Source organism: Lepidochelys kempii, chromosome 2, assembly GCF_965140285.1.
Source record: "Lepidochelys kempii isolate rLepKem1 chromosome 2, rLepKem1.hap1, whole genome shotgun sequence".
Classification (NCBI taxonomy): domain Eukaryota; kingdom Metazoa; phylum Chordata; order Testudines; family Cheloniidae; genus Lepidochelys; species Lepidochelys kempii.
Window position 1 is genome coordinate 96,912,743 of NC_136381.1, and position 510,260 is coordinate 97,423,002.

The 510,260-nt window shown below is 41.3% G+C and overlaps 2 protein-coding genes across 4 annotated transcripts; one reads left to right on the forward strand and one right to left on the reverse strand.

Annotated features, from left to right (window-relative positions):
- Positions 1–1,629: 1,629 nt before the first annotated feature.
- DOK6 (docking protein 6) lies at positions 1,630–440,588 on the forward strand. Of its 3 annotated transcripts, XM_073331712.2 has the most exons (9): positions 1,633–2,405; positions 193,912–194,019; positions 223,607–223,721; positions 271,560–271,679; positions 286,069–286,258; positions 324,468–324,606; positions 353,527–353,644; positions 375,057–375,130; positions 428,975–440,588. In XM_073331712.2, exons 1-9 carry the CDS (start codon positions 2,340–2,342, stop codon positions 429,224–429,226), a joined length of 1,182 nt encoding a protein of 393 aa, XP_073187813.1. In that variant the 5' UTR covers positions 1,633–2,339; the 3' UTR covers positions 429,227–440,588. The 3 variants fall into 3 exon arrangements, with proteins under 3 accessions (XP_073187814.1, XP_073187813.1, XP_073187815.1); XM_073331713.2 differs by lacking the exon at positions 193,912–194,019 and having other exon boundaries at positions 1,630–2,405; XM_073331714.2 differs by lacking the exon at positions 375,057–375,130 and having other exon boundaries at positions 1,661–2,405; positions 428,975–429,203.
- A 2,197-nt stretch (positions 440,589–442,785) lies between these two features.
- On the reverse strand, positions 442,786–481,469 carry CD226 (CD226 molecule). The gene is made up of 6 exons (XM_073331718.1): positions 481,377–481,469; positions 480,762–481,091; positions 461,727–462,059; positions 448,149–448,260; positions 447,076–447,136; positions 442,786–443,156 (listed from the first exon to the last, which is right to left on the reverse strand). Exons 1-6 carry the CDS (start codon positions 481,420–481,422, stop codon positions 443,019–443,021), a joined length of 1,020 nt encoding a protein of 339 aa, XP_073187819.1. The 5' UTR covers positions 481,423–481,469; the 3' UTR covers positions 442,786–443,018.
- Between the last annotated feature and the right edge of the window lie 28,791 nt (positions 481,470–510,260).

Consider the following 510,260-nt stretch of genomic DNA (forward strand, 5'->3'; position numbering starts at 1 on the left):
AAATCTGGAGTTCCAGACACATCAAGCCTTATATTTTAATCCACTTATTATTCCTATATATTAATATAAAATATATATTGAAGTCACATAGCCTTTACTCATAACTCCATCTCCAAAGCTTTGAAATCTATTTTCCAGATTCTGATCTTTCTCCATCTTTTCCCTTTGTGCTTAAAGTGTATTTCTAGATGTAACTCTAGAGAGTTTTACTGGAAAGTACAACTTGCCCAAAGGTTGGCCAATCTTAATATTATTATTTCAGAGAAGAAATTCACTTCATGGGAAAACAATATAATAAATATAATATAATATAATTTTAATGTCCTGCACATTAACATTTTTTACTGAGACAGATATGAAAACCATTTAAAATAGAAAAGGGAAATTATGGAAAAGTGTACTTTTGATCTCACCTCAAAAGCACACTTCAAATCTGTAATATATATGTACAGTATAATGCAAAATTCTTCATAAATAACACTTCAGGGGTCAATTGTGCAATTTTACTGAGAACAGCAATTTTTTAGTAAAAAAAAAAAGTCATTAAACTTTAATTAAGCCTATTATAAACCTCTAACTTTCACATAAAATATTCTAAAAAAAATATTTTAGATACCAGGAAAATCTAATGTGTGTGCCTCTTACATCGATAGCTTGGCTTTGTGCAGCAGGCTAAATCACCTGTTTGTTTTAGGTATGTGCAAACCCAAGGTAGACAAGTAAATCAATCAGAGTTGTTTTTCCTGGTGTCTTCAAAACATAATCTAGCTTTAGTGCAGAATCGTTCTTTGCTAGATCTGCCTCAAGGAGCATTATAATTAAAGACATACTTATCACTGCTGAGAGTATAGTAGGTATGTGTGTGGCACAGTGTGGAGTTCCATTTCTCAAGCTCAAAGGGACTTCTACTTTATTTTTTTGTTGGCTGTTCAAAATGTTTATTATATTGATGCAATGCTGCAGAGTGTTTGGCAATGGGATGTAGTGTGCATTCCTGAATGCCTTAAAAAAGAAAAAAAGAAAAAAAGAAAAAAGCCCAGCCTTTCTTTATGCCTATGTGTAGACCACTCATGCCTATACTTTTAGCACAATATAGACATGATCCTCAAACAAATACACACCTGAGTCACTTTAAACTAAATGTCTGAGCTTTTCAAATCATTTTAGCCATACAGGTTATATAGTTGTTTAATTTCAGTGGGTGTTCTTGGGTCTAAATGCCCTGCCTGGGTTGGAAAATCTCAACCAAAGAGGGTGGTCGCTGAGTAAAGTTTCCCTTGCCTGTCAGTGTTTGCAGGATCTGGTCCTCTCACAAGTGTACCCAACACTTTTTGGTGCATGTCAATTCTGACATGACTTTGTCCACATGAAAATATGCCGGGACTGTGCCTACCAGGATGCACGTGTGCCCTGATCAAGTGTAAAAATCCTTAAGCAGCTGCCCTAGTCTCAAAATGGACCATTATAGTTATTTATTGAAATGACAGTTGCACTTATTGTGCTAGGCACAGTACAAACATAGGAAGGATGATCTCTGCCTTCAACAGTCCGGCCGAGCCCGAGGGAAGGGCAAGGATTATTTCCCTTAAGACGTTTTTAAGAGGCAAAATTAGCCCCCTGCTCGCTTCTTCCCTCCGCTACCTGAGCCAGGAAATCCGTGCTGTTCCCCTGGGTCACCAAAGGGGCTGGGTGAGCCGAGGGCATCAACTCCCCGAGCATCTTCTCCCGGGGGCGTAGGCAGCCGCGGAGGTGGAGCGTGCCCGGCTGAGGTGCGGGGAAGAGAGCCTGGAGGTGGGACCGGCAGATGGTGCCTTCCCCTCCTCCCCCGGCTGCTGAGGTGTGAGGAGGCGGCCCGGAGCCGGTGCCCACCCTCCCCCTCGCAGCGCCGGCGGATGGTGCGGTCCGGACAGCGGTGGCGCGGCCGCCGAGTGATGCGGGGGGGCGGCTTCTGTGCCTGTGCCGGCGGCGGCGGCGGCGGGGGGAGCAGCAGGGGCGCGGGGGGGAGCCAACCGCTGGCGGAGGAGCGAGGAGCGGGTCTCGGCTCCGGGCAGTAGCGCCGGCGGCGGCCGTCGATCCCCCCCCCCCCCTTCTCCTCGTCTCCCCGCTGCGGCTGCTGGAGCGGAGCCGCTCGCGCTCCCCCCTCGCCGCCGCCGCCGCTCCAGGGGCTCCGGGGCTGAGCGCGGCGCCCTGCGGGGGGAGCGGGCTGCAGCCGGGCAGCGCGAGCCAGGCGGGAGCCGGGAGCAGCCCGGAGGCTGCTGCTGCCCGCATGCCAGAGGCTCCCCGGGAGGAGGACGAGGCCCCCGGGCTGTGAGCGGCGGAAGCAGGCGGCACCGCTGGCCATGGCCTCCAACTTTAACGATATCGTCAAGCAGGGCTACGTGAAAATCCGCAGCAGGAAGCTGGGGGTGAGCCGGTTGCTTTCTTTCCGCCGGTCCTTCTCGCGCGCCTTTCCCTGGCACTTTCGGGGGGTCGGGAGGCAGGAGTGGGCACCTACCCACACCTCCTTGCCGTGGCTGGCAGGCAGCAGGCTGCCTGGGTGGGTGAGCAGGGCTTGCTCCCAGCTCCGCAGAGAAAGTGGCGGTGCTGGGGACAGCGGGGGGAAGCAGGGACCTGCTGCTGCTGCCTGGACTTTGCTTTCCCTTTACTTAGGTTGGAGGAGGGCTTTGCGTTGGCTGTGTACCTTACAGACAGTCTCTTCCCCCCAGTGAAGGCACCGTTTTTTCCTGTTTTCCTTGATGATTGACTTGTTTGGCTAATAGAGGTGATTGAGTTTTGTAATTTGATGGGAGCCTCTTTTTCCCTGTCGCGGTGTCTCAAGCTGGTGAGGAAATTTCCCTTTGGGTGTTTCTTCCCCCATCCACTCCCCGTTTAAAGCTTCCACTTGAACCGGGGTGGGGGGGGGGCAGTCTCTGCAAACTTTTGCCAGAGATCCCCTTTCTCCGTTAGAGGAGGGATGGCTCCAACAGAAGGAAATGATGGAAAAACCCGAGACTTTTGAACGGCTCCATAGCAGCCTGGCAAACCAACTGAGGAAGCAGCGAAGATTGGTGCAGGAAGAATTATGGCTCTGGGCTGGAGGAGAGGAGCAAAGTAGCTGGACTGGGGGGCTGAGAGGAGTGTAGGAAAATTGGGGGCGAGGGGAGTTACATCTGAATGGGCAGACCGCTTGGAAGGGGAATTGAAAGACTGACAGACACACTGGTTGACAACCGCCAGTGTGTGTAAATATATATGCCAGTGGATAGGAAAAAGCGGCCGAAACGGTGTAACCCAAAGCGGTAGTCAGAGTCACTTTCAAGAGTGTACACTAGACAGGTAATGCTTACTCTGCTAGTCCATAAAAGCTTGCTCTGAAGGGCAGCGATACAGCGACCCAGACAGACAGAAACATCAACAGAACGGACAGAACTTTCCAAACTTCAGACGCTTCAGAACTTTCCCTTTTCTCTGTGTGTGTGTCTTGCGGGTGCTGGAGCAATACGAATTGAAAGGCCCTAATGAACCCCAGCCGAAATCATGATGAGTTTGCTTTTGTTTGAATGCATGAGCCAGAAGAGCTTTTATGATTTTATTAGGAAGTTCAGGGAGAACATTGCCAGTTTACGGGAAGCAGTGTGATTAGTCCCCAATCCAGGAGTTCCTTCAATTCCTACACGTGTTTGTAGACGGGCAGGTGTTTGGAGTAAAGGGAAAGGGGTTCAGTTGGTAGCACCGGTGCTTGTTTGCTGCTAAGAAAGGCTCCTCCTGAGAACAAGGTGCAGACAACGTGCTGAGAAGGGGCAGTAACAATTCTGGTCTCCGCTCCCTAGGGCAATGAAGAATTAAATTCTCCATTGACTTCAGTGGCGTGAGTTCGAATTCACACCCGAGTGACTCAGAGCAGAATCCTACTAGGTGCTCAGAAGAGACACTATGGTGGAGCCTCCCGCGTAATGGGCTGCTTAGCCAGGAAGGCGAAGGGAATTTAAACCAAGCCGGCGGTGTGTCGGCTGCGGAGCCGGGTTTGAATCAGGCAGGCAGTCACAGCAGAGGGCAGGGAGGAAGGTGCAGTCTCAGGCTCCAGCTCTCATGTCAAGGGCTTTTTCTCGAAAGCATGAGCCGTGTTTCTGCATCATATTTCCCTCTTCTCGACCCCAAAGCCAGATAAGGGAGAGGCCGTATGAAACCTGCAGTTCTACAAGTAGCTAGGAGCTTATCGCAGAGCTAATCTCTCTCGCTCTCCCGGATGCGATGCTTAGCTTGCAGACGCGGTGTACAGGGCAATGGAAATAATCACAAATTGAGGGGGTGAGGGGCAGCTCAGTGGTTTGAGCATTGGCCTGCTAAACCCACGGTTGTGAGTTCAATCCTTGAGGGGGCCGTTTAGGGATCCGAGGCAAATGTTGGGGGTTGGTCCTGCTTTGAACAGGGGTTTGGACTAGATGACCTCCCGAGGTCCCTTCCAACCCTGATATTCTATGACCTTTGGGACACTTTTCTGTCCTGACAGGGATGTTCCTTCGCAAAGGACACAGCAGAGTTTGGTTGGAATCCCACCTACAGCCGACTCCCCTAGCCTTCAGATGGGAAATGTTAGGGAAATTATCTTAAGTACAGCGAGCAATCACGCCTCCCTCCCCCACCCACCCCCCTTCCAAAAATCATGATTTGTAGGGTCAAGCGTTAGTTGGTGTCAGAAAGCTATCTCTGAACCTTAGTGGCGTGTGTTAACCCTTAGCTTCTGAGTCAGTAGTGGTATTATGGGGGACTGATCCAAAGCAATGAAAAGATTGAATCCGGGCAGTATCACAGCACGTTAGGGCTCTTAATTGGAGGCAGAATTGTCTTGTTGACTTACCTCCGAAAATAATTGGCCATACCTCTAAATATGTACAAATTAAAGGAAGAGTATATGCAGTAAACATATAATGGCTGCATATTAGCAGGCATCACACAAGGTTAATGTAAACATCCACAAGTGACACATATGAAGACAGGAATTTCATCATGGCATAGCTTATATGGTTGAAGTACTTTTAGAGCTGTAAATCTGAGGTGTGGCTGATAACAATGGAGTGTTCTTCAGAACTACACCTTATTCATGGTAGCTGGGCTGGTGTGCTGGAGAAGGTAGACTAGACCATCTCTGTAGTCTTTCTGGAAAATTGTCTCCTGTTGAAAAGATGTAGGGCGTGAGAGTTCAGATTTCACACCTCAGGTAGATGTTAGTTTAAGCTTATATGTGGAAAGTAGAGATGCAGATGTGAGTAAACTAAATATATCACATATAATGTACAAATGCATATTATTGTGTAAAAAAATAGCATCAAAAATCGTGAGATGCTGTGGTTGAAATGTATGAATGTGTGTGTATTGTCTATAGCTAATCAGATCCTATCCTGCCTGAATTTTCTAAATGAATGCAAATTTTATTCAGAAAATGAAACATTAAAGATTCAGGTTCCTTTCCTTATATAAAAGTATATTTCCAAATGAATGAGAGAGTCTGACTGTAGTATTTTACAGTTAAGCCTTAAAAAAGTGTACTAAAGCCTGTCTTCCTGTAGGTGAATAAATCCTCTTTAGGGGATGTAATAACATGAATTTTCTCATCATCCAAGAAAATAAATAATGAAATAGAGGGTCTGTATGTTGGAACTTGTTGCGTAGATAATTCTGAAATATGTAAAGAGCATTTTATCTCATTAGGGTATTTCTTAAATTATTTAATTTCCCTAAAATTTACATACATTCATTTTCTATTATAATGATCTAAATTCTAAGAATGTTTTCCTGTAGCCTGTAAAAGTAGATCAGAACTGGGAGAGCCTAGATGGCTAATGCCACTTTAATGCCAAACCTGGGCTATAAAGCTTCTTCTACCCTCTAGGCAGGTGGCCAACCCATTACAAAGGTTCTTCCAGTGCTTTTGCTATATTCAGTCTTGTTTTATGACTGAGTGAGCCCTGGATGGGAACCAAACTAAAGATATTGTGTTCTAATGCAACTTGTGGAGTGACAGTCTGATGTTCAGGTGGGTGAAACAGTGCTATAGTACAAACAGAGGAAGTGTAATTCGTTTTTGAAAAACAAATTAATCTTAGGTTTGGAGTGAAATTTTGGTAGAATATATAGTTTCTGGAAACTAAAGCCATCTTATCACAACTTATGAATTTCACAGTTCTTAGAAGAAAAATGTCTCTTTATGAGTGCTTTCATATAAAATATGATACATGAATCACTATTTTATTAAAGGTATATTTTGGTTTAATTCTTAATGCCATGTAGTCCATTGGTTAATCCCTCTCTACACAGGGATATAGTTGAATTTAGATTTCAGTATAGGAAGTTCTCTCTTTGTTTAACATTCTCAATAGCAGCATCCATTTTTAAGTTGTGATTATTATACAAGTATATTCTACTCTTTTTCAGGGAAAGTAGGAGAATTATTATTCCTTGCAATCAACACTGTAGCCATGAGTTAATGATTTCATACCAAAATGATTATTTCGGATTAAAGAAAGGGCCCAAGTCCTGATGGAAATAAATGACAAAACATCTTACCAGGCTTGATAATGACTTGTTTCACAGTGGATCTACGTGATGTACCGATTATCTTTATTTTGTTGTCTCTTCGCCTCCCCCCACCCCCATTAACCAAGCACCAGTCTAACACTAGGCTTACATCTTAATGGGTTTGTGTGTACTTTTTTTGCCATCCAGCAATTTTCAAACTGACCCCATTGTGTACACTATTTCTTTACGCAGCTGGTAAAAATAGCTCCTTCTGATCCAGAATCAGAGACAATAATATCACAGAGAGAAACCTTACTTGCAGTTCTGTTTTTGTCAAAGTCTGTCAACTGCCACCATTGGGAATATAATTTAAGCTGCTGCAGAAGCAGCAGGATGTGGAAGAAATTTACCCAACTAGTTTAACTAGGGTGACCAGACAGCAAGTGTGAAAAATCGGGACTGGGGTGAAGGATAATAGGAGCCTATATTAGAAAAAGACCCAAAAATCAGTACTGTCCCTATTAAATGAGGACTTCTGGTCAGCCTAAATTTAACCCACCAAGACTCGAGTTACTTTCATTAATTTAAACATTTTAAAAAGGTACACAAAGTATTTTAGAATGCCCAGCAACTTGAAATGCGGTCTATTAAAGTCTGTGCACGAAAATATCCTAAATATATGCACATCAATTACAGTCTTTTATAAATATCTGAACTCCCACAAATTTGGAATCTATAGTCAGTAAGGATAATACTTGTAATTAAAGCATTTTTTTAAAGATCTGGATTCCCAGTGGCCTAAATATGAGTGTCTTTTCAACTTTCTAACATTACCACAGTGTTTGATATTTTGCATTTCTCTAATATTACATAAAGGAAATACCTCATTCTGCAGCCATTACATTTGAACTGTGTGACCCTCTTTTGAAATAACTTTAATTGTAATGTGGTGTGCTGTTCAGATCATAATAGGTCATTTGTGTAGTGTGGAATAGTACTATGCTGCCTTTGTTCTTTTTGAATCTTTCATATCTGTGTTGCATTAAAATTCGTCTGACACAATTTTACACCATACTAGTTGTGCTCACAGGCTGCAACTTCCTTGTAAGAGACAGGAATCCTTTTATTGTCTTCTAATATCCTGAGCTGCAAAGATTTCATGCATTGTTGAAGTGCTGTTTCTAAGAGGGAAAACAATTTGATGTCACGTTAAATAGTCTAATTAAAAGGAGTATTGTATCATTTCTACAGTTTTGTTTTGATCCATTTCAACCTCTTTGGTCACAACATTTATTTTATTTATTGTGCACTTTGACTACAGTACAAAAGAATTCTGTATAATAGAAATTTTCATTGTTTGTGAATATATCCTGTTGTTTATGTGTTTCCACACTGTGAGCAGAATTATTTGCTGAGTGGTTCATTTTGTGCTCTAATGCTGTTATCCAAAGAGAAAATTGTATCTGCCAGTCAGCCTTGATTGAGTAATAAATAACAGGTTGCTGTTAGCCAGTAAATGAAAAGTTTTATCATATAGCAAACTATTTTTAACCATGCTAGTAAATCATTACAGGTAGCTTTTCTGAAGACGAGCACAGTGCTTTTCCTGTTGATTGATTGAGGACAGAGTTAGCATTATTGTGAACGTGAACTAAGCTGCAGTCTGGGGGTTCTCTTGAAACATTGCAGTAAATACCTTGCAGCATGTTGATATTTAAATTACAGTCTGGCTAAGAATAAGTCAAGAAAATGTGCAATGCTTTAGCTTATATTGATTGAGAACAAAAGCTCTGTTTAACTGGAGGGGTTATAATGGATGTAGTGGGCATAATGGATGGTCTTTCACCTGGTTAGATTGTGGTAACTTATTATGAACAAAAGCAGCAACTTGATATTATGTGGAATGCGCTGACTTGAATATTTTCTTTCTGTAGTTTACCCTATATTTTCTGTTACATTTGCTCAAGGTCTTTGAAGGAATTCACGATGGGCCTATGATGTCATCGTCATCCTTTGTGAAATAAACTGACTTATTTCAGTGCATAAAAACAATTAATATGAGTGCTTTTAACATAATTTCTGTTTATAATGTGCTTTATTTAATATTAATGAATCTTCTGACCCTCAGCATTCATAAGTCTAATTCTGTGTGAAGGAACTTCTATTATTGTCACACCACTTCAAGACAGTCGGAGATGTGGCATTAAAAGGATTTACACACTATTTACATTCATATTAAATATTTTGTGCTTGGCCTTAAGTGGCAGTTTCTCTCCTTAAGATTATGAGCATTGCCTCTATGTTACTGTAGGTTATGGGAACTACAATATTTTCTCCCATTGGTTTCAAAGGGATTACTCCTCATCTGTGTACTGATTACTCATGGGAATAAGGGTTTGTGGAATTGAGCCCTTCATCATGCCAGTGATTAGGCAATAAATTTTTATCTGATTTTTAGCAGTTAGTATGCCTTCACTCTAAATTAATGGCCCTACTAAGCCACTAGTTAATGGTCTGTTGTTTTTGTCCTATTGTGAGCATTAAGGGCCTGATTCACAGTCCACTGAATTCAGTTTAAATAATCCCATTGACTTCAGTGGTCTTTGCGCCAGGTCCTTAGAGGAAAATTAGTAAACTGCATACAATCTGAATTTTCTTGTTGTAAAAAAAAAAACAACCCTACAACCTATACTCCTCTGAATAGTCCTTCTCATGAATAACTGTGGCAGGATCATGACCTACTTGTTTATGATTGAAATGTATAATAATAAGTAATTGTGCTCGTCAGGAGTTCAAATAGTGAGTTGCATTTGACCTTTTACAAAATGATTCTTCTGTTTTAATTCATTCATAGATTGTCACCTGTGCCTTCACAATGTGTTCTATGGGTTGCCTAGCAACAACAAATTTTTGCTCACATTAGTTACACTTTAGTTTTTATATATAAAACCTAGAAAATTCTAAGAAGCACAGAATAAGATGCTTTCATTTTTTTTAAAAGATGAGCAATGTTTCTGTGAATTTCATACATTGTAAAGTTTGTGTACTATTCTGAATTTGACAAAACAAGCTATTAATTCAAACACTTTCCACAAATGTCAGGATTTAGCTGACATTTGTAAGTAGATGTACCAAGCTTTGTAAAATATTTTAGATATTTGAAGTAAATAACAATAACAAGTAAATAACAAACACTCCAGTTTGTGGCAATTTACTGATATTGATTTAGATTGCTGGGCGCTTTCTGAATTGAAACATGTTTCTGAAACAAAATTATGGTATTTTCCTTTACACTGTAATCTTTTAAACATTTTTAAATACACCATGTCAGTCTCTGCAGCATATCATGCAGCTCTAATATCCAGAGCTATGTCTGACTTAAGTTAACATTTAATCTGTTGCAAACCTGTACTTCCAGATAAAATATATAGTTTGACTGTGTTTGCTCTGGTCTTTGAAGATTCAGCAGTATTTAAAGGGTACTTTATTAAAGTGTTGTGTGGGAAGTTTGTATGTAATGGGCGAATAGTGCACCTTCTACTCACCTGAGTAAAGCCTGTTTGCATGAGTAAAGGTTACTAGAATCTGGCTGTTGATGCTTATCTGCCCTATAAAATTTCTCACAGGTACTAATTTGAAATGTTTTAGGAATGTCATGTTAAAGTAAAGACAGTGACACAGTTCAGACATCTGTTCTCTTTATTTATTTTGCTGCTAACAGATAATGAATGTTAAATAGATGTCCCTTTCAATGATTCATCATTAATTAAAATGTATAAGCATATGTCACCGTGCCTCAGTGGGTCACAGCTGAGAATACCAGATTCCGGACAAACTGCTGAGAAATGGGGCAGACCCACCCTAAACTAGTGGCTATTCTTCCATAAGATAGACCCAGCCAGTAACAAAAGTAAACTTTTGTCTCACCACTCTTGTTAACAAGAACTCAGAAATGCAGTCTTCTTAGGTATCCTAGCCCTTATTTCATCAGGCAGACACTAGACTAGACTTTATGATGAGAGGTTATTTAAAACCATTTTAATCAAAGAAAGGGTTCTTCTGATCTCAGAAGATCACCCACCTACCCAGGTCAATATATAACTCAGATCTTACTCAATAATCATGCTGTTGCAAATCCTTTATCTGATATTTAAAGGTTTATTTATAAGAGAAAAGAATGAGAGATTTAAAATGGTCAAAGAAATCAATTACAAGAACTCTGCAATGATTGTATGTATCAGGTTTGAAGCAATGATGTTACAGACTGATGGCTTGTAGTTTCTGGTAACTTCCAGAAGATTGGAAGGTCCTCAGTCAATTGGTTAGACTTACATTTAGTGTAAGTCCATAGTCCAGAGATCAGAGCAGGAAAGAGGCAACATGGAGATGCTTCCAGGGTCTTTTATATCTTCGCCCATGTGGTAGGAGTGCTCTCAGTCTTAGGCCTTGTCTACATTGGCAAGTTTCTGCACAGTAAAGCAGCTTTCTGCATCATAACTCATGAGGTGTACACACTGTCAAGTCACTTAGTGCACAGAAACTGCGCAGTTGCAGTGCTCTAAAAAGCCACCCTGACGAGAGGCATACAGCCAGGGCTACAGCACAACGGTGCCAGTGTAGCTGTAAGCAGGGGAATGGTCCTGCTATTGTGGGGAACTTTCCAGGCTTATACACTATCCCGGTGAAGTGGGCTAGCGAAAGGATCTGAGTCCTCACTCCCACTTCCTTTACCCAGAGGCCTGCCTGACCTCGAGGGCTCCCCTTCCACTCTGTGTGGCAGAGTCCTCGTAACCCCAACAAGGATGGGCCCAAAATTGAGCCTCCCAGCTTGTCGCGGTCACTGAGGGCAGGTGCTAAGGTGTTTCCACTCTGGGGTGCTCTCTCTGCACTGGACCCTTCCCTGACCCACTGATCACTACATACAGTTCAATAAATTGTATTTGCTTTGAACAGCAGTCAATTAAAAAAAATAGGAAAGGAGTTAAAGGAAAACATGTCACCCTGCTCTGTGGCATGGGGACATCACAACCAGCATCTTTGGAATGTAAGGTAAGTTCAGTCTGTTCCTCACAAGCCACAGGCCTCCTTCTCAGGCCCTGGCTGTGCTGCAGGGATTCTACAGGTCGGACATTTGCTCTGGCGGTGGCCACAAGCTCTCAGGCTTTAGGTGGCAGGACCCTTCTTCCCAGCATTGCCCCTGCCGCATTGGGATTGTGATCCCCCTCCAAATCTGGCCTGAAAGGGCCCTACGCTGGGCCCGCTGCCCAAGGTCCCCCTCACTCTTCCCAGATGCTCACCACACCCGGCTCTGGACTGTTCCAGCCCCAGCTCCACTCTGCCTCTAGCTCCCTGGGCTGGTTCTCTGGCTCTGGTTGCTGCAGATCTCCTCCCAGCACAGGTCTGCTCTGTGGGCTGCTTCTGTGACTGTGCTCCCAGCACTGACCTGCTTCCTGGGCTGTTTTTCTGGCCCCAGCTCAGCTTGGGCCCCGCTTTCTACTTAGCTCGGCCCCACTCAGTCTGACCCAGGCAATTCCAGCTCATGTGGAGGACAGGGCCCGCCCTGGCCTCCCAACTTCCTGATTAGCCTGCCCGCTCTGTCAGTCAGGCTGACCTTGAGCGCTGGCCTCTCCGCATTGTTCCTGGGGACTGTCAGTCTCAGGGTCCTGATTTCCCATCGTCCCTTCCCCTTTCTTTGGTACTGGGAGCTAGCCAACTAAAACACACCCACTGAGTTTTAGTAAGGGGAAAACAGTCCCTTTACATAGACATCCTGGTTGATTACAGCGCTGCGATTGGCCTCTGGGAGATGTCCCACAATACCTGTTCTTGCCTCTCTGGTCATCGGTTTGAACTCTACTCCCCTTACCTCAGATGACGAACCGTGTGGCCCACCCCTTAAATTCCTTGGAAATTTTGAAAGTTTTGAAAATTTTGAACTCAGCACATCTTTCTAGGTGACCAGGCCTGCTCCATGCACCAGGTGATCCCCCGCTTGGAGCAATGCCAAGCTGCTGGACCTCATTAGCATTTGGGAAGAGGAGGCTCTCCAGTTCCAGCTGCGCTCCAGCCATAGGAATTACGATACCTATGGACAGATTTCATGACGCATGATAGAAAGGGCCCATGATCGGGACACACTGCAGTGCAGGAGCTGCGGAACGCCTACCACAAGGTGCGGGAGGTAAACTGCTGCTCTGGTGCTGCACCCATGAGCCCCTGGTTCTACAAAAAGATGCGATACTCGGCGGTGACCCCACCTCCACTGCAAAGGCCGCTGTGGATACTTCGGTGGCTCGCATGCCAGTCGAGAGGGGACTGAGCCAGGAGGAGGAAATCTTGGATGAGGATGTGGAGGGGGATGGGGACCTAGAGGCAAAGGACGGCTCAGAGGTCAGAGATGCATGGAGCCTGGAGTTTTTGTCTACCCTGGAGGAGGCTAGCCAGTTGCAGCTGTCAGATCTTGGTGAAGCGCAAATGGGAGAGGAGGCCCCTGGTAAGTGGCTTTGATTTTGGGAGTCGTTGAAGTGAGTTGTTGGGGGAGGAGGGTTGCAGAAAGCAGGCTTGACCACATGCCGAGTCTGAGTGGTGGAACAGGGTGTTGATTGACTCCCTAACTTCATGGGAATCTGCTTCAGATCTCCAGAAAACTCTCATGGCGATATTGGGCAATCTGCTGCTGCAGGTTCTTTGGCAGAGCTGCTTTGTTTCTTGCCCCATTAAGGGTAAATTTCCCACAACACTCTGACATCACGGAGGGGAGGAGGGGACCATTGTCACACACAGGTGAGCCGTATAAGGACCAGGGTGGAAACCACCATCTTGGAGAAGACCCTCCCTTGATTCCCTGCTCACCCTCAGCAGCGAGATATCTTGCATAATGAACACATCCTGTGGAAAATGTGGGGACAGTAATGATAAGGCCCCTCCCCCCACATTGCTGGCTCTCCCCAAGAGCCACATGCCCAGTGTACAGTATGGTCCTGGAACACTGATTTCCCCTGCCCCTGTGATTTCTCACCATTTTGGGGGTCTTGTGGCTCATGTGTGCTTGCCTGGGGTCAGCCAGTTAGTGACAGGTATGTGAATAGTGGCTATGTTTTAAATCCGTGGTCTGTGTTGCAAACAATACTGCTTCTGTAAAATGTTGCATTTTGGCTTCACAGATATGATCTTGGGAGCCCAGTCTCCCTCTTTATTGCCGGCTGAACGGCTGCGCAGAATTAGAAAGTGGCCACGAAGAACTAAAGAGGACTTTCTGCGTGATATCATGATGCTCTCTGTGGCTGAAGAACAAGAATTGAAGGAGCGGTGGGACAGCGAGTAGAGGGACTGAAAGAAGAATGCAGCACGCCAGAATGAAGCCAAGGAGCGGCTCTTAAACATTACGGAGCGCCAAACAGACATGCTCCAGGCACTACTAGCACTGCAAACAGAGCAGCTCCGCACCTGCCTTCCTCTGCAGTCACTGTCGCAAAACTCTTTTACATGCGCCCTCCCAGACACCGCCAACACACTCTTATCAACCTCCTGGCTCTAGTCTGTACCCACTGCATTCCACAACTCCCCGTCACAGTCCAGCACTGCAGACTCCAAGTACTCACTGCACTCAACACTCGTCCCTCTGCAGTTGAGCCCTGCTGAACTACAGTACCCGCTGCACTGTACTTCAAAGGAGAAGGTTGTATATTATACCTGGACATACGCAAGTCTTTAACCATCCTGGGGCCCCACCTCCACCTGGGACCTTCCCTTTCCCCGTCCCCTTCAGTGCTGATGTGTTTTTTTTTGTTTATCTCTCTCCTCCGGTTGATGTTTTTTAATAAAATTGCTTTCAAACTAAAACAATATTTATTCTATTAATTGAAAGCAAACAGAGCCCTGCAAGGCAACAGACAATTTTCTTAAACTTTCATAGTGCATCGTCAGCCCCAATCACAGTCATTTCTGAGCATTACAAGCACTGCATGCCCAAGCATGGCAACAAATATTAGTGGCTTTCAGCTTCAAATTGCTGCCTCAAGGCATCCCTGATCCTTATGGCCCCGTGCTGCACCCTTCTAATAGCCCTGGTCTCTGGCTGTTCAAATTCAGCCTCCAGGCACTGAGCCTCAATGGTCCAGCCCTGAGTGAAGCTTTCCCCCTTCCCTTTACAAATATTATGGAGCGTACAGCATGCAACTATAAGCATAGGAATATTGTCATCGGCCAGGTCCAGCCTCCCATTTAGGCAGTGCCAGTGGGCCTTTAAACGGCCAAAAGCACACTGCACAGTGATTCTGCACTTGCACAGCCTGTTGCTGAATTGCTCCTTACTACTGTCAAGGTACCCTGTGTATGGCTTTCTAAGTCACAGCATTAAGGAGTAGGCAGGGTCTCCCACGATCACAATGGGCATTTTGGCTTCCCCTACAGTGATCTTCTGATCCAGGAAGAAACTCCCTGCTTGCAGCTTCCTGAACAGGTCAGTGTTCCAAAAGATGTCTCATGCACCTTTCCAGTGTCATGTGTGCATTATGCACCTTTCCGGACCAGCCTGCGTTAATGTCCGTGAAATGCCCCAGTGATCCAAAAGCGCCTGGAGAACCATAGAGAAATACCCCTTCTGATTAATGTACTCAATGGCTAGGTGGTCTGGTGCCAGAATTGGAATGTGCGTGCCATCTATCACCACTCCGCAGTTAGGGAAGCCCATTTGTGCAAAGCCATCCACAATGTCAGGCATGTTGCCCAGAGTCAACATCTTTCAGAGCAGGATGCGATTTAATGGCTCTGCACACTTCCGTCAACACAACTTCAACGGTCGACTTTCCCACTCCGAACTGGTTAGTGACTGATTGGTAGCAGTCTGTAGTAGCCAGCTTCCACAGTGCAATCACGACATGCTTCTCCAATGGCAGGGCAGCTCTCATTCTCATGGTCTTACGCCTCAGGGCTGGGGTGAGCTCATCACACAGTCCCACAAATGTGGCTTTCCTCATCTAAAAATTCTGCAGCCACTGCTAATCATCGCAGACGTGCATGACGATGTGATCCTACCACTCAGGGCTTGTTTTTCCAAGCCCAAAAGTGGCTTTCCACTGCGATCAGCACCTCTGTGAATGCCACAAGCAATCTTGTGTCATAGCTACTATGCATGGTGAGATCAATGGCAAAGTCCTCTTGCTTTTATAGTTTAAGGAATAACTCCACTGCCACTCATGATGTGTTAGTGAGAGCGAACAGCATATTGATCAACAGTGTGGGATCCATTCCTGCAGATCGAAGAGGCAGCACGTGCCGTACCCAAACCATTGAAAGATAGCTCTAAATGCAGACAGAAGTACAGGGATTGCTGGATGCAAAGCAATTCATCACGGGGCATTGGGACAGGACCCAGGATGTCCCATGCCCCCTCTACCTTCCAACAACTCTTAGCGGCAGAAGAGAAAGAGATGCTTTGTAGGATAGTTGCCCAGAGTGCACTGCTCCAAATACCACTGCAAGTGTGAACACGCTATTGAGCAGGCAGTTGACACTGTGAACACACAACAGCGGTTTCCCTTCAGCACCCTCTAAGTGGCACTGTACCTGCTGGTGTAGACATACCCTTTTAGTTTGTGGAAAATTACAGGCATAAGATGTAGTCCGGGATCACATGAGCTAGTCACATGCTCTTGCATGATTTGATGGGTCACAGGAGCAGCCATTACCCATATTTTTGGATAAAGCATCCACAGGAAGGCTCACCAGGTGGGGACAAGCTTCTTCTATGGCCTATTGTGTTCTTTAATGGGCCATCAACTTGAATAGTTCATCACAATGTGCTGGGCAGACTGGATGTAAACACATTTGAAATAATGGTACCTAGTCAATGTTCGTAACTTTAGATATGTACATACAAACAGGATAATTGTATTTGATTGTAACTTTTTCATTGATACTTTCCATGATATACTTTGTATATGATTTGTTGCAATTGTCTAACAGTTGCAGTACCAATGTTATAAATGGTCATGTTTCAATCATACAGCGTCACCGCATAATAAAAGTTTAGTTAGAATTTACATGTCTTATTGGTAGATTAGGAAGGATTAGATTTTTATCAGTAAAAGTCAGTTTTGTCATACGTACACAAACCAACAACAAAAAATTTCCATTGATGATGATCTAAAATTACAGACAGGCAAAGTTTAAAAAAAAAATCCTGAAAATTTAGCAGAGTCAAAGTCCAGTGATTTAGACTTTTGGATTAGATTTGTTACAAATGGACTAACTGAACAGTAAAAGAGGTATGACTTGTTGACTGTAAGGAAATTTACTCTATATTTTAGCATGTGATGTTGACAATTTGTTTAAATGGTTTATAAAGATTTTTACTTTTTGAATATCAACACTACTGTAATTAATTGTCTGATCACATAATTTCATGCAATTGTGAAAACTTAAATTGATAAATTTAAAAATCTGCTTAGAATAGGTAGACGTTATCATCAATTATATATAAATTCTGCCAAGCTTACTTATAGGCTAACCAGATTTGTATTACTTTAGTGTTGAGAAATAGAAATGAATTTATTTCTATTTAAATGAATAAAAATCATGTTCACCTTACCTAAGCCTGTTAGAACGTCTAATCAAAATGTTTTTAACATACAGGAAATAGTTAGCTCTAAAAAGGACATCTTCTTAATTTAGTACTATACATTAGAAAGTATAAAGTCAAAGAAAACATCTCTTCCAGATAACCAGAGACATTCTTAAAGATATATCTTCACTATTCCTGGGTAAATAAACAGTCTTGTGTCATGTCTGAGAGGCTAATAAATTCGGACGGTCAGTCAAACCGGAAAATGGGTTGTAGAGTTGAAATGTGTAAAAAATGTCCTATCAGCAGCTCAGAGATTTTCTAATCTTTAATTAAGGGCAGTTAGTGACTGTTGTATTATCATAGCTCAGCTACCATTGCAGTGTCTGGAAAACAGAAGACCCTTTTCATGTAGTTAGGGCCAAATATTAGTAGAGCTTGAATTCCACTTTGAACTTACTGGAAAAATTAGTGCAGTCTAGGGACTACTGGTGAAATCTTGTCCAGTGAACTTCCCTAAGAAGTCAGGCTGCCACATTCTGCAGAATCTTTAAGGGCTCAGACATCTTTGTTGGCAGAGATTGTGTAAAATGCATTATGGTAATTCTATCTGGAGGTTAAAAAGACATAAATAACTATTGCATCAAAGAGCGGTTGTATAGACAGATTAAGGTCACTCCAGAAATGTAAAAATACCTTTTGAATTGGAAAACTAATTAGTGAAAGGTGGGGAAAACCTTCTGAAAAAATAAGAATAGGGCCATTCCCATCTTGATTATCACTACAATAGGTCGTCCATACTCCACCCCCCCCTCCCACCCCGTGGTCTCCTGCTGGTAATAGCTCACCTTTCCTGATCACTCTTGTTACAGTCTGGATGGTAACACCCATTGTATCATGTTCTCTGTGTATATAAAATCTCCCCACTATATTTTCCACTGTATGCATCCGATGAAGTGAGCTGTAGCTCACCAAAACTTATGCTCTAATAAATTTGTTAGTCTCTAAGGTGCCACAAGTACTCCTTTTCTTTTTACAGATGCAGACTAACATGGCTGCTACTCTGAAATGTCTTTCTGGGTTTGAGGAAAAGCCAGACTGCCTCCTCCAGCTGCCTCACATACTTATTCTAGAATCAGGGATGTGTGAGGAAAATATAAAATGCTTCACATTGCCCTATTTCCCCAATCTAGAATATGCCTTGGAGAGGTCTGAGGTGCTTCTCTTATACTTTTCTCTCCCTTGCCCACATGCATCTTATAGGTGATGGCTCCTGAGCTGTCCATCCTCAGAACAAATGGTGCATTCTTCTTGCTTGTGATGTCATTAAGTATTTATTTCTAGAAAAAGAAAGAGAAGAATGAGTAGATCACATAAGGTACATTTTTAATTTACAGACAAAAATTTATAATTGGCTTTCATTTATCCTGACCCCCATTTCTAAAATCACATTCTAAATGATGTGAACTCATCCAATCCAAATGTGGTTGGAAATTATTACTATTTTTTTTTAAATAGTGCAAATATACTTGGCACTTGATGGGGAAAAATCCATTCTATTTTTAACTTTAATTGTTGTAGTATGTTATTGGTGATGATTAGATATTGGCAAAGTGCTTTCATATGAGTTGCTTTTACCAGTGAAGGCAACTATTGTTTAGTAAAAAGAGAATAATTATATTTGCCCTTGAAATTGAACTTCTTGAAGTGCTACTGTAACGCCAACAGACTCTGGTCATTGGCGGGTGGGGTCGAACCGGGGACCCCTTGAGCTTAGTGCATGATCTTCTACCGCATGAACTAAAAGCCAACTAGCTGTTAGCTAAGGCTTTAGAGCAGACTCATTCTTCTCTCTCTAAGTGGTTTTGGTGCCACTAGATGGGACAGAGCACCACACCCAGGAGGTGTGTTGGTTACACTACTGCAATGGAAAGTCTGCTTGAGGGAGAGAACTTCCACATCAGAATACTGAAAGACCATTATAGTCTTGTGAGAATTAAAAAAACAAAAACAAAACTAAAGGCACTTAGTGGTCCTGCAAAGTGCTGAGTTCTCTCGACTCTTACGTAATGTGCCCACGATGACCATACTAATTTCTGCTGATTTATATAAGGCCAAATATTATGTTGTCAGTGTTGTATTCTATTGGGATTGTGGCTCCGACTCTTAAATTAACATATTTACTGGCTGTCTAAAGACTTTCTGGCTGAAATGTTTGAAAGTTCAGACATTGAGGACAAGGCTATTTTACTTCTGATGACTTTTATCGTAGACATGCGGTACTGCTAGTTACTGTTACCCTTGAAGTGACTCTTGGGGATCTCCATGTATGTATACTATTGCAGAGAGGTCTACAGAGACTTAAGTAGACAGAAATACAACAAATGGAAAACTAGAGAAAATTCCTAAGTCAGGAATTTTGGTTTCAAACATATCCTTTATAAAATTGTTAGCCTTTGTTAACAGGCACTGCTGCTTCTTGTCTTTAAACAACACCACAGGTTCTCTCTTCAGTAAAGAAACTGATTTCAGCTCATAGCAACTGCAATAACTTTCCACAATTGTGACAAGAGGAAAACCAATATATATGTTTTACTTTTTAAAGTCTTACTGTAGAAATTCTTAACTGCTATAGTTCTTAGGTTTTAAACTGTATTGAGGATTTGAAGGGTTTTATTTATTTATTATTGCTAATAACAAACTAAGACTCTCTCTTGTTCTAAATGCAAGGTGGCTATGGCTTATCTTCACTACTGCGCTAAATTGGTGCCACTGCATCAATGCAGCAGCGCCGACGTAATGTGTCTGCACCAGACATGCTATCGTCGACAGGAGAGCATTTCCCACTGACATAGCATGGTGTAGATACTGCTTTAAGTAAATGTAACTTACATTGCTCAGGGAGATGTTTTTTTTTCACACCCCTGAGAGATGTAACTTACATCGACTTAACCGGTAGTGTTAACAAGCACTATGTGGGTAAAATGTTAGACTGTACTTAAGAGATCTGGGTTCAGTTCCTGGGCTCTGCCACAGGTTTAATCTGTGATCTTGGCAAGTCACTTTCATTTGTCTGTATGCATAAGTTACATTTAGATCCATTTTTAGGCCTCTATACTGCCAAAATAGTTTAAAGTGGCCTTAGTGTGAGTGAGAATCAGGCCTTCTGTGCTTCAGTATCTTGTTTATTTAGATCAATGGTTCTCAAACTTTTTTCATGGACCACTTGAAAATTGCTGAGTGTCTCGGCGGATCACTTAATGTTGTTTGTGCCATTAGCTAACTATTATAAAGCGCTTTGTTAAAAAGTTAATAATTAAGTTATATAATTATTAACTTTTTTTGTTCTACACATAAAAGCACAACTCATATTTTAATATCCGTAGTCTTACCTTTTAATGTGATGTCCCATATGAGGAGAGATTAAAGAGGCTAGGACTTTTCAGCTTGGAAAAGAGGAGACTAAAGGGGGGATATGATAGAGGTATATAAAATCATGAGTGGTGTGGAAACAGTGAATAAGGAAAAGTTATTTACTTGTTCCCATAATATAAGAACTAGGGGCCACCAAATGAAATTAATGGGTAGCAGGTTTCAAACAAATAAAAGGAAGTTCTTCTTCACTCAGCTCACAGTCAACCTGTGGAACTCCTTGCCTGAGGAGGTTGTGAAGGCTCGAACTATAACAGGGTTTAAAAGAGAACTGGATAAATTCATGGAGGTTAAGTCCATTAATGGTTATTAGCCAGGATGGGCAAGGAAATGGTGTCCTTAGCCTCTGTTTGTCAGAGGGTGGAGATGGATGGCAGGAGAGAGATCACTTGATCATTACCTGTTAGGTTCACTCCCTCTGGGGCACTTGGCATTGGCCACTGATGGTAGACAGCATACTGGGTTGGATGGACCTTTGGTCTGACACAGTATGGCCATTCTTATGTTCTTATGATGGATGTGCCTGTTTTTGTGAGCAAAGTTCAGGGAAGTTGGGTGTAATGTTTGTCAGCTTTAGCCTTAGGTCAGGTTCAGCATTCATCCTGCTTCTCTATTTGGACTTGAGGAAAATCCTGTCTTGCACAGGTACGTAGTAGCAAATGGCATCAGAAAATGCACTGCTTTGTCTGCAAGTTCTGGGTACTCTCCAGTTCTTTGAATCCAAAACTCAATTAGGGAATGTCTTTTAAATTCTGACTATAATGTTTTGTCACAAGAAAGCTCCAACAAGCACTCTTGTGCCTTATTGGACAAACCAGAGGGCAGCTCACTGATTTTAAAAGGATTACATACCCAGTTTTTTGGTTCAGCTTCTACTGGAAAGCAATCTTCAAACTGTTGCTTAAGAGCAACAAGATGTTCTTTGATGTCTTTTTTTTTTTTGTCAAGAACCAGTTCATTTTCAGACAGAATCATAGAATCATAGAATATCAGGGTTGGAAGGGACCCCAGAAGGTCATCTAGTCCAACCCCCTGCTCAAAGCAGGACCAATTCCCAGTTAAATCATCCCAGCCAGGGCTTTGTCAAGCCTGACCTTAAAAACCTCTAAGGAAGGAGATTCAACCACCTCCCTGGGTAACGCATTCCAGTGTTTCACCACCCTCTTAGTGAAAAAGTTTTTCCTAATATCCAATCTAAACCTCCCCCACTGCAACTTGAGACCATTACTCCTCGTTCTGTCATCTGCTACCATTGAGAACAGTCTAGAGCCATCCTCTTTGGAACCCCCTTTCAGGTAGTTGAAAGCAGCTATCAAATCCCCCCTCATTCTTCTCTTCTGCAGGCTAAACAATCCCAGCTCCCTCAGCCTCTCCTCATAACTCATGTGTTCCAGTCCCCTAATCATTTTTGTTGCCCTTCGCTGGACTCTCTCCAATTTATCCACATCCTTCTTGAAGTGTGGGGCCCAAAACTGGACACAGTACTCCAGATGAGGCCTCACCAATGTCGAATAGAGGGGAACGATCACGTCCCTCGATCTGCTCGCTATGCCCCTACTTATACATCCCAAAATGCCATTGGCCTTCTTGGCAACAAACCTTCCAATGTTGGGAATTAACTGAAATCATCCTTTTTTACGTGACTAGCAAACAAGTCAAGTTTTTTGATCATTGTATTGATTTTTTTTTTGTCTCGCACATCCAATATAATCACTGAAATGCCCTGCCGTCCAGCGTTCTACTCCTTTAGGCGTGTGACTATATCGGAGAGGTAAGCCAATTGAGAGAGCCAGGATGAATCTTCAAAACATGAATTGGAATGGATGGTCTGTTAGAAATAGCTGTACTTCTGAACGTAGCTCGAACAAACAAGAAAGTACTTTGCCTCTTGACAACCACCGTGCTTCTGTATGAAGAAGAAGTTGTACATGAGAACTATCCATTTCATTGCACAGTACACTAAACATTCAAGAATTCATAGGTCTATCCTTTATGAAATTAACAGTTTTCACAGCAGAGTCCAAAACACTCTTCATTTCCACTGTCATTTTCTTGGCAGCTAGTGCCTCTTGATGAATGCTACAGTGCACCCATGTGGCATTAGGTGCCACTTCGTGGATACGAGCCATTACTCCACTGTCTTCCCGTCATTGCTTGTGCGCTGTCAGTACATACTCCAACGCATTGCCAGTCAATACTGTGTTCCTTCACAAACTCATCTAGTAACTGGAAAAGTTGTCCGAGGTTTTTCTTCTTGGCACTGAATGACAAAACAAAATATCTTGCAGTACTTTCCCTTCCAACTCATACCTAGTCTATGTAAGAAGATTTGCAACGTCAGCGATATCAGTCATCTCATCCAACTGCAATGCAAAATACCTACTGTTGTTCACACGTTTAATGAGAATATCTTTAACATTAGCTGCCATATCTTGAATTCTGTGTGACAGTGTCATTTGAAAGAGGCACACAATCAAACTGCTTTGCTGTCTTCTCTCCGCACATTATAAATGCAATTTCTTTAGCTGCAGGCGGAATAATTTCTTCCCCAATAGTGTGAGTTCTTTCCCCGCTTTGGCGATTCAAAGGCTTGTACAAAATGAAGCTTCCAGGGCCTTTACCTTTACTGTTGCATGAGCAACCATTGTAACTTTCCCTTGTTTCAACTCATTCAGTTTGTGCTGAAAAAATTCAGGAGGTTTATCTTTGAAAGCAACATGATTTGTCTCCAAATGACGCCGGAGATTTGCAGGCTTCAAGCTTTTGTTAGCCAGTACTGCATAGCATAACACACATTGTCGCCTTGGTTTAGCTTGTTCACCAGTCCATGTGAAGCCTATATTAATATAAAAAGAAAAGGAGTACTTGTGGCACCTGAGAGACTAAAAAAATTATTTGAGCATAAGCTTTCGTGAGCTACAGCTCACTTCATCGGATGCATTCAGCTGTAGCTCACGAAAGCTTATGCTCAAATAAATTGGTTAGTCTCTAAGGTGCCACAAGTCCTCCTTTTCTTTTTGCGAATACAGACTAACATGGCTGCTACTCTGAAACCTATATTAATATAGCTTGAGTGGTATTGTCTTACCTGTTTTCAGCATTTCAGTGTATTTTCATTACCGGTACTCATACTTGATGTACTGGTTCCTGGTAAACATTTCCTTTGCAGATGTATCTTCGCTTGCTGTACTCTCTCATGTTCGATTTTGAACTTTTCACTGATCTCACTGTCACTGGTTTGATTATTTGTTGTTGTTTTTCTTTTTCAAATATCCAGTTTTCAACCACAAATCCATGTCTGGGGGTTGACTATTATCCTACTTACTGGTCTGACAACTGTTACATTTTTTGAAAAAGCACTACATTCTGATACAGTCAGTACTTTCCACATGACAAGGATGCTCAATACATACAATAGGTAGGTTAGCTGAATTGCATCAAATACAAATCATGCATACACAGCTGAAAAATGAAACCAATTAAAACTATGTATGTAGTGTAGTAGGTACCAATTTAAAGAAATACACATTTTGTTTCTGGATTAAATGTGAGTTAAAATAAAATAACACAAGGGCCCAATTAAATCTTATCATAGACTACTAAATCTCTCCACCAGGCTGATAAAGAGGTGGGGGTGGGATGTCTCTCTCCCGCCCTGGCAGCCACCGGGCTGGGAAGGCATGCTGCAGCTCAACTTACAGGGAACTGTCAGTGCACCACCTGCAGTGGTACATGTACCATAGTTTGAGAACCTCTGATTTAGATTGTAAGCTCTTCAGGGCAGGAATTGTCTAATATCCTATGTATGTACAGTACATAGCACTGATCATGGTTGGGGTCACTAGGTACTGTTGTAATATAAATAATAGTGAATTGTTCCAAAAACATAAAAACCTGGAATAAATAATTGTGTTTTCTCCACTGCAAGCTAGTGAAGTGCATATTTAAAAGTTATGATGAAATGGTTCCTTTTGGTTGGATCTTTCTGATTTCCTCTCTCCTTGACCCCCCTTTTCAAAGACCTTCATGAAGATAAAAAAATGACTGCCTGACAGGAAAACTAGCATCTGGGGATTCCAGTACTCATCTCTCTCTACTACTTTTTGGAAGTCAGCATAAAGAGTAAAGGCCTGCTCTTAATACATATATAATTGTAGACTTTCGTTGGCATTTTAATGGATTAATTAAAAGTATAACATCACTGAGCCAAGTATATGCCTGGGATTGACCAACAAGGATTAATTTGGCCCATCATTACATAGAATCCTTCAGCATGCATAAGGATTTTCAACCCAAGAGCAAACTGTTGATGGATTTTTGTGTGTGATATGTATAAAACTACTTACAGGTCTGCATTTCCTATAAGTGGTGGTTTACTGGTTTTAGTGGTATGAGCTTGGGATGACAGCATTATTCATGGGTATCAAAACTATGAGCTGTGAAGGTCACCCTAAAAAAGTGTCAAACAAACCTTTATAACCCAATATATAATTTTCTCCTATATTTTATGGAAATGTGATTTTTAGAGGGCTTAAAAGATGTCATTGGTAACTTTATTTTTCTTATTCATCCACTAGTAAATCCAGGCAGCCTTAATTTAATGAGTCCAAATTTACAAATGGAAAAGGAAAATTGAGCTGCAATAAACTTCTAGAGGTTTAAAAATATTTAAATCAGGGTGCTATGGTTGTGAGGGTTGATTGCTATGATTGGAAAAAGCTGGTACTGTGCATGTGTGTTTGTAAAGTCTTCTTTCTCTTGAGATTTTTTTTTTTTTTTGGTATTATGCATTGGACTAACTTGACAAAGAAAGACCAAACTTTAAAAATAGTATATGCTCATTATTTATCCATGAAGTATAAATACACCATTGTTAAAATGATAAAGTGTAAGAGATTATTTTAAATACCCATATCAAATCAGTGGAAAAGTTAGATACATAATTCTCTTACTGAAGGGGTAAGAGTTACATAAATTATAAACTATTAAAGCTCTCAAAACTGCTAACCTGAGAAGATTCATTTTAAACTTAGATATGTCAGGCTTTTAAATGGTACAAGTACTGTAGCTTCATGAAGTCTTTGATGTCTTAGTTTGCTAATTGGATCAGATTTTTCTCTTTTTAACTGTGGCGGGGAGAAGGAAGGGGAGAAAACTTTTACTCTTTCTACAGTTCCAAACTTCTGTTCCCTTTGAAATAGGTGTCTATATTCCTCATCTACTAGCAGAACATCTTTTACCATTATCTGAGAGTTAATCCCTTTTAAACACTCCCTTGTCTCCAGAAGGCGAGACTGCACAGAAAAATGTATCTAGCTTTGGCTTCAAGCCGTAAGTAATTGATTGATGGCAAAATTTTAGAAAATAGCATTACTTAGTTGAAGACAAGTATTAGCCCAATTTCAATAAAGTTTTATTTTGGGAACTCTAGTTATTTAGCCAACTTATTTTAGATCCCCTCCAAAGCATGTGATTTATGATGTTAGTAGCCAAAGTGATACATTGCAGATTTTCTTTAAGTGACAGTGAATTGCCAACACGATTTTAAAAAAGGCAAGTAAATAAACCACAGCACTGAGATTTTTCTCAGTACCTTTCAGTTATGCTTTGCATTGCTGGACAGAGTTGGGTTCAAAGCACTTAGAGGTGTAAAGTCAGTGTGGAATCTTTGGTTTGTGGGAGGTTTGGTTTTTTTATACATATTAAGGATATTTAAAGTTTTAAAAAAACCTTTTGTTCACCCAGATAATTTGGTTTTTTTTAAGTGCTTCTGAATATTTTTAAAATGCAAATTTATGCCATAGCTGTACTTATCCTTCCTTTTAATTTTTTAAGAGTTGCTCATCTCATAATTACATCTTTGGTGAAGAGATGCATTTCCACTGCTTTTTGGAGCCTGTGCCAATGCCACTGCATAGATCAGCTAAATCTATGGTAGAATAGTTTTGTATATTGCCTCACATGTCTGATGAATGAATACATTAGTTGTGTGACTTGTACAGCCGCCATTACTATTAAGCCCACGATTATGCAGTTTGTGTGTTACCCTGGGAGTCCAGACCCCAACTTTATGGTGCTATCCAAACAAAACAGTTCTTCAAGCCCACATACCCACCTCTTGTAACTGAATGGCCATGAGAAAAATCTACTATAGATGATTGTTGAGAGAGCTTTCATGTTGAATTATCATTGGTATTTGTTCAGTGGCTTAGGTATGCATGGTGTTTTATTGAGTAATACAATTGACAGGCCTCTGCATTAAAGAGTTTACAATTTAAGAGTTTGATATGCACTTTCTATGCAAACTTTCATTTAAGCATAACTATTTGCAGGATTTGGGCTCAATGGATTCATTCCCCCCGCACCCTCCAACACTAAGATCTGGTCTACACTATGGGGGGGGCGGGGGATCGATCTAAGGTACGCAACTTTAGCTAAGTTGTAGCTGAAGTTGATGTGCTTAGATCTACTTACCGTGGTGTCTTCATGGCGGTAAGTCGACGGCTGACGCTCCCCTGTCGACTCCGCCTGCGCCTCTCGCCCTGGTGGAATACCAGAGTTGACAGAAGAGCGCTCGGCAGTCGATTTATTGCATCTAGACTAGATGCGATAAATCGACCCCTGCTGGATTGATCGCTGCCCGTCGATCCAGCAGGTAATGTAGACAAACCCTAAGAACGGTAGTAGCAGGTGACTTCTAAGGCAGCAGTATGCTCCCTGCCCGCAGCAGTAGATACTGTCCCTCCCTTGAAGAGCTACATTAGGGTGTATCTGCTGGGGTATTTTGGTCAATCCTGGTACAGACGTCTCCTGTTGCCCCACACAGAGCCATTAGCTCGGGTGGTATTGTTCAGGTCCCCAGAACAGTGGATTCATAAAATTAATATAGCAATAAATTGAATAGGGGAGTTCACAATTTTTCAGTGTGTGGTTTTTTTTTGGTTTGTTTGTTTGGGTTATTTTGTACTCAGCTGACTCAGGTGTTGTCATAAATATAAAGGGAAGGGTAAACACCTTTAAAATTCCTCCTGGCCAGAGGAAAAAGCCTATCACCTGTAAAGGGTTAAGAAGCTAGAATAACCTCGCTGGCACCTGACCACAATGACCAATGAGGAGACAAGATACTTTCAAAGCTGGAGGGGGGGAGAAACAAAGGGTCTGGGTCTGTCTGGATGATACTTTTGCCAGGGACAGAACAGGAATGGAGTCTTAGAACTTAGTAAGTAATCTAGCTAGATATGCGTTAGATTATGATTTCTTTAAATGGCTGAGAAAATAAGCTGTGCTGAATGGAAGGAATATTCCTATTTTTTGTGTCTTTTTGTAACTTAAGGTTTTGCCTAGAGGGATTCTCTATGTTTTGAATCTAATTATCCTGTAAGGTATTTACCATCCTGATTTTACAGAGGTGATTCTTTTTAGCTTTTCTTTAATTAAAATTCTTCTTTTAAGAATCTGATTAATTTTTCATTGTTCTTAAGATCCAAGGGTTTGGGTCTGTGGTCATCTATGCAAATGGGTGAGGATTTTTACCAAACCTTCACCAGGAAGGGGGGTGCAAGGTTTTTGTGAGGATTTTGGGGGGAAAGATGTTTCCAAATGGCTCTTTCCTAATAAAAAAACCTGGTTAGACGTTTGGTGGTGGCAGCAAAAGTCCAAGGGCAAAGGGTAAAATAGTTTATACCTTGGGGAAGTTTTAACTTAAGCTGGTAAAAGTAAGCTTAGGAGGTTTTCATGCAGGTGTTCACATCTGTACCCTAGCGTTCAGACTGGGGAGGGAACCTTGACAGGTGTCATTGCTACATTGGTTATGCTTGGTTTATGTTTTTACACTTTTCTTCATGTAAACCATGGAAGTGAGAGACTTACTACTACTTTAAGTAAAATCTGAGATTCTGGTGTAATATTACCACCCCAGGAGCTGGTGCTCGAGGCACAGGCCTACAAGCCATGTGCCTTAACCTGGCCCGAGTTACAGCAATTAAAGTTAATTAAATATATTAATGTTTTTGCATATGCATATTGTTTTCTTTCTTTAAAATCAGTGTAAAATATTAAGTAACAATGAATTTTAGTATATGAGTTAGACTAATTACAATATTAAAATTATCTTGATAGATGTAATTAATGCCAATTCTTCTAATAATTACTCTAATAATTACTTTCTTCCTTCCTTATTATTTGTATTCTATATAGGTGTAAAATATCATTTCATCACATAATTTGTTATGGGCCTGCAAGAGGCAGAAGACCCACAAGTCCTTTTGAAGTTAGTAGGTGCTGGGTTTGCTCAGCACCTTGGAAGATCAGAGCCTATTATTATTTGTATTGCAGTAGTGCCAATCAGTCAGGACCCAATTCTTCCAGACATTGTACAAATTTATAACACAAATATGATCCTTTCCCCAAAGAGTTTACAATCTAATATCTGATTTGTTACATGTGGCGTTCTGATAATAGTAATATTTTTCAAGTGAACACGCTGTTTCATTTTTTTCTGCCAAATCTATCTAATTGCATTTCTGAGGCTTTATCTAATCCCTACTGAAATTAATGAAAAAACATTTGTTGGTTTCAGTAGGAGGTGAATGAGAACCCTAGTGCTCTCCCCTCCATAGTACTATGTCTGTCTTTCTTTCAAATATTTTAACAACTATTTATCATCTAGGGGTGAAATCCTGGCCCCACTGAACTCAATTTAAAAACTCTCACTTGAATGAGACCAGGATTTTACCCTAAATGTCTATGGGATAACATAGGACGTGATTCTTCACAACTAGATAATCCTTTCAGGTTGCATTTTGCTCCTTTGTTTAAACAGCTCATATGTGTCATTTATCAGACTTTATTCTTATGAACTGTCAGTTTCAGAACAGGGAGAAAAAAGGTAGCAAAAGAAAAGATACTGCAACATCCTCCTACTAGACATATTTTTTTGGAATCGTGTATGTGTATGTGCACAGGTGAAGGGTGGTATAATTGGAGCAAACATGGAATAGTGAAATTATGCTAGATATTCCAAAGCTGAAACCTGCAAAATTCTTTTTATATTAGTTTGGCAAGTACTGCAGATAAATAATTTATTTTTCTCTCATGTAAACGTTGGATTCACTTGGTTATTTACATGAAAGCTCAAATTGAAAAATTCCCAGCCTGAAGACCACTATTATTCCAGGCAAAGGCAGTGTAACTGCAGAACAGTTAGATTGACTTTAATATGGTTGCAGAAGAGGCACTTAATTGTTCTATTGTAAAAAGAATGAGCTAATAAAGTCCAACACACAATCTGTCTCTGCTGTAGCTCTTGGCACAAAAGATCTCTAATTGGGTGAAGTTATCTAGGCTGTAGTTGCTGATTTTGCAGTACTGCCATGTTTACAGATAAGGCTTTAATACAAGTTAAAATTTGTTAACTAGAGAGAAACTATCATTTACACCAAAAGTGTGAGGGCACATAGCAGACATTTCTGTAAAAAATCTGGTGACAACGTAGGTAAAATATTGCAGCGTGCAGTATTGATGAATTCCATGTTTTAGGCTAATGAAATTCCTTTTTCTGAGCAAAAGACCAAGGAAAATGTTTGAGTATCAAGTTATGCAACCACTTCTGAAACAAATCTATATTTGAAATGATAGTTACATCATTGATTTCCATAGCTCTTAATTATCAAAAAGCTTTTAGCCTGGAGAGGGACAAATGCAACTATTAGATCAACATTGTGTCATGAGGTCTAGGATTGATTTGAGTACAAGAGAGAAGAAAGAGTCATCGTGTCCAACTGCCTGAGATTGTTGACATCAGTACTTTTATCTTCCTAATATCTGCTTTTTAGATTATTCATTAAGTCTGTTTTCATTTTCAGGTTTTCTGAAAATGACAGAAGCTAGTGCCAAGTGAAGTTTACTGTTCTATTCAATTTTAAAACAATGCTCTTATGTCTTGTACTGTGCTTTCTCCCCTTGTTAAATTTTTCAAATAGTTTGCTTCTGCCTATTAAGCTACCACTGTAAGCTACTGTTTCAGACTTGAACTGTAATTTGAAAATAGTTGTTGTCAAGGCTGAATCCCCACTCCGGCACCTTGAGTGGAGGAAGTGGGCGCTCACAAGGATTAAAAAAAATACTTGCCACTCTAGGCTTGTATTACACTCCCAAGGTTACAGCTTTTCTCTGACCTTGGCTTGGTAAATGCTGCCACCGCCCAAATGAAAAAATAATCCTTTGAACCCAGGAAGGAGCACTTGGAAATTCCTCCCTATGGGGTACCCTCAAGCCCTTTCACCCCCCCCCCCACTCCCCGCCCGCCTTATGGGGAAGTGCTGAGAAAAAAACAAAGGAAATTATCTGTGGCTACCAGCTAATCAAACAACATGCACACACCTCTTAGAACACCAAATATCCAATTCTATTCTTAAAAAAGGTAAATTTTATTAAAAAGAAAAAAATACATCTAAAACTTAGGCTTTTGCTAGATCTTAAAAGGAACACTTACAAAAATTAAGCACCCAAAATAGCTTTCTTGAGGGTTCATCTTAAAGGTTATAAGCAAACAAAAGCATCAGGGATTAGCACAGAGGAGATCCACAAGCCAAAATAAGAAATAAACCTGATAGCATTTAACTAAACATTCCCTATCCAAATAATATCTTCTAGGTATGGAAGATACTTTTTCATATCTGGTTCAAACCTTACACAGAAGTCCTGCTTATAGCATTGCTGCTCAGTGTTTCTGCAGCCCAGAGAACAACTGACAAAGGGAAAGTTTCTTTCCCCATTTTAAAAAGTTCTACCTTCCCATTGGCTCTTTTGGTCAGGTGCCCACTTTTTTTTTTTTTTTAACCTGGGGGACTTTTTAAGCCTTTTCAGGTAAAGCAAGTAAAGAACAGCTACCAAGAGGGATTTTATAGCTAACTTGCTGGTTGGATGTCCATCAAAGGGAGCTATCCCCCCCCTCCTTCATTTATCATAGTTGTATTAGCATTTGCAACTAAAATATAGTGATATTTTATTATTGCTTTCTATACGTGCTGAAAGCCAAAAGGAAGAATTAATGATATAAGACACAATCTTTTCTTGGGCATATAAGATTTTTGCAAGAATTATTAATAAATGTCAGTCAACTCTGACCCTCTTCTCTCAGTTGCAGAGTTTATTATACAGATTCAACATAGGGAAGAGCCTTAGAGACTAGACTAGTGAAATAAACAGACACTACAATGAATTCCAGCTCAATGTTATTTCAGTATGTTGCCGGAACAAGGCTTGCCTAGGTATTTTGAGTGTTTTTGGTTCAGCTTCTTTTTTTTTTTTCTGAAATATATTGTATAACGTTTTGTAAGCCTCACAGTACCTATTTTCAGACTATTATTGAGATTTATATTAATCTATATAACTGGACATGTATATCAAAGCAAAGAAGCTGAAAGGACTAATTGCAAAAAAACCCTCTGAATCTGTTAGTGCTTAGAAGACAAGGGATCGTGTAAGTTTGTGAAAGTTAAGCTACAAATTATTATTACTCTTTGCTGCAGGGAGACTTAACATAGTAAAGGATGTCATTCTGCATGCAGGATATTTACTCGGAGACTCAGAAACCATGTTAAACATAAAATCCAATACCTACTTTTTTTTTTTACTTTATTTCATTTGAATTAATAGTCTGCAGTGTGTGTCGAGTCTCTCTGTCCCAGACCAACCTTTGATTAGTGTGTTCAAATGAAATGTGTTCTAGTTCCAGTAAAATTCTAAGACGATTCCAATAGTGCATCAGATGGTACCTCACCTTTATAATGGGCTCCAGTAGCCAATGGTGGATTTTGAATTTCTGCTTTACCGATGTACTTTGTAGTACCGCATACATTTAATAGTTTCCAAGGCCAGGAGGGGCCATTGTGATCATGTAGTCTGACCTACTGTATGGCTCAGGCCAGAGAACTGGAGCATCTCTCTTAGAAAACATCCAATTTGTCTTTAAATATTGCCAATGAAGTTGGACAGTCCTAATTTTTGGGAACAGAGTGTTATGGAAAATATAACTTGCTAGTATTTCCAAGCTGTGTTTCACCCTGTGTTATCTTGGGAACCCTGTGGTGGAAAGTCAGCATGGAGGTAAGGTCACAGAAGAGCACAGCTGAAATTGCCCCCCCTCAAACTTTCAGAAAAATAATACTACTAATCTAAGAACAAATGTGTAAAATTTCAGAAGTAAAAGTTTGAGGAAGTTATAAGAATCTGGGATATGACCTTTTAGTCTGAAACATTAGTGCAACCTTTACTCTCCAATGGTGTTACTGTATGTTGCTTATAATATATACCCCAGAAGTATCATAGGACCAGAGCCCTCTGTGACACTGGTGATCAGTGACTGGGGAGGGAGCAGGCTGGGGCATTATGATCACCTTACACCCTACTTTGACACTGAGGCTGAAATGGAGAGCCACATGGAGCATTTTGACTACTCAAAATAAGCAATTCGTCATTGAACCTGCCAAGGAACCACCGGGTTTTGATTTATGTCAGAAAGACTGGTATAGATTGAATTGCATCAGGATATTTCATGGGAGATGTGGACAAACCCTCTTTAAATGGAAAATGAGGAAAACACCAGTATGCAACTGTGATCAACAGCTACAAATGATGGAGCACATCGTATCTGAGTATCCCCTTTGTTTTTTCGCTGGAGGCCTGAAGGACATTCACCATCTCACTGCTGCCGCAATGTGCTGGCTATCAAATCTAGATATAAATTTGTAGTCATTGATACCTATCTAAGCCAGATGAAAGAAGATGAAGCATGAACACTCAATCTTTGTCCATCAGTAGGAGGTCATCATCAACTAATGAAGCCAGTGTAGTCTCCATACCATATCTATTTGGATAAAGAATGAAAGTTTGCAAAAACATCTGAGGGCTTCAGAGGTTGCCAAAGCTGTCCCTTTTAGCATCTTATCTGTATCCCTGACTCGCAAAGCGAGGTTAGAAATAGTGACAGCAGGAACATCCACAACAAGCAGACTACTATGTGGAATACATATTTTATAAAATAAAAATCAGGCAAATGTTAACATGACAGGGCTACAAATACAACTTGTGTTTTCTGGTGACCACATGATCATCTTCAGCAGTGCCATCCTGGCTTATTATAGGAATTTATAATCAGAATTATAGCCCCACAATACGCAAATGTTTGTTTCTATTCCCAGTAGCAATGTTGTCATTGTAGAATAGTAGAATTCTGTAGGTCAAAAATATTATCCTGTGTGAACAAGATTCCTGACTGATAGAACACTTTGTTCTATATATGATTGTGGCAAAGTTCCTCCTCTACCTTGGTGGGTCTTGCGCTTATTGGCGGATTTGCTCACCTAGGCGCTTCACGGCAGCCCTTAGTTCGGCCATTTTCATGAACCCACAGTCAAGGTCAACTCCTCCTGTGTCTGACCAGGAGTTGGGAGGTTTGGGGGGAACCTGGCCCCGTCCTCTATTCCGGGTTCCAGCCCAGGGCCCTGTGGAATGCAGCTGTCTAGAGTGCCTCCTGGAACAGCTGTGCAACAGCTACAACTCCCTGGGCTACTTCCCCATGGCCTCCTCCCAACCCCTTCTTTATCCTCACAATAGGATCTTCCTCCTAGTGTCTGATAATGCTTGTACTCCTCCGTCCTCTAACAGTATGCGTTCTCACTCTCAGGTCCTAGTGCCTCTTGCTCCCAGCTCCTTACATTTGTGCCACAAACTGAAGTGAGCTCCTTTTTAATCCCAGGTGCCCTGATTAGCCTGCCTTAATTGATTCTAGCAGCTTCTTGATTGGCTGCAGGTGTTCTTATCAGCCTGTCTGTCTTAATTGTCTCCAGAATGTTCCTGATTGTTCTGGAACCTTCCCTGTTACCTTACCCAGGGAAAAGGGATCTACTTAACCTGGGGCTAATATATCTGCCTTCTGTTACTCTCCTATAGCCATCTGGCCCGACCCTGTCACAATGATTAATATCAGGTCCAGGTACAAAGGTATTTTTGATAGTGGATGAGCTGCATGGAATACTGGGGGGCAAAGGGGTGGTGGATAGGGATGCAGCAGTTTGTTTTAAACCTTTTGTCCAGCCCGGGCTTCCAGTTTAATTTGTTTTCATCTGGCTTGGCTAATGACTTGTAATTTTTATTGAAAAAGCTAAATTGTGAACCTTTCAAAGACTTGATTTGTTGGGGTTGAAAACACTGCAAGATGAATAATGGCATCATTATTCATTTTTTCAATATTTTTCAAGGAAGATAAATCAAGAGTGTTGCATGCCAGCTCTCTGAATGTTCTGGTATGAGGGCAGACTAGATGTGGATGGTTAAGGGTGAGGGAAATGGGATCATGCTTTACTCTCCATTTTTGGCTTGGGGATTTTGCTGTATACTTTAAGAATTTAACAGTCATATGCTATAAATAATGGAAAATAAGCAACTACATATCACAAGGCTACTGAACATTTTTTATCTTATACATCTACTGTGTCAGTACTGTTGATTCAGCAGTCTGTTTCAATTCAAGCATTCAAATATATGAAAATTACCATTCTGTTGCATTTGCTCCACAAACTTAGCTTCTCTCATTGTGATGTCCCTTAGCTTCTCTACCTCTGCCTCACCCTCTTCTCTGTTGAAATCATTTGCCCAAGTGTCCAGGGATTTAATTTTCAGCATAGGATCACCAGGTTTGTGCATTTACAAGGCATCCCTAGGAGCTACATGATCATTTTACTTAGAGCTCCATGAAAGACCACTCGCTTTCAGCTTTTGGCTAATACCTTCCCCATGGGAGGTCTGAAGAATGGCTTGAGATGCTGCCTCCTTTCTTGGCAGCCATCCTGTTACCTCTTGATGGAGAGGATTACTACTTGATGGATTGGTGGGCCTATAGCTACACTCACACTCTGGTTTTCATTGTTGGTAACAGCCATTGTCATATCCCTTCTAGAGCCTGGTAAAGTGTGGGCTTCCCTTGCCAGTCTGTGGCTCTGCAGGATAGTTTCACTCTTTGTAAAGTGAAGTTTGCTGTGGTACTCCTTTCACCTTAGAACTTCTGTCTTTTAGGTAACAAACATCAACACTAGACGGAGACAGACACCATAGCTTCTAGAAGGGGAGGCAGGGAGTAAATTAGAGCTTGGAGGGAGAGGGCTACACCTGCAGAGGTCAGAGCTACTGGACAGAATTGTTTATCAATGGATCTAGGGGACAAGGTCAAAGTAGGACAAACTAAATGGGTTAAAGGCTGTGTTAAGGGGTTAAAGGCTGTGTTAAGGGGTTAAAGCATGATTTTCAGCAGTGCTAAATGTTCTATTTGAGCCCAGCAGAGAAGGAGATAGTCACAGACACAAGCTGATAAAAACCCAGCTGTCTGCTGTGTTCACTTTGGTGTTCAGGCAGCAAAACTGAAACTAACATGAAAGTGACAATTTGCGCTGGGAATGGGGTAGTGTTCAAACATTTAAATGAACAAAACATCACACAATGAACCCATAGCTCACATAGAAGTGACTGCTTTGAACCTGTTCTAGTTATGCAGTTCAATACCTGTCTATTTTTAAAAACTTTCATATCCACATATATGTAGTAAATATGCAACTGAGATCAGGCTTGCAGGAAATTGTGTACACAGAGAAACCTGTTTTGCAATACTTGTGGAGGTTTTTAAATGTGGATTTAGAAGCCCTACTTTAGGCATGGATTTTTTAAAAAAATCTTGCTGTTTGTATTTGGTGTTAGGTCATGTTGTGTTGTGTGTTAGTCTATAACAAACTACTGTGCATGGATATTCAAACATACCTCAGTTTTCACAAGTGGAATGACTAAAATAAATTTATGATCCCAAAGCATGTAGGGAAGTCGGTGACTGTTTCCCATTAAGAATAATGATTGTTGCATGCCTAATTCACTGTGCATTTTACTAAAAAAATACTGCAATTAGGCCTTATACTTTTGAAATCTGAATGAAATGCAAATTAACATCTATTTACTGAAAGTATTTGATATAATTAAATTTCTAATTAAATATTAAATAATTAATGTAATTTCAAATAATGTCCTGATGCAATTAAAATCAGGTTAAAGCAAAATCACAGTTTATTATAACAGAAGATAAACAGAAAATATGTATGTGGATAATGGAGATTTAGAATTACTTCAGCAGCCACATCCAGGAGATGGTTAATATTTGAGATATATTTCATCCTAAACTGCCAAGATATCTCCTATAATAACTTGACACTCATGAATCCTCAGAGAGAAAGGGAGAGAGATGATATAGAGTAGGTGAGTAAATGACATTCAATGAAAGCACCTTTTTGATGAATTGTCAAATACAGTTTAATCAGTGTGAACATCTCTTTGAGACATATATGTATCTCTGCTTGGAAGGATGTCACAGCCCACCCACTGGGGACTTTATCTTCCTGAGGTATTTTGAAAGTTCTGATCACCGTAGTAACTAGGTGCTGAACCCCTTTGAATTTCTAATGTTAGGTAGTATGAGGGTGGAATAGCATTCTAAAAATCTTAATCACAAAATACTGTAAGTCTTCTGGGTGTAGAACTTCAGTGCGAGTTCTGTACACATAGGGTCTACAGACTAAAACAGACCCTGCTGACCAGGATATACAAGAGAATGAAACAGACTGTGGGATGGAATTTTTAAAGCTTAGGCTTCAACACTATTAAAGGTATCCCTTGAATTATACCAGTAGTACCAATGGACACTTTATTTAAATGTAGGATTTGATACATATAAATTATATTGCGAGTATTAATTTAACATTTTAGCAATATGTCTTTAAAAGTTGGGCTATTACTACTTGGTTACCGTAGCTGGTTACCTCACAAGGGGCGTAGTGGCTACATCTACTGTACAAGTTAGGGGTGTGATTCCCCTGCTTGTGTACACATACTCGCACTAGCTCTCTTCAAGCTAGGGTGAGTATAAATAGTAGTGTAACTGAAGTACCGCGGGTGGTGGTAGTAGTGACAGCAGAGGCACAACTGAACCGTGTTGAGTACATACCCAGCAGTTTCAGGTGGATCTGTACCCACTATGGCTCAGCTGAGCCTCTGCTGCCGTTACCCATGCTACCACGGCTGCAATGCTGTGTGTACTCATGCTAGCTTGATGAGAGTTATCATGAGTATGTGGATATAAACAGGAGAATCGCATCCCTAGCTCATAGTGTAGACACAGCCTTTGTGTGCATGTAGATAAATTGAAACTGAGACCTTGAAGACTGAAGTTTTTAATTTATATTCAAAACATGAATACCATAGACCAGGGGTAACCAATTATTTTTTGTTAAGGTCCAAATTTCTCAGGCAAGATATGGTCAAGATCCACACTCCAGAGAAAATAATACAAAATAATAACAACGAGAAGTAAATAAAAAGATTTTGCGGTCCGTTCAAAAGCATCTGGCGGTCCGGATTTGGTCCGCAGTCTGCATATTGACTACTCCTGCCATAGACCATGGCAATTCAACATTTCTCCCTGCAGTTTACCTCCAAGCTTGTCTAGACAGACCACCTCTATGTCGTGAGAATGTACTGGTAGTTTAGTCTTTATGGTCCATTCAGTCTTTCGTCTTTCTGCACTTGGAATGCCAACAAGTGTTTTTTAATTATGGTGGCTTTTTAAAAATGTGGACATTTGCTCACTGGGAACTGGACTGAAACCACAAAACTCGTTGGCTACCACTCAGCCAAATTATCTAGATTGTAAGCTGTTTTGGACAGAATCTATTTCTCACTGTGTGTTCGTACAGTGCCTAACACAATGAAGCCCTGATCTTAGAGATTCTAGATACTACAGTAATACAAATACTAGTTCTACTAATATAACATCATAGAGTCCCCACGTACAGATGAAAACAACATTTGCTCTCTTTTAACTTGGGCTGCATTAGATTTATCATCTTAAAGATGATCAATCTCTGAACTGTCCAATCCCTCCTTAATGCTCTTCTATATAGTAATGCCATATCATATTACCAATTCAGATAACTGCTGAAGGAATTTTTATTGTTTAAATATGTCTATAATTTGAAACATATTTGCTGGTGCTTTCTTTGAAGCTTATGAATTATGCAGGGTAGTTTGAGATTTAGCAATACTTTTATTTATGATCTCATAGTCCTTTCTACAGCAACACATTGTGATTTAATGCATACTGTAATTACAAGGTGGAGGACCTAGGCTGACTTTAGTGCACACATATCTTAACACATTGTCCTGAAGGTAGTAAAATAATGACAAAATTGTATCTTTATTTTTATGTAAAATGTTAATGTTGAACCTTTTCGTAGAATAACTCAGGTCTTCCTCTGGTGATCCTGCTGAATGCATAGAATAAGGGCATTTTATAGAGCTATGCACAGGAGTAGCGGTTGGTATTACTCCATGTGTAGTAGCATAATGCTGGGAAAGTGACAAGTTCAAGTTGTGAAAAATTTTAGGGGGCATGGGTTTGAGGCTTACTGGAGTTGAGGATGGTCAAATCCCCCCTTTCTGTTAATCTGTCACTGAAAGTGAAGTGGTGATGCATTTACCCCACATGGCTCTGATATTTTACTGTGTACGCAGTGCACAGGCCACCTGCTTAAGGTTACACAACTACTGTAGTTATGTAGCGGGGAGAAAAAAATTAGGCTTTTTTATCTTTGAATAATAGGGGATTGCACAGCAACACAATCATTTTAGGAATGGGTTTCCATCATGTTAACTCGTGTACTGTGTTTGGCAGCCCAAATCTCAGGTCTCTATTATTGTGTCCTTTAGCTATAAGAATGACTGGTTATAACAATTACATCTGCAATATAATTAGGAGGTTTACACTAGATCTTTGATACCTCTCGCTCTGTTTTTCTAGAGACATGCAGGTTTATGGAGGGCAAGAAGAAATAACATAAAGACAAAGCCATATTATCTTATTTTTCTGACCTTTTGGAAAAGACAACCTTATGAATCTATTCAACCACATCAGTTTGTTTGGTTTTGGGTACACACACAAACTGCTTTCATGTACCTAACCTGGCTAGAAAAGTTCTGTTCTGTTAAACTTCCTCCTTAGCACAGAAGAATGAGTGCAGAATAAATATCACCATGATGTTCTTGGAGTGTATGCCTAAAAATTGGTAATTGCCATAAAGATAACTGGGTACATGTCTGGACTTGCATGGACTGTAATATTTTCATTAAGTGGCTTATTCAAATGAGACCAATATTTATTGGTTGTGGTGGGGTAAAACGAATACAAGTGCATATCTAATTGGGCACCTATTTAATTGGGCACCTTAATTTAAATGATGTATTTTCATGTGGTTTAATTCCAGTTTGCTAATTTATTGAAAACCCAAAGGAACAGCACTGTCATGAGAAGGCAGGACTCCATAACACTGAGATGCTATTTACAGAGAATTAGCTGTTCCCAACCACCTCTACAGTGTTAACACTGGCCACAATGGCAACAAAAGGAACTGGAACATTCCCATTTAATTTAAAGTAGGACTGTCAATTAATTGCAGTTAACTGAGCATTTAACTAAAAACAAATTAATCATGATTAATTGCAGTTTTGATTGCACTGTTAGTACTAATTGTTGTTATCTTTTCTTGAATATTCTGTTCTTTCACAACATCCAAGAAATGCTCTACACATGTTTCAACCTAATGTCTCTCTTTGGTATGTGTTACTGTTAAAGTAAAGGACTGCAATGTCCATGAAGCATCGATCAGGTGTGTGCTATGACTCCAAGATAGCTATGATTGCTCAAGGATGTCACCAGTCAAAACAACAGCTAGTGAATTTTTGAGAAGATCCAACTTTGTAGTCTTCTCACTGTGATATAGCTCATGTATTCATGATGATGTAATGATTCCTCAGGAGGGCAAGGTGTATGACTGATTGGAAAGTGCCATGTGAATAACATCTCTTAGCCATTTGTCGTTTACAGTGTTGCGTGGTCTGCTGTCCTTAGCTATCCACTTTGTAATAGCATTGGTTAAGCTGTTGTACTTTGTTTGATCCATGGGCTTGTAGCAATCCTGAAACTCGGTCACGGCTGGTGGGATTAATTTGCTGTCAGTGGGTTATCTGTAGCATAAGAACTGAAGGTGGAAGCATGTTTAGCATGTAGGTGGTACTGCAGACTTGAAGTACTTCGATGGTATTGGAACTTAGCCTTGCAATAGCTACATATAACCATCTTTTTATCCAGTGCGATCAAAACACTGATTAATCGTGATTAATTTTTTAAATCGCTTGACAGTCCTACTTATCAAGCTCAGTCTTGAAACAAATTAGTATTTTTGCCCCCGCTACTCCCCTTAGAAGGCTGTTCCAGAACTTCACTTCTCTTTAGAAACTTTCATCTAACTTCAAGCCTAAACTTGTTGACGGCCAATTCATATCTTGTACTGCCTCTGGCCCTTAACTTAAATAGCACCTCTCTCTTCCTGATGTTTATCCCTCTGACATATTTATAGAGAGTAGGCATACCTCCCTTCAGCCTTCATTTTGTTTGGCTAAACAAGCCAAGGTCCTTAAGTCTCCTCTTGTAAGGCAATTTCTCCATTCCTCTGATCATCCTAGCAGCCCTTCTCTGAACCTGTTCCAGTTTGAAATCATCTTTGTTAAACATGGGAGACCAGAATTGCATCCAGTACTCCAGATGAGATCTCACCAGTGCCTTGTACAATACCTATCTCTACTGGAAATATCTTGCATAATGCATCCTAGGATTGAATTAGCCTATTTCACAGCTGTATCATATTGGCAGCTCATAGTTATCAACCAATACATCCAGTTCTTACTCCTCCTCTGTCGCTTCCAACTGAGAAGTCCCCATGACCTTTCACTTTGCACAAGGGCTGTCAATTAAGGATTAATTCACAGAATAATTAACACATTGCGGCAAGCTGGGGGGCTGGAGCCCCAAAGCTCCGTGAGCAGAACCCTGCACCCCCAGCGGGGTTGGAAGCCCAGAGCCCTGTGCCCTGAGCAGGGCTGAAGCCTGGAGCTGAGTGGAGGTCTGAAGCTCCAGAGGCAGTGGGGGAGCTGATGGCTGGAGACCTGCACCCTGAGGGTGACAAAAGCCCAGATTTTTAAAAATCTTGATAGCCCTAACTTAAAGACAGCACTAGTCAACAGGTAACACTACATGTTTTATCTAATAAACATAGGGAACTGTATCTAATAAACATAGGGGCTGCTCAGGATCTCTGAAAATCACGCCACTGATTTAGGTCCCTGACTTTCTTTGAGTGCACAAATTTTGGCCAATATACTTAACAGAAGCAGCCTTGGCCCCCTTCAATAAACAAGTGTACTACCAATTAATGAAGTATCATATGGGGTGTATTCAATCGTGGAATGCAACCTTTCGTTCCATGGCTTCTGCCAGTCAAACTTTGGGAATGTAGATTTGCTCCCTCAAATCTGCAGAGACCTTTTAACTATAATTAATTGGCCATAAATCTTCAAACTAGGAAAGATGCAATTAAACTTCACTCTCTCAGAAGAAAAATCTTCTTAGGGAATTATACCATTTTTTCTTAGTTATATAAAACATTTTAGTCCTTTTTTCACATTTTATGATGTCCTTGGGGTTGAGGTCATGCATGTAGAGTAGGTGTACTAAAAATAGTCAACATTTTCCTCGTTGCAATATTTCCACATTACTGTAGAAAATTCTTTTATTTAAAAAATCCTGATTCAGGTTCCATTAAAAAACTTCCACAAGCTTAAATGAGAGCAGGACAGCCCCCAAATATAGGCCTCGGTGGAGAAACTTCCCATGCTATACGGTGATAAAAATGTTGACTTTTACAGTGCTGCACTCTAGGAAATGGTTTATTTTATAGATTGCATTCAAGATGTGGCCAAAGTAAAATCCCAGGTTCAAGCCCTAGAACCTTAGGAGCATTCAAAAATTTGGGTTCAAATTTTGCCAGTGGCTCATGTTTCAATAATAGACTGACCCAAAGCCCTAAATCTGAATTTGCTGAACTTTAGGGTATTGAAAATCCAAATGCAGAATTTGAAGCTTGTGCCTATTTCTTGACAATACATGTTACTTAAAACAATTTCTCTGTTTTTCATTCCTGGTTATTACATTTACTAAGAACTATAGTAACAGTATTGATATTTGTTGGGAGAAGGCAAATGGAATGGAAAATAGAATACAGCACACAGCAAGGAAAAACATTTAGTAGAGATATTGACCAAAATGTACAGGCAAGCAGCTTTGAAGTAAAACACCAAAATCCATATTTAGGTAATTGTCAAAATTGCCTGATTTTCAGAGGCGAAGCAACTGAAAATGAAGCCACTTATTTCTTTGAGCATGTAAAGTGCAATATATATATATTAAACAGTATTGATGATTACATTTGAATTTAGGAGCTTATCTTTAAGCACCCAATTTTGAAAACTATGGCATATTGCTCACTTGCTCCCAGGAGATGGATTAAGACTAAATGGGGTTCATATCTGTCATAAATATAAAGGGAAGGGTAACCACCTTCTGAATATAGTGCTATAAAATCCCTCCTGGCCAGAGGAAAAACCATTTCATCTGTAAAGGGTTAAGAAGCTAAGATAACCTCGCTGGCACCTGACCCAAAATGACCAATGAGGGGACAAGATACTTTCAAATCTGGAGCGGGGGCTGGGGGGAGGGGAGCAAAGGGTTTGTCTGTCTGTGTGATGCTTTTGCTGGGAACAGCTCAGGAATGCAGCCTTACAAACTTAACAGGAGTTGTAAATAATCTAGCTAGAAATGCATTAGATTTTCCTTTTGTTTATTGGCAGGTAAAATAAGCTGTGCTAGATGGAATGTATATTCTTGTTTTTGTAACTTAAGGTTTTGCCTAGATGGATTCTCTGTGTTTTGAATCTGATTACCCTGTAAGGTATTTACCATTCTGATTTTACAGAGGTGATTCTTTTAGCTTTTCTTTAATTAAAATTCTTCTTTTAAGAATCTGATTAATTTTTAATTGTTCTTAAGATCCAAGGGTTTGGGTCTGTGTTCACCTGTACAAATTGGTGAGGATTCTTATCAAGCCTTCCCCAGGAAAGGGGGTGTAGGGCTTGGGGGGATATCTTGGGGGAACACATCTCCAAGTGGTCTTTTCCCCTGTTCTTTGTTTAAAACGCTTGGTGGTGGCAGCATAGGGTTCAAGGACAAGGCAAAGTTTGTACCTTGGGGAAGTTTTTTAACCTAAGATGGTAAGAATAAGCTTAGGGGGTCTGTCAGGCAGGTCCCCACATCTGTACCTAGAGTTCAGAGTGGGGAAGGAACCTTGACAATATCCAACAAGGTTTTACCTTCCAAGATATACTCTTCTTCCCAGCCTAGCATCCTCTTGACAAAATTTTTCAGCCTGCTCCCTGTTTCTTCCATATAGTCTCTTGACTGCCTCTGAATCCCGAGTCTTTGATGCTACTCATTCAGCCTTTCTTCAGTCTCATTCTGCAGAGTCTGGGCCTTTTGTGGTAGACAATGTAGAGCTAAGGAACCTGATTTAATCCATCCCTGATTATATTTAGAACTTTTTGTTAACATGTGGGAGTTAGTGAATATACTGCAATGTATCTGATTTTTCCTTTGTAAATGAGAAACCCACTTTTATGTAGGGATAGAGCATATGTATTCATTCCTGTGTGAAAATACAAGTCCAGGGCATTGGGGAAACACACTTTGCAGCCATTGAAACAGAGATTGCATAGTCTGTGCGACAATTTATGCAGACCTGTTTATAAACAGGTTATAATATCACCTTTGTACTTGTCTCCAATTGCAGCAGCAAGTTCAGACATTTAAGACATACTCCAACCGTTAATTCTGTTTATCCCTCTATTTCTCTTTCAAATGTCCATTCTTTACAATGATTTTTAAAATGTTTCTAGATCAAAACTACAAGGAATAAAAGGAAACAACTTTCACAGAAATACCTAGCATTGGTCTTTCTTTTATAGATAGGAGGTTGGTGGAAGTGGAAATTAAAACTAAGGCTATATCTGCAATTGGAGCCGGGGTGTGATTTCCAGCTTGTGTAGACATACTTGTACTAGCCCTCATTGAGCTAGTGCGCTAAAAATAGTAGTGCAGCCACAGTAGCATGGGTGGCGGCTAGTGATTGCACAAATCTGCCTCGACCCCGTGAGTATGTACTGGAGAAGCTACTCATGCCGCTGCTGGTCACTGCCCATGTTACCATGGCTATACTACTATTTTCAGTATGCTAGCTCGATGGGAATTAGTGCAAGTATATTTACACGAGCTGGGAATTGCTCTTCTTGCTTCAAGTGTAGACGTAACCTAAGAACAAAGATATCTGCTTAATGTCTATTCACCCACGTCCTCTGACTCCATCATTTTTACTAACATCTCAAATACTATTATCTCATTTGCTACTGCTCCATATGTTAGTGGAAAGGACTTCAGTCTTATACTTCAGCATAGAATTAAAAAAAAAAAGATCTCTCTCATATTATGCTCTTTGAAAATATCACAAAATCTTTAAAATCACTCATTGTAGAGTTAAACCACATTTTTCTAAAACTTTCATAACATTTACTTAATGACTGATTTCAATGTAATACTGTAATCTGTACTTGAGTTCATATTTCACGTCTCCATGTTTTGTCAGGTTATGCTCATATTCAGCTTGAACAAATTTAAAATGAGACTCGGGTATTGAGTAGAGGGTTGGCAATTAAATACAATTCTAAGTTAAAAACAAAATTAGATTGCCTTTTTCTTACAAATATGTGCTCAGTTTTCCCTTTCAGTGTAGTAGGGGAAGTCATGAAAGGAAGAATTGGCTCAAGATTGGATGTTGTCCAAAATAAATATGCTCTAAGAATTATTTGGGGGACATTCCATGGCCTGTGTTATATAGGAGGCCAGACTAGATGATCACAATGTTTCCTTCTGGCCTTGGAGTCAATGAATCTGAATGAGATTTTTTTTCTTCTTCTGTTGATCTTGGAAAGGAAAGTACTTCAAAATTGGAGATTATCTTAAAACCCTGTTTTTGTAAAATTTCACAGCTCTCCTCCAGCTATTGTGTTTTAAATCTAACTAGTACTATTCTGAATCAAATTATGTAAGCCATAGAACAATAGAAATTAGGGCGGATGGGACCTCAAGAGATTATCTAGTCCATTCTCCCTTCCCCCCAGGTCTGAGACAGGACCTTCTATACCTACACGTTTTCTAGCAAACTATCTCAAGTTCATAAAACAAGAAATAAAATTAGTGGAATATTAAGTTTAGTCGTGAAAGTCAAAGAAGGTATGCTGACAGGTTCATAAATATATGTATATCAGATGCTGCTGGCATTGTAACCTTTTCTTGTGGGCCTTTCAATGTCAATTTTAGATAAGTCAGTCCAAAATTATGGGGAAGAGCCAGTCTTTGCAAATGAAATGAAATTAACTGCAAAATAACTGGAGTCATAAAGAGATCTTGATCCAGTTGGATTCCCTGCTGTGGTCAGTATAACATGTAAAGATCTACTGCCATCAGAACTTAATGTTCTTTTTGATTAGACGGAAACCAATGCTGCTTCAAATGCTTCTTTCATAGAAGAAATGCTAAAGAAATCTGGAAGCGCTCTCAACTGCAAAAATTATTTTCCAATCTCACGGATCACTGGGAAGTGATTAACACCCCAATCTCTCCACGTCAGACCCATAGTATTTCTCTTTCCATCTCACTTTTTCAGAAATGTGTGTTCTAACCAAGTTTCTATGGAATAACAAGCTGGCAGTGATAGTTATTAGAAAACTCCTTTCCAAGGAAATGGGCAAAGGTTGAATTTTATTTTAAAGTAAGATGTATTTTGAATTCTTCATCACATAGATTGTCCCTCTGCCTACTAGTGAAAATCATGCAGGTATTCCTTATTTTCTCAGTGCTGGTTTGTGCATGGCCTTTGGGCCGCTGCATAATGATTGAGAGTGAGAAGTTTTCCATACCTTGTACAGTTGCACTAAGGCCACTAACTATAGCACCCCTTACACTCCCTGGGGATTGCAAAGATTGTTTATTCCTGATCTTGATTAGAGAGCGGGAGTCTGAAATGGGGCACAGAAGAAGCAGGGTTGTGCTCTGCATTATCCTATGGAATGTGGCTAGCAAACTAGGAGGAGCAATTTCCTCCAGACCTTTCCCATAAAACAGGGGTGCCCAACCTACAGCCTTGGGACCATATACGGCCCACCAGAGCATTTCTTAAGGCTCACGGCCTGCTTCAACATAATATACTCATAGTCGATTCATTAGCACGTTGTCGTCATGTATACATCGCTTTAGTTTACACAAGTATGTAAATAGACAATTCTGTACATAGGTTGTTTCTGTCTAAATACATATGAAACAAGCTGAATTTAACATATAAATCGATACAGATGACTTCAAATCTTATTAAAATATGTAAAATCTGTTTGGCCCACACAAGGTTGCGCTTAGATTTATGACGCTCTCCTGTGTAATGAGATTGGGCATCAGTGGAAGGAGACTGCATTATCTGCAGCACAAGTTATCTCAGTGAAGCAGAGTCTTCCAGCGGAGCTCTGCACTTTCATCTGGGCTGTGGTCTAAAAGCTGCAATCCAGTGCTCGCTATTCTGCATGAAAGATTGTTTTGTGTCTTGTCCTGTTTAGTTTGGATTGTAAACTCTTTGGGGTTGAGAGTACGTCTTAATCTACATCACAACATGCTATGTGGATGATGTATGCTGTGCAAGGGTCAGATTATGTCACCATTATTTTAATTAAATAGTTTATTACACAAGTAGTTCAATTTCAGTAGGACTATTTATTTAGTAAGGTACTATTCAGTGTGAGTAAGGGTAGATTCTGGCCCTAGATAGTTTTTTAATTATGATACCTCAAATGACACAAGTAGTACTCTTGAGTTTGATTGTTGGTATGATTTACTCCTTATGTCATTGAATAGCACAGCAAGTGGCATAATAGCGTACATAAATGACTTGCATGCATGTTATACGCTAGTTTGTTTTTGAATGCTATGATGTTACAAATAGCCATTTTGAATACTTCTCTCTCATTACACTTATTTTTGTATACCCCTTTGGGGGTGTAAGAGTGAGTGACATTTACAAATTTAGTCTTTGGAGTATCCGCTTTTCAAGAATGTTTTGATTAAATTATTGCTACACATTGTTGTTTTAGTATTAGCAGTTCCTAATGTCATGGGTATTTCAAGTTGTATTTATTCAGTACATTATTTTATATGATGGAAAACCCCTGCTCCTACCAGACTTGTTCTCCCTCTATTTTGATTAAAACTCTCCATGTATTGCCATGGCTGGATTTTCATATTTTTGCAGAGCATTTTAGGCTCTGTATTAACTGATTAATCCTCCTGCTTCAAGATTATGAAACCCTCAAATCTGTGAACAATTCAACAAATCCAGATTAAAAGATTTTAAGCATTGGGAATCATGGATCTCTTGGGGCCTTGAACAATTATTTGAGCTCTGTGCCAAAGAAACCGAGCCATTAAGAATCATCATGTGTTTTACATTCTTTGAATCAGGAGGGAGGACTGACAGTGCTGCCTGTTTCTCATTTCCTTGATCAGTGATTTCTTTTCAGCTAGCTACTTACAAGTTAGTTTGTAGACAGCTTTCCACCACAACGCACATGTTGTTTAACAGAACTTCATGCTAACGATAAGCAGTTCAGTTCATTGCTGACCTGATTTTTGCTTTCAGGAGTTTTTAAAAGCTACAATAGTAAGGTTTTGTGAGTAAAATGCTTAAAACAATTGTTTTAACCAAGGGTTGACTCTCTTGACTGCATAAACTGAAAAATAACATTCACTGCTAGTATACCTAAATATGTTGGTGTGATTCTCTCTACACACACTAGCAGTATAAAGGGGCCTTAGTGTATATGAGAATCGTGCCCTTTGTTGTTTGGCTGTACATATTGAACTATATTTGCTCTTTTTACTTCTAATAAACATGATATCAAACCTATCATTGCAAGGGTTTAAGCCATCAAAGGATTTGTAAGATGCGGTATGGGGGGAGGCGAGAGGGTTTTTTTTTTAATTTAGGAAGTTTGTTAGCTGTGTACAGATCAGACATTCATGTCTGACTACCAGGAGGCTTAATAGTCCAGCATGAATTTTTGTATTCACATAATAAGGTGTACGCTTGAAGATATTCATATTTTCTCTCTCTCTCTCTCTCAGATATCAGGCCAGTAACTTTTGTGTAAATATTAACATATAAAGAAGCTCCACTTTTGACCGAACAAGCCACAACCAAGAGAGGTTGCTGATTGTAGAATATATTTGATACTACTAGATATGGTTTGACAAGTTTTGGATAACAACTTAACTTGTTTCATGCCAATATGTAGAAATCTAATTTGAGTCCATTAGAAATTGAAGTGACTAATGCAAATGGTCACTAAATATTTTCAACACCTGTTTGTGTTAGAGCTTTCCATTGGGGCCTCCTCTCATTATAAAGACAAAAAACAAGGAAGTTTGTTTGTCCGTTCCAGGATAGTGAATTTCGCTGCTGATAATGTTAATGGACATATAGAGTATATTCATAAGGGCACTTTTTCTTTAAAAGCCACTGTTTCTCCTTGATGTGCCCTCTGCAGTAACAATTTTTCAAAGATCAGAGCAGTGTTAGTCTGGATCTGTAAAAGCGGCAAAGAGTCCTGTGGCACCTTCTAGACTAACAAGCATTTTGGAGCATAAGCTATCGTGGGTTGCATCCGACGAAGTGGGTATTTTACCCACGAAAATGTGTGCTCCAATACGTCTGTTAGTCTATAAGGTGCCACAGGACTCTTTGCCAGTTTTTCAAAGGAAGTTCACGCTTCTTTTTCTTGGGAAAGTTCAGGTGCTGATTCCTGCCTTCATCCCAGTAGACGTAGCACGGTGCATGGTATTTTCTGTTCTCCTCATTCTGAACTAGATTGCCAGGCTAAATAACTATGAAATCCCAAATGAAATGTTGTCAAAAACAGACATCAGATGGACAGAAAAACAGATTCCAGAGTAAAATGGGACTCTTTGAGGTACCTACCCTTTTCAACTCCCTACTGCTATTACTCAGATTATAATGAAACACTTGAACCACCCAGAGTGATCATCTCCCTACTTCACTTCTGCTCTTTTGGATATAATGACATTCAAAGATTATTTGTGGCCACAATAAAATCAACAGAGCGGGAATTTAAGGAGACAAGCTACCATGGACATGATCCTCTGAGGCATTCAAGGAGAAGAGAGCTCTCCCCCCCTTTCACCGCACATGACCCCTCAGTTTGCTAACATGGGACTCAATCCAACTCTCAGTCAAATTGGTGAGCATCTTGTCATTAACTTCTTTGGGAGTTGGATGAGGCCTGTAGCTTAAATCCATGGGCAGCATCAAAGTAGGTCCTTCTCTGGATCAGTAAAAGACAGGACTTCTTACCACTGGGCACATTGTCAGCTCTCAACTGCTGCTTTTAAAAAAGTAAATAATACAATACAGATTAAAATTTACATTAACAAAATAATCATGTGACCAAAGGGATGGCTCCTCATTGAAAGATGATCCTGGAATTTCAGTAGTTTGCTATGATTTACAGTTCCTGCAAATTTTATTGCTTTGGATGAAAACTGAAATTGTCCTTCTGTTTGTGGGATTTCAAACAATAAAATTAAGTTAATCAGAACAATAATACACATAGTATTGGCTTTTCACCAACAAGGTAATGATGCCTGACCCTCTAATCTGTATTATCTGGTCATTTTCTGCTTAGTAAAGAACCAAAATGTATTTGTTTCAATAACAGAAAGAGAGGAAAAACATACTGAAATATAGATTATCCATTTATAAAATGGATAACCATTTTGAAACGAGAAAAGGAGGACTTTCCAATAAAGTGAGCTGTAGCTCATGAAAGCTTATGCTCAAATAAATTTGTTAGTCTCTAAGGTGCCACAAGTCCTCCTTTTCTTTTTGCGGATACAGACTAACACGGCTGCTACTCTGAAACCTGTCATTTTGCAACAATTATTTTCAGCTACTCATGAAAACATATGACACATATAATACTGACTAAGTTTATATTTTTTATTTCATTTCATAATGGTCTGCATTTTGATAACCATATTGAGCTTGATTAAGCCTTTGCCGGGGCTTCATTTTCCTCAAGTAAAAAAGGTGTATCAGCCCAACAGAAGCAGTTGGAGAGATGTCTTTAAAAGTCACAATCTTCTAGGCTCTGTGTATGCATAGCTATACACTGCAGTGAAAAGCAAGCTGCATGCAGGGGGGAAGCAGAGAGAAGGATCTGCAGTGGGAAGCTGCTAAAGCCTTTCTCTGCAGCCGGACTCTTTTATTGCATCAGGGAAAGCTCCCAGCAGTGCCTCACTGCTGGAACCTTTCCCTGATGCTGGAATTGCTGGAGCCTGTCCATGCCTCAGGGGAAGATTCCTATAGCAGGGAACTGCTGGAGTCTTTCCCCTGTACTGGAGCCTTTCCCTGTGGTGAGGAAAATTCCCAGCACTGGGGAGACAGCAGGACACTACACTGATAAAAATAGCAGTGTAGACTAAGGAAGGCACTGGTTGGGTGTGTAGAGAACTGTGTGAGTATATAAATGGGTATATACCCATAGAGTTCAGGAGTGTCTTTATTCTACTTGCCTAAGCAGTGCCTCACTAGCTACATTGCTATTAGTATCCATGTTAGGGGGGCATGTAGTGTATGTGTGGCGGGTTGGACCCCTTGGAAAGCCACCTGATGTGCTGAGCTACCACTGAATCTACCTGTTCTGCCAGCATGGGCCCCCCTTAACCTGTCTTGCTGAGCCAGGCTATTAAAGCCTCCTCTAATATATACATATAGGCAGGGCCACACCCCGCTGCAGATCAGCTCTGGGAAGACTTATATTTAGGGACTTGCTCCAACACGCAGATGTCCATAGAATCATAGAATATCAGGGTTGGAAGGGACCTCAGGAGGTCATCTAGTCCAACCCCCTGCTCAAAGCAGGACCAATCCCCAAATAAATCATCCCAGCCATAGCTTTGTCAAGCCACCTCCCTTGGAGTGCAGACCCAAAGATATATTATGAAATTTGCCCCTTCCCTCAATGTGGAGAGAGGTGTGCACACTTCTTGCCCCCCTCCCATTAGAAATTACAAAAACTGGGTTTAATAATAAACAAAACAGATTTTATTAACTATGAAAGGCAGATTTTAAGTGGTAAAAGGGGTAACAAACAGAGCAAAGCCTATTACTAAGCAAATGAAATCAAACATGCAAACTAAGCTAATTTCATTAAAGAAATTAGTTACAAATAGTATTTCTCACTCTAGATATTGTTGCAGACAGTTTGCAAAGTTTCTGTGGTTCAGAGTTCCAGTTATAGTCCTTTTCAGACTAGACCGCTGTCTGAGTCTGGACTCCCCCATTGCCTTCCCTTCAGGTGGCTTTTACAGACTTTCTTCTTGGGCAGACAGCCATGGACAGGAGGAGTCCTGTCAGCCTTTCTCCCCACCCTTAAATAAGATTTACATAAGGCGGGAATCCTTTGTTTCCCAAACTTGACCCCCCTGCTCTTACAGTGGAAAATAACAAGAAATCCCAGGTAATGTTTTAGTATCAGGTGACAAGACCACCTGACTCTGTAGGATCACAGCATCCATAAGTCAGTGGCAGTATGGAGTGTCCACAGGAAGGCCAAGCTTTTCACAGTCCATTGTCCTCGCTGATGGGCCATCTGGTCTGTCTGGCTTGTCCATTGTTGTACCTGAAGTATTAGCAGTGGGTGTCACTCAAAGTAGCATAGTTGAAATACAGATACATAGTCAATATTCCTAACTTCAGATACAGAAATGATACAGGAATACATATTGGATAATCACATTCAGTAAATCATAACATTTCCAATGATATCTCACATGAGCCATCTTGCTAAAAGTATATCTGTTATGTCATATTTATATCATAAGCATATTTCCATAAAGAATATGGAATGACATGTCACTGAAAGCAGCGTGTGAAGTGTAGATGTAATTAATATGTTACATTTGTATAACAGGTTTAGGTGATGCTCCAGTCTAACACTGCCCTGATAGTATACACAGAGGGCCTATTCATGTCCTATCTATGCATTCCCTCTGAGGTAATTAGCTCTGCTAGCAAGAATAGCTACCCTTCTTTTCCTTTTTGTAGCTACTAGATAATGCCTGCCTGATCATCCATCGATGCATTAGAGGATATGCCTTAAAACCCACCACCCCCATTGTACGCATAGAGGGAGGAATAATTTAATCCAGGGATTGGCAACCTTTGGCATGTGGCCCACCAGGGTAAGCCCCCTGGTGGGTCAGGCCAGTTTGTTTACCTGCCACATCCGCAGGTTCGACCTTTCCCAGCTCCTACTGGCCGCAGTTCACCGCTCCGGGCCAATGGGGGCTGCAGGAAGCGGCACGGGCTGGGGGATGTGCTGGCTGCCACTTGCCACAGTCACCATTGGCCTGGAGCGGTGAACCGTGGCCAGTGGGAGCTGCGATCAGCCGAACCTGTGGACGCAGCAGGTAAACAAACTGGCCCAGCCCACCAGGGGGCTTACCCCGGCTGGTCGCATGCTTATCCCTGCTGATCCCTGATTTAATCCATATAATTTATTTCCTTTCCTCTTTATGTGAAACTCCAATAAGTAAAAGCATAATAGGCAATTTTTATTTTTAATCCAATAAGTAACATTGGGCTGGATGGGAATGGCACCTGTGCTGACCTGACAGAAAATTTTGGTGCATTCTCTTCATTTACCTATCCTTGAATTTTTAGAAAAAGCTCTGCAGATTTTACAAAAATTACAGATTTGTCAGTTTGATTAGGACACACAAGAGAGTGATGACACAGATACAGCTATGGTTTTAAAGCAGAAGACCCCAATTTTATTAATTTTATTATTAATTTGTGGTCTTACATTCCCCCCAACCTCTTTAATTCCAGATTTAATTTGGTCAAGGATGGAGTAGAATCACTTTATGCCAGACAACCAAGGAATGAGGGTTGGCTTCCTCAACCAAACTTCCATGAATGAATTAATCGTTCAGGCCTCCACCTCCCCATTTCAAAGGGGAGTGAGAGTGTAGAGTGGGGTAGCTCAGTCTGTGAAGACTTAAGATCTCCTCTTGTACCATAACAGGGTTCATTAGTCCTGATGTCCTGTGCTCAGGTTTACCCTAAGAATGGCCCCATGAAGCCTCTTGCCTGCACTGGATACAAGCCATAAGTTGCAATACAATTAATTGACATTTACTACCACCCCCTTTTTTTTTTAAAGGTATTCTTTCTTCTCCTTATCCTTCAGGATGCTGTAAGGAAGGTGAACTAACCAGACACCTTGCCAATCTTGCCCAGAGGGAAGAATTCCTTTCTGATCTCAAAGGGTAATCTGGTCAGACCCATAGCAAGCTTGGAAACTCATCTCTGATAAATTTGCTATCTATATGGTAAAGCAGGTGGGCAGGCAGTTTTCAGTGGCAAGAATGGCAGCCAGATGCCCACTAATGTAGGGGATTTACTATAATTGCTAACATTTTCAACCCACCCCTCCTCCATCAAATTGGCCCAGGGCTGGTTAGGAGAGGTGCATCTCTGCTCCATTTTCTCTAGCCCCAGTCTCCACCCACTACACAATCCCCACATGCGTTTTGAGTAGGGAGAGAGGAAAAAGTGCAGGGCCTTGATGGCGGAGGGCATTCTCTTCCAATCAGGAACTGAGGGTATCATGCTATCTGGAGGGGCTCACAACTGTAAGTGTCTACATCAGGGCAGACTTAAAAACAGGGCAGACACCCCAAACTGGTGGTGTGTTCTATAATTAGATTTTGTGAACCCAGTGACAAATGTGAACTCCTGGATCACTGTAACAGTCTTACCATGGAGTCACAGACAGTCCCCTTAGACTCCTCAGTCTATCTTGGCACCTGGGCAAGTTGGTCTTAGTGATAAATGGTCACTGACACCAAAAATGGACACCGACACTTCTGTTAGTTGCCGGAAGAAAGCCTTGTCCACCTCACCCCTCTGATCTGGTGGTCTGTAGCAGACTTCCACCACGACATCACCCTTGTTGCTCACACTTCTAAACAGAATCCAGAGACTCTCAAGTTTTTCTGCAGTTTCATACCAGAGCTCTGAGCAGTCATACTGCTCTCTTACATACAGTGCAACTCCCCCACCTTTTCTGCTCTGCCTGTCCTTCCTGAACAGTTTATATCCATCCATGACAGTACTCCAGTCCTGTGAGTTATCCCATCAAGTCTCTGTTATTCCAATCACATCATAATTCCAGTTTTGGCTGTGCCAGGGCTTCCAGTTCTCCCTGCTTGTTTCCCAGGCTTCTTGCATTTGTGTATAGGCACTTGAGATAACTTGCTGTTTGTCCTGCTTTCTTAGTATGAGGCAGGAGCCCTCCCCTCTCATGTGCTCCTGCTCATGCTTCCTCCTGGTATCCCACTTCCCCACTTACCTCAGGGCTTTGGTCTCCTTCCCCCGGTGAACCTAGTTTAAAGCCCTCCTCACTAGGTTAGCTAGCCTGCTTGCGAAGATGCTCTTCCCTCTCTTCGTTATGTGGAGCCCGTCTCTGCCTAGCACTCCTCCTTCTTGGAACACCATCCCATGGTCAAAGAATCCAAAGCCTTCTCTCCAACACCACCTGCGTAGCCATTCGTTGACTTCCACATGTTTTCTTGTAGCATGGAATACATATATTACAAGTGATATTGATGCATTCAGCAACTTACATGCATTTCATAGAGTCTAAACTCTACATACATTCTTAGAAGACTAGTATTTTGAGCAAAACTAACATACAGGTGGACTGGTCTGGTCTCCAGCTATGAGTTTGTCAGTTCATCACTAATGCCTGTGGTCTTGGCAAAAGCTGGTACCTGGCCTGTCAGCATCACAGGGGGTATGGCCATTCTCTTTCTAATCTGATCAAACATTCCCTCTTCTAACAGTGGGAAGGTGCAATTTAATCATATTAGCATTATTTGTTTACGAAATGCCAGTTTTCTGTAATTACTAAATTGTTTTTTCCCTTTTTTTTTTTTTTTAGTAGTAACTGAATTTTAATACTGGCAAAATGTGTCAGAATGACAACTCTGGAGACTGACTTCCTCTATTATTCACAACATAGGCACAATATACACTGCAGCAATGCAGGTTTCCCACTGTTATGCTAAAGAGTCTTCTTATAAGTCTTTTTTGTCAGAGGATAGTTCAGTCTTCAGGTACATTCAATGTTTGTGATATAGACACTTGTTCCCTGATAAATGGAATGAAACCAGAAAATTCATTTCATACAGGACTGTGAAAATAACTTCAGGTGACTAGCAGTCTAGGACAGACTTGAAAGACAAGATTTGAGTTGACCTAAAATGTTGCATTCCATTTTTGGAGTACTAAGCCTTCCAAGCTAAAAGAGAAGAATATTCACTAAAAAGAAAGAATAAGAAATTTTTTTTTAAAAAAGAAAACACTATATACCCTGAAAAAATAAGTCTGCTCCTTTCTAAGGACTGCATTCTTACTGGGGATATATGGAGTAATATAACTAGATTATCATAAATTGTAAGCAAAAATTAGGTTGGACTAAGAGTACTGAGCAATTGTTACCTAGTTTTGGGGTCAATTATTAAATAAAGACATAGCAGTTCTGCTCTTTTGAAAAGTGATGTACTATGTAATAGATTATAATTCTAAGACTATTTTTTGAAAGAAAAATGAATTTTTTTCTTTTCTCATTACTACTACATGTATTATCCTCTTTAAGTGATTATAGTGACTCATATATCACTCCCTTGGTTTATTTTCTACACAGTTGCCACTGTATAATGGTGGAAATTGATGTTGCTCATAATAGGAATAGCTTTCCTTTCATAGCAGGCATGTACACTTCAGCAAAAGAATGATGACAATTCTTGTCTTCTATGGACATAGTCAGTCTAGGGTTGCCAACTTTCCAATTTTTCAAAACTGGACACTGCAACAAGAGTTCTGGAACCTCCCTCTGCTCCTCCACCATGGGGCCCCACCCCCTGCTTGCTATTTCACCCCCATCACTTGCTGCTCTCCCTCCTACCCCTTCCCTGTCATTTGATCCTCTCCCCCTTCTTTCCTCCCCCCTACACACCAATCTGGGTTCCCTCTGCCTGGAAGGAGACTACTCACCTGCTTCCTGCAAGGCCAGGGCTGGGAACAGCAGCCTGACGTGGAGCCTGCTGTCTGCCTGTCCATGAGATGGGTTCCATCCCTAGCAGGGGCCAGTGTGGATTGATCTGGTGCCTACCCCCTGCCCCAGCCTGCCTGCTCTCGCCCTTAAGGTAGGTAAATAGTGATTCTCCTGCCCTCTCCCCGTCCATTCCAGCACCACTGCTCTACTGTTATGGTTAAAATTGCCTGTGTTACTCAGCTTCTCCCATAGATCCTCCCCCGCCTAGTGGCCGGCAAGGGGCCAGGCCTCTCTTTTTCTCTGACCATGGAGGTGGCTCCTATGGGCCCATGGTAGCAGCCAAGCCAGCCCCCTGGGACAAAATGGAACCAGAAGCACCTCCAGCCAGGAGCAGGCCAGCCCCTTCCCCAGTTCCTGCCCAGCAGGTGCTGCTCTGACCTGGGCTCCAGCTGATGACTCTGGGCTTGATCCTATACCACCCCATTTTTGCACCCCTGCTGGCTCTGTGCCCAGGGCAGTTGTCCCTCTTGCCCTGTCCTAGTTACAGCCCTGGAAAATTGTGGTAACTGGATTTTTGGTTCACGGTCAATACTTATGACTGGAGACTGAACAGATCCCCTTAAAACCGGACGGACATTTCTGTTGAAAACCAGACATGGGGCAACCCTAAGTCAGTTGCCAGATTCTCAACTTGGTTGCAGGTTTAATTTTGACATGTGCATGCTTGAGATAACAGAACTAGAGGTGCAAAAACATTACTTTTGGCAACTGACATGTTCCGAATAGAGGTTTATAGTTTTGTAATGTATGATTACTCTTTATTTCACCTGAGCAGTTAGGTAGAGTTCAGGGCCCAGTTGGTGGTTTTCATTACCAGGAGAAATTGATCATGGAGTCAGCTATCTTTGGCACAAACCTGTCTATTTACAAGGAATGTACAAAGTCTTGTTCTCCTGAACACAGGAGAAAGCAAACAACAAGCACCAGTTTTGGTCCAAGCCATCAGGCAGACAGCACATAGTCCAAAAACACTTTATTAGCTTTCTCTCAGGACCATGTTTCTCAGTGCTTCTATTGTTGTATCTGGTCATTCTTTGCTGCCTTTTCTCGCTGCTTCTCTGGTCTTTCTGCCTTTTTTTCCCTCAGAAAACAATAGCCTGCAAAAGTCTTCTACCCACATGTGACTTGCCAGGTGCCTTTGTTCTGGGCAGTGATATGTGCCTGTGTTTTGGTTGGTGGCCTCTATTGTATCAGCTACCTGGTTCCATAAGGATTGCAATGTTTTCTTACAACTATCTTGAGAGAGGCCCATTTTTGTACCACCCATTTCAATGAGATTTAACTAAACCCATAACAGAATATTACAGCACATTTGTTTTTTGCAATAATTATCTTTTCATGGATTGCCCCTTAAAGTATATCTACTAAAGATACACTTCTTACACAAATAGAGATGTGGTTATCACTCCTGTATTTTGATCTATTAATGGCATCAGAATAATTAAATAAAATACATACATAAAATTTAACAGGGCCTGTTCAGCAGAGTATGGAACCTATCCTAGAAAGTGCTGAGCTCCTTCAGCTCTTTCTTAAAGCAATGGGAGTTGAGGGAGTACACGTCCTTGCATGATTGGACCCTCTGGCAGCTAATTGGGTAGAATTCCACTAACTGGGTAGAATATGGCAGCTGATTCCATCTCTTGAAGCACTGTGTTTTAGGAAAGAAACAGACATATCAGTCCAATTGAATAATGAACTAAAGATCCACATTTGCAACCTTTATTCACATGAATAGCGCATTGAATTTAATGTGATGGGACTATTTGAGTGAGAAGGATTATTTCAGTGTAGTGGAGGGGAGAATCAGAGAATGTCTGAGCTTACGTTCTTTGGTAATTGCACATTGAGACAACCAGTATAATGTAGCTGATTGCATAAACAGTAAGGTGTATTCAGTCTCACAGAACTTTAGAGGTAAAATGAAAAAAACGTAATTTTAAATATCTTATAAATTTATAAATAGCCCAACGCATCTCTGATAGTAATTATTTCAAATTGCTCCCATCCCTCCCCACTCAATGCCACTTTGGGAAGGTGCCACTATGAACTCATCTTGGGGAAAAGCAGATAGTGTTTTTGTGCAGTTTGGCCTCCCTGGCAATTCTACCTAACAAATGGCATCTCTAACCTCTGAAAGGGTCTCCATGGGTATGTCGACACTGCAATTACACACTCGCAGCTGGCCTATGCCAGCTGACTCAGGCTTGGGGGTCTTTAAGGCCTGGTCTATACTTACCAGTAGATTGGTGGGTGTCGATTTAGCGGGTCTAGTGAACCCACTAAATCGATTGCAGAGTGCTCTCCAGTCGACTCCAGTAATTCACCACTCTGAGAAGAGTAAGGTAAGACAACAGGAGAGCGTCTCTGGTCGGTGCAGCATGGGGTAAACACTGCAGTAAGTCAGCCTAAGCTATATCAACTCCAGTTATGTTATTACCATGGTAGTGTAGACAACCCCTAATTGTGGTGTAGACATTTGGGCTCGGGATGGAGCCTGGGCTTTGGGACCCTCCAACATCATAGCGCCCTAGAGCCCAGGTTCCCTGAACATCTGCACTGTAATTAAATAGCCATGCGAGTCTGAGTCATTTGGCATGGGCCAGCTGCGGGTGTCTAATAGCAGCGTAGACATACCCCAAATGATGCTTGCTGATGGAGGCTGCTCAAGAGATGCACTGAATGAGGGGTTTTGGCATGTGGACCTGACTTACCATAGACGCTACTGCCGGCTTCCAGGCCTCAACTAAGTAAGCTGAATTGAAGAGGCATACACGTGATGAACTAAAGATTATTGAGCAATATTTCCCTGCCCACATTAATATATTACACTTTTTAGAAGCCCTGCCTAAGGGCAGCTGCAACAATTTGCTTTAGTTATGGCATGGCTACGTTAATCAATATTATGTGGCTATCCAAGAAAATATTTTTAATTTACTTTTCTACCTATAGAAATTTTAATTTCAAACTGATTTATTAAAAATCCTATTGTCTACAAAGCTGATCCTCATTTTTACATTTCCCTTATGTTCAGTTACAGTAGCTACATAGCATTCACACTCAATACTGAAGGAAATAATTTGAAAATGCTGTAATTGGAATGCACATGGCTATGTTGTTTGTAAACAGCAAATAAGGCGTAGAAGAATGAGGAAACCCTGAAACCTTGAGTTATAAAACAAAAGGCAAAACATAATGAATGTTTTTCTGAAAGATAATCAAATCTATTTCTTCTGTATTTGCTTCATGCTTGTCTTTGGTGGCTGCCCAAAAATATTTTCTGATCTTTCCCTTAATTTCTATAGGGGAAAAAAATAAAGAATTTTATATATTGGAATGAGGGTGAAGGGGAAGAAGTCCATTGACATAATGAAATATTCATATATGCCTCATCTCATGAATACCAGTTTTAATGTCTACACATTATGTTGAAATATTGTCGAGAGAGAAATGAAAAGTACAAAAAGCCCTGTAGAAAAATGGAAAGGAATTTGACTCTTGTTGAATTATTATTTACTCCGCAAATATTTTAATTGATTACTCATGTTCTTAAAATTATACACATGCTTAAGTACCTTTCTAATAAGAGCCTAAATAAATGTCTCTAGAAAACACGGCAAGCTGCCCTCTGTGTATGGGCCCAATCCAATGCATACTGAGCTCAGGGGGAAAATTCCCACTGATTTCAAAGGGCATTGGATTGGTCATTCAGTGGACCCTGTAGTGGCAGCACTGAGTATGTTACTTCCAAAGAGTACTTCTAGTCTCTGATGGCCCAGGCATAAACCTAAGAACTCATGTTAAATCTTCACATTGAGTTGCTAACTGTTTTGTATTATTATTGCTAGGCAGCTAGACAGCTAAGGGTATAGCCCAGGGCTGGCCCACAGCATTTTGGCACCTGAGGCGGAAAGCTCAAATGATGTCCCCGTGCCGCCTCGCTTGGGCCAAAACTTTGAAAGGTCTCAATTCTGCCTTCTTCCTGTTCTACTCCTCTCATGGTACTGCTCTGCTACCCACCCCAATAAAGGAGAACTAACAACTTAAAATGCCTTGTTCAAAAATTTTAAGTAACAGTTAACTTTCAAACGCCTGAACAGCAAATGTAACTTTTCTTGCCTGCATAGTAAACACTGGCATTTTTATCTGTTTGAATAATCAAAGTGGTGCTTTCTGTGCCTTCTTGGCTGCAAAGATTTGAACTGCTTCCTACTGAAGGTCCACAGTCTGGGCCAACTCATGCTCTATTGAGATGGTTGCAAGGCCGACCAGCCTCTCCTGTGTCATTGTGGAGCGTAGATGTGTTTTTATTAACTTCAGCTTGGAGAAGCTGCTTTCTTCACTGGCAACTGTTACAGGAAGCATTAGAAGTATGTGCAGAGCAACAAAAGCATTTGGAAAGAGAGTGGTCATCTTATGTGTGCACATATATTCCAGAACAACCTTTGGAGATGATCCTGCTGAAATGTATCTTGAAAGGGCTTTCAGTTCATCACCTAAATCACTCGCATCAATATCACGCATGTCATCATGTGTCAACGCTGTCTCTAGTGCCCTGAATTGCTGGTGTAGGTCTTCTTCAGGTATAGTGAGGAGTCTTGGAATATCATACAACATCCCAAATATACTGCTGTGTTCCTTGAGCTGCGTGAAACATTCTTCAACTGACTGTATTGCACAATCTAGCACCTGCTTAAAGAATTCAACTTTGAATTGTTGTTTGGGGTCTCTTATGGGATTATCCCGTGCCTTGTAATCAAAATGTCTTCTTCAGTGACTCTTGTATTCTTGAATGGGTGGGAAAATAGCTTCAGTGTGAAGTTCCTCTGCCAACTTCTGTGCACTCTTCAGAGCATTTTGAATCCCTCATCTGACTGGTAAGACTGTAGGTATGACTTTGCTTTGTCCAGTTGTTCCATTGCTCTAGATATATCAGGGTCAACATCTTGGAGTCATTTGCTTACAACATTTGTTTCAAACAGTATGTCATGCCACAACACTAAGCCACACAGAAATTTGACAGGTTTCAGAGGAACAGCCGTGTTAGTCTGTATTCGCAAAAAGAAAAGGAGTACTTGTGGCACCTTAGAGACTAACCAATTTATTTGAGCATGAGCTTTCGTGAGCTACAGCTCACTTCATCAGATGTTTACCGTGGAAACTGCAGCAGACTTTATATACACACAGAAATCATGAAACAATACCTCCTCCCACCCCACTGTCCTGCTGGTAATAGCTTATCTAAAGTGATCAACAGGTGGGCCATTTCCAGCACAAATCCAGGTTTTCTCACCCTCCACCCCCCCACACAAATTCACTCTCCTGCTGGTGCTAGCCCATCCAAAGTGACAACTCTTTACATAATCAAGTCGGGCTATTTCCTGCATAGATCAAGGTTTTCTCAAGAGAAAACCTTGATCTATGCAGGAAATAGCCCGACTTGATTATGTAAAGAGTTGTCACTTTGGATGGGCTAGCACCAGCAGGAGAGTGAATTTGTGTGGGGGGGTGGAGGGTGAGAAAACCTGGATTTGTGCTGGAAATGGCCCACCTGTTGATCACTTTAGATAAGCTATTACCAGCAGGACAGTGGGGTGGGAGGAGGTATTGTTTCATGATTTCTGTGTGTATATAAAGTCTGCTGCAGTTTCCACGGTAAACATCTGATGAAGTGAGCTGTAGCTCACGAAAGCTCATGCTCAAATAAATTGGTTAGTCTCTAAGGTGCTACAGAAATTTGAAGTTATGTATGTTTCTGGTGATTCCATTTCACTCTGCCACTGTTCTCCCACAAACAGTTCCTGTCATAGCATTATCCTCCATAATGGCAACTATGGCATCATCTATCATCCCAATTTGGTGTTTGATAAGCTTTATTGCCTCCACTCGACTTTCCCATCGTGTGACACTCAGTGGTTTCAGTGTCAGAGAGGATGTTCCCAGATGTTGCTTCAAAATTTGCCATCGATGAGTTGGTGCAGAGAAAAAGACATAGATCCTTTAAATTACATTAAAAAATTCAGCAGCCTCACTAGAAGCTGACCACCAAGTTCAGTGAATGAGAACCGAATGGGACAAAAAAAGCTCAAGGGTTTAACTCTCGGATCCGTGTCTGCACTCCTCTGTTCTTTCCTCTCATGTTGGCACCATTATCGTAGCCCTGACCTCTCATGTCAGCTATCGCAATTCCCGTATCTTCCAGCTTTCTAAGAAGCACGTTTATAATACTGTCCTGTAGTGTCATCAATGTCAATAAATTCTAGAAAATGCTCTCTGACCATCACAATTGCAGGGGCATTTTCACTAGGTTCTTTTGTGAACCATTAAAGTTATTTGTTCCGTATGGTTGATGTCAGGTGTGCAGTCCAGAATAACAGAGTAATATCTTGTTGACTTCAGATCTGCCACAATCTTCTGTTTGACTTTTGTTGCCAGTAACTGTATGATCTCATTTTGAATTGCTTTTCCAAGGTAGTGGTGTGTGTACATTTCATGGGTGGTGACTCTTCTTAGATGCTCCTGGAGTACAGCATCAAACTCAGCCATCAGCTCCACAATTTTAAGGAAGTTTCCATTGTTTGGCACATGCAGCCGATCTGAAGTACCACGCAGTGCTAGGTTTTGGGTAGCAAGCATTCTCACAATGGCAGTGAGCCTTTTCAGAACATTTTGCCAGTAAAGAGACTCTGATACAATCTTCTCTTGATGCTGATCATCTCTGGTGGCCTTTAACCTTAGTCTCATCTCAAGCTCTTTCCACCTATGGAATGTTCTCTGGTGATTTTTTGCCTTCTCATGGCATGCCGGATTTCTAGCCAGATTTTTCCAGTCCTTTGTTCCTGTAGAACCCAATGTGGCTGGAACATTAGCCTGGAAGAGTTTTCAACAAAACCAGTATGCAGCATTCTGGGTTTCTGAGTACATAAGCCATGTTTGTCACCATTGGGTAGTTCACGCCAGTAATGTGTTGGATGTGTAAGGGGACTGTTGCCCCCTTACTAACATTCAGTGGGGGTGTTTTAGTTGCTAGCTACCAGTACTAAAAAGGGGTAAGGGTCGATGGGGAATCAGGACCCTGAGACTGATAGTCCCCAGGAAAAATGGGGAGAGGCCAATGCTCCAGGTCAGCCTGCGTGACAGGGCGGGCAGGCTAATCAGAGAGTCAGGAGGCCAGGGAGGTCCCGTCCTCCGTGTGAGCTGGATTTGTCTGGGACAGACAGAGTGGGGCTGAGCTAAGGAGAAAGCAGGGGCCCAAGCTAAGCTGAGGAACAGAGCAGTGTCAGATCCAGAGGGACAAGAAAAGCAGCCCAGAGAGAGCATACCCTGTCCTGGGACCAGAGCTGCAGCTCCAAAGCCAGAAGCACAGCCCAGAGAGAGCAGACTTGTCCTGGGAGGAGAGCTGCAGCAACCAGAGGCAGAGGGGCCAAAGAAGCAGCCCAGGGAGCTGGAGGCAGAGCAGCAGCTGCAGTGCAGAAACAGAGTGGTGCAGCTGGGGCTGGAGCAGTCTGGAGCTGGGTGCGGTGAGCAGCTGGGGAGACTGAGAGGAACCCTGGGCAGTAGGCCCAGCACAGGGAGACGCCTCAGCCAAGAGGCTCTGCAGGTCAAGCTTGGATTGTAACCCCAACAGGGCGAGGGCAACACTGGGCAGAAGGGTCCTACCACTTAGAGCCTGAGGGCCTGTGGCCACCACCAGAGCAAGTGTCCAACCCACAGCATCCCTACAGCACAGCCAGGGCCTGAGAAGAAGGCCTGGGACTTACAAGGAACAGACTGTGAACTGCCCTGACATTCCAGAGACACTGTTTGTGATGTTCCCTGCCACAGAGCGGGTTGATGTGTTTCCTTTAACCTTCCCCATTTTTCCTTATTCTTTTTAAAATTAAATGTTGATTAAATAACTTGCATTTGGTTTAACTTGTATGTAATGCTCAGTGGGTCAGAGAAGTACCCATGGCAGAGAGAGTACCCCGGAGTGAGGACACCCTAGCCTCTGTCCTAGGTGACCACAGCGGAGTTGGGGGTCGAGCCCCCCAGGAATCCTTGGCCCAGCCTTGTTGGGGTTATGAGGACTCTGCCAGACAGGAAAGTGGAAGGGGAGTCCTCAAGGGCAGGGAGGCCACTGGGTAAAGGAAGTGGGAGCGAGGACTCAGATCCTTTTGCTAGCCCACTTCACCGGGGTAGTGCGGAAGCCAGGAAAGTTTCCCACAATGGCGGGACTATTCCCCTGCTTTCAGATGGAAACTTCTATTTTCATTGTCTTTGGGGAACATGAAGTTTTTCACTTGCTGTGGCCTATGCAGTACAAGGAAGTCCCTCAGGCTACTGCTCAAGTGAGTCCACAGTCCCCGATCATCTAGACTTAAGGAACTAAACTCAGCAGCAGCTGTTTCTTGTGCCTCCACCACACTCTTCTCTGATCTACACTTTTCTTCAGGAATGTGCATGGTTACATCCATTTGAGATGGAGATATCGATGCTGCAGTAGTTGCCAGGTCACCTGCACTCTGACTAACTGAAGATCAGGCATCTCCTCACCACTCACATCCTCACTGGGGCCATGAACATTTGTGTCTATGTATCTCAGGAGAGCTCCTTCCTGCTTAGATAGAAAAGCTTCCTTTGCTTTCTTTCTTTTTGTGAATGCCGTCCCAGGGGGCGTTTTCTTCTTTCACTCATGACTGCTGCCTGTGCCAGCTATAGTGGCTCTCAACACTCAGTTGAAGGGGACAAATAAGCAGGCTGGTAGCAGGGCCTGAGTGAGGGAAGATATCAGCGTCTTAAGGGCCGAACTGGCTCTTACTACTTCAGTTGACTGCCTGTTCTCCTCAAGTGGGTTCAGGGAAGCAGCAGGAAACAGGAAGTTCTCTGAGAGGCTGGTGCTAATCAGTCCAGGCTCCTGGGGGTGCTAGAGAGGTACATAAGAGGCTCCTCCTCCTCTCTCTCTCTCTCCCTGCACCTTCTGCCTCAGTTTGCATCATGGTAAGGCCAGCCCTGGTGTAACCAAACACAGAGTTTTGGAATATTTGTTTTTAAAGGCATTATAACGGAGGGGGAAGGATGTAGCTTGGATCTGTAATATTAAAAAGTTGGGCTCTATTCCAAGGTAGGGGTATAACTCCTTGCTTAATGATATGGATTGCAAACTGCAGAAATATTAACCGTGAATGTGAGCCAACAATTCATGTTCTTCTGGCTCACAGACCTGTGTGCCTTCTCTTAGTTTAAAGAGTATTTTGTGGTGCACTTTTTCTGTCTTACTCATCTGATTTTACCTGAGAGGTACATGAGGGCTGCCAAATACTTGAATGTCTCACAAGATGCATGACAGTGATCTGGTCAGATAATGTACTCTTCCAGATTTGAAGAAGAGGGCAGTATAAGGTCTTCAAGCAATCTAGGCTGTTTTTTAAATACGTAACTTTGAACCTTCTGCTGTCTCAGGCTAGGCAACATCAACTGTCTTTCATTTGCAAGCTAATTTTAATTTTGTCTGATTCAGCCAGGTGTATGTGTTTTCCAAAGTAGTTAAATTGTGGTTCTGAAAACTGAAGGTGGTTTTCTTTTTTCTTTTTTTTTCTTTTTTTTTTTTGGAGGGCGGGGTAGGTATGATATGGTACACACACAAAATCAGTCTTTTCACATTCCCACATGAGATTCTATAGCAATGGTAGTGATCATAATACAAGGAAAAGAAATGGATAAAAATGTCCTCATGCTGTTTAATCAGAAAGACCACTGCAACCTTCTCTGAAGACTGCCTGCTTCTTTTCAGGGATATGTGACATTTTTCAGTTTAGGTTAATCCTGTTACAAAACTTATCAGAAATGAGCATGAATAAAATGTCTCCAGCTGATCATAAGACTAAGATAGTTCTTGCGAGGAAGGGGATCAGACTGTATGTTCAATTCTCTAATATGGTATTTTCAAATGAGTACGCTCTACTTAGCTACATTGAGAAAATATATCAATGAACCCATTTCTGTCTTTCAGGCTGCTTCTGTTTTTGACTCTTACTATTTAAAAAATAATCAGGATATATATTTTATTATTATTTGTATTATATGGAACTCGGGGGCCCCAATCAACTCAGAGCCCCACTGTGCTGGGCATATTACGAACACATAGTAAGAGAAAATCCCGCCCTTCAGAGTTTACAATATAAACTCGGACATGGTGAAACAGGTGGACATAAATGGAGAAAATGAAGAAGGGAGGATGATGGTAACAGTTATAGGAACACACATGTATTAGATTAATTATAAATAAAATTTGTAAATTCAAGCCTCTCTTTTTTTTTGGGGATATAAATAGTAATTATGTCGGTAATGCTTGTTGGTGACCTGCCTGAATTTGTAAGATTTTTATTTTACCTTGGTTCAGTATCCTAGCCTGCTGCACAGGCCAACAGAAGAAATTCTTCTGCTGACATAGTAATCCCACTGCCTTCAAAAACATTAGCTAAGCCAACAGAAACCCTCTTCTGTCAGCTTAGTTGCGTGTACACTGGGAGGTTCTGCTGATATAGTTATGTCACCTAGGGGTGTGAATTTTCCACTCTTCTAGCTATGCCAGCAGAATTTTTTAGTGTAGAGCTGGCCACTGGGCAGTGGTAGGTGAACATGATGACAGAAGCCAAAAGATCAAGCAGGAGACAAGGGTTGTCAGTGTTGTTGGTCACAGTTTCCCAGCTCACATCCCACAGGGGACCTCCATCTGTCTCACTCCAGATCCTTGGCTGTTGCTTTTTCCCAGATCTCCTCTTAAGCAGCTTTCAAGTCCTTCTCTTGGTTTCTTCTCAGCAGGGACCCATGCCAGTGCTAGCACAGACCCAGGACTCTGGAGAGCTTAATCTCTAACCGAGCTGCTGCTTTCCTCAAATCTCTCTCCGCAACTAGATTCTTACCAGGTCTTTCCTGTGCCATTCTCTTGATTTAGTCTCAGAAAACATATTTATTACTTACATTATTTGTATTTAAAAATTACCCAGCAAACATCACAGCACCTAGCATTGACTGCAGCGCTCTGTAGTCCAGAGCTCCACTTCCTACAATGGAGAATAACCAGAGAACAGCTCCTACACACAGCCCCCTGATCTCTGCTAGAAGGAACGTTGCCCCTTTTATGGCCAGTCTGCAGTCACATGTCCTCTCTAAGGACTACAGTTCCCAGGATCCCTGGCCTTAAAAGACCAAGACCTAATAAAAAAAAAAAGCATACAAATCTGGGCTGAGCCTTCAAAGTCCCAACATGCTTTGCTACAAGTCTTCTCCAATCCCACCCCAACCTGCACAGCACCTCCCAGGCTCAGGCCCTGAATATGTAAAGCATTACGTTTTAGGGTGAAAAATCCCTTTCTTTTTCATTGTAAAATATGTATTGAGTCTCTAAATGAATGTCAAGCACTTCAGTGTCCTCTCAAAGGAATGCCTCTCTAAAAAGTAGCACAGCAGCTGATTACAGGATAAGAAGAACACTCGTACTGTCAATTTTTAAAAGAAACATAATACGTTGGCTTTCGTGGTCAACACATTGTTAATAATCCCTTAAATTCTGAGGAAGACGTGTGCCCTGCATTATCTTTCTAGCTACAACACTAAGACACAATAGGATGTGTTTTACTAGATCGTTAACACATGCCTCTAGTGCACTGTTAGGTTCAAGGCTCTTGTCCCAAGCAGTGCATTAATCTCTAAGTAAATCAGTCCCCAGAGTCTCTTAATGTTAAAAAATGGATTTTTTGTTTTGATATTTCATTTAATTTTTTGGAAATATTTATTTCCTCTTTTCTTATATATACACTTTTAATATGAAACAGACTTCTCAGTGGGAGAGCAAAAGGCACCTAAAGACACAGGTACTACATATGTTTTTATAATAAAGCTTTAGCACATTTTAATACATCTTTTTTTTAACTTCAAGTTTATTGGACCTGTCCTTTTCCACTTGCTGCAGGAACTCTCCTCTTTTCACAGCCCAGACTGCATTGGGGCTTTTTTTAAAAAAAAATATATTTTAAATTTAATTAAAATAAAAACATCTTCTGGGATTCACAGTGAACTCTTTGCCAAAGTATTTTCAAAGTCAGAGACAAACAAGGGACTTGGGGGCTTTGTACAGGACTCTCAGCTTCATGTTACGTAAGTAAGTTAGATCACACTGGAAGACTTGAATTAACCTGAATGTCACCATATTCTGGTGAGATGCCTGGAGTTGTGAATGAAATTGGACACACTGCTTGTTTTTTTTTGGTTTTGAGCTTTATAATTGTTGTTTTATTATTGCTTATCTACTTGGTAATGGGTACTGAGTTTTTCTTTAACTATTCTTGTGGTTTGCTTACATTAGGCTTATGTTTGAAGGGGCTGAAAATTTAGTAGATGTTAAGTTGATCTGGAAAATGTATGCCAAAGCCAAAGGCAGTTTTCCTCAGTTTTATCAGATAGTTTTATCTAAATATAACATTTAGTTTGCAGCATAACTTAAATATTTTTTCAGAAATGATGGACTATGTTTCATATGGGGAAATAAATGTCAAAGACACAAATAACACTGAAGTAATTTCTGTCAGTGATTTAGACATCACTTTTAAATATTTACATAACAGGTTGAATGAAAGTAAAAATAATATATTTAGTGAGAATATGGTGGAATTTATCCAAGTGGAAATAATCTTTAAGAGCTTATCCTGAAATGGTTACAGATGTTTTAAATAATCCATTATTTAGCAAATTTGATCCATGTTACTGTTACTTTTTATTAGCATTTCCAGTCCCTAACTGCTATTTTTATTCAGCCCCAAAACCTCATAATTTCATGATGTCTGTGTTTAAGATACTATAACTTGTTGCTATGGAAATTATTATAATGTCGTAAATGTAATACCTACTGATGGATGAAGTTTTGTCTCTTTTGCTTCTTTTCACTTGTAAAATTATCCAAATATAGAAGTATTTCAAATCACAAACATTAAAAAAGACTATATTTATGCCAAAAGGGCAAATAACCTACTTTGGACTGTTTAACCAAGAGCCTAGACGAGTCACCAAGAATTTGGTATATTTATATTTATGGCTGTCAAGCGATTAAAAAATTAATTATGATTAATCACACTGTTAAACAATAGAATACCAACTGAAATGTATTAAATATTTTTGGATGTTTTCTACATTTTCCAATATATTGATTTCAATTACAACACAGAATACAAGGTGTACAGTGCTCACTTTATTTTTGATTACAAGTATTTGCACTGTAAAAAACAAAAGAAAGTGTTTTTCAATTAACCTATTACAAGTACTACAGTGCAGTCTCTTTATCATGAAAATTTAACTTACGAATGTAGAATTATGTATAAAATAACTGCATTCAAACATAAAACAATGTAAAATTTCAGAGCCTGCAAGTCCACTCAGTCTGACTTCAGCCAATTGCTCAGACAAACGAGTTTGGTTACAATTTGCAGGAGATGCTTCTGCCCACTTCTTGTTTACAATGTCACCTGAAAGTGAGAACAGGCGTTCGCATGGCACTGTTGTAGCCGGTGCTGCAAGGTATTTATTTGCCAGATGCGCTGAAGATTCAGATGTACCTTCATGCTTCAATAACCATTACAGAGGACATGCTTCCATGCTGATGATGGGTTCTGCTTGAAAACGACGCAAAGCAGTGCGGACTGATGCATGTTCATTTTTGTCATCTGAGTCAGACTATTTCCCCTTGTTTATTTCCCCTCCTATTGTTCTTGTCAACTGCTGGAAATGGCCCACCTTGATTATCACTACAAAGGTTCCCCCCCCCCCCCCCCCCACTCCCGCTCTCCTGTTGGTAATAGCTCACCTTTCCTGATCACTCTTGTTACAGTCTGTATGGTAACACCCATTGTTTCATGTTCTCTGTGTATATAAAATCTCCCCACAACATTTTCCACTGTATGCATCCGATGAAGTCAGCTGTAGCTCACGAAAGCTTATGCTCTAATAAATTTTTTAGTCTCTAAGGTGCCACAAGTACTCCTTTTCTTTTCGCTTTCAGTTGACGTTGTAAATAAGAAGCAGGCAGCATTATCTCCTGCAAATTTTAACCAAACTTGTTTGTCTGAGCGATTTGGCTGAAGTAGGGTTGAGTGGACTTGTTGTCCCTAAAGTTTTACATTGTTTTATTTTGAATGCAGTTATTTTTGTACATAATTCTACATTAAGTTCAACTTTCATGATAAAGAGATTGCATTACAGTACTTGTATTAGGTGATTTGAAAAATACTATTTCTTTTGTTTTTACAGTGTGAATATTTATAATAAATATAACTGTAAAGTGAGCACCATACACTGTGTATTCTGTGTTGTAATTGAAATCAATATATTGGAAAATGTAGAAAACATCCAAAAATATTTAATACATTTCAGTTGGTATTCTATTGTTTAACAGTGTGATTAATCACAGTTAATTTTTTTGAGTTAATCATGTGAGTTAACTGCGATTAATTGACAGTCCTATTTATATTACATGAATCCTGATATTAGAACCAGCTGCTTTAATTCATCTATGCAAATACATTTTGATTGATAGCAATACTACTATTTGGCATTTTTAAGTGCTTTTCATCTGAGGAGCTCTCTGCCCTTTTCAAAAAATATTAATTAGGCCTCACAACAATGCTGATAGATGCATATCATTTCCATTTTACAGATAAGCAAACCATATCAAAAGAGGTTGTTGGCTTAACCAAGGTCACACATCATATTGGTGACAGAGTTGGGTATTCATCACAGTCTTTTGTTCTAACCACTAGAAAACATTTCTATCAGTACATGCATTTGTAACTAGCTTTCACCAACAGGCAGCAAGGAATAGATGTTGAACCCAAGCTTCTACTACTTGAGCTTAGAGAGTCACTCCGTTGGGTGGTGGCATCGGCAGCACTAGAACCTTGTCTTTCGTGTGGACCAGTCATTAGAAGGGGACAAAATTCACACTTATTTTTTTTTAAATAATAATATTTATAAGTCGCCTATTTATCCTGAAGATTCATGTATACCAGGGATCGGCAACCTTTGGAACACAGCCCATCCGGGAAATCTGCGGATGGGACGGTTTGTTTTCCTGCAACGTCCAAAGGTTCAGCTGATCGCAGCTCCCACTGGTCACGGTTCGCTGTTCTAGGCCAATGGGGGCTGCGGGAAGCGGCGTGGGCCGAAGGATGTTGGGGGGGGATAAAGGGCACAGCTGGAGCAACGGTGCCCCAGGACTGACTGACAGAGCCCCGCCACCTGGGCTTGGGTTCTCCTCACCTACCCCCCTCCCCAATCCCTTAACTGGAGGCAGCAGGGTCTGGCTGTCAGCCCCGGCATGGCAGCAGCAGCATGGAAGTAAGTGTGTCAGTGGGGTGCTAACCCTGATGTGAGAAGTTATATTGACAAAGATAACTTTTTACATTGCCTCCCTTACTTCTGTGCTGCTGCTGGCATGGTGCTGTCTTCAGAGCTGGGTGCCAGTATGTGTACTTGTGGAGGCAGCGTAAATGACTACGGACACAAAGAAGGGGAGCCCGATCAGATAAGTTTGATCGCTGCTCTAAAACAATCAAGCAAAAAGGTTATTTTAGTTATATTATTGTAATCAATGCTCCTGGTTTTACAGATGCATGGAGGCGGGAAATAGCACCCGTGCCATTTTAAATATTTTTATAATAATCTCAAAAAGAGTTTTTCTGTAAACTGTGTGTGGCATATACAGAATACATGATGGTATATGAGAAAGGTTGGATTGATAATTAGTTGGGATTACCACTATAAATCTCTCATGGTTTTGGCCCTTGTGAGTAATGCAGACAATCCAATTGCATGGAGTTGAAATCTGTCCCCCACATGGTGGTATCATAAGAACATAAGAATGGCCATACTGGATCAGACCAAAGGTCCATGCAGACCAGTATCCTGTCTGCCAACAGTGGCCAATGCCAGGTGTCCCAGAGGGAGTGAACCTAGCAGGTAATCACAAAAACAACAAGGAGTCCAGTGGCACCTTAAAGACTAACAGACTTATTTGAGCATAAGCCAGCAACTACACACCACACCACAGAAACACTACCCCAGGAACCAATCCCTGTAGCAAACCTCATTGCCTACTCTGTCCCCATATCTACTCCAGTGACACCATCAGAGGACCCAACCACATCAGCCACACCATCAGAGGCTCATTCACCTACATGTCTACTAATGTTATATATGCCATCATGTGCCAGCAATGCCCCTCTGCCATGTACATTGGCCAAACAGGACATTCCCTACGTAAAAGAATAAATGGACACAAATCGGTCATCAGAAATGGTAACACACAAAAGCCAGTGGGAGAACACTTCAATCTTCCTGGGCATTCTATAACAGATTTGAAAGTAGCTATACTTGAACAAAAAAAACTTCAGAAACAGACTTTAAAGAGAAACAGCAGAACTAAAATTCATTTGCAAATTTAACATCATTAATTTGGGCTTGAATAGGGACTGGGAGTGGTGGGCTCATTACAGAAGCAGCTTTGCCTCTCCTAGAATTGACACCTCCTCATCTATTGTTGAGAGTGGACTACATTCACCCTGATTGAATTGGCCCTGTCAACACTAGTTCTCCACTTGTGAGGTAACTCCCTTCCCTTCATGTGTCAGTATATTTATGTCTGCATCTGTAACTTTCACTCCATGCATCTGAAGAAGGGAGGTTTTTACCCACAAAATAAATCTGTTAGTCTATAAGATGCCAAATAAATCTGTTAGTCTATAAAATGCCACCGGACTCCTTATTGTTTTTGTGGATACAGACTAACACGGCTATCCCCTGATACCTAACAGGTAATAATCAAGTGATCTCTCGCCTGCCGTCCATCTCCACCCTCTGACAAACAGAGCCTAGGCACACCATTCCTTACCCATCCTGGCTAATAGCCATTAATGGACTTAACCTCCATGAATTTATCCAATTCTCTTTTAAACCCCATTATAGTCCTAGCCTTCACAACCTCCTCAGGTAAGGAGTTCCACAGGTTAACTGTGCGCTGTGTGAAGAAGAACTTCCTTTTATTTGTTTTAAATCTGCTTCCCATTAATTTCATTTGGTGGCCCCTAGTTCTTATATTATGGGAACAAGTAAATAACTTTTCATTATTCACTTTCTCCACACCAGTCATAATTTTATATCCCTCTATTTTATCCCCCCTTAGTCTCCTCTTTTCCAAACTGAAAAGTCCTAGCCTCTTTAATCTATCCTCATATGGGACCCGTTCCAAACCCCTGATCATTTTAGTTGCTCTTTTCTGAACCTTTTCTAATGCCAGTATATCTTTTTTGTGATGAGGAGACCACATCTGTATGCGCTATTCAAGATGTGGGCGTACCGTGGATTTATACAAGGGCAATAAGATATTCTCTGTCTTATTCTCTATCCCTTTTTTAATGATTCCTAACATCCTGTTTGCTTTTCTGACTGCCGTTGCAGACTGCATGGACGTCTTCAAAGAACTATCCATGATGACTCCAAGATCTTTTTCCTGATTAGTTGTAGCTAAATTAGCCCCCATCACATTGTGTGTGTAGTTGGGGTTATTTTTTCTGATGTGCATTACTTTACATTTTTCCACATTAAATTTCATTTGCCATTTTGTTGCCCAATCGCTTAGTTTTGTGAGATCTTTTTGAAGTTCTTCACAGTCTGCCTTGGTCTTAACTATCTTGAGCAGTTTAGTATTGTCTGCAAACTTTGCCACCTCACTGTCTACCCCTTTCTCCAGATCATTTATGAATAAATTGAATAGGATTGGTCCTAGGACTGACCATTGGGGAACACGACTAGTTACCCCTCTCCATTCTGAAAATGTACCATATAGTTATTTCATGGATTTCTTATGTATCATATATAACTTTAAATACTTTAAATACTTGGAGCTGCTTTCTGTCTCCCCCATGTGGATGCTGAAGGCACGAACGGAAAAGTTCCTAATTCTCTGGATTATATTAATGCAAATTAGGAATCTTTCAGTTCATGCCCACAGCATCCCTATGCGGGATTTACAGCACAGCACTTGGGTGCATTATGCTATTTGCGCTCCTGTCACTGTAGATAAAGCCCAAGATATTTCATGATCAGTGCTGCATCTTGTGGTAGGACTGTATTGTAAGTAGCAGTGCACAGCACCATCCTCTATGATGACATGGTTTTTATACAGTTTATATGTTCACAATTTAAAGGCCATAATTTCTTGTAATTTTAAGGGTATTGCAATGAATTATGCAAATATAATGTAATGTGGTTTAGTAACTACTGATTTTTACGTAAATACTTAAAGTGAGAAAAGTTAGACCCCTTATTTTAAATGCACTCAATAAGATCACTAAAAACTGAGAGACTAGTAAGAGTATGGTCTGAGTAATACAAATGAATTAGGTGAGAAAACAGATGTCATTTACTCAAGTACATTAGTAATAGAGATATACAAAAAAACTGCACCTGTGCTGTTTTTCTGAAGCGATCTTTTCTCTTTCCTGAATCTCCTTTATCTATTATTTCCATTTGACGTATTTGCTGTCATTTGGCCATGACAGTTTACAAATGATGGCTTTTCTTGTTTCTCAATGCTAGTCAGACATTAGATCTTGTTGACGTTCAGCAGTATAACATGCTTGCCAGTGGAGTCTCTGCATGAGCTCCTGTTCAGGAAGGATGAATGGAACTCACTTCAGACATGGTTTCTGAAACAAATTTGTGTTAAACCGCTTTCAAAAAACTCAGATATGCTTCAGCTTTCATAATAGTAGTAGTATTTGGAATAGATACTCTTGCTCTTTAGTTTACAGGCCAGATGAAAATTTAAAGATGAAAGAAGGGAAAAGAGAGTTCATTGTGAGTAATTGGATTTTTTGCATTTTACAACAATTGGAATATAAATTAATTACACTGATAAAGATTTGGGCTGTGTATTGTATTTGCTTCCAATTATGAATACTCCTCAGACTTTCACATTTAATGTTTCCCAGCTCCTCACCCATACATTTGCGGGGGAACAGGATTCGGTCTATTATAATTTATATCCATGTATCATTCAAATCTGAAGGAAAAAGGCAGTTTTAACCCTGGAAAACTGCTTTTCTATTATTCGTTGCCTGCCTACCACTCTGAAATATAAGATTATATGAGAGACAGACCTTAAACCGCCCAAGGTCCACCCACAACAACAATCTTCCATAAATAATATTGGCTGAAGACCTCCACCCTGTATCTAATGGGAAGTGTAATAAACTCACTCCTAAGCAACTACCAGGGCTTACAGATCTAGGACACTGTATGCCTATGTGGATTCTCCTGCATAAATGCAGAGTAGGAACAGTGGAGAATGGGTTGCTTAATGACATCCTGGATTTGTGGAGGAGATACAAAGGCTCACATGGAGCCTGAAAAGCCCCAGGCAGCCTTGGGGTTATGTGGTAATGCCTTCCTGGATGTTTTATTTAAATGTATATTTTCTCCTAGGGGGATTTACTGTACAGTGTTACCTCTCCATCCCCAAAGCTTCATATTTGTGTTTGTTTATGTGACAACTACTCATTTTATGCTGATCTGGCCCGTTCTCAAAATACAAAATGTGTGTGTGAAACTCCATACACAGCCTTTTTAATGAACTGATGCATCAATGATCTTTTAGAGATGGTTTTAAAGCCTTAGATGTGTTATCTTTTAGAATTGATATTTAAAAGTGATTTCATGTGAAAGCTAATGAAGATCACTCAAGGTGGGGCTTGATAAGTTTATGAAAGGGATTGCATGTTGTGGTTGTCTGCAATTGCAGGAGATTGGACTGTATGACCCAGGTAGTCCTATGATCTTATGTTAAGGCAATGTGGAGGGAATCTGCACTATCCTATACAGAGCTATATACTGAGACTAAATTCTGCTGAGATCCCATTGAATTTCTTTAAAAAAAGAAAAGTTTTCTAATTAACTTCTTACTTAGATTAATTTAGTACTTCATAATCCTGTAAACACTCATGTATGTTCTTAACTTTACTGTGTGAGTAGTTCCATTGATGCATATTTTTTTTGTTTACAAGATCAGGGCTTTATTAAACTGTGTTTTATTAGAACATGAATTAAAAGGAATTGTTGACTTCTCCCTTGGATCTTTGTCTCTTCAGCTTCAGTGGGGCTATTCACATGCTTAAGTATCTTGCTGAATCAGTGCCTAAAATGTAACTTTATTTATAAAACTCATTTTTCCTTCGCTATGTAGATTGTTGTAGAATTACATATATCAAATTACATTGCAGTAGTGTCAGAATTCATCAGTTGTGTCATGCCACATCTCAAACGATGACTATCATAATACAGTGTGTAGTATGAGAAAATGATAACTCAAGCATCAGGAAGGGTGAGAAATTAAATTGCTTGAAAAGCATAATTAAGGAAACAACAGTTTTATAGACTAGAGCCATTTTTTAAAATGACTGCTTGTGCACCATTCTTTGAACAGAAAAATGTCTACCAAGTATTTGTGAGGCAACTACATTTTGTGTGTACACAGATATGAATAGGAGAGTGGGAGACAGAGTTTAGGTGTGAATGTAAGGTGGAAGTATAGTGGTGAGTGAGGAATAAGAAATCCTATGCAGAAATGTCTTATGTCCCATTAATCTTTGGGTTTTATATAGTGCCCCCATATACAGTGATGAGCTGCCAAAATCTTAACAACGGGTTCCCTCCTCACCCCACTAGGGGGTCATTGCCCACCCCTACCCCCCGGGACTCCTGCCCCATCCAACCCGCCCGTGTTCCTTGACGCCCCCCCCAGCCCCATCCACCTCCCTCCCCTGTCCCCTGACTGCCCCCAGAACAGGGCAGGAGGGTCTTGTGGGCCACCATAGTGGGTGCCCACCCCACCCCTAAGAGTGAGAGGCACCTGCTGGGAGGCGAGGTGGGGAGTCCCGGCGGTGCTTACCTGGGGCAGCTCCCAGGAAGCATCCAGTAGGTCCCTCTGGCTCCTAGGGGTGGGGGAGCGTAGATCACATCAAAAGTGTCACCTTAGGTGCTGACTCCCTGGGTGCTCCGGGGCTGGAGCACCCACGGGGAGAATTTGGTGGGTGCAGAGCACCCACTGGCAGCTCCCCGCCCAACCCCAGCTCACCTCACCTCCGCTCCGCCTTCTCCCCTGAACGCAGCACCCCGCTCTGCTTCTCCGCCCCCTCTCCTGGCTTCCCGCGAATCAGCTGTTCGGCAGGAAGCCGGGGAGGGCTGAGAAGCAGGTGGCGACTTCACACTCAGGCTGAGGGTGGCGGAGGTGAGCTGGGGCAGGGAGCTGTTCCCCTGCGTGCCCCCCCGGTTACCTGCTGCAGCACGGGGTGGCCCTCCTTGCGCCCCACCCCAGCTCACCTCCGCCTCCCTGGGCCTGAGCGGGAAGCCGCGGCCTGCTTCTCAGCCTGCCCTGGCTTCCCGCATAAACAGCTGATTCGCGGGAAGTCTGGGAGGGTGGAGAGGCAGAGCGGGGTGGCGCGTTCAGGGGCAGAGACGGAGCGGAGGTGAGCTGGGGCCGGGGGTGGGGCGGGGAGCTGCCCTTGGGTGCTCTGCACCCACCAAATTTTCCCCTTGGGTGCTCCAGGGCTGGAGCACCCATGGAGTCGGCGCCTAAGGCGCCACTTTTGGCCGGTTAAATTTAGAAGCCCTTTTAGAACCAGTTGTCCCTCACGGAACAACCGGTTCTAAAAGGGCTTCTAAATTTAACAACCGGTTCTAGCGAACCGGTGGGAACCAGCTCCAGCTCACTACTGCCCTTATACGTAAATTATATAAAATTGGTATTCATCAGAATGGGCTATTTAACCTGTAAGAAACTATTTTACATGATATGGAAGCTTATAAATATTTGGCATGAATATTCTGCATTATGAAGTGTGACTTCACTTAAGAGAATTCAGAAATATTGGCAAGGTAACAGATTTCATATCTTCTATGGAAAAAGTATGCTATTCTTGCACATGCTGTTTCAGCCTTTTAAATTACATTTCGGTCAAGTAGTCACATAATATCCTCAGAATGAGTATACACAATGAGTATATCATAAACAAAATGCTGAATGTAAGAAAGAGATAAACTACTGTTTAGCAGTGGGGAATAGATATTCCTAAAATAATATTTTAATATTTAAAATATTACATTTTGTGCATCTAAATTTATTCAGATGGTCTGTGTTATTTCAGTGTGCAATCTGTAACATTTGATTAATTTAGTTGCTGAAGGATTAAGAGTATTGGAGCACATTAGTAAGTTAACAACTTTTTGATAATGACCTGCTTCATGATGACATACCTCTAAAGCTTGTTTCTCTCACCAACAGAAGTTGGTGCAATAAAAGATATTACCTCATCCACCTTGTCTCTCAATTAAATTTAAATCAGATCACTGTATGCTCCCAAGAGAGTCATGAAATGCAAAAATATGATTTATTATGTTTTTGTCAAACTTCATTTCCAAATACTTTATCTACATTTTTGTTTTTCCTCTGATTGACTATGTTTTTTCTTCCCTGTGCTGTTACACATTTCTTTGATGCTAGTTTTATACTGCTGTGTTTAGATTTGCATTCCAAAGAACCATAGATTGCAGTTTAGCAAAAACAGGTCTTTTTGATGTGAGAGGTTTATAGAGAATATGCTAACCTTGACAAGGGATTATTTGAAGATCAGTTATATAATTAACATTGGTTTCCAAAAGAAGAAAATTTTTTGGCTTTTCTGCTAGTTATGCTTTTGTTTTGGTTGTAGTAAAAAGAAATGTAATTAAATTTGACAAGTTCATGCTTACATATGTGAGGATGAGGCGGGAAAGTATTCTTGCCATGCTCCATCTGAAATCTAGATTGCATTTTAGAACCTACTTTTAAATAAACCTTGGTAGGTGGCCACTCTTAAAAATTTACCAATTGCTTTATGGCCGGTTCATGATACACTTTTTTGTTGGTGAGCACTTACTCACACCAGTAGTTCCATTGAAGTGAATGGGGTTACTCACATGAGTAAATGTTCACCAACACAAGTAAGTGTTAGTTAAATAAGATCTATAGTCTACCATGAATATGCACGAGTAGTCATTTGTTCTGTCCAAGTTCTTATATCATGGTGATGTCTGAGCATCTTCCAGAAATGCATAAAGTGATGTGACTAGCACTTGAGAAAATTGAGGTTTTGTTTCTATAATTTTTTGTTTTTGTCCATTGTGCTTTGTGTTTATATATTATTGAAAGCAAGTGTGAAGAAGCATGCCTTGCAGTGGGAACAGAAAGTGGTGAGATCCTGAAGGAGGTAATTCCCATCTTTAAGACCATCATTTGAAAAAACACTGTTTCAAGCATTTTCTACCCTTATATTAGACAGCTCCATTGCCTCTGTGGGGTGGAACTGTTGACAATGGTCCTCATTCCACAGATTAAGGTGATATTTTAGATATCCTGAGTAACCAGTCATATCCCTGTATTCACCCCTTGTGCACTATTGTAATAATCTTTGTACAAAGTATGCCCTGTGAGATACCATTTTAAAATTCTTAATTTACTGATCATTATTGTCCTGATAAAATACGTATGACAAAGTTGTTTTATGTAAAATATAAGATTCCACTGTATCATGTTACTAAAATGTGTTCCTAGTCTAGAGAGCAGCCAAACCAGTTCTTCACAGTCAAAGAGTAAGCTGATGCCTCAGTCAAGTGTAAACCAGGTCAAATGGGCCATCACCTGCTAAGAGGAAAAGGGACGTGGGCAAAAAACCTACATCTTAGCAAAGAAATACCATGGGGCTCCCATCTACACAGTGTGCTTGTTACCATGTTCCCAGCTGGAGATGCTCCAAAAGGAGGGAGAGGACTATAAAAAAGGAAGGGCAGGCACCCCAAATGATCCCTTGCTTTCTCTCTGCCCATGGCCTTCACCTGAAGAACAAAAGAAGTAGCAATGGACTGGGGAAGGGGTTCTGACTGAAAGAAGTTCAGCCAATAAAACTGTTGAAACATATGCAGAGAAAGAGAGAGAGACTTTGCCTTGAATTTACCCTAGCTGGCTAAGTTAGGCATTAGTTGTGTTTTACTTTTATTTGTCTTGTAACCAGTTCTGACTTTTATGCCTCATTACTTGTAACCACTTAAAATCTATCTCTTTGCAGTTAATAAACTTGTTTTATTGTTTTATCTAATAGTGTGTTTGAATTGAAGTGTTTGGGAGACTCCATTTGGGACAGCAAAAATGTGCATATAATTATTAATTAAATGACAAACTTTATATAAGCTTGTATTGTCCAGAAAAGGGCTGGGTTGTACATGATATACATTTCTGGGGGAAAATCTGAGACTGGGAGTGTATTGGGGTCACCCTGCAACTAAAAAGCCCGTGTGAGACTTAGCTGGGCATGACTTACATGCTGGAGGCTGTCTGTGAGCAGACAAGGAGTGTTGGCTACATGAGGAAATCAGTGAAAAAGGCACCCCAGGTTAGAGGGCAGGGGGACACAACTAATAAGTAGTCTGGATCTTACCCCAGGTACCTCATATCCTTCAACCAAACCACTGAGCACCTTGTAGAAGAGGACAGACATATTGTATTTGACATGGTATTCCACAGGGAGCCAATGTAACTAGTAGAGAACAAATCTGATGTGCTCACTGTTGCCCACATTGCTGAGGCGATGGGCTATTTTCTGTTGTTTTTTCCTGAGGGCTCTGGCTTCCTGCCCAAGTATATTGCATTGCTGTAGATTAGCCATGAGGTGGTAAAGATGTATATTATTGAGGCCAGTTTATTATCTGCCTGGATGAGATGCTATCTCCTAGCCAGCGTTAAATGACCGAACATGTTACTTACAGTCATTGCTATGTGAGAGTTTAACATCAGTGAGGAATTCAGGAGCAGTCCTAAACTGTGGACTGAATTGATCAATTCTGGACATGTATCTCCAGCTAAAGTAAACCACACTTTGGCAGAAGAAAATACTGTGAGGAGTTCTGAACCAGTTACACTAGCTGCCATTGTTCTCTGATAGAGCTTCAACCATCTGTTCTTCATTCATCAGCTGACCTCATCCAAGTATTGATCTAGCTGGTGATAGTGGTGTAGCTGTATGTTGTGTTGGATAAGTAGGGTTTTCCATCATCTGCATTTTGTTGGCACTTAAATCCTTGATTTCTCACCAGTTTTCCTTGTGGTTGCATGTAGACATTGAACAAAATCAGGAAGAGTGTTGATCCTTGTGGTACTTTGCAATTGAAGTGTTCTCTGGCAGAGGTGTGGTTTCCCATCACTACTCTTTGGATATGTCCATCCAGAAATGGCCCCAAATCATTTTAGTACATTACTGTAGATGCTACGACTTCTGTCATATGAGGCCACAGTATCTCATGACTGACTATTAAATGCTGGAAAGCGGTCCAGGAGTGTGAGAATGAATGTCTGCCCTCCATCCATTGAGTGTAGGAGACCATCTATCCATGCCATTAGTACTGTTCCTGTTCCATGATCCTGATTCCAGATTATGCTACATCTAGGGTACTGGCTTCAGTTAGATGTACCTGAAAGCAGCTCTTAGCTAGCTTCTCTGTTACCTTCCTGAAAAATGGAAGTTATCACAATAGTTAGCGAGGTCCAATGTATCCAGGTTGTATTTCTTCATTGTTCTCTGAACCTTTTGAATGTCTGAAAGAGGAAAGAAGATTCCTTCCCTGAATGATGCATTAGATTTTTCCATCAAAAGAGGCATTGGTTGCTTGTGACTCTCTCTTACCAACTAGGAAGGGCAGGAGTCAGTTTCACAAGTCTTCGTTCAAGTCTCCTTCACAGTGTCTGGTGTTTTCTGTTGTGTAAATTAACTGAACTCATGGAATGAAGGTGGGCTATTTGTTGATTGGGTGTAGAGAATAGATCCATGCAGCCTAAGAAATCTTAGGCTGGTTGATCTCTTTCAGAAGTGGGATGATTATTCTCTGCAATGCTTTGAGCTTGGTGTTGCTGTGGATGGAAAGCAGTCAGATTTTGTGAAGTGGCTTATCATTAGGATCAGCCAGAAAACCATTCTATTTCACCAAAAATTCTGAGGTTTCAAATATGTTTTCATTCTGATGCAGAACAAAAAATAGACCTTTTGCTTTATTTTTATTTATAAAACATGAGAAACTCATCCCTGTGTAGCCAATAGCCTAATAGTTAGGCCACCCACCTGGGATGTTGGGAGACCCAATTAAAGTCCCTGTTCTGCCTGATTCAGATCAAGCACTGGGGATGTGGGAGACCCAGGTTCAAGTGAGTACTCAATCAATCATCAGGCTATTGTCTATTCTGTAGTGGGTGTCTCCTGCTCACTTGTCCATTCTGAAATTGAGAATTTTTCATTGAGACTAATAGGTTCCCACACGGTTTTGACAGGGAGAAGTTTTTGTCAGATTTTTCAACCAGCTGTAATTATCACCCTAAATATCTCCTTAAGGCATGATTTGGTGGTTTCAATGCAGACAGAGGAGAAAGTTCTCTTAGCCTTTAATGCCACCTCAACATAAGCTTGGAGAAATTGAAGTCAATGGGACAACTCACAGAATATGGTGCTATTAAATATGAATTAGAATGGTAGGATCTGACTTTCAATTATTTTACCTAAGGATTATCAGTGTAGAGTATATTTCCAATAGTATATATAAGAAGTTTAGGTAATATTGCAAATACTGAAGTTTATCTTGCGCTCTCTCTCTCTCTCTGAAATATTGGCAAGTTTATATGGGTAACCATCATACAATATAAAATAGAACAATAGTTCTATTTTCAACTGTGATATTAGACACTAGCTTGCTTTTTTAATGAAAAGGTTAAAGGATCACTGTCATGGCTATGGGATTATTTTTATATTACACTGTACCCCACGGATAGTAGTGTGTTAGGATTCTTTAATTGTCCCTGGCTCTAGTTTCTTGATGACCACACATTTTAATTCTTCTTCTTTATTAATTCTATGTTACAAGAAAACAATAACTTACAAAATCAGCTTTGTCTTTCCCACTTTTCTTAAGTTACATTAGTAAGGTCAAGAAGTTTGACAGTATTAAATGAGGTTATGATGACGTTGCTCTAGGTTACAACCAAAATAGTTTCAACTCACAAAAGTGTGATTTTTGTTGTTGTTGTTAAATTGGTTTCCCCAAACACATACAGAAAGAAAAGACAGAAGAAGAGCAAAAAAGTAAAAATGTGTTTTGCTATGGTCAGATGTGGACGAATGGTTGCAGTGGTGTATCAGGCTGAAGCTGGTTCTGTTTTTTCTGTTCGGGTCAGGTTGAAGATTGAGGAGACAGAGGTGATGTAGTATGATGAGTGAAACGTTGGCCTCTCTTCCAACAGAAGAATCAATAAAGGCAATATCAAATGAGTAGGACAAGACTATGTGAAGGACTGTTAGGGTACACTGATAATAGTTCAAGAGGCACCAAGGCCATAGGTTTGATAAGAACAAGAAAATAGGAAAGGCAAAAGGAAAGGAACAACAAAGAGAAACCAGCAGAGAACCTCCTTTATAGTACTTTGGGTTGTCTCTGTTTACTATCAGCCATCCTGACAAGCACAGAAAGTTGTGTGTCCTTTCACCAAAAACATCAGAGTCTTGACCGTCTGGAAAGTATAAATTTTCATAATCCTGCTACACTTTATCTGTAAAGAGTCTCTGCATCTATCAGTAGGAATTTAGTTCCCAAAACAAGTTCAAGCAAAGCCTCCAAGTGCTTCATGCTCTTTCTGTGTGACTCTGGGAACAGGGCCTTCCCAGAATTACAAAAGAGACTGTCTGTACTTTATAGCCCTTGTAACTGTACAGTCTCTCTCCTGAAGACTGGTTATGTTTGCAGTTGGTTCTGTTGTCATGACATCACTGTCAACATTACTGTTTTAAAACTGACTGATTTCCTAATATTCCAGTTTCTGGTAGAGCAACCTTAAATGGTTTGTCTTGATTTTTTTCTGTAACTTTTTTTAAAAAAATGCTATAAAAGTTTTTATTCCATATGTTTAATATCAAAGCTGGAAGCCTCAAATGGAAATCTGAGCCACTTCTTCCTTGGGAATGCTGAAAGTAATATGAAGAATGATTTCTGGCTGAAAGTGAGGCTTTAAGCAAATGAATTAGTCCCATTGATATCAGTATCTTTACACCATAAGTAAGACTGCTCACATGCTTACCATTATGCATGTGGTTAAATGCTTTATTGGATCAAGGCTTAAATTAATTACCTCTAACATGGTAAACTATCAACGTTCAGTGGTTAGGTAGCTGATCAGTAAGGACTTCTGATATTTATCTGACTTATTCAAACTATATAAACACTTTTTCTTCTTACTGTTTCCTTGAGACTTACCAGTTGGATCTGGATCATGATTGGGCTGTGTAAGCACTACCCTCATCAAAATAAATAATTGTAATAAATAAATAGAAGACTTTGTGAAACCAGAGTTCAGTTTATAGAAAGCTGTATCTTATGCACATTTTCTGTGACCAATTTCTTTTTAGATGATCTCTCCTCTTAAAGATGAAAAGTAAAACGGAACTGTGAAAAGCCATGCTATGAACGCTGGTCTTTGGAGTATCATTGTAAACATAATGACAATTCTGCTCTTTTTTTTTTATGCCTTATATTAATGTCAAAATGATTCAGTTCCCTTTCTCTGATTTTGAGTTTATCTTTGAGTTATAAGCAGCAAGTAGGGTGGGTATATAACTATGTTTGCTAGGTTAACTAATATTTTATCCAAAGTTGGATGGTATTGTAAAGTTTTCTTGAAATGGTGCAGCTGAATAGCTATAACTTATCTGAGTCATGTCAACTTTTTTATAATCCAAATTAAGTGTAGTTACCTGAAGTGCAAGATAGTTAGTATCTTACATGGTATTATTTGTCTTACAAACATACACAGTATATTCTCTTTATGGCAGACAGTTATAAAAAGTACTTTCCTAAAATATTTACTAAATTTCATTATTACTGTCCTCTTTATAACACAATATTTATTTGAATTTTAAAAATAAAAGATCCCAAGAATAGTGCAGTAGAAATTGAGTGGTATGTCTGCATTTATGTGGGTCTGTATGCATTTTATATCCTTATGTGAAGTGTAAATGCTGTCACATACTTAACAACTTGACTTTTTAATTTTTTCTTTCAGTGACAACTTTATCTCCCATAAAATTGAAACCTGGTCCACATCTTGGAATGTATTCTTCCCTTGACTTCTTTACAGAACTTCCATTGATCCCAACTGGTATTCAGTGTATTTAATTAGGGTAGACAACATGGTGTTGTGTTTATACAGTGGTAGATGTCAGTGTCGTATTAAAGATTTTGCCGCCCCTAGGCCCTGAAATAATTGCCGCCTGCTCAGCTCACCTCTGCTCTGCCTCCTCCCCTGAGCGCACCACCAGGTCCTACTTCTCCCCGCTCCCTGCCAGTGCTTGTGTGCAAAACAGCTTCACGAAGGAGGGGGGAAGAGAGGGGAACGCGGCGTGCTCAGGAGAGGAGGCGGGGCTGGGGCGGGGACTTGAGGAAGGGGACCAATAGGGGCAGGGAGCAGGTGGGGAATGGGGGCGGGGAACGGGTGGAGTTGCAGCGGGGCCAGGGGCAGAGGGTTCAAACCAGTGCCGGGGGAAGCAGCCTCTGGCTGCTATCATAAATTTGCCACCCCTACAAATTTGCCGCCCTAGGCCGAGGCCTTGTTGGCCTAGGCATTAATACGCCACTGGTGTGGGGTGGTGTTAGTAGTTCATCACTGATGATGATGACGATATTGTTGCAGTTCTCATCTATGACTACGCATATGACTCCAAAGTCTGAACCCTGATGCACAGAGTCAGCCACATTACGTGCATGGGAAGTCCATATCTATGATGTCTGATCATGCAGCTCTGTGGCACCTTTCATGTGCAGCCTGGAGAGATTTTGTTGATTCCTCCCAAACCTGTTACATGTTGATCTTGTCTGAGACTGCCAGTGAGTCCTGTTCTGAGCCATTTGCTCAAGTTCTTGGAGATTGATGCCCACCCACCGGAGACTGCTAGTCCAATTGTCTTTGAAGTGCTTATATGGATGACCCTTCTTTCTTTTGCCCTGACTCAGCTCCCCATACAAGATCTGTGTTGTGTTTATAGTGTGGTGGTGGGTATTAGCCTGCCTACAACTAGGTAGGCTGTTTAACCTTTTTCACTGTAAAATGTTTTTAATGACATTGTTGGTTGAAATTATGTTATTTCTAGGTCATTGAATATTGAGATGCACTGAAAATTTGAGGCAAACATCTGAAACTATGAGCAGTTCAGGACTTATTTGTCCAAGAGTCATCTAATTAACAGTCGGGTGAAATGATGATGGTTGCTGCTATAATCCTATGGTGCAATAGTGACATCCAATCGCCAGATAGGAATATTTCCAAATCATTGGCCAGTCCTCCCCTTCCTGCTGAGGCACAAAGAGAGAAGAGATTTACCAAGATCTCCTTGTATTCTCCCCGCCCCCATATTTTTTCATTGGAGAGAAAGAGTTTGTCTTCATCCAAGCCCTGTCACAGAATGAACAGAGATTCTGCCTCCCTGCTGGTTCAGGGGTCCGTAGCCTCTCCATTCTCCAGTTCTGTAACATTGCAGTTCTAACTTTAGCTGCACTGCAAAGTCTTTCCCCAGTTGGCAATGGCCCTGGAATTCTTCTTAAAGAGGGGGAATTGGGTGTGAATAAGTCAGTCCTAGTTATGTTTACTTGTTACCAGCTTTTCCATGGTGTTTGGGGAAAGGAAAGAGTGTGCATTCCCTGTTTTAGTCCCCATGTCTTCCCAATCTGTGTTCTCTCAAGTTGAGGACCCTCAAACACCCTAGGGGTTTTCTACAGAGTCTGGGAAAGGAGGAGGTGGTGCCAGGGAGCCAGAGGACTTCCCCAACCCCAACTTCACATGAGATGGGAGGAAGCTCATGGAGGTACTGTCAGCACAGTAAATACTGGGGGAATGATGGGGCCTCATGTCTCTACAGCCTATTTCTTCTGTTTAAAGTTGGCTATCAGAAGGGATTCAGGTATTAATTACTCTCTGTGTCTCGTTTATCTCTTCATCTGTTTGAAATGTAGCCAGTTAATTCATCTGATGAATGATACACCTGCAGGTATGTGTGATGCCTGTGGGGTCAAGTATCATAAGGTTTGTGAAGATTGATTTGTCATGCTACAGACACTACTGGGAGTGGAATGTAGTTTTATATAGAACTTCTTGTACCCAAAGTATCTTGACTTGCTTTACTATATGATTAAATGGATACAGGTAGTGCAGTGACTACAATATGTGTTTCAGAGTAGCAGCCGTGTTAGTCTGTATTTGCAAAAAGAAAAGGAGTACTTGTGGCACCTTAGAGACTAACAAATTATTTGAGCATAAGCTTTCGTGAGCTACAGCTCACTTCATGCATCCGATGAAGTGAGCTGTAGCTCACGAAAGCTTATGCTCAAATAAATTTGTTAGTCTCTAAGGTGCCACAAGTACTTCTTTTCTTTTTACAATATGTGTGGAAGTGTAACACAGAAAGCGTGCTTAGTAATAATTTAAATACAGATTTGGACAAAGTGCTCTTATTCTGTCTTCTGTTAGAGCCCTTTTAGATCTTGCATAGGATGAGAAATCAGGAACTCTGCAACCTGACATTAATTCATCACCATAATGTATAAGTACAGATGTGTTCATTTCTAAAAGGAAAGGAAGTGGATTTTTTTCATTTAGAGAAGCCAAATAACCCCAGGAAAATGTCACAATTTGTGTTATATCAGAAAGATGGGTGTTGCAAATTCAGAAACTGCTTCACAGTTCATTTATTTTCTCAAACCTTCTGCTCCAAGCTTAGGCTAGATTTACTTGGTGCTGTCAGAAAGCATAGACCGATACCTGCCCATCTACCATGTGCTGTACTTACATATGTTTGTTGTGAGTAACTGAGCCTGGGACATTAACAAAAACATTGACCAAGCAATAAAGAAAATTCAGTATTCTAGGGTTTAAAATAATATAACTAGGGTGTTTTGTCCTCTGCAGAAGAAAAGATTTTTAGCCCATTATGTAGTTTGAGCATTTATACTTATTTCAATTTATTATAATTTCTTGAACATTTCTTTTGTCATGGGATATAAACATAAATTGTTTAGTTTAAACAAAGTCTTACCAAGAAATGCACAAGAGATTGTGTGTGATAGGAATTAAATCTGTATTGTTACAGTTACCCTTTTAAGTATTTATTCCATTTTATTTTTAAATGAGCTGTGCCTGCAGAAAGAGCTTTCTTTAAAGGGAAACAAGCCAATGTAATAAATCCCTTTTGCAGAACGCTACACAGTATCAGAATTTATAGGGGCAGTGATTATGAAATTAAAGAGTTGAAAAGTTGTTATAAGATTTGGTCTGATGGGTTGAAACAACATTGTTTATATAATTTTTTTAGTAAAAGAAATATCCTAGGACAAATTCTCAAGTTTTTACTCAATTTAAAGATGCACAGGAATCTTAATTCTGGCATTTCCTAACTTTTGAGTGTTTGACATTATAATCTTAATAACATTATTTGTGTGTGTGTGTGTTTGTGTGTTAAATTTCCTAGGTTTTAAAAAAGCAAACTGAACACCCCCAGCAAATTCCATTGTATTGAGACCCACTTGCGTCATCCATGGGGAATTTTTAGATCTACTCTACAGACATTTGCCTCTTGAGGTTCTGAAGTAACTGATAGCAACAGTAGATTGTCATCCTCTTTGTGGAGCAGCACTAGAAAGTGTGTGTGAAAGTGTGCTTTGTCAGTGGTTTTCACAGATATTAGGTAACAGCATAGGACTGGTACGACTCAGGAATCTTGTGTTTTTTCCAGGTTCTAGAGAGGAGCAGTGTTTTCCCCAGTATTTGAAATTGGGGGGGTATTCAAATTTACAGGAGGGGGGGCAGGGCTGATGAGGGGTGAGATGATGAGGGTGAAGGTGGGCTGTATGGCACTATAGTAAAAACTGAAAAATGTTTCATGATCATTTTATTAGATTTTAAAATATTCACACAAATTAAAGTTGGCTACTCAAGCCTTCTATGAAGAACTACATCTACATCCTTTTTTGGTTTCTTGTTATAATTTTGCACAACTCTGTTAATGAACTTCTTGAATGCAATGCATTCATCTTTGGTGGCTTCTCTTGTGTCTGGTACTTCCATTCCTTCAACTGATATGCTCATTAGTTCATTCACATGATCAGGCAGAAGGAGACTTCTTTCAAAACACAAAATTCTATTCAGTGATGAAAAATAAGGCTCAACTGTAGCTGTTGTGACTGGGAGTAGCAAGAGATTAATTCCTAATTCTTTCAGCCCAGGAAACATAGCATAAAGATCAGATCGAGCCACTAGTGATGATAAAAAAGAAGTTGAAGTCAAATCTTCATTCATTCATTGTATGATATTCCACTCAGTGTTCAAATTCTCTATTCTGTCCTGAGCACATGGCAGCCCCATTGCTGGTAGTGCCTCATTCCACTCAACTGTCGGTATTTTATAAGACAGGGATCTGTAAAAGCTATGTAGAGGTTGAGTAGAATCTAGAAGGCGCTATTGTAGATTTTTAAGAATCAAGTCTGTGTACTTTTTCAGTTGTTTTAACAAACACTTCTTGTCCTCTTCACTTAAGGATTCAGTATAAATGCCTTCATTAGTCAACTTCTGGACTGAAGTCTTTGCTTCTTCCAGTACTTTTTCAATGGATAGCTTTCTGATTGATCCAAATCTAGCTTCTATTGCTGGACAAAGATCTACTACTGTTGTCGCAGATGCCTGGATGGCATTGTTTAATGACCCAAGTGGTTTCAATGGTAGACTTACAAGAGAGAGAATGGCAATAGTCTTCTCTGAATGTAGTAGCAAAAGTACTTAGTACTTAGATTCTTCCCATCTTGGTAGATACTTTCCAAAGCCAGTAATAACGGCTGGAGTAATTTTAAGACAACAGCCAAGGATCGCTCATGAGAAAGCCAGAGGGTTTTCCCAGGTTGGACTAATTTGAACTTCAGTCCCAATGTATCTTCTATATTTTCCAAGATATTCAGTCTTTTTGGACTCTTGCTGAAAAAAGAATATAATGAAGACATAAAATTTATAGCTTTTTAAATGTCTTTTGAAGAGTCTGCAGCTCATACTAGTGCTAGTTGGAGTAGATGGCCTTTGCAGTGTGTATAGGAGAGACTAGGGTTACACTTTTCTCTGAGCAAAGCTTGTGCTCCACGATGTCTTCCAGAGAAGTTTGCAGCTCCATCAAATGCACAAGCAGCCATCTGTTTGGGGTCCCATTGACAAGGATTTAACTCTTCTAAGATGTGGGTTGTCACAGATGCAGCCAATCTGTCTTCTATAACTTGAATATCTAGAAATGCATGTACTGGCCTACTACTGACATCAAGATAACATATACAATGACTTAATACTTGATGACCATTTGGATTGGTGCACTCATCAGCCATGTATGCAAATTTTTGAATGTGGTGAGAGAGTTCTTCACTTTTTCAACTGTTGAGTCTTTCACTGTTGCACCACATCAACAGCCAGTTAAGTTTCTTGCAGAAAGATAGTGAGCATTTGCTGGTCTTGTTCGGAGCCAGTGTTCAACTTCAGGATGAACAAGTGACAATGCACTTAACATTAGCCTCCAGTTTGTAGTGTGTGGTATCTCTTAAATAGAAAGTATGATGCCACAGCCATGTTTGTTCGTTTGAACTGTGTTGTGTAACAGTCTCATTAACTCACTGGTGTTGTCCTTGGTCAGTGGAGACTCAGAGTTCAGAGGTGCTTTCACATGAGTTCATCTCCCAGATGGGGGGCAAGAAGGCACCTTGCTTGTTCCTCCAGCTGCTCTGGCCACTGTTGTTCGTTGTGCCACCATTCACTCCATTTCTCTGTTGCCAATGGTCCTGCGCCATCACCTTCTGCTGCCACCTGCCACTGTCACCTCTGCAAGTTGGTCTCTTGAGGTTCCACCCAGCTCTCAGTGTGGGAACGTCGCAGACTGGGCCATCTCTTCCACAGAAACACTGTCCCACAGCAGGTCTAAGCACTTAGACCTGATTATCAGTGATTTCAGCTATAGTGGTCACTTAACAGAACAAAAGACTATCTATGGAGCCTAATCAGCTCTGTCTTTAAATAGTGGAGACAGGCAGGTCTAATAGTACTTGTGACTCAGGCAGACCATCAAGCAAAACACCTGTCCCCACCCTCTCTCTCGATGCCCTCAATCAGCACAGGCTAAGTACAGTTCTACTGTCCTTTACTCATACAGTAAGAATAACAACATTTTATTACACCCCCCCCCCCGCATTCCAGTGATTTGTAACCCAACCCCAGCCAAAATCTATCACTTGGGCAACACAGCTCTGTTTGCTGGATACCTAGGTAAATTAGGTGTGAATGTAAATACAATCTGGTCCTGAAGCCTTTCCCCCCCCAGCCCCTAGCTCATCACTAGCGGTCAGGGAGAGCTCATTTAGACTTTGCTTACAAATCATAATTTGAAATTATTAGGTTGGCCAACATCACTGAAATGAATGCACTGACATTGTCATAAACAGCTGTACAAGGAAGCTAGTCTATGTTCATACTTTTCAAATGTATTATACTTTTTCAGGTACACGTATTTTATCAGACACTGTATATGCTTTTAAAGTATGTATGAATGTTTCAATTTCAATTCAAATGTCCAAATAATCACTAAATTGGCAACACCGCATGTAAGTAGTTCACAAAACTGGGGTCGGGGGTTGGGAAAATTCAGGGGGGTAAACACCCCCATAGGGGGAGTGTAGGTAAATCTCTGGGGAGGGTTTTCTAGTGGGCATAGATTTTATTTTTTTTTTCTGTTCATTCCAGCCAAATTTGATTCCTTCTGCCCTGTCCCAGTCATGTCTCTTTCCCATCCCTGGCTCAAAGGTTTCTAACTTGGCTAAATTTGGGCCGATTTTCATGGGGACACCAAAATTCACATCCCTGATAAAGACCGCCACTCTGTCAAATTTCAAGTTCCTACACTTGAGCAGCTCAAAAAGTCACCAGAATTTTTTGTTATGGGAAAAACAACATATTTTTCCCTAGTCTTGTTCTTAGAAATGGCTGAAGCAGTTTTCTGAAACAATTCAGCCTAATGCGGACACCCAAAATGGAAAAGTTCAGCCCAAATACCTAAAGTTTGACGGTTATAAGCAATTGAAAACAGGGTCTTATGATGGGAAGTGTCAGGCAACCTTTATAAAAGGCAGTGTGATCATCCCCACCTATAATATATAATATGTTTACTTGTGTGCACATGTATTTGGCAGCCACTGAATAGAAAATGGAATATTCACTTTAGCAGAGGCAATTTAGACATCTTCTCTCAGTGCTGAGAGATGTTGCAAGGCATTATCACATCTTATAAATCACTTGATATTCCTGTCTTCTTGAAGGCTCATATTTCACAAATTAGTGTGGTCCTTATTGGTATGCCCTTTACCTCCTCTCTGCCTTATTCTTCTCTCTCACTTCCCTATTTTATGTCTTAAGTGGGATTAAAGTATCACATAGACCTTGTGTTAGCCTTCTGCAAAGTGGTAAATATCACTCTGTGAGAACGGGTTTATAAACTGGAAGAGGGACTGCATCATTGTGGCTGTCATGGCATTTGGGATTTATTGATCTAGTATATGTCCAAGTGCTCCCACATCCCAGAATGTGACAATGTATTGGATATTTTTTCATGGCGGCAGGATTTTATGGAATGGAAAAAGGAATTTTAAAATAGTACTAAGGAATAAGTGACATGAGACTCCAAAGTAACCAAATTTCAGGTAAAGACCCAAGACTAATGGCACAGAAAGCTTAATATGATTTGGGATTTCTATGATTAAGAGAAGAATATTTTCTATAAAAGCATTTTTGAATCAACATTTTGGTGTTAAACTAAATTACAATAGTGAAAGTGAAAATGTACTTGTTTTCCAGAATTAGATAAATCTGGGTCTAAATTGAGGGACATCTCTCAAAATGAAGGACAGTTGGGACCTGAGGACTGTTGATTGACCTTACAGCTTATTTTGTAATGGATGAACTGTTACTAAAAAATTTCTCCAATATATTAGATATAAACTGGCTTTTGCTCAACATCAGCCATGGAGGTCAGCGATTTCCACTTTTTTCCTCAACTGCAAATATTTATTAAGTTCTCTGCAAGGAAAATTCCCTTACTTTGTAGTGCAGTAGTTTTCCAGTATTTCCCTTAATGCATCTAAAGGAATAATGTAGGCAGTTGTTACCAGTCTCTGTTTTAGAGTAAGGATCTGTTATCAAGCTTTAATGACATTTTGAAAAATAAATGTCTTTTCATGCAGTCATTTAATTTGGGAAAGAATGGGGGGCTTTTTGTGAATTGGACTGATTATCCTCCCCTTGTGAATACTTTTCCAACAGTTGCTTTTAATGACGATGGGCACATGTTATTTGCAGTGGTATCCAAGTGCTCCTGCTGTTACAAAACACAGCTCTGTATTTCACACCAAATCCTGCTATAATTACCTTTGAAGGAATATCAAATTTGAATGATGTCCCCTAATCCATAACTTTTTTTGTGAATTATAAGTAGTAGAGAACTATGCAAGAAGTAGTGAATTATCATCTGTAAATATATTTTTCCCCTCACCATTCACATACTTTTCTTTTCACACATTTCAAATACAGTATACTTTCATTATAAAGGACTGTGGATATGTGACAAACATTCTTTTATTGGCTGAGCTTTTATCTTTTAGAAGCAATGATAGTTTTGCTAATCTGGCTTTGAGTTAATTTGGTGGACTCACTGACTGGTCTGTCAAGATTAATAAAGTATGAGTAATATAAAATGTGCTTCAAAATTAAATTGGAACTGCCAAAAATTCAAGAAGAGCATTGCTGACGTAGGAAATCCTCAATGTAATTAATTGCATTATATAACTAAGGTAAACTTCTGGAGCAAAGCCTAGTAAAACTTGCTTCTGCAGTTGCATGATGCTACAAATCATGGATTTATAGTTTTTCTACTAAAAAAAAAAAAGTGCTTTGGAACTCTGAAGAGCTTTGGAAATATGATGAGTCTTAAACTATTTGTTATGAAACTCAATAAGTCAAACAGCAGCAACTAATTGAAAATAAATTCTCTGTAGTTTTAGTACTTTTCATCAGAGTATTATTATTATTTAGTTTAGCTGTGAAGGCCAGAGCTTTTGGAGTGGTTATTCATAACTGCATTGTCTGCATAAATGTGTGCCTTGTGTTGCACTGAAAGAACTTTAACAATATCTTATGTGGTACATGCTTAAAATGGATGTTTGTCAGCATTATCAGCAGTTGCTTTACTGAGTATCCATCAAGGCCAGTTTATTTTGTCAGCATGCCTAATGCCAGTATTGTTTGCAGTGTTGTAGCTGTGTTGGTTACAAGATATTAGAGAGAGAAAGTGGGTGAGGTAATATTTTTTATTGGACGGACTTCTGTTGGTGATAAAGATAAGCTTTAGGGCTACGCTGAGCTCTTCTTCAGGTCTGTGTGAGACCTCTGAGCTTGTCTCTCTCACCAACAGAAGATGATACAATGAAAGATATTACCTCACCCACCTTCTCTCTCTAATGTCAGTGTTATTACTTTGTGCACAATGAGAAAGATGAAGAATGCAAGGTTCTAGGACTAGGATCGGCAGCTGTTGGCCCACGGCCTGCCAGGGTAAGCCCCTTGGCGGTCTGGGCTGGTTTGTTTACCTGCCGTGTCTGCAGGTTTGGCAGATTGTGGCTCCCACAGGCTGTGGTTCACCGCTCCAGGTGGACGGAATATGCTGCCCACCACTTTCTGCAGCCCCCATTGGCCTGGAGTGGTGAACCGCAGCCTGTGGGAGCCGCAATCGGCCGAACCTGAAGACGCAGCAGGTAAACAAACTGGCCTGGCCCGGCCCGCAAGGGGGCTTACCCTGGCGGACCACATGCCAAAGTTTGCCAATCCCTGTTCTAGGAAATGTTTGAGATTAAAGGAAATATATGCTGTAGAGTAATGAAGAATACTAGATATTGTAGTTAGTTTAATGTGCATAACATTGTAGTTGTCCTCATGTGATTGAGTGCCATCTGATGTTCTCTTTCATTCCTGACTGAATGAGAATTTAACTTCATGTGTCGGTTGGAGGCTGAAATTTTCAGAACAAAAAGATGCATGCCTGAATTCCCTACACAACTTTGAAAATCTCAATCTGAATGATTAGTGACTTTCCTTCATTTTCAATAGAAAGAAATGTGAATAATTACCTGAGCTAGATTCCACCAGATGGTGAAGAGGTATTGTTTGCACCTGCTGTGCTTACAGAGCCCACTAAACTCAAGTAGTGATTCATCCCTGGAGAAGGGCATAGGTGTGAGGTTTTTGTGCTATTGTCCTCCCTCAATGGCTACACCAAGAAGGGGAAAACCCACTTCCATATTATAACTGGAACAATACTTTCAGGCAGCCCTCATTTTTCAAGTTGATAAGATCCCCTTTAGACCTATGATATTTTGAATCAACTTTGCAGTGTCATGACAAGATAGCTTAAAGATTTAAGGTTATTAAGAATGTCTTTGTTATGACAGTTATTTTGCAGGCATCTCATTCAAGAAGAGCAAGCTAGAAAATATTCATAGTGGGGAGGGAGGAAAGGTAAAGCAATTATCATTGTAGAAGTCAGAGTATAAGGAGCTCTCTAGCCAATCTTACTCCTCCTTTGGATATATAAAAATAGATTGAAAAAGTTTAATAAGAGTTGCCAGGTTCTTAAGGAAGCTTATAATTAAGGCTAAGATTTTGTCATGGTTATTTTTAGTAAAAGTCACGGACAGGTTTCAGGCAATAAACAAAAATTCATGGAGCCCATGACCTGTCCATGACTTTACTAAAAATAATTGGGGGCAGGGCTAAGTAAGGGGGAAGAATGGAGTCCCACAATTGGGTGGGGGAGCAACTGACAGGCCGAGACCCCTGCCATGGCAGGGGACACAGTCCCGGCTCCAGCGGCTGCAGTGGGGGGGATGCACAGCTCTGGGAAGCCAAGAGCGGGGCACATGGCCCCCACTGCAGCTGCCAGGCAGGGGCACACGGCCCCAGTTGCAGCCCTCGGTGGAAGCTGGGGGGCAATGGGAGGCTCACAGTCCCCGCTCTGGAGCTGACTGCAACTGTGGTCCCTGCCAAGCCCTGGTCACAGCCGCAGAAGGCCCTGGGACGTCTCAAGGGGGGCGCATGGCCGCTGCTGCAGCGCACTGTGTGGAAGCCGTGGGACTTGGGCACAGCAGGGGGCTCAGCCACGGAGGGCTTACAGCCCCAGATCTCAGGCTGGCCACAACTGCAGGACAGAGGCACACAGCCCAGCTGCAGCTCCTCATCCCTCAAGCCGCAGAGCAGGGGCTTGCAGAGTCCAGCCATCCATCCCCAGTTGCAGCAGTGCAGGGGCACGTAGTCCCACCTCCAGCCCCACCTCCAGCTGCTGACGGCTGAAGTAGAAGAAGTCACAGATGTCTAGTAAAGTCATGGAATCCGTGATTGCTGTGACCTCCAAGACTAAATCATAGCCTTACTTAAAATTAAATGGCAAAAAAACTTTGTTAATGCAAAATTAAAAGTGCCTGTTGACAGCTTGTGCCCTTCCAGATGGTTGAATTCAGCAAAGCTCAATCTTCTGAAAAACCAGGAAATATGGAGTTCAGGTAAAACACGCTCACAACATTAATTTTTTCCTTCTGGAGATGGCAATAGGCACTGAGAACTACCTGCATGCACTTCAGCGGCAGTCACTGCGTTAGGTGTAGCTGTATTGAATGGTGAAGGAATAAGTTGGAATAGTTTGAAAGAGCTATAATTGTAATATGAGGTGATCTGGGGATTAGTTTGAGGAGCATCACAGATCTATCATTGTGATATGAAGAGATCAGGGTCTGAGTACCTGCACGTGAATGATCAAAGGAACAAGGTGCATGTGTATCATGAGGTTCCACTCTACATCACTTCAACACAGAGTTGTGTTGGTTGTCTCAGTAGCAGGGAATGGAAGTCTTCTTGATGTGTGGACTGCCAGTAGTGAAGCAGGATATGAGAGCAGTCTGTGGATTTAATCTTGGGTAAAGGAATGTATAGGTTGAAGTGATATCCTGCATGCAAGTGTAAAGGGTTTATAAAAGAGTATGAAGTGGTTGTTAGAATACCACACTTCTAGGAGAATAAGCGCAGTGCTTGAGCAGAAGGCAAATGCGGGTAGCATCTGTCCGTGCTGTACAGTGAAGAGGCAGAGCATGAAGACGTATCTTATCAGCATTTTGAGGCCTTGCTCAAAGAGGGACAAGTTAAGAATGTGTATAAGGTTCTTTATTTCCTGGTTTTCAGAAGTTTGAGTGTTTTGCTGAACTCGACTCCCGGAAGGGCACGAGGTGTCACTGGGCAAACTTAACTCTGTGTTAATAACGTTTTTTGACATTTAATTACTTAGTTTTTTTAACCAGGAAGAGAAATGTTTGTTGGTAGGAGTTAGACATCATTTAGACGGTTATTGTTCTCACCTAGATTTGCAGTATATATGCTAAGTAATAATCAAAAGACCTAGGTTTTACACAGTGCTTTTTATCAGTAGATCTCAAAGAACTTTACAACATTATCCCCATTTTACAGATGGGGAAAGTGAGGCACAGAGCAGTGATGTAACTTACCCAAGATCACCCAGAAGGCCAGTGACAGAGCTAGGAATAGTGCTAGTCCCATGGTCTTTCCACTAGGCCACACTGTTGCTATGTGATTCCTTAGTGTTCCTCCCCACTCCTGTATATTTTGTTACAGTGGAATGGGGATAATGCATAGTCGCAAACAGGCCAGTGAGAGAGATCTCATCCATGGATTGTGTCCTTAAATCTTGACAATTTTATTATATGGCTGTTACAATAACTTTAAGCATGTGAGAGAAGACGGGTGTGCATCTCTCCTTCTCCATCCCCATCCCCATCCTCACCATTCTCCACAACATGTAGCTCTCCCCCCTGATCATTTCCAGTTCCCCCTTCCCTTCCCTGCCTATTAAGCCATTAGTTGGCACTGTAGAAGCCGTTAACACACAAGAAGTTGCTCTTTTCTGTCTCCTGCCCCGTGCTTCTGTGTACATATCACAGACCGCAGCTTATTGGAGGGCTGCATGCTACTTTCATTATGTAGCCCGAGCCACACAATGAGCTGGGGCCCTCACTGCTAATTCCCACCTCCATCTGGGACACCTGCCCCTGCTTCAGGCATCAGGCTGGTTTCCCCAGCCGCACCTCGGGTCCACCCAGTCCGCCCCTCCTCCTTACTGGGCCACACCACACACACATTGTGCAGCCCCTTCCACCGCACACAAGGGTGGTCTGTATCTTAACTTTTCATTTGCTGGATTTCAGGGGTTTAAATTTAAATTACCTTCATTCCCTGAACCCCAGATCCCAGCTCACATGGAGGGGCAGGGCGCAGGATTCATACCTCTGCAGAAGGGTATGGCTCCCCCAGATCCCAGCACAAAGGGAGAATTCAGGGTTGACATCTCCCTTCCCCCTAAAGTTCCTCTGCTACCCCTCTCATTCTCCAACCACTCCTTGTCTTCTGTGCTCCCACTCCCACTAGTCTCTAGCCACTGCCTCTTACCTGAGTATCCAACCCCTCTTCCCTACCACCTATCCCCATCTCTTGCTGTAGACCCCAGCCCATGTTATCACCGACTCTTGTACCCCTGGTCACCCCTCCCAGTGAACATTCACACACATTGGCTTCTTTTCTTTTCTTTTTTTTTAATATTTCAGAACCTTCTGGATATTTTGCTGTACTCAAGTTACATTTCACAGTAACACCACAGAACACCCTAACATCACCTTGATGGAGGGAGATTTTTCCCAGATGTTTACAGTACATTCTCAGATTTCTGACCAGGAAGTTAAGTGGCCCATTAATCTCAATGAGGTGGTCTCAGATGAAAGTGAATACCCAGTGGAGATGAATACAGTCTGAAACAATAGCTCTGAGACATGTGAACTCTCCATTCACATGTTCCCATCCTCCCTCTTCCCAATGCTGGAGAGTTTCTGTTATGTGTCAAGGGTACCTGTTCTCAGTTCCTCAGGCAGTCTTGATGGTGTGTCCTGGGTGCATATTCCAACTTGGGTATGCCTGTTTTAAGCTCCCCACCCAGAGGAGCAGGGCTTCCCCAAATCCCAGCTTAAATGTGGGAATAAGAAGAGGAGTTGAGATCCCCACCTAGAAAGGCAAGCCCCATCCAAAATCTGGATCCCATCAGAGGAGACAGAGATGGTGGTCAGACCCCCATAGATGAGCATCCTGGCATGTACATGGGTGGGAAGGGCAGGGAATGAGGCTCAAGCATCCCGGTTCACATTAAGGGGGGGCAGGTAGAAAGGCTCAGACCCATCTTAGAGAAGCACAGAGCCCCCTAATCCTGGCTCACATACAGGTATAGGGAGAGGGGCTCACACCTCCCAGATACAGGTGTATTCACATAGGGGGAGAATTTGGGGCTGACAGCCCCAACCCCCTGCCATGCACCCTGTCACCTTCTCTGCCACCATCCCCATTTATCCCCACCTCTCAGTGTAGCCCCCAGACTCTCTTGCACCTAAAATGCCCCTTCTCTGCCAGCAACCATTTTCATATCTATTTAAAAACACAACCAAAAAACTATATATACCTTCATTACTTCCTGGTCTTCACCTGCCCGCCTGCTCTGCTGACCGAGACAGATATAGCAATATGCTATATAACCTTTTCCAAATTCTTGCCCATGATAGGGCTGGAACAGACCCTGGTTCAGGTGCAAAGGCCTGCTGCTTATCCCCTTGAGCTATCCAGCTGTAGTGAAACTTGGAAGGCTAACCGTCCTCTGCACGTGCATGATCAGTGGAATGTCAGTGCAATCATTTAGTGTGAGAAGCTTCCGATGCACTAAACTAGAGAGACAAAATCTTTTTTCCCTAAAGGGCTGATGTGTGCCATTCACTCTATTGGGGTAACCCTTGAGCATTTGGATACTCTGCACAATGATCTGAGCCCTTGTTCTATCTCTGTCTCTGATGGTAAAAACATGTTGCCAGAATCTCTCAATTTTAAGAAATGCTGTTGGGTTTTCTTTGGCAGCAGTGTCTCTGGAAGCCCTTTTTCAAATTGTCCCAAATTTGGGCCAATGACAGCACACTGTGCCCCCACAAGGAATGCCATAATTTGAAGGCAATTTGAGCAGCTGTACAAACTTTCTAGCACGTAGGAGATTTGAGCTTTTAAACAGAAATCTGGTCTTCACCTCCACCATAGCAAGGCTGTTGCTCTTCTATAATGTGGGGGTAGGAGGGGGAGAGAGAGAGAGTGAGCATGCTCATAAATGCACACTTCAGTATAATTCTGAATTGGAGCCATCTCATTGATCTGGTTTGGCTAGGTGCAGCTGCTAGACCACTGTAAATGCTGAACAACATACTGGTAGACTTTGTTGCCAACTTACCATTGTTTCTGTCATGGAAAAAGCATTTGTGTGAGTCATTGGGGCCTTTAAGATTAAACCACAGATTTTGTCAGGAAATAGATAATGTTCACATACTTTGCAAATGAAAGAAGTTTATATAAAGCAGAAAAATATCAAAACCTTAAACCTTCAATTTTCAAATTTGAGTGCCTAAAATCAGGCAGCTGAGATGACGTGTCTGATAGTTTTTGAAAGAATTTCTTACTTCTTGCCAACAGGAGAAAACATATGTCATTTTACTGTGTTTTTGCTGAGGAAAGACATTTCTTAGCCTTTGCATTTTTCCTGTTCATTTGCATGTCTACTGTTTAAATATTTGCCTAAACAAACAAACAGCTTTGAGTATAGTGGGAAGTTGTGACTATAATACAGCAACTTTTAACTTTTTCTTCAAAGTGTTTCACTTAGTTTGGAATTCTGTGTGTTGCATGTAATGCATTTTTAATTATTCTGTACTTCTGGGTTGAAAGGTTATGATCAATAACTTTGTAGAATTCAGTGCTAATTGATTTGCTGTTCAGTATTGGAGACTGGAAGAAAATGAAAGTTCGATATTGTTCCACCTGATAATGGTAAGTGCTAAAATAGAACAAAGACGACCAGATAGGTCATCCTGAAAATATCTGCTGAACAGTTGTGCATCTCTGCTGATCACTGTGGGGCAAAATCAACATCTGTCTACATGGCTATGGAATTTGTACACCTTTACTGCTTGAAGGAACAGCTGGTTTGGGGGATGGTGGTTTAGGGGGATGGTGGGCAACTTGGGTGAAATTCACCCCTGTGCAATGACCTGGCACAAAGTCTATATACCAAAGGGCTGTTCTGAGGGCTTAAGCGGGACGGGACTTATGTGATGCACAGGTTTTGTTCCACCCATCAAAAAGTCGCCTCCTGCCTCTGTTCAACCCACAATGCTGGCTTCCAATGCCCGCTTGTTATGTTTTTCAAACAAGCATATTTTTGTTTTCTGCTGTGCTGCCCGACATGCTTGGGAGAAGCTCCCCATAAGCATCAGCAAAGTTGCCTCATTATCCTCCTTCAAATCCTTCAACCACAGTTAGGCTGATGGTATGCTGACATGCCTTTCTACTTAGATTTAAATTCTCTGGGACTGTCTTTTGTTCTGTGTTATACAGTAGCTAGCATGATGCAGTTCTGATCCACTAGAACTCCTATGCACTACAAAAATATAAATAAAACAAAATAATAATAGTCTGCACTAGGTAAATGTATCATTCATGTAAAAGTGCATAAACCCTGCATAGCAGTTTATAAAGGTTGGGGAAGGGGCAGTCTTAGGAAGTAGTGGTTGCTGCATGGATCCTACAGTCCCCACCTCCTTTAATAGTGATGTGTTAAGGCTATAGACAGTTACTTCAGCCAGTGGGCTGAAGCAGTCTCAGTGGAGTGGCACTTCACTCTGAGAGGATCCTTCAGTTCCTCTAGCCCCCATGGAGACACCCACTGCACTGGGCTCTGGGTCCCTAGATCTGGTTCAAAAGAACATTTCATCCCCATTTTTTACTTTGTGCACAAAGAAAATGATATGCCAATGCTTCAGCATCATAGAAACTGTGTACATGTAGAGGGAGTTGATTTATAGAAGCTAAATTGGTATTTCAGACAATTTTTTAACTTATAGGCTTTAATTTTTCCCATTTCTAAACAAAATGAAGCATATTTGTTTTCTCCATAAATCTTACTGAAATGTGAAAATTTCTTAAGAAGAGGAGACAGGGTATGTTGCATACTGCCAGCACATCTGGAGGAAATCCATCCTGAGTTTCTAATTATCCAAGAGAGAAGAAAAAGGCTTAATGTGTGTATGTGCCCATAAAGTATGTATGTACACAGACATGCTATATTATGGGGGGGGAGGGGAGTGCGGATTGTGAAACCAAAGTTATCCTTCAAATATCTTCAGAATAAGGCATAAATGACTGTTTATATGTAGTTTTCAGGATCTGCAGTTACTTTTGAATTGTGTGGCACAATACCATATGGTTTACCTGGGCCACATTTACCTGATGAGTCTTTTGTCTTGAGCACTATGGGTAATTATTCAACATCTGTAATTTCCTCTTGAGATACAAGTGTCTCTCCTGTCTACCACCACTAGGAAGGTAGTATCTTATCTCACTCTTATCTTCCCTGTTTGGGTAGACAGTTTCTCCATGCTATAGGAAGCTTTGTTTTCTTGCTGCTTCTAAGCTTGACTGGAAATGAAGCAGAGAACCCCACTTTCAAAACCTGCAGTATTCTCTCCCACAACAACCACAAATTACTTAGCTTTGTCTAGACTTAAAGAAAAAAAGAATCAAGCTCTGTTAATGAATAGTAGTACTGTGTCATAGGGATGGATGAACCAAATAATAAATTTACTGGATGGCGTAAATAACTACCCTCTTTGGCTAGATGTCTGAATACCGATGGGAAAAATGTTTGCTGGATATTCAGGGATGCATGTGCCAATATGCAATTACAGGCTATAGGGATAACTTTATATCTTACAAGACTATTCCACTCAGTCAAACAACATATATGATTTTACAAATTTACAGTCTTTTCTTGCTTGTTTTGGCTGATGGAGTGAGTGGGAACAGTTTGCTGCCCTTTAAGTTGGGGGAAAAATGGCACTATTGAATTTAAATCTCTACACATTCTTATCATTGCATAACGTCTGACTTCACAGGTGAATAAGGATGGGCTGAATTGCTTAGATGATCTTCATTGACACCCACTAACAATTCTGAGTGCAAAAATCAGTAGTTTTTTCTTCTGCTGCTGTTGTGATGTCACTGTCCATTTAGTAGCCATTTTTAGTTGCTGTGTGTGTGTGTTTGTGTGTGTGTCCATGCAAGCGGGGCACTGAGATTCCCCTCACAGTTTTACATGTGAAAAATGTGCGTAGGTACTGATATCTATCTATAGATACAGATATAGTGTTATACACACACCACTTATGTGGAGGTGATAGCATTTGATAATTTTCAGTGTCATGATAAATTGCAGAACCATCTCCCTAGAACTTATTTGAACACTCCAAACACCTGAGCAGCTTCAGAGAGCTAATTTTTTTCCTATAATCTGGCATAGAACTCCTTCTTCCCAAAATGTGGAATTTCCTATCCCAAAACACTCCTTCCAATGCCCAGGATGGACAGAATAGAGTTGTGGGCCAGTGACAGCTTTTCTATATGTTAAGATGCCGTGACTTTGAATTCTGTTATCTTGTGACCCTGCAGAGCAGAAATTAGATGTTTATTCTGTGGGAAAGGGGAGATTCCCAGCTTCCCGGTGAATGGAATAGTGTGGTTCAGTCTTCTATTCATGGAGTAGAGTGGTACAGTACAAGCCACACTCTGCAGCATTTATGATTTTTTTTAATATATATATATATTCTTCAGACAGCAATTATATGTGTTGGCTCTAGTATTATCCTGCTGAGGGGCAAATCTGAAGAGGTAAGAGTCTGACCCAAGGTTCCAGCACTCATGCTACAACAAGGTGTTTCTCTAAAAGAATTTCATTTAATTGCTCCGATATAGAAGTGAACATTTTCTTTTTCATGGTCCTGATGCCACTTCCTTGAAGAGAGCCCTGGCAGCTTGCAGTGTGACAGATAAGCAAGCGCCTCTGGAGCTTCTCACTTGTTAACTCCTCAAAGGATGAGTGAATGTGAATGTCAGCCTCTGCCAGGTTTTGCTATGTCTGAGTCAGCATCTCAACTTTCACCTCCTCAAAGCAGAAAATGATCAGAGCCTGCTTGCTCTCCACCATATAATATGCAACATCTCATCTTGTTACTATTCCCTCGGAGAGTCGGCTCACATGGAGGCCCCTTTTGCTTGTAGCCTGTATAATTTTGGTAGAACACCGAAGAATGATTCAAAATAGCTGACCAACTTCCAGCTAATCATGAACATGTTGGTCTTTGAGGCCTGTTTTAATAAGGCATCAGTACAAAAGTAGCAAGGCATAGACAAAACATCTTAACTACACCATCCTTCACTTTACAATTAGCAAATACTTTGACAGCATTATCTCAGAGAACCACATGGAGGGATAGTTTTTCCAATCTGCCATGTAGCAAGAATGCCTAGAAAGGCATTGAACATGGTGCTATTTGTGTTGTCTGGTTTTGGAAGCTCTCAATGGTGTTCTTTTGAAATCTTTTCTTGGTCTTACAGCCCACTGCATCACAAAATAAGGGGTGCAGTAGTCCGGTTCCACATGCCTGATGTGAATTATGCTTGCTGCTCTTTCACAATAACAAGACGCATTAAAACATTGCAAGCAAACTCTGATATCTCCAGATAGCAGTATTTGAGAGAAGCTTAAGGGGGCAAAGTGGTACCAAGATTCTAATAGTCCCAATGACAATATCATTCACTAATCAGCTAGCTATTGGTGGCATTATTTCCTACAAAACAATCTGAATCTTATAAACCGCTAGAGTTCTGCCTTCTCTGGGCTACATGTTTTAACTGAAATTTTGAATACTCAATGTTTCCTAGTAGCCCTTATCACAGTGCTTAGCTTAAGCATGATTTCTCACATAGTAATCATCTTTTAAAAGCCAACAGTTACCAACAGTTACTTACTACAGTATGGGATAACACTGGCCCAATTGCACCTTCTCATCTTCAGGAGAAAACTCTGTCAGATACTCCTTGAAGAGATTTCTTATTGATTATTCCAATGAAGAGGTGATTTTCCTTCCCATCCTCTGTTGGATCTGGCTGTTGGGCCCACTCATGAGCCCCAGGAATCAGAAATAAGTCAGGGACAACGGTATGTGGAGGCCTTTTTCCTTTGCACCGACACCATGACCCCAGCAACTTCCCACCCCCATCCCTACCAGTGAGGCTCTCAAGGAGGGCTGCCAGAGTTTCTGCAGCCAGAGAGCCCTTGGGAGCTGCATTGAACAGTAACCACACCCTCTCTAGCTTCTCATCCCCCACAGATCGTCAATGGGGGGGCTTCATGGGGAGGGAGAAAGTGAAGGAGGGGGAGAATATTGCTGTAAAGGGACAGCTTTGTGTAAAGCTGACATTTCCCAAGAAAATGCTGCATCTGGCTGCATGACATCAACTATAATGTTTACTGTTAAAAAATGAACACATAGTCACACTTACCATGCTGAGGTTTCTGAGATATTGCATTATTTCCCTCTGCTACAAATGGTGATACAAAACTGGAGGCCAGCTGAAGCAATCTTCCAAAGTATATTTTGCAATTATTTCTTCTCTTTCCCAAAAAAGAAAAGCATGATCCTATACAGCTTTGAAGGCTTCATACCCCACTCCCCTCCTGCCAGTATACATAGTACCATATCCCAGTGCAACAAGACAGGTAGCTATGATCAAGATGGACCCTTCACCTCCTCTGCCTGTGTAGAATAGCTGCTATAGTTATGTAAAGATATGGGAAATACCTGGAGAGTTAAAAGGGTCACACATCAAATTACAATGCAGGGCTGTGATATTATTTTTTTAAAAAAGCTACATGCTGCAGCTAGGAATGTGATATTTCATGAACGCAAGTTAAAGATAAAAGATCCTACAAACTTTTCTTGCATTAGAGTGAATAACATATCAATTCACCCTCACCTTCCAAAACAGAGGGAAACTACTGCAATCTTAGCCCTGGTCTACACTATGAGTTTAGGTCGAATTTAGCAGCGTTAGATCGATTTAACCCTGCACCTGTCCACACGACAAAGCCATTTTTGTTGACTTAATGGGCTCTTAAAATCGATTTCTGTACTCCACCCCAACAAGGGGATTAGCACTGAAATCGACATTGCCGGGTCGAATTTGGGTTAGTGTGGACACACTTCAATGGTATTAGCCTCCAGGAGCAATCCCACAGTGCTCCATTGTGACCGCTCTGGACAGCACTCTCAAACTTTTGAATTTCATTTCCTGTTTGGCCACTGTGGCATGATCACGCAGAGCTCATCAGCAGAGATGACCATGGAGTCCCAGAATCTCAAAAGAGCTCCAACATGGACAGAACGCGAGGTACTGGATCTGATTGCTATATGGGGAGATGAATCTGTGCTATCAGAACTCTGTTCCAAAAGACAAAATGCCAAAATATTTGAAAAAATTTCCAAGGGCATGAAGGACAGAGGCTATCACAGGGACCTGCAGCAGTGCCGGTTGAAACTTAAGGAGCTCAGGCAAGCCTACCAAAAAACCAAAGAGGCAAAGGCCCACTCGGGGTCAGAGCCACAGACATGCCGCTTCTATGATGAGCTGCATGCAATTCTAGGGGGGTGCCCCTACAACTACCCCACACCTTTATGTGGACTCCTGCAAGGAATTCTCACGCAACAGGGATGAGGATTTTGGGGACGAGGAAGACGATGAGGAGGGGGAGGTTGAAGATAGCGCACACCAGGCAAGTGGAAAAACTATTCTCCTTGACAGCCAGGAACTGTTTAGCACCCTGGAGCCAATACCCTCCCAACCAGGGCTTCTGGACCTTGAAGACAGAGAAGGCATCTCTGGTGAGTGTACCTTTGTAAATATAATACACTTTTTAAAAGCAAGCATGTTTAATGATTAATTTGCCCTGAAGACTTGGGATGCATTTGCAGCCAGTACAGCTACTGGAAATGTCTGTTAATGTGTCTGGGGATGGGGCAGAAATCCTCCAGGGACATTTCAATGAAGCTGCCCTGGAGGTACTCCCAAACCCTTTGCAAAAGGTTTCTGGGGAAGGCAGCCTTATTCCGTCCTCCATGGTAGGACGCTTTACCATGGCAGGCCAGCAGCATGTAGTCTGGAATCATTGCATAAGAAAGCATGGCAGCATGTGGTCCCAGTGTTTGCAGGCATTCAAGCAACATCCATTCTTTATCTTTTTGTGTTATCCTCAGGAGAGTGATATCATTCGTGGTCACCTGGTTGAAATAGGGGAATTTTATTAAGGGGACATCAGAAGTGGCCGTTCCTTCTGGGCTGTTTGCCTGTGGCTGAAAAGAAATCATCCCCGCTGTTAGCCATGCTGTGGGGGGAGGGGTGAAGTGATCATCTCAGAGAATTGGCTGTGGGGGGCGGGGTTATTTGGGTTTGTGTGGCACATTAACCTGAAAACTTCAGCCCCTCCTTTTAAATGGCCAATGTGTCTTTTTCAATTTTAATCTCCCTTTCTTTCCTCCTGCAGCTACAAATGTTTCAACACTGCAACTAGCATCTCCATCCCCAAGGCTAGCACAGAAAAGAAGGTGAAAAAAACTGCACTCATGATGAAATGTTCTCTGAGCTTATGCAGTCCACCCAAACTGAAAGAGCCCAGCAGAATTCGTGGAGTCAGACAATGGCAGAGTCCAGGAAAGCACAAAATGAATGTGAGGACAGGAAGTGGGAGCAACAGGAGAGGTGGCGGGATCAAGAGGAAAGGTGGCAGCAGCATGATGAAAGGAGGAAGGATGCAGTGCTGAGGCTACTGGAGGATCAAACTGATATTCTCCGGTGTATGGTTGAGGTGCAGGAAAGGCACAGACCACCACTGCAGCCCCTGTGTAACCAACCTCCCTCCTCCCCAAGTTCCATAGCCTCCTCACCCAGGTGCCCAAGAATGTGGGGGGGAGGGGAAGGGAAGGGGTGGTGCTCTGGGCACCCAACCACTCCACCCCAGAGGACTGCCCAAGCAACAGACAGCTGGCATTCAATAAGTTTTGAAGTGCAGTGTGGTCTTGTCCTTCCCTCCTCCCCTCATCCACCACCCCACCCAGTACTTCCCTGCTCCCCCACTCCTCCCAGGCTACCTTGCCAGTTATCCCTCTGTTTGTGTGACAGATTAATAAAGAATGCATGATTTTGAAACAACAATGACTTTATTGCCTCTGCAAGCGGTGATCAAAGGTGGGAGGGGAGGGGAGGACGGTTGGCTTACAGGGAAATAGAGTGAATCAAGGGGGAGGGTTTCCATCAAGGAGAAACAAACAGAACAGTCACACCGTAGCCTGGCCAGTCATGAAACTGGTTTTCAAAGCTTCTCTGATGCGTACCGCGCCCTCCTGTGCTCTTCTAACCACCCTGGTGTCTGGCTGCGCGTAACCAGCAGCTAGGTGATTTGCCTCAACCTCCCACCCCACCATAAACGTCTCCCCCTTACTCTCACAGATATTGTGGAGCACACAGCAAGCAGTAATAACAGTGGGAGTATTGGTTTCGCTGAGGTCTAAGCGAGTCAGTAAACTGCGCCAGCGCGCCTTTAAACGTCCAAATGCACATTCTACCACCATTCTGCACTTGCTCAGCCTGTAGTTGAACAGCTCCTGACTACTGCCTGTGTACGGCTTCATGAGCCATGGCATTAAGGGGTACGCTGGGTCCCCAAGGATACATATAGGCATTTCAACATCCCCAACAGTTATTTTCTGGTCTGGGAATAAAGTCCCTTCCTGCAGCTTTTGAAACAGACCAGAGTTCCTGAAGATGCGAGAGTCATGTACCTTTCCCGGCCATCCCACGTTGATGTTGATGAAACATCCCTTGTGATCCACCAGTGCTTGCAGCACCATTGAAAAGTACCCCTTTTGGTTTATGTACTGGCTGCCTTGGTTGTCCGGTCCCAAGATAGGGATAAGTGTATTGTCTATCGCCCCACCACAGTTAGGGGATCCCATTGCAGCAAAGCCATCAACTATGACCTGCATATTTCCCAGAGTCACTACCCTTGATAGCAGCAGCTCAGTGATTGCATTGGCTACTTGGATCACAGCAGCCCCCACAGTAGATTTACCCACTCCAAATTGATTCCCGACTGACCGGTAGCTCTCCGGCATTGCAAGCTTCCAGAGGGCTATTGCCACTCACTTCTCAACTGTGAGAGCTGCTCTCATCTTGGTATTCTTGTGCTTCAGGGCAGGGGAAAGCAAGTCACAAAATTCCATGAAGTGGAGATCCAGTGCCCTTACACATGAGAAAGTTTTGCAGCCACTGAGAATCATCCCAGACCCGCAACACTATGCGGTCCCACCAGTCTGTGCTTGTTTCCCAGGCCCAGAATCGGTGTTCCATGGCATGAGCCTGCCCCATTGCCACCAGGATGTCCAAATTGCCGGGGCCTGTACTTTGAGAGAAGTCTGTGTCATTGTCCTCATCGCTCTCATCACCGCACTGCCATTGCCTCCTCGCCTGCTTTTGCAGGTTCTGGTTCTGCATATTCTGCATGACAATGCGCAAGGTGTTTACAATGCTCATAACTGCCGCGGTGATCTGAGCAGGCTCCATGCTTGCCGTGGTATGGCATCTGCAGGAGAGCAGAGTTGCAGGGGAAGTGGTGGTTGGATGACCAGATTTGCAGACCTACTGCACCGTCTGCTGCCAGGACACAACAGCTGAGCAGACTGCATGCTTGCCGTGTTATGGTGAGACAAGAACAGCCAAGCAAAGTTGCAGCGGAAGCGGCCTTGCGAGATCACCAGGAGAGCAGAGTGTCAGTGGAAGCGGTGGATGACGATGATGGTTAGCAGTCCTACTGCACCGTCTGCTGAAAGCACTATGGTGCCCGCATGGAAAAAAGGCGTGAAACAGTTGTCTGCCATTGCTTTCACGGAGGGAGGGGCGACTGACGACATGTACCCAAAACCACCCGCGACAATGTTTTTGCCCCATCAGGGATTTGGAGCTTAACCCAGAATTCCAATGGGTGGTGGAGACTGCGGGAACTGTGGGATAGCTACCCACAGTGCAACACTCCGAAAGTCGACACTAGCCTTGGTACTGTGGACGCCCTCCGCTGACTTAATGCGCTGAATGCATTAGTGTGGGAACACACACAATCGACTGTATAAAATCGCTTTCTAAAAAATCAACTTCTATAAATTCGACCTAATTTTGTAGTGTAGACGTACCCTTAATTTTGCAGGTTGTTGAAAGCTCATGCTCTGGTGGCTCTAAAGCCATGTTTTCTAGCCTTAGTGTTCTCCATAACTTTTCTTTTGAGTGTATAAAACTTAGAAACTGAGAAGAAGTTTCTGTTTTGTCAGGTCTCTAGTGCTTTGTGTCTTTTCCTTTCCTGGAAGAAGTACTTAGGCCCTATTCAATCATTCTGTCAGGCATGCATCTATGGATGAGAGATCTAAAAACAACTGTTAGTTACCCATCAAACTGTCACATAGATAGCATATGAGTGGTATGGACCTGTTAAAGAATACAATAATTCTATTCACAAGACTTCTGACAAATGTCAACAATTTATGGTGGTCACCAGCCACATGAGGACTCTGGAGCATAAGCAAGTAAACATAATTGGCTGAATGACAACATTATTTGTATGCAGAAGGCAGAAACATCCAGTTCCTGGTACAGTAAATACTGCATATTATTAACACCTGCTATGAAGCTAGAGTGAGGATTTTATTAGGTTTTGTAATCTTCCTTCAGCAGTTACAGTATTTTCAAATCTGCCAGGTTTCTATGGAAAAAACCTTACACTTTCATCCTTTTTATGTAAATAGATTGTTTATAGATGATTTATAGCTTGAAAATGTGTGTGCTTAAAGGATGCAGTGCATTTTTCCTCAGCGAGATAGTATGTATCCCTCTGGATTAAAACTAAAATAAATTCCATACAAGGAGTGTTACTGATCAATTAAGTCCATAAGCATCTTTCTATATATTTGATGAAGTGACTGTATGACTGAAATGAAATGCTCATACGTGGTGGAGATGCTGCTCTGTCATTTACTGTCTTTCACCTTGTGGCGAGTCCTGAAGGGAGTAAGGGGCAGATCATGTTTTGCATTTGAAATGGAGCTGAATTTTTACATGCACATTGTTGTTGTGAAATTCATGCCTCATTCGCAATTCATTCTCCATGCTTCTTAATCTGTGAACCCATCCGGTTCTTTTGTCTGATGCTACCATTATGTAAGGGATTGTGACCCCCTTGCTCACACTGATAAGCAGTTATTCACAGGAGTAGCCTCATTCACGTCAATCTGTTTCCTGAGTGTTTCTGAAGTGCACACAAAGATCAGTAAAACAAACTGTATATAGTTTCCCTGCTCATAATATTATATGAGAACAATATCAAATTCTAGACTGAGTCAATGGGGAATGAAGAAGATATTCAAAATTAACAGAGGATGGGAAGTACTGTCATAAAATTGATTAGAGTAAGAATTGGAAGTAACAAACTTGTCAATTTTTTAAATCAATTTTCTTGAAGTTCTTGGAGGTGCTATTGAGCAGCTGCCATCGTAGTGCTGTTATCTATGCTATAGCTGTTCTTTGGATGTGTAACAGTGTCCTGCTAGCTGAAGGGGTGGATTAATGTATGGGGCCCATGCCCAATGGCCCTGGTCAATTTGTGGGCCCCCGCAAGAGTGCCAAAATCTGGGTATAAGTGGGAGGGCCACTGGTGCTGGAACTGTGTCCCTGCCCTCTCCTTCCTCATGGGACCCCGCCTTCTGGCCAGGCTGGAAGCTAGAGCTGGGGAGTGGTAAGTGTTGCCCAGGGAGCCTGGCCACTATGGGGAGCCCCAGATCTTCTGCCTGCCCTGGGAGAGGGGCGGATGCCAGAGATCAGCCCCTGGCCCATGTCTCACCACCCAGGGCATGTTGCCGCCAGTAGAACCCAGGGGCGGGGGCTCTGGTCTGGCCTTCTGCCTCCTCCCCAGGGTCTGCAGACACGCTCTACGGGGAAAGGAGGTCCTGCCCCAGCTGGGAGGTCACAAGCAGTGAGGAGCCAGGCAGGTAGGGCTGTTCCTGCTGCCACCTGGGCTTTGTGCCCAAAGCAGCAACCACCTGTGTCACTGCTTCTCCTGTCACTTCTGGCCCTAGGCTTGCAGTTTAGGTCTTTGCATCCTTGTTCCCCCCCTCCCCCCTTCCTTGGGGCAGGGGGAAGTATTTCAGTTCAATAATCTAGCCACTTCCTCAGTGTCAGTTGTTCAGGAACCGGGCCTGCCCACTATTCATGGTCCTTATCCAGGGATCTTTTAGATAGCAGCCTCCTGCTGTGTCTCCATAACTTTGCTCAATGTTGCTTCAGTTCCCTGGGCCACTTCCCCATGGTGCCAGCATCTTCTTCGCCCTCTTCTCAGGGTATTGAGCCGGCAAGTCCAAGCAGCCAGCCTCTTGCTCCTCTTGTCCTGTCAGCAAATGCTCTGACCAAGGTACTACCCCTCCTGCAGCCCGCTAGGAATACAGTCCTCTCTCCTTGGGCTTCTTGCAGCATCTTTCTCTGGCATTGCAGATCCTTTTAGGTAAGTCTGTCCCTTGCCTCTGCCATGTTACTCAGCTCCACCCACTTCTGCCAGGCTCTAGGAACATGGCTCTAGCACCTGTGCTTTCAGTGCTGCTCCTGCTCGGGCTGCTCCTCAAAAAGAAGGTCCTATAACATGAAATGGAGACAGCACAAATTACTACAGCCCCTAGCTGTGTTATCCTGCTCTAGTGTGTTCCCCAGGGGGGATTACAGGAAGCAAGGAGCTAGGCTGCTTCCCCAGGTCTCCTTCAACCCATTACTTTCAGCTCCATGGAGCTAAAACCATAAAGTCCCCGGAGCTGGGATTTTGCAGAGATAAAGGGAAGTGCAATTCCAGAGACACAAGCTTCCCTCCATATTGGGCACAGGATTGAGCAAAGGGCTTGTAAATAATTGTAGTATATGAATAGTAATGAAATGATACAATACAAAATAAAAGGTGTGTATTTTGTGATCATAATACCTTATAAATAATTGGTATTATATTTTCTTAATTGTTTAGAAAATGCCATTAATTCTTAGAGGAAGCTTGGATAATGAAATACTTTCCCTCTTTATTCTTTCTGTTGTATAACCTATGAAAATCAGTAAGATCAATTAAATAGTGCAAACCAAATAGTCTTGTTCATTGTCACTTATACCTCCTTTTTGGATTTTAAAGACAGTTATATAATTTTTTCTCTGTACTGATCTTTCTCATTACTCGGATTATGTTGACTGCACTGAAGGTTCTCTGTATTCAATCAAGGACAGAATTTGGTCTCATTGGTTCTATAAAAATTGTTAGTATTTTATTCAAAGAAACTATCTCTCTGTGGTTTTTATGTTAAGTAACTCTTTTGAAAGAGTTGGTAAACACTGAGAAATTTTTACCTACTTCATAATTTGTGGGTGTGGAATTTTCATTAATGTTTTTATCTAAGGTTTTGTGGTGTCATTATGGAGTTTTTGCTTTATCTAATAGCTATTAGTGCTGTTTAAATGAAATTAATAGCAAAGTTCACATTGACTCCATTAGAATTCCCTCATGGACCTGTATGTAGGGCAACAAATGGTAAATATTTGGAGGGTTTGGGAGCTCTGAATTTGCACTATTTAAAGTTGTCAGTGTTCAAATTGCATGAACATTCAGAGGTAAAATAAAAAGAGGCTGTGGCAATATGATCTACCATATTCTTTTCAAAGAGGGTGATAAACTAATACATTATTGCCAGCAGTCTCTATTTTAAGTAAAACATTGATACTATTTTCAGCCTTTTTGCTTTGTCCTTCCATAAATCTATTATATTTCATTGGTTTTAGAGGAATGTTCCTCCTGTTTCATACAGGTATACCAATTTTTATTACTTCCAAGTGTTGGCACATATAATAAATAACCCATAGTCCAAATAGTTAACTGTGAATAATTTAACACCTTAAATGGCATGTTTACGCCAGGAGCAATATAAAAAAAAGTTTTTAGTCTTTTTACATTCTGTTATCACCTCAGTTTTAAGCTATGAATGCCTGGTAAATTGGGTGGTGAATGTCTGGTAAATTGACTTGGCTTATAAGGGTCAAATGTTTTCTTTAGCATTAGCCCAAGGCCCAATTACTCACTCCTGTGGGAAAACCTACAGGAGGAGACTAAGCAGAGTACATTTCTGTTAGGTTTTCCTGTAGGATAATTCTCCTGTGTCCTTCTGTTGTGGTATGGTGTTTGCACGCTTTCCCCTTCTCTACCCTTTCACCTGTGAAATGATCTGAAGGACCATCCTCCATGCCTCATAGATCTCCTGACCTTATGCCTCTGTGCTGGCTCTCTATCCCGGACAGTCCATCCCACTCCCTGGTAGTGCAGATTGATTGGAACTGTGCATCCAGGTCCCCCTCATCCAGAAGTTACCCGAGGAACTATAGCAGTGAGGTGGTAGTGGGAACAGATTCTGAATATAGCCTGAGTCTGTATGGCTTTTCCTGGCCCATTTTCATGGGGTCAGTGGGACTGATCTGTGTATCACCACTCCAGCCCCTGCCTGCCCACTTCCTGACCACTCTCCACTTGTGGATGCCCTGTTTTGTGGAGCTCCCCCTATGGGCCTGGCTAAGAGTTGGAAACAGTATTGTCCTGACCTCCCTTTCTGCACAGGTACAGAACCTGTCAGTGTATGGATCATGAGGCCACTATAGCTGCCTTACCAAAAGGTCCTCTGTTTGCTTTTGGCACTGTAATGATTTCTCTCTGTCTCTCTCTCTTTTTTATTATTTTTTTTTTTTGGCACCACACAATACACTGAGCCAAACTGATGCCTGATATCAGTGGGGTGACAAGAAGGATGAATCTGAACCATTTTCATCTAACTTTGCAAAAATTATTGAGGGTCCTTTCTTTGCGCCTTTCTGAGTATGCAGAATGCATTGTTTATCTTTTAGTTAGTATTCTGTAGAATTCCAGGCTGAGATTTTTTCAAAGTCCACTCTCTTTGTTAGGAAAAACAACAGCCAAACTATACTAACAGCTGTAAGTGATGCTTGCTAACAGTAGCTAGTACAAAGTTATCTCAGGAGAGATTTTAGCAACATAATTCTACACATAAAATGCAGAAGAATAACCTAGAAAGGAAGGGAAAGGAAAGATGAGGAAATAAGTCTACCTAGGTATTTATACATACACCAGTATAGAAACATCTAGGAATGGTGGGCTTAAAAACTGAGATACAGTGACCTAGAGACCAATATAGCATTCTTTGTGTATCAACAGTGGGAAAGGAAGACTGGCTGTGAGAGACAACAAACTGAGAAATTGAGGATCAGAGGGATTAACTGACTTTTACTGAGGTCACAGAGCAAGTCAGTGTCAGAATCAGGATTTGATCCCAAGACTGAAATCCCAAAATATATTCAGTGAAAACTATAATGTTTTTTCCCCAATAGTAAAATATTTTGATTTGGAAATGCCACTGCTTTCCCTCATGGGAGTTATAGTATGGGTACCTCAAGCATACGTCTCCTCTATAGGCTGTATCTCCTGTGTATATGTACCATGTCCAGGGATGAATCTCCTCTCCTCTCTATGAGCGGAGACCATGGGCATCATGAGAAATGGAGTCAAAATGGGGGTGTGGGGAGATTTGGAACCAACTCTAGCTCTTTATTATTTTTATATGTGTAAGGACGCTGCAAAAGCCTATTCTACAAAGTGCTGAGCACCCACAACGATCTCACAGGAGATGCTTCCTTGCAGGAGCAGGACTTAACTTCCTTTCATCTATAAAATTGTAAGATCAGCCCTTGGGTTGCTTCAGATAATTGGAATGATCTGCATGTTGTGGGGGTTTAATTATATTAACATTATGTAGAAATGTTGATTTTTATTCTTAGGTACAACAGTAATCAGGAACATCTGTAAATTGGAAGTAATGATGATTATTTCACTGGGGAGGTCTGGCTGAAGAGCTATTCTTTTGCAAGCATAACACAATTAATATAAACAAAACTTACACACTGCAGCACAGAAAGCATTTGCCTTGAAAAACAGCATTCCCCCTAAGTGCATTTATTTTCAGCGTTGCCAGTTGGGAACTTTAAAAAGCAACAGCCTGGCAGGTGGATTTTAATTCCTGTTGCAAATGTTTGCTGTAGATTCTCCCCCTCCTCTGCCCCATAACTTTACTATTGCTGCATAAAAATTCATGTAATTAAAACTTTTAATTAATAATTATATCAAAATAATGCTAATGTTCCACATTTGGAAGAAGGGATATATGAATAGAAAATGTTACTGTTGAGGTTTATAGACAAAAACAAAGAAAAAACTATGACTAGAGAAATCATTAATATAGTAGTTACCAAATTCCAGTGAAAATAATTATATTAACTATAGTACACCAATTTCCTAAGGAGCTCATTATTGATATTGGAAGATGCTTAATCATTCAATGATTCATAAGTAACCAAAATAAATGAATTCTGTCGTTGGAAACATTACTGTAGACCCATATGTGCCAGTGTATCTCCACAATTTGGTTTATTTAGTCATCCAGGTTTAAAACTGCATAATTTGCTAGGAATTCTATTCTGTTCTAGCTAATCTATCTATATTCATCCAACAATGCCAGCATTGTTTCTCCATTCTAGGTGAAATCTCACAATAAATTGTCACTCACCAGTATCTGAAGGTATAAATAAGAGACCACGAGGATAAAGAACGACAAACCTTTTAACTCATTTGTAATACCATGGACTAATAGAGTTTTCTGGAGGGAGAGAGTAGGGAAAATAAATAAGGATATAAATGGGACCAGTGCCATGCCAAGAAAATATACTTATTCAGTATTTCTCTACCTTCCTTTTTGCTGTTGGTGAAGTTGTGTGTGTTCTAATAAGGGTTCTCACCATAATAGCCTAATCCTCCAGTGAGATCATAATTCTGTATTTCACATTATACTCAGTTGCTGTGGAAATTATTGTGCTGTCATAAATACAGCTTGAGAACTGGTTGAGAAGCTTCTGCTGAAGCAACAACATTTTGGTGAGAAAAAAAATAATGAAAAAGTTAATGAAAAATTGTTTTGGTTTCCCAGCCAGCTCTATTTCTTGATCAAATAAGAGAAGAACCTGAGTGTGAAATGTGGAAACACAAGAGTAAAGGTAGTTAAAAAGAAAGGATGAAAAGGATCAGAAAGATGTACAGATTTCAGTTTTGAGTTAGGTATATTTAAAACATTTTTGGTTACACTTTTATATATTGCCTAGCAAAATGGGTCTTAATCTCTGACTGGAGAACCTCGGTGTTCCTGCAATACAAATAATATTTGAAATAAAAATATCCATCATATCAGTACTGAATAGGACTGTTTACATGAGAGAGAATCACTCACGTGGATAAGGATTTCAGGATCAGGCCCCAAAGTCAATGATATTAAAAATATCACACTGAAAAGCTGCCCTTTCCAATGTAACAGCCTTTATAAAATATTTTTATTCAGAAAACTAAATTGCTCAGTTGAATGGTAACAACTTATATGTATAGTGCCATTATGTTTCCATGATACTAAGAAAAGCTTTTGTCTGTGTGTATTATGATAGGGTCAGGCCAGATGTCTATAGGAGAGTAATAGAAGGCAGATATATTAGCCCCAGGCTAAGTAGGACCCTTTTCCCTGGGTAAGGTAACAGGTTCCAGAACAATCAGGAAAGAATTTTCTGTAGTATGTGGCTGGTGAATCTTGCCCATATGCTCAGGCTTTAGCTGATCGCCATATTTGGGGTCGGGAAGGAATTTTCCTCCAGGGCAGATTGGAAGAGGCCCTGGAGGTTTTTCGCTTTCCTCTGTAGCATGGGGCATGGGTCACTTGCTGGAGGATTCTCTGCTCCTTGAAGTCTTTAAACCACGATTTGAGGACTTCAATAGTTCAGACATAGGCGAGAGGTTTTTCGCAGGAGTGGGTGGGTGAGATTCTGTGGCCGGCGTTGTGCAGGAGGTCAGACTATATGATCATAATGGTCCCTTCTGACCTTAGTATCTATGAATCAAGAACCTTCTGGAGACAATTAAGACAAGCTGATTAGAACACCTGCAGCCAATCAAGAAGCTGCTAGAATCAATTAAGGTAGGCTAATCAGGGCACCTGGGTTTTAAAAAGGTGCTCACTTCAGTTTGTGGTGTGCGTGTGAGGAGTTGGGAGCAAGAGTCACTAGGAGCTGAGAGTGAGAATGTGGACTGTTGGAGGACTGAGGTGTACAAGCATTATCAGACACCAGGAGGAAGGTCCTATGGTGAGGATAAAGAAGGTGTTGGGAGGAGGCCATGGGGAAGTAGCCCAGGGAGTTGTAGCTGTCGCACAGCTGTTCCAGGAGGCACTCTAGACAGCTGCATTCCACAGGGCCCTGGGCTGGAACCCGGAGTAGAGGGCAGGCCCGGGTTCCCCTCAAACCTCCCAACTCCTGGTCAGACACAGGAGGAGTCGACCTGGACTGTGAATTCAGAAAAAGGGCCAAGCTGAGGGCTGCCGTGAAGCTCCAAGGCGAGCGAATCCGCCAATAAGCGCAAGACCCACCAAGGTAGAGCAGGAACTTTGTCACGTTATGTAAGACAGCATATTATACTGAAAAGTAGTGAGGATAGTCTCAAAGAACTAGGAAATGCTGAAAGGTGATTCTGAGTCAGATGGTCTTTTATAATAGCATCTTTAATCACATTATGCATCTCCAAGGAGTCACAAAGGAAAATCGCAATATGGAATAAATTTCCATTTCAGATAAGTGATGAAGAAATACTTCACTGGCTGTCAGATTGGGGCACTGTTTAAATAGAAAGGACACCATGTAATTTGAGGTTTGTGAGTAAGAGGAAAGGTGGTGTCACAGGAAAATGCTAGGGTGGGGAGGCGGGGGGAAGGTTATACATTAATTTGCAGATCTCTCATTTCCTCATTCAGGTGGGGATTAGGGCTGTCACAAAATTGATATTCTTGGTCTCTGAGGAAGACTACAAATCACCTCACTACTAGCAGACCCCAGGCAACAGCTACATGGAGTCATTCTAACTGCAGTCCTATGGCTCATGGGAGGACCAGTGCTGGTGGCCACTACAAAATGAATACGATGGGAAGAAATTACATTGATGGCGTTTCAGAAGGAGTGTTAGGAATGCCAGCTTCTGAGTTTTGTACCAGCCACATCGCAAACATTATGGTGGCAGGTCATGTGCTAAGGTATAGTCATATCAATCCATCACCATTATTTGCTTTGCAGTATGACATTTCTCCATGTGTTAAGTTTCTCCATATCTTAAATGAGGATAACAGTCAGACTGCTTAGACAGAGGATGTGCCATCTAGTTAATTAGGACCTGATTTGCGGAAGTGTTGAGCATCCACTGCAACCGCTGGCTTCAGTTTTCCTTTTGGATGCTCAGCATCTCTGAAAATCAGATTCTTAATGTTCATGAAGTAAAGCATGTGGGGGCACACATGCTAGAAGTCACTAGAATGCACAGCAAACTCTAGAGTGGGATCAGACCAAGAAGGGGCAATATTGGGCTAGATGAGGGGGTATTCTGATTCATCTCTCTGAGAGCCTCTGCTGTGAGGCTCATGGCTGGTGGGCCCCTTGGTGGAATTCCAGGAGGTGACGTGGTGGTGATGCTATTGCCTATCTTCCGTAGGGTTGAATAGCTGTCAGCAGAGCTATCTTGCAGCATTATTTTACATATGTGTACAGGTATGATTTTATATATCTCTATATAAAATAAGATAATTTAAAAATCACAGGTGGAAGCAAATCAGAATGGTGGGCCGAATTCTCAACTGGTGTAGATTGGTATAAATCCATTGTGCCAAATTACGTAAGCTGAAAATCTGGCAGAAGCTTTCTTAAAATTTCCAGGAAATGGAGTTTGTTTAGGAATGTATTTTAAAATGAGTTACACAGAAACACACACTTAGCCCACACCACACTGGGACAGGTAACCTCACTGGCACCAAGTGGATGTCAAGACCTGATTTTGGACACATTCAAATCAACACAAGTGTTGCCATTCACCTTCAGTGGGAGCAGAGTAACACCTAAATGTCATAGGATTCTGTTGTATGCTACAGTATTTTTTACAAAAAAGCCAAATTTCTCTGTAAAAATTCAGTAAATATGACATACTTTTCTGAAATAAATGTCAGCTCTCACCTATTGCATTATCTTCTTTATTGCCATTAAGTTTTCTTGGTGAGTCTGTTGATGGAAACTCATGGTTTGTTACTTCACTTCATGCTTTTATTTAACTTTAGTTATTTAATAATGAAAACATCTCAGTCAATTGACAAGACACTACAGTTCTGCTGATGTTATTGATTTTAGTGCTGTGCATATCTGCAATGATATACATTTAAAGTCCTTGTTAACTGATTTAAAGAATCAGGCCCTTTCTGTATTTTACAATTTAAATAAAATTGCACTAATCTTTCACCACCCACAAAACAAAAAAGCTTTTCAGTACATAACTTTAAAAAGTCATTACATAAAACTGAATTTTCTGTAAAATCTAACATGGGGCATGGGATGTTCTGTATGTTTGAAGCAAAAAATAAAATTGTTTTTTTTTTTAAATCTGCATCATTCTGCAATGGTAGAACATAGAAATTGTCATTACACCCACACCCACCCACACCCCTTTGGAGGTAACCAACCCCTGACATTTAGTGGTTGGCCAAGAACCTGAAGCATGAACACTTACATCCTTTAACATTGTTTTAATCCTGTTAATTGTAACCATGGAAGTTCTCATTATCCATATCAATGTGTAATGCTTTTGGAATCCTACTAAGCTCTTTGTCTCAATGATATCGAGGAGTTCCACTGAATATGCACTGTATATTAAATATTTCTTTTTATCAATTTTAAATATACTGCCTTTCAATTTCATTGAATTACTCCTTTTGTATTATGAGAAACGGTAGATAGGACTATCTGATATACCTTCTTCTACCGTTCATTATTTTGTATACCTGTAGCATACCAACTTCTGGGTTTTTCAAACAAAATGTTGTCTGGAGTTTGTACAAGAATAGTAAAACTATAGACAGGCCTGTGATATTGAATTGCCTCTCTGAAATGTATGAGGAAATCTTGGAAGTATGTGACAACTCCTATGTTTAGAAGTGCATTAGGTTTATAAAACCCACCCAGCTGCATATTTTTAAGGAAATGTAAGAATTATTCTCAAGAAGTCAATTTAATCAATTCCTCTTTCCTCCTTATCCACTGAGGCTTGTTCCCAGGCCCACTAAGCTCTTGCTGTTCTCATGCTCACCATCTAGGTTCAGTGCTTAGGGCACTACTTTAGGATTTGGGAGACTGAGGTTCAATTCTCAGCTCCATCACAAACTTCGTATGTGACCTTTGGCAAATCACTTAGTTTCTCTGTGCCTTACTTCCCTATCTGTAAAATGGGGTTAATAGTACATTCCTACTGCACAACAGAATTGTGAGGATAAACACACAAAAGATTGTGAAAAGCTTTGATAGCTACTGATAATACCTGGCTCTTATATGGTACTTTTTATTATTATTCATATCTGAGACTAGAAGAGCCTGATCAAAAGCCCATTGACATTAATGGAAATCTTTCCATTATTTCAATGTGCTTTGGATCAGACCCTCATTCAGCAAAGCAGGTAATCACATGCTTAATTTTATTCCTGTTCAGCAAAGCACTTACACTCAAAATTAAGCATGTGTTTAGGTGCTTTACTGAATAGGAACGGACTGCTGAATCAAGGCCTAAAAGAGGAAAATAATATTTTTGTCATCTTGGCAGCCCTGGTACTTTGATCACTGAGGGAGTCCTATATCTTCACATGACCGTGCAACCACCTTTGTCTCCCAGAACATTTATTACAAGACTCTTAAAGAAAAGACATTGCTAATTTAGCCATTTGTTTGACTTTTTATTTTGTGCAACCACCTTTGTCTCCCAGAACATTTATTACAAGACTCTTAAAGAAAAGACATTGCTAATTTAGCCATTTGTTTGACTTTTTATTTTGTGCAAGTTATCTTGTTTCTTATATATTGCACCTGCAAGGTTTGTTGTTGGCAGATAATTGAGAGTGGATTTGGAAAGTAAGACAATGCCAGATTTGTCAAAAATTACATTTTACTGCTTGAACAATTTACACATAGACAATATTTTACTTACTGGAAAATGTTATTTGATCGTCATTGCTGTTTGCACCATGGCACTAATACACTAGATACCAAATTATAAGCTTTGGCAATTTTACACAGGAAAGTAAGTAATTTTCTAATAAATGTCAACTTCCAAATTGTAATGCCTGGAATAAAACAAGGGCCAAATTCTGCCCTCAAAAATCCTTGGGCTTTGATCTCATCAGATTTCATAAATTAAGCAGGATGAACCCTGGCCACACCCCTCAAAGCAGAAAAAAAAACCCCTCTAAAGTCCTGCAACAAATGATGTTGATAGTTCAGCACCGAGACAAAGCTCAATCATTGTGTTAATGGGCATTGTGCTGCAGGAAGTGCCTCTTTCTTTATTTCTTTTTAACAAAATGTAAAACCTGAAGTTCTGACTGCTTATTGTCCTTAAAGGTTATTTAAACATTTAAGCAAGAACAGGGATGTTAGGGGGCTTATTCCTCCACCCACTTACTTCCCTGGTCCTTCTCGCATGAACAGAGAGCAATAATACCCAAAGTCCAATGGTGCAAACAATTTGAAGTTTATTGGGGTGAACTTCCAGCAAGCATGATTCCAGCTTCCTTCCTTAGTGTCCCCCTTCCCAGCTCTGACACCACAGAGCTTTACCTGTGTCCCTGTTCCCATTCCTGCCCTTAGCTAAACATGATTCCAATTTCCCCACCCTCATTCCCTGTTCCCATTTCCCCCCCCACACACACTTCCTGATTGACTGCAGACTATATAGTAAGACTTGAGTTCTGCTTAGCTATACCTTAACCAATCATTTTACTGAAATTCAATTAACCAATCCTAACATATTGTAACATGATTATTTAACCAATTATATCCCACCACCACCTTAATTAGTTTACACCCAGCAAAATTAATTAAACAACAGACAGGAACAATCACAGAACTAGACAGAGATTATACAGACAAGCAATAGGGAAATGGGGACTGCAGTGATAGAACAAACACAGAAATGAGGATTTTACATCCCAGCTATTGATAAGTGAGTTCTTGCCAGACAGGATGCTATCAAACTAAGTTTCCTTTTACATTTTCTAGGTACTTCCCTTTCTCTGGAGGTGACAGGCATTATCAGGACAGGATTGTATTCCTAACAGCCCAATAGCACCTTATTTCAATGTGACTAGTTTGGAATGTGAGGATGTGACCATTTGCTTCCCAGTTTATGGCTCTCTGCTGCTTAGCCAAAGGCCTTAGCCTAAGAACAGGGCCTCAGACTGTCACAGTAAGAGAAGGCTCTTACACCGGCAGACCATGATTTTGATGCTTTCTTTTATACCTCTATAACTAGCCAAGTGATAAGAATACACCTAAATTCTTAGCGTATAGGCCTTTACAGACAGGCCTGAATATCTATATCCTAACAAGGGATTTTAATCATGAGCTTTGTAACATGCTGATGGGGATACTCAGAAGTGTGAGCCACTGGGTACTCGCTCTTGCTGATGCAGAGAGGTGAGACAGTGACCCAGGGTTACAGGTCAGGTAGTGACCCAAAATGTGACAATGTACTGGCCTAATTCCAATTACGCCTAGCTAATCACCCCCCCACACCCTCCACCCCGCTGTTTTCACTTGGGTACGGTGCTTTCTGAGCTAATTTGTTATGTGATATTTGTAAGCGCTATTTAATAGTCACTGTATTTCATCACAAGTGTGGTTGCATTTTACTGGTAAAATTGTTCTTGACATAGGCATGGTAATGACAGTGCTGTAATAATCTTTGGGATTGCACCTGATTTTTCAATTTCCTCTTAAGTTGCTTAAACCATTAAAAAAAGCAATTTCTTTTTGGGCTGAAATTTTCCATTCTTGTCTCATCCCCAAAATGAATCTCCAAGAAAAATTTGAACACAATTTATTCCCATTTTTGAATAACAATAAAGCTTGATTAGAAAATACATTTCCCCATATGTACTGATAAGTTTTTTGCTTTTATAACCCAAAGATCTGTTGTCTTGTTTTTATGACACACCTATGCAAAACATAAGCATAATTCCAGTGAAGACAACAAAAACAAAACTTCAGTAGCAAATCTGGTTCTGGATGGCTTTAAAGTTTTGACATTATTGTTAAAATCAGAAGCAAATACATTATTTTTCACAGGAAACTGCCCAAGATGACAAGTCTTGAATTTGCACTTGTCTGTAAACATTTTGCTGGAAGACCTGTTACAAATTTCAGCATTGTTTCCAACTGACAACATATTCAATTATTTTTATTATTCAGTTTCTCCTAATACACAGCTTGTTTGATTTCTTCTTTGTAATTTACACAGGCACCCTAGCACTTTTTTTCCCCCTGTGTTACCTTATAGGACACTTTTCAGTCTATGTACGGCAGAAGTTCTTTAAGATGAAGTCCATTTTATTTTAAAGGCAAAACAACACCTTGGAGATTATGTGGGTCTGAGCAATTACCCGCTGGAGTTGGGCCTTTTAGTATATTAAGTTGAGCTAGTTACACACAAATATATATATCTCCTTATGGAAAATTTTGACTTTTCAGTAAAAAATTGAAAGCTGAAAACATTCAGTCAAAGACTTTCAGTTTAAAACTGAAAATTTTGATTCACAAATGTCACTGTGGTGCCTCATGGGAGTTTGAGGTGTCTCACGCTCTATTTTCCTCTATTGGCTGGGTTCCCTAGCTGGACTACATCTCCATTGATTCACCACTGTCTCTCATCTTTCTGAGCCATTGGTGCATATTATAGGAGTCCTTGGACATGGTTCATCATGGGAAATGTATTCCAGTTGAACCCAGCCACAAGGGAGAATGGGGGTCTGTAAGGCACCCAAACTACAGCTCACATGATGTACCATAGTGGTATTTCCAAATCATTGCTGTGTTTTTCAGCTGAAATATTCTGGTTTTTATCTGTAGAAGTAATATTGATTTTTGTAATGTCTATCGCTCTATTTCTTCTTGACTTAAATTTAGGGATAAGCTTTTTATATCAAATGAGAATTATTGACTAGGGGTTTGGCTCTGGAAACAAGTTACTTTTAAGCCAATGGGACTACTCACAGAAATAAGGTTTCCTCTGTGGGAGTGTTACAGGGTAAGCCTTGAAAGAGAGAAAACTGAGAGGCCCACTGTACAACTGGAGAAAACAAAATAAATGTGGAAGAAAGGAGAAGATACGAATAGGATGGAGAAAAGTAGAATGAAATCTCCATCCCTCCATCCATATTGTTCTCTTTTTCTCTCTGTCGTTTTTTCTTTATTAATCTCCCTATTCTTCCTGCAAAAGAAAGAGGGAGATTTTTTTCCAAAAAAAACAAAGTAAGAAATTAGGGAAGGGAAGTTAAATCACTGGAATGTTCCTATTTTGGCAGCTGTTCGGCTTTTTTTTTTTTTTTTAACAAAATAATTTAACAAAATATTTAACAAAATAATGTTCTTTATTTAAGTGTAATTGACAGTTAAATTAAAATGATGATGGCTGGACACTAGAACACATTTTAAGCATAAACAGGGGCATGGTAATAGACATCACTCTAATGTTTGGAGTGCCCCTGTTGGTAGTGTGCAGCTTCTGAAGTATAAGTGTCATCACTATGGTCCTCAAAGAAAATAAAAGATTAAAAAAAGGTGTACCTTTAAATAATTGGCACTGTGTGTGTATGGAGCAGGGCAGGGTGCACAGGAACAGCAGGCAAGGACTTCATCAAAACTTTAATAAAAACAACAAGCCTCATTCATGCAGTCTCACAGGGTGTAAACAACCAGCTTGAAGACTTTGATAGACTGCATCGTTATAATGATGCCTGTGCCATTTAATCACAAAGCAAACTGCAAGCAAGTGGCCTCTTAGAAAGTAGAAGATAATTTTTTTAGTTTGAAACCTGCTTTGCCCAACCCATTCTCAGTTGCTTCAAAAGAAAGCTGAGGCACCTATTCCAACCAATTTGTCTTGGCTCACAAACATTTTCCTTTCAGATCAGGATAGACGTGGCTGGTATTCAGAACTCTCTAAATGTTATCAATGTATTTTTTTATAGGAGAAATATTAGTTTTGATTTTAAAAAGTCTTCATTATTCCTTTTTTCTTTAAAGAATCGTAATTGCCCAGAACAAAAACCTCAGGTCAAATATAGCCATGGTCTATCTCCATTGACTTCAATGGAATTGCATTCAGTCCCTAAATTTGTCCCAAATTATGGGTCTGGCTAGCTGAAAAAATACAGTAGTTTCACTCTGATTTACTTGTGACTTATATCTAAAATTACAAGTTACTTTGCTGTTAAATATTTGTTTGTGGATTTAAATTAAGGGAACTGTGTCACAAAGCATGTGTATTGTCCACATTTTAAAAATGAGTTGTATTTATATGCTGTGTCAAATATATTGCTTAAAGTTGTTACATTAGTTTCAAGTCATTTTTATATATTCCTCCATGTTTTTCTTCTTATCATGCTTAGTTTTCAAGAAGCTTTTCTTGCTAGCATTTGAATGTTTGCCAAGTGGTAAATAATTCATTCCTACTTAATCATGAATGTTCTCAATGTTAATTATAATATCGTAATTTCATATTGGTAGTTACACTGATTAAACTGTAAGAAAATATGTAATTAAACCTCCCTTATGGTATCCAGTTTAAAATAAAATATTTTGCAATTAAATCCCCGCCCACCGGTTACACACAGTTTGTATGTAATGGTAAATACAAATGCCTGTGTAGTTTTATGTTTTGTCTTGTTTAGCTTTTTTTCTTTGGTTATTTTTATTCTAATTTTTACAAATATGCATCTCAATTTGTTCAGAAGAACACAGCTAGTTGGATATAAGTAAGGCTAAGATTTTTGTCATGGATATTTTAAGTAAAAGTCACGGACAGGTCACAGGCAATATAGAAAAATTCACAGAGCCCGTGACCTGTCCCTGACTTTTACTAAAAATATTCATGATGAAATGGGAAGGGACTGGGCAGCTGCGGGGTGGCTGGGGCTCTAGGGCCCCCACCACCTGTGGGGACTCAGAGGTCCAGGGTGCTCCTGCTACCACCACAGTGGGGAGCTGTGGGGGTCCCCCTGCCCTCCCACGGCAGCAGATGGGGAGCAGCTGGGGTACCTCCGCTGCTCATGGCGGCTGAGAGCTTGGGGACCTGCTGCCTCAGGCGCCAGGGGTACCTTACAGCTCTCTGCTGCTGTGGAAGGCGACGGGAGCCTGCAGCTGCCAGCCGCCAGGGCTGAAATCATGGAGGTCTTTGGAAGTCATGAATTCCTTGACTTCCATGACAAAACCATAGTCTTAGATATAAGCAATATTACGCAAATTCATATGGTTCTTCAATCTCTGGGTAATATTCAACCCTATTTAGAAGGGCAGAACAAGACCTATGCAACACTTCTATTGTACTTAATCCCCTCAACATATGGCTTAAATGTGTCTTACTCTGCACAGTGGAATTTCATCCTATAGATAAACCTCACGGTATGTTGAAGCATGATTTAAATTATGAGGGACTTCAGCAATCAACTAAAAAGGAGCAGTTTTGATCCTACAATATTTTTGTGGGTAGGCCTGACTATCACAAATAGTCACACTAAAGTTAATTAAGGCCTGCTCTCACAATTAAGGGTTACAGGACCTGGTCCCTGCACTTTAACTGTCAAGAAATTCTGTGTGTGTGTGTGGGGACGGGAGCTGGCGGGGAGTTATACATGAGAATGGAGAGTTAGTTTTGTGGACACTGACTGATGTGTATGTTGACAGACCTCTGGTTACATTTACACACACACTGTGTTATTGGAAATGAATAGGGAAAAAATACTGATTTTTTAAAAAAAATTGTTATAGAAACTGGCAAGTATTTTCAATTGGGCTGATTTACTTGTATTGAATTAAGCAGGTATTATTTGAAGGGGAAGGAAGAAGACATGCAGAGGCAGCATCATATATGTATACCTATAGAAAGAGCATGGTGTAATTGATGAGATAAGCCTTGTAAAATATGCAGCAGTCATGGTTTTAGAATAAATCAGATTGTCATTTTTACTGTTCTATGTAATGAACTAGATAACCTATGCATCCGATGAAGTGAGCTGTAGCTCACGAAAGCTTATGCTCAAATAAATTGGTTAGTCTCCAAGGTGCCACAAGTACTCCTTTCTTTTTACTGACACGGCTGTTACTCTGAAACCTGTAGATAACCTGAGTTATTCAGCCTATTCTAATCTGGACTGGGCTGGGAATAGTACATTTTTGATGTTGTTCCCATTGGCTTGCATAGGAGCAGAATCAAGCCCCAAGGGCTATATCTTCCTTACAGTACTTCAGTAAATCTGTTTTTGTTTTCATGTTTCATTTTTTAAATAATCAAACTTTACTAAATCACAAAAAGCTTTGGGTGTAGTTTGCTTCAGCTTTTGGAAGACGGTTGAGGCTGTTTTGTTTTGTTCTTTGCTGGATGGGGCTGAAACTGGTTGATTCATTCCTAGTTATATTAACATCACATCCAATGCAACTGTAACTGGCTGGGAATTTTCCAATGTAGTGATTTATTTTTATTTTTTACAGAAAATGGAGTTTCTGCAAAATTGAAATTTTCCATGGTAAAATTTAGATTTTTGCTGATTTTTTTCATTTTTTCCACCAGGAAAACTGAAACAAAATATTTCATTTCACCTGGGATATGTTAGTTTTTGATGTGAACAACCATGTGCTTTGTCGAGTAAGAAAATAAAATCTTTCCAAATAAACGAACAGAATCATTATGGGGAATGATTTATATTTTTTACAGAGCAAAGTGAGGATTTTGAGTCTGGCTTAAGATTAAGGAAAACCAACAGTTATACTTTACAATACAGTGACTGTAATTACTGATAACTAATTTAACAGTAACTTACATAGCTAGAAATTTAATTTATTATTACCCTTTTCTTTCATATTTAATATGAGTATATTTTTAGAATCCAGGTACATTAACTGCATTATATTTACACTGTAATTATTGTATTTTAGTTAATCTGAAAATTGTATGAATTAGTGCTAGTTTCAGGTATCAAAAAGTGTAACTACATTTTAATTACACCACTTTGATAAAGCAAATCCTAAAAGAAAGAGGAGAAATCTAAAATCTGAGAGGGAGGGAAGAATTAGGCTCTCTCTGCCATCTCCTATTGGTTTCTGGGTCCAGTTATAATTCAGGTTAAAGTTATACACATAAAAATGTTTGGACTGTGAATGACTTACATTCACTAATGTAAGGCTATGTCTACACTTCACCATTAGCCCCTGTGATTGGCAGCTAGATTTGAGCACCTGGGTTAGCCTTGTCTAGGTGTGAATATCCCCACTGCAAAGCCCTGCTCACGTTACTGTGTCCCCACTATTTCTGTACTCACCTGTGTGTCTGGGGGAAGAAAATTGGCAGCATATGACCTCCAGAAGAAGCAAGAGGAGAACACATGGACCCACAATGCTGATAGAGGTAAGAAAAAGTTTTCAGGCTCTCTGCACAGGCACTATGGCAGAGAATGGTTTGGAAGAGTAATCTGGGGGAAGGGATTAGAGGGAGACCCCATTGACTGCAAGGCATGGGATTAATTGTCCTAGGGATGGGGGTTCCATGACCACCACTCCCAAAAGGAAGAGGCAGGTGGTGGTGGTCGGGAACTCCCTCCTAAGAAGGATGAAGTCATCCATCTGCTGTCCAGACTGGGAAACTTGGGAAGTGTGCTGCTTGCCTGGAGCTAGAATTCAGGATGTGACGGAGTGTCTGATGACACTGATCAAGCCCTTGGACTGCTCCCCCTTCCTACTTCTCCATGTGGGCACCAATGATACTGCCAAGAATGACCTTGAGTGGGTCACTGGAGACTACGTGGCTCTGGAAAGAAGGATAAAGGCATTTGAGGCACAAGTCATGTTCTCATCCATCCTCCCTATGGAAAGAAAAGGCCTAGAAGGGACCATCGAATTGTGGAGAAAAATGCGTGATTGTGCGGGTGATGTCAGAGAGAGGGCTTTGGATTCTTCAACCATGGGATGCTGTTCCAGGAAGTAGGATTGCTAGGAAGAGATGGGATCCACCTAACGAAGAGAGGGAAGAGCATCTTTGCAGGCAGGCTTGCTAACCTAGTGAGGAGGGCTTTAAACTAGGTTTGCCGGGGGATGGAGACCTAAGCCTTGAGGTAAGTGGGGAAGTGGGATACCGGGAGGAAACACAAGGAGGATGGTGCAACTGGGGAGGCCTCCTGATTCATATTGAGAAAGTAGGACAATCGGCTAGTTATCTTAGGTGCCTGTCCATGTTCCCTCTAATTTTTAACAGGCCGTGTGCCGCCGCCGAAGCAAAAAAAAAAAAAAAAGCCAGAGTGCCGCCGCTGAAACAACAACAAAAAAAAGCCGAAGCCGGAGTGTGTGCGGTGTTTCGCCGTGTGAGTGGGATTTAAGGTCTGTATGCGCACGACACGCGCACAGCTTAGAGGGAACTGTGGTGCCTATACACGAATGCAAGAAGCTTGGGAAACAAATAGGAAGAATTGGAGGTCCTGACACAGTCAAGGAACTCTGATGTGACTGGAATAACAGAGACTTGGTGGGGTAACTCAAATGACTGGAGCACTGTCATGGATGGGTACAAACTGTTCAGGAGGGACAGGACGGGGAGAAAAGGTGGAGGAGTTGCACTGTATGTAAGAGAGCAATATGATTGCCCAGAACTCCAGTATGAAACTGGAGAAAAGCCTGTTTAGAGTCTTTGGGTTAAGTTTAGAGGCGAGAGCAACAAGGGTGATGCTATGGTGGGGATCTGCTATAGACCACCAGACCAGGAGCATAAGTAGACAAGGCTTTCTTCCAGCAACTAACGGAAGTTATTAGATCGCAGGCCCTGGTTCTCATAGGGGACTTCAATCACCCTGACATTTGCTGGGAGAGCAATACAGCAGTGCACAGACAATCCAGGAAGTATTTGGAGAGTGTTAGGGACAACTTCCTGGTGCAAGTGCTGGAAGAACCAACTAGGGGTCATGCTCCTCTTGACCTGCTGCTCACAAACAGGGAAGAATTGGTAAGGGAAGTAGAAGTGGGTGACAACCTGGGCAGCAGTGACCATGAGGTGGTCGAGTTCGGGATCCTGAAAAAAAGGAAGAAAGGAGAGCAGCAGAATACGGACACTGGACTTCAGAAAAGCAGACTTTGATTCCTTCAGGGAACTGATGGGAAGGGTCCCCCAAGAGGCTAATATAAGGGGGAAAGGAATCCAGGAGAGCTGGCTGTATTTTAAAGATGCCTTATTGAGGACGCAGGAACAAACCATCCCGATGTCCAGAAAGAATAGCAAATATGGCAGGCAACCAGCTTGGCTTAACAGAGAAATCTTTGGTGACCTTAAACACAAAAAGGAAGCTTACAAGAAGTGGGAACTTAGACAGGTGACTAGGGAGGAGTATAAAAATATTGCTCAAGCATGCAGGGGTGTAATTAGGAAGGCCAAAGCACAATTGGAGTTGCAGCTAGCAAGGGATGTGAAGGGTAACAGGAAGGGTTTCTACAGGTAGGTTAGCAACAAGAAGGTGGTCAGGGAAAGTGTGGAACCCTTACTGAATGTGGGACGCAACCTAGTAACAGATGATGTGGAAAAAGCTGAAGTACTCAATGCTTTTTTTGCCTCAGTCTTCACAGACAAGGTCAGCTCTCAGACTGCTGCACTGGGCAGCACAGTATGGGGAAGAGGTGAGCAGCCCTAAGTGGTGAAAGAACAGGGTAAGGACTATTTAGAAAAGCTGGACATGCACAAGTCCATGGGGCCAGATCGAATGAATCCGAGGGTACTGAGAGAGTTGGCTGATGTGATTGCAGAGCCATTTTGGCCGTTATCTTTGAAAACTCGTGGTAATCAGGGGAGGTCCCGGACGATTGGAAAAAGACAAATATAGTGCCCATCTTTACAAAAGAAGAAGGAGAATTCTGGGAACTACAGACCAGTCAGTGTCACCTCCGTCCCTGGAAAAATCATGGAGCAGGTCCTCAAGGAATCCATTTTGAAGCACTTGGAAGAAAGAAAGATGATCAGGAACAGTCCACATGGATTCACTAAGGGCAAGAAATGTTTGACGAACCTTATTGCCTTCTATGATGAGATAACTGGCTCTGTGGATATGGGGAAAGCAGTGGATGTGAAATATCTTGACTTTAGCAAAACTTTTGATATGGTCTCCCACAGTATTCTTGCCAGCAAGTTAAAAAAGTATGGATTGGATGAATGGACTATAAGGTAGATAGACAGCTGGTTAGATTGTCGGGCTCAATGGTTAGTGATCAACTGCTCAATTTCTATTTGGCAGACTGTATCAAGTGGAGTTCCCTAGGGGTCAGTTCTGGGGCCGGTTTTGTTTTGCACCATCAGCAAGTTTGCGGATAACACTAAGCTGGGGGAGAGGTAGATATGCTGGAGGGACAAATTGGAGGATTGGGCCAAAATAAATCTGATGCGTTTCAACAAGGACAAGTGCAGAGTCCTGCACTAAGGAAGGAAGAATCCCATGCACCACTACAGGCCATGGACCAACTGTCTAAGCAGCAGTTCTGCAGAAAAGGACCTGGTGATTACGGAGGATGAGAAGCTGGATATGAGTCAACAGTGTGCCCTTGTTGCCAAGAAAGCTAGCAGCATATTGGGCTGCATTAGTAGGAGCATTGCCAGCAGATCAAGGGAAGTGATTATTCCCCTCTATTCGGCACTAGTGAGGCCACATCTGGAGTATTGTGTCCAGTTTTGCCCCCCCCCCCACTACAGAAGGGATGTGGACAAAATGGAGAGAGTCCAGTGGAGGTCAACAAAAATTATTAGAGGGCTGGGGCACATGACTTATGAGGAGAGGTTGAGGGACTGCGCTCATTTAGTCTGCAGAAGAGATGAGTGAGGGTGGATTTGATAGCAGCCTGAAGGGGGATTCCAAAGAGGATGGAGCTAGGCTGTTCTCAGTGGTGGCAGATGACAGAACAAGAAGCAATGGTTTCAAGTTATAGTACAGGAGGTCTAGATTGGATATTAGGAAACACTATTTCACTAGGAGGGTGGTGAAGCACTGGAATGGGTTACCTAGGGAGGTGGTGGAATCTCCATCCTTTGAGGTTTTTAAGGCCCGGCTTGACAAAGCCCTGTCTGGGATAATATGGTTGGGGTTGGTCCTACTTTGAGCAGGGGGTTGGACTAGATCACGTCTTGAGGTCTCTTCCAACCCTAATCTTCTATGATTCTGGGGATATATCCCATCGTTCTTTAAGCTGAGATGCTCTAGGATTGTCTTCCAGTCAATGGTGTCTATTATGGGAGAACTTCTCTGTACTTAAGGGAGAATTGTGAGAGGGGCATTGGAAGACCATTAGCTCACAAATGAGTTAGCTTTCATCCTCACTACAAAGTGAATGGGTTCCCACCTGAGTTAAAACTGCCTGGGCTGTCAGCCACATCCCAAACTGGGTTAGCTAGCCTGGGTTTAAAGCACCCCCACACCCAGTTCAGAGGTTTTGGCATCTGGACTATAGCAGGTTAAGGTTAAATCCTGGGAAAGAGACCATGTTAATAGTGTAATGCAGATATACGCTTAATACAGAGGGGGAAGAAACTGCAGCTTTCCTCATTCTATTTAGCCATCGTGGCCCAGCCCTGGAGGTCACAGGATCACCCCCTTGGTGGCTGTCTCCACACACTTTCAATATTCTGCCTCTTTGCTGAGTCTGCAAAAAGGTGTTCTAATTAAAGCCAGAAATTGGACTGAGACAACCACTTCATTTTATGTAGGACACTGAACGAGCACCAAATGGTAATGAGTTTTGGTCAACACCAAGCTGGGCTGAATTCACACCAGCAAACTAGATGTGGAAAAGTCAATCTCCCATAACTAATCCCCTGAGTCATCAAGTCTCTGTAGTTGTATCTCTTTACAAAGACACATCTTCTACATGTTCCACTCTGAACTGAATGAATAAACATGATTTAATGTACTGACTGTAGGATTTTACTAATCTATTTATTAGTTCCCATTTCGAGGGAAGTTGTAATGTTGTGTTTTCACTTAGAGTAATTAGAATGTATTTTTAACAAGGGAAGTGGTTCAGATTATAATTACAGAGCATTATGCTGTACTTTTAATGATTTTGATCTTTACAATAATGAACAGTGTGAATCATTTTGCATAAAGTTATTATCTTGCTCTCATAATACAATTTAGGCCTTCTTCTCAGGTTCTTGTGCTTTACAGGTCATCACAGCTGCTGAGTATAGGAACCCTACTGTTTAGGCTAGGACAGATATTTTTAAATGGGATTAATAGATATGTAATAAATTGTGCAAATATCTTACTGCATTACACATCTGTATGAGTAGGACTATCTGTTTTTAATTACAGTTCTTGAAACAATATAATTTTGAAGGAAAAATGAAGATGGTATTTTAGATTTAACATTGCATGAAGTTTACTGGTGTTCAGAAATATGGTTTAATTTTCAGTTGCTTCTCTGGAGTAGGTAGTAAGTGCAGGGTCTGCAGTAACAACATGTCTATGAAAGGTAGTCATTAGGCATGGGGTAAATCCCATCCCATCTACTTGGCTGATTCAGAAAGTGCAACAGACAGTGGAACAGGTGCAGTTCTACTGCACACTGTAGGTGTAGGATGCAGGCGACCTAAGAGGAAGAGTCTGCATTTCCTATGCACCACAAAGTTGTGCATGAGGGAGGATCATTCTGTACAGCTATGGAGGGGGACATGGGGAGCAAGGCAGGAGATGAGTGGGAGCATGGCTAGTGGATCAAGAATTAAGCATATCCACCAGCTTGAACTTCCCTATCCCTATCATTAGGGAAGGTGGCAGGAGTGTAGAGGCTGCACTGATGTCCACAAGGAAGCTCTATTCCCTTCCCCATGTGCTGCTAAGCAACCCCACTGGAGCAAGCAAGCCAGAGTACTTTTTTGGAACATTTTTCTTGAAGTATATAAAAGAAGCTAAGAATGCACTTGGAACACAGCCTCCAGGAATCTGTTTGTATACTGATTACTGTAGGTGGGAAAAGGCACATGTTGGCAGGCACTGAAAAAGAAATAGCACTTTTGTATAGCCATTTGTATCAATCCTCTGTGTTGAAATCTAGCTGAGAGGAAGATGAACTATTCTAGGGAAACTCTTGGATCTAATTCCTCTCCCCTCATTTTGTGGTGTCTCACTTAATCAACAATCTTTCCTAAGAGACCTTAGTGTGAGTGGTGTTTATATGAAAGTAAACAAATAAAAGGATGATTTGTACATGTTCTGTTAGCGTGAGATGGAAAAGGAAGAGTTCAGAGACTCTGTATTCCTACTGAAACCAGTTAAAGATGTTCTGTAATGATAATGTGTCGTATGTCCTGCTACCATTATGGAATGCTAGTTCTTGTGTAAATAAATAGACCTTCAATATTTCATTATATTCTTTGTGTGTCTGTGGAAGTGGGTGTTGTGAGACTGGTGGTATATGATGGGAGAGGGTTGTGAGCTGTGGAGGTGTTAGATGGGAGTAGGAGACAACCCTGGATTACTCAAACTGGGGTGATAGTGGAGTATGTGTGTCTGAGCAGGTGAGAATTAGGTTGGAAGTAGCTGAGGAGGGTCTGATATGAGAGGAGGTTGTAATGAGTGATAAGACTGAGTGTCTCGGGAACAGAGTCAATAGTTGAACGAGGGTGTGGGTGAATTGGTGGTGGGGTGTGAAAAGGAAAGAGTGGGGAAAATGTGAGGGCTACATTGGTGGGGCAGAGGTTGGGATTAGGAGAGATCAGTAAAGGGGTCACAGAGGGATAAATACTAATTTTCCCCACCCTGCCCTATCCTATAAAGTGTCCCAATTTTCCATTCTGAAAGGGGCAGGACATGGGAGAGGGAAGAGAGCACTAATCTTTCTTCCCACTTCCCCCATAAACCTCCCTTAACCCACAACCAGGCTTTCCACATCACACTCCTGACCACAGTGTCCCAGTTTCTCCACTTTGAAAAATTGATCAGCATTTAATGGGGAGGGACCAGAGATGGGGAAGGGGCATTTGCTATGTACAGCACCATTAGTGGGAGTTGTGTGTGTGTGTGACAGATGTCATTGGCTTTAATATTAGATGACATAGCTTTTTTACAGATAGATTCACATAGGTGCATCATAATCAATGCTGAGCATGTAGGTTTTGTGCAGAGACTTAAATAAGTAATTTCTGTTGCACATATAGTAATCAAATCACCCCAAACTCATTTCTGAGCTGCCTGGAAACAAAAATTAATGTAGATGTAATAATTATTGCTATGAATACAAATATCCATTGGATAGTCACAAATAATGCGGGTTCTCTGTAAACAAATAGATTTAATATAATTCTACATGTTGACCTTTAAAGAAGTTTATTTTTAGCATATTAGGAGACTGAAAATATCTTGCTTCTAGTATTATTCTTGAGTTACCCATATTGTTGTTAATGTTTGGACAAAGCATTACAATTGCATTATCAAGTGATAGAATCATGCTACTGCTCCCCATGAGATTTAAGTCACTATTTTTACTCACATGCTGTAAGTAAACAAAAGCATAGGTCATCCTGAAAAGAACATACACATTGTTGTTAAAAAGATAAGAAATAAAAATAAGTCTCAGTCTCTTTTATTTTGTGATTGGCACATATTTTAGGAATACCTCCTTTCTACTCTCTTGCTGTATTCAATTTGATTTCTATATAGAAGTTGCTTATTTGAATGAATGATTACAAAAAAAACCTTCAGATAAAGAGAGAGAACTCCATCTTACAAAACAGAATTTGTTTTATGCAAACATTTCTTTAACCAACATAGTATATATGGTAACTGATCTCTTGTCCTGGCCATAGGTATTTCCCTCCACTGCTCTAGGGGCCTGCCAGGGTCTAGTTTGACTCCCAGAACAATTTAGTGCAGTCTCAAGGCTGCTCTAACTTGTGCCATTTCCTAATAGCCCTCGAGGGGCTGGTATGCCAGCCAGGGGTCATAGCTATTATAACTTTTTAGCCACATTCCTTCCCTCGCTACACACTCCTAAAGTGGGAGGGTCGGGGTAGGAGCACATGGGATAGAGTTATTTATACTGGTACTATGGTAGCTGTAGATTCTCAGGGCATCTGATCTGTGGTACTTAATTGAATTTCTCATACTGGTATGTGGTACCACTTCAGTCCTTGTTGGTAGGTCAAACAATAATGGCTTGATCCTAATTCCATTGAAATCAAGGGTAAAACTCTCATTGACTACATTGGGGCACAATTTTTGCTAGTAAAACACTGACTGTCCATTCATAAATTCCTACCTCACAAAATTTAGATTTACTCAGGCAGAGCCATCTCAGTAACTCAAATACAAGTGCCCTCCTTACAAGATGAGAAACACGTGACTCACAGGGTATGGACTTTAAGGGAAATATTTCATTTGGATTTTTGACACATTGTGAAATAGAGTTGCTTTGGTAAGGGAATGACAATATGTCTGATGGTTAACTTCATATCAATTAAATATGGTGAGATGTGAAAGTGTTACAATGCAATTTAAGCACTAATTGATTAATCCTTTACGTTAGCCTGTGCTGAAACTAAAAATATTGTGCTTATCAAACACAGGCTTCTGAAGAGTAGGAAGTAATCCCAACCTCAACCCCCTTTTTCTATTATGATCCATTTGTTAAGAGTGTCGTTTAGGGCCCGATTACAATGCTGTTCATCATGCTGAGCAGTGCCTTTCTTCACAAATAGTCTTCATTGAAATCAGTGGAACTACTCATGGAGTAAGGTACTACATGGAACTACAGCATGGGCAAAGGTTTCAAAATTTGGGTCTTTATGATGCAACTCCACCACCACCTTCTCTTCACTGCTAGGGGCTACTTTCTTTTTCTTTTCTTTTTTAACACTATTATCATGGGTGTTGGCCTATCTTCCCCATCACTGAAGCTGATGGAACAATGCAAAGGATTTTTCTCCTTTCATGAAGATGCACTGTGTCAGAGGGCAGCTGGTCCTTTACAGGGAATCAGGCTTAAGCTCACATGTGGCTAATCAGCTGCAATTCAAAATCACTTGTTTTTCATAAAAGCCAGCAGTAGCTCTGCTGAGCAGGAGAGCTATGGAGAATAGGAGTCCCTGGATCAGGGGAAAGAACCTAATTTACATGAAAAAACAACAAGGAATCTTTGTGGCACCTTAGAGACTAACAAATTTATTTGGGCATAAGCTTTCGTAGGCTAGAATCCACTTCCTCAGATGCACGGAGTGGAAAATGTAGGAGCAGGTATAAATACATGAAAAGATGTGAGTTGCCTTACCAAGTGTGAGGTCAGTCTAACGAGACAATTCAATTGACAGCAGGATACCAAGGGAGGAAAAATAACTTTTGAAGTGGTAATGACAGTGGCCCATTTCAGAGAGTTGACAAGAAGGTGTGAGTAACAGTCGGGAGAAATTAGTACTGGGGAAATTAGGTTTAGGTTTTGTAATGACCCAGCCACTCCCAGTCTTTATTCAGGCCTAATTTGATGGTGTCCAGTTTACAAATTAATTCCAGTTCTGCAGTTTCATGTTGGAGTCTGTTTTTGACGTTTTTTTGTTGAAGAATTGCCACTTTTAGGTCTGTTATTGAGTGACCAGGGAGACTGAAGTGTTCTCCTACTGGTTTTTGAATGTTATGATTCCTGATGTCAGATTTGGGTCCATTTATTCTTTTGCAGGACTCCCAAGTAAGTGCCCTGTGGACTATAATCTTGCAGGGAACAGGCTAGGAAGAAAGGAGCAGAGAAGCTTGGCTGGACTCCCAGAGAGATAGCCTGAGGAATATAATGCTGTAGAGTAGATCACTCTGCAGAAGACCCTGGGTTGAGGGAAGGAACACAATGGATATGTTGAACTTCTGTTAGTTGGAAGAAATAAAGATGAAGAGACAGGGACTGAAAACCTGTGGCTGCAATGTGTTTTGACCCATGATCACTGAGTTAGCCCGCTAGTTTATAGCCTCTCAACCCAGTTAGCTAGAATGAGAGACAGAAAAAAAAAACACTGTTATAATTAAATACGAATATTTCCACATCTGATTATAATCTCCCATGTTTTAGGTGAAGTTATGCCAGATTGGGCAAGTAGCTCAAAAACGTATAAATCTACTGGGTATTTAAAAAGTTTTCTGTTCAGGGACTCAAGTGAATCAGAAAGCAAGGTTATCTGAAATGTATAAATTAATTACTAGTCTAGGTAAAAGTTTCTAGACAGTATAGTTTCTTCAAATCCTACTTTGATACTAACAGATGCAGACATTTGCTATATACATGCTGTGCCAGCCCTCTTGTTATCTACTTTAATGGGAAGATTTATTAAACACTCTGTGCGTTATGCACAGTGCATAGGGAGTAATTTTAGAGGGTTTTTAATCCTCAGTTGAAGACACAGAGAACAAATCTTTTTTTCCGGATTTACTTTATTTATTTTTGCTTGAAGATTGTTGTGTTAAGCTCAGTGGCAACAGAATACTCTTGTATGGGATTTGGGCTTTCAGAAAAAGCAGACCAGTTGCATAAAACAACAGCAGAAGACTATTAAAATGAGTTGTGGGTGACTGACATCCTATTCTGTAGGGTACTCAGTGAGGACAGACTTCTATGTCTGCATGCAGCCACACTGCATTCAAGTCAATAGGGCTCTGCACAGGCACATGGAATAATCTAAAGGATCACAATCTGTGTCCTTGTCAACTCCCCCACAGTTGATCTACCTTATATGTGAAGCTTATGTGAAATGAGTGAAAGAACAAAATAAAAATAGTAATAGCTCTGTTTTCTCATAGAATCAGTAAATGCACATTTTCTGTGAATTGTTCAACCGGCAGTAATTCAAGGATCAAACTTATACGATCCTGTATTTCAATGAAACGCCTCCTATTTGGTGTAAGGTTACTGGTAAAGGGTACACTATTAGTAGAGCTGCTTGGAACATTTTTGGCAAAACGGAATTTAGTCTCATTATCTTGTTTGTTCAAAGTCAAAGTGATTTGCATAATGTGACTAAACTATGTTTTGTCAAAAAACGTTCATCAGACCAAAGTTCTCATCAAGAAGGCACAGGTCACGTCTCATGAGACAGACCACAATCAAGTGGAAAATGGACATTTTGACACAAGTGTTTTTTTGTGGCAGAGTTTGAAAGGTTTTGTTTTGTTTCAGCAAGGAATGAAAACCAACTTTGAAACCTCAGAATTGTTGTGAAGTGGAACTGATTTCTCTGGTCAGCTCTAATAATTGGTCTTCTCATACAGACCATATGCATACTAGGCAATGTTGCTTAGTGGATAAAACGTGGGACTCTGACTCAGGAGACCTGGATTCTATTCCTGTCTTGGCCACTGGCCTACCGGATGGCAAGTCACTTCCTTTCCTTGTGCTTCCATTTCCCCATCTGTAAAATGGGAATAATGATACTGCCCTCCTTTGTAAAGCACTCTGAGCTCTATTCATTTGTAAACAGATTTGAAACATTTTCCATTTTGTACATTTATTTTACAGATGTATTTTTTTCTTACCCCGGGAGAGCAACCACTTGAGTAGTGGAGAAATGATTTGACTAAATGTATACAGTCGGGCTAATCCAGAAAAGGTGCAACCAGGTACAACTCCACAATAAACAGAGTTGTACCTTCTTGCACCGTTTCTTAGTTTGACTCATGCTATCCAAGAATTTCTTTGAAGTAGATATATTTTAATCTTTTCCTGTCTTTCATGTGTACAGAACAGAATTCACATCAGAGATCCTATAAACAAAAGTGATTTGTTTTCCTCCATATTATTTTGGTTCCCCTTGGCTGGAGTGAGCCTTCTGGGTTTTCCTGTTTCTGCTGCAGGGTCACCATTGTACAGACAGAACACCAAGAATTAAAATTCTGTGCTATCAATTGGTGATCAAATGGCTTGGTTGTAGAGATGACATAAGCAATATTTTCCCATTTTAATGGTTTTGCTGTTAGCTTTAAGAGCTCCTTGACAGAAAATTCTGTTCTATTGAGCATGCTCTTTTTCATGTATATTTGCAATCTCATCAGAAGTGGGATTCCTTTGGCAAAGAGCAGAGAGGTTCAAGATTAAAAGCTGAAATTTGTACGTATCACTTCTGTCATAACATTCTTATAATGGATGCCAGCACATTATAACCTAGAGATGCACAGTGAGCAATTTTTCCTAGTTCTTGTACCCACATAAAGTTATTAATCAGTGTAATGATGAGAACAGGAAGCAAATAATTGTGCTCTAAACAATTTTTTTAAAGACAGGAGATGGAAGCAAAGATATTTTTCTGTTATATGACACCAATCTATAAACTAGCCTGAGAATCAGCTGGAATACTTATTTAAACAGTATCACTGTGATCAATGCTATACAAAACAAAGAGGGAGATGCAGACTCTGATCCCAATCTGGGACCCCCAGTCCTCCAAAAATTTAAGAAAAGAATTTAGAATCTAAAATAAGTGGCAGATGGTGGGTGAGGGAAAGGGACACTATTTCAGGTACTTAAATTAAATGTTCATTAACTGGCTGATTTCAAATAGACATTACTGCAGAGAACTTCCATGGTGGAGCACATTTGATGAAACAGCACTTCCATAAAAACAATTTTTTGTGTCTTTTAAATTGTTTTTCCTTATATTTTAATTGATAATCCTTATCCCAATTCCAGTGGTACTGAATCTTGCTCTCTCTTTGTGAAATGTTTGCAAGATGCTTTCTCCCTCCCAGTCTAGCCTCTCTGTTTGCTTGCTCCTCCAGTGGAGTCTTAATCATGCGTAGGAAATTGGTGTGTTGCTATGGAAATGATAGGGATATCAGAAGTTCAACATTGAGACTTCACTGCAGGATTGAGTAGGAAGAATAAACTGTAAACTAGAGCTGGTCAGAACATTTTTGACAAAATGAAATTTAATCAAAATATGTTGTTTCATTGAAAGAAGACACTTTGGTTTTGACAAAATCTGCATCAGGAAGGTTTTTGGAGAGACTGACTGACTGTAGCTAGGTGATTAGGGTACTGCCTGGGATGAGAGACATGCAGGTTTAAGTCTGGGATGGAGAAACTCATCTCTGAATCAGGTGGAGCAGGGACTTGAACCTGGGTCTCCCACATCCCAGGCCAAACCTACCCACTGATAGAGGGTGGGGTGGGGTGTGGGAGACAGGCTTTCACACCTCTCTCTCCATCTGAAATCTTGCAAAAGTTCCTACAAAACAGAATTCTGTTCTAGTCAGATGTACTCTAAACACAAGTGTCTTCAGTAGTAACAGACAAGATGGGGGAAACTATACAAACACCTACAACTTCTTTCAGTCGCTTTAAAATTTTTAGTTTATTGGCAAGTTGTGGATCCAAATGGAGGCAGTTTCCCCATTTAGAGGCATTCCCCATTTAGAGGCAAGTTGTGGATCCAAACAGAGGCAGTTTTCCCATTCAGAGGAATCTTCTGGTGTTATAAGACTGCTATAGGTACTCCTGCATCACCCTTTCTGCAGCCGTAATCTCAAAGGTGTGCTGGGAGTGCCTATGCTTTGGCAGTTTGTAGCAGCTGCTGTACGGTAGATCATCCCTAGGGCAGCTCTTCTGTGGATTGTCTTGGTAGTCAGCCAGCCATTGGTGTCTCCCAGTATTATGGTTACATAGTGGTGTCTTTAAGAACACCTTTGTGCCCTCATGATCCTCCATTTCCCCACATACCTCTAAGCTGCACTGAGTGCAGATGGTATGTAGCTCAGAATTGTAACTTTTATACAAATCAAGCTTGCAAACAAGACAATTGAAACCCCGAATTTCAGAGCACTTAGCTCTAAATTGCTACGTCTGCTGGATTGATTCAAATTTCCATTGTACTCTGGCTTTGACCATCTGGGAGTATTTTTTTTTATTAGAGCATAATGTTAATTAGTTGACATACTTGAATAATAATTCTGTACTGACACCAGATCAGAAATAGAATGCTGCTTTCTTTCTTGGTTCTACCTCAATATCAGTCAAGCAGGTTGTCTTTTTATACCTATCTATTTCTTCAATACGTGTGCTTCTTATGCTCAAAGCAAGGAAACTCGGTCTTCATTTATTTTTGGCTGCTGCCATGTCTCACTTGGAGAACTTCACAGGAGTAATGGAGTATAGGAATGTTTACCACACATCACACTCTTGTCAATTTTCGTGAATCCTACAAGACTGCAATACCTTAGAGCAAGTGTTAGTGTTCATGTATGATCTTCAGCAGTTATTCATAGGAAGTATGAGGGAATTGAGATTGATTGTCCATATCCTGATATGTGCAGATTCAAAGCTTGCATTTTATCCCATCCTTGGTCGCCTGCTGCAGAAAATGAGCAGGAAGTGGATTTTTTGGCAAAACAGGAGGAAAATCCTGTTGAGGCAGGTTAACCATCCATTTCCTTTGAATCATAGCAGTTCAGATGCCATGATAGTATAGATAGATAGGTGAAAACTAATTGAAAATATACCATTTAGAGTAAATGTATGGTGCATTGTTCAATATCTGTACAGTGCTATAGGCATGTGTGACACTTTACATAGGGATTAAAGATGTGGTCCCTGCCCCAAAAGCCATTATTTACACTGTTTTCTTGTGCTGTCAAAACAATGGAAATTCCAGTGACCGACATTTGAATTCTACTTTCATTCAAACCTTACCCACAGCCTGACACCTGTGATTTGCTAGCTTTGTGAATGGATGGGGTGGACAATTCCATGAAGTTGGTGGATGATCATGCCACACGCAATTGGTGAGAAATCCTGCACACATAGAAGACTGAGCAAAGCAGCAGTATGACTCTTAGCTAAAGAAGCAGCACCTTATTATAACAATAATCTTGCAGCTGAACCTCAGTCCACAGATAAGCTATGGTTTAGCTTAATGGTTGTGCAAGAAACCGCAGTGGTAAGTGTGGTATACGAGCCTGGGCAGCTAGAATTAGAGTCTCTGAAAGTTTCTAATTGACAATGTTCATTTCAGCTTGGCTTTCGTCATAGTTTATTTATTTATGTATCTGTATTAGATAAGGAGGAAGCTAGAAGTGGCAGCTCACCTCAGGGGAAGGCATCCTCTTACTTTTTGTCCCTTGCAAGCCATGATACATATGAAGAATCATTGCTGGAAGGAAGGCAGTATTACAAGGAGAAGAGAAGCAGGAGGAGGGGAGTGAAGTTTTGACAGGAAATAGAGAGACAGGACCGTCTGGAGAGCAGCCTGGGCACCTTGCAGCCAGGTGCCCTTGACTGACAGTACTGGTTCAGCCTCCAGGGGCTCACAGGTGTCGATATTACTCTCATATTTTCAACTGCAAACATATGGTAATAGGATAAAAGTCAGTTAACTCCCTCTCCAAAGCAGTTGAAAGAGAAAGATAATGTAGCTTTTAGTAGTTTGTGTTAAATGTTCATGTGCAGCTTGGTTTTCAGGGCTGGGTGATTTCTTTTTATTTCCAGATCTTTTTGGTGTGATACAATGGAATGTCCCTCTTGTGTGCAGATGGTATCATCACCATGCACAGCCATCAAAGCAGACTGTCATATTGCACTAGCTCAAACTCGCTGCTGAGAACTCTGCCAACATTGAATCACATCAGTATGCCTCTAATTCAAGAAATCATCTCCAGCTTCATTGAGGCAGTTCATTTTACACAAAGCCTCAGCGCTGAGTATTACATTTACTAGTTAACATTCATGAATATCTAAATTTAACTCAGCAGGACAAATGTGTGTTTTTCTTTGTGATGTGACTTCAGTGAGATTGCATGTGTCTAAATGAGGAAAAGAACTTGGTGTGCTGTATCTTAAGATGTGATCACCAAGAACCCCAATAATTTTCTGATTTTGGGGGGGGTTGCTTTGTTTTTTGTTTTTGTTTTTTGCTATATGCAATGCACTTAGTGTAGGAAAAGGGCACAGCAAGCAACTAAAATAGATTTTTTTCTTTTTACTTTATAAATACATAAACTACATAGCCCAAAAACTTAATTGCACTAAGGTTTCATTTGGCCCTTAATTTATATTCTTCTGTCATAATGTAACTTGAGGACAGTGCAAGCCTTTACATCAACTTTATTTAATCCTTTCCTGGTCTCACAAATGATAGACATCCTATACAGATGTACGATAGCAGAGGTACTAATAAAATGTATTAGAAAAAACCCAAGAGCTATTTTATGGGGAAAAAAATACTACATTAAAAATGGTTTTGAGCCTGTGACTCAAAATAAAAAAGGAGTTTGCTTTACAGGATAAGCATCGGTAAACTTTGTGCTGTCAAGCACCTTAGAATAACTTCTTGAAGACAACATTTTTATTTATTTATATTTTATATCCACCATGCTAATGAGTTTTAAAGAGGGCTGGTTCATAGATGCTGAATCTACTTCTCATGAAGTTTTTTTGTTGTACATGAGGATACAAGGTAGGGTACTGTAAAATAAAAATATATTTGTCTTAAATACACAAACACCCATTTTACATGATTGACCAGAATATCTCTGAAGGAGCAATTACAGACTGATAATGTGAAGATTAAAGCCCCTGAAGGTGCACTGTCATAATAGACTGTAAAGGCTCCCAAGGAGTTAGATTACACTGTGTTGTGTTAATGAAGAGTGGATAATGGATCACTGGGAGATTTTTGAATCCCACCTCGTTGTTGAAAAAACACTAACAATTCACCAGTCTCGGATACAAATTCAGTTCCTTGTTTTCTCTTTATAAAAAGCAAAAACCATGTTAATGAAGTTCCATCACTTTAAAATCACACTGAACTTACTTTTAATCATACTAATTAAAAATAAGATCAAAGACAGGTTATCAGACTCTGACCCAGTCCACAGGGTATTGCTGTTGCCCGAGGAAGAGCTCTGTGTAAGCTGGAAAGCTTGTCTTTCACCAACAGAAGTCAGTCCAATAAAAGATATTACCTCATCCACCGTCTCTCTAATATCCAGGACCAACACTGCATACAATGATTAGGGCTCTGTGTTTGTCACAAAGGTAGTGGAAGTCATGGATTCTGTGACTTCCTGCGACCACAGTGACTTCTGCAGTGGCCATTGTGGTTGACACAAGGGCCACGCAAGCAGTTGGCTCCAGAGCCAGCTGCTCAGGCAGCCCTGGGGATAGCCACATCAGCTGCCGCTGAAGCAGCTCTGCAACTCGGGTGGCTCCACAGCCAGTAGCACAAGCCACGGCTGGAGTAGCCTCAGGGCCAGCTGCACCGGCTGCTGCTCTGACTGCCCCAGGCAGCTGGCCCCAGGGACCACCAAAGGCGCTACTGATGCAGCTGGCCTTGGGGGACTGCCTGAGCAGTTGTTCTGGGGGCGGCCGGGGCAGCCACAACTTGGCGGCTCCCAGCAGCGGTCTTGGGGTGGTCAGAGCAGTGGCTGGCCCCCCGGGCTCCCTCTCCCCCCAGCAGTGGCCAGAGATGCCACTGGCTCCCTGGGGCTCCCCCCCAGGTGGTGCCTTGGGCCCTCAAAGCTTCCACCACCACCCCTCACAGTGCCCTCCCCCAAGACTCAGTCAGGGGTATTTGTGGTATAAGTCATAGACAGGTCATGGGCTGTGATTTTTTGTTTCTTTCCCGTGACCTGTCCATGACTTTACTAAAAATACCTGTGATTAAATCGTAGCCTTAACAAAAATGGAAGGTATCAAATTTTGACATTTGAAATGTATTATTTTATCAAATTAATTCTGGCAGTCGCTACAAAGAAATTATGGAAGGCGAGGTAATTCATGGGATTACGACTGGAGGAGGAGGTTTGTCCATAAAACAATCTCTATTATTATTCTATTTGTAAATTCTGTGCACTTTATCTAGTCAGTTTTAAGGGTTTCCCTGTAAAATGAGCCCATTTGTCCTGTGCTTAGTGGGAGCCTTCCACACAGCAAGTGGAGACAACATTTCCAAAAGATATCAGAAAATATGGGGTTCGTTTTGTTTAAAGTAGAGCTGGTTGGAACATTTCCAATTAAATGAAATTACATGTCTTGTCAAAGCTGAAACATTTCATGGACACTGATCAATTTCAACCAAGTTTTCATCAGGAAGGATTTTTTTGGTCCAGGACTCTCTGGTCACTACTGACTGCAGGTAGAAGATGAGAACTAGGTTGAATCCATCACCACTCAACTCATGCGTGTGACTCTTATTATTTTGGTGAGCAAAGTTTGTTCCCAGCTCCCTGCCCATTTCTTTGGTTTCTCTTTGAGGAGGATGCCTTGCTCTTTCTTTCCCTCATCTGCAGGCATCCCCCAGGGGCAGAGGTTCCTCTCTCCTGTGTGTCCATTTACTCTCTACCATTACACCAGATCTTTTGGGAGTGGTATTTGATTTAGATATCTCTAGCTCTCATCTGGTTGAAGGGGCCTCTGGTCATTCCCCTCTCCCCCCATCTCAGTTATTTAGCATTCTTGGTTTTTCCTGCTGCTAGGCCAGCCCCTTGCTCCTGTTCTCTTCTCAGGTGATGATGTCATGGTGGCAGGCATAGTGGGGCCTTAAATTTCCTCCATTTTTTTTTTTTTTAATTTTTAAGTTTAGATATACAGTATATTGGACCATTCAAGGTGAGGGTGAAGTTATAGCAATCATTACAGTACATGTGTGTGTATGTATGTATACAGTGGGTGGGTGGGTGTGTATACACACACTGCACAACACAGTTTAACATTCAAAGGCACTTGTAGTATAAAGAGAAAAAAAATTGTTTTGATTAGTGTGCCGTAAGTCAATTTTACCAACTATACTCTGCCTTTGTACTAGCTATTTGTCAGATGTTCAAAATCATGAATAGATTTTATTAGATGTCTGTTAAATATGTACCAATGTCTCACTTAAACTTTGAATCATTCTAAACCAAAAGCCCCTGGCCTCATGCTTAGAAATAAAAATGATTAAATAGTTTGTATTATTTCAAGTTGGAGATTTGAACCTTTTTTTGCCTAAAAAGATAAACCTTTATTCTAAAATATTGTGATGAAACTTCTATCTGAAAATCCCTTTGGGATTATATTTCTCTCTCTCTCTCTTTTGCACCACCCTCTGGGATTTGATTGATAATCCTTTTTTGCAATAAAATACATATATTTTCATGTGGCTGTGCCTGTTGTGAGCCAGTCAACTGTTTCTTTATAAATAAAGAAACTAAAACAGACCAATCAAAAGCTGATGTGATATATTATTACACTATAAAGGCAGTGATAAAGAAGTGAGCTTGTTATGAAATGTAATGATCCCCTGTAGGCCAAAGCCTCTTTCTCTTATCTCTACCTGCCCGTGACAAAGTTCCTGCTCTACCTTGGTGTGTCTTGCGCTTATTGGCGGATTTGCTCGCCGTGGAGCTTCACGGCAGCCCTCAGCTTGGCCGTTTTTCTGAATTCACAGTCCAGGTCGACTCCTCCTGTGTCTGACCAGGAGTTGGGAGGTTTGGGGGGAACCCAGGCCCGCCCTCTACTCTGGGTTCCAGCCCAGGGCCCTGTGGAATGCAGCTGTCTAAGTGCCTCCTGGAACAGCTGTGCGACAGCTACAACTCCCTGGGCTACTTCCTTATGGCCTCCTCCCAACACCTTCTTTATCCTCACCATAGGACCTTCCTCCTGCTGTCTGATAATGCTTGTACACCTCAGTCCTCCAACAGTCCACATTCTCACTCTCAGCTTCTAGTGCCTCTTGCTGGGATTGCTCCCAGCTCCTCACATGCACACCACAAACTAAAGTGAGCTCCTTTTTAAACCCATGTGACCTGATTAGCCTGCCTTAATTGATTCTAGCAGCTTCTTGATTGGCTGCAGGTCACACTGCCCCTGTCAGTAGACTTGACATCAAATGAGACCTGAAATCTAAGATGAATCCCTTTCCAATTATGCATAAGGAATTGTTCATAATAACTCAGTTCCCTTTCTCTGAGTGATTTAATACAAGAACTACAGTAAATTTCTTAATCCACGCTCTGGCAGTGTCTATGGATTTATATCACACTGTGACTTCTGTCAAATTCCTGTCTCATGCCCCTATAATTCATGTTACATTCTTACTCAAAGTAGTTATTGCTAAAGCTACAGTAATTATTTTATTAATCCTACTAGACAGATGTCATGCACAATTTGTACATTTTACTATGTAACTGTAGTATGTTCCTGACCTTTCATATGAAAAGATTGCTTAACAAAAAGAGTTACAATAAGACTATACTGATTGTCACCTCATACATGACAGCATCCTGAAACAAAATCAGTTACAAATGTATTACGATTTTTTTAAAGAAAATTATTCTCATCTTGTGAAATTTCACATTTAGAGTTGTTCCAATATGATCATTAATTAGAAACTTCAGATCCAACTCATGTGCCCAGTGTTGTCAATGGCAGTTTTGCCAATGACTGCAGTAGAGAGCACATTTCCTTCAAGAAACCAAGAGTTGATTATGCTGTGGTCAAGGACAGCTAATCCACAACTGATCCCTTACTTCAGCTCAGCCAACAGCGTTAACTGAGAGTTCTTTAATAAGGGCATCTTTCTCTCTCTCAACAAAATTTGGTTTCCAGTTCCTCCTCTTGGTATATCAGCCATTTCCTCCTTGGCAAGTGACTGACCTATAAGCTGCTGCTGTTCTGGTCACTGGAATAATTGTGCTCTACTAAATGGATGTCCGTATTTGTGTAATCAGTTCGTTTATAGATAACTAGAGGCCAATAGGGAGAACTCAAAAAACAAAAAAAGAAAGAAAAAAAAAGTAGCTTTGTTTGCAGGGGGTTTTTTTTAGAATAAAACTGTTGTTCCTGGCACTGAAAATGGTTTAGGTATGTAGCTCTTTTTGTGGAGCTCTTAATCATTCCTTTCAAAGTTTGTTTGAAAATCTCCCTCATTTGCTGCGCATCTTCATGTGCACAGATATCACATGCCAATAGTCCATGGGGCATGGAGGAGAAGAGGGTGTCCACAAAGCTCTGAGCCATAGGAAAATTTCTGTGGTTTTTGGGCTTTCCAAGCCTTGTTCAACACCTGCCTGTATGCACACACCCCCACACACACACCTTACACCCAAAATCTCTCTAATTACTTTTGACACCACAAAGTAAATTGCCCAAAGCAGACGCTAGCAATGTTTTAGCAACCGACGTGAATGTCATAGGGAGTACTACAGAGAGGTCAGGTTTATTTTGGTTTTTAATATCAATTCACAGGAATGTTCTAGAATATCTAGTGCAGATGAGATTTTCTCTCCTGGTATATAGCCAAACTCATCCCCACCCCCACAGCCAGCCAGAATGAACCAAACCCTTTTGTTGTCATCCCCCCTGCCCTTTTAATACTGGGAGGAAGGCATGGAGGCACGCAACAACAGTACTGCTTAAATAAACAGAAATACTGTGCAAGGGTACAGTCTGTCACTAAGCTGCTTGTTTACCTTAAATCAGTAACTCTAAATTGTGCCTTTTAATATAATATTTTCCAGGGAACATCAGGGCATGACAGAACACCATGTTTGTTTACTACCAATGAGTCAGCATGGCACACAAAATATGGCACCCACTGGGCAACCAGTCATGCTTTCCTCTGCATGGAAGGCTGTTCTTTTTTTTTTTTCTTAGTAGCTTTTCTGCAGCCAGAGACTGGAGAGGATTTTAAAAAATACAACGGAAAAGCTACTGTGTAATTTTAACTGTGCCAGTGGCTTAATCATGAGGCTAGCATCTGTGATCAAAGTCAGTGTTCTTGGAGTGCTTGTTTCCAGAATGAGATGGAGAAGGCGAATCTTTGGGGTGTCACCTCATGGTTCGCTATCTGAGACGATGGCTTATTTATTGCTCTATTTTTCCCTTGTCTTTTTTTTTTTTTGTGAGACAAGATAATTCTTCCTTTATCCAAGGAACTTGCATTTGTTTTAGATTGTCATTATGTCATAGGAATTATTCTTTTTAGGCCCTCACCAAACCACATTCAAGTCACTGGGAGTCTTTCAGCTGAACTACAATAGGCTGAAGCTCTAAAACAGCTCCAGTTCACATGTGTTTGGAGGTTCATCACACATGCTGAACAGGGACTCAAGAGAGTTCTCTGGCACAACTGAACACTCCGGTTTGGCATGTGGCAATCTTTTTTTTTTTTTAAACTCTGCATTACCCACTGGGCCTGTAACAAGATGACTCCCTTTCCCCAACATTCACAGTAATCAAGTAGAAATAAAGAATATGTGCTTTCTTGCTTTTATTAGATGTACAAACTGTCCTTTTCTGCTTCATATTCCTCTTCTGCAAGAGAAACAGAACTGAAGCACTTGGATGAGAGGAAAGTGATCAGGAACAGTCAGCATGGATTCACCAAGGGCAAGTCATACCTGACTAATCTAATTGCCTTCCATGACGAGATAACTGGTTCTGTGGATGAAGGGAAAGCAGTGGACGTGTTGTTCCTTGACTTTAGAAAAGCTTTTGACACTGTCTCCCACAGTATTCTTGCCAGTAAGTTAAAGAAGTATGGGCTGGATGAATGGACTATATAAGGTGGGTAGAAAGTTGGCTAGATTGTCGGGTCAATGGGTAGTGATCAATGGCTCCATGTCTAGTTGGCAGCCGGTATCTAGCGGAATGCCCCAAGGGTCGGTCCTGGGGCCGGTTTTGTTCAATATCTTCATTAATGATCTGGAGGATGGTGTGGATTGCACCCTCAGCAAGTTTGCGGATGACACTAAACTGGGAGGAGTGGTAGATACCCTGGAGGGTAGGGATAGGATACAGAGGGCCCTAGACAAATTAGAGGATTGGGCCAAAAGAAATCTGATGAGGTTCAACAAGGATAAGTGCAGAGTCCTGCACTTAGGACGGAAGAATCCCATGCACCGCTACAGACTAGGGACCAAATGGCTAGGCATCAGTTCTGCAGAAAAGGACCTAGGGGTTACAGTGGACGAGAAGCTGGATATGGGTCAACAGTGTGCCCCTGTTGCCAAGAAGGCCAATGGCATTTTGGGATGTATAAGTAGGGGCATTGCCAGCAGATCGAGGGACGTGATCGTCCCCCTCTATTCCACATTGGTGAGGCCTCATCTGGAGTACTGTGTCCAGTTTTGGGCCCCACACTACAAGAAGATGTGGAAAAATTGTAAAGCGTCCAGCGGAGAGCAACAAAAATGATTAAGGGACCGGAACACATGACTTATGAGGAGAGGCTGAGGGAACTGGGATTGTTTAGTCTACAGAAGAGAAGAATGAGGGGGGATTTGATAGCTGCTTTCAACTACCTGAAAGGTGGTTCCAAAGAGGATGGATCAAGACTATTCTCAGTGGTAGCGGATGACAGGACAAGGAGTAATGGTCTCAAGTTGCAGCGGGGGAGATTTAGGTTGGATATCAGGAAAAACTTTTTTACTAGGAGGGTGGTGAAACACTGGAATGCATTACCTAGGGGGATGGTGGAATCTCCTTCCTTAGAAGTTTTTACGGTCAGGCTTGACAAAGCCCTGGCTGGGATGATTTACTTGGGGATTGGTCCTGCTTTGAGCAGGGGTTTGGACTAGATGACCTCCTGAGGTCCCTTCCAACCCTGATATTCTATGATTCTATGAATCTATACTGTGAGGTGTATACTGCTGGGGACTGCAGGTTTCATTCTCCCCTCACTCCTCCTCAGCCCATTGTTCTAGTCGTTAAATGCTTTTCTCTCACATCTGGAGCTGATGGAGTGCGTGTTCTGTTCAAGATTGACACACATGTCAGGAGAGGTCCAGTTGTGATATCTTGTAATGGGAAGCAGAATAGTGGAAAAAAGAAAACCATTCACAAGAAGCAAGTGAGGAGTTGAAAATGTCATTGTGCGCATTTGTTTTCTGCCTGAATACATGTTCCTTCTGAATACTTAAGACTTGAAGTAAATTTTCAGAGTGGGAGTACTGTGTGTATTTGCCTTTGAAAATTCCCCTTTTGCCTAAGCACTCAAGAGTGGCCCTTTGAAAAATCTGCTTAAATATAGTTCAGCTATGCAGACACATATATAACAGTAAACATTGTGTAAGGAAGATATTAAGCCCAATTAGCCTTCATAGGAAGCAAAAACAATATTAATACTTAGCCCTTGATACAGATTCCCCCCCACCACCATCTTCAAAGCAATGAGTCACTGAAGGACCATGACCAGGCCCTCAATTCTTGTGAATCTCTGGTTGCTCAGTAGGAGATACAGCTCTATCCCACTTTTCCACAACTAGAGGCTGAAGTGATGCAAAAAGCCAGGTGCTATGGGAATAGAAGCAGCTGACACAGGCACATCCTCTGGTCCATTGCTGGTAGTAGGAACCTCCTATTGCTCTACTACTGCTGCAATTAGGGTGACTACATGGCCTGATTTTATAGGGACAGTCCTGATATTTGGGGCTTTGTTTAATAGGTGCCTATTACCCCCCACCCTCTTTCCCGATTTTTCACATTTCCTGTCTGGTCACCCTAGCTCCATTATGACTCCTTTTTCAGAACTTCTTCAAAAGGCAACAGATGATGCAGCAGATTCCAAAGAGGAAAGCTGGTACAGAAGACCTGTAACTCTTTAAACCATAACAAGGGAAATAGGTTTGAGACCGAGGGCATAGTGGCAAGAATAGATGGTGATGGTTATAATGTTGGTGTGTCAATAGAGTCCCCAGCCCATGTCTCAAAGTGTTCCTGATATTTGTATGACCTGACACTAGGGGTTTGATTCAGACACACTGATTCTGGAAGGCGCAATTTGCAAAATGCATATCCTGTTCTAAATATTTAGCCCCCCTATAATATAAAATAGTGATATTTTAGAAAGTGATGTTTTACTATGTATGTACACAAAAAACAAATGTGCATATAGTTGTACAAATTGTACATGAATGTATATGTACATAGGTATGTAACCGTGACCAGTTATTTCATAGTAATGGACCATGGATTATGTGGGTCATTAGTTAACATACACATTTAAGCATCTAGTGCTTCTCCTGCAGAATTTTCTATTTGCAAAATGTTTTGAACCTATAGTATATTAGAAAAAAAGACTCTGACCTCCACTGTTTTACAACTAACTGACTGGGATGATATTAAAAATAAAATAGCCCGTAATCATATAAAAAGGTATGCTAGATTTCATATTGAGTGCACATTTTTATAGTTGTGAAAATGCCCTGAATTTAAAGGGCTGTTGTTAGCCTTACTAAATACCACACTAAACAGACTCCACTTCTATCTGTCTTGTTAGTCAAAGCAACTTCATCCTGAGGATAGTGATGCTGTTTCTTGATAAATAAGTTTGTGTGATACAGCAGATAAAAATAAGGATTGATATGTAAAGAACACAAATGCTACCTCTTGAAAACATAAAGAATAAATGTATTGCTCCCAAAGCTCAATTTAAGTGTGTAACCCTCTAAATTAGGGCTGTAAAAATGATTGAGATTTTGTCCTTTGGTAGTTTAAAACAGGTGGCTATGATTATTATTCCATTCAAATTCTCTGCTTTGCTTTAAGGTATTCAGTTGCATGGGTTTGATTTTGTAATATTTATTTTGACAAATCCCTGTGCTCCCACCATGCAATACTTAGGATTTGAGCAGATAGCTACCATCTTTCAATATAAATGTGGTATTTGAAGCTGTGTGAAGGTCACAATTTTGAATTCTAAAGACACAAGAAAGGAAGCAGTATCTCAGTAATTATCTATCGCTTTTCCTTTATTTATAGTATGAAACTCCTTTTTGTGTGTGTGCATGCGGTAAACAACATTTACCTTGTCAAAGAACATGTATTAAAAATGTATAACAAAGAATGACATTTCCTTGCCTTCAAAAAAGTGTGATAGAGTCAAAGTTTTAACTCAAAGAAGGTGGGACTTCCATTGCTTTAATAAGAAGACAAAATGTATTAAACATTAATGAGAAACTACAATTGTTCTCTTGAAGCATCATTACAGTACATGAAATCACTATTCTTGACAATCAGAAGTTCTTGATAATGTTATAACTTGAATCAAGCTAAAAAGAAAATAAGTAAATGTTAAGTGTATGTACTTTTTATTTTCAATGTTATTCATGTAAAAATAATTTTTACGAGGTAAAATAAGCCTGTACTGTTCAAATTTAGTGCCATATTATGTACCCTTTACTGACATAGAACGGTATCTTATTTTGCTAGTTCCACTGGTTTCATTGGGACTGTCATAAGGTAACACTGGCCTTTTAGAAGGGAAGAGGCCACTGCACCTATAACTGGTCTGTTGACCCCTAATAAGAGAGGATCTGGGCTGTAGAGGGAAGAAGACTAGGTGAATCAGAGACCTGGTAAATTGGAACCTGAGAGAATCAGGAAGGACCAGCAGACATTTGCCGGCGGGAAGGAGCTGAAGGAGAGCAGTAACTGTGAGCTGCGAGTGAGGAGCTATAGGTGAGAACTGACCAAAACGGAGGCCCCCTGATGAGTGGAAGTCTCAGGCAGAGGCTCCTAATAAAATTGGGAAGATCCAGCTTGGTCAGGGGAAGCCAAGCTGGGAAGCAAGAGGGTTGTTGCAGGATAGATCCCTCTGAACAGTGGTGTAAAACTCCCTGACAAGGAGGCCTGAAGGAGTGGAATACTGTGGCGGGGAGGAGTCATAGAATCATAGAATATCGGGGTTGGAAGGGACCTCAGGAGGTCATCTAGTCCAAACCCCTGCTCAAAGCAGGACCAATCCCCAAGTAAATCATCCCAGCCAGGGCTTTGTCAAGCCTGACCTTAAAAACTTCTAAGGAAGGAGATTCCACCACCTCCTTAGGTAATGCATTCCAGTGTTTCACCACCCTCCTAGTGAAAAAGTTTTTCCTGATATCCAACCTAAATCTCCCCCGCTGCAACTTGAGACCATTACTCCTTGTCCTGTCATCCACTACCACTGAGAACAGTCTAGATCCATCGTCTTTGGAACCCCCTTTCAGGTAGTTGAAAGCAGCTATCAAATCCCCCCTCATTCTTCCCTTCTGCAGACTAAATAATCCCAGTTCCCACAGCTCTCCTCATAAGTCATGTGTTCCAGTCCCCTAATCATTTTGTTGCCCTCCGCTGGATGCTTTACAATTTTTCCACATCCTTCTTGTAGTGCGGGGCCCAAAACTGGACACAGTACTCCAGATGAGGCCTCACCAATGTGGAATAGAGGGGGACGATCACGTCCCTCGATCTGCTGGCAATGCCCCTACTTATACATCCCAAAATGCCATTGGCCTTCTTGGCAACAGGGGCACACTGTTGACTCATATCCAGCTTCTCGTCCACTGTAACCCCTAGGTCCTTTTCTGCAGAACTGATGCCTAGCCATTTGGTCCCTAGTCTGTAGCAGTGCATGGGATTCTTCCGTCCTAAGTGCAGGACTCTGCACTTGTCCTTGTTGAACCTCATCAGATTTCTTTTGGCCCAATCCTCCAGTTTGTCCAGGTCCCTCTGTATCCTATCCCTACCCTCCGGCGTATCTACCTCTCCTCCCAGTTTAGTGTTGTCTGCAAACTTGCTGAGGATGCAATCCACACTATCCTCCAGATCATTTATGAAGATATTGAACAAAACCGGCCCCAGGACCGACCCTTGGGACACTCCACTTGATACCGGCTGCCAATTAGACATGGAGCCATTGATCACTACCCATTGAGCCTGACAATCTAGCCAGCTTTCTATCCACCATATAGTCCATTCATCCAGCCCATACTTCTTTAACTTACTGGCAAGAATACTGTGGGAGACAATGTCAAAAGCTTTTCTAAAGTCAAGGAACAACACGTCCACTGCTTTCCCTTCATCCACAGAACCAGTTATCTCGTCATAGAAGGCAATTAGATTAGTCAGGCATGACTTGCCCTTGGTGAATCCATGCTGACTGTTCCTGATCACTTTCCTCTCCTCTAAGTGCTTCAGAATTGATTCCTTGAGGACCTGCTCCATGATTTTTCCAGGGACGGAGGTGAGGCTGACTGGCCTGTAGTTCCCAGGATCCTCCTCCTTCCCTTTTTTAAAGATGGGCACTACATTAGCCTTTTTCCAGTCATCTGGGACCTCCCCCGATTGCCATGAGTTTTCAAAGATAATGGCCAATGGCTCTGCAATCACATCCGCCAACTCCTTTAGCACTCTCGGGTGCAGCGCATCTGGCCCCATGGACTTGTGCTCGTCCAGCTTTTTTAAACAGTCCCAAACCACTTCTTTCTTCAGAGAGGGCTGGTCACCTCCTCCCCATGCTGTGCTGCCCAGTGCAGCAGTCTGGGAGCTGACCTTGTCCGTGAAGACAGAGGCAAAAAAAGCATTGAATACATTAGCTTTTTCCACATCCTCTGTCACTAGGTTGCCTCCCTCATTCAGTAAGGGGCCCACACTTTCCCTGACTTTCTTCTTGTTGCTAACATACCTGAAGAAACCCTTCTTGTTACTCTTAACATCTCTTGCTAGCTGCACCTCTAGGTGTGGTTTGGCCTTCCTGATTTCACTCCTGCATTCCCGAGCAACATTTTTATACTCTTCCCTGGTCATTTGTCCAGTCTTCCACTTCTTGTAAGCTTCTTTTTTGTGTTTAAGATCAGCAAGGATTTCACTGTTAAGCCAAGCTGCCATATTTACTATTCTTTCTACACATCGGGATGGTTTGTCCCTGTAACTTCAATAAGGATTCTTTAAAATACAGCCAGCTCTCCTGGACTCCTTTCCCCCTCATATTATTCTCCCAGGGGATCCTACCCATCAGATCCCTGATGTTGTCAAAGTCTGCTTTTCTGAAGTCCAGGGTCTGTATTCTGCTGCTCTTCTTTATTCGCTGTGTCAGGATCCTGAACTCGACCATCTCATGGTCACTGCCTCCCAGGTTCCCATCCACTTTTGCTTTCCCTACTAATTCTTCCCGGTTTGTGAGCAGCAGGTCAAGAAGAGCTCTGCCCTAATTGGTTCCTCCAGCACTTGCACCAGGAAATTGTCCCCTACACTTACCAAAAACTTCTTGTATTGTCTGTGCCCCGCTGTATTGCTCTCCCAGCAGATATCAGGGTGATTGAAGTCTCTCATGAGAACCAGAGCCTGCGATCTAATAACTTCCGTTAGTTGCTGGAAGAAAAGCCTCGTCCACCTCATCCCCCTGATCCGGTGGTCTGTAGCAGACTCCCACCACGACATCACCCTTGTTGCTCACACTTCTAAACTGAATCCAGAGACTCTCAAGTTTTTCTGCAGTTTCATACTGGAGCTCTGAGCAGTCATACTGCTCTCTTACATACAATGCAACTCCCCCACCTTTTCTGCCCTGTCTGTCCTTCCTGAACGGTTTATATCCATCCATGACAGTACTCCAGTCCTGTGAGTTATCCCACCAAGTCTCTGTTATTCCAATCACATCATAATTCCTTGGCTGTGCCAGGACTTCCAGTTCTCCCTGCTTGTTTTCCAGGCTTCTTGCATTTGTTTATAGGCACTTGAGATAACTTGCTGTTTGTCCGGCTTTCTTAGTATGAGGCAGGAACCCTCCCTTTCACGTTCTCCTGCTCGTGCTTCCTCCCGGTATCCCACATCCCCACTTACCTCAGGGCTTTGGTCTCCTTCCCCTGCTGAACCTAGTTTAAAGCCATCCTCACTAGGTTAGTCAGCCTGCTTGCAAGGATGCTCTTCCCCCTCTTCGTTAGGTGGAGCCCGTCTCTCCCTAGCAGTCCTCCTTCTTGGAACACCATCCCATGGTCAAAGAATCCAAAGCCTTCTCTCCGACACCACCTGCGTAGCCATTCGTTGACTTCCATGATTTGACGGTCTCTACCCAGGCCTTTTCCTTTTATGTGGAGGATGGACTAAAACACCACTTGCGCCTCAAACTCCTTTATCCTTCCTCCCAGTGCCACGTAGTCTGCAGTGATCCGCTCAAGGTCATTCTTGGCAGTATCATCGGTGCCCACGTGGAGAAGCAGGAAGAGGTAGCGATCCAAGGGCTTGATGCGTTTCGGCAGTCTCTCCGTCACATCGTGAATCCTAGCTACTGGCAAGCAGCAGACTTCTCGGTTTTCCCGGTCAGGGCGGCAGATAGATGACTCAGTCCCCCTGAGAAGAGAGTCACCGACCACCACCACCCACCTCCTCCTCTTCGGAGCGGTGGTCGTGGAACCCCCAACCCTAGGACAGTGCATCTCATGCCTTCCAGTCGGCGGAGTCTCCTTCTGTTCCCTTCCCTCAGATGTATCATCTAGTCCACTCTCCGCATTAGTACCTCTGGAGAGAACACAAAAACGGTTGCTTACCTGTATCTGCGCTGCTGGTACATGGACACTCCCCTTTCTTCTTCTGGAGGTCACATGCTGCCAAATTTCTTCACTGTTTTCCTGTCCCCGCTGTGCAGCCTTCTCTGAATCTTCAGAGCATTGTGCCCATAGAAGCATATCCCGACATCTGTCCAGGAAATCTTCAGTTTCTCTTATGCAATACAGGGCTGATACTTGTTTCTCCAGACCTTGAACCTTCTCTTCCAATATGGAGACCAGCTTGCACTTTGTACTGACAAAGTCGCTTCTGTCCTGTGGAAGAGTCCTCTGGGTGAAGACCCAAGTGAAGGGCTGTAGGAAGACTGGCCATTTCAGACAGGGAGGCCTGGGGAGTGGGCCTTGGGACAGGAGCAAAGGGAACTGGAACAAAGTGCTGCTGTTGACTTTCAGGTGGATGCCTCAGAAGGGAATAGAAAAACGTTTACATGTTTATTGTGGAGATTGGAGATTGATTTTCACTACAAGGCTTTTGGGGAATTACTGCACTGGTATATATGAATGAATTAGGCCCAGAAGCAGGCTTCATATCAGTCACTGACGTATATGTTCCTTTTGTGGGTGGAAACTAAGGCAGGCACATCTTTCATGCCACAGTCTGACTCTGGAGGGCATCCCAGCAGGGCTGCTATGTGACAGGGAATACTTGTGGTGCAGATGGTAATAAGCATGAATTAGGTGACTTAGGGTTCAGATTCTGGCCCTTGCTTATCATCTAGTCTACTTGTTGTTAAGAATCAACCTGTGTGTGTAGAATTTAAGCCCTAATGGAATGTCTTACTCACAGGAACCAAACATTTTTGTGGGCATAATGAGAAATGTACTTTTTTAATATTGGAAGCGCTGGCTTTTTCCTCCTCTTGGTTAGTTTGCAGCACATGCTGTACGAAAGTTTGTACTACAGCATGTGTAGGAATTAGTGGCAGAGCTGGGTGGGAAACAATTCTCCCATCCCCTGGAATTTGAGATCTCAAAAAAAAAATGTTCCTGTCCTGAATTGGGATGAAAATTCAAAATTTTGAAATGTTTCATGAACCAAAAATCTGAAAAAAACCTCAGTGCAGGTCAGTCAAAATGTTTTTGTCTCAATGTTGGCAATTTCAAACATGTAGAAATTAGATACTGACAATTTTGGGGGAAAATCTGAGTCAAGAAATGAATAAAAACCAACCCTTTCCCAGGAAAAGTTCATTTTGACAAAATAGCATTTTTTCACATTTGTCACCAGCTTTAGCTAGTGGTGTTGTGAAATGTGAGTGAAATACAGGTGTTTGCATTGTTTGTGAATCTCTTCCTTCAGACAGTCCTATTGACAACTCAAGGCAAAGTAACATGATGTTGAGTTGTGAGCTTAATGTGTCTAGGGATTAATAAAAGTGAATATCTCTTCTCTGAAGAATGCTATGATTTTTTTTTCTAAATTTATGCCTCTAATTATTCATAAATAATTCAGAAAAAATATTGTATATAAAAACACATGAGAGAGAGAGAGAGAGAGAAGATTTAAATATTAACTATGTCAAAAACTGGAGCTAATTCTCTTTGTTTGATCTAAATACTCTTTTTGGATTTTATATTCCGGGGCTATACAGTTCGATAATACGCAGTGGTTCAGGGGTTTGGTTACCATAGGAATAGTTGGAAAATTACTGGTAATGACACACTCTGATTTCTGATAACTCTCTAATAGTAAGTAAATCTTCTTATGAATTACAAATAGAGCCCGCAACTGCAGATCCGTAAATTACAGTACATTATAAACATTCCAGATTCACGTACAACAGCAATTATAGGATAGCTGGCTGAATTGTCCCTAATCGTCTCTTTAACTCCATACTAATTCCCACTGACTGCAATCAAGCCTGTGAGGTCTGATCTAAGCTGAGATGAAACAGTCTGACTGCACCAGATGTTTCTATATTTCTTTCTGTTCCCAGCTGTAAATGCAAGCACATTTGCAGTCTGGAAAATCACTAAACAAAACCAGAGCCACCAGAAGCTTTGGGATTTGAACTGTGACACTGAAAAAGGATCCAGAGTAGCAGCCGTGTTAGTCTGTATCCGCAAAAAGAAAAGGAGTACTTGTGACACCTTAGAGACTAACAAATTTATTTGAGCATAAGCTTTCGTGAGCTACAGCTCACTTCATCGGATGCATTGAATGCATCCGATGAAGTGAGCTGTAGCTCACGAACTCAATGCATCCGATGAAGTGAGCTGTAGCTCACGAAAGCTTATGTTCAAATAAATTTGTTAGTCTCTAAGGTGCCACAAATCCTCCTTTTCTTTTTGAAAAAGGATCATATCTAAGTGGTGTCTCTAAACTTCTTTGTCACTCTGAATTATGGAATTTATTCTCCACTTGGATCGATGAAATTAAGCAAACAGCAACATTAGAAGTAACAGGTTCAAGAACAAAATCTACAAAAGAGAATGTTTTAGAAAATTCCACATCATGAATCAAATATCTCTCTATTCTCTCTATTTGTGTGCATATCAATGCAAGAACATTCATAAATTAAAAACATTTAATGATCTTTTTGGTGTTTCAGTGAGCAGCTGTTCAGCCCTTTTTCTATCAAGCTCATTTCAGAGTTGTCAGTTGTTCTTAAAATTAAAGTTAACAACTTTTTCCCATTATTGATACAGTACCTCAAGGATTTTTTCTCCCTAGCACGTCAAGAAAAGACCTATGGAGATAGGGCCTCGTTTTCCATTACCCTGCTGTGACAAAGTTTCTGCTCTGCCTTGGTGGGTCTTGTGCTTATTGGCGGATTTGCTCGCCTTGGAGCTTCACGGCAGCCCTCAGCTTGGCCCTTTTTCTGAATTCACAGTCCAGGTCGACTCCTCCTGTGTCTGTCCAGGAGTTGGGAGGATTTGGGCGGAACTCGGGCCCGCCCTCTACTCCGGGTTCCAGCCCAGGGCCCTGTGGAATGCAGCTGTCTAGAGTGCCTCCTGGAACAGCTGTATGACAGCTACAACTCCCTGGGCTACTTCCTCATGGCCTCCTCCCAACACCTTCTTTATCCTCACCATAGGACCTTCCTGCTGGTGTCTGATAATGCTTGTACACCTCAGTCCTCCAACACTCTGCATTCTCACTCTCAGCTTCTAGTGCCTCTTGCTCCCAGCTCCTCACATGCACACCACAAACTGAAGTGAGCGCCTTTTTAAAACCCATGTGCCCTGATTAGCCTGCCTTAATTGATTCTAGCAGCTTCTTGTTTGGCTGCAGGTGTTCTAATCAGCCTGTCTTAATTGTCTCCAGAAGGTTCCTGATTGTTCTGGAACCTTCCCTGTTGGGAAACGGGACGTCCCTCGCTTGCTCCTCAGCTATCTGCTTTCTATTCTTTCCTAAAGCCCCCTGGCCTGGATTTTTCTTACTTTTTGAGCCTGCCTTAGTCCCCACCCCGGACCGGGCCAGACGCTTTTTTGTTTCGTTTCATCTTTCTGCCGTTTTTCTCTACTGCCGTTGAGTGCTGGTCAGCGGCCAACTTGCCGCCAGCCCCCCCCACGCCTGTTCCTGGGTGCAGCTATTTGCCTCAGCTGAAACCCCCGAAGGAGGGGGGGAAGATTGCCGACCTGCTATCCGGAGGGGGGAGTGGAAGCCTCCAGACCCAGCTGTTTTGCTGTCAGCTTCTTTCTGCAATTTTTCTCGGCCTGCCGGAAGCCTTGGAACACAGCCAACACAGCTGGAGAAGAAGAAGATAGCAGACAGAAGAAATCACCCAGGGAAGCTACAAATCATCATGGAGGGGGCCGTAAGACTGAGTAACTTTTTGAATTATACTCTCGTGGGGGGGAGTTTGACTGTGGTTTAATTGCGTTTGTGGCGGCACAGGGGGTGTGGCAAGGAGCTGCTCCCCGATCCATCTGTGCCCCCCCCAACATTATTACAGCTGTCACAGCCCCCCGCCGTCCGTCCCTGCTGGCAACCTGCCATCTGCCTTCAGATCCAGCTGTTTGCTTTGAACTTTGCCTTGCGGACCGGACTTAACAGCCGACAAAACGAGACTCTTTGGACAAATGTGCGTGGGTCCACTCCACCACCCCCCCCGGACTGTTTATCCCACAGCTTGCCCCTATCACCGGACCCCGATTCCTGTTTTTCCCCCCCTTCCAGTCCAACCCATTTGGTACCACCGCCTGCAGCCCAGCAGGGAGGAGTGGTTAATCTGCTTCCCCCTCCCCGCACCTCCTTCCGGTGTCTCCCCGTCTCTCCCTGCTCACAATGGCGGGGAATGAGAGGGGCAAGGCCCCTTTACCAATATCAGTTGTTCCTCCCCCACCTCCCCCCCACCCAACCCCCGAGCCCCCCCACCACCACCACCACTGTCAAAATACCTGCCACCGCCCCCACTGGGGCACCAGCAGCAGGAGGCACCGGGGCGATTACTGCCACTGCTACGTCCACCGCCCCCCCCAGATTCTAGGAACCCTCCCCCAGCTGGCCGAAAAGGCCAGGGCGGGAAGAAAGGAAAGGGCCCCACTAAAACCACTAGGCCCTCCATGGCAGGGGCTGCCCCCACCGCTGTGGCCTTGTCATCGACCGTGGTGCCCCCCCCCCCCACTGTTTCTTCCACCGGCTCTGCGAACGTCCCTCCCCCAGCCCCCAGGACGTATGCCCGGGCGGTGGCAGGCTCCCCCCTGCCTTCCGCCTCGTCATCTCGCCCACCCACTGCCTCCGCTACCATCACCAGCGGCCGGGGCCCCTTCCCCACCTTGACCAGGAGGCACGGTGTCTGTTACCTCCTGGTGCCTGCCTCACCCAACGTGGAGACATACGTGCAGGATTTGGCAAAGGTGGTAGGACCCACGGCTATTGTGGCGGCCTCCAAAATATATGGGAAGGTCGTTTTTTTCTTAGCTTCAGAGGCTGCCGCCCAGGAGGTGGTGGAGAAGGGCCTGGCGGTGGCGGGGGTGTTTGTCCCCCTAGAGCTGCTAGGAGACCTGGGCGTTCGCCTTATCCTCACCTCCGTTCCTCCCTTTTTACCCAATGCTGCCCTGTTACCCGCTCTCTCTACCCTGGGGAAACTTGTCTCTGTCATCAGCCCTCTCCTGTTGGGCTGCAAGGACCCCACCCTCCGTCACGTCCTTTCGCTCCGCCAGCAAGTGCAGCTTCTACCGCCGGCGGCGGTGTGTGACGGAGAGGCGCTCGAGGGGTCCTTCCTACTCCCCTACCAACGAGCCCGCTATCAGGTCTTTTACTCCACCGGAGAGGCCCGGTGCTACCTCTGCCGCTCAGCGGTGCATGTCCGCAGAGACTGCCCTTTGGCCCAGGGCGGAGGGGCACCCCGAGACCCGGCAGGACATCGGCCCCGTCGTTGCCGACGCCCTTGGCCGCCCGGCACCTGAAACCATCCCTCCTCCTACTTGATCCACCACTGCTCCTGTCCGGGCCCAAGAAACACCTTCCCTACAATGCCCAGGCGAGCAAGGGAGTCCCACCCTTGCTATTACCAATCTGGTAGAGCCTATGGAGGAGGGTGTGGCAAAGATATTACCGAGTATAGGAGAGGGCCCGCCCCAAGGAGAAACCCCCACCCCTCATGCTGCCTTACCGTTACCCCCCCCCCCGAACCCCTGAACCATCGCCTCCGCCCCGCGACACGACCCCTGCTAACCAACCCCCAGACGACGCTATGGACGGCTGGACCCTAGTCCAGGGGAAGTGAGGCAAGCGGAAGGCTCAAGTTCCGGTGCACCCATCCAATGCGGAAGCCCCCCGGAAGACCAGGAAGGGAGGCACTGATATCGAGCCTTCCGGTACGGCCACGAGTGAGATCCATCTGCTGGTGTCGGGAGGGGAAGACAGACTGGCATTGGAGGGCAGAATCCCCCCTCCACGAGACACCCTCCCCTCCGAGACCCCTGAGGAAGCTCCTTCTGCCCGAACCCCCCGCGAACCCTGAGGCGACCATTGAGGTGGGCCCTAGAGGAGAGGCCCCCGCGGTAGCAGGAGTTGGCCTCTCCTCCGTGTATGCGGAGATTGAGGCCCTAGATTTGACACCGGTCACCCAGGGAGAAGATGATCTACTGCCGGCTGGCCTTGATTTGGGTAGCCTCACCCCAGCCCCCCATGCTCCATCCCACTAATTGCCTTCCCGGGCGAGCGCACCGCAGAAGGTGGTCCAACACCTGATGCCATGGCCGCCAAGACCACCACGGAGCCAGCGCCTAGCGTCACTGGGAGCCCTCTCCCTTACCCCTTAACCCTCGACTCTGCTCAGGAGGCACCTTTTTTTTAGCTGCTCGCCTCATGAAGTCCAGAGCCTTACCTCTGCCCACGCCCCCACCCCTGTCCCTGCCCAATTCCCCTCCTCCTGAAATGCTAATGCCGCCCCTGGGGTTATTTCTTTCCCACCTTTTGCAGATTCTCCCCAGGGAGCAGTCTTTGCACTTTCTAGTCGCGACCCATTAGGAGTTGCAATTTTTTCCCTGCCATCCCCTTCCACCCCAAGGCGTGAAATGGATTTAATAACCCCAGCCTGTCAGACGCCCCGTCGGTGGTCCGCACCCTGTCTACCCACCTTAGCGGACCACGAGGCTGCATTAAGAGCCCCACCAGGGAATACCCCGGAAATCGTAACCCCACCCCCCCATGAGCTGCGGCATGCACTATGGAAGTTCCTAGAACACACCCATGGTGCCCGCAATAGGGTACAGGTGGCTCTTCAGCTATGGGGGGACTTTGACCAAATCTTCCAGGCCCCCACCAACAAGAAACCCCCACCGCCCCAGCCCTCCACGTGACACCTCTTATTATTGCAACCCTGAATACCAGGGGCTGTAGGATGGCTCTCCGCAGGTCCCAGGTGCTCTCTTACCTTCGGGAAGGGGGGTACTCTGTAGTTTTCCTGCAGGAGACCCATATGGACCCGACCGTCGAGGACAGGTGGCGGCTGGAGTGGGGGGATGAGGTATACTTTAGCCACTTCACGACTTGGCAAGTTGGAGTGGCGACCCTGTTCTCCCCCAACCTACGGCCTGAGGTGCTAGGGGTCACTGAGGCCATGCCGGGCCACCTGCTGCACCTTCGAGTCCATATGGAGGGGCTCGTGGTCAACCTTGTTAACATCTGTGCCCCGCAAACGAGCCCAAAGCGGCCACAATTCTATCAGTGGGTGTCTGACTTTCTCGGCACCCTGGATTCGCACAAGTGCCTGGTCCTGGAAGGGGACTTTAACACCACCCTCGAGGAACAGGACCACTCAGGGGCTGAGCCGAGCCCGGCCGCCGCGAACATTCTCCGAGGAATAGTCAAACATCACTCCCTAGTGGACGTCTGGCGTGACCAACACCCAGATGACACTTCCACATTCACTTTTGTCCGGGTGGAGGCCCATCGGTCACACCACTCTCGGTTGGACCGTATTTACTTATCCCATTTCCATCTTTCACAGGCCCACTCCTCCACCATTCGGCCGGCCCCATTCTCCGACCATCATTTAGTCACCATAACGGTCTCCCTCCGTGCAGAGAGACCGGGGCCGGCCTATTGGCACTTTAACAACAGCCTGTTGGAGGACGAGAGCTTCGTGACGTCCTTCCGGGAGTTTTGGCTGGCCTGGCGAGAGCAGTGGCGTGCCTTTCCCTCGGTGCGGCGATGGTGGGATCTCGGGAAGGTGTGCGCCAAGCTCTTCTGCCGTGACTACACTCGGGGCACCAGCCGACGGCGAAATGCGGCAATAGAGCAGTTCGAACGGGAGGTCTTAGAGATGGAGAGGCGCCTGGCCGCCAACCCCGAGGACCCGTCCCTCTACGGAGCGTGCCGGGAGAAGCGGGAGGAGCTCAGGGCCCTCGAGGACCACCAGGCCCGAGGTGCCTTCGTTCGGTCCCGCATCCACCTCCTTCGGGAGATGGACCGCGGCTCCCGCTTCTTCTATGCCCTGGAGAAAATGAGGGGGGCCAAGAAACACATCACCTGCCTTCTAGCGGAAGACGGCACCCCCCTCACGGATCCGGAGAAGATGTGTGGGCGGGCCCGTGACTTCTACACAAGCCTTTTCTCCCCGGATCCGACCGATCCTGGCGCTTGCGGGGTGCTCTGGGAGGAACTCCCCACGGTCAGCGTGGGCGACCGAGACCGACTAGAGCTGCCTCTCACCCTGGCCGAGTTCTCGGAAGCCCTCCGTCGCATGCCCACCAATAAATCTCTGGGCATGGACGGGCTGACCGTGGAGTTTTACCGCGCGTTCTGGGACATCCTTGGCCCAGACCTAGTCATTGTCTGGGCTGAGTACTTGCAGAGCGGGGTCCTTCCTCTGTCGTGCAGGCGAGCGGTGCTCGCCTTGCTGCCGAAGAAGGGGGACCTCCGTGATTTACGAAACTGGCGTCCCGTCTCACTCCTTAGCACGGATTACAAAATCGTAGCGAAAGCAATCTCGCTGCGGCTAGGGTCCGTGATGGCGGACGTGATCCACCCAGACCAGACCTATACTGTCCCGGGTCGCAGCATTTTTGATAACCTATTTCTAGTCCAAGATCTTTTGGAACTCGGGCGGAGAGATGGTCTGTCATTCGCCCTCTTGTCTCTTGATCAGGAGAAGGCGTTCGATAGAGTAGACCATGGGTACGTCCTGAGCACTCTGCAGGCATTTGGATTCGGACCTCAGTTTGTGAGTTTTCTCCGGGTGCTGTACACTTCCGCAGAGTGTCTGGTTAAGCTCAAATGGACCCTGACCGAACCGGTCATCTTCGGGCGAGGAGTACGGCAGGCGTGCCCCCTCTCGGGTCAGCTATATGCTCTGGCAATCGAGCCCTTCCTCTGTCTCCTCCGCAGGAGGTTGACAGGGTTGGTGCTGCGGGAGCCGGAGCTGCAGCTGGTCCTGTCAGCATACGCCGATGACGTACTCCTCGTGGTCCAGGACCCGGGCGACTTGGCGCAAGTGGAGGCATGCCAGGCCATCTATTCGGCAGCCTCCTCCGCCCGAGTTAACTGGGTCAAGAGCTCTGGCTTGGCGGTGGGGAACTGGCGGCAGGTAAGCTCCCTCCCACCCGCGCTTCAGACCATCCGGTGGAGTGCGGGTCCACTGCTCTATCTCGGCATTTACCTTTCTGCCACGCACCCTTCCCCGCCGGAGAACTGGCAAAATTTAGAGGGCAGGGTGATAGAGCGGATCCGGAAATGGACGAGGCTACTCCGATGTCTCTCCCTCCGAGGGAGAGCACTGGTGCTTAACCAACTAGTCCTGTCCACGCTCTGGTACCGGCTCAACCCCCTGGCCTCAGCCCCGGGTTTCCTGACCCACCTCCGGAGATTGATTCTAGAGTTCTTTTGGTCAGGAATGCATTGGGCCCCTGTTGGAGTTCTTCATCTACCCCTGAAGGAAGGAGGGCAGGGCCTGAAGTGTCTGTACACTCAGGTCCGCGTTTTCCGCCTCCAGGCCCTGCAGAGGCTCTTTTATAGTGCAAGTAGTTTGGCGTGGAGCATACTGGCGCACGCCTTCCTGCGCCGCTTCCAAGGGCTCCGATACGACCAGCAGCTCTTTTATCTTTCTCCGAGAGGTTTTCCGCAAGACCTCTCTGGGCTGCCGGTCTCCTACCAGGACCTCCTCCGGACCTGGAAACTGTTTCTAATGACCAGGCCCGTGGCGGCCACCGTGGGAGCAGATCTCCTCACGGAGCCCCTGCTACGCAATCCCCAACTCTGTGTGCAGGTGGCGGAGTCCCATTCGGTGCACCAGAGGTTGGTCCTGGCGGAAGTCATGAGGGTCGGAGACCTCCTGGACTACGACCGGAGAGACTGGCTGGATCCCCTGATGCTCGCTCGGCGCATGGGGCTCTCCAGCCCTCGTACCCCCCGGTGCGTACTTCAGGAGGTGAAGGCCGCCTTGACCCCCGCTGCTCGGGCTTATGTCAACTGAGCCTTGCGCGAGGGCGCACCCCGCCCATCCTCTACCCCAGGCCTGCCAGACCTTTCCATTGGGCCCCTACCGTGCCGATGCCAATAAACCGCTCACCCTTTCACTGCAAGCCGGCTGCATGAACTGCAGCCGGTCAGTTTTCAAATCGCACCACGGAATTATTTATACACACTTACGCTTCACACCCTTCACGCCCACACCCTGGTGTCCCGCCCCGATACAAAGTGGCGGGACCTCCTGCCACCGTTGGAGGGTGAGCAACCTCAATGGGCCAGCCTGTATTCCACCTTGGTTCCGAGGCTCGTCGGGGACATCAGTTGGTGGCTCCTTCACGGAGCTGTGAACACGGGCGTGTTTCTGACACGGTTTACCCTCATCCCAGATACTTGCCCTTTTTGTAATATGAGGGAAACCCTAGCGCACGTATATTTAGAGTGTGCCAGATTGCAGCCCCTTTTCCGGCTCCTCACAAATATTCTATTGCACTTTTGGCTTCATTTTTCCCCTCACCTTTTTATCCATACACTCCCCATCCGTGGCCCCACAAAATCGCGAGACCTCCTGGTTAACCTCCTCCTAGCCTTGGCTAAAACAGCCATTTATAAAACCAGAGAGGGGAGGTTGGCCCATGAAGCGTCCTGCGATTGTAGGGCCTTTTTCCGATCCTCAGTACATTCACGTATCCAGGCGGAGTTCCTCTGGGCGGCGTCCACCGACTCCCTTGACGCCTTCGAGGAGTGGTGGGCGCTGTCCGGGGTCCTCTGCTCGGTGACCCCGTCCGGTTCCTTCCGTCTGACCCTTTGATTGAGGGGAAGAGCGAGAGACGCCAGCCCCAGCCATTGCCGCTGTGGATACCGTCATTACTGTCATCTAGGAGGGGTCCTATAATACATGGGTGTCTACCCCCCCACCCCTAAACCGCCCATCCCGCAGCCATGCCCATCTTGCCGGGCACTCTCAGGAGAGGGATAATCGGTGACACTGGGTGCGGCACTAGGTAACTCAGGAGGGTGGAAGACCACGAGTGTCGAGGAAGCCCCCCCGCTCTGGGCCCAGGCTAACCTGAACGCTTCTCCCTCCTGAAAGCTGCTGTGTTATACCTTCTGTTTGCATTGTTTTGTTGTATAGTTTGTTTTGTTTTCTTTGGTAATTCTTTGTAAGTGTTACAAATAAACTTCTTTTCTGTTTCAAAAGAAAAAAAAAAAAACCTTCCCTGTTATCTTACCCAGGGAAAAGGGACCTAATTAGCCTGCTCTTCTGCTGCTGCCCTCTGGCCTGGGCTTTCCTTGCTTTTTGCCCCTGCTTTCGGCTTCCCCCCATGACCGGGCCAGATGCTCTCCCCCTTTTCTTTTCCTTTTGTTGTTTTTTTTTCCTTTCTCTGCTGTTGCTAGAGTGCTGGCCTGCTGCCAGCTGGCTGTTAGCCTCCCCCGCCTGCCCTCGGACGCTGCTGCTGCTCCAGGTGAATCCCCCCCAAGAGAGGGGGGGCCTGCCGGCCCGCTTCCCCGGAGGGGGGGAGTGGAAGGACCCAGCCACCAGACCCAGCTGCTTCCTGTTTGTCTGCGGACCCGTCTCCGGTTGAGAGGAATCTTATTACTTGCTTCGGCATTTCTGGAATGCAAAAAAGAAAACCCGGAACAGACAAAGAAAAAGCACTCCACCAGAGGAATACCGCCCGGGGAATCTACAAATCGCCATGGAGGGGGCCTAAGACTGAGTAACTTTCGAACTGTGCTCTCATGTGGGGGCAGGCCTTGACTGTGTTGTGACTGTGTTTGTAGGGACACGAGGGTGTCGCACGGAGCTGCCCCCCAATCCATCTGTGTCCTCCCAACCCCCACACTGTTATCCTCATCACTGCTTCCTCCATCGTCATTGCTGGCTGTTTAATATCTGCCTCTGGACTTAGCTGCTTACCCTGATTCCACCGTGTGGGCCAGAAGCACCAGCCAATAAAACAGGACTCTCTGGACAAGTGTACAGTACTTCATGTGCCCCCACCCTGAACTGCCCATCCCACAGCCTGTCCCTTTTTACCTGACCCCAACTCCTGTTAACCACCTGCCACTGCCCCCACTGGGGCATCGGCAATGGAGGGCACCGGGGTAACCTCCACCGCTGCCATGCCCACCGCCTCCCTAGACTCTAGGGGAGCCCCCCCAGCCAGCGGGAAAGGCCAGGGCAAGAAGAAGGGGAAGGGCCCCGCTAAAACCACTGGGCCCTCCATGGCAGGCTCCACCCCCACTGTTGCGGTCCCGCCACCGACCACGGCGTCCCTCCCCGCTGCCCCCTCCACCAGCTCTGTGGATGTCCCTCCCTCAGCCCCCAGGACATATGCCGGGCGGCGGCAGCCCCCCCGCCGGCTGCCTCGTCATCTCTCCCGCCCACCACTTCCACCACCATCAACAGCGGCCGGGGCCCCTTCCCCACCATGACAAGGAAGCACGGTGTCCAATGCCTCCTGGTGCCCGCCTCACCCCAGATGGAGACCTATGTGCGGGCATTGGCGAGGGTGGTGGGGCCCTCGGTCATTGTGGCAGCCTCCAAAATGTATGGGAAGGTGGTCGTCGTCTTAGCATCGGAGGCTGCTGCCCAGGAGGCGGTGGAGAGGGGCCTGGCGGTGGGGGGGGGGTGTTTGTCCCCCTAGAGCTTCTAGAGGACCTACGTGTCCGCCTGGTCCTGACCTCTGTCCCTCCTTTTCTCCCCAACGCTGCCCTGTTACTTGCCCTTTCCACCCTGGGGAAACCTGTTTCTGTCGTCAGCCCTCTCCCGTTGGACTGTAAGGACCCCACCCTCCATCACATCTTTTCTTTCCACTGGCAAGTACAGCTTCTACTGCCGTTGGCAGTGCGTGATGGAGAGACTCTCGAGGGGTCCTTCCTAGTGCCCCACCAGGGGGCCCGTTATCTGGTGTATTTCTCCACAGGGGAGGCTCGGTGCTACCTCTGCCGGGCATCAGGGCATGTCCGGAGGGACTGCCCCTTAGCCCAGCAAGGAGGGGCACCTGGGATCCTCGAGACCCTGCAGGACATCGGCCCCGTCATTGCCGACGCCCCGGCCGCGCGATACCCGAACCTGCCCCCCCTCCTCTTCGGACAACCGCTTCTCCCATTCAGGCTCAAGGGGCACCTCCCCTACAATGCCCAGATGAGCGGAAGAGCCCCGCCCTCGCTGCTGACAATCTGGCGGGGCCTATGGAGGAGGGTGTGGCAGAGATACCACCAGGCATGGGAGAGAGCCTGCCCCAGGGAGAATCCTCCCTCCCTTATGCCACCCCACCGCCCCCCCCCTAAGTCCCTGAGCCATCGCCTTTACCCCCTGACACAACCCCTGCTAACCAACCCCCAGATGATGCCATGGAGGGTTGGGCCCTAGTCCAGGGGAAGTGGGGGGACAGGGTCTACTTTAGCCATTCCACGATTTGGCAGGCTGGAGTGGCGACCCTGTTCTCCCCCGACCTACGGCCCGAGGTGCTAGGGGTCGCCGAGGCCGTACCGGGTTGCCTGCTGCATCTCCGGGTCCGTATAGAGGGGCTTGTGGTTAACCTCGTTAAGGTCTATGCCCCGACATCGGGCCCAGAGCGGCTGCAATTCTATCAGCAGGTGTCCGCTTTCCTCGGCACCTTAGATTCTCACGAGTGCCTAGTCCTGGGAGGGGATTTTAATACCACCCTCGAGGAGCGAGACCGCTCGGGGACTGAGCAGAGCCTGGCTACCCTGGATACCCTCCGGGAGATAGCTGAACATCACTCCCTAGTGGACATGTGGCATGACCACCACCCGGATGACACTTCCACGTTCACCTTTGTCCGGGTGGAAGCTCATCGGTCGAGCCACTCCCAGTTGGACCACATTTATTTATCATGTTTCCATCTCTCACGAGCCCGCTCTCCAGCATTCGGCTGGCCCCATTTTCTGACCATCACCTAGCCACCGTGACAGCCTCCCTCTGTGTGGAGAGGCCGGGGCCGGCCTACTGGCATTTTAACAACAGCCTGTTGGAGGATGAGGGCTTTGTGACGTCCTTCCGGGAATTCTGGCTGGCCTGGTGAGGGCAGCAGCGTGCCTTTCCCTCGGCGCAGCGATGGTGGGACCTGGGGAAGGTGCGTGCCAGGCTTTTCTGCCACGACTACACCTGGGGCACCAGCCTACGGAGAAATACGGCGATAGAGCAGTTGGAACGGGAGGACTTAGAGATGGAGAGTCGTCTGGCCGCCAGCCAGAGGATCATCGGGTCCGGGGCACCTTTGTTCAATCCCGCATCCGCCTCCTTCGGGAGATGGATCGCGGCTCCTGCTTCTTCTATGCCCTGGAGAAAACAAGGGAGGCCAAGAAACACGTCACCTGCCTCCTGGCAGAAGATGGCACCCCCCTCACGGAACCGGCGGAGATGTGCAGGAGGACCTGAGCCTTTTACGCAAATCTTTTTTCCCGGATCCGACCGACCCTAGCATTTGCAGAGTGCTTTGAGAGGAGCTCCCTACGGTCAGCGTGAGAGACTGAGACCGGCTAGAGTTGCCTCTCACTCTGGCCGAGTTCTCTGAAGCCCTCCGTTGTATGTCCACTAGTAAGTCTCCAGGCATGGACGGGCTGACCATGGAGTTCTACCGCGTGTTTTGGGACGTCCTCAGCCCAGACCTAGTCACCGTCTGGGCCGAGTCTCTGCAGAGCGGGGTCCTCCCTCTTTCATGCAGGCGAGCTGTGCTCACCTTATTGCTGAAGAAGGGGGACCTTCGCGATTTACAAAATTGATGTCCCATCTCGCTTCTCAGTACGGACTACAAAATCGTAGCAAAAGCAATCTCGCTGCAGCTAGGGTCTGTGCTGGCAGACGTGATCCACCCAGATGAGACCTACACCATCCTGGAATTGCAGTATCTTTGATAATGTATATATGGCTCGGGACCTTTTGGAACTCGGGCATAGAGATGGTCTGTCATTCGCCCTCCTATCCCTAGATCAGGAGAAGGGGTTCGATAGGGTGGACCATGGGTACCTCCTGAGCACTCTACAGGTGTTTGGCTTTGGACCCCAGTTGGTGGGTTTTCTCCGGGTGCTGTACACTTCCGCAGAGTGTCTGGTTAAGCTCAAATGGACCCTGACCGAACCGGTCAGCTTCGGGCGAGGAGTACAGCAGGGGTGCCCCCTCTAGGGTCAGCTATATGCTCTGGCGATCGAGCCCTTCCTCTGTCTCCTCCGCATACGCTGATGACGTGCACCTCGTGATCCAGGACCCCGGCGACTTGGCGCCGGTAGAGGCTTGCCAGGCCATCTATTCGGCAGCCTCCTCCGCCCGGGTCAACTTGGTCAAGAGCTCTGGCTTGTAGGTAGGAGACTGGTGGCAGGCGAGTTCCCTCCCACCTGCGCTTCAGACCATCCGGTGGAGCGCGGGTCCACTGCTCTTCCTCGGAGTTTACCTTTCTGCCACGCATCCCTCTCTGCTGGAAAACTGGGAAAATTTAGAGGGCGGGATGATAGAGCAGCTCCGGAAATGGACAGGACTACTCTGATGTCTCTCCCTCCGAGGGAGGGTGCTGGTGCTTAATCAACTAGTCCTGTCCACGCTCTGGTACTGGCTCAACACCCTGGTCCCAACCCCGGGCTTCCTGACCAACCTCCAGACATTGATTCTGGGGTTCTTTTGGTCGGGAACGCACTGAGCCCCTCTAGGGATTCTTCATCTACCCCTGAAGGAAGGAGGACAGGGCCTGAAGTGTTTATACACTCAGGTCAGTGTCTTCCGCCTCCAGGCCCTACAGAGGCTCCTCTATGGTGCAGGCAGTTCGGCATGGAGCACACTGGCACACGCCATCCTGCGCTGCATCCGAGGGCTCCGATATGACCGGCAGCTCTTTTATCTCCATTCGGGAGGTCTTCCACAAGACCTCTCGGGGCTGCCTGTCTTCTACCACGACCTCCTCCGGAATTGGAAACTGTTTTTAATGACCAGGTCTGTGGTGGCCACCGAGGGGATAGATCTGGGGGGAGGGATAGCTCAGTGGTTTGAGCATTGGCCTGCTAAACCCAGGGTTGTGAGTTCAATCCTTGAGGGGGGCATTTAGGGATCTGGGGCGAAAATTGGGGATTGGTCTTGCTTCAAGCAGGGGGTTGGACTAGATGACCTCCTGAGGTTCCTTCCAACCCTAACCTTCTATGATTCTATGATCTCCTCTCGGAGCCCCTGCTACACAACCCCCAGCTCCCTGTGCAGGTGGCAGAGTCCCGCTCGGTGCGCCAGAGCTTGATCCTGGCAGAAGTCACAAGAGTCAGAGACCTCCTGGACTACGACTGAGGAGACTGGCTGGATCCCCTGACGCTCGCCCGGCGCATGGGGCTCTCCAGACCTCGCACTCCCCAGCGCGTACTTCAGGAGGCGAAGGCCGCTTTGCTGCCCGCTGCTCGAGCTTACCTCAACTGGGTCCTGCTCGAGGGCACACCCCGCCCACCCTCTACCCCAGGCCCACCGGACCTTTTAATTGGACCCCTGCCCTGCAGACCCAACTGAGCCCCTCACCCCTTCACTGCGAGCCGGTTGCATGAACTGCAGGCGGTACGCTTCCAAACCGCACCAAGGAAACATCTATACACACTCATGCTCCTCACCCTTCACGCCCTCACCCTAGTGTCCCACCCCGACACAAAGTGGCGAGACCTTCTGCCACCTTTGGAGCGTGAGCAGCCCTGGTGGACCAGCCTATATTCCACCTTCGTTCCGAGACTCGTCGGGGACATCAGGTGGCAGCTCCTTCATGGAGCTGTGAACACGGGCACGTACTTGGCACGGTTCACCCCCATCCCAGATACTTGTCCCTTTTGCGGTGTGAGGGAAACCCTGGCGCACATTTATTTGGAGTGCGCCAGGCTGCAGCCCCTGTTCCAGCTTCTCACAAATCTCCTATTATGTTTTTGGTTGCATTTTTCCCCTCACCTTTTTATTTATGCGCTCCCCATCCGTGGCCTCACAAAGTCGCGGGATCTCTTAGTTAACCTCCTCCTGGCCCTGGCTAAAATGGCCATCTATAAAACCAGAGAGAGGAGGTTGGCCGATGGAGTTTCCTGTGACTGTGGGGCCATTTTCCAATCCTCGGTCCGTTCACATATCCGGGCGGAGTTCCTCTGAGCGGCGTCCACCGACTCCCTTGATGCTTTTGAGGAGCAGTGGGTGCTGTCCGGGGTTCTCTGCTCGGTGTCCCCATCTGGGTCCCTTTGTCTGACCCTTTGATTGGGGGAGAGAGTAAGGGACCCCAGCCCCAGCCATTGCTGCTGCGGACACCACCACTTTAGAGGGGTCCTTTCACACATGGGTGCACGTGCCCCTCCCTGGATTATCCACGCCACAGCCTGCCCCTCTTGTTGGGTGCTTTCAGAGGAGGGAATTGTTGGTGATGCTCGGCTGTGGCGCCAGGTAACTCGAAGGGGTGGAAGACCACGAGAGTCGATGAAGCCCCCTTGCTCTGGGCCACCAGGTAACTCGGAAGGGTGGAAGACCACGAGAGTCGAGGAAGCCCCCCGCTCTGGGCCCAGGCAAGCTTGAACACTTCCCTCCCCTGAAGTTAATGAGAAAACAATTGTGATTGGTTGCTGTGTTACACATTGCATATGCTGCTGTTTTCACTTTGTAAGTGTGTTATGCAAATAAAAACACCTTTGCTTCAAAAAAAAAAATTACTCTCCTATAGCCATCTGGCCCAACCCTGTCACACTGCATTATGTACAGTCACTCACACCTGTACAAAATGCTAGAATAATGATTTAGTAGTGTTTAACACCCACTCCGTTTAGGTGTAAAGAACTGCACAAAGCGCAAGGCAGGAAAGAATTGGGCCGTTAACCTTTCTGCTATTATACTAAGCTGTTAGCTGAGAAACAAGCATATCTTCTGGAATGTTCTTGGGTGCACTCTCACATTACAGTCTCTAAACCACTTATTCTCTCCCTCCTTTGGATTGTATTCTGATGCAGTTCTAGTCGTCTGTTTGGCAAGAAATTGTCTAGTGGCACATGAAACTGCAGCTTCCCTAATGGAATAGGGCTTGTGTACTAAATTATCATCACCAGATACAGCTATATTCCCATCCTTGTTACCTCATTCTTACTCCATTAGGTTGGATGCATGACTGCTAATAAAACACTCTTTACAGAAATTGTACTTTTTTGCTTTACAAAAAGTACAGGGGTCACCCAGTGAAATTAATAGGTAGAAGGTGTAAAATGAACAAAAGGAATTACTTCTTCACGCAACATAGAGTGAACCTATGGAACTCATTGCCAGAGGTTGTTGTGAAGGCCAAAGGTATAACTGCTGTCAAAAAAAGAATTAGATACGTTCATGGAGGATAGATCCATCCTGGTTATTAGCCAGGATGATCAGGGATGCAGCCTCATGCTCTGGGGATCTCTAAACCTCTGATGGCTAGAAGCTGGGACTGGATGGATGGATCACTTGATAAATTGTCCTGTTCTGTTGACTCTCTCTGAAGCATCTGGTTCTGGCCACTGTCAGAAGATGGGGTACTGGGCTAGGTAGATCATTGGTCTGACCAAGTATGGCAGTTCTTATGTTCTTACATTGTAACTGTAGAAATGAGATTCAAGAAATAAAACCAAGAGTTAAGACAGAGAAGAATAATCTTCCCAATAGGCAGTTCAAGCAGAAGACCTCATATACTTTGATTTTTTGCTTTTCTTTTTTCTTTCAATGCAATAATACATGTTATTTCAGCAGTTCTGCGGAAAAGGACCTAGGGGTGACAGTGGACGAGAAGCTGGATATGAGTCAGCAGTGTGCCCTTGTTGCCAAGAAGGCCAATGGCATTTTGGGATGTATAAGTAGGGGCATAGCGAGCAGATCGAGGGACGTAATCGTTCCCCTCTATTCGACATTGGTGAGGCCTCATCTGGAGTACTGTGTCCAGTTTTGGGCCCCACACTTCAAGAAGGATGTGGATAAATTGGAGAGAGTCCAGCGAAGGGCAACAAAAATGATTAGGGGACTGGAACACATGAGTTATGAGGAGAGGCTGAGGGAGCTGGGATTGTTTAGCCTGCAGAAGAGAAGAATGAGGGGGGATTTGATAGCTGCTTTCAACTACCTGAAAGGGGGTTCCAAAGAGGATGGCTCTAGACTGTTCTCAATGGTAGCAGATGACAGAACGAGGAGTAATGGTCTCAAGTTGCAGTGGGGGAGGTTTAGATTGGATATTAGGAAAAACTTTTTTACTAGGAGGGTGGTGAAACACTGGAATGCGTTACCTAGGGAGGTGGTAGAATCTCCTTCCTTAGAGGTTTTTAAGGTCAGGCTTGACAAAGCCCTGGCTGGGATGATTTAACTGGGAATTGGTCCTGCTTTGAGCAGGGGGTTGGACTAGATGACCTTCTGGGGTCCCTTCCAACCCTGATATTCTATGATTCTATGTTCCTGGGCCTAAAAAATAAAAATAAAAATAAAAAGGGTGGGAGTGAGGGGGAAGACACACTATGTAAAGGATGACATTTTCTTGAATTTACCTGAAAAGGCAAAGTGAATATGTATAGAAATAAGACTGTCACTCTCAGAGATGGTATTTCATATGGATCACTAGGTATATGCCTTATTGCTAGCACAGAAGAACGTCTGTGTTCATGGGGAAGAATACTTAATAGGGACTGAGATGAGTTTTCTAACTATTTGAGTGTTTTGATGTAGAAGTTTTATTCATTTTTATATTTTAAAAAATTGCCCATTAGGCCAATTTTGATCATCTGTATTCAATTTTAAGTTTAGGATATACTTTTTAGATAATTCTTTTAAAGCCACTATAACAGATTTTAGGGAAAGAAATGGAATATCAATTTTGATGTGTTAATCATATTGTACAGTAACTTTTCTGTGAACACTGGTTTCTTTAAGTAAATGCATACAAGATGCATATTTTTTTAAGTTACCATAAAACATGGCAAAACCACTGGCCAGGCAGCTCTGAGTTTATCAATGGATTTGGACAGCAACTTTTTTTAAAAAATAAATAAATAATAAACCCCCTCAAAACCTAAAACTGGCTCTTTGCTAAAGATCTTGAAAGTGACACTAAATCTAAACATGTGAGGTATCAAAAGGATAGGTTGCCATCTTAATTAAGTCATTTCATATAACTAATCTACCACTGATAATATGGGGCAAATTGTGTCCCCCAGGTGGGTTTTTTTCCCCACCCAGCTACTAGAAATTCCTCAAGAATTCCTCCCTCTCTTAAAGAATTATTTCACAGTTTGGTGGGGGCTTCAACGGAGACCCTAGATTCTTCAGATGATGTCCACTGCTATTCCTCCCCCGACTTCTATCTCTACTCATAGATCCCTTGTTCTGCTGAAAGTCTTCAGCAGAGGCAACTAGCACAGCTCCTTTTCTGCTCCATGTATAGATCCACAGTGCTTAGTGATGGTCACTACAGAAAGGCATCTGCTATACAGATGATCCGACACACACTTAATAGCAGTATTAATTTTTAAAAGTCTAAGAATTGTGCAGTAAAAAAGTTGTGTAAAAAGGAAATAGGCTAATAAGTCAACATATGCAAAAAGTGTAGTGCTGCACAACTCATTACTGCATAATTAACTACAGTGTGTAATTATTAATAAATAACTTAGAGTGACACAGAACTTACAGCAAGTACAAAATACATCTTTTTTTCTTTTCTTTTAGGAGTACAAATAGCCGGTTTAATCTGATTGCTCTGATAGAAATACTGGGCTTCAAAAGGAAAATCTGAAAAAAAGCTTGTGCTTTTAAATGTTAGTGAGAGATTTGTTCTTGCTTTTTTTAATGTGTGCTGCTTCCTTTTTTTCCAGAGTATAACGTTTTAATTCATTCCTGGCAAGCATGAATCTTATTCAGCAGTTTCTAGGTTTAGCAATGTAAATACAACTTTACATTCCTTAAGAATGCAAGTGGGAGATAAAACAGAACATTATATAAACATAATATTGTTTCTTTGGGCTCAGATGCAAGGAGAGAGAGCCAACCTTGACAACTTCCAAATGGGAAAAAAAAAATTAACTAAACCTCAAGCTTTGTAACCTAACAACATATGCAGCATTTCTCATTATTCAGTTCTCATGGTCATTAGTACAACTTCAGTCTGATTACCCACATTGTCTTTTCAGCCCTGAAAGGACATCCTTTCTAGATGTTTGGAGTAAAGCTGTGTTGTTTTCTATGGAAGAAAAGTAGGAGGGAATTTTCTGTCATTTCTCTTCTATCTAGAAATCTTTACAATTTCTTCTCCACAAGCAAGTTTGCTTTTATAAGTAGTGTCTTTCTGGAAATTCTCACCTCAAACTTGCCATAGTAGGTCCAGTATCCTGCTTCTGGCGGTGATCTATGCACAATTTCAAGCTGTGTAGAAAAAGAAAAGAACCCACAGTGCATCTAGTCAATTGTGTAATGATCTAGTACTAGTTATGAAGTATTATGATTGTTCTTAACAAAGAGAGCCAATCTTACTTTGCAAGATAGAAACCATTCCCTGCTGCAGAGAGCTTATTTTCTAACAGATACACAGTAGACAAGATGCCCTGGGAACGCTGTTGTCAAGGTTCCTCCCCCACTCTGAACTCTAGGGTACAGATGTGGGGACCTGCATGAAAAACCTCCTAAGCTTCTCTTTACCAGCTTAGGTCAAAACTTCCCCAAGGTACAAAACATTCCACCCTTTGTCCTTGGATTGGCCGCTACCACCACCAAACAAATACTGGTTACTGGGGAAGAGCTGTTTGGACACGTCTTTCCCCCCAAAATACTTCCCAAAACCTTGCACCCCACTTTCTGGACAAGGTTTGGTAAAAAGCCTCACCAGTTTGCCTACAGGTGACTACAGACCCAAACCCTTGGATCTGAGAACAATGAAAAAGCATTCAGTTTTCATACAAGAAGACTTTTAATAGAAATAGAAGTAAATAGAAATCACCTCTGTAAAATCAGGATGGTAGATACCTTACAGGGTAATTAGATTCAAAACATAGAGAACCCCTCTAGGCAAAACCTTAAGTTACAAAAAAGATACACAGACAGAAATAGTTATTCTATTCAGCACAATTCTTTTCTCAGCCATTTAAAGAAATCATAATCTAACACATACCTAGCTAGATTACTTACTAAAAGTTCTAAGACTCCATTCCTGGTCTATCCCCGGCAGAAAAAACATATAGACAGACACACAGACCCTTTGTTTCTCTCCCTCCTCCCAGCTTTTGAAAGTACCTTGTCTCCTCATTGGTCATTTTGGTCAGGTGCCAGCGAGGTTACCTTTAGCTTCTTAACCCTTTACAGGTGAGAGGAGTTTTTCCTCTGGCCAGGAGGGATTTCAAAGGGGTTTACCCTTCCCTTTATATTTATGACAGCTGTGGATTGTTTTATTCTTTATATTCAGTATTATTGTTAGCTCACTATCAAGAAAGGATGGGAGAAATTGCCTGACTCCTCTTCCTGGCTTCAGTGAACTTGAGGGAAAGACTCCCATTGACTTGAGTGGGAATTACATGGCTCAGGGACTTGGTGATTTGCTTTTCTCCTGAGGCATGGACTGTGCATGACTCCTGCATTTGGGGAGGCTGGGGGCAAGCGCTGGAAGCTCCCTAGAAGTAGGGGGGCACCTGTGCCTGGACTGTGGCCCCATCCCTGCCCTGAGGCCCACCCCCACTTGGCCTCCTCCCCTCCAAGGCCCTGCTCCCTCTTGGAGGAAGGGGTGGAGAGGCTAAAGCGTCAGGTAGGGAGTCTCAGGGGAAGAGGTGGAGCGGGGACGGGAAGAGACAGAGCAAGCGCGGGGCCTCAGAGGAAAAGGCGGAGCAGGGATGAGAAGAGGCAGAGTAGGGCCAGGCAGAGTGGGGACAGGGCCTCAGGGTGGAGTGCAGGTGGGGTCATGGCTCAGATGCCCTTTTAGTGGGCAGTGCTCCAAACGCGGCGGGCTGTCAGACCTCCAAAGGGAGGTGTGCCGCATCCTGTTTGTGGAGACTTAGCCTCCCCTGGCCTCTTATATCCACTGCCCATGCCCTGAGGCATGAGTGAGTCATTTATTTGTTATCCTTAGAATTTTTGTGGTTAAGAGCTGCTTTTAACTCCCCTTAAATAAAACTTTTTAAAGCAAGTGTTAGATCCTCAGCTGGTGTAAATCAGCGTGGTTCTAGTGAAGTCAGTAGAGCAGCACTGATTACTTCAGCTGAGGACCTGACAAAATAATACTTCAGGCAAAGGAAAGGCTATCTCAGCCTGTCTTTCATCTCCTCTCTTTATTTTTGCCTTAATGTATTTTAACATGATGCAGATGAAAGTGGTGATGATGCCAGCATGATAAAACCTGAGTTTAATTTGAGTCAGGATTCTGTTTTTAGTTTACCTTCAGGTTATATGTCACCTCGTAGTCCACCTTTTTTTAAAAGAGTGTAGGCTCCCAACCATTACTGACCTAAATTGTGAACTTCTTCACCGTTAGTGCTTTTAATGGAACCTTGGTAGGTCTTGAATAATCATTTTAATATCTGAACAAAGTTGTGCCCCACTGAACCTGAGGGATGGAAAAGTAATTAACCTTTTCAATAAATGATTAAATGTAAGTCAGAATATTGTTATATTGATGCATTACTGGGATACAGTCAATGGGTTCACTTAGCAAAAATGTCCATAAGTGATGCTTCAGTGGCTGTTTCTGCTCAGCTACAGTTTCTTAAGAAGATAGGAGCTTGAGTCACTACTTCTCTGGAGAGATGGCTGCTGGTGACAGTCAATCAGAGGTTCTCCAAGTTCCCTAAGACTGGTGAGAGTGGCAATCAGCTAGATTTAGGACATGTCTACATGTACAGCACTGCAGTGGTGCAGCTGTACTGATGCAGCTGTGCTGCTGGAGTGCATCTGGTGAAGATACTATATGCCAGTGGTCCCCAACACAGTGCCCGTGGGTGCCATGGCGCCCGCCGGAGCCTTTATATGTGCCCGCCGGAGAACCGCCTACCGAAATGCCCCAAGAAGCATTGCCGTTACTCGGAAGCATTTCGGCGGGGACACTTCTTGCTGCTGCCGCTTCTCCGGCGACCGCATTTCGGTGGCGGGGTGTCCGGCGCCTGCCACAGTCTTCTGGGAATAGCAATATGCTATTCCCACAGAAAGATTGGGGACCACTGCTCTATGCTGATGGGAGAGAGCTATCTAGTTGGCTTAATAAAACCACCTCCGCGAGTGGCAGAAGTTATGTCAGCGGAAGAAGTTCTCCTGCCAACATAGTGCTGTCCACACCGGCGCTTATGTTTGTGTAACTTATGTCGCTCGGGGGTGGGTGGTATTCACACCCTTTAGCGACATAAATTCTGCCAATATAAGCTGTAGTGTAGACATAGCCATAAAAAGATCAGATGATATCTATCAGAGAGATTCTTTTAAGTGTTGTCAAAAAGAATTCTCAATGTGTAAACTTACTAGCAAAGCAGAGAGTTGAAAAACTTCTCAATCATATCCTTGAAATAAAGTGAGGTTATTTTGTAGGAGTATTCTCTCTTACATAGTAGATACTTGCTCAGGGACTTATGTCAATGAATGGATGCCTGTAAAAATGTGTTGGCTGTTTAAAACACTTTCAGAGTTTCATTATTAGTTATCGCTGAGGATATGAACTGACATTCATTCTGATTGTTGCCTAGGCCTCAAGTTATTTCTGGCTCAGTAGCCTTGTAAATGAGTGCAGAAGCACTTAAGAACTTCAAAAAAAAAGTGAAAAGGGAGTATGTCGCTGCAAAATCCACATCGTTCTCATCTATAGCTTGCTATCATCATGTATTATTTTTAGCAGACAAAATATTTTTGCATCTTGTACCTTCCAGAAAATGTATCTAGTGTATGGATTTTAATAGGGGCTAACGTTGTACTGTTGTTTTCCCCTAACATCTCCGTATTTGACTTTATGTATGACCTTGGTATTGATGAAACCACAGAGCTTACATCAACATGAATGAAAGTGGTTCAGTCACTGGCCAAACAAACACTTGCATGTATTATTTAAGTCAACAACCTTCAATGAACATAAAGTAATAATCAAGAAATCAGTAAAACAAGCTGTGAAGTTGCTGTATAGAACAGGGGAGGCAATAGAGCAGTTCCCAATCTTTTCTCTGCTCAATTAATGGTGCTTAATGTCTCTTTCTTATTATGTAAAGAACTTTTAAAGAACAACTGTAGATGATCAGAAAGACAGTTGAGAGGAGTACTATGGAGTGGTGCTTCTTTCTGCAAAGTTTTTTTTAAAAATTGTGTTGGGGAATAAAGTTACTTAAATAATTGGAACAATCAATTTCCTTTGCTATTAGATGAACTATTCTGTGTCCCTCTTCACTAATAGAAGTTCTTGACACCTGATTCTGCCACTCTTACACATACTGAGTAGTATTTTACTCATCCAGAGAAGTACTACACAGTATTAGTGAGGGTTGCAGAAATAATTCTTTGTTTAGCACAAGTGTGCTTTGTATAGCTGCACAGCATAAAGTGATGAGGGAATCTGACTCAGGGATAGTCTGATCAGATTTGACTGTCTGAATGAAAATCAAATGAATTTGAGAAGAAAAGGGCACTATTTAAAAAAAATACACTGCTGTCCCATAGAAAGAACCATGAATATTTCCCTGGTTCAGTGCCAATTGTTTCAGATTTGCATTGGACAACTTATGATGGCCCTTGTAATTATGATACTAAATAGGAGGAGGAAGAGAGTGTCATGTGCTTAAAAAGCATTTTGTGTCACCCTGCTAACCCCTCTGGAATTTCCATAGGGAAAAACTATAATATGCAGTTAGACATAGAGCATGTTAGTGCAGTGTTTTGAGTTTGTCTTCGTTTACCTACAATATAAATACTTAAGGCATTTTCCCTGTGCACTGGGGGCTAGATCCAAAAAAGGGACTTCAAACATCAGTGCTGAATGTTTAGGCACTCTGTCACTAAGTGGAATCCTAAGCCTAGAGTTAGTTGCCCAAGCTCCCTATACAATACATGGAGAGAGTTAAACACTTAAGAAGGGGATCCACACAAGCCAACACACTGAGGACATATGCTAAAAGCAGAGACATAAATTCTTACAGGGAACACTAAATATTATATAGACAAAACTACAGGCAGTTATAATATTTCTCCTACTGTTAAATGTCTGACACTGAAATCTTTCACAATTGCTACCAAAATTAGTTGTGAACTCCCACAGAATTTCAAAAGCTTTGATTCCTAGCCAGTAATATTTATTCATGTTTATTTAACCATATGTCTAATGCTTTTACAAATTTTCGGGCCAAACTCTTCTGGTGCAAATAGAGGAAACTCTACTGAAGAAAATGGAATTGCACCCATTTACTCCAGCTCTGAATGTATTTTCTTAGAACCTGGCCCAGAAAGTATAAAACTTCAAAATATAAAGACATGCTCCATCATGCCTGCTCCTTTCATAAAAATAACCTATGCATTGAGCATCCTCATTCAGCATTTGCATTCTTCAAATCTCTCTTCCCCTTTCTAAACAGTTGCAAAAGAGCAAAGGTAAATGTCAACAAATATTCCTGATGGTTAATATATTCAGGCAATGACAGATCAAGGTGGAATCATTTCTAAGGTCAAGGACCCTCACGTGAAATATCCTTCCACCAGCCATTTCCCTTTTAAATATGAGGACTACTAGTTTCCACTGATCACAGATTTGAAGGTATCACACAAATTGAATTGATTACTCCAGTATCCAGGTTCCAAACCATTTAGAACTTTGTAGGTCAAAATCAGCACCTTAAACTACCCATGAACAAATAGGAAGCCAAAGGAGCATAAGGGCTGGTCCACACTAGAAAATTAGATTGACCCAGCTATGTTGCATAGAGATGTGAAAATCCACACCCCTGAGAGATGATGTTAAGCCAACCTAAGTCCCATGTAGACAGTGCTAGGTTGATGGAAGAATCCTTCCATCCATCTAGCTACTGAATTACTGGGAGGCGGATTTACTACAGTTACAGGAGAATCCTTCTGTATGAAGCATCACTTACTCTGGCTTCTGAAGTCTGCTCCCGTGAATGTATTTAAAGCATCCCGAGGCCTAACCTCATGCAGAGGCCTAATGAGGGTTTCCTTAAAGATAATTGTTTGCCATGTTTTGGGTGAAACCAGACAATCCCTATGCTCTCAAATGAACTCACATAGAAAAATAATAAGACAAAAACACTGTATTACCCGTGGGGTGAACACTTTTCACAAAATGATCACTTCATATCTAACTTCTCAGTCCTCATCCTCAAAGGAAACCTGCACAACACTTTCAAAAGATGAGGCTGGGAGCTTAAATTCATAAGTTTTCTGGACCCTAAAAATCATGGTGTCAATAAAGACACTGGATTTATGGCTTATTACAACAACCTCTAACCCTTGGACCAACCTTTTTTGTCCTCACTGCAGAAATGTTAACTGGTCACTTCACCTTGAATGCTCTCTTACAGTATGGATTAGCTACATGTGCTAAACAATCTGTTCCACCTTGTATTTAGCTTTGACACTGAGTACCTTTCCCAGACTTCAAGAAGACCTCCCTGGAGCTCGAAAGCTTGTCTCTTTCATGAACAGAAATTGGTCCAATACAAGATATTCTCTCATCCACCTTGTCTCTCTTAAGGGTAGTTGGCACTGAGACCTTTGGAATGGAAGTACTGGCAGTCTTCATCAATGGGAGCCCAAAGCCTTTTTGCTGAACTTCACCAATATAGCTCACAAGTTGTAGCGCAAACCTTCTGCAGCATCTACAAAAACTAAGCAAGTGACAGGGTCTGAAATTCAAGCAAAGAAGATGTAATAGTTATTACTGTGAAACTCTGCTTTTTCCCCACAGTGGCAGACAGCTTGAACTAGCTTCTGGTGATTTTTATCTACATAGTAATGCAAATTCCTCACAGTGAGGGAAAATTTGACTCATTTAATTGGAGGCCAGCCAAATTAACCATCTGGAACACTTCTGCTGTGCAGGATCTAGCTGATGCTTTGGATCCTATCCCACATAACCGTGACATAAGACAGGAAAAAATATTTTGTCAGAGTCAGCACAAGGCCGCACAGTCTACTGCTACTGCTCTTGCTGACATCTTTTTTGTTTCATCTGTCTCAGTTTGAGGTCACCTGTAAAGTATCCATGAAGGACAATACTGATTAAGAGTATGTTTAAAGTCCACTGCATTGAAAATATAGAACATACGGTGTGGTATTCTGTAGGTTGAACAGTATTCTCCTTCAGACCCATCTGTCAGAGCACTGATCCCATTAATCTTTAAGGATAGATCATCAAAATGGGAAGTTTCACCCCAAGCCTAAAGTGGAGGAGACAATTGTGCATTTCACCATTACAGGGTGTAAAGAATCTTCGGAGAAAAGACTGACCTCGAAAGAGGTGGGATGGATTGAAAAAGCATATAGGCAGAACCTGAGAAGACTCGCATCCCCGCAAGGCAGCACTGATGAGATTCTCATTACCAAAGGAGCAAGATATAACAGGCAAGTTCTTGCTAAACCAGAAATGTAAACCACTGGAAATCGGGCAGTCATCTGGTGAGCAAACAGAGCAAAAAAGCATCAGAGAGCATAGCACGGTTGCATTTAGTGGTGTGAAGGGGAAAAATACTCTATATCTCTGTGTATTCACTTTAACTTGCATACATGGAGATTTGCCATGTTGTAACATTATTACCAGGAGATTGAACTTGTGGAGGTGATGTTACAGTTTCAGAGAAATAGCAGTTCCACTGCTGACACATCAGTTCAGAAAGTACTGTCTAATGAAGAGGATACATGAAGAAATGACATTACACTAAGGGACACGAAGGGATATGATGGTACGTTGCTTTCCTCACAGGTTAGATAGCATTCCCATTTTCAGAAGCACAGTTGTCACTTTCCAAACCTGAACAGAAGAACCAGCAACCTCTCTTGTCTTGTGATAAGAAACATACTTGGAGACCAATTCTTGAAGAGCCAATAATTTTATCTTTTCCCTTAATGTTTTCTTAAATAAACACAAAGTGACACTGTAATGTAATTAGAGTATTTTAAAGAGAACATTTGATTTATTGCATACCTAGCATTCATTTGAGATATTGATTCCATCTCATTGCCATGGTTTTACTACAGTATATTAATTTAAACTTGATTCCTACACTGAGATCATTATGAATAGCTTCTACAATTGCTTATACAGCAAACTCAACACACTCCTGATAGTGTCTATGTTCAGGGCAATTTACCATTAGATCCACCCGCTGGCAGTTGCACCAGTGCCAAATTCAGAGTTAATATAACCTCCCTACTCCTACTTGATATTCCCCTGCTTATACATCAAAGGATCGTAGTGAATTAACTAAACGAAGGCCACAGGGGTTTAACTAATCCACTTTAAATTCACACCTTTAGTTAATTTGGATCAATTTTCCTGATTGTCCAAGTGGAGATATGCCTGAAAATTGTCAGCTCTTTGGGCCAAGGACTGCCTTTTACTACGTGCATGCTCAGTGTCCAGCACCTTGAGGTCCTGATCTAGGTTGATAATAGAAATAAGTAATCATAATAACAATGGAAATGTTTTGGAATGCTATCAAAATAATTAAATGACAAGTCCATGTCAATATTACTTTTTTATTTTTGCATAATGTGTTTCTCTCTTAACTAGAATAGAAAAAATAACTGATTTGGAGTTTCATTCATAATCCAGTCTAAAGGTTTTTTGAAGTTCAGAAGTTGCATTACTATTCTACGTTTTGTCTGGAAACAGAAATACCAAAATACTGTAACAAAGTTTTTTACTAATACTTATCACCTACATCGTTCTTTTTACCCATAGGTATCAAGGATGTTTATATAAACTTTTAAATACTGGGGAATAAATTTTGGTTATGGTGAAGTTAATGGCAATTTTGCTCTTGACTTCAATGGAGCCAGGATTTCACTTTAGATCTATTTAAAACAGAGATGGAAGTGACCTCCTTGATTCGATGGGTACACTAAACTGCTGAGGAGGTGTTGATCACCCACAGCAGCACCCTCCTCCCTAGCACCGCAGCCCTAATCCTGGTTTATGTGGGAGGGGAGGCCCTGGAGCGTTGAGGGAGTTTGGACAGCTAACCTGACCCACACTCACCCCACAGCAGTGGCTCCTGTCCCTATGCTGTATTTGAATGGATATGTGTACGTGTTTAGCAAAATAGAACTCTCTTGTTTATACTTGTAAATGAGGATACAGGAAGGGTCCAATCCTGCTATATACCAAGGCTCTCTTGAGAGGTAATGAGCATCTTCCACTCTCATTGACTACAATGCTTGGACCCTAACAGGATCTTCTAGTCACGCCAGGGATAAGTGCCTATAGGACTCCATGGATGAGACATTTCTGCACCCCATTTTATTTTCAGTAATATGTCATTCAGTCACGCTTTCAATATCTCGTCCACCTACAGCACTGGGAGAATTTGTCAGGATCCCCAGCAGCACTACAGCTATAACGAAAAAGAAGGAGGTAGACGGAGGTTTGTGTCTGGTGTTCTTGTTGAGGTGTTCAGTAAACCAAGATGTGTATTTTAAAAAATGGGTTCAAAATGACCAAAGTCCATGTTTGAACAATAAGAGGATAGCAGTAGAAATATACTTCCAAACACCTGACCGGGATGGCAGTGGTGATTGTAAAGTGCTCAGGCAGAAAGCTCAACAATAATTTGCAATTTCAGCTATACTCATGCTGACTGGGTATGTGTCACCTCATGAAGGAATGCAGAGAGAAAATTTCCAGATACATTAAATGACTGTTTCTTGGAGCAGCTGGTCCTGGAACCCACCAGGGGACAGGCAATTCTGGATTTAGTCCTAAGTGAAAGGCAGGATCTGGTCCAAGATGTGAATGTAGATGAACCACTCAGTAATAACAACCATAATGTAATTAAATTTAGCATCATCGTATGGGGGAATACCAAAGAAACCCACTGCAATAGCATTTTACTTCAAAAAGGGGAGCTACACACAAATGAGGAAGCTAGTTAAACAGAAAAGGAACAGTCCAAAAGTGAAATGCCTGAAAACTGCATGGAGACTATTTGTAAACACTATACTAGATGCTCAAACTAAATATATACCCCAAATAAAAAACAAAAAAAAAATGAAACCAAGTACCAAAAACATACCACTGTGGCTAAGCAGCAGAGTACAAAGGCTGTTAGTAGCAAAAAGGCATTCTTTAAAATTTGAAAGTCCCAAATCTTGGTGAGAAAAATGGAAAGGAGCATAAACTCTGGCAAGTTAAGTGTAACAGGATAGCAACACAGGCTAAGAAAGTTTCTGTGTCCTTATCTACTTGTTGTTCAAATTCTAACATTTTTTTAAGTACATCAGAAGCAGTAACCCTGCCAAACAGTCAGTTGGGCCGCTGGACAATTGGGGTGCTAAAGGAGCATTCAAGGAAAACAAGGTCATTGCAGGGGAAGCTGAATGAATTCTTTGCATCAGTCTTCATTCCAGAGGGTATTAGAGAGTCCCACAGCTGAGCCACTCTTTTTAGGTGACAAATCTGAATAACTGTCCCAGATTTAAATATTAATAGAGGACAGTTTGGAACAGATTGATAAATTAAATAGCAGTAAGTCACCAGGACTGAACAGTATTCACCCAGAGTTCTGAAGGAACTCAAATATGAAATCGCAGAACTGCTAACTGTGGTTTGTAACCTACTGCTTAAATCAGTCTCTGTTACAGATGACTGGAGGTTAGCGAATGCAACACCAATTTTTATAAAAGGCTCCAAAGGTAATCCTAGCAATTACAGGCCTGTAAGTCTAACTTCAGTACCAGGCAAAATGGTAGAAACTATAGTAAAGATCAGAATGATCAGACACATAGATGAACATGGTATGTTGAGGAAGAGTCAACGTGGTTTTTGTAAAAGGAAATCATGACTCCATATTGGACTTCTTTGTTGGAGTCAACAAGAATGTGGAAAAGGGTGATCCAGTTGATATAGTGTATTGTACTTTCAGAAAGCCTATTGTACCTTCAGAAAGCCATAGGCTCTTAATCAAAGTAAGTAGTCATGGGATAAGAGGGAAGGTCCTCTCCTGGATCAATAACTGGAGAGAGGGGAAAAGGTCAGAATAATCAGTCATTTTTCACAATGCAAAGAGGTAAATAGTGGGGTACCCCCAGAATCTGTACAGGGACCTGTGCTATTCAACATATTCATAAATGATTTGGAAAAGGGAGTGAACGGTGAGATGACAAAAATTTGCAGATGACAGAATATTACTCAAGCTGTTTGGTAGCTTGGGGGGGAGCGGAGAGCAGCAAGCGGTGGGCGGGCAGGCAGGGGCCTCAGAGAAGGGGTGGAGAGGGGGCTGGAAGAGGCGGAGTGAGGGGTGGGGCCTTGGGGGAAGGGGCAGAGTGAGGGCAGGGACTCGGGGTGGAGCAGGGGCCTATGAAGGGACAGGTAATAGAACAGGAAATATCATAGTGCCACAATAGAAATCTGTGGTTTGCCCACACTTTGAATACTGTGTGGAGTTCTGGTCACCTCATTTCAAAAAGATAAATTAGAATTGAAAAGGTATAGAGAAAGGCAAAAAAAAAAATAGAACAGCTTCCATAAGAGGAAAGATTGAAAAGACTGGGACTGTTCATCTTAAGGAAGAGGTGACTAGGGGGAATATGATAGAGGTCTATAAAATCATGAATGGGGTGGAGAAAGAGAATAGGGAAGTGTTATTTACACATTCACATAAACACAAGAACATGGGGTGACCAAATGAAATTAATTGGCAGCAAATTAAAGCAAACAAAAGGAAGCACTTCTTCACAGAACACACAGTCAACCTGTGGTACTCGTTGCCATCGGATGTTGTGAAGGCCAAAAGTATAACTGGGTTAAAAAAATAATTAGATAAGTTCATGGAGAATAGGTCCATCAATGCCTGTTAGCCAAGATGGTCAGGGATGCAATCCCATGCTTTGGGTATCCATAAACTTTCCACTGTCAGAAGCTTGGACTGGACAAGAGAGGATGGATCACTCAAAATTGCCCTGTTCTGTTCATTTCCTCTGAAACATCTGGCACTGGCCAGTGTCAGAAAACAGGATACTGGGCTAGATGGACCAGTTGTCTGACCCTGTAAGGATACTCTTAATATCTTTAAACTGAGGGCTGTTTTATGAGAATTTCTTCCCATGGATCAGCTGAACCGTATAATTTAGGACTCTAATGTTAATGAGCTTACATAAGAAAGCGAGAATAATAGAGTTCCTTCATTTTGCTTGCAGATTTTCAGGCGATGCTGGTTGGTTTTCAAGAAGGCTTCTAGTAAAGGACCCAGAAGGCTAGAAAAATTTCCAGATGAAAAAGCGGCATATTTCAGAAATTTTCATAAGGTAGGTCATGCCCTCCCACAAGTGTACATCTGCTTGGGCATAAGGTGCTTCTGATATGTAAACTCTGGATAAAGATAGCATGACCAAGCTGAAGGGTGTGATCCTGAGATCACTGAAGTTAATGGTAAAATTCCTATTGATGTCAGTGTTGAAGAATCAGGACTTTGTTTCTGTCCAGATAAGCAAAAGAAGTTTATTCTCTTTGATATAAGTATCTGATCCCTACATTAATGTTTGCCTTGAAAATATGAGACTGAATTTACTAAAATTTTGTACAAGGGTGTTTATGTCAAATATTCAACAATTATAAATTAAACATCAAACCAGTTTCAGAAGATGCTAAATGTACTGGTTGTAAGTTCTAGTGAGATCAATACTGCTGGAATATTAAACATAATTTTCATAGAAATCATAATTTTTCATAGAAAACAGCACAGTGGGGATTTTTTTTGAGAGAGAGAAAAAAATCAGCATTATTACTAAATTGGCAGTCTTGATTGAATGAGTTCCTTATTGCTTTCTATTTGTCACAATCAGTTCTGTGGTGGAACCCAAGATATTTGAGAATGGGCTTTCCATTCCTTTTGCTCCAGATTCTTAACTCGCCAAGTGGTGCAGCAGCGATGTAATAATAAAATGACATAATACGTTTCATTTCTATAACTATCTTCTGTCCAGGGATCTCAAAAGGCAGGATAAACATTTGGATTTAACCTCACAACAGCTCTATAAATTAGACATTACCTCACAGTTAGACATTACCTCATTAGCTCAGGGTCAAACTGAAGCACAGAGGTGACTTACCCAAGATTGCACAGTGAGACTGTGAAGGACTCAGGAGTAAAAATCCAGATCTTCTGAGATCCCAGTCTTGTGCTTTCCATCACAGGAGGACAAATTCACATTTCAGTTCTGATGAACTGGGTCCACCTTTTGGCACCTGTCACAAGGGAAACAGATCAGGTGGGTCACTTACTATTTCCTGGTGGATATTTGTTCACCATCCCCTTTTCCCCACCCAACACACAAATATTTGGCATTAGTGGAAGTCACTGTTAATGAGAGGCCCAGTACTCATATAACTATGATGTTGTGGGTTAGGATCAGAGCTCTGTAAGGAATTTTCACATTGCCCAGTGCAAGTCACTGATCTAGTATTCTCATTCTTAGATGTACCAAGTCCCCACCAAGCAAAAATAGTCCTCCTCCTCTTTAAAATGCAAGTGGGACAGTTTGAATTGGAGATGTAGGGCAAACACCTTCCCCTTCTTTCTGGGCTGCTATTATTGTCTATTTAAATTCTCTTTAAGTAACGTTGTAATTTTTGATATCTAAAAATGACTACACTGCTTTATCATTAATCAGAGGCAACTATGTCCACTATTGTTCATTTTACTGCATTAACATGATTCCTCTATATCCCTTTATGTACTTTATATTCCATTTATTTCCATCAAATATCCACAGATGGCTCACAACTGACATCAAGAATGACTTGCATAGAAAACAGCTGTGATGTCACAATAAAATTACATCTCCAGATAGGGAAATAAGGAGTAGGAGTAGACAAACTCTTCGGAAGCAAATATCTCTTTTACTTGAAAATGTCTTTATTGATGAAAAAAGCAGGACAGGATTTAAAAAAAATAGATTAAAATGACTAATATTTAGAAGTATCTTTCATCCAGAAGGCACCAAAGCACTTTTCATGCTGATTTGTCAGCTGTATATTTTATAGAAGAAACAATTATTTAATAGGGCATCAAAATAGTATAGTCCTGTAGGACAGAATGTGAAGAGTAATACCTTGTCCTGTTTCCATGAGTGGTGGAATTTTATTATGCGTGGAATATATGTGGAATATAATTAAGTACAAATTTAATCATGTCACCAGGGTGACATCCCCACTTTGTAAAAATTGTCATTAAATCAGTACACACCACAAGCAAACAAGAGTTAGAGAATTTACTTCTCATCCACAACAACATTTCAGAAAGCTTCCATGAGGCACGAGTAGCTTATTAAGAAGAGCTTAATGGCAAGTAGTCAATGGGGGGAACTTGGTTTCTTTCTTTGTTAGATTTGTTTAAACATCTTCTGTTCATTGTGTCAGATTGACCCTGCGGAATGATTGTGATGTGTGAGCTTGGTGTGACTGGTATAGATATTATTTTTACAGATTACCAGTCATTTTGTGTTGGAGTTTATCGCTCTCTCTGCAGTTGTGATAATTGTTTAGTTAGTATTCTTATTTATTATTTGTATTACCGTAGTGTTCAGAAGTCCTTATTAGACCAGGATCCCATTTGCTAGGTGCTGTGTTCTTGTTTTGGTATTTCTTCAGTTCTAGTTTCTTGACACATAATTCTTTTGTAGCTAGTACAAGATTAATTGTCTTTGGCTCAAGAAATAAGATGTTAACCATAAGGGTTTTTTTCTTTGTCTCTACACTTGAGATTTTAATAAAATATGGTCAGTTGCACTGTAGCATTCTAACAATGCTAAATATGGATCCTTTTAAAATTTTTGCTATTTGGACAAACTTCTGCTAATTCATTTTGATTGTCTAGTAAGGGCTTGAGGTGATGTGATTGAACTGATGTGTATATATATATATATATAAAGGATAAAGCGAATCTCGCAAATTTAATGTCAGTATTTGTTATTAACTCATCTAGAAACCCAGCGGGAACAAATTATGAAATGCAACATGTTGTGCAACTATTCAGTTTCAAGAAAAAATAGAAGTGGTCTGCTATTCAGTGGTAATCTTTCCCATTTAATTCAAATAGATCTGCACCAACTGCAGACTGAAGGCAATTACGAATATCATGAAATTTCAGAGATTATTTTGCATTCTGATTCCTTTACTGAGTGCATATTTCACCCATGGATACCATATCTTTGATGGCAACATTCACAACTGTCCAAAATGAGACATTTCGGACTCTGTTCTTATATTTTTCAGTACCCACAGGTGCATTGTTGATTATGCTTAGCATTTCTTAACTCATGCTGTATTGTATTATGACACAATGTCCTCTGTGTAGAAATTTCATCTCTAGTACCAATATGCTTTTGTGCTTGATAACTGATGGTGGTGGTTGTTTTTCCTGTCTGTCATCTGTCTAGGGTTAATCTCTGAATCTCTTGTAAAATCAGGTCATTTTGTATTTTTTCAGCTAGTCTTATCAAACTTTTTCAAAACAGCACATGAATTATATTTATTTCAGTGTCTTTTTCCCACAGTTCCTTGCTGTCCCTATTTATAGTTGTTCTTTAAAGAATACTGGCATAAAGATCTCCTTACCAAGCCTATGTTTCACAGTTAAGGAAGCTTTTGCAATTTCTTGATCACTTTCTTAATTTTAGGTGGTACTTAGAACAGTGGTTTCTTTAATATGGATTCTAGTGGTTTATGGCATGTCTTCCCTCAGCTGATTTCTTCCTATTAACATACTTATAAAACAGCTCCCAACAATGCACAACATTGTCAGCATTTCTTTTTTAATCTGAGCATACTTCTGTTGCATTTAAATCAGTGCTTAGGAACTATTCACCACTGGACAGTTGTCTTGGAGAACAACAGTCCCCAGTCCAGGTGATCTTGCACTGATTTTAGGCTCTTCGTTAATATCAAAGTATTTCAGAACAAGTGGTTCCCTGACAAATTTAAATTCCCTAAGGCATTTTTCTTGCAATCATCCCTTGACAATCTGTACTGTCCTCAGATGACATAATTTGAACATTTATTTGTGAAAATTGAGTGATTTTTGTTTGTTATAAGATGTGAATTTTAGGCCTCCATATTTAGGCACTTTCTATTTGCATAATTACCTATCCTATGTCCACTGTCCTTTTTAGAACATAAGAATGGCCATACTGGGTCAGACCAAAGGTCCATTCAGCCCAGTATCCTGTGTTCTGACAGTGGCCAATGTCAAGTGCCCCAGAGGGAATGAACAGAACAGGTAATGATTGAGTGATCCATTCCCTGTCGCTCATTCCCAGCTTCTGGGAAACAGAGGCTAGGGACACCATCCCTGCCCATCCTTGCTAATAGCCATTAATGGACCTATCCTCCATGAATTTATCTAGTTGTTTTTTTAACCCTGTTATAGTCTTGGCCTTAACAACATCCTCTGGAAAGAGTTCCACAGGTTAACTGTGCGTTGTGTGAAGAAATACTTCCTTTGTTTGTTTTAAACCTGCTGCCTATTAATTTCATTTGGTGACCCCTAGTTCTTGTGTTATGAGAAGGAGTAAATAACACTGCCTTATTTACTTTCTCCATACCAGTCATGATTTTATAGACCTCAATCATATCCCACCATAGTTTTCTCTTTTCCAAACTGAAAAGTCCCAGTCTAATTAATCACTCCTCATATAGAAGCTGTTCCATACCCCTAATCATTTTTGTTGCCCTTTCCTGAATCTTTTCCAATTCCAGTATATCGTTTTTGAGATGGGGCGACCACATCTGCGCACAGTATTCAAGATGTGGGTGTATCATGGATTTATATAGAGTCAATATGATATTTTCTATCTTATTATCTATCCAGTTCTTAATGAGGCCCAACATTCTGTTCGCTGTTTTGACTGCCACTGTACATTGAGTGGATGTTTTCAAAGAACGATCCATAATGACTCCAAGATCTCTTTCTTGAGTGTCAACAGCTAATTTAGACCCCATCATTTTATATGTATAGCTGGGATTATGTTTTCCAATGTGCATTACCTTGCATTTATCAACATTGAATTTCATCTGCCATTTTGTTGTCCAGTCACCTAGTTTTGAGAGATCCTTTTGTAGCTCTTCGCAGTCTGCCTGGGACTTAACTATCTTCCCTAAACATACTTTCCAAATAACTGATCTCATTCATCCAATCTGGAATGTATTCATATTCAAGTCAAGTTTCTTCTGACTAGCATATTGCAGAATATTTCAATATTTTATTATGTTGTTGCTTATGTTTTATCCCAATCAGCAGTTACGTCTGCCTCATTTAGAACCTCAAAAGTGTATGACATTATTATTATTAACATTGGTTATTATTAATATTAATAGCAATGGTTGACTGCAATTTCAAAGGGAAGTTGTTTAAACATATATCCACCAAAGGAAGGATTGGAAATTCTGGGTTTTGCATTTGCTATATTGAGTTAGTCTTGCCTAAAAACATTGGCTCATATCAAGCCTGAAAATTCTCTTTCATTTTGAAGTCTAGACATGTGTTCCTCAACTGTTTTAATGCATAATGCTCATGGTTTCTTATCTTAAAACCTCTGGATCTATCAAATTCTTAACTTGTTCGGTTTTCTTACAGTTGCCATTCTGTTAGCCCAACTGTTGATATATGAACTTTTATTATACCATCTGGTCAAGTTCATTTTTTACTTTACCTGTCAATGCAAATTCTCAAAGAGAACTAAATAGCTTCCCCCTAAAAATTAAGTCCCTTTAAGTTGTCTCAATTTCTAATCACTAGTCAGTTTTGAAAATCTGGACCAAACTTCATAAAGTTTCATCTCCAAAATAATTATTTTGGACACTATCAAAAGACGGATTTTGTACAGTAATGCTGATCCACCATAAACAATAACATCAGAAATACAGAAAGATAATTGTCTAAATAATATTTTTGAAAACATGTTTGATTGTTTTTGGAAATTCCTAAACAAATGTCTCTAAAGAGCCATTAATATGATGATTACTTTTATAAACCTTTTCATTCTTAGGCTGACAGACTTACTCAGATGCATCTATGGTTTTCAAAATGTCCCTCTTAGGTTTCCTAAGATTGTGGAAACTTCAGTTCTTGAGTAAAGTTTTCAAAAGTGCCTAAGAATATAAGAATGGCCATACTGGATCAGATCAGTGGTCCATCTATCCCAGTATCCTGTCTTCTGACAGTGGCTAGTGCCAGATGCTTCAGAGGGAATTAACAGAACAGGGCAATTTTGAGTGATCCATTCCCTCTCATCCAGTTCCAGCTTCTGACAGTTGCAGGTTTATGGGCTCCCAGAGCATGGGATTGTGTTCCTGACCACCTTGTCTAACAGCCATTGATGGATCTATCTTCCCTGAACTTATCTAATTCTTTTTTGAACTCAGTTATACTTTTTGCCTTCACAATATCCTATGGCAACGAGAACCACAAGTTGACTGCATTATGTGAAGAAGTACTTGGTTAAGTTTGCTTTAATTTTGCTGTCAATTAATTTCATTGGGTGACCCCTAGTTCTTGTGTTTATGTGAAGGGGTAAAGAACATTTCCCTATTCACTTTCTGCATACCATTCATGATTGTATAGACCTCTATCCTATCCTCCCACAATCATCTCTTTTCCAAGCTGAACAGTCCCAGTCTTTGAACCTCTCCTCTAATGGAAGCTATTCATTTTTACCCCACTATTTACCTCTTTCCATTGTGAAAAATGACCATTTATTCTGACCCTTTCCCCTATCTGCAGTTTCCCTCTTATCCTATGACTCCTTGTTTGCTTAAGAGCCTTTGGTGAGAAAGCTCTTAAGCAAACATCAAACAATGAGTTTCAAAAGCTTTCTGAAAGTGCAAGTACACTATATCAACTGGATCAATCTTCTCCACATGCTTATTGACTCCTTCAAAGAATTCCAGTAGATTGGTGAGGCATGATTTCTCTTTACTAACACCATGTCGACTCTTCCCCAATGTACCATGTCCATAATGTGTCTGATCATTCTGATCTTTACTATAGTTTCTACCAATTTCCCTGATACTGAAGTTAGGCTTACCAGCCTCTAGTTGCTAGGGTCATCTTTGGAGTCTCTTTTAAAAATTGCCATTTCATTAACTACCCTTCAGTCCTCTGGAAGGGGTCTGATTTAAGTGATAGGTTACATACCATGGTTAGTAGTTCTGCAACTTCATATTTGAGTTCCGAAGTTCAGAACTCTTGGGTGAAAACCATCTGGTCCTGGTGACTTATTACTGTTTAATTTATCAATTTGTTCCAAATTGTCCTCTATTAATACTTCAATCTAGGACAGCTCTTCAGATTTGTCACCTAAAAAAAAGTGACTCGGGTGTGGGGATCTCCCCCATATCCTCTATAGTAAAGACTAACACAAAGAATTCATTTAGCTTCTCTGCAACAACCTTGTTTTCCTTGAGTGCTCCTTTAGCACCTCCCTTGCCCATGGCTCCACTGACTGTTTGGTAGGGTTCCTGCTTCTGATGTACTTTTGCTGTTAGTTTTTGTGTCCTTAGCTATTTGCTGTTCAAATTCTTTCTTGTACTGTCTTACACTTTTACAGTTGACTTTCCAGAGTTTGCACCCTTTTATTTTTCCTCACTAGGATTTGACTCTTTTCAGTAGTGACTCTGGCCCAGGTTTTTAAAGGTACTAGGTATTGCCATACTAAATGCTGCAACCCCTAACTGATTTAGGAGTTTAAAAGGCAGATTCCCAAATGTATTTAGGCACCAGAATCTTGTTTACAGTGGAGATTTGGCACCTAAAGACCTTTTAAAAATCTGCCCTTAAGTGCCTAATTTATTTTTGGAAATGACACTTAGGTGTTGCAAAGCTGAACATTGCAATGCCTAAATGCTTTTAAAAATCTGGACGTAAGTCGTTATTGAAAATGGGTCTTAAGCACTCTTGAAAATGTCAGCTGCTTCTCCCCCCCCCCACTTTAGTCCTGTGTTTTGAAAATGCTGTGGTTAATCTGTGAGATGAGAAACCATCTTTACTGAGTTTATTTGGAGGTTATGGGAAGATGAAAATATATATTAGTCAGGAGATAGCTGCCCTGGAAGTGATAACTGATTAAAGTGAACCTCATTTAAATGAGTAATCATTTGCAGAATAATTTAATATACTGAGTGTTCTGCACACCAAACCATAAAATTTGCAGTAATTATCAGCCCCCTTTTAAATATACAACTATCTGAATAATGTCATTGTTCAAAACAGGCATTCTGTGTACCAAAAAGCAAATTACAAAATATAATTGGAACTGTGCAGTAATAAAGCTGTTAATAGAGTTTCAGTACATCAAAGGGCAGAATATAAACTAACACAGTGAAATCCCTTCAACTAAGAATGTATTAAAGCAATACAATTGTTTTCTCCCTGTTACAGTGTAATTGAGAAAGCGGCATTCTAACATGCTGGCTGAAGAGAAGGGACCTGAATGAACTCTTACAAATTTGGGCCCAAATATTGCACATGATTACACATGTGTAGTCCCTTTATCTGCTCTTCTGTGGAATTGTTTGAAGTTAGCAGATGACACTAAACTGGGAGGAGAGATAGAATAAGCTGGAGGGTAGGGATAGGATACAGAGGGCCCTAGACAAATTAGAGGATTGGGCCAAAAGAAATCTGATGAGGTTCAACAAGGACAAGTGCAGAGTCCTGCACTTAGGACGGAAGAACCCCATGCACCGCTACAGACTAGGGACTGAATGGCTCGGCAGCAGTTCTGCAGAAAAGGACCTGGGGTTACAGTGGACGAGAAGCTGGATATGAGTCAACAGTGTGCCTTTGTTGCCAAGAAGGCCAATGGCATTTTGGGATGTATAAGTAGGGGCATTTCCAGCAGATCGAGGGAAGTGATCGTTCCCCTCTATTCAACATTGGTGAGGCCTCATCTGGAGTACTGTGTCCAGTTTTGGGCCCCACACTACAAGACGGATGTGGAAAAATTGGAAAATGTCCAGCGGAGGGCAACAAAAATTATTAGGGGGCTGGAACACATGACTTATGAGGAGAGGCTGAGGGAACTGGGATTGTTTAGTCTGAGGAAGAGAAGAATGAGGGGGGATTTGATAGCTGCTTTCAACTATCTGAAAGGTGGTTCCAAAGAGGATGGATCTAGACTGCTCTCAGTGGTAGCTGATGACAGAACAAGGAGTAATGGCCTCAAGTTGCAGTGGGGGAGGTTTAGGTTGGATATTAGGAAAAACTTTTTCACGAGGAGGGTGGTGAAACACTGGAATGTGTTACCTAGGGAGGTGGTGGAATCTCCTTCCTTAAATATTTTTAAGATCAGGCTTGACAAAGCCCTGGCTGGGATGATTTAGTTGGGGATTTGTCCTGCTTTGAGCAGAGGGTTGGACTAGATGACCTCCTGAGGTCCCTTCCAACCCTGATGTTCTATGATTCTATGATAGGGTATTTTGTTTTGAATTAATTGTAAGGTAGACAGGGCAGTTAAGTGAAAAAAAATATATACAGAAAAGGAAAGTTAGCTCACCAAGTGCTTTCATATAAAACAATTAGGTCTCAATAATAACAAGTCAGATGGCCTAGGTGGCCAAACTACTGTATCTGATTTTTATATACTCGGGGGGAGGGGGGGGAGAGCAATACAATCATAGTCGTGATTAGTTTGCTTTCGTACTAAATAGGCTGTTCTCTTGAAGACCCTTTATTCATTTTTTGTAATATTTGAAGGATGTGTAGTGAATGACATGGAATTATTGCATGAAGAGAAAAGATTGTCTCATAGTTAAGGCAGTTGAATACTGCCCTGGAGAATTAGATCCTATCTCTGCCCCTGCCACAAAGTTCCTATCAAGCCATTTTTAACCTAAACTTTTCAGAGGTATCACTAATTATGTGTGACTTGTTTTCTGGGTGCCTGACTTGGTTGGAGTGTGGAGCACTTAGAGCTGCAACTAAAGTCAATGAGATCTTTGCTTTGAACATGTAAAGTAATGTCTAATGGTAAGTATGCTGAAAAGTCAGGTCCTATGTGTCTCATATCAGGCATCCAAGTTAATGGACAAATTTTGACCTCAGTCTCTCTGTGCCAATACTCCTGTAAAATAGGGATATTACCAACCCTTCACCTTACACAGATGTGTTATGAAGATTGACTGTGAAGCATTCAGATACTGTATGGATGAGCAGCATAGAAAATCCTATGGATAAATTAACGATTCTTTCTTTGGGGCAGGGTTTAAATAGTGTGCAGCAAAGGCATGGTCCACACATTCAATATTTATGCTCATTGTTCAATAACTGCTCAGTCACTGAGCCCTATCCATCATGTGCATGGAATAGGGCAGGGGTCCTATGGAAAAAAAATAGAATGCGATCAAGTAATAAAGACTGTATCATAATGCATACACACAAGGGTATGAATAAAGCTTGCAGAGGTAACCTTAATTCTAGTATTTCCTAGCTTTGGGATGCTTAATTTTGCAACCAAAATATTCTTTTACCATAGGGTTTTTTTGTTTTGTTTTGTTTTTAAAGTGTGTAACACATTAAAGGAATTGACTACTTTGTGATTATCCAAGTAGAAGAAGTGAACAGCATAAACAGGAAAAAGTAAATTTGAACTATTTCAAACTTAACCATCTAACATACTATCAGTAACACCAGTAAGGAAATTTTGTTTTTTAAGCATGTATGATTTTTAACTGGAATGACCCCCTTAAAAGCTACATTGCATTTTGCTAGGCGAATCATGGAATGAGTATAGATTTAGGTTTCTCAAACTTAAGGAACAAGAAATTTCCTTAATAGCGAACAGGTACAGACATCACATCCAAACACATTAAGGTTGAATATGATGCTGGGGAAGACATTTAGGTTTATTGTCACTTTCACTCTGTGGTAATAAACAGAGACTAAATATAACAAGCCTTATGTGTATTAAAAGGCCCCTTCATGTATTTGGTATGTTTACTGCAAGAGACCCCTTCTAGAGTAAATAAAAAAAGAACAACTTATTATGAATATTGCTACAGAAATTCTGTCTGTAAATTTTACTACTTCATAGAAGGAAATTTGAAATTCAAATCACTGGCTGATGAAGAATGCTATTAAAAATGCATTAGGGTTGAAAATGTAGCTGTAGATAATTGTCATAACAGATATTCTAAACAAATTTATCCCCAATGACAATTAAGCTAAAAGAATGTTCATATAATCAGCTAATAAATTTCATTTAATTTTGAAACAGATGTAATAGAAACAATAAAAAGAAGTTTTAGAAGAATACAATACTAGAAATGTTATTTTTTTAAAAAAAAATGCAGAAATCCCAGACGAAGGGTTGTACTTTCATTCCAGAGTCTTTTTCACTTTCCTCAAACCACCATGTGCTTCCTTTCTCAGTATCTTTTGGATTTCTAATACAGAATATCCTCCTCTTTTTCAGACAACTTCTAAATGAAATTAGTACAGAATTCTGAAAGGCAAAATATTTTTAACTTCTTTGTGCTGCTTTATATATTGTAATGTAAAATGCTTGGTATAAAAACCTTCTATATCTTTTACCTAATTGATTGTTGTAGCTTTCGGATATACTATAGGAAATTCCACAAATAATATAATATGATTAATTTCTTGTACATGGCAACTATAATGATTGTAAATGCATACATTGGTTGCCTTTGCATTTATAAAAAGAAAAGGAGGACTTGTGGCACCTCAGAGACTAACCAATTTATTTGAGCATACGCTTTCGTGAGCGCTCACGAAAGCTTTTGCTCAAATAAATTGGTTAGTCTCTGAGGTGCCACAAGTCCTGCTTTTCTTTTTGCGGATGCAGACTAACACGGCTGCTCCTCTGAAACTTTGCATTTATAGTTAAAGATTCCGAGGGCTTGTCTTTATGAAGAATGCTACAGTGGCGCAACTGCCCTGGTGCCGCTGCACCGCTGTAGCACTTTAGTGAAGATGCTTCTAAGCCGCCAGGAGAGCTTCCTGGCGGCGTAGCTAGTTCATCTCCCCGAGAGGCAGTAGCTATGTTGAGTAGTGTAGACCTGGTCCGAAGTGCTTACGTCACTTTTAACCATGGGACTTAGGACGTATCTACACTGCGTTGCAGGATGTGAATTGCAGAGCACAGCGGCGTGTGGCACTCTATCCCAGGCCAGGGTGGATACTGTGGCATGAGCTAAAAGGTACGTAGTTCACATTAACACAGTCCACACTATGGCTGGAGTAGATATAGCCAAAATCTCTCATACTGCTCAGGGCTTGTCTACAAGAACACTTACTTTGCGGCAAGCTGGGGTATAAATCTATCCTGCCCTGGCCGATTGTGCACTTAGTGTCCCTGTGCACTCTGCTGCCTCACACTAAATGTTCCACAGTGCACTTTAATCTAATTCCCTTTCAACCATGGTAGATCAAAGTTTGGTAAAAAAAAAACTTTTAGTGTGTGGCAGCAGGGTTCACATAGACACATAATGTGCAGCAGGCTAATGAGGGCTAGATTTACACCCCAGTTTGCCACCAACTAAGTGTTCATGTAGTCAAGCCCTTAAGTGTTTTGAAAATGTTAGCCTTATTGTGGTAACTTTATATTTATTACAATGTATTTTATAAGGTCACCAATCCTGCAAAGATTTATGTGCATGATTGATTTTAAGTGCATAGAACTATTTGTGCTTAAAGTTAAACACATGCTTAAGTGATTTGCTGAATCAGGCCCCAAATCTCTTAATTTACTTGTGTGAGGAGACACATCAGTGCTAGATGCTAGGCCCCGATTCCTCAAGCACTGGAGATTCAGGCTCATCTGAAGTGAAATCTTCAGATGACAGAAACCTGGAAGGAGCTGAAGGGCTGTGACAGCCTATAGTGGAGTCTTGAATCAGTAACAAAGGTGAAGTCTGAGAATGAGGCTGCATCTCAACATCCTTTTGAAGTCAGTGATACTATATGCAGGCTCAGAAGTCTACCCACATGGAGCACCTTGACCCACTCAAAGACTTAAATTGTGGATGCAAATTATGCCGTGAATTTTGTATACCTGAATTTTGCAGGAGTCAGTTAAAGCCATGCCAGTCCAACACAATACACACAGATGTGTCTCATTTTAATTTGTCACATGACTAATTAAACCTTTAAAAATCATTGGGGCAAATTCTCACCTGATTTAAAATGGGGTAAATCAGATTTATGCTCTGAACGTTGCATGATTTCAGAAGTTAATCTGTGCAGAGTTCAACACCTACTCCTACTGAAGGAAACTGTGAGTCTGGATTTACATCATTTTAAAGAGCAGAATTCAGCAGTTCAGTAGTTCCAAAGATGACTATGTTGTTAAACCCTAATGAAAATATTCTGCTATACATACACAAGTTAATTATTAGTCACAATTTGTTCTAAAGTAACTTCAAACTTAATAAATAGCTGTTAGTGACAGATCTGGAGTTCTGAAAATGGTGTCATTTTTAGCAAACTACGGGCAACATTTAAAAGTTGGAAAAGTATATTTACTTTTGATTTTACTCAAACTGAAATTTCACACATCTTTCAGAGGAAAAAAAAATACTTTTGGATTCAGATCAATTATGAAAAGTTTGGACCCAAATGGACTATTGGAGAGCATTATGATGGATAAAAGATGGAAGCTGATTGGCATACTCTACTAGTATTGTCATACTGTAGTAATCTAAATATATTATTAAAAGTGAAATAATTTCACCATTTATGCAGTTCATGTATTACTGTCTGCTTGGATGATTACACTAAACTGATCAGTTCTCCATTTCTGTTTCTCAGACAAAAGCAAAATGCTATTGCGTTTGTGTTCCCATCACATCAGGGGACTGATCAGTTTTAAAAACCATCTTTATTGAAATTTGGAAAGAAGAGAATGAGATGTTTGCTATTCATATTTGGTTTTTTTTAAACTCCCTCTTCCCCACATCCTCAAATCTACTTTATTTTTCAAATCTAAATTTGGATTTTAAATTGCAAGTTTCCTTTAATCAAATTATGGCTTATTTAAAACATTTCCAAACTATCAATTCTCCCTGAGGTTTTTATATTTTAATCACGCACCAAGATGATTGTTCTATGATATTCAATTTGTGAACCAAAATGAATGGTACAGTTTGGAAAATATATAGGGTGGGGGGAGTTGTGGAGGTTGTGTTTTTATATTACAGTTGATTAATCTTTGTCTACAAAGTATTTTTTTGAAGTATAAAGGCAATTCTTTTTCAGTAGCTATAAAAATAATAATTAGTGATTAAAATGAGAGAGATCACAACTAGGCTTTAAACTCCATTTTACAACTGCAGACGATTGGCCAGGAACACTGTAACCCCAGTGGCTGGCTGATTTTACGGATTATGCAGCAGTTGTTCAGTTCTGGAAGCATTACAGCAGTATACTTCAAGAGACATTGCTGTGATGAGGGCTCTGCCTTATTGCCTAATGAATGCCAGTCTACATGAATAATTTGCAGTGATCAAGCAGATTTGGTAGACCTGAGTTGTAGAGACTATGAAGCACTTAATATATGTTGTGAAATATATAGCAAACCCCCCCATCAAATGATGGTTGATTTTTTTTTTTAATTTAGATTTCATGGAAACAAGACAAAAGAATTCTGGAATCAGTTTGTTTGAAGTTTTATGGTAGCTGGACAGGTTTTGCATCATATGGTGGCAGGGTGCGGTAGGGTGAATTTCCTGGGAGTCAGTTTAATGATGATAATAATGATGCTCTGTTAAAGGTGAGGGTCAATCAGTTTTACGGTTCAAATGATAAATACAATTTCCAGGGTTTTTTTAAATTATTTAAATCCTAAGAATAAATGAAAGATTTTTATTTATTTTTCACTCAGTTCAAAATTTACAATAATAAAGATTGCATTCTCAAAAATAACTGAAGAATTTTGATCTTCGGAATGTTTCAGTTGTTTTAAAAGATCAAATCAAAAGGCAACAGGAAATAAGAGAGTGTTCATTTTCTGAGCTGTGCATATTTTCTCCAGTCAAATTTTCATTTTCTTGTAGTGGCCTTTCTTGACTGTACCTTGTCTACGTTTTGTATGTTTATCCTTTCTCACTTATTTTGGGCTAGTCTCTCTCTCCTCAGCTTTTTCCATTCATGAGGCTTGAGTCACCCTCCTGTTATGTGAGCTCGCCAGGATGGAGGCTGTCTATGTTGGGCCTGGAAGCAGGTGCTTGCAACCCTTTCTCTTCAGTCCAAGTGCCTGGAGGCATGCCCTGGGGAGCAAGGGTGGAGGCCACTATGTGTCTCCCTGGCAGAACTCCTGGAAGACGGCATTACTAGTGCTACTGCCTCCCCTGTCCCAGGGGGAGATTCCCCCGCAGGGGTGAAAAGAACTGTGCGCTCAGTCAGTAGGCTCTGGTCTTCATTTACATTTTCTCTCATTCCTCTATTCTGTTCTTCTTCCTTCATAGTTACTTTGTTGATACTCTCTTCAACCTTCCTCATCTAATTCTGTGTGGTCTTATCTGGTCTCTTGTTCTCCATTCAGTTTTGTCACTTTCCTTCTAAAACAGGTTTTGCAGTATCCAGATTTTTTAATATTTTTTGTTCAAGCTTGTTTTTCAGCCTTCCATATCTGCGCTTGGCCACATGCTGTGCCCTTATCCACAAAAAGCTGCACTGGAGCTAGAAAAATGCATCTCATCTTAATTGCTCTGGTTAGCAGGGCAGGATTTGCTGTCCCATATCGGTTGAGTTCAGCTTCCGCAAATATTGTGAGATACTCACAGATCTGGGACACACATCCCACTGTAAACCCAGAATTCTGCATTTCCTCAGGTCTCCTTGCTTCTCAATGACCACATGGCCTCCTTTAGAGCCACAAAGCTATGCAACTCCAGCACAACCTCCCCTTGGTGTCAGTAGGGTTCAGTCATGTAAAGGGAGCTACTGCTGACTCAAGCACTGTGCAGTTTTCTGTTGGATCACTGTACATCTAGCAGTTGCTCCTTCCATTTCTTGCAGTGTTGTCCCTTTTGGAGTGAGGGACTTCTGCAGTTTCTGGGGCCCAAGTAAGAATGCAGCAGAGCTGCTGCCCTTTGTCATTCCATTGGTTTTCCCTTCCTCACGTCATTATATGCTTGGTCTTGTACAGCAGATGGTAGCATATGGGTCATTATTCAGATAGCAAAGGGTGAACACTTACATTTTGCTGTCCTTTTCCTCTACTTCTATTGTTGTTGTTAATAGAAATGTAGTGACAGGAAGCTAGTGGCATGCTAAAAAATAGAAATCCATTCATGTCAATTCAGACCTTTCCTTCCATCCAGGCAATTTCCAGGAATCTGTGCAATGTAAATACTGTGAGGTATATGGACTCTCAAGAACATTCCCTGTCCCACTTCCAGATATCAGGCACATTTTTAGAATGATGCAAACAGGACATGTCTAAGAATAAAATGTTTGGTGTTTTTCAATTTCCTCTGATGATACTAGGGAAAAGTTGAAAGATCATATTCAAAAAGTAGTTATCAGTGAGTCACTGTTAAACTGGGAGGGTGTACCTTGTAGGATCCCACAGGGCTCAGTCCTGGATCCAGTACTATTCAATATTTTCATGAATGACTTGGATAATGGAGTGGAGAGAGTGCTTATAACATCTGCGGGTGACACTAAGCTGGGAGGGATTGCAAGCACCTTGGAGGACAGGATTAGAATTTAAAATGATCTTGGCAAATTGGACAAGATAAAATTCAATAAAGACAAGTGCAAAGAATTTCATTTAGGAATTTTACAAAATGGGGAATTAGTAGCTAGGTGGTACTACTGCTGAAAAGGATCTGGGGGTGATAGTGGATCACAAATTGAAACTTCTTCAAACATGTTAAGAACAGTTATAAAGAGGACTGTGACCAATTGTTCACCATGTCCACTGAAGGTAGGACAGTAAGTAATGGGTTTAAACCACAGCAAGGGAGATATAAGTTAGATATTAGGAAAACCTTTCTAACTATAATCTTTCAAAGGAGGCTGTGGAACCCCCATCACTGGACGCTTTTGAGAGCAGCTCGGACAGAAAACGGTAAGGGAGAGTCTAGGATTACTTGGCTTCAATGAAGGGTGTTGGACTTGATAACTTCCCAAGGTCCCTTCAGTCCTACATTTCTATAATTCTATATATTGTTTTTGCATGTCTTCATTATCTGTTTTTGTTTGTCATAGGGCTTTATTTTCTGACTATGATTTAGGCCTTCACTGTGGAGCAGTGAGATGTTTAAATATATCATTTTAGGATCATGTTCCTGGATTTGAGTAATATACACAGACAAGATTTATTTGCATAAATGAATACTGCAGCTGAACTCTTTTGTAACTTTGCAAGGCATATATTAAGACATTTCTCCACTCCCCTGTAAATCTCAATTCCACAGTATAACCTAGTTGAATAAGAGAGTAATTTTAGTAGAGTATTAAGTAGACAAAATGGAAATGAACTCATTTCAGTGTGATTGGTTCAGCTATTAGTCAGTCATCCCATTTTGTATCTGTGCAATTCACTGCATCTCCTGGTATGTAGGATTTTACATTTATTATAATCAAATCTCTTATTGTTGCCTGTAGACCCCACTGCTCTATTATTATGATTATTAATACAATACAGTATTAACAATATGTTCTGTGCTTCACAGACAGATATGAAGACTATCAGTGCATTGATCCATCTATTTACCTGTATATCCCATCACCATAATAACAAAGCACCTGTCCTGAAAAATTTACAGTTTATGCAGAGATATAAATGAAGTAGGTGTAACCAAAAACAGTGCAACAGAATGGTGAAGTTAAGAATGTATGTTGTTAATTCCCTAGTTTTTGTGTGATTGTTTTTTTTTGCATAATAGATTTTTTTTATAGTAGATTAAAGGGGATGGATGGTGAAGCTCATATCACCAGTTTGGCTCTGTGTTGTGAACATAAGAATGGCCATACTGGCTCAGACCAAAGGTCCATCCAGCCCAGTATCCTGTCTACCGACGGTGGCCAATGTCAGGTGCCCTAGAGGAGTGAACATAACAGGTAATAATCAAGTGATCTCTCTCCTGCCATTCATCTCCGCCCTCTGACAAACAGAGCCTAGGGACACCATTCCTTACCCATCCTGGCTAATAGCCATTAATGGATTTAACCTCCATGAATTTATCCAGTTCTCTTTTAAACCCTGTTATAGTCCTAGCCTTCACAACCTCCTCAGGCAAGGAATTCCACAGGTTGACTGTGTGCTGTGTGAAGAAGAACTTCCTTTTATTTGTTTAAACCTGCTACCCATTAATTTCATTTGGTGGCCCCTAGTTCTTATATTATGGGAACAAGTAAATAACTTTTCCTTATTCACTTTTTCCACACCACTCATGATTTTATATACCTCTATCATATCCCCTCTTAGTCTCCTCTTTTCCAAGCTGAAAAGTCCTAGCCTCTTTAATTTCTCCTCATATTGGACCCGTTCCAAACCCCTAATCATTTTAGTTGCCCTTTTCTGAACCTTTTCTAATGCCAGTATATATTTTATGAGATGAGGGGACCACATCTGTATGCACTATTCAAGATGTGGGCGTACCATGGATTTATATAAGGACAATAAGATATTCTCTGTCTTATTCTCTATCCCTTTTTTAATGATTCCTAACATCCCGTTTGCTTTTTGATTGCTGGCAGCAGACTGCGTGGACGTCTTCAGAGAACTATCCATGATGACTCCAAGATCTTTCTCCTGATTAGGTGTAGCTAAATTAGCCCCCATCATATTGTACGTATAGTTGGGGTTATTTTTTCCGATGTGCATTACTTTACATTTTTCCACATTAAATTTCATTTGCCATTTTGTTGCCCAATCACTTAGTTTTGTGAGATCTTTTTGAGGTTCTTCACAGTCTGCTTTGGTCTTAACTATCTTGAACAGTTTAGTATCATCTGAAAATTTTGCCACCTCACTGTTTACCCCTTTCTCCAGACCATTTATGAATAAGTTGAATAGGATTGGTCCTAGGACTGACCCTTTGGGGCACACCACTAGTTACCCTCTCCATCCTGAAAATTTACTATTTATTCCTACCCTTTGTTCCCTGTCTTTTAACCAGTTCTCAATCCATGAAAGGATCTTCCCTCTTATCCCAAGACAACTTAATTTATGTAAGAGCCTTTGGAGGGACCTTGTCAAAGGCTTTCTAGAAATCTAAGTACACTATGTCCACTGGATCCCCCTCGTCCACATGTTTGTTGACCCCCTCAGAGATCTCTAATAGATTAGTAAGATATGATCTCCCTTTACAGAAACCATGTTGACTTTTGCTTAACAATTTATGTTCTTGTATGTGTCTGACAATTTTATTCTTTACTGTTGTTTCAACTAATTTGTCCAATACTGACGTTAGACTTACCAGTCTGTAATTGCCAGGATCACCTCTAGAGCCCTTCTTAAATATTGGCATTACATTAGCTATCTTCCAGTCATTGGGTACCATAGCTGATTTAAAGGACAGGTTACAAACCACAGTTAATAGTTCCGCAATTTCACATTTGAGTTCTTTCAGATCTCTTGGGTGAATGCCATCTCGTCCTGGTGACTTGTTACAGTTAAGTTTCCCAATTAATTCCAAAACCTCCTCTAGTGACACTTCATCTGTGACAATTCTTCAGATTTGTGGGTTTATTATCTCTCCTATTTCGATGTCATTTTCATATATGATCACAATTGAATTCATACCAAAGACACACCCAGTGAAGACATGGGAGTGGATGTTTAAGGTGCTTGTTCTTGTGTAGTGTCTTTTTGGATGCGGGGGTTAGTTTGTCTAAAAAGGCTTTGGAAACCCTTACAGACAGAGGCAACACCATGTGCTCCCCCAGAGTTCTGCCTTATATTTTTATTTGTATTTCTTTTTTTGCAGGGAGTGGGTTCTAAATATGTGATTGCACAGTAGTTTATTTCAAAACAGGGATGTCAGCAATAGCGAGCTGTCCCCCTTTACCCTTTGTCACCCTGGTGCTGACCTACAGTGACCCTCCAGCCACAACGGGGCTGTGCATGGGAGGCAAATGCCGCACTTGCCAGAGGCTTGCAGGGGCCCGTGAGGCCGGGTGCCTGCCCCGATGTATGTTCGTGTCTTGCACAGAGACCTGGGGGGGATTTAACCAGGGCCACAGGGTGGCTAATGCGCAAGAGTCCCTGGCTGTGGGGGTGGGGGGAGAGAAAGGGGGGCTTGGAAGCCACATCTGGAAACCACCCAGCCTGCAAGGGCTTGGGGCAGGGCTGGGCTGCCCAACTCCTGTGTATGGGTTTCTTGTTGACTCAGAGCCGGCCCTACACAGCAGGTGGTGCCCCTCCCCTCCCCTCCCCACACACACTATCAAGAGTTACACATCATCTCTCCATAAAGAATGCTAGGTTGTGCTATCAAGAATTTCAAGACTTCCATATGTTTAATCCCTGTAACAGAAATAGCTCTATATACCATCTGAAATTGGTCTTTGGACAGCATTGTGAGACATTGCATCAGAGACCTGGCTTGAAAAAGAACAAGATTCTGGATTCAGAAACATCACTAGACATAATAGAGATCAGTCAGTGCTGCAGAAACAAGGGCCATATTACTGTGAAATAGATAATGACTTAATAGAAAAATCAGCAGTCGTGTTAACTCATACACTAATATGTAGCGGAGTACCAATAGATGATCATAGTGACTGATCACTAGAACAAAATTACCCATTCTAAACAAGAACAAAAACATTCTGGGGATACCTAAAGTAGCTTGACTATGCATTAGGCTGACCAGTCGACATTGTTTACACGAGGGATAGAAGTAATAATCTAGTGTGCAAGCTTTCTGAAGTGGGCCAACTCATGGCTTTTGATTTATAATGTAAGGAAAATACTCTTAATATTAAGTTTTTGTCACAGTCATAGGAACACCAGTGTCCTGATGACTGTGAACCTGAGTGTCTGTTGAACAAGAAAGCAAAAACTTTACTTTTTTCCATGTAATTTTTTTCACAGATTCGTAGGCAATGAGGCTAGGAAAGACCATTCAGTTGAACAAATGTGGCAGAGCTACTTTTTGATGAATGTGGTAGTACTTGTTAATATATATTGCTCTATACCCCAAAATGTGTTACAGGATTTCTGAGATGCCCAGGTGGAACGTCAGGAGGAGCATCGTTTCAACACTTCCCCTCCACCCACAATCATAAGACCAGTGATTGCAAGCTGTTAGGGCTGAATTGGTCTAACTTCCAAACAATGGAGCAACTGTCACAAGGGCATTCTCTTAGATGGCCTGGCAGGTAGAGTGGGGAAAAAACAATCTGAGGTAAAAGAAAGACTTCATACCTAGGCCCTGTAATGAAAGTCATTGAGAAATATGAAAGAGACAAGGTGGTTCTGTTATTAAACCAAAATCTGTCGATGGGAGAGACAAGAAGTTGGTCCACTAGAAGATATTACCTCACCCACATCTCTCTATTGTCCTGGAACCAACACAACTACAACAACATTGCATATTTTGAGAAATATAATTGCGCACGGGCACACACAAGGATGAGAAAGAGGAGTTTTCATGAGAGTGGGTGTCAGGGACCACAGCCAGACAGTCACGTCCATAGATGGACTGGAGAAGGAGGTCGAGCCACAGTCAATAACCTGGGTCCAGAGCTGAAGGGGTGGGGTCAAGCCATAGTCTGGAAGCAGGACCTGGGGCCCAGGGTCAAGTCACAGAAAATAGTCAGGAACCAGGGGCAGGCTGAGCAATCTGCTTGTTGATATCCACGTTTCCGTGGCAGGTCCATAGCTGTGCTTGCACAGCCTCTTCTCACCACAGGCCCAAGAGATCCAATATCTCTTGTCTGCTCCAGGCTGTAGCATGTCTGGAGCACATAGCTGGCATGGTCAGCTGGGCAGATGCACACAACAATGGAGAGCTGCTAGAGAGGAAATCAGGAAAAGGAATTTCAAAAAATTGTGGGTCTTTAAAGGAGAGGGGCAGCTTCCAGTCTCCATAACCCCTGGGCAGTAGAGTTCACAATGGTGACCAGAGCAGTCAGTGTTGGGCATTGTGGGACAGCTGCTGGATGACTATTAGGCTTGGCACAGGTAACACAGTGTCTACCTATCAGCTATGTTGATCTCTGTACCTTGACCTTGGCTCAATGCTGCTTGGGGAGGTGATATTACTATATTGGCCTAATAGGTCACTTACAGCAGTGGAAGACAAATTTAAGTGTGGACACAAGCAGAACTAGATACTTAAGATCTTGTACTTAGCACACTTGAGTACAGAGGCATAAGTTGCTTTCTACTGGCTTTCCAGATTTTGATGCTAGGAGCAGTCATGAACTTATCTGGTCCTCAGAACAAGTTGAGCTGCCAGGAGAAGCTGATGAAGAGCTAGCAATACTAGCTTTCTGACAGTGATATAAGGATAATCCCCAGCAGGCTTTTAAAGACAAATTTCTATCCCTTTTTGCATTGCTGAAAGAGGACTGAGGACCTGACCCATTATGAACAGAGGGAGTTACTAAAGTGCCAGAAGCAAAATGATGTGAAAACTGGATTCTTTTCTTTTATAAGATGTAAGGGCTCTGGAACCAGAGGGGCCATGGCCCTCTCACTTTTTGAAAGTAGACAGGCCTGGCCCGTCCACATTTTGCCATGCGCCATCCCACCTCGCCAGCAGCTGGAGCCCAGCCAGGGATTCTGGGCAGCATGGGGCACCACAGACCCTCCATCTGCAGTGGCTGAAGTGCGGGGGCAGAGAGCACCCCATATCCCTGCCCCCAGGGCCCCTCACCCAGTTACCAGGGACAGGCTGTGGCTCCAAGGCCCCATCCCTTGGCTGGAGTCGGGTTGGGGAGAGCTGTGCAGGAGCCACAAACCCTGAGCAGGGGGGCTGCTGGGCATGGACAAGAGCTGGGGGATGCTCTTGTCCTCCCTACCCCAGGCAGGTGGAGGGTCCGTGGTTCCCAGCCTGCTCCAGCTTCCAGCTTGGCTGGGGATGGGACCACGGAGGGGGCAGAGACCCACCCAGGGACCCACACACTTTTGGGAAGGCTCCACCACTATTGCTAAGGTGATTCTTGTTGCATCAGTTAACTGGACAGTTTCGTCTGAGATCGATGTCAGTCAAAGATTAAAGAATGCAGGAAACATCTTGACTCTTTTTTTTTCAGTTTTGTTCATTTTATGCGCTTGGCAGTACTTTGAGTATGGTCACTCTCACTATTTCTCTGTAGTCAGTTTCACTTGTGTAGCCTTTTGGTCAGTTTGCCCCAATATTTGTGTGGGAATCTCATATCCCAATGGGTGAGAAATACTTTTAAAAAATGAAAACATGTGACTTGAAAACCTCAAATGTCATTAGGAGGGGTCAGGAGCAGTTGGGAGTACCTGAAAGTAATTGTAACTCCACTTTCAGAAAATGGCTGGGTTCCAAGTAGGCAATGTCCCTTTAGTGGGAAGAGAAGTAGCTGTTTAAAAAATTCAGTAGTAGAATTCTTTTTATTGACCAAGAAAAATCCTGAGAACAGGCTCTAAACCTTGAAAGGTTTCTAATAACAGAAATCTATACAGGGGAAACATTTGTAATTAAATACAAAACAACTCCAAATATTTTTTACGGTGTTGAAAATAGGCCCATTTCCATAGAAAATTTCATGAATTTTATGGAAAAAATAAGCGCATTTTCTACATGAAATTATGCATTATTCAACAACCAATTAACCCCCTGCCCTGTACAACCAATATGGTGGCAACCAATATGGTGACAACCAATATGAGTGGCAGGAAGCCCACGACATTCTAGGAATCAAAATCCTATGAAACCAAATGTGAATTTCATGCAGCTGTACTTGACCCACCAAACAAGGAACTTTACGAACAGTCTGTTGAAAATCTGGAGAACCATGGTGGCTCAGTGCTGATCATAGCACATTGTAAAGGACAAAAAGAATGTGGCAGAAAATGGTCCCCCATTGCCCTGCTTCTAAGGTGTGTATCTGAGTCCCATGAAAATCAAAGCATTTCTTCCCAGTGAGTCAAACAGAAGGACTCACCCCCTGCTTACTTCCAATTGGCAATGTTGAATGCTACTCTGTGTGTGACTGACACTGTTTTTTCTATTGCTGATGTATTTTAATACAATTATTTGTTGCATGATATAATTTAATATAATGATTAGTGTGAGAGACAAGTAAAATCTTTTGCTTCTGTGTGGATGGCTAAATATATCTTCACAGTTTTGTTGATAGTAGCCTCTGAACAAAATTTGAGTTACTATCAAAATTCTTATATAGTTTCGGTGCCTAGATTGGAGTGTTTTTTTAATCTATTTTTTTTTATCAAAGGCAGCTCAGGAACTATTTACTGCAGGATCATTTTGATAATCTTTAATCCTCAAGTGATAAAGGAAAAAATCACTACCTAGCATAACTTGTATCTCTGGCTGAAGAGTTGTTTAAAGAGTTCTTGATGCAGTTTATGACATCTTGTCACCATTCAAAGCTTTTGAAGATTATTATCTAGTATTTCCTTTCCTCCTGCTCCAGAGAGAGAAATCTTCCATTGTTCATTTAGTGTATATTATACTGGGTTTTTCTGAACGTTGTTCTCATAACCATTTATACAGATACATCTAACACCGTCTACTTCATATGCTTCTCCCCATTTAATTAGGGTCATCTATATTTCTTTCATGTTATAGTGTTACTTATCTATTTAGATTCTGAACCCCTAATCTTAAATCAATGGCAGTTAGGCACCTCTGAAAAACCTCACTAGCCACGTATCTGCATCCTTAGGTGCCAAAACACCTTTAAAATTATAGGCCCAACTTTTCTATCCATAGTGAAAAGTACCTGAGATTTCACACTTCCAAGGCTACAAATCCTCCAAAGCCACATCTGTTTAAACTACATCTTCACTCCCGCACCAATAAATAACCAGATCGCTAGCTTGGCTGGGGTTTAGAAAAGTCTGGGAAGAGAGAAAGCCACTCCTTCTCTCGAATGATCCTCCTACCTGTATTTTGGCCGTAGTCCTGGTGCCAGATTGTGAGGGTTTTCTCCGCATCGCTGGCATCCAAGTGCCCTGTGGTGAAGTTGAGAGGGGCTCAGAGTATGGGTGCAACTTATTTCCCCACCCCTCTGTCCATGGATTGCTGATAATAAATAATTTAATAAATTCAGACCAATAATCACACACTGAGAACTAACCGACACCTCAGTTAGTTAATTTGGACTCTCTCCAGTCAGTCAATCTCATGATTTCTGAGCTCTAAATCCTATTGCTAATTAATGAGCCTGGGAGTTTATCCACCCTCCTATCTTTTAGTGAATTAATTTTGGGTTCCCCTTCATTTATTAAATTCTGGCATCTTCCTGCCGTTCAGTTATTGGATTCTGCGCTTCCTCCTCTCCCACCATTAATTAATGCATTTTCCCCGCTTCGTTCTTTGCGGCGCCTCTCTGGAGGCAACAGGTGTCAGTAATTGAGCACCCCAAATTAGTGGATACTTTTGACCATAATCTCTTATGCTTCAGCTCCCATTTGTAAAATGGGATTGTCATAAATATAAAGGGAAGGGTAAATACCTTTAAATCTCTCCTGGCCAGAGGAAAAACCCTTTCACCTGTAAAGGGTTAAGAAGCTAAGATAACCTCGCTGGCACCTGACCAAAATGACTAATGAGGCGACAAGATACTTTCAAAGCTGGGAGGGGGGGGACAAAGAGTCTCTCTCTGTGTGTGATCCTTTTGCCGGGACCAGAGCAGGAATGCAGGTCAGAACTCCTGTAAAGAGTCAGTAAGCAATCTAGTTAGATATGCGTTAGATTCTGTTTTGTTTAAATGGCTGAGAAAATAAGTTGTGCTGAATGGGATGTATATCCTGTTTTTGAGTCTTTTTGTAACTTAAGGTTTAGCCTAGAGGGATTCTCTATGTTTTGAATTGGATTACCCTGTAAGGTATTTACCATTCTGATTTTACAGAGGTGATCCTTTTATTTTTTCTTTAATTAAAAGTCTTCTTTTAAGAACCTGATTGCTTTTTTTCATTGTTCTTAAGATCCAAGGGTTTGGGTCTGTGTTCATCCATGCAAATTGGTGAGGATTTTTATCAAGCTTTCCCCAGGAAAGGGGGTGTAGTGCTTGGGGAGATATTTTGGGGGGGATACGTTTCCAAGTGGGCACTTCCCCTGTTCTTTGTGTAACACTTTGGTGGTAGCAGCGTTTAAGCAAAGCTGGTAAGAATAAGCTTAGGGGGTCTTTCATGAAGGTCCCCACATCTGTACCCTAGAGTTCAGAGTGGGGAAGGAACCTTGACAGGGATAATACCATCCCCTCACCTCACGGAGGTGGGGGAGTATTGTAAATATTAAATGAACTCTTTATGAAGTACTCAGATATTATGGTGATGAGCGCCATAAAAAAAACCTGAAGAAATGAACAATTATGTCTGCAGAGCAGTGTTCGATTAGTGTGCAGTACATAAGACCTAGGACCACATGTTGAACAATGAAGATAAAACAAAATATTGAATAGCTGTTTGTTCAATGAGCAATGTCCATCCTGTGCCCAGAGGCAGGGGTCTTGTGGAATATATAGTATGTGCTCATGTAGTTAAAAACTGTATCATAATGGATACTCACAAGGGGGCTAATTAAGGTTGCACAAGTAACCTTAATTTTGCATTTCCTAACTTTTGAGTGCTTGACTTTACGACCTTAGTCTAAGTCTACATGAGAAACTTTTGCCGGTATAGTAATGTCAGTTAGGGTTTTGTTTTGTTTTTTAACAGCATTACTAAAGTGGCAAAAATCCTAGTGTAGACACAGCAAAAGCAGAGATTATTTTTTTTTTGTTGGTAGAGCTTATTTTATTTGGGGAACCAGTGTAATCTATAGGTTTCAGAGTAGCAACCGTGTTAGTCTGTATTCGCAAAGAAGAACAGGAGTACTTGTGGCACCTTAGAGACTAACAAATTTATTTGAGCATAAGCTTTCATGAGCTACAGCTCACTTCATCGGATGCATTCAGCAAAGGAACCTTTTTTCCAGTATCAGTGTATATTCACTTGGAGGGGTTGCCAGTGGAGACTAGGTCCCAGTAATGTTCTTTTAACATAGTTCTTCTGTGTACAACTTCCAAGGTTTTTATGAGAACAAACAGGGGGAAAAACCCTGAAATTCCATCATATGGTATTGTGGAAGTATAACATTGTATAAGTATAACATTGTATAAGGGGACATGCTGGATACATTGTATATGAGAGGGCATGCCAAAACATGTTACAAAGTATCTGAGGGAGCACACGTAGGGACAGTTAGCTTTTGAATGGAGAAGCAATTAAGATAGGGCCAGCACGTCTAAGAAGCAGGCATCAGAATGGAAGGTGTGAAGGGCAATTAGTTAAGTTAACTGGAAGCTGTTAAAGGAGATTGTTAAGGGTGGCAGGTAATTGAGGATACGTGACTGGTCTCAGGGATCTCGAAGGGTGGTGACTAAAATCTTTTTCTTCTTCTGTCTGTAACTTCTCTGTAACTTGTTCTCCAAAAAACTGTATAAATTAAGAGACACAAGCCCCACTCGGGGGGCTCACTTCTAAATGTATTAGCAGAGCAGCTTTGCTAATAAAACAGAGTGGTCTGATAAATTGTGAGTCTGAGTCAAACTTTGACAGTATCATATTGACCCCCACATGTTCATCAGCAGGGTTGGAATCTTTAGATCAACCACGCAGACCTCTGCCACTTGACCTAAAGAGTAACTGATAGCAGGAGTAGCTTTCCATTTTGTCTTTGGACCACTGCTAGAGAGAGATGGGACCCTTTGCCAGAGAGTTTGACAGAAATTTGCTGACAGCAAAAATTTGGTGAGACTTAAGGAATCTGGTATTCTGTTCCAGGCAGCGGAAGCGAGTGTGCTCTAGTGGGCACAAACCCTGGTGCACCATCCTCTCCAACCTGTCTTTGTGCCCGTCTTATTTCTTCACTCCCCTTTTTGTCTTGTTCCAATCCCATTCACCTTGCCTATCCAGTCCCAGACCCCACTCCTCAGGCTTCTCATCCCAGGCACAATCTCCCTGCCTCAGTCATGACTTGTCCTGTTCCCCATCCCTATCTCTATGAATTTTTACCTTCCTTATTGCTTCCGAATCTCCCGCCCTGGATTCCTCATCCAATCTTAATGTCCCCCAACTCCTTATCCCAGTCTTCCCAGCCAGTCCTAGTTCTTCCCCTCTATTCTGGTTCCTCATCAGATCTGCCTCTCCACCATCTTCATGTTCTCCCCTCCCCACTCCATGGTTCTTGGTCCCAGTCTCTTTTTCTAGCCATTCCAGTTTCCCTCCAACTCCTCACCAATCTGTCTCCCCTATCACCTACTGAATTCCAATCCAGTCACCTTGCCCAACCAGTCATATTCTTCCCCAACTTCCAACCCAGTTTCCCTCTCTTCCCCTACTACCAGCCTTCAGTACCACTCTCTACCCTCTCTCATCCTGATCATTTTCCTTCTGCAATCTACTGCTCCCAGCTGGTCTAGCTCCGATGACCTCTGCATTCTGGGCATTGAGTGTAGGGGTGTCATTGCTTTCATGAGACAAACTCTTCTCTCAGGTCCGGAGTCCAGACCCTCACAGTCCATAGCAACCCAGACAAGCAAGTATAGGGAAGGTCCTTTGTATTCCTGAGCTGGAACATGCTCAGCGTGAATAGAATTTTTTTAGAGTTTAGCAGCTAAAATCCTTTAAGTCTCTACTGAACATGTGTAAAAGGGAATTTTTTCAAATGCTTATAAATTGGCCAAATTTGGGCAGATTTTCATGTGGACAGTAACAGGCCCATTGCTGACATATAGGCCATCTCCCTGCCAAATTTCTAGTCCTTGAATGTGAGTGCTAGAGCTGTCCATAGAAAAGGGCTCCAGAATTTTGTTGTTATGGGCAAAATCCTTAGCATCTTTTTTTATAAATGGCTGAACTGTTTTGGCTGAAAATTTTCAGAACAATTCAGCATGAGGGAGACACCTGGCCTGGAAAATTTCAGCCTAAATGGTTAAAGTTTCATAAAGTTATGAGGAACTAAAATCAGGGCCTTGTAATGGGAAATGCTACTTAATAGGCAGTACTAGAAGTACTCGTATTTTTCTGGGTATTTTTCTCCCATTTAGTGTTAATTGAAAAAATCCATGAGAATTAAACGATGGGAAAATATATATTGCATTGTTTATGCAATTAATTTATTATATTATGGCTAATTTCTTCTTGCTAAGTTTTTCCTGGACCTTCTCAATTTTTGAATCCATAGTTAAAGTTAGAATTATGACTTTCTAGTTTTGACAAGGACAGCACTGGAGCTGCCAATTCCACTTTAAAGATAAATGACACAGTGTCAGTATGAAGGTGTATGGTGTTAATTGGTACAATGAATTGGCTGCTTCCCTTGGCTAATAAGATACTGCTATTTCTTTAACAGCAACATACTGGCTACAAATTCTGCAACAGATTTGCCAATTTGTATGTTCACAGAAGTTTGTTGTAGTATAGGGAGAGTGCAAAGCCAGTCTAGATGAAAAAGAATATGTTAATACTTTTTCATGCACATTCTCATAAAATGAAAAAAAAATAAGACCATATATTTTTGACAGAAGATAAATTCTGTAGACAATTCTGCAGCTGTTGACTTGACACACTTGTATATTGTTTCTCAGCTACAAGAAAATGAATTCAGATGGCTATCCGACAATGTGGTGATTGTAGTGAAAACTGAACATCTGGGGTGAGTGTTCTGTACTATTTATACACTGGTCTAAAATATGTTTCTCTTCACTTCAAGGTAACTGAGCTTCACAACATCAAAAACATAACCAGACTGCCTAGAGAGACAAAGAAGCATGCAGTGGCAATTATTTTTCATGATGAGACATCAAAGACATTTGCCTGTGAGTCAGGTAAGCAATTACTACCACATCTCCAGCTTCAGGAAATCAAGCTGTATATGAAACAATGACTCAGAAGATGGATTAAGATACAGCAATAAATAGTAAGCCTTATGTTAAAGGAAATGTGTTGCATTTTTTAAAAGTAACCAATACTGGAAGTTTTGATTGTGTTGTTGTTTACAGAGGTTTTGATGATGATTTATTATTTGTCTTTGTCTGGGTTTTGTGCCCAGATGGTCCAGAGACTCTTGAGGTTTTCAGCTAAGCTTGTAGAACAAGTAAACATACCTATGGGACATTATTAAGGCAAGCAGTGACACGGATTCTGTTTTTTGCCAAGTGTTGCTATAAGCATTTGCTAGGGGAGTGATGCTGTCACGCGAAAGAGAGAGGCAAAAAACAATTAAAATCTCAAGACACTTTAAAGCCAAACTTCAAGCAATTTATACATTGAACAGTTAGCTGACATGATGAATGAATAAAGTTCTAAGTGTATTTGGGTATTGTGGTTCATAAAATCACCTATCATTAGTGAGACACCAAATGCTTTGTATTTTCAAAGTACACTAGCTTTCTTGTTTTGAAACCACACAAGTATATGACTATATCCATTGGTGCGTTACACTTAAAAAAATGATTTAAGTCTTTAAAGTTGCACATTTCTTATTAATTGATAACACACATTTGTTTAAGTTGTACTAGATTGTTTAAAGCTATACATTTCCTTAATTATTATTAAACAATATACAGTACCATGAATGCACGTAACAGAGCATTACAGACAAATAAAATGACATTCTGTAAGAGCAGACAGTCTAAATTAGACGTAACACCACAAAGGATAACAATAAATATTGGGAAGGGAGATTGCAAAAAGGCAATATATCATTGGATATGCACATTTAGGCCCCAGTCATGCAAACATTTATCCATGTGCTTAACTCCATTCACATGAGTAGTATCCGTAAAACTACTCAAAATCAGAGGGATAACCTGACAGAGAAGTGAATTTTGAGGTAAAACGGAAAAAAAAATTGCTGTGGCTTTCTAGGATCCAGTTCAGGGGTATCAGCAGCAAAGGTAAATAGGTGGTATGTGTCAGTGAGTCTATTAGTTTTATTTATCTATTTTAGAGTTAAAAAATAATAGACACCTATCCCAGACTCCAGGCCAGTGGTGGGCAACCTGCGGTCCACGGGCCGCATGCAGCCCATCAGGGTAATCTGATTGCTGCCCGACAGATATTTTGCTGACATTGACCATCTACAGGCACAGCCCCTTGCAGCTCCCGGTGGCCATGGTTCTCCGTTCCTGGCCAATGGAATCTGCGGGAAGCGGCAGGCCCCAGGGCCGTGCTGGCTGCCACTTCCTGCAGCTCATGCTGGCCGGGAATGGTGAACCGCAGCCATTGGGAGCTGCGGGGGAGGCCATGCCTGCGGACGGCCAATGTCAGCAAAATGTCTTGCAGCCCACAATTAGTTTACCCTGACGGGCTGCAGGTTGCACACCATGGCTCTAGGCACCCTAACATAATCATACATAGAATTCAATTACATTAAATCTCAGCAACTTTAAAATCAGTTCCACAGGAACTTGGCTCTTTGATTCTCTACTGCAGCTAGGAAGCATACCCTCAGCCTGTGGAGAACTGGGAAACCAGTGGTTTATTTTCATGGGGGAAAAATGTGATTGAGTTTCTGTTCACTTATCTTGTTATTTATGGGGTGTGAATGAGATAATTTGTGTCTTGAAACAGGACAAGCTATGCAGTGACTTGGAAAAAGTAATAAATTGAACTATCAGGGACTGTCAACCTATGACCTGAGTTATAGAATCATGGAATATTCAAAAAGACCATTGTATCAACTTCATAAGTTTTATATGTATCTGCATGGGCTTCGGGGAGAGCTACAGTAGTTTCTTGCAGGAACTAAAATCACTGGGGAGTGATTAAAGCAAATCCAGAGGAGCCTCAACCCCTCTGAGCGAAACTGCATATTCTAATTTGACCTGGTTCAAAAGACTGCCAAACACAAAAAAACTGAAAATGATATAAAATGACCACCTTGATGTGGAAAGAAGGGCACTCTCACTCGTTCCAGATTTACCTGTCTAGCACCCAAACCAAACGTGTTGTCTGAGATTTTTGTGAATGTCTTGGTGACAAATGAAACCAGAGGGAAGATGGGTAGAGCATTCGTGCTAGTCGTCTCATGCTGAGACTGGTTGGTTGCAGTGTAAAGATTTTTAAAATTCTTATGCTATGGTTGTGTGGGAGGCAAAGTGGGAAAATAGTGGCAATTAGGAGTTGTTTTCTAAGCCACCTTATTTAACTACATTGTCAAGTCAATTATTTATCATTTTATAGTCTTATTAATATACATGGTTGAAGAGCAACGCCAACACAAAATGGGTATAAAATCTCCAGGCATGTGGCCAGACAGGAAAATTTGAAATTAGGGGAAAAAAACTTTTTAAAAAATGTTACCAGTATCTCATAATACAGTATTATTATCATATTTAATGCCTGAAGCTACAAAAGATAATTCTATTCTGATGATACAAAGCTCTAAAAGGGCATAAGTGACAGACCTTTATTAAGTCTTTTGAGAAACAGTTACATAATTCTTCCTATGAAAGTCATATAAAAGATAAAAGTGATTGAAGGATCATCTTGGTGCTATTTCTGTGTTCAATAAAATAAAAAAAAATTGTTGGATGAATCAATTCTCAAGACTGCTGTACCAAACTACTCCAAATGGCATAACTTTTATTGTATTTTCAGGGGTCACTAACTGTGGTATTTTAAAACAAGTAGAAAAGCTGTTGTAGGAAATCTTCATAACTATGTTTGTTTTTTAAATGAAAAAAAAACCCTGCATCATGGAATCCTGAATGTAATGTGTAGAAGCACTGGATTTAATGCTCTTTATTATGGGCAGAGCTGATAATATTTTCCCATTATAAAACCCTGTTTAGAGTTACATATGAGTTTGCCAAATTTTAACTATTCAGGCTGAAATTTTCCATGTTGGGTGTCTGCATCAGACTAAAGTCTGTTGGTGAGTTTCACCAGAAATAGTTCAGACCATATTTGGGAGTAGGAAGGAAGATTCTGACAAATGTTTTGTCGAGAAGCTGAACTTTCCTGTGAAAAACCACCCAAAATTGGCCAAGTTATGAGCCTCTGAAAATCTGTTTGAACAATCTCAGTAGAGAATTGTTAGAGTTTGCAGATTCTTTTTTTGACATTTCTGTCTATAATTAGCACACTCAATCCTAGGGTTGCAGGTGCTGAGCAGAACTGTCGCCGTGGTTGCTGCTCCTGGCTGCTGTTGCACTCGCCACAAGAACTGAGAGCAGGAACACTCTCTCTCTCCTTTGCTTTCAGTGCTCCCCCTACTGGGTCCCAGGCAGCATTGCGAGGAAGCTCCCAGACTCGAATGCAGAGTCAAGAGCCAGATTTCAAGCAGCATCTACTATTGTTATCAGTTACTGCATTAACTCAAGATTCAGAGGTCTTAATGAATCTAAATGTTCCAACCATGCTTATGACCCCTTTGGGTGTCAAGGTGATGCCACATGATGGAATATCCATTTGTACAGCTTCATAAAAAAACCCTAGAAAATTACATGCAAGAACATAAGAATGGCCACACTGGATCAGACCAAATGTCCATCTAGCCCAGTATCCTATCTTCTGACAGTGGCCAATGCCAGGTGCTCCAGATGGAGGCACCCATCTGTCAGCCTGATGTTGCATCCCAGGAAGTATGCCGCCTGTCAGGAACCCATGTCCTAGATGTTTAGATTGTCAAGGATTATCCAGCCCTCTGAATACTATCCCATGCTGCTCATTCATGTGGGCTCTAATGATACTGCAAGGTATGATCCTAAAAAGATCAGAAGTGACAACAAGGCTCTGGGAGTAAGGGTGAAGGAATTGGGGGAGCAGGTGGTGTTCTCTTCAATCCTTCCGATCAAAGGTAGGGGCCCAGGCAGAGACAGATGCATCCTGGAGATAAATGCCTGGCTGCAGTGATAGTGCCACCAGGAGGGTTTCAGCTCTCTTAATGGGATGCAGTTCCAGGAAGTAGGACTGCTAAGCAGTGATGGGGTCCACCTATCAAGGAATAGGGAAGAGTATATTTGGATACATACTGGCTAACCTCATGAGGAGGGCTTTAAACTAGGTTCAAAGAGGACAGGTGACCAAAGCTCACAGGTAAGTCAAAAACATGGAGACCTGGGAGAAGGGTTGGAATTTGGTGGGAACATAGGCTGTTATAGCAGGGATAAAGGAGAGATAAGACACAGCTGGAGTGGGGGAATCAAATCAGTATCTTAGATGTTTATATACTAATGCAAGAAGTATGGGGAATAAGCAGGAAGAATTTGAAATGCTAGTTAATAAACACAACTATGACATAGATGGCATCACAGAGACTTGGTGGGATAATATGTATGACTGGAATATTAGAATAGAAGGGTACAGCTTGCTCAGAAAGGACAGGCAGGGGGGAAAAGGGAGAAGGTGTTACCTTATATGTTAAAAATGTGTACACTTGGACTGAGGTTGAGATAAAAATAGGAGACAGACTTGTTAAAAGTATCTGGGTAAGAATAAAAGGGATAAAAAACAAGGATATGTCATGGTAGGGATCTACTACAGACCATCTAACCAGGAAGAAGAGGTGGATGAAGCTTATTTTAAACAACTAACAAAATTATTCAAAGCACAAGACTTGGTGGTGATGGGGGACTTCAACTACCCAGACATCTGTTGGAAAAATAATTCAGCAGGATACAGATTATCCAACAAACTCTTGGAATGTATTGGAGACAATTTTCATTTCAGAAGGTGGGGAAAGATACTAGGGCTGAGACTGTTCTAGATCTGATTTTGACAAATAGGGAGGAACTGGATGAGAATTTGAAATTGGAATGCATCTTAGGTGAAAGTGATCATGAAAGGGAAAACAATACAATAAGACTTCAAGAAGGAAGACTTTAGCAAACTCAGGGAGTTAGGTAAGATCCCATGGGAAGCAAGTCTAAGGGGGAAAACAGTTCAAAAGTGTTGGCAGTTTTTCAGAGAGACATTGTTAAGGACACGAGCAAACTATCCCACTGCATAGGAAAGATAGGAATTATGTCAAGAGATTACCCTGTCTTAACCAGGAAAACTTCAATCATCTGAAACTCAAAAAAGAGTCCTACAAAAAGTGGAAACTAGGTTACATTGCAAAGGATAAATATAAACAAATAACACAAATATGTAGGGACAAAATTAGAAAGGCCAAGGCTCAAAATGAGATTAAACTAGCTAGAGACATAAAGGGTAACAAGAAAACATTCTACAAATACATTAGAAGCAAGAGCAAGACCCAAGGACAGGGTAGGCCCATTACTCATTTAGGTGTGTGTGGGGGTGGGGGGGGACAATAACAGAAAATGTGAAAAGGCAGAGGTGCTTAATCACTTCTTTGTTTCGGTTATCACCAAAAAAGTTTAGTAGTGATTGGATGTCTAACATAGTGAATACCAGTCCAATGAGGTAGGATCAGAGGCTAAAATAGGGAAAGAACAAGTTAAAAATTACTTAGACAAGTTAGATGTCTTCAAGTCACCAGGGCCTGATGAAATGCATCCTAGAATACTCAAGGAGCTGACTGAGGAGATATCTGAGCCATTAACGATTATCTTTGAAAAGTCATGGAAGAAGGGAGAGATTCCAGAAGACTGGAAAAGGACAAATATAGTGCCAATCTAGAAAAAGGGAAATAAGGACAACCCGGGGAATTGCAGACCAGTCAGCTTAACTTCTGTACCTGGAAAGACAATGGAGCAAATAATTAAGCAATCAATTTGCAAACATCTAGAAGATAATAAGATAAGTAACAGTCAGCATGGATTTGTTAAGAACAAATGGTGTCAAACCATCCTGATAGCTTTCTTTGACAGAGTAACAAGCCTTGTGGATAGGGGGAAGCGGTTGATGTGGTATATCTTGACTTTAGTAAAGCTTTTGACACTGTCTTGCATGACCTTCTCATAAACAAACTAGGGAAATACAACCTAGATTAAACTACTATAAGGTGGGTGTGACATTCTGTACCTCGGGGAACACCCAGCACCCCCCATGTTCATCCTTACAATATGATTGTGTAGTATCTAATGCAAAGTTTGTCATGTCAGGAATCTTCAGAAGGCTCATTATGTACTGAGCATTCTTGTTATGGTAATGTCATAGTAATCGTTGTTATACTAATGTTATAGTAACATTCTAGGTTGTAATTTCATGTATATAGTTCTGAGGCTGAAAATATGTCCTCGTAGCTTAAAGCAAGCCCAGACAAAAACTCTCCAGAAGCAGAGGGGCAGTTCGCACCTCATCAGGTCATGTATGGGACAAACTCAGCCCAGCCTCATAGGAACAAAGGACACTGGCCTAGGCAACAACAAAGGATCTATTGAACTCTTGAGTGAGTCTCCCCCGTTCCTTTGGTCAGTTTGGGACTGCGATGAGGTAGTGCTCACCTGACCCTGAAGGGGAGGGGCAAAGCCGAGAGGGAAGAAAGGACATGGTAAAAGGGAGAGTCATTTACCATGCTCTTCCTCTCTCTTCCACCTACATCTACAGACACCACACAAAGCGACTGAAGTGCTGATCAAAGGGCAGAGCCTGGCTGAAGGGCAACCAGCCAGCCTGTGGTGAGACGCAGCTAAATTTGTAAGGGCATGGAAAGTGTTAAGATCAGCTTAGAATGATTTTGCTTTTATTTCATTTGACTAAATTTGACTTGTTATGCTTTGACTTATACTCACTTAAAATCTATCTTTGCAGTTAATAAATCTGTTTGTTTATTTTACCTGAAGCAGTGCGTTTGGTTTGAATTGTGTCAGAGACTCCCCTTGGGATAACAAGCCTGGTGCATATCGATTTCTTTCTTAAATTGATAAACTCATATAAGCTTGCAGCATCCAGTGGGCATAACTGGACAGTGCAAGATGGAGGTTCCTAGGGTTGTGTCTGAGGCCGGAGGTATTGGCTAGTGTCATTTGGTGGCACAATCCAAGGAGCAGTTTACATGCTAGAGGCTGTGCATGAATAGCCCAGGAGTGGGAGTTCTCACATCAGAACAGGGTAAGGCTGGCTCTCAGAGTCAAGGATTGGAGTGACCTAGAAGATCACTGGTCTGGATAACACCAGAGGGGAACATCACAGTGGGTCCATAATTGGTTCAAGAACCATTCCCAGAGAGTAGTTATCAGTGCTTCACAGCCCATCTGTAAGGGCAAATTGAGTGAGGTCCCACAGAGATCAGTTCTGTTCAATATGTTCATCAATGATTTAGACAATGGCATAGAGAGTACACTTAGCAAGTTTGCGGATGATACCAAACTGGGAGGTGTTGCAAGAGGATAGAATTGAAATTTAAAATGATCTAGACAAACTGGAGAATGGTTTGAAGTAAATAGGATGAAATTCAATAAGGACAAATGTGAACTACTCCACTTAGGAAGGAACAATCAGTTGCGCACTACAAAATAGGAAATGACTTCCTAGGAAGGAGTACTGCAGAAAAGGGATCTGAGGGTCATAGTGTATCACAAACTAAATATGAGTCAACAATATAACACTGTTGCAAAAAAAAAAAAGCAAACGTCATTCTGGGATGTATTAGCAGGAGTTTTCTAAGCAAGATACTCTAATCTACTCTACTCTATTCTACTCTACTCTATGTTGATTAGACCTCAAGTGGAGTATTGTGCCCAGTTCTGGCACCACATTTCAGGAAAGATGGGGACAATGGGGACAAAGTCCAGAGAAGAGCAACACAAATGATTAAAAATCTAGAAAATATGACCTCTGGGGGAAGACTGAAAAGATTGACTTTGTTTAGTCTGGAGTAGAGAAGATTGAGAGGGAACATTATAACAGTTTTCAAATGCTTAAAAGGTTGTTACAAGGAGGAGGGAGAAAAATTGTTCTGCTCAACCTCTGAGGATAAAATAAGACGCAATGGGCTAAATTGCAGCAAGGGGGTGTCATAAATATAAAGGGAAGGGTAAACCCCTTTGAAATCCCTCCTGGCCAGGGGAAAGCTCCTCTCACCTGTAAAGGGTTAAGAAGCTAAAGGTAACCTCGCTGGCACCTGACCAAAATGACCAATGAGGAGACAAGATACTTTCAAAAGCTGGGAGGAGGGAGAGAAACAAAGGGCCTGTGTCTGTCTGTAGTCGTCTTGGCCAGGGACAGAACAGGAATGGAGTCTTAGAACTTTTAGTAAGTAATCTAGCTAGGTATGTGTTAGATTATGATTTCTTTAAATGGCTGAGAAAAGAATTGTGCTGAATAGAATAACTATTTCTGTCTGTGTATCTTTTTTGTAACTTAAGGTTTTGCCTAGAGGGGTTCTCTATGTTTTTGAATCTAATTACCCTGTAAGATATCTACCATCCTGATTTTACAGGGGGGATTTCTTTATTTCTATTTACTTCTATTTTTTATTAAAAGTCTTCTTGTAAAACACTGAATGCTTTTTCATTGTTCTCAGATCCAAGGGTTTGGGTCTGTGGTCACCTATGCAAATTGGTGAGGCTTTTTATCCAACATTTCCCAGGAAAGGGGGGGTGCAAGTGTTGGGAGGATTGTTCATTGTTCTTAAGATCCAAGGGTCTGGGTCTGTAGTCACCTAGGCAAATTGGTGAGGCTTTTTACCAAACCTTGTCCAGGAAGTGGGGTGCAAGGTTTTGGGAAGTATTTTGGGGGGAAGGACGCGTCCAAACAGCTCTTCCCCAGTAACCAGTATTAGTTTGGTGGTGGTAGTGGCCAGTCCAAGGATAACGGATGTAATATTTTGTACCTTGGGGAAGTTTTGACCTAAGCTGGTAAAGATAAGCTTAGGAGGTTTTTCATGCAGGTCCCCACATCTGTACCCTAGAGTTCAGAGTGGGGGAGGAACCGTGACATGGTGGCACAGTGGTGGGATTAACCTGAAATCATTTTGAGATCCAGTTGAGATTTTTTGAACTAGAAATACAGATTTTAGGAAGTCCAGAAAGCAGCTTTGAAACTGAAAGCAGCTTGTTTTCTCTCTGCTTTGTGGCCAAGCAGAGACAAAAGGGGATTATCTTGTGAATTGCAGGTTTTCTTTGCCTGGAGGCAGGGTACTTAACTCCTGCAGGGAAATTCACAGTCTTCCAACCCAGAGGTTTTTTTTTTCTTTTCTTCCTAAAAGTAAATAGGGGGTGTGTGCTCTACCCATTTGCCTGGAGACAAAAGTGGCAGGTTTTTTTTTAGGATTTTGATTTTTTTTTGTTTTACAAGGAGCACAGGTTTGAAAAGAAAATTTTTTTTCTTTGGGCTGGGTAAGCAGGTTTCCAAGTAGTTGGAGGTTTTTTGCTTTAATTTGGGCCCAGAGCAGAGACAAGGGAATTGTCTTTTTCTGTAGGCTGACAATCACTATCAGAGAATAGGTATTCTATTCCAGCACAGCAAAATTTTACAGCCAAGTTTTGTTTGTTTATTTCTAAACCTCGGGTGTAAAGTTAGTTAAAAACAGAGAGGTTAGAATGGCCAAATCCTCGGCTCGACTACAGCTGGAATTAGCCAAATTTCAGGCTGAGGAAAAACAAAGGGAACATGAAAGACAGATAGAACTCATGCGGCTGGAGAAGGAGGTACAGGAGGCTGCCCACAAGAGGGAAATGGAGGCAAGGAAGCATGTGGAGGAGATGGAGAGGATAAAGGCCCAGCAGAATATACCAACAAACCCTAGCAATCCTTCTCCAGGTACCACTTCCCATCCCAGAAAGTTCCCCACCTACAAGGCAGGTGATGATACTGAGGCCTTCTTAGAAAACTTCGAAAGGGCCTGCCTTGGGTACAACATCTCTACTGACCAATACATGGTAGAGCTGAGGCCGCAGCTCAGTGGACCCTTAGCTGAGGTGGCAGCTGAAATGCCTAAAGAACATATGAACAAGTATGAACTGTTTAAATCCAAGGCGAGAGTCAGAATGGGGATAACACCCGAGCAGTCTCGTCGGAGGTTCCGAGCCCTAAGGTGGAAACCAGACATGTCATTTACCCGACATGCCTACCACATTGTGAAACATTGGGATGCCTGGATATCAGGAGCAAGTGTTGAATCTCCAGTAAATTTGCCCTTCCTAATGCAAATGGAACAATTCTTAGAGGGTGTTCCTGAGGAAATAGAAAGATACATCCTAGATGGGAAACCCAAAACTGTAATCGAGGCAGGAGAGATTGGAGCCAGATGGGTGGAGGTGGCAGAGAAGAAGAAAACTGGTCGCAGTTGGAGCGGAGACCAGAAGGGACCACCCCAGACCACACCCTATTACCGGGGGCCGCCCAAAGCCCCACCTACCTCCCAAAGAACCCTCCAGACCCCTTATCGTCCCACCACCCCGTTCTCCAGCAACCCACCTCGCCCCGGTGACCCGTCAGCTGGACGATGTTTTAAATGTAACGAGCTGGGGCATGTAAAGGCCAACTGCCCCAAGAACCCCAACAGATTACAGTTCATTGCACCGGAATCACACCAGAGGTCCACAGGCCCAGATACCTCCCAGATACCCTTGGAGCGGAGGGAAACTGTGAGTGTGGGCGGGAAGAAGATCACCGCGTGGAGGGACACCGGAGCACAAGTGTCAGCTATCCATGCTTCCTTAGTGGACCCCAATTTAATCAACCCAGAGATCCAAGTGACGATTCAACCCTTCAAGTCCGACTCTTTCAATTTGCCTACAGCCAAGTTGCCTGTCCAGTACAAGGGCTGGTCAGGAATGTGGACTTTTGCAGTCTATGATGATTATCCCATCCCCATGCTGTTGGGGGAAGACTTGGCCAATCACGTGAAGCAGGCCAAGAGGGTGGGAACGGTCACCCGCAGCCAGGCTAAACAAGCCGTGGGGCCTAGCTCTGTTCCGGAAACTTCTATCAGGGCCCGGTCAGAGGTGATGGACCCGGACCCCAGGCCAATGTCTGCAACAGCAGTAGTGGATCCAGTCCCAGAGACCCAGACGGAACCAGAACCAGAACCAGCCAAACAACCAACACCAGACCCCGTGCCAGCACTGAATCCAGTACTTGCAACCTCAACACCAGAGGGCCTCACCGAACCTGAACTGGCAGCAGCCGATAACCCTACACAAGAGGCTCAGCCGGAGCCTGAATCCCAACATAGTGCACCAGCGGAGAGCGGTTCACAGTCAACAGAAACAGCTCCATCCCCTATATCGCTTCCAGAGGGACCAAGCCTAGGTCCACAATCCCATGAGGAACTGATGTCTCCAGCATCAAGGGAACAGTTCCAGACCGAACAGGAAGCAGATGAAAGCCTCCAGAGAGCTTGGACGGCGGCACGGAGCAACCCACCGCCTCTCAGCTCTTCTAATCGATCCAGGTTTGTTGTAGAAAGAGGACTTTTATACAAGGAAACTCTTTCTGGTGGACACCAGGAAGACTGGCATCCTCAGAGACAGTTGGTAGTTCCAACTAAATACCGGGCCAAGCTCTTGAGCTTAGCCCATGATCACCCTAGTGGCCATGCTGGGGTGAACAGGACCAAAGACCGTTTGGGGGGGTCATTCCACTGGGAGGGAATGGGCAAGGATGTTTCTACCTATGTCCAGTCTTGTGAGGTGTGCCAAAGAGTGGGAAAACCCCAAGACCAGGTCAAAGCCCCTCTACAACCACTCCGCATCATTGAAGTTCCATTTCAGCGAGTAGCTGTGGATATTCTGGGTCCTTTTCCGAAAAAGACACCCAGAGGAAAGCAGTACATACTGACTTTCATGGATTTTGCCACCCGATGGCCGGAAGCAGTAGCTCTAAGCAACACCAGGGCTAAAAGTGTGTGCCAGGCACTAGCAGACATTTTTGCCAGGGTAGGTTGGTCCTCCGACATCCTCACAGATGCAGGGACTAATTTCCTGGCAGGAACTATGAAAAACCTTTGGGAAGCTCATGGGGTAAATCACTTGGTTGCCACTCCTTACCATCATCAAACAAATGGCATGGTGGAGAAGTTTAATGGAACTTTGGGGGCCATGATACGTAAATTCGTAAATGAGCACTCCAATGATTGGGACCTAGTATTGCAGCAGTTGCTCTTTGCCTACAGAGCTGTACCACATCCCAGTTTAGGGTTTTCCCCATTTGAACTTGTATATGGCCGTGAGGTTAAGGGGCCATTGCAGTTGGTGAAGCAGCAATGGGAGGGATTTACACCTTCTCCAGGAACTAACATTCTGGACTTTGTAACCAACCTACAAAACACCCTCCGAACCTCTTTAGCCCTTGCTAGAGAAAACTTACAGGATGCTCAAAAAGAGCAAAAAGCCTGGTATGATAGACATGCCAGAGAGCGTTCCTTCAAAGTAGGAGACCAGGTCATGGTCTTAAAGGCGCTCCAGGCCCATAAAATGGAAGCATCGTGGGAAGGGCCATTCATGGTCCAGGAGCGCCTGGGAGCTGTTAATTATCTCATAGCATTCCCCACCTCCAACCGAAAGCCTAAGGTGTATCATATTAATTCTCTAAAGCCCTTTTATTCCAGAGAATTAAAGGTTTGTCAGTTTACAGCCCAGGGAGGAGACGACGCTGAGTGGCCTAAAGGTGTCTATTACGAAGGGAAATGTGCTGGTAGTGTGGAAGAGGTGAACCTCTCCATGACCCTTGGGCGTATGCAGCGACAGCAGATCCAGGAGCTGTGCACTAGCTACGCGCCAACGTTCTCAGCCACCCCAGGACTGACTGAACGGGCATACCACTCCATTGACACAGGTAATGCTCACCCAATTAGGGTCCACCCTTACCGGGTGTCTCCTCAAGCTAAAACTGCTATAGAACGGGAGATCCAGGATATGTTACAGATGGGTGTAATCCGCCCCTCTGAAAGTGCATGGGCATCCCCAGTGGTTCTAGTTCCCAAACCAGATGGGGAAATACGTTTTTGCGTGGACTACCGTAAGCTAAATGCTGTAACTCGCCCAGACAACTATCCAATGCCACGCACTGATGAACTATTAGAGAAACTGGGACGGGCCCAGTTCATCTCTACCTTGGACTTAACCAAGGGGTACTGGCAGGTACCGCTAGATGAATCTGCCAAGGAAAGGTCAGCCTTCATCACACATCTCGGGCTGTATGAATTTAATGTACTCCCTTTCGGGCTGCGAAATGCACCCGACACTTTCCAAAGACTTGTAGATGGTGTCCTAGCGGGATTAGGAGAATATGCAGTCGCCTACCTTGACGATGTGGCCATATTTTCGGATTCCTGGGCAGACCACCTGGAACATCTACAAAAAGTCCTTGAGCGCATAAGGGAGGCAGGACTAACTGTTAAGGCTAAGAAGTGTCAAATAGGCCTAAACAGAGTGACTTACCTTGGACACCAGGTGGGTCAAGGAACTATCAGCCCCCTACAGGCCAAAGTGGATGCTATCCAAAAGTGGCCTGTCCCAAAGTCAAAGAAACAGGTTCAATCCTTCTTAGGCTTGGCCGGTTATTACAGACGATTTGTACCGCACTACAGCCAAATCGCTGCCCCACTGACAGACCTAACCAAAAAGAAACAGCCAAATGCTGTTCAGTGGACCGGAAAGTGTCAAAAGGCCTTTAACAAGCTTAAAGCGACACTCATGTCTGACCCTGTACTAAGGGCCCCAGACTTTGACAAACCGTTCCTAGTAACCACAGATGCATCCGAGCGTGGTGTGGGAGCAGTTTTAATGCAGAAAGGACCTGATCAAGAATTCCACCCTGTAGTGTTTCTCAGCAAAAAACTGTCTGAGAGGGAAAGCAATTGGTCAGTCACTGAAAAAGAATGTTATGCCATTGTCTACGCTCTGGAAAAGCTATGCCCATATGTTTGGGGACGGCGTTTCCACCTGCAAACCGACCATGCTGCACTAAAGTGGCTTCACACCGTCAAAGAAACTAACAAAAAACTTCTTCGGTGGAGTTTAGCTCTCCAAGATTTTGATTTCGACATCCAACACATCTCAGGAGCTTCTAACAAAGTGGCTGATGCACTCTCCCGTGAAAGTTTCCCAGAATCAACTGGTTAAAATCGTCCTTGAGATGTGGAAAATATTGTTAGTCTTTATGTACTTGGTAGTATATTTAGAGATGCATGTGTCTTATTAACTCTGTTTTCCTAGAGCTCCAGGAAGAAATCCCAGCCAGTGTTTCACCCTAGCTGAGATTTGGGGGGCGTGTCATAAATATAAAGGGAAGGGTAAACCCCTTTGAAATCCCTCCTGGCCAGGGGAAAGCTCCTCTCACCTGTAAAGGGTTAAGAAGCTAAAGGTAACCTCGCTGGCACCTGACCAAAATGACCAATGAGGAGACAAGATACTTTCAAAAGCTGGGAGGAGGGAGAGAAACAAAGGGTCTGTGTCTGTCTGTAGTCGTCTTGGCCAGGGACAGAACAGGAATGGAGTCTTAGAACTTTTAGTAAGTAATCTAGCTAGGTATGTGTTAGATTATGATTTCTTTAAATGGCTGAGAAAAGAATTGTGCTGAATAGAATAACTATTTCTGTCTGTGTATCTTTTTTGTAACTTAAGGTTTTGCCTAGAGGGGTTCTCTATGTTTTTGAATCTAATTACCCTGTAAGATATCTACCATCCTGATTTTACAGGGGGGATTTCTTTATTTCTATTTACTTCTATTTTTTATTAAAAGTCTTCTTGTAAAACACTGAATGCTTTTTCATTGTTCTCAGATCCAAGGGTTTGGGTCTGTGGTCACCTATGCAAATTGGTGAGGCTTTTTATCCAACATTTCCCAGGAAAGGGGGGGTGCAAGTGTTGGGAGGATTGTTCATTGTTCTTAAGATCCAAGGGTCTGGGTCTGTAGTCACCTAGGCAAATTGGTGAGGCTTTTTACCAAACCTTGTCCAGGAAGTGGGGTGCAAGGTTTTGGGAAGTATTTTGGGGGGAAGGACGCGTCCAAACAGCTCTTCCCCAGTAACCAGTATTAGTTTGGTGGTGGTAGCGGCCAGTCCAAGGATAACGGATGTAATATTTTGTACCTTGGGGAAGTTTTGACCTAAGCTGGTAAAGATAAGCTTAGGAGGTTTTTCATGCAGGTCCCCACATCTGTACCCTAGAGTTCAGAGTGGGGGAGGAACCGTGACAGGGGGGTTTAGGTGTGACGTTAGGAAAACCTTCCTGTCAGGGTGGTTAAGCACTGGACTAAATTGCCTAGGGAGGTTATGGAATCTGCATCGTTGGAAATTTTTAAGAACAGGTTAGGCAAACACCTGCCAGGAATGGTTTAGATAATACTTATCCGTGCCCTGAGTGCAGGGGACTGGATTAGATGACCTCTCCAGGTAACTTCCAGTCCTATGGTTCTTTGATTAAGTGTGTGTGCGGGGAAGGTAATTTGGCTGGCTGGCTGAATGAAGGGAACAGTGCTTTATGGCTTGAGGGGGAGGGGAGAGAGAGAAGAGGGCAAACTGCTGCAAAAGGGGACAAGGGGCAGTGTGGCGACATTAACTCATCCCCTGGGAACTGGATGTGCAGAAGGGTTTAAAAGGGGCAGCCCTGTGCGTGAAGCCCCCTCTTACATGGAGCAGGCGGAGGCAGCACTCACCCTCCCTTCCCTTTAGATGGTGAAATACGAGGTGTGGTCAAGATGTGCTGTGGGCATTGCACTAGCTGCCCCCTTTTTAGGGGGCCTGGGACGGATTTTTTCCCTTTCCACCAAATTGGCCTCGGTGGAGTTGGAGGTTTTTTGCCTTCCCCACAGTGGGTTCAGGGTGGGCTTTGTTGACATGTGCCGTGAAAGGAGGTAGGCCATATGTCGCAACTCATTATATAAGTGTAGGGCAAATATCCAGTGCAGGTAATCCATAGGGAAGCCATACAGTGATTGGATAAATAGCTGCATTTTTTTCATTTCAGAGGTGGAACTTCATGGGCATTCCAAACTTACAAACAAATTTTTAGAGGTTGTTTTGTTTGAAAATAGAGAAAAAGACAAAACAAGTATAAATGATTGTCTGATCATATCTTGAGTTACTTTTCCCAAGAGATAATCGGGTAGGCTATCTCAGCTTGAGCTACAGAAAAGAAAAAGCTATGGGCTTATGTGTATCCAGAGAGCACATCCTAATGTCTGACCCCTTTGTCTGACACAGCGGCAGGTCCCACCTTGACAGCATCTTTTTATTTGTTCCTTTTGAAAAGATCCTGCTTCCCAGTGATGGGCAGGTGAGATTCAATTAACACTGACAATAGCCTTTGTATGCTGTGGATTTATCCTGGGGCGACATCCTGCTTCCCCCACTCAACCAGTTCTAACTTTGTGTGCATACCTGCTCTAATATAGGCTTTAGTGAAATCTGGGCTCAGTAATCAAAGGTGAATGGTTCTGATACTGTGTTGGAATTGCTGTATTTATGGTATTTTGCGGCACCATTCAGTGTTCTAAGAAAAGGTATTCATTCACCTATTGTTTTGGCACACATAATGATCAAAAGTCAACTCTTTCCCCATCCCTTTTTCTAGTAGTTATAAAATACAACTGATAACTTTAGAGTACAGGGAAATACTTGGTCAGTTTTATAAAATGTCATTAATAGTTGGTTCCAAACTGTCACCTTAACTTTTCAGTGTAAAAAGGGAGATTCTTTCATATTCTTCATGTGAATTTTTTTTTCCAAGTTGTTCCACCTGGCCTTGTCATTATGAGAGAATATTCCTCTTTTTGTTTGTTTGTTTAAGCTAGCCATCTAGAAAATTATGCAGAATTCTTTTAACAGTGAATACTGTACCTTTGGCCCAAGCCGCTTCCCACAGCCTCCACTGGCCTGGAGCAGCGAACCGCAACCAGTGGGAGCTGCGATCGGCCAAACCTGCAGACGCAGCAAGTAAACATCCGGTGTGCCAGGAGCTTTCCCTGAACAAGCGGCGGACCGGCTTTGAGAACCACCGATCTGGATGACCTTGAAAAGTAATAGAAATGGGATGAAATTTAATAGTGTAAAGTGCAGGGTCATGCACTTATAGACTAACAGCAAGAATGTTCGCTATAAAGTGGGGACTTATCAATTTGAAGCAAAAGAGCAGGAGAAAGATCTGGGTGTATTGGTTGATCACAGGATGACTATGAGCCCTCAGTGTGATGCGGGTGTGAAAGAGGCTAATGCGATTCTAGGATGCATCAAGTGAGGTATTTCCTTTAGAGATAGTGGAGTGTTAGTACTATTATACAAAGCACTGCTGAGACCCCATGTGGAATAGGCTGTGCAGTTCTGGTCTGCCATGTTTAAGAAAGATTAATTCAAATTGGAAAGGTGCAGAGAAGGGCTACTGGGATGATCTGAGGAGTCTCAAAGAGCTTGGTTTATTTAGCCTAATCAAACAAAGGCTGAGGGGAGATATGATTGCCCTCTATAAATACATCAGAGGGATAAATATCAGGGAGGGAGAGGAGTTATTTAAGTTAAGTGCCAATGCTGACAAAAGAACAAATGGATATAAATTGGCCACTCACAAGTTTAGGCTTTAAATTAGATGATGGTTTCTAACCATCAGAGGAGTGAAAGTCTGAAACAGCCTTCCAAGGGAAGCAGTGGAGGCAAAAAAGACTAACTGGCTTCAGGACTAAGCTTGATAGTTTTATGAAGGGGGAGGTATGATGAGTATATAGCTGATCTGCAACTGCTAGTAGCAAATATCCCCAACAGCTTGTAATCAAGATGGGGAGAGCTTTGAGTTGCTACAGAGAATTCTTTCCTGGTATCTGGCTGTTGGGTCTTGCCAAAATGCTCAGGGTCCAACTGACTGCCATATTTGGGGTCGGGAAGGAATTTTCCCCTGGGACAGATTGGCAGAGACCCTGTTTTGTTTTACTGTTGTTCTTCTGGGTTTTTTTGTTGCGTTCCTCTGCAGCATGGGGCATAAATCACTTGCAGGTTTAAACTAGTGTAAATGGTGGATTCTCTGTTACTTGAAGCCTTTAAATCACGATTTGAGGACTTCAGTAACTCAGCCGGAGGTTATGGGTCTATTACAGAGTGGGTGGGTGAGGTTCTGTGGCCTGCAACGTGCAGGAGGTCAGACTAGATGATCATGATGGTCCCTTCTGGCTTTAAAGTCTGAGAGTCTATTAGAGGGACCCAGAATACAGAGGCTGAGGGAGAAAGAGACCCAACATAAAGAGGCTGGGGAGAGGAAGGAAGTTGCAGAGACTTTGTCTTGTGCTCTCTTCATGGCAGTCAAGTAAGATATATAGGATGTTAGAGAACCATCCCCTTTGCTGTAGCCAGGACACTCTTGGGGAGCAGTAGATTAGAAGAACTTCAGTTAGGAAGTTCTAGAAGACAACCAAGAGGCAGAAAATTTCATCTGACTGCCAGCATATGGTGGAGGTTCAACTATATCTGTTACCTGTTAATCAGAGATTAGTATGAAAGATGTGAGTCCCCAGGCAGAGACCAAAGTCACCACCCTAACACAGGAAGCTTAGCACCCTTGCCCTTCCTAGTATGTGTGGGAGAGTGGGGGTCTGAACATCTCATTTGGCCTTTGCCCTGGATCTTACTATTGGGGAAGTGGGAGAGCCATATGTTTCATATCTTCCTCTAGCTAGTAGTGTGATAAATGTTTCAATCTCTGCATTATGCCAACCTCTGTATTCTGTATCTAAGTAAAATCTATACCAGTGACATGATGTAAGCACATACAAAAAAATAAAATCCTGCAATATCGTCTAACATTTGGCAAGCTAGACAGAATAAAGGTTGTTCTTTAGCCTCTGGTTGTTTACGGAAAAATTGAAATCTGAAATTATTCATACATTGTGCATCTCTGTATAATAATACTTCCTTCTGATCCAATTTAGAGTTTCTCAAGAGACTTGCCAAATGTACTCTACCATAAATAATTGTCAGTCCTTTTCAGCACAAATTTTAAGATATTCTCTTCCCTTTGCCATATGCATGATATAAATACGAGTCCCTATGTAAAGCTGAAATAGTTCTAAATAAGATATAATGAATGAACAACTTAAGAGATCAACATTTTATCATGTATGCATTTCTTTAAAAATTGCTAGGATACTAAAGCACTAAAAATTTTAAGGTTTCAGAGTAGCAGCCGTGTTAGTTTGTATTCGCAAAAAGAAAAGGAGTACTTGTGGCGGTTTTATAAACATTGTCTCAAAACATTCTTGTGAGGTACTTGGAGGTATTTCCCCCCCACTTTACAGATGAGGAAATGGAAACACAAATAGTTAAACTGAATTTCCCTGGTCTCACAGAAAGACTGGCAACAGAATCCATATGCCCAAGTACCAATTTCCATGTGTCAGTCATATGACTTCCCTTCACAAAATATAAATCTGGATACCCAGGGGACCAGATGTCCCAATTTTAAAGGGACAGTCCCAATATTTGGGACTTTCTCTTATATAGGTTTCTATTATCCTCCACCCACTTCCCGATTTTTCACACTTGCTGTCTGGTCACCCTAATATACACATGGATATTTGCATATAAGGTGAACATTTGCAGTCACTAGTGCTGGTCAGAAAAATTGAAATACTTCGAAAATTTTATTAAAATGTGTGTGGGGGGGAGGGGGGGATTATGTGTATTTTCCACTCTTGCTTCTCATCCTTTTCTAGATGCTCATATTTTGTGGATGCAACAAAAATAACAGTAAACTATTTTTGTATTCTGACCTTCTATGTGCACGTAGTTATTATTTTGGGGGACGTTCTAACGCCTGTGTTATACAAAATGTCAGACTAGGTGATTGCACTGGTCCCTTCTGGCCTTGGGATCTATGGAGTAGCTGGCTTTCTACACTATGTGAAAATAGACAATCTGTGTTGAAGGTGAGGAACAAATCCATGAATTTCATTTCTCCCCTGCTCCTTCCTAAACAATCTTGAAAATATTCATACTGTTGCTTATTTTATATAACTCATAAGCTGGCATACACATTTTCTGTATTGTATATTTTTTTAATTAACATGCATTGCTACAGGTGGGAATTTGGTGGCAGTTAATCAGGAGAGAAGCAGATTTTTCTGAGGCAAAGCTATTGGGGAAAAGGATGAGGGCTGCACACAAATTGACTTCTTTGGTTTAAAAGTACTTCTGGAACATCTGTGTTAACAGTCGCTAAAGAGCCCTCAGAATTACACAGAACATTTCTACAGCTCATGCTAAATCCTGTCCTCCAACTGGTTATATTAAAATCAACACTTACCAGCTTTCCACTATGAATTAGGAATTCATATTCATACATTCATCTTTATGGATATTATGGTGTTTTTATTCTCCTTATGTCATCTGGTTCCTTGCTATAGTAACTTGATGCTGTTATGCTTGCTATCTTAGTTAATTCCAGCCCACTATTGTATTTGAAATGATGATCAGAATAACTACTGTGCTTGGCAGTTATCAAACATAACCTTGTGTTGTTTTAGCAGAAAATAGAGAATATATAATGTGTGTTATGTAAAGTAAGTCAAGTATATATTATTATTATTAGATCAAAAAATATGTATGAAAAGAGTGTTGAGGGTACAAAGTCAAGCACTCAAGTTAGGAAATTCCTGAATTAAAACTGCCCATTCAACCTTAATTCACACCCTTTCTGTTATTCATTGTTGCAGTCTTTAATTATATAGCCATATGCTATTTTTTTTCTATAAGACTTCTTCCTAATTCAGTGTATGGGAAGAGCTGTGAATGCTGCAGGGCACTGCAGGAGGAGAGAGAATATTCTCTTGTGTTGAAAGCACTGGACTGGGACCCAAGTGAGCTGGATTCTGTTCCTGTCCTTGACATAGATTTCTTGTGTGATGCTGGGCAAAATTATCACAATGTATACATGCAAGGGAGTTCAATGTATTTGGCATTTCCGAACTTTGGAGTCCTTAGTTTTCAGGTTGCAAAGTACTTTTAACATAGTTTTGTTTTTTCTATGTCATAATAATTAGAAATGTTATTTAATTTACAGTATGCAGTTCTCTGGAATGAATTACTTAGGGGTAGATCCTCAACTGATATAAATTGTCTTAGGCCTATTGAAGTCAGTTAGCCTATGGCAATTAACACTAGGTGTTAATTAGAAGCTTGTAGAAAACTTGTGAGATATTAAGACACACTGTTATGAAGAACACTAATTTTTGTGAGCGATGAAGTGAAGGATAGAGTTGACAAGGAAATCGAGAGTATCATCCACATTTATTTTTTGGGAACTGGAACCAAATCCTTCTCACCTTACTCACATGAGTAATACCACTTATATATGTAGTAAAAGGAAATGGAATTTACCGATATATCTGTTTCCCGGAAGCTTCATAAAGCAAGTATTTGTGGCAGGATTTGTTGATACCTGAGTGCAATCTTAGAAAACAATCTATTTTGAGATAATCCTGCTTATATTGCATATCACTTATTTTATGTCTCTTCTCATTTTTTTATTATTCTTGAGGATATTCATATTAAAACAGCATTTTTGTTTTTAAGTTAATCTATTTACTCTGCTTATCACTCATTCAAACTCCTAATTCTTCTACTATGTTGTCATGAACTCGCTATTAGGACTTCAGTTGAGGAATAAGTAGCAGGAGCAGATGGACTCTTAAAAAATGTTGTTTCCATACAAACATGCCTAATAATAGCAGTCTGATAGAAATACATAACTCTGTCTGTGTCTGTCTGAGAACATACCTCATTTCTGGGCTGAAGCACATTTGCAAGTTTTGCTAGATTCAGCGCATTAGAATCTGGTATTATGTAACCAGACAAGACAGCACATGTGGTATGATAGCAATGGAGAGGAACTTGGAAAACCAGACATCAGCTAAGGCATGAGGGTCTCTACTCATCTTCTTGGAGTATGGGTTAGCACTTTCAGAGTTTGTGAAAATGTGCATCATATTGTTAAACCATGTGACTTCCGCAGCTCCTGGCGTCCCTTGAAAATAGTGTACATTTAGAGGCAGCGCAAAAACCCTTGACATTAACTTATAGATGGAATTTGGGTAGATGATACCCAAATGGATGATGTATAACTGGAGAGATTTAAATGAATAACATGGTAATTTACTGCACCTAACCTGAAACACCAGGTCTATTTTTCATTTTCTGTCACTATTCAGTCTCAATTGCATTTGACTACTTACATAGCATGCAGTACATGGTGCTATAAATAGATTAACCATTTAAAGACTTTTCTGAAAGTCTGAACCTGTCATTGAATGAAGGCGTTTTGAACAGACCAGTATGTTTATATGGGCATAGAAAATAATGTATACAAGTTATGTGTACTTACCTGAAGCCTGGGGCATTCCTATATCATGTAATATCTAGTGATATGACTAGAGAGGAGGATACTGGTTTGGAATGAAAACTTGCCAGACAGAAATGTCGTGTGTTCTGTTTTTCAATAAGAAACAGAATGTGGTAAGTAATTTCATTCTGTGGAAAAGTTCATTATGGGAGATAAATATACCAATATGTTCAATATCCATCTAATCCCACCAGGTTTTAGGTAGATTGCCTGAAGTCACTTGTTAATTTGAATATTACTGTCAAAATAAAAGCCCCAGTGGGCTATTGCACAGCAAGATTCATAATAGCAACACCTCTTGGTGTTTACCTGTAAAGCTTTGGAACTTGCTGCTCTTTGTTTGTTAGATTTGAGAACTATAGAAGTTTGGGAAGCTGTCAGTATCATACTGGTGCTTAAGTATCATACTTAGTATCATACTTTGAGAGTGCTGGATGAAGAAGTGCTTTCATTAAAGTCCATTTCTCTCTCTCTCTCTCTCTCTCTCTCTCTCTCTTTTTTTAATTTATCCCTGTTCTGAGATTCTCATGCTTTTTCTCAGATCAAAGGTAAAACTTTTTTGGAAAGATCTGTAAAAATGTGTTAGGCTGTTTTGGCGGTATGACAGTGGGAAAACATGGTGGGCTGTTGTTTAATATTAAGACTACTGTTAGTTAGGACTTGTTTGGCCTGTAATAACTCACAGATGAGTTATTTCTGAAACTTCAATCTTCTCATGAATTGAGGGCCAGATCATCATCAGGTGTAAACTGGCATACCTTCTGTGACGGGTTGGATCAGAGAAACCCCCTTTGGGGCTGCCACCTGATGTGCTTTGACTACCTCTGAGTCTGTTTTCCGTGCCAGCTTAGGACTTCAGTGCCATGCCTAGTTTGAGCCAGACACGCTTGCCTGCTGCAAACCCAGATCCAGGTCTGAAGCACGTCCCCTAAAAGCTGCAAGCTTAACTGAAAACATCTTAAGAAGTGCTCCTGGCTCCAACACTCAGATGCCCAGCTCCCAATGGGGTCCAAACACTAAATAAATCTGTTTTACCCAGTATAAAGCTTATACAGGGTAAACTCATAAAGGTTCACCCTCTATAACACTGATAGAGAGATATGCACAGCTGTCCCCCCCCCCAGGTATTAATACATACTCTGGGTTAATTAATAAGTAAAAAGTGATTTTATTAACCACAAACATTAAGATTTAAGTGGTTCCAAGTAATAACAGACAGAACAAAGTGAATTACCAAGTAAAATAAAATAAAACACGCAAGTCTAAACCTAATACAGTAAGAAAGTGATTACAGATGAAATCTCACCCTCAGAGATGCTCCAGTAAGCCTCTTTTACAGACTAGCCTCCTTCTCGTCTGGGTACAGCAATCACTCATACCCCTGTAGTTACTGTCCTTTGTTCCAGTTTCTTTCAGGTATCCTTTGTGGGTGGAGAGGCTACCTCTTGAGCCAGCTGAAGACAAAATGGAGGGGATTCCAGGGGCTTACATAGACTTTCTCTTGTGGGTGGTCCCCTTCCCTCCCTCTGTGTAGAATTACAGCTACAAGATGGCATTTTGGAGTCACATGGGCAAGTCACATGTCCATGCATGACTGAGAATTTTAGAGGTGGCAGCCATTGTTCACATGCTACCTTGAACATCCTCAGGTAGACTTCTTAGGTGGATTGAAGTCTTCCAAGATCCATTGTCCATTAACTGTTTATTGATTGGGCACTTAACTTGAAAATTCCTTTCTAAAGAAGCTGACCAAATGCCTTACTAAGGCTACTTAAAATAAAACAAGTACACAGCCAATATTCCTAACTTCAAATACAAAAATAATACATGCATACAAATAGGATGAATATTTTCAGTAGATCATAACCTTTGCAGAGATATGTTACATGGCATACGTAGCATAAAACATATTCCAGTTATGTTATATTACATTAATAAGCATATTTCCATGAAGAATTATGGGGTGCAACATCACATCTTCATTTACTTCAGTGCAGCTATGCTGATTTGCACCAGCTGATGATCTGATGCTTAGCCCCTAATAACAGCATTTGAGATAAGATTTGCTTTAGAAATAATGAAATTATAACTTGAAAATTGTGAGTGAAATCCTGGTCCCACTGAACTCAGGCAAAACTCCCATTGACTTCAGTCGGGCCAGGATGTTATCCCATGTGTTGTACATGTAAATTGTGGCTTTTCCAATCAACTTTTGACAATGTACCATATTCTAGGTTTCCAAGCTATTTATAGCTGCATTTATTTCAATGTGTGAGCCTACGGAAAATATCCTAATGAATGCCTGGCTGCATTTAACATCTTTGTCCAAACTGATACCAAGTATTGCTGTTGCCATCTTGAAAGAAAACTGAAATTAGTCAATAGATTGAGTGTCTCTTGGCTGCACAGTTCATATTAGATTGCATGAAGAGTTGTACATGCACCAGTACACTTTAGTCTAAGGAAAACAATGCAAATAACTTTGAATACACAAAAACACACATATCAGTCATAGAAAGACAGTACATTTTGGTCTGAAAATGTAAGTGGTAAACTTACACCTTATATTTAGATATAGATGTGATTGTAAGGGAAAGCTATTTCAAATTCAGTTTTTACTGGTATTCCAAATCTGGAGAGCAGAATCTATGCAATAATAAGTTAGGTTTAATTTGTTAGGGTTTAAATTTTACAAATTCACCAAACTGTGTTTTGCCATTGATCATTACTGTGACAAGTCCACGGTCAGTGAAAGGATGGTCCAGCAGTTCGGAGTTAGCCTGTGACTTGGGAGACTCCAGTTCAATTCACTGCTCTTCTAGAGACTTGCCCATTCTGATTCCTTGAATTCAATGTGGTTGTGGCACTTTTATTTAAAAGAAATGTATTTACACTTTTCTTTGCAGGTGTAATATACTAACGATCCTCAAATGTGAACAAGTCTCCTATCCTTAAGGAACTGTCTTCATGCTGGAGTGCCTGCTAATTAGTGTTAGGGGTAAGGTGGTTTGAGAAATCAGAGGGTTTTGATCTCCACATTCACATGAATCCCAATGAGCGGTTCCACTCTTCTGACCTCTTGGCTAGGTGCAGACCTTTCTTTGGAGTTGAGTCAGCAGAGTACTAAAAAAAACAACCCTGATTTGCAGTTTCATTTTTTGCCAAATTGGCATTTGTTTGACTTGAAAACACTTTGTTGAAAAACTTCCAGACGGCTCTAGTACAAAGACACAGAGATGCATCTGAAAAGAAGACGAGCCCACACCATATGCCCAGCCAGCTCTCCACTGACCACCAAGTGTTCACAAACCACACTTAGGAACCACTAGCCTAGAGCTTTAAAGACCACCCCATACACATCTAAAGAACTTCTTGTCTCAGTTAAGAGATTATTTTTTTGAAATCCAAAGATTTTAATAAAAAAGTAAAATGTTTGTATTCCTAAAGGTAAGATCCAGACGTAGCACTTCTATTTTACTGTCCCATTAAAAGTACTGTAGGGCCTGGGTTTCCTAGGAACAGCTCTTGGTACCTAAAGTACAAAAGAGGTAACTGAAAATAACCTAGGACTGAGGAAAATAATAAGGAAGTCAGCTGTAAATTCATAATTGTAACAGCTAAGACAGGGTGAAACAAACTTGGCTATAAATCCAAAAATCTCAACAATTCCAAGTGGAAGAGAGAACTTTATCCTTTAAGCATATAATTTTAACAGTCCTGACTTTAGGAGGAGCTGAGTGACTTGCAGCTCTTTGACCAAATGAAGGCATGCTCCTCCTAAGGAACCTTCCTATCCTTCTTCACAGTTCTCGGTTGACCTAACCCTTTGACTAGCACAATGTTTATTTTGAGTAAAAATGTATCTTGTAATTAAATTTAAGTTCTATAAATAAAAAGGGAAGCAGAGATCACAAGTGGTTCCTCTACTGTGCTATGGATTGTTTTTGCTGGACTTAGCAATTAGAGTAGCATATTTAGAGAATTTCTATTGAGTGTGTGAGATGGATGTGGCTAATAAATGTAAATTGAGAGACCATTTGAGAATGTTAATGGTAAAGCCTCTAGGTAATTAAAGCTGCATTGGAAACCAAGACATATTAGTGTTAATTGAGCTCCTATGAACATTCATTCACAGACCATCACAGTCAGTATGGCAAACTATCTATGTAGCTTCTATTTTACATTCTAAATATGAAAGTCCTGATAGTGTCCAGCCCTGCATCAATGTGATGGTTAGTGTGCAAGGAGCCTTTCCTTCCACTTACGTCCTCCTGACATAAAAATAAAAGGGATGGGGCAGCATAAAAATACTGGCAGGAAAGGGTCTGTACTGTATCTTCTCAGTGTGGTTCAGCATCCAGGATGTCCCTATGCTTCAAGAGGCTGTACCTTCCTGATATTTCACTGGATATACCCAACTTGCACTGCCCAATCCTACTTTGTAATCCTCCCTTCCCCCGCTGTTGGTACAGGTTAGTACAGGTTAGTTGGTACATCTGACATACAAATAAGTAATATCCACATATTATTTAATAATCTCTTTATAGTACCTTTGTTTATCCTCTGTCTTGAGCAGAAGTAGATTTTATATCTCTATTTTTACTACTTCTTTTTTTTAGTATGCCCATCAAACCAGACTTTGTAATATTGTGCTCAGTGAGTGGTGAGCACAACTAGTTTACTTTCAAGAAAAGTGCTTTACGTTGGGAAAGAAATCTAGCTACCTACAAAAACATAAATTAGGTAATAAACATAGTTAACTATGATTCTACAGGACATACACTGACTAACTTTGAAGATCCTCTAAGAATCCAGTAGTTCCAGGAGTGTGTGTGCTCACACTCCAAACTGTTGCTTAGTACTTGCTCTCTGGAGCTTTCCTCAAGTTTATACAGCTATTGAGAAAATTATGTTCATAGCTGAAACTCATATATATAATTGCAGGATAACAGATGCCCTTATAAAGGTGGGGCATTTTTTAAAACATATTTTTGGTTTCTTTTTTTAACTTGCCAAGACACAATTGAAAATGTATTAGCATTTAGCTCTGAAAAAAACAGCCACTATTAGCAAGAGGTTAAAAACATGGGTGCACGTTTCTCTGTGTGGTCAGGGCAAGCTGCTTCATCAACCAGTATTCCCTGAGTTTCTTTGAATGTTTCATCAAGGGAACAAAGGTAAAGAGCTATACACTTTGGAAGTTTTAGTCATTCTAATTTCACTTGTTTGTTAGATCATCTGCATTTTTGGCCTCCTCATCATCTTAATCTATTTGTTTTCGAGTGTGGAAAAGCAATCAATCAGTTTATAGATGAGTTCCAGTTTTAATATTGGAGAATTAAATACTCTGGTCCAAATGTTTAGAGCACAATTCCTTAGGTAGGACTCTACCAATTTCATGGCCATGAAAAACGTACCATGAAATAAACCCTTCCCCATGAAATCTGATGTCCCCTTGTTGCTAGGAGCACCCCAGCAAAGGGGGCTCCTAGCTTCAGCTGGGCTGGGGACGAACAGGATTTACCCGTCCCCTGCACAGATGCTTTTCGGGGGAGAGGGAGACCAGACCCACCTCAGGGTGCCTTCCTCTGCTGCAGATGCTCTGGGACTGGGCAGCAGCCCCAGAGGTTCCTGTAGCTGGGGGAGGCTTGTGGAGTTGGATCCAATCTTCCCTGTGCTGCTGGAGCACCCCAGCAGGGGACTCCTAGCTGCGAGTCTGGGCAGGGCTGGGGAAGGACAGGACTTGCTCTTTCCCTACAAGGCTGTTCTTGGGTATCTCTAATGACTGCAGACAGCTCCTCACCCCTTCCTCCCCACTTGCTTCCTGTCCCCCTCTGTAGCTGCCTGGAGAGGGGACATTGTACAGGGAACTGCCTCTTGCCCTCCAGGTGCAATCATTAGCTTATTTCAATAAAAATAAAAATAAAGGTGAAGCACTTGACAGATTTTTTTTTATTTTTTTTATTAATACTTTACAGCAGCAGCTGACACTCAGGGTTCAACTCACTGATGGATATTGGGAAGGTTTTGTAGTGTAGTGATCTCAATTGGCAGCCTACCAGAAGACACGTGCAATTACTGTAAAATGAGCGTCCAAAGTAAATCAAAAACCTCAAAAATTATTACTGCAGTGGATCATGTGAAAGAATTTGGAAGCCAAATTCTACATGCCGATGGTGACAAACTATTTTGTACAAGCTGCAGTGTTTCACTGGATCACACACGCCGGGCAATGGTTCAGCGCCACTTAAACTCAGAAACCCATAGAAGCAGAAAGAGGGCTGCAGATAGCGCATTGCTGGTAAACGAAAAGTAAAAAAACCAAAAAATAATTTATTCTCTTTTTAAGAAGATGACAGAGAACTCTGAGATCCATCATTTAGCTAGAATGGAACTTGTGGATGCATTTGCAAGTGCTAATATAACGTTGGAGAAATTTGATCACCCAAAGCTGCGTGAGTTAATTCAATGGAATATACAAAATGCTGGTTGCGTACCAAGTATGAACAAGCTCCGACAGGACTACCTTCCAAAGGTTTTTGCTACACATTTTGAGGATACGAAGTCTCAAATTAACTCATGTAAGTCTTTTGCAGTTATTTCAGCTGAGTCAACAGATGAGCAAGACAACTATGTACTGCATGTTCTTTTTTATTTTACTTCTGACAAGGCCAAAGGTGTACAGACAGGGACGCCAACAACAGTGCTTGCGAACTGCATTTATTTGGATGCTGGTAACTACACTAGAGTTTCTCAAACGATAATTAAAACCATTTCAAAATGAAGTGGAAACTTTGACAAAGTTTGACATTGCAACTTACATGGTGAAAATCTTTCAAATCTTACATGATGAAATCTTTCAAATCAGTTCTCCAAGGTCTAATGCCAAATGCTGTCCATATTACATATTACATAATGTAATATATAATTACATATAATGTAATACATAATTACATATTACATATTCCAAATTACATATGAATTCCTGGTTTCAGGCTATACAATACCGCGCAGTCTCAGAAGAGCTGACAAAGAGACCGAAAAGGCAGGTTTTAACAGAACTGTCAATCCTTCTAAACGATGCTCAGCTGAATGAGGAAGTTCAGTTCATTGCCAAAAATGCCACAGGACTCATGGACTTAATCACTTGATTCGAAGCTCGGCATGTCACAATCTACCAACTGTGCCACAAAGTAATGGATGTAATGTTCTGGACTTGAAGGCAAAATCCCACACCTTGCAAAGCTAGTTCGGTGCTGTCTGACAATTCTAATGAACTCCATGGATGCAGCGAGAGCAGTGTCTAAACACGGACAGGTGTTTTCAGCACAGAGACAGGGAATGAAGAAAGACACCGCACAGTTGCTGGATGCTCCATGCTGACATTCTATTAATGACATTTGAAACCAGAACTTTTTTTTCACTTTTTTTTGTTAACTTAAGGCTGTGGCTCTCAAGTTTTGAGGCTACCAATTGAGATCGCTACCCTAAAAAACTTTCTCAGATGCCCATATGTACCAATCAGGGAGTTGAGCCCTGAGTGTTATTTGCTGCCATAAAGTATCAATCAATAAAGGCTGTCAAGTTCACATGACTTTACTTTATTTTATTGAAACAAGCTACTAATTGCATCTTGAAGGGGGGAGCACCCTGTACAGTGCCACTCCTCCTGTAGCTGTGGAGCGATGGGGCAAGAAGTGAGTGAGTGTGTGTGTGTGTACGTGCGGGCCGGGGAGGTGCAGAGTTCTCTGCAGCTGGGAGAACCAAGAGCAGCTGTGCACAGGAAGAGCAAATCTTGTTCCTCCCAACCAACCAGGACTATCAGCTAGGAGCCCCTGGGTGGGACGCTTCTAGCAGCATAGAGGAGATCAGACCCACTTCCACCTCCAGGAACCTCCTGTGGCTTCAGGAAGCTCTGTGGTTTCTGGCTTCAGAGTCCAGCTCTGAAGGCAGCACAGAAGTGAGGGTGGCAATCTCATGAGCCCCCTACAACAGGTTTGCGATCCCCCATCCCATTTTGGGTCAGGACCCCCATGGCTACAACGCCATAAAATTTCAGATTTAAACATCTGAAAACGTGAAATTTATCAATTTTCAAATCCTATGGCCATGAAATTGACCATAATGGACCATGAATTTGGTAGGGACCTATCCATAGGCCTATGTTTTCGATAGACTTCCATTTAAGGAAAATAAAATCTGTGTTTGTATCAGTTTATGTATGCAAAATTCTATGTTTGCTTAAAGCAATTGAGTTATTGTGCACACACACATTTCCCTCTTTATTAGGGTGACCAGATATCCCGATTTTATAGGGAGAGTCCCGATTTTTGGATCTTTTTCCTATATAGGCTCCTATTACCCTTCACCCCCGTCCCGATTTTTCACACTTTCTGTCTTGTCACCCTACTCTTTATACACTAGTACCTGGTTTATGAATGCAAATCTGGGTGCTCTGTCAGGGACTAAATTAAGGGGGAACGGGAGGGCATGCAGTACCCAATCTCTTCCTGGGCCTAGGTAAGCAGTGCTCCCCCAAAATTCTATTGTCTTTGGTGCAGTGTGAGTTCCCCCTCTCCTGTGTCAATCTACTTTAACAATGGGTTTGTGCATGCAAGATGAGGAGTGCTCAACTTTTACAATTTCATTAATGAACGGTCCCTGAAAACATGGCACTTAGAGTGAGTAGGGCCAATCAGTTAGTCATACAATATGGTTAATGTAAAGATTTTGCTCCAGGTGGCCAAATGGGGGTCACTCTCTCTGTGTACATAGTTTTCTATTTCCATTACATTAAACACAAAATAAGTGTAATACTTATTCTCATGTAGATTACTTTTTATATTATGCTTCTCTTTATTAAATTCATGTTGATGTATTTAATATTCTAATCCACTATCTCCTGTCAAATGAGATTAATAGATTTTTGGTTTTCTAGAGGATAAGAGAACATTCAGTGGTGTTCCATTTTCCCAAATGAGGACATACTGCTCATCCCTGTAAGAGATGTCTTAATCAGGTCAAATCAGAACAGCTGGCTGGCCATCCTGCCAAGAGATCACATCCTATGTTAAAAATTCTTTGTGTATCAAGGAAAGAACTATTGCCACTATCATGCTTATCGTACTCAAGAGGCATGAGATTATTTGCTTGGCAAGTGACAAGAAGGTGTTTTATTTTTAATTGTATCATCAACAGCAGCAGTTAAACTACATTTGATTTCAAAGGCCTCTGCTGCCTGACTGCTCTTCTTCCAATACTCTTTTTAAGTACCACTGGAAATAGTACTATATAAATTATCAACTTAATAAAAAGTTGTTTTCCATTAGGTTATCTGTACACTATTCCCAGCTTTATGCAAACAGTGTGAACGCTTTCAAAATTGTATCTACATATTTAATTTTGTGTGTCATATTGGGCTAACATTTTGTAGTCATGTCCTCTTTCAGAAGCTAAAGACTATGTTCACCTAAGTTTTCTGTCTAGTTCTGGTAACACACAGTAGGAGAAAAAGATTAGAAGAAAAAAAAAATCTTCTCTACAAGGCCCTGGGTATACTGTGGAGAGAACAGGTTGAAACATTTCTGACAGGACAGTTTTTCATCAGAAAATGCAGTTTTGTCAAAATCAAAACATTTAATGGGAATGTGTCTTATTCTGATGAATTTGGACTCGGTAAAAGCTAAAATAAAACACTTCAATTTCCTTCTTATGTTTAAATAATATTAAAGTGCTTTGTTTTGATAAGATATTTCATTTTGACATCATTTCTATTGATTTTGTTTTGATTTTATATTTTAAATATTTATATATGTTAAATAAATGTATTATTTAATATTTTAATATACAAGTAAAAACAAAATATGTTGATGGTTCCATGTAGGATTTCAGCAATGCACTGTGACTGGGGCTGGAAGTGAATGTCACCTGGAAGCTTCAGTTGACTCATTCTACAAATGGCCTAAATGGGCAGAGGCCTAGCTATTGTAGAGTTTGCCTCTCATGTAATCAAGCAACATTCCTTAGCAATGCTGTGACTGGAAGAACTTGGGATGAAGCTTTCAGGAGATGTTTGCAGCTGAAGTGTTGTGTTTAATACAATCAAGAGCCGTCACCTAGCTATGAACTGGCTGGAATATTTCCATTTGTCAGTCATTAATTGCTAAATTATAACCATCAGTGTGGCATTTGTGAAGAGAGAAGGGAGAATGGACAGCAATCTGAGCCTCTTACTGAAGATTAAAGGGGATAGACTGGTTAGCAAGGAGGTAGAAAACTAAGAGCTCATCACTATACCAATCACTTGTGTCAATAGGTCACATAAATCTGTTTATATATTTCTTTTTGGTCAATGTATACTCCACTGCGGGCCCCTTCCCCCTCCCTCCCCCCGTTTTATAATAGGTTCCTTAAGAAACTGTGGAAGAACAAAGATAGATTGTAGGTAGCTCAAAAATAATAGTAAACCTTGGAAAGCTTTTGAATAATTATTGTTGATTAATGGAGTCTACAAAACAAAATCTTTTAAGGGCAGTGGAGCATGGAACAGGTCTTAACTTCTTGTGAAGCAGTAGGTCTGAGAATTTCTGAAATTCATAGTTTTACTAAATAGTATTGGAGCACTTTTGTTCTCAATAAGTTTGGAAGGAAGATTCCTGCAGATGATATTCCAGTTCTTTTGTGCCTCAGAGAAAAGTTCAGATCCTGGTAGGGTCATCTCAGCTCTTCACTCTTCTGCTGTGGTCCAGATAAGCAATACTATATTTCAGTTGGAATATTTATCTGAATACGGTGACCACAGGTGGTCCCATTGTGGGACAGAGAAGGTGAAGGGATATCAGATAAATCTCAAAAATTATGCTATCTAGAACTGGTTGAAAAATGGGTTTCTTTTCTTCAGTAGAACATTTTTCAGTTTTTGTTTTAAAAAAAAAACTTTTTTAGTTTTCATTAAACAAAACCCAACTTTTTTTTTTTTGGCTGATTAACTTTTCTTCCAAAAAATTGAAAATTTTCACGTTAACCAGACACTTTCTGCAAAAAATTTCATTTAGTTGAAAATCTAATTTTCCATAGGAAAAAACTGTAGAGGAAATTATTGACAAGTCCTAGTGTTATCTGTTTTTCATGGTATTGAAGAGCATTTCATAGAAGAGCACAGGCTTGCTTCAATTTTGTTGGCCAAAATTTCTCCTTTCCCAACTTATGTGTAGTATGCTTTCCACTTCTCTTAGCTGTTATCCTCAATTTAGGCATGGTTTTTGAGCAAGGATGGGAGCGTGTGTGTGTGTGTGTGTGTTTACATAGAAAGACACATGTATGTTTATTTTTTGTGGGGGAGTAAATTTGTAAAGATAGGTGAACATGCTTGCGTGCAAATGCACACCAATGTTTATTTTTATCTATTTAAATATTAAATATTTATAAATATGTATATATTTGTCTTTGGGATATGAGACAATATCAAATTATTTATTATTTAACAAAACATTGATTGTATAGGGAATACTTTAAATGAATAAATTATAAAAACTCTGAGCAATATCTTAAGCAAATGTGACTTCCTCCTACCTCCCAGTTAGATAAGTATCAGGGGATAGCTGTGTTAGTCTGTATCTACAAAAACAACAAGGCGTCCGGTGGAAGGACTTTAATCCTCCAGAGAAATTGCATGTGCCAATAATGAAAGTAGTTCACAAATATACATGCATTGTATTACCCAGATATCTTAAATCAATGAAGATTATGATTGGTTAGAGACTAAATATTAGCCATCTTTTAAGATATTACTGTTTTACATCCACATCAAACCCAGAAACAGTGAGCGACATAGGCAAACAGTATGCAAATATATTTTATATACAAATCTTTGAAACAGTTCCTTAGTCAGTTTTGTGGGCACATAATGGCCCTTTCTGCACCTGCAGTAGCTATTTAATGAGATCTTCTTTCAACACATAGAAATTAAACCACTTGGTTTCTCTCTATTCCTAGATTGCAATGATTGTATGCCAAGGCATGTTTCAAGATTAATTCTGAGAATGAGAAGAAAGATTTGTGTGTGCAAGCCCTTATCTGACTCTGAAAAAAGAAGAGAACTCTGCTGCTCACTCACCTTCAGTAATCTAGTAGCTGCTGTTGCTGCAGCTATTTCTAATGCCATGAGCCAAAGAAAACCTAGATGCCCAATATATATCTTATAAATAGGTCAACAAAACCTGAGTTAACCTCACATATTTCAAAATCAAGAAGTGATTTTGTGTTGCAGGGTGTTTTTTTCTTCCTCTTTCTTATTTTTCCCCATGAAGACAGAACTAGGCCATGGTTGACAAGCAGACAGGAGAAAAGCATTGAGAGCCATTTTCCTGTTTAAGAGTATTAATGCAGAGAGCAAACAAAAGCATTACAAACAATGGGTTTATTGTCCTTCCACTCATCTGTCAAGTGTATACTGAGACTCAGTGCAGCCAAATGTCTCTGTGTTTTGTAAATGGCAATGTTCAATTTTCTCACCACTTGTTTTTGTTAAATTAAAACACATTTCAAGATGTTATGTTAGCTGAATATACCATCTTCAGAACATTGTTTTCTGTACTGCAAAGAGTTGGGAGAATATAGACTTGCATTTCACTAACAGAAAATTGTTTTTATTCTAGACTGTCGCCCCTTTTTTCAGGTCTTACGTCTTTAAACAATTCAGCCTGAAATCCAAGTGAGCAACATGAAAGGAGATTATTTAGGGCCAGACTGTGAATCCTTTACTCATATTGGAAAGCAGTTGCTCACATGACTAGCCCCATTGACTTCAGTGGCCTACTTCTGGGCTATATTGTGCGTTACTGTGAGACCTATGGAAGGGACAGTGCACAATTGCATTACTCCAGAAGCAGACTAGGGACACAGTTGGAACTCTCAGTCACAGTTCAGTCCCTGTCTCTCCCTTGCTCCAGGAGAAATAAACTGTGTCATCACCATACCTGGTGCAGCATACAGCCCACTCAGCACCAGCTCAGCTTCATTGGCCAATACTCTGCCCACTTCCCTGCCTGTCCACCTTATGCCAGAAGGGAGCCAGAGGCCCTGTGATGGCTGCTCTCTCCCCCAGGAACAGATCAGCAATGCAGATAACCCAGAAGTGGGAGTAAGGAGGTATTTTACACTCTTCATGTGGGTTCATAAGGCAGTTCACTATTAAGCCCTTCTCACCAATTTAAAGGGTTCACAATGTGGCCCATGGATATTGTCTTTCATTGTAGCCCTCACCACTGACTTCTGCATTTCAATCCAATCCTCTTTTTCTTTGAGTGCCTGTCCCTATGTGTAGTACACTTTAGGAGCACCCACTCCGTCCACACATGCACCCCTCATCTCCTTGTGCTCACCACCAAGCATCTAAAGGGGGCTGCCAAACTGCTGCCAGACTGTGTACACCCTGGGCAGACACAGCCTCGAATTGCTAGCTTTGGTTCCTCAAAGTGTCCTGGAGTCCCTTGGCTTGTGGGAGGAAAAGGGAAAGGTGTGCATCGGGGTCCAGTTCAGTCCCCCACTGCTAATGAGGACTATGACCACACAGACACATCCCTGATAGAGTAGGGAACCCACCTGGAAGGGGTAGGTGGTCCAAGCAATGTGGTCCCCTCAGGATTTAATGCTCCACATCCACATGCTGGAGTGGACAGTAGTCCACCTGGCCTGCAAGTATTTCTTGCCTTGCATTTGCAGCCAGTCAGTCTTGGTGCTACCGGACAATGTGACAGTGATCTGTTACATCAACAAGCAGGGAAGGGCATGTTCCTTGCAATTCTGTGCAGAGATCATCACCCACTGGAACATGTGCATACCTCTGCAAGTTCCTCGGGCTGCCCTCCATCTGCCAGGAGTTCAAAATATCCTCACAGATTCCCTCAGCAGAAATGTCTCCAGAGAGCACAGGTGGGAACTTCACAGCCTGACCCTGTGGGAGTTATTTCATGAGTAGGGTCACCTGAGCACAGGCTTGTTTGCATTCGGAAGTGAACAGAAAGTGCAAGGACTTCAGCTTGTGATGGGTTGTTGATGCTCCTGTCAGCCCAGCTTTCTAACTGCCTTCTCCTGGCATGAGACTGTTACCTGGGGTCCACACGCCTTCCCAGTCTCATGAACCTGTCACTTCATCTGTTCTTATTAGCAACACTGCAGCTGTGCAGCTGTTTCATCTTTCTTAGCAAAGGCCAATGTATTTCTAACTATTTGGTGTTCTCTCTTCCAGTTAATGGTGGATGAATGCACAAAATGGCTGTGGTTATGTCAAGGCCAATTCTCTCGTAACAAGATCTCTTGACATAAGACGAGGGGAGGACTCACCATCCCAGCGGATCCAAAGAGGTCTCCTAAACTCTGTTTTGTTTGTGGAGAGGATGAAGGGAAGAGGCTGTTTCTGCCCAGAGGATGTCAAAGTGGATCTTGGGTCACATAGTACTCTGCTATGAACTGAACAATGGCCCTCTTGGGGGCAGTGTGAGAGCGCGCTCGACAAGAGCCCAGGCAGCTTTAATAGTCTCACTCAAGGATATCCCTAGTACTGACATCTGCAAAGCAGCAGGCTGGGTCTCTGTGCACACTTGCATGAGACATCATTCACTGGTGCAAGCATCTGCCTTAGATGCCTCCCTGGGCAGGGTGGTCCTGCATTCAGTAGTGGCACAGGGCTCCAGGCACTCATCCCCTCAAGAGGGACATGGCTTGTGAATTGCCTGAAGTGTACTACACGTAGGGACAAGCACTTGAAGAAGAAGGAAAGGTTACTCACCTTATAGTAACTGGAGTTCTTCTAGATGTGATGTGTGATGTGTAATGAACTACTCAGCCCCACTGCCCCACTACTACTTCCCCACTGCCTCAGATTCTATCATGGAAACTAGCGGTAAGAAGGAACTGACAGGCCCCTTTGAACTTTCCTCGTGGAGTATGAGGAGAGTGGGGGTGCATGTATGGATTGAGCAGATGCTGCTAGGAAAAATTATTCACACCTGGGGGCATGAAGCTCATGCACAACTTGGAGTGCACTACACATAGTGCCAACACATCTTGAAGAACTCCAGTTATTACAAGGTGAATAATCTTTTTTTTCCTCTTAGTGAACTAAGTTCCCTGCTCCTGCTTTATGCACAGTTTTAAAAATAGGCTTGAAGAACACTCTTACATGTAAATGTTCCTAATATTTTTGGACAGTTCCACAGTCCCCTAAATAAGGGTGAAAGACTTGTAATCAGGCCTGTCTTTTGATAGCAAGTTTCTAATTTAACAAGGCTCTGAGTTGTAATTCAGCAGAATACTATTGAATTTTTAAACCTTTTTACCCTTTGTGATATGTTCCATCAATCTTCAGTCATCCAAACTAATTCTCAAGTTTTGCTTTTCTTGGTGGGAGAATGCTACATAATTGGAATGGGGTTCACCTTTTAGCACTTTATATAGGCATTTAGACTCTGGTTCAGCAAAGTGCATGATTTGCTGAGTCATGGCCTCTGCACGAAATCTTGGCCTTGCTGAAGACAATGACAAAATTTCTATTGACTTGAACAGGTTCAGGATTTCTCCCTCAGTTTTAGAGGTTTACGTTACCTAGGAGTGTCATTATTTTAAAAAAACCAACAACTTCTCAGTACTGATGGAGATGGATGGTCACATGTTTAATGTGACTCACTCTGAAAACCACAAATCTAAAACGATCTGATCTATATACGAAGTACAATTTCATTAAAAAAGAAAAGCAGGGGAGAGGGAAGAATGCTGCATATTATGTTTTGCTTGCTTGAACAAAACGTGTAAATATTTTCATTAAATCCAGAATATTTTTGGCTGAAAAAGATAATTTAGTGTAGAAAATGCAATGATCCATTTCACACTGAGAATAAAAGATACATGATTAATTTAAGATGAGAATAATATATACAATATTATTAATATTATATATTTTATATATATACTAAGAATTGCTAACAAAAGAACCACTTAGGATTTGATCAGTGTATTTGTGCAGTGTAAGCAGACATTTATTCATTAGGTTACATAGTCTACAGTTATTATATTGGGAAACTTAGAAGTTCTGTACTATTTTGCAATAGAAACATATTGAGAACTACAAGGGAAAACATGATAAAACAGTCAAATGGAAGGGTAACAGAAGACATACAAAATTACATGCTCTAGCTAATACTAGACCTACATGAATGCAAAATTTTATGACTAAAATTTAATTTATTCTCAGCAAAAGTGCACGCAGTGTATCATAGTATTAAGATATGATGGCATACTATTGACCCTGGAACAGTACACTGCCAGTATTTTATGCCATTGGAAAATGGGGCCTGAACCGAATCGTTTAATGTCACGAAGCTCCCATTTCTAGCTCTAATGGATAGAAAGAGGTCATACCTTTTGATCACTGGTTCAGCACCAGTCATTGCCCATTCTGAGTCTGATTCCAGCATAATTTTGGGTGAAATGTAATATTTTGGGGATAAAGGAAGCAAAGAGAAAAACATTGGTGTTTATTTTAAAAGACAGTTGTAGCAGAGTGAAAAGGAGGACTTGTGGCACCTTAGAGACTAACCAATTTATTTGAGCATGAGCTTTCGTGAGCTACAGCTCACTTCATCGGAGTGCAATGATGCTTTCCAAAGTCTTTGTACCTAAGAATGACACTTGCAACACTGACACCCCCTTCAACCCAAAAAAACCCTTGTCTGCTAAACCAAAACAAGGGGGAGGAGTTGAGCAGAGATTTAATAAAGTCTAAAAAAAATCACAATAAAAGCCCCGACCTCAGGCAGAATATTTACCCCCCAAAAGTTAGACTTCCTGAAGTCCACTAGGTACTTCATTATTTCTCCTGATTTATATGGATGCATTAGCATTGCTTCTGTGTAGATAGATTGCTACAGCAATTCTCTCCTCCTATCTTGTCTATCAGTATTCTGACCCTCAATAATTAAATTTGTCCATAACTGGAGAATAAGACTTATTTCTTGAAAATATTGAGGATTAAAGAAGTCCCAGACTCTGTGTTTGTATGAATACGAATTCTCATTTGTATGAGACTTGAAGCTCTGATGGCAGAAGAAAGGAAACAGTTAAGACTTGTACAGAAGGTACTTAATTCCCCTATTCATTTAAGAGATGATTGTTCGATCTCTCAAGAGAAACAAAATCCTTGCCGGGGAAAATTGAACCTGAAACAGGTTGAAGACAGTTTTGAGCCAAATAAATTATATGATTGACTGCATATCATAAGTAGCAGCTGTGTAACTTGATGTAATGGCATTCAATACATATGTTATTAGTCAGGGAATTCTGCACCATGCACGCACTCAGAATTCATGACCGGGACAGAATTCTTTGCTTCTCCATAGAAAATGATGGGGAAGCAAAAGGAAGCTGTAAGAGTGGTCACATGTCCCTCTCCAGCAGTGCGGATGCATCACTTCCGGCGCCCAGAGCAGTGGGTGGAGAGGTAAATCACTGTGGAGAGACACCATCCCGCCCAAACAGAGGCAAGGCATAAGGGTCACGCGGGGGCACGTGCCACTGTCTCCATACCACCACCCCTGATTTCTGTGAGTGCAGAACTGCCCAGATGAGGGAGGGTGGTCATTAGCCTCAGCTTCCTGACTCTGCACCTGGCCACCTCTGCACCTCGGAGTGAGGGGAGGGGGATATAGGTGCAGGGGACAGTAGAAAGAGGAAGGGGATGGGGCAGGGGATAGTTGAGAAGGGACGGGGGAAGCCAGCATAGCATGCAGCATCCCCTCAGTAGCTGGGGCTCCCATGCTAAGCAGGCCCATCGAACCCCCACCACAATGAGCCCCACCCCCTCTTCACTGGGATCACCCTGATGAGCCCTCCACACTGAGACCATGACCCCAGCAAGCCCCATTCCACCGGCACCTGGACCCCCACATCTAGACCCACCCCTGCTGAGCCCCAGCCACCTTCACCTGGACCCTCCCTGAAGAGTCCCATTTCCCCTGCATCTGGACCCTCCAACAAGCCCCTGTACATCCAGATCCCCCACTGAGCCACCTGCAGCCAGATTGCCCCCACACCCCACACCTAGATCCCCTCACACTAAGCCCCTCCACACTTGGACCCTGCTGAGCTGAGCCTGCTTGTCCCTGCCTGGTGCACCTTGCACAGAGGGGCAGGGCCCTGGAGTGTTTCTGGGGCAGGCCTGACCCTTGCGCTATGTCAGGATTGGGTGCAGCCTCACTGACGAGTCCCTGTCTGGGCAGAGGAGGGGCTTCAGGGTGATCTCCCACCTCCGTGATCCCCACTGCTATGCTGAAGCCTCCACATTTATATATTGACAAATCTTGCAGAATTTCAAAATAGTGTGCACAGATTTTTTTTTGATTTTTTTTTTTGCCGCAGAATTCCCAAAGGAGTGTGTCATTGCTGAAAGGGCCCTTTTTGGAGATGTGACTGACATTGTTTATATTATTGCCATGAAGCATATTTTATACATGCTGCCTGCAGTTATTTTATTTTTGCACTGTTCTCTTTTCATTTAATTGCAAAATGGGAGATAGATTGATGATACTGGGAAGTTGCCTAATTTCTATGACAAATCCTTGTAGCTGACAATGTTCACTATAAAAATGTGTTTCTGCCTATTTCCAGACAGCTTTTAGTGTTTCCTCTTTTACACTAAAAAGGAAAAGCACCATTCATACCAAACAATTGTTGTATTTCTTTTTGGCTAATAACATTGGAGCCACTGTTACTCATATTGCATAGTACCTACTCTGAAGAAGAGTCCCATTGAAATGAATGGGAACTACTTTCTGAGAAAAGTACTACCCGAGATAAGTAATGGAAAAGGAAATCTACCTTAAAGACACAATTCTTTTGCTCTCACTGAGTAGCATTGTACTCCATGCGTATCACCATTCATTTCAATGGGACTAGTCAATGAGGTAAGTACCATTCAATGTAAGTAAGAATGGTAGAATTTATTCTTTAACTAGAGGAAAATAAAGAGGTGTGTTATGTAGCTAAATTGCACTAATGTCTAATGGGAAAAAAAAACACTTTCTATAAAATGTACAATTTCCTCTCATGTTCCCATACATTCACCGAAGTGTGGGTTTGCTTTTGTTTTGTTTTCTTTTGTTTTTTAACAAGAATTGCCCTGAAACTTAGCCCTTAGCCTATCTTGTCAAGATATGGTTTGGATAAGATACTCTTTCTCCTCACCCACTGTGACCTCAAGGAGACCTACTGAAGTATTTTGCCCCAATTCTGTACAACATTTCTTAAAATTTGATTTAAGTTTTCACATTATTGTCAGTATTTATTCCTTGGTTTTGCCTTATCTACTGTTAATGCAGTTTTAAAAACTGTATTCTGGAAATGGCTGACATTTTATATAGTTGTGAAAATAATGACTAATAGCATACAGCATTCTAGCGAGGACCTTACCAAATTCATGGTCTATTTTGGTCAATTTCACAGTCGTAGGATTTTAAAAATAGAAAATGTCATGATGTCAGCTTTTTAACTCTGACATTTTCAAATGACTACTTAGATACATGACTAGTTATTTTGTAATTGCAATTACTGTGATTTTTTTTCACAAACAGGATGCTTATAGATCTGCCCTTGCCATATCTTTCAGCATCTGTAGAGAAAAAGTGGATGGATGCTTTGTCTAATTTCTCTTTTCTTCCTAAAATATGGTACATTCTTCCTACAGTGGACTCCTATTTATTTTTTGAAGGAAATCATTGCATTTTCATCTTTAATAACTCGTATTAATTGACAATAATGTATTTACTTCATTACTTATTTATTAAGGATCTTTTACCCAGATATGTATTTAAAGCACTGCAGAAAAATGGTCATCAAAAGTCAGAAACAGCATAGTATCTTTAAATCACTTATTCTGACTTAAGCTGCCACACTGCTCTGAGTATATACTGCCTTCTCTAACTAACATGGATGCCATTAATTAATGGAAACATTGTCAGATAACTTATTTAAAAATAATAATTAAATAAAAAAATTCTCAAGTCTTCAGAAGTTATGAGGTCTGGGATAGTTTTATAAAAAGAAGTACTAGTTAAGAAAAAAATGGCTGTTGCAGGCTATACTGCTATCTACTAGTGAAAAATGAGATTACGCTTGTGAATTTATTTTACGTGGCTCAATTCAATTTAAAAAAATAGTTCTGTGCTGATTCTTTGTCCCCCCTCACCCTCCACACAGAGATTTCTTATTATGGCTGAGTGTATTTTTGTAAAAGTTGGCATGTGTGTTTCTTCAGCTCCCATCTTTCTTCTCCAAAAAGATCTTGCAGGTCCAGGTTTGAATAATCCAATTCTGTTTCTAGTTTTATTCTGAATGAGAAAAATCCAAATGGGGTCTTGGAATTCTTACAAACAGTTCTGGGACTGCAATGGTAACAGAAGTAACTTTTTGCGGAAAATATGTAGAAATTGCTTCCAAGTCAAAGATCCAGCCATTTTAGGTCTTCGTAGCTCAGGGGTTCTCAAACTGGTGGTCGGGACCCCTCAGGGGATTGTGAGGTTATTAAATGGTGTGTCACAAGCTGTCAGCCTCCCCCCCACCCATACCCCGCTTTTCCTCCAGCATTTATAATGGTGTTAAATATATAAAAATGTGTTTTTAATTTATAAGGAGGGGTCACACTCAGAGGCTTGCTATGTGAAAGGGGTCATCAGTACGAAAGTTTGAGAACCACTTGTGTAGCTAGACATAGGCAGGCATTGGGGAAAGCACAAAGAAATAAACCAAATTCATATTATGTACAAGGAAAAGGCTCTTTTAGCCCCATAAAACTGACAATTTCATACAAGAGCGGGGAACCAGCTTCCTCATCTTTATTTCAATTCAGTACAAAATCTGCTGAGCCATTTGTGTGTTGTTAGTGGGCTGGACCTGGTCCCACACTTTCAAGTCAGTGGTGGTTGTGTGTGCCCAGCACTTTGGAGGCCCTTTGTGATTCTTTAGTATTGATGCCTATAGGGCTGTACAATATGCATTTTCAATTTAACCTGAAGTACTGAATTCCTGAAACATGGCACTGCGCTCTTGTGAATCAGGATGCAGAGAAACAAAATTCACCTTATGTAATTGCAGCAGGTACTGAACTGTGAGCTAGAGCAGAAATGGCATATTCTTTTAGTCACTGAACTGGAAGCTCAGGGGAAACTGTGGGGAAACCTGCCTAAAAATCTTGCAACTAACAAGATTGTATTTTCAGAAGAACAGACTTCAGGCTGCTGCTAGTTACATTTCTCTTGCAAGAAGCAGTGTCAAATGGGGGCCACCTGTCTCTTTACATTTGATCTCACCTTTTGATGTTCATATAGCAGGGCAAAATATTTGAATATTAGAGGAAATGAAGATGTGAGTATTTATGGCTGCTTAAAATATGCCTTACAACGTATGGCATAAAGGTGTAAAAGCGGGCTAAATTCTGCAGTGCCATACAGTGATTGCCACTAAAAAGTCAACCCTTATCAGTAGTTAATACATAGAATCTGATTCAGATTCCACTGAAGTCAATGAGTACTTTGCCACTGATTTCATGGAAGCAGGATTGGATCTACTGTAATAGGTCAGATACTTCAGAATTTCCCTGTACTTGGAATAAAAAAGAATTGTGGCACTTCAGAGGCTGTGGCATGGCAATTTGTTGATTCTTAAAGATGAGCACTGTTAACAATGTCATATGTAGCAAATTTGGTGTCAGTTACTGAGCAACTCAAAGCATTCTAATTAGAGCTGTCAATTAATCGCAGTTAACTCACGCAATTAACTCAAACAATTAATCGTGATTAATCGCACTGTTCAACAAAGAATACCAATTGAAATGTACTAAGTTTTTTTGGATGTTTTTCTACTTTTTCATACATATTGATTTCTGTTGCAACACAGAATATGAACTGTACAGTGCTCACTTTATATTATTTTTATTACAAATATTTGAATTGTAAACATGTAAAACAAAATAAATAGTATTTTTCAATTCACCTCATACAGGTACTGTAGTGCAATCTCTTTATTGTGAAAGTGTAACTTACAAATGTAGATTTTTTTTTGTTATATAACTGCACTCAAAAACAAAATAATGTAAAACTTTAGAGCCTACAAGTTCAGTCCTACTGACTGCTGACTGACTCAGTCCTACTTCCTGTTCAGCCAATCGCGAAGACAAATAAGTTTGTTTACATTTATGGGAGATACTGCTGCCTGCTTCTTATTTACAATGTCACCTGAAAGTGAGAACAGGCTTTCGCATGGCACTTTTGTAGCTGGTATCACGAGGTATTTACATGCCAGATATGCTAAACATTCATATGCCCCTTCATGCTTCAGCCACCATTCCAGCGGACATGCTTCCATGTTGATGATGCTCGTTAAAAAAAATAATGTGTTAATTAAATTTGTGAGTGAACTCCTTAGGGGAGAATTGTATGTCTTCTGTTCTGTTTTACCCGCAATCTGCCATATATTTCATGTTATAGCAGTCTCGGATGATCACCCAGCACATGTTCGTTTTAAGAACACTTTCACAGCAGATTTGACAAAACACAAAGAATTTACCAGTGTGAGATTTCTAAAAATAGCTAGAGCACTCAACCCAAGGTTTAAGAATCTGAAGTGCCTTCCAAAATCTGAGAGGGATGAGGTGTGGAGCATGCTTTCAGAAGTCTTAAAAGATGCGGAAACTATAGACCCCGAACCACCAAAAAAGAAAATCAACCTTCTGCTGAAGGCATCTGACTGAAATGATGAAAATGAGCATGCGTCAGTCCACTCTGCTTTGGATCATTTTTGAGCAGAACCCATCATCAGCATGGACACATGTCCTCTGGAATAGTGGTTGAAGATGAAGGGACATATGAATCTTTAGCGCATCTGGCACGTAAATATCTTGCAATGCCGGCTACAACAGTGCCATACGAATGCCTGTTCTCACTTTCAGGTGACATTGTAAACAGGACGTGGACAGCATTATCTCCTGCAAATTGTAACCAAAACTTGTTTGTCAGAGCAATTGGCTGAACAAGAAGTAGGACTGAGTGGACTTGTAGGCGCTGAAGTTTTACATTGTTTTATTTTAGAATGTAGGTTTTTTGTACATAATTCTACATTTGTAAGTTCAACTTTCATGAGAAAGAAATTGCACTACAGTACTTGTATTAGGTGAATTGAAAAATACTATTTCTTTAGTTTTTTACAGTGCAAATATTTGTAAACAAAATAAATATAAAGTGAGCACTGTACACTTTGTCTTCTGTGTTGTAATTGAAATCAATATATTTGAAAATATAGAAAGCTTAAATAAATGGTATTCTATTGTTGTTTAGCAGTGTGATTAATCATGTGATTAATCACAATTAATTTTTTAATCACTTGACAGCCCTAATTCTAATCTATTGGTTTGGTATTCTGCAGATATGGAAAAGGAATCTGCTGCAACTCCCCTAGTATATCTGTGTTATAAGGGGGAATGTGGTAGTAGATTCAAAGGGAGTGTAGCCATTTAAAAACAGTTATTTCAGAGTGTGTGTCAACAGGGAAAGCTCCACCTGGGCAATCCTGTGCATCCAAAAAGTACTAGCAATGCATAAGCTGAAACAGCACCGTATAGACAATCCATTTGTGCTTCTGGAAGTGCACATACAGCCCTTCAGTCTTGCAGAAGCTGTTCAGTCCAACAGCAGTGTCATTTCCATAATGGAAAATATATATTTATACGGTATTACATTGTTTTTGTAACAGATAAACATGGGTTATACACTTACAATACGACAAATGTGACTACAGCCTGATGTAATCATAACTTTAGTATTTTCCTTTACTTAGTTGCATAAAAATCTTATCAATTAGTGGTAACAGTTTACCTAAATCAGTACAATTTGTTTTTGCCTGAGATTTATGTAAGTATAATGTATTCTTCAAATATTTGGCTATAAGTTCATGATTCATATATTTCCATATATTTTATACTTTCCAAAAAGTTTCCAAATATAAGCTATTAAAAGTATATTTTCAGCACTGACAATATATGTTCAGAGTTCAGTGACTCCATTTGCTCGCTATTGACTGTGCCTCCCATTATGTTGATTTGATGTACTAAATAGTTTCTCATATGTATTAAAATATATTTCTTCTGAGTGGGATTTTCTACAAGAGTTGCTTTCCCTTGGCTTTGCCTGATTTTGTGGGGTACAGGCGAAGTTAATCACCATGGAGGCATAACAACTTGCAGTAATAGCTACAATCAAGGAATGAACTGAATCTGATTACCACAGTGGGTTGCAGCTAGAGATTGGCCCAAACTAAACCCCCCTATTTGGAAATTTTGGATCCAGATCCCAATCTTCAGAGTCTAGAAATGCCTTGTTGATAAAGAAGATTGACAAGGAGCATTCACAAGAAACCTGCATGTTTCCTTTCAGTGGGGTTGTGTTTTTAGCACGTGTCATGAATTTGGCTTCAGGAGACATGTGGCTTAAAAACTTACTCAGTGCTTTCAAAGTATTTTTCCGTAAAAGTCCTCCTTTAACTATAGTGACCTTAGGCTGGATTCATGAACACAGTATTGATTTGTGCACATTGCTTTTTCTCTCTTAGATGTTTGAATGAGAGACAGAATGGCTTTACATGTATTTACCATCACCTCACAGATCTATATTATTTACTGTTGAATTTATAAGACAAACCCATTGTTGAACCTCTGGGTGCTGGAACAGTTCAGTACTGTAAGAAAACATATATTTTTGACAAAATAAATTACCTCAGGAAAAATGACAGCCCCTGTACGGTGCTATGAAAGTCATTAAACTTGGACTTTATCAGACGAATAAGGATGTGAGTTCTAGAGTTGAGTTTTCTCCATACTCTTAGTTTCCATCATATTGATGTCTAGGGACTGCAAGCAAAAGCAACCCAGTTAATCTTAACAATCAAGATAGATTTAAAACAACAATGTTTCTTTTCAGATAACTTCACATTAAAATCATTTTTAAATAAAATTATTTCCATCAAGCAGGACTTGCTGAAAGATACTTTCTAGACAGCCTTCCCCCACGCACCCACCTATCCAGAGAGAGTTTTGCAACTGGGAAAAGTTGGAGACTGTCCTGGGTGTTTGAGTTGATTTCTAGTTGATTTCTGTCCTGGATGTGTGAGTTGAATGAGCTGTTTTACACTTTTTGCCTATTTCTAATCAAATCAGGAGGCATGACCCATTTCTTTTTTTAGAAAAGGTCCATAAATCAAGGCAAAACAGTGTGTGTGGTATTTTTTGTTGTTGTTGTTGTTTTTTGCTGGTTTTGAAACAGACATTATTAGTCCTAACTCAGTCATAAAAATAGCCTGTTGATCAAACACTTATTTCATGTTGTACCTTCTTTTGAGTAAAAATACTTCATGAATTCCACTGATGTGTTTGTTTATGGTTATTTTCAGAACTGGAGGCAGAGGAGTGGTGCAAACATCTTTGCATGGAGTGTCTAGGAACCAGGCTCAATGATATAAGCCTTGGGGAGCCAGATTTGCTTGCTGCTGGAGTCCAGAGGGAACAAAATGGTAGGTAGCCATCTAATCCAGCCATTCCAAATATTTCTGTATAGTTCTTCCTAAAGGTGAACAACATTGTACATTTGTTGAGGGTTTTTTCTTCATATCTGCTAGAATAGTTGCCTTAAAATTATTAGAATTTTGCTCTATTTTAACAACATCATAGTATGTGTTAGATTAATAAGGAAAAATTAACCAGATGCAAGGAGGGGAGAAAATTCTGACTAACCCTAGTAGCAAGTCCCTGACAAATAAGATGTGTACATATAGAGAGACAGACAGACAGAGAGACAGATGCTGTGGTCACATTTGGGAAATTTAAATCATGACTTCATTGGCTCCAGAAACACCAGCCTCTGCACAATGAGAGAAAACAGCAGACATTCTAAAATAGTCCCTGAAGAAATTGATGAACATTTGAAAAAGTCACCCTTTGGGTTAGAAACCATCTTCTTGTTATATATTCATACAGTGCCTAATACAATGGTCCCAGGGCCTCTAAGTGCTACCACATACAAATAATAAATATAATGTTGGGGCGTGGTCCGCTGAGAAGAATGTCTCTAGCTTTCCAATAAATGGAATAAAACTTTTATCCAGACAAATGCGCAGGTGATTGGATGTTGGTGGTTGAAATCCGCAAGAACTAAACAAAATCTTCTGTTATACAGTCATTTAACACCAAACTCACAGCCCTCTTTTGTCAATAATTCTTATTCCTTGTAACAAAGTCCATGTCTTTTAACAAAGTAATGCAAAGAAGCTTAGATAGCTATAAAATAGTACCAGAACCTGTATCTTTGCTTCACCTTTGCAAACAATATTACATCATTAAATTATGGAAGGACTACCATTTTCTCAATATTATTTTATTTATTAACTTGTGGTAGTGTTGAATTTGAATCCAGTAAATGAAACATGGAGAAATCCATAAGAAATTTGACATCTTGCCAGTTCTAGGAAAGGATGTTGCTTAGATCCATTTCAAATAAGTCTGGGGCCTTTGTGTAGCTGTTTGCTTGTATCACTCACTGCAAGACACAGGGTTTAACATGTAATATGGTTCACCTTCACAACTGCCTCAGACCACTATACTAAGCTCAGGAGGGTGGGTTGACAGCCATGTGGGGAGGTGTGGGTGATCAGGAATATATCCATGGGGGAAAAAAAATCACAAACACACACTTTTTTTCTATCATCTGCCATATATGTATAGGTTTTTATATTGTAAAACAAGTGTGTATGTGTTTGATGAGGGAGTTATGGGAACAGTAGATGGAGGTTTCCTCAGAGAGGAAGAGGAATAAACCCGTGATCTGCTCAAATGGGTTGCAATAAAAGGAGAAACATCTTTATTCCCTACGGTCTCAAGATATCATCACAGAGTTGTGAGTCAGTGTCCTGCAGCTTTGTGTCATAAGCAGTGAATATCACAATGAGATTTCTCAGCTTATGCCTGATACAGTGGGGATCCCGTGACATAGGGTCCTCTGAAGATCCAGGTTGAACAGCTCCGTCTGAATTGGCTTGATGCAGTTGCTGTAGTATAACAGTTAATTGTGTTGCTACTGACTACTAAAAATTGGCACACGTAAAACTAATTAGCATCTTTATTGTCCTGTTGTAAATAAATAGAATGAAACAAATACAATTAGCTTGGGGGCATGGGGCCTTGGTGTGGATCAGATCGATAAGATAGCAAGGGATATGATTAGTGGTACTTCTTCAAGCAAAGCGGGGGGGGGGGGGTGAATGAAATCAAAATGTCAAGAACATTCTGGACTGAGTCATTAGTTACAGTACCTCAGACAATGCAATTTTGATACACATGCCCCAATATATAATTCTGTATTTAAATTAGCATGTTTAAAACTCAGAGTTGCTATCCTAGTTAGTTGCTTAATGCAAAGCAAGTGCTTGTTTTCTTAAAATCCCAGTAGGATGACCAGAAGACCAGATGCAATTATTATTGGTATCAGTCCACCCTTTTGGTTCACATAGCTGCCACTGTAAGAGCTTGCAGGTGCGCTCAGTTGTCTTCAACAGGGTTTTGGGTTTTTTTTTTTTACTAAAATAAATTGAATAGAACTGTGGACTTCAGATTACCTTAGTTACTCTAAACTTGGAGGCTTTATTCCCAACGTGACAGTGTAATGGAAGAAATTAACAATTTCTGAGGAAATAGTTTGGAGATCTGTGATAGAAATGTCAAATTTAAAATTTATTTTTCTTTAATCAGTGGTACAAAATAATAAGTTCTACCAATTTGCAAGATTCTAGCTGATAAGGGCTCACTTTCAAACATTGTAGCTCAAAGGGCCTTGAAATCCATAGAAAGACTGATGAGCTTCTGATGATTTGAAACTGAAAGGTCAGAGTTTAAATTTGCAGCCCATAAAAAGCAACAGTGTGTAACAAATTTCAAGATTCTTGCTCCCTGTGAAAATGGCAATTAATTGTCAGACTCAAGTCTGTTACAAATGACTGCATTATATAGGTGTTATGTAACTGTACTTAACACTTACACATCACCTTTAAACCCAGTATCTTAGAGTGCTTTATAAGCATTAATATCCTCACAATATCCCTCTGAGTTAGGCTAATATTAATGCACAGACTGACATAAAAAGAGGGGAAGACACACCTGAATCTTAGCAGCAGTGCCAGGAATAGAACCCAAAGTCTCTACTCCTAGTTTCCTTTTCTTACTAGTAGCATGTACTGTTTTTTTTTAAATTTTCAGGGCTATTCTCTTAGGAGGGTTGGATGGTGGCTGAACAAGAGGTACCCTATCTGTTGGTTCTTGTTAACAGCTGAGCCTGCGACAGAATTTTCAGTTTAATTAGACTTTGGGTTCTAACTTACTATTGATATTTTGTAGACTAAAATAATTGCAACAAGGTGACATAACATCACAAAGTTAATATCTTTATATCCTGGCAAGACAGTACTGCTAGATGCAACCCTACACTGCTATCATATGCAAATGGCCCGATATCCCTAAACATCTGCAGAACATACTTTGCCACAGTGAGGTGCAGACTTTACTGATAGGTAATTACTGTTACTCAAAGAAGCACTAACTTAGAACAGGTTTCAGAGTAGCAGCCGTGTTAGTCTGTGTTCGCAAAAAGAAAAGGAGGACTTGTGGCACCTTAGAGACTAACAAATTTATTTGAGCATAAGCTTTCATGAGCTACAGCTCACTTCATCAGATGCATGAAATTAAAACAGCTTTCTTTCATAACTAGTCTTGTTTTTCCATGGTAGCATTCTTAATATGCTATGTCCTACATCTCCTCAATATTTCCATGCTACACTCCCTTTCTCTGGAGTTTGTGAATTCTGTGTTGAGATCATTCCATAAATCAGTTAATGTAGATTGAAAGGGGAGGGGAGCACTTTCCACATAAGCCAAGGAGGAGCGGGAGATGTGGAGATAGCAGCCCATCCAAAGTAAGGAAGGAAGAATGGAGTTCTCTGTCCCCATTTCCCCTTGGTTTAGCTCCTAGCTATGGCAGAACAGCAGATGGGAGGGCCTAGCTTTCAAGTTTTGTAGTAAGTTGTTACAGTTCTCATTGTGTAAGCCCTAGGACTACATGACCTCTTGTCAGTGAAACATGCCGGGTGTTATTTTAGTTTTTACACCTAGTGCTTCCAGAGTTTTGAAAACATCTGGCAAGGAAAAATATGTGCAATATGGACAATTTAGCCAGCTTGTCCTCTTTTTTACATGTACATGTCCATTTACCCTCCCCCTTCACACTCCTGTGGTTCCCCTGAGATGAGAAACAGATTTTTGGAGGGAACATACTTGGTGCTTTGTGACATAAACCAAAAAAGACATCCTACACCATGGTTTTTGCCTGGAAATCTGGAAGAATTTATAATTAGGATGTAAGCCTAATTATAAATTATTTGCCTGATTAATTTGGTTTTTTAGCTGAAACAATTTGTTCAATTAACACACATTCACAAAATGTTTTGGTGTTGCAGAGCCTTAATTTTTTACCAAAAAAAAAAAAAAAAATTAAAAAAAAATGGGGGGGTCAAAATATTTCACCCAGCTCTAGTCTTAGGTCTATTAACTAAATTATTAATGTTGCTTGATTGAGGCTAAAGTCTGTGTTAGCCTAGTGGTTTGAAACAGATTGGCTCTTTTATGATTTTGAGTGTTTGATGGCTGATAGCAAGATATAAAACCATTTTCTAATTCTTTTCATTGTTGTACAATCCTTATTTGTAGCACCCAAAACATGTATTTTCTACCTACTGGTTTTATTGGATTTACGGCATGTTGTGAAAAATACATGTTCACATTTTCTCTTTGGCTTTTTTGTTAATGTTTTGAAAAGCAACAGCTTTTGCATGATAAACAGCCAGCATGTAAAGGAGAGTAGAAAAGGTTAAAACTTTTAGATTGTTGTAATGATTGCTTATTCAATATAGGTGGTATTAGAAGGATAGAGGGAGGTTCCCTTCCCTTCATCCCGCACCCCCTCCACTGCCACAATTATTCCCTGGTGATAAGAGTGAAGCAAGGATGTGGCAATGCTTGCTTTAATGGGGACCTCTGCCTGGAAAAGTCCTCCCACTAGGGAGGGAAAAAGAAGAGTTTTAAGCTACTGCTGCGCAAAGCACATCATTAACAGTATGAAGCCACCTGTTTGGATTCTATCTCAGTTATTACTCGTAAGAGATATTATTGCCCATGTAAATTCCTTAATTCCAATGCTTTAAGTGGCTTTTAGATGTTTTCTTTATATATCAGACTCCTAACTCATGGCTGAGTTGAATAAAATTTGTAGGAAACTGAGAGCTGAGATAAAGCCTCCCTTACTCTTCCTCTCCCCTTTTACCTTCTTTCCTCCCCTCAAAGCCTCCTGGATTACTGCAGCTCTCCAACCCCATGAACTTCAGCAACCTTTTCTGGTTAGATTGCACTCCTCTTATTTAAATTATATACATACATCTTTGGTATGTGTTCGTACAGTACTTAGCACAGTGGGGATGGGGCCTCTAGGCACTATCACAAATAATAATTCTAGTAAAGAGAGGCTGGACTCGATTACATCTGGATCCTGATAATTTCCATTGACCCTTAGCCACAGGTGAAGGATTTCTTGAGAGTATGGTACACTGCTCCCTGCCACAACCATTCCTCTTGCTGACACAGGAAATAAGAGTCCTAGTGTACATCGTCAACTCATTTCTATACAACCACACATGATGATGTATTTTGAATCTGTTGACTGAATCTTTATAATAGGAAAAATTGCACTATTTTAATTTGTTTAGCTGACTTGCTGTGGTTTGCCTGAGGAGTTAGGTTCTTCTGACCAGCTAAATCAAAATGCTTTAGTACTTTAGTTTTTAATGCTATGTTCTCAATCTCCTTGATAAAAATAAAGCTGTTTGTCCCTTGAACATTTACTTTAGCACTGGTAAAATACTGGAGTAATATTTGCTGTCTCTTGTCTTTGTTTGTTTTTTTCCAAAAAGACCAATATACACTTCTTTTAGAGGAGGACAAAACAAGTTCTTGTGTAGTGGAATGGGATTTTTGCTCCTGGGAGAAAACTAAGGACAGACTTCAGAACTTTGACATTGTTAGTAAAGTTATACCCAGCACAAAACTACTTTTAGTATGTGAAAGAGACTGGGAAAGAGGTAATAGTGATTGAGAATGGATGATACCGTGGTTGCTGTTAAAAATTCAGACTTTGCCAATAGTTACCCCTGTTGGTAACTGTTGCCCTTATATTTTATATAAGAGAGAATGGTAATACTTCAGATATTGTGCTATTTGTTGCCTTTTTAATGACAATCATTAAAGGGATATATCCATTATATGTAAGGTGGTGGAAAACTCACAGGCAAAGACATCAATTAAATTATAATATTTTTAAAGTGGTACAAATCAAATATGAAATCAGGTAATATGGGATCAGCTCCTGCCAGGTGATGAGTGCCTTTAACCCCCATTTTAGTAAATATTAAAGATGTTCAGAAAATTGCAGGATTGGACCAATAGAATCATAGGATTAGAAGGAACCACAAGGGTCATCTAGTCTAATTCCCTGCCAAGAGTCAGAAAGAAAAAGTGGGCCAGAAAGACATTCTATCTCGAAAAGGTGCAAAATGCCAAATGGGCAAATATGCAACCAAAGGGAAAATCTCAAAATGTACCTGATTATCAGTGGAATAGACATAAAAAAACCCAAAAGTTCTTTATGTGATTTCTTTGGGAATCTATACATAATGAGCTCACTCCTACTTGTCTTACTTCCTTCAGTGGGACCACTGCATGAATTAGGATTTGGACCTATATATCTTATTTGTTTTCTCTAGTTATTGTATTCGTTTCTGGATCCATATGTTTAAGACAGAATGTTGGGCCCAATGTAAAGCCCATTGAAGACTCCCATCAACTTTAGTTGGCTTCTGAAAATCTGGCCCTATGAGTGGGGGAGGTTTAGGTTGGATATTAGGAAAAACTTCTTCACTAGGAGGGTGGTGAGACACTGGAATGCGTTACCTAGGGAGGTGGTAGAATCTCCTTCCTTAGAAGTTTTTAAGGTCAGGCTTGACAAAGCCCTGGCTGGGATGATTTAATTGGGGATTGGTCCTGCTTTGAGCAGGGGGTTGGACTAGATGACCTCCTGAGGTCCCTTCCAACCCTGATATTCTATGATTCTGTGATCAAAAGTACTCTGCTTATGCAGAGGCATCAAAATAAGGGACATGTTTGGGCATCAGTATGCCCAATAGTGGGCCAGATTCTTCACTTGTTATGATGGTTTTATTTAGAGCATCTCCAATGATTTAAATGGAGTTACAGCAATGTAAAATTGGTATACGTGACTGGAGAAATTGGGCAAGTATATCCAGATTTTAATGCAAAAGTTTAATGGGGGGTTTGCTTAGGTTGGGTTGTGGGTGTACGAGAGAGAGAGTGAATTAGTTTTTCATTCCTTTTCAGTCTTTCCATGTTATCATTGACTAATGCCTCATAATTGATTTCTCTAGTAAAGACGTTTTGTTAGCTATTGTGTTGTCTTCCTTTGTATAAGTGCTTTTTATTTGGAAAATACCATAGTATTCAATTGCAGCAAACTCATTAACTGCCCTAGTGTCAAATGTAACTTGTTGAACCAAAGGTCTTGAATCCCCAGAGTAGCCTTTTCCTTTTTATATGCAGTGAAATTACAAACTTAGTCAACGCATACAAAAGATTATATGATTCAATTGCACTCATCGGATTCACTTTTAGAAAATGTTCTTAGATCTATTGAATTACTGTATGTGATTCACTGTGTGACAGAATTTTGCACATATTTTATTCATTTTCTGTCGTCCTTAATCCATTGTTTATAGTTTCAAATTTGAAAAAAGATAAAATACACATGTATGGCTAGTATTATTCAAATAAGACATTTATTTAACCATTAAAAAGCTTATTCAATATATAGCATCTGTAACCAAAGCAAATGATTAGTAAGTCCTAAGCACAACATCTTCGCTACCTTGCTGATTTGTAGGTGAAATTAACTGATTTATAATAGCTTTGATATTTAGGAAATTAAGAAATCTTTCTACAAAATATTTTGTAACTTATGTAAAATAGAATAATTGCTGTTAAAAAGGTAAAATCAATATTTAAGGGCCAGTTCCTCAGTTGGTATACATTGGGGAGCTACACTGATTCATACAAGTGAAGAGCTGGCTAAATTTGCATTTCTTTTTATCAGGCTGTGGTTGTGGTTTTCCATAAAAAGAATCCTGGACTTGGGCTATAACTAACAAGAAATGTTACTACTTGCAGATGACAGATACTATGAGTGAAAGAGCTCTGTTGACCACCTGGAAATGATCCAAGTAAAGTTAGTATCCCAAGGATTGTAGTTTGAGGACCATTACATTCAAGATTAAGACTAAGAGCTAGATTCACAAAGAAACTTAAGCATTGTGACACTGGGTATCACTGCTCCTAACTTTTAGGTGCCTAGAAAATCACTGGGATTCATAAAAGACTGTGTTTGGTGCCTAGGCTCCCTGTATAATGAGTAGGGAAAGAGAGGCTCCTAGAGTGGGAATCACAAAAGCTAGCATTCTAGGTAACTCCTTACCTAAACTAGCCAGTGAGAAGTGCCAAGCTGAGAGATGTGTGCTAAGCCCCACCCATCTTCCAGAGATAGATATTTAAGTCTGGGCTGCAGGGAGGTGCCTCCTCCTGCTTGGGATTCTCTGTTGCAAACCCTCTCTTGGTGTTTGGCACCTATGCCATTTTTGCAAGAATCCAGGGGCGAGTGGCGGGAGTTGAGCCCAGTGGTTAGGGTACTCAACTGGGCCTAGTTCAAGTCCTTCCTCTGCCTGAGGGGGAGAAGGAGTTTGAACGGGGATCTGCCACTTCTCAGGTGAGCTCTCTAACCACTGAGCTATAGGATATTCTGATCGTGATGCTCCCTCAGTCTCTCCTGTTGAAGCCACTAGCCCTCAATTGCCCTGAAAATGGAGAGGATATACAAAAGGCTAAAGAAAAATTTCTATTGGCCCAGTACTCCAAATGAGGTAAAGAAATACTTCAAGACTCATGCCAAATGCCAAAAGTGAAAAAAGACTGTACATCTCCACAAGGCTCCTTTGCATCCTTTACCTGTAATCAAAGGGTTGTCATGGATATCATAGGGCCCCCCTACCCAAGTCAGCCAGGGGAGAAAAATATTTATATTGATCGTGGTGGATTTTGCCATCAGGAATCCAGAAGCATTTCCTCTTTCAAATGTGGAATCTGAAACAATTGCTAAGGCACTGTTTTCTGTATTCAGCAGGATGGGCTATCCAAAAGATAAGTTATTAGATCATGGGTCAGATTTCATGTCCCAGCTGTTTGGTGAGCTACGAGGATGTGTGGGGGGGGGGTAAAAATAACTTAAATCTGCCCCATCCCATCCAGAAACAAATGGAGTAGATGAGAGGTTCAATGGAATCCTAAAATCTATGCTAAAAATCCATGTAAACAAGAAGGCAAGTGACTGGGATGTAATGTTACCCAGTCTATTGTTTGCTTACTGTGCGGTGCCACAAGAGTCCATGGGGTTTGCCCTGTTTGATCTCCTGAAGAAGGAGAAAGGTCAGAGGTCTCCTGGATCTGATTAGAGACCCTAGGAGTGTGACACTGAAGGAGGGTGGGGAACTGGTTACTGCATATGTGCAGAAGTTCGGGGTGGGGGGGAGGGAGTTAAAAATCCATGATGGAAATAATGTAGCAAAACCTCACTAAAAGCCAGGCAGCTCAGAAAGAATGATATAATTGCAATACCTGTAATCAGTCATTTCATGTGGGGGATTTGGTACCAGTATTACTCCCTGTAAAAAGATACAAAATGTAGAACTCATGGGGGGGGGGGCTTTTGAGATGGTAGAAAGGGTTAGCAATGTTACCTACAATGTACAAAGACCCTGTAGCAGGGTTGCACCACGGACTGTGCATGAGTTAAAAACTTATCACAATTGTGAAGCCACTGTAAACATGATATGCTGTGCAGAGGAGGATTGTACGACTCTTAATGATTTAATGGCTGAATGCCATAGTGATACACCACTAGAGAGCATTAATTGATATGAAGGGTTAACCCTAACCAAAATAAACAAAAATTATGGCTGTGGTGTAAAGGCACCAGCAGGTATTTTCCAAAAGGGCTGGGCTGACTCACAAAATGGTCCATCAGATTAACACTGCAGGACCACAGCCTGCACCCAGCAGATCATACTGAACATCTGGTAGAATGGAGGAGTAATTCCCTAAGGAGATAGCTAGCAAGCTAGATGTGGCAATAATTACAAAGTCAAATAGTCCCATGGCTTCTCCAGTTGTTATGGTTCCCCAAAGGGATGGAACCATATGGTTTTGCGTTGATTATAGGAAACATAATGCTGTCATTGTTTCAGATGCATAGCCTATACCCAGAATCAATGACATACTAGACTCTTTGGGCAGGACAAAGTTCCTGCACACCCTGGTTTTGACAAAGGACCATTGGCAAATTACTTTAGACAACCCTACCAATCTCACTACTATTGCTCAGAGAGGTGATGTTCCTACAGTGACAGAAAAACCCTTTCTGTCGCTGTAGGCTGTGTCTTCATTATGGGGCTATACTGGCATAGCTACAGCACAGCAGTTATGCTGGTATAGTCCCTGTAGTGTAGACATGGCCTTAGAGGTTTTTATGGTTGCTGCTAAATTTCTTTCTTAGTCAAAATGCTTCATTTAAGAAATAGTCTTCCCCTTTATTTTACACTCTGAAAATCATTGTTAGTTTATTTATTGACACTGAATTTTTTTCATCAAGATAAAGGACTTCTGTTCTCGAAGGCCTACATCCTGGACTGTATCACATAACCCAAGTACCTTGCTCTGTGCTGTTCTGCTCCATGGAGAGATGGAGTAGGGAATGCCTGGCTGCATGCCCTATGTGGTGGAATGATAGATGCAAATAGCAGCAAATTCTCAGGCCCCTAGCTCCACCAGACCATGCTCTGCCCACAGCTGACCCTAATGTCCACAGGGCAGTTGTGAAGCTAAGCACCATGCCACTCCAGGGATGCACCCTCAAACTGGTCGGAGAACCTCATAAACATTAACAAGTTTATCCTCACAATGTAAGCAAGTATTATCTTCCCAAAATTTACAGAAAAACAGAAACTGAAACACAAAGTAAATAACTTGCCCAGAGTCATTCAGGGAATCTGAGGCAGAACTGGGGATTGAGCCTCAATTTTCTAAACCCTAGCTATGCGATTGGGGCCAAGGATTTGCCTCTGAAACCCAGTTTTTCCCCTTGACTTCACAGGGAGACTGTGCAAACCTTCCCCAGCAGATTTGACCCTAATTTGTAATCCCTTGCATTTTTCCTCAGAATTCATTCCCCCCCGCAGTTTCCTGTTGTCCGCACACTTTCATAAATTTTAGTTACAAAATTCTACTCTTAGTTAAAAAACAAAACTGAAAATCTGTAAAAACAAACAACATTTGCTCCTCCAGTGCACGTATGAATAACTTCTGTTGTTGCCAGCCTGAATAAGTTCCTATGGTTCCACTTAGTTGCCTTGCAGCTGATGTTCAGTTTAATCAGACACATTTCCTTTCAATCCATGACACCTCGCCTTATACACTGACCTTGAATGCAGAGTAGACAAATGTCTCCTGACAATTTGAGTATATCATGTCTCCTGAATGCCCTTATGCAATAATATCCTCAAATAATTCCAAGAAGTTAGGTTTCTTTCTGTGAACATTTTGGTAGCTTTTAAATGATGCTAAGCTTTTCTCTGTGAATTCAAAGTTGTTTTTGTATATTCTAAGTGGAAACTAAACCAATTGGCTTCTATTTTTCATATGTCCTTAGACCCTTCCTTAAATAATAGCATAGTGCATAAAATTATCCCTGAAAATTAAAATCTGCACAAAATGACAAACCTTTCTCCACTGGTGCTGGTGCCATTGTGACAGTGCAAGCAAGGTGAGTCTGCTGCACAAGAAAGGGGCAGAGTTTCAGGGAATGTACATCCCCTGTTCATCATGCGCACAATTCCAGTGGGGCTCCTTGTGAGGACACAGTGAGTCTAAGTCTGGGGTGGGCCAGAGAATCTGCCATTACACAGATTATCCGCACCTTTCATTCTGGTCCAATTCAAAGAGGGGGAGGATGCAAGGGCCTGGAATAGTCAGGCCATTCATCCAGTTTTAAGATGGACAGTTCTCTTTTTCTGTGGTCTGTCCCCTGTCCGCTACAGAGACAAAACTGAATGTGGTTTAATCAGGTATTATGGAGGAGGGATGCCATTTTGAAGATTGTGCTGCTCCACCCGACCGCGTGACTTTGCACAAGCCAGGTGCGATGTCACACTGTGGGGGGAGAGAGCAGTATACTCTTCAAAATGGCATCCTCTGTGCAATGTGACCTCTCACACATTGTGTGTGCAAGGTCACATTGGCGAGAAAAGCCCATACCATTCCTGTAAGTACCAGAATGTCTCGTATGCTGGGAATTCAGCAGTGGCAACCCTCGCCAGGAATGGTAATAACACAACAGTACAAAACTAAAGTCTAGTGTGTAACTAAATCATAACAGTGTCTATTTTGAAGTAGAAGTCATGAGACTGGCTAGAAATCTGTGTCCACAATCATTTTTGTTAGCCCATCTGTCAATCATTTCTATTATCTCACTTTCACACTTTTCCTTCCCTCCTCTATCTTTGGGTTTTGCATAATGCCCATCATTGTAGTATCTAATCACTGAACAGTTTGCCCAAGTAAAATTCTAATACAAAGAGTAAGTAAGCTATCATGATGTTCTCTAGATTCTTCACTCAGTAGTCAGTGTCTAAGGGCTTTTTATCCAAAGCCAACTGAAGTCAGTGGAAGACTTTTCGTTTATTTCAGTGGCATTGGATTAGATCTCTAATGAAGAAATCTCTGTGACCAGTAAGGGAAATTGTTTGCAGTGATTTTAACTGCATCTGCTAAGCTATTTGTGCTATCTGTTAAAGGACTGTTACTAAAGTGGGGGTGGATTTCACACATGGGACTTTAGTCATAGAATACACTTTACAGGGCTAACACCCATTAGTATGATTCATGAGAAATAGAATTTAAGAGAAGAGGTTGAATGGCCAGAAGATTGAGTGAATCAACTGGGAAGGCATTAATGAGTCAAAATTAAATGGACTGAGACAGACTATCGTTGGGAATGACAAGTTTACTTATAGCCACACAGGGTTGCAAATCTTACTGTACATATGATTGTTCACTTTAATTCCTTAACCAACTTGTGTTCATTTCTGCCCCTACACTTTTGCATTTTCCTGGATGCTCATTTACAACTTCTTCCTCCACTGATCTGTCAAAAAGTATATTTAACAAACATTGAAAATACAGTCCGGTCTGTTGGCATACACACATAACTTAGGTCTCTTTTGACTGATATATTTAGTTACTCTCTTTACATACCATCCTTAAATGAGTTTTAATTCCGTTCACATTTGTATGAGGACCCTCCCAATGAATGTCTGCCCAAGATTGGATTTTTTTTTTAAAAAATGTTCTGCACCAAACCCTTGCTCCTTTATTAATTTTTGAAGGCACTTTTCCTAATTGGCCCTTATACATATGTGTATGTTTCCAACCGCTCATTTATAGAGTGAATATTTCTGATGCCCTGTCTTGAATTGTTATTTTATTCATAGGTTTGGTCTTTTTAGCACCCTTAAAAGCAGCAACACAAAAGTGTAAGTGTATGACCTAGTTCCACAAGTGCTAGGAAATTCAGAAACAAATCTACAAACTGAGGCTGACATTCTGCTCTGGATCATGCCATTGTGCCTTGAGAATTAAAATATAACCCAGCATTTCCAATATTTGCACCTTAAATTTTGACTGTTATTCTGTTTGTGTGTGTGCACATATATAATATAGGTGGCAACAAACTACAATTTGATTTAAAATTCCCTGACTAGCATCATGGGCTTTTTCCATCCATGTGAGTAAATGATGCCTTATATAGTCTAATAATTTTTCAAAGCTTGCCTACTCTACTACATTGTTGAGGCACTTTTTAAAAGTGTTGTCTTCTCTTTGACCTTCTACCTAATGTATTAAAAGGTTTGTACTATGAAATGACAGTATATCTAGTAACAACTTCGAAAGTGCCTTCACAATATACTGTATAGAACTACATTTTACTGTGGTTATACAAGAGGTGGGTAGTCAAACATGCATGTCTATGAATTGCCCCTTACTTGGCAAATGGGCATCTGAGCACACAAATTAAAAAAATTGTCCATCTAACCAGACTTTTATGTGCAGTTAACAGGTATGCACAAACAATTGGGGGTCTTCATACAAAAAACAATTTTTTTATGTGTAACAGTTGCACAGATATTTTTGCCAGTACTCCTGTTGTTCTATGCCTTGAAATGTTGATACCCCATATTGTAAAGGATCCTTCAAAGTTGTTAGGTCACTGTGATTCTCCATCTATTAAGAAGTTAGCTAGAGATGCCCTCCAAAATTGGAAGGTCACGGTTTGCACACACATTACTGAGGGAAATGATCTCTCACAAGGTTAAAGTTCTTCAGTATATCTTGGAAAGTCATTTGTAATGCTGTTCAGATCTCAGTGAGCTCTGTTTGTAGTAGTACCATATGTAAAATACCTGGAGCCAGATCCTTCACTTATGTAAATGTTATGGCTTCATTGACTTCATTTAAATCAGGATCTGGCTCATGATATCTAAAATTTCTGTAGCCAGGCAAGTTGGTATTCTGTTAATTTTTCAAATTAACTCTCATTTTCACCAGATTTCCCTCTCATTTTGCTTTTTTCCTTCCTAGAGCGATTCAACGTATATCTTATGCCTACACCAAATTTAGATATCTATGGGGAATGTACAATGCAGATCACACATGAAAACATCTATCTCTGGGATATCCATAATGCCAAGGTCAAGCTGGTCATGTGGCCTCTGAGTTCTTTAAGGAGATATGGGCGTGACTCAACATGGTTCACATTTGAGTCTGGAAGGTAAGAGTTAAGGAACTGTGGCAAGTGGGAAGAAAATGCAAATCACTCCATTGTTCAATTACTGGGAGGAAATATTGTTACCATGGAAATTCTGGCTAATAGTTACTATCAGTTACCTACCTATGCCTTGATTTTGAAGATAGCATTATACTATTGGAGGGAGGATCCACTGACATGTGGGGGGAGAGAGTGATTCTTGAGAGGCAGATGCTCTAAGTTAGGGTATTCCATTTTTTTGAGTGAACAAGAAAGAGTAAATGCTACCTCCCATTTTGTATATTACTTTTCAAACTGCTTCATATTCAAAAGGATTGCATCATGCTAAACATTTAAAAGCACTAAAAAAGTATGAATGCTGCCCTTTTGTTTCTATCCAGCTTATTTCCATTTGTACCATTGCTGGGGCAGTCTTTCAAATAATGGGAACTGTGTTATCAGATTTGAGTATTAGAGATGTGACTATGCTCATGAAAGCTAGCAGGATATGTGTGTGCATGATGCAGAAAAATTAAAATCTGGTGAATGTCAAGGTGTTTTCTTCCTGTTATATGAAAAGAAAAAAACATCACTGGCCAAAAGGTGTAGGGTTTGTCTAATGCACGTTGCCATGCCATGTAGACAAGCCCTAAATCTTTTTTACAATTTATTTTTGATGATAGTCATGTCCTTATAGCTGTGTGCATCAGGATTCATTTTTATAGAGGTTTTTTTAGGGTGCTATTTCCTTTCCTTCACATCTTCACCATTAAGAAACTTAATAGGATTATTCCAACAAAATTGATGGAAACTACAATGGCTGACCTGTGGTTCGGTTATACTTCCAACAGACTAATTAGTGTGAAATGATTCTGATGTAGGTTTATAGAGAAACTGTTCTACTCCAAAGCTAATAGACAGAGTAGCAAGTGCATTCTTGGGTGTGATTGGTTACAGAAACCACTTAACAGATGGCAGATTTTAAAGTAGTTATACTGTAAGATTACCAAAGGCTGAAAGGGTAAGAAAAGTCTGAAAACACAAGGTAAACATCTATAGTTATTTGATGCCTGTAGCACTATAGCATTTTCAGCAGACTTCCTTTTTTGTCCATTCAAATCGTGTTTAATTAACAAACAAAAATGGGGACAAAAAATGTCAATGGGGAGAAGGCTACATTCACTGGGCTCAGGTTAACCATACAGCATAACTTTGTGTATCTGGCATTGCACAATACAGCCCAATGCATGTTTCATGAGTTGCATCACTGAGGACAAGAAATCTCTCTGCTAAAATCTAATATAGCTCTAATTAAAGTCACTAGAAAGAGAATTAAATTGGGCTTTTAAATAAGAGACAAGTCCTGTAACTAGAAATGATCAAAAAAAAGTAATGAAATATTTTTCTATTGAAAATGTTGTTTTGTGGAAACTGAAATGTTTTGCTAAAACATATTGGTTTCAACAAAAATTTTATCAGGAAAGTTATTTGGGTCCAGGATGGAATTAGAGAGAGAGGGAGACCTAGCCCAGAATACATAATTTTCTAGTGTTTGGGGCACTCCCCTCGGATGTAAGAAACCCAGATTCTAATCCCTGCTCTGGCTTATTTGTAGCAGGGACCTGAACCTGGGTCTTCCACATCCCAGGTGGGTGCCCTAGTCACTGGACTATGTGCTACTCTGGGGTTGGTCTGTGCCTGTCTCCGTCTTATTTTTGTTGTGAAAAAATTGAAGAGGTCTTGTTTTCGTTCCACATCAGAATAAAAGTAATCTTAAATCTCAATCTACGCTTCATTTTCTATGATCTGATCCCTCCCTTGGTTCTGTCAGAGTTCCTTATATGTGAATTTGCTCTGGCTCAGAAGATAGGGAGGTAAAATATATGACTACAGAAAAAGTAGTGCCTTTAATGTCATAAGCCTATGAAATGCAACATTGATGCACTTTTTAAAACCTGTCCTTGGCTTTATTCTATGGTTCTCCCTCCAGCGTCTCTCTGAACATTATTATTGCCTGGTTCTTTGATCTGTTCATCTCCTAATGCAGCAAAATACTGATATATGGTCTCTTATTAAAAGTGAAGAGTTGAGCCATGCTGTAAAAGGATGTTCACGGTAGTAGTGTTTTCATCTGAGGCATCAAAATACACATTATAATAATCTCTGTGTGCGCCACAGCACTAAGTATGAAGTACAGTATCGGCATCAGTCTCCCGGTGACTATTGAAAGCAATCCAGGAGATTTTAATAGGCTATTTTAAGAAAATGACATTATGTCAGGTTGGGGGGGGGGGAATCTCCCGGAATAGCTTCAGTCAGAATTAGCAACCCTAAACTGGTAAGACTTACGGAAGATAGCTATAAATGAAGATTGTTACTGTATTAAAAACCTTTTCTTTTATCATCAAATCTGGCCAGTATATGGATTTAATACCCTGTCCGCCTCTCCCTCAATGTGAAGAGAACCATACACACTTGTGGTAACCAAGCTGAAATTTTCCCCAGACATCTTAGTCAAATGCACACCAGTTTGGATTAAAGCATAAAATAAGTTTATTAACTATAAAAAGATAGATTTTAAGTGATTGTAAGTGATAGCAAACAGATCAAAGCAGATTATCTAGTAAATAAACAAAAACACAAAATGAGCTTAACATACTAGATAGGTAGGATATGAATTAGCACATTCTCACCCTGAGTGATAAACAGGCTGGCAGATTCTTAAGGCACAATCTGCCTTTTCTTTCCAGGTTTTCATACACAGGGTAGAAATCCCTTTAGCCTGAGATCATCACTTCCCCCAGTTCAATTTTTATTCCTCAGGTGTTCCAAGGTGTTGTTGTAGGGAGAGTAAGGTACAATCATGATGTCATTTCCCGCTTTCATATCTTCTTCCCACTTGCTGGAAAGCTCTTTTGCTGTGACCTGGGTCAAACAGTTCCCATTGTGTAGTGCTATCTCTGAGAAGTTTCTATTGTATGCAGTTCCTGAGGTAATTCTTGTGCTCGTGTGCATTTCCTCAATAAGCTACTAACATTGTTTGTCCTTTTTACTGTTGTACCTGAATGGCTGCTTGTGGGTGTTTTTAACCTCACAATATGCTTGAGTAACACATACATAGCCCAACTTCATAACTTCACATACGACGATAGCACATACAATCCAATAAGATATTAATGTCGAGCAAATCAAGACTTTTAGAATGAAAGTCACAAGGCATACTTGCTACAAAACATATCCTAATTACATGACAAAGATGAATATGGGGGTGGCAGGTTGTCACAGCTTTGTTCTAGGAAAGCTGTTTGGTCACCTATATTAACCACTGGTCACAAGCTATCGAATGAAACACTTAGAGGTGCCAAACCCAGTTGGACATGCACAGAAATTTTAGCTGGTACACAGGGTTCTGTCGCCCCAAGTTCTGGTCTAAGAGTGGGAGAATCATAGGAGTAAGAGATGCACCCCAGGGAAGAAGAGGCCTAACTCCTGAGCGGGTGCAATTAGAAAGAATCAAGAGGACTCAAGTACCACTAGCTCCATAACCATGACACATGTGCTTCCCTGAAATGCTTTTCTTTCTCCTTGGTAGAGTTTCAGGTGTTGGTATTTGAAGGATACCTAAGTATGTCCAAGTATAGTCAATCTACTCAGACATAAATATAAGAACAGCCATGCTGGGTCAGACCAAAGGTCCATCTAGCCCAGTATCCTGTCTTCCAACCATGACTAATGCCAGGTACTTCAGAGGGAATGAACAAAACAAGCAATCATCAAGTGATCTACCCCCTGTCTCCCATTCCCTGCTTCTGGCAAACAAGCTAGGGACACCATCCCTGCCCATTCTGGCTAATAGTCATTGATGGACCTATCCTCCATGAACTTACCAGTTATTTTTTTAACCCTGTTATAGTGTTGGCCTTCACAACATCCTCTGGCAAGAGTTCCACAGGTTGACTGTGCATTGTGTGAAGAAATACTTCCTTTTGTTTCTTTTAAACCTGCTGCCTATTAATTTTCATTTGATGACTCCTAATTCTTGTGTTATGAGAAGGAGTAAATAACACTTCCTTATTTACTTTCTCCACATGTCATGATTTTATAGACCTTTATCATATCATTATTGACTGTCAGTACACATTGAGTGGATGTTTTCTGAGAACTATCCACAATGACTCCAAGATCTCTCTCTTGAGTGGTAACAGCTGTTTTAGACCCCCATCATTTTATGTGTATAGTCGGGATTTTGTTTTCCAATGTGCATTACTTTGCATTTTTGAACATTGAATTTCATCTGCCATTTTGTTGCCCTTGTGATGTTATTGACATGAACTGTGGCCAGGGCTGGCTCTAGGATTTTTGCCGCCCCAAGCAAAAAAAATTTTGGGTGCCCCCATTTTTTTTTCATGCCCCCCAATCCCCCGGCTCAATTCCGCCCCTTCCCAGCCTCTTCCCCAAATCCCCGGCCCTGCCTCCTCCCCCAGGCATGCCACATTTCCCCCCCTCATTGCTTCCTGCAGCTCCCCCCCCCCCCGCAACCTCCCGCCCTAGCTCACCTCCGCTCCTCCTGTTCCCCTGAACATGCCACTGCTCCGCTTCTCCCCCCTCTCTCTCAGGTGAAGGAGAGGCAGCGTGTTCAGGGGAGCAGGCATAGCGGAGATGAGCAAGGGTGGGGCGGAGCACAGGAAGTAACGGGGGGGTAGCAGAACCGCTCCCCGCCCCAGCTCACCTTCGCTCCATCACCACCGCTTCCCCTGGGTGCGCTGCTGATCGGCTTCTCCTCCCTCCCTCCAAGGCTTGCCATGCCAAACAGCTGTTTCGTGCATGGCAAGCCTCGGAGGGAGGGGGGAAAAGCCGATCAGCAGCACACCCAGGGGAAGGGGTGGTGGTGGAGCGAAGGTGAGCTGGGGCAGAGGGGACACATTTCTAGGGGTGGCATGGCCAGTACCGAAATGCTGCCCCCAGAAATGTGCTGCCCCAAGCATCTGCTTGTTTTGCCTAGAGTCAGCCCTGACTGTGACCGTATAGATCATTGTTGCAACCAAGGTCCTATAGTTTCACCAAATCTTGTACAAAGGAAGTCAAGTAAGGTGTCTATAGAAAGGTTGTAATTTGCTGGATATGATTATGCTGGCTGAATGTGTGTATCATTTTTGTGTTTGAAGTTATGAATATTGGCTTTGTACTTGTATCTCAATGTTTTTGATTCCAAGTAGCCTCAGTGAAGCATTTGGTCAGTTTCTTGAGAAAGGAGTATTCTCAGTAAGTGCCCAATCAAGAAACGCCAATGGACAACGGACTTTGGGAGATGCCAATCCACATCTGAGCTTTCCTGGGAATGTTCAAACTAACATGTAAACAATGGCATTGGCCTGCAAAAAGCTGAATCATTCATGGACACGTGACTTGCCCAGGTGGCTATAAACTCCATCTTGTTGCTGTGACTTTGCACAGAAGAATAAAGGGGTTTCCACCCACAAGAGAGATAATATAAAAAGCCCTGCAAGCCTCTCCATTTTGTCTTCAGCTGGCTCAAGAGATGGCCTCTCCACCCCAAAGAGATGCCTGAAAGAAACTGGAACAAAGGACAGTAACTATGGGGGTGTGAGTGATTGCTGGACCCACACTAGGAAGGAGTCTAGTCTGTGAAAGAAGCATATTGAGACATCTCTGCGGGTGAGATTTATCTGTATTCAGTTTCCTACTGTATTAGGCTTAGACTTGCATGTTTTGTTTTATTTTGCTTGGTAACTTTCTTTGTTCTGTCTGTTATTACTTGGAACCATTTAAATCTTACTTTTTATACTTCATAAAATCACTTTTTGCTTATTACTTAACTCAGAGTAAGTAATTAATACCTGGGGGAGCAAACAGCTGTGCATATCTCTCTATCAGTGTTATAGAGGGAGGACAATTTATGAGTTTACCCTGTATAAGCTTTATACAGAGTAAAACAGATTTATTTGGAGTTTAGATCCCATTGGGCGCTGGCTGTCTGGGTGCTAGAGACAGGAGCACTTGCTAAACTGTTTTCAGTTAAGTCTGCAGCTTTGGGAGCGTGGGTCAGATCCTGTGTTGCAGCAGATTAGCGTATCTGGCTCAACAAGACAGGGTTCTGGAGGCCCAAACTGGCAGAGAAAAAGAGCTTAGTCTCAGCACGTCAGGGCACAGTCCCAAGGGGGTCTCTGTGACTGAACCCGTCACAGCCCTGTCCCCCAGTTTTATGAGATCCCTTTGTAACTCTTTGCAGTCTGCTTTGGACTTAACTATCTTGAGTAGTTTTATATCATCTGCATATTTTGCCACCTCATTGTCTACCCCTTTTTCCAGTTCAGTTATGAATATGTTGAACAGCACTAGTCCCAGTACAGACCTGTGGGGGACACCACCACTCACCATTCTGAAAACTGACCATTTATTCCTTTGTCTCCTATCTTTTAACCAGTTACTGACCCATCAGAGGACTTTCCCTCTCGTCCTATGACAGCTTACTTTGCTTAAAACCCTTTGGTGAGGGATCTTGTCAAAGGCTTTCTGAAAATCTAAGTACACTATATCCGCTGGATCACCCTTGTCCACATGCTTGTTGACCCCCTCAAAGAATTCTAGTAGATTGATGAAGCATGATTCCCCTTTACAAAAACCACATTGACCGTTTCCCAACAAATGGTGTTCATCTATGTGTCTGATAATTCTGTTTGTTACTATAGTTTCAACCCATTTGCCTGGCACTGAAGTTTGGCTTTCTGGCCTGTATTTGTTGGGATCACCTCTGGAGTCTTTTCTAAAAATTGGCATCACATTAGCCTCCAGTCATCTGGTACAGAAGCTGATTTAAATTATACCATAGTTAGTAGTTCTGCAATTTCACGTTTGAGTTCTTTCAGAACTCTTGGGTGAATACCATCTGGTCCTGGTGACTTATTACTGTTTAATTCATCAATTTGTTCCAAAATCTCCTCTAATGATACTTCAATCTGGGACAGTTCCTCAGGTTTGTCACCTAAAAAGAATGTCTCAGGTTAGGGAATCTCCCTCACCTCCTCAACCATGAAGACCACATTCATTTAGTTCCTCTGCAGTGGCCACACAAAACTGTTCTTTCACTTCTCTTTGTCTGAAAAAAAACCTGTAATTAAATGTGTTTTTCTTAAACACTCATCAGGCCTTGAATCCATTTCCACAGCTGAGAAAACTTTAAGTTCAAGGGTTACTGAACCATGAAGAGTGTTAAGTTCAGAATAAGTGTTGAGCCACATTTCTCTGTAATTTCTCTCCTTTTACTTGACCCCAGGTTGATGTATTAATTTTCTCAAGAGAAAATACACAGATGCCAGAGTTATGTGAAGCAGAAAGTTCAGTGTTTGACAGATATCTTTTATTTTTATGTCATTCTTCTACAGGCAAGTTTTGGAGTTTCATTGAGATGTCACAGTCAGGTAACCCGTACAGTAACGGTGGGGGAAACACCACAAATTCTTTTTGCATGTGATGGTGGGGCATTTTTTTTTCCAAATACCTCAAGTGAGAATCATTTTGGCCAAGTGGTTTAAAACCACTAATTGGAACTTTTTTTACAATGTTTCAAATTCAGCTCAGATCTCTTCTCCCACTTTCTTAAAACAGTATTTTCAAGTTTTGACAGTATTCTTTTAAGAGCTTAAAAATAAAAAGTTTGTGGAGGAAATAGTTAATAAGAAATGTTGCATATTTTTCTTCAGGCTTTGTCAGTAAATACAATTATAAAATTTTACAATGATAGTAGGAACAAAAATGGCATTTCTTACAATTGAAAAAAGATGCAGTGTGGCAGCAAAGGAAGAATAATTAGCTCTTAGTCTTTGGTAAAAGTGCCCTGCCTAAGGGTATGTCCAGCCAGTGAGTGTGTTCTGATTGTGTAATGTTTCTCTATTTTAATTCATTGGCTGCCAATGTTGTCACTCAATATTCAATTGCAAGACTTATGTGGTTGAAGTTTCTGCCAACCAATCCAACTTGGAATAAGCTCTATCCTGCTCATGTGTTTGACTTAATCGTGCATAATAAACAGACTTTTAATCCTTTCTCCAAAACAAGATATAAAAACAGCAATCACCTATTAATAACTGCCTTGTGATTGAATTCAGTAGCCTGAATGGGTATAAACTATTCAGGAATACACTTAGGCTGGAATTTACAAGAAGGATTTTAACCATCGGAGGAGTGAGGTTCTGGAACAGTCACCCAATAGGAATTGTGGGAGCAAGCAACCTAACTAGTTTATCTTAAAGCCTGGTGCATTTGCAAGACGGATTGTATGACGGAGTTGCTTGCAGTGGGGTGGGCCTGGGCTGGGCAACCCTAGGAGTACCTTCTGGTTTGTGTCTTATGTTCATAGAATCTCACGCTTCAGGGGGATTCAGCCAGTCACCTGTAGGAGTCAGGAAAGAAGTGTTTCTTCCCCCCCACCCCAGCTATATTCATTCAGTGGGAATAATGTCCCAGCTTGCCCAACAAGGTAAAGTCTCAATCTCCAAAATAAACCCTGGTATCATGCACCTTGCCAGTGCATCCCACATTAGTGTCCAGGAATCTGCCTCTGACGTCAACCAAGGCCTGCATAATGATGGAGTAATAGCCTTTGCAGTTTATATACTTGTGCTCCTGGTGGAAGTCACATGAGTCCATCAGTGGCCAAGGCACAGTTTGGAAAGCCCGTTCTCTCAAACCCAGCAATTATTTCAGGAACATTTGTAATGCTCCCCACCTTTGGATACATCACTGTCCTGATTGACTTACAAGCCACCACAACAACCCCTGTAGTTGACTTACGAACTCCAAACTGATTAGGAAGAGATGTATAGAAGTCTGGAGTAGCCTGCATGGCCTCCCTCATATATGTTTCCTGATGACGAAGGGTCGGAGCAAGCTGATCACAAACCTCCAGGAATGTCTGCTTCTTCATGTGAAAATTCCGGAGCCACTGCTGGTCATCCTTCCTCCACATGATGATGTGATCCCACCAATCTGAACTTGTGGTGCTGCTCCAGAAGTGTCAGTCTATGTATGGGGAATGCACAGCTATGGCAGCAGGCGTGAGCAGCACTGGGGGCTTGCAGCCAATATGCCAATGCTGTTCTGAAGGTGCCTTTGGCAGATCAGAAACCACTGCCAAAATGCCAGAGATGCTCTGCCTGCTTCCCTAAATAGAACTCACAGCATGAGCTGGAGAAGTTGTTCCACCAGGTTGATGGCTCTGGCTGCTGGCAGCATGATGGGAGTGTGCAGATCCTAAGTAGCTTGGCTGGACGAGTTGGTAGGCTCAAACCACTGAAAATGCTTCTGGTCAAGTCCTGAAGAATGGACAGAAAAGTTCTCCCCCAATCCACTATCAGCCAAACCCTATAGTGGCTACAGCTGGTGAGGGCACTAGGATCACTGTGATGCAATGGGATATGCCCCAAGAAGCAGAACATCTGACTCGGGTCTGTGTAGTGCAGTATGGACATGCCAGCACATTTGTGTGGCCCGGGTTTACAATGCAATGGGGACATTGAAGTGCAGGCTTGAAACCCCGAGTCTGCAAGCCTGGATCCCACAGACCCAGACTTACTGTGCAGCGTACACATAGCCAACTATCCACTAAGGGGTTTATTTCATCTTCCCCTGAAGCATCTGCTACTGGTCACTGTTAGAGACAGGATATCAGACTGGATAGTTAGTCTGATCCAATGTGTCAATTTTAGTGGAAGATTAATGTTAATAAATGTTTTATTTATGTATGTTGTGTGGGGTATATTAATTAATGCACAGAACCTTGAGGCATCCAACTGTTCCATATCTTTACTTACATACACACACACAAGCCTCAATGTCCCTCATATTTTTTGGTGTCCTTGACTATCCATGGGATTTTCTACAGTAGCATGTAAAGGGCCAAAACAGAATCTAGGCATTGTTTAAACAAATAATACAAAGACAGTCCCTGCTCCAAGGAACTCACATTTTAGGATTTAGAAAATGTGGACAGATGGGATAGAGGAGTAAGGTAACAGCAGAAATAGGAATGATTGCATAAATCAGTAGTCACTGCCGTCTCCATAGTCACAGTTGGCTACCAGCCTAACCAGTGCCATATGTTAGTGATTTGTAGGCCTCTCCTTTGTTCATTGTTTGTGGTGAACAGTGTGTGCTGAATACTATATGCTGTTAGATGTAAGGAGGAAGAGTTCTAAACAAACAGATTCTGTTCAGAACATGTATTTCCACCTTTCTGTACCCACAACTTAACAATCTTTGACTCTGGTGTCTCCACTTTTCTTCTGTAAATCCATCAAAGCATCATCTTTGTTCCAGATTGTCTCTGATATTTTACTGTGTTAGATGACTTGTAGCACTCACCCTCCACATCAAACTTGCCAAGGGACAATTCAATATAATGTTCTATTTCCACTAAAAGTACAGACATATTTATAAATAAATTATCCCAGAAATGTTTGTTCCAAGCAGGGTACTTAGAAAAACAAAACAAAATTACCTTTTCTAATATTTCAGACTGGTTGGGCATTATAAAATTGTTGTATTAAAGAGTTCTTCTCTTTGGAAGTATGTGACCAGTGGTTTACAGTAATCCTAAACATTCTTCTTAAAATATAAATGTTTATTTAACCATAGGAGCACAGCATAGCATAAAAGTAAAAGAATATTAAAACAATGAAAGGTCCATATCTGTGGCTCTCTGACTTAGAGTCTAAACAGTGTCCTGATGGGACCCCAGGAGGTCTAACTTTCCCCAGATTCCTCGTATGGTAGGCTCTGGGTTCTCAGACGTAAAAGCCTGTCTCTGTTAGTTGCTCCTCTCTTGAGGGCATGTGTGTCTTTAAACCCTCCTGAGTCTCTTTGCCCTGGTTTTCATTACAAACGTATGTCAGTATAACTACATTACTCAAGCATGTAGAAAATCCACACCCCCCAGTGACACAGTCATACTGTTCTAATTCCATGACAGGTGTGAGCAGTGCTATGTCAATGCGAGAGCTTCTCCCACTAACATAGCTACCACCTCTTCAGAGAAGCTCTCCTCTTGGTGTAGGTAGCGTCTTCGCTAAGGGCTGCAGCGAAGCAGCTGTAAGTTTTGATAAACGCATTGATTCTCTCCGTCCCATAGGGACTGAGTCCCTAATGGCAAAACATGTCTGGCAGGCTCATAAGGGGCCTGAGCCAGAGCATCGAAGTTAATGGTTCTTCCATTGCCATTCAAGTTTTTTCTGACAGCCTTCCTCTTCCTGGGGGCTTTTCGTGACAATCCTGCTATTGAATTAATTCAATATGTGCATCCAGTAACTGTCAACACGTAATATTCATAAATTATCACAGGCAGCTTCAAATGCATCACACTATTTGTTTTGGTTATTTGCCAGCCTGATTACCCCAAAACTCTGAGGTGACTAAAGGCTGAAACATTAATCATTATTCAGAATGTATACTGACCTAAAACTTTAAGACTGCTTTTTCAATGCATATCAGTGCCAACAGCCAGACACTACACCACATTATTTTCAACTCAGTGTTCAAATAGAGAGAGAAGCCACAGCTGGGGCATCTGGTGACGGAATCGCCACAGCACAGTCATGTAAATGTAACCTAACTCACTTTTATCAATGACATGGCCCACACTTTCAGATGAACCTCTAAACTTGGGCCCACCAGCTTGTGTGCTTGCAAACAGCCATTTGTGCTCCATATGGTGATTCAAAACCTGCATTAAAAGGTGCAAACTGAGTAGTGAGTCATGCACAGGAAACTGTCCTTATTCAGAGGTGAATCATTGAAATTGAGGATTGGTCTATGTAGCTCTTCTTTTCTATCTATATAGGTTTTGATAAGGTTGCCCATCATAGTGTCTGTCTTCAGCTGTGAAGCCCGCTGCTCAGGGTCTTTCTATTTGGCATTCACTGCCCCATTTTTTATTAGCCTGTTGTGTTTCGTTCTCAACAGGACTTTCAGTATCACTTACAGTGCAGATTTTGCTGCCTGATTAGATGATGTTTATGTCTAGGATGACATTTTTCTCATTGAAAGTTAAGGTTCTTACAGTAAAGTGGGGTGGGGAGTTCCTACCCTTGCAAGCTTGAGAAAGCTTTCCAATGTTATGGCTGTATCTTTACAATGGGGCGGGAGGATCTAAATTTCAGTTTCTAACAAAGTTACAATAGAATATTGTAGAATACAGCAAAAATACAGAAAGACTCTAAAGTGGTGGAATATATTATATCTGCCCCGACATTTTTCTGCTTTCTCCTATGTTAAGCTATAATTTTGAAGGATTTTCTGTGTATGTATTTTAGTGGAACATGTACACTCTCTCTCTCTTCAAATTGAGCCAGCAGCCTGAAAAGAGCAAGCTGCTGTACCTGTCCAACTGGGCAGAGAGAACATGTAGTGAGATCACATTTGGTCACATGCAGAAAGGTCTAATCATTAGATAAGATGACAAATAAGTACTCTCAAATTCTGATGCAGCTGCACTTAAGGTATATGGGAAACTATATAGCCTACCAACATTTCAGATATCTTAAAAGGGCTGACTTTTCCCTAAAAATCCTGCTCATAGCTATGGATCTGAAGAGAGATGTACAACGTGTTTTCTTGGTCTATGGTTTCTCAGATGAATGAATTATGACATATATTATGAAATGGGAAAATATATAGCTACATATAATATGTGATGCTCAAATGGAATGACTCATGGTCCATGCTTCAAAGAAAACGATTTTTAAAAAATCCATTCCAAAGTAACTGAGCAAACAGTTCCACTTCAGAAAACAAAAACTTGTAATCTGTATCTGTACATGAAAAATCTTCTCCCCTTTCTTTCCACGTCTTCACTTTTCACACACACATTCTTAAAGGATAGTAAGTTAAAGGTAACTGACCTTTATAAATCATAGAGGATACAAGAGCAAATGCTAGTTCCAAGTCAAACCATTTTTGAACAGAACATAATGATGTTCCTGGTGATGATGGTAAGGCAAAGAGGCAGTCACCTCCACTTTAGTGCAGTGGCTTTAGGTCCTGTCTTTCTAACAAGTTCACCTGCCACAACCAGAATGAGACTTGACATACAATGTTTTGGCACCACTCCTGATTTCCTCCTTTCAAATGAGCTGATTTATATCCATGTCTTGAGCTCAGAAGGTGCGTTTTCACTTATTCTCTCTATCTCTCACTTTTCATACCTCACCAATTGGTACAGGTGAACACAGACCCAAACCCTTGGATCTTAAGAACAATGAAAAATCAATCAGGTTCCTAAATGAAGAATTTTAATTAAAGAAAAGGTAAAAGAATCACCTCTGTAAAATCAGGATGGAAAATACTATCCTGCTATATGCCCTGCTATATGCACAAATCTTTGCATTAATTTTCCTGCCTCAGAATGTGACTAAAGATTTCATTAGCATAAATAAGTAGAGGTGGAGAGGAAGAAGACAATGCAGTTTCTCCATTTAAAATAATTTTAGATTTTCACTATTAGTTCCAAAGTCACAGCTTAACCCTTTAATGCCACAGCAGGTGCTCAATCACAGCATTTAATCTGCCATGTCGAGATTTTGAATAACTCTGGAGAGACACAGCCATAGAAGCCTTTCCACCATAAGAGTGACACGCACATCATTCTGCACAAATAACACAAAGAAAGAAAGAAAAAACAAAAGCACAATGCAACAAATAAACCTTAAAAACCCCAATAAAATAATGTAATAAAATGAAACACAATGGTCCTACCCCAAGCAGAGTTCTTTTCGCCAAAAGAGAAGCACCGGAGTCCCTTGAGGGCCTTGCTATTGCTGTTGGAAGGCACTCAGGTATTACAGTAATGAATGACAGTATAAAACTCAAAGATAGATAGAGCCATATCTGTGTGATGGTTTCACTATATACAAATAAGGCTGTTCAGTGAGTAAGATATTGAAATAAGCAATTGTAGAGGGCTTATATGTTTTTAACAACTTATTGCTAGACATATCTGTTACTTGGTTTAAAGATATTGTTCTGAATTGTGTTTTTCATTGTAAATATTTAAACTTAGATGTAAACTTCAAAGAACTTGACCAAAGAGACCCTTTCTCAAAATACATATATATCATCTAGATCTCTGTTTTTTTCCAATTTGTCAGAATCTGTGAGCTCCTGGACAGACTGGGCAATATGGTACCACTTGTCAGTCTATGACAGGGGTTCTCAAACTGGTGGTCGGGACCCCTCAGGGGGTCACAAAGTTATTACACTGGGGGGTTGTGAGCTGTCAGCCTCTGCCCCACATCCCGCTTTGCCTGCAGCATTTATAATGGTGTTAAATATATAAAAATCTGTTTTTAATTCATAAGGGGAGATCACACTCAGAGGCTTACTATGTGAAAGGGGTCACCAGTACAAAAGTTTGAGAACCACTGGTCTATGACATGAATGCAGTTGAAAATCTGTTTGAGGAACCCTGCACTACTCTGTACACTGTAGCAATACACTGTACAACACATAAAGGCAGCTAATCAAAACACAGCGAGCAGTGTCCATGTGCAAAATAAGTGTGTACATGTGCACATACAAATCAGTGCAAATGCATACGTGCACTTGCACATACATTTAATTTGTAGGCACGTTCACTCTTGGCACATGGTCCCCAGCCTTTGATTTCAAAACTTTGCTTCCTGAGGTTTAAAAGGCAGATAGCCTACTCCTAAAAAGAACTGGAATACTTGTGGTACCTCAGGGTTCCTTGCCCACTCTGAACTCTAGGGTACAGATGTGAGGACCTGCATGAAAGACCAGCTTATTCTTACCAGCTTACATTAAAAACTTCCCCAAGGTACAAACTTTGCCTTGTCCTTGAACCGTATGCTGCCACTACCAAGCGTTTTAAACAAAGAACAGGGAAAAAGACCACGTGGAGACGTCTTTCCCCCAAAATATCCCCCCAAGCCCTACACCCCCTTTCCTGGGAAAGGCTTGATAAGAATCCTCACCAATTTGTACAGGTGAACACAGACCCAAACCCTTGAATCTTAAGAACAATGAAAAATCAATCAGGTTCTTAAAAGAAGAATTTTAATTAAAGAAAAGGTAAAAGAATCACCTCTGTAAAATCAGGATGGAAAATACTTTGCAGGGTATTCAGATTCAAAATACAGAGGATCCCTACCCCTAAAGGTTATCATGCTATCCAGAAAGTTTGGATCGTTTCCTGCTGAAATTATAGTGTGATCAGATAGCACATGAAAAACCGGGACACATTTTTGAGAGGACGGGGATATATAATTGTGTATATAAGACAAAACCCCTAATATCAGGATGGTCCCAATAATATTGGTGCATCTGGTCACCCTATTAAATCATAAGTGATAAATGGTGTGGTGGTTCCGTTCTAATTCTAGTGATGACACTTGCTCACCCTGGAAATAACACGGCACAGTTTGGCACAGCTCAGCATAGTTCTCAATCCCTGCTCAAGAGCAGGGGAACACGAGGCCTGCAATAGCTGAGGCACTGCAGGTCCGGACTCATCTTCATAGGCAAACCTGTGTTGGGAGGCTTGCTTAGCCCTGGTCTTTACTTTGATTTGTTCTAGCTGTCAGTCCTCTGATTTAGTAAATAATAAATTAATTCAAAGTCGTATTGGTTCTTTTATGTTTACCTTTAGTATGATTTAACTATCCTTGAACCTGATAGTACCTCGCTGACTTTGCTGCATCAAACAGCTATCTGGGGTCACCACACCATGTCTTTGACCTTTGCTGTCATTCACAGAAGTACAGCAGCTCTCGGCAGCTAGAAATAACTGCACCTAGAAATAACCTTATAGGACTAAAAACAGTATTTTTTCCGCAGTGTTTCTTCCAATCATTTCTTCCCAAGGATGATTATGGATTGTACTTAGGCTTTATGAAGCTAAGTTTAATACTTTTATCAGGATTATTTTGTATTTATGGTGCATTATGCCTTTCATCTTGAAGGATCCCAAAGTGCCCCATGAAGTACAGTACATACATTCACCACTACTGATATACAACCACCTCTGAACCACTAAACACGGAAAAGAGAGAAAATTGTGGCTCAGGACAATGGTTGAAAAAAACCTTCTTCTTTTACGAAAAGCCTTTTATATCCACGCTACCACCAGACCTTGACTATTTCAAGACATCTTTCAAAAGTGCTCAGCACTCATAATTGAACCCAAATTCTCAAGAGTTCATTGCCTGGTTAGCCATTTAAGGCTAGTCTTCACTATGAGCTAGGGGTATGAGTCTTCTGCTCATGTACACATATATGCACAACAGAAGCATGGCCTCGCTATGCTAAGTACATACCCACCGATTTCAGGCGGCATGGCTAAGCCATGTCTCTGCTCCTACTTCCCATGCTACCATGATTTCAGTGCTGTTTATATTCATGCTAGCTCAACCAGAGCTAGCACAAGTATGTATACCCAAGCAGGGGAATCACACCCCCAGCTCATAGTGTAGACATAGCCTCAGTCTAGCAGCTGGATTTTCAAATACTCAATGTCCACAGCTCCCATTGACAGAGTGGAACTTTATATGTGACTTTTCTCTTTATAAAAATATTCCTGCTGTGAATTTGAATCTTTTTTATTATTGTTTATTCCTTTGGAAAGGGTTAAAATTGTAAACTTTAGCTGAATGCTCTCCATATAGTATAGAAAATAGCTTCTTGAGTTTTTCTGGCATTTTAAGTGTATTTACTAACAACAAACATTGGTCAAATGTGTGTTACCAGTGAAAAGCTAAGTTTTCAGAATTGAATGTATGCAAAGTAGTGCATAATTTGCTGCCTGATTGGGCATTTACAGTAAATGCACATGCAAATGACATACCAGTGAACTAGACATTTGTGAATGAAATTACTATGTTTGTCTGCAGTAATTGTATATGCAGGCTGTAGGTATAAATCATGTTCAAAACCTGGGACCTAAAGCATAAAGAGGAAAATAAATGAATACATTTAAAATAAAATCATTATTCTGCTGAGGGGAAAAGAAGGATAGTCACTGAAAATTATGTCAGAGTACCAATTGTCATGGAGTCACAGGCCCAATGCTCTGGAACTGCTCTGTATGAAGCCAGACAGGACTCTGGTGTAGTATGACTGTCTTCCAGGAATGCTGTCCTGGGCAAAAAGCCTCCTTGTCTATGGCCTTATTCGGTCTGACCTCAGAGCATTCAACACCCCTGTTCTCACTGTGCACTTCAGCAGCAGGTTCACCTGGATGGGACCTCTGGGGATGCCAGAGGGGTCCTGCACACCAAATTTGCAGTCAGCCGTGACTCTCAGCCAGTGTGTAAAACAGAAGGGTTTATTATTTGCCATCACAGAAATCAGGAACTTTCAGCTAAGTCCATCTTGGGGGGACCCCTGGCATGGTGCCTTTGGACTCCCCTCTCCGAGTCCCAAACAGGAGACTGACCCCCTCCAGCGGCCAGACCTCAACACCCCCCCCATCCCGTTGCCCCTCCTCTGGTCTTTGTCATGCTTCCTGGGTAATGTGTAACCTCGTCGTGTCCCCCTCCTGGTTCTCAGGTTACCAAGGGCATCAGCTGTCACTTACGTGCAGGCAGCTGGAGAAACCTCACCTGCCCTCGGTGTTCTCAGCAAAAGTCACACTCCCTTATTCCCACCATCTAGGCAGTGGTGTAATATACAGGAAAACTGAGGTACACACAGTATTCATGCAAAACAGTAAGACTGACATAGGCTCACGTACAACCTAACAAGGGGGGGGGAAACCACTTAATCACACCAACACATAGCTTATTCTGCAAGTCTTTGCATGTGTCTGAGTGTCTTCTCATCTCCAACTTTAGCTAGGTAAGAACGTATCAAAAACCTAACAGATAAGGAAAATCTGGAAATGTGTACCAAATTTTATATGAAGCTCATAGCATGACTGGAAATAGCAGGCAAAATAGGATGAGATAAATCTTGAGGTATGTTTGACTGAGTTCTTGGGCTCCTTTATCTGTTGCTTATTTAGGACACTGCAGGAAGTTTTGTCTCTAAGACCCTATGAGAGGAAGTACTATTAGATACTGTATCCCTTCTAATAGTACTTCCTGGATAGCAGAGTAGGTTATTACTATTATTGCACTATTAATAATTCTGGAGTCTGAGTAATACTGGGATGGTATGTGATTTAGTATTACTATGCATGGAGACTTGTCACATCATATTTTCTAAAAGGCCTTTTAATGAATGCATCTACACAACCAACCCTGTTCCGTCGACATAAAGGGCTCTTAAAATTTACTTCTTATGTTACATTACATTACGTTATGTTACTTACATTAACTTAGTGCAGAGTAGACACTGTGTTATGTCGACAGGAGATGATCTTCCATAGACATAGCTTCCACCTCTCATTGAGATGGATTAATCACAACAACAGGAGATTGCTCTTCCATCGATTTAGCGTGGTAGTGAAGAAAAGCGTAAGAGTCAAATATAAGATTGCAGTAACTTGGCTTGCTTAAACCAGTAAAACATGATTTTAGTATTTTACCATATAAAACAACATTGCCTTTTCTTTTTTAGTTACTCTATCCAAGTTGAGTAAATTCCCATCCCTCTAAGTGAGAAATGAGCTCTTTCTTTCTCAAAGTAGCAGTATGAGTGGCAGGATGTATTTCACAGATCGGCAACCTTTGGCACACGGCCTACCAGGCTAAGCCCCCATGGTGGGCTGGGCCGGTTTGTTTACCTGCCGCGTCTGCAGGTTCGGCCGATCACGGCTCCCACTGGCCGCGGTTCGCCGCTTCAGGCCAACGGGGGCTGAGGGAAGTGGCGCGGGTCAAGGGATGTGCCGGCCACCACTTCCCACAGCCCACAATGCCAATCCCTGATATATTTTTTCTGTCTGGATCCGTGTGTTGTGATGATTGAAAGCTCACAGCCAAGTGTGGGTGTGGATTATAAAAATAAAACAGGTTCAAATTAGTACTGCTTAATGCAAAATTCTATCCATGTGCAGTGTGTAAGAAATCGCAATATTCCAGTGACCAACAGAATCATGTGGTGTTTGTGGGGAAGAGAGAATGGAGGTAAAGATCAGTGAACTGTGTCAATATAGTGACAGTTGGGGGAAAAAAACTGAAGTTCTCTGAAAAGCTGGTCTTGGGGACATTTGCCCTACATGGGAGAGTAACGAAAGAACTGGTTGAACCATCTCCATTCCTGATGTCTTAACTGGGATCAGAGGCATTGCCTAGTAGACAATGTACTGTAGGGGAAGGAACTGGCAGAAGGGAGTCAAAACTACTTCAAACCATGATAATAGCAGTTGTGTGGATACCCTAAAGCTGAGGGCTGGGTTGAAAAGTCAGGTATTACAATGAAGGGCAGCAGCATTCTGAGAGGCAGCTGTGAAGCCAAACAAAGAGATGAAGTTGATGGGGCTTAATCTGATTGGTGTATGAAAACTGGGAAGAGTTCATCAGGAAGCTAGTAGGGAAATAATCAACCTAGTGGATTCAGAACAAAATTAAGGGCTAGAGAGTGGAACAGCCCATGGGAAAAGGAATTGAGGGTAAGTAGACAGGGGCCAGCGAGACACCATTAGAGCTGGGAAGAGGAAATCTGAACAGGAAAAGCAAGGAATGGTTGTTATGGTGAGGTAGCTAGAAAGAGCAGGAGAGGAATGGGAGGGGACAGTGACACAGGAAGGACAGCAGTGCCTCTGCAGCATGATAAAACAGTGATGCTTTGAAAGTTTCAGAGACTTTAGGTAACCAGTACTTAGGATGTATTTGAGAGAACAAGCACATCTTGCTTTGAGAATTCCACTTGTTTTTGAGAGGCAAGTTGGGGGAGGTAATATTTTTTACTGGACGAACTTCTGTTGGTGAGAGAGACAAGTTTTCAAGCCATGCAGATCTCCAAGCTTGTGTCTCTCACCAGCAGAAGTTGGTCCAATAAAAGTTATTACCTCACCCACCTTGTCTCTTTAATATCCTGGGACCAACATGGCTACAACTACATCTTGTTTTTAAAGCATCCAAACTTGGATCACCAAATCCTATACATAGCACTCAGTGGAACTCCTTTCAGTGTTCCCCTGCAACTTTCTGTGTTTTAAAATGGGAAGTTCCAACATCAGAAGGCATGTCATTTTCAGTTAGGTGGGGAAATAATGTTTTGAATATATACTATAATCAACTGTGACTCATTCACTTGCTCATTTGCCTATACAATAGATTTAAATTCAGCTCTATTCTTTAGCAATAAGAATTTTCCTCATTAATTTCTTGACATTGTTCATCCATCAAATATGCTAATTATATTAGTTCCTTCCCATTCATCTCTCTTGGTAGTGTTTTTTTTTTACATAAGCAGTGGAGACATTATTATATGTGTATTTTATTGAAGTATCTATTGCATACACTTATTTACAGTGCACATAAAAAAGTTGGTGATATCACAAGTGCATATAGTATGTCATTCAGAATGAATGAAGTGCTCCATCAGCACTGATATGTGGGATATAAAGTCACTGAAGCATTATAAGATAAAGCTTCTTTAAACCACCTCTTCGAAATATTCCCATGTTCAGTGCTTAAGTTTGCTTGTGTGAGTGTCCAAATGCCAAAATGGCCTTTGTGCAATAGCTTGTAAACAGCTGGTCTTTATTCATGATTGATTACTCAGAACATGTAAAGCATAATTCACAAGCAGTAGTAAAATGGTGGCCAATATCACAGCATGTGAGCACTTCACATTATTTAAAAATACAATTAAATAAACACAGTGACCTGCACAGGTTTGGTTACATAGTCTTTGCTTTACTAATCCATATTTTTTTACTGACATGTACCTCATCATTGCAAAGCCTTCAGCTCACCCACCAGGCAGATTATACAGACAGGTGCACATATCTCCAATCTCTGGCAAACAACTAGTGGAAGCAAATTCCATAAAGAATGGGCTTCTGCCAAGAACATCCCAATTCTAGCAATAAAGCCAGAAAAGATTATAAAGATGCAGTGGGAAAGAAAAAAGAAATTAGTTGAAATTTTTATTGTTTTTTATGTAGGGTGGCTGTGTTTTACTGACACTGGTATCCTGTATTACTGGGGGTGGGGGGTATGTTTAAACATAAAACACAAAGTAAACCCATTACCTTACAGCTTAAACTTTACTTTAAGCTGTAAAGTAATGGGTTTATTTTGTATTTTATGTTTAACATTGAGAGGTTAGCAAAATCAACTGTGTTAGTGTGTAATTAATGCTGCTTAACCTGTCTCACTGCTAGTTAAGAGAGTGAGAGAGAATGAGTGTTGTTATGGGATGCTGTTTTGCTCAATAAGGAACAGTACCTTCTAATAGGATGCCACTTATTCTGTAATGGATTGTAATATCAGCCCTGGTCTACACTAAGAGTTTAGGTCGAATTTAGCAGCGTTAGGTTGATTTAACCCTGCACCTGTCCACATGATGAAGCTATTTTTGTCAACTTAAAGGGCTCTTAAAATCGATTTTGGTACCCCTCCCCAATAAGGGGATTAGCGCTAAAATCGACATCACTGGGTCGAATTTGGGGTAGTGTGGACGCAATTCAACGGTATTGGCCTCCGGGAGCTGTCCCAGAGTGCTCCATTGTGACCACTCTGGACAGCACTTTCAACTCAGATGCACTAGTCAGGTACACAGGAAAAGCCCCGGGAGCTTTTGAATTTCATTTCCTGTTTGGCCAGCATGATGAGCTCATCAGCACAGGTGACCATGCAGTCCCCCGAAAGTGCGGGGAACTGGATCTGATCGCTGTATGGGGAGACGAATCTGTGCTATCAGAATTCCGTTCCAAAAGAAGTAATGCCAATATATATGCCAAAATCTCCAAGGGCAAATGTGTTTACAATGCTCACAACTGCAGCGGTGAGCGGAGTGGGCTCCCGCTTGCAGTACTATGGCGTATGTGCGGGCAATCCAGGAAAAAGGGCGAGAAATGATTGTCTGCCTTTGCTTTCATGGAGGGAGGGAGCGAGGGAATGGTCACTGACAACACGTACCTAAAACCACTGGCGGTTTCCTTGTCCGTTATCTCAATTATTTTAATTAATAAAGAATGCATGGTTTCAAAACAATAGTTACTTGATTTTGAAGGGGGGAGGGTGGTTGGCTTACAGGGAATTAAAATCAACAAAGGGGGCAGGTTTGCATCAAGGAGAAACACGCACAACTGTCACACCATAGCCTGGCCAGTCATGAAACTAGTTTTCAAAGTCTCTTGTGATACACAGTGTGCCTTGCTGTGCTCTTCTATTCAGTGTCTGGCTGCTCAAAATCGGACGCCAGGCAATTTGCCTCAACCTTCCACCCCGCCATAAACGTCCCCCCCTTACTGTCACAGATATTATGGAGCACACAGCAAGCAGCAATAACAGTGGGAATGTTGGTTGCGCTGGGGTCTGACCAACAATGCCAGTGAGCTTTTAAACGTCCAAAGGCACATTCTACCACCATTCTGCACTTGCTCAGCCTATAGTTGAACTGCTCCTGACTACTATCCAGGCTTCCTGAGCTGTGGGAGCAAGGGGTAGGCTGGGGTAGGTGAAACTGCACGGTGCTGCCAGGTGGGAGAGCAGCCTGAGGCAGAAGCCTCCAGCTCGCAGGAGATCAGGAGAGTTGCAGCGGAAGCGGTGGAGTGAGCAAAACACCACTGATGAGGACGGCTAGCTGTCCTACTGCACCGTCTGCTGCAGAGTTGCAGCGGAAGCAGTGGAGCCGTTCACCACCGATGCGAAGGCGCCCAGGAGCTGCTGCTGTGTGGCCAAGGCAAAAGAGCAGGAGCCCTGGAGCTGTTTCACGTGGAATGTGCGCCTGCAAGACTTCTTCACCAGTGACAAAGGACAGGAATATGATGCACCTAAAATCTAAAAAGGCCCGCACATTTCCCAGAGTCACTACCCTTGATAACAGAATGTCAGTGATTGCACTGGCTACTTGGATCACAGCAGCCCTCACAGTAGACTTGCCCACAACAGCAGTGGTGACGGTGAACTGAGTGGGCTCCCGCTTGCAGCGCTATGCCGTCTGTACGGTTAACCCAGGAAAAAAGCCGCAAAACGATTGTCTGCCGTTGCTTTCATGGAGGGAGGGAGAGAGGGAGGGGCAACTGACACAATGTACCCAAAACCACCCGCGAAAATGTTTTTGCCCCATCAGGCATTGGGAGCTCAACCCAGAATTCCAATGGGCAATGGAGACTGTGGGAACTGCGGGATAGCTACCCACAGTGCACCCTTCCAAAAGGCTACGCTAGCCACAGTACTGTGGACGCACTCCGCCGACTTAATGCACTTAGTGGGATGCATGCAATCAACTGTATAAAACCGCTTCTGAAAAATCAACTTCTATAAAATCGACCTAATTTCATAGTTTAGACATACCCTCAGTATTGGATATAAGCATCGATTCCAGGACTCAACACCTGCAACTCTCTGGTCTAAAAATATCTGAGCCCTGTTAAAATGAAAAGATACAATAAAAAAAATTTTAAAAACCCAACATAGGTAATCTTTATGACCTCATTTTTTCCCAGCTAGTTGGGTTTTTTTGTTTTGTTTTTTGTCAGTGGTTTGCCGTTACTGTTGCATTGTGTACCGTGACATGCTATAATGTTTCTATGGTAAAATTATAATATTACTACATAAACTATGAACTGTTATCTTCAGTCTTTCTTCTTGCTCTTAAGAACAGGTTCTATTTCAAGACGAGACAATGATAAACCATATTCTGTTATTATTGATCAGACCGAGGTTTCACAAATTAGGAGAATGAATTATTCGACAGCATTTTCATGTTTGCTCCACTGCTTACAAAAATGCATATTTTGCTCCAAAAATATGTAAATGCCTTCTGTATTTAAGAATATGTAGAACATTGATTTCACCATCCTGTCTTAGTTTATTTCTTACATTTAGTGTAGTATGTCATATGAGTGAATTTAATAAAGCTTCTTAAAGAAATCCTGAGAAGTCAAAAATCCACTAATACTATATCATGTATATATGATTCATCTGCATATTAATGTATTTTAAGTGAATTTAATACTGGTGAAAGATGCTGGTATGCATTGCCAATCTAGAAGACTTAATTCCTCTGTTTATTGAGAGATGATGTATAGTACTCACAGCAGCAGCACAATCTTTCCCACCAAAGTGCCTCAATCATGTTTTGGAGGATTATCTTTAGCTAGTCATGGGTGACTATTCAGATGTAGATGCCATTCATATTTGAGGATGGTAATTGTTGAACTCCTGAGTACAAATGTCACTCAGAGGACCCTTCTCCCAGTAACTGACTTCACGTGTGCCTGGGAGAGTATACCACAGTTCCTCTCCAGTGTTTACGCACCATTATATCCGGTTTTACCATCTCTGCTGAGACTGAGGGTAGTTCAGTCTTTGTACTCTTTCACCTTTCTGATATGAGTAGCAACAAATTTGATGGTTATGGTATTGGTGGTGGTTTTTGCAGTGTAAACACTTGCTGCCTTGAAATACCACTTCAAATTGGCTACTTATCAGCTGACAGATGGTAACTACATTTGACTATTTTTTTTCTACCTGATTTTTATATCGTGAGGCCTGTTCTTTAACTTTTCAGTGCTAAGAGTTGAGATTTATTCTGATTCACTAAGGAAAAGAAAATGAACTGAACACAAAAGACCAATTTATTTAGTGAAAGAAAAGAAGGTAAGAGCTTTTTTTTATTGTCTGAACCAAACCAGTCTGATTCAGTTCTAGTCCCTGACAAAGAATCCTGGTTCTTGAGGGTACCAGACCTGACAAACATCTCGGTGCAAATCTTACAGTTGCATACTATAGCTCCAATCCTGCATGGTTACATGGGAAGGCAGGGGTCTGCCTTCTCTGAGTCAATTGCAGGACTGTGGCCATAATGTGTAGTCAGTAATACAGTTCATCTGCAAACATAGTCTGCATACTGTACTTCCATTAAGCAGAAAGGGAGAAATGTGCATAATATAGTAATGGGATATTATTCCTGCAGTTCCATCAGTGTGATCTGCATGCGTCAGTACACTGAATGTAGGGAAGGTTATTACAGAGGAGAGACATCACAGTCACTGGAGAAAATTTAATTTCCAGAGAGACACCATTACTGCTAGAACTGTGCAAAAAAACTCTCCCTGCCAGTGAAACAAGTAGAAAAATACATTTCATGAGCAAATTACAAACGTAAAAATAAAAAATGAAAGACTTTTGTTCTTCTCCTTAAACTGTTGCCTAGTTTTGGTGGAATCTTAAATCTGTCACTTTACCTTAAAAATTGTTGTTTTTTGAAACAAAATACTGTAATCTAGGAGGGAAAATTGTTAGGTTATTTGGAGCATAAAATTGGAGCATAGATCAGTCACATATCAGCATAGATCAGTCACAAATATTAACACACACACACCTGGGGATGTTCATTAGTCTGTCACATACGGGCTCAGAGTTGCATTATATTACATATAAATAAAATAATTTGAAAACATAGTGCTGTCACTTGGAAAGAGTTACGGTTCTGCAGGACAGAATGGAGGATTGTTGGATCTCTTTGGAGCTTATGCTCAAATAAATTGGTTAGTCTCTAAGGTGCCACAAGTCCTCCTTTTCTTTTTGGAGCAACAGAATCTCAGCTATTTTTTAGATCAAGTCCTCACTGCCACTTACAACAAGCTGTGAGAGTTTTACATTTCAGAAGAAGAAATCCAGAATGGCAATATGTGGAGATTCATCGTTCCAGTAGATAGGTTTACTATCTGGAAAGGTATTTGGATACCAGGAAGAAGAATAGTCTTGAAATTAAGGCTCTGGACTAGGAAATATAGGTTCATGTCCTGTGTGACCCTTGAAAAATCATTTGATCTCTCTTGGCCTCCATTTTCCGTCTGTAAGATGGAAATAATATTATCTTCTTTCTCCTCCCCTTGTGTCTTGTATATTTGGCCTGCAAAGGAGCAGGTACTGTCTCTTATTATGGGCTTGTCTTCACCACTGCGCTATGAAGAAGCTCTCCCATCAGCGTAATTACTCTGCCTCTAAGAGAGGCAGAAGCTATGTTGGCAAGAGAGCGTCTCCTGCCGACATAGCGCGCTGTAGACACCGCTTTAAGTCGATGTAACTTACATTACGCAGGGAGGTGTTTTTTCACACCCTTGAGTGATGTCAGTTACATTGACTTAAGCAGTAGTGTAGACAAGCCTTATATATTTGTATAGTGCCTAGCACAAGTAGAGACACCAGTTTTGGCTGAAGTCTGAGAGTGCTAATTTCATAAAAATAGTAAATACTAATAACGAAGGTGATAGGCACTTTACAACTGCCTGAAATAGGCAGGGAATAAAGCTAACGGGAATTGCACATTTAAAAACATATGAAGTTGCTTTATACAACAAGAAAAAACATGTTTTGTACATAATGTTCTTTGCAGTAAATAACCACCTTTTATTGCTGGTGAACAAGCAGATGTCCTGTATATCAACTCATAATTCTACAATACAGCTAGAAATGGAGGACACTGATAGATCTATGGGGAAATTAGATTATAGGGCTGATAAACTATGAAATCAGTGGAGCTATACCAGGAAAGAATTTGGTCCATTGTTTTTCACCTTATAATGGCCACGATATCTGTTAGATGTGCAGAATGGGACTCTATGATGCTAACTGCAAAACATGGAAACCAAGCTTATTATCCATTTGGATTCCCACCAATTTCCTTGGCTAAATGACAGAGTCATTATGAACTTCTACCTGTTCTGTATGTAGCCCTTTATAAACTCCTTGCACTTCACATTATTATTCTTTGTTTCTCAGTTTTTCACTGACCTTTCTTCTGCTTTCACTGACCTTTTCTCACCTTTAGGGCTTCTCCTGTCTATTGTCAAAAGTCTACTCTTGTATTAAACAACATTTCCCGCTTGCCTCCTGTTGATTTTTCTCACCTCTTCATTTGTTGACCTTTTCTAGATTCAGGACATTTATGTAGTGTAACCTTTTCCTAATGACTCACCCATCCACCCTTTTACATTTCCTTACTCTAGCTCAGTACTCTGCATCTTATCAACATTGTCTTATATCTTCATCTGTTTTTCCTATCATTGCAACAACTGTCACTGCACTTACTGTCACAGTTTTTATAGCACCAGAATTATTTGTTATTGTTATATGTTTATATAGTATCATAGATAGGCATGGCTTTTTCCCCAAGTCAGCCCCAAAATTGACTAATATTACAAAATGACAGAATCTCAGGCTAAGCAAATAAAATGGAAAAGCCAAAATACAAGAGCAATGGAATCAGAGTAGTAAAACGTGCAGGTGATGATTGTTCATGTTCTTATCAGTTTCTTTAGCACACAGAACTGAGAATCAAGAATGGAGTTTTCACAGGTCTTTCTGCCATCACAATTAATCATAAGCTTTTGTGAGCTACAGCTTACTTAATTGACACAAGTACTCCTTTTCTTTTTGCGGATACAGACTAACACGGCTGCTACTCTGAAACCAACAATTAATCATGTTGCCTCAGACCCTGCCATGAGTCTGTAATGTTTTTAGTTATTGTTCTTGGCTGATGCAGCTCAGTTTATTAAATGGGTTAAGTGAAGACTGTTCAGGGGCTAATTTTTGACTAATTACATATTTTAAAAAATGTATATGGTTTTAATTACACTTCACATTAGTGAAATGACAGACTAAGCACTTTTATTTCTTTAATTAAATTAACAGTGCCATATTCGGGGGGCTCTTAAAATCAAAATACATTTTAATTAGAAATATGTAGGAATTAATCTACCTAATTATAAATGTCACCCTTTATTTTAAGATAGATTGAAAGTTTCAAAAATGAGTAGTGATTCTGGTTGCCTCATTTTTTGAGTGCTCAAGTTGAAACTCCTTAAAGGGGACTGATTTTCAGAATCAGACCCTTTTAGAGTATTCCAAGTTAACATTCAAACACCGAGGTACTCAAATTCTCTAGTCACTTTTGAGATCCTTGGCTTAGACATCTTGCCTGAAAAAAGATGAAAACCACATTATATTAGACTAGTTAGATATAAAAGCCAACCATGCCTCTTGGAAATAGATCGCCCCTGAGGAGGGTATGCCATGTGTTGCATTTGTGCACAAAGAACAAACATACTTTGTCAGAATTACCTTTATTTCTGATGAGAGACACGAGGTGGGTGAGGTAATATCTTCACGCAGCTCACATTGGCCAGGAACAGTGAACCGTGGCCACTGTGAGCTGCGGACAGCCGTGCAAATGTAAACAAATGGGCCACAGGTTGCCCACCACTGCTATAGATAGTCATAGTCCTGCACTGTAATAATTGCCTAAATATTTGTTTAACTCATTTGGCTATTCAATATTATACACTTCTCTTTTCTCATGCCTGATTGTGCACCACTGAAATCAATGGGAGATTTACCATTAACTTAAATAGATCCTGGATCACTTCCTTACCCATCACATTTCCTATTCTACAACTATCTGTGTGAAGCAACTGCAGGATTCAGAAGTTTAACTAACACAGATACAGACAGACACCCTCCCAGTGATCCCACTAAAATAGGAAATTAAATTACAACAGTCTCTCTCTATAAATGCAGTCCATTCTTGTCATTGATTTCCATTGCTTAATGTAGTGTTACTTAAGACTCGCATGCTGATATTCAGAGTCACTGACCATCCACAGCTCCAATTATTTTCATTTAATTTTTTGGGCGTTCAGCACTTCTGAAAATCAGCTCCCTTACCCCTAAATCTGCAAACATTCTAAAAAGTTTTAGGTGGACAACTCCTATTAAAATCAGTGGCAGTATTTCAGCATTCTTCACTACTCTCTGAAAATGTACTGTGCTCCTTAACCTAATAAAAGGGTAAATCTTTTAATTAAATAAATGTTTAGATAACCGAATGAAAAATAATACCTACAATCTGTTTTGCTTGCTTTTGTTTTGTGCCTCTCTTATTAGGATCTTATTTATAGATATGTTTAAAACATGAGGGGAAGTCTCAACCATGACTTGAAAGAATCAAGCTCTCTTAGGGAGAGAAATGCCATTTGTAAATGGTAGCATCAAGTCCATGCATTATTTACGTTATCATTAGCTTTCTCAACAGTAGTCCTATAGTGTCTGGTTTGAGGGTTTGATGTTTGCATCAATTAAAAAAAAGTTAATTTTAGAAATGATGCAAACAAATTCAGACTAAAGCAAGTATTTGGAACATATGAGTAAGTCACGGTAATTTTCATAATTGATCTACTTCCAATTTATTCTGTGCTGTCATCTTAGATGTCTTTCTTATCCATGCAACCGGAGCTTCTAGTAGTGATCCTACATTAAGGCTAATTGGTGAGCTAATGCTGTGACAACATTTCAAAATGAAATGACTTCCAAGGTTGCTATTTTGTGGAAAGTTAATTTCTCCTTCTTTCTTAAGGATCTGGTCTGACACCAGTGGGAATCTTCCCACTGACTTCAACAGGTTTTGAATCAGGCCCAAAGTGGTAAGTTAATCAGGGGTGAATTTAATATTAAATTCTTACTGGTATGGGGGGTTACCGGCCCCCAGAAGGGGCGGAGCCTCAGGCTGAAGGGGCAGGGCTGGTGGGGTCAGTATCCCTGAGCCAGCCCATCCACACTGCCTGGCCCCCGCTGCCTGTGGCTCCAGCAGCGATTAAAGAGTTCAGGGCTCCGGCCGCTGCTGCAGTAGCAGGGGCAGCGGCGACCAGAAGCCCCGGGCCCTTTTAAATCGCTGGCCCTGAGGCAGCTTCCCCTTTTGCCCTCCCCTTCAGTGGCCCAGGGGAGGCAAAAGGGCCAGCATCATTAGAGCACTGCTGTGGCAGTACTTTAATGTGGGCTGCGTACAGGCCGGTACCAGCATTTTACTGGTGTGCCGTACCGACCTGTACCAGCCCATTGTCACCCTGAAGTTAAGTATTCTGTAGATAATAGTGGGCATCTGCAACTATGGCACTGCATATTGAATCCCCAGTTTAGTATGATGTATGGCTGCACATATCAAATATGAAAGCAGATGAATATTTTGTTGTTCATTTACTGGGCTAATAGAAACATTTGCTACTGTTCTGGAAAATTAGCTTTAAAATGGTGTTCACTGTGCCACAGTTTGCCAACAATTAATCTAACAGAGTCAATGAACAGAACTACATGCTAATAACTGAGGTATTTCCTCTAGCTCCTGTCTTATTCATACTGTAACATGATAAATTAAAAATCTGCAAACTGATATTGATTGTTCACTAGAGAATAAAATATAAACAACTCTGATGTCCTCATACATAGCTTAGTATTCTTGCCAGCAAGTTAAAGAAGTATGGGTTGGATGAATGGACTATAAGGTGGGTAGAAAGCTGGCTGGATCATCGGGCTCAACGGGTGATGATCAATGGCTCCATGTCTAGTTGGCAGCCGGTATCAAGTGGAGTGCCCCAAGGGTCGTCGGTCCTAGAGCCGGTTTTATTCAATATCTTCATTAATGATCTGGAGGATGGTGTGGACTGCACCCTCAACAAGTTTGCAGATGACACTAAACTGGGAAGAGAGGTAGATACACTGGAGGGTAGGGATAGGATACAGAGGGACCTAGACAAATTAAAGGATTGGGCCAAAAGAAATCTGATGAGGTTCAACAAGGACAAGTGCAGAGTCCTGCACTTAGGACAGAAGAATCCCATGCACCGCTACAGACTAGGGACCGAATGGCTCGGCAGCAGTTCTGCAGAAAAGGACCTAGGGGTTATAGTGAACAAGAAGCTGGATATGAGTCAACAGTGAACAAGAAGGTGAATTGCATTTTGGGCTGTTATAAGTAGGAGCATTGCCAGCAGATCGAGGGATGTGATCATTCCCCTCTATTCAACTGTGTCCAGTTTTGGGCCCCACACTACAAGAAGGATGTGGAAAAATTGGAAAGCATCCAGTGGAGGGCAACAAAAACGATTAAGGGACTGGAACACATGACTTATGAGGAGAGGTCGAGGGAACTGGGATTGTTTAGTCTGCAGAAGAGAAGAATGAGGGGGGATTTGATAGCTGCTTTCAACTGCCTGAAAGGGGGTTCCAAAGAGGATGGCTCTAGACTGTTCTCAGTGGTAGCAGATGACAGAACAAGGGGTAATGGTCTCAAGTTGCAGTGGGGGAGGTTTAGGTTGGATATTAGAAAAAACTTTTTCACTGGGAGGGTGGTGAAACACTGGAATACGTTACCTAGGGAGGTGGTGGAATCTCCTTTCTTTGAGGTTTTTAAGGTCAGGCTTGACAAAGCCCTGGCTGGGATGATTTAGTTGGGGATTGGTCCTGCTTTGAGCAGGGGGTTGGACTAGATGACCTCCTGAGGTCCCTTCCAACCCTGATATTCTATGATTCTATGATTCATATTTTATACATAGCTTTATATTGTATGTTGCATCAGATCATACCATAAGTCTTCCAGTCGATGTTTGACTATTCATCCATCTGTACCATTCTGTAATAATACAAATAACTTCCCCTTTATAACGCCCCTTTCCAATAAATAAATTGAGGCACCCAAAATCAGAAAACAGTTGTGATAGTTTAGGCCAGAGTGACTTATTCAAGGTCGGAGAGCAAATCTGTGGCAGAGGCAGGAAAAGAAGTCCAATCTTAGTTCTGTGCATAACTAAAGCCAATCAACACTTCAAAAATCATGAAAATGACAATATTTTTGAAAGTTTTTTAGTATCATTGGATTTTGAAATTGACCTTTTATCCAAAATATTTGATTTTTTTAAATCAAAATGGTGATCAACCTTTTTTTATTTACAGTAGAACCGCAGAGTTATGAACACCTTGGGAATTGAGGTTGTTCTTACCTCTGAAATGTTCATAACTCTGAACAAAATGTTATGGTTGTTCTTTCAAAAGTTTACAACTGAACATTGACTTAATACAGCTTTGAAACTTTAATATGCAGGTGAAACATGCTGCTTTCCCATTTTTTTTAGTAGTTTACATTTAACACAGCACTGTACTGTATTTGATTTTTTTTTCCTTTAGTCTGTGCTGCTGCCTGTGTACTTCTGGTTCCAGATGAGGTGTGTGGTTGAGTGGTCAGTTCGTAACTCTGGTGTTTGTAACTCTAAGGTTCTCCTGTACCAAATTTAAACAAAAAATGATAAACATTTTACAGGAAATGAAAAATGTTGGTAGTGTCAGAAATTTTGGGTAAAAAGTGTCTTCCTATGCAGCATGGGGCACGGGTCACTTGCAGGTTCATAGTGTTAACTATGAAGTCTTTAAATCATGATTTGAGGACTTCAGTAACTCAGCCAGAGGAGAGGAGTCTATTACAGGAGTGAGTGGATGAGGTTCTGTGACCTGCAGTGTGCAGGAGGTCAGACTAGATGATCATGATGGTCTCTTCTGGCATTAAAGTCTATTTTGAAAGGCTATTTTTCCAATTAAATTTTTTTTCATTTGAAAATTTTTGTCCACTTCTGGCTTTAACCTATAATCCTTACTGCCAGATGCTGGGATGGGACGACTCAATAATTGTCCTGTTTTGTTGATTCTCTCTGAAGCATCTTGCGCTGGCCACTGTCAGAAGACAGAGTACTAGGTTAGATGGACCATTAGTCTGACATAGTATGAACATTTTTATTCTCTTCCCCTCTTTCTCTTTGCATATTTGTTCTGTGCATGCACATAAAAGCTATGCTCATACCCACCATAATGTGTTTCATGATAGTATTTGTCTCCTGACACAACTCTACAAAGGAACAAAATGTGAGTGTAGCTAAATGACAAAATAAGAATTCAACTGTTAGTTGAACACAACTGTTAATTGCCTAGAGCTGCAGTGCACAAAAGATATACTCTTAAGAATTTCATCAACTTGTATAATAATAAATTTTAAAAACTGTACAGCATACCACTGGGGTTTTAGCACATAAGAATGTGATTGTCTGGTTTGGAGTTCCTGCTCTGTCTTAACACTGGAAAGGGTGTAAGCATTCACTTTAGGTTTAGAGAGAAACTAGTTGTCAAAATGAGATTTATCTGCAGACCTCCAAATTTTCCCTTGATCGCAGCTAAACAGCATTCAGCAGACCTGAATGTGAAAAAGAATCTTTGCTTTTTAGCAAATTGTAACGTAGCTCTCAATTCACCTCCATTTGTGCTGTCTTCTGCCAGTGTAAACCAAGATGCACAGCTTGTGGTGGGGAGGAGGAAGTTTCGTTGTAAAGGCCTGGCAGTCGGAAAAGTGACACAGCTGTAGTGGACCAGTGCAACAGGGAAGTGGAGGACAGAATACTGGGGGATAAAAAGGACTATACAGAGCATTGTATCGTGCTCAGTGCTGGCTGGTGTGTGTGTGTGTGTGACTGCCCTGCACCTTTAAGCGGGGGTTGTTTGGCTGGCTGGCCAAAAGAAGGGAACAGTGCTTTATGGCTGGTGGGGAGGGGGAGAGGAGAGGAGAGGAGTAGGGGGGTGAAAACTGCTGCAGAAAGGGTCTGCATGGTCTAGGGTGAACAGATAGCAAGTGTGAAAAATTCGGACGGGGGTGAGGGGTAATAGGCACCTATATAAGAAAAAGCCCCAAATATCGGGAGTGTCCCTATAAAATCGGGACCTCTGGTCACCCTAGCGTGGTCACTGACTTATCCCCTGGGAATGCAGGATTTAAAAGTGGTGGATCTGCGCATGAAGCCTCCCATCTTACACAGACCAGGACTGAAGCAGCACCTACCCTCCCTCCCCTTTTAGATGGTAAAATACCAGGTTTGGTTAACGCCTACTGTGGGCATTATGCTAGCCGTCTCTTGTTTGGGGGGGGCTGGGAAGGAATTTTGCCCTTACCACCATATTGGCTTGGGTGCAGTTGGGGTTTTCTTCGCCTTCCCCACAGCAGGTTCAGGTGGGTTCTGTTTATGCATGGCATGACGGGCGGTAGACCATATGTCGCAATTCATTATTTAAATGTAGGGCAGATGTCCCATGTAGGTACTCCATAGGAAAGGTATACAATGACCGGATAAATGGCTTGGAAAAGGACTTAAAAAGAGGTGTTCATTAAAGGAACGAAAGAGGGGGTGGTTGGGGACTCCTATGATTGGCATGGCAGGGAGCCAACCCCCAATTCTTATAGCCCACCTTAACCCTCCTATGGGGTGGGGGTGGATGGTAAGATCCCAGCAATGGATTTGCTGGAGAGGAAAAGAGGGGGAACTGTAAAATCCCCCTGGGTAATTATGGAATAAACAGGGGGTTACCTGACCTGTACACTTTTATCTGCTGGTTAGTCCCAGACATCTAATAATAAAGTTGCAGCCTGATTAAACCCATGTCAGATGTCTCCTGTCCTTCTTTTGGCATAGCCAGACAATAAGCAGAGCAGTTAGAGATGTACTGATTCTATGTATGCTTGGCAGTCTGCTGGCAAGGTTACTATGGAGCTCCTGGAAGAAAGTAAAGCTGCCCTTTCCCAGCATAGTTCCTGGAGTAGACCAACAATGGTAAAAACACCTGACCTCCCTCCTTCTCCCCACCTCCACCTCTAAGAATCAATCCCACACCTCAGGCTATAGCTGGTTTCTCTGGTTAAATTTGCATCTCTCTGTGCCAGCTGGGGTGAATCTAGCCCACAGTGTGCCAATATACATTTCATTGTTCTTGGACTCTTATTTCTAGTCTAACCACTTGTCATCTGAGGGAAACAATATAAATAATTAGGGTTACCTTTCTGTATCATAATATTCCAGACAGCTGAGCAAAAAGACTCTACTCCATACTATCCATGGAATAGACTCACCTCCTTGAGAGAGTAATTGTCTATAATAAGCCTACATGGAAGCAAGAGAGCTTTGTCCCACTGAGTCTTTCCAGAGACCATTTTCCTTTCATAAGGGTCAGCCCTGCATGGTGTTGAGTAGTGCTGGCTGGAAAACAATTCCATTTTGCAAAAATATTTGAAATTTGGTTTTGTTCTGATGTGGAACAAAACCAAGACCTTTCAAAATTTTTGTGAAAAAATTAGTGCGCCTGTAGCCAATGTCCCAATGGTTAGGGTGATCATCTGGCATGTGGGAGACTCCGGTTCAAATCCCTACATTGCCTCATTTGTTTTGGTTTGAACACAATGGTAATTTTCAACAGAAAAAAAGTTTTGCCAAAAAATTTTGGACCAGCTCTAGTGCTGCTTGCCTTCAACTCCCATTGACTTCAAATGGAGTTAAGCCCACTCAGCACCTTAAAGGGTGATGCCCATTATTCCCCTCTCACACCTTTTGAGCAGTTGCGTGTATAGTGAATCTTGAGCTAGGGAAACACAGTACATTTATTGGAAGGCTGCCATAAATAGCTTCCCTCATGTTGGCATAATATAGCACACTATGCTTTCTGGTTCCAACCGGAAGACACAACCTCCATGTTAGGCTTCACCAGCAAGAAGAGCTGCCATACCACCGCATGGCCAGCTTCATTGTTTCCTATTTTTTAGTTTGATAGTAGATTTTGATTGTATCGGCTCTGGCTGGTGATTATGCTTTGCTTTGTTAAAATAAGTAGCTTAACTCTTGAATCTTAATCAAACCCTGTTTGTTGTTTTCTTGTTGTGATCCCTGTTGATTTTTTTCCTCCTCTGAAACCAGCAAAGAGATAGTGGTTTGTTTCAGTTTGTGAAACTCATAATTTTTTCCAGACTTTCCATTTCACGCTGTTTGAATTTTATTAAGATCTCTTTACACAGGAACTGAATGTCAGTTATATGATGCCCTAAGGGAACCAAAATGTTGCTTTAATGCCTCAAATCTCTTGAGACATTTCGTTTGTACCAGAAGCTTCTTGGAGACCTGTGGCTAAATACATAAAATATTTTCAATGTTTACAGAAAGACTTCTGTCTCAGGTGGAATTTAATACAAATATTTTTATTTTTACCTTCAAATTGAATTAATGCCAAGCTTGCTAATAACCCTCTACTGCTCCTTATTGAAACAGATTGAATCTCGTTTGGTTAGTTGGTTTTTGTTTTGGAAGTGTGGTGATACAGTATATTATAGTGAGATTGGATTTTCTAAAGAGTGTGACTCTTTATTTTCTTTTTTCTATTCAACTGCACATCTCTATTGACTGTTAGCAAATATTTGCACCAAAAATATTTTCTCCACACTTCTCCTCCCCTCTCCCCCCGCCCACCCCCAATCCCTTGAAACAATTTTTGGAGATTGATCTTGACTGTTCTTGTACACCTTCCAGGAAAAACTGCTGAACTATGCCTGATGCTCACCTGATGTTTATGTTAAGATCAGTCTTGATATCATCTGAACAGTTTAAGCCTCTTCATAAATATTGAATACAATAATCCAGTACAGGAATAAGATTAAGGACTGCAGGAAGTATTACTAATATTAAAGCTGGTCAAAATTTTTCAAAATTCAAAATTTCAATTTGTGTCAAAATTTTGACAAAAAAGGATAAAAATTATATGAAAGTTACATCAAAGTTAGTCATAAAAAACAGTGTAACTTTCATATAATTTGAATCCTTTTTCGTCAAATTTTGACACAAAATTCCTTGACCTTTTGAATTTTGAAAAATTTTGACCAGCTTTGATCTATATGCATAGTCTGGGAGGGGGATTTATTCACGGGAGTTTATTAAAGCAGGGTAAGTAAGCTCATTATGTAGAATTAGATTTTTTTTGTATTAATGTAAAAGCAACTTTTAAGATTTTTATAAGAAACATAAATAAATAAAACTGTAGGAACTTTTAAAAGGCCAAGATTTTAAAAAGTGACTAGTGATTTTTCATTGCTAGATGTGAAGCACTGGAAAAGGCAGCTGAGATTCAGAAGGTGGGTGAAAAATTAGGCCCCTTTATGAAAAATTAGGCCCCTTAAAGGTATCTCAAGTGGGTCATCAAAAAAACGGAGACACACCAAAATCACTAGTCACTTTTCAAAATCTTTGTCTTGTAAATTTAACAGAAATTATTGAGCAGTTGAAAAATTGTGTTTACTAATGGCCCAGGAAATCAAATATTTTCCTATGTCAAATGATACTAAAACTCTTGATTGTTAATACTGAACCAAATTAATAAACCGATTTCAACTCAGCCTCTAAAATTGCACACACAACTATTTGTGTGCTGATTTTTGCATGCCCAAACCACTTAGTAGGCTGACTATTCAAATTATCTGAGCAAATTCCATTTACATGCATAAATGTAGATTTTATGGGGCCACATGCAATATTGCAGGGTGTCGTTTTGGAAACTGGGGCCCTAAATGTCTCCTTCACATAGTTCTTCCTCTTGAACCAATATTCACTTTAACTGCCTGCCCTTGAAGGTTTATTCACATTTAAAAATCTTTCCCAGTTCAGTTATTCATCTTATCTACCTCTCTTCTTCCTCCATATATTGTCGTGGGAAAGTCCTGAGAGTAAGACAGCACAGCACTTACTTTTCACAAAGGAAGAAAAGATTATTTTTATTTATATTGTAATTTGCATTATTTTAATCTACTTGTATAATACAAATAAAGTTCGTAGTACGGAATGTATTCATACTGACTGGCTTCTGTAATCATCAGATGAGTTGTAGAAACTGCCTAATGCAAATGTACTCCAACAGTATGAATATTATCTCTTAATCCCTTTAATGCTCGCTCTCAATACAACCTCTTTCCAGTGATAGACCACAATGGCATTTTTGAAGTGCCAATGTTCTGTTAAAATATCAGCACAGTGAGGCACGATGTACCTTGTACATTTGGCAGTAATGAAGTGGTTAAGGGACTTAAATTTAATTACCTAGTCACCAGTACAGGCATCTGAAACAAAGCCATAAATAGTTGACTGCATTACTAAAGGTTTCTTATTTTATTATAAAGACTCCTCTCATTCGGTTCAGATTATTTTGGCTGGATGACTAAAATTGAATCGAAAGGCTACATTCACAAAGTTCTGCACACACATATCTCTCAGAATACATTTCTTTGCTAGTAGAAGTAACCATGCAGAGGTTCAAAATGCCACAAATTTACCTATGAAAATTGAGAAGTCATTTCCAACAGCAGGGTGAGCACATGAATTATAGAGGTCAGCGCATTAATTTTTAACTGTTATAAAACAAGTACTCACTTTTTTTTCATTCCTCCCACTCCCTAAATCTTATCCCAGGATGTGTGATACAGGAGAAGGACTGTTCACCTTTCAGACAAGGGAAGGAGAGATGATCTATCAGAAAGTCCATTCTGCAACACTGGCAATAGCTGAGCAACATGAAAGACTAATGATGGAGATGCAGCAAAAGGCACGGGTAAGATCTTACCTCCCGTATTTTAAAAACTTCCATTGGTGAAGTGAAGGGTTATGATGATTGCAGAGTACAGCTCCAGCTAGTTATGCCATAACTGTGTGATTTAAAAAAAAACGGTCCCAACAACTTTGATTTTTTTTTAAAGATGATAATACACAAAATAAAGAAATAATCCATCAGGCTGGATGGAGCAAATTCAAAGAGTGCATGAAAAAAGAAACAGAAGGTAATTTTCAACTACATCCTGGAATTTTGGGATGATGGTTTGCATAGTCCTACCTCCTTCTTTGTATGTGTGACAAAGCATGCAGCAGCATACTACACATATTGGAATTTGGAGAGCAGAGATCCGGGGAAGCCAGAGAGAAGGGAATTGCAACACTTACAGTGAGAAATAATGGCTAAGGATTTATGGGCAGGAATCTAAATAAAAAATATTGTAGAACTGGAGACAGGAAGATTTACTGATATAGGAAAGGTGAGAAGAAGAGAGTTCAAAATCAAGGTTAAAATGAAGTTGGAGACAAGCAGAAGGTCCAAGCCAAAAACGGCAAAGAGCAAATGGAACTGTGTTTAGTGATGTTCCAGTTGCCCAAAACACTTACTACTCTACAGAATATCTTAGTTCTATTGGTTATAGCATTGCCACCTTTCTAACTGTGGTAATAAGACCCCTCAGGCCCTACCCTCTGCTCTGCCTCTTCCCAGCCCCCATTGCTTGCTGGATCATCTCCACCTCCCTCCCCCTACCCAGCTGGACTCCTTCTGCTCTGGAACTGGGACGGGAGCTGCTGCAGCCAGACAAGGAGCCTCCCTGCAGATAGGAGGTGGCCCCAGTTGGGCAGGGACTAATGTGGGTTAATGACCTGGCGCCTCCCTCCCACCCCGCTTTAACCAGGTTTTTGGTGTCCGGTCAGTACATCTGATCAGACACTGCCAGGTTCCCTTTTTAGATCGGACTTTCTGGATGAAAACCAGGCACCTGGCAACCCTAAATGCAACAGTTCCTAAACTTTTGAGGGCCACGCTGCCCCCTTATCCGTGTCCCTGCCACCTCCTGCTCCACCCCCAGAGCTGGGTACTGCTGGGCAGGAGCACACACACAGGGGTAAGAGGACAGAGTCTGTGGACCGATCCGCTGTCAGGGGCGGAGCCGCAACCAGGCCACAGTGTGGGTCGACATCCAGGCCCACAGCCTGGTGCGGCTCCACTCCCAGCCCCACCCTGCCCACAACCTCAGTCCTGGCCAGAGCAGAGCCACAGCCAGGCTGTGGTGGGGGTCGGCAGCCGGGCTCCCATCCAGGTGTGGAGCCACGCTGAGGCTGTGGATGAGGCCAGTTGCATGCTGGGAGCCGGCGCCATGGCTGGGGCAGGAGCAGAGCTGGGGCAAGGGGTGGCACTACCTCCCTGCCCCCCATGGGGGCTGGCCTGGACCCTCTGTGCCCCCCCAACAGTCCCACCATGCCCCCCTGCCCCACAATTTGGGGACCATTAGCTAAATGGCACCTGGACACAGAAGCCAAAAACCAGACTGTCCAGATAAAACCCAGGTGAGTGGTACCCCTAATTAGGTACATAATAAAGCAGCTTTTTTACAGAACTGATTGAATATTAGAGATGGTGTCATAGGACTCTGTGGTCACCACTGGATGGCAGCCTCTTTGGGCAATCCTGGAGATTAGCTCTGCCCAGTTCAGCACCCCCTTTCTTCTTTCTACAATCTGCAGCTCTCCTCCTGCTCACAGAGTCATGGCATGGCTGCATCATGACTCTGGCCTCTGACCAGATCACACTTTGATTCCCCTTTGGGGGTGGGGGAAGTGTCCTTCAAAGTCTTTCTGCTCAAACAGTGTCAGGTAGTCCTCACACCTGCCTCCGTGACCCTGGCAGTCTTCTAGTTCACTACCCCAAGCAGTACCACTCTGCAGTATTTGCTAGTGCAACCAAGGCTCACCCTCTACTCTGTGTTCCAGTTCAAGACCCTGTAGTAAGTGGTTATGGTCTGTGACTACACCAATGGCCCCCAGACTCCTCCGGGGGGCATGGAATCAAGGAGTCATAACTGGCTGCTTGATAGCCACCCCCCAAAGCAAAATGGAACTTTGATGCAGGAGGAATTGAACCCTGTATGTCTACTGTTTTGGGGGCATTTCAATGAGAATACAGAGAATGGCTACAGTTTGCTTTATTTACTTATTTATTCATGGGACTTATTTTTCAGGACTTCCCACCTGCTCTCCAGCAGCTTTACTGTTTACTGAAATTGTTTTGGCTCTGCCATTAGATGACTGTTTTAAAAACATCACTTATGGTGCTTCTGACCATATGGCGAATAACATTAAATTCTTAGAGCAGACTGAGAAATATCCACCCAATGTCCTTTATACTTGTGTCTCTGGGATGTAAACTTGATGGTGACCTCCAAAGGGGGCAAAATAGCCTTGTGAACTGTTTTACTGCTTTACGGTTTATAAAAAAGGCCTGAAAGTTTGTTGATGTATATTAATACCCAGTAAGTCCAGTGTTACCTGATTTTACTGGAGCATTTACTGGAGTTCTCATATATATGAGAAGCTCCATCAGACTGTAACTGAAGAGGCATGAAATCTTTAACAAAAATAGTTTTCCCTTTAGTTAGATTGCATTGCATCACATCTCCAATATTGTAATCCTACCATTGCTCCAGATGGCCCCTTTGTTCTTAGCAGACAAGTTGTGAATGTATAGTGCAAGAAAGCAAACAAAAATATGTTTTAAATCTAGGATTAAGAGGCCAAAAATGTATTTTAAATTCTGCCTTCAAGTTCCCACTTTGGTCTTGTGCCCATAGCCTTTACTAGTTAACTTTTCCTTTTTTTCTGATTCTTTTTATCTTGAACTGTGTGCAATTAATATTGTATTAGATAGGGATTTTGCATTTAATTTTTATGAAACTGAAAGTGAAGGAAACAAAACACAAAAACTGAAGTTTAATAATATGTACATTATTATATAAACCAGGAAATTAAAGATGTGAGGCTAATTCCATCCATACTCCTTCCTTCCAGTCTCAGTAATGAATGAATGAAAGAAGGGACTGTCTGTAATAGCTTTGATTTTTTTGTACACTACATCCTGAACATTGTAGCATTTTTAATACTTAATGCTCTAATGCTATGTTTAAATTCCTTCAGATTAAAATTGTTATAATCCAATACTGTAAAAGATTAATGGAGTTTATAAAGGAAATGATTGTGAAGCTTTAACCATAGCAACCCTGGTGAGGTATATAGATTATATACTCCATTATGAGAACTAAAAGCAAAGTGGGTTACTTTAACATTCATAGAATACCAAATTCTGTCAATAAAGAAAAGGCAAGATTAATTTTTTCCTGCAAGAGGTCTGTCAAATAAGGGTATTGCTAATAGCTAGTAGCAAAACTTACCCAACATTTGGGGAATTATGTAAACAAAAAGCCTTATTTTATCTCAGTATAATAAGCAATAAACTAATTTCTCTGCTAAGAAACCTACTGCTGAACAGTAACACTAACGGTGTTGTGTGCTGGAAAATTCTGTGGGTTGCAATGGATGGGAAAAAAAATGAATCCTTCCCAATACCCTCCAAAAGGCATGAAATGGCAGCAAAGCTTCTCCATAGCAGCCACTGCAGTATCAGGGATGCAATTGCTCTGGTGTCTCATATACCCTTCCATCACCACGATGGAAAAGAATGGCAAGTAGATACATGTAGTCACAGACACATACACTTGGTGCCTTGCCAAATTCCCCTCCACGCTGTGGCATTGGGAGACCTCCTGGAATAAGAGTTGAGGCACCCTGCTCAATTGACCACACTGCTTCTGCTGCAGTCAGAAACTTACCCAGCCATGGGAGGCATGGATCGTGTTTTCCCCAAAGTTAATGCCAAGAAAAAACAGACATGCCAAATTTTACACTGTCATGCACTTTCTGCAAAGTGACTATGAAATATTACCAGATCCCCGCAGCAGCATTTTACACTCCCTTTGAACAGGTCTAAATGACTCCACAGGGTACAGGGCACTGGACAATTGTGCTTGATGTTGGAAGTACCTTACTGACAGAACATAAAAGCTGTTTTCTAGTGTTGCAAAACTTTTCTTTTCTTTTCTTTTCTTTTCTTTTCTTTTCTTTTCTTTTCTTTTTTGCTTTTTGACAAAAATAGAGTGACAGAATCACTGTATTTCTGAGTATTATGTTTTGCTGGTGTTTTATTTTCACAAAAACATTTAAAATAATGTGTTTATCGTTTAATAACATTTAAAATTAAATAAAACAATGACTGGTTTCTATTAAAGGCTTTTTTGTGCCATTATGTTATCTATATTAGCTTATTTCTATCTTTGGTTTTATCATTAGTAAGTTGTACGTGTAACTATTTGTGCAAGATGAAAAGATGTTATTGGCTTCCAGGGTACTTTTTGTTTTAATATTTGTCTCTTACTATTTTTGGTACATCTGGTGCTTGTAAATGTTGAGAGAATGATTGAAATCCTCTGTGTATCAAAAGAAAAGCAACAGCACTAGTGCAAGTTTCACCATACTGCTACACAGGTAAAGCCTCCTAGTATAGACACAGTGTATACTGGCAAAGGAGTGCTTTGGGTGGTATAGCGTATACCGGTTCCCCAAACAAAATAAACTGCACTGACAAAGGCACTTTTTTGCTGGTATAACTGCATCTATCCTAAGGCTTTGGTCAGTATAAAAATATTGTAAAACGACAATCACACCTTAACCAACATTACTATATTGGCAAAAGTTTTAGCTGTAGACCTCGTCTCTAGGGATGAGAGAATATTTCACTCTCTATGCCCATTCAATCCTTTGCATCTCTCTTTTTACAATCAATAAGGATGACAACTATTGCCAGTTCTACTGGTAATTATAAAAGAAACTCAGAGATTATCAAAGCATGTGAATGCAGTTGTTCCTAATGATCCTTATGTGTCTAATCTCTATGCACCAGTAAAAATTTCGCACAAGTCCTTCAAGTGGGACTCTTAGGCTTAATTCTTCTCAAACCTACCCCCGCTTTACACTGGTATAACACCACTGACTTCATTGGAGTTACTCCTGATTTACACCAATGTAAAGGCACACACAACCAGTCTCGTGTTTGGATGTGTAGAATGGGGAATTATGGGTTGCAATGCACTTTGATCTTTTTGAATGCATAGGGTAAGTTTTATTGTTCTGTTTGTGAGTGAATGACTCTGTTATGATTGGCTGAGGACAGAGATGTGTAATTTAATAGCCCTAAAAATTGCTTTTTCAAGAGGTGGCAGTAAAACTTCATTTACGTCTTCTCAAAAGAACTGTAATTTAACATTTTTAATATAAGGTTTGAATAAGATGAAAACAGCTGATGTCAGTCGTACGTCAATAACACTAGAAACAAAGTATTTGGAAAACAGAGAATTTTATATATTTGCACAACAAGTACAATTTTAGTAAGTGTACAGGAATTATAGGAAGGCGATTCACTAGCACAGTGGATGAGAAAGTGATGAAATTTCAGAGGGTGACTCTTTCTTCTTCTGATATGAGACATTTTACAAAAGATTAACCTCTTACAACTTACGGTGTCTATACGGCTCTCTTTCACTCTTCTCCTATCTATGTTTCTGTAAGTTATACTCCAAGAATTATTTTGGGGAAGTTCTGTGGCTGTGTTATGCAGGAGGTCAAACTAGGTGATCACAATGGTCCCTTCTAGCCTTGGACTCTATGAATCTACTTCTATCTCAAAGTCATATAAATTTAAACTGTGTCATTTAGGCAAGGAGAACAGTAAACGTGTTGACGAAGGAAACCATGGTACTCTACTCAAATTTTGATACCCAAGGGGATATTGTTCTACCATTTTTCAGATATGATAAAGAACCAAGGTCCTAACACTTGTGGTCATTAATGGTCTTGTTTCACTTTGTGTAAGAGCATAGGTATTGAATGTGATGTCCTGGACAACAGTCCAACTGCTTCCAAATTTTTCCCACAGTTCCAATTTGATACAATATTCTTCTTCATTTCCTGTCCTAAAAAATTATATATCGTTGCTGTGCACTTTTATAATCAGCTGGTGCATCTCACCTCATCATCATAATTAATGTTAGGGGGCTTATTCCTTCACCCACTTACTTCCCAGGTCCTTCTCGCATGAACAGAAAGCAACAATATCTGAAGTCCAAAGGTGCAAACAATTCAATGTTTATTGGGGTGAACTTCCAGCAAACATGATTCCGGTTTCCTTCCTTAGTGTCCCCCTTCCCAGCTCTGACACCACAGAGCCTTACTTGTGTCCCTGTTCCCATTCCTGCCCTTAGCTAAACATGATTCCAATTTCACCACCCCTGTTCCCATTTCCCCCACACATACACCCACCCACTTCCTGATTGACTGCAGACTATATAGGAAGACTTGAGTTCTGCTTAGCTATACCTTAACCAATCATTTTACTGAAATTTAACTAACCAATCCTAACATATTGTAACATGATTATTTAACCAACTATATCCCACCACCTTAATTAGTTTACACCCAGCAAAATTAATTATACAGCAGACAGAAACAATCACAGACCCAGACAGAGATTATACAGACAAACAATAGGGAAATGGGGACTACAGTGATAGAACAACAAAGAAATGAGGATTTCACATCCCAGCTATTGATAAGTGAGTTCTTGCCAGACAGGATGCTATCAAACTAAATTTCCTTTTACATCTCCTAGGCACTTCCCTTTCTCTGGAAGTGATAGGCATTATCAGGATTGTATTCCTAACAGCCCAATAACACCTTATTTCAATGTGACTAGTTTGGAATGTGAGGATGTGACCATTTACTTCCCAGCTTATGGCTGCCTCTGCTCCTTAGCCAAAGGCCTTAGCCTAAGAACAGGCCCTCAAACTGTCACAGTAAGAGAAGGCCCTTACACCAGCAGACAGTGATTTTGATTCTTTCTTTTATACCTCTATAACTAGCCAAGTGATAAGAATACACCTAAATTCTTAGGGTATAGGCCTTTACAGACAGGCCTAAATATCTATATCCTAACAATAAATATTTTTGTTTTTCTAAAAGATATGCTCTAGAAATAATTCTGAGGATTATTCTGGCCTGTGTTATACAGGAGGTCATACTAGATGATCACAATGGTCCCTTCTGGTCTTGAAATCTATGATCATTAGTCTATATGTAGGTGTCTGCATTCCAGTATCTCTTTATCCACTCCTCCAAGGTGTTGTGAGGCTCATTTAGTTATTGTTTCAAAAACTCTTTGAGAACTGAAGATTAAAGTTGACATGGAAGTTCAACATTTTTATATTATTATTACTATCATCTCATGAAAAAATTGTCCAGTTCAACTCCAGAGAGCTTTTGCAAAAGTGAACCTATCTCTCCTTTCTGATGTACCCAAACACTGAACAGCTGGTAGTGTGCTATTTCACAATCTGTGATGAGATTCCGCCCACTGGCAGGTCCCTGCCAGCTGTAGGCATTATCAAGGAAAAATGTGTACTGCTGTTTTTTTTTCTCAGTCTCAGTCTGTGTACTCCTTAATTTTAGATTTGAGTATTGTAACCTCAGTTCCTATCAGAGTCAATTAGTTGATTCAGAAGTCCTGTTGGAATATAATATTTTTTCTATGACCATCTATCATGGGGACCTTTACTCACCACTGGATTGCCTCCTTCTGCCCCACGTCTGGGGATTAGCTCTGCCATCCTGATGCCCTCTTCTTTTGGTCACCAGCTCATCTCTTTGTCCTTAGGAGCTGCAGCACCTCATCTTTGTGTCTTAGCTCTCCCAGTCACAATAGTCCTCCATTTCCAGAGTTCTATCAAGTTCTTCCACACCATCCCAGGTCGTCCTTAAATCCACTGCTCTGGCTGAGCCACTCCCTAGGTGTCTAGATTGAACAGACCCAGACAGTCTTCAAGTTCATTGCCCAGACTGTGCCGCTTATTCTGTGCTGGTAGGGGAAGCCAGATCCTGGGTTCCTGCCCAGGGGCCCTGTCTCCAGCAGCTAATGTCTGTACTACCATGAACCTTACCACCACTCTTCTGGAGTTTTTCTTGCCTTGCCTATCCCAGACTCGCATTCTGCACCCTTCTAGCTAAACCCCTATCTCCTGGGTCTGATATGTGGATTTTGTGTTATGGGGGGCAGTTTTGTGGAGTATGTGTGTGTTTTGTGTGTAGAAGGGGGAACAGATAATGAAGTGCTTACACGTGAGTTGAACTGGTGTACTATTTAGTGTGGGTGGATGGACCAACTGTAGAGGGATGGCGGGGGGAAGGGAATGAAAGAGGGGGTAGGAGAGGAAACTAAAGAAGGAACAAAGAAATATAGGAAGGAAAGAAGAGAGAGAAATAGAGAAGAGAACATTGGGAGGCTGTGACCAAATGCACACCTGTATTTACACCTTACACACTATAATAATAATCTTTGTACAGAATATGCCTTGTGAGATATTATTTTAAAACTATCACCTCACGGGTCTATAATATCATGGTGAAATGTGTGTAGCAACATTATATGTAAAGTTACGAACATAAAATTATATTATGACTGTAATGTGGTTACCAGATGAGTCTAAGAAGTAGATAAACCTGTTTCTAAATACAAAGGACAAGCTGACACTTCTAGTCAGTTGAGGGGCAATCACCTGTCAAGTGGCCATTCTTTGGCAAGGACGTGGGAGAGGAAGGAACAGATCAATTTATATTTTAGCAAACAACAGCATGTAATCTTTCATCACAAGGCTCTATGACTCCAACCTCACTGTGGGAATGAACTTTATCTAGGGGTAATCCTGAACAAAATGCATTTCAAAGGGTGACCAGACTATAAAGGTGAGGGGCAAAACCACCCCAGGTATTCTTTCTCTCCCTGTCCATATTTCTCTTTTTTTCACCAATGAAGACAAAAGTAACCAGAGCTTTGGACTTTTGGGAGGGGTTCTGACTGAGAATTTGGTCAGCCCTGTTGCTGGGAACATTTGGTAATAATTTTATCTTGAACCAAGTCTAGTTTAAGTTTTAGCATTTTATCTTTATTTCTCTTGTAACCATTTCTGACTTTAATGCCTTGTACTTGTAATCACTTAAAATCTCTCTCTTTGTAGTTAAATACTCTTGTTTCATTTTTAATCAAAACTAATCCAGTGTTGTCTTTAAACTGGACTGTTTGGGTAGCTCCCTTTAAAGTAGCAACTGTTGTACATTGACCCCTTACAGGGGCAATGGGCCTCCAATAACTGAAGTGTCCAGGAGAGGGCTGGACAGTGCAGAACTCAAATTGTTAGGGGAAAATCCAAGACGGGGAGTGTGTTGGGGTCACCCTGCAAGTGGTATCCAAGGCTGGTGGAAGCCAAAGTGTACTGGCACCTTGCAGCTATACACAGACACTAAGGATGTGAGCTGTATGCTGTCTGGCTGTTTGCCTGGCGCCCAGGTTGGGAGCAATAGCAGCAAAGCATTGTGAGGCATCCCAGGTTGCATGGTAGGTCTGGATTGCACTCTGGAATGTCATAAAGGGTGAATGAAGAAAGAAGGGTGATGGAGAGAGAGAGATGCCTCAAAGATTAGGGGTGGAAGAGAGATATGGTAATATGTAGGGGCTTCTGGAGAAGGGAAAGAGATGGGAAGAGTTGAGAAAAATAATACAAAGGAAGGAAAGGTATAATGGAGCAGAAAAGGGAAGTATATGAGGATGAAAATGAGAGGCTGGAGAGGAGAAGAAACCTTAAGGAATTGATGGACAACTCTAAGATTAGCCATTTTTGTTTGTTTTTATTAACCCCCAGTTCTCATTCTTCCTCCACACAAATTCCACATTGAGTCCCTTATTTTCCCTTCTCCCCCGCACTGCACTCTCTCTATTTAATTTGTCCACTAGGCCTTCATCTTTAAATTCATTCCCAGACAGTAGTCCCAAAACATGACGATTGTAAAAAGGGATGAGATTCTGCTAACATTTGTGTGCTAAAAAAGTATATTTAGATATTTCCTAAGAAGTGGAAAATCTGAAATTTTGAAAATCTCATGCACTACTGAGCTGTCGGTGGCAAAAGCTACAAAGGTTCTGAGAGATACAATATACCTTCTTTATCAGAATCCTCTTTAGAAGACAGGAAAATTCTGTGCCTGTTGAAGACTTTTCAAACCAACCAGTGTCCCTCAGTGAATGTGCAGCTTCTGTGACAATGGGAGGTGCACATGCGTATCAAAGGGAAGACAAACATTCTCCCAGTTCAGCTGGGAATCTCCACAGGGGAGCATCAGACCCTACTCATCTAGTAAACTTTCCCTCTGATTTGTTTTTTGGTCCTCTGAGATATCTTATATTTAGGGTTCTGAAAGTGCATTGCAAACAGGAATTGATTAAACTTTTTCCTCTTTTTCCTCTTTTCCACTTTTCATCTTCTTTCCCAGTCTCAGCTTTGAATTGTCCTTCATGATTGGAAGAATCCTCCTCATGTCTGCCAAAAAAACCTGCTTCCCCTTCTTCAAATACATCCTAAACCCCATCCATTAATCCTCCAAACATTGATCTCCACATCCTCTATGCCTCAGTTGTAGCCCTGTTACTTTAAAACAAGATTTTGTTTGTTGCATTGACAACATTTTGGGACAGATATCTAGGGTAAAATTTTCTAAAAGGCTTAGAGGTTTTTAGGTGCATAAAGAAGCTGACTGCACTTGGAGTTAGGTGCTTTTGATAATCTCACTTGGCACCTATCTGCATCTGTAAGCACCTAAATATGTACAAAAATCTGCCCCTACTTGATTTATGAGCCTAAGCCCCATTAATTGTCAATGAGACTTAGGGCCCTATATGTCTAATTCAATTTTGAAAATAGGGCTTAGACTCCTAAATTACATAAGGGCATTTGAAATGTTTATCTTAATCTTATTCTTTGTAAAACATTATGTACATTTACAGAGCTATGGAAGTATTTAAAGGGACTGTATCAGCTTAAAACCCTTGCTAGAAAATGAGACAAATAAGTGAAGAAGCATAGAATTTAGCATGAGCGAAAAATGTGGTGTGATTATCGGCTTGTTCTTGAAGAGTCACAGGTAATAGGAACGTTAAGTTAGGAATGTTTGCTGTAATTATTAGATGTCTGGGGCATGCCTGACTGAACCCTGTTTGGCTACTCCCAGCTCTCCCCCAGTCTAAACTTTGAACAGACATTTAATATATTTGGGAAAGGAAGTACTTCTTCACACAATGCACAGTGAACCTGTGGAACTTGTTGCATGGGGATGTTGTGAAGGCCAAAACTATAATGGGGTTCAAAAAGAATTATATAAGTTAATGGAGAATAAGGCCATCAAAGGCTATTAGCCAAAATGGTCAGGGATGCAACCCCATAGTCTGTGCATACCTAGCCTCTGACTGCCAGAAGCTGGGAGTGCATGATGGGATGGACCATTCGATAATGACCCTGTTCTGTTCATTCCCTCTAAAGAACCTGGCACCAGCCACTTTCATAAGACAGGATACTGGACTAGATGGACCATTGGTCTGACCCAGTATTCTTAGTTCACTTTATGCACACTTTAGACAATTTAAGACAATTTGTTCATTTGTTTTTGTTTTTTAATAGTTTCACTTTTGATTCTTAGGCACAAGCATAATGTCACAGTGTCTGGGTAGTACTCACTGCAACAGAATGTTAAAATCAACAAACAAAACTTTTTTCAGGTATTTTTTTTTCAATATCTTGAACACATCTCCCTAAGAGTTTTCTATAAAGCCCAGCACTGTAATAACCACGGGCTCTGTCGAGCCTAGTGCTGAGGACTCTGCAGCTGATCCAGCCATAAGTGCTTTACTTTAATATTAAACTATTAATATAGAGTTTTGAGAAACATTTCTCTTGTACAACGTTCTAAATTCCCCAACAGAGTAGCTGTTATTAGCAACAATACTAACAGATAAAACCACACAACGCTCTCATGTGATAGGTATTATTTTAATAATTATATTAATGAGTAAACTGATGCACAGAGAGATTAAGGCCACATTTGTCTGCATATAACTTGCACAAGGTCATAGAGCAAATCAATGGCACTGCTAGTAATAAACCACTGCCAAAATGGAGTCCTGAATCCCTATCAACATCTTATTCATAAAAGTATTAACATTTGGAAGAAATGTTGCAATTCTGGGGAAATTTGACTCATACCCATTTTCTCCCACAGTTTTGTGAATCCCTATGTATGTGTCTCCCTCCCTCTTTCTCTCAAAAACAAAAACAAAACAAACAAACAAACAAACAAAAACCCACACCACTGAAAAGCCCTCCTCTATTCATGCACTAAGCAGCTCTTTCGAGCAAATTGAGGGGAATTGAGGATGTGTAGCTCTGATGCATAGAATCATAGGACTGAAAGGGAGGTCATCTAGTCCAATCCCCTGCAGTCATGGCAGGACTAAGTATTATCTAGACCCTCCCTGACAGGTGTTTGTCTAACCTGATCTTAAAAATCTCCAATGATGGAGATTCCACAACCTCCCTAGGCAATTTATGCCAGTGTTTAACAACCCTGACAGTTAGAAAGTTTTTCCTAATGTCCAACCTAAACCGCCTTTGCTGCAATTTAAGCCCATTGCTTCTTGTCCTATCCTCAGCGGTTAAGAAGAACAATTTTTCTCCCTCCTCCTTGTAACAACCTTTTATGCACTTGAAAACTGTTATCATGGCCCCTCTGTCTTCTCTTTTTCAGACTAACAAACCCAATTTTTTCAATCTTCCACCCATGCCATATGCATCATCCAGTTGGTCATACTGGGACCCATATGGGTGGAGGTAAAAAACATGCTAGAAGTGCAGATTGCCATGGTAACAGATGCAATTAATTTCTTTTCTTTTTTGAGGCTGGAACTGAGCTGTGTTGGGGTGGCTCTGCAAGAATTTTTTTTATTAAATGGTAACTGTGGATTTCAAAAAGGTATTCAAAGTTTCAGGGCATGTGGTCATACAAATACAACCTAAAATATACCAAACAAGTCTGGACAGGAAGGAGCGTTGGGAAAAGAATTGCTTTATTAATAAAAAGTAAATGAACTAGAAAGAGCAATGTAGGTCAACTTATACCCATTCTGATTACAGTAAATATAAGAACATTTACAGGAAGGAAAGTCATGCTTCATCCAATATGTAATTGTTGCCAGTTGGTGGGATTCATTGGGCTGAGGCATATGTTCAAACCATTATATGAATTAAAACAATTTACAAAAATATGTGTCTGTCTATCCATTTACTTACATATTTTATAAATTGCAGTTATGTACATCAGGCTAACAAAGCATAAGGTTACATTGGTTTCCACTAGCTTCCATTGTCCACAGACAGTTGGACAGTGATCTCAATTTTGAGCCGTCCACACATAAAAGGTGTATTTGATTTTTTTCTGTTTCATGTGTACTTTATGCATATTTAACTAGGGTGTGTGTGATTGAGAGGTTTTTACTAAATCTTAGCATTGCAGTAATGATAGGATTTTGCATAGAATAGATGTATAGGCCAGGTCCTCAACTAATGTAAATTGGAATAGTTCTAGTGACATCAGTAGATCTATGCAGATTTAAACCATCTGAGGATCTGGCTTATATAAACATATTCCATGAAAACTCCTATCATTACTACAATGTTAAAACTTAGTAAACAACCACTCAAAAGTCACAAACACCCCTAATTAAATACGCATAAAGTACATATAAAAACTGAAATGCTTTCTCTCTCTGTGTGTGTATATATATTTCAAGAGATAATGTTTAAGAAATAATTAGTTAAAAGTAAACAAACTTCTGTGTGTGTATAATTTCTTAAACATTCTCTTGAAATATATTTATGGATTATGTGTGTGTGCGTGTGCACACACACATGTATGTATTCCTAACTATATACACAATATGTGTGTGTGTGTGTAATTAATACCATCGGTATAGTTCAAAAGATTTATAATATTTGAGAAATAACTAGTAAAAGTAAGCAAATACTTTATAAAAAGGCACTAATGAAATATCTAGGAAGCTTTGTGCTTCATGATTACAATGTATGAGTATTTTACGTTTTTATTATTCAAATATCTTTGTATGATATAGATATAAATCTGGGCTTCTAAAAACATCAGAAACACTGAGGTCAGCAGGACTATGTGTGTAACTGAATACGGGGATCGGATACTGACAACCTTATTGTGAACTATTTGTGAAATTGTATTTTATTAAAAGTTTAGGTAGATGCATTCTTGACCTTTCGTTAAAATTCATGAGTAGCCAGGAGTTTCTGTGCATATAAAATGAAGGTCCATTTTTGGAAATTAAATGTCCATAAATTTGTACAATAGAGCCAGGAACTCCTTGTCATGGTTATGGGACTGTTTGTACCATGAGCTCCTTTTTGGTCTGACTGAGTGCACGTGCTCAGGTATTAGGCCTTGAAACCTTGCCTGTCTCAAGGTGGAATTTTGCAATTCTCCCACTCTTATCAAAACATAGTACAACACTCCCATCTTGGCCAACTGTTTCGTAACACGCAGGTCAGACTGGATGCCTGTGTTTCTTCTCTCCAGGAGCTTGTGACCGGCACTATACAGTGATGAATGGCCTTCATAAAACAAATAGGTTTATCTAGCACATGGACCAAAACTTTAGAGAGCCAACACCCTACATCAGGGGTGGGCAAACTTTTGGCCCGAGGACCACATTGAGGTTACGAAATGGTATGGAGGGCCAGGTAGGGAAGGTTGTGCCTCCGCAAACAGCCTGGCCCCTGCCCCTATCCGCCCCCTCCCACTTCCTGCCCCCGACTGCCCCCCTCAGAACCTCCCCCCTATCCAAGACCCCCCTGCTCCCTGTCCCCTGATTGCCCCCACCCCATCCACACCCCCGCCCCCTGACAGGCCCCCCAGACCCCTGACCCATCCAACCCCCACCCCCATCACACACACACTCCTTGTCCCCTGGCTGCCCCCTCCTGGGACCCCCATCCCTAACTGCCTCCCCAGGACACCACCCCCTAGCCAACCCGCCCTGCTTCCTGTCGCCCCCCAGGACCCACCCTCTATCCAACCCCCCCCCCCCGCTCCCTGTCTCCTGACTGCCCCCCCAAACCTCCAGCCCATCCAACCCCGCCCCCGTCCCCTGATTGCCCCCTGGGACCTCGTGCCCTTATCCCACCCCCCTCCCCCTTACCTTGCCGCTCTGAGGGGCAAGACAGGCTTATTTGAAAGCCTGGGAGATGGGTGGGCGCAAGCTGCACTGCCCATGTGGCGTCGTGGCTGTGGGGGAGGGGGAAAAGTAGGGGAGGGGCCGGGGGCTAGCCGCCCCAGCTGGGAGCTCAGGGGACAGGCAGGGCGGTCCCACGGGCCATAGTTTGCCCACCTCTGCCCTACATGAATATTTACTCTCATCTAATCTTATGTTTCAGAGTAGCAGCCATGTTAGTCTGTATTCGCAAAAAGAAAAAGAGTACTAGTGGCACCTTAGAGACTAACAAATTTATTTGAGCATAAGCTTTCGTGAGCTACAGCTCACTTCATCAGATGCATTCAATGGAAAATGCATCCGATGAAGTGAGCTGTAGCTCACGAAAGCTTATGTTCAAATAAATTTGTTAATCTAATCTTATGCTTCCCTACAAGCTAAGTTAGATGGGCTTCCCTCTTGAGTTACAGAAAGGGACAACAGGCCCTACTTATATTCTTTTAGGAAGCCCCAAACCTCTTGGGGCCCAGTCTGGTCTCCATTTCCCTTTCAGAGTGTGTCCCCCAGTCTGTTCTCCCTCTCAGAGAAAACTCCCCTTTCTCAAAGCTCAACCCTGTCTGTGTGTGCCTGAGTCTAATTACAATATTGCTTAATGGCTTTTGTTACAGGGCCTATGTGTGAAGTCTTCCTTTTGCCTCTTGCTGGGTTTTTTTCCCCCAGTCAGCCAGTCCCACCCCTGTGATGGTTGCTCCATTGTTTGGCAGTTAGATTTAAGGGCTTGCAGTCACAGGCTTTGAGACTATGAGGGGTCTGTATAGGACCTATCTGAAATGGTCTGTTTATCTATAGGACTTCTGAAATGGTCTGTTACCCCCTTAGATTCCTTCAGAAGTCCTATAGATAAATCACATTTTGGGTCCAGATCAATATTCATTACCAAGCACCCTGGCATCCATTCAGCACAACAATGTGGGAATAGTTACCTGGGTGAAGTTACTATGAGGTGGTAAGTGTCTGCATTCAGACTCCCAAGATGGCCCATCTGTTTAACACTAGACTGAAACACCTAGTGACTTACTTTGTATGGAGAGTACTACAGCAGTACTACAGTGTACTAGAGACCCTCACTTGCTTCCTTTAAATAAACAAGCACAGCTGCCAATTACTAACTTAATTTATGGAGGAAGAAGTCAGTACTAATCAGATTTTGGATTCCTGCTGTCTAAAGATAAAATCTCCCAGAGCTGCTTTTGAAGCTGTTAAGAGATGTTTTCCCCCCTTTCCCTTAGCAAAAGTCTATTTGATCTCAAATACCATTTAGATAATGTTAGAGATCAAATATACATTTTCTCAGGGAAAATGAAGCTGTAAGAGCTTCAAAAGCAGCTCTGGAGGCTGGAGTACTTGTGCTTCACTGACATCCCAAATGGTATCCATGAGCCGTATGTACGGTACTTCACAGATCCAAATATATGAGGTCTTATGGGGCTCACACATCTATCAAGACATAACATAGTACTGCATATCCCATCGAAATCTGTGAATTGGAATGGAATACAAGTGCACATCTATAAAATTGCATCATTAGGCTCCAGGAAAGCAAAAGGATTTGTATAGAGAACTCTGAAGGATGCAGAGATGGTATCACACAAAACTGAATGTCTGGCACAAGCAGAAAACAAACTGAGGCTAACAAAATGCCAATTTATCTTCATTAGCTGTATAATCTGAAGGTAATCACTGATTATCAGAAACAGCACTGGAAGTTGAAAATGAATATATTTTAAAAACAAAGAGTTAAAGGATAAGAAAATATTGCAGGACATTAGTGGTAGGACAGGAGAATGAGCAAGAGGTGTATGTATGTCCTCCTTATTCTCAAGTATGTGACCTGAAACAAAATATTTAGTTTTGATTTTCCTGATGGAAAACTGAAAAAAGTTGGCAAAATAAAATTAATTTTGTGGAAACTGCATTTTCCTTCAAAAAACATTTTGACAGAAAATTCCTGACCAACTCTACTATCCTCGTTCTTGTATGGCTTCCATCACTGGTATATATGAGTGCCTACAAGGCAGGGAGGAAACATTTAATTCCATATTTCCTGTTTGTTTTCCAAGGTACTCCAACATTGCAAATCTATTTACCTGGAACCTAGCGCCAATTTCAAAGCTGCTGACAGTACGATTCTGACTGCATATACCAGCTATTAACTTACACTCTAGACTTTAGTATTATGATGTAAACAAAAATATTCCTTAGAGTCCCAAAACAAATTTTCTTTAGTCTCATAAATGAATCTCAGCTACAGGCCCAACATTCCCTTTTTCAATTTTCATACAAACTTTGCTCACACAGAAGTTAGTAAAAACTGAGGCATGAACAAGGGTGAAGCTAAATTTTATTTAGAAGATGGTGAAATGTTTATTAATAACTTTTTGCACGGTTTGCCCAGCTCTACATAAATGCTAAGTATAATTAGGTACTATTAATATGTAGGTTTGATTCGACCCTTGCCCACAGTGTGATTTTTTAAATTTACTGTAATAGCCTTATGCCTGTTTATTCTGCTCTTCAGCTTAACTGAATTCACTTTCCTCTTCTCAGAGTGAACACTGTGTGTAAGGGCAGTCTGACAGATTTCTCCAGTGTACATAAAAAAAAAAAACTAATAAGATAAAAATCTACCACTTAAATGCTAAGTCTTAAAATAAAAATTGTTCCTTCATCAGGAAAATTCTGGGTCACAAATGGCTGAAAGGACTCATGTGATGAGTCAGCTAATTTATAGTCTTCTTCAAGTAGTATCCCTATGGGTGCTCCACTGTAGGTGCACCCCTGTGCCTTTAGAGGAGATCTCTCATAGCTGTGTTCGTTTGGCTCGTATATGGGTGTTACTCAGTGTTATATAGCACTGCATAGATGAGCTGCCTTCAGTTCCTTCTTAGTGGCCTCAGCCAGAGATTAAGCCTTAACAGTCGTCTGCATTGAGTTTACCTCAACTGTGTCCCCTTAGCTCTTTTAGTAGTTAGTTTATTACAGTTGTTCTTAGTAGTAGTTAGTAGTTTTAGTTGTAGTAGTTTAAAAAAATCCTTCTTATACATAGCTTTTACATAGTTTCTCCCCTCCTGGGAGATTTTGCTTTACTGGAAAGGCATGCTGAGTTCTCCTTATTTCAAATGTTGCCTATTGTGCCTTGAGGCAATCCCGGTGAGTGATGGCACTCCCACTGCATCCACTGCCTTAGGGAATCTCATATTTTCCAAAAGTGCAACTTCTGTCTAACCGTACAATCTAGAGCCAGAAAAAACAGGGAGATCAAACTTTGGCTCCTCATGATGGAGAGCTCACTGTGCCCAGCCTCTAACCCAGACCAGGGGACCCCCTGTATGCCTGTCTCCAAGTAAGTCAGCTACCTGTGCCATTTCCAAGCTGCACTCCTCGAGGGAATCCAAGAGGAAGACACAAGATTCCTCTCATAAGACTTCCGAAGTTCATGCCCCGAGTTCTCTAGGGAACCTACATCCAAGAAGTTGAGGTTGCGAATGACTCTAGCCACTTTGGCTTCCATCAGTCTCTACCCAACGAGGGTGCTGGTTCCTCAGGTATTGAGGACTCAGTTAAGCCTAGAGACTCCAAAAAGTCGGGCTTCCATAGACCATTGGTATCAACGGGCAGGAAGAAGAGCTCTACCTCTCCATAATCGGTACCAAAAAAGGACCATTGGGACTCCATATGGACTCCCCTTCGAGCACTCAAGACTCTCAGTACTATCAACTCCCTCAGCTACCATTACTTCAGCTCAAGCCATGGACATGGTACCGACAACATTCTTGGTACCACAGGAGTTCAGTTTTCCCTGAGAGCTGGCTGTGTCTGAGACTCCTGACTCCCCATTGCTCATCTCCGATCTGTTCTCAGTACTGAGGACCTCCAGATCCACAGACACACATCCAGTACCAACGGTTGTATATCAAATGTCTTCTGCTACTCCAGCACTTCAAAGTGACTTGGAGGAGGAGGACTCTGAAACAGATCTTGCCTTGGTGTCTCAAATATCTGTCCATGGCTCTCCACTCTATCCCTATAGAGGCTCTTTTCCAGAGATCTCTAAGGCAGTTGATCTCATGAGACACATCCATAACCACCATCTTGCTGGTATGAGCACTCATGGATGCCTCCACCCATGCCATATGCATCATCCAGTTGGTCATACTGGGACCCTGGGTGGCTTATCATCAGCAATTCTCTAGGTCCTCAAGCAACATCTGTCACCGAGATAGACAACTTTCCTCACCATCCCTCTCCAGGAGACCAGAACCTTAGGAAGAAACCTTTGAGAAACAGGAAGCTAGGGCTGACAAAGAGCTCTCTCCACCAGCTGATATTTCTTCTTCATCCCCGGATGAAGAGATCATGCCACCTCAACCATCCCTGTCTGACAATTTAAATATTTCCAGGACCTTATCAAGAAGGTTGTGGATTCTTAGCTTGAGGAGGTTAAAGAACCTCATCATAAGCTGCTTGACATCCTCCACACAGCTTCATCTGCCTGCATTGCCTTGCCTGTTAATGAGGCACTCCTGGATCCTGCAAAAATTATCTGGTACACCCTGGCCTCAATTCCACACACATTCAAGAGCATGGACAAAAAATATGTCCCCTCAAAGGACTCAGAAATCTTATTTTCTCATCTCTCTCCTAACTCCTTGATGGTCAAGGCAGTTATTGAATATGGAAGGCAGTATCACACAAAATCTATGCCCTCTGATAGAAATCACAAGCCCCTCGACCTGTGTTGTAGAAAATCATATTCCACAGCTACTTTACAATTTGGAATTGCTATCTACCAGGCATTAATGGAGAAGTACAACCAAACAAATTGTACCAACTGAACTCCTTTATTGTACATTTACCAACAGAACACAGAGTAATTTCAGGCAAATATTGCAGAAAGCCAACTGCTTACCAGAATTTCTCTGCAGGCTTCTCTCAGTGCCACTGATACTCCTGTTGATTTCAATTTCTATGGCATTAGTTATGAGGAGGGCCTCCTGGCTTCAGCTCTCAGGATTTCTAAAGGAGGACCAGAATACGACCTTTTTAGAAGCCAATCGTCTAGGTAAGGGAACACCAGAATTCCTTTTCTGCGGAGGTGTGTCACTACTACTGACATGACCTTTGAAAAGACATTTGGGAGAGATGATTGGCCAAAAGGGAGAACCCTTTACTGAAAATGGTTCTGACAGACAGTAAAACATAGGTATCTTTTATGGGATAGGTGGATTGTTATATGGAAATATGCATCCTGAAGGCTGAGGGCTGAGAACAATTCCTTTGGTTCAGTGATGGAATTATTGCTACAAGTGTCACCATTTTGAATTTTTGTGTCTTCACTAAGCTGTTGAGTAGCCTTAAATCTAAGACGGGTCTCTCAACCACTGCTCTTTTTTGGAGCCAGCTGACACTTCCCCCTCCCATCCAACAGCTGTATCCATTAGATTGGGATTCCCCTCTGCTCATGGAGGCAGAGAGAACAGTCTCACTCTCAATATATATCTCTTAGGTCAATAATTTTTAATCTCCACCTTAACAGAAGCCAATATCTATTAATACTGTCTGTGCACTGATTAGTGCTCTCCAGCTAGTAAATTCTGTGTCATAGAAATGTGTTTACTGTATCAGTTACTTCCACATATCAGTGATTTTTATATTGTTTCACAGCAGGGTACATTTTGCAGTTGTTTATTCTGCTAGTAGCTATGGGAGCTGACTTTCTAGCAGGCTGACTTCATTCCTTGGAAAGGTTCCTTACTATCAAGAGCTTTAATACCCTGGGCCCTGCCCACACTGGAGCCAAGTATTCAGTATTTGTGTTTTTAGTAAGTGTGTTGTGACTATTGCAAAGTGTTCAAAGCATATTTTACAGTGGTTCAAGTCTCGGTAAAACGTAAAGGTACAAGCTTCAGTCATTGCAATGATTAGCGTAATTCCCATTTATTTCAATTGGAGCAAAGAAAGAAAAGCTGAGTGTGAGAAGAGATGTTGAAATATGAGTGAATATATATACTTTATTAACAGAATAGTCCTCATATTCTGTACAAACTATTACATTAGTCCTTCATGTTTCAGATTATGATGTGATCTATTCTGGGCATCTCTCACTGGAAATACTGCTAGTTAAATATCCTGCCAGAGAGGGAGTGAGATGCCATAATCCTTTCTTTATAGTATAGCCAAGGAGATAAAAATTAATAGTCAATCCCCAGTCATTGATTCACTTTCCAGCTGATTATTCATTAGTGCTTCTTTATTTATATACAATATTGTCCACAGCCAGAGAAGATTACTACATATGTATGTAGTATCTTACTACATAAGATTAGGCCTAATTTTATTTTGCTCATTTTTATTTCTCCTTTATGTAGTATTAAGTAATAAGTAGTACCTGTTTGGTTGGTGTCATCATACACCTGTTCTATTCTGTTAATCTCATCTCACTGCTAGCATGAACTGTAGAAGCAGAGTTTGGGCCTATGAGCCTGAGCCTGTAGTCTAGGATTGCCGACTTTCTAATAGCAGAAAACCGAACACTTCTTCTCTTAGGCCCTGGCCTCTGCCCCACCCCTTCTCTGAGGCTCACCTTCTCCCTCTCCCCCACCCTCACTCAGTTGCTCATTTTCAACAGGCTGGGGCAGAGGGTTGGGGTGCAGGAAGGGGTGAGGGCTCTGGGATGGGTCTGGGGATGAGGAGTTTGGGGTGCAGGTAGGGTTGCCAATTTTGGTTGGATGTATTCCTGGAGGTTTCATCACATTACATAATCTTTAATTAAAGATTAATCTTTAATTCCTGGAGACTCCAGGGCAATCCTGGAGGGTTGGCAACCATAATGTAGCCCCATCCTGTATATGTGAGCTACTCCTTAGTTGACTGTAATAGAGGCCACGGCAGGAGAAGGGATGGTGGAAGCCTGGCAATTTTCAAAGAGCTATCTGCTGTTTTGCCCCTAGTTGCAAGAGCATATTTGCAGTGCAGCGAGGAGCAGATACAGAGCCATGCAACCTTTTCCACTTCCACTGCTTTTTCCCTTTGGCCTGAGGACTGTGCCCTGTGCTAGACTAGTCTCAGGTCAGTGTGCTTGCCTCACTGGTTGGGAAGACTGAAATAGCAGGCATAAAACAGTGATAATTCAGCCAAGCAACTATGTAAATATCTTCATACTCAGTAAACCTTGATTGATGCTGATCACTGCAGATCACTCATGCATACCTCTGCCTAATGACCATGGGAGCTGCTCAGCACTTCTTCAGATTTTCTCTTTAATAAAAATTTTTTTTACAAATTGATAAACCAAAATCTGTGTTTTTCCTTATCAGGAGAGAATATAATCTATACACTGGGAAGCAACTATATTTGGGTTTCTTCTTCACAAAATTATAACATTTTTAAAAAATGAAATGCTCATTATCTGAATGTAATCTTGCCTATTGCTTACATTCATGTTGATAAGTGTTATGGTCTAGTTTATTACTCATCTCCTGCTTCCTCAGAGATATTGTGTGACCCATAAATCCTGGTTTAGAATGAATTGTTCTGGTTTCAGGGCAGTCCAGTTTTATAGTCTTTTGGACCCCCATAGTAGCACTACACTAGTTTTATGTGTCATCTTAAAATTCCTTTGGTATGTGAATTTGTAGAGTGATTTATAGCATGCTATAATGGGATTATGCTAGAAGTGATCTCTCATTTATCTGGGAGTACCTTATTGTTGTTGTTATCATATATTGTGCATGCCAGTGAAGTTAATCTGGGCTTTGCTGCCACCACCAGGTTACAGACATTGTACAAATAAAAAATTCTACCCCCTCTTTCTTCCTCTCCAAGTTCTTCACAGAACAGAAGCACCCTTAGGGCTAGAAAGAGGGAACTCTATATAGGCTTTAACAAGGTGTGGGGGGAGGGAGGAATATACTATGTTTCTGCTGCTGGGCCTGTTGAAAACCTCCTCTGTCTGTCTGAATTAAAATAGCTATTTGGCCTCACACATCTCCATTGGTAACATTAATTTGACAAATGCTGTTATGCTTTGGTGTCCTGTTCACACAGTATTAATCCATTTTGGAATCACTCTTTTCTTCTTGCTAGAGTCAAAAGATGATGTTCTGTCTAAACTTCTTGTTCCAGTTAAAAAAAAATAGAGCGGAAATATGAACTAAGACTATCACTAGCTATTTTTAATATATATTTACAATTAGATTATTCAGTTCAGTGAAAGGTTGTTTTTTTTTGTATTGGTGGGGGGGCTTGAATCCAGTATGAAATTGTCTCTGGTGACACTTGATTAACCAGAGCAGGTCTGGTGAGAATGTGAGATCAGTCAGTGGCCTCAGTCCAACTCCTTGTGGACCAATGTCCAAAACACACAAAAAACTGTTTTTATTGGCCAACTTTGGAGCAACCCCAAAAACTGAAAGGATGGGACACTCTTTAATGCTGCTGCTCATGTTTACATGCTCTTGAATAAAGAAAAGACTTTGTTCTTTAGTGCCTTCAAAGCTTTAACTTTTCTTTAGAAAAGTCAGAGGAAAATGAGAGAATCACATGCTATACATCAAAGCTCAGAGTTATAACATGTTTAACAGGTTACATTCTTAGAACCAAATTCAATGGCATCAGAGGGAGTAACACCACTGAAGTCAGTAGAGCTCTCCCATGGGCATCAGTGGAAAATCTAGCCCTTATGCCTTATTTCAAAAAGATACACTATTAACATTTTTGAAGATGGCTTACAGTGAAAAGAGTTTCCATTTCCATCCATCACAGTCCCTTCGAAATTGTAAAGAAGTCATTGGTTGTAGATGGAATTGATGTTACTTTAGATTTATTCATTATGGATAACCAACTGTGTCCACAATCCCAGAGGTCGAAATCAAGGGACATGTCAAGTATCTGGAGAAAACAAGAGCAATGGACTACTCCATGCCAGTTTAAGAAAAGTCTTTCAAATGTGTCAGTGATATTTTTGTTGGCTGCTTTAAATCTAAGAAATGTGGGTCATTCTGATCTAGATTTATGTATTTATGCTTCCCATTTCTACTCTCTTGCCTCCAGTCTCTAATCACAATAAGCATTTCTTTCCTCAGATCATGGGGAAAGAAGGTCTGGACTATGTATTTGCAGTCCTCAACATCTCAGTGAATCTGAAAAGTCTTTATAGCAAAATCATTCATGATATTTTTCACTTTTAGGGCTGTTAAATGGAAACAATAATACTGTTGTGATTATCCCACTGCTTCTGTTACTGGTCATATCTTCCTTTAATACAGGGGCAGGAAAACTACGGCCCGGGGGGGCCACATCCGGCCCATCAGATGTTTTAATCCAGCCCTCGAGCTCCAGCCAGGGAGTAGGGTTGGGGGCTTGCCCCGCTCCGTGCATGCCAGGTCTCTGCGCGGCTCCCAGAAGCAGCAGCATGTCCCTCCTACATGTAGGGGCAGCCAGGGGGCTTCACACACTGCCCCCACAGCTCCTATTGGCTAGCAACCACGGCCAATGAGGCTGCAGGGACGGTGACTGGGGACGGGGCAGCACACATCGAGTCTCCTGGCTGCGCCTCTACGTAGGAGCCAGAGGGGGGACATGCTGCTGCTTCCAGGAGCTACTTGAGGTAAATGCCACCTGGAGCCTGCACCCCAACCTCCTCCCATGCCCCAACCCCCTGCCCCAGTCCTGATCCCCCTCCCAACCTCCGAACCCCTTGGTCCCAGGCCGGAGCACCCACCTGCACCCCTAATCCCTCATCCCCAGCCCCACTCCAGAACCCACATCCCCAGCTGAAGTCCTTACCCCCTCCCACACCCCAACCCCCAATTTCATGAGCATTCATGGCCCGCCATACAATTTCCATACCCAGATGTGGCCCTCAGGCCAAAAATGTTGCCCACCCCTGCTTTAATAGGAACATATAACTAGTTATTTAATATTAAGGCTAGTTTATTTCTCAGAGCAAATCTTTTGAACGCATCTATACTGTTTCTGCCATTATGGACCTTGTAGACTTTAACATCACTGAAAACAGTAGACATGACTCTGCCTGTCTGCCAATGATGGAAAGTTAATGGTGCTACATTGTTGAAAGCAAGAGGAGAATCAAGCCCATTATACTGTTTCTAGAAACAGGGCACCTGCAACAACCTATTAAAGGGGGTATTGATTAGTGTTGATTTACTCTGTAGGTAGTAAATAGGGCTTAGTAGATACTAGACTGGTAAAATACTCTTAAAGGAAACTTGGACGTTGGGTACATAAAAATTGCACTAATGTAACTATGTCAATGTAGGGGTATAGGAACTGATTAAATTGGTTAAGGAATTTGAAGGGATCAATGCTTAGAGGAAGAAGGAATGAAGGAGAAGAGAAAAACAGATTATTTGTCTGCCTTTCCACATAAAGCTGCTGTCCAATTCTCTGTCCTATTTGTAAGCCCTAATTTCTGTCTTTTCTTTGGACACATCCAGTTATCCAGGCAGAAAATTTGGGCATATTTTGATATTAACTTCCCTGTGTGTGTGTGTGTGTGTAACTGTATTGCTCTTCCTCTGACATTATTAAGTCACTCTACCTTGTTTATTTGTTCTGAATGCAGTTCTATTCAGAAATCTAATGCAAGAATGTATTTTATTTTTTATTTTGCACAAGATGGGCATACTCAGCAATTACAGATGAAGGGAATAAGAACCACAGGAGATTTGCCAATAATAAGTTAACTGAAAATATTGACTGTTAAACCATTTATTATTTTTTTTTCATTTTTTATAATGTAATTTAAAGGATGGATTGTATGGAATTGTATGATACTCAAAGCAAAATGGTTTTGGAAGATTGGAAGAGTCTGTGGAAAGAGCTACATGAAAGATAGTTATGAATTCACTAGCGCTGGAGTGACTATGTTAGTATTAGTATGTGTGTTAAGCCTCTGATCATGACAGTATGGACTGTTTCAGAAGCCTGAGTAGTCTTATTCTGAGGTGTGTGTTTGTACCGTTAAGTCACAGTGTTGTACCTTCTCTCCTGGTAAATTTGACTCCTGGGTCCTTGTAGTGAGACAATGACTCATCGGTGCTGTGCCTCCTGTCAGCCGTCCTGGAAATTAGCTCTGCCACCCCAGAGCGCCCTCTGCAGGCCGGTGTCTCACCGGCCACTGGCCCCCGTGTCCCTCCTGGACCCCGGTGCCCCTCTACAGGAGGATTCTGCCCCCTGCAGTAACCCCACAGCTCTGGGTCTCCCCACCCCGGGGAACCCCCAACCCTCTATCCCCACCTCTCCTCAGTCTATGGCTATTGCCAGTCACCATCTAGCCCCCGCTCACTGGGGCGGACTGCAGTGTATAACCCATTCATTGTTGGCAAAGGTGGGTATGGACCTGCTGCCTTTGACTAGCGCCGGGGCTGTAGCCTCTGGGGAGTTGCCAGGCAGGAGCTCCCCTGCTCCTCTTGCCTTTCCCCAGCCCTGCTCAGTTGCCTGCACTCTCAGCTCCCAAACTCTGAAGCTAGAGGGAGAGTCCTGACCCTGAGGCCTTATAACAGGGCCAGGTGTGGCCTGATCTGGGCGTGGCCCAGCTGTGGCTGCTTCCCCCAATCAGCCTAGCCGTTGCTCACAACCCTAGCCCTCTCCCAGGGCTGGCTTTAACCCTTTCAGGGCTGGAGCGGGTGACCACCCCGCTACAGTCCTCCTTAAACATTATATTGTGTTATGAAGATTCATATATAAATGATTATATATAAATCAAAAATAATATACAGGTATAGCTTTTTTCCCCTCTCAAACTAGTTCCAAATTTTTCCTTTGGAGATACTCCTAATCTGGTACATAACAAGTTTCTCAAAAGTAACCATTTATCTATCGGTTAATAGCTTCTCCCAGTCTGTTTTATCATTGCAATAATATTGTGCAAAAATGAGTGTCTAAAAATATCCACTCTATCATTGACTAGCTCTTATATTAGGCCAGAAAGTTCTCTTTAAAATAAAAAGACGAGGGGAAGCCAGGACTGTGGTTAATGAGAGCATGCCAATTAATGAGATTAGCTTTATAGACTCATTAATGCTATTAATTGGCATTACTGTCACCAATTAAAGATCCATGTTTATGTTTTAAGCATAGGCCTTAAATGAAAAACTGGTGATGTGTTTTAAAGTGCTCTTTCCTTGAAGGTGATATTTCCATAAAATATGAATTGCATTCTCTTTGGTATTAACCATCTGAAAGGATATCTAGTTCAGTTCATACTATAGTAATATGAATACTGGTGACACATCTGCCTGCTTAATGCTTAATATCAGAAGATGTTTTACTTATTAAATTACAGATCCTGAGAAAAAGATGACCTGCTGTTGCTCTCAGAACTGTGCTTTTGGGTATAATAGTGGTTCTTGCCTTTTTTGTTTTAGGGGCATTTTTTAATCTTAAGGTTTCAATGAACTTGTGTATTATTTATCTGATCTGTGACTCAACTTGTCCATTACTTACCTCTGTGTGTCTTTAGAAAGTCACTTTTAGTTAAATCCCTGGGTGCATCTCTGGGAGAATGGGCCAGATTCAAAGTTGATTCCATTGATTGGAATTGGGTAGCACTTGGCATGAATCAATAACGAATTTGGAATGTTGCTTTCAGACTAGAATTTTGTTTCTATGTGGGTGGGTAACAAATTTCCTATTCCATAATAGGCTGCATTTTTAAGGCTTTTGTTGTTATTATTTATCACTTATCACAGTAGTACCTTGCTGCCTAGTCAAGATCAGGGCTGCCTTGTGCTAGGCAACTGTACAAACAAAGAGTAATTGTCAGATCATTTACTGCTATGTTAATTTCCAGGTAAGGACTTTATAAACTTTTATTAATTTTAAGTTCTCAAGTTTTTGACTGGAATCTTTAAGTTAGAATGATCTTATAGGGAAATAAATTAGATGTCTGGGAGGAAAAGGGATTAGCTAAAATAAATTTGACCAGTTTTGATTACAATCCCCAAGAAAGGAATTGCTAAAGTAGTTTCAAATAGAGACATCTGGAATCAAAATGACTACTACACAGCGGTGTATATTGGCACTCACTAACAAAACAACTGTAGCTCTTTCTTTGAACTACTGCCTCCAGAAGAAGGTACTTCTGATACTGACATCTTAGCTCAGCCAATAAACACAAAAGTGGTTGCATTAAGTATGATACTCAGGAAGGAAAATGACAAACGCATAGAATCATAGCGTTTAAGGCCAGAAGGGACCACCAGATCATCTAGTCTGACATCCTATATATCACAGGCCACCAACACCACCCAATCACTTGCACACTAACTGCAACAACTGACATTAGACCAAAACATTACAAACATGACCACATGAACAGCTGTAGGAAAGTAGGGGCAGAAGCAGGAAAAAAATGATCTAGTAAACCCCATTATTTAGGAATACCTATGATTTTTCCCCCTGAATACTAGCAACCCATTTCTAGTATTGATGCTCTTCACAGAAGGTAAATCATAACATACAAACTGTGATGATTCAGTAAAATGTACATTTTAATGATGGCTCTTTTCTAGTTTTAAACACTGAAATGTACATGTCAAATGGGTTGGTGAATGATTTGCCACTTATGTTTGCTTTGTCTTTTAGCTCCAGACCAGTCTGAGTGAACCAATGACATTATCCAAGTCAATCTCACTTCCCCGTAGCGCATACTGGCATCACATCACCCGACAGAACAGCGTTGGAGAAATCTACAGTTTACAAGGCAAGTAGCTTTAAAAATGAAATGACATGTTCATTAGTTTCCCTCACATTGATCAGAATTCATGCTTATCATTTGCATTGGTTGTTTTCCCTTCATTTCAATTTATCAACTGTCACCAACTATAGAGGAACTCCTGAGATTTGCAATACAATTTTTTTTAGTTATTTTTTGATAAACTAATGGTGAAAATTACTTCCAGAATCACCATGCATCAGTCAATTTGGCAATGGAATTTGAATAAAACACTGTACAATGTAACTTATAAGTACCTAAAGAGTGTCTGGCATCTGGATCCGTTTCATAGTGTGTTCTGCAGAGAGCTTTTCTTGCATCTCCTTTTCCTAATAAGATAGAGTATGAGGAGGCCCAAATGATATTCATCCAAGAGTTCTAAAGGAACTCAAATATTAGATTGCAGAACTATTAACTGTGGTATGTAACTGATTGCTTAAATTAACCTGTGTTCCAGATGACTGGAGGGAGGGCTAATGTAATGCCTATCTTTAAAAAAAGCTCCAGGAATGATCCTGACAATTACAAGCTGGTGAGCCTAACTTCAGGACCAGGCAAACTGGTAGAAACTATAGTAAAGAAAAGTATTTTCACATACATAGAAGCACACGATATGTTGGGGAAGAGTCAACATGGCTTTTGTAAAGGGAAATCATGCCTCACCAATGTATCAGAATTCTTTGAGGATGTCAACAAACATGTGGAGAAGGGTAATCCAGTGGATATAGTATACTTGGACCTTCAGAAAGCCTTTGACAATGTCCCTCACCAAAGGCTCTTAAGCAAAGTAGGCAGTCATGGAACACATAACTGGTTAAAAGATAGGAAACAAAGGGTAGAAATAAATGGTCAGTTTTTAGAAAGGAGAGCGGTAAACAGCAGGATCTCCCCAGAGATCTGTACTGGAACCAGAGCTGTTCAACATATTCATAGATGATCTAGAAAAAGGGGCAAACTGTGAGGTGGCAAAGTTTTCAGATAATACAAAATTACTCAATATAGTTAAGTCCAGGGCTGACTGAAAAGAGTTAAAAGGGATTTCACAAAACTGGGTGACTTTGCAATAAAGTCGCAGATGAAGTTCAATGTTGATAAATGCAAAGTAATGCACACTGGAAAACATAAGCCTGACTATACATACAAAATGATGGGGTCTAAATTAGCTGTTACCACTCAAGAAAGAGATCTTGGAGTCATTGTGGATAGTTCTCTGAAAACATCTGCTCAGTGTGCACTGACAGTCAAAATGCTAACAGAATGTTAGGAACCATTGATAGATAATAAGACAGAAAATATTATAAAACCACTATGTAAACCCATGGTACACCCACATCTTGAACACTGTGTGCCGTTCTGGTCACCCCATTTAAGAAAAGTTATATTAGAACTGGAAAGAAGTACAGAGAAGGGCAATAAAAATGATTAGGGGCATAGAAAAAGACAGGGTCTGTTCATCTTAGAAAAGAGATGATTGATGGGGGGATATGATAGAAGTCTGTAAAATCATGGTGTGGAGAAAGTGAATAAGGAAGTATTATTTACTCCTTTAGATAACACAAGAACCAATGGTCATCCAATGAAATTAAGAGGCAACAGGTTTAGAATAATAGAAGATTAGGTTTGGAAGAGACCTCAGGAGGTCAACTAGTCCAACCCCTTGCTCAAAGCAGGACCAACCCCAACTAAATCATCCCAGCCAGGGCTTTGTCAAGCCAGGCCTTAAAAACCTCTAAGGATGGAGATTCCATCACCTCCCTAGGTAACCCATTCCAGTGCTTCACAATCCTTCTAGTGAAATAGTTTTTCCTAATATCCAACCTAGACCTCTCCCACTGCAACTTGAGAGCATTGTTTAAAATAAACATAAGGAAGTACTCCTTCCCACAATGCAGTCAACCTGTGGAACTTGTTGCTAGGGGAATGTTGTGAATGCCAAAAGCATAACTGGGTTCAAAAAAATAATTAGATGAGTTCATGGAGGATAGGTACATCCATGGCTACTAGCCAAGATAGTCAGGGATGCAACCCCATACTCTGGCTATCCCTAAACCTCTGACTGCCAGAAGCTGGGAGTGGATGACAGGGGATGGATCACCACATAATTTCCCTGTTCTGTTCATTCCCTTTGAAGCCTCTGCATGGGCTACTGTCAGAAGACAAGATACTGAGGTAGATGAACCACTGTTCAGACCCAGTATGTCCATTCTTATGTTCCTATGTATTCTGGAAGCTAGTTTCAGGGCGTCTGATTAAATCTGCATAAAACTGATGTATGAGTTTCAAGTCTAAAATTAAAACCCTTAGAACAGGGGTGGGCAAACTTTTTGGCCTGAGGGCTTCATCGGGGTGCAAAACTGTATGGAGGGCTGGGTAGGGAAGGCTGTGCCTCCCCAAACAGCCTGGCCCCTGCCCCCTATTTGCTCCCTCCCACTTCCCGCCCCCTGACTGCCCCCCTCAGGACCCCCGACCCATCCAACTCCATCCTTGTCCCCTGACTGCCCCCTCCCAGGACCCCTGCCCCTAACTGCCCCCCGGGACCCCACCCCCATCTAACCCCCCCGCCCCACTCCCCCTCCCCTGACTGCCCTACCCAGAACCTCTGCCCTATCCAACCACCTCCTGTTCCCCATCTCCTGACCGCCCCGAACCTCCACCCCATCCAACCGCCCCCTGCTCCTTGTCCCCTGACCACTGCCTCCCGGGACTCCCTCCCCTAACTGCCCCCCAAGACCCCACCCCCTCTCAAACCCCCCCGCTCCCCATCCCCTGACTGCCCCCCCAAACCTCTGCCCCATCCAACCCCCCCCCCATTCCCCCTCCCCTGACCACCACCCCCAGAACCTCCGCCCCATCCAACTGCTCCCTGTCCCCTGACTGCCTCCTGGGACTCCCTACCCCTTATCCAACCCCCTGGCCCCGGCCCCTTACCATGCTGGTCAGAGCAGCATGTCTGGCCGCCGTGCCACCTGGCCAGAGCCAGACACGCTGCCGCGCTGCCCTGCATGAGTGTACAGCCCCGCCGAGTGAACGGCGGCTTGGTTGCGGGGGATGGGGAACAGCGGGGAGGGGCCGGGAACTAGCCTCCTGGGCCAGGAGCTCAGGGACTGGTCCTATGGGCTGGATGTGGCCCGCCAGCCATAGTTTGCCCACCTCTGCCTTAGAATATCAGTGATTTTTGGTGAATATGCTTATAACTAGAGACAAATGTTCTGCCCTTGGCTTGACTAAATAGGGGCCTGATTCTGAGACATGATGAGGAAGGCAGTGTATTTTAGTGGTTAGGACCTGTACTGGGACTGCAGGGACCTGAGTTCTATTGCAGCTGTGCCAATGACCTGCTGTGTGAGACCTGGAGCAAGTCTATGTATCTCTTTGTGCTTCTGGTTCTTCTCATGCCTTTTGTCTTGTGTATTTAGATAGATCCTCCTCAAAGAGGTTACAGTCTCTTATTATGTGTTTGAACAACATCTAGAACAGTTGGGCCTTCATTTTGATTGAGACTTCCAAGTGCTACAATAACAAAAATTATTAATAATGATGAATAATGCCAAAGATGAGTAACTTCCCTTTAAGTTAAGTGGAGAGGCAGATGATTTGCCCTTCAATGGTACAGGCTCTTTATGTATTTTAAAATTTAACACATAAATAAGAATAATGTTTTCATTCAAACTGAAAAATAAAACAAAAATCTACATGCTATCTATCCCTTTGTGTAATTTGACCAGGGTTTAACAGTTTTACCTGGCTTATCTCTTAATGAGATATGTGCATGTGCACTATCAATTTACAGCCAGAGGTAGAGGTTAGATATTTCAGGGTGAAATATTTGCTGAAATATCTTGCCTGAAAAAATATTTTACACTTTTTCATGAAACCTGGTGCAGTGCAGTGCCTTGATGAAAGACCTGGGCTGTTTTGTTTTGTTTTTTAAATCATCATATAAATTAAACCCAGCAGGTGGGAAGCTCCTGCAAAGTTTGCAGAAGAGAAAACATCTGTACACTAAAGCGTGTGTTTGTAAGTCCTGAATTCAACCCATAATGTAAGCATTTTTTTCTTTTCTTGCCTTATCAAAGAAGGGCAATAAAGCAGAATAACTTTCTAATCAGGCAGTTGATGCAACTTCTGAGTTTTGTATTAGAGACTCATTCCTGGTTTAGAAAATATCCCAGGACTTCATGGCTAAAAGTTTATAGACAACAAAGATGTCGTAGATGTCCTACAAACACATGCAAATATAGAGGTTACTACATAGACGTAGCAAAGGTGGGTGTTTTATATTTACAGCGTTCTTCACATGACAGGGTAATTCTGTGCAAATCTTGAAAAACAAAACAAAATTAATTGTGACCGATAACAGGATGGTGTTTAACAGCCAGTATCTTTCTGAGTGTTTTTTGTCTGTTTACCTGGCCATCTGGACATTCACATCATTGTGCTAACCAAAAGGTATTGTGGAGTTGATTGTGAAAAAGATCTTAATAATGTATTGCTTGGATGACCTTCACCATATTGTAGATATTTCACTATATTCATATAGTAATAAATATAAATAAAATGTATACGCATTCAGATATTACAGCTCTTCTCGTTATGTTCAGTTATGTTTTTGGGGGAAATCTTTTACAATATTAGCTATTTTTGACAGGACAATGTTATGGTGTTCGTCTTGTGAGACAAATATATGAGACATTGACAGTGAGACAATTTTATGGAACATTGTGCCATATCTTGTGTTTCTGAAACAGCAGCTTTGCTAGTATAGGATTAGTGTAACAAAAATGTAGGAAATAAGGCGAGGTATGTGGAATATAATAAATAATAAATAATAATAATATGCATAACTGGTTTCACAGGAGAAAATATTTTAAAATATTTAAAAATATTTAAAAATCTCTTCTGCTTGCTTCGTCCAAGCAACCAACATCACATATATCTTATCTGGTTTGGAACCTGAGCCATTTAGCCCTAATCCATGTACCAAGTTCACCCGTACACCAAGTAATGCAATTGATTGTTTGGGCAGATACTGATGAGGCGGAGACAGAAAGCTGTGTGTCAACAACATACTGGTGACAGTGTATAGCCCATGCTTTCTCACTAACCCCCAATGGCTACTTTTAATCAGAGGGATGATAAAATGGAACTGTGGGTTGAGAAAATGCTACTTCAGTGTCTAAGTTGATATTTGATGCCTAGATACTGTGATGTTTGATGCTTTAAAAATGTGAATATAATAAATAAATAGGCTTACTGCAGGGTGCTCTTTGTTTGTCTTGTTCATTGCATTCAGTTTCTTTTTCATTGGTCTACAAGGTAAATTACTCAAAAGAAATTATTTAAAAATACATGCAGATAGGATTCAGCTCTGTAAATGGGAATGGTTTGGGATTTATTCATTTTTTTAATTTGTACTAATTATCATCACTTCTATCAAATCCCCTGTCATGGCTGGTGAAATGGATAAACAAGAAATCTTGAGGTGGTGTCAGCAAAGGTTATGTTCTACTGCATGTAATCATCCTATTCATATGCATGTATCATTTTTATATCTGAAGTTATGAGCATTGGCTCTACGCTTGTATTTAAAGTGTTTGCTGTAGGAAGCACATAAGGTATATTTGGTCAACATAGTGTGAAAGGGTTATTCAAGTAATTGGGAGTACTCAGCTAACAATGGACCTTGAGAGACACCAATCCACATCTGAGCTTTCCTGGGAACATTCAAACTAACATGTAAACAATGGTGTTGGCCTGAAAAAAGCTGAATCATTCATAGACAGTGACTTGCCCAGGTGACCACAAAACTCCATCTTGTGGAGGGGATTTTACACAGGAGAGGAGAGAGGTTTCCACCCACAAGAGAAAAACTATACAAGCCCCTGGAAACCCCTCCATTTTGTCTTAAGCTGGCTCAAAAGATAGCCTCTCCACCAAAGGGATGTCTGAAAGGGATTGCTGGACCCAGACTAGGAGGAAGTCTAGTCTGTAAAATAAGCTTATTGGAACATCTCTGAGAGTGAGATTTACCCGCATTTAGTTTCCTATTGTATTAGGCTTAGACTTGCATGTTTTGTTTTATTTTGCTTGGTAACTTACTTTGTTCTGTCTGTTATTACTTGGAACCACTTAAATCCTACTTTTTTATATTAAATAAAATCACTTTTACTTATTAATTAACCCAGAGCAAATATTAATATCTGGGGAAGCAAACAGCTGTGCATATCTCTCTATCAGTGTTATAGAGGGTGAACAGTTTATGAGTTTACCCTGTATAAGCTTTATACAGAGTAAAATGGATTTATTTGGGGTTTTGATCCCATTGGGAAGTGGGTATCTGGGTGTTGGAGAAAGGAGCACTTCTTAAGCTGTTTTCAGTTAAACCTGCAGCTTTTTGGGGATGTGGTTGAGACTTGGGTCTGTGTGTGTAGCAGGCTAACGTGTCTGGCACAACCAGGCAGGGCACTAAAGTCCCAAGGTGCCAGGGTAAATGGGCTTAGAGGTAGTCTCAGCACATCAGGTGGTAGCCCCAAGGGGGTTTCTGTGACCTAATCCCTCACAGTTTTCCTGATCGTTAACTCAAGAGACAGAGAATTCACATGGCTCCTGCATCCCAGAGAGAGACAGTAGACTGAATCCCCAGGAGGCCTTCATGACTTGTAAGACACAGATATCCCTTTGGGAATATAAGGAATAGAGTGAGACTCCAGCTTTATCTTTAACTGTAGGAGAAAAAGAAACCAAGTGTCATAAATATAAAGGGAAGGGTAAACCCCTTTAAAATCCCTCCTGGCCAGAAGAAAACTCCTCTCACCTGTAAAGGGTTAAGAAGCTAAAGGTAACCTCGCTGGCACCTGACCAAAATGACCAATGAGGAGACAAGAGACTTTCAAAAGCTGGGAGGAGGGAGAGAATCAAAGGGTCTGTGGGTCTGTCTTTATGCTGCCTTTGCCGGGGATAGACCAGGAATGGAGTCTTAGAACTTTTAGTAAATAATCTAGCTAGGTATGTGTTAGATTATGATTTCTTTAAATGGCTGAGAAAAGAATTGTGCTGAATAGAATAACTATTTCTGTCTGTGTATCTTTTTTGTATCTTAAGGTTTTGCCTAGAGGGATTCTCTATGTTTTGAATCTAATTACCCTGTAAGGTATCTACTATCCTGATTTTACAGAGGGGATTTCTTCACTTCTATTTACTCCTATTTCTATTAAAAGTCTTCTTGTAAGAAAACTGAATGCTTTTTCATTGTTCTCAGATCCAAGGGTTTGGGTCTGTGGTCACCTATGCAAATTGGTGAGGCTTTTTATCCAACATTTCCCAGGAAAGGGGGAGGTGCAAGTGTTGGGAGGATTGTTCATTGTTCTTAAGATCCCAGGGTCTGGGTCTGTAGTCACCTAAGCAAATTGGTGAGGCTTTTTATCAAACCTTGTCCAGGAAGTGGGGTGCAAGGTTTTGGGAAGTATTTGGGGGGAAAGACGTTTCCAAACAGCTCTTCCCCAGTAACCAGTATTTGTTTGGTGGTGGTAGCGGCCAATCCAAGGACAAAGGGTGGAATATTTTGTACCTTGGGGAATTTTTTTACCTAAACTGGTAAAGATAAGTTTAGGAGGTTTTCATGCAGTTCCCCACATCTGTACCCTAGCGTTCAGAGTGGGGGAGCAACCTTGACACCAAGTGATTTGGTCTCTCAGATGGGACCTAGCCAGACTGGACAGTAAAAAACTGGCAAGGAGAATGTGGGGGGAGAGAAACAGCCTTGAACAAAGACGGTGTCTTGCTAGATTTAAACTTCTAGTTGCGTGTTTTCATTATCATTTGCTTGTAACCATGTCTACCATATCTCTTTTACTTGGTATAATTTAATCCTTGCTCTTTGGTTAATAAACTTTCATTATAAATCATCAGTGCTGTGCAAATTCAATAAAGTGTGCGCTTCTAGAAAGCTAACAGGTTGGAATGTTTTACTGTCTCTGTAAAGACAATGAACCTCACACTTACTCTGTGAGGGTCCAGAGAGAGAGGGACTGGTCCTTGCCTTAGGATGATTGCGGGGTGAATTTGAGACTTGTGGGCTGCTGGCAGGCTGTTGGGGTTAGAGCTCTGGACCACGAATGTACAGTCATAAGACTCCAGGGTTACAAGACAGATGCTCTTGAACCCCTTATTGCCTGGGCTGAACCCCAGACTGTCACAGTTTGCTAACACGAATGTTACCCAGGATTTCTCAGCAGATATTCTACTATTAACAGTAGCACAAGGTGTGGCTATTGATGCTAACAGGTTTAAAGGCCGATGTTATTGTATTGCAGCCTTTCTCTATGTGGGTTTCTCTATAAAAAACAGCTGATTTTTTATCCTGATTTTTTATCCTATTTTTTCTTAATCCAAGCTGCAGTGTGATCAATAATAGTTTGGTAAAGAACAAGTCTCATATGTTGGAATTTATTTTCTGTGGGGAGAGAAACTAAGTAATTTTAAGCAATATAAGTTAATAGCCAACAGAAGTCTTGTAGGAATTAATTTATAGTTTGCTCACTTCATTTGGTTTGCTAACTGCTGGGCACAAAAATGTTTTCTCCCACCTTCAGGTGTTACACTAATTAATGGTAAGCCTGGGGGTTTTCTCCATCTGTTTTGTACTAAAATATTAAATATTAGTTTTAGAGGTGACAACTGGACATCTCAACAATAGAGTACATGTTAGCTCCAATTCAGATTGCGAGTGACCTGAACAAGAACTCAAATCTACTTCTGAGGGAGTTGGAGATTTTATCAACAGAAGCCATATTTTCCAAGACTGTATATTTTCTCTGGTTCTGAGTATTGTGCATTTTCACCAAATCATAGAATCATAGAATATCAGGGTTGGAAGGGACCTCAGGAGGTCATCTAGTCCAACCCCCTGCTCAAAGCAGGACCAATCCCCAACTAAATCATCCCAGCCAGGGCTTTGTCAAGCCTGACCTTAAAAATATCTAAGGAAGGAGATTCCACCACCTCCCTAGGTAACGCATTCCAGTGTTTCACCACCCTCCTCGTGAAAAAGTATTTCCTAATATCCCACCTAAATCTCCCCCACTGCAGCTTGAGACCATTACTCCTTGTTCTGTCATCAGCTACCACTGAGAACAGTCTAGATCCATCCTCTTTGGAACCCCCTTTCAGGTAGTTGAAAGCAGCTATCAAATCCCCCCTCATTCTTCTCTTCCGCAGACTAAACAATCCCAGTTCCCTCAGCCTCTCCTCATAAGTCATGTGTTCCAGTCCCCTCATCATTTTTGTTGCCCTCCGCTGGACTCTTTCTAATTTTTCCACATCCTTCTTGTAGTGTGGGGCCCAAAACTGGACACAGTACTCCAGATGAGGCCTCACCAATGTCGAATAGAGGGGAACAATCACGTCCCTCAATCTGCTGGCAATGCCCCTACTTATACATCCCAAAATGCCATTGGCCTTCTTGGCAACAAGGGCACACTGTTGACTCATATCCAGCTTCTCGTCCACTGTAACCCCTAGGTCCTTTTCTGCAGAACTGCTGCCGAGCCATTCGGTCCCTAGTCTGTAGTGGTGCATGGGATTCTTCCATCCTAAGTGCAGGACTCTGCACTTGTCCTTGTTGAACCTCATCAGATTTCTTTTGGCCCAATCCTCCAATTTGTCTAGGTCCCTCTGTATCCTATCCCTACCCTCCAGCATATCTACTTCTCCTCCCAGTTTAGTGTCATCTGCAAACCTGCTGAAGGTGCAGTCCACACCATCCCCAGATCATTTATGAAGAGATTGAACAAAACCGACCTTTGGGGCACTCCACTTGATACCGGCTGCCAACTCGACATGGAGCCATTGATCACTACCCGTTGAGCCCAACAATCTAGCCAACTTTCTATCCTCCTTATTGTCCGTTCATCCAGTCCATACTTCTTTAACTTGCTGGTGAGAAATGTGTTTTCCAGCCACACAGCGCATTTGATCCAGTTCCCTCAAAAGCAAAGGGCAAGTTAATTGGTTAATACCTGGATGAAAATAAGTAAAATGCTTCATATAGGTTGTCAGGCTTCCTTCCTCACTCTGAACTTCAGGGTACAGATGTGGGGACCCGCATGACAGACCCCCTAAGCTTATTTTTACCGGCTTAGGTTAAAAACTTTCCCAAGGCACAAATTTCGCCTTCTCCTTGAACAGTATGCTGCCACCACCAAGTGATTTAGACAAAGAACAGGGAAAGGACCACTTGGAGTTCCTATTTCCCCAAAATACCCCCCCAAGACCTTACACCCCCTTTCCTGGGGAGGCTTGAGAATAAACAAGATGAGCACAAACCAGCCTTGGATTTTTAAGACCCAAAAAAACCCAGTCAGATTCTTAAAAAACAGAACTTTATTAGAAGAACAAAAAAAGATGAGAACAACTCTGTAAGATCAGAATGGAAGATAATCTTACAGGCAGTCAGATTCAAAACATAGAGAATCCCTCTTGGCAAAACCTTAAGGTACAAAAAGACACAAAAACAGGAATACACATTTCCTCAGCACAGTGAATTTCACAAGCCAAAACAAAGAAAACCTAATGCATTTTCTAGCTAGATTACTTACTAACTTTACCGGAGTTGGAGGGCTTGCATCCTTGATCTGTTCCCGGCAGAGGTATCACACAGACAGACAAAAGCCTTTTTTCCCCCCTCCAGATTTTAAAGTATCTTGTCCCCTCATTGGTCATTTTGAGTCAGGTGCCAGCCAGGTTACCCGAGCTTCCTAGTCCTTTACAGGTAAAAGGACTTTACCTCTAGCCAGAAGGGATTTTATAGCACTGTATACAGAAAGGTGGTTACCTTTCCCTTTATATTTATGACATAGGTGTAATAGCAAAGAGTGTGCCTGCTAAAAATGCGTTCTTTGCTATTATTCTGGGATTGCTTACACCTGTTTTGCAAAGTCACTATAATTCAAGATGAGCAACAGGTTCTGAAATTTTTTTAATAGCAGAACATAACTGACAGCACAGATGTCTTTCATTTAAAAATTGTCATATATCCTGTTTAAACATATAGTTTAAGTTAACATTTTGACTGAAATTTTGCACTGAACTGAAATTTAGTATCATAGATTTTTCTAGGGACTGAGGTGAGGCTGACTGGCCTGTAGTTCCCAGGATCCTCCTTCTTCCCTTTTTTCAAGATGGGCCTACATTAGCCTTTTTCCAGTCATCCGGGACTTCCCCCGATCACCATGAGTTTTCAAAGATAATGGCCAATGGCTCTGCAATCACATCCGCCAATTCCTTTAGCACTCTCGGATGCAACACATCTGGCCCCATGGACTTGTGCACATCCAGCTTTTCTAAATAGTCCTGAACCACTTCTTTCTCCACAGAGGGATGGTCACCTCCTCCCCATGCTGTGCTGCCCAGTGCAGTAATCTGAGAGCTGACCTTGTTCGTGAAGACAGAGGCAAAAAAAGCTTTGAGTACATTAGCTTTTTCCACATCCTCTGTCACTAGGTTGCTTCCCTCATTCAGTAAGGGGCCCACACTTTCCTTGACTTTCTTCTTGTTGCTAACATACCTGAAGAAACCCTTCTTGTTACTCTTAACATCTCTTGCTAGCTGCAACTCCAGGTGTGATTTGGCCTTCCTGATTTCACTCCTGCATGCCCGAGCAATATTTTTATACTCATTCCTGGTCATTTGTCCAATCTTCCACTTCTTGTAAGCTTCTTTTTTTATTTAAGATCAGCAAGGATTTCACTGTTAAGCCAAGCTGGTCGCCTGCCATATTTACTATTCTTTCTACACATTGGGATGGTTTGTCCCTGTAACCTCAATAAGGATTCTTTAAAATACAGCCAGCTCTCCTGGACTCCTTTCCCCCTCATGTTATTCTCCCAGGGGATCCTGCCCATCAGATCCCTGATGTTATCAAAGTCTGCTTTTCTGAAGTCCAGGGTCCGTATTCTGCTGCTTTCCTTTCTTCCTTGTGTCAGGATCCTGAACTCGACCATCTCACGGTCACTGCCTCCCAGGTTCCCATCCACTTTTGCTTTCCCTGCTAATTCTTCCCGGTTTGTGAGCAGCAGGTCAAGAAGAGCTCTGCCCCTAGTTGGTTCCTCCAGTACTTGCACCAGGAAATTGTCCCCTACATTTTCCAAAAACTTCCTGGATTGTCTGTGCACCGCTGTATTGCTCTCCCAGCAGATATCAGGGTGATTGAAGTCTCCCATGAGAACCAGGGCGTACGATCTAGTAACTTCTGCGAGTTGCCGGAAGAAAGCCTTGTCTACCTCATCCCCCTGGTCCAGTGGTCTATACCAGACTCCCAGCACGACATCACCCTTGTTACTCACACTTCTAAACTTAATCCAGAGACTCTCAGGTTTTTCTGCAGTTTCATACTTGAGCTCTGAGCAGTCATACTGCTCCCTTACATACAGTGCAACTCCCCCACCTTTTCTGCCCTGCCTGTCCTTCCTGAACAGCTTATATCCATCCATGACAGTACTCCAGTCATGTGAGTTATTCCACCAAGTCTCTGTTATTCCAATCACATCATAATTCCTTGACTTTGCCAGGACTTCCAGTTCTCCCTGCTTGTTTCCCAGGCTTCGTGTATTTGTGTATAGGCACTTGAGATAACCCGCGGATCGCTCCTCTTTCTCAGTATGAGGCAGGAGCCCTCCCCTCTCATGCGCTCCTGCTCATGCTTCCTCCCGGTATCCCACTTCCCCACTTACCTCAGAGCTTTGGTCTCCTTCCCCCGGTGAACCTAGTTTAAAGCCCTCCTCACTAGGTTAGCCAGCCTGCTTGTGAAGATGCTCTTCCCTCTCTTCATTAGGTGGAGCCTGTCTCTGCCTAGCACTCCTCTTTCTTGGAACACCATCCTATGGTCAAAGAATCCAAAGCCTTCTCTCCGACACCACCTGCGTAGCCATTCGTTGACTTCCACGATTCGACAGTCTCTACCCAGGCCTTTTCCTTCCACGGGGAGGATAGATGAGAACACCACTTGCTCCTCAAACTTCTTTATCCTTCTTCCCAGCGCCACGTAGTCTGCAGTGATCCGCTCAAGGTCATTCTTGGCAGTATCATTAGTGCCCACATGGAGAAGCAGGAAGAGGTAGCGATCTGAGGGCTTGATGAAGTCAATTTTCTCTCTCTCTTTCTTTTTTTTTTTTTTGTAATGAAATGGATGTTGCAAATTTGGTATTCAATTGATTTGGCTATTTTAAGGCCAAAATAAAATTTTGATACAGAAACTTTTTATTTCTTCTCTCCACTCTGTTTTGCTATCACTGAAAACCCTTAGGAAATGAACTATAGAAAATCTAATTAAAGGCTGGCCTTAATCCAAGAAAACCCAAATTAAGGCTCACATACCAACTTCAGGTCCCCTGTTATGACTATATCTAAGGTTCTGGTTGTTATTCAGGACTTCTTAGTGCAACCGTCACTCATGTTAACGAACATGTACTCACACAAATAGTCCCATTGACTTCAGGGAGACTGCTTGCATAAGTAAATGCTCACAGCATGAGCATTACGCAGGAAGACCCTGCATGTTTTCATTTTGAGAAGAAAAGCAACTTCTTTTTTATAGTTACATTAAATAAAAGGAGGCAACAATGAAAATTTTGATTCAGCTTTATTATAAATGCCCAAAAGAGTATTTCTGCTTCAGACTTATTTTAAAACCAAAATGAAAGTCATCTAAACTTCAGAGTAGAAGCCGTGTTAGTCTGTATTTGCAAAAAGAAAAGGAGTACTTGTGGCACCTTAGTGACTAACCAATTTATTTGAGCATAAGCTTTCATGAGCTACAGCTGACAACTGAGCTGTAGCTCACGAAAGCTTATGCTCAAATAAATTGGTTAGTCTCTAAGGTGCCACAAGTACTCCTTTTCTTTCATCTAAACTTGTTTACCAAGGGCTAGATTCTCCCACCTTTGAATTCAGTGGGACTCCTTACAGAGTAAGATGCTACCCAGTGTAATAAGTATGGCCGAATCTAAGCCTAGTAACCGCTTACCTGATGAGCACTGTCAAAATAAAATGAAAACAGCAGGGATAAAATCCTGGACCCATTTGAAGTCAATGTGAATTTTTCCATTGAAACCAATGGTTAAGGTACAGGAGGGTCGCCTGTATACATTGGGGTTGTGTTCTTGAAAAGGGCAATGCATACCAAAACAGCGTATACCGGGGAATTTTTCCCCATAAGAAATAATGGATGTGTTCACAACTTCACCACATTTGCCTATGACAATGCTTTTTTTGCCTAAACAGTGTACCTAAACAGTGTACCTTTTTACAATGACAGGTTATACAGTATACATTTTACACACAAAGATTGAATAAAATAATGTAGAACCCTACTACCACCGTTCAAACACATAGAACATTGTAATACAGTAAATACAGTACAATAATACAGTATAAAAGTGTCAATTACACTAAACTTAGGTAGGGGTGGCGGCTGGATTTTCTTGGGCTATCTTTTCAGTTCCAGAAGACTTAAAAAAGCATTTATCGATGTCTGCTCTCCTGCATAAATCTTTGAACAATAGATCTCCCTGTAGCAAGTCGCTGCCTCATTGAGAGCCCTGGAGACTTTGGCAGACCATTCACGAAAAAGTGCCAGACCATTCACGACTCTGTATGTTTTCCATCATCTCATCCAGCAGCCCCAAAAAATGGAAGAGATTCTTTGTCATCAGACTCCTAGCTTTCTGCCTTACATCATTGTCATCATCAACCTTGCTTTCTTCGGATATACATTATTGATCCAGATCAATCAGTTCCTCATTTGAGTCAGTTGCTCAGCGTGAGATTCCAGCAACTCCTGTACATCATCCTCCTCCACCTCCTTGAAGCTGACATCCTTCACCAACTTGACAATTTCTTTTCAAGAGCAGGAACGGCATCATAGAATCATAGACTATCAGGGTTGGAAGGGACCTCAGGAGGTCATCTAGTCCAACCCCCTGCTCAAAGCAGGACCAATCCCCATTTTTTGCCCTAGATCCCTAAATGGCCCCCTCAAGGATTGAACTCACAACCCTGGGTTTAGCAGGCCAATGCTCAAACCACTGAGTTATCCCTCCCCCCCAAAATCCCATGAAGCTGTGGACAGCATCTGGCCATACACTGTGCCAAATGCCGTTCATACATTATGAAGTGACCTCTTCCCATGACATGTCAATGTTTTCCACACTGTTCAAGATGATGTAGGTCTTCCAAAACTCCTTTACACTTGGCTTTCCTTCACCTGCTGTCTCCTTAATCAGCACGAAGAACATCCTCCATAGGTAATAAGCCTTGAATGTGGCCATTACACCCTTGTCGATAGGCTTCAGCAACTATGTGGTTTTGGAGGGCAAAAATAGGACCTTGATGTTCGAGCAGAGGTCTTTGTAGTCCAGTTTGTGGGCACTTGTGTTATCCAGCAGAAGGAAAAACTTAAAGGCCAAATTTTCCTTCTGACAGTAAGCCTTCAATTCAGGGAGAGCATGGTCTACAAACCACTCACAGAAAATATTGTTTGTCATCCAGGCCTTTCAATTTGACTTCCAAATTATAGGGAAACGAGACTTAACATAGCCCCTCGTTGCTCTTGGGTTTTCACTGTGGTACACAAGCAAGGGCTTCAACTTTTAATCTCCTTCTGCATTTCCCCCAAACAGAAGCGTTAAGCGGTCTTTTGAGGCTTTGAATCCAGGAGCAGTCTTCTCATCACAAGAAATACAAGTCATCGTTGGCATCTTCTTCCAGTAAAGGCCTGTCTCGTCTACATTAAAAACCTGTTTCGGAAAGTAGCCACCTTCTGAAACAATTGTGTTTAGCTGCATAGGAAACATTTCAGCTGCTTCTTCATCTGCACTAGCCGCTTCTCCTGTGAGTTTTACATTATGTAGATTGGCACACTTCTGAAATCTGTGGAACCACCCATGACTAGCATTGAAGGCCTCCTTTTCTGCTTTTGAGCTCTCTGCCTCTCTTTCCTTTAAATCGTTATACAGGCTTTTGGCCTTCTCCTGAATCAAGCTTAAACTCAGAGGCATTTTCTTTTCATGGAGGTCATCAATCCAATCAGCCAGCAAACATTCCATCTTCTCCATTGTACTGCTTCTCTGTTTCATTATCTTCAATTATGACAATTTCAGAGCACTTCTAGTGCTTTCATGAATTCGATTAGCACTCTTAAAAATTGAGTGTACTGTTGAAGCAGGCAAACCAAGAATATGAGAAACGTCGGCTGGATGCTCTCCTCTTTCAATATGCTTTATAACATCTAATTTCACTTCTAATGTTACACTCTTACGTTACCTCTTAGACACAAGCCCATTCTTAACACTTTGAATGTGTTTTGCACTCATGATGGCTACAGGACTGTACTGCACACAGGGCCACCCTGCCTCTTCCTGCCCCCCTCCACCCATTTCCCACCTCTTCCTGCCCCTCCACCCATGCTCTGCCTCTTCCCACCCAGTTCCGCTCTCTCCTCTGAGTGCCTCATCCCCACTCCTTCCCCTTCCCCACATGGCTCCTGAATGCCGCCTAACTGCTGATTGCAGCAGGCAGGAGGCACTGGGAGGGAGAAGGAGGAGTTGATCAGCGGCCCTGCTGGCTGACACAAGCTGTACTGTACGGTAGGGGAATGTGTTCCAATTCACATCAGTCATGTTCCGTGCAAATGATGGATATGCAGATCAGGACCAGCATGAATCGGAACACGTTCCCCAATTGATGAGCACTGGATATCCGAAACAACGGATAAGGGGGAGATGTATACTGGGGACCCCCTGTAAAGGGGAGCAGGGAGATCATGGCTCCACTTCCTCTGATCAAAGCAGCAGGGAGCTCCCCCTCCTCTCCTTGCCTTGGAGAAGCAAGGCTCTCCCATGGCTCCCTATTTCCTGGGCTAGTGAGGCGAGAGCTCCCCTCCTCTTTCAATATACTGCAAAGCACTTATCAATGCTAACAAGGCTGATATTGGTGCCAGTTAAACCCATGGAGGTTAAAAGTTTTAATTCTAAGAAAGTGACAATGTCACACTCATATGATTTCAGCTACACAAATTCCCAGACTTTACACAGTAGAAGGAATGCTAGTTGGCAGCTCATTACAAATATTCAGAGAATATTCAAGTACTTAGAGCTGTTTGAATTATCCTGCTTAGTCCTCCGTTAGACTAATCCTTTGTGCTTCTGTAGCTTTCTGCAAATTAAAGAATGTAAAAAGAATCACAGGGCATTCATCATTTTGGAATTTCCATTGTTTGTTCATACTCACAGCAACTAAGTGCAGAATTCCTTTTTCTATTTACTTTTAGTCCCTGAACAATGCAATTGATATCAAATGTTACAGCATATGAATTGGAACATTCAGTTGTGTTTCACTGTCTGCCAGCAGCTGGATGAAACACCTTGCCATTTTTTTTTCTGAATCTATAATTAGGACTTGCAGATTAGTGAACTAAAGCCTTGTAAAGCTGGAAGTCAAAATAAAGGATACCAGAAATATGTACAGTAGTATACAGAAGATCCACATTATTCAAAGTGTTATTAAATTATAGTGTGTAGGTTCCTTAATCTTATGCAGTATCTTTGCTCCTATTCCTGAAAGCTTTGAAAATCTATATAAATGAATCTATTGTTAGTTTTATGCATTTTTCATTAGTTTTTTTTCTAAAAGCATTTCATGAAAATGTATATACAGGAAACATTAAAATGTTTGGTCATTTAAATCTCCACATACAGTGGTTGTGCCCCAAGACTTATTGTAAGTTTTTTGATTTGTTGTTTTTGTCAGGAACAGGAGTATAGGTGGTCTGGCCTAGTGATCACAGCTGGACTGAGGTCTGCACAGCAGGGACTGTAGTCACTGAGCAGGAGTTGCAGGAATCAGAAGAGCTAGGTCCCATAAGAAAGAGTCAGGGTCAGAATCAAGCTGGGGTCAGAGATCAGAAATAGTACCAGGCTGGAACTGGGAGACATGAGTCAGGGTCAGAATCAGGCTTGGATCAGAAACCAGAGATCAGGAGATCAAGCAAAGTCTGTCATTGCAGCAGGCCAAAGTCTGTGTGGTTGCCCAGACAACTTCCTGGGAGCTTGGCCAACCAGAGGACCGCAGTGTGCTGTCACTCTAGGTTTCTTGGGCAGTACTTCCTGTGGTGCCTACTTTCCACAGTGCTCCCTGGCTGTGCCCCTGCATGGCCTCCCGTTAGCTCTGTAGGAACATCAGCTGCCCGACTTTCTCATCCCCAGATCCTTACAGTTTTCCATTTCCCATTGAGTTTTTAAATCAAGTTTTTTGGAAGAATAATTCCCATTACTGTCTTATCTATTCTATATGGCCCTTATCACCATGATAGCTGAAAACCATTGATATTCCCTTTTCCTTTATACATTAGTGTTTACACCAAAACCCCCATTTCTCTAAGCCTCTTCATTCTATGAAATTATCACACGCAACCTATCCAATAACTCCCTGATTCGTACATAAGACACAACATTGACAAGCTCAGAGGGAAGGTCATGTTTTTGTTCATTCTGAACCGTTCTGGATGAGGTCTGAGGTTCCAAAAGTTGTTGACAATGTAAAACAAGGGAGAAAGTTGTAAGGTATTTAAAAGGTTATTAGGTTGTCAAATATGAAAGTTCATTTAAGGCCTGATTGCAATACTCTCTCACAATGAATGTCACCTTAGTGAAACTACTTAAGCTGTAATTAACTGTTAGCAATTTCTCAGGGTATTTTTAATATATAAAAAAAAGAAGTGCAACAAAAATGGTTCTATGTTGAATGGCTGCTTCAAAAATCAAGCAACTGATAGATTTTTAAGTAGTTTCTTTAATGTGCGTGTGGCAAATTGCCAGCCCTACTTTGATGGGTCTCGCACTTTCTTTTTGGGGAGGGTTCAGGGCACCATTTCTCGCCCCAGAACTGGTGTATTAACTGCCCCACTAGTGTCCTAGAGGAGGGGAGGGGAGAGGGAAAGACCTGGGCCTGCCCTCTACTCCGGGTCCCAACCCAAGAGCCCCAGGGATAGCAGTAAACTGCTTGAACTAGTGGTTCCTTCCCCTGGACTACTTCCCTCTCCTGCCCTTCAGCTTGTGGGGCTTCCTGCCCTCCCTCTGTATAGACTCCTGAAATGTGCAAGTCTGAACATAATTTTTGAATTACTTTATTTCCCTATTAGTTCTGGCATGACTACTTCTTTTGAGGGGAGGGGAGGAAGGCAACATGTGCAGAAAATCACCTCAACTTTTTAATTATTTTTTTAAAAGGAAAGTCAGATATCTGGAATTTTTAAATGAAGTCACTGGAAAAATAGTCCCCCCCAACCCCCAAAGACCTGTGTGGCATTTCACAGTATGAAAGTAGGAGAATCTTGTACCCATTATTTTAACATTTAAAGAGATTTCACACCTGCCATTTTCTGAGACATCCCACTCTGGATTTTTTGTTTGTTTTATTACTATTAGTTCTTTTCTGCACAAACAATGTTGCATGTCTGTGACCTCTACTGTGATAAGTAAAATGGAGTGAAAATCAGAAATTCCATCCAGCAGGAAATTTTGGTATTTCAACATGTTTTCTTCCAATTTTTTATAGAACAAAAAGTTCCAAAATATTTCAATTCAGAAATGACAAAATATTTCATTTCAGCATTTTCAATCCAACCAAAATATTTTGATGTTCCAAAATCCAAACATTTCATTTTGGCTTGTTGAACTGATCGGAAACCTTTCATTTTGAAAAATCTTTTATTTGCCCGGCTCTAAATACAATGTTCCTAATACATTGGCAACATCCTAAAGTTACACACACCAAGGAGAGCATCATTCCCGGAGCGTAGATTAAAGAACCATTTACTATAGTTAATAAGCAACAATTTTGTGCTACTTAAGACATCTTGTATTGGACTTTAGTGACTTTTGGTGGGACAAGCTTTTTTGGGTCGAGTCCTCTGTAGAGAAAGAAACTGCTGATTGAGGGAAGCAAAGGACTCAAGCTTGGAGGAGTGGGTGAAATTGAAAGTGTTTTTCCTGTTTTTGGTTGAGTTGGGTTGGGTTTTTTGTGCTTTTAATCACTTGGTTTTGATTTTTAAATTATTTTGTCTATGTCCCCAGGAGTATGGTGGAAATTGGAGATTGCATTTTGATGATATTTTGTCAAGTCATGCATGTGATAAGTAACATAGCAAGGATGGGTATGTTCACAGCAAAAGCCCTAATGTCTCATCAACTATGGTCATTTTACTAAAGCCTGGTCTACACTGCGGGGGGATCGATCTAAGATATGCAACTTCAGCTACGAGAATAGTGAAGCTGAAGTCGATGTATCTTAGATCGACTTAGAATCACTTACTTCGCATCTTCGCGGCGCGAGATCGACGGCCGCCGCTCCCCCATCAACTCCACTTCCAACTCTCGCCGTGGTGGAGTTCTGGAGTTGACGGCAGAGTGATTGGGGATTGATTTATCACGTCTACACTAGACGCGATAGATCGATCACTACCCGCCGGCCTAACAGACATGGCCTAACAGTGGGCTGAATTATCATCTTTCAATCCAGCCCAAGTAAGGGACAGTGCATAGTTACACTGCCTCAGGAGCAGGGATAGGTATTAGACTGTGACTCGGAGAGTCACAATTGGGTGCCAGCTTCTCCTTTGGTGAGGGAATTAATCTGTACCTGCTCTTTTGCTAGACCAGTATACTACCACAATTGCATTTATGGGGTGGAGCCAAGGCTCCATTCACTGTCTTTCTGTCACTGTCCACTCCCCATCCAGAGAGAGGAAGAAGCAGTCTGCCATTCTCCGCTTTCCTTCCACCCTTTTGCAGGGTTTGGCAATGCATATAGCTGTGCAGGTGAGTAAGGGGGCTCTTTATTCCTCTGTGCAGGTGCAAAGCCAGCTCATGAATGACCACCCAGTAACCAGTCTAAACTGATCAAAAAACAATGAGTGACTAATCAGAGCTGACATCTGTAATTAGTGTGTTTTATATACATTTTTGTATTGGTTGTGGTTTCTTAAGAAAATAAAGATATCCTCATGCTCACAACATTGCTCATTGTTCTTGTATTATATTAATCAAATTATATCAGTTTTACCCTCTACTGTATGCTAATGTATACAAGTTATAATATTTCCATGAATAGTTATGATGACCTTTCATGGAAGTTAAAGAAAACCCCATCAAGCATACCTACACATTTGACCTCATTTTGCTACTTTTCTGCATGTGTATTCAAACATATAAAAAAATGCAATATTTTGTTCCTGAACACATACATAAATGTGACCGAATGGCAGCCCTGTTTCCATAAATGTGCCTACATTTTTGAATAAACACAAATGATGCTTGTTTTTAAATAAGATTTCTGTGTACTACATTAGGATGTCTAATGGGAGAGTCGTCAGATTTCCTGGTTTCTTGGTCACGGACTGATGATATCAAACCAGGGATGCAGGTACAATATGCTTTTCTCTTTCCACTCATCATCCACCAAAATCTCAGCCTCGGAGAATGATCATGAACAATGTGGGTGCTGAAAATGAAATTCAAAGCCTGTTTACATAAACACCAAAGCATGAACTTCAATTTGAAAAAGCATGCTCTCATCGTAATTACTGTACATTCAGTGTGCGTTTGATTGGATGATTACTGACAGGCTTTGGCGCTTGTTTTCTCCATTACTGCCATTGTTTTGTTCATCAGTGTCTCAGCAGTTTGCAGGACTTTTATTTGTGAGATGACAGTCCTATCATCACCAAGCTTTTGATGTTACAGCCATTTTACCATAAGTAAGCTGAGCAGTTTTGGGTTAGGAAATGGAAATGCATTTCATTCGGTCTTGTCAACTGTCTCATTACTCTCCACTCATCAGATTAGGTATTTAATTCTGAGAAATAGCTCAGCAGCTTTTCGTCCTTTTTGTGCCTTAATAGAAGCACTTTTATTTGATCAAGTATGTGTATTTTGTCCATCTCTTGTTCTGCTTGTTCATATATCTGTTTCTGAAGATGCTTGTTTTCCTTTAACATCATATATTGTTGAAGACAACCTGAAGTTAGCTAATGGCTTTTGGTGAGGACAAGCACTGTGGGTGCTCTCGATACCTGTGTCTGAGTTTCAATTATAGTGTCGCTGCTTTGCATTTCACCATTGTTGTCAAGAGACTCTAAAGCATAACCACAGGAGCTTCCTCTCCCAGTATATGGGGATTCTGTGGTGGCTCAGAGACAACATAATGGCTTGTCCACCACTTTCCTCCCTGTAGCCACTGTAGGGAGTATTTTCCAGGGAAAGCGGGATGTATCGGGGATTCTCTGTACTCCAGTTATCCCTGGATGACCCTGGAGTCTGTTAGTCATCAGGCTTCTCTAATTTATGCTGGAGGATTGGACTTGCACACAGATATCCAAGGACTGGGATAGTGGAAAGGTGGCTTAAAGCCACCTTTTTTTTATATTCCAACTACCCACATGATTTTCATCCAAAGCTAAAGATCTGGGCCATAATTTTTGCAATGGTGTTTACAACATGTTAAAATCTTAAATGGGAAGGGTATTTAAGCAGTCATCCTCTATGGCATGATTCTCCTCTTGCTTACACTGATGTACATCAGGAATAACTCCATTGACTTGAATGTAATTACACCAATGTAAAACTGTTGTGAGAGGATAAAAATGCTGATGGCATTTAAATGGCAGCACTGTTGTGTCTGTAGGGTGCTTACTCATCTTGCTTACTTAAATTATTAGAATCAAAAAAGATATCAGATTTTCTCTCTCAACCAGATCAGAGAGAAAAGTGTTGTTATTCATATAGAAGGGGTCAGATCTCAGCTGATACAAATCTACATAGTTCACTTGATTTAAAGGATCTATACAGATTTATACCAGCTGAGAACCTATCCCTTTTATGGTATATCATATTCATATATTTTTTCAACATTAGTAGTATTTGCCACTTTTGATCACTTGTGCATTGAAACACATGAGTCAGAGCATTTGACCGAAGTGGATCTTTATTTTGATAAAAAGAACGAGGGGTACTTGTGGCACCTTAGAGACTAACAAATTTATTTGGGCATAATCTTTCTTGGGCTAAAACCCACTTCATCAGATGCATGGAGTGGAAAATGCAGTAGGAAGATATGTAGATATAGAGACAGATAGATAGATAGATGAAGTAGGAAGATATAGATATACACACAGTAGGAAGATATATATATATATATACACACACACACAGAGAACATGAAAAGATGGGGGTTGCCATACCAACTCTAATGAGACAAATCAATTAAGGTGGGCTGTTATTTTGATAGGAATGTTTCTTTTTGTATAATTTTTATATACAGATTTAGGTGCCTTTTCCCTGATAACAATGTATTCTCTTAACTGTTTAGGATGATAGAACCCTTAAATGAAGGTGAATTATTTTTAATATTGCAGCTGGGTGTAAGCAATGAACTGACTGAGAATATCATCACAGACACATGGAAATGGCCCTTTTCCCAGCACCATTACCCAGCACGAAATTGCCCCAAACCCACATTGTTGCAGTTTAAGTTAATACCCACAGAGTGGGGTCCATGCCATTGCACAGAGTGTCAGTAATGCAATATTCAGTCTGAGGCGGTTGGGGACTGATCATCCCCTTATCTCCCTGAAAACAGCTTTAGTCAGTGGGAAATCTAAGTCTTGTACCTCCCTGCACATTGGCCTGCTGCTGCATTATTTTTCATCCAGAAGTGATAGACAGAGCTTGCTTTGGATCATGTCTGTGCTGACCCTAGAAGAGTAAGCAGATGTCACTATTAAAGGTGAAATATGACTCACCTTCTAACCATTCACACAACATTCCCAGCTTTCAGAGACACAAGAGGCAAGTGGCCAAATCCACGAATGTCATTGTGTCTCTCATCTAGCAGCAGAGTGCTGTCCTTAGACAACCAGTCAGGAATACACACACAAACTGAATATGGATTGGCAGCTGCTTGAAATGACTGTGTGAAACCAAGAGAGGCAAATGGTATCTCTTATTTAGTAGAATGTTACTGAAAATAAGTGCAGAATATTTTTTTCAGTAGATAAGTGAGTGTGTGTGCGCGCTTGTTTGTTTTCTTCCTCAGGGAAAAAAAAAAATGTTTTCAGGATTGACATGTTTGATTGTTTCAGCTCTTTTTCAATATTGAGTTTTTGCCAAGGTTGTTAACAACAAATAGAGCATACAACTAAGAGAGATTTATTAGTCATCCCCCAGATACCTCACAACCCAGTTATTATCTCACTCTCTAAGCCCACACAAAGAACAAAATCAAATCCTATAATGCAGAACAAAATAAAATGTAACTTGAAGGTGGGAGGTATCTTCACTATATAATAATCATTCCAATGAATACAGTATTGCATATTTTCATGTATTAATTCCAAATTTATTGATGTAACCCAAAAATAGTTTCCGTATGTACTAAGGCTGTGTCTGCACTTGCAGCTGAGGATGTGATTCCCAGCTTCAGTAGACATACTCGTGCTAGCTCTCATCAAACTTGTGTGCTAAAAATAGTAGTGTAGCCATAGTAGCATTGGCAGCAGTGTGTGATGGCATGGACTAGCCACCCTCAGTACGTACCCACAGGGTCTGGTCAGGTTTATACTCAGGTCAGCTAGCATGTCCTGCCTATCACCTCTGCCTGTGCTACTGCAGCTACACTACTATTTTTAGTGTGCTGGCTTGAGGAGAGCTAACATGAGCATATCTACACAAGCTGGGACTCAACCTCCAACTCCAAGTGCAGACATAGCTTAAATATCCCCTATTGTATATTTTCAAAATAGCTCCTTCAAGAAATGCCATGAGTAAGGTAGGTTAGCCATCAGACATTCTACTTGAGTTGGTGGTGCACTGTATTTTCAGACTCTTAATTATTCTATCTGACATCTTAATCCAACTTGCATCCAGATTGCCTTCCTCAGTTAAAAGTTCTTCAGATCAGAAGTATAATTTAATGTACAGTAGGATTAGCCGTAAAGTCCCCATCACCTTTTCCAAATATTCCTTTGTGACTTTACAATCCCAAAGCATGTCGATAACATTACTGACATAATTTTGACATCTCCAACAAAACTTTGTAGGTGTCACACCCCATCTACCCATTTTCTGTGGTATTTATTGTATGGTATATGCCTTTTTAAAAACATTCCCACCGCCTATTTTCATTCTCCGACTCAATTTCATTTTTCACTGGCCATAAGTGCCCATTACTGATACTTCTTAGAAATGTAGATACTTGGCAAGAACTAAATCTGATTTTTTTCAGTAATGTGGCATGATCAAATGAGGGCCAGATCCTCATCTGTTCTAAATTGGTGTGACTACTCTGTCTGGCCCTCTGTGTTCATGCATGCTGAAAAGATTCATATTTCACCCTTATTCCATGGAACACATCAGAAGCATGTGCACCTTATCAGAAATATGCTTGGTTATATTTCAGTCCTTATTATTTGTATGCTATGTGCTATATGCTTCCATACATATTGTTTATTTACTTAAACCTCCAAGTAATAATTTCTCATTTAAACCTCATTAAATAGTCTAGTAGCTGTAACATTTCCTTTACCTTGCAGATTGGTTTCTGTTTTGCTTGGGACGTGTCATGCTGTGCTTTGAAACAAAATTGACAGTTTGGCATTGCAGTTAAATGGAAAATTCTGTCACTTCCAAAATATGTGGTACATACTTAGTGCAGTGTCTCATGAAGCTGCAAAGGCCACATTTCCTGCCCCTCTGTAGTCAGGAGTCTGATTTCTAGTGGCAATGCACAACTTCAGTCACAATGACTATAAGCAAGTTTCCTGATGTGGATGCCCAGCGTGAAAGAGAATTATAATAACTTGGCACCTTTTAACTGTTAATATTTGAAATATAAGTACCTTTGACAGGACTTTGCCATTAGGAAGGTAAACAGTGCAGCCATCATACTCTTGTGAGTAGGATTTGTTCTGAGTGTCATGTGATAAAGAATATAGAGACAGGGAAGAAAGTCCGTTCTGTTGAATGATATTACTGAACATTGTTAAGCTCAGTAGTTGTGTATCTTCATTTGAATAGTTATTTAAAAATGTGTACTTACTTCCTTTTTTACAGAAAGAGTACTCAGTGTGTGGATATTAATACAGACCTTAGATGTAACAGGTTCTTGTTTTAAAAGTTGTCATGGTAATTTGCTTGTGCTTCCTTTGATGTATGGAATAAGTCCCAGTTTTAAAGCTTCCTAGTTACTGCCATTTTTTACCCTAGTGCATTGTTATAACAAGAAAACTGTATAGACTTGAGATGCAATTAGTTACTAACTTAGGCTGTTTATGAGAACTGAGCTGAACAGCTGGAAGGTGCTCTGTTTAGGGATACCATAATCAAGACTTCAGGTTGCATTATTTATCAAGATTGGTAGTAAACATTAAGTATTTTTGTGAGTGTTTGAAATATAATTTGTAAAACCAAACCCTATGTACTAGACCCCCAGTTATTGTATATCAGTATTACACCAGCAAAGTTGATGGAGCTGTGATGATTCACGTCACCTAAGGATCTGCCCTATATATTCACTAAGGGCCTGATCCTGCAAAGAGGATAAGACCCAGATCTTCAAAGGTATTTAGGCACCTGACTCCCATTGAAATCAACATCAATGGGGATGTTGGGAATCAGTGGGAATTGAAGGTGCTTAATACCCAGGGCCGTTCCTAGGAGGGTGCGGGGCCCGGGGCAGAAGTGATGGATTCATCTCTTCTGGGACTGACCGTACCAGCCAATCACACCAGCCTGGGGAGCCTCCCATAGCACGGGGCCCAGAGCGGTCACCCCGATTCGCCCTACCCAAGGAACGCCTCTGTTAATACCTTGCAGGAGGCTGTCAACCCTTCACCAGGTAGGGCAGACAGAGGAGAGGGCAAAGGCGTTACAAAATAGTGCTGATTGTTCTAAGAACCTCCTGCTTTTAAACATTTTTGTTTGTATGTACAAGCTATCTCCTTTAAAGCCTGGAATATATTGTTCAAAATCTTTATGAACAACCTGTGGTCGGATTTCTGGTATAGCTTTCTTCCCTCCCACTAACCTTTCTAAGAAATCTCTTGCCACTAGTTTCTTTCCCTCAGTATACTTAAGCAGATGAAGTTGTTCTCTGAAGGAATACGCTGTAAAATAAGATCATTGTACAGGTACAGAATATGGGCCAGTTTCTGCCCTCTGAAAGAAGGTGGATTTTCCCATGGAAATTATTGGGAACTGCCTGCTCACCTCCAAAGTTAAAATTTTGCCCAATGAGAAGTAGGCAATGTACTGTAAATAATTCCTATCTATCATCATCATCTTTGTTCTCTCTCATCCTGTGTTTGAGACTGTGCTGAATGACTACTGAAAATATTGGTCATTAACCAAAACAGGTGTTAAATAGTTTGATTCTGAAAGCATTACCATACAAAGATCTTTGTTCCTCAGGCAAATTTTTTACCATTAACAACTGAATAAATGTGAAATTCCAGTTCCATCATTTTCAGGAAAATTTCTGGCTGCTTCCAAAAGACTAAAGCAAATTGGCAATAATTGAAAAGCTTGACAGCTCTCAGTTCTTTCTTGTAAAGATGAGTTTTCAAAAACCAAGTAATCAGTCTCAAGCTTACTCACCAGCAACCCATTTGCAGAGTTCAAGCTTCTTTTGAGCACTTAGATTATTTTCATGGCTAATAGGAAAAAGATTTTTAGTTCTGGTCTTTAGGGCAGCATTTTAGAAGCAAGAAGGAAATGAGTTAATTTCACCTCTATTTGACTACTGATCTCAATGGATCAATAAATGGTCTCCCAAGGCTTGCTTTGTAGTTATTGACCATGGACAATTTGTGATCTGTCATCTGTATGACCTATAGAAGATAGGTTATTTAATGTAATAGGTTCCTTAAAGAGTCACGCACAGCGGCAGCTAACAGGAGAGTTTCAGAGAGAGTGTGACAGGCTTTCCTTCCAGATTCAGTGTTATGTGTTGTGTCAAGATATCCAGCAATGGAACAGTGGCAGTGGTCTGCAATGGATGTGCCATGTTCTCTCTGCTGTCTGAAGCCAGAAGGGATTTCCTTTGCATGAAGTGCAAGTTAGTGGCTGGAGGAAAAGATTCTTGAATTGGAGGGGCACATTGAGATACTACTGAGAACCAGAGAAGCTGGGGAGCTCCTAGACAGCCAGGGCTGGGAAACACCAGTATACCAGGTTCAAGGAAGAATGGAGCTGGTCACCAAGGACTTGGAGAGGAAGTCAGAAAGGAGGTCTGGTGATTTGTAACCACCACAGGCAAGAGGTCATGGCTGGAGACAGATCAGGATAGGCAGGCTGTGACCACCAGAGAGAAAAGAAGCAGGAGGAATTCCACACTGCTAGAAGTTTCAAATCAATACCAACTCATCAGTGTGGAAACAATGGAAGTTACTACTCACGTTCCAACAGATCCAAGGAATATATGGGACACGCATGTAGATAGTGTCCCAACCTGTAAGAAAATCAAGCTTGCCTGCAAAGATTTCTCCAGCCATCCAAGGAAGACAGACAATCCTTGTTGGATATTCGATACTCAGATGAATCGAAAGAACATTTGGCAAGGGACAGATGGAAAACAGGATGGTGTGCTGCCTTCCCGGAGCCAAGACATGAGATGTCACTCTAAGATTGGATAGGTTTCTGATGGGAAAGGATCCATGGGTGATGGTTCATATTGGCACTAATGACACTGTGACATGGGCTATGGCATTATAGGTATGAGCAACTCTCCAAGTGTAATATTGGCTTGTCATATCCTTTAGAAAAGCATGAGCTGGCAACACAAGCCAGGAATTAAACAGGCATCAATAATATTTATAGAAAGGCTGAGGAATTAATAAGCTCCATTTCTAAAGTATATTTTAATCTTTCACCTATAAAACAGCTCATTGAATTGATAGGAGACAATTGGGGACTTAGCTTCAGTATTTTTTATGAATATAATGACTTCCATAAACTATACAGACATTTTTACTCTTTCCAAGGTGGTTTAATATATAAACTGGTTGTCTCCTGTGTGACACTGATCTGTTTTATAGCATTATTTTCCCATGAGGCATACATATAGTAACTAACTTCCCACATTATATTTGGCAAGAACTACATTTTCATCATTTTCTTTTCCTATTTGCTAAAATTATTAGTAATACCTTTTAACTTAATATATTCAATTCCTTGATTATATCCATATTCTTTATCACTGGTTTTCTGTTAGCAGCAATAATCTTGGACCACTTTTTTTGGATCAGTGTTTGGTCTTTTTTTAGTAGTCCTTTGTTATGAGAACAGCTTTGTTCACTTCAAGAGTACATTTAACATGCCAAGGAAGTAGAACATTAATATAAAAAAAAAATAACTAATGGTGTTTGAGATCAAATAAAACCTTATTATTGATCAGTTCAGAAAAGATTAGCTTATACTCATAGATTTCAGTGTATGAAGAACACCAGGGTATTTATTAATCAGTTTTGTCCTGTGTAGTATTTTTAAATTTTTAATTTTTTTTATTTTTACCTGTGCTAATTACCTTTAACTTTGCAGAGAAAAGAAGCTTCTTTCTATAATAAGTTAAAAATTAAAAGTTACTATCAATAAAAAAAAGACGTTTGAACTGAGTTTCAGAATACATCATCATCAGTGTTTGAGATACATTATCCTGAGTCATATTGTGATTATCTCCAGTTCAGGTAACTATAATAAATAGAATTATAATTCAATCACTATGTAGGCTGAAAAGCATGAATATGTGCTGCAATCAAATGTAGAGACATGGGACAATAATAGGTTTTGGATGCTGGTAAAGACCTTTTACACAGCACATTCAGCTACTTTGTCTGAGTAATATAAACTACAGGGATGAGAGGCTCAGAAGAAAGGGTGAGTGAACCCAGAAATACTAATGTTCAGATGCTGACAATACTGGTTTTAATGCCTAGGGTTTTTTTTCCAAATCAAGTATGCTTTTGTTCACATATTGAACATCTATTTTAAGAAATTGGTATATTATTTCACTTTATGGGAAATCCTGTCATCCTGAAAATAACGAAAATGCAGTGAGATGATATAATATACCCGTAAGTGTCGTAAAATCATAATCCAACATCAATATGTCTGAGGTTTTGGTCATAAACGTTGAGTAAATGTGCTGATAATATTTGGCTTGATGGTATAAGCTTATTATAGTTGTGAAATAACTGAAACAGCTCCTTAGAGCAGAAGCATCCAAATTTTACCCAAGTAATAGCCATGTTACCAGCTCTCCAGGAACCCTAGAGATGTATGTAATTTCTGTAAAATGGAGCAGATTAGCTAAGTACCTGTTTCTGTGGAGCTTACTGCTGGGACTTGTCGTTTCCAAAGGCTTCATAGTGACATAGAACATCAGGCAGCCATGGACCACATTAAGGAATTTTGTTGGCTACGTTTATTAATATTTTTATGCCCCAACACTCCATGTAATGCTGTACCGAAATCCAAGAAAATGTGTTCTTGGCCCTGAAGAGATTACAATCGGTGTATAGGTAGAAGCTGCTACTGCCTTAAGACTGAAACTTTCCCATTCTAAGCCTTAGGCCTGGGTAACAGGGAAGGGAGGGAGAAAGGGGAGGAATTCAATATTTGTGTCGATAAGAAAGAAGCATTTCTCCAGTAGGGATGATTTATAAAATCTCATTGTAGTTTAGGATTTTAGAATAAATCTCTGTAGATGAATATTGGACAGAGGGCAGGGAAGGCAGTGAAAAGTGCATGTTAAATTAATTTATCACATAAATGTGTGTGTGCAAGATCCATTTTTCTCATACTTTGGCCACCACCAACATAGACCATCTTAGACCAATAAGCTTCTCTCAGAAAACTTCTCATGAAAGGTCACTTTCATGATAAGAATGCTAGTTGTTTCCAGTATTCCCAGTCAATTAATGGCTAATGAGTAAGTGCAGTTTCTATCATCAAAGTAATGTCTAACATGTAATCTATCAAAACAATGCATTTAACAGGCTGCAGTTTAAAGAAAAACTCCAAATGGGGCTCTCAACTATCATTTGTAAGCTTGGCACAGAGACAGAGTGCCATTTTGTAATCAGAAAGGGTAAATTGCAATCATTATGCTGCTTAAAATCATTCACATCACTATCCAAGATGATAAATCCAGGTAATATAAACACTCTTGCAGAAATAACTTCATACCATGATATATTGATATATCGCAAGTCATACAATAGAGAAAAGAAATAAACCAACACAATTTTATCACATTTTTTTGCAAATACCTGCCATTTCTTTACAAAATATAAAATGTGTTAGAGAATAATGGAAATCTTATATTTTCTGCAGCTACATCAGCTTGTATTTTGATCCAATCAGATCTCACAAGTTAATTAGGGTCAGATTGGTCTGTACTTAGGTTGGAGGCCTTCATAGTATATATTCAGGTGCTGCAAGAAATGCTATTGGTAATTGAATATGCAGCATTCTTTGAACTTGGTACTGAACCAGTGCTCAACAATATCTGGCATGGTCATAAGAACAATGCAATGAAAGCATATCATCTTTTGAAAGAAATATAAAATTGAAGTCCTGACCATTTGCAGTCCTTAAAAATCCATAACACTTTTCACAAGAGTTGAATTGTTAACATTAGTGTCCTAACAAAATTCCAGCAGACTATTTCTATTCTGTCCCAGCAGTCAGTTAGATAGATGTATAGAAATGGGCCAAATCTCACATTTGTATGCTTTTTTGTTAGGTTGGGGGGGGTCTATTTACTACGGACTCTTTTGCACAGTCCTGCATTAGTTTCAGACCATGTTGGATATAAGATCCATCAAAAGTCCCTTTTTCCCAGGGATGGAAAATGGTTTTCCACATATTTTTAAGTTAATGTGGGCAATGCTTTGAACTGGCCTACCACAGGATTTTGTCAATGCTGGGAGTGTTTCTGTGGGGTTTTTTTGTTTGTTTTTTTGGGGTGGGGGGTGGGGGGGTTTGCCTGTTTCTATAAAACATTTTCTTTAGTAATGTTAAACCTGAAGTTTGTTGTGTCTGATTTTATTTAACTTCCTCTTCCCCTGCCCCCACTTCTAGAATAATGGGTAATAATAATTAATAATCATAAAAGAAACTATTACTTTTTCTGTATCGTGTCACAAGTAAAGGGGAAACTTGGAAAGTATAAAATACTCTAAACTCTACAGGACATGAATCTAAACAAGAACTGAATTTATACCAAAACCAAACTAATAATGCCTGATCCCATGGCTAGGTATTATATTCTTCTTTCTGCCCTTAATTATTATGTAATCTTATTATGCACTGTTAAACAGCTGCCTTGTTTCACTCTGCAGATTACTACATTTCAGTGACGGATACATTGATTCATATATGTAATTTGTTATAGAGAGTTTCCAGATCCTTAATTATTCTTATGAAAAGAACTTAATTCGAAAAATGCTTTGCCACAGTATAATGTTGCACACCCCCTTCCTGTTTAAATTTTTTCTTGTTTGTTTAACACTAATCAGGAATATGGTTCTGTCAAGGTTCCTCCCCCACTCTGAACTCTAGGGTACAGATGTGGGGACCTGCATGAAAATCCTCCTAAGCTTCTCTTTACCAGCTTAGGTCAAAACTTCCCCAAGGTACAAAATATTCCACCCTTTGTCCTTGGATTGGCCGCTACCACCACCAAACAAATACTGGTTACTGGGGAAGAGCTGTTTGGACATGTCTTTCCCCCCAAAATACTTCCCAAAACCTTGCACCCCACTTTCTGGACAAGGTTTGGTAAAAAGCCTCACCAATTTGCCTAGGTGATTACAGACCCAAACCCTTGGATCTGAGAACAATGAAAAAGCATTCAGTTTTCATACAAGAAGACTTTTAATAGAAATAGAAGTAAATAGAAATCACCTCTGTAAAATCAGGATGGTAGATACCTTACAGGGTAATTAGATTCAAAACATAGAGAACTCCTCTAGGCAAAACCTTAAGTTACAAAAAAGATACACAGACAGAAATAGTTATTCTATTCAGCACAATTCTTTTCTCAGCCATTTAAAGCAATCATAATCTAACACATACCTAGCTAGATTACTTACTAAAAGTTCTAAGACTCCATTCCTGGTCTATCCCCAGCAGAAACAGCACATAGACAGACACACAGACGCTTTGTTTCTCTCCCTCCTCCCAGCTTTTGAAAGTATCTTGTCTCCTCATTGGTCATTTTGGTCAGGTGCCAGCGAGGTTACCTTTAGCTTCTTAACCCTTTACAGGTGAGAGGAGTTTTTCCTCTGGCCAGGAGGGATTTCAAAGGGGTTTACCCTTCCCTTTATATTTATGACAGGTTCCATGTTTCCAGTGGTTTATTATTTTGTACACTATCTGGTAATAAGGTACCTTAATTACTAGTACAGAACATTCATGGAGTTGACACCCTTTCCATATGGTGTTTGCACACACACCCATTTCAACACCCTTGTGTCAGTGTCTATGAACAAAGGGCAGTTCTAGGTATTCCTGAATGAGAAAATAGAACTTAAACATATACCAAATGGGAGCAGATGAATACATACGAGGTGACCTAAAAGATGCTTTTTCCAGGTCAGTTATAGGCAGATGTAACTGTGGCCTAGCTCTAAAACTAAGAAAAATTGTAATTTATAGTATTGGATCTGGATTCTGTGAGAGGCTAGAGAAGCCAGTAAAATAAGTGGGACCTCAACAGTTTGTCCCAAAGTGACTTTCCTGCTGCATCTGCATTATGATGTTAAATGTTTTTTTTTAAATAGCCAAACAACATAAAACACATCTCTAATCTAATTTTGCGTGAGTTGGACCCAGTATATTTAACTACACTGGAAATGTAGAAGTGGTTTTAGACTGGAAGACATCATTTAATTACCATCAAGCTCTTTGATCTGTAAAACTCCATGCTATAGTGAATCAGTGACTAACAGCATAGAGAATTTAAACAATTACACTCAATCCTGAGGCTGCTTAAGCACTATTCTTTAGATGTCTATCAATATTCAGGAGTTCTTGACTGTTCATCTTGATAACCTTTTGGGCCATGGGCACAAAGAAGGTGCAAAATTTAGCCATCAATTAGATTTGAAGTCAGAGATAAATAGACTTTGTTAATGGTATTTCAGTCACTTAAAATGAAAAAGCTGGCTGTCTGAGGATTCAGAATCATTTCACACCCAAGGTTGCACTCAGCTTTTCTGATAAACAAACAGAAAGATACACTGTTAAATTGCCCTGATCTACACAGGGAAGGGCAACTCCACTGATCTGTGACAGAAAATGGGATGGACTGTAAATTTGATCCCAGGGGCAACCGCCAGCTCTGGAAGCTGTAACAATGCAGCTCCACTGTAGAGACATCATTAGGGAATTGGAAGAGGGTGGTGCAACAGGCACGGATCTCACCCAGAGACATACAGTCTCTATGAAGATGTCTCTGTCCCTCTGTTGACTCCATGGAACAATCATATAGACTTCCTCCTCTTTAACTTGCTTCCAGTGGGAGGAGAGGAGTAGGGCCAATTGTTGTTGGACGTTATTATTAAGAAAACGTGATTAATGATAAAATATGGAGCTTTCATCTGCACATCACTCATTTGAACATCCAGATGGCACCTATCTTAAAGTCAGTCCCTTCTGCCCACTGGATTTTGTGGATTAAATTGGTGATTTCCCTCCAATTTCTAAAGGAGAAATATTCACAATACAAACATCACTACCATCATCAGAACTAATTTTTGTCCTTGTTGGAAATCTTAGCAGAGAGACTAAAAACTGGCAGGTAGATGGAACTACTCTTCCAAACCAGGAGTTGGTGACTTTAGTTTGAGATGATGTATATTTTATCTTCATAAAGTTTGGCTATATTTCAAGAGTATTTAATTGAACTTTTCATAAGATCATTTTCTTTATTAAAAATTCTGTGAACTTTTTCTGAATCATGTGATCTTATTTCATTCTTACTATTTTCTAAAAGAAAGGAGAGAAATTTAGGAATTCTGGTATGAACAGGAGTTTTCTGGTGAACACAGTGACAGTCCAGTAGTAGATTTTACTATTCAGTCATACAGTAAATGAAGTGAAATGGAATGGAATGAGCAACTAGTATCCAGTATGGTGGTTCTTTCTGTGAATAAAAATTATGCAAAAAAAGATGGTGAGATCATGATTTTGTGTTAAAATTTTATTCTATTCCTGTACCGCTTCACTACAATGTGACTACTCACATGAGCAAGGACTACTGACATTAGTTAGTTGGGTTCGAAATCTTTCATATATGTTCCACTCTGTGTAATAATTATTTAGTCACAAGGGGGCAATCTAGTTCTATTGGGCCTAGTCATTCAGAGCATGTTTATGAACAAATGTCTAGATCAAAATACAGTCTATCGCAGGGGCGGGCCACAGGCCACATCTGGCCCCTCAGACCATTTAATCTGGCCCTCAGCTCCCACCGGGGAGCTGGGTCAGGGGGTTGCCCCGCTCCAGCCAGGGAGTGGGGTTCGGGGCTTGCCCCACTCCATGCAACTCCCAGGAAGCAGCCAGCCTGACCCCCTCTCCGGCTCGACCCCACTCTGGCTCCTACATAGTACACAGAGACGTGGCCAGGTGCCTCTGCGGATGGGGCAGTGCGCAGAGCCGCCTGATCATGCCTCGGAACCAGAGCAGGGACATGCTTCTGGGAGCTGCTTGTGGTAAGCGCTGCCTGGAGCCTGAGCCCTCCCCTCCCCACCCACGACCCAATCCCCTGCCACAGCCCTGATTTCCCTCCCACCCTTCGAACCCCTCGATCCCAGCCCAGAGCCCCCTCTTGTACCACAAGCCCCTCATCTCCAGAGCCCACACCCCCAGCCAGAGCCCCAGCCCTGATCCCCCTCCTGCCCTCTGAAGCCATTGATCCCAGCCCAGAGCACCCTCCTACACCTCAAACCCCTCATCCCCAGCCCTACCCCAGAGCCCTCACCCCCCCATACTCCAACCCAGAGCCCCCTCCCGCACCCTAGACTCCTCACCTCTGGCCTCACCCCAGAGCGCGTACGCCCAATGGGAGCCCTCACTCCCTCCCGCACCCCTACCCCCAATTTTGTGAGCATTCGTGGCCCGCCATACAATTTCCATATCCCAATGTAGCGCTGAGGTCAAAAAGTTTGCTCACCCCTGGTCTATGAGATGGTAAATATCACAGTTATGCCCACTAAGTTATTTCAAAGATGAGCAAAGGCAGCTTCTCGAATTGAAGAATACTGTGATCATCTCAGTACTGTGTGTTTATCTGTCTGTCTAATGTTCTAAAGCCTTTCTTTTTCATTATTGTTTCCAATATCTCCCTTGATTTTTAAATGGAATGAGCTTTTAGGACATGATCTTTCGACCCTTGTTCAGTTCAATGGATTTACTCACATGAGTAAGGGTTTGTAAGATTAGTTCATAAATCTCAATCAGGCACTCAAATCCAATTTGAAATTGTCTGTCTGTCTCTTTAATCTCCAACACAATGGTCTTTCAAAATCTACGATTCAGCATAGTTTTTCCAGGCAAGAAGCTCAGATATTGCTGTCCTTCTGTGGGAGATTGTAGTAAATCTGCAGGAAATTCATTCTTTTATCCTGCAGGGTGCCAGTAGAATCCTCAGTGTTGAAAAGATTTTCACCTAGTGCAATTCTGTAGTTTGACGAATCGCAGCTCAGAGCCAGGTGGCATATGTCTTGATTGTTCATTGTCTGATAAATTCAGTTCAGCAGAAGCCTAAATGGAAGGATGTCTTTTTGAGACCATCTGTCCTAGGAGATATCAGCAACAATAAGGAAAATAAAGTCTTTAAACGTTTTAGAAAAACCCCACAACACCACACACACCTAACAAAACACTTCCCATTGGGCTCCCCTTTGATTTTGAGAAACAGAGGATGTTTAACTTTCAAATAGTTTACTTGTCATATTTGTTGTGTTTTGAGTTTGAAGAATATGACTTCAGCTGACACACTTGTGTGTAAATATGTATCGAATGGACCTTGGCCATGATCATGTCTGGAAGTGCTGGATTGCCCCCTGGTGATTATAATTTTTCTTTTCAGCCTAGAATACATATTAATTAATAACAGTTATAAACAGAAATCTCAGTTTTTTTCAAGGTTTTCTTTTTTTTTTTTTTTTCTTTTTTGGATGTTATTTATCCAAAGAAATTACTGTAATGGCTCTGCCACAAAGTTAATTATCTTTAGAAGTTTCTTGTTATTGGATTACATTGCAGTTATGATTTCTTGACTGTAAAATCAGTCAGGTTATGACTAGGCTCTCATAATGAGATTGTGATGCTTCAGTTGATATAGATTATATGATGGTAACCGTGATAGAAAAAGATGATTCTTTGCTGCAGTTGAGTGACAAGCTTTATTGCTCTGTATGAGCCAATCTCTATTGCAACAAGAGTAATATTCCAGTCTCATATAACACAAATATTTTTGTGACACAAGCTCTTTGTAAGATCAGAGTGTTATTTGCTAAGATACCACAATCGATACCTTGACTTTTAACAGAAATCCTATAGTCCCTTGAAAAGATTCTCAAAGACCAGCTTTCTGCTAAATGGAAAAAAAAAAAGATGATAAATTGAAAAGGATCTAGATATGAAGCACTATTTGTAACTGAACTGTTCTGTAGCTCTGTTTTCCTGTTTCTGGGTCCAAAAAGAAAGGCAGAGGTAGGGAAATAGGGGCGGGAGGACACAATGGCCCTTCATTTTCAAACCTGCAAACTCTGTGTTAATCTACTGCTGCCTGCAGTCCATTATATGAAATGATTTAACCCTAGTGGCATACAAATTGCAAACAATATTGTTTAGGTGTCAGATTTTTCAAAGGAAGCAATTGCATAAACCTCACACCTAAGTAAATAACATATTGAGGAGCTGCTTTTACATGCATTCGGCTACCTGACAATTTTTGTGTGTTAGGGAAGCAGCACTGTTTTTTATTCCTGCCTTATTTCTCCTTAAACCAATAAAGAAGTGGAAAATAGCCATTGATGGTACTGGAAAACATGCCAGCCACTCAGCCGAGACCCATAATTGCCCTGTTACTCTGGGCCAGAGGCATATTCTAGAAGAATGGGTTTTCTGCCTGACTGTGTCTCCGAGAAGAGAGAAATGAAATGTCAGACCAATTATCTGAGCAGTGGACAGTGTAAGGAAAACTGGCTGCTTTGTGAAGTTGTGGCCAGAGTCCCAATTATTGGATTAGGCAGAGTTTGCTGCTACACTTCACTGTCATGCTGCTATGTACCAGGGACTCGAGTACACTTAGAGGTGAGTCATGTATGACTGCAGCAAAACAGCCAATGTGCTTTGGTAAATGAGGTTCTGACTGCATACAAGCAGTGTCACTTCTGTGGAATGTATTTTTGTATTAGCTGCTGTTGAACTGGCTTTCCCTTCAAAGGTCAGTATCCATTTACTCCTGTGCAGTTGGAAGTAACTCAATGAAGTATGTGAGGTTACACTGCTGAAAAACTGGTGTGAGACCAAAATCAGGCCTTCAGTGTGAGGGAGTGTTTGTAAATGTCAAAAGTAAGAGAGAAACCTAATGGCAGTGGCAACTGTGGCTGGTTCAGTGCTTAAATACTCCATTTTAATTTAATTTGTAAGTAACAAGGGGCAAAAACCAGTCAGAATTCTTCCAATAGTTAACAGTGGAAGTGGTGTAAGCATGCATCAAGTTGTCCCCTTGTAAACTACAGACTTTGTCTGAATGGTCCAGCATAAGTTGAAACAAACCAAGAAGTGGATATAAAAGTGTTATCTACTAATGAAATTTAGCTCATGAATTTAGTATCAGGGTTAAGCATCACAACATCAAATTAATGGATCTTGATAAAGTAGGGTAAATGGGAAAAAAGCATGACTGATATCTGAAACATGCTAGAGAGAAGATTTTGCAGGTGTGCATCAGTAGTATTCTGCTGCAGCAAATTGTTAGTGTTCTTGATTAACCATAGACACTGCACCTAGTAAACAGAGTTTAGACCAGTGGTTCTCAACTAGGGGTACATGAACCCCGGGAGGAACGCGGAGGTCTTCCAGAGGGCACATCAACTCATCTAGATATTTGCCTAGTTTTACAACAGGCTACATAAAAAGCACTAATGAAGTCAGTACAAACTAAAATTTCAGACAATGACTTGTTTATACTGCTCTATATATTGTAGACTGAAATGTAAGTACTATATATATTCCAATTGTTTTATGTTTTATAATTCTATGGTAAAAATGAGAAAGTAAGCAATTTTTCAATAATAGTGTGCTGAGACACCTTTGTATTTTTATGTCTGGTTTTGTAAGCAAGTAGTTTTTAAGTGAGGTGTAACTTGGGGATATGCAAAACAAATCAGACTCCTGAAAGGAGTAGAATTGGAAATGTAAGGAGCCCATTTGTCATAGAGTAGGGTTCCCTCACCCTGGATTCCTCCCTGCAAAGAATCCTCATACACTCTGCATAGTTCATCACTGTATGCTTTAATTACAATGTGCTGTGTGCCCCTCCTTCACCCACTCTTCTCCTTTCTCTTCCTGTCTTTCTTTTAACTGTCCTGAGCTGAAGAGCTGAAAGACCTTTTTAATTGGTTAATCACTTGGTGCTTAATCAATTATCTTATCAATTTTGCCCATGTGGGGACACTTATGAAGTGCACAGAGTGATGAGTCAACCTGAGAATACTCATGCTTTATCCCATCATTATTTTTTCAGAGTTAACACTAGGAAGAAAAGTTAGGCCTCTTCATTAGAGATCTGAACAGAAATAAGGGGCAAATCCTCAAATGGTGTAAACTGTTATGTTCCACTGACGTCAGTGAAGCTATGACAATTTACACCATCTGAAGATCTGCCCCATAATATTTAAAATGCATGAAAATCTATTCAAAATACTTGAACTTAATACCTTTATTTTAATTTGCTTAGCTCATTCTCATTCAGGTGCTTCTTTCCAAATGATGCAACTCACTGAAGTATGAAACAAATACCAGTGAGGCATACATCAGCCCGCAATATAGTTCATTTAAATTCACAATTTTCAGCAGGTGACTAGATTGGCATGAGACCCTGAGACATTCTTTTAAGCCATGTGACACGACACCAGCTGTGATGAATGGAGATAAGAGACTAAAATGTTTTAAGGTAACAACCATGTTCCAGCTGAAATAAAATCACAAAACACCAGGAAAGAATTTGGATTTATTTAGGATATATAAAAGCAGGAAAACTGCCAGTGAGGCTCAGCAAGACATATAGCGTGCAATAAAATGGTTAACAGTGTGTCACAGCTTACTATCTTCTATATAACTCTCTTCTTTTTCCTCAAAAATAACCAGTATGCACATTATAAAGCATCCTTCTTTTGCTGAGTCCCCTGCTAAATGTAGAGGACTCCATTTTAGGAACCTGCAATGCCAGAAGAGTTTTACCATGTCACAAATTATTTGGATGTTTGAACTATGAAATAAAACTAACCTTACAAAAAATGTTCAGAAAAAAATACGAAGAAGACAGAAGCAATATAAAACAAAACCAAAATATACCAGAAAAAGTTTGAATACTAAATGTTAAATGTTTCATTAATTAACAATAGCACTCAGCTTTTAATGCAAAATTCCTAATGTAGGTTGGCCACTGCTGATGAAGTTCAAAAATAGAGTTGGTCAAATAGTAAAACAAAATGGATTCATCACTCCCTAATAAAAGTGCTGAATTTTTTGGGGTGATGTTATTTGTTATTCAGCAATGTTTGGATAATCTCTGGTTGTTTGTGAAAATGTGTGCAAATCCTGAGATTCATGAATGATTATTGGTCCAAAATTCAAAATGAAAGTATGCTGTTCATTATTTGTCATTTATTATTGACCTGTCATGAAACTCATCCAATCGGGAAACAGAAAAGTACCATATGACTTAAATGACCAGTTGCACAAACCAAGTTGGGTTTGAGTCAGTAAGGCACTTGTAAACTATGTCCTTTGGTCTTGTTGAACTCAATGGAGCATAAGCACTTGCTTAAAGTTAAGCACATGGTTAAATACTATGCCAAAAAGGAATGGGATTATTCATATGCTTAAAGCTATTGCATGTTTAAAAACTTTGCTGAATCAGGAATATGAAAAATAATGATACCAGGGTAAACAATTCACAAACAATCAACAAGCTGGAAATGATTTGTCAAAACTATTCCACAAATAACCGTAAACACTGAATATACCAGCAGAAATCAGAATTTGATAGCCAGTAAAGGGGCCAGACTCAAACGAATACCATTGCTAACAACTATTCCAACCACTTTAATCAAAAGCATCATCACTGTCCTCCACATCACATACATCCCTTTCACACACAAACACTTAGCCCTGGTCTGCACTACAAACCTATGTCGGTATAACTATATCGCTCAGGGGTGTGGAAAGTCCATAGTAGTTATACTGTTGTAGAGAGTGGTATGTCACTGGGAAGGCTTCTCCCATCGACATAGCTACTGCCTTTTGGTGAGGGGGAGTACCTACGCCGATGGGAAAAGCCCTCCCATCAACATAGGTAGCATCTTCCCTAGGCACTACAGCAACACAGCTGCAGCGCAGTAACTGTAGACAAGCCCTTACAGACATTTAATTTAGAGACGAGGAGCATAATACAAATGAAGAGACACATGACCTGGGAGAAAGGCAAATAGTGAGAGAGTGGCAGGTGGGATAGTAGAATTATCGTTACTCCTTGGAATGCTGCGAACCCCGGGGCTCCCCTCCTTTGTGGCAGGGCAGCATATAGCCAACATCTGCTTCTTTCTTCCCTGCTGATGATCAGAGAACAAAAAGGGAGCCCCTCTGTGTTGCTATGACTACATCTAAAAACAACACCTTAGGATTTATATAACGTTCCAGCCAGGGTGATCAGAACTTTGGAAATTGCTTTCCCCCAATCTCCTAGCAATACAATCTTGAGAAACCCCAGGTCAGGTTAAGGTAGGTACAGATCTCCTTTTTTCTCTCTCCCCTGTCCCCATGCCATATCGGATCAGAATTCCTGCTCACCAGTTTGATAATTCCAGACACACAAAGTTCAGGAGAACTTAGATTCCTGTTAGGCAAAGGCAGTGTTATTAAAAGAACTATGAAGGCAGATCTGATGCAAAGCCATGTGACAGAAGAGACTCTCCATCTGGGCAAAAGGATGAGACCCAGTGCACTTAGGATTGCACTGCATTTTGAGAAAAGGAGGAGCTGTTGTGTTTGCTGCATCTGGGGCTGAAGGCCAGCACTGGTCTTTCATTATTGTTCTCATCTTTTGCAAGTTGTCTCCTCCAGAATCACTGCTGCTGAGACACAATAGATGCTTGCAACTCTTGTCGTTTGTGTGTCACATACTGGGCTGAAGAGCATGTGTGGAAGAAGGGAGGCTGTTTTCTGGGTTTTTCTAAATAAGTAAATGAAAATTATTTTTTATCGGGTGGGGGGGAAGAGGGGAACATGTCATACTGTGACACATCCCTACTGTTTTTTAAAGGCAAATTCATTTTCAAAGCAAAACAAAAAATCCCTGGCTGGCAGAAGCCTGAGCCACTGTGCTCGTCTCAAAATGCTCCTTCCTGCTACTGCTTCTTAGTTTAACTATTACAAAAACTGTTTAGTGATAATGGTGTGGTTTTGATTTGTGCGCTTTGGCTGTGTTCTTTGCCTGTTGACACTACCTATGTGACCAACCAACCACTTCCTCCTTCAGAAATGTCTCTTCCTTGTACACCTGCCTAGATCACACACTGCCACCACAGAGTTTTGCAAGTGTTTTCTGGGAAATACCTTTGCAGGGGTGAAGCACTCTCTCTCAGTGCCTCTCCCAGTATCCTGAATGTCACCTAAGTTTTAAATAAGACCCCAAATGTTTTTGAAATGCAGTTTCTGGCCATCCACTGGCTCCAGGCCTTGACAGTGAACTGGGAAGACAGACCCCCTAGGTCCATACAGAGCCCCATTTTATCCTGTGATTGTCCTCAACGTGCTCTTAAATGAACACATCTGGTATTTTTAAGTTTAATTTGCCTTTGTGATGAATACCTAAAGCCAACACTTTGTGCTTCTTATTTGCAGGCTGCCATTTTGCCTTAATGGAGAATCATTTGATCACCTTTTTCATCAGATACAATATTTTCAAAGTCATCTGTGTCAAAATTGGATTGGATTGACATCACCCAAGATGTCAGAGGCTCCCAGGCATGTAAAGGCAGTTTCCAAACCACCTGCTCCCAGGTTTCATTCAACTAAAGATCAGTCATAATACAGGGAAGGAACAACCCATGGCCCTAAGCAAAAAATTGCCCTATGCTTACATTCACTAAGTAAAACAGAACCTATTAAAAGCAAAATGATCTTTACTGCACGTCTGAGTATTTATAATAGTCTCAAGACTCAGAAATCAAGAAATGCCAGTAGATTGAAGACTATATAAAGGGGATCAGTTTAACAGTACGCCACAGTCATGGGGTATAAATATGGTGATTTTTATCACGCAGAATCAATGTCCTGAGTAATCAAGATGATTCAGTCATCCCTTGTGTGAGCTATAGCATAATAAATTCTAGATGTTGTTCTTCCAGAGGTAGAAAGCATTGATATGTTGTCATTTTAACATGCCCATTCTATCAGAGTTATCTCAAACTTCAGCTGTTCCTGCCTGATGCATGCTCAAGAAAGAACTGTTGTATTATGATGGAATATATGGGCAGAAAGAGTTAAAGGTGGTAACATAATCCAGTTACTGTCCAACATTAAACAATGTTAAACAAGGTGTGGGGTTACAGAGACCTCAGCTTGTTTAGTACCATGGCAAATACACCATTTAAAATCCTTTTAACCTTTTATTTAAGATACAGAAAACAAAGAAAAGCAGTTAAAGCATTTGAAATGTAAAGTACTAATTATGGCTTTCATGTTAACAACATCCCTTGTTCCCTTTCCCTTTAGTTGGAGAGAGTTTTTAGAAGGGAAAATACCCTTTGTCTGGCATCTCTTAGATGGTATCAAAGATGGTAATAACTGTTCTTTTGAGGAAAGGAAAAGAAGTTAGTTGAAATAGGCTGAAGCTGTTTTTTCAAGTCCAATTTCATTTCACCCCAGGTTGTGTTTGGGTTTTCAATGGTAGGTGAAGGTGGGGAGGTGATAGTGTCATCTAAGTCCCTCTCTGTGATCCGGTCTAGTCAGGACATCTCTCAGGATCAGGATAATGAAGACCTGGAGTCTCAGGAAGTGGTGGGGGTGGAGCCAGTTTTTCTCCCAAAATCTCTTTCCTTAAGAACGCCAAAAGCTGGTGGTGGGCAGAATAGCCCCCCCTTTCTCCCTCCCCCCCCCTTTTTATTTTGTCCATCAACTAGGCCTGGTTTCAGACACATCAGTTTTGGTTCACTGATTTCTGATTCCACTCTTTTCTTGTTTACCAAGCATGATCTTAACCCAGTCCTTGAGTTATATTGTTAGGCCTTTTTGTTTGGACAAATTCAGTCTTTCTGTGTCCCTTTCATACCTTTCTTTGTTGTTACAGATTTTTGTGAAATCTTATGAACTTCACTCTTTACAGTTCAACTCCCAATTAGGGTAAATTTGTAGGCCCAATTATCACAATATTAAAACCTCTCAGAACAGCTTCATTCTCAATACCATTTGACTTTAATAAGTCATCATAGTTGCTGGCTTATTTTTTAATAGTCTTACTTCCCAGGGAATGCCGCCTTAAGAAGACAAATTAAAAGCAGTGGTGAAAAGCTGTTTGCTGTTTATCTTTACTTTGGGGGATTGTTTAGCTACTGTTTTTTTTATTTCCTGTGTTATTTTATTGAATTCTTAAAAACAGCAGATACGTTAATTTTGGTTTGCCTTTCGTGTTCAAACTCTCTAGCCAATAATCTTTGTACTGCATATTTGCAGGCTGCTATTTTGCCCTAATGTAGAAGCATTTGATCACCTTTTTTAATCAGACAAACTATTTCCAAAGTCATGTGAGCTAAAATTGGACTGTAGTGTCCCTCCAGCTCTGTATAACTATATTCCCAGTTTCATCTATCTGGGAAGCCACTTAAATTCTGGTGTTTATTGTCTTCCTCTTCGGCTGTATCAAAGTTTGCTTGTACTTAGATAATTCCCTCTGTGTTTGCAATATTTGTGAAGAAGGGTGCTGTAGTTTAAGAATATTTTTGTATTCGTATTGTGTGTGTCTACACAACAACAGGTTCTAGTTTAAGACAGAAGTTTAAGGGACAGATTCTACGCTGTGCCTCTCTCAGGGGATGCAGCCCATATGGCACAGTTCATGGCAGCTGCAGAAGGGCATGCATTTTCTTGATTTCCCTTTTTATATATCTCTGCTTCTGGAATGCTGATCTAACTTCACCAACTTCTCTATTGCTATCATTGGTTTGCTTCACATCCAAGAATAGCTGGAGCACAAAGTGCTGGCCACACCCCTTCCATCCCCAAAATGTGAAGTGGGGCTAAGCATGTGAAGGGGCATGTCAAGGAGAGCTGCATTTCCTTTACACTACTGGAGCATACAAATCTGTCTCCAAATAATTCTAAATTTTGTTATGCTCTGCCAATTCTTCTCGGCTCACTGTAACCTTCTCTTTCTCTCACTCCTTTCTCCATCCCTTTTTTCACATTCCGCCTTCCTCCTAAAAACTGATCTCTTTTCATTAGTCTTCAATCATAGAATCATAGAATCATAGAATATCAGGGTTGGAAGGGACCCCAGAAGGTCATCTAGTCCAACCCCCTGCTCAAAGCAGGACCAATTCCCAGTTAAATCATCAATTCCCAGTTAAATCATCCTCTCCAATCATCCTCTCCAATTCTCTTTCCCACTTTGTCATCTTCTATCTGTTTACAAAGCACATCTGATATTGCAGTAATAGTAGAGAACAATCTTTGTCGTGTCCCCTTCCTTTTCCTATCAAAGCCAATAAGTTCATGGAGTATAGGTCCATCAATAGGTATTAGCCCGGATGAACAGGAATGCAAAACCATGCTCTGAAGTGTTTCTAGTCTCTGATTGCCAGAAGCTGGGACTGGGCAACAGGGGATGGATCACCTGATGATTTCCTGTTCTGTTCATTCCCTCTGAACCACCTGGCATTGACAACTATCAGAAGACAGGATACTGGGCTAGATGGACCACGGGTATCACCGATATGGCCATATTCTTACGTTCAATAGCAACATTTCCATTCATTTCTTCAATGGAAGGATTGATCCCATTACTTTGTAAGCAATAAAATTTAAAATAAAATTTTCCTTTTCTCAAATGTTCATATTAAGTATAATTGTCTTGTGCATGTGGCATACTCTAAACACTATCAGTTGTTGTTTTCCTGGACAGTAACCTGGGCTGTTGAAAAGATTCATACTGTCTTTTTTTTGTAATGATGTAGCTCATACTAGTAATACATAACTAAGAGGCACTGTGAAGACAACTAATTTACCCTTTGAGAAGACAGTTTCAGAGATCTGCCTGCCAGCACGTTTAGCAGATTGTTCATTTGATTTGTCAGACTATAATGTTTTGCATAAGGATGCAGCTCCAGACACTTGGGATTAAACAGAGCTGTGTAAGGATGGCTGCTGCACAACTGTTGTATTTTCTGTGGCAGTACTGATCACAAAGGCAATACTAACAAAGAAAGGGACTGAATGAGCAGAGAAACAGAAGTGGCAGGAGACTGGAAAACGCAAGATAGATGTTTACAAGTTAGGATTATGATTCCAAAAAGGATATGCTGGTAGTCATTGGGGAGGGGAGAGCTATTTTAATGAAGCTTTTATTTTCTCTTTTTTTTTTTTTTTTGCAAGAGATGTTTCTAAGGGTCTCCTACCATCACACACACACTCACTCTCTTACTTTTTGACACATCTTTTCAAGTTCTGCCTCATCTGGTTTCATCCAGCTTTACAAGCATCTAGTGAAAATGAGACAGGCAGTTCACAGCAGAAGTCCCTTCTGGGGAAAAGAAAAGAACATAACTTACATCCCTCAATAAATCTGTCCTTTTGTTTTTGATTTCCTCGTGGTAACTGAGGGCTTTTACAGCTAAAACAAACTATTTTTAGAGTTATGAAAAGTGGATTAGTTTCCCTTGGTGGTTCATGGATGTTTTAGACAACTACTTTATTCCTACTAAACTTAAATAACTTAAATGAATAAAGTTTCATATGCCACAGTAATAAATAATAGGAGAAAATATTTTGTTTGGGCCTGGGGGAAATACCTTGTTTTCTTATACTTTATGGCTACACTCTGTATTCCTCTAAAATTAAAAGAAAACTGCTTTTGAGTAAGTGGGTAATCAAGGCACCTGTTCTAGTCCTGAACATATATAACATAGTGATAAAGGCTGGGATTTTCAAGAGTTCCCCACTTTTAATGAGAATTGGGCACCTAAATGTCCTTTGTGCATTGAAAATCACCTTCTACCCTTAAAATTGTTTTTTAAAGTGGAGAGCCAATTCAAGATTATTAAAATAAATTCATCAAACCCTTTCCAGTGTGACCAGTCTATCTAATGGTCTCCTAATTGCAGAATGTTAGGAAGGAACAGAGAACCTGCCTGGACCGGATCCCAGGTCCATCTAGTCCAGTATCTTATTTTTGACAATGGCCAATACCAGATGCTTCAGAGGAAGGTATAAGTGCCTGCAGTAGCAGATATAGGATAATCTCCTTCCTCATAGATCTCATCCTGGTTTCCAGTAGTTAGAGATTGATGTATGCACTGAAAGCACAAGGCTTAATGTCCCTTTCAAAATTTGTTCTCATGAATTGTGATCATTCTTGATATCCATACCCTATATATGTTTTTCTTCTGGATTTCATTCCTGATCTATGCTCCAGATGATAAACAAAATTGTATTCATTTAATCAAAGGTGTGTTTTTCAGTCAGTTTAGTTAAACAGGTGCAAAGCTCTGTGTGGACATTCTTAATTCAATTTAAAGTTGGTTTATATTGATTTACTCCAAGTCAATACCTTGTTAACTTAAGATAAATCAATACAAACTGGAGTTAAATCGATTTAAGAGTGTCCACACAGGAGTTTGTACTAGTTTAATTAAATGAGTTTTTTTAAAATAGTGCAATATTTGTGTGGTGCCAAGTCCTAGCTCTCTTTCTGTCTGGGCTGTGAGAAATGCAGCATGGGTATGGAGAATCTTGAGTTAATTAACAGTTACACTGTGTCTGATTTTAAGATGTTGTATTTACTGTATTGTGGTACTGGTGGCTGGAAAGTTCCCAGCTGCCTTGACCACAATGAGCATGGTTGGATAACCGCAGATCATTTCCTCCATAACAGTGTATTAAAGAAGGAGAAACTGATGGGGTGCTTGAGAGGTTTCCTGAAGAAAACTGGGGTTTCAGTCTCTGTATGAAGTAATTTTTATTAATAATAATGATGATGATGATGTATTATTTTATTTATTTTATTTCATGTTCTTCATTTTAGTGGCAGCAAAACGCTAGGCACATCACAGGCAAGAATACAAGATTTCTATCCCAAAAAGTTTACAATCTAAACTGACAAATTACAAAACCAAGAGAGGGAAGGGAACCAATGAAAAGCCATACAGCTGCATGGTAAATGTAGTCATGTGTGTTGATATCTCCCTATTTTTAATGCAAATTAATATTTTGGCTTTGTTTATTTATGGCCTATCTTTTCAAAGAGTCAAGTTAGTTAATACCTGAGCAGGAGTGGAATTGTTGTCCAGAAGACAATTTATGAGCTCTTTGAAAGAGAAGTGGGTTTTTTTTTTCCCCCAGCAGCAACTTGGAGTGAGGATGGTTTAGGTCAGAGAAAGGCTGTAAGCTATTTGGAAGAAATTCAGGACATGAGCATGGAAGGAGGGCATCGATCATGTGACCATGATAGAAGAAAGCTGCTCTCTCTAAGTTTCTCTAACTCTGAACAAGAACTTCATTCGTAAACTGGAAAATAGTATTTATCCCTAAAGTTAATCTATCTCTCTCTTTCTTTGTCACTGCCTAGACTTTTTCCTCTCCCCATGCATAATGAGGAGGGTAGCAGACAGATGGAAGAGAGGTAGGCGGGAGCTAGGTTGCAGCAAAGCAAAGATCTTAAAGATAATCTAGGTGATCTGGAAAACTAAGTAGAAATATCTGAAGAAGACTTAGGATATATCTACACTACGAAATTAGGTCGATTTTTTAGAAGTCGATTTTTAGAAACCGATTTTATACAGTTGATTGCATATGTCCACACTAAGCGCATTAAGTCGACAGAGTGCGTCCTCAGAACCATGGCTAGCATCGACTTACAGAGCGGTGCACTGTGGGTAGCTATCCCACAGTTCGTGCAGTCTCCACTGCCCATTGGAATTCTGGGTTAAGCTCCCCATGCCTGATGGGGCAAAAACATTGTCATGGGTGGTTTTGGGTACATGTCGTCAGGCCTCCCCTCCCTTCCTCCGTGAAAGCAATGGCAGACAATCGTTTCATGCCTTTTTTCCTGGGTTACCCATGCAGATGCCATACCATGGCAAGCATGAAGCCCATTCAGCTCACTGTGACCATACGTCTCCTGGGTGCTGTTGGCAGATGTGGTACTGCATTGCTGCACAGCAGCAGCTCCTTGCCTTCGCAGCAGATGGTGCAGTAGGACTGATAGCCATCGTACATCTCCTGGGTGTTCCTGGCAGACCTCAGTGAGATCGATCGGGGCACCTGGACAGACATGGTTATTCTCCTCTTAGAGCACCGAATGGGAGCCAGAGACTACAGGTCATTCTCTTCTTTAAGTTTCGTCTCATGGAGATTCAGTCCTGCCTGCAATATCATGGGAGCTTAGGCCGCTCTCCCAGCCGGCAGCACTGCACGGTCGCACCTACTGCAACCTACCCATGGCTCATGAAGCCTGGACAGTAGTAAGAAGCAGTTCAACTATAGGCTGAGCAAGTGCAGAATTGGTGGTAGAATGTGCCTTTGGACATTTAAAAGATCGCTGGTGCTGTTTGCTGACTAGGTCAGACCTCAGCACAACCAACATTCCCACTGTTATTGCTGCTTGCTGTGTGCTCCATAATATCTGTGAGAGTAAGGGGGAGATGTTTATGGCGGGGTGGGAGGTTGGTGTCTGATTTTGAGCAGACAGACAGCAGGGTGATTAGAAGAGCACAGCAAGGTGCACTGTGCATCAGAGAGGCTTTGAAAACCAGTTTCATGACTGGCCAGCCTTCGGTGTGACAGTTGTGTATGTTTCTCCTTGATGGAGATCCGCCCCCTTTGTTGATTTTAATTCTCTGTAAGCCAACCACCCTCCCCCCTTCGAAATAAAGTAACTATTGTTTTGAAACCATGCATTCTTTCTTTATTAATTAAAAAAAAGAGATAACGGCCAAGGTAGCAACACCCAAGCCCATGGGGTAGGAGAGGAGGGAAGGACAAGGCCACATTGCTTATTGTAGCCACACTACTGTTTGAATGACAGCCTTCTGTTGCTTGTGCCATCCTCTGGAGTGGAGTGGCTGGGTGCCCGGAGCCCTTCCCCTGCGTTCTTGGGCATCTGGGTGAGGAGGCTATAGAACATGGGGAGGGTGGGTAGCTCAGTGGTTTGAGTATGGGCCTGCTAAACCCAGGGTTGTGAGTTCAATCCTTGAGGGGGCCATTTAGGGATCTGGGGCAAAAATTGGGGATTGGTCCTGCTTTGAGCAGGGGGTTGGACTAGATGACCTCCTGAGGTCCCTTCCAACCCTGATATTCTATGATTCTATGAGGGTAGACGGTTATACAGTGGATGCTGTGGGGGTCTGTGCTCTTGTTGGCTTTCCTGTAGCTCCAACAGATGCTTCATCATGTCTGTTTGCTTCCCCAACAGATGCTTCATCATGTTCATTTGCTCCTCCATTAGCCTCAGCATCGCATCCTGCCTCCGCTCGTCGTGCTCACTTAGTTCTTTCCTGGCTTCTGTCACCTGTGCTGCTGAGTGCTGCTGAGTTCGCCATGCTGACTAAACAGGAAATGAAATTCAAAAGTTTCCAGGGCTTTTCCTGTGTACCTGGCTAGTGCGTCAGAGTTCAAAGTGCTTTCCAGAGCAGTCACAATGGAGCACTCTGGGATAGCTCCTGGAGGCCAATACTGTTGATTTGTGTCCGCACTATCCCAAATTCAACCCAGCAAGGTCGATTTTAGCGCTACTCCCCTCGTTGGGGAGGAGTACAGAAGTCGATTTTAAGAGCCCTTTAGGTCGACGGAACAGGGTTGGTTGTATGGACGCAGTCATTTTTAAATCAACCTAATGTGGCTAAATTCGACCTAACCCCGTAATGTAGACCAGGCCTTAGACATAGTCAGAACAGTGACTATGGAAGATTATTTCTGTAGCAGCAATATTGGGGACAGATTGAAGGTGGCATCCATTAGGTCAGATGAAGAAGCTGAAGTTACTTAAGTGACAGTTAATCCTTAGGACCCAAACAGGGTTTTGGCAGAGAGGAATGGGCAAATTTTTGAGTTGTATGAACACTGAAACTAGTATTGTTTGAAAAATACTATTAAAAAGAAAATGTACAAGTTACCACCTTCTCTGACTTTCAGATTGCAGGAAATGCCAACAGGATGATATATGCAGCTCCTTGCTTGGCTTCCTGGCTTTTGTGGATCCTATTCTTAGGTGCCTAACTCTCTCCAAGCATTGTATATAGAGCTAAGTGTCCAGCTTGGGGCTGTGGATTCCACTAAGCGGTAGAGCACCTAAAGTTAGGTTTTGCAACACTGAGCCTAAGTCCACTTTGTGGATCTAGCACATTCTCTCTGAATGTTCTTCATGGCAATTAGTTCCAAGGAAAATTTGCACCATTAAAGTCTCAAGTGACATCATCATTTCCAGTAGCTGATAAAGACTGAATAAAATGTTCTGTTTTTAACTGTTCCCATTGACTGAAAATTAAATATAAATGTAACTGAAATATTGTTGTTTTGTATCATTTTATCAAGTAATATTGGGACTAAGGAACATGACATAAACAGTGCTGAGGATAATGGCATTACCTTCATGAAAGTGTACTGGCCTTGTCACTTTCAATTCCAGCTTTCCCCAGAACAAGTATTATGTTCTTGTATAAGAGTTGACACTAGAAGTGCTGCGGAGAATTAAGATCACTTGACAGATATTGTGATCAAGAGGGAGAGAAAATATTGTTATAGCAGGGGTGTTTATTACAGTGCATAAGCTTGGGACTAGGGGTCTCCCAAGAAGAAGGCTTAGGGGCTTGGACTGTTCTAAAGCAACTTGTTTCTAAAGGCCAGATCCTCAGCTGGTGTAATTTGACATATCACCATCTGGTTAAATTGAGCTACATCTATTTACACTAGCCAAGGATCTGGCCCAAAAAGAGGACAGATTGTTCTGAAGCTTTTAGCCTAGAACACTGTTTCTTAGTAGAAGAGCAGTGCTGCCTTTAGTGAAATTTCTGTAGAACGGAAATGTCTGTGTGCAGTTTTGACCTCCTCTGTTCAGGATAATCAAGACTTGGATCCATTTTGTAAATTACTGTCTTACACTAGAAAATACCCTGACTCTTCCAAAAGGAAACTGATCTAGTACAAGGCCCCAAAGTCTGCTTCTGATCAGCAAATGTGCAAAAAATTATAAATCTGTTGTGTGTATTTGAATGAAAATAAAAATGTGCTATTAATTAGTTTAATGATAAGAAAAGAACTAATAAATGAGGGAAAACAGTTTTAACTGTTGGAAATCAGGATGAATATTTCATATAGTTATAATAGGTATGGCAGGTATCACCAAGTAGTGCTGTGACATATGGTCTTTGGTGTTTGTTGTTTTTCTTTACTGTGCAAGCAAATGTTCCATCTTAGGAAGCCGTACTGCGTTGTTTGCTTTGGGGTTAATCAAGGTTTTGTGGAGAAGGAGCTGTGAGAGCAGAAGGAGAGTTTGCTGACTGTCTTGGTCCCTGATTAGAGTCAATTCTAGAGGCAGAATTGCTCTTTAGGAACCAGGCATTGTTGTTGGGCTGCGATTTCTGAAAGAAGGGATTGCCCTGCATGCTCTTTGATCATTTCTGTTCCAGGGCTGGAGTACGTTTGAAAATAAAACAAGTTAACCTAGAACAGGGGTTCCCAAACTTGATTCGCGAATTGTTCAGGGTAAGCCCCTGGAACGGTGAACTGTGGCCACTGGGAGCTGCAAGCGGCCATACCTGTGGACGCTCAGGTAAACAAAGCATCTCGCAGCCCACCGGGGCTGACCCTGAACAAGCTGCGAACCAAGTTTGGGAACCCCTGACATAGAATAAACCCAGACTCTTTCCCTGATTTCTCCTCCACTGGGAAACTGATTTGCAAGAAACTAGACAGACATTGGCTAGCACTCTGGAGATAGGCAACACTCATGTCAGAATATGACACTGATGTTGGAAGCAGGGGCAATATAAACTTTTGCCACAATCAGCAAAGGCTAGTAACTTGTGTTGTAGAAGGAAATTATTTGTTACTATTTCTTCCTGAATACTGGTGGAATGGCATTGACTATTCAGGGCACTGTTTGGATGATCTAGGAATGTTTGGCCAAATTCATCCCTGGTGAACCTTCCTTAACTTCTTTAGAATACACTGACCCACAAGTGTGTGTACAACTCCAGATGAACATCAGGGCTACATCAGTATATCTCCTTCAGATATACATAAGAACTGGCTAACTGACATATCTCAAAGTAGTCATCAATGAGTAACATCCTCAAATGGGGTTGTTTCTAGTGGGATTCCACCAGGATAAGTACTAAACCCAATACTAGTCAGCATTTTCATCAGTGATCTGGAGGTAAATATAAAATCACTGCTGATAAAATTTGCAGATGACACAAAGATAGGCAAAGTGGTAACTAATGATGATGACAGGGCAGTAATACAGAGTGATCTGCATTGTGTGGTAAGCTGAACCTATTCAAAGAAAATGCATTTTAATCCAACAAAATGGAGGACTGCATCCTGGAAACCAGTGATTCTGAAAAGGATTTGGTGTAATGAGCAACTCAGCATGAGGTACCACTGCGATGCTGTGGCTAAAAGCGTTTATAGAGAAGTAGGGAGGTGATTTTTACCTCTGTAAAGAGCTCGATCTATTTAGCTTCTCAAAAAGATTAAGCGGTGACTTGATTACAGTGTAAAAGTACCTTCACTGGGAGAAAATACTGAGTCATCAAAAAGTCTTTAACTTGAGGAGATAGGTAGAACAAGAGAACCAATGGTAGAAAGCTGAAGCCAGACAAATTCAAATTAGAATTTAGGCACAAATGTTCAACAGGGAAGGGTGATTAACCGTTGAAACACACTCCCAATAACAGTGGTGGAGTCTCCATTTCTTGATGGCTTCCAATCCAGACTGGAGCCCTTCTGGAATGTGTGTTAGCCAAACACAAGTTGTTGGGCTTAGTACAGGGACGACTGGGTAAAATGTAATGTCCTGTGTTATACAGGAGATCAGACTATATGATCTAATGCAGTGATTTGCAACCAGGGGTTCAGGGGGAACCACCAAGCAGGGCCAGCATTAGACTCACTGGGGCCCAGGGCAGAAAGCCAAAGCACCACCACCCTGGGCAGAAGCCTAGGGCCCTGAGCCCCGCCATCCGGGGCTGCAGCCAAAGCCTGAGCAATGTAACTTTACAGGGACCCCTGTGACATGGAGCCCCAGGCAATTGTCCTGCTTGCTGCCCCCTAACACTGATCCTGGCTTTAATATGCAGAAAACTAGTTACTGTGGCACAGGTGAGTATTGGAGTTTTTATAGCATGTTGGGGGTCGGGGGAGCTCAAGAAGAGAAAGGTTGAGAACCCCTGACCTAATGGTCCCTTCTGGCCATAAATTCTATGAATCATCCCTCTCACTTGAATTTCCATTGTCTAAATCTTCCATTCAGGAAACTCAAAGTATGTGTACATTTCACAGACATTCACTGAAGCAAATAGCGAAAGAAGAACAATAGACATACTTGAATACTTGATGTAATGTGCATGTTACTCCTTTCCTCCTATCTCACTGGGTCAATTTTAGTTCAAAACTTGATTGCTTAAGTAAAACTCACTTTGGTTAGATTTAATTAGTCAGATGTTGGTGACTTTTGATCACTATTTGTTTGCAGGACGTTTAGGAGTGGTTCATGTGGGTCAGAAAAACTGTCTCTTGAGTCTTCCCTACCACCCGGATCTCATGTTAAAATATTACAGTTTGATAGGCCAGCAAAGTCAGCATCCAGTCTGTATCATATGTCAGTGAAGTAGTGTCAATCAACAGTTCAGTCTCTGTAGAAATGTGCACAGAATCTTTACAAAAAGAAAAGGAGTACTTGTGGCACCTTAGAGACTAACCAATTTATTAGAGCATAAGCTTTCATGAGCTACAGCTCACTGCATCGGATGCCGAAAGCTTATGCTCAAATAAATTGGTTAGTCTCTAAGGTGCCACAAGTACTCTTTTCTTTTTGCGGATACAGACTAACACAGCTGCTACTGTGAAAAGAATCTTTACAGTAAATATGGGTTTGATATTGCATTGTCTGTCCAAGGTGTGTCAGATAAGTCCAAGTCTTTTAACCCTCAGATTGTGATCATTTTGTTCAGTCTGCATTCCCTTAACAGTTTTGTACTAGAACAGCCCTGGCAATATGCTTATTGTAGGAAACAATAAATTCATCTGCTCATAAGTAAACAATTTAGATGATTTTGGAGTGGTGGAAGGAGAATTGGTTCCTTTACTTGAAGAAAAGTTGATGTACTTCTGTAGTTCTGTATCGTCAGCTAGATATGCAAGTGATGGCTGTCTTAAAAATGTGTATAATAGTAGTAGTAGAGACTGTTGAGACATGAGTGTGCTCTTGTATCAAGGATTCCTACACATTCCTTTCTGGGGAACTTGTTGGTTTCTTAATAAATGGGCATGTGTGTGTATGGGGGGCGGGCATGTGCACGCGCGCAAAATGCTCGACTTTTCTTTAAACAGCTCCTCCGATGGACATATCACAAAATAAAATTCAAAGAGGGAAGGCAGTCACCATTCTTCATGATCTTATGCACAGTGGAGCTGATAAAGAGAGACCCTCAGAAAGATTAATGAATACTGGGAAACAAATTCTGCCCTTGAATGTGCTTATAGCTCCCATTAAATTGGTGGCAACCGCACATGGTGCATATAAGAGCAGAATTTATCCCCATGTGTTTACATCCATGTTACATTTAATTCAATAGATTTTTTTCTAAAACACTATCAGTAGTTAGACACAGTTTTCTATATTACTATTTTTAGTTTCTCATTGCTGCTCTTTTTTCTTGTAATATTCACTTAGAAACAACAGAATAAAAATCCTTTGCTAGTGGTTTGGCAAACACAGATTTTTCTCTCTCTTTATTATTGACGACAAGCTGACATAGAATACAATGGATACTTCCAAACAGCATAATTTTCTATTCCATCAGAGTTGTTAGCACTGTCCTGGGAATGGGATTTATTAATTGATTTGCACTCCCTGTTTATCTAGGGGTTTTTCCCCATTATTTATACCACACTTATTACTGTGGAATCTGAGCTACTTTTCTGGCTGTGCAGCAGAGATTCAAACAAATAGTGTAGTGCGATATATGAGCAGAGGAAACAGGGTTTTTATGGCATAGGGTGATGGGTATCTGCTCAGGACATCACTTTTCAATGAAGTATTATGACTCTGGTAGGTATTCCATTCCTTATGGGAAAAATAAATAGTACAGTTCTAAAGTGACCAATTGTCCCTGGTACAATGTAACACTCTTTGTGTTTCAGACAAGTATAATACGTAGAGTTTTTAATAAAGGACCACATGAAGACGCCATCTGGACTATAGACAGAATATTCCCATGCTCCAGAAGCCCCCAAAGAGTGCAGGCAATGAGGGAATGGCCTTACCCTGAGAGGTCTGAGCATCTTTGACTCTCATGAGCTTAAGTTGGAGATGACGATATTCAGAGGAGGTGCCACTCACTACCTTTCAATTCAAACTCCTACAGTCCAATCTCATAAGGTGCTAAATACCCTGGTCCTAATTAATCAAAGCACCTAAGCATAAATTTAACTTTAACCACACGAGAAGCCATACTGAAATTAGGCATGTGCTTTGCTGGACAAGGACTAAAATGCTCAATATTTTGCATGACCAAGTCACTATTGGGGGGGGGGAAGGAGAAAGATGGGCAGTAATGAGAAAGAGATGGGGACACCATGAGAAAAGATATTTTAAAGAATAAAACAGAAAGATACAAGAGGGAGAGTAATGGGAAATGTGCTTTGTTTACTTACGAAGGAAAAGAGTCAGACAAGATGCAAAAGTATTGCAGTGTTGCATAGACATAAACTTGTTTCCCATTTATAATGCTTTGTCCATTCAAAAGGCTCTTATAAGCAACATGATACTTGCCTGCACATACTTCCTGGAAAACAACTAAGTGTCCCAAACATACATATTATGACTACTTTTATGAATTCTGCCATAGTAGACCAAATTTCTCTTTGTCAGTTTCTTTGTGCTTACCTTGCTCACTATGTGATATCAGTGTATATGAATGATACAAGAACTAGCATAAAAAATAGAGATAGGAACAATACATCAGAAGCTGAAATATGATAGCATTACATCATCGTGTTGAATGACAAGTTCATTCAGAAAGTAGATTCCATGCAAATTAAACTTTATACTGCAACACATTTCTAAACTAAAAATTCCAGTAGAATTCCATACCTGTAGGAATATGTATTGTGAGGAGAGCTAAGTGTTGCTGAAGAATCAGAATGTACACATACACACAGCCTACTGTGGTACAATTTAGCACAGCCATCTATCGGGTAAAGCAGGGGTTTGCTCAAATCAGATTGAGGTGCTCTTGCAAAGGTATGTATGTAGAGAAGTGCACTCCCTGGCTGACTAGCTACTGCTGTCAATTAATTTTAAAATTAAAATTAGAAGGAAGCATTAGGATAATCTAATCAGACTTCCTACATATCACAGGCAACAGAACTTCCCAAAATAATTCCTAAAGTATATCTTTTAGAAAAACAGCCAGTCTTGATTTTAAAATTGTCAGTGACGGAGAATCCACGACATCCACGACAACCTTTGCTAACTTGTTCCAATGGTTAATAATAGTCACCGAAAAAATTTACACCTAATTTCCAGTCTGAATTTGTCTAGCTTGAACTTCCAGTCATGGGATTGTGTTATTCTTTTCTCTGCTACATTGAAGAGCCCATTATTAAATATTTGTTCCCGTGCAGGTACTTATAATTACTTGTGTAATCAAGTCACCCCTTAACCTTCTCTTTGGTAAGCTGAATGGGTTGAGCTCCATGAGTCTATCACTGTGGCATGCTTTCTAATACTTTAATCATTTTTGTGGCTCTTCTCTGAACACTCTCCAATTTCTCAACAGCATTCTTGAATTGTGGACACCAGAACTGGACTCAGTATTCCAAGAGTAGTTGCACCAATTCAGAGGTGCCAAATACAGGGGTAAAATAACCTCTCTACTCCTACTTGAGATTCCTCTGTTTATGCACTGGAGGATCACATTAGCTCTTTTGGCCACATTGTTGCACTGGATGCTCATGTTCAGCTGATTATCCACCATGACCCACAAATCTTTAGAGTCACTGCTTCCCCAGACAGAGTCCCCCATCCTATAAGTATGGCCTATATTCTTTATTCCTAAAGGTATACATTTACATATAGCTGTATTAAAACACATATTGGTTGCTTGAGCCCAGTGTACCAAGTGATCCAGATTGCTCTGAATGACCTGTCCTCTTCATTATTTACCACTCCCCCAGTTTTTGTCATCTGCAAACTTTATCGGTGATGATTTTATGTTTTCTTTCTGATCATTGATAAAAATGTTAAATAGCATAGGACCAAGACCAATTCCTGCAGGACCCAAGTGGAAATACACCCTCTCCATGATGATTTCCTGTTTACAGTTACATTTTGAGACCTATCCATTAACCAGGTTTTAATCCACTTAATGTGTGCCATGTTGATTTAATATCATTCTGGTTTTTTAATCAAAATATTATTCAGTACCAAGGAAAACACGTTACAGAAGTTTAAATATATTATGTCAACACTGTTACCTTTGGCAACTTATAATTTCATCATAAAAAAGCTATTAAGTCAGACTGATGTGATATGTTTTCTATAAACCCATGTTGATTTGCATTAATTCCATTACCCTTCTTTAGTTCTTTATTAATTGAGTCCTGTATCAGCTGCTCTATTATCTTGCCTGGGATCGATGTCAGGCTCAGAGGCCTATCATTACCTGGGTCATCCTGTTTACCATTTTTAAAAATTGGCACCACATTAGCTTTCTTCCAGTCTTCTGGAACTTTCCCAGCATTCCAAGGCTTACTGACAATCATCAAGCAGCCAGTGAGCTGCACAGCCAGCTCTTTTAAGACTCTTGGATGCAGGTTATTTGGACCTGTTGATTTTAAAATGTCAGACATTATTAACTTTAGTTTAACGTCCTCCAGAGACAGCAGTGGAATGGAAAGAGTACTATCACCATATGATGAGACTATATCATCCGATTTCCCCCAAATACAGAATTTAGACATTTATTGCACACCTCTGCATTTTCTGCATCATTATAGACAATTCTACTCTTTCCATCTAATAATGGACCAAATACTATGGTCAGGATTCTTTTTGTTCCTATTATATTTTTTAAAATTCCTTATTGTCCTTAGCTCTGCTAGCCATAGATTTGTCTTTGTGTCCCTTGGATTTCCATATCAGTTTTCTACAATTCTTAACTTCTCATTTATATTAATGACTATGGACTTCCCCTTTCTTCCATATATATATTATAATTCTGATATGTTAATTGCAACACTTTTTGAGTTAGGAAATCATCATCTATTATGTTTAGAAATTCCAAGGATGTTTTACTACTGGGAGCATGAGATCTCCAAGTATGTGTCATTCAAATAGAAGTTCCCCCAGGATCACACAGCTTTGTTTCCTACACATTGTAGATAGATGCATAAGGAAATGGTCATCCTGTTCCCTAATGTGATTTGGTGGTCTACAGCACACAACAGCTAGTACCCCCAACTTGGGCTTTATCTAATAGTACATTGATCCATAAGCATTCAAGATTATTTGCCAGACTGATTCTATGAGAGCCAAAATTCTCCCATAAAACCATGTCATATACCACAAGAACTGATGCAACAGTCTTCCCTTTACTAAAATAAGTTGTGACCAGAGCCTAAGCATCAAAATTTCCACTGGCTTCTACGCAATTGGGACAAAACTTGGTCCTAAAGCAGGTATATACTTGGAAGGTGCAGTTGTAGGGTAGATATCAAATGCCACATCCAAGGCTGGGGCATATTCTCACAACAGGGAGCAACTTCCGCTGCTGTTGTGCGGTCAGGGAGGCCTTCAGAGCTTGAGAGAACCAGATAGTTTCAGAGACTGCTTTCTTTTTTATAGGCTTCACAATAATGTGTGCCAATGTACAGCCTTGTCTAAGCTACTTGTCAGTCATAGGTAATGTATGTAGGGTGGGCAAGGCCTAAGTGTTGTGTTACTCCACTGTCCTCAGCTTCCCCGCTATCAAAAGTGTGTAAATTATGTTGCTTGGTAGTCAATTTTTAAAATCAAATCCATATTTCAGTTTTATGAAAACGTGATGAAATCATATTCTCTTCAAGTGGCTAAACCAAATTTGCTCCCTGGCCTCAGACTTTGTATGGCGAGTTTTATCTTGGAATAGTTTTTTAAAATAAGTTATCAATCCTGTAAATAGAGTATTTATTATGGAAACACTGTCGGGCCAGGAAAGATCAGCAATACTATAATAGATAAAAAGCTTTAACATCTCTGAACAATCAGCTTTTATTAACTTTCTATTTTCAAGAGATGCTCTACTTTCCATCTTTATATCTAGCTTTATATTTTCAAAAAATGTCACTTTTTTCCTCTATTCTTTTTTAAGGCCTTCTATTAAACATTCCACTATGTCACTTTACTACCTGTAATGTCAGTGCATTGCATACAGGCCATTATCACATACAAAGTGTTTTCAGGGATAGCAATTCCAAAGGACATATGTCAAAGTGATTTAAAATTCAGTAAATATTTACCAGTAGACTATTATATATCCTCAAAACCGTGGTGGAATTTGTTAGTTACCTCTACTCAGTAATTCTGTTAAAGAGTACTTCGGAGTGAAATCATGATAAGAAATCAGCATACATGCTTTTTAAAAAATAATAATATGGCAATTGATATTGTCCTTTCAATTGCATATTTGGTTAACAATTGAAAATTACTATATATTACATTTTGAGAGACGTGAAAATGTCCCGTAAGAGATAACAGACCAGTAAATCAAGAAACTAGCACTGTTGATATAAGCTACCTGTGTGAAAGTACCTTGGCAGAGGTAATTTTCAAGGATCTAAAAGAAAATGGTCTTATAAATCTGGTTAGGTGTGAAATCAACAATAAATTGATTCATAAAATGATTTCTTGCTATATCCAAGTATCTAATGCAGTGCAGTCACCATCTCCTTTTGCTTTTGTTTCTTGTTTTATTACTCTTATGTCCTTACCTGTTTTCCAGGTCATTCCAATAGTAAGCTATTTTTAATGGTTCTCTTTCCTTACTATTGATTTGTTATATGCCTATTTTATTTTTGCCAGAGTTTGCTTTGTGATCAGACCAAATAGGTTACATTTGTCATTCCCAGTCTAATTCAAACATCTTTTTCAGAGGAAATAGAAAAATGTTATCTTCCGGTGACTTCCTCAGTCATTTTCCTATTTCTTTCTCTAATATACCAGTTCTCAACTCTCTATTAGTATAGAGCTTTGTGAAGCTTTTGTTAAAACAAAACAAAAATCCTGCAACCACATGAAGCTCTGCTAGTTTTGAGCTCGAACAAGACAATGAAACTGTCTGACTCCTATGCAAAACTATTTTGGCCCTGTTAATCTTTGGTATAACCTACAGGCAAAGGTATTTTGCTACATTTTGGAACAAATAATTAAAACCAAAGTTTTGCTGTTTCATTTATAAACCTTCTTCTAATTATCACTGTCAAGATTCCTCCCCCACTCTGAACTCTAGGGTACAGATGTGGGGACCTGCATGAAAAACCTCCTAAGCTTATCTTTACCAGCTTAGGTCAAAACTTCCCCAAGGTACAAAATATTCCACCCGTTGTCCTTGGACTGGCCGCTACCACCACCAAACTAATACTGGTTACTGGGGAAGAGCTGTTTGGACGCATCCTTCCCCCCAAAATACTTCCCAAAACCTTGCACCCCACTTCCTGGACAAGGTTTGGTAAAAAGCCTCACCAATTTGCCTAGGTGACTACAGACCCAGACCCTTGGATCTTAAGAACAATGAATAATCCTCCCAACACTTGCACCCCCCCCCTTTCCTGGGAAATGTTGGATAAAAAGCCTCACCAATTTGCATAGGTGACCACAGACCCAAACCCTTGGATCTGAGAACAATGAAAAAGCATTCAGTTTCTTACAAGAAGACTTTTAATAAAAATAGAAGTAAATAGAAATGAAGAAATCCCCCCTGTAAAATCAGGATGGTAGATATCTTACAGGGTAATTAGATTCAAAAACATAGAGAACCCCTCTAGGCAAAACCTTAAGTTACAAAAAAGATACACAGACAGAAATAGTTATTCTATTCAGCACAATTCTTTTCTCAGCCATTTAAAGAAATCATAATCTAACACATACCTAGCTAGATTACTTACTAAAAGTTTTAAGACTCCATTCCTGGTCTATCCCCGACAAAGACAGACTATAGACAGACACAGACCCTTTGTTTCTCTCCCTCCTCCCAGCTTTTGAAAGTATCTTGTCTCCGCATTGGTCATTTTGGTCAGGTGCCAGCGAGGTTACCTTTAGCTTCTTAACCCTTTACAGGTGAGAGGAGCTTTCCCCTGGCCAGGAAGGATTTCAAAGGGGTTTACCCTTCCCTTTATATTTATGACAATCACATAATAATGGGTTGTCTGGGTCCCTGATTGTCTCAGCCAATGTGATTGGGAGACCACATATGCCCCTTTTTAGGTCTTGAACCCTTTCGAGTCCTGAGCACTGTCAACACCTTTTGTGAAGATACTCACCACTTCACAAGATCAGGCTCATACTCTGAAGCGACCCAATCCTCCTCGCACTTAATTTTTCAACAGTACAAAAGTTGAAATTTTTTGTGCAACCACGATGTTGAAAACGTTCTGTTTCAATATTTTCAATCAAAACTAAACATTCTGACATTGCCCAAACTAACTGTTTTGTGTCAATTGATTGAAATGACCGGAAACACATCACTTTAAGTCTGTTGAATGTGTGACTCCCATGACCCCATTCAGAGGTCAGAGGGAAATCTGCATTGTATTATGGGAGATATAGTCCTCTGGGGAGCCTAGACCATAGGAGAGAAAAGGGGCCCAAACTACATCTCCCATAAGGCAATGCACTGGGAGGGAATGTAGCTTGGGTGAACTGATTCAAAACAAAATGTTTAGGGTCAGTTCAAAAAACAAAATATTGTGATTTGGGTCGAACTGACCAAAATAAAATAGATTTAGATTTCCCAATGGGAAATTTTGAGCAAAATCAAAATTTGCTTATATGGATGTAAGATTGGACCTACCCCACCCCCCATGAGTGTGTGTGTATGTGTGTGTATTATGGGTTTTCACACACAAAGATCTCCATTCCACTCTCACTGACACCAATGTAAATGAGACTCCTTTCAAGTAAATGGGGAGAGCTGATGACAAAGCCATTAACCCTTAAAATAAACAATAATGGTCCAATCCTGTAAGGTGGAGAATGCTTTCCACTCCCATTGAAATAAATAGACATTTATGATGCTCGGTACCTCACAGACAGCCCATTCTTATGCCCGTTGAATTCAGTAAAGACTTACATTGACTTCATTTTTGATCAAACCCAGAGATGAGCTTTTAAAGAACACATGAAAGAATACATGAATATAAACATACAGCAAAATAATGGGTTTACTTTGTAGTAGTTTACCCTAGTATGAACCTTTGCTTTAGTTTTCCTATTCAATGATGGACAGAAAAGGTAAAAGTGGTTTCTCATCAACAGCTTAATAAGAGATATTGTATATTCAATATTGAATTGTAGGTAGAATTTTATTAACCAATAAAAGCAAAGTAGAGTAACCACAATTCTTTATTTTCTGCTTTAAATGAAATTATCCTGTTTTGATACAATAAAAGCCATTTAAGGTGACTTGAAGTTGCTGTAAGTGTATTTGATGACCATCATCTGTACCCAGATTAAAAAAAAAGAGGATTCTTTATTTCTTCTCAACAAAAGGATTAAAGCTTCCATCTAAAATCAGCAGCAATAACAATTTAGTGTTTCATTCTTCCCAGCGGAAATTAAGACCATGGCTACCGTGCCTTTCTGTTTTTGTCATAATTCTTTACAATGATGCTGCCAAAAATATACAGCTTGAAGCACCTCTGGAGACACACTCCCTATCAAAACAACAGCATTACCACAACCAGTGGGCCTTACCTGAAATAAATAGAAGGCACTTTCACTGATGATGGAAATGTCTTTAGAGGATATAAATCTAGATTAAAAGCTGTTACCAGTTTTGTGAACTTTTCTGGCCAAAGGACCATTTCTAGGCCTAATGAGTGAAGATATGTGTGAAAACAAAATGCAACAGCTGTCTCTTCCCCTCTCCTCCCCACACATATACAGACACGCTCTCACATACCTTTATTCTTCAAGCATCCATTAACTTACTAAAAGAAAAGGAGTACTTGTGGCACCTTAGAGACTAACAAATTTATTTGAGCATAAGCTTTCGTGAGCTACAGCTCACTTCATCGGATGCATCCAGTGGAAAATACAGTGGGGAGATTTATATACATAGAGAACATGAAACAGTGGGTGTTACCATACACCCTGTAACAAGAGTGATCACTTAAGGTGAGCTATTACCAGCAGGAAGGCGGGGGGGCGGGGGGAACTTTTGTAGTGATAATCAAGGTGGGACATTTCCAGCAGTTGACAAGAACGTCTGAGGAACAGTGGGGGGTGGGGAAAAACATGGGGAAATAGTTTTACTTTGTGTAATGACCCATCCACTCCCAGTCTCTATTCAAGCCTAAGTTAATTGTATCCAGTTTGCAAATTAATTCCAATTCAGCAGTCTCTCATTGGAGTCTGTTTTTGAAGTTTTTTTTGTTGAAGTATTGCGACTTTTAGGTCTGTAATCGAGTGACCAGAGAGATTGAAGTGTTCGCCAACTGGTTTTTGAGTGTTATAATTCTTGACGTCTGATGTGTGTCCATTTATGCTTTTACGTAGAGATTGTCCAGTTTGACCAATGTACATGGCAGAGGGGCATTGCTGGCACATGATGGGATAGATCACATTGGTAGATGTGCAGGTGAACGAGCCTCTGATATTGTGGCTGATGTGATTAGGCCCTGTGATGGTGTCTCCTGAATAGATATGGGGACACAATTGGCAAAGGGCTTTGTTGCAAGGATAGGTTCCTGGGTTAGTGGTTCTGTTGTGTGGTGTGTGGTTGCTGGTGAGTATTTGCTTCAGGTTGGGGGGCTGTCTGTAAGCAAGGACTGGCCTGTCTCCCAAGATCTGTGAGAGTGATGGGTCGTCCTTCAGGATAGGTTGTAGATCCTTGATGATGCGTTGGAGAGGTTTTAGTTGGGAGCTGAAGGTGATGGCTAGTGGCGTTCTGTTATTTTCTTTGTTAGGCCTGTCCTGTAGTAGGTGACTTCTGGGTACTCTTCTGGCTCTGTCAGTCTGTTTCTTCACTTCAGCAGGTGGGTGCTGTAGTTGTAAGAATGCTCGATAGAGATCTTGTAGGTGTTTGTCTCTGTCCGAGGGGTTGGAGCAAATGTGGTTGTATCTTAGAGCTTGGCTGTAGACAATGGATCGTGTGGTATGTCCTGGATGAAAGCTGGAGGCATGTAGGTAGGAATAGCGGTCAGTAGGTTTCTCGTATAGAGTGGTGTTTATGTGACCATTGCTTATTAGCACCGTAGTGTCCAGGAAGTGGATCTCTTGTTCGTAACTCTGAGGTTTTACTGTATTTTGTTTTCTCTTCATTGTTCAATGTAAGGTCTTTATTTACTGCACACTATTTAAACCCTGCTCTAAAGACAGAATTATGAATTTTCTCACAGGTTTTCTATGGTGCTTATACTAAAGTGCTGAGTGATTCACAAACATTAATGAATTTTTTTTCATAACACTATGCTTATTAGATGAGCAGGTAGAATTATCCCCATTTCACACCTTGGAAGCTGTCAGATGACCTCAATAATTGGCAGTGCTACCCACCCCATTTGTAATTATCTTTTATTATTTGTATTATGGCAGCACTTAGAGGCCCTGATCAGGATTGGGTCACCATTTTGTTTGGTGCTGTCCCACTACACAAGCAGGTCTAGTCCCTGCCCACAACAGCACAATATGTTAAAGGGGCTGCACCCCAGATGCTAGTTGTGTGCCCCTAGCCAATTTTTAAATATTTAAAAATGGAATGGGAAGCAAGGAACATTGAGGGGAGCTATTGAGGGGGCATGGAGTAGATGATGCAAGGAGCCAGAGGGCAAGAAGGAAACTGCAGGGGCTGAGGGACTTGGAGGGAGGTAAGGAAGGAATCACAGGCAGGCATGTGTGGATTGGACCTCTAGAGAAGGGACTTTTTTAGGCGTCATAGGGTGTGGAGCTGGAGTACAGGGGTTATGCAGGAACATAGATGTGAGCAAATTCAGGAAAACTGAGCAGGAGGATAGGGCTACCTTTTATCACGTTTTAAAAAAATAAAACCCAAGGAAATTCACAAACAAAAATGCATTTGCTTAGAGCTAAAGTCACTCAAGTGCATTTCCTATCAACACAGCCAGTAAAAATCTAGGAAATTATTGCTTAAAGGAGGCAGGCCTATATATTAAGATGTGTATATATTTTGAAATCTCTTGCATTTTCCATTTAAACTCAGATCACTGTATATACTTCTAACCTCCTTGGAGAAGCTGTGATTATCTACCTACCTACCCATCTGCCCTATCATTAGTTGTTGCTGTTTTGTTTTTTATCTCTAAAGGAGCGTAATATGTAAGAACCATGCCACAAAGTGTTATGCTGCAGCAAACTGCTTCTGCCCCCAACCTAATTAAGATTAGGAGGAATCTAATTTTGTCCTGCTTTGCCAACTAACACTTGTTATCTTTATGAATTGTGTATACTTATTTGGTTTGGACTAAAGCTTCATTGCATCCTGTGATAGTGAGAGGAAGAAAAAAAAGACAAGCAGTTATGTAACACAATTTCCTGTCCTAAAACAGAAAAGAATTAGACTTTTCATAAGTCTGTCACAGACCAACTCTCCCAGTGTGAATGGGTCCTACCAGTGTATGGTAATGGAACTCTTTACCACAACCATGGAAGTGTGTGTGTCTGTCTTGTGCACATTGTGAAATGTACAGGAAAAGAGCCCCAGTAGCTCAGAGCTGCTGAAATATGCAGGAGACAGTTTACCTATATAGGCTCTCAACTTGCCAGGTCCCAGATGTGGGACTTAGTGTGTGACAGTTACTCAGAAAGTGGGACATACAAATATTATTCATAACAGAAGCTTAAAACACTGTGGAATTAATGTATTTACTGCAAATAACTCTGCCTATATATTCAGTTTCAAATGTAGTTTCAATGAACTTGAAACGTTTAGGAGCAAGTATGGATTTTGACAAAAAATTTAACAGAAAAATGTCTCATTGTTTCATTTGGTAAATGTTGAAACGTGATTCATTTCATTTTGACCTTTATGTTATATTAATATTATGTACATGTAATATATTAATGTAATATAAAGTCAAAATGAAACATTTCAGTGGTCTAGAAGCTAAAAGATTCAATGGTCTTGAATTAATTTTTGTTACATGGGAAATTTCAAAATGTTTTTTCATTGAGATTCAGAATGAAAACAAAATAGAAATGTTGGAATTTCTCATGGAATGGTAATTCAGATCACCTGTTAGCTCCAGATCTGAGTTATGATACATATTTGTTTCCATGCTTACTGAAATGCTTCTTGTTTACAATGTCACCTGAAAGTGAGAATAGGCATTCTCATGGCACTATTTTAGCCGGTGTCGCAAGATATTTATGTGCCAGATGTGCTAAAGATTCATATGTCCTTTCATGCTTCAACCAGAAGACATGCATCCATGCTGATGACAGGTTCTACCAAATAACAATCCAAAGCAATGTGGACTGACGTGTGTTCATTTTCATCATCTGAGTCAGATGCCACCAGCAGAAGGTTGATTTATTTTTTTGGTGGTTTGGGTTCTGTAGTTTCCGCATCAGAGTGTTGCTCTTTAAAGACTTCTGAAAGAATGCTCCACATCTCATCCCTCTCAGATTTTGGAAGGTACTTCAGATTCTTAAACCTTGAGTCAAGTTCTGTAGCTATCTTTAGAAATCTCATATTGGTACCTTCTTTGCGTTTTGTCAGATCTGTAGTGAATATGTTCTTAAAATGAACAGCATGTGCTGGGTCATCATCCGAGACTGCTATAACATATAATATATGACAGAATGTGGGTAAAATAGAGCAGGGGTCATAAATTCTCCCCCCAAGGAGTTTAGTCACAAACATTAAACACAAGTATTATTTTTTTAAAAAGCATCATCAGCATGGAAGCATGTCCTCTGGAATGGTGGCCGAAGCATGAAGGGGCATAAAAATGTTTAGCATAACTGGCACGTAAATACCTTGCAATGCCGGCTACAACAGTGCCATGTGAATGCCTGTTCTCACCTTCTGGTTACATTGTAAATAAGAAGAGGGCAGCCTTATCTCCTGTAAATGTAAACAAACTTGTTTGTCTGAGCGATTGGCTGAACAAGAAGTAGGGCTGAATGGACTTGCAGGCTCTGAAGTTTTACATTGTTTTGTTTTTGAGTGCAATTATGTAACAAAAAAAAATCTACATTTGTAAGTTGCAGTTTCACAACAAAGAGATTGCACTCCAGTACTTGTATGAGGTGAATTGAAAAATACTATTTCTTTTGTTTATAATTTTTACAGTGCGAATATTTGTTATAAAAATAATATACACTTTGATTTCAATTACAACACAGAATACACTATATATGAAAATGTAGAAAAACATCCAAAATATTTAATAAATTTCAATAGGTATTCTGTGGTTTAACAGTTATTTAATTAACTGCAATTAATTTTTTTAATCATGATTAATTTTTTTGAATTACTTGCGTGAGTTAACTGTGATTAATCAACAACCCTAATTTATACATAAGCACACTTTTCTGTATCATTTGATTGCACTTTTGGTGGTGTTTTTTCTTTGTTGGCTTAACTTTACCACAATTTAGTTTGGGATTGTTGCTGTCTAGGATTCTACTGCTCTATGAAACAGCCTCTGAGGCCCCAGTTCTGTCTCTTGAATTCTTTGTACATGAATTTCCCTCTACCATTCAGCACCTGACAGGTGAAAGAACCACATCTGCAAAAACAATCACCCACCTGGATAGCCCTTCACTGGGTCAAGTGTCTGGAGGTGATGAGTTGGGAAGATAGATACACTATGTGCATTATTCTCCTGTCTTACCCCACCTCACCCCAGCTTGCTGGGGAATCCACTGAAAAGTTAATGTACCTGCAGTCTGTATTCATGTTTCAGTGAAGCCCCTGTGCACTGTAGTCCTCTCTCCCCCCTGGAAGAGGGGCCTAACAAAAGATGAACAAAGGAGGCTTTGGTAACATGGCTGCAAGAAGCCGGGAGAGTAGATTCCAAAGCCTATCCAGAAGCATAGGTCCTCCATGAGGGAAACCTTTTCCTCCTGTGGATTTCCCTGTGTGATGCAAAGTGCAGAATGTGGCCCAAAAGATTAGTATTTACAGACTATTTTTGTCTAAATTGAAATTCTCTGTCCAGTCCAAGTGACAGGACTGAGCACTGGAGAATTCTATGAGGGGTAGAGGGAGACAGAGTCTTTCCCTCTAGGTCTCTTCACAGCCTTAACTCCATCTTAAAAGCCTGGAATAGGCTTCATTTGGCCTTACTGTGCTCCACAGGAAAGACCAGAGAATCTCTGTAAGGTGGTTCTTCCCCGTCCCTCCTTCTGCTCATCCTTGAGCATCAGGAACATGGCCAAGTCTGGAATATACAATGCATAAGTTTTGGAGGGGGGAAAAGAGGACTTGTGGTACTTATGGAGGAGTGGAATCACATTATTTCCACTGCAAGAAGGAATGGTAGAGGGAAATTCATGCACATGGTGGAAGGAGTGCGCAAGATTTGTCACTTAACACATACTATTAAGTTTTTCAAATGGCAGTTAAATATAATTTTTAAAGGTGCTTAAAATCATTTATCAGACTTAAATCATCTCTCACACAAATTTACTCCCTCCATATCATGCTTCCATGAAATTTGCCTCACTAAAGAACAATAGTTTTTACTGTCTACAAATGTATGGATTGCCACAAGCTGTTTTGTTAATCCTACAAAAGTGAATTAACTCTTCAGAATTAGTCACCAGCCTGTTCATAGATTTCCACTGAGACAGGAGATTCTGGTGAGGAAACACCTAAATGGATATGAAATATCCATGTGAATCCCACAGAGTGAGCAGATGGGAGTAAACTGGCTTCAGTCCTTCGGAATGAGTGAGTGATCTGTGAAAAAGAAAGACCAGTTTCTGCCAACTCCTGGTGAGCTCCAGGACTGTTCTTTTCCTTTTGCGTGGTTTATACAAGAGACCAAAACACATGAACGAAGGTACAATATGACCATTAAAGGGAATACAAAGAACCAAACAGGGAGCTAGGACTGGTTTTAGGTACATTCTCACTAGCGTCATACGTTTCAAAATATGCAGTAGAATACTTTAGATCATCTTTCCCGTTTTGATTAATGTTTTTGTGTACCATCTAGTCTTTTTCTAATGAGAGCCTACCATTGTACACAGCAAAATGCATTTCAAAGAATAGAAAAGACTAGTGACATGTTGGATGGATAGATGGATTAGATTAGATAATTATCTTTGTTCTCTGCCTGTGTTGCTCACAAACATAATACTTTCCTGGTGAAGTTTTGAAGACCCAATAAAATTTCTATATTAATAGTCCAGTAGGAATCATTAAAGACTGTATCATTCCAGCTTTCAGGTAAGTACAGAACGAGCCTTTACATCTTCAGAAAGGACACTGGAAGCTTTGAAAAAACATAAGAGCATGTGACTGGTACAGAGATAGGTTTGAGTTAAGTTAAAAAAGAACGGATCGTTATGATGCAAACTCCAGATAACTATAAAGCTCTGCAAGGTCCCAATTGAATCTCTTGTATGAGTAAAGCTTTTCAGAATTGACTCTTTACTATCTAAGTCTGCTTGTGCTGTTTCAATAGTTTTACCTTGCTGTTCAGACCTCACTGCCAGTTTAATGCAGTGGCTCCTTGAAGCAGAAAGACATTTAGGCTTGGCATCTCAGTCAGGATTTTGATAGCTAATGTTAATTTAACCCAGTGAGGAAAGCTATACAGACAGAATGCAGTCTGCTATGCATGCTATAAAAGGGATTTTGTGATCATTAAGTTGCCACTGGGAAAGCAGTCTGTGGTTTTATTGTCTCTAATGTTGCTGGGTTGATTAGTCGTTTTGTTTGTTTCCTCTCTCTCGATATTGTTGCTCATTTCCTTGCCTTTTAGAGACCTGTAATTTTGCATGAAGCAATAGACTTACAGCAGTGGCCATAGCCAGACTTTTCCAAGGACAGCCATTATGGCAAAGTTTTGCAATGTGTCTCATTCCTGATCAGCTGCATATTTGCTATTCCTGCTCTACTAGTTCAGGCTTAAATCATTCTAGAAAACTGCTAGTTATCTTGAAATTCTTCAGTGTGAAACCATCGCTCTTATTCACTTGTTAAATAGTTTCCTTTCATTCCATGCAAATATTTAATTTTGCGTTGTCTAAGAGGATTATTCTTTCACCTTCTCATATATAGTAAATTTACTAAATACATTTTAATAAACACTTTCTAATCTCACTTCAGATCTAGTCTTGAATGTGGATTCCAAAGGTGAAAAAGGTGGATAATAATTTGCACTAATTATCCTTTGATCTAAGAAACTAAAAGAGTTTTATCAATTGTAGATAATTAATTACATCTCAAACCTTCCATCTGAGGTAGATAAATCTATAGGATAGAGAACTGGGTAATCTGAGTTCTATTCCCAGTTTTGTCACCGGTTTGCTACAGGGCTTTGGACTTTGGACATCATTTAAATTTTCCATAACTCAGAGTAATTAGGGCCAGGTCATGCTGCATATCAATAGCATAGTAGAGAATTTAGGTAGTTCTGTAGACTATAGGGCTAGCTTTCTTGCTTCCCTGTATATCTTTTCTTATGGGTTTCTTATTTTCTTATGGGCTTTATTGTTTGTTTCATTATAATAGGTTTATAGGTTCATATTAGAGTATTTTTGGCTGTAACGCAAGGGACCTGCAGGCCACATCCTATATGTTGAGCTAAGGTAAAGTTAGGGTACATATGTTTGGGACTTTCCACCTGGATCGGTGGTGATGAGCTAAAGCATAAGGTCCATATATGGTTGTGACCTTTAACATAGATAGATAAAGGATATATTGAAGCAGGGTGGTATGGAGTCTACCTAAGTTCATATCCTCTTTAAACTTAACAAGTACACCACAATTTGGAACTTGGAAAGAACCAAAATAATCAATTAGGACAGAAATAACAGAGAATGAGCTAATGGCATTAATATGTCAAACATACCAGCCTATGGAGTAAGTGTGCCCTAACATTTTGTGGGTGAGGAAACTAACTTTGGACATAGGAGGAGGGCTCAAGTGCTCAAGCTCCATAAGAGGGGTGACCCACTTGTCCCACTGGGAGAAGAATCTTATTATCTTCTGATCAGATTAACTGGCTAGCCTATAATCCATATTATTCAAAATAACAATATTAACCTTCTAAAATCAGGCGACAGTTCAAACACATGGACCATGTTCCACCCCAGATTAATTCTGAAGTACAAATGCAAAATGCTGGTTTTTACCCAACCTTCATGTCTTCTAAATGCAACTTTAGCATGCAAACAGTCTATGCTCATAGCCACTTTTGCATGGAGTATCACATATGGGAGTAATCCCATTTAAAACAATGGGCTTACTCATGTGAGGAGGGGTTTCCATTAGTTCTGAATTATTAACTCAGTTAATTACCACTGAGTATTTATAAAGCACCATAAATATACATGATATTCCACAAAATAAGACCTGATTCTTGCTCTGAAAAGTTTGCAGTCTAACACAAACAAGACACAACACATCTAAACAGCAATTTAAGTAAGGGAGAGGACATAAGAATCTATGGTGAGGAAGAATTTATGGAAGAGATGGGTGCTGAAGAGGGATTTTAAATAAGAAAGAAGGTGGACAAGAAGAGGGAGGGAGACTGTTCCAAGCACAAGGGGCATCATGAAAGAAGGAACAGTTTGGGAGAGAGAGAAATAAGTAAAGGGAACAGGAAGAAAGAAAGGTAAGGGAAGAGCACAGTGCATAAGAGGGAATGAACAGGAATTGTAGGTGTGGGTGATACCTAGTCATAGTGTGTAATTCAACATCCACTGAAGGATTTAATTGGTTTCAGAGTAGCAGCCGTGTTAGTCTATATTCGCAAAAAGAAAAGGAGTACTTCTGGCACCTTAGAGACTAACCAATTTATTTGAGCATAAGTTTTTGTGAGCTATAGCTCACTTCATCGGATGCATACTGTGGAAAGTGTAGAAGTGCAAGGTAACCTATTTCCCCTTGTTTTTTCCTACCCCCCCCCCCAGACGTTCTTGTTAAACCCTGGATTTGAGCTGGAAATGGCCCACCTTGATTATCATACACATTGTAAGGAGAGTGATCATTTTAGATAAGCTATTGCCAGCAGGAGAGTGTGGTGGGGGGAGGTATTTTTTCATGTTTTGTGTGTATAAAAGATCTTCTACACTTTCCACAGTATGCGTCCGATGAAGTGAGCTGTAGCTCACGAAAGCTTATGCTCAAATAAATTGGTTAGTCTCTAAGGTGCCACCTTTTCTTTTTACATTAAAATATTCCTCAAGGAACCTGATCTCTTAGAGGTTTTTAAAAACAAAGCTGATCCACATGAAGAACTATTGTGACTTCACAGGCTATTTACTACATTAAAATAGGTTTCAGAGTAACAACCATGTTAGTCTGTATTCGCAAAAAGAACAGGAGTACTTGTGGCACCTTAGAGACTAACCAATTTATTTGAGCATAAGCTTTCGTGAGCTACAGCTCACTTCATCGGATGCATGACTAATTGGATTTAACTAAGGATATAACTAATTGAATTCTGTCCTGGTGAAAGCTCTCCAGAGCTTCCAAAAGAACTAGTGAGACTTACATAGCCTTTTTCCTAAAAGAGCACTTTAGAACTTGACCATGGTAACTGTTGCTGTGAAAAATGGCATATATTTTGTTTGTTAGTGAATAAAATAAAAAGTCATTTCATGTGGGGAAAGCAAGGATGACTCCCACTTACAGTCACTCTCTCCCATAACAGCCTGCTCCTGAAATTACTCATACAAATAACTTATGTATGTGCACACCTAAAACAGTACAGAATCGAATCATATGGGGTCCGGGGGTTGTTGGAGGTATCCCTTACTGAAAAGCCCAGGAACAAGGGTGTAAATATGAATAAATCAGTGTTTATTAATTTGATTCATGGAGGAAATAAAGGAAGAGAACCGAAAATGAAGCCAAAGCCTTGGTTCGTTCTTTTTCTCCTCTGTCTGAGTGTTTTTGGCTAAAAGTGTCCAAATACAGTATGGATCTGATGCACTTGTTTGTATAGAGGATGTTGCCAGTTCAGAAAGAGCTATGGCTAATATCTTATTAGCCTATTCAGAGGACATTTTCAGCTCAGTTGTTTTTGAAGCTCAGTAAGTTGATTCATAATACATTGCTCTCTGTCTTCCTTCCAGGTCACAGTCTCAGTTCAACAAAGGTGTCTCGTGCACAGACGTTTCCCAGCTACGCCTCAGAGCCGGCCAAGGAGCACCAGCAGTCCCTGTCGCTGTCTAGCAGCTATGGATTCAGCTACAGTTCAGCCCTCATCCAATGATACACACACAACAGATGACCAGAGAGACAATCGAGCCTGGAACCTGCCAGTAGGGTCAGGAAGCCAGTTGCACCCTCAGAATCCACGAAAGACAAATTATAATGAAAACTGAGGCCTACCAGCTCCAGTCTGGTCACAGTGAAGATTAAAAACTGCAGTGCAACTTCCCTGAGAGACAGGCTAAGTCTTTTTATTTATTAAATTTTTATTTTCTTTGGTCCATATGTAAAAACAACCAGACAGATTTCCAGGTGTAAGAAAGCAATTGAATCCAATGAAACCCTGTTGGTGTGAAGCAGAGGTTTCTGCTTCACAGGACACCACCTGTTCTGGGGTGGAAACATGACGACACAATCAACGTTAGACTTGTCCCCCAACACTATGGTCAAGTTGCCCATCTCCATTTCCACTGACAGCACCCACCTTTTTTATATCCAAGTGACCGCCCATTGGTTCCAATTGGTACTGGAAAAGTGTTGTCCGTTAAACAGTATAGCGACTGTAGATGTTATCCTTTGAAATAAGCAAAGCTGCAATTACAAAAAGGAGTGAACACCTTTTTAATCAGGCTCCCATGGCTACCATGTTTAACTAAACATATATATATATATTGGGAGTAGCAAGATAATCTTCAGTAACATCTTGGGAAATAGAATTTGGTGCATTAAAAGTAATATTACTACCTAGTATAGCTCTCATTTTAAATTCCTAAGGCCAGTTTCTGCTTCTGAATGCCATTCAGAGCTGTACATACATATCTAAAGGGCAGAATCCGGCTCTTAGAACTGTGAAGTCTTCACATCTGCAAAATATCTAAACAGGACTGTCTACTGTTATGACAAGTATATCTTTAAAAAAAGAAGGGAAACTATTCTTCAAACAAAGGAATCTGGGCTGAATTCTTGAAAGGCAAACTCCTATTCTACCTAATGAGCTAGATTCTCTGCTAATGTCTAGCAGCCTAGCTCTAATTCTTGTGCTTCTGGTCATTGTTACTTTGATTTTTTCAGTTTCTTTCCAGGATTTCTGTTTTAGCCACATTGTGTGTGTTGTGTATGATTGTGGATCAATTACCTTGGAAAGACATGGAACAATTCTAAACTAGGCCTGTCCGTGCTTGAAAGGCATTTAAAAAAAAACTGCTAAGTTTGTTTAGAATCAGTAAGGGATAATGGGGAAGGCACAAATGTAGGTCTGGAGAATGAGTTTGAGCTGCCCTGAATGTTTAATTTTTCATAAGGGTCATCAATTATTTATGTGCAGCATCTGAGGCTCTGAAATGCTGGAAATTGGGGGAACAAAAATCTACTTGCTCTGTATCATGTGAGCCAACCGTACAGTCCATTCTCTTTATGGATTGTTTGCCGCGATTACCAGAGGAATTCTTGTCATTAGTTGTCAGGACTGGCAGAAGCAGCAGAACAAGGAAAAGAGCAGTAGATTCTTTTTCCAATGACATGAACAGTTTTATCTATGGTAATTTAACTGAAAAATGGCAGGGTTTTTTATAAAAAGGTACAAAAGAAATGTCTGCTTTGACTAAACATTTATTGATACAGTATGTTTGACTTTTCTCCAAACATTTTACAGGCTAACAGATTGCAAACTTGTACACCTCTGTGAAAAGCTGCTGAATGAAAAGGTTTGTGATTTGTTTGTTACAGAGTGCAGCTGATTCATTTAATCAAGGTTATTCTTTTCTTTCTTTGCCTTTCTCTTCCCAGTCCTTATTGGGCCTCTTCCCCCACCACATTCACAAATAGAACAGCCCCCTGTATAGCATATTCCAACAGCCCCCTGTATAGCATAACTGGCTAACCCCACAATGGAAATACGCTATCCAACACGGTCAGCAAATTGCCCCCCATGATACTGCACCCATCAATAAAGCCTCAGCTACACTCTTCATTTTTAAAAAGAAAATTCGGTTCAGATCCTCAGTGGGTATAATTTGACATAAATCCATTGTTCAAAGGAGCTATGCCAGATTTACATCATTTGACGAGCTGGCCTAATATTTTTACTTCTTTGTAACTGGAAATGCTGCAGCTTGCCCACAACGAAAAAGAAAGAGAGAGAGAGAGAGAGAGAGAGAGAGAGAGAGAGAAAGTGTGTGTGTGTAAAAAATTTCCTTCATATTTCTTGGTCTAAATATTCTTGTGTGTTTCATGACCTCAGATTCTCATTCATTGTGTCCCTCAGTGATATCAATGTTGGTCACTTCATGGTCCAAAACCCAGGGAACTGGCAGGGTGAAAAGTGAAAATGGAAGCATTGGAATTGCCATACAGACCACATGTCCATATGGTGGTATATGATTGTTGATAATCTGTGTTATTTTAGTCTAGCCCTTGTAACAGCAGAAACTATCTGCTGCCCCCTGCAAAAAAAAAAAAAAAGCCACTTATAGGAATCTTAGTAATTGCCTTTATCTTCATAACTTTGAGTGGCTATAATTTCCAAACCACTCATACTTTTATCAACTCTTTAACCAGTCCTTGCACCTTCAGGTGCAGCTAAAACAAAAGAAAAAGGAGGGAAAATAGGTCCAAAATTAAGTTAAATTAAACCTATAGAAAACTTGATTTCTCAGACAGTGAACTAAAGCTTAAAGGAAGCTAGAGACAGACACAACGGCACTTGCAGCATCTTATAAAGACTCATTAAAAGAAAAATGGACACCCCAGACACAGGGATTTTCAGAAGCAGATGAGTGGATTCTACCATTTGCTTTATGTGCCACCTCAGAACTGCAGGTGATACAGCTGAAGAGGCTTTGGTTTGTCATTCCCCGGAAGAGTGTTACACTTCCTACAAGAACTGGTAAGGGCTCGTGCTAGCCATATCACAAACACTGCCTTCATTGAATTACAGTAACTTGTGGCATATGCCTGCTCTATGATATGAGTGGCTTCTCATTGAAAAAAGCTTTATACAGCTCCTAATGGGGTTCTGCCAGAAGGAGCCACCTTTTTGGCACATAGCTGAGCTGCAGTCTAGAGCCCACCAGGGTCCATAAGAAGCCTTTGGACCACAAAGAGTCCTATTCAAGTCTCAGCTTCATTCCTGTGCCACATACACAGATAAGAAGTCCACTCCTGAAGCATGAAAACTGAACTCTGATTTCAGCTCCTGGGCTGTGTAGAGCAAGAGGGCAACAAAATGACTTCTGTGGTTCTGGTAACGTGAATATATCTAATTAGCTTTGATTTACACTTTGAAAAGGACTTTTCTAATATAAATACCCAGGGTGTACATTAGTCATTATATACAAATGAGGCACTGCATAGTTGCACCTAACTAGAATCATAGCACGTGAGATGTTCTAGTAGATTGTCACATGCTGATGTTTCTAAGCTATAGCATTCACTTAGGGCAGATAAGGGGAAATGGAGTGGAGACCAGTGATAAGTAATGAAATATGCTTCTAAAGTAGTGTAGTTTCCTCAGGGTGGTCAGTGCCCCCTCCCCAGTTTTTAAGTTGATACATTATGACACTTTTTGCTTTAATTTGGCTCTGAGTATACTATTATGGATCAATTTTGCTTGCCTGCATTAAATATCTTGAAATCTGGAGCTTAGAGTCTTCTTGTAGAAAAATTGTACAACTATTTGGGCTTTGCTTTTGTCTTTTCCAATTTGAGCCCTGTTCTCCAGCTACATGCTGTCCTTCTGAAGTTATGCCTTTGAGTTGGTGGAGGTAGAGCAATAGGAAAAAGCTTACAAATCTGTTGGTAAAGTAAATGCAGGGATCAAATTTGTTAGGAAAGCTATTCTGTTTCATTCTAGCAAAGGTCTAACATGAAGTTTCTGGAAAATCTTACATTTGACACCATAGAAACAAATCAGAACCAGGTAGTAAAATAAACATACTGTTTTAGTTATGCCTTACATTAGTTCTTCCCTGTAAACCAGATCAAATTTTATGGGTGGTGTTGGGACAAAACAGCTGAAAGACTCTATAGCAATAATTTCACTAGTAGGGCTCACAATATTTACAGCTCACAAACATCCTGTTTAGTTACTAGTTTAGTAAGCGGAAGACAGACTCGGCTTTTTTTTCTTAAGTGAAATTAGAAAGCAGCCAACTCAGCATGTTTCACGAGCAATAAAGTCCTTTAGTTATATGCAGAACAAATGCAACAGGAATCATAGAATCATAGAATATCAGGGTTGGAAGGGACCCCAGAAGGTCATCTAGTCCAACCCCCTGCTCAAAGCAGGACCAATCCCCAATTAAATCATCCCAGCCAGGGCTTTGTCAAGCCTGACCTTAAAAACTTCTAAGGAAGGAGATTCTACCACCTCCCTAGGTAACGCATTCCAGTGTTTCACCACCCTCCTAGTGAAGAAGTTTTTCCTAATATCCAACCTAAACCTCCCCCACTGCAACTTGAGTAGTACTTCTTCTCAACCTTGAACTGTAGTGGCCACCTGTGTGTAAAGTTCAGACTTCATGCTCATTCAGTTCTTGGCCTCCATTGTAACTGCTAACAAAGATGCTAATTAGAGCCAAGAATGCTGGTGATTTTAGGGATGCCATTATCTGTGTATTAGAAACTCACTGAGCCCATCGGCCAATCGTCACATAGATCTCAGCATGGAGGTTGGCCACGAGCAATCTAGGCTGGATTTTAACTGGTAACCTGCAGGCTTTGTTTTCCATGATCAGATCTCATAATTGCTACACTTTGGACTGAAGCAAAAAAACAAACATCATTCAAATGCAACCTGTTTGTCTCCAAGTCCAGTTTTGTATTTTGTAATTTTTCCACATTTTATAGATAATTTCTTAGGGGGCGAAATGGCCATTGCACAAAATCAGAAGGAATGGGGGATAGGGTAGCAAAAAGCCATTGTTAATTAAAGATGACAGGGAGGCAGCACCAGAAATAGAATGACTCCTCTTCGTACATCAGCCTAATTAGTGACACTCTCCTATAATAATTTATGTCACAACAAACAAATCCTAGCTTCTCACATTCTCCCCCACACAGAAAAGCCTATGGGGTCAGCCTATAATTTACTGGTGGAAGGTTGCATCGACACAGGTGTTACAAGTGAACTGGTTGAGATTTGATGCAGTACGTAAGTGCTTTCTGGAGATAAAGTCTTGAGCTTCTGAAATCAAGCATAGTCCTTATTCCTGACTTTATGAAGAAAGGTGTCTGATATTTGAAATGAATGAGCAAGTAAAACAAATACTCTTTAGAATAAAATGAATACTAAGAAGCACAGAGGAACTACCATAGTAGTTGAATGGTCCTTGAATGTACACTGAATGCCCTTCTGTAGCTCTAAGAGGCAAGACACTCACAAAGCAATGAAGTCAATGGGCAGTGGTGGGTACTCAGCACATTTAAAAATGAAACCACTTATTTAGGTGCTTAAATGTGGATTTCAGACCCTACCTCTATGCTTCTAGGTAAAAATCCTGACTCTATGCATGTCAGTGAAAGTTTTGCTATCAGACACCATTCTGTAGCTTTTTTCTACAGTTTGTTCCCTATACTTGGTAGACTTTTAGAGAAAGATGTTAATTTAATTGTAAAGAGTTCATTTTTATTTAAAATGTTTAGTCATTTAAAAATAAAGAGGAAAACATTATTGTAGATGAAGCACAGGTTTTCCTTTTAAGTTCACTTTCACCCTATTGGCCAACTTTTGCCTTGAGTTACAATCCATTTGAAAATAGGCTTGTTTTCAGTTACACCTTGTGACCCTCCACTAAGCTCAATGCCTGGTCAGCATATAAAATGCTCTTTAAGAGAAAGGAGTTCAAACCCTTCTTAAATTTCACACTTCATTCTGAACAGCACTAAGGGTTAAGTTTTCACCATTTCCGCCTTATCTTTCTGTGTAGAAAGTGTCCTGAGAATGAATAGATTTGCATCTTTATTTTGTTATAGTCTTAGGAGATTCAGGGGAATTGATATATTTTACAGAGGATTTTTCCATGTAACTATTTTAGTTCTGAGCAAAGTTATCCCCCGTTTTTAATATATGTTTATTCTTGTTCTCAATATATATTTAATTGTCTTGTAACAAAGACTGCAGCAAGCATAGAAAGACAGCATAAAATTAATCCAGTCGCTTGACAATTTTACACCAATAATGAGAACAAAGATGGCAGTTATACATCTATTGTCATGACTGCTCTTGCAGCAAGAACAGAACATGGTACAAAATAAAGCTATCCCTGTGACAAATTAATATTGGAGTCTTTTAAGCTTCCTCAGATGACAATGATATCAAGCATCTAAATTCTGGAGGTGCTTTTTGTAAAAGTTGCATAGCACTTTTTTAGACTGTAGTAAGAAAAACAGTAATAAATGGAATGTACTCACCTTCAAGCCTGCATTCAGCTCTTGTCCCCTCATCTCCAAAAGGGCATAGTAAACAGAGCCCTCAGGGAAGGGCAACAAAAAGAATAGAAGCATGGAATGGGGTGAGGAGTGAAAACAAGGAAAGATTTAAAAGGATTAGGGTAATTTAGGAGATATGATACTCATAGAGCATTGGATCCTGCAAGGTGCCCTCTACTCCTATTGAAGCCAGTGGAAACTGAGGGTACTCAACCCTCACTAAAGTGCTCAACTTCCACTGGCTTCAATGGAAGTTAAGATTGGTACTCAACTCATAGGATCAAGGTCCTACAGAACAATAATTTGCGCAGAGAGGGTCAATCAGGTGTTCTTGTATTATGGAAAAGGATAAATAAGAACATCAGCACTCACGTTAAAATGCATTATTTAATCTAGATGAAAGAAACTCATTTATAGTTGGTTTAGCTTGTGGAACTAACTGAGGCAAGATTTTATTGAAGCAAATAACTTGGAACATTTCAGAATTGGATTAAACATTTATATGAATAAAAACAATGTCTGCAACTATAAGTAAGAAAACTTGAGGACCCTCAGTTCTCATGCTTCTGCCCATACAATGACATGCAGAAGGAGTCTAATGAGAAATTTCCTACATGATACATTAGTGCACAATTATGGAGGTTTTACATCTTCTGTGTGATATAGTATAAATCTTAAAACATTTATTTTCTTGAATACCTTCTTTAAGTTGTGAGAAAATATGGTGTTGCACACAAACGGAACTGAAATATATACTACTCTTATTAACAAATACAAGAAAAATGTGGCAAAATGTACTTTGACTATAATTTAGCATGGCTAATGTGCTACTGATCACTAATTGGAAGTGATTTCACGTAGGAGTGAAAGAGATATGAAAGGTAACAAACAAAATATACTTTCTAGTGACTAAAACTTAACTTCAGCAAGTTACAATCTTTGTCTAAGCAGGTTTCTCACCTACAGTCAGTTCCCAGAGACTTCACCCTCTTCTTCCTCCCCCCTTGGTTGAAGGATCAAGATTTCAAGAGCTCTGGCCCCTTGTCTCTCTCAGGTGATAGATGCCAAAGTGGCTTTATGTTTCTTCTTATATTTTCCAAAGTCCATTGTCTCTGTTTTAAGAGCCAGGGAGGCTTACTGAGGGTACAACATACCCCATTGTGATTGGTAAGTGGTCATCTCCCCTACCTGCTAGTTTTATGGCTGTGTTTACTTCAAATGTACTCCCATTATATGTCTGTCCTCACCTTGCTCAATTTACATTGACAACACCGTGAAGCCAATGAAACAACATTCCTTTGGCTGGGTTAGGCTTATGCACTGCTGGCCAAACATATTTTAAGACCATATTTCCAGCACACAGCTATAATTCTCTATACACCACCTGTAGCTAAATTGTGCAATAATATTAATCACTGGCATGTTACCAGTTTCAATAGGATACCTTACAGGATGCCTTTTTTCACATAGATTGCCCCAACTCACTGTTGTCAGAATGAGTGTGTCAGATCTCAGGTGAGTTATGGTATGGTGGTGCCTTCTTCCAGCTGGCATAGGGAAGCACCCAGGGGGCCTCAGCTATTTCTCATTTTTCCCATAAGCATTTTCAACTTTGCTCAGTACTGGCTGTGTTACTAGGAAAGTGGCTACTCATAAAAATATGCCAATTGCCTTAGATAACTTTACAAATTTACCTCAGTATTTCTAGTTTTCCAGTTATTTCCTATATAAAGTATAGGTAGGCTAGACAGGATTAGATTTTTAATTGGTAAATGCCTATAAACATTGATTTCTCCATACACACACGTTGATGAAAAAATATTTCCATTGATGGCAGCAAAATTTATCAATAGTCACAGTACAAAAAGTGCTGTTTGCAAACTTATTAGATTTTGATTTAAGGATGGTCGCTTTGTATATTTTGACATATGTTGTTGCTTCCACCCCCATAATTTCACATGATAGTGAAATTTTAAAAGGATAAAAATAAGTTTACAAATAAACATTGATATTATGTGTCAAAAATTAGAAAAAATAAAAATTGAATTCTGCCAAGCCAAAGTATAAGGGAATATTGTACCATAGATACTAACATAAACTTATCCTTTTAACTAAGGTAAAACTTTTTTTTTTGAGTACCCCACATGATGGAAAAGTAACTGTGCCCAGAATCCATCTTTGTATTAGACACAGTGCTAGCAGAAGGCAGGGTGGCGTGATAACTGCATAATTCACTCTGAAATAGAATTCATCTCAGTCTTGGAAGTCCTGAGAGTGGTGGCTAGATTTAGGAAATATTCAATACAACATTTTGTTCAGATCCTTCAAAATTAGGAAATCAAACAGCCATGTGTTTCAGCAGAGTGTGGCAGATTTTACTTACCCCGAGGTCCATATTTTCCAGCATTGATGAGCTATCTAAATTTTTCCAGGTATATCTCAGCCTGTGGGAGGTAGATGCCTGAGCTGCTTTCTTCTGAGAATGGATTAAAACATCAGGTAACATTTTCAAATGCATCTGAGCACATTAGGAGCCTACCTTCCATTTTCAAAAGTGTATAACACCTTTATGAACTAAAGCTGGTTCAGCACCTATCTCCTATTGATTCCCATGGCAACTAGGCATGTAACCTGCTTCAGTGCTTTTGAAAATCCGACAATTTGCCTATCCACATCTCTAGGTGCCTAAATACTGTAGAAAATCTGGTCATTAGACACTTAAGTTTCATAGCAAGTCAGTGGTACTTGAAGTCTTAAATGCCTAAGTCACTTTTGAAAAAAGAGACTTAGGAGCCTCAATCATTTAAATGTTTCTGAAAATTTTGCTCATCATCTAAATAATTCTATAAGCAGGGTTTAGATTGGGAGCCTGAACTAGTCAGGTTGGTGTCCAACTAGACATAAAACATGTAAAAGGAAATGTGCACATTTCTAAAATTTCACAATTTCAACAGATCAGTGGTGTTAATTTCAGAATTAAGTAATAGCTTTAAAATAAAATTCCTCAGAACATGGAGAGTGTCATCTTGCTACCCGATGATCATTAAAGACAGGAGCAAACAATTAGATTTAATTGGAGAAACAAGGTATTAGCAATTAATTGTAGCCCTGGTGTAAGCAAATACAACTCCATTGAATTCAGTGGAGGCATTTAGAGCCTGGGTTTCCTCTCACTTACATCTGTGTAACTCAGTGAGGTAGATGGTAACTGTGCTGGTGTCAATCAGTGTCCCTCCTTGGACTTGAGAGGAGCATCGCCACATGACAATCACTTAGCCTACTGAGTTAAATGGAACTTCTGGGGTGTAAAGTAGATATAAGAAATAATCTGCCCCATGGTTTCCAGAAGTTTTAAGACTGCAAGTAATCTTCACCCTAGGATCTATTATTTGAAACAGTTTCTTTTCATGGCTCAGCCCAGACCTTTCCCCAAATCCAAAGTTCCTACCTGACTGAATCTTTCAAGTACAACCCAACATACGCTTTTAGCTCCCTTCTCTCCCCCTCTCAGCAACAAACCCTCCAGACATTCCTTCACACCTCCAACTACTAGCAGACAAAATGCGCTCTGCTGGGCCCGAGAGAAAGAAATAGCCAAGAGGAACAGAAAGTGGGAAGTTATGATAGGCCTTGGCAGGATGCAGATTATTTATTGTCTTTAAAACACATCAGCATTTTTTTAAGAATAAAGGAAGCTAAAAGAAATATTTCAATAGAGCATCTCAATTCCCTGCTATGCTATCTGCCCAAAGCACCTTAAAGTGGGAGTTCGATCCTCTTTCTGTTTTTCATGAACCAGGAAGATGGCTGTCTCTGCAGAGTGAAGCGCTGCCAGAATAGGCCAATTTCAGATACTATTTTACTTTGGAGGACTCAGTTTTTCAAGAGACATGTATTTAAGTTTAAAAGGTTTTATAATGCCATCAATTACAGGACTTCTCCTTGAAACATAAACCAAGCATATAAATGTCTCTCTCCTTGCGCACAACATACATGCATACAACTAGCCATAGCAGATTTAATGTGTCACTGAAGAAAAGCCATCTTTTCCCTTTCTTAAAAGCTTTTATCAGTATAATTCCAGTTTTCTGCTAAGAGGTCCCTTAATTAAAGATTAACAAATTAAATATCTCTTTTGTTTAATGAAAATATGCTTTATCCTGTAAGCTTCATTTATTTAAGTAATGTTTCTGGAGCCTGGGTTTGTTTGGTTATTTTTAAATAAGTAATGCTGTAATAGCCTTCAGTAAATTCCATAATCTGCCTGCTGTTTGGGGTTTATTGTTATCTTTGTGGGACATTGATTTTTTTTTTAAACGGTTCTAAGCTGTAGAGAAAAAACACACTTATTTCAATCATTATTTTCAGTGTTTATCATTGCTATTTTTCTGTTCAAAAGTGATTGCAAAGTTTAGTTGCATACTTTTGCCCTAGAGGAAATAAGCACCTGTAAAAGGAATTGCATTTCTTACATTTGCTAAGGATGTAATTTGGTCCTATTATGTGAAATTCTGAGCTTGATCATCTAAGTCACAAATAGTGCCCTGTGAGCTGTCTGACTTCAGAGTGGGTACCTAGAACACTAATTTAAAACGATGCAAATTTTGCCATAGACAGTCCCTCGAGCCACACTCATACATTTTAAGAGGTTTTAAATCCTACTCCCCAACTGCTGTGCTTAGACGCTTCACCTACAGTGATTTCCATTAAAAAATCAGCACTGGCCAACAGTTACTCCACAGTGGTAACTAAGTTTTTCCTTCTATTTAGAAAACAAACTGTAGGCAATGTTGACATATTAATGACAACTTGTGCAAGCCAGGCTCTTTAGTCTTAAGAGATTTTAGTAACTTACTGATTTTGCTGCCAGTTTGGAACATTGACAAGGTTGTTTTTTTAATGGTTTCATCTGGGGTTCAGCTGCTGTTCACTGATATAGCTTTATGATAATGGTACAAAATTAAGCTGTTGCTTGGTCTGTTTATTGGAAAAGATTAATATATTACTTTTATTATGCTGTGTGTGATGTGTTGACACAATTTTCCCTGTATACTGTCTTTGTAGAAGCAAAACATCTATGGAATTTGAATTAAAATAGATGAAACAAAATGCCAAGATATGCAGTACAGATTTCCCCCCCTAAAATCTGGAAAATGTTCAATTATTTTGAAAAAAAAATGTACAGAGAAATGTTATAATGGCCTCAGATACCATGTCAAGGAAACATCAAGGACTCTTACCAGAAACAAACGAAAATAAGATGATCCTGTAGCTATTCAAGTTAAAAAAAAATCCCCATCTTTTCACCCTCAGTAAAACCAACTCTTTAGTTTATGTAGACTAGTATGAATGAACTACAAGTGAAAACTCTGCTTCTAAAAAAACAGGGGGGCACTACCAACTTTGTGGTTATTATATTTTGAGGCATCCAGAGCTCTGACTAGAAAACTTAAATCTACTGGAATACATTATATTAACAGCTTGGCATTTGAATATAAATGGGATCACCAGATCTAGGTTAGAGAAAAGGCCTGCTGATACAGGGCTCTACTTTTAATACTGTGCACAATTTGCAATGATCTGGTATGACGTGATAACTCAGGTAAAAAAAAACCCAACTTATCAATAGTACATTTCATTGTATCCTCATCGATATGATGCAATTTCATTGTTCATCTGCTAACAATCCTTCAGTCGGTGGAAAAAAAATAAAAGTACCCCTTATAATGTATATAGGTATTTGCTGAGGAGTACACAGATATTAAAAAAAAAAAAAAAAAGATGTGTTTGACATTGTAAACAATGAAACTCTTCAATGCTAGGTTTGAATGAATTTTTAGTCTTACAACACTTCAATTTAGCTGAAGTGTAGGCTAGCTGCACAATGCTGTGATCCTCTACAGTAGCTTGGGACTCCTATGTCCACATAATGACCAGAAGAATCTAGACCACTGTTTTTTTATCCCCATGAAACCAGCCTTCTGTCAGAAGAGGTTAACTATAATGTGCTTTTAGCTTTCAGGCTGCTGTCAATGCTCTTTTCCTGCCAAACTCAATAGAACTGGTAACTAATGCTTAGGAAGAATGACATTAACTTTTTTCCCCTTTCCAGAAATATTCAAGTTCAGTACCACTTTCACTAATGTTTAAAGAGAAAGGGAGCACCAGGCCAAGCAGATGTGATTAATCAGCCTGACACACAGTATACAGTATGTTGAGGCACTATAGTATGCAGCCATATGTGACTATTAGTCTTCATAATAGCACTCACTTACCTGGATTCCTCCCTCATGTTAAAGTGACTGTCCTGCACACGCCTAGAGACATTCCACTTGTGTAAAGACCATAATTCTCAGGTCTGCCTTCTGGTTTTGTTTCTTTCTATTTTTGTGCATTTTCTTCTGCAGATTCCTGCAGAATATATACACATATATGTATGTGTATGCATACATATCATTTTGTAAGTGTTCTTAATCATGCTTTTTTCTTCTGCTTTGCCTCATTTATTCCTGTATCCTCCTTGTTCTCATTTATTTTTTGTGCAACCAAACCTTATAATAAATTATTATTAAATATAACTTGCCAGTGACAGAGTCTTTGTGTTTTGTTTTCACCTGAGGGCTTGTCGACATTACCAGCTAGATCAACGGGCAGTGATCAATTCAGCAGGGGTTGATTTATCGCGTCTAGTCTAGATGCAATAAATCGAGTGCTCTCCCATCGACTCCGGTACTCCACCAGGGCGAGAGGCACAGGCGGAGTCAATGGGAGAAAGTCAGCCGTCGACTTACCGCAGTGAAGACACTGCGGTAAGTAGATCTAAGTACGTAGACTTCAGCTATGTTCTTCACGTAGCCGAAGTTGTGTAACTTAGATCGATCCCTACCCCAGTGTAGACCAGGCCTGAGTGTGCTGCTGTGCCTCAGGGCCAGATTTCTATCCTTTCCTCAACCATAAGGACCTGAGTAACTGCTTGAACATCTTGTGTGGCCATGAAGAGGGAGGGATGGTGAGTTCCTGTGAACCAGTCTTATTCTGGGCAGGAGAAAACCGGCTGCATGTGAAGTGACAAGATCAAATACAAGTATTATGTTACCAGTGAGCAAAAACAGTTTCATTCTGCTACCACTCTATAAAGCACACAATGTGAGTGCCACTGTAGATGTTAAACACCTGGATCTAGACAGAAAAGAACACATTTTCCCTCTGCTTCACTCATTCAGATAAACTTCCAAGATCAAATTCAGACCTGGTGTAGACAGATGCAGCTCCAGTGCCATTGGAGTACAGCAGCTCTGAATTGGCCCCTTAATTTATTCCCTCCCTCCCTGCCAAAATGATGGCTTAAAATGTAGTTAAAGTCTTGGAAAGTGTAAATTATAGACAAACAAATAATCTCTTGCTGGACTGATAAATCAAAGTCACTTTGCTGATGGAGACTAAAAAAATAAAGGTCAGTCTGGTACAAAGAGAATCCAGCCTACGATCCAGAGCCTGTACTTCGACATTGGTTACTTTATTCAGACATGCGAAAGAAACTCATGCTCTTGTCTTTGGTTTGCGTGAGTAGTCTCTGTAGTTGATATAAATCTCATCCATCTGCCCAGACACTGATTCTACTCCTCTTCTGCTGTCTGGTGTGCCATGAAAGTTGGATCTTCCATAACTGTTACTGGGCTACAAGAACATAAAACCATTAAAAATGTCAACAGTGAACTGCAAATCATTGGTTCATTAGATAGCCACACTTTATTTAATCAAGGGAGATGTTCACAATCGAGCTAAAGCTCAAGAGCCCCTGTTAGTGTTGGGCTCTGAATGCCCTCAGAACAACAATAATAGGAATGTCAAAAAAATGAAGAAAAGCTGCTTGAGCCCAGATCTCATTTACAGCACTGGAAGATACTGCAGTAGTGAAGGTAAGGTGGGAAACAACAGAGATGGGAGGAAGAACCTGGAACAAGTTGGTACTTTTAGTATTCTGAACATTTCAAAAAGTTCCAGAGTTTTCTCAAAACATCTAGGACAGGGCTGTCAAGCGATTAAAAAAAGTAATCATACAGTTAAAAAAAAATTGTACTGTTAAACAATATTAGAATACCATTTCTTTAAATATTTTTGGATGTTTTCCACATTTTCAAATATATTGATTTCAATTTCAACAGTGTACTGTGCTCACTTTATATTTATTTTTTATCAATTTGTGCTCTATAAAAATGAAAAATTGTATTTTTCACTTCACTTAATACAAGTACTATAGTGCAATCTCTTTATCATGAAAGTTGAACTTACAAATGTAGCATTATGCACAAAAAATAACTGCATTCAAAAATAAAACAAATTTCAAACTTTAGAGCTTACAAGTCCACTCAGTCCTACTTTTTGTTCAGCCAAACGCTCAGACATGTTTGTTTACATGTGCAGGAGATAATGCTGCCCTCTTCTTGTTTACACTATCACCAGAAAGAGAGAACTGGCGTTCACATGGCACTTTTGTAGCTGGCATTGCAAGGTATTTATGTTCCAGATATGCTAAAGATTCATGTGTCCCTTCATGCTTCAACCACCATGCCAGAAAAAATTAATCGCAATTAAATCGCAGTTTTACTCACACTGTTAAACAATAGAATACCAACTGAAATGTATTAATTATTTTGAAAGTTTTTCTACATTTTCAAATATATTGATTTCAGTTACAGTACAGAATACAAGGTGTACAGTGCTCACTTTATATTATTTTTGATTACAAATATTTGCATTGTAAAAATGATAAACAAAGAAATAGTATTTTTCAATTCACCTCATACAAGTACAGCAATGCAATCTCTTTGTCGTGAAAGTGCAACTTACAAATGTAGATTTTGTTTGTTAAATAACTGCAGCACTCAAAAACAAAACAAATGTAAAACTTCAGAGCCTACAAGTCCACGCAGTCCTACTTCTTGTTCAGCCAATCACTAAGACAAACAAGTTTCTTTACATTTACGGGAGGTAATGCTGCCCTATTCTTGTTTACAATGTCACCAGAAAGTGAGAACTGGCATTCACATGGCTCTTTTGTAGCTGGCATTGCAAGGTATTTATGTGCCAGTTAAGCTAAACATTGATATGCCCCCTTCATGCTTCGGACACCATTCCAGAGTTCATGCTTCCATCCTGCTGATGCTCATTAAAAAAATAATGCATTAATTAAATTTGTGACTGAGCTCCTTGGGGGAGAATTGTATGCCCCTGCTGTTTTTTAACCCACATTCTGCCATATATTTCATGTTCTAGCAGTCTCGGATGATGACCCAGCACATGTTGTTCATTTTAAGAACACTTTCACTACAGATTTCATAAAATGCAAAGAAGGTACCGATGTGAGATTTCTAAAGATAGCTACAGCACTCGACCCAAGGTTTAAGAATCGAAAGTGCCTTCTAAAATCTGAGAGGGACGAGGTGTGGAGCATGCTTTCAGAAGTCTTAAAAGAGCAATACTCCGATGGGGAAACTACAGAACTCAAACCACCAGAAAAGAAAATCAACCTTCTGCTCATGGCATCTGACTCAGATACTGAAAATGAACATGCATCGGTCCGCACTGCTTTGGATTGTTATCGAGCAGAACCTGTCATCAGCATGGACGCACGTCCTCTGGAACGGTAGTTGAAACATGAAGGGACATATGAATCTTTAGTGCATCTGGCACGTAAATATCTTGGGACTCTGGCTACAACAGTTCCATGCAAATGCCTGTTTTCACTTTCAGGTGACATTGTAAACAAGAAGCGGGCAGCATTATTTCCTGCAAATGTAAACAAACTTGTTTGTCTGAGCAATTGGCTTTACAAGAAGGAGGACTGAGCCCATGCAAGCTCTAAAATTTTAGATTATTTTATTTTTGAATGCAAGATTTTTTTGCAGAGTATTCTACTTTTGTAAATTCAACTTTCATGATAAAGCGATTGCAGTACAGTACTTGTATTAGGTGAATTGAAAAATACTACGTTGTTTTTTTACAGTGCAAATACTTGTAATCAAAAATAAATATAAAGTGAGTATTGTACACTTTGTATTCTGTGTTGTAATTGAAATCAATATATTTGAAAACATAGAGAGCACCCAAAATATTTAAATAAATAGCATTCTATTGTTTAACAGGGCGCTTAATCACGATTAATAATTTCAGCTGGGGCATAGTAGATAGATGAAAACAACTGCAGGACTCGTCCAATCTTAAAACACTTGTGATTCCTCATGCATTAATTGCTTTATGAACTAGGCAGTTCCTAAAGTTGGAACAAGTCCCATTAGGGCTCCTTATCACAGAAAAAGGGAAGATTTCTTAGTGCAGGGATTTCCCTGAGGCCTGTACTCCCATTACAGCCTGCTTCACCCTTCTTCTGGTCAATATAAGACAGAAGGGAGGCAGTGAAGACTACGAGTAAAGATGGAGTTTTAAAGAAATCTCTACCATGCAACTCACAGTGGCTTCATGTACAAGCTGGTGACTGGGAGAAGCAGCGAGAGACTCACACACCCATTAAGAAAGGTTACATAGTGTTCAGGGGGAAAGATGGCAAAGGTGGCCCCAGGAGCCAGGACTGAGGGTCAGTGTAGAGGAAAGGCAGGAGCAGAATTAAGTTGGCACCCTTCCCTCACCTTAGCATTCTTAGGGCTCTATAAAGATTTATATTATATTATATTTTTTATGGAACACAAATGTCTAAAAAAGGTTTAAGTATTAGTGTTTGGGTCCCACCTCTAAAGAACAAAAAAGAGGGAAACCTCTGAAAACTGGGTATCTGCCCTACAAAATTAGAGTAGATGAACTCACATCTCACTCCCAAACACAGCACCTAAGTTCTCCTGTTACACTTCTCCCATGGCAGAAGTCCTGCATACATATGCAATATGTTTAGGTATTACTTTTAAGACAAACTGAAGATGTATCAAATAATAGAATGAACCAATGTTACATTTAGTGTCCAAAATTAAACATGCATGCAGCATATGGAGGAATGATGGGGTTAGCTTTCAAGCCCAAAGGTAAACTATTTGCAAACATATCTACCCTCTTATATCACAGAAGGATCACTGCCAAAACATTCAGCACTTTGATGTCTAATACTATCAGAGTCCTTAGCAAATATTAACTAATCCTTGCAGCACTCCTCTTAAACTAACAATCCATTTTTATTCAAGGAGAAACAGAAATTCAGAAAGGTGTTAAAGCCAAATTGGGAGCTCAAAATCCAGCCCATAAATCCATATTTAGGACAAATACACAGGGCCTGATTTGGAGCGTTGCTGAGCATCTGCAACTCCCATTGACTTGAGAATGGTGGCCTGCATGACGAGCCCATCAACGGGATTAGACCTCAGGAATTCCTGGTGCTTGGATCAGTGCTCAGACCACTACACCATGCTGTCTCTTACAAGTGTGAGCATATTTCAGGGAAACAGTGAAAAAAGCACCAGTAGTAAGAGTAGAATCTAAATTGCGAACTGCAGAAAGTACTGTTTTCATGTTGTCACATTTAAATTACTCAGAAAAGACAGACACACAAAAAGATCCCGCAAAAAGGAAGTAGTTCTTTGGCCAGTCTTACCCGGGTCTGAGTAGAGTACAGGGCTTTCGACAGGGCCTTCATAATCCTTCTCCTTTTCTTTCTGGTGACACACATTCAGCGGGAATGTTACAGTGGAAATGCACATCTACATAGTTTAGCAGATTAATTCTAACAACATAGATCTGTACAATAATTTCAGTACAAAAATAATAACCAAAAAAGGCTTAAAAGGCCATCTAGCATCTTGGGATTTTGTTTCCCAGGGAGAACTAGAAATGAGAGAGATAATGGAGGACTGGGTTTACCTTCTTACTCAAAGCAAAAGAAAGAACAAACTCCAATCAGCCTCTCCTCTGGGTCCCTGGGCAGCTTAGTGTTTCTGTGTCTGAGTTATAGACTGTAACCTCCTTGGGACAGAAATTAACTTTGTCTCATATAGTGCTGAGCACAAAGTTGGGACATAAATAATACATTTAAAAAACCAACCCCATTTCAGGTGAATAATAAGACATATTTGCCAATTAGCTAAAATGACCTTTTTTCTAAAAATGCTTTGTATTGCGGGGGGGGGGGGGGGGCGAGATGTCTCATTATTTTGTTACTGTTGTTTTTGCCAACTTCAACAAAAAACAAAGACATACAATCTAGGTTTAACAACTTTTAGTCATTTGGTAGGGGATGCAGTATACTTGGGGATGGGAGGATTCAAGTGGGAAATAAATTCAGAACTTAATCCCTTACCATGTAATCGCAGAGTGCGCCAGTTGTGGTTTATGCCATGAAAGCATTTCATAAGAGCATGAAGATTAGAACGTGTTGACATTTTTTGAAATTCAAATTTTTAAAAAAATTAGGAAAAACTTGAAACATTAACAATTTTTTCTACCAGCTGTAGCATCAGAATTTTCCAAGTGTTGATATTTCAAATTTTGAATAAAAGGGGTACATTTTTAAAAATTGCTACATTTCCACACCCCATTTTTTAAAACCAATTCTAAAGAGGATGTTAGAGTCTTAGCAGTTATGTCAGTGGAAGGCTATCCAATATGAGGTCTTTGAGACTTTAGAGCTACTCAGGGTCGTTAAGGAATTGGATCTGTTACTCTACTTACTTTTTACGATAAACAAGAGCGATGCTGATGATCAGTATGGTGACCAGTAACAGTAATGAGGCAGCAGCCCCTCCAGCAATGAGCAAAATATGCCAGTGATGATCCAAAGTTTCTAGAAGATGATAATAAAGATCATCAATAGTTTGAAGAGGCAGGTATTCTTCACATTCCACTAAGGTTCAAATCAACAGTTATACAGATAAAAACATATTCAGTGAAAGCTAAAGGGGAAAAGGAGACTGGCCCTCCTGCCTTCCCCTCAGGCTCCAACACCAATTTTTCACTGTTACCTTTGTTTCTGGGGCTCTCAGCAGAGTTTATATAGATATCACAAAAGGTGAGAGACCACAATACATAGATAGGGACTAAACAATGCATCACATAGCTTATTTTTCCCCACTGAGGAAACCAGAGTCTGATATCACAGACAAGATCTCTTCAGGTAGAAATAATAAAAATACTGCATGCTAGTCGTGTAAAAGTTATTGCAGAACCAGATATGGCCTATGATTTTACTCTACAGAGGTTATCCTAAACAAATAGTCCAACAATCTCTCAGTACTCAGCCTCCTGGGCCTCATGACTCAAAACAACCAATAGCTTTGTCATCTCTTCAGAGACCCCCAGAAAAAGGTTGCCACAGTCAACATTACATTGTCAACATTTGTCAACTGATACTACTACACAATCATGCCAGTTATTTCCTGTGCTAACTATAGGGGAAACTGTTTTAACAAGCATTTCCACAAAAATTTGTGCCCTTAACCTATGGTAGATCCCATGTCCTGGGGCTTTTGTTTGAAGAGCTTATTCATCTGTTCTACTATTTAAACAAAGACACTTTCTGAGAACCATAACCAAGGTGAGAAGCACTTAATCAAAATTACATTAGACTTCACTTTCCTTGAAATGTTTAGATTTTATTTCTGAAAATTTTACTGGGCCAGACCCCAGCTGTAGCCAAGGAACACTCAAATGGCCAACTTGAGGGGGGAAAGATGGTTTTACATATGTACTCCCCCAATCCTGAGACCGCCCTGCACACAATCTGTTTATATAGTTCCTGTCATCTGAGCACCACAAATGTTATTATATTCTCACACACCCCTGACAGGTAAGAAGTGATTATCCCAATTTAACCGATGGGAAAATTGAAGCAGGGCAGGGAAGTGACTTGCCCAGGGCCTCCCAAAAACTCTGTGGCAGTGCCAGGACCTGAACCCAAATCTCTTGAGTCTCAGTCCAGTGTCTCAGGCCTACAACCATCCCTTTTCAGCACTGTTTACTACACGCACAGTAGTTATACTGAATATATTTTCTCACACTCTTGATACTGATTTTGATTAAAAGAAGCAGGAAAAAAAAGTATGTTAAACCACAGAACTTCTAATCTGCCTTTGTGCAACCCACCACAATGCCCTGCTTCCTCCTCCTATGAGCAGGTACTAGGAGCACACCCAGATAACACAAGCTGTTAATAGCAGCCTAAGCATTAGCCAGCTGGTTTCACCTCCTATGCTGCAGGGTCCAGTGTGTGAACAGACATACCACCCAGTCCACCCGAGTGGTGGGAGAGATTCTGTTCAGCTATTTGCATAGGGAAAAAAATGCACCCTTATACAGTCTTCTGCTTCTTTTACCTCGGTGCATAGAGGGAGTAGGATCTAGCCAAAAGTAAACAGAATGCAGAAACAAATAACCTTACTGTTTTCAAATTCTGACGTGACACAGAAATGAAAGTAATGAACAATAAGCAAGACATGGGCTGAGAAAGGCAAATATCTGGTTTGTTAAAAATGGGGACTTTTAATCTACTGACTAACTTAGCTGTATTATGCTATATATCAGCAGTTCTCAAACAGTGAGCCAGGAAACCATGGTTGGTCACATAGTGTAGTGTCTCCTCCTGGTTTCCATCTGTTAAAATGTATTAAAGGACAGCTGAAGTGCTTTCCTAATATTCTTTCCATGTAAGCAATTGCTGTAATTGCCACAGAGATACTAATTAACTGAAAATGGGAGGACAGCAGACCACGAGAAAAACTCTCTATTCAGGTCTGGTCCATGTTACTGACGATCTTGAGAACCCTTGCCACACATCATTATTATTTATTACTTGTATTACTAGAGCCTAGATTACTAAACCAGACCGGGTCTACAGACCCTACAGACACAAAGTAAGAGACAATCCCTGCCCCCAAAGAGCTTACAGTTTAAACAGGCAAGAAACAGACTAGTAGGCAGGTGATAGGACAAGGTAACAATAACAGGAGTATGTTTAACCAGCAACTAGCTAAATGCATTGTTTGTATGTGAAACAAGCCAATCAGTAGCAGTCATCACAAATCACTACCTGCTTAACCCATTACCAGATGGCTGTGTTCTGGGGGCATCATAGCAGAGGTGAATCCTTAGGTGGACAAAGAAAGTTAACAGTGGTTATTGGCTACTATGAACAGAGGCCATAACTTGTTCACTAGCTTCTCTTCAATGCTGATGTGCACACAGGAAACTGCAGGGCAAATGCTACCCACAGAAAGACCCCATGTTTTAATTTCAATATTGTTCTAATGGAAAGAAAGAAAACTCAAACTTTATATTGCTGAAGGGACATGGGACATTACAGCATTCTGACGGACTGTTAAGAGCTGAAGATTTTCATATTGTAAGCACATATAAAAACCTGTGGCCTTGTGTTTTGAGCCTGATTGTAGTTGTCATATGCTTATAATGACAAAGGAGAAGAGAAAGACATGTTGTATTTCCTTCCAAGATATTATACAGCATTAGTCAGTCTCTATATCATAAGGATTTTCTGCTTTGGCAATTGCAGAAACAAACAAACAATTGCCCTCTATGGAGCAAGTTCAAACATCTTCACATATTAGCTGCTTTGCTAAAACAGAGCATTTCATTATTATCTGTGCCAGAACATCAGGTGCTAATCCCCTCGCATTTCAGGAAAGGGTACATCTGCATCAAGCTCAATACTTCTGGATTGAATCCTTGTAAGGTAGATTCCAACCAGAAAACTCCCCTCAAAAACAAGGGGAGTTTGGGCTCCAGGGTTATTAGGCTGGGCTGATCTCTGATTTATGACAGTTTGAACATGGTGATTACCAGCTACCGAGTTTAAAGTTGGGTAAGAAAATTCTACAGATTTTGCTTTAGAAGCAAAAATGCCTAGAAGCCCTTTTTTGCCTTCTCAGTTGAAGTGAATTATGCCCTACTGCTGCTTTTGTTTTCATAAATATACCAAACCCTACTGTAACTACTGACCTTTCAGACTTGTCATTTGTCTCTTTAATGCCTGTCTTCTGATTAAAGGAGCTAGGTTAATGGGAGACTATTCATCTGGTCTAAAGACCAGGCGCATTTCCCTTAAGTGTTGGATGAAAAACAGTTTTGTAGTATTGACATTTTCTTCACAGGATTTTGGAAATTTCACGGGTGAAGTCTTTCAACCTTCAACACACTAACTGTTGCTTTGAGAAGGAAACACTGATGGGCTAGACAGTTATAATGCATTGTGACCTAATGAGAGGGGTTTTTATTGCACTGTAAGGAGCTGCTTATAGCTTGTTATACGCCTTGCTGGAATGGTACATACAGTATGCTAACTACACACTGCTGAAACAGCTGATTGTGCAAATGAGAGCGAGAAAGAAAGCAACACATGCATGTTCATGCTTAGGAAAAGGGGCTTTGTTAACTCCTAAAAGTCCTGCAGACACACACAATTCATTTAGGAAACTAAGGTGAGGGAAAAGAGCTAATTCCACTCAGTTCCTGTCTCTTCACTTCTGTCTTCCTTCAATAGCCTTGCCTTCACACACACCACACACATGCCTCTCACTGCCTGCTGTAGAAGGCAAACTCCTAATACCACCTGCCTACATCATACCAGAAGAGCCACTGACTGGACAACGTGCCTCCTGCTTCCCACCCATCTGACATTCCCCAGCAGCCACTTTTGGCTGCATGTTGCTTTTATCCTGTCCCTGAGCTATTGTTGCCACAGTGATTGCCTGAACCTCCCTTCCACCCTTCCCTGTTGCTTTCAGAATGAGGCAGAGGGCTGGATCTAGCAACACCCAAGGAGGCAGAATGAGGCAGGGCAGGGGAAGGGAGGTGTGTTCCTATGTAGGGCAGACAATGTGGGAAGGACTGGCTGTGCTCAAGGGCCCTGATCCAACCCATTGTCTCGTTGGTTTTCCGCTCTCACTGAACCAGCAACCTGAGACCCTTGGAGTCCTGACAGCTTAAAATACCACAGGGATTGCCATTACCCAAAGGGTGGAAATGGTATTATCTTCTCAGGTGGCCAGTAGTCTGGAAAGGGTCTGTCAAGGTTCCTTCCCCACTCTGAACTCTAGGGTACAGATGTGGGGAACCTGCATGAAAACCCCCTAAGCTTATTTTTACCAGCTTAGGTTAAAACTTCCCCAAGGTACAAACTATTTTACCTTTTGTCCCTGGACCTTATTGCTGCCACCACCAAGCATCTAACAAAAATAACAGGGACAGAGCCCACTTGGAAACATCTTCCCCCCCCCAAATCCCCCTAAGCCCTACACCCCCTTTCCTGGGGAAGGCTTGATAAAAATCCTCACCAATTTGCATAGGTGAACACAGACCCAAACCCTTGGATCTTAAGAACAATGAAAAAGCAATCAAGTTCTTAAAAGAGTATTTTAATTAAAGAAAAAGTAAAAGAATCACCTCTGTAAAATCAGGATGGTAAATACCTTACAGGGTAATCAGATTCAAAACATAGAGAATCCCTCTAGGCAAAACCTTAAGTTACAAAAAGACACAAAAACAGGAATATACATTCCATTCAGCACAACTTATTTTATCAGCCATTTAAACAAAACAGAATCTAACGCATCCCTAACTAGATTGCTTATTAACTCTTTACAGGAGTTCTGACCTGCATTCCTGCTCTGGTCCCGGCAAAAGCACCACAGACAGAGAGGACCCTTTGTTTCCCCCCCCCCTCCAGCTTTGAAAGTATCTTGTCTCCTCATTGGTCATTTTGGTCAGGCGCCAGCAAGGTTATCTTAGCTTCTTAACCCTTTACAGGTGAAAGGGTTTTTCCTCTGGCCAGGAGGGATTTAAAGGTGTTTACCCTTCACTTTATATTTATGACAGGGTCCTATGGCTATTGACAGCTAATGGAGCTGGCAGCTTCTTTCAGTCAAATGTAGAGCTGCTGTCTTTAGAAATGATGGTCTCTGACTCAAGTACTAGCAAATGGTAAGTTTCTCAAACACTTTAACCGGTTTCCCTTTACCCACATCTGCACCAAAAACTCATCTGGCAAAAGTAGAAATCTTCAGATCAAATAAAACCTTTAGTAGATTGGATAAGAAAAATCTACAGTTTTGCTTTAGATGTAAAAATAATACCTAGATGCCCTTTTGTCTTTTCTCAGTTGAAGAGAATGGTGTGTGTGTAAAGTATACACACAATTTTGATTTTTTTCTCTAGTCCTAATTCAGCTCAAATCACTTTAATTAGTCACAGTAATTTAATCAGTTTTAGATCATACAGAGTAATTCAGTAAATGCCAAAGTTTAATTAAAGGTTAGAGATTTAAAGGAGATTCCAAAACTAATTCAGTAAATTCACCTGTCATGTTTATAGAATCATAGAATATCAGGGTTGGAAGGGACCTCAGTAGGTCATCTAGTCCAACCCCCTGCTCAAAGCAGGACCAATCCCCAACTAAATCATCCCAGCCAGGGCTTTGTCTGTAAAAAGGCAAACAATGCAATTGGTACTAAAAGAATTTTCTTTTTACAAAGGAAATTATAAAACAGAGACAGGATAGTCAGTGAATGAATGGTCACGTATGTGTTCAGATGGAAAGTACCTATTAGCTGGATGCAGGGTTGTTATACAAAATTTAGATGTTTTGGCCACAGTCAGCAACAAGTGAATGACATTAACTGCAGCTCTTATTAAAAGCAAGTTCAGACTAATGGAGATATTAAAAGGATAACAATTGCCGGTATCTAATTTCATGACATGATCATATTTAGCAAGACATCATGTCAACAGGATTTATAGGAGACAGGGAGATTTAATTAGGGTGACCAGCTGTCCCATTTTTAAAGGGACAGTCCCATATTTAAGCCCTCCCGAAGGTATCCTGACATTCTTAAAAATGGGCAAACTTTCCCATATTTTCTGACTCCTCCCGCCCTCTTCCCATCAGTACTGGTGGGTCCTGCTGCTGGCCAGATCCCCGCTTGCCAGCTGCCTGCCCACCAGCAGTGAGTGGGGGGGGGTCTAGTGGTTGGTGGTGGGTGGGGTGCAAAGCTGGTTTCCGGGCAAAGATGCAGCATGTGGGGCTGGCTGCTCTGCGTGCTGGCTCTTAGCCAGCAGGGCCCCACCCCCAATCCTGTTTCCAGCTGGCACTGGCTGCACGCTGCGAGTGGCAGTGGCTGGTGAGTGTGGGCAGGCACCAGGTGGCGGCTGGTTACGCGTCGCCTCTGCTGCCCACCCATCAGCCCTTTACGTGCTCCCCCTCTCGCTGTCCTCTCCCTGCTTTGCCCCTTCACCCCTCCCATCCCCACTGCTCCTCCATATCCCCAGCAGCGGGTGCGTCCCGCTCCCAGCACTGTGCGGAGAAGCAGCCCCTGTTCGGAGTCCTCAGCTCACCAACAGCCTGGCCAGCAGGCTCCTTCCTTCCCCCGCTGCCTCTGGCTGCACCGGTGCCCCTGGAAAGCCCAAGACCCACCAGTCCGGGGCTCTGGTCAGGAGGAGCCAAGCCCTGCATATGCCAAAGCCCCGCACAGCGCTGGCATGGGGAAGCCTCAGAGCTTAGCAAAGGGGCCGAGGAGTGGGAGGGTGGGGGAGCGATTTCCAGCCTGTTCATGCCCCAACCCTGCAGATTCCACAGGCTGGGGCTTAGCACCCTCTTCACCCGACCCCCCCACCCCACCCTGGGTCCTGCCCCTCGGGAGCAGGGGCTGCTTCGTCCCCTAGGCACCCTCCCCTGCCGAGTCACCTCTGTGGCAGGGTTTGCTGAAACCCCTGCAGTCAGGTTCCCTGGTGCATAATGCATCCTTAGGGCTTAACCCCTTCCTGCCCGTGCTGTAGCCAGAGGCGGTTGGGTTATGTCCGTGGCCAGCAGCAGCCTGGAGGTGTTAGCTGCCTTTTGACACAGTGCAGGCAGGAATGGACAAGCTGCTTCCAGCCACACGGTGGGGGTAGGGGTGTGAAGAGATGAGCTCTGCAAAGACACGGGCCAGGTCATCCCTTTCCGCTGCCCCTTTCTCGTGGCTGGAAGCAGCTCCCATCCCTTCCCTCCCGCACAGTGCCGAAAGGCTGCTGCTGGTTATATTCTGGCGTGAACCCTGGCAGAAATATGAGGGGGACATGTGAACCTATGCCACCCCACCGCACGTTGCCTCAGGAAGATGTGGCGCCAGGTACCGGGAGAGGCGGGTCCATCCCAGGGGCCCAGCCAGGCATGGAGGGTGGAGAGCACTGGGCAGGGAGGGTCGGGTCAGTTGGTCACCACCCGCCCCCGTGTGAGAGAGGTGTACAGGAGTGTGTGTGGGGCACCCCTCTCCAGGTGAACCCTAAAGCCTTAGAGATAAGAAGGTAAATAAAATGAATCCAACTACACAGTATTTCTTAAAAAAAAAAAAAAAAACGGGCTCTGTCAATTTGACCTTAATTTGAACATTTGTACTGCATAGTTCTGATTGATTTAATTCTTTAGCTTAAAATTATTTAGTGTTACAATGACATCTACTGCAAAGATTTGTGAAATTAAACACTAATTCTAACTATTACACCATACAAAAAACTGGCAGCTACTTTTCCAATTTAAAGATACCTTGTGAGCTTTCTAGAATTAAAATAAGGTACTTAACATGAACATCCTGCATTCCCTGTATCCTACAATAGATCCATATCCTAGCAAATGTCCTACAATCCTTTTGAATGGTAGAGGTATAGATTCCATAGCACATTGCTGCTTCAGAAAATAAAACATCTGAGTTGTACTTAGTTTGGACGGTTAGATTTCACACTTTGCAAAACCAATACAAGAGGTTTGACGTCTTTGTGAGACCAATCATCACTGAAACGCAAATGTGCTGCTGCGGTTAAACCAAGTCATCAGGAGACGAGAGGATACACTACACAGGCTACAGCCTGAGACACATGAAACTCGAAAGATGGAAAATTTTACTTCTAATAATATGGAAATCAGTGCAATAATAAACATGCACTCCAATTATACTATTGTGTTTTTTCTTTTGTTTTTTTACAGGCACTTTTCAAAGTTGAACCTCACTTTACTGAATATACCTCCAGCATGGGTAGCTCAAGGTCTCTTAGCCACTCCTTACTTCACCCTTTGTGGTCTTTTAACTATATCCCCTTTTAACTCTCTCAAAAACCAACTTTAAAACAAAATATCTAAATTCAATATAGCAGATGTAACTTGGTTTAATAATAGTGACACGCCGACCTTATATAGGCAACATTTTCAAACTTGTATGCCTACAAGTTCGGCACATAGGGCCAGATGCTCAGCTAGTGTAATTCAGTGCACAACAGATGGACTTCTGGCCCCTAAATCCGTATTTAAGCACCTAAAAAACTTGTCTGGTTTTTAGAAAAAGAGTGAGAGAACCCACAGCTACCCATAACTTTTCTGTCTTCCTTTGTTTAGATTAGAAATAAATTGTTATGCCACCATTTGTAAAGATCTCTCTTGGGATGGGCAGACAGAGAAATAAGAAGCATAAAAGTAGTGAACGTTGCCAGCACTTTAAACCTAGGTGGTTAAAAGATCTGAAACAGCATCTCTGCAAATGACACTTTGCCGACAGAATAATAGACAGCCTTAGATCACTCCACCACAAACTCGAAATTGAACTTTCTGAGGTCTGCTGAACACAGCCAAGATTGCTTGTTTAAAACTAAAATAATGCTATCTATTTAGCCAATATATTCAGCCCTGTGTTCCTATTACTGTCACCCTTCTCTATATTGTATACAGCAATCTAGCTGTCACTTCATGTCTTTAGTCAGACTGTAAGGGTTTAGAGACAGAGAAAGTCTTATCTGATTGTAGAACACCCCATACAATGAGATTCCACATGTTATTGTAACATAAATAAACCAATACATACAAGTAATAAGGATAGACTGGAGAAAAATCAGGAGTATTAAGTGGGCCGCACTCTCATTCCCCTGAGAAAATGTCCAGCTGTAGCATGCTGACTTCTAATGACAAATATTGTATGAGCCCTCCATAGTATATTTTCTTAATTTGCTTGTACTTCTCCTTATTTTGACCAGAAGTGCATGGTGTGATTTCTGATTGCAAAAAGAGATGAAGAAATTCACATTTAGAAAAGGAGAAACTTTTATTCTCCCACAGTATTTTCTCTCTCATAACCTGAGTATATCTGTTTCTATGGCTTCAACTCTGCAAATGACTCCCAAATCTATTTCTCTGCCCCTGTCCAATGCCCCTCTGTCCAGTTTCTCCACTTCCAAAATTGTCAGATATTTTCTTACAATGGCCAACCATCTTCTCACACTAGGTCTCTCCAAAACTGTATTTCTAATATTTCCTTTATATCTAGTTCTGGCTTGCAATATCTGTACAGAACCTCTCAAGGTTTTAATCCACTTCTAGATCAGGAAGAAATGGTAAGGAGTTTGATAGGAGATTGAACCTGGACTATTACTTGGCTCTGCAGCTCCAAATGAAAGTCAGGCCACCATCATAAATGGATATGAAAAGGAAATACATAAAATGGTACATCAAGTAGTCATGCCTAGAAATGAATTGTTTTTCTTGGCTCATTCAAAACAAGTGCTGAACCAGGCCACAGTCACTAAATTTGACCTTGGCTGGACATTTCATTGGTTTCCCCACATCTCACAGAATGTTAACATAGGAATGGCCATACTGGGTCAGACCAATGGCTCATCTAGCCCAGTATCCTGTCTTCCACCAGCAGCTGGTGCCAGTTGCTTCAGAGGGAGAGACAAGCACACGACGATTTATTGAGTGACTCATCTGTCATACAGTCCCAGCATCTGGCAGTCAGAGTCTTAGGGACACCCAGAGCATGGGGTTATGTCCCTGACCATCTTGACTAATAGCCAGTGATGGACCTATCCGCCAGAAACTTGTCCAATTCTTTTTTGAAGTCAGTTATGCTTTTGGCTTTCACAACATGCTATAACAATGAGTTCCACAGGTTGACTATGCATAGTGTGAAGTAGTACTTCCTTACGACTGTTTTAAACCTACCTGCTGCTTGTTAATTTCATTGGGTGACCCCTGGTTCTTGTGCTATGTGAAGGGGTACATAACACTTTCCCATTCACTTTCTCCACACCATTCATGATTTTATAGATTCAGGATTTTGTTGTTGTCTCTTGTCAGTTGTCTCTTTTCTATGCTGAACAGTCCCAGACTTTTTAATCTCTCCTCATCTGGAAGCTGTTCCATACTCTTCATCATTCTTGTTACCCCACTCTGTACTTTTTACAATTCTAATATATCTTTTTTGAGATGGGATAACACACAGTATTCAAGGTGCGGGCATACCATGAATTTACTTAGTGTCATTGTGATATATTCTGTTTCATTATCTATCCCTTTCTTAATGGATCCTAATATTTTTAGCTTTTTTGACTGAGGCTGTACATTGAGCAGATGTTTTCAGAGAACTATTCACAATGACTCCAAGATCTCTTTCTTTAGTGGTAACCGCTAATTTACACCCCATCATTTTACATGTATAGTTGGGATTACCCTGGGATTATGTTGTACACCCCATCATTTTATATGTATAGTTGGGATTACCCTGGGATTATGTTGTACACCCCATCATTTTATATGTATAGTAAGCAGATTACCCTGGGATTATGTTTTCCAATGTGCATTACTACATATAGAAGTGATACCAGTTCTCTCTCCCCCTTCCAGTTAATATTTCTCTCATTCATTCATTGTGCATTATAACACTTTTGAAAAATGTTGAAAACAAACAAAATGATTAGAAACACATTTCAATAAAAAATATTTCCTTTTGTTATTATAAAAGGTGCACAGTTGTGTGTGTAACTGAGAGGGAGAGGGCTTGGCACACTCTGAATTGTATTGCTCTGTAGGCAGTCTTTCAACTTTTTTCCCATCTAACAACAGTTGTTAGAAAGAGAAACCAAATGTACACTGACAATGTCAAAGTTGTCAGGGATTTATAGGATTTCTTTGAAGCTATAGAAGGTTAATAATCTTTAGGTTGGAAGAGGGCGTTTTAACAGGTGGGATAGACTGCTCCTTTTTATTGTTTGGGTTTTTTTTGTTGTTGTTTTGGGCTTTGTGTGTCCTGCTGCACTTGGAGTCAATAGGAATTTTGCTAGACACTTCATCAGGTTCAAGCCTATTTGATTATTATTGTATAAGGTCAACATTTTTAAACTTGGATGCCTAAAACTGTCAAAGTCAAGAGAAATTCAAGATTCAAAAGCTTCTTTCCCTTCCCCCTCTCATTCAACAACAGGTTAGGTGTGCACCACAGTAACATGCCCAGTTTATTTTCCCATGTTTCCACCCCCTCATAACCACCCTTTGGATGAAACCTTCTGAAAGGATTCAGACTCCATGCCATAGGAACTACTTCTGTTAAAGAAAGTCTTCTAGTCCTAGGATGTATGTTGAATATCCAGAACACTCAGTGATGAAAAAGAAAAAAACAGTACTTTTAAAGGTACTTAACAGCATGGACTTAAACATGAATGGAAGGAGTCGAATTCGGAAGGCACAAGAGGAGTTATCCTTTCAAAACAACCTAAAATGAGTCTTAGCTCCTTCAAAGCATATTTAAAGTAGAAATCAAAACTGTAGCGGGATTATTTAGAATGGACCATCAAAGGAGCTCTCCGGTATCAGGATGAATGGAAAATGCAATAAAATGTGAGTTAGTTCACATATACACAGGAAAATATCAAATTTTTCGCAATGGTTAGATTTCTGGTTAGGAAGACGGAGACTGTTACAAGCAATCAGTGAAAAATGTTTCCATATTCTCACATGTACTGTCTTTAATTTCACGTACATCATAGTTAACACTTTGCACTGTGTTCTCTCCTGGCTGTAAATTCAGTGGATAGGTTTCTAAGCATGAAAAAGACTATATGAATATCGACTAGCTCTTAAAAGAAAACCAAAAAAAGAAATTCCTATTTTGAATTTTTACTCTGCATGTGGTATCTACATTATATAGTTCTGAGACAAGGTAGTGAGATCCCAATCCATAGCCTTTAGTGATGCAAAACACTGTCAGCTGGATAGCTCTGTGCATTGATAATGGAACATGGAGCATTTCCTATCAGATTGCCAGTGAGAAGCCAGGCCTGGTTGCTATCACACAACAATTCTTCAATGGTCTAGAAGAAATTATTTTTGTGGTCTTCATCTTATTTACTAGTGTGGTGGTGGCCATATCCCTATATCATCAGCACAATTAGTAGAGAAGCTAGGGCAGTGGTGGGCAACACGTCCCTGCGGCCCGCTGCTTCCTGAAGCTCCTGTTGGTCAGGAATGGCACACTGTGGCCACTGGGAGCTGCAGGGGGCCATGCCTGCGGATGGTCAACATCAGCAAAATGTCTTGTGGCCTGCAATCAGATTACCCTGATGGGCTGCATGTGACCCACAGACTGCAGGTTGCCCACCACTGAGCTGGGGTGGCCAAGCTATCTTTTCACCTGGGCAATGTGGGGGAATTTGCACTGATTTGGTGTATGCTTAGACTATTCCAAGGATAATGAGTGGACTTCAGCAAGTGTAGCTGTCAGTTTGGCATGTTTCACAAGCATTACATTAGAAGTTTACAATACGGATGGGATGAATACTCTATTCATATCCAAAACAACAAATATATATAAATAAACAAGTACCTAACCTGCATATTGTAGCAGCCATGTTTGATATACTGCAGCTCCAGACAAACTGCACTCTTGAGCTTCCCAGATATTTACAACTCAGAGTGCATCACACTTCTGGAACCCAGCATAATGCAATCCAGGGAATAGGTGCTGGAATTAGGTGCTGCACCCCTTGTCTTGAAGTAGTTTCCATCATATACAGGGTTGACAGTTTGGTTCAATGGCACTCAGCACCCCCACTATAAAAACTGTTCCAGCACCCATGCCCCAGGGCACAAACACTGGAAAATTCCCAAGGTGCAGCTTGAATGGAGCTGGAGACTCCCCTTCCCTGCCTTATGCAGCTCTCTCCCACTACTCTCCCCTGTTCCAAACCACCCCTCTCACCTTCTCTCTCACTCCCACACAGTCACTCGTTTCCCTGAGACAGCTGTAAAAGAGACCAGCCAGGTTCAAAGTCAGCCCAGCCTTGTGAAAGCCATCGTAACCACCACGTTCTGCTATTCATGACACACTGCTAGTTTGAATGTGACATCAGAGAAGCCCACTTAGCGGTTACAAGTATTTGTGCATGAGGGGGGAAACGTAAGTAGTTCAAAGAGTTCCCATCTGTGAAACCATCTGCCCCTTCACTTACCGCTAGTGACAGTCAAGCTCATCACATGGGTTTTGTTTCCACCGTAACGACAGCGGTAAATTCCAGAGTCAGAAGCTGTAACATTTTGAATGACAAGAATGTCTCTCTCCTGAGTAGCACAGTCTATCATTGCACGCTCCTGGTAATCTGAACCATAGGTTTTCCCTTCTGACAAGTTACACAGGCCTATGGTATCCATCCGATCTGCTTTAATCCTTTCCCACATCACTTGCTGCACCGAATTTCCAACACTGTAAGGACATCTAAGCGTCACATTTCCCCCTGATTCAGTAATCGTGTGGTTGGTTGGCAGCACAGGTACCTCAAAAGAATCTGTTAAAAGGAAAGCAAAAAAAGCATTTATAATGGATACAGGTTACATTTAAGAGCAACAATCTATTCCAAGAAATACTGTTGTCTATATGCTAATACTACATGTTAATACTAATTAAATTGGCTTAGAACAGAAGGATGTTTGAAGACCTCTGGTAATTTTAAAATACTTAAAGGTAACACATTATATATATATATATACACACACACACATGTGCACACACTATATTATAACACCTCCATAATGCAGGATGTGAAGACATTTTCAAGTTTATTTTTAATGCATTACCCATTTACCCACATTGTTGAATAAATCCCCAGCCACAACAAAATTATAGTAACAATCAAGTTAAGATTCAGATGGCACTTTCCTTCTAAAAGTCTGTTTTTCAGTCACATTAATTTTTATTTTTCAGATTAATAAAAACCTGCCTGTTGTGACCTTTCAGCACATGTACTAAAAAGTCAACCCCCTATATAGTTCCAAATCTACATTTATCAGTTAGATTACATAAGGTACCAGTTAATGAACTGAAGTTCTCCCAACCACAGCCCCAGAGCACCTCAAACAATCTCATACCGCCCACTGAGGAAAAACTTGCATGATAGCTAAACATTTGACTGTCCTGTGAAAGGTCAGTAACTCCCCAAATGAATTATTTTAGTTACCATCAGCTCAAGAAACTGACTTCTCAGTTGCACAAATTTCTTAAAAGAAATTCTTTTTAAAAATCCTCTTGCTGAAGTTTCTTAGCCCAGTAGTTGTTTTTGGAGTGAAATAGTTAGCTGGTTATAAATAAACAAAGCAAGAAAAAAAGTTCCTCTTCTTTAGAACAACTTTAAACAATCTTGGCATTCAGAGGACTCAATAACAGTTTGGTTTCTAACATTGATTTTTGGATGTATGTAACTCCTAAATGACAATAGGTATTTTTGTCTTGTTTGGAGACATTTGGTGCTGAAAGAGGTTGGAAATCAAGTTAGTGTAAAAGGAGCAGTCCAAGGTGCTCAGTGCACTCAACTTCCACTGGTGGTAAGGACTGAAGCGTTGGATCCCATATTACCTTTGTTCACTTCAGAAACTTGTCTCAAGATACGTTTCTCAAGCTTCTGCATGCGCTTGATACCATTAACATACATATGCGGGAGAGTGATGTAAAACAAAATAATACAAAATCACATTAAGTAGATTAAAAACTGGCTAACTGACAGGTCTCATAATGTTATTGTAAATGGGCAATTTACCCTGTACCTCAAAGTAGCACCCTCTAACCACCAGATTCATCATTCGTATATGGTTGTGATATTTCATACAAAGCATGCCCCGTACATGGTAAATAATGAAGAGAACAGGTCACTGTTAGAGAACAATCTAAATTGCTTGATACACAGAGCACAAACAAACAATATGCATTTCATTATGACCTAATGCAAATACATAAATCTAGGAACAAAGAATGGAGGCCCAACTTACAGGCTGAGGGACTCTATCCTGGGAAGATGTGATTCCGAAAAGCTGGGGGAAGGCGGGGGGGTCATGGTCAATATGCAACTCAACAGGAGCATCTAGTTCAATGATATGGTCAAAGGATTAATGTGATCCTTGGATGCACAAATATAGGAATATCAAGCAGGAGGAGAGCGGTTATATTGCCTATACATTTGACATAGTTGCAACCACTACTGGAATTACTGTCTCCAGTTCTGGTGTCTACACTTCAAGAAGGATGTTGAAAAACTGGAGACGGTTCAGAGAAAAGCACAAGAATGATTAAACAATTGGAAAATATGCCATATAGCCAAAAACTCAAAAAGCTCAATTTATGTAGCTTATCAAAAAGAAGATACAGGGGGTGACTTTTTTAGAGTTTATACAAGTACCTTCATGGGGAATAGAAATGTGATGAATAGAACTCTAATGGGAAAGGGTATAACAAAATCCAATGGCTGGCAGCTGAAGCTTGACAAATTCATCCTGTAAGGTGCAAATTTTTAACAAGAAGGGTAATTAACCTTTGAAACAACTTGCCAAGATCAACAAGATTAGATGTTTTTCTAAGAGACATGATATGGTTCAAATTAATTCAGAATTAATTCAGAGAAGTCTTCCTGGCCTGCAGTATGCTTAGTCAGACTAGATGATCCCTTCTGGTCTTTACATCTATGACTTTATGAAAAGTGCTATTTCTTCATATTATATTAGTGGCCCAATAATATGCAACAGTTACCAGCAGTATACTGTTTTATAATAAAAGATCCTATTACAATACACACAGGAAGAATAGAGTTAAGGTGGCTATGGACCTTAGACCTATAATTTTCAGACTTGTATGCACTTAAATATTTGATATTGTGCACTTCAGACTTGATATTACATTAACTTGGTTATTTTTGATATAATAAATATTAGGGTAGGAAGAAAATGAAAATAATAGCCAAACATATTTTTAAAAAACAAAACAAATAAGGATAGCACTGAAATTCCTTGCCAATATGTAGCTGTTTGAGCATTTCATCATAAGCATTACCAACAGGGAAGAAGTCACATTCTATTTTAAAATGATAATCTTTACTTTTCTCTCTCTCGCATTTATACATAGGGCAACATACTGTAGAATAAAACCTATCTGCAGTCATTTAAACCTGTGAAAGTGGGTGTAAAACGCTGCCATTCTGACACGGTAGTATTTTACACATACTGTGTATAGGTGATCCCAGAAGGTGCACGGTAGTGGAGAATCAGGCCTACATATTTCTAATTAAACGCTCCCAATACATGGATCAAAAATACTGCACATTTGGAGCTTTTGTTTTATTTAATTAGCTCTCTTTATCTTGACACGGGTATTAGCTCAGTACTTTCCTCCTCCTCCTCCATGTAACAACTTTCTTTTTTAGCACATCTCACTATATACTTACTTCTTGCTTTGTGTGGGATGAGTGTGCTAGACTCTCTGAATAAGTTTTTCCCTGCTAATGCTGGAACTAATTCAGGTCACAGTCAGAGCTATCTTCTAGTCTCCTCATATCTTGCAGCCATGGACCCTTCTCCATGGTTTGAGGCCACTAGAAATGTGAAAGAAAATCTTTATGTTTGTCTCTTGAAAGTCTCTAGCCATTTTTCTTGCTATGGTAGCCTTGAAAATGTAAATAGATATAAACCAATGTAATTTAATTGCTAGGGTTTAAGAGGACGAACAGCTAAGCTCAAATTCTGCAACAGGAAGTTGGCTGGCATGAGGGATTCCAGTATCTATTCTCAACATCCTGTAACAAAAAGTTCCAGGTGTAGGGTTGAAAGGGCTTTTTGTTTTGAATTGAAAAAGTTAATTTATAGTTTAAGAAAGTTTTAAAAATCAAAATGAAATGGTTCAAAATTATCTAAACAAAAATTTTTTTGATCTGATCTAAAAAAAAAATCAGATTTTCAGCTTCTGAAAATTTTCAGTATTCCTACTTTTTGTTCTGATCAGACATGGGGAAGTTTTTAAAAATTTTGAAAATTCTTGCAGGATGAGAGAACTGTTTCCTGCACAGCTCTAGTATTTTTCTCATTCTTTGGACAACCCCACCTAATTTTGGTTTCTTCACTGGCAAATGGTTCAGACATCAGGCTCTCCCCCTCCCAGCTAGTTTTTCATTCATTTTTAAAGTCAGTATATATGACTTTATTACTGATTATCACAAGTTGCACTAGTTCAAGATTTACAGTCTTGTAAACCTTATATTCATTCTTGAGTTTAACTTTATTGTATAAACTTCACACAACTCTTTTTTTAAATTTTTGATATAGAAAGACAATTACAGTAACCTTAAACATCGATCCTGCCAACATGAGATAGACATAGCTCAGTGAACTGAAAGAAAATGCATAATGATAACATATGTATTCTTGTGGCTTTGCACATTGCTTTGTCTATTTTGACCAGTTTATTTTTGGATACATTTAGATTTTGCTTTGCATGGTGCTGGAAAATTTCACAACTGATTAGAGAAACAATGGGATCCAATAGATAGCTCTCTTGAGTCTCTTCTAGTACCCTGAAATCTGTTCCCAGATTGGTCTCATTTTAATTCTTTGCAGAATGAGGATAATGACACTTAGCCTTTGCAAAGTGCTTTGAGATCCTGTGATGAAAACTTAATTATTACTATTGCTTGTTCATACATATACACTCAGGCAGGGTGATGCAGGCTGATGCTTGGCAGGCGCACATTCTGCCTAGCAACAGGCAATCTAAGTCAAGCCGTGAGTGCACACGGTTGCTGTGGGGAGCACTCCACCTGAGTTCATCACTAACAGTCAATATCAGTGTGCTTACACTGCCAATGGGTAGGGATCAGGGGCACCTTCACAAATTACTTTTGCATATTTTTCACATCCCTGTAGGTAACAACAATTTTGCAGCTATTTTTGCTCCTACTTACTTTTTCAAAGACAAATAAATATGGGGGAACCTCAGCAGGTTCCGAGGTTCCACTTGATTAGCATAAACCATTACACAGCCTTCACTCCAAACACCCTCTCCCTTCTCTGCCAAGAATAAGGAGGATACTTTTATTGGATTCTTGTTTTACTTTGATCTAATCCAGAGCTACCAACAAAATATTTCAATTTTGAATCTGCACTGTACAATCCTTCATTTTATTTTGATTCTTTCCAGATGTTACAGGTTTCCTCCTTATTAAAAATAAGGCAGGTTGTTTCATACTAAGCTTCTTAGTTCCAGATAGATAAATAAGAGTAACCTATATATCACCAGTGTTTTTTACTGTACTTTTCATCTCCATTTCCTTCTTCCCTTATTAAATTCCCAGTTATACTGTTTAGCTGTCACACTAGCCAAAAGAAAGGCTAATCTTTAGAGACAGCAGTGGAAAGGGGATCTAGGACATTTAAAGAATATTAACTGGTAAGCTCCTTTCAGTGGACTCCACTGAAGTACTGGAAGTCCAGCGTCCCAATTTATAGTTCCCCTCACACTTTGCTCATCTCCTATCTGGGTTCATTCTGCAGATTAGTCATAAAATGCGGTATATTTTCCCAGCACAATATGTTTCTCAGTCTGTTCTATGGAGCCTATTACCCAGCTCCATAATTTTAAATATTTTAAAGTTACCATTGTACACTTTCCACTTCCCTCCACCACTGCCTTATGTAATAATATCCATAATCAATTATCTCAAAATTTAATTAATCACATTTATTCTTTAGGGAAAGGGGGGAAAACAGCTTTGGATCTAAGCTACTGGGTGTTACAGAGGTAATGGTGGATAGTGCAGATATTATGTGCTTAAGCCAAGGTGAATTCAATTGCTGTTGCAGCAGTATAACGCTGTGGAATAATAATTGGTAAAATAAATAATTTTTTGTCATATACATAGATATATTCAAAAAGATATAATTTGACAGCAGCCTTAAAATTAAGAATGTGCTATGCCTAGAAAAACCTTCACATTTCATACTGCTAGCCTATGAACCAGATTCCCATGAAGCTTTGCAGTTATGCTAAGCAAGGAAAATTTCCAGTGTCTTGTATTACTCCTAGGGGAAATTCTGAGCCAAAAAATTAAAAATTCTGCACACATTATAAAATTCTGCATATTTGTCAAAATAACAAAATATAATCATGCCAGTTTCAATTATAGTATTTTATTAATTTATTTCAAATACCTGTCAGCAAGTATGTCTGTAACAACACAGACAATAAAAAAGATTCAGGAAATGTTTTTTGACAAACAGATTCCTTACTCAGCATAATAATGCAAAATTTTGAGTGATAATTCATTGAAACTATAATACAGAAACCTATTTCCTAGACCCTTCAGAAATAGTGCAAAGGCTTGGGGGAGTCACAGGTAATGGAGGAGCTAAGGGAGAGGGAAGTAATTGCTGGGAAGGAGCCTAGGAGTGAACCTGGAGGGTTGTTGGGTGTGGCTCGGAAAAGTATGGAACAGGTTTTTTCTGGGGTGGGATTGTTAGGGAGTTGGGGAGCCTTGCCCATGCAGACCCTGACTGACCCCTAGCCTCATCTGCCCATCTCCATGTGTCCCTGCAACCCACTCCCCATTCAGCCAGCATAGCTGCCCCCGTCCCCATTCAGCCACCCCCCACATGGCCCTGCATCCCCCTACCCAGTCCCGTGTGGCCCTGAACCCCCCTCACATTCAGCCCCTGGCTCAATGTTGTCACCCCACTAGCTCCTGTGCCCTCACCCCAGTCTGTCCCCTCGACTAGGCCGGTCTGCGTGACACCGTCCACTCAGCAGCCCCATGTGCCATGCTGTCTGTCTGTCTCTCCCCCGCTCCCCCCGCGTATCCAATGCCTCCTCACCTGGCCCTGCGGGCGTGGCATTGAGAAGAAGGCAGCCTCTGCCCCTTCCCTCTCTGTGGCTGGCTGCTCCAGCCTGTGAGTCAGCTGCCCTCTTTTCGGGTGCCACTTCAGCCCCTGGTCAGTGAGAGGTGTAATTGAAGTTTCCTTTCCCCTCCCCGTCAGAATCAATTATTCGGGGCCCGGATGGCGGGGGGAATCTGCAGGGAACATTAATTCTGTGCTTGGCAGTGGTACAGGACTAGTGTATATGTTAATAGATTATGCCACATTTGACTAAAAATAAATGTGCTTATTAGGAAAAATATGATTGGTTCTGTTTCTTGAGTACTGGTTATAAATTATATGAAAGCTAAAAAAAAGGGAAGAAAGCGACAGACACAGTATAAACAAGTATGGTTTAAAAATAAAGTAGTTTTGTAATCACTTTAGAACAGAAAAAAATCCACGATTGCTGCAAGGCTGTTCTTCAAATTAGTAACATTAACTTTTCTGTGTTGTTCTTTTTAATACTTTGTTAAATAAGCTAATTGAGCCTGGTTATCTGAGGTCTTATATCCTAATACCTGTAACAATAACATCCCATTTTCTTCTTCCAAATATCCCTTCTTTCAACCAATCTTCCATATGCTGTTGTTCCTAATGAATAAATATTGAGGGTTTTTTATAAATCAGTTTTAAAAAGTGGAACTAATACATAAAGAAACTACATGACCTTTTATCATCTAGGCAATCTTGCCACTGCTTTCTCCAGTTCCAACTGTCATTTCGTGTCTACCTAGAGATTGAGAGAACTTCAGGGCTGAAAACCTTCAAGTTTCCTAATGGCAATTTCCCTACACTATGTATATGATCATGCAAAGTTCTCCTGTGCTACGCTTTACATTTTCATTTAAAAATGTGAAAATAATTTCTACCACGTTCCTGTGTAGATGCACCGATAATATTACAGCTAGAGTTAAGAACTGATCTAATTAAGGAATCTACCAAGATACTGTCATATTTGCAAGGTGTCTAGCTACATTGCTTTTCCATATATTTTCCAAAGTGATTGCCTATTTTCATCCTTTATAGCAGGACATTTGGTCTCCAGCCGGGCACAAGTATCTGGGACATTGATCCTTCTCTTCAAGAGAAGGATCAGAGTTGGCAATGTTATTATAATTAGAAAAAGATGTCCCACTTAGGTGCCACGGAGATTTTCTGTAAAGACTCCAGCACAATGATTTCTGAACGGCACATGAAAACCAAAAGCCTGGAGATGAAAGGACTCTCCCTCACTGCACAATAAAAAATTGTGCAAACTACTGTATTCAGGATTTCTAGAAAACAACAACAATACACTTTCACAAAGAGGAATACATTATTTTATATATATAAATTATAAATAAACTTTATTTCAGTTGCCATTACAAAAAATATTTTCCATCATTGGAAAGACTCATCCAAATTACCTGTCTCGCACACTTTGCTCACTATAGGATATCTTGCCTCCTATGTATGTTCCATTCCTTTCCCCCTTGAATGAACCCTTTTACCTGAGCATGCCAGGGGAGGACATATTCTTCCACAACTAAATCCCTCCACATAGCCTTTTGTACTAGTTTAACCTGAAATTTGTTTAATTAAATCAGTGCAAGTCTGTATGTAGACAAAAGTATCGGAATAGAAGAGTGATGGATCTCACAGCTTATTTTAGCCCTAGACGTCTCCTGCCTGCAAAAAGAGGACGAAAAGAGTATTCCTCACAATCTGAGCCTCTTCTTAAGAGGAGAAATGGGTTCGTTCCACCTGTTTCTTTTCCCCCACCTCCTCTACTGAAGGGAAATGGTGTACTTTCAGTCTGTAGCACCCCCCACCCCCAGAAAACAAGCAGCAAAAAGGAAGCCATTAACAACCAGATCTCTAGGAAGGGCAGCCTCGTTTGGTCTGAGCCGCTTCCTTCTTTTTTATTAATTGTTAACATGCTTGGCACTGTAGAAGACACACACTGTCCTTTACCCTTGGGAGCTCACATCTAAGAGAGAGATAAGGAGAGAAGGCCCCTCAGGATCATCTCTGCTTTCCAGCTACTGAAAGTGGCTGATAATTTTTCACTACAAATCTATGAACCTCATTCCATAGTAAGGCACAGATAAGCTGAAAAAATGTTATTTAAGGTGAATAAGGACATTGTAAAGAATATATATCATGTACTGCTTTAAGCAAACATAAGAACAGTAATCTAGAAGGTAGTGCTTAGTGTCAGTGTATAATTGCACTAGTTAAGAACAATTGCTCTCTCTCTCTGCTATCACAGAGCAGAGCATACCACTCTTTAAAATGTGATAATACTTAATAGGTGCATCTGGCATTGAAACACTATTAATAAACTTCCTCTCATATTTAGCATTGATCCGGAAATGTATCCCCCTGGGACAAACAATCTATTGTCATTGATTGTTTGAAGCACAAATTTAGTCACAAATTAAAAACTATTTCTGTTTGCATTACTCTCTTTCAGAGAGAGCACTCAAATAAACTTTTTCCAAGACATAACAGGTGACATACAGAATTCACATCATGAGATTTTAAAGTAACTCTGGGCATAAACAGAATATTCCATTTTCAGTTCAAAGCATAAAATAAGAGTGCTTTGGGGAAAGGAGCAATGATTCTGTTTTACCTTCTAAATGCAAGAAAAGAAACTGGGAATTCTTGGTTAAACTTTCCGTACAAACAATATTTTGAAATAAGCAATGAAAGTTCCCCAAGCAACTTTAATTCTATCACTATGTACCATTGCTCTGCACACACACCATAAAAGGATGTCTCTGGTTTTACCACTAGTTTTCATTTTAAACCTTGTATGCCTTGACAGTTAAGTTATAAACTCTTCCCTCGACTGCAGATTTTAAGAAGCCCACGTTGTTTAAGTAATAGGATATACATAGATTAATAACAAAGGCGTAGTGTATAGGAATCGACTACTATCCCTTCAAATACCTTGAATACTTTAGTGGTGCTAACCATGTTTTCTATGTTTTAGAAACCCCAAGAACCCAACCAGAGAACTAGAGCAGTGTATACAGTTAGAAAGGCCCTGCACACTGCTTATATTCAGTAAATATACTTGAACTCCACTATGCCCATAGAGTTCTGTCTTATCAGATTTGTTGTGTAAAGAGCAAACCACATGACGAAAGGCAAGCAAGCCATCTGGACCTGCAGTGAGCCTGGCCACTGAGGAAACTCCGGCTGCCAATGAAAAGCGAATCTTTTTTCACCTTCTCTTAGCCAGAAGGCTGTGCCACAGTCATTCCTAATGTCTCCACAGTCATTCCTGTTTCCATCATCTTCAGACAGAACTACTCTAACTCACTCTTACCTGAGTTTAGAGTCAATCAAGACAAAAAAACTGGAGTGAGTACACCTCACAGCAGCTCAAGTCGTTAGCAACAAAGGCTGACATAGGCATCGAGCACCTGTGCTTTCTAAATGACACAGGCTCCCAGGACTCTTCCAAAAAAAGAATTTTAAAAGGCTTGGTCCTAATCTACAAAAGACTTGTTACACTGGAACCTAGGTAAGCAGTACCTCAGCGAATGCCTTGCTCTCCCCAGGAATAACACAACACTGGGAACAGAACACTTTTGGTGCTAGTATATCAGGAATGATCAGGCTGAGCCCAAGCCAGCTGTCATTCAGATCAGATGGTAGAACCTACTGTTTCAGTAACTTCCACCCACAAAAATAAATGCCCTTAAAATAAATAATCAAGTGCACAAATCCATGTTCTTTTGTCTGAAGGATTAGAGAGAAAGAATTTTTTTTTTCTGGGCTCTTGTGCTATTTTAGATACCATACTGATAAGTACAACATAAAAAACTCCTAAGTACACGTAGATGGGTAAATTAGATATACAGGATTCAGACTCTGTAACATTTCCACAATGACAACTGTATGAGAAAAGCAGTATGACATTGGACAGGTCTTTGTGTGTATGTGTAGCACACGAAACAAGACGTTGATGTTGCCATTTCTCAAGAAGAGGTGAATAAGAGGATAGTCTGCAGTTGCGTAGGCGATGCAATGTAGGAGTTTTGTGGTGTGAACATGAGTATGGTGCGTTCCAGGTGAGAGAATGGGAGTAGGTGCCTCATACTTTTGTGTGGAAGATGCAGCGTGTAGGCATGATTATCTCATCATTTTGAGTGGTGGGTTGGCAACAGTATAGTGACATATAAATGGTTGTTTGTGGTATCTTAACTGTCTATTTTCCATACTTTCAGATGCTTGATTTTGTTGATTCTTTTCAGTTTATCATTGTCTTAGAATTTCTTGTCTTTATTTTGTTTTTTTATTTAAATGGTCTAAATTTTTCTTTCCTTCCAGAACTCCTAGGTGTTTACAATCTAAACTTTAGCTTAATTAAGTCTTTTGGATGAGGATTTTGTTAGTTTTTAATCATTATCATTTATGTAATAGCAAAAATTACTCTGTGACCTCTTGAGTTACATTTTACAAGTGTAGATATACCAAACTTCATATCCCTTATCAGCTCATCTACTGACTTCAGAATATCCAGCAATCGGTCGTAGACCTGGCAGGGGTCAAAGTGCATTCTCCCAGTGAAATTCAGCAGCATCTGCAGAATTTAAGCTTCCATTTAGGGTGGTTGGGGCAGTTCTAGCCTTTATGGTCCTAAAAAAAACCTCCCAAACATGAACAGAGTGCAAACATGTACAGTGCTGAGTATGCTGCAGGAAGAATGCCTGAAACATAGCTATATGGGACAGGCAAACTCCCTACATTCAGCTCAATTTGTGGCATATTAACGGAGCTTTCTTTGTGGTTTTTTTGGGGTAATAGGAAGTGGTTGCGGTTCACACAAGACAGGAATACTACTAAAAAGGCCCTTAAAGAACTTCTCTAAACAGCTTGGTGTACTCTCAGACCACAGCAAGACACACTATCACAAAAATAACACAGAGCTGGCAAACGTTTTCCTGGTGGACACTAGAATTTTCAAATGCCCTGTATAATCAAATCAAATAAAGACAGAATGTACCATCAGGGTCTCTACAGCAATATTCTAGACGTTCACTATTTCGTCCACTTAAAGATGCTTCACTCACATATTTAAACAACATATTTGGTGTTTTCACTAAAAATGCCAGTAGTTATATTTGGTGCTTAAGTATTTCAGCAAATACAACTAAAGTGAATGTGGACAATCAACAGATTAGCTACTTGTTGCCATATTTACTCAATGACAATCCTCAGGAGTCCTGCCTTGAGCCTTGCATTATCATTTATACCAGTGCAAAGTGGATGTAAAATGCCACCAAATCAGAATGTTAGCAATTTACCCTGACTTTGTTCTCACTTTGCTTGGATGTTAACCTACTATCCAAGGTGCAAGGTAGAGGATAATCCAGCTCAAGGCCTCTACGGAGTATAAGATAGGGCTGACTAGAAAATCGAGGATTCTATATCACACATATATGTGTTTTTATTCCAGACCTGGCAGAGCAGGGACTTGAACCAGAGTTTCCCACATCCATAGGCACACAGACCTGGATGGGACTTCCTGGGTCATCGACTCCAGTCCCGCTGCTATGATAAGCAACCCCATCATGTCATCCCATTCATAAAATTTATCAAGCTCCATCTTAAAACTAGCTAGTTTGTTTGCCCCCACTAACACTATTGGGAGGTAATTCTAGAACCTCGCTCCTCTCATGGTTAGAAACCTTCTATTTTCCAAAGGTACTCATAACAAATGTATATGCATTTAGTGTTGTGCAAAAATTGTTCTTTAGGTTGTCCTTTACCTCCCTCCCCAATATATTTATAGAGAGTAATAATATCCCCTTCTCAGCCTTAGTTTTGCTAAACTAAACAAGCCAAGCTCTTTTAGTCTTCCCTTGTAAGACAGACTCCCCATTCTCCTGATCATCCTGGTACAGCCTTTTTCTGTACCTGTTCCCATTTGAATTCCTCTTTCTTGAACATGGCTGACCCAGAACCATACACAGTATTCCAGATGCCATGTTCAAAGGTATTACTACTTTCCCCCTCTCTCTGCTGGACAGACCTCACCTCACACTTGCCTTTTTCATAGCTATATCAATTGGTGATTCAAGGTTATTTTCTACAACTAGCTCTTTCTTAATGTCCTCACTACTTACCAAAACCAAGTCTAAAACAGTATTGCCATCACATTCCAGGTGAGTGTCCTAATGCTAACTAACTACTGGCTATTCTAGGATGGGTCTCTCTTTCTCCTGGCCTCCTCACCCCATTCCCATACCTCCCAATCCTGGATCTGAACAACCTTCCTGATGAAATTTTTAAAATTTGGGGGAGAACTGATAAGTTTCCATGAAAAGTTTCAGTTTCAATGAATCGGCATTTCCCAACAGAAATTTTTTTTCCAAAAAATTCCTAACCAGCTCCACCAACAATGGTAGAGATAACAGCAAGGAAAGGAATCCATATCCAATACTGTTAGTGTAATGCTGGCTCAGTACTAGCCTAACAGTTGTTCACAATCTGCAAATAGAACTTAGACTATGTGTGATTTTAATTATGTCTACAGTTTCTGTAGAACACTTCTATTCCATTCTAACTAATCTGGAAATTAAGTGATGCACTACAGTGCCTGAGAATTGTCTGAATGGAGTACTGTTGATATTTTTTTTATTATAAAGAATGATCCAAGACACTTAGGGCTTATCTGTGCACAGCAGTTGTGCAAGTTTAAAATCTGATTTAGATAAATTAGTTAAAAAACAAAACTCTGTGGACCCCTTACATTGGTTTAAAACTGGCTATATAGTTTAGCTTGTGCCTGTAAGTTTACCACTGCAAGCTGAACTGATATAAGCCAAGTTTACACTGATCTAAGAGTTCCCACACAGAAAAAGTTATAGTGGTTTAAATAAAATTAGTATAAAAATCACATCTTTAGTTTAACTGATGAAACTTTGCATGTAGAGTATGCCTAACAAAATGATAGAAAGTACAGCTTTTGAAAGGGAAAAAAAAAGAATTTAAAATATTTTTTGGGTAAAACTTCAGATCTCATTCAGTTCACTGTATTTCATAAAGATGGAGCTTATTGCAAAATCCCAGATCTGTCATTCCAACAAATAGAAGAAGTGAGGTTCATAATGTCTGCAGATAATGTATAAAATAACTTCAAAATACCCAACTGAACAAAGAAACTAAGCCTTTTGGAAAAGTAATGTCCATTAAAAGTCAGTAAAATACAAATTTTAACAAAAATCTTAACTCATGAAGTCACTGTTACTCAAAAACAGCCTCAAATGTCTACTAAAGTGACCCTTCTGATATAAGAAAAGGAGTACTTGTGGCACCTTAGAGACTAACCAATTTATTTGGGCATAAGTTTTCGTGAGCTACAGATGAATGCATTCCGATGAAGTGAGCTGTAGCTCACGAAAGCTTATGCTCAAATAAATTGGTTAGTCTCTAAGGTGCCACAAGTCCTCCTTTTCTTTTTGCGAATACAGACTAACACGGCTGTTACTCTGAAACCTTCTGATATATTGGCCAGATTTGTGAATAAAAGAATACTGCCTCAATAACAGCTATCTTTTTACAGGTACTCAGAGTTACTTGATAATGGAATTTATGCTGCAGGACATGAAGCAAAACAGAGGGAACTATAATACTTTGCTCTCATATCGCACTTTTCATCCATAAATCTCAAAGCATTTTAGAAAAAAAGTCAAATGTGACTATCTCCATATTAAAAGTAGAAAAACTAACACAGCAATGTGAAACTAAAAGCAAGAGGGGAAGTGACTTGCTCAAGATCGTATACTGCTGGTCAGTGGCAGAGCTGGGACTAAAACTCAGGTCTCCTGAATTATAGTTCAGTGCTTTATTTGCCAGATCATCCTACCTTCATTAACTCCAGGATTGTATATATTTATATCTATAAAATTAGATATAACTGACAGAAAATGTTCTGCTATGATCTTGCTGTGATAGATATCTTTTATCTATTTTTTTTAACTATCTTATTTTTAATTGTTTAATGCATGTGGTAGAATAAAGTTATAAGGCATAGACTCCAGTGGTAAGGCAGTTCATTCCATTTAGACCGATGTTTACATACACCTTTAGGGAAGCAAATAATTCACACAATTGTTCTTATTCCCAGGCTTAATTTTTCTAAATGAAAAAAAAATGTTATTTCTATGTGACATTTATTCTCTCTCTTGGCAGATTAAAGAGAACATCTGAAGAATTTTTTTTAAAAGCGCTAAAATGTGTGTGTGTGGGGGGGTGGGGAATCCCTAACACTGAGCATACCAAACCTCATGATATCATTTTTAGATAGTTACCTCTGACAACGGCTGCAATTTTAACTGGGATTTATAATTTGCTGATATATGTGAAGGGGATGCCATTTGCAGATATTACACTGTGGATTAATTTCCCAAAGGAATGAGGTGGAAGCCTTGTTTCTTGAGGAATTTTAAGTTAGACTGGCCAAAGCACTCAAAAATACAGATCTGGGCACAATCCTGAAAGGGCAGAGTGATGGAGCGAAGGACCTATAGGTCTCTTCCACTTTTAATTTTTTAGATTTTATGGGAAATCCCTGTCAAGAAAGGGTAGACTTGCTCAGAGCTCAAATTGGGATTGGTCACAAAGGGTCACCAACCTTTTCCCTTTTTTCTTGAGACAGCCATGTTGTTCTTTTACTTTTTTTTGTTTTAAAGTAAGCTTTGAACTCTCATGGCTATGAAGTGGAAGCTAGTGGGACATCTGAGCCCTACCAAGGGGTGGATTCCACATAGCCCAACAGGACAACCATGCCTCCTCACTGACTATCCATGCACCTTTTCCCTTTCCCAGAGTCGTGAGGGCCTAACCTGGTCAGGAGTATGAGCCTGAGGCCAGGTGGCTTTCTCTCTGATTAACAACTGCTGGTCCTCCCTCTGCTGAACACTGTCTGCAGGCAGACAGCACTGTATCTTTTCAAGTTTTCAAACCTCTCTTTGCAATTCAAGGCCTAGAAATCTTTTTCTTTTCCCCTGAAGTGAAAACTTAGATTTTGACATCATCGCACGGCTCATGCCAGCCTCTTAGGTGCACCAAGATTTTTGCCTATGCTTCAATCTGGCACTATCCCGGGGTGTATTTGAATATCACTGAGAGGGAACCAAGCCAAGGTACCTATGATCATGTTTTGAACATCTGCACTGTGTATTGTACATTGCATCTCAAGTAGCTGAAGCCCATTAATAGCTTCCAAGACCAGAAGGCTGTGATCATCCAGTCATGATCCTCGGTAAGTTGTTCCAGTGGTTAACTGCCAGCCATTATACTTGCCTCTGCTAGATGGAAGAGCCCATTGTCAAATGTGTGTTTCCCATGTAGGTACTTATTGACTGTAATAAGTCCCCCCTTAACCAAAAGCACCATTTTCTTTCCAATTCAGGCCCTGAACATTGTGCTATTTAGGTGCAGGATCTCCCAAATTCATTAATTCCATGCTACACCATCACAAACTGAAAACTCTCCATGACTCACTCGGTGCTTGTTCTGGGTTTAGGGCATGGTAGCTACTTTAGGCAGTGCCAGCTGAACCAGCGCTTGGAGACAGGTAAAAAGTTACAAGGAAGAGCTTCTGACTCTTGTAGTCTTTAGTCTGTCAGGGTGTAAGTCCAACAAGTCTCAGCTAGACTTCTGTTTGGTTTTGGCTTTTTATTTGTTAGAGGTGGTGGGTCAGTGTGTGTGGGATGCAAGAACTGAATACAGATATAGGCCACTGACCCATTGGTCTCTCTGTAAATGGCACTGCTAGCCAATGTGCTGGAGTTAGGGTTACATATCTGTGCCTCACAACTTGCTAAATGAAATACTGGGATAGATGGCATGTAAAAACCACTTCCTAAGCTCTGCAAATAGTATCACAAGAAGTTAATAAAAAAAAATGTTCAGGTGTTTGCTGGTGTCATCACTGATATTTTCATATTGACATTTCACCAAAGGAAAGAGTAGAGACCACAAACTTTCCTTCCACTGCTCTTTGGTTTCTATTACAATTCTTTTTAAACCTCCTGTGTTTCAATTAATTAAAAGAATAGGATTAGGAAAGTCAAATGTACCAGTCAGATATTATTTAAAATCACTTTTAAAACTGAAAATATTTACTATTTTTAGGGGACTTAATTGTTTGGTTTAGCCTTTAGAAACAATCTCTAGGCTGAGTGATATAAACCATATTAAAAGTTCTGTGGCTTTAGAGAAGATTTTCAAAGGCTCAAATTAGCATTTGGTCCCTATGGCCCTTAGGAAATCTTCCCTCTTATCCTTCAAGCAAAGAAGGATTGTCTTTCCCTCCAGAACCTTTTAACTTTGCATTTTGGTCTCTTTAGAAGATCAGTAAAGACCCCTAATCTAACAAGAGAAATAGAACAAAAAAGCCGCTACTCAGGGATATCACTGAAGGAAACCATTGGAGAGGGTAAGTATGGAGCTCCACCCTGGATTTATCAATGACTGACTGTTACAGGTGCAAGGTGCAGCTAATGAAGCCTTCCCTGCTGTTGGCAGACTGCTAACACAATCCCCATACTTGTTTCAGGGGAAAAAATGCTCCCCTCACCTGGTAGACTGATTGATGGCTACATAACAGGTATAGTCATTTCCATCCCAGAATTTCTGCTCTAGCTAAAACAACTTGTGGGGCAGGGGGGAAAGAAACAGAATTAGCAAGTTTTAAAAGTGTTGTTTTAGTCAGGAAAGTAACTGTGTAAAAACAGCATCTTCTCATTCCCCACATCTGGTCACTATGCTGACAAAGAGAAGTTTTTACAATTGACAGAGCTAAGATAGGTAGGGAAGGATGACCTGGATTCCACCTCAACAAAAGTGTCATCTTAAACCCAAGTGCAACATCTTAATTCTGGAGGAAAGGCGAGAGGTAGAGAGAATAGAGGCGTTTAGATCTCAGGCTGAGCCTGGAAGTCAGAAAAGTCTTCTCTCATATTTGACCTGGGATTAACATGAAAGAATATTCACCGTGGGACAATATGGATCCCCCAAATATCATTTTTATACAGCTAACTCTGACTACAACTGCAACTTATACGTATAAGGATACTGAAATAAATGAAGGATAGAGGACAGAGTGCAGGAAAGGAAGATGGAATTTAAAAAGGAAGTGTCCCATTAGCAGCTACTGGATTCCAACTGTTAGAGGCTAAATTCTCCTTTCAGCTCATCATTGCCTGAGAGGGAAATACCAAAAAAAAAAAAATTTTAAATGGAGATACGAAGAGTCAAATTTTACCACAGTAGCTCTAACGGTCTGGAACAGGACACAGACTTTCACTGGTCAGCAGTTCAAATGTAGCCCAGGTTGAGTAGTGACCAAAATGTATTATCTTCTGAAAGCTGTTCAATAGCCTGCACAAAATGAATTTATGTTTGTAATCCAGCTCCTAGTAGATAGATGTTATTAACTGGCACTAAGCGTCCTCACTGCTGGCAGTCTTGACAGAAGAGCCAAACAAACAACTACCTTGCTGCTCCCACCTCCAGGGGACAGCAAGAAGGAAAGGATCCTCCAGCTTTCCTCTCCCACAGGGACAAGGAGAGAAAGCAAACAATAAGAACAGTCAGCAACTACAGGGATAGGTGAAGCCACATGGGCCCCTTCCCTCTCCTGTACAGACTTTCATTAACATGGCTATGACTTCCTCCTCTCCCCGGCTTTAAACAATGTCCATTTGGAGAGAGGGATTTTTGTTTGTTTTTTACCCTTTCCTAACAGTCTCCCTTTTGTAGTCTCTTCATTCCTAAATGGCTAATTACTCTGTCATTCTGTTTCTGAAGAGCTTCTAAAGGAATTAATCCTGGGGCAGAAGGACTGATGACCAGGTAGTGTGGACCCAAAAGCATGTACCCCAAAAAAGTACAATCTACGGTGGCGACAAGGGCTAATTTCATACATGTAGTGAGGTTGCAATGTCATGAGATATTATTTCCCAATGGAAATGACTCACTGATGTTGCAATGTGCAATATTCTCTAAAACCCTGTCATTGCTAAACCCTTGTCATGGCAATTAAATAAATTTGTATCACTGCTGTGATGTCTTCCCTCAAACATTCAGCTCTTCTCCTTTGTGATATATGTTGAGCACCCCTAACTTGGATCCCTGGCAATGTAATTATTTTCTGAAATGGTAGCAAGCAATCTCCAAATTACTCCATTTCCACATAGCAGAGCAACTGAATCATCCACCAAATTCTGTTACCAAAAGGAGAGCCCAGATCTTTCCTAACTTTGTATATATTTGCATTTACCAGCAATTTATAAAATAGCAAAGGTTTCACTTACCTGATTGGATAACCTGTACCACCTTTTCCCAAACTCCGTCTGAGAAAGTTATGGAGCATAAATACAAGCCCACGTCTGCTTCAGTGGTCTTGATGAAATTTAGGGACCTGTCTCTTGAGGAAGCATTTATAAAGCGAACTCTGTCTTTATATTTGTCTTCAATATGCACACCGTACAATGGGTGGGAGACAGCAATAGTTTCTTTGCCAGTTGCAATACTCTTAACCCAGGACATCTGGGTTATACCAGCTGTCTTTGGATAGATGCATTCCAGATTCATATTATTGGTGAGTTTTACAGTTGCATCCACAAATCTTCCTTCCCCCATGGCTGAAACACATACACAGCGTTAGCACTAATTGTAGTTTCAAAGTTTAATACAACTAGCGAGCTAACATCCTAAGATCAAGCAAAATATTTGAGATGTTGAAAAGCCTGGCAGCACAAAAACAGGCCCAGCAAAATCCTTATGGGTGTTATTACTTATAACCGTTAACTTTTAAGGCATTCAGAAAAACTATTTAAGCCACACATAAATACTGATGAATTCTGATTATATCTGTCATTCAAGAAAAAAAGAACATATATTAACAACGAAAAAGAAAGCAATCTTACTTTCATATAACTGGAGAACAACAATAAGGCAGGCAAGATAGTCCATCTCTGAGAACACTAGAGTAGATTACTATGTGATACAGCTTTATTCAGACTCCCTTCACAATATGCTATTTCCTAATCGACTGTTATCACTGAAGTCTTTACTTTTGAAATGAGACACTAGAAAGAAACAATGTGCTTTTACTTTCACATAAACAATAGCCCCATCTATAGGCAATCAGGTTCACCGTATAGTTCAGCTATTCACATCAGATGCACTAAATGTCTGTCAAAATTCACTGAAACAAAAGCTTTCCAATCCCAAGAGAACTTTAAAAATGTGGATGATGATGTTTGGGTGATCTAGAGCAGTGGCTCCCAACCTTTCCAGATTACTCTATCCCTTTCAGGAGTCTGATTTTCTTACATAAAAACCTCCAAGTTTCACCTCACTTAAAAATTACTTGCTTACAAAACCAGACATAAATACACAAAAGTTCCACAGCACACTATTACTGAAATATTGCTAACTTGCTCATTTTTACCATGTTATAAAATAAATCAATTGAAATATAAATATTGTACTTACATGTCAGTAGCCTGCTGGTAAAACTAGGGAAATAGCTAGATAAGTTGATGTACCCCTTAGAAGACCTCTGTGTACTCCCAGGGGTTCGCGTGCCCCTGATTGAGAGCCACTGATATAGGGATCCTTAGTTTTCATCTGTGCAGGCTAATAAAATTCCTCTTGTATCCAAAGAAAACTGAATTTCCATGGTTTCATTCTACAGTAGTTTGAACTGGAAAGCAATGCCACAGACTACCCTTGAGTATAAGTGGTCCTGTGACTGTCACAGAACTGATCTATAGATATATCTTGAATCCCAGTGGTTTCACTTGTTTTCTACTCAAAAATATATGGCAGAACAGAGAAAGGGCAACACCTGATTATTTGAAATGCTCATTCCGCATCTTGTTTAAGGATTGGGACTTGATTTTAATACTATGGGCTATAGGCTAGCAAGTGGCCTCCTCACATTCAGATACCATAGTGAGGGGTGTGATATAAGAACCTATATAGAATTGGGAATCTGAGTTGGGACTCGTTCTACTGGCATTACACATTTCTCCTTCTTAGGCCAAAGTTTAATTTAGATCCAGCTTGCCACAAAATTTTGACCATAACAGCAAACAGGAGTGGCAAATGGGAGTTTTAGAGTGCATACCTGTGGATGCTGTACTTGGAGGTAGATGAACTTGGTGAGAAGTTATTCGCTCCTTGTTAGTGAAGGGTTGGAGTGAAGAGTGAAAGTCATTTGCCAAGTAAACTCATGACCAAGTGAACAGGAATAGCAAACAGGAGTTTTTGTTCTAGGTATAGCTCTACACTTAATGCTGTGATGTCCAGCAATAGAACCGTAGTTGTCATAAACAATATATGTGCCATGTTTTGTTTCCTACTGGAAGCCACAAGGGATTTCCTCTGTATGAAGTACAAGCTGGTAACTGTGCTGGAAGAAAAGATTTGTGGTCTGGAAGACCAGTTCAGATATCACGGAACATCAGAGAAGTTGAGGGATTCTTGGATGACCAGATTCAGGAAGCTTCACCACTCCAGATTCAAAAAACAAAGGAACTGTCTGCTAAGGAACCAGAGAGTATGGACACTAGAGAGGTGGTTTGGTAGTTGCCACCAGAGGCAAGAGGGCCAGGTGGCTTGCTACATGGCTGGAGGCAGATGAAGGATGGGCAGGCTGTGACCAACAGAGAGAAGAGCTCCCGTAGGAATTCCACACAGATAGAAATACCCAACTTTTATCACATTCTCAGTGTGGAAACTGTAGAAGATATCTCTGAAGATCCAGCTGGTCAAATAGAATGGAGAGCTGCACAGGACATACTGTGGGTGGCTGTACAGCCCAACCTGTAGGGTAATCGAAGCTGACCATGAAGAGATCTCCAATGATCCAAGGAAGACAGCCTGTCCTTGTTGGGGTTTTGGTACTTAGAAGAATGGAGAGGAAATTCTGCAAGGCACAGGTGGACAACAGGATGATGTGTTGTCTTCCCAGGTACGAGAGTCGACTGTAAGACTAGAGAGGCTTCTGAAGTTGGTGTGCAAAAATCCATTAACAATGGTGTATATTGGCACAAGTGACACTGCTTCACAGATTATAGACAACTTCAGGGAATTCGGAAGGGCACTGAAGGAGAAGAATGTCCAAATGATCTTCTTGGAAATCCTTATATTGAGAGTGAAGGAAGACAGAAAATTGAAGATTCTGGAAATGAAATGCTGGCTTCGTAAGTCGTGTCAGATACAGGGTTTTAGTTTTGTGGAACATTGGTCCACCTTCTTTGGGACAAGGAGGCTGTACAATTTGGATGGCCTCCATCTCAATAAAAGGGGAACAAATCTTCTAGGAGACAGGCTGGCTAGACTAGTCTGGAGTGCATTAAAGAAGAACAAAAGAGGAGGGTGAAAAGGGAGAATAAATGAGAATTTATGTAAAACAAAATCAAGATGTTGAGAACAAAATTAATCAAGAAACCAGGGAACTTAAAGAGAATACATTCTTTATTAGCCTATATACTATGCTAGTAGTCTGGGTAATAAATGAGAGGAATTGGAATTGCTCATTTATTAGTATAAATTTGACCCAGTTGGTATAACTGAAACATGGTGGGAAGATTTGCATGATTGAAATGTTAAAATCAATGGTTATAACCTATTTAGGAAGGACTGAGTGGGCAAAACAGAATGGGGAGTGGAACTCACTCATAACTCAAGCTATCTTGGTAGAAAATGAGTGGCACTCAGGTATGGATGCCCCTTTTATGCTGTAGTTGCCAACTTGAGCGCAAGACTCAGTGCCTGGCTATTGGGAGGTATAACCACTGACAGTGAGAGGTGCTGGGTTATATTTATATATATAACGTACTTAATGCTTTACATGAATAGATGGAGACAAGGTCTCTGCTCCAAGAGTTTATGTTCGAAATAGACAAGTAGATAAGACAGTATAACTGGAGAAACCTACACAGAAAAAGGAAAATAAGGAGCCTGATTCACCAGTGCATTATTCCCATTTTACATCAGTGTAGCTCCACTGATTTCAGTGGAGTTACACTAATGTAAGACTGGAGCAATGGTCAACTAGGCCCAAATAATCTATTATTTAAGAAATTGCAACCTTAGAAAACTTCCACCAAAACACTCTACATGTACTTGCTGGAGCAAGGAAAATCTGCAAAACACCTATAATATCTAGTCACAGGGGAACTTTCTAGGCTGGACGATTATTATTTATATAATGCCACAGTTGAGTGTGGCATTTTACAGATCTGCAGGAACTGGCACCAGACAGAGAAAGATAAATATAAACTTGTGCTAATAAATGTTTATTTTTATTATTCCTAGTGAAGCATCCTACAAATCTGTCATCCTTAATTGGGACTGAAATGGATTACTAAAGAAGCCTCACAAATGACAAATTCCTTTCAGTGAAAGTAAATTTTCACTCGTCTGTTTATATATAAATTACTGTTATGTTGAACTGAATTCCATGCTCATTTCTCTCCATCTGTCATTAAAAGAGAAATGGAAGTTACTAAAATCAATATCCAACCCTACACGATGCCTAATTATTTTGGATGTGATATGTTGTAACAAATACATGTCAGCAGATGCCAGGCACAATTACTATATAACTCACACAAGGAGAGCAGGGACTACAATGCTGGACATATAGTTTCAAAAACACAGATCTCTGACATTTCTGCTAAAGGGGAACTTTTTAACCAACCCATTGCAGGGTTTCCCTGTGAGTGCAGTAAAATACCAGTCTACTCTAGATATCTGGGAGCATGCTTTGTATACCAAGAGCTAGGAAGGCAAACCCTGTAGCTGCTGCAAGCACTAGCTCTTCGCAGGCTGTAGTCTTTGGGCAGGGAATTCTGATTGTGATTTTGGGGACTGAGCATTTAAGGGCTCAGCTTCCCAGCGAGAGTCTGGGCAGGGCACTGTGAAGCTGTTGTTATGCACAGCTAGTTGGAAATGGACATAATAAAAAACCAAATCTCTAGCAAGCTCCTGAAGCACGGAGTGATCACTGAACACCAAACCTATTAACACTCACACATTTCAACTAACTACACTACACATCACTAGGGCTGCCAGAACATAAGAAGTGCAGATACCCTGGTGCAAGGACTTTTAATCAACCCAACAGTACAGAAGTCAGTCCTTTGGGGCAGTCCATTTGTGGGGCATAAAGGTAACTGTACCTTGTGGCTCCCAGTTTAGTACCAGGGATACTGCCTTCCAGCCTCCCATCTCCTGGATGTAACACAGCAGTGACTCTTTTGCCCACTCAGTTCTCTTGTCTATGGCCTTGTTGGAGCCCATGTGTACTGATCACATGCAGGTGGTTCCCTGCTTATTGGTCACTGCCCGCTATCCTCCTGCTGCAATTACTACTGAGGCTTTACTGGCAACATGCTGCTTCCTTGCTCATCTCTCAGCGTGCCTGCTACCCAGACTTCCTTCCCCAGCCAGTTCTCCAGTGGCTGCCTCCAGCCTGCTGCTCCAGCACACATGCAGCTTCTGCCTCTTTCCTGACCCTCGTCACCCTTGATCTCAGGATATTACACCTTTTTACTGAACTTACAGAGCTCTCTAGTGTCTGGATATTGAACAGTGCAACACATTGCACCCCACTGGCGAGATCCTTTCCCTCCTGCTCAGAGTGAGGGGGATGGGTAAGGAGTCAGTCCGTTTATTGCAACTCTATCTGGCAGTACTAGTACCAACTCCCTTATCCTCTCTGTGGACTAGCCATTAGAAGGGCACGGCTGTCACCGAAAGAGCCTGATCTAGCTCTCTCTACTGCCACCTTCTGCAACTCTGTGGTATTTTACAGCAGGCTCATACCATGGGGCTTGTCCTTATTGGTGGAGACTGGGCCGTGCCTGAGATATGTCTTGCTTTTTTTATTTACAATCTTGAAAATGAATTGGTGCATGGGATTTTATATTAGGGTCTCTGAGCATGTGTTTGAGCAGCAGCTAGATCTCTGATAAATACAGCAGAGCTACAGGGAGGCCTCCTCAATACTGCATGGGACCCCTGTGGCACCAGCATTAAGGAAAGGGAGGACGTCCCTCTGTTAATGCTTCCCCTACGGGTGCCCAGTAATCCTGGAGCCACCAGGGAGGAGAAAACAGGGAAGAAGAGGCAGCAGGCCACCTCAAGGCCTTGTTAGCAGAGGAATTAGCAGAACAGGATGAGGAGGTAGCGGCTTAAAGGAAGAAAACAGGCTAGCATGACAGGGGCTCAGATGGCATGAGGAGCAGAAGCATAAATGATGAGGCTTCTCCAGGATCCTCTGCAAACAATTCTCAAGACTCCAGGCTCCCGCTGTTATTACTATTACATCTGTCTCGAGCCAGTATTGGTGCACAGAGCAGAAACCAGTCTCTACCATCCCTCTCTGCCATTTGGTGCTGCTTCTATCTGCTCCATAGTGTTGAGATTAATAGGCAGCAGATTTAAAACAAACATAAGGAAGTACTTCTTCACACAACACGCAATCAACCTGTGGACCTAGTTGCCAAGGGATGTTGTGAAGGTCAAAACTATAAAAGGGCTCAAAAAAGAATTAGATACATTCTGGAGGATAGGTCCATCAATGGTGATTAGCCAAGATGGCCAGAGATACAACCCATGCTCTGAGTGTCCCTAGCCTCTGACTTCCAGAAGTTGGGAGGGGACAACAGGGGATGGATCACTTGATAATTGTCTGTTCTGTTCATTCCCTCTGAAGCATCTGGCATTGGACACTGTTGGAAGATAGGGCACTGGGCTAGATGAACCATTTGTTTGACCCCATATGGACGTTCTTAGGTTCTTAGATTGACTTTTATGCTCTCTGTGCTGAGATTTCTTTTCAAGGTTTCTCTTGAAGATAGTTCTAGGGTGACCAGATGTCCTGATTTTATAGGGACAGTCCCAATTTTTGGGTCTTTTTCTTATATAGGCTCCTATTACCCCTCACCCTATCCCAATTTTTCCACACTTGCTGTCTCGTCACCCTAGATAGTTCAGACTCCAAATTTTAATCATAAAATAATAATAGTTTTGGCAGAATCAAATAGGAATGTTTTTAATGAAAAACTCTCTCTCTCTCTTTCACCTCCATGCTTCTAGTGCTCCACTCCCACCCAGCACGCACGCACACACACCTACCTCTCCCATCAGAGCTTTTTGCAAAATAGGTGGTTAAGGCCATTACCAGTGAGAGTTGACATGCAGTCAAATGCAGGTGGGCAGCCTCCTCCCCCCAGTCTCTAATATCTGTCTTGTTGTCCACCTTCCCATGCCACCTCTGCAGAGAAACACATGGAGAAAATAAGCCAACAAGGGGTGTAAGAAGAACAACTGGTGAGTAGGATAGTCAGCCATCAGTTGTCTGAAAGAGCTGCACTTATCAGTCGAGGGCCAAAGATGAATAGGGAAAAATATTCAACCTCTGAAGGTTATGGTGATGCAATTCTGATACCTGGAATCTTCATATTTCCTTGACACCTGTCAGTCTCATTTTTGCCTGGACAAGTGATTAGACTTGCACTAGTCTTCTTATTTGCTGATCTCTCCAACCAAAAGGGTGATGATCAATGCTCATTCTTCTACCTGCCTTTGATATCACTTATCTCAAGGTATTGTTGACACATCTTCAGATCTTTGCAGAGATAGACCACGTCTGCTTGATTGGCTTCATTCTTTTCTCCTTAAGAAGATGCACAGAGTAGCTTTGGGTGATTGCTCATCTGCCACAAGGGCTGTCCAGTGAGCAATACTGCAGGGTTCTGTTCTGTCCCTCACCCTGTTCATAATATTAGAGTGTCATATTTTAAGGTCAGAAGGGATCATTACCACCATCTAGACTGTGTCTGCATTCCTGCATTGCACACGCCACAGGGGATGGATCACTTGATGATTACCTAATCTGTTATTCCCTCTGAAGCATTGACCACGGTCAGAAGACAGGATACTGGACTAGATGGACCACTAGTCTGACCCAGTATGGCAGTTCTTATATTCCTGCCTCAAGTTAAATAGCTTCAGAATGAACTGGAGAAACGAATTAGTTAAATCTGTACACACAACTCTCTATCATCACCAGGATGTGTGACAAGAGTGTGGAAAAATATGTAGAACCACTCTTTCAATACATGCTGGCAAAATGACACTATTTTTGGACAGATTCCAATACCTTACTCCATGAAATAGTCCCACTGACCATAAAGCAAACACTCACAAGAAAGGTACTACCCAAAATGAACACAGATATCAGACTCTAGCCCTATATGAACTACATTAATGCTATTAATTAAGCTTACATAAACATATATGGAAACAAGTTATTCTCAGTAGAGGGACATTGCTTCTCATGTTTATTCAGAGTCCAAGTTTGTAAACATTGAAGGGTTAATAATTTTTAAAAAACCTATCGTAGTGAGGCCTTATTGGAATCCTGGGAGATGGGTGCAAGCCTGCCCAGGTCTAAAGGCCCCTGCCCCAGCCTTGCAGGAGGGACCACTTGACCAGGGAACCAACTGAATATGGGGGACAACTAATGAATAACAGAGTCAGGAGTGAAGGTCATAGGTTCAAAACTAGGAATCCAGGAGGAGGACACTGAGCAGAGAACCCAGGACAGCACCCACTGCTCCTAAAAGCTGTCTAGGGAGCCAGCGGGGGCCACCCAGAGGAACTCCACCCAGACGCATGAGAGTAGAGAGGAGAGAAATAGGCCCCACAGTCGCAGAGCACCCCCTCATCTAGCTTCCTCCTCCCGGTGTTGAAGATAGCCACGGCCAGGAGGAGCTGACGAGGAGGTCTCGAAACTTCTTGGGGCCACAGACAGGGTGAGAGAATATAAACGGGTGTGGAAAAGTGCAGCCAGAACCTCAACAGGAGGTTCTGGAGAAGCCAGAATAGGGGCTGTAGCCTTGTGCGCTCAAGATAAGCATGCCCCAGGTTCTCCCTCATGCCGCAAAAGGGGCAGGCGTTGGGGATGGGGATGAACAATGCTAGGTATACGCCCATGCTCACGGCTCCATGGAGGAGCCACCAACCAATATCCAGCATGCCATGGGACCAGGATGGAATAGAGGCTGGCCCACCGGGGTTTCTCACCCTCCACGGGTGGTAGATAGTCCCACCATTTGGTATCAGGGCAGAAAATGAGGGTGAGGAAGTGAAACATGTGGCGCATGAGCGTGAGCGTGTTTCCTTGGTGTGGTTTGGAAGTGAACTAGCTGCAGGGTGTGCAGCCAGCTCGGATTGTGGAAGAAAGGGGGCCGGGAGGACTCACAGGACAGGGGCCCAATGAAAAGGTCCAGAGGACCTGGGGTGAGGGGTGGGCAGGGAGCACCCTCTTGCAGTACCCGCTCAAGAAAAACCCAAGAGGTAGGCGAAAAGGCTGTCCCCACCTCCTGGAGTACGTGCAGGAGGGTCAGAAGGGTGGAGTGCCCCCATGTGCTGACTGAGCACTCAGGGATCCACCCAGTCCCCCCCGTCATAGTCCAGGAGGTCTCAGATTCTGGTGGCATCTGCCAGGACCAACCTCCAGTGCACCGAGGGGGACTCCGCCACCTGCACACAAAGGGAGGCATTGTGTAGAGGGGCTCTGCAAGTAGGTCCACAGTCTCAGTGGCCATGATGGACTTGGTTGCAAAGAACAACTTCCAGGTCTGGAGGAGGTCCTGGTAGAAGACCGGCAGCTCGGAGATGTCTCGTGGAAGACGTCCTTTGGGTGGAGAAAAAAAAAAAGCTGCCAGTTGTATCGGAGCCCTCGGAGGAGTCCAGGAGAGCTGGCTGTATTTTAAAGAATCCTTACTGACTTTACAGGGGCAAACCATCCCGATGTGTAGAAAGAATAGTAAATATGGCAGGCAGCCAGCTTGGCTTAACAGTGAAATCCTTGCTGATCTTAAACACAAAAAAGAAGCTTACAAGAAGTGGAAGCTTGGACAAATGACCGGGGTGAGTATAAAAATATTGCTCGGGCATGCAGGAGTGAAATTAGGAAGGCCAAATCACACCTGGAGCTGCAGCTAGCAAGAGATGTTAAGAGTAACAAGAAGGGTTTCCTCAGGTATGTTGGCAACAAGAAGAAAGTCAAGGAAAGTGTGGGCCCCTTACTGAATGAGGGAGGCAACCTAGTGACAGAGGATGTGGAAAAAGCTAATGTACTCAATGCTTTTTTTGCCTCTGTCTTCATGAACAAGGTCAGCTTCCAGACTACTGCACTGGGCAGCACAGCATGGGGAGGAGGTGACCAGCCCTCTGTGGAGAAAGAAGTGGTTCGGGACTATTTAGAAAAGCTGGACGTGCACAAGTCCAGGGGGCTGGATGCGTTGCATCCGAGAGTGCTAAAGGAGTTGGCGGATGTGATTGCAGAGCCATTGGCCATTATCTTTGAAAACTCATGGCGATAGGGGGAAGTCCCGGATGACTGGAAAAGGGCTAATGTAGTGCCCATCTTTAAAAAAGGGAAGAAGGAGGATCCTGGGAACTACAGGCAAGTCAGCCTCACCTCAGTCCCTGGAAAAATCATGGAGCAGGTCCTCAAGGAATCAATTCTGAAGCACTTAGAGGAGAGGAAAGTGATCAGGAACAGTCAGCATGGATTCACCAAGGGCAAGTCATGCCTGACTAATCTATTTGCCTCCTATGACGAGATAACTGGTTCTGTGGATGAAGGGAAAGCAGTTGACATGTTGTTCCTTGTCTTTAACAAAGCTTTTGACACTGTCTCTCACAGTATTTTTGTCAGCAAGTTAAAGAAGTATGGGCTGGATGAATGTACTATAAGGTGGGTAGAAAATTGGCTAGATTGTCGGGCTCAATGGGTAGTGATGAATGGCTCCATGTCTAGTTGACAGCCGGTATCAAGCAGAGTGCCCTAAGGGTCAGTTCTGGGCCCGGTTTTGTTCAATATCTTCATAAATGATCTGGAGGATGGTGTGGATTGCACCCTCAGCAGGTTTGCAGATGACACTAAACTGGGAGGAGTGGTAGATATGCTGGAGGGTAGGGATAGGATACGGCGGGACCTAGACAAATTGGAGGATTAGGCCAAAAGAAATCTGATGAGGTTCAACAAGGACAAGTGCAGAGTCCTGCACTTAGGACGGAAGAATCCCATGCACCGCTACAGACTAGGGACCGAATGGCTCGGCAGCAGTTCTGCAGAAAAGGACCTAGGGGTTACAGTGGACGAGAAGCTGGATATGAATCAACAGTGTGCTCTTGTAGCCAAGAAGGCCAATGGCATTTTGGGATGTATAAGTAGGGGCATTGTCAGCAGATCAAGGGACGTGATCATTCCCCTCTATTCGACATTGGTGAGGCCTCATCTGGAGTACTGTGTCCAGTTTTGGGCCCCATACTACAAGAAGGATGTGGAAAAATTGGAGAGAGTCCAGCGGAGGGCAACAAAAATGATTAGGGGACTGGAACACATGACTTACGAGGAGAGGCTGAGGGAACTGGGATTGTTTAGTCTACAGAAAAGAAGAATGAGGGGGGATTTGATAGCTGCTTTCAACTACCTGAAAGGTGGTTCCAAAGAGGATGGATCTAGACTATTCTTAGTGGTAGCTGATGACAGAACAAGGAGTAATGGTCTCAAGTTGCAGTGGGGGAGATTTAGGTTGGATATTAGGAAAAAATTTTTCACTAGGAGGGTGGTGAAACACTGGAATGTGTTACCTAGGGAGGTGGTGGAATCTCCTTCCTTAGAAGTTTTTAAGGTCAGGCTTGACAAAGCCCTGGCTGGGATGATTTAATTGGGAATCGGTCTTGCTTTGAGCAGGGGGTTGGACTAGATGACCTCCTGAGGTCCCTTCCAACCCTGATATTCTATGATTCTATGCGGCAGCAGAGGAAGGCCTGCACCAACTTCCTCCACACCGGACTACCTGCACCATACAAGAGTCTCTGCAGGTCCTGGAGGTGGAAGACCTGGACCTGGCTGTGGAGGCAGACCAGGCCCTGTCCTCCCTCCTCCAGGAAAAGACTCAGGACCCCTGCAGAGACTCAGTGCAGTCCTGGCCAGAAGAACTCGAGAGCTACCCTCCGGAGCCAGGCCTGGATCCCCAGGGCCAGGCTCAGGGTATTGAGCCAGTGCAAGAGCATGGACAGGACTAGTTGGTTCAGTACCAGTGCCCTCACCTGCAGAGAGGGGCACTGGAAGAGCCCTGTCCAACTCCACAGCTGCTCACCCACCCTGGCCTCCAAATCCTGCCTGTTCTCCGACAGAGAAGTATGTATGGTGGAAAGGTAAATGCTGAGATAGAGCAATAGACCTGTGCTCCACCGAATGGCTCAAAGAATGGGTGGGAGGGACCTCATCTGCTACCCTTCCCCGACCATCAGGCCAGAGCTCTTGCCCTAGTTGACCCGGGCGGAGGAGACCGCTAGTCCTGGACCACGAGGAGCACATCATTGGCATATGCTGACGGGACCAGCGGAAGCTCTGGCTCATGGAGCACCAACGCCATCAACCTCCAATGGAGGAGACAGAGGAACGGCTCGATTGCCAGAGTATACAGCTGACCTGAGAGAGGACACCCCTTATGCACCCCCTGCCCAAAGCTGACCAGCTCAGCCAGGGTCCAGTTGAGCCTGACCAAGCACTCCACGGAAGCGTACAGCTCCTGGAGAAAACCCACAAATTGGGGCCTGAAACCAAATGCCTTCAGAGTTCCCAGGAGATACCCATGGTCCATCCTGTCAAACGCCTTCTCCTGATCCAGGGACAATAGGGCAAACAACAGACCATCTCTACACCCAAAATCCAGGAGATCCTGGACCAAATACAGATTATTGAAGATTAAATGGGCTGGGATGGTGTATGTCTTGGGATGGACACGTCCGCCAGCACAGACCTGAGCTGCAGCGAGATGGCTTTCACTAGGATTTTGTAGTCTGTGCTGAGGAGCGAGATGGGATGCTAGTTTCCAAAGGTTGTGGAGGTCCCCCCTCTTGGGTAGCAAGGTGAGCACGGCTCACCTGCATGACAGAGGGAGGACCCTGCTCTCCAAGGACTCAGCCCAGACGGTGACAAGGTCTGGGCCAAGGATGTCCCAGAACATGTGGTAGAACTCCATGGGCAGCCCGTCCATGCCCAGAGATGTATTGGTGGGCATGAGATGGTGGGCTTCCGAGAACTGAGAGGCAGCTCCAGCTGGTCCTGGTCACCCGTGCTGACTGTCAGGAGTTCATTCCAAGCATCCTGCAAGTAGTGGAGTCAGTCAGATCCGGGGAGAAGAGGCTGGCGTAGAAGGCCCTGGCGCTTCCACATATCTCCACTGGATCCATAAGTGGGGTGCCATCCTCTGCCAAAAGGCAGGTGATGTGACTTTTTGCCCCTCTTTTTGTCCAGGGCATAGAAGAAGCTGGAGCCGCAATCCATCTCCCAAAGGAGATGGATGCAGGATCGAATGAATGCACCCTGGGCCCCATGATCCTCCAGGGCCCGGAGCTCCTCCTGCTTTTTGTGGCACGCTCCTCCAAGGGATGGATCCTCAGGGCTGGTGGCCAGACACCTCTCCAGCTCCAAGATCTCCCGCTCCAACTGCCCTATCACTGCATCCCTGCGCTGGCTGGTGCCCCAGGTGTAGTCTCAGCAGAAGAGCGAGGCGTGCACCTTTCCCACATCCCACCACCTCCGTGCCAAGGGAAAGGCATACTGCTGCCCCCGCTAGAAATCCTTGGAGGATGCCACAAAGCCCACATCCTCCAGCAAGCTATTATTAAAGTGCCAATAGGCCGGCCCCAGCCTCTCTGAGCTCAGAGAAGCCATCATGGTCACCAAGTGTTGATCCAAGAACAGGGTCATCCAAATGCTTGAGGAGTGGACTCCTGCCAGATGGAAACGTGATAAATAAATGCAGTCCAACTGGGAGTGACGCGACCGATCACCCTCCACTTGGACATAGGTGAAAGTGGTATCGTCGTCCAGGTAGTGGTCACACCACACGTCCACCAGGGAATGATGGTTGATGATCTCCCTGAGGATGCCTGCTGTGGCCTGGCTACTCCCAAGCCCTGAGTGATCCCAGTCCTCAAGGGTGGTATTAAAATCCCCGCCCAGGACCAGGCACTCACGAGGATCTAAGGTGCCAAGATAGGCAGACGTCTGCTGATAAAAATGCACCCCCTCCGGGCCTGCATTCAGGGCGTAGACTTTGAATAGATTCAACATCAACCCCTCCGCACAGGCCCGGACATGCAGCAGATGACCCGGCACGACCTCAGAGACCCCCAGCACCTCGGGCCGTAGGTTCGGGGAGAACTGGGTGGCCACTCCAGCCGAATTAGCCCCGAGGTGGCTAAAGTACACCCTGTCCCCCCACTCCAGCCGCCAGTAAGCCTCAGCGGCTGGAGCTGTGTGGGTCTCCTGCAGGATAATCAAGAGTACCTGCCCTCCTGGAGGAAGGAGAGCACCTAGCTCCTGCGGCAGGGGCAAAGGTGAGAGAGAGATCCCCGGTAGTTATGTCACCGGGGTGCGGCACCTCTCGACCAGATTCAGGGCCTGAGGGGGCAGGGACGGGAAGGGGTCCCACACTGACGCCAGGCCTGGGTGCTTCAACAAGCTTAGTGCCCTCAACCACAGCATCTGATATAGTGGCATCAGCAGCAGGGCCCCCAACCTAGAGGGGAGGCAACTGCCCGCCTCAGAAAGGGGTGCACGCAAAAGCTCTGGGCCCGGTCGCTCAGTGCTGGCTGTCACCACCACAGGCTCAGCAGCCACAAGCACGGTGCCATCTGCGGCCGGGAAGATTGACAAACCCAGGGTCACCCCAACGTCAAGAGCTGGGACAACAGCTTGGAGCAAGGGGCAGCATGACGCTGCCCAGATTGAGGCTTGCTGGCAAAGGGTCGTCCTCCTCCTGGGTGATCGGGGTCAGACCCAGGGCCCTGATCTCCTTAAACGATGGAAGTGAATTCTCCCCCCACCACCCCAGAGTCCTCCCCGCCAGCAACCGAGGCAGCAATTGCCTCAGCACCAGCAAGGGGCACAGGTGACAAAAGGGTAGTGGGGGTTCCATCTGAGGCCCCCTTGGGGAGATACCCCAAGAGAGGGGCAGTCCTGCCCCCCTCCACTGCCACGGCATTCCTGGCCAGCTCCACCTGCTGGACTCTATTGGGGGCACGGCAGAAGGCTCGGCAGCAGCGGCCCCCCTCGTGATCTTGCTGGGTGCCTCCCCCCCCTGCGTTGATGGGGAGGTTCTTAGCCTGAGCCCTCCTTTTGGTGCACTTCCCCTGCACGAGTACCCAGCCCTCCAAGGCGGAGGTGCAGGGCCGGCCAGCGGGGGTGGGGCCAGGGGGCAAGGGCAATGAACTTGAGGGTCTGGGGGGCAACAATGAGAGGAAGGGAAACCTCGCCTTGGGGTTTCTCCCATACCCAGCAATGGCCCTGCCCCCCTCTCCTCCATGGGCCCCACCAGACTACACACAACGGGGGCGGGGCCCACCTGCTCATCCTAGCACACCACAGGGGCTACCCGCGGGAACTATGGCAGGAGGAGGAGGGGTGGACTCTGGGAGCCGGACCACCAGGGTTGGCAGTGATGGCAGGGCCAGCACCCTCCCGGGTCTCAGGGGTTCCAGGCACCCCTCCGTGCCGGACCAGGGGGCAGTCCCTCTGGACATGCCCTGTCGCCCAGCAGAGGTAACACTGGGCTTCCCTGGAAGATTAGTGCACCTGGTAGTGGGCCGCCTGGTACGGCACCAAAAAGGACCCTGGAGCACCACCCCATCACGCGCCAGCGGCAGCAGATGAAGTTGGACCTGCCGGCAGAAGGAGAGGATGTAACGGAGGGTGGAGTCCTTGCAGTCCAGGGGGAGAGTTGACAACTTTGGGCAGGAACAGTGGGACAGAGGTAAAATCCACTCGCACTCAAGGATAACCAAAGTAACCAGAGTTATATGTATAGTATTGTAAAGCTCTTACCCCAAGACCGTAACTCCAACATTAAATGCACTTAGAAGATTAACTAAAATAAAGGAGGAAATAGGGTCTTGCTGTGAACACACACATTGGATTCTATTCTCGGCTGAAACACTTCCTGTGTGACCTTGAACAAGTCACTTCAAGTTCATGTGCCTGCAAAATACAGATAATACCTAATGCACAGAGATGTTTTGAAGTATGTTGCATAAATGTCTGTTATAAACACCTGTAATGGAAGTTGCTATGTAAAAGTGAAGAATTGTGTTTTGTTTTCAGGCTTCTTACTACATAGGATACAACAAAAACAGAACTGGCCCTGGAATATTGTTATGAGATAGGTAAAACCTTGTTCTGAGTTGAGTTAAAACCTTGTTCAAACTAATTTGTGAAAATGTACAAGTTTGTGAACGATACCAAGCTGGGAGGGGTTGCAAGTGCTCTGGAGGATAGGATTAAAATTCAAAATGATCTGGACAAACTGGAGAAATGGTCTGAAGTAAATAGGATGAAATTCAATAAGGACAAATGCAAAGTACTCCACTTAGGGAAGAACAATCAATTGCACACATACAAAATGGGAAATGACTGCCTAGGAAGGAGTGCTGTGGAAAAGGATCTGGGAATTATAGTGGATCACAAGCTAAATAAGAGTCAACAATGTAACGCTGTTGCAAAAAAAAGTGAATATAATTCTATGATATATTAGCAGGAGTGTTGTAAGCAAGACATGAGAAGTAATTCTTCTACCCTACTCCATGCTGATAAGGCCTCGTATGGAGTATGGTGTCTAGTTCTGGGCACCACATTTCAGGAAAGATGTGGACAAATTGGAGAAAGTCCAGAGAAGAGCAACAAAAATGATTAAAGGTCTATACAACACGCCCTCCCCTCTGACAAAAGATTGCAAAAAATATGTTTATTTAGTATGGAGAAGAGAAGGCTGAGGGGGGACAGGATAACAGTTTTCAAGTAAATAAAAGGTTGATACAAGGAGGAGGGAGAAAAAGTGTTCTCCTTAACCTCTGAGGATAGGACAAGAAGCAATAGTCTTATATTGCAGCAAGGGCAGTTTAAGTTGGACATTAGGAAAAACTTCCTGTCAGGGTAAACACTGGAACAAATTACCTAAGGCAGGTTGTGGAATCTCCCTCATTGGAGGTTTTTAAGAACAGGTTAGACAAACACCTGTCAGGGATGATCTAGTTATTACATAGTCCTGCCTTGAGTTCAGCAGACAGGACTAGATGATCTACTGAGGTCCCTTCCAATCCTACAATTCTGTGCCATTCGTTTCAAATAAGTGCAAGACAGTTAAGGGGTCACACCAGAAACAAGGCCTAAGAGAGCTTGACCAGAAACCAGCACTGTGTGGGCAGGGGAATTCCCTGGATATTGTGACTTGGGGTGTGGGGCGGAGAAGGTGAAAGAACACACAGAAACCAAGAACAGAGAGGGGCTGAGGCAAAAAAGCAAGAAAGCCAAGCTGTAGCCTGTGAGCACAGTATGACCTTGTAAAAGACTAGAGTGAAAGCTTCTGGGTCAGCTGGCTAAAGAAGCTTTGGGGCTGCAAGCTAAAAACCTGCTCTTTTTGTTCTTGGTTCCTCCTGCAGTTGGAGAGCCAAGACTTTGTACATTCCTTGTAAATAAACAAAATTGTATCAAAAACTATCAGATTCTGTCAATTTCTACTTCTAGCTGGAACATCCTAGAGCCCTGAAATTTGACTAGCCACTTGGTTTGAAAAGGGACAGTAATACGCACTACAAATAAATAGTTAATTTTGTTGAGTCTTAAGTAAAAACGATGAAGCAAACAAGAAAAGATATTTTTCATTTTCCCTGGTTTACCTGAATCTTCCCAAGGAAACCAGGCTCACTGAAGTGGAAACAATGGGTCAGTTAAGAACAAGTAGATTCACCTGTTTCCTTATGAATGATAGACTTCCTGTGGTGAATGAACCCCTCACCAGGGAAATCACCTCTACTGTTGTTTACCATTCCACAGTTTCTCTAAGCAGAGTGTCTCACTGCTGCAGTAGACTCAAGATACAATAATTTAATTTGCTTTTTTCCCTTCCAATATCTATTCCAACTGAATCAATAAAGCCTAAAATAATATTGGATTAATCTAGCAAGCATGCCTGACTCACTGACATAATAGATAGAAATCTTTAGCGTGTATTCATTAACCTCAAAGGAAAGGATATGTTAATATCATTTATTACTCTGAACAGAGAGAGGAGAAAGTTATGAATTAAATAAAATAATATTTTAGAGACCTAGTGAGAAGGATGACTCAAAGGGGAGGGAATGGACTACAATTTGACCTTGCCTATAAACAGGAAAGGAGAGAGAATGAAATCTAGAGAACACTGTACATCTTCAAGTTAGTCCTATACATTTAATCACAGTAATTTCTTTGAGAAGCAACATTATAAAAATATCATTTGAAATGAAAACACCTATTGTACAGTTTCCCATTTGCCTTACATCAAAAAATATGAACACACATTATTGGCAAGGGAATTACGTATCCACAGCTTTCTATAAACTCAGTTCATAACAACTGATGGAATTAATACACAGTAGTTACAATACTGACAACTTAATGATCCACTGCACAGGAGTTCTCTAGCATTTCAACAAACCATGGGGAACAAAAATCAGTTTAATAAAGTGGTGTCAAATCAGTGGAGTGTGGAGAGATTTTTTTTAAACCATATGCTCATTCTAGAGAAAAGGCCATTAGTGATAACTCTTAGAAAGACAAATAACACATTTTATTTTTACATTTCTGGTGCTAGGCAACATTAACTGCAAATGCTGATTCCCAGTATCACTTGGGTACCCAAATGTGCCAGGAAATTACAGATTGCTGGTGACAGAAGGATGCAAAGCAATGTGTGCACAGATGTCACTGAAATGTTGAGATTCAGGAAGCTCATTTTATTGGTTTTCTAAGAGGGACTAACTATGATTAATTGATGGTGGCTGAACAAAGGAAAAAATTAGCAGGATGAATTTCCTAACAGTGAGATTTAGTTGTCTGTGGAACAATTTTAACCAGGGATGTGGTCGAAGCACCGCTATAGAAAGCATTAAAACTACATTAAACAAAGCACTGGTCACAGAGCTAGCATTACTGACTACCTTGCTAAAGAATGAAGGCTATTCGTTTTGGTTTTTTAAAAGACATTGCATACCTGATTTTGTATCAGTTTCTTGGCAAGAAAAATTATGCCTCTGAAGTTGGGCACAACTTGTTTATTGTTTGTTACTTCCTGTTGTACAACCCAAAGAATGGTTTCAGAGTAGCAGCCATGTTAGTCTGTATTCGCAAAAAGAAAAGGAGTACTTGTGGCACCTTAGAGACTAACCAATTTATTTGAGCATAAGCTTTTGTGAGCTACAGCCCAAAGAATAGTCACATGAAAAGAAACTGAGGGTAACTTTCTGGACATTAGCTTAAAATAAAAATGGAAATTGTCTTGACCTCTCCTTTATCATATTTCCCAAAAACAAATTGAAGGAAGTTAAAAAGAGACAGAGAAAACTCAAAAATAATCAATCATTAGAAAATAATCAGAGAAGGACTTGAGAGAAATTAAATATTTAAAGAGACAAAATATTCTAAGTGATAACTTGGAGACTCAGGTATAAGATGTTACTAGCCACTGTTCATCTAAGCCTATTTTAATCAGACAATGGTCACAATTACGAAGTAAGTATTTACCACACAGTGGCATTTGAAATACTGTAGTTTTCTTCTATATTTAGGATAGGAAGTAACTGTGTGATGTTGATGACTGTTGTAAGGCCTATTATAGATATCGGAGGAAACCTACATGTACCTACCTGAGAATAACTGGCATTTTACAATGGAGGAAGTATTTGAAGTATATTTATAGCAAACAAAAAATTACCTCCCAAAGACAGCTGTTGTGCAGCATTTGAGTCCTTGTCAGATCCATTTACTGATGTTGTTTCAACAGTGGGCCTTGTAACATTGTTTTAAATTTAGCTCCTTTCCCCCATTCAGTTCTCATTTTCTATTGATAATGCTTACCATACCTTCTAACACAAAGTGTTATCTTCAAGTTACTAAAGGAAAAAGCGATGCAGAAAGATTTGAAGGTCCCACAGGAAATCTGTATCAGAATATGGAATAGAGCCTCTTCCAAACCCCACTCTGTCCCAAGTCAATGCTTTCAGCACACGGCCATTCTTTCTTCCGGTTCCTCACTCTCCTTCCCCGAACACAATTTTTTTCCTGATTGTACTATATGTTCTTTACCAGTCATTTCTTTACAATAATGCACAGCCATTTTAAAAGTGTTAAAGGCCACCTTTAACAAATAAGTGTCACCTGTTTCTTTATTGCTGAAATAGGCTGACTGTGTCATTTTCTATCTCATGAGCTTAACAGTAGCCTGAATGTACAACCTTCCCACATGGCAACCCAAGTTGGATGCCTTTCTGCTTAGAACAAAGCAATGCTGAGGCCAGATAGAATTAGGATTCTATCAATTCAGGCATATTTTCAAGGGAGTCTATTACTTATATGTAATTCAAATTAACGTGCGTAGCCTGAGCCTTCAATAGCTTTTGAAAGTGCTTCAAATATGGCACCATGTATAGAGAGGGCATAAGGTCCAACAGCCTTAACATATTTCTCATTGACTTTTAGTATCTCTGACTTAACCTACCTTTTCACACCAGAATACCCTAGTCTAGGACATGTAGAGGAGAACGGGGTCTTTTGGACCCTGTCATTTCAAGTCCTTTATGTACCCCACCTATTGAGAGGTTGCTAAAGCAGAAAAGTATGGAACAATTTTAAACCCTGGGTTAAAGAATTTTATTCTAGTGCATATATTCTTCCTATGATCTGAGTAAAGTAGTCTATTCCACCTGTGGCCTCATCCAAAAACTGCTTATTAACGTAACTCCACAATGTACTTTGGTGATAATGTGTAAAACAAACAGCTGTATTTAGATTTTCAGATGCGTGGCTTAGCCCAAAAGACTGGTGTAGAAGGGTGACTCACTGACTGGTACGCCTCTTCCTGAATATGGCATAGCAGGTTCTCTCTTCCTCTGGTGTCCCCTGCCATTAGCCGTTCCAGACTTGCGGCAATCAGCTTCTTCTCATGATTTGCCCCCGAATAATAATTCAATGACTTCATGCTATGTCTTCAGCCTGACTCTGGGTTTAATAGTATTTACAATCCATAAATCAGTGGCTCTCAACCTTTCCAGACTACTGTACCCCTTTCAGGGGTCTGATTTGTTTTTGCGTACTCCCAAGTTACACCTCACTTAAAACTACTTGCTTAGAAAACCAGACAAAAATACAAAAATTTCACAGCACACTTACTGAAAAATTGCTTATATTTTCATTTTACCATATAATTATAAACTAAATCAATTGGAATATAAATATTGTACTAACATTTCAGTGTATAGTATATAGAGCAGAACAAACAAGTCATTGTCTGAAATTTTAGTTTGTACTGATTTTGTTAGTGCTGTTTATGTAGCCTATTGTAAAACTAGGCAAATATCTAGATGAGTTGATGTATCCCCTTAAAGACCTCGGTGTACCCTCAGGGATACACATACCCCTGGTTGAGAACAGCTGCCATAAATCACAGGGCTTTCACACCATCTCACTCAGTGGCCAGTAAGGGAACTGTCAAGGTTCCTTCCCCACTCTGAACTCTAGGGTACAGATTTGGGGACCTGCATGAAAGACCCCCTAAGCTTATTCTTTCCAGCTTACGTTAAAAGCTGCCACCACCAAAGTATCTAACAAAAACAACAGGAGAAGTGCCCATTTGGAAACGTCTCCCCACCAAAATATCCCCCCAAGCACTACACCCCCTTTCATAGGTGAACACAGACCCAAACTCTTGGATCTTAAGAGCAATGAAAAAAACAATCAGGTTCTTAAAAGAAGAATTTTAATGAAAGAAAAAGTAAAAGAATCACCTCTGTAGAATCAGGATGGTGAACACCTTACACGGTTATCAGATTCAAAACAGAGAATCCCTCTAGGCAAAACCTTAAGTTACAAAAAGACACAAAAACAGGAATATACATTCCATTCAGCACAACTTATTTTATCAGTCATTTAAACAAAACAGAATCTAATGCATATCTAACTAGATTGCTTACTAACTCTTTACAGGAGTTCTGACCTGCATTCCTGCTCTGGTCCCGGCAAAAGCATCACACAGACAGAGAGGCCCTTTGTTTCCCCCTCTCCAGATTTGAAAGTAACTTGTCTCCTCATTGGTCATTTTGGTCAGGTGCCAGCGAGGTTATCCTAGCTTCTTAACCCTTTACAGGTGAAAGGGTTTTGCCTCTGGCCAGGAGGGATTTTATAGTTCTGTATACAGAAAGGTGGTTACCCTTCTCTTTATATTTATGACAGGAACCCAGGCTGCTCCTCTGCTCAGGTTTTCAGCCCAGAGACTCTGCAGTGAGCAGTTAAGGTCTGCTCCCTAAGGCTCCTTGCTGCCTCCCTGGACTAGTTGCTACCTTGGCTTGCCTCTTCCTGGTCTCACTGCTCTACAGGCTTTTCACCCCCTCCCGGGCTCTGCAGAGTTTTTCCTGCTCTTATACAGAGCAACACCTCCCTCCCTGGAACTCTAGCACCTCTCTGCCTCTCCCCAGACTGTCAGGGTGTTTGGGCCTGTCCACTGGCCCTTTGCCAGAGCTCCCATTTCAGGAGACAATCCCAAGGCCTACGCTTCCCTTCTCCCCTTCTAATGCCCTAAAGTCCTTCCTTTAGGAGCCACCCAGCTGGGGCTAATACTAAACTGGGACTGGCTCACCTTCCAGGTGCAAGCAAATGCACTAATTGCTCTCCAGCTCCAGTTAACCCTTGAACTGCCAATGTGGGATACACACCCCATCATTGCTGGATAATTAGAGAAATTGTTTGTTGATCTTTGACAATTGTTTGTGTCTTTTATAAAAGGCCCCGATCCACATCTCTAACTGATGTAAAATAATTAAAATACACCAGTAGAAATATATTTCAAAAGAACAATAACAAAACCCAACATAAATGAAGGACCCAGGTAAAATAATCCAAACTCAAAACAACAAAGAATTTGCTACAGAAGTCAAGAGGGGATGGGGAACAAAATCGTGCACCACCTCTGTGGGTGTGTAATACCCTTGGGACAGAAAGAGAGGGAAATGAAGCCCATTAGAAGACACCTACCCACACTGCACAGTACAGGCACACCCCTGACTCTGCTAAGGGTCTATGTGTGGTCATAAGCTGGAGTGTGGGGGAAAGACAAATTATTTTATTTGGGTTATTATTTGTATTGAAGTGGCACCTAGAAACCTCAGTCATGGCCAGGACCCCATTGTGCTAGACACTGTACAAACACAGAAGAAAAAGACTGTCTCCGCCCCCAAAGTCTTTATAATATAGGACAAGAGACAACAGATGGAGACAGGGGAGTACAAGGAAACGAGGAGACAGTATTGTCTAAATAGAGAGACAGGGCGGGGAAGGAGAGAGTGAACAATGTGATGGCAGTAAATGTCATGTTAGTTTCAAGATTACTTATTTACTTTTGGTGGGTTTAGTTAGGAGGGGATCAGCTAAATGGATGGGAAAGGGAAGGGGATGAAAGGGGGACTGGAAGTTCGGCAAGTGTGAAATGACGCTTAAGGTGAAGAGACTGGGAGGGTTGGGGTTGGAGGGAGCAATCAGCCAACCAATACAGGGCAGAGAAAGTTAGAAATGTCTAGAGGTCCAAAGGTCCCTGCTTTGTCCACTCCTGGTCCAAGTGACTGGAGTCTATTTGGCTACTCTCTGAAGTTCCCCCTCAAGACCACCTGGGGAGAGGAGGGCAGGGGAGGCATTGCCTGAGTCCTAAGGAATAGTTAGGGGAGGGGTGGCTCCAGGTGGGCCCCATTTTACGTCCTCACTCCAGCGCAGCAGTTTGTGTTCCTACTAGCTAGAGCAGTGATTTTCAAACTGCGGGTCGCAGCCCAGTACTGGGTCATGGAATGTCAGGCACTGGGTTATGGTGGCTCTGTTCAGCACTGCTGACCGAGGCTTTAAAAGTCCCTTTGGCAGTGCTGCACAGTGAAAGCAGTCTTGTCCCTACCTGTTTGACACCACACGGTGCCCCAGAAATGGCCAGCAGCAGGGGAGGGGCGGCCATAGGGCTCCACGCACTGCCGCTGCCCTGAGCACCGGCTCCACACTCCCACTGGCCAGGAGCTGGGGGCGGGGGGGGGGCAGGCAAGAACTGCATGGAGCCATGTAAGGGCCTCCGCCTAGGAGCTGTACCTGCTGCTGGCTGCTTCCAGGGTGCAGTGCGGTCCGCGGTGCTAGGACAGGCGGGAAGCCTGCCTTAACACCCCTGCTGCACTGCTGACCGGGAGCTGCCCAAGGTAAGCCTGTGCCCCAACCCCCTGCTGCAGCCCTGAGTCCCCTCAAAACCAGAGCCCCTACCTGCACCCCAAACCCCTCATCCCTGGCCCCAGCCCAGAGCCCTGACCTCCTCCCTCACCTCAATGCCCTGCCCCAGCCCAGAGCCCCCTCCCACACCCTGAACCCCTCATTCCCGGCCCCACCCGGAAGCCCTCACTCCAACCCTCTGCCCTAGCTCTGAGCCCCTCCCATACCCCAAACCCGTCATTGCCAGCTCTGTTGGGTAGCAGGCATCAACAATTTTCTTCAACTGGGTCCCCAGAAAAAAAGTTTAAAAACCACTGAGCTAGAGTCTCTGGCAGACTGCTTACTTATACCACACCCAGCACAATGGTATCTTAGCACCTTCCAAAAGTGCTACTTGGATCCTCCAGCCATCCCTAACTGCACAGGGACGGGCTGGCCATAGAGCTGCAAAAACATTACACTGTAGTCTGAAAAGGGGATGTTTCCTTCTCTACTTCCCTGTGCAAAGATCCCACTGAAGTTACTCAGGGCTCATCTTACAAAGACTTAGTGCATGGCAAGCTGAAGCATGTGACACACTAGCCTGCCACGCACTAAATCCCTAATTGTGGACCCTGATACCATGCACAAAGTTCCATAGAGCACTTTGACTTACTGCTCTTTGAGACAGAAATGGAATTTTAGTGGACTGCAGCAGGGTCCACTTGGCAATTTAGTGCACGGCAGACCAGTGCGCTGTACATTCACGTTCCAGCTTCCCATGCACAAAGTCTCCCTTTGAGTGCTGGAGAGAGGATTCCCCATGCTCCTCCCAAAGAAAGAATACATGTGGAAGAATAGGATGACATTTTTACAGAAGTCTGGTCTCCCAGCTACAGTGTCACAGCACTGGAGCTTTTCAAGAATGGCAGCTGTAAACTAACTGAACCAAAGCAAGAATGAGGGAATCTGCAGCAATCATTTGAGTTAATAGAAAGAGTAATTGTACCAGAAACTTATGTCTTATTCACCACCACATTACTTCCGGTTTACACTAATGTAACTCCAATGAAATCAATAGTGTTTATACTAAAGCAGTGATGGATTAACATCTCCTGCTTTGAAAAGGAATGTCATGGCTTTGCCCTGGCATTTATCTAGCATTCATTCTGCAACTATTTTCTATTCACTGATGTTATCTCTTCATAGTCAGCGGATGTAATTACAGCAGCCATTATAGAAGCACTGCAAGTCATCCTACTAAGGCTTACTTTTAAAAATTCAATTATTGTGACTTCACAGGCCTATTTACTACATTAAAATAGGTTTCAGAGTAACAGCCATGTTAGTCTGTATTCGCAAAAAGAAAAGGAGGACTTGTGGCACCTTAGAGACTAACCAATTTATTTGAGCATAAGCTTTCGTGAGCTACAGCTCACTTCATCGGATGCATACTGTGGAAAGTGTAGAAGTGCAAGATAACCTATTTCCCCTTGTTTTTTCCTAACCTCCCCCCACCCCCAGACGTTCTTGTTAAACCCTGGATTTGAACTGGAAATGGCCCACCTTGATTATCATACACATTGTAAGGAGAGTGGTCACTTTAGATAAGCTATTGCCAGCTGGAGAGTGGGGTGGGGGGAGGTATTTTTTCATGTTTTGTGTGTATAAAAGATCTTCTACACTTTCCACAGTATGCATCCGATGAAGTGAGCTGTAGCTCACGAAAGCTTATGCTCAAATAAATTGGTTAGTCTCTAAGGTGCCACCTTTTCTTTTTACATTAAAATATTCCTCAAAGAACCTGATCTCTTAGAGGTTTTTAAAAACAAAGCTGATCCACATGAAGAACTAAATGCTTGTAAAAATATTGTACAAGCTCAAGTGGGATTTTTCAAGTACCCTAATATTTAAGTTATTAGTACCATTACACATCCAGAAAGCCTCACTGTTTCTTTTAATTCTCAAAATTTGCTTTAATTCCATCTTATCCAAAAATCATGTGCCAAGATTCGGCACAAGGAAGATTTTCAGAAATAAGGCAAACTGCCTTGAACATTGGAGCTAATAATCAAAAAGTTATTGTACCTTACAGACACCATGAATTTGAAATATAGTCACTTTTTAAGAGTGAGCTAAAAGTTTCAGGTACCCCACCGACCTCTAGCCATTATCTTTGCTTTTACAATCATGTTTTCCTATTTTTGAAAATGATTTCTTGTCCGTGTGTGAAAGGTCTACCCAACCAACTAGGTGAAATGACAAAGGGTCTGTCTTAGAAACACTGATGCACAGGTGTAACTTTGCCCACATGAATAGTCCCCTTGATTACCAAAACACACTAACATTCCAAACTCTTACAATAAAGTGTCATGGTATGTTTAATGATCAAAAAGAGTCAGGATTTTGGTTTGGTGTCTCAGACAAAAGGGGACACCTCCAACAGCACAGTAACCCTAATACAATGCTGAGCCTTTAGTTAACTCCTAAAAAACAAGGCAAGATGTGCCATTTATCCAATCCTCCTTACTACTTCCCTGCAGAGCTGGGTTTTCTTTGAAACCATCCAAGCTCTAGCTTGGCTCAACTTTTCTTAGCTTGTGCCAAGTTAACAGCCTGACCTGGGAATAATATTTATTCTTCAACCTCCTTGTATTGCTGGATACATCCATTGCATTGTATTTTTCAAAAAGAGAACTGGATGCCCAGCATCTAGGTTTTATGGTGTGCATACTACTCTGAACACAAAACACATGCTGCAACTACGGGGGCATTGTTATAACTGTTTTTCTTCTCCTGTTTCCTAGCATGACTGAAGCCTTTGTGCTGGTCTTTTTTATGTTGCACGTGGTGGTAGATGGTGATTGATAGGTAGCATGGCTGAGGCTCTATAGACTTTTTTCCCCACCACTGCAACAATTGCCTTTTTCTATAAGCCTGAAAAACACATTTGGCCAACTGCCATTTAATTAGACGTTTTGCTGCTTCTGGAGCAATTTAAAAATTATTCACAGTATGTGGGAACTGAATTAATTTACTAAATTGGTAAATATGTGAACACAGATACAGATATCCTGCCAGATATTACCTATTCTTTGTATAAGACAGTTACCCAAGCATTTTAAATGTGAGCAATGGGATCTTTTGGGCATGATTTTAGCAACATGAAAAGTAACTAATTTTGAGATGGAAACACTGACTCTTTAGATTTCATTTTCACATCACTCCCTTCTGCTGTGTTTGAAAGAAATATCAAGTTTGTTTCTAGATGAGTCTAACTCAGTCCCAATTAAATTCCTGTTTACACTGATCAAATATTTTGTTCTGAAACAAATGTTACTGCTAGTATTGTCTTGCGTTAACAAAAGTATCTGCAGTATCTCCCAAGTACACACTTTCTTTTTTCAGTGAATGGACTACTGAGAGAATAGCTTCCTCCAAATGTAGCAGCAGTAAAATTCATTGACTACATGATAGAACAGCAACAATACTCTGCATGTACAGCAAATATTTTATCTGAGGATTTCAAAGCACATAACAAACAAATTAAGCTTCATAATGCCAATGTGAGGCAGGTAGTTAGCCCAATTTTACAGATAGGTAAACTCTACACAAAGTGATTCATTGGTAGAGCCTTGCTGTAGCTCTGCTAAACATTCTAGCCTATGTAACATTTCACTCTACCTTGGTCACATTGATTATCTGTCACACTAAATCAGATTGTTATATTTCTTTAGAAATCAGAAGACAAGATAGCAAAGTTCTGGGTAAACCCAGAAATGGGTCATTATTGTAACTTTGCAGGATGGTGGAATGAGGGCATTTAAGCAGGAGAAAAACCTAAACAAAACAGCCTAACAAGACGCACTTCTATTGCCTTTATTCTCAATAGAGAAAACTAAGGGGTTATCTACACTCAAAAGTTGTAACACTTTATGACAATGTAGTTAAAGCAGTACAACCTACTCATATTATTGAAGTTATATTGGCATGAAGGCACTCAGTTATGGCTCATTCCCCTATGGGAAGGGGAATAAGCTATATTCATATAAGGCATCTTTAATTTAGTATAATTGCATCTATACTAGAGCTTGCTCCAGTATAATTTATATGGGTAAAATATTGTTATTGTTAAAATTATTATATAGGTACAAAATGCATGTGTAGTTCAAGCCTAAAAATTTTCTTTTAAATTCATTTATGTAAAGTGTGGGAAGCTGCAGACAAGTTACTGTAAATTAATCTATAAGAAAGAAATAACTAATATCTTACTCAGAAAGGGGTTTGTCTCAGTCATGCCAGTCATGATGAGCATAGGTCATTTTGAGAAACTCTTTAATGCTAGTTTAAACCACCAAGTAGATCTCTCCGTCCTCAGGATGACATAGCTGTCATGTGCCAGGCAATTTTATTCATACTGATGGGTTCAACTAAAAAGTTTCCAGAATGTAGCAATGGAATACAGCAAGTCATTAGCAAGCACACAAATAAAGATAAGGAAACCAAGTACAAACAAGAAAAATGAATCCAAGCTGTAGCACACTAAATCATTTCTTTTCCAAGTTTATTCTACTATAAACTGGACTCTAGGATACTTATCACAAGTAAACACGATAATCCCAACAGCTGTTTTGTATCAACATTATTCTGTTAAATCTTCCCCTCCTTCCCACCCTTCTTCAATTCCTGATAGCTGCAGCTCGATTTCAAACCCTCAGACAGGTGCACACATTTCTTTATCAGCCATACTGTTTCCACTTCAGGTTGTGATCTCAAATTCTAGCATTTAATAAAGAACTGGCATGATCTGTATTTGTCTGGAGACAGCGAAGGAAAAATCCAAGGAACTATATGGAATGTGTTGGCAATTCAGTATGTGACATTCTTGTCTCTAGTCATTGAACCAATTCCCTCAGCATAGGGTTAGGGGCTTCTCTGCTACTATGATACGCCTCCTTTCAGAGGTGGCACAAAACTGAGTTCATAGGGACCTGTGTTCTCGGTAACTACATTTTCCTCTTAATGCCCTATGTACTTCCTATTGGTATGGTCATCTATACAGTAGTATTTTATTCTGTTAGGACCTGTTCCAATGCCCACTGACTTCAATGGAACTCTTTCAATTTACTTCAATGGACTTTGAATTGGTCCCTCACAGTTGCTGTTTTACTTATTGTCATGGATGCATAGTGCTCAGTGTATTAATTACAAGGACGTGCAATATGCTTTAGAATTCTTCTTGATAAAAACCACAATGTAAAACTATGGCAATTACATACAAACTAGGAACAATATAGAATACTAAAGGATGAAAAACCTGCAGTCTCTTATTTTTCATTCGCAGTTTGCAGGATTTTTCTACCATTAGAAATAGTGAGATTTCAAAAAATGAGTTCAGAGTAATTGCTCATACTATACTCAGTCTCTGCCAGTTTTTGTGATACTACAAAAACATTTTCCT

What these genes read in the sequence shown, in the direction of transcription:
- CD226 (XM_073331718.1), bottom strand. Translation starts at nt 481,422, where the DNA reads ATGGACTATCTTGCCTGCCTTATTGTTGTTCTCCAGTTATATGAAA. An exon ending in TGTTCTCCAGTTATATGAAA is followed by an intron (nt 481,092 to 481,376) that starts GTAAGATTGCTT and finishes TATGTGTTTCAG; the next exon opens with CCATGGGGGAAGGAAGATTT. An exon ending in TGTACTCTACTCAGACCCGG is followed by an intron (nt 443,157 to 447,075) that starts GTAAGACTGGCC and finishes ATGTTCTTGTAG; the next exon opens with CCCAGTAACAGTTATGGAAG.
- DOK6 (XM_073331712.2), top strand. Translation starts at nt 2,340, where the DNA reads ATGGCCTCCAACTTTAACGATATCGTCAAGCAGGGCTACGTGAAAATC. An exon ending in AGATGCAGCAAAAGGCACGG is followed by an intron (nt 324,607 to 353,526) that starts GTAAGATCTTAC and finishes TTTGTCTTTTAG; the next exon opens with CTCCAGACCAGTCTGAGTGA. An exon ending in AGAAATCTACAGTTTACAAG is followed by an intron (nt 353,645 to 375,056) that starts GCAAGTAGCTTT and finishes GTACTACATTAG; the next exon opens with GATGTCTAATGGGAGAGTCG.